The sequence below is a fragment of the Vulpes vulpes genome, chromosome 8 (genome assembly GCF_048418805.1).
Source record: "Vulpes vulpes isolate BD-2025 chromosome 8, VulVul3, whole genome shotgun sequence".
NCBI classification, from domain to species: domain Eukaryota; kingdom Metazoa; phylum Chordata; class Mammalia; order Carnivora; family Canidae; genus Vulpes; species Vulpes vulpes.
In genome coordinates this window covers 110,577,180-111,134,014 of record NC_132787.1, presented here as the reverse complement: position 1 = coordinate 111,134,014, position 556,835 = coordinate 110,577,180, and the positions used below count along the sequence as shown (strand labels likewise).

Genomic DNA, 556,835 nt, shown 5'->3' with positions numbered 1-556,835 from the left:
AGCCGGCGACCATCACTTTCAGGCTCAATTGCACTGAGGACACTACGGCGATTTTTAGGTTGCAGCTGCCGGGAAGTCCCCACCGGCTTCCTCCCAGGACAACAGAGACGCACCCCAAGGCCCCTGCTGTCATGGGGGTGGGGTGGGGGGTGGCGGCTTGTGGCTTGGCGTCTGAGTCCTAACCCTCGCTGATGGACAAATGACCGACTGACGGCAGGCCTCAGAACAAGGTGTCACGAGGGACAGAGCGCAGGGGGTGGGTTTGGGGGTGTGGGGGTCACAGAGCCACACAGGCCGAGGGCCCCCGCGTCCCAGAACCCCGAGGAGTACGGCATCCCCTTCTTCCGCCCAAAGCCCTCGTCCTGGAAGGAAAAGGAAAACATTTTCCCGAAAAGCCCTCGGGAAGGGACATTCCCAAGGAGGCAGGACAGGGCAGAGACAGCCCGACCCCCCAGCCTGACCCCCCAGCCGGCCCCGGGCGGGGAGGGGGCGGCACTGTCACAGCCCGCGTGCAGCACCATCACGGCTGTCATCGTGAGCGGCAGGGGCCGGCAGGCGTGGGGGCGAGGAAACCACGTGGGCGAGGGCGGAGGGCTGGGGGGAGATGAAGGTCGGAACAAGGACGTCGTGGGGCGGACCGTCGGGTCCACGGAGCGATGGCCTCGGTGTCGGGCCCTCCCCGCATCCCTGCAGCTCGCTCCCGGCAGCACCCACATGAGGTGGGGGACACGCGGGGGACACGCTCGGCCACTCGTGCTGTTCGGCCAGTGACTTCTACACCACACATGGGTTTTGTTTTTAGTTTATTTATTTATTTATTTATTTATTTATTAGAGATAGAGAGAGGCAGAGACACAGGAGGAGGGAGAAGCAGGCTCCATGCAGGGAGCCCGACGTGGGACTCGATCCCGGGACCCAGGATCACGCCCTGAGCCAAAGGCGGCGCTAAACCGCTGAGCCCCCAGGCTGCCCACACACATGATTTTAAACGTAGGAAATCTCGGGGTGCCCGGGTGGCTCCGTCGGTGCAGCGCCTGCCTTGGGCTCAGGGGGTGACCCCGGGGTCCTGGGGTCAAGCCCTGCATCGGGCTCCTTCCCCGCGGGGCCTGCTCCTCCCTCTGCCCCTCCCTGTGCTCGTGCTCTCGCTCTCTCTCTTTCTCAAATAAAATTTTTTTACAAAGTAGAAAATCTTTCTGAGAATTTTACAGAAGCTCGGACCCCCCACGCCCCCAAGGGAAGCTGTAAACCGTAAACCAAAGTCGTGGAGCAGCAATAACCGCGCCTGGGGCGCCAAGGATGCGCGGCAGGGACGTGCGGTTGCTTCCCACAGGCAGGCGGTGAGCAGCGCAGCCGCCCAGACACACCCGGCGGCCCCCTCGGCCGTCCCAGGACGGCAGGAAGGACGCTCCGCGGCACACGGCGGCCCCTGACATGCGCCCTAGCCTGGTGGCCGTGGCCTGGGACATGGTGGTGGCCCGGCGGATGCTGGGATCCCCGGTCCGTTCTGGGCGGGGGACGGCTCTGCTGGGGGAGCTGCGACCTGGCCCTCGGGGGTGCCCACGTCCACGGCCACACCTGTGTGCAGGTGACCGCCCTGCCCGCCCAGGGAAGAGGCCAGCCCCGGGGAGCTGACCCTCGGCAGAGGGGGGCAGGGCAGGGCGCCCCTGGGCCCCGTCCCCCCCACAGCCTCCCCTGCGCACCTGCCCTGCCTGGGTCCCGGCCGCCAGGTTCACAGCCCTGCTCCCACGTCCCCTGCTCATCTGACAGTCCCCAGCCCCTCAGCCTCCTCCCGAGCGACCCCAGACCTGCTTCCCAGCAGCTGTCCTCCCCTCGGCCCCGACCCCCTTGTCCCGCGGAGCTGTGGCCCACGCGACCCTGTGTCGGCAGCCGTCCCAGGAGCACACGTTTCAGGGCCACCCCGTGACGTTTCCTCACAGAGCCGAGTCCTTACCTTACCACGAACACCGTCATCAGAGTTTTCATCAGGAGCCGTTGAAATCCTGCGGAGCAAATGAAGCACTGAAAGAGCCAGGTGGCGCCTCCTCCAGGAAGCCTTCCGGGCACCCACACACCTGCCTCCTTGTCGCCTCCGGAGCTCAGGACACAGGTTCCCTCGCCGGGGACCGCTCACCGTGGCCGACACAAGGAGCCCGGGAGGCCGGCTCTGAGGCGGAGGCCGCCAGCGCCGCACATCGCCCCTTGCCCAGGAGGGCCCCGCCGGGACGAAGTGACCTCCGCCACCGCAGGCCGATCGTCGGGAAGGGACGCGCGGTGTTTGCTCTCGTGGTGGGAGCTTCAGTGCCTCCTTTCCACCTCTGAAGGGCCCGGGGGCCCCCGTAGGTCAGACGAGCCCCGCGGGGTGGCTTCAGGTGGGGGGCCCGGGCCAGGGACGCAGCACAGGCCGCGGTGGCTGCAGGGAAGGCCCCCGACGGTGGGGACGGACGGGATCTGCCCTTGACGCCTGCGACGGTCGCCGGGCAGCCAGCGGATCAGAGTGGGAGGCCCCGCTGAGGCCGGATGTGCAGTGAGGAAGGACTGCACCACACGACGAGTCCAAGACGGCCCTGTCACTTGGGACGCCACCCCGACCGCATCCTGGGGGGTCTTCCCCGCGTGTCCGTGCACCGCGTGCCCCGAAGGACAGCCCGCAGACCAGAACCCTTGCCAACGACGTGCGAGTCCCTCGTGAAACTCAGCCCGTCACCCGTCAGGGCCTGCGTGGACGTCAGGACACGAGGGCGCTGACCACCACGGCCCGTCTGGGTCTGGGTCTAGGTCTGGGTCTGGGGGCGGCTTCACACCTGTAGGACCCCACGCGGACCCCCCCTGTGCTCGGAGGATGTGGCCCGGCCCGAGTGCACCTGGGCCGGTCGTGAGAGGCACCGCGTGTCCTGACAGCCAGGCCATCCCGTCGGAGGAGTGGTCACGGCCCCTCTGCCCCTCCGAGCTCTTGGTGGGGGGGGGGGCTGTGGGAAAGGGCAGGTCAACCAGAGAACAGAGGACGCTTGTCAGCACACGTGCCCCTGCACACCGGGGGGGGGGGCACCAGGGACGTGAGTGACCCCAGGGCCCCGCGCTCCGGCCTTGATGTTGCCTCTAGCCCAAGACGGGGGGCGGGAGGGGCAGGTGGGGCCGCAGGACAGGCCGGGTCACGGCACCCGGGGGGCCCCCCTCTGTGAACACATCACCCCGACAGGTGCACACGCACTTGAGGGAGGCACTTGCCCCTCTGTGTGCAGAGCCCGTGCTCAGAGCCTCAGCGCTCCGGAGGCAGAGGACGTGGTCTGTGCCGCTGCGCGCTGCCCGGGACCCCCGCCCTCCCCGGATCCTCGACATCCTGGACCCCATATTCCCAGGACCCTCATGCTCCCAGGGCCCCCGCCCTCCCGGGCCAGACGCCAGGGTTCGGGTCGTCTTCTTGTTTCCGCCCGGCACAGGGGAGGCCTCTCCAGACGCGGACCTGGCCACGTGGCTGAAAACTCTTCTCCATCTACTCTAAAGCGGGGGCTGTGCCCTGGAGCGAGGGGCCTTGTGGCTCCTGGCCCTCGGGGAGCCGGGGGGGACTGGGAGGAAGCAGCCCAGGGACGAGGACACCCAGTGGGGGACTCGCTGCCCGGGGCCTCAGGCGAGCAGCAGGTGTTGGGGGGCCTGGGCCTGGCCCTGCTCGCCGGGGCCGGTGCTCACTCCGCCGCGAGCAACCACGGGACGGCGGCTGTGGGGTCGCGCCCTGCGATGTGCGCCCGAGCTCCGTGGTTTCCTTCCTAGGACAGCAAGCGAGCTCAGAGCCGGGAGCCGCCTCGTGGCCGTTTCCACAAGAGGAAACCGAGGCACGGGCGAGGAGGACGTCCCCAAACCACGGAGCTGGAAGCGGTGCAGTCGGTCCAGCCCTGCCCTCAACACCTCGCGGCCCCTTCTGGAAGGTTCTACGGCCCACGCGGAGGCCGGCCCCCTCCGGGGAGATGGGGGTCATCGCCGAGCAGGCCTTGAATGCAGATTTGCTGAGACGGGGCGTGGGCTGGTCCCCAGGGCCAGGCGGCGGAGGGCAGGCTCTCCTGTGGGAGGAAGCACCCAGGGGGCCCTCGCCGGCCACTGCTGGGGCTTTTCCTGGGCGCAGCCCTCGCCGTCCCCCTCCTCCCCGGGGCACCGTCCCCCTCCTCCCCGGGGTGCCGTCCCCGCCGCAGCCCTGGCCAAGGGCAGGAGGAGCGACCCTGCAGCCCCCGGAGCCGCAGACGGAGCACATCTTGTGGTCAGGACACCAGGGATTTCCTGGGACACCCCGTCCTTCCTCCTGGGCTCGGGGACGTCCTGAGGGATCACCTCACAGCTCGTGTCCTGTCCTGGTGGGAGTCGCGCCCCTCGCTGTGTCTCCTGCAGATGCCCTGGGTCCCCCGCAGCCTCAGGCACCACAGGCTGGGTGTCCGCACGCCTGCCCCCTGCTGCCCAGACACCCCGTCCCCCAGCACGGGCAGTCACCTGGGGACCGAGGAGGCCCACGTCCAGAGCGTGGCCGAGGCAAGCGCTCAGATTTGCTGCTGGCCCAGAGCGGCGAGCGCCGGGGCCCGGAAGGGGCACCACCGATTTCCGGCGTTGGCGCAGTTTCTCCCTTGGGACAGTCCTGCTGGGCGCTGCTCTAGGTTCCGGGGGAGTGTGGGGTACTGGCTTGGGCTCTTCCCTCCCCATGATGCCTCTGCACCTCCGTCCGTCCACGCCCGCCCACCCAGCCTCCAGGCCTGCTTAGCACTGGAAGCCGCAGCTGGAGCCCAGCCCAGGTCCTGCTCCCCGTGACGAGACTCCCACCCTGGGTCCTGTGGCTGTGCCGCCAGCGCGTGCAGGAAACCCGCTCCCGCACCCATGAGGTCTTTGGGTAGAGTCGTCCGGGGGGGAGGGGAGCCCCCGGGCAGGCATGGGATTGCAGGGGCTGTGCTCTGGGGGCCGGGGGGCCGGGGTCCCAGGGCCAGGGGTGCGGGAGCTGGTGCGCCCGACGTGTGAATCTCCAGGTCTGGGAGCTGGGTGACGTCAGAGGGAAATCGGAAGCCTCCAGGAATCCGGACCCACCCCCCGGGAGCCAGGTTTGAGCACAAACCAGCCCCCCCCGCTCCGTGGGGCGGCCACCTCCCAGTCCGGGGCGGGGGTAGGACGCTTTGCTTCCCGGAGTGAGGTTTGCGCGTCCGCAGATTCCCACGAGGAGCGGAGCCGCGGGGCTGCTGTGGGGCGAGGACGCTGCGCCTGGAGAACTAACGGGGGCTCGGGGACGTCCCCCAGCCCGTGCCAACGCGCGGCCCGGCCGCTTCCGCAGAGGCCCCGCTCGCTGGCCTGCGGGAACCAGAAGCCGTCCCAAGACTTGGCCCTGCTGGAAATGAAAACATGAGCTGGAAAAGCTATTTTTTTAGAGGGTGGAGATCGCGCCACGAGATTTTCCACAGACTGACGGAAACCGGTCTCCCCGCCTCTGGCGCTCACTCCGGGTCACGCCAGAAGCCAGCGGCTTGCACCCGGACCGGCTCCCGCTCTCTGGGAACGTGGCTGCGCTGGGCTCTGGCAGCGAGGGGGACCCCAGGGCGCCGGGTGTGCGGGGGACCCGGGCGGCTCCGTCCCCTGGAGGAGCGTCTCCCCCGGCCCAGGCCAGAGCTGAGCGAGTGCTGGTGTCCCCCGCAGGGTCCCCGCGAGTCCAGTGTGGTCGGAGAGGACGTGGGGTTGGGACCTCCCCAACATGAGACAGGAGATCCTGAACTGCAGCTGCGGGGAGACAGCAGGCGCGTCCTTCCCTGTGAGTGGGGGCTCCGGGGTTACGGCTGTAAGGACACCGCGTCCGCCTGGACACTCCTCACCCGGCCACCTGCCCCGCCTGCACCCTGTATGGAACGGCCCCACGTGCACAGGGAGGCGAGCGCCCGCAGGCGGCCTCCCAGACCAGCTGCTAGGCCTGCTGTGCCCCTGCTGGGTCCTGGGGGGAGGTGGGTGGGCCGGGCCGCAGCAGGGAGCGCTCTGGGGGTGTCGAACCCGATGGGAGAAGACAATTCGGTGACAAACTTTATTTTGCTTCAGGATGCGGACGGTCTCCGTCTGGAGAACCCCAGAACGGGCGGGGGCGGGAGGCACAGGGGAGCACGTGGCTGTCGGGGACACGGTTCCGAGCACTGACCGGGCGCCCGGGTGACACCCGCTCCGTCTCCATCCTCTCCAACAGGGAGAAGCGGGCACTTCATCCCGAACGGTTCAGAAGACTCTGGGAGGTTCGAGGAGGAAGCAGTGAAGGCTGAGCGATGCCTGGAGAGGCGCCTCCTGTTACTGCGAGCAGGAGGGTGTCCAGGAGGGTCTGGAGCCGGGACGCGGCCCACGTGGAGCCCGCCTGCTCCCAGGAGGCGGACACATGGGCGGTCATGGCTCAGCTGCACCGTCACTGCGGGGAAGTCGGGGCAGCTGCACCCCCTCCCCCACGGGGCCCCGGGCCACGTGGGCCATCCTGCGGGGCCGCGGACACAGCTGCAGATCAGCACGGGTCAGACCCCGACCGCAGCGACGGTGCCGCGGGCTCCAGCCACTTGGCCACGCGTGGGTGGACTCCTTGCTCGTCGGGGCTTCCAGAGCCTCGGATGCTGAACAGACTGGGTCAAAGCCCCTCACACGGGCTCCGGGCCGTAAACTCCGCCTCGGGAAAGTAGGGCCGACTCCACTGCCGTGTGAAGTGCTTTCTGTCGGCAGCACTTAAACCCGCTTCCCCCAGCTCCTAACTGGAAAAACAATTTTCCTTTGAAAATGCTTTGGACGCAGGGCTGGTGAGCGATCTTTCTTACGGTTTGTGGTTTTAGGAAGGGCACAGCCTCCATATGGCGGGGAGCTGGGCTCCGTTTTCACTTTTCATCGTTTCCAGCCCAAATGTGTGCACGCAGAGCCCCGACTCCGCGTCCGAGGAGCTGGGCTGCAGGCGGCGGCGCGTGCGGGAAGCTGCTGAGCTCGGGCCGAGGGGGGGCAAGGCCTTGCCCCTGGAGCAACCCGGACAAAGCCGGATCCCTCCACTGGGAACCAGCTGCTGCGTTTGAGCAGCTGCCCTGGGACCAGCGCTCCCCTCGGCCGCACAGCTGCATCCTGTTGGCCCACGGACGTCCGCCAACGCCGTGGAGAGATGCACCCGTGCTGACGCGCCAGGCCCGCCATGAGTCCGCCCCGTGCGAGCAGAGCTTCCTGAGGCCCTGGGGCCGAGACCCCAAACAGTGCAAAACCACACTTTCCCTCAAAGGCAGCACACGCACTGTCCCTGAGCCTGGGAGAGGACACGTCCCTTGCCTCGTCCAGCTCGCTCGCCTCCCGTGATCGTCGTGGACCTTCCTCCTCCTGCTCATCGCTAAAGTCTGTGACCCCCGAATCAGCACTTTGAGGCCGTCGGTGAGCATGCGCAGAGCAGCGGGAAGCGCGGGCAGCCGTGTGCACCGGCTGGCTGAGGGGGACGAGGCCACACTCCCCCTTCTTCTTTCAGCTCATCCTGTAAACAAGGGCCTTTTTCATGCTCTGCTTATTGCAGTGGTTGTTGTGTGTGTGTTTTTTTAAGATTTTATTTATTTGAGAGAGACCATGAGCAGAGGGGAGGAAGGAGGGGGAGAAGCAGACTTCCCGCTGAGCAGGGAGCCTGACGACGTGGGCTCCATCCCAGGACCTGAGATCACGACCTGAGCCGAAGGCAGATGCAACACCGACCAAACCCACCCAGGCGCCCTCCAGTTTTTTTTTTTTCAATTTTATGCTTCTTGGTGGTGATTCCTTTGGCTAAAATGCCCCCACCCGGTGCTGAGGTGCCGTCTGGTGGATTTGGGTGCAGGAGAAATCCACCCGGTAGGCACCTTCCTTCGGGCTCACACGCTGTTGGCCGTGACTTGCACGTTAATGAATCCACGATCCGTGCCGAGTAAGGTGCCTTTAATCAGGAGCACAGAGCAGCAGTGTGCTGACCTGTGGGTGAAACTGCGGCCAGAGGCTCGCGGGGCCTGTGCTCCCCTGGGCGCCCAACCAGCGTCCACGGACGTTCCAGAACGGGGCACTTGGAGCGCCCACCGGGACGCTGGGTGGGACACGCCCTGGAGTCTGTTCACTTACCAGCGTGTAAGCGTCGCTTCCCTCAGGGGAGGCTCCGCTTGCAAAAAATGGGGTTGGGGCCGTTCAGGGGGAAGCACCCTGGCTTCGCCTGCCGCTCACTGCGGGGTGCGGCCCTGATGGACCCCCGGGGCGCCGCTCGGGAAGGTGCGGCTCAAGGACCAGGACATCGTGACCTCAGCAAACAAAAGGAAAAGGAGATCTCCGGGTTCACGCTCAGTCTGCGCGGGCGAGCTGGAGCCTGGGGCGGCGTGAGGCGGCGGCGTGAGGCGGTCACGGTCCCCGCGAGAGGGGCACGCGATCGCAGCCACAACAGGCTTTCAGAGCTCTCCGCACCGCTGTCTCGTGCAGGCTTTCCTTACGAGACCCAGAGAACGCTTGATTTCATTTTATGAACTTTGTATGGAATTAATACTGAGAATGAGCAACTGGCACAGGTTTTTGGAAATTCCGAAAAAGACAGCAAAATAATCGTGGCCAGCCTGCCGCGGAGACACGGCCCCAGGCGGGCAGGAGGCGGACCCGGACTAACTCTGGACCCCGACGGTTAGAGCGGGGAGAGTGGTTCTCAGCAGGGAACGGGGGGCAGGCTGGCCGAGGCGCCCAGGGGCAGGCGCACGGAGGGGGAGACCCCACCCGCCCCCCGCGACACAGCGAACGGCATCACGGTCACGGTTCTCACCGGCCGGGTGCCTGTCCCCGAGGCAGGCGTGGCGCCCGCAGGGAGGGCAGGTTACCAGCGCCCGGAGGACCGCGCTGGGCCGCCCGCCGGCTGCGGGGTTGGCTCCTCAGGACCTGGCCCTGCTGCAGTGGCAGGTCCCCAGCTCGCCCGTGACAGCCCTCGGGAGCCCCCTGCCGTCACTCCAGGCGGCGAGGACAGGACCGGGTGGCACGGGACATCCCTGTTACGGAGGTTATTGCCAAAATAGCCGCCAAGCTTTTCAATGTGATGGCGAAGTTGCGTCAGCTGGAGCCCCGGTCCTCCAGGCTGCCCGGTTACTTCGTCTTCCCCGGGAAGGGGCTGCTGCGCACAGTGGGCTCGTGGGCAGTTCCCCGGGGATCTGCCCAGCACCGGGCCAGCTGCACAGGCCACCAACCTGCAGGGCAGGGACGCGCCCCGAAACGCCCGGGCTGCAGCACAGGTGTCCAGGCTGAGGGAAAGAAGCCAGAGTCATGACCCCGGGGCGCTGCCCGTCCCGCGTGGGGCGTGAGCTGGCCCGCAGGCCCCCAGGCAGCGCTCTCCACCTGGGGCCTAGGGAGCGGCGTCAGCGCCCGTGCCCTCTGCCGGCTGCACACAGGACCCGTCAGCAGGACAGATCGGCGGTGACCAAGCACCTGCATTCTCCTTCGGTGCACCGGCTTGGCCAGGAACAGACACGCGCAGGAGGGTTCTCAGGAGGAGGACAGGACGCAACCACCCGCTGGGCGAGAGTGGACAAGAGAGGAGCTAAATGGGAGGGAGGAGGGCGGGGCAAGACAGGGGAGCTGAGCTCCAAGCCACGGCTCCTTGGTGCAGAAATACAAGCACCACTTCCCACGCCGCTGACCTTCCCTTGGGGGCAGGACGCCGAAGTGTGTGTGTTCACCCGTGTGGGCTGTGAGTGTACGTGTGTGGGCGTGGGCGTGAGTGCATGTGTGCACCCCCATGTGTGTGCATGTGCGTGTGTGGGTGTGGGTGCGAGTGCATGTGCGCACCCCCCTGTGTGTACGTGTGTGGGCATGTGGGCGCGTGTGTGCACCTACCCTGTGCATGTGTGTGTGCAAGTGTGCATGTGCAAGGGTGGGCGTGAGTGCATGTGCAGGAGTGGGCGTGAGTGCATGTGCGCACCTACCCTGTGCATGTGTGAGTGTGGGCGTGAGTGCATGTGTGCACCTAGCCTGTGTGTGCATGTGTGGGCATGTGGGCGCGTGTGTGCACCTACCCTGTGTGTGTGGGTGTGGGTGTGAGTGTGTGCACGTGCCCAGTGTGTGTGTGCATGTGTGAACTTACCCAGCACATGTACATGCGTGGGCGTGTACTGCCAAAGGGAGGAGTAACGTCGGTGAGGTTGTTCCTGCACAAGATGGACTGAATTCCGTAGGGAACGTGGAAGCACGTACATCACTAGCTCGCGCCCCAGACTCAACATTCGTGCCACAAAGACAGTGTCGTTGACGCCAGGAAACCACACGTGCCGTCCAGGTTCGCGAGCCGTGAGGTTGCCCACGCGGATATTTGGTGCACTTACACACTGCAAAGAAAATATTTTTAAAATGATACTAAACATGCAGAAAAAAACCCAAATTTACTTTAATAGTTAGAGCCAAAAATAGGCCACAAATAATGACTGAGCGCCGACTGCATGCAGGTGAGAACGGGGACTTGGCTGCCTGGAAGCCACCGTCCAGGTGAGACCCCCAGGCTGTGGCCAGCAGGGCGCCCACCGCCAGGGCGGCTGCAAGCAAGCAAATAAAACTGTCCTGACATACAAAAAAAATATTGTAAATACAGAAAATCGAAAGGAATATTTTTAAAAGGCCATTAGGATTAATCATTGAATTTATCAAGCTCACTGGACGCCAGTGCCCAAAATTGAGCCGCGTTTCCATATCGAAACAGCACATGACTAGGAAGTGAAATGTTCAGAGAAACAGCATTTGCAATGCATGAAATAGCGGTAATGGGGAAAATGTCTGACCAAAATGTGCAAAACGTTTAGGAAACCTAAAAATCACTGCAAACTACAAAGAAATCATAAATAAATGTGGGAACATTTCGCACTTAAGAGTGAGAGGATTGAATGTTGTTGACAACATCAATTAGAGGCCAGATTTAATCATAGACTCCAAGCAACAGCAAAGCAAAATCCCTGCAGACCTTTCTCCTTCGCGGGGCAGTGAGAAGCTGACGCGTGTCGGGGGACGGGATGGGGAGCGGCCAGGTCACCTTCAAGAAGGGGACACGGCTGGGAGCAGGCGTCTGGGCAGGTGTGTCTGAAGGACCCGCCCAGAATAGGTGCGGAGGGGTGCAGAGCCGATCCGGGAGGGCAGCCGAGCCGCAGGTCGGGGCGCTGTGGCCCTGAAGCTCAGGGGGGCTGTCCCCACGGGCGCGGCTGCAGAGGAGGAGGTGCCGGGTGCACAGACCGCGCTCGGGGCAGACGCGGGAGGCCAGGGCCATGGCTGACCTGGAGTCCCCCTTAGCGACCATCCCGCGGAGGGACAGGTGGCGGCCTGGACCCCTCCCGGGTAAGGAAGGGGTGTCACACGGAGCTGGTGAGGCGATCAGAGCCCGAGAAGGCCGGGGCGGAGCACGAGGCTGAGTCCCCGCGGGGCTTCGAGGGGTCACGGCGATCCGACCCCAGGGTGCCCGTCCGGCTCTGCTGTGGGCCGACCAGACGCTCCTTGGGGCGGTCGCGGGCAGGCTGGACGTCCGGCGGCAGCCCCGTCCCCACTGGCGCCGGCTGCCCACGCTCAGGGTGTCCCCCGGAGGACCGCGGCTCTGCTCCACCGAGCAGCAGGGGCGGGAGGGCAGCACGAGGTCCCACGGGCGATGCAGCTGGGGGACATGCCCCGTCGCACGGACAGCACACAGGACACGGCCCCGCCAGCCCCACAGGGACCCTGGGCCGCCTCGGGGGACCTTGGGCAGGTGTGCGGGCCTGGGCCACGCCACTGGGGTAAGGGGACGGTCGGGATCGCAGCCCCAGCCCCGAGACCCCCTGCGGGAACCAGGAGACCCAGGGCTGGCTGGACGCAGGGGCGCCCCCCGTGCTGGGCCGTCGTCACGTGTGCCCCGGATCACACGTTAACCCACACGCTGGAGCCCCGCCTCTGAACTCCAGGTGGACAGTGGGTCACAAAAGCAGCGGCTGGGCCAGGCAGGGACACTTCCCGCTGGATGGCCGTGCACGGCGGGACCTGAGCTCGGGACAGTCTGGGTGGGAGAAATGCCCCGGGGACCCGCCCGCGTGGCCGCACCAGACGCTGCCTCCTCCACTCCCCACCAGGAAACATGGGCTTGGCTGGCGCCACTGGGAGGTCCCGTCTGGCTGGTAGGACGACCCTGCCCCTGGGCCCCAGAAACCCGCCCGGCCGGCGGGGAGGACGGCTGCGGCCTCTCGTCTGGTCCCCGGGGACCCAGCGGCCTCCCCGCGGGTGGGGCCCAGGGCTGGGAGACATCTGAGCGGCACCGTCCTGGGGGAGGAAGGAGACGCCCGGGTGAGACCTAGAAGCCTCTAGAAGCCCAGGCGGGTGGTTCCAGGGTTAATTCTGAGCACATTTGCTGCAGCGGCCACTAAACACCAACGCTTCCCAGAACCCAAATGCAAGGTTTCCAAAGAGACGGCGCCCCGGCCGGAAGATTCCAGAACTCGATGGGGACGCAGACACCCCGTCCTGCTTCTCGGACCAATCAGACTGCTTAGGATTACGTGGTGCTGATTCCAGGACAGCAGACGTCCACGCAGGACACCCCGGGCAAGTCCAGGGGAGCACCGCCCTGGGTCGCTGGGCTGGGCGCCCACGCGGACGAGCAGCACACGAGGGCGAGCGTGGACCTCAGGTCACCTGCGTCTCGCACACGCACACGCGCTCCCCTCCAGGATTCCCGGCGGCCCCCCAGACTGCAAGGCTTCCCGCCCTGGGGGCTCCGGGCCGGGCAGCGGAGGGCTGGGCCCGTGGGGATCCCGGGCTGCAGGGCCACAGAGCAGGGGACCCCGCTGCGGGGCGGAGGGGTCGCGCCGTCCCTGTGCTCACGCCGCAGCAACAGGCTGCGCCTGGAACGGAAGTGGGAGCGGGAGAAGCAGGCGGCGGCTGACCTGCAGCCCAGGGGAAGGAGGAGCCGGCGGCTGCGCTCACTCCCGCCTGCGAACCGGGGTCCCGCCCCCACCCCCGGGTCCTGGGCGCCCCCCATGCCGGCCACTCCGTCCTCCCCTGCTGCAGCGGGGAGCTCCCCATCTGGCCCCCTCGGCCCCACACTCCTGAGGACGGCAGGAGGGCAGAGCCCGGCACCCCCCACCCACTCGCAACCTCAGAAGGGTCACCTTCGTCCCACCTGCACCCGGGGGAGCATTCAGGGGCGGCCGTGTGCGGGGGACAGGAAGGGGGGGGCTCCCAGGGATGGGGCGGGCTGACCGGATGGCTCCACGGCCACCGTGCATTTGGGGAATGCGGTGCCAGGCACTGAGCTCCCCATTAGGACGTGAACCAGCAGGGCCCCGCGCCCCCGCAGTCCCCAGACCCAGCGCCTCCGCGAGAGCCCACCGGTGGCCACACTCGCAGCGCTTTCCCCGTGAAGGTCGTGAAGGTCATAGCCCAGCAGGGGCCTCGCGCGACCGCAAGTGAGCAGCTCCTGCCTGTGACCCGCTGCACGGGGGCGTCCTACACAGAGGCTGCGACCCGCACCCTGACCCCTGGGGCTCCTCAGCCCCCCGGGCCAGCCCCACGGCCAGCCCCACGGCCGCGCTTCCTGCCGACGACGAGGAACAACCCCGGCTACCACAGTACGAGTTTCATGCACTTTTTATCGGATTTGATCCTGAAAATTCAACGAGGGACCAGATGCTGGTGTGTCTGCTTCGTGGACGCGGCCACGTGGGGAGGACCCGGGGCCACAGACGGGGGCACACAGGGCCCCTCAGGGTGCTCGCAGGCCGTCCTCCGCTCAGTCGGCACTTAGCTCCGGGCCGCGCGGCCAAGCGGTCGCCTACGCCCGGGGGTCCCCGCGTCAGAGACATGAGGGGCCAGGCCATCAACACCTCGTCGGGACACGGAACTGGGAAGCCCCGGGAGAAAGTGGGGGCCGGGGCCCAGGGACGGGGTTGGCCGGCGGGGCGTGCCCGGGCCATGGGGGACGACTGGCTGCGTGGCCCCTCACCCCCACCCAGGGCCACGCTCCCCCAGAGACGCCGGCCAGGCCCGGTCGGCCCACGGCATGCACAGGGGCTGGGGGCTCTGGGACCCTCGGACGCGCTCAGGGCTCAGCATCCCACGGGCCCGTCGGCACCCACCTGTGTGGACTCGCCATGGGCAGCCCCGCAGGTGTCAGCCTGCACCATGTGGACCAGCAGCTGCGGTGTCCCCACAAGGGCCGTCTCCTCCTGGGGCGGCAGTGGGGGGCTCTGGGCGGAGAGGGGTCCCGGCCCGGCCTCCCAGCGGAAGAGCCCACGGGCCGCACACAGATGGCTCAGAAGGACCCGATTCATTGCAAATAACCAAGGGAGGCAGCAGGTGGAGTGACCTCAAGGCCACCGAGCGGGACTCTGAGGCTCTGGGGTCGGGCGGCTGTGGAGATGCCCAGGGATGCCGCAGGCCCTCCCCCCACCGCCCCCACCCAGCCTGCCCACGCCCAGACCTCCTCAGGGGGAGCCAGGCTCGGGCCCTGGGTGGGGTGTCCCAACGGGGGTGACGGCCTCGTGCCACACAAAGCCGCTCCTCTAGGACAACCCAGCAACCCAGGCGGCCCACTTCCCCCCAAACCCGAGCCCGCAGCCCGGACATCACAGGTTCCGGGGACGCAGTAGGACAGGACTTACCTCCCGCACACCTGACCTGCCGCCTCTAACGGGACCCGGGGACTCGTTTCCCTTCTCGGGCGCTTGTTTATGAGCTGATGAGACCAAGGGTGGGGACACGTCATCAGGGCCTCGGGGGTCAGCGCTCCTCCGCCACACGGGCTGGACACTTGACGCGCCCACACCCCCCGCGGGGCCTCAGTGGACAGGAGCCCCGCACACCCGCCTTCCAAGTCCCGGGGACCAGGGGTAAACCACGGCCTGTGCACGCACCCCGCGGGGACAGTGGGCACCGGCGGTGGGCACAGCCGCCAAGGACGCCCCGTGGGGTCCAGGCCAGGTCCTTCCCAGCCCGTCATGTGCCTTCAGGGAGGAGCCGCTCATCAGAACCCCCCCCCTCCGGACACCCCTGCAGGGGACGTCATCCCTGGGTGTTCCGGAAGCTGGCGGCCCCCAGCCTCCTCCACGGTTCTGAGGAAGAAGCTCTCAGCCCCACGTAGGACCCGAAGGTGTGAAATGTGGGGCTTCGACATTTGGTTACGGGGTGCGGTGGGGTGGGGCGTAGATGGGCCAGAAATACACACAGGACGCCCCCTCTCTGCGCGCTAACACTCCTCTGCTCTCTGAGCCACCTCTTGAGGGGCACTGCTCCCTCCCCTGCCGGCCCCCTCGCCGTCAGGACCCCCCTCCCCCGTCAGAACCCCCTCCCCTGCTCGCCCCCCTCCCCTGCTCAGGACCCCCTTCCCCTGCTCGCCCCCCTCCCCGTCAGGACCCCACTCCCCTGCTCAGGACCCCCCTCCCCTGCTCACCCCCCTCCCCGTCAGGACCCCCTCCCGGTCAGGACCCCCTCCCCTGCCAGCCCCCCTCCCCATCAGGACCCCCCCTCCCCTGCCCACCCCCCTCACCCTCAGGAGGGAACGCCAGCAGCGCACCCACTGCGGCCGTGGGGGCTCCAGGACCAGAACCCCTCGGGCGGGCAGTCCACCCGCAGGACAGCTTCCCCGCAGCCGGGGCCTGAGACACACGCCTTCCTCCAGCGGCTGCTTGTGGGAAGGATGAGGACGGGGCTCCGGGAAGCCAAGGCACCTCATGCACCCCCGCGGGTTGCTTCGGTCACATGGTCGACCCAAGGGCGTGTGTGTGTGTGTGTGTGTGTGTGTGTGTGTGTGTGTGTGTGTGTCTGGGGGGGGGGGGCGTCGTGAGGAAGTCCCTCCCTGGGATGTGGACACAGTCCTCGCGGTGTCACACCTGGCCTGGTCCTGTCCCCACCCCCCGTGTACCCGCGTCCACCTGCAGCCCCGCACAGAGCTGGCGACAGGTCAGCAGCTGGACAAGCAGAGGAAGGAAGGCCCAGCCGAGCCCCAGACCCGCTGACAGCCCATCACCAGCCCGAGGTCGGTGTCGTGTCCATGGGGCCCAAACCAGTGCCCAACCAGAGCCTGGCGGGCAGCACCCGGGCCACGGGCAAGAGGGGATGGGTTAGGGCTTCCCCCCTAAGCTCACAGGCGTCCTGCTGCACGGCCACGGGCCCGAGGGACGTGGACCACGTTCTCTCTGCAGGAGAGCCGCCTGCGGTGTAGACACCCCAGCTCGCGGGGTGCACCCTGCCCCCCGGCAGCTCACACGTTTTCCTTCCCCGCTGACCTTATCGTGTTCACTTCAAAAGAAACTCTTATCGCTGGACAATTTTATAGCCTGAAGGGGACACGGGGACGCTTCGAGGACGAGGGAGGAGGACCGGGGCAGACACAGGCGGGGACACGTGTGCAGACACATACTCCGGCCTCTGCGGGACGGGGCCACCGCCGTCGGCCTTCGGGGCCCAGATGTTCCGGGTCGGGGGAGCCTCACAACTGAACTTCGCGGCCTCGAAGTTCAGGGAGCAAATGAAAGACGGACCGAGCCCCACGTCTACGCCCTTTCCAGTTCGTACAGAACGTGCGTTGCCTCCGGTGGAGCCCGGGCAGCAGTGCCCCGGCAGGAGGCTGGGCTCGGGCGCCACGGGGTGGGGAGGGGACGCAGCCCAAGCGCTGTGCAGGCCGCAGCACGCACACTCGGGGCACCTGTGGGGGGCGGGAAGGGCGGGAGCAGCCCCACAGGCAAGGCTCAAGGCCCCTCAGTGCCAACAGGAAGTGGGGCGCCAGGCGCTCCGGCTCCAGAGTTGCAGCCTCGGTCGCTCCCGTCCCTCCCTGTCCCTCCCGCGGGCACCGCGTGCGCGGCCCGTGGAATCCACGACTGAATCAGGTGTGGGCGGCGCTGGCTTTCCGCGGATCTGGTGCCCTGAGGGAAGCACTGGCCGCGGGGTGCAGGGCCGCTCAGCGTGGGCCCCGAGCACCAGCACCCGCCCCTCCAGGCCGCGCCCCTGGCGGTGGGCGGGGGTCACTCTCTATTTTAGGGCAGAAATCTCTAAAGAGCACAAACAGCGACGCGCTGCAGGAAGCTCCTTTGAGAACAGCTCACGCGAGGCCCTCGGCTCCGGCTGCCTTGGTCGCCTGATTGGTTTTGCTCACTGAGGACAAAACGAAGAAAATGTGCGCGCCAGACGGATGTGGATCCTTGGGAAAGCATCTGACAATGACGTCACGCGGCCACAGAACTCGGGACGAGGCTCGCTAACCATTGGACGGGGGTCGGTTTTGGGACACACGCCGGGAGTCAGGTTTTCCATGACGCTTCAGACGATGCTCAGGGTTGGAAACAGCAGAAAGAATAATGAAAATCGGGTTCTGTGCCCGTTGCCCAAGGCTGCGGGAGAACAGGCACAGCGGGGACCCGGGGACCTGCCGGGAGGGCTTCCTTCCCCCGTCCCCACCCCACAGCCCATGGAGCGATTCCTGGAAACCGCCGCTTCCCGGCGCAGCTGTCAGGATCATAATGGAAAGAAGGTGACCTCGAGGCCACCGCGAGAAGGGCAGAGGGACGTGTGCGCCGTGGGCGGGACGCGGGCCTCTGCACGGGGCCGACGCGGAGACCGCAGGTGGAAGCCCAGCGCCTCTCCGCAGATCCCACAGACGTGCGCACCTTCCTCCAGCGGCTGCTTGCCGGAAGGATGAGGATGGGGCTCCGGGAAGCCAAGGGCACCTGGAACCTTCCAGTCAAACCGGCTACCCCGCTGGCAGGATGCTTGTCCCCCTGAACCCGAGTGACCTTGAACCCACAACCAGGATCTGAAGCATCAAACAGGCGCCCAACAGCTGAAGAACGAGAATGCCATCTGGCCGGGGAGAGGCAGCGAGGGCTGGAGGCCAGCCTGGAGGCGGCGGGGCGGGGGCGAGGGGGAGGTGGCGGGATTGGGCAGTGTGTCTGGAGCCCCCACGGCCCGGGCGCAGCGTCCCCGGCGGCGGGCACCACAACCCCCGTTCCGCAGCCACAGGACACCCCCAGCACCCGACGGGCGCCGGCTCGCCTCCCGGCTTCAGCGGTGCCAGGTCGTCACGTGGTCCATCCACCCAGAGCGGAACGTGACTTCCGGAACTGCTGCCCCGGCAGCCAGGGCCTGTTTCCTAAACATGAAACACGTTTAAGATGCGCTTGTTGGGGGGCGGCCCGGGGGGCTCAGCGGTTTGGCGCCGCCTTCAGCCCGGGGCGTGATCCTGGGGTCCCAGGATCAAGTCCCGCGTCGGGCTCCCTGCATGGAGCCTGCTTCTCCCTCTGCCTGTGTCTCTGCCTCTCTCTCTGTGTCTCTCATGAATGAATAAATAAAATGTTTTTTTAAAAAAAAGGATGCGCTCGTTGGGTTCCGTGGACACGCGTGAGCATCTCTCTGCTGAATCACTCAGCAGATAAAACGTGACGATGTAGGTCAGCGGCGCCCCATGTGCAGCAGGGGACGGGGGTGAGGGGTGTTCAAAAGGCAGCGGAGGGATCTCTGGACCTTCTCCGTGACTCTGAAAGCAACACGCAGGTCGTCGGCTGTCGCCAGTTGTATTAGGTTCGCTTGAAGCAGGAGAAAGGCCCCGGGTCCTCCCAGCTGCCTGGGCACCACCCCCCCGCCCCCGAGCCCAGAGAGGGAGGGCGGCCCTGCGACCCCACAACCCCGTGGAGAGGGGTCCTCCCATCCCGGGTCCCCAGGGCCACGCAGTCCCTGTGACAAGGATGCACCTAGGGGTGGGGGCGGCCGCCGCAGGCTCTCCCGGGCCCCCCCACCCGGCCCAGAGCCAGCCCCTCGGCCCCGTGAGCGCCCAGGCCGCCTGGCGTCAGAGCCCCCCTGAATCCGCCCTCGCTCCTCCTCGCCCCTGCTGTCACAGCACGGCGCCCGCGAGCGGCCACTGCGCCGCGGGCGGGCCCCAAAGAAGCACGCCAGGCTCCGTTTGAAGACGTGGCCCGTTTATTGGAACTGGTGGCCTCGGTACATAGTGCAAACGTCTCTTTGGTAATGAACTGATTACAATGAACACAGGAAGGCGCTGGGCTGCTGGCGACAGTCGGGGGTAATAAATATGTACACTCGCCTCGCGCGGCCGCCGAGGCTCCCTTCGGGCGTGAGGACACGGGGAGCCCCCGACGATACAGGCGCGGACGGCCCCTCCCCGAGCACGCGGGCCCAGCCACAGGTTCCCGCCGGCGCGGGCGCCGCCAGACGCTCCCGGGCCGCGGGTGCGCGGTCATCGTGTACCTGAGCAACTCCGTGACCCCGCGCGGCACACGCGGCCGTCCACTCTCGCCCACACAAATCGGTTCTGACATTTGGTTACTCCACGTGACTCGGTATCTCCCAGGAAGCCCCTGCCCCACGAGACACCTGCTCGTATTTCCCACTTCACGTTCTGAGCACGAGAAATCGAGCTGGCGGCGTCTAAAGCCCCAGTGGGTGCACTCACCCCGCCCCAGGGTCGTGGCAGCCGGGTCCCGGGGCCAGGGGGCTCCTGCCTGGGGTCGGGCCGGACCAGGCTCTGAAGCTGCCCACCACGTGCCTGCCCACCAGGGGCCCCGGCCTCCAGGCCAGCGCGGTGACCGCCACCCGGGCGCCCCCGCCGGGGACTCGCTGGCCGACACATACTGAGACCACCCGCGTCCTCGGGGGCCCCCCATGCGGGGCGGGGGCCTGGGTGTGTGCTCCGCTCGGCGCCCGCACGCGGTGGGCACTGGGGTCCGGGCCTGCGGAGCCGCGCTGCTGCGTTCAGGGACACGCTTCTCAGGACACAGGTGACTTCACCGTTTAGAACAAAACAGGAGGTTTTCGTCGATTAGGACGAGAGCGACCATGAGGTATGAGAGCTGCTTTTCTCTCGATTCTAACAGCTCTTGCGTAGCGGAAGTGATTTTTCTGCCATTCCTGACGCCTAAACACGGGCAAGATTTCATCAACGTCGTGCGTTTTGAAAATACAGATGAGGTAAAGGGTCGACTGCGCTTCTGTAAGGCACTCGCAGGACCTGAAGTCAGGAAGTCCCCAACGCCGGCGCCTCCGTCGGGGGGAGTCCTCCGCGCCCCGGCCGGGGCAGGACGGAACACGGACACGGGCCTTCCGTAGGAACAGGGCTTCGGGGCGTCCGCGCCAGGCAGCGTCACGCGAGTTGTGGCGAAAACCAACCCGTTTCTGCGTGCGGCTTCCTGTGGGTCTCACGGGCGAGGTGCTGGAAGCCGCGGGCGGGCGGGCGGGCGGGCGACCGAGCGGCGGGGCCGTCCCTCCGAGGACCGCACGCTGCTGCCTCGGCGGGGCCGCGGGGGCCCGCACCCCCGCCCAGACCGTCACCCTACGATCTGTCCTCCCTTTCTGCCGCGGCACGTGTCCTTCCGGCGGCTCCGCGACGCGCCCGAACCGCGGCTGGCTCTTCCGCGAGCTCCAGGTGTCAGAACCAAGCGGGACTCACTTTTGGTCGAGAAGAAACGGTGGTATCCGGGGAAGTGAATTTAGGAGACTAGATGACTTAACTGTGCAATTTAATAGTAGCACCAATATTTCATTAAAAACATTAAATAAAAACCTGAGAATCTAACGTGAAGTTAGGACACGTGTCCGTGGTTTCTCCTCCGAGCATGCTCTGGCCGAAGCACCCGTTCTCCACTGACACGGAAGGGTCCCTCCCGTGCGCAGGCCTGCGCCGGCCGTGGGGCTCGAGGACGCGCGGAGGGCCCCGGAGGCCTCCCCGTGCCTAGGGCTTCCTCCCCGTGCCGTCTCTCGGGCAGACCGGACAGCAGGCCCCGCGGGCTCTCACGGGCGCCGGGCACTCGGCGGGCTGGCAGGCTTCCACGAAGCAGGTGACCTGCCCGTCCTGGAGGAGAGAGGGCCCGACCGTCAGCTCCAGGGGCGCGGCGTCGGCATCACCCTGCCTGTCCGCCCTCCCGACCGTGCGCAGGTCTGTAACAGGGCTGGTGGGCCGCTGAGGAGCAGCTGCGGACACCCCGCACTGCGTCCAGAGGTCCCGCCCATCGCCCTGACGGCCCTCCGTCCCTGCAGAGAGCCCAGGACCACGGCGCCCGCCCCCGAGACCCCAGGATCACGTCCGGGATGTCCACCAGGAGGTCAAAGGAGGGAGATGCTGCTGGACCCCCGTGCCGCTCTGCTGTGATTCCCAAACAGCACGACCACCGAGGACCCCGGGGACCCCTCCCCTCCCGGACCATGGAACAAATCCCTGTGGACACCTCAGGCACCAGGCTGGCCCACCGATCTTCCAACCCACCTCCCCAGCCTCTGCCCTGAAGCCCCGGCCTGGACACCGCGGCCACTGCGGCCACTGCGGCCACTGCGGCCACTGCGGCACCCCCGTCCACTTCTGTGCAGACTGACAACCGCCTGGTGGGCCCAGCTCCTCGCTGGCGTGAAGAGCCCGTGGCCGCCTGGGGCAGCGTGTGCAGGCCGCCCTTGCACAGTGCTCCGGGGGAGGTCCGTGCACCCGTTCCCACGGCACAGCCCCGTACTCACACGGCACTCGCAGGCGGTGCATGCATCTCGCTTCCACTTGGCGCCGTTGGCGTGCGGCTCCCCGTCGGCATCCGTGCAGTCCGCGGTGCTGAGCCGGGACTCCAGCCTCTTTATCTGCAGCAAAGCAAAAAGGTACAGCGGTCACTTCCGGCGACGAGCTCAGCCTGGCAAGTGCATCTGTGCCTTCGCCTGCAGTGACGCCTCCTGCTCAACAGGATGCTTTAGATTCGCCCGTCACACAGCTGGCGGTGTCCCATGGCACGGCCCCGCATGACACTGCCGCGTCGGGGTTCAGGGGGCATAGGTTGCCCCATGGCTGCGGCCGGCAAGAGGACAGGAAGCAGGAGAGAGGCTCCCACAGTCCTCAGCGGCAACCGCCCAGGCACGAGCACCTGCCCCAAGACTCCCGGCCGCGGACACCTGCGAGCCGCCACCAGCCTGTGAGTCTCCCAGGGCGCCCTCCTCCTCGCTGCCACTGGCCGATGGCGACACGGCTGGGCGGCTTATCTCTCTGCACGTGGAGGGGCCGGCGGCCCACGAAACCCCCGCCTCATCTACTCCACCTCGAGAAGCGTTTTCCAAGCAACCAAATCTCCCAGCCCCGCAGAGGAGAGGGGACACCCCGGTGCGAACACCTGGCGATGCGTCCGCTCTGATCAAGGACGGCGCGCCGGGACTGACTGGACACGCACACCGCCCGCGGCGGACACTGACGCCTTCCACCCACTCCATGGGACAGCGCCGCGCACAGCACGGCCTCCCAGGGATGACCCATGGTCTCCGTGGCCTGGGTCACCTGGGCCCGTGCAGCCTGCATCCCCCCGCCCGCAGCCGGGACCGGCGCTGCCCGCTCTCAGGTGGGCTCTGGAGGGAAGTCGCCTCTGGCACTCGGGCCCCTCAGCATAATCGATCTTGAAGTTCCCAGGCCTCAGAGTTGGGTCCCGAATCCTGAAGCCGTGGCCACGGGCCAGGCAGGGAGGCTGGGGATGGGGAAGGGGGCCTCGGTGGCCGCTGACCGAATTTCAGCACGAAGCCAGAAGAAGCAGGACACATCTCGGCCAGCGTCTCCCTCGGAGACGATTAGGATACAGCTGCACGTGGGCGAACCAGGCCGGGCCGTGCAGATGGAGAGATGCCCACGAACTACCCACGTGTCCCCCGGGGAGCAGCCAACAGTCACAGCAGATGTTGCCCCTGCATTTCTCCAAACCTGCCACCCCCACCCAGCGAGCAGCCCGCCCTGAAATGCAGGGTGCGCAGAGTGAAGGGGATGCACAGCGGTGCTGTTTCCTCCTGCAGGTGGAAGGAGCCCTGAGGCCACGGGCGGCAGCCCCCGAGGTGCGGGGCGGGGCAGGCAGATGAGTCATTTTCTGCAAAACCCTAAAGGTCCTCGGAGAAGAGCCCAGGGCAGAAACCCTTGGTGCCGGTGGCGCCTGACCACAAAATACCTCTGACCCTCTCTGGGGACAAGGAGTCAACCGACGTTCCTGAAGAAGCATCTTTGGAACAGGACCCCTGAGGTTTGAATTCTCCGTGGCCCTAATCCTGACCTACGGCCGCTGCGGGGCTCCGGGCTGCCCAGGACGGTACCTGCCGGCAGCCCACCGTGAGAGCCCCCCGGCCACCAGGAAGCCCAGGGCCAGGCCCATGTAGCCAGATGCAGGCCACAGGAGAAGAGCCACCCGGACAGAAGTGACGCACCGCAGAGGCTCCCGACAAGGAGCCGGGGCCCACGTCACACCCGCAGGGTCGCAGGGGCAAGGCCGTCTGTGACGCGGGCAGGGCGCGCAGCGACAGGTACCTGTTCTCTGAGGTCCGTGATGGTCTTTTGCATTTCCAGAACGAAGTCCTTGAAGTCATTGGCGCCCGGTGCTTGTGGGTGCTCGCGCGAGGCGGCCGTGGCATTGCCCGGATGCTTCCTGCGTTTCCCGATGCTGCACAAGGGAGAAGCACAAGCAGCTCACAGACCTCGGCACGTCACACAGGCCGTGGGTCCCGGCGGCCACAGGCGCCCCGCCCCAGGCCCCTGCCCCAAGGACGGCCGTACCTCGGGGTCCCTGCGGGGCCTGCTTCCCCGGTGGGCTCATCCTCCTGGTAGCTGAACTCCAGGGACCGCTTGCCTCGGAAGTGGTAGGAAAACGCGTTGAACTGTCCCCGGGTCCTGCAGTCTGAAGTGAGGTGGGGGGTGTGAGACACCAGCTATCCTCCAGGAGCAATCGTGCCCATCCTGGGACGCGCCGCCTCGACGTCACGGCTTGTCTACGACGCCAGCGTGGCCTCCCTCCTCCCTCCATGGAAGGACAGCCTCTGGACCTCATCCTCCTGCTCCCTGGAGGCCCCAACCTCGCCCGGTCTCCTGGCCGACAGCCAGGGCAGCCTCCTGCGGGGACGCCCCGCACCTGCTGTCCTCTCAACCCTGTGCTGCCTACCCATACGCAGAGGCCGAGCACTAAGGCAGGGAGTCCCTGTCCTCCGCAGCCGGGGCACCTTGTGCTCCCTCCTCCGGCCCCAGGCTCTGCTCCCTGGGCGCCCTCTGCTTGGCCCTGACTACACCATCCCACGGACACCCGGTTCCAGCCTGGGCCCCACCGCCCAGGACTGTGGCCAAGGCTACAAACGGCCCTTCCCAAATGCTGAAGTGTCCAGAGCAGCGGCAGAAATCCCGGGAGGAAGAAAGGCTGCGGAAAAGGCTGGCACGCTCCTCCCTGGGCCAGCCGGCCGCGACCACCGCTGGAACGCAAGGACACGCCGCACACAGGACAGACCCGCAGACAACCCGTCCTCGCATTCTGGGATTTAACTCCGCAGCACCCAGCTTCCCACTCAAACCTGGCCCAGCTCCCGAGACCCCAGCCTGACACGGGTTCACAGGGGACAGGCCCCGGGAGGCCCCGGGTCACGCTCCGAGGGGGAAGCGCTCATCACCAGCAGCGTTCCTGGCCCGCAGCCCAGGCGGCCTCGGGGTGACAGGAGGTGCTCACTAGCGAGACTGACGGCCTACACCTTCCCAACCCAGAGACCTTCCCGTTCTCACACCTGGCAAACGTGGCATTTATGCTCCAGCCAGGTGACCCATGTCCAGGTGCCTAGTGGAGGAGCAGCCACAGGGGAGCCTCCTGGAGCTGCTCAGAGCGCCAGCCCCGCCCCCAGGGCTCCAGCCCCGCCCCCAGGCCCAAGCCCCGCCCACAAGGCCACAGCCCTGCTCACAGGGTGCCAGCCCCGCCCCCAGGGCACCAGCCCCGCCCCCAGGGCACCAGCCCCGCCCCCAGGGCTCCAGCCCCGCCCACAGGGCTCCAGCCCCGCCTACAGGCCCCAGCCCCGCCCCCAGGGCCCCGCCTCACCCCCAGGGCCCCAGCCCCGCCCACAAGGCCCCAGCCCCGCCCACAAGGCCCCAGCCCCGCCCCCAGGGCCCCGCCTTGCCCCCAGGGCCCCAGCCCCGCCCACAGGCCCCAGCCCCGCCTACACAGGCCCCAGCCCCGCCCACGTCACAACCTGCACCTAATCTGAGAACCGAACCCTGGGAGGGGCCGTCTACGCAGGGCAGGGGGAGGCCTGCCCAGCTCCTGCTGCGGACTGTGGCCGCCAACGGGCTGGGCGTGAGACCCCGTGTGGGAAGGGCGCAGCGCGTGCCCTGTGCTGCCCCCGCACACGCCGTCATTCCCGGGGAGGGCGGCCCGCTGCCTGCGACCTCCTCCGCTAGTTTAGGGAAAAATGCGTCTTCCCTTAAAACACACACGTGCACATGCATGTACAGACGGCGCGTGCATAAACACGTGCGGGCACACACAGGCACTCCTACACCTGCGTGCACACGCATGCACGTGTACTCACACAGACACACGTATCACAGGGATGGAGGCAACAGTGATTCGTGATAAAACTAACAACGCACAGACCCGATGACGTATATGAATCATTTATACTACCTTAAAGTCAGTGCAATTATTTGAAAGCGGCGTGCCTCTGGGTTTGCGTGTGCGTGCGTGTGCACGCGTGTGCCCCATCAGTCCCCACAAAGGGGCAGTTTCTCACTTCAGAAGAAGACACAGAAACTGCCCACGCGGAGGTTCTCAGGGCTCCCCGCGCGCCAGCCTCACACCAGCCTCACCCCTCGCTCCACAAACGCGCGGACGCTCTGCGGGAGCTCGAGCGAGCTGCTCTCTGATTTTTTAAATCGCAAAGTAAACAGCCCCTGACATTTGGGCCCGTCAAACCCCAATTCTTTGTCTTTCTGCTGCATTTCCAACGTGGCTTTTGACCTACGATGGAAGACGAAGCTCACGAAGCCTCCCTGACCCAGGGCAGCTCCGGACCTGGCGGGACAGCGTGGGGGTCTCAGCAGGTGCACGAGGGACAGCGGCCCGATGACGAAGCCCAGGGCCCGTGCCCATCTGTCCCGGGGCTCTGGGTTCTCTGAGCGACACAACGGAAAACCCAGCTCAGCTGCCACCAAGCAGCGGGGCCCCTGGTAACACTATCAGGACGCGGCGTTGTGTACACAATCAGCTTTGCCCAGGGGCTTCCGAAGAGCCGCCTCCTGCGGGTGCAAGGACCCAGCTCGCCGCCCTGGCCACCGAAACGCACGCGGAGCTGGACACACCAGCGAGGTTATTTCTTGAAAAAAAAAAAAAAAAAAAAAAGCTAAAACAAAACAAAAACAAGTTTCCCTTGGATGTAATAACGAGAACGTGACTGTTTCGGGACGCGGGGCGGGCGGTAAACCGGCTGAATCTGCACGTGAATCCTAGACTATTACAAATCACGTGGGCCACACACCCGGCGCCGCATCTACACTGTACGCAGGCATCGTATATGCACGCAGACAGGACAGCCCGACGGAGGCAGAGCCACAACCGGGTCAGACACCCAGCCACGCGCAGACGTGCGCAGAGCAACAGCGCTAACCCGCGGCCCGGGGCCCTACCAAGGAGGACCCGCAGAAAGGAGGGGGCGGAGGGGGCAGAGGGCAGGAGAGCGGCTCCCGGGCCGGACACGCCCGGCCTCCTCGACCGCGGGCAGATGCAGTTTGAGTAAAGCCCCAATTACATCCGAATTAGGAGATGGTGGCAGCGAGCCACAGCGGGACCTGGGGACACGGGGAAGCCGCGGGGACCAGCCCCAGCTCACGACCCCTGACGACATGCTCCAGGACCTGCCGGCACAGGCGTTTGGAACGCGCAGCAAACGTGTCTACACAGTGAGTCTGACGTGTGCTGTGCTCCCTGGGGAGTGCGGGTCGGTGTCCCCCGCGGGCTCCAGACCCAGACCCGGCCGGGCCCTCCTCCCTGCCCCGTGGGTGGCCGCCTGAGCCGTGGGCCACAGGCGGCGGGGACGGCGCACCCCGCCCGCACCCCGGACGCGCACCTTCACAGCAGTCCTGCCACACGCGCAGGTCCACCCTGGGAACTTCGTCACAGCTGCCGTACCCGTGGGGGAACTCCGCCACGCGGAACACGTCCCGCTGCACACGTGTGATGTTGTCGGCGTTGTCGCACAGAATCCTGGCCAGGGACGTCTGCTTGATCTGCGTCAGCTGCGCCGGGGAGAACACCCCCGGGTTTTCGTACCACAACCTGTGCTTCCCCGGGGCCAGAGGAAAGCAGAGAGGCACAGACACGGGTGAATGGCAACGCTCCCCGGAGGCCTGTCCCCGCGTGACGCCACCCAGTCGACGTGGACTCACGGGGCGACGCACGGGCCCGGTTCCCTTCTCAAGAAACAACAGAGAATCTGGGCTGAAGCCGGCAGAAGGTCAGCTCCGCCACCAACGGCTCCTGCCTCCCTGCGTCTCCAGAAAGGTGCACGCCTTCACCTGTGCCCTGCAGCACCTGTCTTCACCTGTCCCCGGGACACCTGCACCCACTTGTCCCCGTGGCCCCGGCCTTCACCTGTGCCCTGCAGCACCTGTCTTCACCTGTCCCCGGGACACCTGCACCCACTTGTCCCCGTGGTCCCTGCCTTCACCTGTGCCCTGCAGCACCTGTCTTCATCTGTCCTCACAACACCTGCACCCACTTGTCCCCGTGGTACCTGCCTTCACCTGTCCCTTGTCCCTTGTAGCACCTGCCTTCATCTGTCAACATGGTACCTGTCTTCACCTGTCCCGTGTAGCACCTGCCTTCACCTGTCTCCATGGTACTTGTCTTCACCTATGCCCTATACCACTGTCTTCACCTGTCCCCATGGTAAACTGCCTTCACCTGTGCCCTGTGGCATCTGTCTTCATCTATCTCCAGTGTACCTGTCTTCACTCGTAGCAGTGGCACCTGTATTCACCTGTCCCCTACAGCATCGGTGTTCACCTGTTCCTGTGGCACCTGCATTCACCTGATGTCTACATCACCTGCATTCACCTGTCCCCCAGACACCTGTGCTCACCTGTGCCCTGTAGCACCTGTCTTCACCTGTCCCCTATAGCATCTGACTTCACCTGTCCTTGGGGCACCTGGGTTTACCTGTCCCCATCTCTCAAGCGCTTGAACTGCGTGCTCAGCAGACACATTAGGGTGGGCCCCAGCCGGCTGCCTGGGACCAAGTCTTCCACCATGAGGGCAGGGAATAAGTCAATGTTGAGTGGGGATCCATATAACCTACCAAAAAAAAAAAAAAAAAAACAATAAACAAGTGAATCCTTAAATTTGCTGAAAAAAGGTGTAGGCAGTGAATAAAGCAAACATGAAAAAAAGTCCTCATTTTTTATTATTATTTAGTGTCTTTCCCACTTTCTGTTAACAAAGAAAATTTGCTATTCATTTCAAGCATCTATCCATATTTCTAAAAATCTCCATACTTTGTTTATATATACGTGAATAACACACACACAGGCACACATTTAAGTTTAGAAACACCAAGCTGGTACAAAGAAAATTAACGAAAACCAAGCTGGTAGAAAGAAAAGTAACATCCCACTTCTCCATTCAGAAATAACCACGCCTGATGCTGTTCCAGTGTCTTTTCTTTTTTTTCTTTTTTAAAGATTTATTTATTTATTCATGATAGAGACAAAGAGCAAGCCAGAGACACAGGAGGGAGAAGCTGCTCCATGCAGGGAGCCTGACGTGGGACTCGATCCGGGGCTCCAGGACCACGCCCTGGGCCAAAGGCAGGCGCTAAACCACCGAGCCTCCCAGGGATCCCTTTTTCAATGTATTTTTAAATATTTTATTTATTTATTCATTTATTTATTTGATAGAGTAACAGAGAGAGAGCACGCGCGGGCACAGAGACGGGGAGAGGCAGAGCGAGGAGCAGCAGAGCCCGGCTGAGCGGGGAGCCCGGCCTGGGGGACTCGAACCCAGGACCCCGAGCTCCCGGCCTGAGCCCCCAGGCGCCCCCAGAGCCAGATCTTTAAGGGACTAATTGTAACACCGGGTTCCCCTACTTCTTGGACGAGCGTGCGGCCTGCGAGCCCACGGCCACGGGGCCCAAATGCTCCGGAACAAACACGCTGGGCGAACCCCTGCGGCCCGCGGGGTCCCGAGCGCAAGAGGCCCCGGCGCCCAGCGGGGATGCCCGTGGCTGGGGCTCAGGCCTCGGCCCGCCGAGCACGGCCGTAAGGGCGGCCACCCGCACCGCCTGGCACGCGAGGGCCGAGGTGGGTCCCAGGAGCCGGCTGGGGGCGGGTGTGGGCACCTGGGGCAGGTGTGGGCACTGAGGCCGCCACGCCGCTCGCCCTCCACGAGCCCGCGGCCCCGCTGGCACAGCCTCCACGTCGGGCCCCCTCTGCGGCCAGGCCGGGCGCCCTCCCCGCGGCCGCCGCAGAGCAGCAGTGGGAGCCACTGGGCCGTGCCAAGGGGGGGCCACTTCAGGGGTCCCCGGCTCGAGGGGCGTCCCTCCGCGCCCGCAGCCCCGGCCCTCCCCGCGGCCAGCAGTCCTGCGGCCCTCCGCCCCCCACCCCTCCGCGGCCCTGCAGCCCTCCACCCCTCCGCCCCTCCACCCCCCCCCCGCCCCTCCGCGGCCCTGCAGCCCTCCACCCCCTCCGCCCCTCCACCCCCCACCCCTCCGCGGCCCTGCAGCCCTCCACCCCTCCGCCCCTCCACCCCCCCGCCCCTCCGCGGCCCTGCAGCCCTCCGCCCCTCCACCCCCCACCCCTCCGCGGCCCTGCAGCCCTCCACCCCCTCCGCCCCTCCACCCCCCACCCCTTCGCGGTCCTATAGCCCTCCACCCCCTCCGCCCCTCCACCCCCCACCCCTCCGCGGCCCTGCAGCCCTCCACCCCCTCGGCCCCTCCCCCCCACCCCTTCGCGGCCCTATAGCCCTCCACCCCCTCCGCCCCTCCACCCCCCACTCCTCCGCGGCCCTACAGGCCTCCACGCCCTCCGCCCCTCCACCCCCCGCCCCCCACCCCTCCGAGGCCCTGCAGCCCTCCACCCCCTCCGCCCCTCCGCCCCTCCACCCCCCACCCCTCCGCGGCCCTGCAGCCCTCCACCCCCTCCGCCCCTCCACCCCCCACCCCTCCGCGGCCCTGCAGCCCTCCACCCCCTCCGCCCCTCCACCCCCCACCCCTCCCGCGGCCCTATAGCCCTCCACCCCCTCCGCCCCTCCACCCCCCACCCCTCCACCCCCTCCACCTCTCCAACCCTCTGCGATCCTCCATCCCTCCGCCCTCCGCCCTCCGCAGGGGCACTAAGGCCATGAACTATGTGAGCTGAGGGGGGCAAAGGAGCGGAACGCGGGCGGAATCCGCGGCCACCGGGGCTAACGGCGTCTCCACTGAACCCTCGGACCCCGGCGCCGAGACCAGCCCGACCCCGACCCCGACCCCGACCCCGGAGCGCAGAGCTCAGACCCGGAGGCCGGCGTGGACCTGGGCGCAGGCCCGAGACCCGCAGGGCTGGGGGGGCGCCGCAGGCGTGGCGGGGAGCCGTGGGTGGGGGGGGCCTGACCCCAGAAGGCCGCGCCCTGCGGGGCCGGACACAGCAGAGCGGCCTGCGGGAGGAGCCTCGGCGGGAGGGGATGGGAGCCCCCCCCCCAGGAAACCCCAGGAGGGCGGGAGCGAGGGAGGGAGGCAGCCCCGGCGCGGGCCGGGACCCCAGGAGGGCGGGGGCCGAGTGTGCGGGCCACGGGGGGCACGGGGGGGGGGCACGACGGGGAGGGGCCGGTGCCCGGCAGCACCCATCCTCCTGGACCTGGCCCTGAGCCCCTGCCGCCTGTGGGGGGAACCGCAGCTCCACCCCGCAGCCACACCCCGCAGTCCCCCCGCAGCTCCCCCCAGCAACTCCCCCCGCAGCTCCTCCCCACCCCACCCCCACCCCACCCCACCCCCCTGCTGCAGCTCCACCCCCTGGGCCCTAACCACAGCAGCTCCCCCTGCAGCTAACCGCCCCGCAGACCCCTTCCCCGCAGCTCCACCCAGGAGCTCCCCCCCCAACAGATGCCCCTACGGCTCCACCCCCGTGGCTCCACTATGCAGTTCCACCTCCCCCCAAGCTCTACCCCTGCCAGCCTCCCGCACCCCGCAGCTCCCCCTCGGAGCCGCCCCCACCCCCGCAGCTCCACTCCCGCAGATGCCCCCACAGCGCCACCCCCCTGGCTCCACTCCGCAGCTTCACCCCTCCACAGCCTCCTCGCAGCTCCACCCTCATAGCCCCCGCAGCTCACCCCTGGAGCTCCCCACCTACATCCCCCCCAGCCCTTCTCCCCCAGCAACTCCACCCCGCAGGCCCCGCAGGCATTCAGGGGAGGCCACAGGAACACCCCCCCACAGCCAGGCTCCCCCAGGGGGGCCCTTGTGCTCCCTGCAGGCCGTCCCCTCCCTCTGCACCAGCTCCCCCACTGCAGGCGGCCCCTCTGCAGGCTCCACCCTCCGGGGTCCAGGGTCCCCTCCACCACCCGCGGGGCTGCTCCCTGGTGCGGCCTTTACCGACCAAAGATGCCCCGCGGTCCCCGTGGACTTACCGTCTCAGCTTCTCCCGGATCTCGGGGTTCTTGATCTCGTTCTTCAGGTCCTCGAAGGTGTGGGCAGCCGACAGGTTGCAGTAGACCCGGTACTCGTGGTAGGGCGGGATGCCGTGGTCACGGCCCCGCTGGATGTTGATGGCGGCCAGGTCCAGGGCCACCGTGTGCGCCATGGAGAAGAGCCGCTCGGTGAGCTCCGTGTTCAGCAGCTGGGTGGGCAGGCGCATCTTGCCCGCCACGCCGAACAGGCCCCTGAGCAGCGGGTCGATGCCGCCCTCGTTCACGATGCGGAAGGGGGAGAAGAAGGCTTTGTGCAGGGGGACGTGTCCCTGCGCGATGGGCTCGAAGTCCTCGTCCAGCCGGTAGAGCACGGGGTTGATGAGCGTGTGGCCGAACCTGAAGGCGGCCGTGGCGAAGGCGTTGAAGATGCCGGCGTTGACGCCCGGGTCGTAGCCGCGGTACTCGCCCAGCACCTTCATGCCCACCTCGCCCAGCACCTTGGGCAGCCAGTGCTGGTAGGTGATGTGCTGCATCTGCGCGCCCACGATCTTCCTGGCCTCGTGGTACACGGTGTCGCCGTCCCAGTGCGGGTTCAGGCCGAGCAGCTCCGTGGCCACGCGGTTGTGCTCCCGGAACCAGAGCGTGTGCATGCTGGTGAGGCCGAGCTGCTCGTTGGCGCGGTGGTCCCCGGCCAGGAAGCAGGGGATGGGGCTCTCGTGCTCGTCCCGCATGCACTCCGTGGGCGGCCCGGTGGCGAAGGGCAGCAGCGGCTTCCCCGAGCGCTGCACGATGCCCTGCCGCAGCAGCCCGCGGTGGCTGGCCAGGTCCCGGATGGCGCGCGCCTCGTGCTCCGTGCTCCCGTACACGTTGGAGGCGTCGATGTAGGAGGTGAGCTGGTTGATCTGCTCCCGCGGGTACACGGAGTTCATGAGCAGGGACGTCATGCCGCTGCCGCACACGGGGCTGGAGCGCACGAAGAACATGCAGCGCGCCCCGTTCCTGACGCGGGGGTCGTTGGGGGGCACGGCGACCGAGAAGCACGGGGGGTCGCTGCTGCACACGGAGCTGCAGTGCTGCCCGTCGGAGAAGCGGGCCTGGCTCAGGGCCACCACCGTGGAGTCCAGGTCGTGGTCCAGAAACTGGCCCCACTGCATCAGCATGTGGGTGAACTGCTCGTCGGGCGTGACGGTCTCCGTGCCGATGAGCGAGGTGGACACGAGCCGGGGCATGGGGAGCGCGTGCCCGTGGTACAGCCGGCCGGGGTTGACGCCCCGCGGCGTGTTGAAGCCGTTCTCGTACACGGCTTTCAGCAGGCGCTCGAAGGCGGTCAGCGAGGCGCCCCACATGGGGTGCTGCAGGTTGTTGCAGGTGCCGTCGTGGGTGCGGTACTTCTGGTGGAAGCACATGTCCGAGCAGTTGTTCACGCGCCGGTGCGCGGTACAGCCCGACAGGTTGGCGATGAGGCTCAGGTACTGGGGCGACACCAGGTCGTTGTAGTGGTAGCCTGCGGCAGAGGGGAGCGCCTTACTCCCCGGGGCGGCGGCGCGACACGCGGCCCCAGCCCCCAGTCCTCCCCAGACCTGCCCACTGGGAGGGGACGGCCCGGGGTCCACTCGGCAGGGAGGACCCGACGTGCACCAGGGCCTGCTCTGGGGGCTGCCTGCAGACCCCCGCACCCAGCAGGGGCGTGTGTCTGCACACGCACCCTCGGCCCACCCTGCCGGGCGCCCCTCACCACGACCTCTCCGCAGTGTCTGCTCAGAGCCGATCGACACGGACTCTGGTGTAAGGGAACCGGGCCAGTCCCGATCTGTGGGGGCAGTGTCTGAACGACCCCCCACGAGGCGGGAGGCAGGAGGTGTCACCATCAGAAGCGGGCACCGGCGGGCTGCGGGAGGCCCGGGACACCAGCTGCACACCCCCAGGCTCAGTCACCCCCGGAGGCTGCGTCAGCAGGCAGGTCCCCAACACGGGCTCGGACGCCAGGGTGCGGGGCTCCGTTCAGTTAGCTCGGGAAGTGCCAGCAGCCCCGGCGGTCGGGGGTCGCGGACAGGCCCCGGGGGAGGCCCCCTTCCGCACCGCGACCAGGGGCCCCGGCTGTCTAGGCTGCACACGCAGGCCGCCCCATGTGGTGGACGTGTGACAGCCGGGGCTGCAAGCAGCTGACGAAGCTGCGCCCCGCGCCTCCGACAAAACCGGGCAGCGGGTGACCCGGGGCACGAACCAGCCGGATGATGGCCGCGCACCAGGAATCCCGCCAACCGCCCCGACCGCCTCCGACCACATCGTCCCGTGCTCCGCGCTAGAAACGGGCACTGTCCCCGGACGCACACAGGGAGCCACCCGCGAAGACGCTAGACGTGAGGACGGGTAGTGCCCGAGAGCCCGGGACACAGGGATCCCGGGGGGCTGTCGGCGGGCGGCTCCGATGGTCTCTCTCTTCCGCCGGGATCATGACCCCGGCTTTGTGGAAGCAGGACCAGGGGCTGGGGGAGCCGCGTTGCGGTGCACGCCTGGAGCTTCCGGAGGTGAGACACCTCCTCCCACCCCCCTGCACCTGCTCCTCTGCGTCACTGAGCGTCACCTCTGGCCTTCCAGCCCCCGGGGGCAGAGACCCTATCACCTGACTCCCCACATTCAGGCCGCAAGTGATGTCACCTCCACCTTCCAGCCACATCTGGAGACACTCCACACACCAGGCACCTCACTGCCAGCAGGTTCCTCTCTCCTGGGACACCCCATGGACACCTGCCACACCGGCACCCCTTGGACACCCATGGACACCCCACAGACACTTGCCACACCAGACCCCCCCAGGACACCCCACGGACACTTGTCATGCCAGGCTCCCCGGGACACCCCACGGTCACCTGCTGACCCGGTCCCCCCGGGACACCCCACAGACACCTGCCATTGCACATTTGTATCCAGGAACGCTCAATTCTTAAGGACGTTTCCACCCTGACGGGAAGGTGGGCCCACTGACGGCAAGTCAGGAGACCCCGGAGCTCGGCGCACACGCTCACGAGAGCTTTAAACGGCCGCTCGCGGCCGAAGGAGAAGGGAGGCTCCGACAGGGTGGAAACCCCGGCCGCTAGCACCTGTGCTGGCAGCGGGTCCACACGGCACCAGGGCGGCCTGACGCCCCTGTCCGGGGTTCCCGCAGCACAGACGAGTGGCCAGGTCCCAGGGGCCAGGTCCCAGGTCCCAGGGGCCCGACCTGCCCGGGAGGCGGTGGCTGCAGGACCCAGCACGGCCCACACCTGGGCAGGCGTGTCCTCACTCAGCGGGGCACGCGGGGGTGGGTTGGGGGGGGACTGACTTGTTCCGTTCAGGTCGACCATGAGGCCGTGCTGCACGTGCTCCTGAATCAGCTGCAGCGTCCGCTCAAATATCTCTCCCGCGCGCGCCTGCTCCACGGTGTAGGGGTCTCTCGGGTAGCGGAACAAGGCCAGCAGGTCGTTGGGGGTTCGGGGGCGGCTGCCAGGGGGTCAGGAGCACACGGGGAAGACAGAAGAAACGTTTGAGGACACAAATCAGTCACATCCAAAAATATAATTATTGCCACTAAGTATTTCTGTAGCTACTTTTCTAGAGACGTGATGTTGCGTACCTTACTCATCCCAAGTGGAAGGCATCAAACACAACAAAACCAAAGACACTAAAAACAAACAATTAAGTCAATAGAGAAAACACAGGTCATCTGTTCCAGTTACGATGCAGAATAAAACGCTTAGGATCTGCCAAGGAGGACTACGCTACGGCCTGAGGGCCTGCTCTCGGCCGAGCCCTCCGAGAACCTGTGCTCTGTGGCTCCTACTCAGGGCGCGGCTCTGGGATCTGACCCCCACGACACCTGATGCCGACGCCGATTACGTCGATGCTCAAACTACAAGGTTTTCCCTCAGACGCAACAGGTCCCGGCTCTGCGCCCCCCCAGAGGCCGAGCGAGCGGAGGTGTGCGCGCGCCTCCACCCCCGCCGTACCTGTCAAACAGGTGTGTGCGGGTCGAGTTGATGGCTCTGTCCACGGTCGCAATCGCTTCCACAATCGAGGTGGCCACGAACGGGTCGCCGTTTCGACTGACGTCGGGAACTGGAAAACAGGAAGCCGTTGGTTACACAAAGCCGCCCCCGCGTGCCTCCCGCGGTGGCGTCTGCACGCGCCGTCCTTTACACGTGAGGCTCACGGTCCCCGCGTCCTGTCTCGCACAGCGAAGCTGCAGTCACCCCAGGGGCCGGGTCCCAGCAGGACGCACATCACAGACCTTAGTCCTGACATCACGCGATGCCCCTAAGACGACGGGAAAGGGGACATGGAAGGGGACAGGGCAGTTGTCCCGGCACAGCAGGGCTGCAGGCGCTCTGGGCAGCGCGGCCGGGGGCCTGCGACCCTCGAGCTCGGTCCATCCCGCCGAAGGCCAAACCCTCCCCGACACGGATCCCCGTCACCACCCCGGGCAGACCGCCACCCACACACACGGGAGCACGCATGCACACGGTTAAGCCTGCGGCCCTCTGAAGCTGTGCCAGATCTTCTTCTTTTAAAAGATTTTATTTATTTGAGAGAGAGCACGAGTGGGAGGAGAGGGAGAAGCAGGCCCCCCGCTGAGCAGGGAGCCCCACGCAGGACTCGATCCCAGGACCCCGAGAGCGTGACCTGAGCTGACGGCAGGCGCCCCACCACTGCGCCCCCGGGTGCCCCCGTTCCTCACTTCCTACTCGCCTCGTCTTTCCCGTCCCTGAACACCACAGCTTCCGAACAAATCCCCCCACCCGACCAGTCGGCCGCGGCTGGTGCCCACGGCACCAGGGACACGCTCGGCCTGCGGCTGCACGGCCTTCCCTCGGCTCGCCGCCTTCCCACGGAATTTGACGCTGCTGGAAGGACCTAGAACAACGCTTCTCACTTGGCCTGGGGATACGCTTCCTCCCCACCACTTCCTACCCCCCGGGATACACTGCGTTCCCCCCCCCCCCAGGATACACTTCCTCCCCTGGGATACGTTTCCTCACCCCCCGGAAAACACTGCCCCCCCCCCGGGATACACTTCTTCCAGACTGGGATACACTTTCTCCCGTGTGGGAAATCCTTCCTCCCGCGTGGGAAATCCCTCCTCCCACCTGGGACACATACACTTCCTCCGCCTGGGGTGTCCCTCCTGCCGACTCCTCACACCTCCGAGCCGTCCTTTGCAGGGTCAGGCTCATTCTCTGTCCTCGTCTGACCCACAGGTCCCCAGACCTGACTGGTCCCCGCTCTGGCGTCCCGACACCCACTCTTCCTTGGTCCGCTCAGGGGGGTGTGCCACTTCCTCGTCCCGCCAGAGCGGCCGAGGCCCAGCTGCCAGCCGCCTACCTGCCCAAGGCTGCCCCTGGGCAATCCCGTCGGTGCCATGGTCACCCGCCAGCCCTGACCTGTGGACACAGAAGTCGACGCCCCTTCCCTGCCGGGTCTGCCCTGCTCTGTCGGCCAGGTTGGCGGCCATGGCGGCGGCCCATGGGATCTGCGGCCAGTCACTGGGCTCACGGCCTCCTCGCACCTGTCCCTACGGCCGGTGCCACCGCTGAGCAAAGCAGACCGCCCACGGACTTCCCACATACGCGGAATAAGAACCAAAGGAAGGCGTGGCCAGCAAGGCCCCAGACCGGCCGGCCTCCCCGGGGCCTCCACGGGCCTCGTGGTTTTCGGCGCGTCCAACCTCAGGCTCCGCACTGGCCGCTGCACGTGGCTCTGTTCTCAGAATTTGCTGGGGTGGGTGGTCCTCTCCGGCGGCCTCCCCGCAACCCCACGCTCCCGGCTGGAACCTACTGGTGGCTCTGCTGCTCCTCGTTCCTGTGCCACCAGCATCTCCACGCTGAGCGGGAAGGGGCTGCCTAACGCGACCCTTGGGCGCATCCCGACACTGGGTGCACCCCGACGCGGGGCACCCTGCACAGAGCCCGGTGCAGCCGCCCCTGCACGCTCTGCAAACCCGACCCTCTCACCGCTGCCGGTGAGCCGCTCCAGCGTCTGAACCATTCACCCGCCCGCGCACCACGTGGCCCAACAGCGTTTCCTCACACAGAAACCCCCACTCGGTTTGTCTCCAACGGAGCCAAATTTACAAAGGTGTGAACCTAATATTTTTATGCCAAGTGGTAGACAAATGAATCAGATGATTTTACACATTTTTGTGACTGATATTTCATTATTACAAACAACTTGGATTTTTCTCTAAATGATGATCACAAAGATAATTTGAAAATATATACCTACCTACCTACCTTTACAAAAAATATAGGACATTCACCCAAACATCAATGGTGGTTATTTCTTGGAAGTAGGATCATGGGTAGGAAATTGTTTTTAAATCTCATATGTAAGTAATTTGTATCAAAATCAACATTTTTTTGGTATCAAAAATTGTAACTGAAAAAACTAAAATCACAGAACTCATCAATCTAATTTTACATCCATTTCACACACCATATATAATGAGAAAATGATATTTTTCCCTTAAAAACCTCCCTAAACCAGGCTCCCAGCTATTCCTCTATGGTTCCCATTTGGTGAACACCCACGGGCTTCAGGCACCGGGGGGTGCTGGGTGCACAAGCCCACCAGACCCCGTCCCACCTGCTCAAGAGTGGGAAAGGCAGCTGCACGGCCCAAGTGAAGGATGTGGAAGCTCAGGCCGGGCCGCCCAGGATGGCACAGGGGAAGCTGGACGGGATGGGATGGGTGTGAGATGCGAGTCTGGGTCAAACCTGAGACTGCGGGCTTCACCCCGGGGCCACGGCCCACAAGGAGGTATTTGCGACACATCACGGGACCCGCAGTTTGAGGAAGGCGGTGGCTGTGTGTGTGGACGGAACAGGGGAACGGGGCCGGCAAGGGGCAGACGCAGAGGCTGGATCCGGTCCAGGGCAGGGGACGGCCCCCGATGGAGGACACTGGTCCTGGGAAGACGCGTGGCCCCATCCAGAACGAGAGCGAGCACAGCAAAGCGGCACCGGCTCTTAAAGCAACGGCCACGTCGGCTCGGCACGCCCGCCAGATGGTGACTTGACCACACGCTGTCCAATCTGAATGGGTCTGGGTGACAGCCGTGCCAACCACCGAATCCCTGACCAAGGAGGGCCCACGGGGCCTGCAGTCTCGGGGTGGCAGCGAGAGGGGGCAGCTGCCCGAGGGCGTGATGCCGGCCAGGCAGCAACCCTCTCGGGGCCCTGGCGCCCCCCTTGCCCCCTGCAACCAGGGACACGCCACCTTCCGAGAATCTGACGGCGGGTCTGGTCTCTGGAGCACCCTGGGCCACGTGCTCCCCTGCTGCCTGCGCCCATGCTGCGAGCGTCCCGCCGGCCCGCGAACTCACCGCTCACGCTGAGCACCATGCTGACAGACGCCTGGCCGATAGTGTTCCGCGCCACGCACTCGTAGCGGCCTGCGTCCGCGGTCCCGACGTCGTGGATCGTCAGGAACCCCTCGGGGCTAATGTGAAATTTCCCACTTTCCGTCACCTGAACCCCATCCTGGAGCGAAGCAGAACAGAAAGGACGCCAGGAATAAGGCGGGAAGCAGGAGCTGTTCCACTTGGGGGCAGAGGGACCACCGTGAGCACCGCACAGGTACGCGGGGCCCAGACGCTCCGCTTGGGTCTGTGCAAAACTGCAGAGAAGGGGAGATTCACCCCAGTTTACTGAAACTCGTCTTCAACTCTTGCAAAAGATCCAAAAAGATGAAGACAGAGAGCAAGGTCCTTGGATTCTGCAGGACCAGGGGTGGGGGCCCAGAAAAGGAAACCCCCCAGGGGACCCGCATGACGGCGGGAAAGGCACAGAGCGTGGGCACCGGGTGATGCAGCGGGGCCCTGGCCAAGGTCTCCCGGGACACAGGACACCTGAGCCACAGGGGCGGAGGGCAGGCGACGGGCCCGGCCGAGGACAGGCGGGAGCACAGCCACGGGCCAGCGGGGCGGCCACGCGGGGTCCCGGCATAGGGCAGCTGAGGGCTGGCGGGCGGGGGATAAGCGGCCCCCAGGATGCAGGTCTCCGGGGAGGGCCCCCTGCCGTGGGCCCCCTGCCCTCCACGGACACACACCCCGTTGACACCCTCGATCCTAATGGCCAAAAACCGCAACACAATTTAGTCTTGGGCTTCACAGGCGCCACGCAGAGAACCGCGGTAACCACCGAAAACCTTCTCTGTTGACGATGGGGCCACGGATCTAACCGGAGGGTTTGCTTTGCTTTTGTCACTGAGAGGAACGCAAAAAGGAGAGCGTTCCGGTCCGTTTCCTTCCCGTTTTGCTACTAAGGGTCGCACAGCATCGGGGCTACAGTGCGTGGTTTTCTCCGCAGGGACCCTGCGTGGGAGCGGCGAGCTGGGGGCTGCTCTCACCCCGCGCCCCGGCCTGCGCCCTGGTACCTTGTTCCAGGTGATGGCGGGCTCGGGCTCGCCCTGGGAGCTGCAGGGCAGCTGCACGTTGCTGCCCACATCCACCGTCATGTCGCTGGGAATGCTGGCAAACACCGGCGTGACTGCAAGGCAAGGAGGGCCAGCTGACCGGGGGGAGGACCTGGACCCTCGTCACCTGAGCCGCAAAGCTTCAGAAGGGCACAGCCCCTCGTCCTCAGCCAGGGCAGGCCCAGGGCACTCCTGGCCGGCACGAGGTCCACACACACACCCCCCCTCCCCCCCGCTCCCAGCTGTGTCTACATGGAGAAAGGGGGCGGAGGGGACAGGCCCTGGGGAGAGGCTGGCGTGAGGCCGGGAGATGCACACTTAGGAGAAAAGCTGGTCTCACCTGGGGATCGAGGGGCCTGGGCTTTCAGGGACCCCCCACATTCCCACACAACAGGCACCCCCAGCCCTGCCCAGCAGGGAGTGAGAAGGGCGGGCCGAGCACCCAGAGCCAGTGCAGCAGCCTAGGGAACAGGACACCCAGCCAGGCCCCAGCCGTCAGGGGAGGACCCTCCCCAAGCACCGGGGGAGGCCCCGCGAGCCTCAGCTCTCCCTGCCTCAGGTGCCCCGTGTGGAGATGACCATCGGGGGCTCCCAGAAATGACACAGGGAAGACGGGGGTGAAGGCTCATAGCACAGCCGGGCAAGATGGGATCTCGGACATGGTCAGGGTCTGTCCACGGGCCAGCGGCCGCCGGACCCGGCGCCCAGCACCGAGCATCCCAGGGAGGACCGCAGAGCCATCCGCCTGAAGGGGCATCGGTCTGCCCCGGGGAACACGGACGAGTTGGCCTTGTCAGAGCTCAGCATGAGCGTGGTCACGGGCTGAGGTGGAGGGATTCCACGCAGGACGTGCACCCGGGGCCCAGGTGCCAGGGCCAGGTGTTCAGAGGAGAGCGGCGTTGGTAACGGGCAGGGAGGTGGCGCCGGCGGCAGGGGGCCTGCCCTTCCCCGGAGCGGGTCTGCACGCCCGGAAGCACGTACCCCTGGGCTGCACGGTCAGGTGGGCCACCGCCCTCTGGGAGCCGATGATGTTGACGGCCTGGCACTCGTACTGGCCCTGGTCGTGCAGCGCGACGCCCGAGATCCTGAGCGTTCCCGACGAGAGGACGAGGTGCCTCCTGTCCACAGACAGCTGGCTCCCTGAAAGGCACGGGGCACCGGTGCGATGGGGCGTGGGCAGCACCCGGGAAAGCCGGTGGAGCAGAACGATCTCAGAGCGAGCGGAACGACAGGACCGACCGGCGCCAACCGAGCCACATTCCAGCACAAGCGGTGTGTGGCCGGCCACAGGTTCCTAACATCTGCGACACCCGGGGAAGGTGCGGGCACCTGCCCCTGGACAAGCCCCTCCTGCCCGGGCACAGGGTGGTGGGACCTCAGGTGTTTGCTCCTCCAGCACGAAGGCAGGGAGCTGCCCTCTGGGGCAAGGCTGGGCTTCGTGGCAGGTCCTGGAGGTCAACCCCGGACCGAGCCCTGAGGCCACCTCCACCCCCCCCCACCTCCCAGCCAGGCCACTGGTGCCCGGGGCACGTCTGCATCGTCATCAAGTCATTGGCCAACAGTCCCGCAGCTGAAGTGGGGGGGGCAAGGAATCAGGGGGATCGGCCGTCTAACCTCGGATGGCGAGACGGCATCACAGCCCCAGAGAACGAAGCGACAGCGAGCTTCTAGAAACCCATGCTTTGACGGTTTCCGGGAAGTTCTACACTACCTGCTATTACATTTCATCAAGATGCTCCTTAAGTGATTCGAGGTATGACAGGGACTCTGGAGCAGAGCGCAGCAGAAGGCGGGACAGTGCACGTGTGCAGCGCGGTAGCCGTGGCCCCACACCCGGGTCCCCCGGGCCGGGGCAGGGGAAGGGCAGACGGACCTGCCTCCTGCGAGTGCAGCGGCGTCCCCCCGGCGCCGGCCAGTGCTCACCTCCTTTGGTCCAGGCGATGACCGGCTGCGGGTAGCCCTTGGCCTCACACTGGAAATCCACCGTCTGACCCTCGATGACCGCTCTGTCCTCAGGGGTCACGGTGAACTGGGGGAGAGCTTCGCAAGGAAACACAGAAACGACATTTCAGAGACGGTTTGGGGTAGAAATGCTGTAAGGTAGCGTCCCTGTCTGTGCTCCCTGTAGAGGCCAGGGCACCAAGACGGGCCACCAGCCACGCTGCAGGGGGAGGGTCTGCGAGCAGTGGGACAAGATAGGGAAGGGCATGAAAACATCAAGAGCATCATCCTGTCGGAGTCTTTGCTAACCAGGCAGCTGCGGGCCACCCGGCACAAGGGCGCAGGGGGCACAGAGCATGCAGAGGGTGCAGAGGGCACAGAGGGCGCAGGGGGCACAGAGGGTGCAGGGAGCACAGAGCGTGCAGAGGGTGCAGAGGGCATAGAGAGCACAGAGGGTGCAGGGGGCACAGAGGGTGCAGAGGGTGCGGGGGGCACAAAGGTTGTAGAGCATGCAGAGGGCACAGAGGATGCAGAGTGTGCAGAGGGCATAGAGGGTGCAGAGGGTGCGGGGGGCACAGAGGGTGCAGAGGGCATAGAGGGTGCAGAAGGCATAAAGGGTGCAGAGGGCACAGAGGGCGCAGAGGGCATAGAGGGTGCAGAGGGTGCAGAGGGCACAGAGGGCGCAGAGGGCATAGAGGGTGCAGAGGGCACAGAGGGCATAGAGGGTGCAGAGGGTGCGGGGGGCACAGAGGGCGCAGAGGGCATAGAGGGTGCAGAGGGTGCGAGGGGCACAGAGGGTGCAGAGGGCATAGAGGGTGCAGAGGGTGCAGAGGGTGCAGAGGGCAAAGAGGGTGCAGAGGGCGCAGAGGGTGCAGAGGGTGCAGAGGGCATAGAGGGTGCAGAGGGTGCGGGGGGCACAGAGGGTGCAGAGGGCATAGAGGGTGCAGAAGGCATAAAGGGTGCAGAGGGCATAGAAGGTGCAGAGGGTGCGGGGGGCACAGAGGGTGCAGAGGGCATAGAGGGTGCAGAAGGCATAAAGGGTGCAGAGGGCATAGAGGGTGCAGAGGGTGCAGAGGGCACAGAGGGCGCAGAGGGCATAGAGGGCGCAGAGGGTGCAGAGGGTGCAGAGGGCACAGAGGGCGCAGAGGGTGCAGAGGGCACAGAGGGCATAGAGGGTGCAGAGGGTGCAGAGGGCACAGAGGGCGCAGAGGGTGCAGAGGGCACAGAGGGTGCAGGGGGCACAGAGGGCGCAGAGGGCATAGAGGGTGCAGAGGGTGCGGGGGGCACAGAGGGTGCAGAGGGCATAGAGGGTGCAGAGGGTGCGGGGGGCACAGAGGGCACCCCAGCCGCCCCAGGCAGGGAGGGGAACCCAAGGCAGGTGGCTTAGAGTCACAAAACACAGCTGCAGGGGACCGGAGGGGCCCGTTAACTGCCGGCTGCCGCCACACGGCCCAGGTGCACACGGAGTCCACCCGTACAGATGTACTGACTGGGTGACAGGGTGCGTGTCACGTGTGCAGAGAAAGGCCGCAGGGGGACTCCGGGCAGAGTGCTCGCAAGGCGGCGTCCCTGCGGGCAGACCGGGCCGGCGGAGGCACAAGGACGGAAGCGCCGGTTTCCCTGGTTTTGCCCTATATTGTCGTGGAGCCTCCACGCCAACGCCCCACTTGGCAATTTCTAAACTACTAAACCCGCTAACGGGGCAGTGGGGACGTTCGGAGATTCACGGCTGAGGCCTCACAGCGACAGGCTCGCCCAGCGTCCTGCGCCCACAGCTGTCCTGGGGAGCTGTGAGATGAAGGCCAGACGCCCCGACCTCACGCACCCGCGGGTCAGCCTAAGGGTGCGCACGCCAGGCCCCGAGACGCAAGTCCTTCCACTCAGAAGAGACCCCCCCACCCGCAGAGGAGACGGGAAGGGCGCAGGGAAATGAAGCCGCGGGGCGGGGCGGGGCGGGGCCGGCGCGGGCGGAGGGGCGCCCTGACCCACCCTGGACGATGATCAGAGCCGCGGCGTGGATGCTCTCCACGCTGTTGGAGGCGAAGCACGTGTACTCGCCGCTGTCGTCCTGCAGGACGTTCTGTATGAAAAGGCCGCCCGAGGGGGTGATGCTCACGCGAGGGTCCTCGGGCAGGGGCGTGCGGTCCCCTTTGGTCCAGGTGATCCGCGGCGGAGGGTGGCCCGTGGCGCTGCACTCCAGGGTGACACTCTCCCCGACCAGCACCTCCGTGTTCTGTGGCTGGATTACAAAAGCGGGTCGAGCTGTCACAACGAAACACAAGTTCTGGGTTAATTTCCTCCAGGTTAGCAGCCACGTTTTGCTCGGGTTTTTCCATCTTCTTTCCATCTACCGCCCTTCAAAGGAGTAAAGCAAACACGATTTAATCAGCACGCGCTCTCCGTCGTCTTTCTCGTTTTAAAAAATGCAACGTGCGGGCAGCGGGGACGCGCGTGCCTGGGTCCGGACGGTCAGCGCCTGCAAGGCGGCCGGGCCACGTCCTCTTGCAGCGTGGACTGAGCCCCCGGAGGCGGCCCCGCCTTCTTTATCCTAAGGACCTCAGTCAGTGCAGCCAAACCTCTCCAGAGGTCCTTACTCGCAGAAGTCACCGTGTTTACACTGTACTTAGAACCCAGGAAAACGACCCATCTGCCCCACGGAAACAAAAATGCAACTTTAAGCTGCGCTATCTGAATCCAGAAGAGAAATCCACGCCCGGAGCAGCGTGTTTTCTGAGGGATTCTGTGCACAACAGAACTCACGGGCCGGTGGCACCAAGTGCACGGCTACGGGCCGCCCACAGCACTCGGGCACACATCCCCGGGCCCGACGGCAGTCCCAGGTCTGTAGGAGCCCGGGGAGCAACGTACGGACCCACATAGGGTGGGGTTTTTTCTTTGGGTTTTTTTTTTTTTTTTTTGCATTCCTGTGATGTTTTTATTCAGGCCAGAACACGCTTCTCCCCGATTCCAGAATCCAAAAATGCTCCAAAAATAAAACGCTTTCTCATAACTTATTTGTAAACCTGGGCGTATCCGGCACGGGGTGTTTACGGTGTGTGCGTATGTCACGTCCTGCCAGCATCCACGCGGTTCGCGGCGGGCGCCCACCGCAGGGTGGAACCCGGGACCCCACACAGCACGGGCCAGCGGAACAGGTTCCGCACCCGGGGCCCCCGCTGGAATTCCCCAAGTTTCCGATTTCCAGACGGTATCAGGCCCAAGAGGCCCGGAGGAAGGGACATGGACCTATAATAGCAAAGGACGTGGGGACAGCCTCAGGTGTTCCCGCTAAAGAGCCGGGACCACCGGTGGGTGACGTGTCCAGCTCTGGAAGGGGAAGAGCGAGAGAAGCCGACACGAGGAGCGGTCAGGCAGGCAGGCGCCGGGACGCTGGCGGTCACTGGGGCGCGGGGATGCAGGAGGAAGCCGGCGGGTGGGGACAGAAGCAGGAAGACACACTTGCGTCGGTCACGTGGGTCAACGTTCACGCTCCATCCCCACGTGCCGACGGAGCAGCAGGTGACGGAAACGCAGAAACGGCCCCAACGTTAGCGATTCCGGAGCAGCACAGGCTGCAGATGAGGCGACCGCGCGGACGCGAGCCCCAGAGTCAAACGCACGGGGTGGCCACGTGCTCCCGCCGCCACGCGCCAAGCGCTTCAGGGGCACACACAGAGGCGAGTCCGGCCGGCACGACCGTCACACGCAGGCCGGGTGGGCCGGCCCCGAGCCGCCCCCAGTGACACAGCTAAAGCCGCGGGGAGGGAGACCCAAGCCCTCAGGCTTGCTGGGCCCCGCGTGGCGCTAAGGAAGCGGCGCCGGCGGAGGGGCAGACGCGCAGGGAGAGGGCGATTCGGGGGCGGGAAGGACGCTGCGGCCCCAAGTCGGTGTCTCACCCGCGGAAGCAGCCGACCTCGGCCTGCTGTGCAGACACGGGGGACTTGGGCTCCGGAAACCTAAGAACACGTGCCAGGTGCCCGGGACTTCCCTGGCCGGTGGACGGCAACTACTGCACAGCTCGGGACGGGCTGGACCAACTTGCAAATAAGTCTAAGGCGACCGCTCGCGGGCCCCCTCCAAGGAAACGTCAGTCTGAGGGCGGGCCGAGGGCGCGTGGTGGCCTGGCGCACGTGCGTCCCCCCGGCGTCCCTCCCGTGTCCCACCCGCATCCCTACCCGGCCGGGCGCGGGGGGCCGGCGGTTCCGGAGGAGCCCTCGCGCGCCGTCCTCTGCACGTACCTGGAGACCCAAAGTACCTGAGGGTGACTTCCTGTGTTTTCACCTGCCCGGCCACGTTCTTGGCCATGCACTGGTAGATGCCCTGGTCGGTCTCCTGCGTGTTTTGGATCATCAAGGTCCCGTCGTCCAGCAAGTTGAGGCGGGAATCCGTCTTCATGCTCAGCTCGTTACTACAAAGGCACAAGTCAGGCGGCTCAGGGTCGTAAGGCTCGAGGACAGGCCTGACCCCGCGGGAGGGCACCCACACCCACACCCACACCCACACCCGGCCTTGCCAGGAACCTGTCCTGCCTCCAGGCTCCGGCCGGCTCAGCATCTCTAGGAAGGGTGCTGACCCGCTGCGTCTCTAATTCGTCCGTTTATTACTCACATGTGCAATCTGTGAGATTTCTAAGTTTTAAAGCAGTTCTCCTCCCAAAGGGGATAAAGGAACATAGTGGGGAAAATTCAAAGGAGACGTTTTCCTTGGTTTCTGGCAAGTTCATTCAAGATAATGAGGCAGGCCCAGAGGGGAGGCAGATCTAGGGGGAGTCTGACCTGCAGCGGAGGCCGACCCAGCAGGTTAACCTGACTCTCAGGGGAGGCTGACCCTCAGGGGAGGCCAATCCAGCAGGTGAGGCTGACAATCAGGTGAGGCCAATCCAGCAGGTGAGGCCAACCCAGCAGGTGAGGCCAACCCAGCAGGTGAAGCTGACTCTCAGGTGAGGCCAACCCAGCAGGTGAAGCTGACTCTCAGGTGAGGCCAACCCAGCAGGTGAAGCTGACTCTCAGGTGAGGCCGACCCAGCAGGTGAAGCTGACTCTCAGGTGAGGCCGACCCAGCAGGTGAGGCTGACTCTCAGGTGAGGTTGACCCTCAGGGGAGGCCGACCCTCAGGAGAGGCCAACCCAACAAGTAAGGCTGACTCTCAGGGGAGGCCGACCCAGCAGGTGAGGCTGACTCTCAGGGGAGGCCGACCCAGCAGGTGAGGCCGACCCAGCAGGTGAGGCTGACTCTCAGGGGAGGCCGACCCAGCAGGTGAGGCCAACCCAGCAGGTGAAGCTGATTCTCAGGGGATGCTGACCCTCAGGAGAGGCCGACCCAAAAGATAAGGCTGACTCTCAGGTGAGGTTGACCTTCAGGGGAGGCTGACCCTCAGAGAAGGCCAACCCAGCAGGTGAAGCGGACTCTCAGGTGAGGCCGACCCAGCAGGTGAGGCCAACCCAGCAGGTGAAGCTGACTCTCAGGTGAGGCTGACCCAGCAGGTGAAGCTGACTCTCAGGTGAGGCCGACCCAGCAGGTGAGGCTGACTCTCAGGTGAGGTTGACCCTCAGGGGAGGCCAACCCTCAGGAGAGGCCAACCCAACAAGTAAGGCTGACTCTCAGGGGAGGCCGACCCAGCAGGTGAGGCTGACTCTCAGGGGAGGCCGACCCAGCAGGTGAGGCCAACCCAGCAGGTGAAGCTGATTCTCAGGGATGCTGACCCTCAGGAGAGGCCGACCCAAAAGATAAGGCTGACTCTCAGGTGAGGTTGACCCTCAAGGGAGGCTGACCCTCAGGGAAGGCCAACCCAGCAGGTGAAGCGGACTCTCAGGTGAGGCCGACCCAGCAGGTGAGGCCAACCCAACAGGTGAGGCTGACTCTCAGGTGAGGTTGACCCTCAGGGGAGGCTGACCCAACAGGTAAGGCTGACTCTCAGGTGAGGCTGACCCTCAGGAGAGGCCGACCCAAGAGGTGAGGCTGACTCTCAGGTGAGGTTGACCCTCAGGGGAGGCTGACCCAACAGGTAAGGCTGACTCTCAGGTGAGGCTGACCCTCAGGAGAGGCCGACCCAAGAGGTAAGGCTGACCCTCAGGGGAGGCCGACCCAGCAGGTGAGGCTGACTCTCAGGGGAGGCCGACCCAGCAGGTGAGGCTGACCCTCAGGGGAGGCCAACCAGGAGGTAGCGGACGGGGAGGGAAAGCTGGCACCAGACCTGAGGCCCGGGGCTTTCGGGCTTCCACTGCGCCACGTTTGGCCGCGACATTTTAATTCCCGGTATTAATGTGTTTATTTATGAAAGCAAACGTGAAGGACTCAGCCGAATCTAAGCTTTTCTGCCTTTTAAATACGTGCTTATTCCTCCCGTGTTAATGCTGGGTATTAAATCTGGATAACCCGAGTCACCCGGAACGTTATCCGAAGGCTGGGACAGCTTGTGTCACGACCCCACAGCGCTGAGCCGGGTCATGGGGACAAACCGAGGCAGGAACGCCTCCTTCCTCCTGCCCGGACGGCGCCCGATGCCAAGCACCCTGCTGGGCGAACGCTGCTGGGCTGGGTGCCCCGTGCTGGGAGGGACGAGGGCTCGGGGGGTGTCTGGGCTCCTGGCTCCTGTCCTCCTTGCCGTCGTCGTGACCAAACTCGGCCCTGAGCTCAGAGGGGAGGCCCGAGACCGCAGAGCGGCGGGTGCCCGTGCTGTCCCCGTGGGAACGTGCACAGGAGCGAGGACAAGGGGCTTTCACGCTGTTTCTTTCCAAGGAGTCGGTTCTCCCCATACACCTCCAAGTGTCCTCGTCCACACGGGGCCCCGGGGGGACTGACCCCGGAGCGCCCTGCTCCCACCCCTGACCCCCCCACACCCAAAATGCTTGTGGATGGGCGGGGAGAGCCCTGTGCAAAGGAGACGCGCAGGAGCCAAGGACGCCGTGTTTGCCCGACGGGTGTCCCTGGATGCTGTTCCCCAGGGAGGACCCTCCTCACCCAGGGGCTGCTCCCGGCGTCCCAGCGGCAAGCCCCAGTGACCAGCCCTGTCTGGTTCCCACAACAGATGCGGGCGGGCGAGGAGCCCAGACTCCATCACAGTCCTCACCCCCAGCGGCAGGGCAGCGCGCACCCCTCAGGGTCCAGAAGATGCAGAACATGCTCTCCCTTGGACCTCTCCCTCCACAGCAGAGAAAGAACTGTGGAGGGGGTCACGGGTGTGCGGGGGGTCTGAAGGGGTCAGAGGGGTCTGCAGGTGGGGAGGCCACAGGTGTTGGGGGGTCCACAAGTGTTGGAGGGTGCACAGGTGTCGGAGGGTCCTCGGTGTCAGAGGGGTCCACAGGTGTTAGAGGGGTGCACAGGTGTTGGAGGGATCTGCAGATGTCGGAGGGGAGTCTGCAAGTGTTGGGGGGGTGTACAGGTGTTGGGGGGTCCACAGGTGTCAGGAGAGTCATAGGTGTCAGGGGGGTCACAGGTATCAGGGGTCTGCAAATGTCAGGGGGTGCACAGGTGTTGGGGGGTCCAGAGGTGTGGGGGGTGCACAGGTGTCGGGGGGTCCAGAGGTGTGGGGGGTGTATAGGTGTTGGCAAGGTGTGCAGGTGTTGGGGGGGTCTGCACGTGAGAGAGTTGTGTACAGGTGTTGGGGAGGTGCGCAGGTGTCAGGGGGTTCTTAGATGTCAGACGGGTCCACAGGTGTCGGGAGAGTCACAGGTGTCGAGGGGTCACAGGCGTCAGGGGTCCGCAGGTGTCGGGGGAGCGTGCTCGGTGGAGCCAGCGGGCACCCGGGTGGACGGCGAGCATCCGTGGCAGCCCGCCCCGTGCCCACTTACTTGTTTCGCAGCCAGATGATCTCGGGCTTGGGGTTGCCTTCCGCTCTGCACGTGAAGAACACGGTGTTCCCCGAGGTGACGTCTGCGTCCTGGGGCTCTGACGTGATGCGAGGCCTTTCTGCACCGAGGAGGAAACGCAGACTGAGTCTTAAACCGACCCGGCAAAGCGCAGGGGCACCCAAACCCAACCCCTCCCGTTCAAGAGAACATCCCAGGCAGACGTAAGCCCCACCCCAAGCGTTCCCACGCGGACGCACGGGCTTCTCCGTGGACCCAGACCTCCGCCGCTGGGAGCCTGGGTCGACAAGCACCAGGCCAGGCCCCGCGTCCGCCACCCTCAAGAGGGCGAGGCCCCTGTGCACACGGCACCTACACCGTTAGTCGTCTCCACGGAGCCGAAGAGCGGAAAACGATGCTTTTCAGCGACGGCCACCCCGAGGGCCGCGAGCTGTCCGTGCAGGGCAGGGCAGGGCAGCAGAGCCGCCCGTGCTGGGTCCTCGGGGGGCGCGTCCCCTCCCACGGCCCCGCGGCCACACCAGGTGCCTCCTCCAGTCGGGCTTCCGGCGCCCGCAACTCCATCTCTAACGCTAACAACCGACGCTTTAGAGAAACTCCGCTGGCGGCCCCCACAGCGCTGCCGCCAGGACGCCGAGCGGGACCCTGGGCGCGGCCAGCAAGCGTCTGTCCAGCCGTCGGACTCGGCCCCTTTGCTGCGGGCGATTCCCCGAGTTCCCCGTGGGCACGGACGGAGGGCACCGGGCCCCACCAGCCCCGCCCCGCCCCGCGGCACCAGAGCCCTGCCCAGCGGCGGCCACAGGCACGGGGGCCTGGACGGGCGGGAGGCACAGTGTGTCGTCCACTTCGCTAATTTTGCGGGGAAACCTGGCGACAAAGGCCCAGGAACCCGAGAGCTGCTCGACGAGGAGCGTCCTCGTCCGGTCCCCCGAGGCAGGGTCTGGGGCCAGCGACCCCGAGGACAGGAAGGGCCGCGTACGCGCCGCACCCTGCGGTGGCCACACTGGTCCAGGGGACGCGGCGGCGCTCACTCACCACAGTCCAGCTCTTCGGGGGTGATGGTGGCCACCGAGCGCCCCTGGATGCGGCGCGGATATTCACAGGTGGCCGCTGCCTGCGCATTGCCCGACTTGGCGTAGGTTTTGAGCAGATCCGCCAGCCACAGGATCTCACAGTCGCAGTGAAGCGCGTTGGAGTCCAGCCGCCTGCCGGAGGAAGACGGTGAGGCGCGGGCGCCGGCAGGTGGGACCCCGCACGCCCGCCGTGCGGGACAGAAGGCCGCGTCCGGGCGGGAGGGCGCCGTGAGTCCGCAGGCAGCGGTGGAGGGGGCCGGGAGACCCCACCTGCCACCGCGGCCCGGCCTCTCTGGCCCGTCTCCGCGGCCCCCGCGCCCCCATCCCGGGAGCGCTCCCCCGAGCGACCTTCCCACCGCGCAGCTTAGCCTGGCCGCTGACGGCGTTACCCGAAGGCCCCCGAGCGGCGACGGGAGCCGCTGACTTCACCCGAGTTTGCCTGGGACCTGGACTTCCCAGCCCCACTCTCCTGTCCCTGGCACACGGGATGATTGCCGGGGAGCAGCCCACGGGCAGGTGGCGGGTACCTGCCGCCACCGGCCCTGACGGCCTCTACCCTATAGAGCAAAGTCCTCGCGATAAGAGAAGCAAGATGCGTAGAGGCCTCGGGAAATCCGAGCCCGGTTTGCTTAACGTCTCGCTGCGTGAACACTGAACACCGGGGACAGCAGAGTCCTCCCTGCATGTCACTCCCAGCCCAGAGAGACGCAACGCGGGATTAGAAATTAATTGGAAGAACTTAGACTTCGGGAAAAGTCCCGGTCGCCTCTAACAGGGTCGACGCGGGTCAGCGGGGCTCCCGGCGTGTGTGCGGACGGCTCGGGGCCCCTGCCCGCCCCCCCGGGAGTGACCCGCAGCCCAGCCGGGGACCCGGGGACCCGGGGACCCAGGGACCCGCGGCGGCGATCGGGGCTGCGCCGAGCACACACTCACAGTCTTTTCATGGATTCCAAGTGATCGAATGTTCCCGGAACCAAATGTGTGATTCGGTTGTTATGTAAGAATCTGTCGAAAGAGACAATACGACAAACCGAGTTTATAAACCGCGTCGCGCGTGCGTAGAAGAGACCATCCACAGTCGGACAAACCAGCCGTTAGCAGGCAGCCCGGCGGCTGCACGGGTTGATCTCAGGGAACCTGAGACTGTCACTTAGGAAAGGACTTGGGCTTCTTTTCTATTTTATCCCGATTCCCAAAGCGGCGGCGGTCGGCCCCGCCTGCGGACCGTGACACTCGGAGCGGAGACCGCGCACCGCACCGCGCGCCGTCGGGTGTCTGGACTGACAGTGGCCTCCTCTCGCCCGCACAACCTGGGAGGGCGGCGGGAAACCCAACTTACAGCCTCTCCAGCTTCGGCAAGTGTTGGAACGACTCTGGGTCGAGAGTTTCTATCTGATTAAAGTGCAGGTACCTAGACGAGCGTACAGGGAAAAAGAGAGAAAAGAAAGAACCAGGTTTTAAACACTTTTCACTCTGCGCAGGTCTAGACGTTTTGCTCAAAAACATGCTTCCTAAGTCATTCCAAATGCATACGTCCGGAACTCTCTAGATGCCCTACATCCGGGGGAAACCAGTGAAATCACCAAACACCAAGATTAAAAATACAACGGCCGAGTGGTGGATGGGGCATCGCGATGCTGACCCAGTCTCTCACACCCTGCATGCCCTGCTCGCCCTGCACGCCCTGCTCGCCCTGCTCGCCCTGCTCGCCCTGCAAGCCCTGCACACCCTGCTCGCCCTGCACGCCCTGCAAGCCCTGCACGCCCTGCTCGCCCTGCACACCCTGCTCGCCCTGCACGCCCTGCTCGCCCTGCTCGCCCTGCTCGCCCTGCAAGCCCTGCACACCCTGCTCGCCCTGCACGCCCTGCTTGCCCTGCTCGCCCTGCAAGCCCTGCAATGCCCTGCAAGCCCTGCTCGCCCTGCACGCCCTGCTCGCCCTGCAATGCCCTGCAAGCCCTGCTCGCCCTGCAAGCCCTGCACACCCTGCTCACCCTGCATGCCCTGCTCGCCCTGCTCGCCCTGCAAGTCCTGCACACCCAGGCCTTGCCACATGTCCTGCCTCCGTGTGGTGCCCAGGAGGTGCCAAGTCCATGCAACCCTCCTGACGGCACAGACGTGAGAACGTGAACCTCCGTTCTAATCTTCCGACCTCCTTGTGACCTCAGGGGAGGCTGGACTCCCCCTGGGACCTGAGGCTGTGCAGACAGTTAAACAGCGAGGACTAGGAGTCTCCTCAAATGTGCGCCCGTTCCACGGACCGTCCCGCATCCACTCTTCTTCTGCTGCCTCCTTGCTTTTCCACAATTTGCACATTTTTTTTTGGCACAACTAATTTCTTCTCATTTTCCTGAATACTACTGCTCCTGCCACTTTGAAAAAATTGGCGTTTTTTTCCCCTAAAGCAAAACGCCGGCTGCAGGCTTGACCACGTGTGGCGGCCGGGTGCTCTGCAGCGGGGCCCCCACCCACAGAGAGGAGACGCCGCTGCTCACTGGGAGGTGCCCCCGGGCCCTGCAGGGCCACAAGGACAGGGCTCCCACAGATCCCGGGGTCCTCAGACCCAGACGCCGGAAGGTGGTCTCGAGACGCAGCCCGAGTCCCTTGGAGACCTTCCCTGACGGTGGCAGCACCGTGGCCAAGGTGACCATGTTCCGTTGTCCTTCCCTGCCCCCTGCTCTCCTCCTGTCCCCTGGCCCAGCTCCCCAGGAGGGCACCACGGTGACCTCTAGTCGGGGAGGTCGCACAGCTCAGGTCAGAGCCCCCCACGGTCAGGACCCCCGACTCTCCCCTCCCCTCCGGGACAGGAAGCCTGCAAGTAGGGTGACCGGGGAACAGCAGGAATGTCCAATGGGGAGCTGCACAGGGGTGGCTGGGGAGACCCCGATAGTGGGCAGGTGAGCCTGGGGAGGTGCCCAGGGAGGAGGGAGGGAGGCCTGTCCTCATCCTCATCCGCTGCCTGGACTCAGGTGGAGCCCGCCGCCAGGCCCAGAGACCTCGCAGCCCCCGGCCGCCTGGGTGTCCCGCGCCCTCCCAGGCCCCAAGGAGGCCCTGGGCCCCAGGTCCAATCCGCATCCGACGCTGGTGTCACGCGTGCTCCTCCCGGCCTGCCTCTGGACAGGGAGGAGGGGCCCCCGGGCAGCGGGAGCCCCGCAGGGGCCGCCCCCACCACAGCGCCGTGCACACCCCCAGAAACAGCCTCATCTCCGCGCACGGCGCCCTCCCTGCAGGCAAGGGCCGGTCCTAAGTGTCTCCGTGTCCCGTTGGACCCTCACGACATCCACGGAAGGGGAGCCACGTCTCGTGCAGGGAGCCCCTAACTAAGCACCCAACCCGGGGTTCCAAAGACGTCCTGACCAGATCCGCCAACCCCGGGACGGTCGCTTGGAAGCAGCGCTTCCCCCAGACTCTGCCTCTTTCTTCCTTAAAAATGAGTTGATTCTCCCCCCTTTGGGGGGAGCACCACCTGCTTCTAGGGTTTTCGGCACGTGCAAATGGGACCTGGCTTCCCAGGTGTCGGCGATGGCGACCTCACGGCCCCCGCCCCCGGAGGAGCTCGTCTGATGCGGGCACTCGGTCCTCACGAGCTCTCGTCTGCCTGGATGTCTTCCAGACACTTCCCTGGGTTCCTGCACGCCCTGTGCTCTGCGCCTCCTCCTCTGTGGGGCGAAGATCACAGGAACCCGACACACCGCGCGCTGCGCTCCACACACCACGAGGTGGGCAGCGCGGGTCACACCCGAGTAAACACGCTCTCGATGCAGGAGCCTCGGGTGAGCCCCTGCAGCGCCCGGTTTCGGGGTGAGCCCCCACCCCCAGCTCTGCCGCCGGGTGTCCGAAGAGGCCCCTGCGCCCGCCCGCCCACCCGCGGGGAGACGCGCAGACCCACGGACAGCTGCCGCCCAAGGCCACGGGGCCGCGTCACAGCCACAAGCCCTGCCGGGCCCGTGACGACAGCCAAGCGGCCGCCCCGACTCCCCAGAACCACTTCAGCTCAGTGGTAAGTAACGGGCCCAACCGAGCAGGACAAACCCCTTCTACCGGGAATCCTACTTAAAAAGGAACACGCGGGCTGCGCAGCAACACTGGACCCCGCAGGCGGCCAGAGAAACAGCACCTGACGCGCTAACTAGGAACACGTGGGAGAAAGTGCCTTTTTTTACTCCAGTATAAGGACATAAAGGCAGAGAGTCAACTGGAACAGGTGCAGTCACGGACAGGAAACGGCCCCGCTGGGCCCGCCCTGAGGCCCCTCCGCGCCCAGAGACTGTTCCTGCTGCCAGCGGGCGCAGCGTGGCGGCCGGGGCCCCTCGGTCTCACTGTCGCTGCCCCGAGTGAGGACCCGGGGCTGCCGCCCACCGCGGGTGGAGGGCTCGGTCGGACCGGCTCCCCCCGGCATGCACGCGTCCCTACGACCCCGTTAGTACAGACATGCATCGTGCAAACAGCACACTTAGTGCACCTTCCCTGCAGGAGGCAAAGGGCAGGTGACATCCCAGACAGTCAACACACAGAGGGACACTTACAGTTGTTCTAGAGAGGCAAGTCCCTTAAATGCTTGCCTGTCAATTGCCTGGATCTCGTTCTTGTACAGATAGCTGAAACAAGAAACGGAGGCGAATTAGCACACACGCGACGGCCGGGACCTCACACGGACAGAGGAATCACGCGGACACGTGCACACTTTAAATCAAGGGCTGTGTGAGGGGACGAGCACCACGTCCGGGCGGCAGTGCGGTGCCCCAGGCGGAGACCCCCGCCCGCCCCCGAAGGAAGAAGTCTCCAAACCGGAGGTCGCCCGACCACCGCCGCGTCCTCCCAAAACCCGCAGGTTCTTGGAGTGCGGCTCGTGACCTGTGACCACACACCTGCTTCAAAGCTGGAAGGGAACGGAACCGCTTCCCCCACACGCGTGTGTGACGGGCACGGGTCACAAGGTCCTGCATCTGGGTGCTTTAAGACGCCCGGAACCCAGGTGGGGAGCCGACGACACGAAGCCTAAGCGTGTCCTGAGCAGCTCACCCACCGGGTCCCAGTCTTACGGAACGGAAGCAACGTCAGAGGGATCACGGACGTGGCCCACTGCCCGTTTCATCCTCTCTGCGAAAGCTAAAGGTTTTTACGTTTTTCATTGGTTGGAAATTCCAAAAGAAGACGGGTGGTGCGTGACCCGGGACAGTCATCTGAAACCTGACGTTCAGAGTCCAGAGCCGACCGGGACACGGCCCGGTGTGGCTCGTCCGGGGCCGCGTGCTGCGGTCCAGCCGCCGAGGCCTCCCCAGTGGCCGCAAGGCCCCCAGATGCCCTGCCTGGTCCTGTGCAGTGTGTCGGTTCCCGGGCAAGGCCCTGCCAGCCCCAGGGCTCCGGGGACACAACCCGGGTGGGTACCGTCCTCAGAAGCAACACGCCTCTGCGGCAGCAGGTGTCCTGGGCCCCACAAACGTGGTGACGTCGAGGTGACGTGTGTACAGAGAGGTGCGCCCTTGGCGCTTCTCCCCTGCCGATGGATCCAACCCCCCAGCGTCCCACCACGTGTCCGCAGGGGCTTCCCCGCACCCGACTCCAGCTGGGCGTCCACCCACGGAGCCGATCGCCTGCTCTGTCGACAGGGGCCTCGCCCCCGGGACTTGTGCCCAGCGTGACTCTAGCTCAGAATTCGGTGCAGGCTTGTTGCACAGGACCAGCCACGCGGCCTCTAACCGCTGCCATCCCGCGAGGCGGCTGCCACTTCTGGGTCGGCACAAACCCGCTGCGTGACCCCCCAGGTCCCGGGCCCACCACGGAGGCTGTGCCCGCTGGGGGGTTGGAGCCCGGCCACCCGCTAGCTCGTGGCCTTGGGTACGGTGCCGACCGCTCTCCTGTGTAAAGCGGAGGGAGCGGTGGTTCCGGGTCATGGGAATGAGTGAGGACGCAGGGAGGGGACGGAAGGAGGCCCTGGGGGGAGCCAGAGGGCCAGCGCCCGAGGGCCGACACCTCCTGGCCCACACGGCACACGCAGCGGGAGCGCGCGAGACCACCGAGGCCCGTGTGGACGCAGTGCGCTGCCAGGACGGGGAGCACCCTCGGCTCCAGACCACCCCGTAGCATCCACCCGGCCCAGCGGCCCGTCCCCGACTCACGCCCTCCCACAGGTCGCTGGGGCCCCAGCGCACACCCAGCACTCGGCTCCCGAAGGCGCTGACTGAGCACAAAGGCAGGAACCACCCATCTCAGAAGAGCCCTCAAACCGCGCAGCGTCAGCGTCCAGGTGCTGCGGGGGCACCCTCCGGCCAAGGACGGGGTCAGATGGGGAAGGGGGACCCCTTCTCGCCCTGCCCCTGGGGCCGCGTCTCACCACGGCCCCTGCCCTGTCCTGCTGACCCCTGCCCGCCCTCCCCAGGGCCCGGGTGCCTTCCTCCAGGGGCTGGGCGCCCCGAGGCGGGGGCAGGTGCCTGCACGGGGAGGTCCCGGGAGACGAGGCTTACAAAGCGTCACTTTAAAAAAGTCCTTTTGAGTGAGAAACAAGGTATCCCAAACTATTTCACACTAAATCTGTTTGCAGATTAAAGAATACGTTGCTCTTAATTCACCCAAACCAAAGGCAAAATATAAAATAAAGAAATAAAAGTAATAGACACGCACACACAGAGCGGGTGCTGGCTGTGAGCTCACTGGGCCTTTCTCAGAAAGCAAAACCTTTCTTCTGGAACTTGTACCGCACTTAAAATTCAAAAACAAAACACCATAAATCAGTAAAACCTCAAGAATAAATAGAAGAAGGCCTTTCCCTCATTTTTAACATGAGCAACAAAGCTTAATAATGCTCACAGGTGGGGCGCCCGGGTGGCCCAGCGGGTTGAGCATCAGCCCTCAGCTCGGGTCATGGTCCCGGGGTCCTGGGATCGAGCCCCACATCGGGCTCCCTGCTCAGCGGGGACCCTGCTTCTCCTTCTCCCCGACCCCCACTCACGTTCTCTCACTCTCAAAGAAATAAAATGCTCAAAACAAAATCTTATACATTATTCTATTCTAAAAATTAACAAAATATACCAAACATGGTGGAAAAATATGTACACCAGACACTTTGGATGATTTTCACTGAGTAATGTGTATTTCTATAAACACAGGTAAAGTCATTACTAGTTAGGAACCAATGATGTTATCTAAAAATCAAACGGGTTTCAAAATATACACTAACAATGTGACTTTATTTTTTTTTAAAAAATCAACACGTAAAAAAATAAAAATTTTAAAATTTTAAAAAATAAAAAAAAATTAAAATCAACGTGATTTACAGATGTTCACGTTCACTTATGACATAATTTTCAAAAAAAAGCCACTGCTCTAAATCCCTCACTAAAATGATTCTCTCTGAAAGGTCATCGAAGTCTTAAAAGTAAGAATAAGTTGCTGAAAGCACAGGACACGTATTTTATCTACAATCAGGAATATTGGAATGTGAGTCTTAATGGCTTCCAGTCTTTTTTTTTTTTTTTAAGATTTTATTTATTTATTCATGAGAGACACAGAGAGAGAGAGAGGCAGAGACACAGGCAGAGGGAGAAGCAGGCTCTGTGCGGGGAGCCTGACGTGGGACTCGATCCCAGGACCCCGGAGTCAGGACCTGAGCCCAAGGCAGATGCTCAACCGCGGGGACCTAGGGACCCCAACGGCTTCCAGCCTTAAAATCAGCACCTACAGAGGTATCAAGCCAGCACTCGCCCGCGAGGTCGTCTCCTAACCTACCAAACTGACGTTTTAAATGCTCAAAAATAAATGAACTAAAATCAGTTTTAAAAAGCAAACTACGTTACTACCTAAAAACAGAGGTGTGAGGTCACCCGGAGGAAGACGGGGAAACGAGCAGAGATGAGTGACAGTCCCACACCAGAGCCGCAGCGGCAGAGGCCTCCGTCTGGGGGCTCATGCGCCGGCCGCGCTCACGGCGAGGGGCCACACGTCCCCAGGACGCGGCTGTGGTCTGACCTTCCACCTGCCCCGCTGACGGCGGTCACGCGTGCTAACCGGGACGCAGGGAGGCGCTTCACACCAGTAAGGACCCGCTTCAAGAATCCCAGCCGCAAATTCACCGGCCTTTAGGAAATCAACCCTAACAGGTGGAAGCATGTATATTAATCTGCAAACTGCATAAAATTCAGGCCCGGGATGCAGCAGTCGGTGGACAGACGACACGAGCTCTCGGGGTCAGGGAGCGATGGGTCACTTACAGATATTTCAGGTTCTCCAGGTCTTCGAACGAGCCGCTCGGTATGCTCTTGATCTGGTTATTGTTGAGAAGCCTACGGGACAAAGTCCGAGTTAGAAGGACGACACCCGCACGTCTGGCCCGCGTCCTGCGAACACGTTCCCGCCACCCGGAAAAGCCGCCGAACGACTGGGGCACGGAGCCGGGCACCAGCGCTGGCCGGGCCCTGTGTTCCCGACGGGGTGTTGGGCGCTCACCCTCCGATGACGCGTTTCCTCGGGGCACGGGGCCCCGGGCCGCCCACGGTCCCCCTCCCTCCCTATGCAGTGAGTATCTGTCTGTCCTGCTGTCTGTCACGGTCCACCTCGGCTGCAGGTCAGCGTGCACCTGCAGGGGGTCCCGCCGGGGTCCGACCGCCCCCTGGGCCCCAGGGCAGCGAGGGCACACCAGCCTCCAGCCCGGCTCAGCTGCAGAACTGCTGGACACCGGTCAGGCCCGTCGCCTTTCACTGCCCGTGCGGGGGCACAGGTGGACGGTGCCCCAATCCCCCCTGGGCCCTGGAGACGCGCTGGGGCAGGTGAACGGGCAGGGGGCTGAGTCCCCCACAGGGAGAGGAGGGCAGCGCGTGGTCTGGGTCACACGCGCTCCTGAGGGACCCAGGGGTCCACAGGTGTAGGACCAGGACAGGACGGCAGCCGGGCACCGACCCACGGGCCTGGCATCTCCGTGTGCATGCTCTATTCTCGGGTCTCCCGTCCACGCTCCCCACGCCCGTCCAACTGCGGATCATCGGGCCACGCGGCACTGAGGTCTACCCACAGCGAAAGCCGTGGGGACGTCTATACCCGTGTCCTACTCAGGCCCAGCAGAATGTCTGGACTTACAACGTATTCAAGTTTCTCAGCTTCCTGAATGCCCCGGGCTGGATCTCTCGGATTCTATTAAAGCGAAGATCCCTGCAAAAAAAAAAAAGAAAGAAATGAGTTAATACAGAGAAATACGCCATCGTGACTGGGGCCGCGTCATCTCGCGGAGTTTCAACACGGTGACAGGACGGGGGAGGCGCGAACCGTCGCAGCGCATGGCTGGGCCCATGATCTCACGGCGGCCGAGTAGGCGCGCGGCGATCTGAACGGCAGGGCCCCGACCTACGGCCTCACGCAGCTCCGCTGCGACCACGCTTCTGGGGGGATAAAGACCTACGGCAGGCAGGCACGGCCAAGGTCGCCAAGCCGTCCCCAGACACTCAGGCCCACCCGCACGCGCAGCACCGGGGCCGTGGGGGGCGGCAACGTGTCAGCACCCACCCCAACACCTCCCCGAGCTGGGTTTCGGGGGTTTATCCGTGAACCGCCCACCACGTTTTCTCGGTGAGTTTAGACCCAACATCTTAAAACCGCGAAGCTCACTGTGACCCGGGAAGGTCCATCCGTCCAGCGCGTGGATGGAGACTCGGGACTTGCACACGCGTGTTTTAAGCAGAGTTACACGTGCGCCGGGAGAACAGTAACTGACGCTTCGGAGGCAGAGGGACGACCGGAGCAGCCCAGGGCAGACCAGAGCGCGAGACTGCCCACGGCGGGTGGGGCCTCGGGCAAGCACGGGCGGCTGGCGGGGCACCCGGCCACGGAGCAGGTGCAAGGCCGCCCGGAGCCACGAGCTCAGTGGCAGAGGGCGGCCAGAGAGGCCCACTTTTACCCTCTGAATTGAAATCCATCAGTTATATGGAACTAAAGTCTGTGACTTTAAACTATTTTTTTTTTAATTTTTATTTATTTATGATAGTCATACAGAGAAAGAGAGAGAGGCAGAGACACAGGCAGAGGGAGAAGCAGGCTCCATGCACCAGGAGCCTGATGTGGGATTCGATCCCGGGTCTCCAGGATCGCGCCCTGGGCCAAAGGCAGGCGCCAAACCGCCGCACCACCCAGGGATCCCTAAAGTCTGTGACTTTAATTTAAACGTATAAATTTAACGTCTGTGAACGTCACCGAAAAGTACGTAAGAGGCCACTTCCTTTATCAAAGTCTTGGGCTAATTAAGATTCCTTGTTCTCAGGCCCAAGCCCCAGGACAGTGAGGCAGGGTTATCGGGATCGACTGGGGGCCCCCCACCCACAGGAAGTCCGGCTCCGGCACCCCAGCTGGGGTTTGGACAGAGAGTCCCTACGGAGACTTCACAGACGGGAGCTCCGTGGGGGGGGGGCATGCGTGGGCGCCCCAGGGCGGCCCCAACCCGGGTCCTGGAGCGACATCCGGTCCAAATTGGGGATGGCGCTCCTCTTGTGACACGCACTGGCATTTCCTAACGTTTGTGAACTTTCCAGGAATTTGATTACATTGAGCCAATGTAAGAGTCATCGTAGATTTACAGAACCGGTTCGAGCTGACGGGGCGGCGAAAGGCTCCTCAGAAAGTACGTGGCTGAGATGAACCGTGTTGGCTCCGGAGTGAGCCCGGTGGGGCATCTGCTTCCTGGCTCTGGGTGGGGTTCTCGGGAAGGGGAGGTCTTGGGCGTCGGTCCCCACCTGCCCTGGGCCGCTAACCTGCCCTCACCCGGGTGCTCTCGCTGGTCCCCGAGAGCCACCACCATGTCCCCCAGGGGCAACGTGGCTCCCCGCACTGACTGTGGCTTTTAAATACAGAAGTTACCCTCCATCGCTAGGAGAACGCTGCAGGTGCTTCAGCCGGGGAGATGCTGAAGTCAGGGCCCCAGGGGAGAGCAGGCGCCTCCGGAGCCCGCGACCCGCGACCCGACCGTGTGAAAGCGCAGACCGGCCCGCCGAGCTTCAGCGTCAACAGGTGATGGAGAAGCTCCCTCCTTGCACGTAACAAACACGGGCTTTCAGGGGACTGGGACCGACGCCCCCGGGCCCCGTGGAGAACCCGTCCCCCTGGAACGCGGAATGCCACGCGCACACGCGCAGCAGAATCGGTCCAACATCTCCCACCAAGAAGCCAGGCCTCACGTCCCCAGGAATGACGGTGGCTTGAGCACACGCGGCTTCGGACACCCATTTCCCGTCAAACTCAACAGAGGAGAGACGACATGGAAACCTCCCGAAAGGCAGCCGCCGAGGGCCGGAGGACTTGGCCACCTCCTGACGCGGCAAGGCCGGCCCGCGGGTGTGAGGCCCGTGCCAGGGGCCGGGGGGCGGTGCGGGGGGCACACCGGGCAGCCGCCGCACACCCAGCTCTGAGTGCCTGAGTGGGGCCAGCCTCACAGACACCTGGGGTCCGGGGAGACCACACCAGATCTGAACGGCCTCGGGGGGAAGTGGGTTCAGTGGCATCAACACACTGGCACACTGATGACGCATCGAGACACGAGCATGTTGGACACAGAGTTAAAGTCGGTAAAATTAACCTGTTTCTTTCCAGTTTTTAATGAAACCGCTAGGACATCTAAATGTCCGTATGTGGCCACATCTCATGGTGCGGCCTGTTTCCAGGCAGCCAGGCCAGCCGCCTGCTCTCGCAGCAGACAACCAGAGGACCACACGCCCACCCACCAGGCGGAGGGTACGCACGGGCCCCCTTCGCAACGGGCGCAGAGAAATGTCAACAACGTAAAGGAAGCGACCTGAGATTCTGGAACTGAAACACCGAACAGCTGAGATGGAGAGAACGTGCAGGGACTTAAGGCCGCCCTGACCACGGCAGGAACCGGGGTGAACGTGAGGGCAGGACGCCAGAAGGCGCACGGGGTGATGCAGGGGGGACGGCGCCTGTACTCCCACTCCAACCTGCACACACGCGGGCCGCCGCAGACACGGCCCTGGAGCCGCAGCGGGACAGACGGGCAGAGGCCGCGTGCCCCCACCCCCACGCCGCCCGGGAGAGTCGGGGCCCAGGCATGAAGCCGCCCTGGATTCCAGGATGAACCAAATTCCCAGTCATAACCACAGATCGCCGAGGCCTTTTCAGCTGAATTGATTCCCACTGTGTGGGGAATATCGGGAGGGATTTGTTAATTCCGTAACGGTCACGATTCTCTTAAGCAACGTTCTCAGCGGGGTCTCCCGATCCTCATCAGCGGCATCTCCTGGGAACTTGCTAGAACAGCCGATTCTGGGCCTCACCCCCAAGCTCTGGGGGTGGGGTCTGGTAATCTGGGTTTCAATCATCTCTCCAGGAGGAGCAGGTGACATTTGAAAACACTGCTCTTCGGTAACGCTGCGAGGGGGCAGCGTGCATGTGCGTGACTGCATGTGTTGTGCGAGTGTGCCCGTATGTGTACAGATACGTGCACTACATCTAGTACACATGTGCATACATGTATCTGCACACATGCACGCATACATGTGTATATGCACATGCATGCAGGCATACACACTAGTAACTGCACACCCGCACATACAGTGTACCTACACATAGGTACCCACACACCTATACACATGCACAGCCATGTGCACATACACCATGCACCTGCACTTCATGCATGCACATGCACATACACACACGTACCCACTAATGTGCACATACACATAACTGCACACACATACATGTGCACATGCAGAGGTACACACATGCACACATATACATGTGCCTATGCATGCATGTGCATGCAAGTGTACATACACACATGTACATACACATGCACGTGTATGTTCACATGTACCCACAGGTGTGCATGCACCCACACATGTGTATGCATGTCCCTGCACATGTGCACAAGCATGAGCACACATACCTACACACGTGCACACATACTAACATGTGCCCACACATGCCTACACATACACAGCAGGTGTCTGCTTGTCCCCTCGGTCTTCCTCTACCTGGGATCCTTAGGCCATCTGTCATCACTGATGTAGAGCTTATGTTAAATTTAAATGCAAACCAATTAAAAAAGTGGTTAAAACCAAGTCATACTGTAAGTACCTCCCTAATTTTTTAAGTTATTGAAATAAGGTCTACACATGCCTGGGGAAACAAAATGTCTAACCCTATGGAATATAAGACCGTGGAGGGTCACTCCTTGCCTGCACTGCTCAGTTAATTTAGAAGCAGAATTCTTATTTTTACAATTATAGTAACTATTTCCGCAAATAATCCTAATACAGAGAAAAACGTAAATGTAAAGATCTTCTTGACGTGCAAAGGGGTTACGTCCCTGTTGAAAAGGCATGGGATCCACCTCACCGACTGGCTCCGTGCCTGGCCAGGACTACCTACTGCACTCAGACGCTTGCAGAACCTCCTCACACAGAGCCCGTTTTGATCCATGTGATTTACTGAGCACAGTGCTGCGGGTGACACCCGGGTGACGGGTATCAGTAGTTGACACCTGTCCTGCATCACAGAGGACCCTACTGGGTCCCGCTAGCTCCAAAAAAGACCAAAATCCAAATCCCAAGTATAGCTTCTGAGCGCACAGAGCTTCACACCATCATAAAGTTCGAAACTGTGAGTCGAGCCATCGTGAGTCGGGGACTGTACGCAGTGTCTGTAGCCATAGCCCTGCTTCTACAAGGAACTATAAATGCTGGATTATGCCCGGAGCTGGGCAGTAGGCCCGAGGGAGCCGAGGGAGCCGGCTGAGCTGTGCAAGGGGCCCTGTGACCCGCCCATGGCATCCTGCTCCGTCCAGAGGGAGGGCAGGGGTGGCCCGCATCTGGGCAACCTGAGCGACATGACCCTAATCAACTCAACACAGCCACTGCTTTCTGAAATCTAGCATTTTACCTTAAAAATGTATAAGCACCTCACATTCCACTCTGTCTCGTTGTGGCCACTCTAAAATAAGGCGTTTGCCAACGGCGGCGAGAAGAGGCCTGCCACGCTTCTGGTCCCCCTGGCCCGGCGCAGGGGGCTGCGGGCCTCCCCGGGGTGCCCCAAGGCACCTCGGGCTCCAGCCGAAGCTCATTCTCTTCTCCCACAAACCCGTCTGCCTCTCCAACTGCAGCAGGCGACTGGCACCAGCCACCTGGACAGGTGAGTCAGCTCACCCTGTCTCATGCACTTCCTGCCCCCGAGGCACCGCCAGGCCGTCTGGTGCACGTTTCCCCGCCGCTTGCTCCCCTTCCTGCCCCACGGACGCTCAGCAGGCCAGCAGGCCTGGCCCCATCCGCAACCGGCCCGCACTCTGGGATGGAGCGCAGCCCCTACTGCCCTCTGCTCCCGGCACCAAGGCAGCACCCCTGCCCCAGAGCAGGACCCCTGCCCTCGGCCCTCCTGCAGAACCCGGGGCAGAGCTGGGCCCTGTCCTGCGTGGGCACCACGGTCGCTCAGGAAACCCGCCCGGCCTCCCAGACCAGGCCAAACGGCACCATTGGGAGCACACGTCATCTTAGGTGAACCCCTGCAGCTGTGACCACCCCGATGGGGAACCGCGTGCGGGCCGACCGAGGACCGAGACCTTCCAGAGGCTCTGGGCCACCCGCAGAGCCAGGGCCACGTGTCCCGAGACATTTATGCCGTAAAACTACAACGGAGAACTCCGAAGCACCCTGATTAATCAAAGTCTTAATGAATGTACAGGAACTGGTTTAAAATCTCCACCGCAGGCAGCCAGCAGCCCCCGGGACCCAGGCCCGCGCACCAGCTGCCGGTGACCCCAGGGTGGTCCCTTCGGGGCGCCCACCTGCACCTGTTGAGGGCGGTGCATGCCGAGGGCCCGCGGCCCCACTGCCTCCTTCAGCCTCTGCACTGTGGTCCCCGCTTCCCCTCCAAGGTAGACCCTCCTCTCCCTCCTCTGGCCGAGGCCGCGGCCCCGCCCCTCACACTCCGGCTTCACCCTTTGGCCACGGCCCCGCCCCTCACACTGGGGCCCCGCCTCCTCTCACCGAGGCCCCGCCCCTCACACCCGGGCCCCGCCTCCTCTCACTGCATGCAGCCCCGCCCCTCACACTGGGGCCCCGCCCCTCACACGCGGGCCCCGCCTCCTCTCACCGCGGCCCCGCCCCTCACACGCGGGCCCCGCCTCCTCTCACCGCGGCCCCGCCCCTCACACGCAGGCCCCGCCCCCTCTTGCCGCAGCCCCACCCCTCACACTGGGGCCCCGCCTCCTCTCACCGCGGCCCCGCCCCTCACACGCGGGCCCCGCCTCCTTCACTGCGGCCCCGCCCCCGCGGCAGCAGCTCCCTTATCGTGGCTCCGCCCCTCACCGCGGCCCCGCCCCTCGCCGCCCCCTGCTCTGGTCCCTCCTTTCCTACCGAAAGGTCAACAGGTGCAGCACCTGCACCTCTCCTTTGCTTTCCTCCCTGGTTGTGAGCTTGCTCCTTCCACAGCCTCGCAGGGGCCCGTCACCCCGCTGGGGTCCTCAAGGGGTCACAGACTCCCCTCCAGTGGGCGCAGTTACCCAGCGCACGGGGCGACCTGCGTTCTGCAGGTATCCCTTGGGACTTCCGCGGAGGCCTTCCTGGAGCAGATGCCTGAGCTCCGCGCTGCTGGCGGGGGGTGGTCACAGGTAATAATATCTGACGCCTGCTGCGGCCTGCTCACTTCTGCAGACTTCCTAACTTCGCGGCTAGCACGCGACCCCGCCGGGACCCAGACCCGGATGGTGCCCCCACCACGATGCGGCTGGGGTCAAGGAGGCCGGGGACACCGACGGAGGTTTTGAGTAGAAAGTGCGCGGTTAGATGGATAATGTGGGGAGGGATGAATGCATGAGCCTGGGGACCAAACAGCCTCCGGGCACTTGCATCCTCTGGACAGAGGGGCCTGCCCCGAGCAGAGAGGGCCGGGGCAGCACACAGAAGAGAGGGCAAGCCGCCAGCACTGCCGCCGGTGCCAGCAGGGAGCCAGCAATTCGGCGGGCCTCCGGGACCCTGCAGGTCCTGGGCGAGCGGCGGGACCACGGCAGGCATGTCCTGCCCGGAGGCCACCGAGCCAGAGGCAAGGGTGCATGCTAGCATCTGCTGAGCAAGCAGGCAGAGGGCACGCGGTCACCTCTCTAAGGCTGACGGCGGTTCTCCTGCCTCCACACACAGCTCCCCCCGCCCAGGAGCCTCCCAGGAACAGTCTGGCCAGCACGACAGCCCGTGTCCGCAGCCACGCTGGGGACACACGGCCCAGACCCCTGCACCCCGGTGGTGTGCGCAGCTCGCAGCCCTGCAGGATGAGGCCCCGCCCTGGCCAGTCCAACGCCAGCCTGCCCGCCACTCACCCTGAAGGCGACTTCCCCAGGCTCAGCACTCCTGTCCACGAAGCAGGGTCCCCGCATCACCCCTGACGGACCCACGCGAACAAGAAGCACAGGCCACTTGCCCAGGGGAAGCAGTGAGACCGACCGTCTGTTTCTGACCAGGACAGACAACCAGCGCTTGGCATCACCTGCGCCTGAGCCCTAAACTCTCAGCAAACCAGCAACGGGTCGGGGGCTTCTGGCCTGTGCTCACTGCTCCTGCAGCTGGACCAGAGGACGGACTTAACTCACGTCTCCCGCTAAAACCTTCCTTATGCAGCTGACCTTTAAAAATATAATTTAAGGGCACCTGGGTGGCTCAGTGGGTAGAATGTCCGACCCTTGGTCTTGGCTCAGGCGGTGATCTTGGGGTCCTGAGGTCGAGCCCCGCGTCGGCTCCATCCTCAGTGTGAAGTCTGTTTGGGATTCTCTCTCCCTCCCGCTCTGCTCTCCCCAGCTCTCTGTCTCTCCTTCTCAAATAAAATCTTTTATTTACTTATTTATTTTTTAAAGATTTATTTATTTATTTATTCAGAGAGAGCGAGAGAGAGGCAGAGACACAGGCAGAGGGAGAAGCAGGCTCCACGCAGGGAGCCTGACGTGGGACTCGATCCCGGGTCTCCAGGATCACACCCCTGGCTGTAGGCGGTGCTAAACCGCTGCGCCACCAGGGCTGCCCCTCAAATAAAATCTTTTAAAAACACAATTTAATTCAATCCCGTACACAAAACGCAAGTGGTAAAAGAGCTTAAGGACTCAGGAAAAGGGGAAGACAAGGTGGAGAAGGAGCAGATGAAGAGCAGAGGGCAGAGGCATGAGGTGGGCTTGGCTCGGAGCATCCCTGCAACCAAGACAAGGCCTGATGTGTCACAAGACTCCTTGGCCCCAGAACGTCCCTCGGGCCCTCGGCCCAACAGATGCTCTCCAACGTCCGGCACGTAAGTGCAGGTAAACGACCTCCCGGAGGGAGGCTGGCTGTTGGATTCCGCGGGCCGGTCCCGCGCCTCACCGGGAGCCACCAGCACGACTGGAAGCCAGCAGGTACACAGATGTCATCCTGTTTACCTTGGCCCGTGCTCGCCGCCTCCAGAGCGCCTCCTGACCCCGCATTCAAGGCTTCGCTGAGCCCGCGGGGCTCGTGTTGTCTGCACGGGTAGCAGGCGTGCCCTCCCCTTTCTCCAAGTTACTAAAATCTTTTTTTTTTTTTTTTAATTGCAGGTTAGCAAAGGAAAACCCAGTGCAGGGTGATGACGAGAGGCGAACGAGCCCGGGTCAGAGGCCTGGCCGCAGGCAGGGCACCGCACCGGGACCAGGTGTTTGTGCACAAGGGACAACTTGGGGAACCTGTGCCTGCACCTGACAGGCAGGACCAGCTGCCCCCAGGTCCAGACATGACACCCCGCTCCTGGGGAGCTTGTGCGCACGCCAGGGCTGGACTAACACGAGTCCACCCCCCGGAAAGCCAGGGTGGCCCTCGGGCCTATGCCCCGGGCCCGGGCCTGAGCCTCCTCCCCCACCCGGCCGGGTGGCCCACAGCCAGGGCGAGGTCGGCGCCAGCACCGGAGGCCGCGCCCCCCAGCACCCTCCGAGAGGCCGGGCGCCCACCTGCTCTGCTTCACACCCCGCCCTGACTGATGGTTTCCTGAAGTAGTCCCCAAGGTGCCCACAGGTCCAGTCACGGGGCAGGTGCCACTCGACCTGCTACCGACCAGTGGCCGTGTGGCCTGCGCCCAGCGCCCGTCCCAGGTGGCACCCATGGGAACTGGCAAACACAGGGGTCACTGCTCAGGCACAGGTGCCCGGAGGGCACGTGAGGGGGGCAGTCCCAGGGCCGGGGAACAGGGTCCACGCACAGCATGGCCTGCGTCCCCTCCCCCATGACCCCGAGGACCAGGGGCCAATCCGGCAAGGTGCCAGAGCCCGGCACCCCCCAGCCCCGAGGGCCCCGTCCCCCTGGACCAGGGTGTGCACTTGGCTGCCCTTACAGCGTGCGCTCCCCAAAGACGGCGGTTCTGGCGGCGGGCGCTCTGGGTGCCACATGGCTCAGCTCGCCACGGCTCCGCCTCCGGGTTTGGGCGCCAGGCGACCAGGAAGGCCTGGACGGGAAGCAAAGAGGCGCAGGGGCTCCGTCAATGAGGCGGACGGTCTCAGGGGAACCCAGAAGGCTCCTGCCCCGGGACGGGAGGGGGGTGCCTGCAAGGAGCCTCCCAGCCCGCATGCGCAGCCTCCACCCACGCACAGGCCGGGTGGGGCCCTAACTAGGACACAGCCCCAGGCTCGCGGCGTCCACGTGTCGGGGTCTCCCGGAGCCCGGGCCCAGCCGGCCAGGAGCCTGCTCCACCGCCCTCAGGACCCCGGGCCGGGGCGCCCCAGCAGCCCGACCTCGGGTACCTGGCCGATGCCTTCCGCGTCTCGGGGGGTGAAAGAGGATAGAGTAGAACGAAGAACAGAGAGGAAGGCAAGTGTTTCTCCAATGCACACTTCAGAGCAAAAACAACTGAAAGTCATTCAAAGCACGAGACAGAAGATGTCAAAAGGAAACTGACTTTTGGGAATAAATCGAGGTATTGACCCATTCAAAGGAAAACACGCACAGCGGTTTCTACCTTGGTTTCAGGTGGGGGAGGTTTTCTTTTATTAGAAAACGTACAAAGGTCACGATGATGACAGTTCAGTATTAGGTCTCTCTGGGACTCGCGATGTCCTTCCCCGCGCAGGAACGGCGACGCTCCGGCTGGGATTTGTGCCACAAGAAGTTTAAATAATCGGGACGTTGTCGATCTTGTTTTACGGGGTTTAAATTTCTCCAGGGAAGCTAACAGATGAAGCACGGGAGACACGTGCCGCCGGGATCGAGCCAGGGCGTGAGGAGGCTCGTGACACTCGGGACACAGGGAGGGATGGAGGGGGACGGGGCGGAGTCCAAGGCCGCCCCCCCAACCCCCTAGAGCGTCAGGTGCAGGGACCCAGCTCCGTGGGGACCTGCTGCCCACAGGACAAGGGGCGGAACCAACCCAGACGAGAAAGTGGCCGGAAGGAGGGAGCGCTGGCAGGGCAGACTTCTTCCTTTCCCTTTCTGTTGTGCACAGACGGCGAGGGGACCGCGAGACACAGCCCGCTCCCCAAGGACCACAGCCCAGGCCGCTGCTCCCAGGCGTCCCCGGTCCCAGCGCGACAGAGCAGGGGGCTGCTGCCCTGAGCCTGAACCTCACGCTTCCCTGCAGCCTGGAGAGGAGGAGGAGGAGGCTTCTGGCACGTGGTGGGCAGCGGCCAGGCTGTGCCCACCTCGGTGACTCCGGGGCCGGCTGTGCCCCCAGCCCGCGGGCCCGCACCACTCACACTTCCCGGGCCCTGGCCTCGCGTGGAGGGTGGCGTGACCACCTGCAGGGGCGCCCGACAGTCGCGCACAGCCTGGGATCCTCATTCACCTGCCACCTCTGATGGCCCCCCGGGAGCCCACGTCCCAGAGCCCATGCCCCGGAGCCCAAGCCTTGGAGCCCACTCCGCGGAGCCCACGTCCCAGAGCCCAAACCCTGGAGCCCACGCCCCGGAGCCCACTCCACGGAGCCCTGGGAAGGCCCCTGTGGGCACTCACCTCGCCACTACCCAGGCGCCCAGCCCCATGTGCTGGGAGGAAGCGTGTCCCCTCCCTGCGGCGTGGGGACCCTGCGAGCTGCCCCTGCCCAGGCCCCAGTGCCCAGACGCGTCCCTCCTGCCCCCTCACAGGCCCCCGGAAGGCGTCCGGGGCCTGCAGCTACAGCCACAGACTCGGGGTGGAGGCTCCGCACGGGGCTTTGGGCCCCAGCTGGGCGGCGGGAAGCTCTCCTCTTGTTCTGCGTTTTCTCAAGCTCTGCTCGCAGGCCAGATAAAAGCAGGCAAGGGCGACTCCCGGCTCTCGGCCCAGGTCTGCACCGGCTCGGTCGGCTCCAGCACCGTGTCCACCCCGCCCCGTCCTATTTATTTATTTCCAGGCTTTACAGTTGCAGGAATGCGGTTTTCCAGGCCACACGTGAAGGCAACCAATTTGTGCAAAGCCTTCCCTCTGCCCTACAAAATGCACAAAATAAATCTACTAGGTTATGCATTTGTTCCCTCTGGAGGAAAAATATACCCCAAAGTTCTTCCACGGGTGTTCAAAACACGAAATCGGTATTTTTCCTACTTTCCAGACACAGAAGTGCCACGGGCTGTTCCCAGGGCCATTGTGTCCCGTCCCAGAAAGCCCAGCACGCAGGGGTTAAACCGAGGACAGCCGTGTAATTAGAGGGAAAGGGGCCCCGCTCCCGTCTTCTAAGCAAACAAGGAGACACACAAACACCGCATGGGCGAGCATGAAATCCGTTCTCTGCAGCTCACTGTGTCAGGGAAAACAGAGCAGCGGACGTCGTTCTAATTAGAAACAGCCAGGAAAACAGCAAATAAATGGGGCAGGATCCCAGCAGGACCTGCCAGCACAATCCCGGGCCACAGGGGGCGGGAGCTCCTGCTTTTCCCGAGAACGTGTTCGTGCGGCCTTCCTGTTATGAAAACAGGACGCGGGTGCGGATGAGTGAGTGTCTCCTCCGGCGGGGAGCACCTGGTGCGTGGTGGGGTGACCTCTGCGACGTCACGGGGCTCGAGGTCGGGTCCACCAGCTCTGGGGCTGGGGCCCTGGGGGAGCCAAGCAGGCGGCGGTGCACTCAATGGGAAATGGCTGACGCACCTGCCAGGGCGCAGGGACCCTGTGGGGACCCTGCAGGGACAGACGCCCGGGTGCCAGCCTCTGACCTGGGTGCCCCCACAGCAGGCTGCACAGCCCTCAAAGGTCCCTCCCTGCAAGCCGATGCCACCCTGCGTCTGAGGACTTGTCCGTGGGAAGCAAAAATAGTGTGTGCACATGTGCACACACAGGCACACACACACATGTACATGCACACACGGGCACACCTATGCCACACATTGTGCACACGTGTACACATGCACACCTACACCACGCACTGTGCACATGCACGCATGTATGTGTACACACACGTGTGAGCACGTGCACGCATGCTCTCTCCAGGCCACTGCTCTGAGCAGGTGCTGTTTTCTCATTCGGCAGCAGGGAGGCCACGTGCTGCCCAGAGGAAACAGCAGAGGCCTGAGTCCCTCCTCCACATTGCCCGTGCTGCGCGGTCCCGGACAAGTGCCTTGACCTCTCTGGTCCTCGATCTCCCCTGCAGGACAAAGCAACGACGACAAAGCAACGATGTTACCTGCCCATCCGGCGAGGATTGAGGAAGGAGGCGAGCAGAGCAGGAAACCACTGGTGAGAGGTGAGTGCGGGGGCCCGGGTCATCCGCTGGAGTGAGCGGTGGTCTGCGACCCCCGGGAGGCCCCGAAGAGGCCACCTGCAGCCCTCAGCGCACGGCGCGCCTCCAGGTGCACTCGTGGGCGGGCGCAGGGGGGTGAGCAGGCTGGCACGGCCCCAAGACCCTTGCGTTCCCGGGGTGCGCTCCTGACGGCCCCTTCCCGGGCGCGATCCGACGAGGGTCAGAGTGGGGTGCACGGCTTCCCGACCTGGGCCTGGGTATGGTGCGTGCTTCAGGGATGATGCGGAAGCTGTGCCCGAGCCCGTCTGCCCGCACGTCCAGGACACGGGGCCACGGGCCAGGCCTTCACAAATCCCGAGCCACGGCGAGTGGGGACAGAGCGGGGAGCCCGGGAGCTCGTGCCCTCTGCCACCGACAGCTAATCCCAGGGGCCGCGGGGAGTCTGAGGGCGCAGATTCCACAGAGGCGGCCGCGTCCACGGCTTCTTTGTTCTCCGTCCGGGCGCCTGTGGACCCGTGCAAAGCTTTCAGCCCCGGGCGATCGCATCGCGGGCTCAGCAGCTTTTCCCGACTGGTAACCAGGGTACGGGGACAATGAAGCCTGCAGGGACGCGCACACTCCCCTGCAGCGCGACGCCCCGGCTCGGAGGCTCCCAGGGAGGATCCCGCCTCCGCAGACGCTCACCTACACCCGGATGAGGCGCCAGGGCCAGCTCGCCGGACTGCAGACGTGCAGCAGGTCGTACCTACAGCCGAGTCCTCCCGAGAAGGAGCCACCGGGTGGGAAACCGGCCGCGATGGCAGAGTGTCCGCTGAAGGGGAATCTCGGGGATGAGTCAGGCTGACTCGCAGGAAACAGAGATGCGTCCGTCCAGACGTCACGAGAGAAGACGAGCACCGAAGCCCCGAGCGGCCGGCGCCACCTCCGAGCCGACCCGCCGTAGAAGCCCGGCCGATGCTCGAGCCCCGGCGACCGGCCGCGGGACCACAGGGTTAGACGCGCGACACGCACGGAAGACATCGCCGAAGTCAAGCGCGTGGAAGCCCGGCCGGACACGGGATCCGTGAGCTCTGTAAGACTCGGGGTAGGAGACGGCGAGGCAGGCAGGCCGGAAACCTCAAGCACCAGCCAGCCCAACGCCGCGTGCACGGAGCCGCCTCGGGATCCCGGCTGCCGCGAACCAACGACTCACAGGCCCTGTGCATGCACACACAGACGCGCACACCCGTGCACACACGTGCGCACACACGTGTACAATGCACACAGACGTGCACACGGGTCTGCAACACGTGCACGCGGGCGTACGCACAGGCTCACACCCACGTGCACACACAGGTTGGGTGGGAAGGGCAAACGCCGGCAGGATATCGGACGATATTAAGAAATCGCCGCTGACGTTTGATGCCTTACTTATTTTTTAGGTTGTTTTTATCTTTTAGAGATACACTCAAGTACATACAGACGAAATAAAAATGAAACAAAGAAGTGGAAAAATACGTTTTGTTAAAAGTAATATATTTTATGAAAAACCTAAGATACCAGCTGGACGTGCACCATCGGGGCTAAAGATCAAGACTGTTTGTGGTTACGCGCGTGCTCACCCGGGGATTTACTGTAAATGCCCAGGATGGAAATCACAGCACTTCCTGCAGAAGAAACTCCTCTCTCCCACCTTGCGGCCAGCAGGATCCCCGGATGCACATCCAGGGGTCACATCTTCTTTTTTCAGGTTAAATTTAGATTTAGATTTATTTATTAATTTATTTGGCAGAGAGAGAGAGACAGAGGGCGCGCACGGGGGGAAGGGCAGAGGAAGAAGCAGGCTCTCTGCTGACCAGGGAGCCCCCCGCAGGACTTGATCCCAGGACCCCGAGATCATGCCTTGAGCTGAAGGAGGACGCTGCACCGACGGAGCCCCCCAGGTGCCCCTCCCCGCGGCACCTGTCACAGTACCTCGTCCTGGACGGTCAATTCCATGGAAACCTTCACGGGGCTCCCGCATCGGCAACGACTGCGTGTGCCCCTCCGCCCTGTGCCCACCGGGCCTCTCCACAGGGTGGGCAGGGTCGCACCGCAGAGCCCGGCATCAGCCCACGCGTGCCAGGAGCGCCCCCATCCCGCCCCGGATCGCACTGCAGCGGCGACGACCCCACACGGCCCCTTGCCTCCCCGGCTCTAGGACTGCGCCCAGGGCGCCCGCCGCCAGCACGAGGCTCTCCCACACTCGACACGTGCAAGTCCGCCCCTCGCTCAAAGTGCAAATGGAACAATCCGCACACTCCCGTCCCTGCGCACTGGTCCGACGGCCCTGAAGAGAGAACTTCCCGCACCCGGCGTCACCCCCACTACTCCGTGCGCAGCCGTCACCTGCCGGCGACTCCCCAGCCCGACTGGAGGCGATGCTCCCCAGGGCCCTGCCCGCCTGTGGACGCCCTGTGACCCCGGGAGGCAGATCCAGGCCTCGCCGACGGGCACCGGGGAGCACGTGCTGAATCGAACAGCAGTGAGCGCGGTGGGTGACGGTTCTCCCCGAGACCCTCCGTGTCCACGTCCTTGCGACAGGACAGAACTGGGCAGAGGCCTTGAACTACGCGGATCAGCTCCGCTCCCGTTCTGTTGCTGTGGTGCAAGCGGTGCGCCAGGGGGACAACACTGTCGGGAGGCCTCGGGGGCCCCTCGCTGCCCCGTGCCCACCCTGTGCCCGCCCTGGCCGACCGTCCTGCTCCGGGGACTCCAGAGGCTCTTCCAGAACCACCACCTGATGAGACAGAGACCACCCTCCTGGCGAGGGCACAGGACCCACCTGGACCCACCACCTGAGGAGCTGGGGTCTCGGATTCCTGATGTTTGCACGTGTGAGAGACATTAGACCCAGACGCTGCATCCACGGCAGGTGCCCCGAGGCCCCAGGGCAGCCTCCCTGTCCGCCCGCAGCGAGCACCACGGCGCCGTGGGCACACAGACGCCGCTGCCGTAAGACACCCAGGGCGAGACGGAGCTGCGAGCCGGGAGAGGAGCCGGCGAGGAGCTGCAGGCCAGGGCAGGTGTCAGCAGCTGCCCCTCCCCTGAGCCACAGGAAGCAGCCCAGGGCTCCCGGAGCCCGGCACTGACGGGGGCCGGATGGTGGACACGTGAGAGCCCGGGACATGGGGCACCGGCGCCGGGACCCGAGCCCTCCCGCCCCGCACACCTCAGGAAGCAAAGGCTGGACACGGGAGGGGTGCACCCTGGGCCCCTGGGCTTGAAATGAGCCCCTGAAACGGGCGATCCGGGGTCCTGGAACCCTGGGCCGACCCCACCGATGGGCAGCAGACCATCTCCACGCGGCTCTACGAGTCCACACCGCCACACAGCGCAGCAGTCCCCGTTCCAGCCTACACGACCCGCCAGTCACGGACCTACTCTGTGACAAGCAGAGGCCACCGGTCCACCGCGCTGACCTACCACTCCTACCTGCTCGACTAGACCTCGCTCCGCCGCGGCGCTGACCTCCCTCCCCCACCCGCCCCCTAACCGAGCCCGCGGACCCCCCGCCCCACCGCCCTCTAACTGGCCACCGAGCTCCCACGCCGACCTCACCGGCGGCCCTGGGCCGGCTCCCTGTCTGAGTCACTGTCCCTTTGTCTGTAACCCTGACAAGCCGGCGGGAAGGGAGAGGCGGCCCTGGAGCGGGGAGGGGAGGGGAGGGGAGGGGAGCGGGCAGGCCAGCAGATGGCACCAACCCAGGGTGGACGCCTGCCAACCCCGGGAACGGCGCCCACCAGAGCCAAGGGCCAAGGGGACTCGGGATGGCGGGAAGAGCAGGGCCCGCGGGGCCGCCAGGCAGGACGGGACGGGCCCAGCACTGTGGCCCCTGCGCCCCTGTGTGGCAAGACCCCAGAGAAAGGGCCCATCGGGACGGGCTCTATGCCCGTCAGGGTTCCCTGGTCAGACCTCAGGCCGCACATGCGCAGGCCAGTCCCCGGCACCTGTTCTCACCCAGACCCTTCCCAGCTCCGGGGCTGGCCGGAGAGACGGCGACACACACGGACGCACGTGCTCCTGGCACAGGCCGGGCACTCTCCTCACCCCTACGGCCAGGGCTGGTTTCCTTACCTGAGAAGCGGGGCCACCAGCAGGTACTCGGAGGGTCATGGTGATGCTCGGGGCACACAAAACGACCGCGCTGGGGGCAGCAGGGGAGAGCCAGGCGGGGCCAGCTCGTGCCAGGGACGAGCCGTCTTCGGGCCCCATCTGCTCAGCACACGGGAGGCGGGCGCAGATGGAAGCGGTGGGTGCGGGTGCAGGGGCGGGGCCGGGCGGGGCGGACATCTCCTTGCGGAAAACAAGCGAGCCGACCGCGCCGGAACACAGGTGGAGGAGGAGACCCCTTTCTCGGTCCAAGCGCATGGGCGGCAAAGTACAAGTTTTCTCCTTAATGTGCCTAAAAAGTCTTCCTAAGGCAAGGGCCTTGCTTACGTGGTAATAACGTAACTAAAGGACGGGAGCTTCTTTCCTTTCCCCAAAAATGTTTTCAAACAAAATAATGAGGGCTGCAGACACGGGCTCCTCTCTCCTTCCACCAGTCGTGCAGGGGTGTGCGCAGGTGGGTGCACGCCCGGTGCAGGGGATGGGATGGGGGGTGCACGCTCCGCTCCGACCACCTGTCCACGTCCTCCAGGCTCTGTGCCGACCAACGGGCATTTCTGGCCACTCTGAGCCGTGTCTGCAGCCACAGCCAGCCGGTGTCGGCTCCCACCACAGGCTGTTTATTCCCTTAATATTTTCTGGTTCCAGTTCCCCAGAGAGCCGTCTGTTCTTGGTCAAGGCCAGGCCTGACCATAGGCATCGGGCCAGCACATGGACTCACTGTCCTTGGGCAGGCGCCCACCAGATCCACCCAGTGTGGCCAGGACAACCCGGGTCACGGGAGCCCAAAGGCCCCTGCATGGTCAGGCCTGTCCAAGAAACAAACCCACCAGGGCCTGGGTGTGTCCACACCAGCATACCTGTGAGGCGGTACCGACTTTAAGGAGAGGTTTATTATGGAAGGTCAGCAAGTCCGAAGTGTGCAGGATGGGCCAGCAGGCTGGAGACCCAGGAGGGAGGTGCTGCGGGAGTCCCAGGCCCTTCTGCTGGAAGAATTCCTTTCTGCTCGGGGCTCCCTGGGCTTTTCCTCCCAAGCCCTTCAACTGCTTTGGTGAGGCCCACCCACGCAGTGGAGGATAATCTGCTTTGCTCAAAGGCTACTGACTTCGTAAAGTCTAGAATGTCTCGCCGATAAGATGAGTAGTGTGGCCCAGCCAGGTGGACACCCCAAGCCGACCATCAGAGGCACCCAGGCAGGCTGCGGTGCAGCCTACTTCAGGCAACAAACCGCACCATTTAAACAGCTGAACGGGTTAATTGAGATCATTCCCGCGGAGAGGGAGAGACAGAGCCTGCTCTCTGAGTTCAGCAAAATAAAACGGATAAACACATGATCCCACTGGGCACTCACCCAATCTTCGCCGACTGGTGAGCAGAGCCGCGTTCAGTCAGCAGACACCAAGCCCAAGAAGTAAGCAGGCTCCACCAAACAGACTCCCTGTCGCTGCTTTTCCTCAAGCCTCCAAGCGGGCCGGGTTTTAATAACCCACACTGAGCAAACGGATCATAAAATGAAATCCATCAACATGGACAGCGAATAGCTCCCCTCCACCCGAGGGGCTCATCTCACCAAAGGCGCTTCCTACACACAAAGTTTTAGGAAGACAAGAGCTGCAACCCCATTAATTACTGAACAAGAAAACGTTGTAGAGAGCTGGAAAAGAGAGTTTCATCCATCAAACAACAGCACAGAGGCAGTCGGGGTTACGGACCCCAGCAGGCGCTCACGACAGATGGGGTCCGGGTGAGCAGTCAGGAAAGGCTTCCTGGGGACGCCCCCTGAGGGCAGGGGATGCACACAGGCCTGGGCACAGAGAAGGGACGCCAAGCCCAGCCCAGCCAAGCTGAGGACGCCCCTCTGGGAGGTCTTCTGCAGGGACCCTCGTCCTCACCTGGGTTACCGCAGGTGACCAGCCCTCCCTGCCCCGCCCGTAGCTCCGCGGGGGGCGGCCTCCCTCCCCGTCCTGATCCTCAGAGTCCCTGTGGCCTGGGAGTCTGTCCCCACTGAGACAGTGTGAAGCCCCAAGGCGGCGCCCACGGTGCAGAGCTGGGTCCCGTCCAGGCTCCAGCTGCTGCGTAGGAGCCTGGAAGGAGCTGACAACGACCACATAGTTCTCTGCCGGACGTCATTCTCGGGGAGCAGTTGAGAAGAAGGCTGTTTACACACACAACTCCAAGAAAGCTCGGAGGAATTAGAAGGCTTCTCCGTGGCTAAAAAATGATAAGGAACTGGGATTTTTTTTTTAAGAGGGAGAGAATCCCAAGCCCACTCCATGCTGAGCACAGAGCCCAACACAGATCCCCATCCCACAACCCTGAGATCTTGACCTGACCTGAGCCGAAACCAAGAGTCAGATATTTCAGCAGCTGAGCTCCCCAAGCACCCCTGGGAAGTGGGATTTTACAGCTGGTGCATCCTGAGCTTAGGAGACAAGAGTCTGGGGTCTATGGAAGCAGTTCCTCCCACAACCACTTCCTTTCCTGCGCCCCTCTAGCTAGGCTTCCAATCCCACTCCTGACCCAGGCAGTGAAGGAAGGAGCAGGCCCTGGGCTGTGTTGGGACAGAGGCATGGGGCCACCACATATGGGGGGCCCTGCCCCCCATACAGGGAGTCCCCTGCAGCAGGGTGCGCATGACTCAGCACCCATGTTTCGCACTAACGCGGATGCCAGTAAGAAGGGAGGGAGGGATGGACAGGAGAGCAGATGGATGGAGGGGCAGGTGAGTGTGTGAGGGGGTTGAGAGGTGATGACTCTGGATGGGTGAGTGGAAGGATGATGGGTGATTGGATGGACAGGTGGGCGGATGGATGGATGGGTGGGTGGATGCATGGATGGATGGATGGACAAGTGGGAAGATGGATGGATGGACAGGTGAGTGGATGGATGGATGGACAGGTGGGCGGATGGATGGATGGATGGGTGGGTAGATGGATGCATGGATGGATGGACAAGTGGGCAGATGGATGGATGGACAGGTGGGTGGATGGATGGACAGGTGGGCTGATGGATGGATGGATGGACAGGTGGGTGGATGGATGGATGGACAGGTGGGCTGATGGATGGATGGACAGGTGGGTGGATGGATGGATGGACAGGTGGGTGGATGGATGGATGGACAGGTGGATGGATGGATGGACAGGTGGATGGATGGATGGATGGATGGATGGATGGATGGACAGGTGGGCGGATGGATGGATGGATGGATGGAGGGACAGGTGGACGGATGGATGGATGGATGGATGGATGGATGGATGGATGGATGGACAGGTGGGCAGATGGATGGATGGATGGACAGGTGGATGGATGGATGGATGGATGGATGGATGGATGGATGGACAGGTGGGCAGATGGATGGATGGATGGATGGACAGGTGGGCGGATGGATGGATAGATGGGCCGATGGATGGATGGATGGATGGATGGATGGACACGTAGGCAGATGGATGGGTGGGTGGATGGGTAGATGGATGAGTGTGCGAGAAGAGAGGATGCATGACTGGATGGAGGAGGTGACACAGATACTGACGTAAGAAAATTACACAACAAGGAACCCACAAGAAAACAAATGCTGGAGATTAATATTTAGCCACCTGTTGCCATGCCAACACAAACATCCCACATGTCTGAATAAATAACAACGATGACTAACTGTATCCACTTTGATTGCTATTTTTGAAAGTTAAAGTGCTGCTCAGCTGGCTGTAGAATTTCTAAATTATTGTTCCACTCCAGGAAGCGAGGAGCCTCATCTAGCTTCTCCGTCCCCAGCGGAAGCTGCGAGGGGAAGTGAAGCATGGGCTGACCGCGCTCTCCGGAGGAGCTGCAGCGTGTCCCCCGGTGACTCTCTCAGGTCTGCGACGCGGGCTCCTTCCCACACACTCGTGAGTGAAGAACTCTCCCTGCCCAACGGCTCCAAAAGCCTTGCTCCCCCCACAGAAGGAGAAAGCAACGATCCCCGAGCTCCAACCACTGCAAAGGCAAAACGTACGGATGCCAACCTCCTGTTTCCCGAGGGCAGCTCCGAATTCTGCGGTTACTGTCCTTGGTCCTCAGGCGGTAATTAGCGTCAGGGCCGAGCCGGGGCGCTTCCGCAGGAGCCGGCCACCACCGCCCGCTCCCCGGGGCCCCGCAGGTGCCGGCAGCGTGCGGCCAATTTCATGCTTTTTAGACTTCTGGGTTTGGTCTGTCAGAGAAAACTGCATTTCTAAAGCGCGCGCTGAAAATTATGTCCAGTGGCATTTCCTGCCTGAATCACAAGTATCCGCTTCAATCAGAGTAAACGCACAAGGGGACACAACAGTGGGGCTGGGAGCCCGAGGCGCGCGCCCACCGGGAGGAGCCTCCGGGAGGAGCACCAAGCCCACAGAAGGAGCACTGAGCCCCCAGGAGGAGCACCGAGCCCCCAGGAGGAGCACCAAGCCCACAGAAGGAGCATTGAGCCCCAGGGAGGTGCACCAAGCCAGCCCCAGCGGCCCACGCCCCTCCCTCACGGCCCACACACCGGTGCTCCCTCTCCCGACTCCGCCTGCCCAGCCCCACCGTTAAATTTAGCACACTCAAATTGTGATAAAACATGTTTCCACAGGAAAAGCATCTACGGAGCCAGGCTGTGTGAGCGGATTCACATGCATCCCCTTCCTTATTCCTCGGAAGGCCTCTACCTTCCCTCTTCCGAGGGAGAGACCGAGGCTCCGTGGGGTGAATGAGCTCACCCAGAAGCACGGCGCCAGGACCTCAGGTCCCGGTGAGCACACCCCCTGCCTGCTGCAGGCTCCCCCTCAGTCCGCTTTCCCTCCCCCCCAGGTAGAGGCTCGTCCCTCATCACGGTCCCCGGGTCAGCCTCAGACGTCTCACGCCCTGGCCTGGGTGCAGTCGCCGTCCTGCCCTGAACCAGGGCATGGGGGAGAGCACGGGGCAGCCCGGTTCTTTTCGGTGCCCCCACCTCGCCCGGAGTGCCCCCCACGGTGCGATCCTGAGGACATCTCGAAATACTAACTAAGTGTAATGACTGAAGGCACGCTCACGGGCCAGCTCTCCGTGTGCTGGGGTTCTGCAGGGACCTGCCTGGCCCTTACCTCCTAGAAACCGTGGCCCAGACTGAGAAGGCCTCCCAGGGGCTTGTGGGGCTGCGGTGTCTACACCGGGGGGCACCTCCCTCGAGCCTCAGCTCTCAACAGCTGTACCCAGAATACCGGAGGACACACTCGACCCTCCTGATTCAGAGACTCCGTATTTGCACACTTTCGTACTTGCTAAGGTCTACCTGTGACCCTAAAGTCAATACTCATGGAGCTCTGGCGGTCACTCAAGGACAAGCGGGGAACTGTGGAGAGCCCGAGCTGCCCGACGCTCTCGTCCCCGCCGGTGAGGGAGCAAAGTGACCCTGCCCGTTCCTGCTCTGGCCAAACAGAGTCCTTCTCAGCGGCTACCGAGTGCTAGGCCCGGCGCATTTTGTGCTTTCTTTTGGTGACTTTGAAGCTTCACATGGTCTCCAAGCCTGGTCCTGGGGTCTAGTGCCCGAGTGCAAGAGGCTCTCACGTGCCTCAGCAGGAAATATGCGTGAGATGAGCGTTGCTCAGGCTCGAGTGTTTATCACTAAGAAGTCTGTGTTAAATAAGGTGTCTTTAAGCAGCAATACACACAAGATAAGGTCATCTACTGATCAGCTGATGAAGGTGTTGGAACAAGGGACTCCCAGGAACCTTGCCCTGTATGTCCCTGGATGGACCAACGCTTCAGTGGTCACTAATCCGGTGTCTGCAGTGACTTTACCACCACGAACAAGGAGGACCAATCATAAATAGCGCCTCTGGGTGCAGAAGGCCAGGTGCTGAGCTTCAGGATCTTGGAGCTCCTCCCAGGGCAGGTTCTCAGTGCAGCAATGCGATGGTCAGTCCAGGAGAAACAGCCAGCCATGGGCAGAGACCGAACCAGAATCTGTCAATATCCAGAATTAAACAGACCCGGTCCACACACGCCCCGTGATGGACAGAAACCGGATGACTGGTTTGGCCTTCAAGACAAACTGAGATCAAAGTCGTCAGAGAAGACTGATAGTAATGACTGAAGTGTCCTTACTGGGCAAGGAATGACAGGTGCATGCATCACATTTCCACGGTCCAGCCGTCAGAGACGTGCCTTGTGTACTGAGTTTCCCACAAACAATGGCAAGAGGCACCTCACTCTCTCCGTTAGACTCACCTCGATGTGATTTGATTAGCTCTATAGCAGGTAAGGGATCAATGCTCAGCTGATGGAGGACGCCTGTCCTCAGGAAAACACTGATTGTGTCCAGGAAGGAAACAGACCCAGGAAAGCCCACAACGCGCTGACCAGAGAGTCCTTGGTGTAGACCAAGCCTTCACAGACTACAGACATGTGCCCTAAAGTAACCAAAATGTATAGACAAAGGCATTTGGGAGGTATTGTTTAGAGTAGCAGAAATATAGAAACAAAGAAATGACTCATAAAAATGTTGCTCAATAAAACTGATGATTTCAAGCAAATAAATACATGGCCATTAACAATGATGGTGCAGACGTTTAATTACTGCATAGGCATAGGGCCACGATGTGCTGCAAGACTTCAAACATGCAACATGCATTACAGAGGACATAATTGTGTCCCAATTATTGTAGAGGATGGATGGATGGATGGATGGATGTATGGATGGATGGGGAGATGGATGGATGGATGGGGGGATGGATGGATGGATGGGGGGATGGAGAGGTAGAGGGATGGACAGAGGGATGGATGGATGGATGGAGGGATGGGGGATGGATGGATGGATGGATGGGGGGATGGAGGGATGGACGGAGGGATGGATGGATGGATGGATGGGGGGATGGAGGGATGGAGGGATGGACGGAGGGATGGATGGATGGATGGATGGATGAGGGATGGAGGGATGGACAGAGGGATGGATGGATGGAGGATGGATGGGGGGATGGATGGATGGGAGGATGGGGGGATGGATGGATGGATGGATGGGGGGATGGAGAGGTAGAGGGATGGACAGAGGGATGGATGGATGGATGGAGGGATGGGGGATGGAGGGATGGAGGGATGGACGGAGGGATGGATGGAGGATGGATGGGGGGATGGATGGATGGGAGGATGGGGGGATGGAGGGATGGGGGGATGGAGGGATGGATGGATGGGGAGATGGATGGAGGGATGGAGGGATGAGTAGAGGATGGAAGGATGGATGGAGGGATCCCTGGGTGGTGCAGGGGTTTAGCGCCTGCCTTTGGCCCAGGGCGCGATCCTGGAGACCCAGGATCGAATCCCACATCAGGCTCCCGGTGCATGGAGCCTGCTTCTCCCTCTGCCTATGTCTCTGCCTCTCTCTCTCTCTGTGTGACTATCATAAATAAATAAATAAAAACTTAGAAAAAAACATTTAAAAAAAAGGAAGGATGGATGGAAGATTGGAAGATGGATGGATGGGGAGATGGATGGGTGGATGGATGATGGATGGATGGATGGATGATGGATGAATGGACAGATGGATGGGGGATGGAGGGATGGATGGATGGATGGATGGACAGATGGATCGGGGATGGAGGAATGGATGGATGGATGGATGGGGAGATGGATGGATGGACGGATGGATGGATGGATGGGGGATGGAGGGATGGATGGGGAGATGGATGGGGAGACGGATGGATGGATGGGGGATGGAGGGATGGATGGGGAGATGGATGGGGAGACGGATGGATGGACGGATGGAAGGATGGAGGGATGGATGGAAGGATGGACAGATGATACAGACAAGCACGTAGACAGATGCATGAATAGATAACAAATGGATAAACAGACGGATGGGTAGATAATACATATATGGATACACAGATAACGGATGGATAGATGGATGGATAAGAGATGAGATGACAGGTACACAGATGATTGATAGAAGACAGCAGTGGACTAACGTGGATGGACAGAGGGTAAATACGAAGACAGGGATGTGCACACAGAAAGACACACTGACATACCCTATTTCTGTACATCTGCCCACACGAAGGTTTGGGTACACGTGCATCTGATGGGCAAGGCCAACCTGTTAACGGTTTCCCCTACTGATACGAATACAAGTAGCGTTTTGTGTCGCGCTCAGCTGTATTTCCACATTTTTCTGTTATGAACACGTACAACTTGCATAAAACACTTTTAAAATGTTGTAAGTGAACTGGACGGCACGGTCAGTGGGCAAGAGGGCAGCCTGCACAGCCTGCTGGGCCAGGGCTCCCGGCGAGAACGCGGCCCCGCGGCCCTCCAAGCAGGAAGGGCTCTGCCGCACACCCTGCACCCGACCGGCTCCGAGGGGGACAGCGATGAACAAGTGAGGGGCCGGAGACGGAAGGCCGTGCGGCAAACGGCCAAAGATCTTGCACATTCATCCACAACTAGAGAATCACGGGAAGTAAACAGGAAGCCCCGAGTCCGCGGGCCGCAGGGGCGGCACGGCCTACGGCCTGAGCGGGAACCTCAGAAACACAGCAGGACCCAAGGACCCGGGCTGCGCACCAAGGGTGCCTCCTGCTTTCCTCCTCCCGCCCCTTCACCTCCCGCCTTATCTCTGGGCGGACGCAAGCCCAGGTCCTCGCAAGCCCAGGTCCTCGTCCTCCGGAGAAGTCTTGAGTCGAGCAACCGGCTGACAACAAATGTGGCCCGGACCTAGGAGTCCTCATCACTGCACCACCCTACCCCACCCCCCCAGGATAATCACACTGGACAACTGACTCTCCAGGGGGGAGAGATCAACTGCCCTTAATCCCAAATAACAAAATTCCTTTGTGAGAGGAGGGAGCGAGCTGTTAACCTCCATCTCCCCGTGTGGGTCTCTGCCACGGCCCAGAGCTGGAGCCAAGCGAAGCCAGGGTGGCCCCGAAGGTCGCGGCGTAGAGAACCGTGTGCCCCCCGCCCCCCCCATCCAGCAGCCCTCTGTCTGGGAAGGGGCGAGATTGTTCCAAAGGCCAAAGGGAAAGAGGGTGGAGGTTTTTAATTTCTAATTTTCTTTACGTCTCCACTCGGCAGGCGGGTGAAGCCAGGGTTTCTTTCCTTCTCATTGTTACTTTTCAACACACCTTGTTGCCAATGAATTTAAAGTTTTGTTTGTTTGTTTTAGAGACAACAGTGAATGAGGACTCAGATGTTGGAACGAGATGGAGTAACAGGGGCTGCATGTGCTTTCTGGTCTGAAGCAACCGAAACACTCGCAAAAAATACATGAACCATGTGTTGTGAGGACAGTACAGATCAGTTAACTAAGGACAGGATCCCCGAGACTGCCGAGCCCAGGTCCCCGAGATTGCCCGGGCCCCCCAAGTCCCCAAGACTGCCGAGGCCCCCAGGTCCCCGAGATTGTCCAGGTCCCCTTAGGGCCCCAAGACCACCAAGGCCCCCAGGTCCCCAAGGTTGCCCAGACCCCCCAGGTCCCCAAGATTGCCCAAGCCCCCCAGGTCCCCGAGACTGCTCAGGCCCCCCAGGACCTCGAGACCATCCGGGCCCCCCAGGTCCCCGAGACCTCTGACCCCCCAGGTCCCCGAGACTGCTCAGGCCCCCCAGGACCTCAAGACCATCCGGGCTCCCCAGGTCCCCGAAACTGCCCAGCGGCCCCAGGTCCCCGAGACTGTCCGGGTCCCCCACATCCCTGAGACCTCTGACCACCCAGGTCACTGCCTCAGGACGGGCACAACGCTGCACCCGGGGGGAGACCGAGGCAGCGGGCCGGCAGGACCACGTGCCAGAGGTAGGGCTCCTGAATGCGCCCGGAACAGAGCAGAATCCGGAGGGCCCGGCCAGCGCTGACCAGGCCACGCGCGCAGGCACACGACCGGGGCGAGCGGAGTCCAAAGTGGAAGAAAGGAAATAACAAAGGTCAGCGCAGAAACTAAAAAGAAACAGAAAAGAGAACAAAAGAGAAGCACCGATGAATCCAAAAGTGAGGATTCTGCAGAGATCAGCACGACGGATAAAGCTCCGGGCAGGCCGGGCAGGAAACAGAAGACACGGGCTTCGGTCACCCCAGCAAGACAAGCGGCGTCCCCAGAGGTTCCCCGGATACTAAGGGGACGATGACGAACACCCCGATGAAGGGGGACACGTGCAACAGCGCCCGCGGCGAGGCCCAGCTCCGTGGGCGACAGTCCACCAGACCTTGCCAGGAGCACTCGCTGCCCAGTGGCCCCCACGCGCGCCCAGCGATCCCTGTGGGGTCAAAACCCTCCTGGGAAGACAAGCTCAAGCCGGGGACAAGCTCTGCCCCACGTTTAAGAAACAACAGAAAACTCGTTCTACCCACACTCCCCCTAAACCGGGAAAGGGAAGGAATGTTCCAGAACTCATCCTAGGAGGCAAGAGTGGCCATGCCGTGCCCAAACCAGCAGACATTCCAGGCAGAACAAAGAGCAGCAACATCCCCCACCCCCACCCCGGGAAGGCAGACCCGGGAACCTGGCGGGCAGGGAGGGGCGGGGAGGGGGAGGGAGGACACACAGGAAGGACCCTCAAATCTCACCACTCCGAAGAGGTGCACCCTTTAAAATGTTAATTGTGTCTCAATTAGGCTTTTCTTCTTAAATGGAAAGGTCAAGAAAGGGAATCTCTGGCTAAGACCGGCCCACAGAACAAAAGCCAGGCTGATGGGGCTGAGAGCAGAAGCCCCTGCTCCCGGGACCACCCCCCCCCCCCCCGCCCCCCGCGCGCCCAAGGCTCAGCTTCCGGTCGGGAAGGGGCCGGATCCCCAGCTTCAGGGGCTGATCACCCACTGGGCACCCATATCTGGGAAAACCACTGAAAAACGGGGCCCGAATCAAGCCTACGGAAGGACAGAGCGCCTGGGACACAAGGAGATCTTGGGGCGAAGCTCTGTACCCCCCAGAACTGAGAGAAACAGGGGAAGTAACAGTTCCCAGAGTACAGAAACCGATCAAGAGAGGAGTGAGGTGCGCAAGCCAGACGGGTCCCCCCCCCCCCCCCGGGGGACACCCGATGCCCTTCCCTAACTCTGTCCCCAGTTTCCATCTGCATCACACCAGGAACCTGGATTTTTTTTTTCATTGAACTTGAGCAATCCTTTCGAGGGAGGTCTCAGGATTTGCCCATGAGGCTGGTGGTGGACATGTGGCATCTGGACAGAAGCCCAGGGACCGGGGAAGGAATAACCGCAACTTCTACTTTTCTAAACTAACTGCAAGACAAAACACAAACCCTTGGAACGATGGACTTAGACAACTGCAAGCCGTTGGTGAGCTGCTCCTCGCCAGCACGCCCGGGGCGCACGCGGAGGCTGCTCCGTGCAGCCAGCAGCACCCTGAGCGGGTGCAGCAGCCCCCGCGGGGACAGCAGGAGGAGCACAGGCCACGTCCAGCGGGCTGTGGACGCCTCAAATTCAGGAACGTGCCACCGCTTCGAAATTGAATTCACCAAAAAACGTGTTCTTAAGTAAACTGCATCCCCTGGTGTTTCTCTGCGTGCCCCGAAAGCGTGTGGGAATGTCTGGGTTGAAGGGCTGGGTGCACCTGGCTGGGGGACGCACAGGTGCAGGAGACCTCACTCGGGCGCCGTTCGGGGCGCACGACGTGGACTGGAGAGGACTCCCCACCCCGCAGCCTCGGGCCCCTATTCCTGTCTCCTGCTGTGGACCCGAGGTTGCCTGGCACCTCCAGTGGGAAAGACGGAAACCCCGCTCAGCCGGGGCACCAGCCGGGGCACCAGCCGGGCACACGGCAGCCTTCCACCCGGCTCTCACACGCATGAGGTGAGTTGTGCAGCCTGGGGGGGGTTCTCTCCCCGTTGGTGCCGACGCCTGTTCCGCGGAGCCTGCCCTCAGCGCTCGTGCAGGAGGGCACCGGGTGCCCAGCGCCCACTGCGTCTCCACCAGGCCTTGGGCCTCACTGGCCTCCGGCCCACCCGCCGGGCAGAGCGGACTCCCTCGGGCTCCAGGACGACCTGAGCTTGTGCCGGGCCACTGGGTCGCTCCCCCCGCGCCCAGGCCGTCCCAAGGGAAGCCCACGCCTGCCAGTCATCTCTATGGGGGGAAACTGAGTCACGGGACAGGGTAGAGAAAGCAGCCCAGTGAAGCAGCCTCGGGGCGGTGGGGAGGTGGGGAGGTGGGCTTGCAGGGCTGCAGGGCGCTCCTCCTGCATCTGTTCCCCCGACTGGGTGTGGACGGGGAGACCACACGGAGGAGGCTCGCTCCCCAGCACCTGAACCCCACGGCGCTCCCGGCTCACCACGGGGCCCAAGCGCTTCCTCCCTGACCGCAGCACCCCGGCCACTGCCGTGACGTGACGGCTGTGCGTGGCCGTGAAGAGCAGTTAGCAGTGGGAGGGACGGCCCGTCACCAGCCTGCGACGACGCGCTGGACCCGGACACTTCTGACACATTCCTCCCGTACTTTTCAAATACATTCGAGCTGTGATAACAGAGACTCGGACTTCATCGTAACAACGAGCCTGGAAGGAAAATCAGGAGTTTGTTTTCATCAAGGCGGAGGCTCCAGCCTAAACACGCCGCGGGGCGGGCACACAGCCGGGCTGCAGAGCCCCCGGAGCCGCGTGGGCGGCCCCGTAACCGTAACCGTAACCGCGGGCAGGCAGCCTCCCCAGGAGCCCGTCAGGGGCCGGGAGCTTCCTGTGACCAGAGGGGCTGCACACCAGGGTCCCGGGCAGAGCAGCTGGAGCCCGCGCCACCCACCCCACGTCCCTCCCAGTCCTCAGACCTGGGCATGGAGCCCCTTGAGCGGACTTGAGGCCTGTGCAGGGGCAGCCCCGGGGAGCTGCGAGGGAGCCGGGTGACCCCGGGGGCTCGTCTCCAGGGGGCCAAGGGAAGCAGCCAGAGGGCCGCTGGGCATCCCCATCCCCAGAAGGGCCTGCAGGGCGCCGGGGTCCCCACCCACGAAGCGGGAACAGGCGCCCCCAGGTGCACCGGCCTCCCATGGAGCCACGCAGCCCGCAGGCCTGCCCACAGTCCCCCACCTCCAGCGCCCCACGGACACTTGCGCTCCGACCCCAAACACAGCCGGTGATGGAGAGCCCCCCGCCTACGGGCTGGGCTCCGTCCCCAGGCTGCCTCCAGCGCCAGGGCTTCCTGTCACATGGACAGTGGTCTGGCCTGGCTCGGCTGCCTGATGGCTGTCAGTTTTGGAGTAGATTCCCATGACCTCACAACGGAGGCTACAGGAACGAGGGCAGGGAGGGCGGGGGGGCCCCACGCCCCAGGCCAGAACCCCGACGGGAGGACAAAGGGGCCCGGTGGAGAGGAGGGCGCGAGGCACAGAAATGTCACGCTGTTTTAGTGCTCGCTTGTGAATGGTCGCGGGGACAGGTTTCCACTCTGGTGCTGAACAGACGAGAACATTCAGACACGGAACAAGCGCGTCTGCAGAACCTCCGGGCTGCCGTGCGCCCCACGGAGAGGGAGCCTTCTGCAGACCAGCCCTGTGCCCCCCCGCAGGCCCGGGCTGCAGACCTCAAGGGGGGGCCGGGGCCGCTCCTTCTAGAACACCACCAGATGCGTCCCGCGGGTGTGCGCTGGGGTCAAACCAAACCTCAATCACCGTGTGGTCACAGACCGTGATTTCTGAAGCCCTGACCACGAATCTACACCCAGTACCTGACCCGCTTGAACACACTCCCTGAGCACTGTGAGAAGTGTCAGAGATCCAGGGGTTCGGAGTCTTTTGGGGGGAGGGGAGAGGGATCTTGAAAGCAAAAGGATGATGCAGGGTCACATGGTCCAGCTCATTTGGGAGCCAGTTTCCATCTTAATCTTCATATTTTTAAGTCCCTAATTGCTCCCAAATAATCCTTTCAAAATAGAGGGAAAAAAATCATGGTGTAAGAGAAAGCAGAAAGCTGGGACACAAGCCACAAGGGAAAATTAAATATTTCTGCATGAGCAGTCTGTCATGTGACCGCACCTACCAAGCACCCACACAAGACCTAACCTACCAGGCCGGCCCCGGGGACAGAGCAGGGTGGTGCCCCAGCTCCTCGTCCCCGGGGTGCACGCCGTCCGGTGCACCCCCTCTGCTTCCCGAAGCTGCTCCCTCACCGCGACTGCCTTGCTCCTGTGACCTCAGGCCAGGCAGTGACCTGCTCACCCCCACCCCCCAACTATCACAGCCGGAGTCAGCCCAACCCTGGCCCCAAGGTCTCCAGGGGCAGGCTCCCTCTTCCGGACCCCAGTGTGCAGGATAGATTTGTGTCCGCTTCCCCCAGAATCTGTGCAAGGGGGCTTCCTCCCCAAGGGGGGCGGTCAGCGGAGCGTCCGTCCTGCCCGCCTCACAGAATCCACCCGCCGAGCAAGGTCATTCCAAAACATTTCTGAAACTACAAAAACCGTGAAAATATAAGGCAAAGCTCACGCAAACGAAAGCTCTCCGGAAATCTCGCCAGTGTTCACTATGATGTCACTTCCCAGGCCTACCTGGGGCTCCGTCAGCAACGCTCTGAAGTTTCGGGGGGGAGTTTCGCCCCGCACCCACCGTAAGCCGGGAGGAAGGCCCCGCTTTCGCTCCACGACACCCCTATTTGAAAACACTGTTCCTTCTAAAAAGCAATTAAGACTGGGAGGCAAAGCACAGAACTGGCCAGATGTGAAAGCGGCTCCGGACTCCAAGTTTCTGACACGGATTCGGTGAAGAAATCACCGTATCCAGAGAGACCTCTGTGCCCGCCCTGGAGTCGGTTACTTGAGAGCGCGATGCCCTCCTGGATGCCCGCCGCGGTTGGCTGCACAGACCCTCTAGAAGGAAAACCCATTTCTCTTTCCGGAAGAACAGCTTGGCCCCAGCGACTCCCGCCAAGCCCCCAGGCGGCCGGCTCCGGGGAGGGGTCCCCTCCCCTGGGGTCCCCCCCCCGGGGGCCACCCCCCCCACCCCCGCCCCGGGCTCGGGTGAAAAGTTCCAACGCTGACCGCCCACTTCCTATAGTTCACTCAAGATTTTACAACTTTTGCAGGCTCTTGGGCGGCGCCAAAATGAGTGGGGCTCGGCCAAGAAAAGTGGAAACTATTTTTGGCATCCAGAAGGGCAGCTGTAGGACGCGGACGCGGTCGGCGCCTAAAACGCATGCCTGCCCTCACGGATTTGGAGAGTTTCTCATCGGGGGCGCACCCGGAAACCTCCAGGCCTGCAGCCAAGCCGGGGCGCACGGGGCGCACGGGGCGCGGGCTGCGACCGGGGCCGGGGTCGGGGTGCGCTCCGCACGGGGAGGGGGCTGCGTTCCCGGGAGGGGCGAGGCCGGCACGGGTGTCTGCGCCGCGCACAGGCCAAGTGCGCGACACTTTGTACCCACTTGAGCGCCAAGTGGCGGCGAGCGCGGCACCCCCGCGAGAGGCGCGCCCGGGCGGAAACGCGCTCCGACTCCCCCGTCTACACTCGAGCCGCCCCGGAACTCGCGGACCCGCTCGGCGCTCAGGGGGGTCCGGGCGAGTCGGGGGGAGCGCGCGGCCCGCGAGCCGGTGCCCGGGCGGGAGGCTGCAGGCTGCAGGCGCCGGACGGGGACGGGGACGGGGCGCCGCCACGGGTCTCCGAGGGTCCGCGAGGGGACGGGGGCCCTGGGGTCCTGGGGTCCTGGGGCGCAGGCGCGGGGGCGCACGGCTCCCGGGCGGGAGGGGGCCCCGGAGAGGCCGCGGAGCGCAGAGGGGGGCGCGCAGGAGGGAAGCCGGCCGGAGAGGGAGGCGGGGAGCGGGAGGCCCGGGGAGGAGGGGCGGGGGCGGCGAGCGCGGCTCCGGGGCCTCCCCGCGGCGGCGCCGTCCAGCCGGGGCTCCCGGCCGCTAACAAAGGAAGAAGCCCCGGAGGCCGCGCGCCCCGCGCCCAGTCCGCCCTCCGCGCCCGGCCCCGGCGGACAAAGGCCGGCGCCCGCGCCCCGCCCCGCCCGCGCCCCCGCCCGCGCCCCGGACCCCGGCCCCGCGCCCCCGCCCCAGCCCGCGCCCCGCACTCACAGGATGGAGGTCTGCGGCGCCACGGCGGGCACGGCCTCCAGCAGCAGATGCATGCAGCGCACGGTGGTGCGGAAGCACAGGCAGCGGCTCGGGCAGCCCGCGCCCGGCTTGGGGGCGACCGTGGCCAGCGCGCCCCAGCCGCAGCACAGCACGAGCGCCAGCAGGCAGCGGCGCGGGGGGCCCGCGGGGCGCGGCGCCATGGCCCGGGGCGCGCGACGCTCGGACGCGAGAGGACCGCGGGCCGGCGCGACCCTGGGGCTGCCGACTGCGCCCTGCCCAGCTGCGCGCGGGGGGCGGGGGCGGGGGCGGGGGCGGGGGGCGCCAGCTGTGCACATGCGCGCGGCTCCTCCCCCGCGCCCTCCCGGAGGCCGGGCGGGGCGGGACCTGGGGCGGGCGGGGGCGGGCGGGGGCGGGCGGGGGGCGCCCCGGGCTGCGCGGGGAGCTGGGGGGGCCGGGGCACAGCGCCGTTGCGCGCGGAGACCAGGCGCCCTGTCTCAGGCGCGGTGCCAAGCGCCCCCCTCCTGCCTCCATCCCCCGCCTGTCCTCTCCGCTCTCCCTAAACACACACTGGCTGCTGCACGGTTGGAGCCGCTCAGGCCCGGCCTGTGACCCTGACACCCGCTTTCGGCCCCCCGCGGGCCCCAGGACACGGAGGACATTCGGGTCCAGTCCAGCCTCCGCGCTGGGCCGGGCCGTCGTCCCCTCCCTTAAGGACGCACCCAGAGGAAACCCTCGGAGCCACCACCACCACCACCACCACTAAAGGGCGACTTGGGAGGAGCCACCAGCAGACACAGGAGGAGCTGTGGGACGGAGGGGACACTGAGGCCCCCACACACCCGTCCGCAACTTTGCTCTAACACTTGACTATCCAGTGACCCTCCCAAGAACCCCATCACTGCATCTCTCGGGCGAGGACAGCGTCAGAGTGTGGCCCAGGCCTGGTGGCAGCCTGAGCCTCAGGGTGTGCCTGAGGGCACGTGGGGCGCCACCGGGGCCAGTGACTGGGCACTTTCCAGGCCAGGCGGTGGGTTAGCTCGTGCCGGCATGACACACACTTTCAAGGGTCCCCATCTCGGGGGAGCAGAACTGGGGTCTGGCTCGGGGCCCTTCTGCAGGGGTGCGTGCCTGTCCCTGAGGCCACTGTCCTCACCAGTGCTTGGAACCACCTTCCTGGCCACCCAGGCACCCAGCACAAGCCACCCCGGGGTCCTGTGTGCTGACCAGGCATAAACGTCCCCCACTGGGCACTCCTGCTGCGTGTCCTCCACACGCCGCCCGCATGTCCCCCCACCTGAACGCCCCCACGGGACCTTTAAGGTTCTCATGGCAGAAAAGTGAAACGTGACGGTTCCTGAATATGTATTTTTCCTTCTGAATCACCAACCTGATCCCCCAAACCACTTGCCCTAACCTCCCCCCGCAACATCATGGAGCTGCGGATTCCAATTCCAGCTGCTCATCACGGCCATGGAAATCCTCTCCTCTCAAACCTTGCTGGGGCCCATCCCTCTGCACCGCCCCCAGGTCACCCTGAGACTCCCTCCGGGGGCCCCTGACTCCTGGACCCGCTGGTCCATCCTCCTGCAGTGGACACAAACCGTGGCGCAGCTTCGAGCCACCTTCCCGGTCCAAGCATGGGGCTTGGGTGGACAAAGGCCGTAGTTCACAAAACACCCTCAGCCTACGGCCACCCCAGGAGGCGGGGGCGCCCCGCACACGGTGTCCGCTGCCCTTCTCAGCTCAGCAGCCACGTCCACCCAGCTGTGCTGTTACTGCGCGTGTCTGTCTGGTGGGCTACAGCACGCGGTGCCAGGGGAGGGGTGCTGTGCTGCGGGGCCTTTGCACGGGAGACTGGCCTTGGTGGGCGTCCACCACACGTTGACGTGAAATAAAGAGGGTCTCCCTCCACGGCGTGGGTGGGCCTCACCCAATCGGGTTAAGGTCTTCCGAGTAAAAACGGGGGGTTCCCAGAGAAGACATTCCGCCTCCATCCTGCAGCACGGCCCCCACCTGATGCCTAGGCCGCGGCCCTGCCCTGCAGGAGTGGCCAGTGCTGGATGCCCCCACCACGACATGGGCCACTTCCTTCAAATCCATCCCTCGTCCTTCCTTCCATCCCTCGTCCTTCCTAACTGTTGTCAGACCACGGAGCGGGGGCTCCGGAGACCCCTGACGGGCACCCGGTGGTTTGCAGAGCCCTGGCTGAGGGGTTGCGGGGGGCAGGCCTGAAAGCATCCGACTGGCTCCTTCTCGGTCGCCCTGTCCTGCTCTGATTTCCCGCTCCTGCCCCCTAGAGGCCCAGGGAGGCCCCACAGCTCCAGGCTGACCCGCCCCAGAACCTGGAGGCCGCAGCCCTGGGCCCCACCGAGCCACCCCTGCTCCCTGACGGCCACTCTGCACACCCGATTATCGGGCCCAAATCCTGCCGTCTCGGTGCTAACTCCCAGCCTTTAGTGGCTCTGATGGCTCCACAAAGAAGCAAAGATAAAGGGTGAAGAAACTCCGTCTTGACCTCAACCCTCTATTTGGGGTGAATACTATTTTTCTAGAGCCTGGGGTGGCCCTGCTGGCCCAAGACAATCCCTGTGGGAGGACCTGCAGCTGACCGGGGGGCGGGGAGGACCAGGACCAAGGACACAGTACTGCTCTGCGCTCACCTGTGCTTCTGTTGCCTGGACAGTGGTGGGGACACCCGAGACCTCCGTGGGGTGCTGCACCCACCCCACCCCTACTCACTCTCCGGAGAGTGGCGTGGGGCCCACGGCCCTGCTGAGCCAGGGCCAGCCCTCGCCGTCAGGCTGCAGAGCCACGGGGACCCGGGGCCAGCTTCTCCCCTGCCCCACCACTGCCCTCCTCCCGAGAGCCCCCCTCGTCCATCAGGCCGGGTCCCCCCGACATCGGCAGTTGTGCTTCCTGCCACCTCTTCACGGGGTAACAGTGTCACCTGTCACCTGCGCGCTCCAGCCACCCTGGGTGGATGCAAGGACGCATCCAGGAAGGAGCGTGGGCTTGGGGCTGAGCCAGGAGGCAGCCTCACCGCCCTGGGCGCCGTCTCCCCCTCTCTGGGTCTGTTTCCCCGACTGTGACAGGAGACCCGGTGGCCGCGAGGACCGGAGGTGCAGGAGACGCCTGCGCACAGTGCTCTGCAGGAACGCAGCGGCCGAGCACCCTTCCCGCCCCGGAGGCTCCCCGAGTTCTGGGTGGGCCGCGCGTCTGGGAGGCCGGAAGGCCGCCGTGGGGCCGTTCCCAGACGATGAGTCAGCCCCTCGCAGAACCTGGCTGTGCTGAGGCGCGGGCCTCCCTGGGCAGCCTTCACACCCCTCCTGCGAATTCCTCCCCGTGTGTGTGCATGTGCGTGTGCGCGGCAGGTGCCCCCCGCCCAGCCCCTGCCCGGCCATGTCCCCGGCCGCCTGGTCTGTCTCGCAGTCCCGGTTCAGGAGCCCGCCAGCAACGCTCAGCAGCCGGAGGTCCTCGTGGGGGCTCCAGGACCGACCCGCCCGCCCCTCCCTCTGCCCTGGTCCTTGCCAGGTGCTCCCCACTCGGGGCCCTTTCTCTCCTCCAACCGCCCACCACCTGCTACAGCCCTGCCCGCCCCTCCCGAGCTCCCAGGGAGGGCAGGGGGTCCGGGAAGGTGCCGACATGGAGCCTGGGGGCAGCAGCTCCTGCGGGAGTAGCTTCCCGAATAAAGGCAGGCGGCCCGGGGCCGGGCTCCCCGAGGCCAGGGGAGGCTCCCAGGACCACTGTCCCAGTGTAGCCGCATGGACGCGGTGCTCCACACTGTAATGCCCCCCCGTCCGTCCGTCCCCCCATCCCTACACCGCCCCTGACACCCCACACGTACCCTGCCAGGGTGGGGAAGAAGAGACAAATCTTAAAAGCCTTTTCCTTTGGCAGGTCCTGGTGCTTCCCCAGGAACGCTCGTGTCGATTCCGTCCATGGCTCTGCTGTCTTCGTTAGGTCGATCCCAGCAGTTTCCTCCAATCATGCGGGCTCCCCCTGCGCCCCCAGGACAGGGTCCAGCAGCAGAGTCGCGTCCCGGAGAGGGGTCCCCACTGGAGCGACGCTCTTTCCAACCATGACCTTGGGTGCCGGGCGCAGACAGCGGGCACCCACCCAGCCCCCGGCACACACGGCACGTCTGCCTGGGACCCTGTGTCGGTCGGGCTCCAGGGGTGCACACGCACATGCACACGCACACACGTGAGCCTGGGGGGCCGAACTGAGCCCACCTTTCTGAGCTGGGCCCAGTGGGGGAACCTGGAGGAACCCAGGGGCGTGAGGATGCACCTGCTGTGCACAGCCACCCCCTCAGGCCTCAGAAGGCGGGGGAGAGGGGAGTAACCCACGGGCAAGACCTGTCACCCCAGCAGAGCAGGTGCTCGGGGTCCCCGTGACTCTGCGGAGCTCGAGGCTGGTGAGCACCAAGGTCACACAGGGAGTGACTGAAGCTCCCGAGGGGACTCCACCCTGAAAATCCCACACTCTGGGGAAAACACGGGTTTCCTGAGCCACCTGGATGGAGGGGGAGCGAGCTTCCGTGACCCGACCCCGGCTGGCAGGGATCACGAATAAGGCAACGTCACGGTAACGCCTTCTCTCAGGACGTCCGGCGTCACCATCCTGGGGCCCGGGGCCTCCTTGGGGGCCCTCCAGCGCCCCCCGCCCTTCTGTGGCACCCGAGGCCCGTCTTGCCAGCCTGCCAGGTGAACACACACCAGGTTGGTTTGGGGGGCAGAGTCCTAACTGTGTGTCTCTGCTGCGGACATTCCCGAGACTCCGGGTCTGCCCCTGCCTGAAGGGGGGTCCCAGACGGGGGCCCGCGGACTCTCCTTGCTTCCCTATGCAGTCCGCAGCCCAGCCCCTGCCCCTGCCGCCCCACATCACACGCCAGCAGGTACGGCTCGCCCTCCTCCCCGCGCGGGCCGCTCAGCACTGCTTCCCGTCTCCGCGGCAGGGCTTCACCTCCACATCCACGAGGAGCGAGGCCGATGGGGCAAGAGGTGCCCCTGCCTCCTGGGCACCAACAGGGTCATCAGCCAAGGTGTCCGTGCATGTGTGCACACAGAAAGCTCAGCAGGTAAAGGGATGCCAGGCAGGGGAGGGACCACATGCACATGTGCCAGCCAGTGGAAAGTGGGGCGGGACAGTGTGAGGGGACAGTGCAGGGGGACAGCGGGGTGGGATAGTGCAGGGGGACTGTACGGGGGGACAGCGGGGTGGGACAGTGCGGGGGGACAGTACGGGGGGACAGTACGGGGGGACAGCGGGGTGGGACAGTGCAGGGGGACTGTACGGGGGGACAGCGGGGTGGGACAGTGCGGGGGGACAGTACGGGGGGACAGTACGGGGGGACAGCGGGGTGGGACAGCGCAGGGGAACAGTACGGGGGGACAGCGGGGTGGGACAGTGCAGGGGGACAGTACGGGGGGACAGCGGGGTGGGACAGTGCAGGGGGACAGTATGGGGGGACAGCGGGGTGGGACAGTGCAGAGGGACTGTACGGGGGGACAGCGGGGTGGGACAGTGCAGGGGGACTGTACGGGGGGACAGCGGGGTGGGACAGTGCAGGGGGACAGTACAGGGGGACAGCGGGGCGGGACAGTGCAGGGGGACAGTATGGGGGGACAGCGGGGTGGGACAGTGCAGGGGGACAGTACAGGGGGACAGCGGGGCGGGACAGTGCAGGGGGACAGTATGGGGGGGACAGCGGGGTGGGACAGTGCAGGGGGACAGTACAGGGGGACAGCGGGGCGGGACAGTGCAGGGGGACAGTATGGGGGGGACAGCGGGGTGGGACAGTGCAGGGGGACAGTACGGGGGGACAGCGGGGTGGGACAGTGCAGGGGGACAGTACGGGGGGACAGCGGGGTGGGACAGTGCAGGGGGACAGTATGGGGGGACAGTGGGGTGGGACAGTGCAGGGGGACTGTACGGGGGGACAGCGGGGTGGGACAGTGCAGGGGACAGTACGGGGGGACAGCGGGGTGGGACAGTGCAGGGGGACTGTACGGGGGGACAGCGGGGTGGGACAGTGCAGGGGGACAGTACAGGGGGACAGCGGGGCGGGACAGTGCAGGGGGACAGTATGGGGGGACAGCGGGGTGGGACAGTGCAGGGAGACAGTATGGGGGGGACAGCGGGGTGGGACAGTGCAGGGGGACAGTGGGGAGGGACAATATGGGGGACAGTGAAGCCGGACAGTGCGGGGGGGACAGTGACGTGGGACAGCGGGTGGACAGTGGGGGGGACAGTATGGCAGGAAGTCGGGGCGGGAGAGTGCAGAGGCAGAGCCGCGCAGGGGTGGGACAGCCGGGCAGCAGTGGCGGCCGCCTCGGAGGCCTCTGGGCAGTGTCTGCGTCACCACGGGGGCTCCCGGGTGGAGAGCCGAGGTCACTGCCTGGGGATCCTTCAAGCAGAGATTTTCGCGCTTACTTTGTGTGTTTGGGTTTAATAAACTCGAGTGCAGACCCTCCCCACGCACCGCGCAGTCTTTTCAAAGGGATAAAGGGCCGCTCCGTGGAGCTCAGAGCCCTTCCCACGCCCCCTGCCTCGGCCTGGGCTGTGTCCTGGGCTTGCTCCAACAGCTGAGCTTGACGTCGCCCCAGGCGGAGGGTGACCCCTCGGGGCCAAGGGGACAACGCAGGGAAGCGAGACCCTGAAAAGCAGGGGAGAGTGGCAGCCTCCACCCCCACGAGTGGGCGGCCGCCCTCACCCGGACGACCCCCCCCCCGCCCCGTGAGCACCCTCCGCCCCCACAGAGGAGCGCGGTGCCAGGCTGAGCATGCATCAGGCGGCAGAGGTGAAATCATTGTGAGCTTTTGCCAAAAATGCCCCGTAATCCTCGATAACAAATTAACCACTCAGGAACAATAGCGTGGGCCTGCCGGCCAGCGCGGCCGCAGCGGGTGACTAATGCTTCCTAATCTCCTGCAGTCTGTGCGCAGTCGCCGCGGACAAGCCCACCTACCCCAGGCCGGGAGCCTCGGAGTGCGTGGGCTCCACTCCCCGAGGGGCGCAGGGATCCTTCCCAGGAAATCCCAGGACCCTGCCCCAGAAACGAGGATGACTTCCAGAGTCCGCCTGTCCAGCTTCGAGGCTCAGCTCCTGTCTGGAGCCAGAACTGCCCGGTCCCTGCCCGAGGGACCCAGGGTGGCGGCGGGGGCCGGTCCCTGGGAGGCTGACGGCGCCCAGGGCGGCCCTGCAGGCCTGCGGCGGCAGCGGGTGTGCAGGGTGTGCGGGGAGGGAGGCCCGGCCGCCCCACGCTGTCTCTTCCCGTGGGGACCCCCCCCCCCCCGGGGGCTGGCCCACGTCCACCTGCCGCCCGACTTCGGGCCAACAGAGCCTTCCGAAGAGCAGATCCCGGTCCGTGGGACGGAGCCGAGGGCGCAGGGCCGGGATGGTGGATGTGGGCTGCGCACCCGGGGGTGGGGGGCTCGAGCTCCTCTCTGCCGCCCCCCCCCGCCCGACTTCCTGGAGGAATTAAGCCTTCACAGCCGAGGGGAGGGCGCACTTGCCCCGTCTGCAGGGGGGCTCCAGGCCTCCCGTGTGCCCCACGGGTTCTCCGCCCGAGCTCCCAGCCCGAGAGTCAGCGCGTCGCTGCCGCGGCAGGAAGGGGCCGCCCGCGCTCTGGAGCCGGTGGCCGTCTCTGGTCACCGTGGTTGTCCCGACATGGAAACGTCGCGATTTCATACCCAAGGCGCACTCCACGCAGAGCCAGGCCCAGAGAAACCTGCTCACGGTGACCACACTTCCTGCACCCGCGGGGGCACCGAGTGCTGGGCCCCCCAAAAGGACATGTTGCTGTCCTACCTGCCCCCACCCCGTACCCAGGGATGTGGCCCCACTGGGGAACAGAAGCTTTGCCCGCGGTGGGAACCGGGTCCCCGAGGACCCGGCAACAGCACATGGAGGCAGCCTCGGCACAGAGACCCCCGCCTAGGCCCCCGTGGCTGCAGGAAGCCCGCGGGGCCACGTCCAGAGCCTCCCGAGGGGCCGCGCTCCTGCCCACACCGCGCCCACACCTCGCGCTGGAACTTCTGTCCCCCAGCTCGGGGTCCTTGGTCACACAGCCGCCGTGGGGACGCACACACGGCCCAGAGGGGACGCAGGCCTGGGAACACGCGGTGCCGGCCAGTGAGCTGCTAGGGCAGGAGTAAGCGTGTGTGGAGCTGGTCCAGGGCCGCTGGGGGTCTGGCCATGCGGAGGGACTTGCAGGCAGTTGTGCCTGGCCTCTCGCGGGCCCTGCCTCTGCCCCCCCCCCCCCTGGCTGACTTAACGTGTCCTTTCCCGGTGACAACTCGTGACTGTGATGTGACAATGTTCCGGGGCCTCCGTCCTCCGAACGCGCCGCCTGAGAGCCGTCTGAGGGGTCCCGCCCCGCACTTGATGGCCCGGAGCCCCCACGCAGCAGACAGTCCAGGGGGCCCGGCTCCGGGGACGGCACCTCCTGGCCCATCACCCGCTGAGCCCCGGGTGCAGGCACGGCCCTTCCTGCGGGAACGGGACTCCAGGACTCTGGGAACACGGGGCCGCCCGTTCCTTGATCGGTGGCCCTTTCTCCATGGAGGCGCACCGAGGGAGGGCAGGGGGCTTCGGGGCCCAGGCGGACGGACACTGACGGGGCATAACCTGCAGAGAGGGTCCGTGAGCACAGGCCACCTGCCGTCCCAGGCCAGATCCACGTGGCTTCAGAGGACAAGCCAGCCGGTCCTCACCGCCACCCCACCGACGGCCTGGGCGCGTCAGGGCACAGCCAGAGTCCAGCGGCTCTTGTAACAGGCCGATCTCTGTTCACGCTGCTTCTGGACCCTTTTAATCATCAGACATCCCTTCGAAACCATCCGCCAACGTGGAGTTTAATGAGCTGCAGGATGGATACCTGTAGGCTCTTTGCTCCATGGCCGGGGCGACCGTCCACAGCGGCAGGGGCGCGCTACTGCACCGCGGTGTATGACGTCCCCCCAGAAGATGGGCAGAGACCCGATCCCTGGGACCCAGGAACGTGACCTCAAGGGAAGCAGGGTCTTTGCAGGTGGTCAGGGTGAGACGAGGCCGCTGGGGTGGTCCTGACACCTGACGGCTGGCGTCCTGGTGGGAGGCGACACATGGAACAGCCCTGGAGGGATGAGAGACGTGGCTGCAGCCCCTGGAGGCTGGGAGAGGCAGGGGGGACGCAGCCCCCGGAGGCTGGGGGCACTGGGGGCGCAGCCCTGCCCCCCTGCATCTCCAACTCCAGCCCCTGGGACGGGAGAGAGTCAGTTCCTGCTGTTTGAAGCCATCCAGCGAACGACAGCCGCGGAGAAGTAGCTCCCACCCGTCGTGACCTGTGCCCTGCAGGAACCACCCCTGGGGAGCGTGGTCTCGGCTCTGCCACCGGGCTTTGGTCACGTGCTGAGGGCACTGTGCTCCCGCGCAGACGGACAAACCCACCCTTGTATTCAGCTTGTCTCTGGATGAGTGCGTGGTCCCCCTTCCTCTTTTATTGTTATTATTTTTAAGATTTATTTACTTATTTCAGGGGGAAGAGAGAGAGGGGGAGAGAGCGCATGGGGGGGCAGAGGGAGAAGCAGACTCCCCGCTGAGCACGGACACCCCCCTGCCCCGCCCCTGCCCCGGGGCTCGGTCCCAGGGCCCTGAGATCACGACCTGAGCCAAAACCAAGAGTCAGATGCCCAACCGACTGCGCCCCCCCGGCGCACCCCCTTCCCCTTTGAAGGGGCGCCCGCCCCCCACCCCAGGTGTAAAGACATGGGGTCCTTTTATTGACGCAAACCGGAAGACAACTCCACGGACAAATGGGTCAAGGATTGGTTTTTCCGAAGTTAAAGCCCCTGCTTCGGACAAATAGCCCCCCCCACCCGCCTGTGTTACGTGTGACCCCGCGCCCGGTCTGTCTTGAGGTTTAGGTCCGGATGTTACAGTGCTTCACGGCAGATCCCCCAAAAGTTCTTTTTAAATTTAAATCTTGAAAACAAGGCGGCATCTGCCCACTTAGAGCCGTTTCAGGGGAGAAGCAGTGCGGCGGGGCGCACGGGGCGCGGGGCTAGGGAGGGCGGCCCGGCTCGGCCCCGCACCCCTCCGTGGGCTCCGCAGGCTGCGCTGCCTCCGCCCGCCCCCCGCGGCTCGGGGCTTCTGGTCTGGGGGCCCAGGCGTGAGGTCCGCCAGGCCCGGGCGAGGGGCCGGAGCTCGGGGACGTCCTGCCGGGTCAGGCCGAGCCGCTCGTGCACACCGCCCTGGCCGGAGGCGGCCCCCGATGGTGCTCCTCGTTCCCCGCGCTCGGGCACACGCGTGCTCCGCGAGTCAGCGGCGGCCTCTCCCTCCTTTTACTGGCATCTCGATCTTCTGGCCTTATTGTGATACACACCCACACGCGCACACGTACACACCCACGCAGCGAAGCCCCACACCCTCATGCACAATACACACCCACGTACACCCCCCACACCCACACATGTACACACGTACGCACACCTACGCACCCACATACACGTTGGTACACACATACACACCCACATGCACACATGTACACACCCACACACATACACACCCACATGTACACACTCACACACGTACACCCACATGCACCCACACACCTGCACACCTACACACCCACATACATGCTGGTAGTCACATACACACCCACACGCACACATGTGCACACCCACACCCCCCCCACACATATACATGTACATAGACCTACACACCCACATACACGGTGGTACACACATACACACCCACTTGCGCACATGTACACACTCACAAACATACACCCACATGCACCCACACACCTGCACACCCACACATATACACATGTACGCACACTTACACACCCACATACATGCTGGTACATACACACCCACATACACACATGTACACACCCACACACATACACACCCACTTGCGCACATGTACACACCCACACACATACACCCACATGCACACATATACACACTCACACACGTACACCCACATGCACACACACCCACACACGTACACATGTACGCACACCTAAGCACCCACATACACACCCGCACACACCTGCACACCGACATGCACACCCCCCACCCATGTCTGTGCATAGTGATGGGGTTCGGGACATGCCACCCTATGACGGGGCACTTGGGCACCGTGAGCACTTTCAGCTGGGGAAGTCTGGGACAGTGGCTGCAGGCGGCCCTCCGACCTCCCCTGCAGCAGGCCGCGGCGGCAGGGAGAGGAGCGCGTGCACCCCAGCGGGGGCCCCAGGGCAGCCCCCGCCAGCAACCCTGCCTGGCCGTCCCCAAGGGCAGGCTTTCCCGAGGCCGGGCGCGTCAGCAGGGGCTGTGCAAGGACCCCGGGCCTCGCCGCCTCCTTGGTCTTCCTGCCATCAGTGGGACCCCAGGTGTTGTGAGACTTCCACTGAATAAATCCGCCTTTTCTTGCCCAGGCAGCTCGCAGGGCGGGGACCCAGGAGTGGAGGGGGCAGCTGTGTAGCCCCAGGGATGCCCGTCCCCCTCCTTGATTTCCTTACTGCTCTCGCTCAAGAACTGACCTTGAGGCAACAGGAGGGAGGTGACAAGGGGCAGAACAGCGCGTGCAGGGGAGGGGACTCGGAGCAGAGGACTCGGGTGTGCCGGGCGGGGTCCCAGCGAGCCCCCTGACTCCCCCGGGGCACAGCTCAGGTGGGGGACGGATGCGGGACAGGTGAGCCCGGAGCGGGGACGCGTCTGCTCTGTCATTTTGCAGAGATTTACCGTGGGCTTCGTGTCCCGTGTATGCCGTCCTCCCACCCTGGGGTCTGTCCAGGGAGCAATGGTTGTCATGGTGATTGAAATATAAAGCCGAAGTAGAGGTTTGACTCTTCCTGACACGTATGTGAACCGTGACTGCTGAGCCTGGCTCTGCCGCAGGCCGTCGCCCGCTGCTGGACGGTGGCTGGGGGCACCCGCACTGGGGGTCTTCCTCCGGGGGAGCAGGAGGGGGAGCGGAGGGCGGAGTGTGCAGGGCAGGGAGCCTGTGGGGGGGGCGGGGATGCCCGGGTCCCTGGCGCTGGGGAGGGGGGGGCGGCTCCATTGGGCGAGGGGCAGCCGAGGGTGGGCAACGGGCACGTCCCCTTCCCGGCTGGTGTCTGGGCTCTGGGGGTCTCCGGGGAGCCCCTCCCACCCCTCTCCGCGCTCCCCCTGTGCGGGCTCTCCTCCGTCCTCTCCGCTTACCCCCACGGGGTAACTTCAAGGTCTCCAGAACCTTCTAGAATCCTCACTAGACACGGGCTTTTAAAAAATTTATTTAGACCTTTTCTAGGTATTTCTATGGTGACCGGTTCAGTAGGCCAGTTGTAGGCAAAGGGACCAGAGAACCAAGGGTCCCCGGGACAGCTCACCACTCCCTGGGCCTCTCCTGTCCTTCCTGGGTGCAGAGCACTTGCTCCCAGGTGGCTGTCCCGCCCTCCCTTCCCCTCCCCTTCCCTCCTCTCCCCTCCCCTCCTTGACCTGCCCCACCCCCTCCCCCTCCCTCCCCTCCCCTTCCCTCTCCTCCCTCCCTTCCCCTTCCCTCCCCTCCCTCCCCCACCCCCCACCAACGCCCTGCCCCGCCCTACCCTGCCCCTCACTGGTGGAGGCCAACGCATCTCCAGCCCAGGGGTGCTCCTCCCCTGCACCCCCCACCGTGGCACCCCCTCACACCCACCGTGGCACACTCCTGGCCCAGGGGCTGGGCAGGGGTGCGGCAAGCAGATCCCACCTGGCTGCTCCCTAGTGGTTTATACTTCTGCCCTCTGTGCGACTCACTGATGGGGTCACAAACATCTTAGGAGCCTCTTAACCAATGTTTAACGACTCTGGGGGACCCTAGAAAGTGCATTTCTCATCAATCATTTAATCGTTCCTCTAAAATAAGACTTTTGGGGTTTTTATTAATTTCAGTGCATTTACAACTGCTTTGGTATTTAGGGTAGGCTTCTATAATTATTGGGTCAAAACTTTGAATTTTATGAGGTCTTTGATATGATGGAAGGCTAAATAGCTTTCCAGAATGTTTTACCAACTCATTTTTTTAAAGAAGAGATTTTATTTATTTATTCATGAGAGACACACAGAGAGAGGCAGAGACACAGGCAGGGGGAGAAGGAGGCTCCATGCAGGGAGCCCGACGCAGGACTCGATTCCGGGACCCTGGGGTCACGCCCTGGGCTGAAGGCAACCCTAAACCGCTGAGCCCCCCAGGCTGCCCTGTTTATACCAATTCGAGCCACATGGCTCCTCAGACGAAACAGCTTTTCGGTTATCTCGGAGGACAGACTTGAGTCACCGACGGCGGCTGGCGGACGTGCCACCTTCTGCGGTAACTCCGTGTGGTCCTCGGGCTGGGGCCTTCCACAGAGCTGGCACCTGCCACCCGCGGCCGACCCCGTGATGAGGCTGTAAGGTCTCAGACGGCCCCAGCCGGCGGGTGGCCTCCAGTCTTGGGACGGTAGAGGACCCCTCTGGGGACACACTTTGGATTTAACAAAGATGACCCGGCCTTTCCTCAAATGTTGTCTTTTAGGGACTGTGGCTACTACAGGCGGGTGTTTCTGGGATGTTAACGGGTGATGTTCACTAGCCTAGAGGGAGGGAAAGTGGGTAATTCCTTGATACATCACATTTGAAGGGTAATTCAAGTTTTATGGGTGGTCCTGGCCGGTGGCTTGGAAGTGACCACGGGTGATGGAGCGCGAGTGACCCTGGGATCATGGGTGCGAGTGACCACGTGGGCCCTCAGAAGTGAGCTGCAAGAAGCGACAGGGCATCGTGCGGGGCACCTGAGCTCCCGAGCCGCGGCCGTCAGACTGGATCAATCAAGGCGGAGTCTGCACACCACCCACCCTGGACACCTGACACACGTCCCTGCCCTGGGGGACAGAGCAAGGCCCAGGAGAGAGGGACGAGGGACGAGGGACGAGGGCCATGATTGCTGGGAGCGGGCTCCCGCCCTTCGGGACATCAGACCAGGGGACCTGTCAAGGACATCACTGTTCCGCTGGGGCCTTCGACATGCACGCGGGTTGCCAGGAGGACGTCGCATCACGTGTGGGAATCGTACTGTGGTTGTGTCGGAGGATGACCCTGCTCTGCGGAGACACCTGCTTTTAGACGTGACGTGTCCTCACGTGAGTGGGGCCGGGGCGGACAGCAAATGTGGCAGAGGCTGCGGGGGGTGGGGGGGTCGGAGCAAGCCGCCGGCTCTGGGGCGAGGCGCTCCTCGGGCGCCCAGACTCGAGTGAAGACGCGGACCCGGGGTAGAGATCCATCGTGCTACAAATGTGGCAACACCTTTTTTATTTAGAGTAAGATGTGTTAACATCCAGCATGACAAAATTTGTACAAAGTTCACGATTTAAAAATGAAGTATCACTGCAACTTGTGATTCCACACATTTATAGCAAAATTAAAGTGTCAACAAACCCATGCCGTGTAGTACAAAAATAAATGAAACTTCGGTTCCACAGACAGCACAGTAAATATTCATACAAAATTCTGTCTTAATAAATGATTACTTAAGTTAACTTAGAAATGATAATGAACAATAAGTTATAATAAATAGACTCTGATGACTCACAATAATTCCATATGAAAGGTCAGCATTCTAATATGTGACACTTTGTGATCCCTATATAATAGTCACAGATAACTTTTGATTTGATATTATGTACCAACGTTAGATGAGCAGCAGATTTGTGCTTAAAACCCCTTTCCATTGTACATAGGTGATAACAAGAAGAATCCAAAACTGATACTACCTATCACTCTACTAAAAGCATTACTATATTGGCAAAGAAGCTGCAGACACGACGCGGCGGGGAAATGCATATGCCCATATGAACAACGGGGGCCCTGCAGGGAGGGGGCCCCCCCGGGGTATATGGCATCAGGTGACAAGAAGCACCTTGCTTCAGCTCTCGAAAGGCAATTCTGAGCATGGCAGCTACAACTAATCGCACAACAGAAAGAGGGCGCTCTCCAGGGAAGGCGCTGCAGAGCCCCGGGGAATTACATCATCTGTCCCAGCTAGTGATTCAAGTCCTCGTGGAAAACTGTAAGCGTTTGTACAGTGAGCAGTATAAAGTGCCGCTGGGATGTACATATATTTATACATATATATACACCGAGGTTGAGTATTGTATCAGAATATTTGCTGTGAGATCCCTGTAATCTCCCGTAGCAACATCGTCGGGTCAGCCGTGAGGGCTCCCCTCATCCTCCCGGGGTCAGCCTCGCGAGGCCGCTGACCCCAGCAATTGCACACCTCCGTACGGATATATAGGACAAGGTAAGTGCAAATAGTCGACTGGCACGTTGTGGGGACAATGACCCTGTAAGTCCTGTTCTGCTAAAAATATTTTTTTTTTATTTTTACAAAACCCATCTTTTTTTTTTTTTTTCATAACAAAATTTTAAAGTACTTCCGTACTTCCTGCATAACATCAAGACATGGAAGGAAGAGATGCTGTCACATGTAACTCAAGTCAACACCAGAAAACACAACACGCCGTCCTAGGGACTACTCAGAAGGGGGACGTGGCAATCAAAAGTGGTCGTATGCATACATATAGTGCAGTCACTGGAAGAAAACAATCCCATCTCCAAGTGTAAGCAAGTCTAAGATGATCTAGTGTAAAGCAAAAAAAGTGCTCAAGTATAGATAATTACTCTTAAAATCTGATTGCATTCATTCTTAGAATAGGTCGTGACAAATCAAACAGCAAGGCTATGCAAATGCCACGTGGTCACCTGGTCTCCAAGGGGAGTTGGAACAGGAAGGTCATTTGCGAGCAACTCTGCCGGGGACCCGGGGACGGACGGACGGGGCGGCCGCTCGGAGCCGGAGCCGGCGGCGGGCGTCCTGCCCCGCAGAAAGCGCGTGCAGTAGCTCGCGGACTCGCGCACCATTTGCCTTATCCCCCGGCCGAGGAGGAAAAGTCACAGCAACAACGACAGTGATCGCTTTTAAGAGTGGAGAGAGGGGAAATAAATACTCTTAAATTAGCTCTGAACTAAAAGGAGAGCACACAGGTTCTGTGAGACACACGCCATTGCAGTGACAGACGGTTCAGAGGGGCACCGCGCTCTCGGGGACATGGGGTAGGCTGCTCCAGAGTCTACGGACACTGCAAAGGGCAATCTTCGCGCGGTCCGTCTCTAGCAAGCCCCTGTCTGAATAGGAGTTCCCAGAGTCACACCATGCAATGCTCAGGAGTTAACTTAAAAGTGCTGTTTAAGCTGCTTTGAATCTTCTGCCAAATTTCCATGGCTTGATGTTGTCTTACAATAAATTACTTATCTCATCTCTTACAGTTAATCCATATGCCATTTCCTTGGAATGCAAAAAACCTCATTTACTGCCCCCACCATACACCATCCTCCTAAAACAAACAAACAAAAAAATCACATAATATTTCCAAGCATTGTTCAAAAATAAAGCATTTTTTGCAACCAATTCTTGCTATGAAACAATATGCACACAAAATGTATTTCTTAATTCCATAAAATCCTCCAACATGAGGCAAAATGATAATGTCTAAAAAGTGGCTGCAGGGCCACCACATGATCATTCAAAGCTGTGGGTTTTTTTTTTTTTTTTTGTTTTGTCCATTTCAGTTCAAAATACTAAAACATTTAATCACTAAAGCATTAAAAAGAATTTACACTCTATTTATTTTGATCAGCTTACCTCTTCAGAAATATATATACCCCCAAATGTGCATACAGTAGCAGCTATAAACGTTACATGGCATGTCACACTATGTCAGCTCATATGAAACCGTACAAAATGTGAATGTTTTCAAAAACTATTCTGCAGGTAACTATCTTTAAAGCAAGACATAAAATCATTATGAAGTCTTGTAAGCATAACACTGTTTCAAACAGAAATAAGTATATGACACTCTCTGGTGAGTCACAGCAGCAAGAGGAGCGGGTGGCTCCCTTTCAAACAAGATCCCGCCACTACAGCAGCTGCTCAGACCTGGATTCCTCTCACAGCGTGCTTTATATTTTCCAGTAGGGCTTTATTTTCTGGGCTCTGATAACGGTCTTGATTTGTATACATGTCCGTCAAAGTAGTCACGTATGCATCAAAATTTTGTTCATTGATTGGATCCTACGAGATATTAAATAGTGGTTCATACACAACTTTTATTTTCTCAATAGGATATTCACATCAGCATAAAATAGCATCTATCCCAGCTCAGCGCCACTGTCTTTACGCTACTCGAGCGGCCTACTCAGAGCTTACTCCATCCTACGGGGTGCACGGGATCTGCCCCACCGAGGCGTCTGGCCCTTAGCCGTGCGGTTTGGGGGCGGCGACCGCCAACATCCACAGCGTGGAGAGCCACGAGCACGGCCTCTAGCTCACGCTGCGCCGGCGGGCGCCCTAGTCACTTACCATGTGCGGCAGCTGGATATTGGCTAGACTGTGGATCAGGGACTGGCTCAGGTTGGCCAGCTCGTGCAGGAGAGACTCGTTCTGCTGCTCGATCACCTTGTTCTCCTCCTCGATGGTCTTCAGGCTGCTCTCCATCGTGGTGATCTGGAACGCACAAATTCGAGCGACATGTAACACAAGGCAGGCGGCCGTCGCCCCGAGCCGGCGAAACCTCGCTTGCTTTCTTCTTTTTCAAATTTTAGGTATTATCGTGAGAGACACACAGAGAGGGGCAGAGACCCAGGCAGAGGGAGGAGCAGGCTCGCTGCGCTGCTGCGGGGAGCCCGATGGGGCACTGGATCCCGGGTCCCCGGGTCACGCCCTGGGCCTGAGGCAGGCGCTCCACGGCTGAGCCCCCGGGGCGTCCCGGGGAAAACCTTTCTGCTTGAACAAAAAGGCCTCCGTGGGGACAGCCGGTCATTGTGAGGGTTCGGCGCTTACGCATTTGATTCATCACTCCTGAAAGTTGGGTAACGGGACTCTGGGGAGGCAGTTTCTGGGGAGCGGCCCAGGGGCGGTGTGCACTTTGATTTAGCATTTTAAAAGCTCTGCTGTCCCGGAGCGGGCATGACGACAGGCTGGCATCTCCCCGGGCCAGCTCAGCGGGTCTGACTCTGCCGCAGGAAGTCCTACACCGTGAACGTCCTCGTGACACAGGTCACCCACTTGGCCACGGCTGCCAGCGCCCTGGGTTCACGGGTAGTGCCGGCCAATGCTCTCCTGTCACCCCCTCCTGCGGCTGCTCCGGGTGCAGGCCGGTGGTACCCTGGTCTGCAGGGGCCCTGGGGTCCCTCGCAGCCGGCTCCACTGGGGCCCACCCCGCGTCCTCCCACTTGATGCAGGGAGTCAACTGTGCTCGGTCAGGGGTGTTCCTGCCTTCGGGCCTGCCTCCAACCGGATGACCAGCACCTGCTAGCAGCACAGCCAGAAATGAGACACACCCCGGAAATGTCCTGGTGCTGCTGGCCCAGCGCCCAGCGCCCAGGCCCCAGGCCCCGCCTCCCCCCTCAGGCACCGGCCTCCCTGACCCCGGGCTCTTGCCTCCCTCTCAAGGTGCTGCTTCCCTGACCTGCCTCCCTGACTCCAGCCCCCTTCTCCCTGCCCCTGGCCCCACCTCCCTGCTCCTACAGCCACACCTCCCTGCCCTGCCCCGCCTCCTTGCCATCAGGCCCCGCCTCCTTGCCCCCACAGCCCCGCCCCCTGCCCCTGGCCCCGCCTTCCTGCTATCAGGCCCCGCCTCCTTGCCCCCACAGCCACGCCCCCGGCCCCGGCCCCGCCTCCCTGCCATCAGGCCCCGCCTCCTTGCCCCCACAGCGCCGCCCCCTGCCCCTGGCCCCGCCTTCCTGCTATCAGGCCCCGCCTCCTTGCCCCCACAGCCACGCCCCCTGCCCCGGCCCCGACTTCCTGCTATCAGGCCCCGCCTCCTTGCCCCCACAGCCACACCCCCTGCCCCGGCCCCGCCTCCCTGCCATCAGGCCCCGCCTCCTTGCCCCCACAGCCACGCCCCCTGCCCCGGCCCCGCCTCCCTGCCATCAGGCCCCGCCTCCTGCCCCCACAGCCACGCCCCCTGCCCCGGCCCCGCCTCCCTGCCATCAGGCACCGCCTCCTTGCCCCCACAGCCCCGCCTCCTGCCCCTGGCCCCCGCCCCCCTGCCCCGGCCCCGCCTCCTTGCCCCGGCCCCGCCTCCTTGCCCCCACAGCCCCGCCTCCTGCCCCTGGCCCCCGCCCCCTGCCCCGGCCCCGCCTCCTTGCACCCACAGCCCCGCCCCCTGCCCCTGGCCCCGCCTCCCTGCCCCGGCCCCGCCTCCTTGCACCCACAGCCACGCCCCCTGCGCCTGCCCCGCCTCCCTGCCATCAGGCGGCTCCTCCCCCCAGTGGCGGGGGGGGTGGGGCTCGCCCCTGCTCGGGGAGGCGCGGTGGAGGGGAGGAGACAGACGCCGCCCTCCTAAATCCTAGAGCGACCAGGACCTGGGGCTGCAGCATCGCCCGCTGAGGAAGGCCAAGGGAGCTCCGCCGGGAGGGTCCCCTGCCCGCGGAGAGGACACAGGTGGCCCAGGCTGAGGCCGCGTCCTCCCTGAACGCCCGAGAGCCGAGGCCCTGAGCAGCGGTGGGTGAGCCTGCCCGGCTGCAGAGGCGCAGGGGAAAGTAGGACCCAGAGCAAAACAGAGCTAAGAGTCACTCGGTGATCATGTTAAAATATGGGTGGTTCTTCATACTGTTCTGACTGTAGTTTTAAAAGATTTTATTTATTTCTTTGAGAGAGAGCGTGCACACGGGCAGGGGGAGGAGAGGGAGAGAAGCAGATTCCCTGTGGAGCAGGAGTCGGAGGTGGGGCCTGGCCCCAGGGCCCCGGGACCCGACCTGAGCCGAGGGCACACGCTCCACCGACCCCGGGACCCCGACCTGAGCCGAGGGCACACGCTCCACCGACCCCGGGACCCCGACCTGAGCCGAGGGCACACGCTCCACCGATCCCGAGGCCCCGGGACCATGACCTGAGCCGAGGGCAGCCGCCCCGCCATCGCAGCCCCAGAAAGTGCCCCTGTTCTGACTATTTTCTGGACAGGGCCATGGCCTGGGGGCAGAGCAGGAGAGCCTGCCCCCCCGCCCCCCCCGCAGTGGCTGTTCCACTTAAGGGCTGGGCTCTGTGCACAGCGTGCACATCCCGGGCTGTCCCTGTGTGGCCAGGTGGCCCCAGGAGCACTTGCCGGCACGTCTGGTCAGACAGGACACACCCAGAGTGCCACGGGTCACCCCATCTTGGTGTCCCCGACAGGGAGTGAGAGCACCAGAGACTGTACGAGGCCCAGCTGCAGGACCACCAACCTTCCAGCACTTTCTGAGATGAGCAGGGAGGCTATGTGTGCGCTGGCCCAAGGTCAGAAGGTAAAAGCTCTCCCAGGGCTGCGGGGAGCAGGGGGTCCTGTGGCCACGGCCTCATCTGTCCCTGAGCACGGCCTGGGGCCCGGAGCCCCGAGAACGAACTCCAGTGCTCTGCTGAGCTGACACCAGGTCCGAGCGCTCGTGGGGGTGCCCGCTGCCTGTCCGCTCACCCTCCAGCCGCAGCCTCGGCTGCCAGCAGGGGTCTGCAGGGACGGGGGGTTGGGGGGCGAGAAGCCCACTTTCTTCCAGGGTGAGGTGCCTCCCCTTACCTGGGACGGCAGCGCAGTGAGAGCCCAGTCCCAGCGCCCACGCGGCCCGAGACCCTGAGCCGCTGTGGTGGGGGCACCGGCGGGGGGGGGGGCACTGAGTGGGGCTGAGGGGCAGGAGGCTCTGAGCTGTGGCCGCCCACGCGCGCCCTGGCTGAGCCCAAGGAGGCTCCGCGTGGGTAACGTGAGTGAGGATGCTTGCGGTGAGCCATCGTGGGCGCACGGTGGGACCTCAGCCCTGCAAACGGGCACCCAGTAGGTGCTCGCTAAGGGCTGCTCCCTCCCTCCCCGCCTCCCTCCTGTCCCTGGGCATCTGGGCCTGGGCCCTCCGTGCACAGGCGGCCTCGCGACCCTGGGGCCCTGCCCTCCTCGGGGGGTTGTGGTGTCTCCGGGACGCAGAGGCCACAGGGCGTTAGGGCCTGCCGTGTCCCGGGAGGAGCGCGGGGACCCCGGCCCGCGGGGGCTCCACTAAAGTGGGTGCGGGCGGGAAGCAGGCGGCCCCACGGCCACGGTGCGCCAGGGTGTCCCGCTGCCGAGCCGCTGGCGTCAGCACATGAGCAGGACGGGAAACGGAGGGGGCGGAGGGGGCCAGGAGCCCAAGGAAAGGCCGTCGGGGGCGCCCCCGGGGCCGGGCGGCTAACGTCGCGGGCTTCAAAAACTGTTACCTGAGTTCTCAGTTTAATCATGTCGGCCTCCATCTGGGAGTTGGACTCGTTGAGCTCCTTGATCTCCTCGTCCAACTGCTTGATTTCCTCATCGTTCTCTATGCCTGTGGGGGCGACAGCAGGGGTTAGGGCCTCGGGCGCAAGACCGCGGGCGGAGGCGCGCTCCTCTCCTCTCGGTTCCTTTTGCATTTGGGACTGAATTTGCTGGAAAAATACCTCTTGGATTTAAGGGAACATAGGGACGGTCTGCGTGTCCTTCACGCCTCCCGCCGCCCTCCCCCCCACGCCCCAGGGTGCCGACTCCCGGACAGCCCACTGCCCCGGCCCGGCCGCTCCTACAGGTGGTGACCTGCTCCACCCACGTCCTGCCGCCCTGGTCTGTTCTCTGTCTGTCTGTCCATCCGTGTCTGTCACCCGGAAATGAGGCCCCGCACCGCTGCCCACGGGTGAGCGAGCCCCCGACCCGGATGGACAACGGAGGCAAACAGCCCTTCTCTTCAGTTGCGGAAAATGCACCTTCAGATGTGCCCTCGGGTGTGCCCTGGGGACTGTGCATCCTTGAGTGTGCCCTGGAGGCTCTGCCCCGGGGGCTGTGTGCCCTTGGGTGTGCCCTGGGGGCTGTGCGCCCCTGTGTGTGCCCTGAAGGCTGTGCCTCTCAGGCCTCCCTGGGAACCTGGACCAGGTCTCCCTCTGCCGGCTCAGGGCGCTAGTTGCTGGCAGTGGGTGCACCAGGGCGGGACAGATCCAGGCCCTTTGTCCTTCTGACGATTGGGCGCCACGCAGCTGCGTGTCCTCGAGAAGAAGACCGGGATGCCTGCAGCCGCCGTCACCCTTGACGCCAGGGACACAGTCACCAGGCACAGCAGGGGATGCTTATGGGAACCCCCAGGAAAGGCACAGGGCCCAGACCTCGGGGGCCCAGGGCAGCGCCCTTCTCCGGGTCTGCAGACAGGAGGGCTGCGGCCACCTGGAGGGAAGGGCCGAGCCGCGGACACTGCAGAGGCGGGGGGAGCGGGTCCCTCCTCCTGAATCTCCTCCCGCAGGCAGAGCCTGAGCCTGCCCACCGTCCCTCAACCTCCCACCCAGAGGGACCGGCCGAGGCCCGCTGACCGCTAGCCTGGGTCTCCCGTCCCTGGCCCGGCCCGGAGGCCCCAGGTGCCCCCGGCTCAGTACAACTCCTCGGGCACCATCGATGCATCTGGGAAAGCTGTCCCGTCTCACAGGACAGTGCACTGCGCTGGGCCCTCCCTCGGGGCCGGCTGTGTCCCCGCTGCCATACGGGACCAGACCTCTGCGGCAGCGTCCAGGGAGGCCTCGGGTGGAGCGAGCTCCTGCACGTCGCGCGTGGCACCCACGCCTGAGAACGCGGCTTGTAAGCCATCTGCCACCTGGCGAGGGTTCGCCGCGCTCCGGGAGTTGCAAGCAGGCCAAGCGCGCGGACACCTCCTGCGTGAGCGAGGCCGCGGCAGTCCCTCCGCGCCGTGGCTGTGCTGCTGGATGTTCCCGCTGAGCGTCCGCTACGACTTCCGAGCAAGTTCCTCGTGTCCTATTTCCTCAGTGTCCTAGGCTTGAACGGTCTTAAATCTTCTCTTTTTGCCACCGTGTGGGGTGGTTTCCGTGGAACACGAGGCCCGGGCCAGCGCCAGGGGCCGTCGCCGCTTCTAGGGCCACAGGCAGTCGTCCTGTGTTCGCCTCCCCAGCTCAGTGCGGCCCCAGGCCGCCGTCGGATCCACACGTGGATTTTGGAGACTCCGGATAGGAAGCGTGAAATACGCCCCGTGCACCTGCCCATTCCTAGCGTCAAGGTGGCGCGTTCCCATTGAGAGCGTGCGAGTGGGATCGTGAACGAAACACCTCGTTTCGGGACAGGCGGTTTGAGGACCACAAAGCCCGGGGGTCCGTGGGGGACCTACACATCGCAGTGAAGTCATCCTAATTGGTTTGTCAGGGGTGCAACACCCTCGGCGGCAGATAGACGGTGAAGCATCTAGAACACCCCGGAAGGTCGGCACCTTCATCCGGGGCCCAGATTCTGGCAAACGCGAGCTCGAGAAGAGGTTTGGCCAGGCCAGCGTGGTCTCCCCGGCCCATGGCTGGGATCCCCGAGGATTCCCCAAGGATTCCCCCGGGGGCGTCCTACGGATTCAGATGTTTGCAAAAGAGCATCCGGCCCTGACGACCTTCTACGTGACGTGAGCAGCGGCAGAGGGCACACGGCCCGGGCTGGACCGTGCCCGAAGGCGGACGCGTGTCTGAGCCGTCCTGCAGGCGTCTGGGACGGCGGGGGCCACAGCCCGGGGTCTGACACACGACAGACCCGGGCCCCGGCCCCCTTGTCTTCCCACGTACGACTTTTGTGACGAGTGACTTCCTTGGTCGCCTGGGCCTCGAGCTGCCCCTTGCGCCGTGGTCCGTCTCCGACCCAGCTCGGCCCGCGGGGACAGCGGCCTCTCCTGAGGCTCGCCCAGTGGCCGCTGAGGAAGCCTGCTGGGTCAGCTGTTGCCTGAGCGGCTAGCGACCCCCGGGCGTCCGTGGGCCCCGTGCTCCCCCGGGGTCTCCCTGAAACGTGGCGTGGACGGGCTTTGTCCAGCTGGCTCCGCGCGGTGAGCTGACACGTCATGGAAAGGAAAAGAAAGAGCAAAACCATCGTACGTGGTCCAGCGCCGTGGGCCTCAGAGTAAAGAATTAAAATCCACGTTTCCTTTGTGCCGGTCTCAAGGCTGTCCTCTACGTTTTTATTCTAAATTAAATGGCCTCAGACGTAAAAGTGCACAGTACACGTTGAACATCGCGTGCGGGCGGGCGCCTGAGATGTCCGTCCATCAAAACCTGGGCCGAAAGGGCCACTTGGTAAGATCCGGGAGGGGCGTCCACGCTGCAAACCCACCCACAGGTCGAGCGTCGCCACCCGGCGAGTCTGCAGGGCACGTCAGCTCCCTGGTGCGAGTCGGCATCACGAAAGTAAAGGTCCCTCAAGGTCCCCGTGACGACCGTCCCCTCCTCGCTCTGGCGGCTTCGGGAGACGATCCCGTGGGAGAGAGAAAGCGCGGTGACCTCGTGCAGCATCAGATGAGCCGACCCGTGGGAGCAGGGCCGAGGGGGAGGCTGAGGGACGCAGGGACATGGGCCGGGCAGGAGCTCCGGGGACTTAGGCTGCGCGGAGCGGGGACCCGACACCGAGGAGCCCGGAGGCCTGGCGCCCGAGCGGCCGGGTGGTCGGCTCCGCCAAGCTGACAGCGGGCTGCCAGGGGCTGGGTGCTCACGGCGGGCCAGGGTGTGGGTGCAGGGCACAGTGGTCATGCGTGTGTAAGGGCCGCATCAGGTGAGCGCTCGTGCTCATGCTACTCGGGGTGGGGGGAGCTAGGGCAGCTCAGGAGCCAGAGGCTTCGGTCCTGGAGGTGGGCACCCTGCTGAGGGGGGCGGGGCGTTCACACAGTCCCCGCGCCCGGGACCGCCACCCTGCCCGTGAGTGGGCCCCACGGGCCCTGTGACGCCGCGGCCTGGGCGCTGTAAGGACCGTGCTCCCGAGGACGGAATGGCTCTGACCTCGGCACCGACCAGAAACCACAGGTGGTGGCGGAGGGCTCGGGACCCCAGTGGGACCAGCTTCCGTGCTTCCTCCCCGCGTGCCCGAGCCCAACGGAACCCGCAACAGAGACCCGCCCATGGCCAGACCCTGGAACGGGGCGCAGACAGGCGGGCGCACGGCGGCCCCGCGGACTCCCACGGCACGGGCGGCTCCCCGCGGGACGAAGCCGTCTGGCACCTCCGGGAGAGCACTGGGTCTTCCTGAGAGCAGCGCTGCCCGACAGAAGGCTCTGGATTCCGCTGCCCCTCGGAGAGACGGGGCCGGGGGTGCCCGGAGACGTGCCCCCGACTCCCCGCCGCCGGGAACGGCCTGTCCTTGGGGTCTGCGGATCCGCGGCCCGGCTTCCTCCCTCCCCTGCTGGGCGCCGACCCCGGCCCGCGGAGGCCGCCTTCACGTCTCAGTCGTCCGCGGCCCTGCGGGCCCAAGCACTTTGCCGGGACACACGGCTGTTTGCGGGGCTCTGGAAGCGGCGTCCGTGGCGGTTTCTCGCCTGCGGCGCGGAGCGTGTGCAGTGGAAGCGGGAAGGCCGGAGCCGAGCCTTCATGACAACAACGTGGGGACCCTGGCGGCCCTCTGGTCCGCGGCGGCCTCGCCTTAAGGGCCGCTCAGTGCAGGCCGCGCAGAGAGGTCCCGAGCTGCTGTCAGGCCCTGGCAGGGGCCATCAGGTGACCCAGGGCCGCGGGGGCCCCAACCAGGCTGGCCTTCCTGCGAGGGGTCCGAGCCGCAGCACCAACTCCTAGGAGGGGTCCAGGGACCGGGCGTCCAGGTCTGCGTCCTGCCCGGGGCGTCTGCTGCCCCAGCCTCGCGGTCAGCCCTGCACCCACAGCCCCCCGGGTGCTGCAGAGGGGCCCAGACCCCGCCCTCCAAGGCCACAGGTTGCTGAGCCGTTGCAGAGCCCTCGGTCCGGTGGTCCCGGGGAGGGGGTGTCCTGCGAGGTCTCCCCCACCTCCGAGCCCCGGCTCCCACGTCCGCCGCCCTGTCGAGGCCCAAGCCTGCGTGTTTCTGCTTAAAGACCCCAGACTTAGCACACGGGGTCGAGTCTCGAAGTGAGCTCATGGCCCGCAGCAGGCGGCGCGGCGTGGCCCGGGCTCGCCTCCCTCCCTCTGCGTGGGCGCGTCTCCGCCCTGGTGCGAGGAGGCCTTTCAAACAGAAATCACCAACGGAAGTCACAAAAATTTGGAGCACGTCCCTTTTAAAAACCTATGGAAAGGACCTTGTTTCCAGGGTGAGCATGGCCCAGTCGTCCCCTCGGCAGCACAGCCACCCGCCTCCCTCTCTGCCACGTCCCCAGTGGCCACGGAACCTCCACCACTATGGGCTTCGGGGCCGCAGGTGACCCGTGCAAGCCGGTGGGTTCACAAGGATGGAGCCGAGAAGGACGGAGAGGCTGGGCCCCGGCTGCCCCCCGCCCCGTGGTCCCTGCACTCATCTCAGGGGCACACAGTGCTCGCGGGTGGTCGGGCCGGGAGGCCAGCTGGGGGGTGGCGCGGAGGGAGGGGACGGGCGTGGGGGAGGCAGAGGGCCTGGGGCAGAGCAGAGGGGGCGGCCGTGGGTTCCGGGAAGCCACGCGTTTGGGGATGGCCGCCCGCCCCAGCCCGGGTGAGCGGCCTCTGAGGTGCGCCGGGATCACCCCGCCCGGGCTGTCCAAGCAGACGCGCTCCCTCGGTCCGGGGCCTGGGGCTCGGGCGGCGTCGGAGGAGCCGGAGCCGGGGTGCCGGGGCCCCGCGCGGCGGCCGGGGGGTGCTCACCATTGCTGGCTCGCTGCCGGATGGTCAGCATCTGCTCTCCCGACAGCTTCGCCTTCTTCATGGCCGACGTGGCCCGCGGGCATCCCGACAAGCTGGGGACAGGACGCAAGGTGGCGTTAGTTACGGGACGCAAGGCCCCAGCCCGCACAGACCGTCGGGGGCGAAGCTCGCCGTTGCGTCTTTTTATCACCCAGGGCGCGGGCAAAGGGCTTTTGGCAAACGGGAAGCGAGCCCGAGCGGGGCGGCGGGGGGGGGCCTGCACACGAGGGGAGGGTGGCAGCGTCTGCCGGGGCCTGGGGACAGCTTGGGCTGACACGCGGGTGGGCGGGCGGGCGAGACCTCAGGTGACAGCGCGGCGGCCGGGCTCTAGGGCTGGAGCCCGCGCCCCCTCCCCCGCTGCCTCCCAGGGCTGCTGGCGGGTTTGGGGCGTGACCGCCTGGCTGTGGGGACTTCCTTGCAGTGGAAAGTGTCCGACTTACACGAGGCCTGAGTCGAGTTGATTTTATTTTATTATTTTTTTTTCCCCCCACCAGGAGCCCAGGGCCACAGGGACCCGACCTCCTGGCACCTGGCCGGGTCCACACCTGCACCTGCTCCGCACCAGGTCAGGAAGGGGAGGGACAGAGGCACAAGCCCAGGTCACCGCCTGCAAGGAGCACCGGGTGTAGCCCTCAGGAACCCTCCCCAGGAAGTCAAGTTGATTTTAAACGCACAAATGCAGGAGCAACGAGCACCGAGCTCAGCCCCATCCCACTGTTCCTTCTTGGGGCACATCCGGGTGTCCCCCACCGTCCCCCGTCCCGTCCTCCCTTCAGTTGATTATGGGGGGGCGGGGGCGGCCGCACGTGTGAAAACAGAGCCCCCGGGGCACGATCTCGCTCGAGTGTGTCAAACCCCTTTGCCACCGACATCCCATGTGCAGCCTCTTTGCAGATTCCCGCTGCTGCCCGGGCTCCGTCCCCTGCAGGTCCGCGCTCTGCACCTGGACCGGGGTCCCCGTCTGACCACCGTGCTCCCAGGGCGGCTCCCCCACCTCTTTCCCTGACGCGCTCCGTGTGCACGGAGGACGAGCCGCATCCTGGGCCACATCACACCTGCCCCTGGGGCTCAGCCCCTCCCCATCCCTGGCCTCCACCCAGAGGGACCCACCGGGGGCCCTGGCACCCCTGAGCAGGTTCGCCGGGCACTCGGTGTACCCATGACACGGAAACCGTACGCACGAATACAGCTGCGTGTCCCACGTCCCATGTATGCATCACACACGCGCGGGTGCGTACTCCGTCGTAATTCAGGGCCTCAGGGACCGTGTCCACGGCACGGGGACGCTCTCAGGGGCTCATCCGCGCCTCTGTCCATCCAACACCCGACGACGGCGTGGCCTGGCTGGTTATGAGCAGCACCGGTACGTGCGTGTGAGGAGGCTGCTAAATATCCTCGCACAGGCCACGCGACGTCCACGTCGTCCTCGAGGAGCGGCGGTGAGTGGTCGGTCGGTCTTCGGCGGCCGCTGTCGAGGGTCTGGGAGGGGCCGACTCGTCTCTGCCCCGTCGCCCTTCCCGGGACCCCACGGTGAACCACGTTCGCTGATGGTGCTTCTAGACTAACAGGCGTGAGTCCCCAGGGTAAACGTGGGCACGCAGGGCCTCTGTGCCCGGTGGACGGTGGGCGGCGGAGGGGGGCACCGAGCCGTCCCGGGGGCTTGGGCACCTCCTGGGGCGCCCAATGCTGCTGCCCGGCCTCGTGGATGCTCCTTCCCAGGTTCTCTCTCCAGAGTGACCCAGGATGGTCCCCCAGCCGGGCTCCGGCCTGCTCGGCCCACAGAGGACGGACCCGCCACCTCCCCGGGGAAGGGTCACCGGCTTCTTGAGAGCACAGTCCCGGTGGCCCGTGATGCAGGGCCCGCTCCTCCTCCGTGTCGGCCCCCTGCCCGCTGTCGCTGTCACAGGCCCGGCCCGTCTCCAGGCCCCAGCTCTGGGGGGTGCCCGGTTGACCTGCAGGGCAGCCTGCGTCCCGGCCACCTTCGCTCCCGGTCTGTGCTCACCGGGGCTGGTCCCCAGAGGCCTCTCCTGGCCACCCCGTCTGGCTGCTCCCGGGGAACCTCCCCACCCGAGTTCTCCTGCCCCGAGAAGAAGTGATCAGAATCGAGCGATGCCCCAGCGCACGGGTGCAAAGCAGCAAAGCGGGGGGGGGGGGGGGGGACTGGTGAGGCAAAGCCCGTGGAGTGGGCACACGTGGGTCCTTCATGGCCACCTAGAATCTGGCCGCGGGCCTGAGCCTGCAGAAGCCCGGAACCGCTTAAACACGGGCTCCCAGGGTGCATGGACGCGCGGAGCCTGATTCCATCGTCCGCCCCTTGCTTTTCTCAGTTTTCAGAGCGTGGAGGGGCAGCGAGGGTGCAGACGACGGCCCACGCCAGGAGTCACCCCCAAAGCTGGAAACCGAGTTGGGGCAGAGACAGGCCCACGGAGCCGTGGTTGTTCCAGCACGAGCCCCCTCGCCCAGCGCACAGGGACGCGTGGGGGACCTGGGTCAGGTCCAGAGGATCCCCGGCACCGACCTGGCTGGAGGACGCGGGGGATGTGCGCGGCCTGTCCCCGTCGAGGCAGGGACCCGGGGTGCTCAGCGCGGTTCCCTCCAGGACCCAGCGGGCCACCATGCAAAGTCCTCTAACTGAAACTGCACTGCTCTGGGCGGGGATTTGGGAAGTCACAGTCTTAGCTGTGGTCACTCCGGGCACCGGACACTTAACCTGTGGCCCCTGCAGCTTGCAGCCCCCCAGGCCCGAGGTCAGCGGCGGCGGCAAGTCCAGCAGCTTCCAGGTGGAGGCTCCGGAGGGAGCGGGGAGGCAGACGGCTGACAGGTCATTGACCCCAAGGGACCTCCTTCAGGAGGGCTGGCAGGCCGGCAGGCAGGGGGAGGCGTGTTCCCGGGAGGAAGCAAGGGGCCGGGAGCAGGGTGGCACGTGTTGCCCCCCGGCCGTTTGCCGCCCGCGGAGTGACTGGGCACAGAGCTTAGGGATGGTGCTGGGGGCTCAGTACTCCACCCGGGTGCAAGCAGCGTCTCGCAAGCCAAGTATCACTCCCCGACACTTTATCCTACTGTTCACTGCCGCAGCTGCTCTACCAGCCTCTTCCTGTGGAGCTGCCACTTGCAAGAGATGAGATCCGGCTGCCGTGCAGCTGGGCCTGCAGCAGAGACACCTGCTGACGCCGTTACAGCCCCACCCTGTCTGCCAGGCGACGCGGAGGACAGGCCAGACGCTGAGGCCAGACGCTGAGGCCGGTGCTCTAGGGCTGCAGGACGCCCAGCCCCACACGTGTGGGGAGACGGCAGGGCGCTGCTGTGCTGCCCGTGGGGAAGGCTGGCGTCCTGGAGGGAGCGTCACCTGGAGGGAGGGTCACCCAGCAGGAGGGTCACCTGGAGGGAGGGTCACCTGACAGGAGCGTCATCCAGTAGGAGGGTCACCTGGCAGGAGGGTCACTTGGAGGGAGGGTCACCTGGCAGGAGCATCATCTGGTGGGAGGGTCACCTGGTGGGAAGATCACCTGGAGGGAGGGTCACCCAGCAGGAGCATCACCCAGCAGGAGTATCACCTGGCAGGAGTGTCACCTAGCAGGAGGGTCACCTGGTGGGAGTGTCACCTGGAGGAGCATCACCTGGCAGGAGGCTCACCCCGCAGGACAGCCTGGGGACCGTGTCCCGCGCCCTGACCTCTAGCACCCGGGAGGCGCCCGAGCAGGCCCTTGCGCTACCTCGGCTGCTCGGGGACCGTGTCCATCACGGGGCCGCGTCGCGGTTTCTCTGGCGCCCGGGCTCCCCGGCTCTCCTTGGTGAGCATCTTTCTTCGGCTCCTCCCCCTCCCGCCTTCTGGAGTCTCCAGCGGGCTGGTTGGTAGCCCCAGGAATTCTTTCCCTGGTTTTTAAAGACTGTCTTCTTTTCTCATTTTTATAAATTAAGAGAGATTTCCTCAACTTCCCACGCTGACCTTCTCCCTCAACTTTTTATTCCCCTTCTCTTTGTTTTAAAAAGATCTTCCTTGTTCCCTTGACTTCTCTTGGCTTAAGAAGAGAGTAAGTCACACTATTCTATTTAGTCTCCTTTTCTACCTAATGACAAATCAAAAAAATCTTTTTCTTTCCAGAAATGTCCGTTTTCTCTGACCTTTCCTTTCCTTTTTAAGGTCTGTTTTGCTTTCAGCCCGTTCCTTAGTGCTTTCCTCAGGTGGCTGGTCCTCCTTGGCTGTTCGTTCCCGTCTCCGAGTGGTGCCTGCCGAGGCCCGTCCCGGGGCCCTGCAGATGTGGGGGGTCCCCTCCCATCTGGAGGTCACAGGGGACGCACCCGGGCTGGGGCTGGGGCCACAGCAGCCCCGGAGCAAGAGGCGAAAGGCCTCGGCCTGCACCGGGCATTCCCGCTTCCCACGTGCCGGGGACCCCAGGGTGGGGGGCACGAGGCCGGGCGTCCGGAGCCCCGCTCTTCTTCCAGAGGCGTCCCCCTCCGGCTCTGTCTCCGAGCTCGCCCTGCATCCCGCCGCAGGGTCCCCGGGGCCCGTGCGCCGCGGCCTCGCTCCTGACTGCCACCCGGGCGCCTGTGTCGTCCGTCTGTCCGTCCGAGGTGTTTCTCTCCCCGCGTGTGGGTCAGGGTGGCAGGGAGCCCGGCTGCAGGGGGTGTCAGTGACTCCGGAGAGACGGCGCCGACTCCTCCCCGGGGCTCCGGGGGCGCCCGCGGCCTGTGGGCCCTGAGAGCCGGAGCCGTGCAGCCGCCTGCGCCCGTGATCTTCCCGTGTCCCGGAGGCCGCGTCGTCACACCACGCAGCACCTGCCGTCTCCGCGGGCTCTGCGGCCAACATCAGATCCGTGTCACGGGCGAGGCTTTTGGAGCTGCCGATGCAGCGTCTGCAGGGACCGCGCACCTCCGTGGGCCTGGACCGAGACGGCAGGGCTAGAGGGAGGACGGAGAGGGCCGGGCCAGGAGGGGGGGCCCCGGAGACCCCGGGACACGCTCCCATCCGGCTAGCAAGGGCGCAGAAGAAAGACCTTGGTGAGTGCCAGTGGCCACCAGCCCGCCGCTCCCGGTCAGGTGGTCCAGGCGCCTGTGCCCAGGATGGAGCCCAGTGGACGGCAGGGCGCAGGGCCCGGGGGCGAGATGCCTCCTGGGTACCCCCTCGGCGACCGCGGGCAGCACAGGCTGGAGCCAGGCTACGTTCTTGCCTCATGCGGAGGAAGGACAAAAATTGGCACAGAAAACACAGACGTGTGGAATTCGCGTGACACCGTCACATTTAAAAAACTGCTGTTTCCCTGAAAACCTAGGATCTGTTCACGAGTTGAGGCTGGCGTCGTGGTGATGGGGACCGAGGGGGACGCGGGGTCTGCGGTGCAGTCTGAGGGCGCCCACCGGCCGCGGCGTGGAGGTCCTGGTGCCCGTGCTCCCGTGGGTGCCCGTGGGCGCCCGTGTGCTCGGTTTCTTCATCTGTTTACAGGAGATAAAGATGAGCTTGTTTGAATTAATAATTTTGCTGCTTGTTCATTGGCCGCTCTTCCCTGCACAAGCACAGGCTCGTTTCCTGAGGCAGACGCGGTATGACGACTTATTTAATTTAAGGCCTGAGCGCAGAATAACCTGCTCGTGGGAGGTGGCTCCGGAGCCCCGAGGACCTGAAGGCGTTTGAGGCGGGCGGTGGGCTCCAGGTGAGGACGCACCTGTTCACACCTTGCTTTCAGCCTGGCGAGACCCCGGCAGGGGCCCGGGGCCGGGGCAGGCGTCCGACACGCACAAGCAGAGGTGGAAGCTGGGCGAGGTTTAAGCCGTGGGCTTGCGGTCACCTTGCAGAGCCGGGAGCCCACTGGCTGCTGCCCAGGACCCCCGAAGGGTAAGTGGGCCTCCAGCGGCCGCCGGGTGCGTATTGGCCGCCCAGGGACAGACGCGTGAGGTGCAGGTGTGACTTGGGTCCAGGACGAAAGTTCCTGTGACCACGAGACCAGGCGACCCCGCAAACCCGGCACCACGGCCACCTGCTGCCTGAGGCCACGGAGGGTCAGCGGATGCGACCTTCACCTTCGAGCCTTGGGGGAGTCTTGGGGGGGGTCGCAGTTTGGGGCTGATGGTGCATTTCTCCCTCCCAGATGCTTCCTGTCAAATACTGGAACGTGGAGATTACAATGCAGGAGTCTCACTACCGAGGGGCCTTCGGAGGCGGCGGTCAGCACGCGGCCATGCAGAGGGGACCAGCCCCACGGGGCACGTCCAGACAGCCGGCCGCAAAGGGTCATGGATTCAAATCTCCCGAAGGCTTTCTCATGCCGCCGGGAATCGGTGAGGACGACCGTCCGTGGAAACAGCTCTGAGGACCAGCGTGGACCTGGGAGGCGGTGAGTGTCCAGGAGCCGGAGTCGAGCTTCACCGTGGGCCCTGGTCAGGCTCGCTCTCTCCCTCTGGGGGTGTGTGCAGGGGTAGGATGTGCGGGCGGCTCTTGTCGGGGGCCCGGGCTCTGCAGCCCCACGTGCATCCCCAAGGAGCAGAGCTATTTCCTCAGCAAGACCTCCCTGTATCCCCTCTTGAGGAGTTTCCGTCCTGCACAAAGGACAGTGCCTCTGCGGGGTGGACCCTGCCTCCAGGCTCCTCCGGCAACAACACAAATCTCGGGCCAGCAAGTGGGCCACGAACAAAGCACAGAGACCTCTCCCTGCAGACGAGGCCACCTGGTAAGATGACCAGAGTGGCCAGAGGGGAGAGGGGACCTGGCTACCTTCCCAGAAGCGGGGCTCCAGCAAACCCCCATCGAGCAAATCCCCGTCTGGCCTTGGATGAACATCTCCATCCCCCTGGCAGCTCAGCTCCTCCTGGAGATGGGCCACCCGAGCCCACTCCCCCTCCTCCTCTGGGAAAGAGATCTGGAACTGAGAAGGCGGCTCTCCTGGTGCGGTGAAGGGAAGCATGATGCGTTCCACGCGCTTTCCTGACACAGAAAACCACCACGTGGTCTGGGGAGCTTGGGCCATGACCTCCAGTCTCGTCCTGCCTCTTGCAGCCAGCAGCAGAAGCCAGAGGAGACAACCCAGGGCGGCTGGGAAAGGGGACAAGTGTCCGCAGGGAAGGGTGAGGGACCAGGGGGCCACACAGAGTGCAGGGGGAGTGCTCCCGAGGCGACAGGGCCCCCGGTTCATCCACAGCTTGGAGCACAGTTGGCTTGGCAGGTCACCAATTCCCCGAAGCTGTGGAATTTGGATTTGTCATCACAGGTCTTGACAGAGTACCTGGGAGCTCCCTGAGGATCCTCTGGGCGGGTCCTCTGGGTGTGCACCTGGCCTCGGAGGGAGGGGCGCGGTCCCAGCTGTGAGAGGACCCCCTGCAGAGGCGGACGTCTCCATGGGGGGCCAAGGGCAGGGCTGTTCCAGCTGGGCAGGAGAGGTCTGCCCCCCGCTGCTTCCCCTCTGCCTGGACAAGAGCAGGGGACCCCCGAGGGCCTCCCCGGAGGTCCCGAGGCCTCCCCGAGTCCCTGTGCTGTGAGCATCCCGGGCGGGTCCCGCAGGTGCACGCAGGGGTCCACAGGTGACACCCGTGCTGTGAGCATCCCGGGCCAGGTCCCGCAGGTGCATGCAGGGGTCCACGGGTGACACCCACCGGACAGACTCCTCTCCTTAAGGCCGAGTGCCCACGGGAGAGAGCCTCACCTTCTTGCTGTTGGTTTTCTGATCTCTAAAATCGGGACCATGCGGACCTCAGGGCGCCGTGGATCAGTGACGTATGTTTGTAAAACTAACCAGTGGCTTCTTCACATCCAGCGGAAACGGGGTAGCCCGAGCCTTCCTCTGCTTGGGCTCACAAAGACCCCGTCTCCCCAACATCCCCAAGGTGGACTACATGTCCCAGTGCCCCTTGAGGGACTACACCTCCCAGCATCCCTTGGGAAGACTACATCTCCCAGCGCCCCTTGGGGAGACTACATCTCCCAGCGTCCCTTGCATCTGGTGATGCTGCCCTGGGTCCCCTGGGTGCCGGGGAGGGACCGAGCTCCTGCAGAGCCTTGCAGAGAAGATGGATCATACGAGTAAGCCCGGAGTAAGCGCTCGGGCTGGTGGCTTATTTTTAACGATTCTCTTGGCAAGTGTCAAGCAAAATAAACATTCGAGGACAGGCTCTCCCGTTTGTGATGAACTGCGAGGAAGCTGGGAATAAAGTAAATCGGGTCCCAGGGTCCGGGTGCGAGCGTTTTAGAGGGACGAGGACGTGATCTTTGTGAAAAAAATAAAAAATAAAAAAAGTCTCTTCGGTCCAGCCCCGTGAAGGAGAAGGCTTCGTTCTAAGATTATCTGGTGACCTTGCAGGGTTAGCCCTGGTGGCTCTGGTTTGCGGCCTGTTCCCGTGCCCTGGGGTGGAGGAGATGGAGGCGGTGGGAGCACCCGCGCCCTCGGAGCAGCGGGGCGAGCGCAGATGACATCCCCCGGCGCACCCCGGGCCGGCGCCCGCCTGTCTGCAGCAGACCCCGGGCTTTCCTGGCGTCCTGCACCCCGCACCCTGCACCCCGCACCCCGCACCCCCCACCCCGCACGGTGCAGGAGGTGTCTCCTAGGTGCCGGTGCCAGGCGCAGTGAGGCGCTGGGTCTGCGGCAAACGGTCCCGGGCCAGACGCCGCCCGGACTGCAGTGGGGCAAGGGGGCGGCCGGGACAGGGACCGGGCCAGACGCCGCTGGGTCGACATGCCGGGGGAGGGGGGGGCCTGGGTGTGAGTCCTGCTCTGCCCCTGCCCACGGGCCCTGCACAGCCGCCGCTGGTCTCGAGCTGGGAATACTGTGGTACCCGTGTCCTGGGACCTGAGCGCGACTCAGGGTCGGCGCAGGTGGGGGTGCTCGCCCCGGGGGGGCGGCCTGTTGAAGGACGAGGAGGCCTCTCCGGGCCGACGGGCACGTGGAGGGAGGCGTGTTCCAGGGAACAGGAAGGCGCAGGGGCGAGGAGTGCGGGTGAGGAGGGCCGGGAGGGGAGGGATGGTCCTCCCCCCCACAGCCAGGTAGGGGCCTCGGGGTGCTGCCCCTCTAGTGACCCCTGCGCCCGGCGTCTCCCCAGGGCTGTGCCGGGCTGCGGTCTGCGTGGCCCTCCTGCACCCCCTGGCTGCGAGGGGAGCCCACCGCGTGCTCCCCGGGCGGCTGGGGAGGTCCTGGGGTCCTGGGGGCCCCGGGCCTGTCCTGCCCGCTCAGCCCCTCTCCGCAGCAGCTTCCCAGGTCGCCCACCTGCCCCCGGACCCCCGCTGGGCCCTGCTGTTGCCCGAGCTCCGCCTGCTGGGCCACCCAGCTCTGTCCCCTCTGTCCCCGCTCTTTCCTCCCTGGCAGCACGTGGGCTCTGTGTCCCTGAGGCTGCGCCGCCCGCCCGAGCCCTTGGGAGGTACTGGCCGCGCCCGCGTCTCCTCCTCCTGCAGCAGCCGTGTGGCTCGCCCCTGCGACACCTGCCCTCTGCCCTCTGCCCTATCTCAGGCCACTTTCGGTCCCGGTCCCCTTGCCTTGCTTCCCTGACTGGACCTTCTGGAACCCTCCGCACAGCCCCGGGGGGGCCCTCCACAGGCCTCAGTGCCGCTGCTTTGGGGACAGCGTTCATCCTGCTGGGGGCCGGCCTCGAAGGGGGGCAGCGGTGGGGACAGCCGCTCGCTCCCGAATTCTTGGGACGTGTCCCCGAATGGTGGAGGCCGTGAGTCTTAAAAACGTGCCGCATCGTCAGAAAGCGAGGGACCTTACTTTCCTCCTGTCCGGGGTGTTAGCAGCGTATCCCAGAGGGAATTTGCTGGATTTATATGGGGAAAAAATTGGTTTTGAATGACTTGGTTTTCATTTTCATCATTGCTTCTTCAGGGAGAGCCAGCCCGCCCTAGAGACGCAGTAGGACCTGTTCCACGTCCTTTTCGGCGGCTCCGCTCAGGACCCCGACCGGAGCCCCGCTGACCCCCCCCCCCCGGAACAAAACAGACGAAGGGGTTTCATCTACCGTTTACGACCTGGCGCCATGACCCTCGGTCCTTTCCCGCCTCGCAAGGCTCTCACACTTTGGGGGGAAAAGACGAATAACAGGAACTTCCTGTGTCAGTGGAGGCTTCCCTTTGATTCTAAACCCGCTTTGCATTCACAGCACAGGGGCCGGGCCACAGCGGGAGCTGTCTGCGGCCCCTCCTGACCGAGGCCTTTGGCTGCGGGGCGGCCAGTCACTCCTCATGGCAGGGCCACTAGGAGCGGGTGTGGGCGAGCTGGCTGGGTGCTTGGCTGGGGGCTGTATGGGTGCTTACTGGGTGCTTGCTGGGTGCTTGCTGGGTGCTTGGCTGGGTGCTTGGCTGGGGGCTTGGTGGGTGCTTGGCTGGGTGCTCACTGGGTGCTTGGCTGGGGGCTTGGCCAGGTGCTTGCTGGGTGCTTGCTGGGTGCTTGCTGGGTGCTTGGCTGGGGGCTTGGTGGGTGCTTGGCTGGGTGCTCACTGGGTGCTTGGCTGGGGGCTTGGTGGGTGCTTGGCTGGGTGCTCATTGGGTGTTTGGCCAGGGGCTTGGTGGGTGCTTGGCTGGGGCTTGGTTGGGGGCTTGGTGGGTGCTTGGCTGAGTGCTTGCTGGGTGCTTGGCTGGGGGCTTGGTGGGTGCTTGGCTGGGTGCTCATTGGGTGTTTGGCCAGGGGCTTGGTGGGTGCTTGGCTGGGGCTTAGTTGGGGGCTGGGCGGGTGCTTGGCTGGGTGCTTGCTGGGTGCTTGCTGGGTGCTTGCTGGGTGCTTGGCCGGGGGCTTGGTGGATGCTTGGCTGGGTGCTCACTGGGTGCTTGGCTGGGGGCTTGGTGGGTGCTTGGCTGGGGCTTGGTTGGGGGCTTGGCGGGTGCTTGGCTGGGTGCTTGCTGGGTGCTTGGCTGGGGGCTTCGTGGGTGCTTGGCTGGGTGCTCACTTGGTGTTTGGCCAGGGCCTTGGCGGGTGCTTGGCTGGGGCTTGGCTGGGGGCTTGGCAGGTGCTTGGCTGGGTGCTCGCTGAGGGCTTGGCTGGGGGCTTGGCTGGGAGCTTGGCCGGGTGCTTGCTGGGTGCTTGGCTGGGGTTTGGCTGGGGGCTTGGCCAGGTGCTCGGCCAGGTGCTCGCCGCCCGGCATCTCCTCTCACGCCTTCAGGGAATCAGTTTTGCCCGCCCAGCAGCAAAAAAAAAATGAGGACAGGAGGACGTGGTTCAGCCTTGCGGGGGGCACGTCTGACACCCGCCACACGGGGCCCCTGGAGGACCCCAGGCTCAGGGGAGCGAGCCCGCTCGTCGGGGTCCCTGTGGGAGGGGACTCGTGGAAGAGAGAGTGGGTGGTGGGCACCAGGCAGGGGGGAAGGCGCAGGGAGCGAGGGTTTCCGCAGACTCCGCGTCAGCCTGGGCAGATGGAGAAGTTCTGGGGTGGAGGGTGGGCGCTGCCCAAGGTCACTGAGCGGGGACCCTGCACGGGACAGACTGCGGGGTGCAGGGGCTCCACACACAGCGCCCTCCACGCCCTCCACCCGCGCCCGCCTGTGTCCCTCCTGCATAGCCACCCTCCGGCAGCGGGGCCACGCCGAGCCCGGTGCACTCAGGACAGCTGCCCGCGGGCGCCTCCGTGGCCCTGCTCCGGCCCGGCTGGCGAAAGGCGGCCGTTCGCCGCTCCTGCGGGCAAGTGAAGCCCCCGACGGCTGTCTTCCGCCCGGAGACCCCTGACCCCCACGCCCTCCGAGTGCCCCGACACGTCACCCCCAGGCCTGCGCGGGCAGGAGCGTGGCGCCCACCCCCGAGCCTCAGGCTCGTCGGGCACAGCCGGGGGCCCTCCCGCTGGCCAGGAGGCGGGTCACGTCGGGGGACCTCCGGGGCCAAGCAGGGAGGCTTCCTGGCCCCGGGGCAGGCGGCCAAGCCCGGGCAGGGGGTCGGCCTGTGTCCCCCGGGCCTGGCCGTCCAGCACTAGCTGCATGATCCGTCCCTGTGCCCGGATGCTGGGAACCTCTGGGGGGCCGCAGGCTCCCCTGGGCCGGGCCGCTGGCTGGGGGCCCCACTGGCCCCGTCGGACTTTCCTACCTCTGAGGAATTTCTTTGACAATTAACAAGCAACTTTCCTTTCAAGGAACCTTGGAAGGCTCAGTGTCCCCGTCCCCGAACACCTAGGACATGGGGTTGCGGCAACTTTGTTCATCCCGCGCTGGACGTGCCTTTCCCCCGTTTCTCCTGCCGGCCTGGTTTCCAGGAAGCCGGGGACCCCACGTCCAACCCGCTCCGTTGGCCTCTGATTTGTCCGCACCCCCTGACCCTTCCACGGAGCCACAGGCGGGCCCCTGTGTAGCGGCGCTCGAGGGGCTTGCAGACACGGGAGCGTGGGCGGTGACGGTTCACGGCATGACTGGCCTTCCCGGGCCCGTCCAGGCTGCGGCGGGAGACCCCCGGGCCAGGTGCCACCTGGGGATGACCCTACGGGTGCCCGTGCACAATTCCAGCAGGTTCTCTGCCGAGAGCCTCCGCGGATCCAGGGGCGGGACTGGGACTTGCTTCTCCACCCGCCCTAGGGTCTCCCGCCTGCGCCAGGGCAGGTCACGGCTCTGCCGCAGCCTTGCGGCCGCTCTTCCCAAGCAGGGGTGTTGGGCTGGGAGCCACTCACCTGCGGTGCGTGAGGAAGCTGCCGCTGACGTGGCCCGAGCCGTCGCAGCCCGGCGTGGGGCACGACATGCCCTCCGTCTTGACGGACTTCCAGGAGAACTGCGAGCCATTGAGGTACCCGTCCTTCTGCCTCTTGGCGGCCAGGGGGCACCCGGACGCGCTGCGGTGGGAGGCGTACTTCCCGGTTATGTGGCCCTGGCCGTCACACCCGGGCACGGGACACCTGGGGAGCAAAGCCACACGCTGTGTCGGGGCGTCGCTCGCCGGCGGCCTCTGCTCCGTGGCCGGAGGGAAGGAGAGGAAAGGCGCTGGCAGTGGGCGGCGGCCCAGGACGCTCGTGGGGGGGGGGGGGGGGGCGCCCGGGCCCGTGGGAAACACGCGCTCCTGCGCCCTTCACGTCACCCCGGACTCTGTTAAGTCGCAGGTATTTTGATAATTTTCATCTGAATGAATTTTTAGTTTGTTCTCATGGAAAACTTTTCTCCAGAGTCGGAGGCGAACATTGCAGGCGGCAACGCCGGGGGCATCTCGCCGTCTCTGGGCCCCGGGCGACCGCCTGGGCGGGCGGCGGGGGTGCAGGAGCCCCTGAGAGGCCGGGACGCGGCCACCGCTGGTTCTCAGTGTTGCGGTGACGCATCAGGGGCCCTCGTGGACCCGCCCCTGCCCCCTAGTCCGTGAGCCGCTCTCTGCACCGGGACGGGGAGTGTGGCCCGTGGCAGCCGCTGGGCACACGGCCCGCTGTGTAGACGGTGCGTCCGCGGGCGGCAGGTATCCCGGGCCGTGCTCCCTGGCTCCCCGGCCTGCGGGCCCGCCCCCTCCCGCCGCCCGCTGCCCCCCGCGCCCCGTACCTGATGGGCTCCTGGTCTTCCTTGTCTTCCTTGCTCTGCGCCAGCCTTATGCCGCTCTTCTTCGCCCTCGGGCAGCCTGAAAGACTAGGGAGGCACAGGGCTTCAGGACGCACCCGCTGGCCCGCGGCCGCCGCTCGACACCCCGCTCTCCAGGAGCCGGGCTGCTCCCCACGAACACGGAGCCCGGCGCGGGGCCCTCCTGGGCACCCCACCCCCCCGCCGTGTGCTCCCGGAGGCCTGAGAGCCCAGCGGCCCCGACCGGGACACCACGACCACGACCTGGAGGCCCGGCTGCGGCGGCTGGGGGACGAGGCCGGGGAGCCGGGCAGGTGAGGACGGGCCGGCCGGCGGGTGCAGAAAGGGCAGCCCCGGGGAGCAGCCACGCCTCCCAGACCCTCTGGGGGACCCGCCTTCTACAGCCCTCCCTGACCCGACCCCGACCCCGACCTCAGAGTAGCGGCCTCGGCCTGTCTGCGGGGCGTACAGAGGGCGCCCAACGCCACGCTTCCCTTCCTCAAAATCTTGGGAATAGAAGCTCACACTTCTGCGTGGGAAAACGTGCAGCCGGGGCAGAAAGTGCTGGTAGAGGTACAGGCGTAGCACCGGCCAGCGCCCTGTCCTACGAGGTCACACGGGACAGAGGGAACGGGACTCTGCAGAAGGACCAGAACCTGGGCCGTTTACTGACACGCCCGGGGCACATGGACACAGACTGCAGTGTGGACGGGGCTCCAGGTGGACGGGGCTCCAGGTGGACGGGGCTCCAGGTGGACCGGTCTTTAGCATGGACGTGGACTCCAGTGTGGACGGGGCTCCAGGTGGACGGGGCTCCAGGTGGATGGGGCTCCAGTGTGGACGGGGCTCCAGGTGGACGGGGCTCCAGGTGGATGGGGCTCCAGTGTGGACGGGGCTCCAGGTGGACGGGGCTCCAGGTGGATGGGGCTCCAGTGTGGACGGGGCTCCAGGTGGACGGGGCTCCAGGTGGATGGGGCTCCAGGTGGATGGGGCTCCAGTGTGGACAGGGCTCCAGGTGGATGGGGCTCCAGTGTGGACGGGGCTCCAGGTGGACGGGGCTCCAGGTGGATGGGGCTCCAGTGTGGACGGGGCTCCAGGTGGACGGGGCTCCAGGTGGACCGGTCTTTAGCATGGACGTGGACTCCAGTGTGGACGGGGCTCCAGGTGGACGGGGCTCCAGGTGGATGGGGCTCCAGTGTGGACGGGGCTCCAGGTGGACGGGGCTCCAGGTGGATGGGGCTCCAGGTGGACGGGGCTCCAGTGTGGATGGGGCTTCAGGTGGACGGGGCTCCAGTGTGGATGGGGCTCCAGGTGAACGGGGCTCCAGGTGGACGGGTCTTTAGCATGGACGTGGACTCCAGTGTGGACGGGGCTCCAGGTGGACGGGGCTCCAGGTGGACGGGGCTCCAGGTGGACGGCGCTCCAGGTGGACAGGGGCTCCAGTGTGCACGGGGCTCCAGTGTGGATGGGGCTCCAGGTGGATGGGGCTCCAGTGTGGACGGGGCTCCAGGTGGACGGCGCTCCAGGTGGACAGGGCTCTAGTGTGGATGTGGACTCCAGTGTGGACAGGGCTCCAGGTCGACAGGGCTCCAGGTGGGCGAGGCTCCAGGTGGACGGGACTTCAGGTGGACGGGACTTCAGGTGGACGGGGCTCCATGTGGACGGGGCTCGAGGTGGACGGGACTTCAGGTGGACGGGGCTCCAGCATGGATGCAGACTCAGCATGGACATGGACTCCCGTGTGGGCACACAGTGTGACCAGGGGGCCCAGACCGTGCCCCTGCTGCTCCTGGGCTTGTGGTGCGCCCTTCCCTGGTCAGCCCTGGCCCCCGGCCACGCGGATTCCCAGGTGGAGGCGGGTTGCCCGACGGGAGGCCCATCCCCGGCCCTGCACCCCACATCCTCAGCTTTGCACCTTCTTGGTGAAGGAGCCTGGCTCCCGTCCGCCGAGAAGCGGCACCCTGCAGACTGGGGGCGGCTCGGGGCCGGGCTGGGCTGCGGGCGGTCTCCCTGGCGCGTGGTCTCCCTGGCGCGGGGCCCATCTCCTATGGCAGGAACGTGGCAACAGCACCCGAGTCTCTCCCTCCTGCTGCCTTTATCCCTCTGCTCCATTTTGAGGTAAGATGTAGGAAAGGGAGGTCCTCTCCCCCCCGACTGCTCAGCGGCTGCCCCCACGCCCCGCAGTCTGGCTCTTCTCTCTGCTGGCAAACGCGCTGTCGCCCGGGTCGCCGTGACCCTCGAGCGGCTGGCGGATCTGCAACCCCTGCTCCTCCAGGGCCTGCGAGCGGCCTCGGCCTGTGCAGGTCCGTGTCCCGCGCCCACGCCGTCCCTGGGCCCCTCGCCTCCTCTCCTCGCTGCGGCTACTCGCACGGTGTGTCCTAAGCATCTTCCTGACCCATCTGCTTCCCCCTCCGAGACCTGGCAGCCGGGAGGCCGGGTGACCTCGGAGCCGCCCGAGCGCAGCCCGTGTCACCCCTGCAGTGGCTCCTCAGCACGTGCACGAGGCCCCGGGTGCCCGGCCTGCCAGCAGCTCCCGCGTTCTCTTCTCCTGGGTCCCCACCTGCCTCACCACCTCCGCCACCCGCCGTGCCACCCGGCTGCCCCCGCGGCCCCGCTCCAGCTGTCTGGGGTTCAGGGCGTCTCCCTGGGTGCGGGCGCCGTGCTGACAGCCACCCAGGGAGCCCGCAGAGCCCTGTCCCTGGGTCACTCACGCTGTGCCGGAAGCCGTGCACTCACTTGACAGGTGCCACTGAGCCACACGCTCGTTCGCCTTCGTGCAGCCCGGCCGCCCGTTGGTGCAGCGGAGTCACCATGTGCACCCTCGGCCCTCCCTGGCCGGGTCGGGAGCCCCACTGCCCGCCGCTGCGGTGCCGCCGCTGCTTCCGTTCACGGCTCCGGCCTCCCCCTGCAAGTGTCACCTCCGAATGGCGCTTTCGGATCCCCTCGCCCGGGAGTCCCGGGTGACACTTGTGATGGAACGCTACACGACGACGTTTCCTACACAGATGTCCCACCGTCCGCCGTCACGGGTGCAGGGGCTCGTGGCGTGTCTGGGTCTTCGCGATCTCGTGGGGTGATTTTGCTCTGGTCTGGTCTCACGGCTCGCCCTTGCTGCGCATCCAGCACAGGGTGGCAGGCTCTGACCCGCGGGGTCAGCCCGCTGCACGTGACATCACAGCCCGGCCCCGCACTGCGGCCCCGCGAGCACCTGGGGACGCCCAGAGACTTCTTTGGTTGTCTCGAGTGACCGAGATGGTGGTAGAGCCAGGAAGCCGCTCGACCGCCCGCGTCAGCGAGGCCCAGGTGGACAGCCCTGGCCGGGAGGGTGAGCAGAGGCCCTCCCATCGCCCCAAGGCCCCCTTGTGGGCACTGCTAGCCCGGGCCCCACGGCCCCGCGCTGCCCACAGGTGCGTCGGGTGATGGACAGCAGACAGAAGCACGCGGAGCTCAGTGACGGAGCCGCACAGCGTGGGCGCGGTGTCCGACCCTCCTCCAACCCGTCGAGCGGCCGGGGGCATCCCTGCTCCCCCGCAGGTGGTCCCACGTCCACCCCATCCCCTGCTCCCCTCATCAGGGTCCTCGGGCAAACACCCTCCTCTAGTGGGCGGCCCTGGGCGGACGCTGTCTCTGAGGGGCCTCCGCTCCCCTCCCCTCCCCTCCCCTCTCTCCCCTTCCCTCCCTCTCCCTCCGCTTCTTCTTTTTCCTCCGCGTGGGAGACGCACTTAAAGCGCAGGTGCTCGTGTGCTTCGGGACTGTCGCTTCACAATCAGAGATTCCGAGACCGGCCGGGCGGGCGGCGGCCTCCCCTAACCCAGTCGCCACCTGTGCCGACCCGGTGCCGCTCTGCCGTCGGACGGGTCCTCACACACGCCCAGTCCCTGCCTCGGCACTGGCTTGTCGCTGCGAACCCAACAGGACGGGAAGTATGTGCCCCTGGCCGCAGGTCCTGATCCACTTCCGTGGAGACGACGTCCCCAAAGTTTCTCTCAGTTCCCTTCTGAATGTGGCGGGCACGGGGGTGGGGGGGGGCAGGATCTGTGGCCGCGCCGCGGACCGTGTTGTCCTGGAGCCCGGGGCCGGCTCTGAGCTCCGTCGAGCGTCCCGGCGCCTTCAGCTCAGCTCCTCGCTCCCAGGGGCTGGGCAGCCCGCGGCTCGGATCGCGGTGTTAAGAGGCCCGCTCCCAGGGTGTTGGGGCGCCGCTCCCCGGGACGCCCCGGGCCTCACAACACGCCTGTCGGCTGCTTTTCCCCGATCGTCGAGGGGGCACGGCTGCTGCTGGGCAACCCGAGCACCTTCTCACCGGTGGGCCGGCTGCCCGGCAGGCGAGGGCCCTTGGCGTCCCGGGACGGACGCTGTGACGACGGTGCTGCCTGGTGGTCCCGGCATCTAGACCCTCGTAGCCGCGGGTCCCTCCGTGCGGGCGGGAAGGGGGCACGAGCACGAGTGGGCAGGCGCCTCGCTTACCTTCGGTGAGACGCGTAGTTCCCGGTGATGTGCCCGGAGCCGTCGCAGCCAGGGGTGGGGCACCTGCAATGAAAAATGCAGAATGGGCGATTTACTGGAAGGAAATACAATCCCCGGAACAACTAAGTCCCTCACTTATCCAGAAGCAACCGCTCTGAGGCTTCGCCTCCCAAGTGAAAGAGACGCGGAGCCGCGGGCTCCCTGCTGGGCGCGGGGCGCCTGCCCCCGACCACCGGATACCAACCTTGGCTCCCTTCTCCTGCGCACAACGGCGCTTCCCAGAAGGATCACGGATTTCTGTACCTGCCTGGGCTGCAACAGTCCCGGGAGCATCCTGGGCCCGACGCTATTACTCCAGAGTCGATCCCTCCAAATACCTCCTGCCACCTCCCCTTGTCACTGTGGTCCCCGTGGGACTCGGCTGCAGCCACCGTGTGCGCAGCAAGACTCGCAGGGGAAAGGATGTGCAAGATCCTCGTCTACACGGCCCACGCCGGCCTTATGGCGAGCCCCCATTAGACGGACTCTTGGTCAGCGGGGCTGACTGGCCACCCCGCGACCCCAGGAGGGCAGCGGCCCCGAGCGGAGTGCTGAGGACCTGCCGGGCCGTCCTGCGGACCGGCCCTGGGTGCGGCGGGGGGCTCGAGGGCCTTAGAACCCGTTTCACTGGCCTGAGTGGAGCCCAGGCGTCTTGGTCAACCAGGTCCTGGGAGTCCTCGATGCCTACACTGCCTGGCTTCTTCACTACCCCACTGCCACTGCCCTGGGGGGACGGGATGTGCCTTACAAATGATTCCTGCCCCTTCCTACAACTTCCTACACGAGCCTTCCCAAGACCCGTCCCGGGGGCGCTGCAGAGACACTTCAGTCCGCGCTACTTTAGTTTGCCTCGTACCCACCAGGAATGTAGAAATCGAGGACAAAAATCAAGAAAAGTTATTTTTCTCCATCAAGTGTGTAGATCTCAAAGAAAAAAAAAAAAGCTACCCCCAAAACACCCAACCTAACCCCAAGGATGAAGGCACTGTGTGAGCCACCTGACACCTAGGAGCAGCCCGGGTCACGCCCTGTGCCCTCCTCCCTGCTCGGGGAGCACCTGCCTTCCCCGCAAGGGCGGACATCACACATTTCAAGGGTTTACTGGACGTGGACTGCGTCTGAGGCGTTTTGGGGCTTTCCTCTCAGAGAGCCACCGTGGGGGCCGGATGCTGAGCCGGGCCAGACGGGACTTCCTCAAAGTCAGGAGCGGGACCCCGCGCAGCCCCTGCGCCCCGCGGCACTGGACAGAGGCGGGCCTGGGGTGCCCCGTGCTGACACGCGCACGTGCGGACGTTCCTAGGAGTCAGAAGCTGCCCACGTTTCCTTTAGTCCCAAAAAGGGCCCAGGGCACCAGCTCTCAAGGTTCGGGACGCGGTATCTCTGGGTCGGGGCGCAGGCTCAGGTTCCCTGGAGGCCCAGGCCGGGAGGGTGGGAAGGGGAGGTCACTGGCCTGCACCGGGGGAGCCCGGGAGTTTTAAAATAAGCGTTTGGGTGGAACAACGGGGCGTTTAGATGGAATCTGCGTATCAAGAACAGGGACAACCGGAATCGGGTTGTTGACCTGATTTCTGCTAAAGTAACAGCAGCTTACATACAATTAAACTTGCATCACAAGACTCTTGTGCTGAGATGACTCAGTGATTGTTTCCTAAATAACAGGTGAAGTGACCCGGCCTCAGGCCTCCCGGGCTGATTTCCCTCAGCTCCCCCCCCCGGGGCGCGTGGACCCGGCCCCGAGAGCTGGAGGATGAGGGCGACTTGCGAGCAGTAAAAATCATTCTATCTAAGAGAGGCTAATCTTCGTGCAAGTTTCTGTTTGGAAAATGTATCAAGAAACAGAAATGTTTCCTACTAGCCAATAATACACACTTGGCCTTGCTTTTTGCTTAAAAAAAAAAAATCCTTAAACTCTTCCTAATTTAACCACTCAGTGCAAATTTATTTAAAATTTATTCATTTTAACATGAGTAGAAATTCTTCAATATGCCTTTTTTTGGTGAGGGCTGTAGGAGGTTGACATATTCTGTTCAGATTTAAAGTGAGGCATTATAACCAAACTAATGCAAATGAAAATCAGATTTGACTAATTATAAAAAAAAAAGAGAGAGAGACAGAGAGAGGGAGAGAGAGTAAGATTTTCCAGAGTAGATTTTGTGCATTCAAGCCATTTACAAAGGCATCATCTGATTTAAAAAAAAAAAAAAGGAGGTGTTTAAAATGGCCTCTATCACCATGAAAACAACAAACAAAATATTGATTTGGCTCATTTTCAGAGCTTCCACTGTGCCGGGAAAGAAAAAAAGAAAAAACATTTCCAGAAAGAGTTCTTGCTTTCTTAAGAGGTCTGCTCTTCTCAAAGCTCCGAGTCAGGCAGTCGGGGCGGAGTTCCGGGCCCGCCTCCCGCCCCGCGGCTGCGTGACCTGAGTGGGCCCCTCGCCCGCCTCACCTGCGCAGCTGCACCTGCACCGCGGGCCTGCCCTGGCTCCTGCGCCCCCCGCGCGCCTCCTCCAGGGAGCCTCCCCTGCCTTCACCCCCGTGGGCTCCCGCACAGCACAGCGGGGCAGCCCGGGGCCACGGGGGGCGGGGGGGCAGCTCCGAGGAGCCCACCGCCTCTCTTTGTCTCCTTCCCCCGACACCCGCAGCTCGGGGTTTTGTCCGGGGTGGTAATTCGGCTCTTTTATCTTTAGGTGGTGCTTCCGGACCACATAAGGCAGCCTGGAAGGGTTTCTTTCTTCTCTCCGCTCCGTGTATTCATTTTTCTGTTGCAGCTCGAGACTTTCAGGCTTTTTTAAACTCTTAGATTTACATACAGATTTCCTAGCTTTAAGAAATCTCAATACTCAAAAATACAATTTTCTGAAGTCGGTGAATGAGGGAGTGATTATTCACCTAACAAAAGGGGTCTTTGCTTCTCAGATGGAGCCAGCTCCGGGACCCTTGATAATGGGGCGGTGTAAAATCGATTTACAAAAATTCGATTTCCATCTACCCATCTAAGAGCACATCTCTTCCATGAAGGGAGGCCCATGTGGGATAATCAAAATCCCCCGTGGATAAAATCAGACAGTAGCATGTGCCGCACAGCTTGGGTTTTGAAATGGCAGAAGAGATTGACTGGGTTTCCATGGAAACCCCCCAGAAGGCAGGCACAGGTCCTCCGCGCTGAAGTGCTCGGCAGCCGCGGGGAAGCACACCAGACCCTCACCGCCCTCCTGGCTTCCTGGCAGTTACCAGGACAATAGCACCAAGTCTATTTTAAGTTCCTATGGTTAGAGATGCAAAGTTCTGTGACATAAAACACTCGCCTCGAATATCGAATATCGCTTCACTTCCCCTCCAAAGGTGCTTTTGGTGAAAATACTCTGAGAACGCACACGGGGAACAAACGGTCTTAGAGCTAAGCTTGCTGCCCCGTGGACGTATACGAGACAAAAAAAAAAAAAAACAACAACAACAAAAAACAAAAACCCAAAAACATTTGTGCCCGATCCATGCCCTTGCATTTGCCTTGGGGTTTAAGTAACACCAAGGAGAAATAATTGGGTGTAGGGAATGTCACCACCTGGCTGGAAAAATCGGGCCTAAAAAGACATTTAAGAATGGCAATGGGAAAATCACGACAAAATGCTTTAAGCGGTGTTTAAGTTTTGCAGCATCCAAGCAAAAGCTGAAGGAAAAAAAAAAAATCAGGACCATTCACCAAGTTCTGGATTTCCGAATTCATGGAACCAGCCCTTCTCAGGTAGGAGCGAACTGGGTCCGTGTTGCTTCGGCAGATCTAAGACATCGAAGAGCCCTTTGAGCCCAAACCTCCCGCAATGCCCCGTGTGCTCAGGGCTCCTCTGAACTACTTCCCATCGAAGGAGCATCCCGCCGGGACCTCTGCAGGGGCTCCACAGGTACACCCACGTGGAGGTCAGGACACAGACCCCCCAATATCAAAGCATAACTCCGTGTCTATGCACTGAAACACACAGTCCCGAAAACGAGATCTGACCTCGCGCTGGCGCCCATCACAAGAACGTGACAACGGACCCCCTTGCCTCTCGCCTGCCCCTGGTTGGTCCCTCAGCAAGACACACGACCTCCCACGGTGTTGTTTTCTCCCGTTTACCAAACCCCTGTCCTGAGGCAGGGCGGGAGCAACGGGAACTGTTAAATCCGCTGACTGGCCTTGTATCATCGACTAAGGATTGCTAAGACTGTGTCCAAGCGCCTCCTCCGTGTGCGGTCGTGCTCCCCTCTCTTGAAAACAGAGACGAGGATCTGATCGAACGTCATATGGAGAGAGACACCTGAAATGGGACGGTTTCTCCCAGTTGGACGATGTCCACACTGAAGTGCCTGTTGCTACACATCGGGAGCTGAGGCCGGTCGACCCGTGTGCATCGGTCCCCTTGGCGATACTGTCACGAGCGCCTCGGAAAAAGGTCCAAGGCTGACTCCACGCACACAAGCCTTTGTTCTCGGGGACCCAGAGGTGCTGCCGAGGAGTCCTTGCTGGGTGCCAGGTGGCTGAGGACGGACTCCTCGGGCCGGCCTCGCAGCATCTGCCTCCTGGGGCATCTTACCCTTGCCCTGCGGACCGGGAGGCCACCCGGCCTGCGTGCACCAGCCTAGGACGCCCTGTCCACGTCCGCTCGGTCTGAGCTGGTGGACCTGCCCGGGGGCCGGAGGGGGGCGCGGAGACCAAGCTTATCTCCTCAAAACCAGCTTACAGGAAATAACATCTGGAGGCGTCTCATGATCTCTTATCTTGATACGAGTCAATTACTTATTTTTTAAAATCTTAGGGGCTGAAAGCACGAACTGCCCAGAAGGCCGGCTTGCTACTGGATTTGAGTCTAGAAGCTCAAGCTGCGCAGGAGAGGACTCGCTGAAGCTCTGAAAGGGTCGTACCAAATGTCAGAGCGACGCGCTCGAGATCTTGGGGCAATTCACGGGAAGGCCCTTTACTGCTTTTCTCGCCCGTTTCTCCGGTGGCAGCTCTACCAAGGGAACTTAGTAAAAGTTTATATATATATAAAAGTACATATATAAATATATATATACACAAAAAACTTTTTATCTCCCTCAATTTTAAAAGAAATCATGAAAATGTAAAACAAGGCATCGTCTCTAGTAGTAAAACGTATTTGTAAATTGGAATGATTCAGGCCACATAGATAGGTCTCTGCTTCATTTATGTAGAAAAGTTCAATTCAAAAAACACCTTTTCTTCTGGCTTAAAGAGATATGGTTCTAAAAATATATTTATTTTGATTTTTTTGTCGTATAAAAGGGAAACAAAGAAATTCAGAGTCGTGCAAAATAATTTCTAATGGAAAAATGACATATACTGATTTTTACACTGCACCTCTGCAATCTTCTCCCCAGATGGAAAGAAACCAGGTCACTTAAAAGCAATATACATTACTTCTGCCCAATTTCTGAGATATATTACCTGAAGCTCCAGGAAGGACAAAATCGTGCAAATCACTTTTTAACCTGTTAGACATTCAATAATTTTCTCTCTCTTTTTTTTTTTTTGAAGTTCCCCCGCCCCGGCCTCCCGCCCGAAATCGCTGGGGCCCCCGCAGCGCCGCGGCCGCTCTGAGCCGTGGAACGAAGCCCCGCGTCTGCTGTAGGGCGTGGGAGGGTCCCCCCCCCCGCCCCGCCCCGCCCCCGCACTGTGCCACCTGCAGGGCCACTCGCCCACCGCGGGCTGGCTGAGGTGCCACCCGCCTGAGCCCTGAGCGCCCGCCCCTCCAGGAGGCACTTCCGTGGGAAGCGTTACTGGATTTGCTTCTTGCTTTCATCCCAACGCCTGGGCTTTGTCCTCTTCTCCCTTTCCCCGTGAGTGTCGGGTGAGGGGCTTTTGCGTGCTTATGTGTGGGACCCTCCAGCTTTACGCACACCTACACGTTTCAAAGTGCACATTCGACACGTTATTAGAAGAATTTAGGTGGAAGACCTGCTCTCTGCTGTGTGTAACGTGTAAGCAAAAACAGCCTTTTTTTTTTTTTTGGTCCCCAGAACTTTTTAAATTACACCGAAAAGCAAACCAATAAATGACATAGAATTTTAAAGGTACTCTTAACATGATTTTTAAAAATTCACTTTGATGATTCAGATAACATTTCTGGCTGGGTCAGGCCTCGGGGTACTAAGGAAGCAGAGCGTGTGGTCACGCGGCTAACACTCAAGCTGCGGTTCCCGGAGCCCGGGGTGGACGGGAAGCCCACGGAGCTGTGTGGTGTAGGAGCGGCAGGTGGACGGAGGTGGTGGTTTAGGAGCCGCGTCAGCGCCGTGATGCCCGGTAGCCGTGCAGGCCAGAGCCCACGCGGCATGCCGTGAGGCCCGGGGGGTGGTTCACGTGTGCACAACCCACTGGGAGGACGTCTCTAGCGGGTGGCTCACGCCCCTGCCGTCAGCCTCGGGTCACCTCCCCCTAACATGTGCCGTGTGACCCCCTCTGCCCTTCCCCGACTCAGGCCCCGGGGTCCCTGGGAGCGCGTGTGCTGCCCGGCCTGGGCTGGCAGTGCTGGACCGTAGGGCCCCAAGCAGAGCCGAGGTGGGGTCCGGACTGCTCCTGGGGCATCTTCAGGGAACGCGGAGCTGCAGGCCTGGGCTGCCACAGCAGCTCTGCTGGTCATGCTACATGCACTTTTCCATCTTTTCCAAACATGCAGCCTACGGATCTTAAGCTCTAAGTCATCGGTCATGCTGCCTCCTTGTCCGCGGATGGGAGCCTAACTGGGGCCCTCGCCGCCACACCGCACTGCTGCCCGTGAGTGGTCCCAGGTACATCCAGGAGTAGGCTCCTGTCCAGTGCGGCCGAACGTACCTAGCACATCCTGACGTCCCATTCACTTAACGGGATGTGTCCATGGGAACCTGCTGCCAGAGCACATGCACGTCCAGCAGCAGTAGAGCGGCTAAACAAGAGACTGGGGCAGCCGGAGTCAGAATTGGAATTGGACTCGGAGGACCCATGCAAAAAAAAACACACAAGAGGTGACTGGTGTGGCTGAGCGAAGGCAACAGAATCCAGCATTCTAACGTCCTGTCCTACGCGGTGCACGCGCACCGCCCTGGGGATGCGGGCGGGCTGCGACCCGGCATGCAGAGACCGCGCGGGGCCCACCAGGAGCACTCACCTTTGCCGATCGCACTGAGCCCTCGGGCTGTCAGTGCCAGTGGTGTGTAGTGAGGAGTGGTTGGTGAGGGCCCGTGTGCGTGCGGCTGCGGGGAATGGTTTCTGGCCACGGGCGCGGGTGGGGGGGTGGAGATGCGCAAGGACGGGCGTCTCTACCCTACTTGGCATGCTTCACTCAAACGTGCGTGGCCTCTACGGACGGGAAGGCATGGGTGCCCGAATCCCACGGGTCTCGCCCACCGTTGAGGGTCACTGATGGGGGTGGCACAGGGTCGGGGGGGGGATCCCTGCAGCGGCTGCTGGCTCAGCATCGTGAACCGGGTGGACTGTGCTTGAGGCAGCAGGACCCGCCAGCAGCACGCCCGGAGGCTGGGCTTCCTGCAGCTGCATGCCCAGCGCACCCCTGCCCCTACCCCGCGGGGCGGCCGGGCCGAGTCAGGGGCAGCCGCAACACCGAGCCAGCCCCACGCGGCCCCTTCCCGTCACAGTCACCCGCTGGGCCAGACACACACTTGCGGGGAGCGAGCCGCAGGGCCCACGGGGCCGGGGGCGGGGGGAGGGCGGCCGTTCAATTTCTCCGTCCACAGACGGTTGGAGGCTGCTTTTAAGTGAAGGGGGGCGTTTGGGTGAATGAAAAGCAGCTGTGTCCTGGGCTCATGGACGTGGCGGGCACGGGGGAGGCCCGGGGCCACGGGCCGGGGCGGCCACACGGCTCCCCTGGCGGCTGAGGCCCTGCTCCTCCCGCTACCGTTCTCCCTGAATTCGTTCCCCCTGTTTTTCCTAGTTTGTGGTGTTTGTGGATCTTTTATTGTTTGCATCCCTCTGTCGTCTCGGAGGAAGTGTTCTCAGTTCTACCCGGGAGAGGCGAGCGGCTCCTGCGCCCCGACACGTCCCGAGTGATCCCGGGGTCCTGTCCTGTGACACCGGGGCCACCCTGCGTCCCTCCCCCTCGCCCCCCTCGCCCCGCCTCCTGCCCCATCCTCTCCTGTGCACCTGCCTGGTTTTAAGCTACGCCTTCGTTTACTTTCTGCTGTGTCATCGCTCACTGAAAACAATGGAGTTCTAGCCTTTCTCCTCGGACTTTGCCTTTCCTCCTTGTTTTTTTTTTTTTTTTTTTTTTGTTGTTGTTGTTGTTGTCACATTTATAAGTGATTTCAGAAACTCTTAGTTTAGCAAAAGTTTGTAGAAATAAGCTGATCAAATATATATATATATTTTTACAGGCAAAGAGGCAGATCCAAACAGGTGAAGCCTACTGTTTAAATCCGTGCCAAGAGCCGCCGGGCCGAGATGAGAAGGGACCTGTCCTGTCTCCTGGTGCCTCCGCGCTCCTGCTCCGGGAAGGCCCGTTAGCAGCTGCCCCTGCCCTGGGAAGCTGCCGTGCGGGGAGCCCCTCACCCGGGCTCTTGGTGCTTGAAGACAGACCTCGCTGTTTGGAAGGACCCCTCGGGTCTCATCAAACGGGCAGAGCGAAGGGGGTCGCGGGAAAGGGAGTGGGATTCCTCCAGGCTTCCGTGCCAAGGACGCAGCCAGAGCGGCTTCCAAGAGGCGGACTGTCCACTGACCGTGCGGCCCCCTCTGACCGCGAGGGGCCGACCAGAGAGCAGAGGGGCTGGGGACCCGCACCCCGGGGCCGCAAGAGTTGACCCCGGGTGCTGGCTCCCGAATCTGCAGAGCCTGTGCGTTCCGCTGAGGACAAGACGAGAACCAGCAAGTGCTCAAGACGGGGACACGAAGTCCAGGAGCGAGCAAGGCGGGCGGGAGGGGCGGACGGCCGGACGGGGCCGAGGAACAGCCAGGCGCCCACCGGAGACCCTGCGGCTCCTGGACACGCTGCGTCGTCCCCGGAGCTGCCGGGGGCCCGAGGCCGGGGCGGACGACAGCCCCGCCAGGCGTGTCCTGCCGTGGGGACCCCACAATGACGGAGCCTGCCCACGGCCCAACCCCTCAACCTCCCGGAGAGAAACCCAGAGCCCCCCACTCCTTGCTGGAAGCCTCAACGGAAGATCAGGGACTCAGGAGAAGTGAGGATGGGTCTGCGGAAGGGACACGGCGGTGGCGGCTCCCACTCCTCCCTGGCCGTGGAGGCTGCGAGCAAAGGATGCCTGGTCCCCCCCAGTGGCCCTGCCGGCAAGTTCCGGGGAGGGAGGGTCTCCCCTCCGTGCTTCGCTGGACCAGCAAGTTAGAGACGAACCAAGAGAGAAGGACGCGCTGCGGGAGCAAGATGGCAAGCAAACCGATAAGCCACGCGACGTGGAAGACGGAAGTGACGGGGCCGCGCCGAGATGTGGGCGCTCATGGGGCAAACCTCGCGACGGGACCCGCATGGGCTGCAGCAGAGCCTGTGCCCTGAGCCCCGCAGGCAGATCTCTGGTGCATTCCGCAGTGACCAGGGGCAAGAGGACCGGAACCGTGTCACTTGAATTGAAAAGTTAATAAAGCGTTTGGAGGTTTTAGTTCGGAAAAGAGAAGACCGCACCAACGAAAGTTGCTGCCCCCAAGATGGGAAGGGAAGGGGGACACCTGCCCCAAGCGTCCCTACGGGCCCGGGACCACTTCCAGGAGGGGCTTTCCCACCGTGCCGCGACCCCTTGGGGCCCCGCCCTGACCCCCGGGTGCTCACGAACAAGCTGGGAGACCCCTGAGGGCGTGGGGGTCACCAGGGCAGGCTGGACTGGCACCCCGAGGGACCGCGAGGCCTCCCAGGGCCGAGGGCCTGGCTCTGTGCACGGCTCTGTCCTCATCGCTTCCTCTCTGCGGCCCCAGGTCTCCGCAGGTGCATAGACACGCTCCCAGCAGGACCGACAGGCCCGGGCCGCCTGGAAGCCCTGCCTCAGGCTCCCCGGCTCTCACACAGCCTCCCCCCGCCGCCCCCCCGCAGGCCCCTGGTCCTCTGGCGAGGCCAGCCTTCCCCGCACCTGCTTGGCCGAGCACTGGCCAGGCTGCCCCCTCTGACCTCCTCCCAGAACCTTCTCTCCCGCCTGCTGTGCCCCAGCCTGACCTCCGGCTCCACCCACGGAGCCCCGGGTGCCTTCCCAGGTGATGCGTCACTCGCTCCTCTGAACACAGGCTCCGGGAGGGCAGGCGAGGCCTGAGCGGGGACCCCCAGCCCCAGGATGCTCCCTATGGCCGGCTCCGTATCCCGTGGCACAGACGGTTCCGGTGCTGCCGGCAGTGGTGGCTGTACCGTCTGGTTTCCTGGCTAGCACACCCCGAGGTCCTTGGAGGGTGTAGATGCTTTAGAGCTCGGCGCGTGGCTCCCAGCGGGGCCTGGCCTCCGTGTCCTCCCCTCTCTGCAGGACAGCAGCAGTGAGGCTCCCAGTGTGGCCCGTCCCAGGTCGCCGGGACTCTATGGGCCCCGGGGTGCTGCCCCCAAGGAAGGCCAGACCGAGGACCCCGTGTGGGCATCGGTGGGCTGAGCAGCGGGGCTGCCGTGTGCCCGGGTGCAGGAGCTGGGGCCGAGGGGACCCTGCCCAGCAGGTGAGGTGCGCATAGCTGTGCCCCTGCAGGAAGACTGACGCAGAGGCAGAGAGGCCAGGGCAGCCGTGACGGAGGCTCAGGGCCCCGTGGGCCGGCCTGCGCTTGCCCAGGGCACGGGCCTTACCTCTCCAGCTCCAAACCCCCCAGGATCGGACAGTCTTGCCCCCCGTGCTCAGCTCCCTGTTGGGAGTAAGAGCTAAGCCGTACGGTGTGAGCCTTAAGACGGGGGAGGCCACACAGGAGGTTCCTGACCTTTACCCCGACCGCCTGTGCCCACCTAAAGCCCAGAGAGCAGAGGGCAGGCCCTGGGGCTCCGCAGGGAGGGAGGGTAAGGAGGGGCCTCCTCCCGACTGGTGACCCCCGAGGCCCTGGGCCCCCTGCAATCCCAGAGGAAGAGCCTGCGACCCCCTGCGACCTCTGAGGCTGCCATCCGCCTTCTGACTGGCCACCTCCCCTTCCCCGGCACCCTGGGTGCTGGGTGCTGCCCCACCAGCCCCGGGTCACAGGCAAAACAGGCTCAGAGACACTCTGCTGTGGCCAGAGCAGAAGCGGGGCTGGATTCGCGGCCTCAGCCTCCTGGACACCAGGGTGGAACTGCGTCCTGTGGCGTGAGCTGGGGGCTCGGCGGGTCCGGAGGCAGGAGGGGCGGGACCCCGGCGAGAGCAGAGGAAGGAGCATCACTGCCCCGTGCCCCCCCCCCCCCCACGATCCCTGGTCGGGGAGGGTCTCTGGTAGGAAGGGACGCCCTGCACCACCCTGGCTGGCCACTCCCGTCATCCCGCAGGTGCGGCTGTGCGCTGCCGGTGGTGGGCTCCGAACCGGACGCCGCGTGGTTTCCTCTGTCCGAGGAAGGAGGTTGGTCCGAGTGACTCCAGGCCACATGTGGGGACAAGTGTCCTGAGCTCAAGCGTGTCACCATCTGCCCGCGGAGGGGGAGCGGTACAGTCACACGGAAGGACCGTCGGACACGGAAGTCAGGCCACGACGGGGGACAGCCGTGGTCCTGCGTGGGGTCACTGCTGTCGCAGGGCCGGCCTCGGCCTGCGTGCTGCACCCCTGGACCCCGCGGAGACGGCCGGCCGTGGCCGTCTGGAGACCCCGTGCAGGTGCGCCCGCTGGCCGCGAGAACCGGAGCAGGTCCCTGCCCACGCAGGTCCCTCACGACTCGAGCTCTCTCCCACGGACACACGTGCCGGCGCCAACCGCTCCCTGTCAAGTCACGCTGCGGGACCGCTGATACCCTATCGGCCTCTATGTAACCGGAAGCACCTCCGATCTGGTTTTTAAGGGAATCGTTCTAAAATGTGATTGTTCCAGAGTGAACTCCACGGAAGCTCCATTTGCCCAACACCAGAAACGTGCTTCTCGGGCAAAGGATCACATTTGAAAGGGATTTGTGTTCTGTGGCTGTAAACAGGAATGGGAAGTGCTTTCTGGGAAAGCAAGGAAAGGAAAAGAGGAAGAAAGAACAGGAAGACTTTTAAACTGGGAAATCCCAGAGGGATCAAAGACTGGCATCGCTTCGGTCTTCCCGTCTCCTTGGCCGTCCTGCGGGAAGGTCTCCCGGGGCCCATCCGGGGCCCAGAGGACCGGGCGAGCATCACCGCCCCGGGTGGGTGGGTGGGGGCTGTGCAGAGGCTCCCGCAGGGCAGGGAGGAGTTCACACCACCCCCACCCCAGCACGCAGCGCTGTCTCCGGGAGGGGCTCGGGACGAGGAGAGAGTTGCCATGGCAACCCATGTCTCCCGGTGCTGCAGGTTCCATAGTGCGCAGGAAAATTCTGAGCCGCCGGGCGGAGGGCGGGAGAGGGCAGGGCAGGCCTTCCGGCAGCGAGGCCCCGTTAATGCCCCCACCCCCGGATGACAGTGCCCAACTGAGCCCGGAGCTGGCCCCATGCCCCCACCAGCCTCCGAGCTTTATGAACCAGGGCTCCTGGGCCCCGAGGTGATGCGCCCTGGGTCCACTCGGGAGGGTCTGAGTCGCGGATTCACACCCAGCTGGCCTTTCAGTGTCCGAGCGCGTGGGTCAGAATCATGGGCGGCTACTGGGCCCCGCCACCCCAGACGCAGCACGAACCCTGCTGCTGGGCGTGGGCCCGGTGGGATGGCCTTGCCCGTGTCCTCCCAAACTCAGGGTCCAGGGAAGACGGGGCGCCTTGCTGGGCGTCACCAGCGCTGGCTCTGCGTCCAGCCCTCTCCCTAGCGGTGCTGCCTTAGCACATTCTGCACCTGGGGCCACGTGTGCGTACGTGTGTGCACATGGGGGTGCATGTGGGCCTACGTGTGTGCTCCTGTGGGTGCGTGGGGGTGCTTGCAGCCTGTGTGATGGGCAGGACGGTGTGCCCAGCACCCATAGGCTCCAACAGGAGCCCGACTCTCGGGGACGAGGGGACAGCCCTCAGCTCCCACAGGCAGGGGGTGGTGAGTGGCCGCCAGCACTTGGCGCTGTCCCTTCTCTCTGGTGTGGTCACACCAGTGCGAGTCCCTGGGCCCAGCGGCAGCTCCTCCACGCTGACTGCTCTGGCGTCGTCCTCACTGAGACGGAGAAGACGCACCGGATTGTCCCAGTTGTAGAGACAAAAAGGTCAGGTTTCATAAAAAGCTAAGCAACTAGTCCAGGCTACCTAGTTCAGACCACCTAGTCCAGACTACAACTAGTCCAGCCTACCTAGTTCAGACCAACTAGCCCAGGCCAACCAGTCCAGACCAACTAGTCCAACTAGTTTAGACTATTCCAGACTAAAACTAGTCCAAGCTACTAGTTCAGACTAACCAGTCCACACTAAAACTAGTCCAGGCCAACTAGTCCAGACTAAAATTGGTCCAGGCTATGTAGTCCGGGCTAACTAGTCCACACTAAAACTAGTACAAGCCAATTAGTCTAGACTAAAACTAGTCCAGGCTACCTAGTTCAGGCTAACTAGTCCAGACTAAAACTGACCTAGGCTAACTAGTCCAGGCTACCTAGTCCAGCCTAACTAGTCTACGCTAAAACTAGTCCTCACTAATTAGTCCATGCTAACTAGTCCAGACTACCCGGTTTGTAAGTGGCCGAACCAGGATGTGGATCAATCTGTGTGGCCGTGGAGCCTGTTCTCCTCATCCCGACACAAGGAGTCTCATTTATTGTATCAGGAATAGAGCCGTTGACCCAATCAGCGCTTTACATGTAAAGAACATTGGAAATAAATAACCTTCACCCCTCGACTGTAACATCGGCTGCTGGGAGGGCCGACGAGCCCCCGTGTCGCGTCTTCTCAGGCCAGGACGTCAGACGCGGGGGTCTCCTTCTCCACGCCCAAGGTCATTCACGGAGCTGGTCTGGTCCACAGGCGACCAGCGAGTCGTCCAGAAAGCTGCAGTGAATCCCAGGGTCGTGGGCTCTCCGTCCCTTCCTGCCGGCGGCAGGGGCACCTCCGGCCTCTCATCCCCACCCGGGGGACTGGCCTCTCCTTCTGCTCTCCGTGGGCACAGAGGGGTCACGGCAGCTCTGCCACCCGACGGTCCCCAGAGGGACCAGCCCCACAGGGTCTGCGGACCCCCGGGGCCCCCAAGAGCCAGCTGCTGTGCCACGGGGCGGGGAGGGGGGCGGAGACACTTTGCCTGACCCGTGGGACGGCCCCAAACCTTCCTCGGTCTTCAGTTGTCTCAGGGCCAAAGCACACATTTCGGGGAACAATGAAGCCACGATCTTTTCCCCTGGCCCCGGGCGCCGGCCTAAGCCTGAGATGCTTGCTGAGGCCGGCGGGTCCCGTCCCCACGAGCCCCAGCGCCGCCCGTCTGGGTGGTCCGGAAGGCGGGTCCTCATCGAGGGGCTCGTCAGCGCCTCTGCTCACCAGCAGCGTTGACGGGATCGTTCCTCCGGTGGAAGGCGGGTTGGAGCCTGCCTGTGCGCACAGCGGCTGGGAGGCTGAGTCCTCCCGTGCACAAGTCACAGGCCCTCCCCGGGGCTCGCACGCAGGAACGGTTTCGGGCGCGTGGAAACCTGTTTCTGGGGTTTCCGCGGGTCAGCGCCTCTCCACTGGCCGCACCGCACCCGCTGCCCTGGCCCTGCTGCCGCTCTGTGCGGCTGACGGGACGCTCCGTGCGTTTTGCCCGCATGGCAAAGTCTCCGCAGGGCAGGACGTGGGTACCAGAGAAGCCAGCAGAGCAGGGTCCCTGCGGACGGGACGGTCTCTCCCGGCGCCTGGCCCGGCTCCCAGAAGCGGTCATTCCTCCCCAGGGGCGTGAGGAAGCATCACCAGAAAGCCATAATTCTGACGAACCAAGAATCCGATGGCTTCGAGGTCTAGACTGAGTCCTCCTTGGTGCTTACTCTCCAACCTGAAGGCTGTCCGGGGGAAGCTGTTTGGAAATCCCGGTGTGGGCGTGCGTGGGAGCGACGGGAGGGGCCGCGGCCAGGCCCCGCAGATCGGCTTCTAGGCTCAGCCTGCGGTGAAGTTGCTCCGCAGGTTCAGGAGGGTTGCTCAGCGCCTGACCCCCGTTTCCAGGCTTGTGGAAGGAGGGTCCTGACGCCCAGCTCTGCCCCACCCCCACGGAAGTCCCGTGAGGCCGGCACATCCTACTGTTGCTTTTAAAATAAGGAGGCTGGATTCAGCAGTCTGGTCGACTTGCTGGAAGCCGCGCAGCGAGGAAGGGGGAAGGGTCTGAAATGCTAACCCCCGACCCGAGGCCTGCGTCCCTTTTCGCGCGTCTCTCGGCTCGGCCACCCTGCCGCCTGGCCCGAGGGTGCACCGGCCTTGGTGACCTGGTGCTGGATATAGGAAGCGTCTGCAGGAACACACACTGTGTCCAGAGAACCGGGTGTGGGCGAAGGGCCAGCACAGGACATTCCCCTTCTGCACCCGAAGGCTTCTGTTCAGGCCGAGACCGTCATTCCTGCCCGCAGGAAGCTAACGTCCGGACCTCCCTGAAGCCAGCTTAAAGGTCACGCCCGACACATAGAAATGGGAGGAATCGAAATGGCTTTTGTGTGAGATGCGGTGTTGGTGGAAACGACAGCTCTGCACACGGCGCGTGGGACAGGTGGCCAGCCAGGGTGACGTGGGCACCGCCGTGGGCCGCCCGAACTCTCGGGGGACCCAACATCAAGATATGAGCTGGTGTGGCAGGGGCCTGAGAAGTCGGGGGCCCGGGGTGGCTTGGCTCTAGGGACGCGGGGAAGAGCGGGGCGCGTTGCTCAACGGCGCCGGCACTGCTCTGACCCACACGGTGCGACTGAATACAAAATGCCTGTTTCTATTATGTTCTCATCTTAAAACACATGTCATCCAAAAAAGGCAAGAGAACTGAAGCAGGAATTCAAGATAGTTTGAAAAGGAAAGAAACGACAGAGAATAGGACGATCAAAATATGCCAGTTGGGAAATGGTTTCGTGCTGGAAGGTGGGGAGGCGAGGGTGGGAGCCGTCGCCGGGGACCAGGCGCCGCGCGTGATGGGCTGACGGACACTTTCGGTGGGTGATTGCAAGCCTGATTTGCAAGTCTGATATAAGTATTTTAAAATTGTACCATATTAGACGAGAGGGGAGAGAGAGAGAGAGAGACATATTAGGAAAATGGAATCCTTTTATCTTTGAAATATTTTGATCTTGGTTGTTGGAGTTTCCCACATGAGAAGTTGTCTTTCATTCATTCAGTGTTGGAATCGGGTCAGAGTTTCGCTGCTGATTGGGTTTGCCTGTCTGCTTCACGCCTCCCCCTCCCGGTCGCCCGGCCTCCTTCTGGCGGGAGCCCCGGGTGACCCGCCAGGCTCGCCCCGGTGCCTGCCACCCTCTGGCCTCAGACCTTGTTCCTCATTAACAAATCCTCACATCGATTTTTCTGGCCACCAGGTGCTATTCTGAGCACTTGGCAAACACAAGCTCATTAATCCTCATAATGAACCTGCAGGGGGATGCGGCATTGCCCCACTTTGCAGATGGACCCAGAGAGGGGAGCACCCGCACAAGGGGACTCGGTGTTGGGTGGCCCGGCTGGGGTCCGGGGCCGGGAAGCCTGGCGGTCAGCGCTGCTGCACCTGCTCTCTGCTCCTGCGGCAGGAGTGAGCCACGGAAGCCTCCCCACCCTCCAGACGTTGGAGGAGGCCAAGTCCTGAGGCTTCCTCACCTGCGCAGGTTATTTTTTTAGAGAGATTAACCGCCTCTAGGTCCTTGAGGGGGCTCTGTTAACGTACCTGAAACATCCCGACTGCATTAAAAAATTTTTTTTTCTAAAGAATACAAATAGATTCCAAATACCTGCAATGAAACATTAACCCCCAAATTCAAGGATTTCTACTAGCCTATGTGACTCATGCCATTTGATGTCCCTGGGGAATTAAAAGCCAGAGACAGGCATCCTTCAGCGGCAGGAACCGTCGTGACACGAAAGGGGGAGAAACAGAGCTAACTCCGGGGAGAGGGCAAAGCTTCCTGCTGCTGCAGGTCTGTTCTGATGTAGGGAAGGTGCGGTGGAGCCAAGTCCCTCTCCCTCGGCGAGGCCAGGATGAATCACAGGGATGAAGGGTTGGATGAGGAGCTCTCAGAGGCTCCCGGGGGGAGGGCGAGTCTGGCGCGGTCCCGGGGGCGCAGGCATGGGCAGGGAGTGACCTGACCCCTGCCCAGCGGGTCTCGGGGTGCCCGGACTGCACACACGGGGGCCTTGCTCAGTCGGGAAAACTAAGCTGAGGATATCACACGTTGCATTTTAAACAAGCAAAGGCAGAAAATCCAACACGTAGAAATACCTACTTCCTCGGGCGCTGAGACCGTGTGGAGAAGAGCGAGTCCTGGGGGCCGCGTGGCCGCGGGAAGTCCTGACCGAACAGCCTGAAGCCGTCTACCCTCTGCAGTCTCGCTCGGTCTGGGGCGTGGGGGGCGGGATGGCCTGTGACGAGGAGGGTGTCGGGGACACCGCATGTGCTCCGGGGACGCGGAGAAGCCACCAGCTGCCCGGCAGAGGGGGAGGGTGGGCCGGCCTCTCAGGGGTCCCCGGAGAGAGACCCGGGCCCTGCATGACCGCATGTGCCTCCTTTCCTTCCACGAACAGCCCCGGGGTCTTGAAAACATGTAAAATCCAGGTTTTGCTCCAAGAAGAGTTTAAAATGTGCTTAAGTGGATGTAAGTCGATGTAAGTGGACGTAGCAGGACAGCGGGCCGGTGCTGCTCCCCAGGCTCGGCCGTCAGGTGCGGCCGCGGAGCCATGTGCTCCCTCTGTCCTGCGCTCGTGCATCAGACGGTCCTGAGTGGGGGACGCGGCGTGTGTTGGGCGGAGCAAGGCCCGCGCTGGGCCGCCTGCACCTGCCGCCGTGTTTGCACCTCCGTGCCGCACAAGCACGTCGCGGGCCGGTACCCAGATGGCGGTGTTGCCCACTGATGCTGCGCCTGGGCCGCTTCTCCGTCCCCACGATAGGTTGGCGCCGCCTCCTTCCCACCTGGGGCTGGGGACTGTCCAAACTGCTCCTTCCAGGCCAGCTCGCCCACCGCCTCCCTTCCCAAGGGGCGGACTGGACCCCGCAGGTCGATGGTGACCCCCCAACAGCCTCCTTCAGACTCGGGGGCTCCCGACAGGGTCGTGTCGTGCAAGCAAATGAATCTGACTCTTCCATGGAATCATGTACGCAGATGCCACAGGCTGAGGACCCGGGTCACGTGCTCGAGGAGCATCTGGTCTCATCATCACGACGGCGGCGACCAGAGACGCACAGCGGGTGGTGGGGAGGTCGCTGTGGGAGGACCCCACGGAGCGGCCCGAGGCCTGGGGCAGTGCTGACCTTGGCCGCCGCGGGCCCCGGCGGAGGGCAGGAAGGTCCTCCCCAGGGACTGTGCCTGTGCCACAGGGTCGGCTGGTTTTTGTACCATGACCTGTGGGTGTATTTTTAAATGATTATTTTAGGAATTAGGAAATATGCAATTTCCATCCCTGAAGCCCCGGGGGCAAGAGTCCGCAGATCCATGACGGTGGCCTTTGCTTCCCGTAAGAGGTAAGACCAGGGCGCTTCCCCGTGGAGACACGGCTCCGGGTGCCCCTCCCGGGGGCCAGGCAGCTGGCAGCACTCGCGGGGAGCCGGGCGCCCCTCCTCGCAGCAGCCGGTGGACGCCTCCCGCCCCGGACTCCTTACGGAGAGATGCTCCTTTGAACTGTTTCTTGACCTTCTAGCAATGCGTCCCGAGCCCGGCCTGACGCGTCCGAGGATTCCGTCCAGGAAAGGGACGCGGGCCCGACCGCGGTGTCCCGCCTCTGTGGTGACGCCCTACAGAGCACACATCGCTGGGATCCTGTCTCGGTCCCTACGGCCTTACGCTGTCTTCGCAGGTCAGGGGGATGGTTGTGGTTTTTGAGGTTCAGGGCAAGCACCTGTGGGTGAGGGTTGCAGGGGCTGCTGCTATGGGTGCCTCGCAGGCTTTCCCCAAGGGCAGGGATGCTCTGCGCCAGCGTCGGGGCCACATCTCTCAGCGGCGCTCACGTCCGGGAGGCAACCAGGGCATCGGGGCCCGTTGTGCCGACTGTTGGAGCAGGTGCACGCCCGGACGCTGGGCTGCGGCCCCATTGCAGGCGGGCTGAGCAGGGCTGTCCTTTTTCTTTGTCCGCACTCGCTCCTGGAGGCCGTACTCGCTCCTGCGGCCTTGAGGCTTCCACGCCGTCCCTCCGAGGAGGAGCTCCGGCCCTGCCTCCCCGTCGCCCCACGGACACGCGACTCTGCACACCCCGCATGGACGCCGGGTGGGCGGCTCAGACACGCTTCCCACCGGGCACGCCCGACTGTCCCCTGAGACTCGTCCCCCGTTTTAGGAGAGGGCAGCCCCTGGGCGCCTTTGGGCGGGTCTCTCGCCCAGGCTCACGCCCTCGGCCCATGTCCTGTTCCTCCCGTGAAGCCGACTGCCCTGCTGCCGAGACACCCGGGATCTGGCTGTTCTCGTCCCCTCCGTGCTCTCCAGCCCAGGCCGCCATCGGGACCTCCCGCCTGCCCCCTGCTGCTGGGGCCATGCTGCAAGCGGTCCCCACATGCCAGGTGCAGTGACTGGAAGCATGTGTCAGACCCCGTCAGGAGGGACCCCAGTGTCCTGCGGGGTCCCTTGCGCCCTCGTAGGGTCTGACCCCTGCAGCTGCTCAGCTTCCTCCTCTGCTCCTGCCCTGACCCCCCGCCCCCGGCGTCCCTCTAAGTGTGCGGGGGCCGTGCTCACCCTGTTGCCCCGGGGGCCAGCCATGGAGGGGCACCGGGACTTGGTTTGGGGCCACGTGCGGGAGACCAGAGCTGTGGTCCACGCAGCAGGAGCTTACATGCAAATCACGGCGAACAGCAGAGCACCTTTGCCTGTTGCCATTTTTTAAAGCTTAGAGAAGAGTCCCTGCGTTACCGTCTACAAAACAGACTGCATGCACGTGGCCTGTGTCGTCAGGCTTTGCAAGCACTTTCCCTCTTCGATCCACTTACGGCGGTGGTGGCTCTGTGAGGGGTCTGCCCAGGTCGCCCAGGTCCCAGCCCCAGGGGGACGGCACCCTGGTGAGGCCTGCATGCTTCCGAGGCCTGGGTTCCCGGGGCCGGGGTCACTGTGGTTCCTTTTTGCTTGTGGGACGGAAGCTGCACAAAGGCCTCCCACCCCAGCAGCACCGTGCAGCTGTTAAAATAAGAGTATCCAACCCACATGTCAAGCAAACATCAGGCTTCAAGATCCCAGGTAGACTGTGGCTCATACGAGCAGTGGAGACCAGGAGGACAAGTCCTATTTCTTTTCTTTCCTCTTTCAGGTTTGGGGGCTCATAGTTAGGAAATTCTCTGTCTTGTTAAGAGCACACTCCTCCCCTCTTAGATAAAAGGGCACCCACGTTCCAGTAGGAGGTGATTTCATGCGTCCCCTGTATTTTTATCTTAATGGAATGAAAGTATGTCATAGGGCAGCCCCGGTGGTGCAGCGGTTTAGCGCTGCCTGCAGCCTGGGGCTTGATTCTGGAGACCCGGGATCGAGTCCCACGTCGGGCTCCCTGCATGGAGCCTGCTTCTCCTCTGCCTGGGTCTCAGCCTCTCTCGCTCTGTGTCTCTCATGAATAAATAAAATAAAATCTTTAAAAAAAAAAAGTACGTCATAAGTAGCCCCAGTACGTGACCACAGAGGGAGACGATGGGGAGTACACACCGTGGGAGTGGGAGACAGGCATCCCCACACCCACGCAGGGACCCCCACACCCAGGGCCCGTGGCCCCAGGCACCCGGGCGTGAGAGCAGAGGTGGGGGCTCTCTGTCGGCCTGGACAGTGAAGATTGGCTGGAACAAGTCGCCTACTTGTGTCCTGGATCGCGGCAAGTGCATTATAACGACGTCCCCCGAAAGCAGACGCTGACGATAATTGGGGCCAGGGAAGGGCCGAGGCTCACCTGCGCGTGGCGAGCTCTCCTCTATAGGCAGGCTCATTAACGGCATAAGCAGAGTTGAAAGAGAAATATTTAAGATACTAATGGCAAACAGGCTTCTAACAACTTTAAAGCCCCAAGTATTAATAATGCACGTGCTAATTATAAGCCAGGTTTATTTAGTCCCTAAAGAAGGTGGCCTAAGGACCTCTCTTTGATAACACCTGCTTAATCAAATTTGAGTTTCTGTACAAGTTTGAAAGTAATAAAGTTGAATATATTTTTAAAATAACCATGACAGACTTTCTCCTGCCTGAGAATGAATGTTACTCTAATGATCCCCAGCAGCGGGGTCCGTGCAGCTTGCAGGTCCTACTCCATTCTGGAAATAGGTGTCCTGCGAAATTTGTGTCGTATTTAGCCTTAATCGATCTACACATGGCATTAGATTCCAAAAAAAAGAGGTCAGTATGTAAATTTAAAAAGATCGCCCCACTTGCCTATGGCTTAAAAATGAAACAAGAATGTTGACCAGATGCTAAAAAAAAAAAAAGAAAAAAAAAAGCTTTTTAGTTGTAGGAATAAGATATTCCTGAGTGTTTATTAGGATAAAGGATAAAGTAAAAAATATATATAAAGGAGCTGGGGGCTGTACGCGGCGCTGTCCGAGAGGGACGTCCACTGGGCCCCCGTGACCGCTCCAGTTAGAACCAGCACAGGGAGCGCCCCGAGAGCCCATTTCCCGGCCGCAGGGGCGCGGGGGGCTGCGGCTGCCGAGCTGGCCGTTGCGGGTCTCGCGCGTTTCCGCTGCCCCAGCGAGTTCTGCTGCACGGCCCCGTGACACTCATTCCGTGAGGCCAAATTACACTTCCATTTTGATTATTAGAAACTATTCGCACTGAACGCTTTTTTTTTTCTCTCCCCTAAAAGAATCAGATAAACCTGGGATTTCTCCTGTCTTGATACGGGATTTCTTCCCATATTCACGGACCCTCTTTGAAGCCAGACCGCGGGGCTCTGTTCCCTAACCGCGGTACAGAAGCGCCTGTAGAGCCTGGAGACGACACAGACCACGACACGGATTTCACTCGCACCAGGCACTTGGCTCCTCCTGTGAAACCACAACAGAAGAACACGAGGGACGAGGTGTGATTTCCTACGAACTGTCGCTCCTGGAAGATCACAGCCCACATTTTGGAATAAAGGCTCGGACAGGTGAGGTTGCGAGCGGTTCCGCTCCCTGGTCCGCCTCGAGGCCCCGCCAGCCCTTCGGAGCCTGTCCCCAAGCAGGAGGGAAACCACAGAGAGTGGTTCTGTCTCCTGAAATTGCCGGGGAAAGAAAAAAAAAAAAACACGCCCTCCCAAATCCCTGTCAATAATTTCCCGAAGGGAACATCTACTTTATTTCCAATTTTGTTCATTTTGCTCTAGGGAACTATAAATTAGTGAAGTGTTTGCTGAAATAAAACCTCAAATTTACAATTAAAGGCTGATGTAACCCAGTCTTTCCCAGCCAGGGGTTTTCCCCGAAGAAGCTGGCTTCTCGCGCAGCTCAGGGTCTGGGGGTGATGCTGGGGGGAGTCCTCACTCTGAATCTCCCCCGGGGAGCCAGGGAGGAGAAGAAAACGGAGCCAAATTCCCAATAATTACAAGAGGCCAAATTTAACCAGATATAACATACGATGAAGACTCAGAGGGTTCAGTGTCTTCGTAAAGGAAACACGCCCAGGTTCCAACCCCGGCCTCGCCTCGCAGACGACGACAGACGCAGACACTCACAACCTACGCGTGTGAGCACATTGTAACATATATTACACACACATATATTTGCAAATATATTTTAAATACCTTTAAAACTGCAATGTTAAGAATTGCAAGGAGAATATTGTTTTTCTCTGTTCATATGCACCAAATACGCTGCGTATTTTATAAAGAGAAGTAATTCTAATCCGGAGGTAAAAAGCATACATTTTTTTCAAAGGATAATTTTTGAATAATTTGTATTTTATCGTTGATTAGATGACAAATTACTCTTTGTTCGGAAATAAGCAGTATCGCTCATGCTTTCTGAGGTCTGATTAAATGTCATTTCAAGATGGGGGAATGAATGCTAAGAAAAATTTCATAGGGAACCTCTTCCTAGGGCCTCATTCTGGATTTAAAGATACCCACCCTCCCCGCCCCCCACCCCGGGTTTGTGACAATAAAAGGCATAAAACCCTCAAAGTCAGTTGTGATGACCTCGCACATTAGGGTCCCCACCCCGGGAAGGATGCGGGGGTCCCGACTCTGGTCAAGCACAGCACAGCCCGAAGCCACAACACAGCAAGCGTAGCCGGGAGGACCACAGACCAGGCCGGTGGCCGGTGAGCCACACAGCAAGCCCCCCAGTCGCTGGCGAGGAGCGGGCTTTGCTGCCCACAGTTAGGCCCGTTGCCTGAGCCGGGCCTCCGAGCGAGCCCAGGCCCCGAGACCCCGAGACCCCAAAACCCTGCCTGCTGGCCCCGCGCCCTCCCTGCTGGCCCCGCGCCGACCGCCTGTGCCTTCCCTTCACCCCCCACCCCCCTGCTCTGGATGCGACGCTTTCTCTGATCTTTTTGGTCTGTGTTAAAAGATACCCTGAGTTCCTTGAGGACGGACGGCGAGGACAAGCAACAAGCGACTGAATGAACTAGCAGGGCTTGTGGTTCCCCGGAGATGTCACAGTTCGAGCTTCCATCCAGAGTCCCAGGGGGTGTCTGGGTGGCCCCGTCCGCGGCTGCGGGTGAGCACCAAGTGTGGGCACAGACCGGCGTGGGGCGACGGGCTGCAGAATACACACACAGCTGGGCCAGCGAGGAAGGGGCGCGCACATGCGGGGGCCGAGGGGCTCCCCAGACCTCCTGACCAGCGTGACCGCGGCGCCGTTTCCTGTTTGAGTTCAAGGGTGCGTGAAGTCCTCCAAAGCTGGAGGCTTGCTGAGTTGGGGTGAATGAAAGTCCTTATTTCTGGGACATCAGAAAAAGTCATGGATACAAAGTCATTGAGGAAGCATCCGATTCACGGGTACGTCCTCCTCTGAGCTCTGGTTAATCCATAAACTCCGACATGATAGGGCCACGGGGTTCCTGTGTGTGCATGTTACTGAACGTCTACTCTGTGTCTGCTCCCGGGACCGTCCCATTTCAGGGACCGGGACCTCGAGGCCCAGAGGGCTTTACCGTGCTCACCCCTGACGGGACAGACTCGGCTCTTTAGTGTATTTTGCACAAGGAACTTAGAAAAACAGGGTGTCTAGGTGGTTAAACCTCACCCCACACCTCCCTCGGATGCCCTCAGCCTGATTTTTTACTCTGAATTTTTCTGTAACGTGCACCAAACCCGAAAGACACTGAGACGTAAACGGCCCAAGCGCAGACCACCCGCCCTGAGGGTCACCTGGCACTGGGGAGCCCCACGGGTGCTTCTGGAATGCACGGATCACGTTATCAAGTGGGTGGGACGCCGAAGGTTTCTTTTGCTTTTGCTCCCGGTTGGTTTGCGTGTGGACACAGTGAGGTGAAGTTGCTAACATGTGACCCCGAGTCTGAACACCGGAGACGCCACGCCCGCTTAATGATGTGGGTGTAATGCTGACCACCAGGAGGACGGGCTCACGGCAGGGGCTGAGCTAGAGCGGCCGCAGCCGAGGACGCGGCCAGCGAGGCCCACCCTGCGGTGCTGATGGTGGCGGCGTCAGGGCTCCAGAGACAGAGGGAAGCAAAGGCCTTTCTGGTCTGGTGACCCTTCCCCGGATGGGAGTCTCCATGAGCCGGGACCTGAGGAGCACAGCTTCCTGGACCTGTCATTTATGTGAGTGGTCGTCTTTGTGTTCACCCATATGTGTGGTCACCACGTGTGTTCATCCGTGTGCATGTCCATCCATGTGTGTTCACCTCTGTGTTTACCCATGTGTGTCTATCCGTGTGCATGTCCATCCATGTGTTTGTTCATCCATGTGTGTGCTCACCATGCGTGTTCATCCATGTGCATTCATCTGTGTGCACATCTATGTGGGTATCCACCCCTATGTGTGTTTATCCGTATGTCCATCCATGGGTGTGTTCATCCAGGTGTTCATCCATGCATGTGTCCATCCATGTGCATGTTCATCCAAATGTGTGTTCACTTGTGTGTTTATCCGTGTGCATGTTCATCCATGTCCGTTCATCTGTGTGTTCATCCCTGTGTGTATACCCATGTGTGTTCACCCATGTGCATGTTCAGTCTGTGTGTTCATCCGTGTGCATGTCCATCCATGTGTGCTCACCATGTGTGTTCATCTGTGTGCGTTCATCTGTGTGCACATCCATGTGGGAATCCATCCCTATGTGTGTTTATCCATGTGTCCATCCGTGGGTGTGTTCATCCGTGTGTTCATCCGTGTGTGTTGTGTGCTTGTATGTGACTGGAGTCATCCTCAAACACTCATTTTAGAAGTCTTGCTTTACTGTGCTTACCTATGTTTCTTATATTTCACTTATTTTACATCAGTCCTACTTATTACAATAAAATAAAAAATCCACGTGCAACAGGATGTATTTCTTAGGATATTTTAAAAACATGCTACGGAGCGGGCCTCATGAACCTTCTATGGTTGTTGCAGCCTATGTGCTGAGGTAGGCTCCCTGGGGGACCTGGGGGACACACGATGTCCCCTGGGTAGCGGTGCCCGGGGGGGGGGCAAGCAGCCCTGGGCTTGTTCTGTGTGTAGACGCCGCGTCCGGGGGCACCGGGAGGGGAGAGCGGCCGTGTGTCTGGCTGTGGCGGCCCAGCGCCTTCCAGCCTCCATCACCGAGGCTCACCCCCCCGGCTACCATCTGGGCAGGTGCTGTGGCGAGGGGAGAAGGCGTCCGTCCGAGAGTGTCACTGCCCCGCACAGCCTGTGGGTCCACGCTGAGCCACCTAACCACCCACCCCGCGGCGTCCACACCCAGAAAACAGCCTGACCCCACCTGCGCGTCTCCCCGAGGAGGCGGCGCATGCAGAGGCCCCTTGTAAACTGTCACTCGCCCTCCGAGTGGGACACCCCAGCTCCTCAGGGTGCCCCGCGGGGTGTAGGGGGCTCCTGCCCCCCGGCCCTGCCCCCGCCGGCCACACGCATCCCAGCTCCCGCTCTGCGTTCCCAGCCGCCGGGACTGTGCACAACAAAATGAATTTGAGAACCGGAACGAGGGGTCCTGGGAGCAGTCTTTGAAGGGGAACACGGCGTGCGACGTGCCTGCCCCCAGTGCGGAGGGCCACAGCCCCGCCACCCCTCCCGACACCCAGAAGCGGGGCTCACTCAGCGGTGGCCGCCCCTCCAGATAAGGACGCGGGCCCCCCCGCTAAAGGAGCCCGGCCCGAGTCGAGGGCAGCGCTAATTCACCAAGTCCTGTGGATTTACTATTGTAAAGCGTGAAGGCGAAAGATTAGAGAAATGAGGATTATGTCTAAGAGCTGGTGTGCAGTGAAAGTGGGTGAACTTCCTGCTTGGTGAACAACGGGAGCTGCCGGATGAGCCGGCTCCGTGAGATCCTGGTAAATAATCCTCCTACTGCCTACGAAAATAAGCCCTAGCAAATTCCAGAAACAAGGAGCTTTTAGAGCAAAGTCATATTGAGGCCCAAGGTCAAAATTTTTAATTCTTTGATTTAAATAAATGTAGCCAAGTTAAAAAAAAGAGTGTTGGGGCACATGTCGCTAAAGGCCGTCTGTGTCTCGGGTGAGAGTGCCCAGGACAGATGCCCGAGGCTCCAGGGTCCATGGGAGCCCTCCAAGGGGCAGAGAGCCAACACGTAGGGCCCCCCCGTGGTAACGACACCCAGGTTCAAAGGCCAAGGAGTAAAGGTGGAGCCATCCTCTGCTGCTCCACACGGAGCTCACTGGCGGCAGGAACCGGGCTGCGTGAGATAAAGATCCGAATAATAAAGAGGTATCTAAATTTGGCCAACCAAAGTATAAATGGAAGCCAATTTGGGGGCCCGTTTTTAGAGCTAATTGCCTCTGATTGAAATCGGTTTTGATTTGGCTTAAATTGGAGCCTCAGATGGCTAAAGCACCTACATCATGCCCGTGTCTACAGTGATGTCTGGAGGCAGGAGCGCTCCTGGCAGGAGGACGCGGTTTCTCATAAAAAAAAAAAAAAAAAAAAAAAAGAGGATGGCAACCCTGGGAGGTGACTTGCAAGCTCTTTCCCGTCGCTCCTTTCAGGTCACCTTAGCAAACGGAATTTTTAGAGAAGAAACCTCCCCCTTCAGAATCAGCTCTTGTTGGGCAGACAGTGTCTTCCCAAAAGACCATTTTAAACTGAGCGGCGCTCTCCGGGCCTCCCCCAACCCGCAGGGCTCTGGCCCCGGGGCCTCAGTGCGTGTCACGCTCGGACCCGCAGGGCGCGGGGGAGGAAGGTTCACAGGACATGCGTGTGACACACAGCACATCAACCCGGATTGGTCTGCTCGCCGCGCCAGCTTTCCTGGCCTGCCTGCTGCTTCCCTCCGAGCCCCTGAACGGTGTAGTCTACACCACATGGGCCAGGGACCAAGGAACGCGGTAGCTCCGGAGTTTGAATGGTATTCACGTACACACTGAATTTTAATACATTTTCAGCTCACATATTGTACATAGTTAGGCATAAAATTATCCACTTCTTTTTAAGAACATCCCAAATGTGTTGCCCTGGGTAAGATCAGAGTAAAATGTTATCTCAGGAAGTTTAAGAGGGTTGAGGATCCAAGACCAAGACTTTATCCGGCACAACTCATCTATCGGTGATCAAGAACGTCCTGTTAATGGCCCACTATAAAAATCCAGTGTTAAATGTGACAAGAGGGATATTTCCAGGAAATTCCACAATAGAGAACTTTTTTTGGAGGTTACCGGGACCCCCCCCCCCCCCCCGTCTAATATGTCCTTACGAAGAAGTCGAAATTGTTCATCTACAACGAATAGTGTGATTTCACTCTGTCACATGAGCGGCTGCTGCAGCAGGGATTGCCCAAACCTCGAGAAGCATCTACTGAGAAGGGCACACGTGGGACTATTCTAGAGAAAGCAGCTGTAGATCTTTATGGGATCAACCTATGCTCCCATGCAGGAAAAACCACCTAAAAGGCCTTCGTGACTCTGATTAAAGGTAACAACAAATAGAGAGTTCTCATCAATTAAGAGGTTAAAGGAAAACAAATGTTGTAATCTATGGTTTCCTCCGTTCAGAAAGACTCATCATCAAGTAAAAAGCAGTCATTTAAATATCAGACTTTTTAATAGCAGACGTTTAATTGGAACCTGTAGCTTCACCAATAAAAAGGGACCATTTCGGAAAATTGGTCAAGTCTAGATTTCTCAGAAAGGATCAATCAAAACGGGATTGACTTGTTGCAAAGACAAGTTTACAAATGAGTATGGCTTTTAGATCAACCACGATTAGGAAAAGGCCACCCCTCTCCGAAGACAAGTTCTCCCATCCAGGAAGAGGCAGGATGGAGAGAATGGACCACTCCAGCACTGCCCTGGAGGACGCGAAGGCCAACCACCTCCCGCTGAAGATGTGGATGGTGAGGACCATCACACCATCTTCCAAGATGATGAAAGAAGAGAAGAAGAAAGTGCTGGAACCGGAGAAGTGGCAGCTCTGCTTGGAACTTCGAGTCAACACCAACTTCTAAGCCCAAAGTCAAGGGATGAACACCGGCAACAGCTAGACCCCCCAGAAAACTACTCTGGTCTCTGGGGGTGTTGAGATGCTAACCAGTTAGAAGCAGTCCTAGATACCAGTTGCACAAAGGCTACGTCTTGGTGACGGCTGGCCTGCTGGAACTGGACATATGCCAAACTTTTGCAAAGTGCTCCTCATCAAGAAATTCAAAGGAAAGTTGCCATGGTCTGATGTGTTGGCCACGTCCCAAGTGCAGTTAATCACATTTGATCGTGAGGGAAGTATGGGTTTAAGCCATGAAAAAAGATGTCTTAACAAAGTGGGTTGAGTTGTTCTTGCTAAGTCTGTCCGCTTTGAGGTTCTAAAAGCTATTTGTCCATTAGGCACTGCGTGGATGACACTACAGACTTTAAGTAAGAGGATGCCCTCCGGGTGTGTACACGCCATGAAGAAAACGCCAAGAGTCTTGTGATGGAAGGGCTAGTTCAGGAGGTCACTGAACATGAGCAGGTGATCTATGGCGCTAGGGCCTTGGACAGGGATCCTGTAAAAAATGACATGATGTGAAACAGAGCCCTAGACTCCGAGACAGCCCTGGCCTATCGCAGCGGGATGGGATGTGGGGTGGAATCCTTGGGAAGGGAATCAAACAGGGTCTCGAAGGAGCATTTTTCCCTCATTGGTAACAAAGCAGTTTCCAAACAAAATCGGAAGCCGAGCAAGTTGGACATGATGATATTTATAGCATGTCAGGAATTTTAAAAAAATCATTATTTGGGGCTCTTGGTTCTCATTATGTCATGAAACGTCTTTCAGGTGTCGCCCTTCTTCCCTGACATGCGCCCTACACCTCCTCGGACTAGAGCACCGATGGCTTTCAGGCGCTTTCTAGGGCTGGGACTGACTCCTTCCAAGACCTGCATGGGAGCTGCATGTGGTTCTGTATGTTCAAAGAAGAGAAGCCTCAGTCTGGTGCTATAAATGTGAGTGATCAGATTTATGCTTAAAATACAAAGCTATAGGCATGGGGAGGAGGGGAGCCAGTGGCTGGAGGGAGGTGTGTCTGAGTGCCGGGCCGTGCCTGGTGTGCCCATGAGTGCGGCAGTCATCGTGACCTGTGACCTAGAGTTTGCAACTACGACCACAGCGTACGTAGGGAGGTAGCTATTATCGTGGTGAGGTTTTTCTTTTCTTTTTTTCTTTTTTCTTACTAGTGCTATTTAAATGCCCATACTTTAAATACTTATGTTAATTACTGACTTCTAAAAAAAAATAAATAAATTTTTCGCTGTTTAGGTTACAGTCGCTTCCTAAGTCTGAGGACCTATGTCCAACTCCCCTCCGTGTGCGTGCGTATCAGGACGGAAGCTACTTATGCCTTAGAAAATCCAGGATAGAGAAGCTATGGCATGAAAGCACTAGAGACAAATGAGAGGGAAGAGGCGGAGAGACTGTCCGGAAAGGTGACCAACGTCCCGAGGACCCGGTCGTGTGTGCTGTGGAGGCGCTGCGTGCACAGGTGCTTTGTTTTTTTGTTTTTTGTTTTTTTAAAGACACTTTTGTTTACATATGACACAACCGTTTTGTGACTACTGGGTGAACAGAGTCTTAAAAGAACGATTTTCATGAAATCTTACTTGAGTTCTTGTGAGCTGGTGGCCAGCATGCTTCGAATGCTTTTGTCGGCGAGGGGGCAGCCCGATAGACTGTAAGACAGGCCAGAAGAGTCAGGTGAGTAGCCGCTCCCGCCAGCTGACGCTCCCGGACAAACACAACATAAAATTGAAACTAAAAAGTTTAATGCAGAAAAGCGATGGGGCAAGTGCTGTATATTGAATTTTTTTTTGTATTTTTTTGTTTTGTTTTGTTTTGTTTTATTTATTTATTTTTTGTATGATTTTCTTCTTGGAAGAAAATGTGTCTGTTAATAAACAGTTTTTGGAGGATAATATGAAAGAATTTGCGCTCCTCGGCTTAAATGTTTGTGAAAAGTGTTCCGAATCGAGGCAGTCTGCCTGCATCTACAGGACACCGTACGACACGCCAGGGAGCGCGCTTTCTTGGGTCAACATATAGCACTTAGAGGGTTGACACGTAATTCGACGTTTGCACTTTGACAGCATTGTTGAGGTAAGCTGAAAACAATAAATTGAAAAGACAAAATCCACCATGAGAAAAATGAAGTCACACCTTCTATGTGAGGCGTAATTACCAGTCACATGACCACTCCCATCACACCTTGGTGTTGGACATCTGCCACCAAACAAAAACAAGAACAGCCAAAATAGTAAGTATGTTTAAAAAAAAAAAAAAGACTTTAAGAACGTTTCATTGTTTCCAGTTTAGCTGCAATGTCTGCAAGGGGGTTTAGGCGCCCTGAGGGGAAGCTGCAAAAACGCACGACCACATGGCAAAGGCGTCTCCATCACACAGAGCGTCCCGGGAGCAAGCGAGCCACGCGGCCTCCCGCTCCACTGAACCGGCAGCTCGAGACATTTATGTGCTGCGAACGTCGCATGCTCCAACGGCAAGGCATGTACAGATCGGTTTTTAAGAATAAGCCAAAGAAAGGGACAGTTAAGAGCAGCCGTGTCACCTGCAGTTATGCTTACGTTATTAAGTCCTTCTTGCTCTCCTTGCACTGGGGGTACTTGGGCTTGGGGCTGGGGATGGTCACCTCTCCCGGGTACCTTCTCTCCTCCAGAGCCTCCTGGAACGGGTCCAAGTCTTCCGGCTGCAGGCAAAACACAGCTTCAGGGCGGCGCAGGTGACCGCGCGACCCGCAGGCCACAGCCGCGTCCCCCCCGGTGCCGGCCGCCCCGCGCTTTCCTCCTCTTCCAACCCACCGTGACCGTTAAACCATTGCACACCCGTGTCCCGGCGAGGCCCCTTCTGAAAGGACAAAGCTGGACTCTGTTCAAAGAGCATCTTCTCCAGAGCGGACCTCAATTGCTCACCAACTGCTCTAAGCGTCTAGATTCACACCCGTCGGGGGGCGGGACACGTATACGGGCCAGATGGCGGGTTTGGAACCAGACACCCCACTGGGTAGCTGGTGTTTCTGATTCACTGTCCAGTAAGCACCTGCCGGCGTACGATGCTCCCCTGCAGCACGGCCCTGCACAGCTTCACGCGAACCCTAAAGGCACTCAGAGCTTCTCCCAACCCCCGGGGAGCTTTCTGCACGCGTGCATTGGGCCCCACGGAAGGCAAGACCACCTGGGACTAATGCCGTGGTTCCCGATTATTCTTATGCAGTATTTTCTTTCTCAGAACAAGTGTCTGCTTCTGGTAGGGGTAACTACGAGGCTCCTACAGGTGGCGGGACTCAGCAGACGCGCCTCGTGACTACCCGGGCGCAGCGCCTACTCCCGGGACAGTCTGTATGACGGCAATACTGTCGATTTAGGAGGCCTTAATTTTAATTAAAATAAATTCAGAGACTCAACCGCCACGCCTTGTTTGGTGGCAGTGACTTAACACCGTGGGAGAGAAAAGAATTCTTTGGAATTTACCTTGCCGCTCAGACTCTATTCTTCTGCAATGCCTGGATACTTAAATCAATTTGAAGAATAAAGATAATAGGCTTTAAGATGTAATGGCCTTATAACCGGGTGCCTTTCCTGCCAATTCCCACAAAGAGCTAATGTTCCCCCTTTTCTGCGCTTCCTTGTTTCTGTGAGGAGCTAGTGCTTTGACGGTGGTCTCCCTATTGTATTCAAGGAGGATTTTCATTTTTCAGGGAATAAAGAAGATGTCATAGTTTCCAGGGTGGAACACGGGAGAAAAAGCCAGTACAATAAAGAACAAGCTTTTCTTCATTTCTTTTCTTAGGCTAAAGGGTATTTTAACTATTTTAGCAACGCGAACGTGAACATTATAACAACTCCAGGTGTCCCCCACCGTTCCAGAGCTCACCACACACACCACTTGGCTCTGAGGAAAGACCCCTTTGGAACCTGCTTTTGCTAACGGACAGACACCCAAAGAGGAGTTTTGCTTTTACAGAAAAAAGGCAAGGAGGGCGAAGGGCGTCCGGTGCTGGTTTTGCAGTGAGCTGCCGCCGGGCACCTGCCCCGAGACCACGCTCCGCCTCGGCGCCGGGCTCCGGAGCTCTGGGCTGCATCTGGCGCCTCTGGGCGTCATCCTAGGTCGTGGGTGCGTCTGTTAGCAAGGGGAGTCCCAAGGTTCAGAGAAGCCGGAGAGCTGAGTTTTGGGGTCTGGGAACGCTCATTTATTTTCTACACAAATGAGGGGTTAAGTCTTTCCTTTACCTCGTGCCATTTGGCTTCGGAAAGGTTCCCCAGGAAAGCTCTATTTTCGGATCACAGATCCCCACTTCAAAAATATGTTCGTGACATAGGTGTTTGGTAATACTGTGCTCGACAATGATTTAGGTGATTTTAGGCACTAAAATGATTTTTTTTTTCAGGGCTGGGGTATACACTCCTCTGAGTATTCTAGGTTCTTGGAGCACAGACGCTGTCCTCAGCGTCCGAGGGCCCTCTCGTGCACGTGCAAGAACCGAAGACGCTCTAATTCTCTCTCTGCAACGGGAATCAGCCCTCATAGCAATATGTCACCCGGGAAAACGGACCGGCCTGCTGTTTACCTATTTCCCTAGAGAAATCGTTTGCAACAGAGCACGCTTGTTAGAAAATAAGATTCAGCGTTGAAAAGAGCGTGTGGTTTGTTTCGCCCCGTCGGTGAACGGAGGGCGGAGTGTGCTGTCGGCCCCAGGCCGCGAGGCCACACTAAGCGCGCCCACCCACGCCCCATCCCACGCCCCGAGCAGGCCGGCGGGTGAGGGGCACGTACGGGGACCTCGCTGGCGTCGCCCCCGTCCGCCCTGCGGGGCTTCATCTTGGTGTAGTCCACGGGCAGCTCCCAGCAGTCATCCTCCCCGAGCTGGAAGCACCGGCTGCCCATCACCGCCTGCTGCTGGGGGGACATGGGCTCCAGGGGCGTCAGGACCGGGCAGCAGCTCTCCCGCGGCCGTGGCTTGTTCATGCTGAGGTCCAGAGTCCCGTTCTCGTCCACCTCCATGTCAGGGTTCTGCTGGACAGAGAGACACGGTAACCAGGCAGCTCCACCCGCCGCCCCGCAGCCCTGCCTTCAGCCCGAGTGGGCTCCGGACGCGGATTCCTCCCGCCGGCCCCCATGGACGGGCTCCCGAGGGTGGCAGGAGGGGTGCTTTGGGGATGTAGCGGGGGCCTGTGCTCAGCCCCAGCGGCTGGCAGGTGCACGCGTCTGGCCACCCAGTGACGACCTGTCATCTGCGTCTCCCCCTGTCCTTACCTATTTACCTATCACAGACCCACCGCGTATTTACCATCCATCTTTATCTTCTGTTTTCTGCAATACAGATCTGCTTTTAGAAGTAAGCCCTGCCGGGGGAGAACCAAAGGGGCGCCTAATCTCGATTCTATTCCAGCTCGAATAACGTTTAAGAGATCAGAGACAGATGCGTGTTTACGCTTAACCATTGTCCTTCCGTGTCCCTGATGCGAGTACCCGGGGACGGGGAGGGGGAGACACGGAGGAAGCAGGGGTGGGGGGGGGGGCGGGAGGGGCAGCCGAATTCGCTTCCCAACCCGGAATCCTGTGATGAAGAGTATTTTCTGTCCTCGGGGAGGGAGACCCGCAGTCACCGTTCTAGGTACTTCCACGGCCTGACCTGCTCCGCGTCTCCGCAAACCCGCAATTTAGCCCACGGGCTCAAAAAAGTGAAGAGGTACGGGGTGAGTTTTCTTTTTTCTTTCTTTCTTTTTTTTTTTTCTTAAATGATGCTTTCAAACAGATGAAGAAGTCTCGAGAGCTCGCCTCTCAGGAGGAGGGACACGAGGAAGGACACGCGGAGGATGGAGCGAGACAGGTGCCAACGCCCCCCACCCCGTTCCTGGGGAGTTCCACTCTCTCGAGCAAGGATCTGGCTCCAGGGCTGCATCTCCGGGTGTCTCGCGGCTCCTTCCTCTGGATGCAGCAGAGGAGGGAGGCTGCTGGGAGCCGGAGCCCCGCGCAGGCCGTTGCCTCGAGACACCCGGGCATCGTGGTCCTGCCGCGCGCTCCTCCCGGGGGTCGCGCTCCTGCTGCCGCTGACGGAGCCTGCGGCACTCGCCTCTGTCCCCCCAGTCTTGGCTTTGATAAGCCGGAGACAAAATCGGAAGGGGTTGCTTGCCTGCTTGCTTTTTGTCCTTTCTCTCCTTGCCTCTTCCACGCTAGCCTTGGCTTTCGGCGGCCCTGATCACACAGAGACCGCACACGCCCCTGACACTGCCCCAAACTCTAGGAATAAAATACTAATAGAAAAGAAAGCACTTGCAAAGCACGAAATGACTGACCTTTCTCTGTTCCTACAAACTACTATCCCTTCCGACACCCGCCGCAGGGTCGGGCGCTCCTGCTGCATGGCCAGGCCGCCCTAGGACTGCAGGGGGTCCCTTTGTTTTCTGCAGAGGAGGGGACAGCATGGTCCGCCCGCCCACCCGTCCTCGTACTGTCTTTGTTTCCTAGTCCTGAGCGACCCCCGGGAGCCAGGGGACAGTCCTGCGCCTTCTTTGACAGCGGGGCCCCCACCCTCCTCGTGCGTAGGCCCCATTAGTTTCCTATTCTCTGTGCAGCCGTGTGAAACGGCGTGTGGGCCCTGGGTGTCCTCTGGACCCTGACGAGGAGGGTCCACGCACTGGTCTCATCCAACAGGCCTGACAACCTCCCCTGGTTCACAAACCAGGCGCCCCACTCCCCGCGAAGCCACGCTGCCCACCACCCCCCAGCGAGCAGGCCTCAGGGTGTCAGCACGTGCAGCAGCCGGGCTCCAGTGGCCGAGAGCTCGGGGACGCGCCCCCCCAGGCCCGGCAGGAGGGTGCCCCCCGGTGGGCCTACCCGCGCGGCACACAGGTCCTGTGGCTTGGTGGACAGGTTCTGCGGCATCTCGCGGCAGCGCGTGGACAGGTTGAGGATGGCCGTGGCCGCCATGTGGGCCGCCTCCATGTCGTGCGCGTAGTCGAAGCTGCTCTTGCTGCACGTGCTGCTGGCGCTGCTGCCTCCGCCACAGCTCATGTTGCTGCTGCTGCTGGGCGCGTAGCTGCTGGTGGTGCTGCTGCTGGGGCTGGCGTTCTTGCAGTACCGCTTCGCTGGGGAGACACGGGGACACGGATGACTTGGGTCCCCGCCGCCGGGGCCACAGCAGAGCAGGGCACGGCGCCCCGCCACCCGCCGCGCACCCCTCCCGCCGGCCCTGGGGACGCGCGGCGCCCGAGCTGTCGGGGGGAAGAGCCCGTCTGGCCTTTCCCGGCACAGCTGGGTGAGCAGGGGCGCAGGCGCCTCTGTGCCAGGCCACAGGTGGCTGCGGTGGCCACACCCGAGTAGGACTCGGCCGCCCGACGTCGGGGCGTGCCCGGGACCCAGGCCTGGCCGAGGCCCGTGGGGGGGGGTCTCCCCATCACAACTGCCCATCGGCTCAGTGGGCAAGGGGGACCCCACAGACCTTGTCCCTCAAGAGGCCGGCCGCTCCTCCCAGCCAGGAAGGGCCTCAGCGGCCAGCGGGGGCTCCCTGTCCCGCGTGCAGGTGGTGTAGCCTCACATGCTCCTGTGCTTTTGGGGGAGGCCCACCAGCTGGGCACGCGTGACGGAAACACTCCTTTCCTCAAGAAAAATATTCCCCTGTGCGTCTAGTAAAGAGCCCCACAGAGGAACCGGCCTGCCCAGGGAGAGGGCCCTGCCCAGGTAAGCGGGGCGGGGAGGCCACGGACACGCCACACGTCGCCTCGCCTCCCTGCAGGGATGGAGCCTGGCTGGCAGGGCGCCCTGTGAGCAACCTGCGTCACCCACGGTGCACAGGCCCGGGGCGGCCGGTGTTTCTACCCCTGGAAGTGTCCTCCGGCCCACGGGTGGGAACAACGTTTGCAGGTGATCTGTTAGGGCCCTGTGGCCAATGCCGAGGGCAGCAGGGTCACAGGGTGCCCACCTGCAGGGCGGTCAGGTCACTCCCCCCCCTGGAGTCCTGCACAGGGAGGAATTAGCAGGTGAACCTGGGGGGGGGGCGCAGGAACCCCCCAAGACGTCTCCACCTGTGAGCCACTCTTGCACGACCCCAGGTGCACCTCTGGACGTCCCTTCCAGAGTGAGTTTCGCCGGCTCGCCCTGGGTGTCCAGCGCTGTCACCCGCCCTCTGTAACCCGAGTAGCCCCTTCGGAGGACACGCACAATGCCTTCCTCCCACAGGGCAGGCGCCAGCAGAGCGGGGCTCGACAGCTGGCCTCACACACGGCCGGTCATCACGAGCTACGCCAAGGAATTGCCCGAAGCCCCTTATTCGGCTACAAGTGAAAAAGTACCTAAGCTTTCATCGTTGGTGCCTTTCCACTTTGGACCAAAGACGGTGCTTTCATTGTGCCACCGGCTTGCACAGAGATGCAGGCACAGCACACGCAGCCTCGGGGGTGCCGACCAAACGTCACAGAGCCACCGCACAGGCGGGTCCCCTCGCGTGGACCAGAGGGTGGCCCGCACCACTGACACCCCCAGCACAAGGAGCCGTGCGGGCCGGGTCCCGCTCCGCGAGGACTAACCAGCACCCCTGCTGCTGTGTCTGCGACACGACCTCCCTTCCTCATCCCTCTGTGAACGCACCTTGCCTACGCAGCGGATGGCGCGGCGTGGTGGGGGGCATGGTCTGGGGTGTGGGCACGGAGCGCCCCGTGGGGCCCCAGAGACCCTCCCTGGAGAGGCCGCCCCTGGGGACCCGCGCAGGGGGCAGCGGCTCGTGGTTCTCTGCGCGGGGACTGAAGTCTGGGGTTTTACACCGTTTACAGTCTTGATATAAAAATAGGAGTGTAAAGATTGTGGGAGGGGTGACACAGTGCCTCGGAGGGGTCCTTCCCCTAGCCACTGGGGCGGGGGCTAGCCACTGGGGCGGGAAAGAGACGTATGCACATAAATAAGAAAAACGGCCATTTCAGTTTGAAATGAGCAAATTGCAGTTTCTAAAAGAACGAAGCAGGGCATCGTCTGTACAGCAAACGGCAGCCACCCCGGGCAGAGTGCGCCTCCTTCCCCGGCTGTCGGGTCCCCGGCTGGCGCCGCGTCGGTGGGTCGGGGCAGAAGGCCAGCGGGGAGGGCCTGGGGCCGCTCGGCTGGCGGGCCTGACCCCGAGGGGCGTATGGCTTCCCTGAGCGCGGGCACACCTTTGTTTTGTTCAAGTGGAAGGAGGCCGGACGCCTCCACGTGTCGGGGTGGGGGGGGGTCCTCGGGCCTCGTAACTGTCACCTGTTCGTGGACCGCTCCCAAAGCCAGCATCGCTGACCACTGACCACGACAAAACGCATTTCCCTTTCCAGTCACCCGGCAGCCAGGCCCTGCCACTGTCCTTCCGGGAGCCGGCCTGTCCCCGGTCATGCCACCCTGCGTGCGGCTGCAGGGACAACCCGCTAGGCCTTGCACCGCCTTGAGACACCCCCTCTTCCAGCATCCTATCCCTCTCTTGCAGGACAAAGAACGACTCCACGGGATTTCTATTGGCTAAAGATGACAAATTAAAAAAGTAAAACGACCACGTTCCAGCCAGAGCCTTCTTACGACCCCGCTCTGCTCAGGAGAGTCTCACCAAATGTGCGCGTCTCCTCCCGGGAACGTCCGCCTTCTTATCTATTAACATAAGGGATAGATAATGTGTCCTTACAGCCCAGACTTCCACGAGGACCACATGGAAAGAGGACGGTCTGGAGGCACCCCTGGGGGTTTACCCCGTGGGCGGACCTGGATGGACTCGACGGCCGAGCGCCCTCGAGCACAGCACCGACTCTCACGGTGCCCACGCAGGTTTGCGCAGTCGTCAGTGCACCGAGGCGGATGCAGTGCTGGGTCGGAGGAGGAGCTTTCTCGAGAGGATACAGTTAGACGGGGTCTGCACACACTCTGCTCACGTGACCTAACGCATCAAGTCCCAGCACGGACTCTTCATGTCCACTCTCCCACTAGGACAGTAAGTAGTGTCTACACAGCCAGCTTTGCCACTGTGGGGTTTAATCTGAGGACAGGGTTTACAATCCAGTGGGAAGATAGGCCGTTTACCCGTGAAACTGCAGGGGCGAGACCCAGAGCTGCATGCGGGCGAGAACAGCGGCCCGGTTCTGCACGGGCGCCGTCGGGAAGTCAGGAGGAGGGCTGCTGAGTCGGGCCGGGCTGCGTCAGAGACGTTGTGGGGCAGCTGGACTGCGGGGCGGCCCGCCAGCAGGGGTGGGGAGGAGGGCGGGCGTTCTGGGGGCAGGGGTGAGGAGGGATCTGGGCGGCCACCTGAGCAGTTCCGGGAGCCGTTGCTGGTGGGGGCCTGGACGGGGGCTGGGGTGACAGATGGGAGGTTGAGCTCCTCAGGGTGGCCCTGAGTTTGGGGAGCAGAGAGGAAGTTCAAAGCCCATCATGAAGTGTTCAGCTTGGAGAGTTTGGAGGTTGGGGATGACAGAAGGGAGGCTCATGTGGGGAGCCCTTGGGGCCTCTGGGAACTTGCGGGTCTAGACAAAGCTCGGGGTAGTGGTGTATCGCCTGGAGACATGCGTGGAGATGTCTTACACTGGGTCTGGCCGCTGTTTCTGCCCGGGAACGTCCGCCTTCTTATCTATTAACATACGGGGTAGATAAGGTGTCCTTACAGTGGACACATTGTCCAGTCCAGAAGGACTGGACAATAGTCTAGGTTTTACGGGCCCCATGGTCTCTGGCACAACCGCTCGGCTCTGCCATTGTGTGAAACCAGTCACTGACCAAATGGAGGCAGGCGGCTGGGGCCCGTGTGGCTTTACCGATGGACACTGAAATCTGAACTTCACATGATCTTTACATGTCACAAACTCTTATTTTTTATCCAACAACTTCAACACATCAGAGCCGTTCTTAGGTCACTGTAACCAACAGGCTGGGGGAGATGCTGGTGCTCAGGGAGACGGCAAGGCCGACATACATGTTTGGGAACCTCTGTCCTTTCCCGCCTTCCCTCATTCACTGCCCTGGCGCGTGGACTTCCATATCTTACAGGAGAGCGCCTCAAGCTCCTCTGCATGGTGGGTGACGCACAGCCATCTCCTCACCTGCCCCACAGGTGCCCGTCCCTGCTCTCAGGCACCTCTCCAGGCCACAGGCCCTTCCTACCAACACATGGATCTTCTACCTTTGCATAATTTCTACTCAAGCTCACGATCAAGCCATTTTGATAAAGCTCCTGCTAATTCCTCCAGAATGGATTCCTTGCTTCACTGTCTGCGTGAGAGCATGTCTCACTGTCTTCTGTTTGTTCTCCAACTCTGCCTGAAAGCTTGTCCTCCAGAGGGAAAGAAGAGATAGATGATACATGATAGATAGACAGCCGAGTGGTTGGTTGGGTGGATGCATGGATGAACAGATGGATGGGTGGATGGATGGATGAATGGGTGGATGGGTGGATGGGTGGATGGGTGGAGGGTTGGATGGATGGATGAATGGGTGGATGGGTGGAGGGTTGGATGGGCAGATGGATGGATGATGGATGGATGAATGGGTGAATGGGTGGATGGGTGGATGGATGGGTGGATGGGTGGATGAGTGGATGGATGGATGCACAGATGGGTCATTGGATGGATTTCTGGATAGACAGACAGATAGACAGAAAGATAGCAACTAGCCAGTGTCTGGAAGGATGCATGCAGGTAAAACAATGTGTGTCAAGTGTTTTTTTCAGCACAGGTGGTGGGATCTAAGGTGTGATATCCAAAGACTGGGGAGAAAGGTCCTATTTTTCTATCCTGTTGGGCATCTCCACGGCCCTTCCCCTTGCTCCCAAGTGTAATGCTTCCCCCTACAGTAGGCTCATTCCACCCTTACTCTTTAGGAGCGATGACCCAGCTCTCTGCATCTGCAACAAGCCATGAGGAGGACATTCCTGTAGGGTGACCCCAGACCGCAATTACTCTGTGGTGCCTCCTGCCCGTTGCCTGCTTCAGAGACGGCTCTCAGTTTACATCCTACCAAGGAAACCGACCTGGCCGCTCTCATCCTTAATGGGAACTTTCTTTAATGTTTAAAAAGTCTGTCAGATGAATCTAGTGTGAAAGAAATGGAGTCATTGATGCTCCTCTCAGTAGCCTTTCTTTCCCTGCCCCCTCTCCCTTTTACAGGTTTCGTAAAGGCCTAATATTGTTCCATATTCTGGGTTCCTTGGGGGCCAGTTGAAGAGCTTGGCTCAGGTAAGGTTTCCGACAACAGGTATTTTCTGGGTGGGTAAGAATGAATGCCAGTAATTAAAAGTTTGTCCAGCTCTTTAGAGCTGTCAGCTGATCTCACAACAGCTCCATGGGGTCCAAAGGATGGGAATTGTTACTACTACTCTGTTCTTGGGGAAACGAACACACGGAAAGATTCATCTGCCAAATATCACACAGCTCCTAAATGGCAGAGCTGAGAATTGACCCGGTAGGTTTGACTCCTTATCCACCGAAGGGTGTTGTAAGCAGGAAAATGTGCCCTACTGGTCATGACCTCACCCAAAATCCAACCATATGACAAGGCCAAGGAAATCAGGCCACAGAACAAGAGCAGCAAACAGGTGTGGGAAGACCAACATCTAGTGGAACTCCTCCCCAGATCACTGTGAAATATTGCTGAATTGGAAATGGTAGAAGCAGAATTCTTAATTATGCGAATTCAATTTTTCTGATCCTTCGTTTGCAATCAAATGGATAAAGTTATAGCAAACTGGAAATCGGAAAATCATTATGATAAAATAAAACCAAAATAATTATTTTCTGTTATACCCTAAGCCACTCTCTTTTTTTCCACTTACATTTCGTTCCTCTATATTAAGAATTGACACACACGAGGATAATCAATATACGATACATCGAAGATATACTAAATTTCACCCACTATACATAATAATTGTCATTAAGGCAAAGAATAACTCACATAACTCAGAAACATGTGCAAAGACTCACATTGAATCGTAAAGAGGTTTTGGAGCTCCCCAAGCATTCGATTTAAACAAATATTTTTTGTTTGCTGTGATTTTAATTACGTGTCTTTTTCAGAGAGGAGCTAAAAGATCTTTAAAGGCCCATCTCCTTGCCTCTGCTACAGAACACCCAGATAAGACCTAAAAATCATCAAAACTTGTACAACCCACATCCCAGTCAGAAAAATTTGCCCACTCAGCCCATATATCCTAGAATTTGAAGCAGAAATGTGGTTAGATAAACACGTGACATCAGAGAAATGCAGTCATCCCTTCCGCGTTCAACGACTTACCATGTTAGCGCAGGGAAGCCGTGGGGATTAGCTCGAATCATTGGCAGAGGACCCGGGACCCATGAGGGGAAACAAGCTACCCCCTGAGAAGCAGGTGGTTTTTATTGGTTCTACCTGCTTTTTGTTTTTGGTGGATGCACGGTAGCTAGGTCATAAAAGGAGGCCCTGCCCGGCCCCACTCCCCACGGGGAAACAGGCCAGGGCCGGCATCTGCCAGGAGAAGGCCTGGTGACACCAGCAGAAGTTTCTGCTCTTGGGTGCACCTTGGAATCACCGGTCACTTAGATAATGTCGCCATAGAGGCAGCCCCTCCCCCCCCACCCTCTCCCAGGGATTCCAATTTAACTGGTCCAGGGTGCAGCCTGGGCATGAGGATGCTTAACGTCTCCCCAGACGAATCTAATGTGCATCCAAGATCGAGAACCCCGAGGGAATGCAGGGTTTCCCAAAAGGGCCAAGAACTCCGGGTGCTCCCTCTGGCGGTCCCAGGTTGATGGGTGCTGGGCCCTCGTCTACGGGAAGTGCAAGGACACCTCCGAGGCAACAGCGGGAAGGAAGCAGGTGAGCCGACGGCTCTCTGCACATTCTGAAAGCGGCCAGAACGTGCTGCTTTGGAAACCCTGAGGGGCGGGCATCTTCCTCCCTCCTGCAGGCGGGGCTCACCCAGGCCCGCGAGCACACGGACGGGCCCCCGCCTGGGGTCGGCTTTCCGGGGCACCCGCCAAGCGACCACCTGCTCGACCGGTTTGTAGGAAACGGATACACACAACAACAACATTATTAACGGCAAGCGTGACTCTCACGTAGAAGAGTGTGCACCTCCTACCATCATATCCTTTGGGGGATATATCCCTGGTTTGCACCTTGGGAGCTATGGCCCGCTTGCCATAAGTATGGCTGTCGTAAGTGTTGTACTCAAACGAGGTCTTGGAATACTTCTCCAGCTCTTTGGCCAGGTTGGAGCGAGGCGTGGTCGTGGGGACGTTGTTTCTGTAGCCGTAGTGAGGGATCTCGAGCTGCTTTACAAAGCACATTGGCCTGTGAACAAACAGGAAACAATCGGCATCTTGCTCTCTCGCGGCTGCAGCTAAGACGCGGTGCGCGTGGAGATGAGGGCACGCGGCTCAGATCCACCCGCCCCAGAACGACCGCGCGTGCTGGGGTGACGCGGCACCCAACAGGCTGTCTGCCTGAGCCTGACGGCCGACAGGAACAGTTAAGAAGGAAATAAGATATTTTGCTTTTTCCCTTATTTCTTTTTCTGTTTGAAGCCCTGGCTGGCTGGGTGGGACCCGGGCGGTGTGAGGACGGGAAGGACCTTGCATCCACGCGTTCTTTTCACACCGGTTTCAGAGACTAAGAGTTACAATACAGGACGTGAGCCAATAAGACATTTGCCTTAAAAAAAAAAATAAAAAAAAAAATTTAAAAAAGGGACGCCTGGGTGGCTCAGTGGTTGAGCATCTGCCTTCAGCTCAGAGCGTGACCCCAGGGTCCTGGGATCGAGTCCCGCATCGGGCTCCCTGCATGGAGCCTGCTTCTCCCTTGGCCTCTGTCTCTGCCTCTCTCTGTGTCTCTCATGAAAAAATACATAAATTTAATTTAAAAAAATTTTAAAAAAAGGAAGAAATGTAGAAAACCTCTTAGGGACATGGGCTGACCCAAAACGAGATAGAATGGTTCATGGCTGGACGTGACAATGGGACGCGTGAGATGTTTAGCGGGTAGTCACCCAGCTGTCCAGACTTGGGAACAAAGTCTTGAACCGGAGGAGCGCTCGGTTATTGCTCAGTCGTCAATAGTCTACCTTGTTTTGTGTGCGTGTGTGTGTCCACCCAGTTGTGCGTAACGCGGGAGAGAGTGTGAAACTGTTTTGGGAAATGACCGTAGACTTACAGACACGCCGAGAGGAGGGGCCACCTCTGCTCTTCACCCAGCTTCCCCTCGTGCTAACACCTTTATTGGATCACCGACACCTTTATTTTGATTTCCTTAACGCAGCCTACTCTTGTCAGACCAATGAAATACTGTGGTGACCGGGTGGACGCCCCTTAGGCGTCGTGGGTAATGTGGGGGCGCATAAGGGAACCGAACCCTTGCCTTGGGTTTCCGGGCAGCATGCAGAGTGTGATGCTGTTTTAAGGGTCCAGGTGTAGGGTGAGCTGTACAGGTTAAGATCCGGGGAAAGGGGCCACAGAGGTCAAAGGTGAGGAGCAGGGGCGCCAACAGCACCCCCGGGGCCTGCGGGACCTGGCAGCCTGGGACCAGGTGGGGGGTCGGCTCTGCGCAGCGGGCAAGGCTGCGGGAGGCACATCCCTGAGCCGTCGGAGACCAGGACCAGCTCTGAAGGAGCGGGGCTGGAGCACAGGCAGGGGTGACGGGGTCCCCGGTGTCCAACTGAGGCTGTGATGGGGGCCAGAGGCGGGAGAACTGGAACGGGATTGGAAGCCTTGAGGTCTCCCTGTGGGGCACTCGGCTGGAAGGTGTTTTAGCTCTTTGTTCAATGAGCGCGGCCCTAAGGCAGTTCTCTCTTCCTCCCTCCAGACCTCCCTCCGGCCCCACGGAGACCAGGTCCTCCCGTCCTGGGAGGTGGGTGCTCGGGAGCACGGGACAGCCCCGGAGGCCAGGCCGCGGTTGCTGCGGGTCCCTCCCGCCCGTCCCGCCCGCCCCGCCAGAGGCACCGCTTCAGCGCACACTCGTCGTCCGTCTATCCTTTGCGGTGGTTTTCCGGGACTTTGGCCCGTGGAAAGGGCCCCGTGGCCACGAAGCCACAGAAATAAGGTAAAAAAAACAAAGGCCGTTGCTTCAGGCTCCGCATCAGAGGGAGGCCTGTGTCTGGGCGAGGTGGGGTCTGCCGCGGGGATGTGTCGCGCTCAGCCTGCCGGGAGGGCCCCAGGAGGTACAGGCCAGGCTCCCCTCTGGCCCCGGGTGGCGTCTGCTGAGGGGATGGCTGCGCCGAGCCCCGGCGGCTCCCTAGCTCCCCTCGGATCTGGGGTCAGCCCCATGCCTGTGGGGAGGACGGAGCCCAGGGGAGGCTTCTTGCCCCGTAACTAAGTGGGGTGGGGGCCGCGGGCCGTGGGGGGCGTGTTATGCGGGTAGGTCCCACACCGAGACACCCAGAAGAGCACCCACCGGCATTTGGTGAGGCTTTATCTCTAAATAGGAGTTATAAATGGTTTTTATTTTCTTATTTTGGCCTACTTAAGTATTTCTCATTTTCCATGAAGATTTTTACTTTTTAGAGCCCCTGGCGGGGGAGGCAGCTCAGGGGGTTGAGCATCTGCCTTCAGCTCAGGTCACGATCCCGGGGTCCTGGGTCAAGTCCTGCATCGGGCTCCCTGCTCAGCGGGGACCTGCTTCTCCCTCTGTCCCTGCCCCTGCTCACGCACACTTTATCTCTTTCTCTCAGATAAATAACTAACATTTTTTAAAGGAGAGATTTTAACTTTTCTTTCTTTTTTTTTAAAAAAAGATTTTATTTATTTATTCATGAGAGACACACAGAGAGAGGCAGGGACCCAGGCAGAGGGAGAAGCAGGCTCCATGCAGGGAGCCCGACGCAGGACTCGATCCCAGGACCCCGGGGTCATGCCCTGGGCTGAAGGCGGCGCTAAACTGCTGAGCCACCCGGGCTGCCCAAGACCCAATTAACTTTTCTATTGAGGGACAAGAGGGTCTGTACTGAGTGGGGTAAAATCCTTTCAGAAAGCTTTAAGTAATGCACAGCAGAACCACGCAGGTGCTCGTGACACTTAAATAGTGCTTTTTCCCAAGTGATTTATCCTAAAGGCATAAGGAAAGCAAACTTGCGTGTGTGCGTGCCCTCAGCGCTCCCGCTGTAACCCCGAAGCGTGGAACCCACCCAACGCCTCTGGGTGGGAGCCTGCTTCCCGCACCCGGGCACCTGCTCCCCGCTGCGGCCGGAGGGAGAGCATGCGGGACGTGGGGCGCGCCTGTGCCGCGGTCTCCACTGACGAGTCTGGACCGAGGGCCGCGCGGCCCCCGGGGTTTGAAGGGCGCGAGTGGAAAGGAGAGCTGCCGGCGGGGTCCGGGACGGGGCTTCTCCCTCCGCCTCTCCCGAGAATCTCCCTTCCTGAACCTGAGACAGTGGGTTGGGCCAGGTGATCTGCGAGGTCCTTCTGTTCAGGGAAGTCCCCGAGCCGCTGCCCTGCGTGGGTCGGGTGGGGGCGGTGATGCCTCGCTCACGCCCCTCGTGGTGTCGGGGCCCCGGAGGGGAGAAGCGCCTAGGCCCCCGGGTGCAGCTGGCGCCATGCCCTGTCCTCCACTCGAGGAAGGGTCACCCCGGCAGCGTATTGCGGCGCAGAGCTCCCGCCCTCGAGTGTTCAGAGAATCATGAAACATTTTCCAGGCCAGAGAGAAAACCAGGAACACGTTGTCCACGTGTCTCATTTAACACCTTGCAGGGGGCGGACACAGTGCGGGAGTGGGGAGGTGGCCGCCCGCCCGCACAGGCCCATCGGCGACCACCCGCGGCCCCGCCGCCCGGCCAGACCGTCGGCCTCGCCCAGGGCCCCGGGGCCGCCTACACTCGGGTGTCCCCAGACGACATGCTCGCGTTTGGTACCTTAGCACGCGGTCTGAGGCCTGGTTGGACTTGGACACGTCGCAGCTCTGGTGCTTCTCTTGGGCCTTTGCCAGTTTCTCTGCGGCAGCGATAGGGCATCCAGAGAGGCTGCGGGCACAGAAACGGGGTTAGTGGCCTCCCGTGAGGGCTCCGCGCCCCCATCGCCCCTCCGGGCTCTCCCTTGGGCGGCTCGAGAAGACCCCGCCGCAGCTCCCCACGCCTGCCGAGGGCAATCCTGGGGGGTGGACGGGGCGGGGGGTGAGCCTGGGTGCACCGCGCGGGTTTCCTCTTGGCCTCCAGCCGTCAACGCTCACGGCCACGCCGTGCGTAGCGCACACTCAGCCCCGTCCGGGGTAGCGAGCCGGACTCAGCGTCGCTCAAGAGGACACGGGCTCCATTCCAGGCTGTCTCTGGAGAGGAGGAAGCCGCCCGGGCAGGCCGAGATCCCCCAAAGCCCAAGAACAGCAGCTGGCTGGGGGGCGCCGGGAGCTCCCCGCTGACCCTGCGAGGGCCGCTGACCGTAGCGCTTTGGCCGGTTGTGGTGCGTCTCCTTGTGAGTTTACCACTAGGCCCCCACGTTACCCGGCGGGCAGGCAAAAACCAAGGTGGGACTCGCAACGGTGTCCTTGACTTAAAGTTCCGCGTGAGCTCGCGAGGCTGACAGCACGGGCACATTGGAACAGAATCTCTCTGGGGTTGATAAGGAGGAATCTGATAAGGATCTGAGCGTGAGGAGCAACTTAGTAGAGGTCAGAATAGGAAAGGAAAGGGCTGGAATTTGTCCAGAGCGAGAGTGTGGTCCCGAGTGCGCCTATGGACCCGGCTCACGGCCGCGCACTCGCACTCCCGGCATCTGCTCCCACTTGGCTGGTGTCCACGCTGCTGGCTGGGGCTTCGGCAGGGATTCAGGGGCCCCCTAGCCGGTCACACACCATCGAGGGCTCGTGCTTGGGAGCCCTCCGTGCACGGTGCACACAGCACGGCTCCTCCCCACCCTGGGGAACCGAGCGCGCCCTGCGGGTGGCTGCCGCTCCGCCTTGGGTATCATGCCCCAGGGGCGCCTTGGAGGGCACTGGGCACCGGGGGTGGGACCAGGGAAGAGTCCGCTCTGCAGGAAGGGGGCCTGGGATTTGCCTTCCCCACGCGCTGCCTTCCCCACGAGCTCCCTCCCCGCGAGCGCCCTGTCCCCCGGGGCAGGGAGGGGAGGTGTGCAGGGGTGTGGCTGTCGGGGACCATCCCCCACGAGCTCCCCATGAGCGCCCTGTCCCCCGGGGCAGGGAGGGGAGGTGTGCAGGGGTGTGGCTGTCGGGGACCATCCCCATGAGCTCCCCATGAGCGCCCTGTCCCCCGGGGCAGGGAGGGGAGGTGTGCAGGGGTGTGGCTGTCGGGGACCATCCCCACGAGCTCCCCATGAGCGCCCTGTCCCCCGGGGCAGGGAGAGGAGGTGTGCAGGGGTGTGGCTGTCGGGGACCGTCCCCGCAGCGTCTGGGGGCACAGGAGCGCGTTGCTTACCTTCTGTGAGAGTTCCTGTTGCTATTTACATGCCCTCGCCCTGTGCAGCCCGGAGTGGGACACTTGAGGACATTCTCATGCATGGCAAGAACTTGACAAGGAGAGGCAGAGAAGACAGCCCAGCATTAAAACACAGAAATGGCCCGAGTACAAGAATATCAATCACTCTAACGAAGGAGGGTTAGTTTACGACGGACAGGCCTACACACGTCTGTGATGGGCATGGTCGGGAAGACACACGTAGGAAGAAGGTCGCGTCCACCTCGGTGTAGTTGGCATGCAAAGCGGGGCGCGCCGGGGGGGGGGCCGCGGAGTGGGGCTCGGTCGCCCGGCTCCACTCGGGGCAGGGGAGCGGGGCCTCCCTACATCTCCCGCAGGTCGGCACCGGCTAGCGGGCGGCCGTGTACCAGCACGGACATCGGGCCTGGGGACACCTGCCTGTGCTCCGGGCGCACCTGGTGCGATGAAGCCACGGGGTCCTGGGGAATGGAGACCCCCCCAACCTGGTTTTTAAATAAAACGAATTAAACGATGACTTTTCATCCGGGAATCAGGTATCTTACTATCCTGCCAACGGGACGAGCTAGAACAGCGACTGTTGCGCGGCCTTCACCCCGTGAGGTCGGCAGGGGGACGCCCCAGGGCCGGGCGCCGCAGCCAGAGGGGTGGGCGGCCTGTCACCCGCGGCGGTCGGACAGTTCGTGTGTCCGTCAGCGGCCGCTGCTCTGGGGAACAGGTGCCGGTGGGAAGCCAGGAGGACCGAGCCCAGCACTGGCCCCGCACGACTGTGCGCACCGTAGCAGCACCCAGGGTTCACCTCACAGGAGGACCGGGAAAAGCGAAGTCCACCCGCTGGGGGTGAATCTCTACGGCTCTGCTCCTCTAGAACCATCTCCCTCTTCCCTGGAGGCTGCACGCTGTCCCCTCGGGCGCCGTGCTCCCTCCTGACCAGGTCCTCACGGAGCGAGTGCTTCTGGCTTCACCTTTACAGTTTTGTGCTCCCGTGTCGTCCTGACGTGTGTCCGTCGCTCGGTCAGCACCGATGGACGAGGGTGAGCGGCCTTGGCTCCGTGTGCCGGGGGCCGGCTGGGGGGCGTCAGGAGGCCTCCTTCCCGGGCCCCCGCCCTGGGCCCTGCCTGCTTGCTGCCCGTCGCCCCCGAGGCCTCGCTCGCCGTCCCCCCTCACCCCCCGGGGCCTGCACTCCTCCCTCTGGGCTCCCGCTTCACCTCCGTCATCCATCCTCCTGTCGGGGCCTCGTGGAAACCCTCCCCGCGACACAGCTTCCTCTCAAGTCAGCGCATCTTTCCTTCCCGGGGACGCTACACTTTCCAAAACCTGGTCTTCCTGGTAGAGAGAGCGGAGCCTTGCACGCTCGGCCGCCCGCCCCGCCGCGTGGAGACGCGGACTCCCTCCTGCCGTCCGGGGGCCGCACCTGCGCTCGGTGTCTGCCTCGGCCCCGCGGTCCTCAGGCTGCCGCTGCACCTGCCGCTCATCCTTCCCACCCTCCCTTCTCTGCACCTGAGCCTCAGTGGCAGTGACCTCGGCCGCCCGTCCCCTCCGACCACCTTCTCAGGCCTCCCCGCGTGGGCCGGACCTTTCCAGAACCACCGTGCTCTCCTGCGTCCCTCTGCTCCCTCTTCCTCGGCCTCATGTTCTATATGCTCGTGCCCCAAACTCCCGTTTTTGGCTCCTGTTCATTCTCGCTTCGTGCCTCCTGTCTGGACAACCTCATCCTTGGATCCCGCGAGCCCTGGCTGGAAAGCAGGTCCCGAGAGCCGCCCCATCCCCGACCCCACCCAGACCCCGGAGCCTCCCCCCAGCCCGCGGGAGCACCACGCTGCACTTCCAGCCACCCGGAGAGCCCGAGCCGCCGTGTCTTCTAAGGTGGGGCCCATTTCTCCGTCACTACGTCTGTTGGTGGAGAGTGTCCTTGTGTCGGCCTGGTGGGCGTCCTGGGGTCACCTCCAAGCCCTCCGTCGCCCATCCTTCCGCCTGCCCGTGTCTGCAGTGTGTCCTGACCTCGTCCCAGACTGTCCATCCCTGGCCCCGGCCTCCGTCACGCCTGGTGTCCAGCCGTCCGACCAGCCCGGGCCCCTCCCTATCCCTCAGGACCTGCTCAGGTGCCACCCCGTGGAGCCTGCGTGTCCTTGGGGAGCCGGACCCGCTGGGGAGCCCCTAGCCCCGTGGTCACCTGCTGTGTTGAGCGCCCGGCCCGTTCTCGGCTGCCGAGGGCCAGAACCACCGGGCGGCGAGCCCTGTGCTTCTAGCTCAGCGTGCTACAGGCTGCCTTCGACGGGCCAGAAACGGGGCCTGGGGGAGGCTGGCCCAGAAAAAAATGGGAAAAAATCTAAGCCTAAAAGGAAGACCTGCGTCTGAGGAGTCTAATTGTTTTTGTCCTTTTAAATTCCTAGGGTCTCTGAAGAGCTGTATGGTGAGTATTTGGAAGCGGCTTTCTGCTGGAGCTCGGCAAGGGGCTCCCCGGCTGGGTGTGGAGCCCCCCCCCCCCCCGCCCGGGACCAAGGAGAGCCCAGGTCCGACCCCGGGCCCAGGGGCCCCACGCAGCTGCGCGGAGCACAGCCCCGTTCCTGCCCCGTTCAGACTTTCCCTGTGAAAATAAGGAGTCGGGGGCATTTCCCAGCCCGGGGAAGGAGCTGGGTGTCTACTCGGGAGGCGGAAACGTGCGCCTTGGAGAGGGACTGCCGAGGCAGCGGCGCCCTCAGAGGTCAGAGGCGGGCCCTCGGGGGGCCGGGAGGGCCGAGGGGGCCGGGGCGCAGCCCGACAGGCCTGGGGCCGGGGCGCAGAGCCAGACCCGCTGCGTGCAGGCGGGAGGGGACCCCGGCAGCCGGGGCCTCAGGCCCGGGCCCGCTCCCCGCTGGGCAGGTCGGTGCCGGCTCGCGTTGCTCTGAAGACGCCGAGGGCCTTCCGCTGGCCGGGCACCGAGCTCACCCGGGAAGGGGGGCAGGGCGGGCTGGTGGGGGGTGAGGGAGGCCGCGCGCTGGCGCTCAGCCACGGAAGCTGCTGCGTTCAGACCATGCTGGCTCCCTGCTCATGTAACACACGGGCACGGCCTTGCACTCGAGTGGCTTCCTCGCCGGCTCTGCGCGTTTGTTCGCCGGGCACTTATCAGAAATACGGGCTTCTCGTGCTCAGGAGCCGCTCGGAAACCCGGAGGCACAAAGCTTCTATCGCCCCTGGAAATGTTCAGCTGAATGTTTCTGAGCCTCAGGGGCCGCTAGGAACCTCTCTTTGTTCGGACAGATTTGCACCTCGAGAGTTCCCAAGTGAGCCATTTTGGCAGGACCCCCCTCAAAGCCTCCTCCAAAGGGTCACCGGGCCCCCCTGACGCGGCCCGGCCAAGCTATTGCACTTTGCCTGCTGGAAACGGTGTCTCAGCTCATGAGGGAAACCCTGGACATGCCTGAGGCTCAACATAGGACCCTAGACTCATCTCGTCATTTCTGCAAGGTGCCTTTGCCCCTGAGCAATCAATACTAACGGTTTCTGAGTTGCCGGCTCACTTCCTGTGCCGAGAGGAGGGCAAACAAAAGAGGTTTCAGAAATGGTGCATCATTCCGGTCCCAGAATGAGTTCAGCTGTGCTCAGAATCGGCTGGATGGTCTCAGAACGTTGGCTGATTAAAAAGACCCGCCCGAGTTCAACGTCCTCACCTAAGGTCTCGTTGCGTGGAAATGTGGGGACAGCCGTGACACGGGACAGACCTCACAAGCAAAATGCAATAAAATGCAACTCTCCGTACTGGCTCGTCCGTACAGAAGTCTCCATAACCGGGCAAGAGGAGGCTCAAGCTCCTGTCCCTCGGGGGGTCATGGGAGCTCAGCTCCGCACGCGCCGTCCCGAGACTATCTGAATTCTCTTGGGTGACTTGTGAGAGGCGAGGGGGCTGGCGACGTGCCCGGGGCCCCCCGGCCAGTCCGCGAGGGACAGCGCCAGGGGCGGGGTGGTCCGCTGTCCTGGGCCATCTAGCGATAGGGGCAGCTCGTCCTGGCTGAGGTGCCCGTCAGGACAGGAGGGGGGGGGGAGACGGGGTTCGAGGTGGAGCTGCACTGACATGGGATGACAGGCACGTGGGTGACACAGACAGGGCCGTGGGCGTGCGCGCCCCCACGGGCATTGGCGGAACACGGACTTACTTTCCGGAGGGACCCTATCTTTGTGCGGGCATCCAGATAGACTGCGGTGATGTGGGTAAAGCCCGGTTACGTGGCCAGTTCCATCACACCCCGGGGTGGGACACTTGCTCTCTTTCTTTTCTGCTCTCGAGGGATCTAAAAGCGACAACAGGTGTCAAGAGAATGAATTTTTTTTTTCTTTTCCTTTTTTCTTTTTTCCCCATCGAAGACAAATATGATTCATTAACAACCTGAAGAGACCTTGATAAATAAAGAAAATCAGCAGGTGTCAGGGGTGACAGGCTGTGACATCGACTTGCGTAGGTACCTCTTGGGTTTTGGGGTAGGTTTTTTTTTTTTTTTTGACCTTACACGGTGTCATCGCGAATCATAAAATATTTTACGTTCTTTGCTGGTGGAAAAAAATGAAAAAAAAAAAAAAAAGAGAGAGACTATCCCTACCTTCGTTCCTGATCGTTTTCCCGTGTGTTACATGACAAGCTGTGTTGCTCAAAGAAATCAACATAAAGAATGATGACACAGTGACCTTCTAAGAGAGCAAGCCTCTCGGTGACCCCCCGCCCCCGCCCGCCGCTCTGTGACATCCCACGGGGAGCACCGCGTCCCCCGTGCGCTCTGCGGGGCCGCGTCTGTCCCGCCGGGCGCCGTAACCGTTGACGGCATTAGGTGCAGAGTTTTAGCGCTGCTGGAGTTTGGCATCTTGCGACGCCGCTCCACAGCGCACCGATTCGGAGATTCTCTGCAACAAGCTGAACTCTTAGAAGGCACTGCAAGCAAATGAACCAGAATGGTGGGATCCCCCCCGACAGGGGAGATGGGCAATAAAACAAAAATGTTTCAGAAGCTGCTGGAGCAACCATTTGTCTTGATTTCTTCGTCTGTACTCGGAACCAGAGGAAGGATCTTAGGAGGCTGTGCATGCATGAACAAAATCAGGAGGTGATGGTTTCATACAGCCCTGCTGGCGCTCTGCACCACCGGTCGAGGGAGGAGCAGAGCGGGCCACGGGTCGAACGTGAATGCCAGATGCCAGAGATGCAACCCTATTGCTAGGAAAGCTCTTTCTCTAATCCAGGATTGACCACGCTTCATCAATGTGCAGAAAACAGCTCCAGAAGATAGTTCTAAGGGAAGGCTCAGACCAGGTTGTCATCTAAGGCTGCAAAAACGTCGTTTTTGAGCCAGTTTTTGAAAACCAGCGGCACAGATCGTCCACAGATGGTGACTGTGGTGGTTTGGTGCAGGGAGAGTGCGGTTAACACTTTCCTTAGGGGCGTAACCCTTTCCTATCAATGTCTCGTTAACCAGCCAATCGAGACAGCGAGGAAATGTAGGTTTGGTTCAAGTTTTATGACCTCGTATGGACTTTCTTCCTAAGTCATGCATGCGACCTTGAAGGAGACAAAGGGCTCACGGGAAGAAATAAACAATTTTATGTTTATGTAAAAAAACCCTCACCCTCCTTTCTGTTCTTAGCTAGCATTTTATTCTGGGTAATAAATACATCTTTCAGGTCGTGGGTCTGTAAACCAGTGCGGTGCTGGAGGGGCGTGCCCTGGACACGGCCGTCAGCGACTCGCTGCCCTCACGGAAGGTCAGAGTCTCCAAAGACGACCTGATACCGTGTCGTGGCTTCGGTTTCTAAATATCTTACTGGAGCTTCCCTTACACCTGCGATCAAAAAACCTAGCATTTTATCGCCTTTTGCGTAGTTACATAGTAATGTTAGTATATGACTTAATTAATGTGAATATGAAATAGTAAGTGCACAGTAACGGTTTCAGAGGAAAATATTCATTATTAAAGATCATAAGCTAAATGTAAATAGCATGTAAAGGTAAAAGCCTACACTGTGACCATTATTCATCCTTAAGTGACTCTTTTTCATTAGCACACTTACAACTTCCTAACGAATTTCATTAGGTCTCAGATTTCCAAAGTGTTCTGAAGTTCAGTGCAGATCTGTATAGAATTAAGTGCTCAAACAATTTCAGTTTTTGGAGGACACAAGGGTATAATCTCCTCTCGATGCCGCTCGCCTCCGCCGTGTCCCCTCCCCTCGCATGCTGATTTCCGGAAATCCCAGTTGAAGGTAAACATTCAAGCAAACACAAAACAACCAAGCAAGCAAACAGACCAGTAATTCAACTGAAAACCCTGCGAGAACGTCTAGAAAAAAAAAAAAATCGTGCGCTGGATTTAGCTTGCTCCCTTCCTCCCTTTCACGTGGATGCTTGAGGAGAAGAAAGAGGAGTTTCATGATGAACTTCCTCTGTTTTAGCTCAAGATTTTGGAAAAGGTTGCTCATTTATAATTTAAATCATTTCAAGGAGATCGTGTATAAACGAGAACTGGTACAATAAGGCAACAACGAAGCTGGAAATAAAGACTGTTGGCAAGCTATGCGGTCGTAGGAACTGTCCGTTGGCCGTGTTGGGAGAATGTCGTATCATGTATATTTTTAGTAAGGAGGCCATTAATTTCCTTGGCCCACTCTGGTGTCCCTGCTTGGTTTTATTTAATCGGTTCTGAACGTACCTACGGGTATCCTGAGAAAAGACCTGGGAACGGAGTGGAACACACGTACGGAATGGGGGAGCTTGGCTCAGAGGAAGGAATCTACAGAAACAGGTAGAGTCAGGGGTCAATGCTTCTGACTCATCGGGAAGATCCATATACCCCAACCCTTCCCCCGCTTCAGGGAAAAGCGCATCTCAGGTTTTACTGTTTGTTCCCGCCTCAGCCCCATCTGTTGAAGGGAAGCAAGCAGTTTGAATTCCATTTCTTGCAAAAAAATAAAAAAAATAAATAAAAAATAAAAAAATAAAATAAAATAACAATGACAAAGCAAAATGAGTAAGGGTCTGCAGAAAGCTGCTGGGTTTAAGGGAACCACAGAAGCCAAAGAAGCCAGGGCGACATGGAGTCTGCGATGCCCCGTGAGCCCACACGTTCCCGAGGTCCGTTGCCGCATCCCTTGCTGCCAGCTCCACCATGAAACCCGCTCTACCGACTTCTGACACGTGAGGCCTCAGTCCGACTGAGCCGCCCCGTGAGAAAGGACACTACTTCCTACAGGTGTCTGGTTCCTAGGAGTCTCAAATGTCCTGGTGGGTCGCACTATGGTTGTGCGCACACATGCGGCTTCACGGTCTTACTGCACCCGGAGCAAGCTGACGCTCGGCCGGGCTAGCGCCTGTCCCCTTCCCTCAGATGCCGCGCCCCCCGGAAGGTCCCCCTCCGCCTCCCGTACCGAGACGGCGGTCAGCGCTCAAGCACCTGCCGCGTCGAGAACCCGCCGGGCCTCTGGCTAAGGTCTGTCTCCAGCCGGGCTTCGGTTAGAGCGATGCCACAGGAGCGATGCACGTGTACATTGAGAGGAGACTACACACCTAGGTCACAACGGGAGAAACTGGTTCTCTGATCGTTTGAGGTTTCCATAGCAACTGATTTTCAAGCCAAATTCCTGAACCTCAGCATCAGATCCACAGTGAGGAAACCCAGTCTTTGTAAGGAATAGAACACAAGGTAAGACAGAGGATGTGCTTTGGTCCTAACGTGGGAGGGTTTAAGGAATTACCAGCTTCGTTTTTGAAATGGCTTCTGACTTTGGGTCTTGTAACCGAGATGCCCACGGTCTCGAGGCTCCTCGTGGGGTTACGTCATAACCAGCTCGTATCCCAAGTGGACACGGTTCTTATTGCAAACACAGGGCCAGTCACCCGTTCATGTCTAAACGCTCCGTAGATGCGCTGACTCTGTGTTTGCTTCACGTAGGAAGATGCGTGAAAATATGGGCCTGTGGAGCTCATAAGTGAAAAATCTGCTGAAACTATCGTGTTGGGTGGTTTTTGAGTATTTCGCCATAGAGTAGGCGCCATAACCGTTTCCACAGAACGGAATGGAATCAGTGAGCGGGGATGGACACCCTGAAGGAACGACTATCGACCTCAGCTCAGGACACACCACGCCTTGCATAGCAAACGGCTCCCATTACTCACTATCTGAAGATAATTAATGTGCAGTCACTGCCCTTCTCTTACGTTGTAGGTCATTCCGTTTGTGTTCAATTTCTATGAGGGCATGTTTTCTATGGGGGGGGGAGGTGTTTCATCAATAAGTGTCACTTGGCTGATAATTTTATAAATCATGATGCCTCCTACCCGTTCCGATACATAAAATACGTGTCTCACCCCTGATTGGCTACTCGTTGCGTGGGCCCTCGCCACTCCACATAGACTCTGCTCCGTGTGTAAGAACACAGGCTCACGCTAACGTCCCCTATCACGCGCGGTGCGCGCGCGCTAGCCCTGTCTTTCCAAGGCAAGCCTCTCCCGCTGAAACGTGTCCCTCATCTGCTCTGATGGGACATTGGGCTGCTTTGTGCATCTCCCAGACAGATATTTTATTCGCTCTTCAGAAACACAATCACAAAATGTAATTCTGTAACCAGCTCCAAAGAGATGGGCATCAGTGATAAGACTTAGCGTGATGCACACTTCCTTTGCGGAGCATCATTGGCATCTTTCACCCTAGCTCCTGCTTTCATGAGGCAACTTACGTTAGGTAGAAATATTACCTTTACCATAGTATGGCTTTTTGACATGGCTGTCACTGGACTTAGGCTTCCTCTCCTCCCCGGGAAGCTGTCTTGGCGACTGCTCCTCGTACGACCGCACATTGTCCCGCCTTCCGGCCTCCATCGCCATCTTGTCCCTCATGGCCTTCGCTCTCTCTGTTTCCAAAGCAATGGCTTTCTCCAAGAGGGTCAGGTTTCCCTTGGTCATGTCAAACACCTCCTCAGACCTGTCCGAGTTCACGGAGGTGGTGTCGTCGTCTCGTTCGTGATACCCGTCCTCCTTTGCACAGCTGGAGAAAGTTCTAGACCTGGGGCTCAGCTGCTCCTCGAGCCGCATCAGGTTCATCATGTCGGAGTAGTTCCTGTCCGGCGTCCTCCCCGCGAAGTCGTCCTCTTGCCGGACGTGCTGGCGGATGTTCATGTTCTGCTGCTGGCTCCTGTCCTGCGGGTTGGTCTCGCTCAGTTTCCGAGCCAGGTCGAAGCACTGGTTCCGCAGGCACTCCAGGCTGCTCAGACACACCTCCTCGTCGCTCTCCTCCACCATTTTGTCCATGAGCCCGTTGTTCATGGGCTTGCCCAGCATCACGTAGTTCATGTTCCTGCTGTCCTGCTGCGACAGGGAGTCTGCGTACGCTCTGTCGTTGAGGTTTTCCGCGAGCACCACCCCGTGTCCCTGGGCCAGCAGCTTCAGGGAGTCCACCGTCTCTCTCACCACGTCGCTGTCCAGGTCCAGGCTCAGCTCGCTCTTGCGGCCCAGCGCCTCGTTCCGGTCGCTGCCGTCCTCCAGGCTCGTGGAGGTGTTGCTGTTCATCTCCGACTCCGTTCTGGCCCGGTAGGCCGCGTCCTCGGCGATCTTGCCGAGGTTCAGCAAGGACTTGGCCACCAGCTCATCGTAATTATCGTACTCCTCGTTGTTGTTGTCGTCCTTCTCCGCGTCTTGCATTATTCGAGAATTGTGACAGCTCATTTGATGGTCTTCTGCAAAGAAGATAAAAAAAAAGGGACAAAAAAGAAAAGAAAAGGAAAAAGTGGCTAGAACTTGAAGTTTAGTGGCAACAGCATGGAAAGCAAGTCAATGGCCCGTCAAAACCCTGCTCACTGCGTACTGGAGACGAAGCCCCGCGTGCGGCGGGCGGGGCTGGCGCTGTGCCACCGAGGGCACGGACTGCGCTACAGCCGGGGGCCCGCGGGAAGCCCTTGCTAGGAACTTTCCATTTCCTTAATTATTCTTAAAATGAGCCAGTCTGTGTGGTATGTGTAATTCTAAAATATGAATTTTTCATTCTAAATTTTACAAGTGACTTTTATCTTTTATTGGCTTTATTTATTTGCAGCCCAAGCAGATGCGTGATAATTACACTCATCGTATTACCAGGCTCTCTAAGAGTTCACGAACTTGACTCGTTACCGACTCTTAGACAGATGTTCGCGGCAATTGCTTTTAAATCGTTTGTTTTCACAGTGATGCTCAGGAACCACAGTGGAAGGCCTCGGGCTCCGGCAGCGGCGCCGCCACCTACGCTGGGCGTCGGGCGTCAGGAGCGCACGTGTGGACTGAATGACGCTATTTCGAATGTTCTACCTTATAGACAGTGTGTCACGGTCCACGGAGAGGCAACGGGAACGTGCGGCCAAAGTTTAGAAACTACCTCTAATTAACGGTGGTTCCCGCATTCGTATCTCAGGTTTGAGAGGGCGGGAGGGAGGGGGTGCGCTTGCCCCGGGGGAGCCCGGAAAGCTCCGGGCCGTGCGGTCAGCGGTGCGCCTGGGGCCCGGACGCTGCGGCCTTTACCGTGACCGCGGCACCCGGGTTTGCCCGCCTCCCCGCTGGGAACACCGTCCGGACGAGCACTATGTCCAGTCTCCAAAAACGTGTCGGACAACTTGCTAAAACAACACCGGGTTAAAAAAATTACATAAAACTCCTGTTTTTCACCCAAAATGTATTCTAACACTCAAGGAATATCTGGGACGTGCATGTCTGTCCCCCGTGCTGCAGGGTCGCGAGCACAGGTGCTTCCAGTGCAGGACTGACGGGCGGGCTCCGGGAGCTCCCCTCCCCCAGCCCTCAGACTGGCTGCAGGGAACCCCCCGCCGCCGTCACGCCCCGCCCGCCTTCTGTCTCTGTGATTAAAAAAAAACAAAACAAAACACAAAACAAAACAAAGGAGAATCGCTCCAGTTCATCAACGCGCTGGAGGAAGGAGGTGCACCGATTAGCACTAAGTACCTGTTCCCTCACGGCTGAGCCGGGGTGTCCCCGGGGCCTCCGTTATGACGTCACGCTGATCCCTCCGAGGAGACTTCGGCCGGGCACCGACACATCAGTGACGATGTCCTGCTGGCCCACAGAGCAAGTCAACAGCTTTTAAACATCTAACACGTCTTTCTAAGCATCGGCAAGTCAAGTTTCCCGTATGTTAGTCATAGAGCGTCGCCCTTTGTCTACAGCACATCGGGTCTGTTTGCTGGATGATCCCTATCCATCCCTTTCTTTAGCATAAAGGATACACGTGTTCCCGAGGAGCGGCAAGGGGAGAGACACCGACCCCGGGAGCACAACCAGGGACCGGCTGGACGCGTCTGACTGGCATGCCCGCCGCCCCCTTGGTCCTGGACGCCGACGGCGATCCTGTCCTGGTGGATGCGTCACATGTAAAGGTCACATTCTCCTCTCCACTTACACACTGTGGCTTCTGCATCCACGGGCTGTGAGCGGTGGCGCGGCCCCCGGGCAGCCAGCCAGGCCCCGCCGCACCGAGTGGGGGCTCTGAGGCCACCCCCAGGTCTGTGCCCGCCAAGACCCAGCCGTGATGCGAATCAATACATACGCTTGGAACCATGGAGGCACGAGCACCATCTTGGGGCATTTTCCAAGATGAGTCAAAGAAGAAAACACGTCAGGTAATGTGTATTATTTTTATGATTTTCTCTTAACTTCCTGTGTGAGACGCGCCTTAGCATCCTGAAGGACGTAGAAAGGAGGAGACGGATGGAGGCACGAATGGGAAACAGGCCCGTGTCACCCCCTGGCTCCTCAAACTGCGGGAGAGGCTCCCCGGGGACCGTGGCCGTGACCCGCACGTCATGGAGGTGAACACCTCCCGCCACGTTTAGGTTTAGTTGACTTCTGTTAATTCTCCACCCTCTGAATCCTAGGGTTGCCTTCAGTTCCTTGGTCCCAAGTAGGAAAGGTCTTTGCTGTTACAGCTCCTGAGCCCCCTACGCCTCGCCCTCCTGGTAACCGGGCACCTGTTCCTCTCTCACTTGATCCCTGAGCTATGTACCCCCACAGAGGCGAGACAGCCATTGTGCAGGAGCCTGCAACCTCACCCCATGCATGGGGCGGGGGGACGGGATGGCCATGGTACACAAGCCTGCAGCCTTGCCCCACGCATGGGGTGGGGGGATGGCCACGGTGCATGAGCCTGCAGCCTTGTCCCACACACCACGCACCGGGAGGAGGGGGGACAGGACGGCCACAGCACAGGAGCCTGCAGCTTTGCACTAGCCTGCAGCCTTGCCCCATGCATGGGGAGGATGGGATGGCCAAGGTGCACAAGCCTGCAGCCCCGTCCCATGCACCACGCACAAGGGTGGGGGGACGGCCATGGTGCAGGAGACTGCAGCCTCTCCACATGCACGGGGGAGACAGGATGGCCACGGTGCAAGAGCCTGCAGCTTTGCACAAGCCTGCAGCCTTGCCCCATGCACGGGGAGGATGGGATGGGCATGGTACACGAGGCTGCAGCCTTGTCCCACACACCACACACGGGGGGTGGGGGAGAACGGGATGGCCACGGTGCAGGGGCCTGCAGCCTTGCCCCATGCACGGGGAGGATGGGATGGGCATGGTACATGAGCCTGCAGCCTCGTCCCACGCACCACACATGGGGTGGTGGGGGTGGGGAATGGGACGACCATGGCACAGGAGCCTGCAGCCTCGCCCCATGCATGGGGCCGTGCAGGGGCAAAGCGCCACCGCCTCCAAGGTGCCCTCCAGCTCTGGGTCGTGATAGTGGGCTTCACAAGAGCAGATGCACCACACCGTGGTCACAGACATGTCAGAGCAAAGATCAATGGGGTACGTGAGAACACGAGCCGGTCAGGTGACTCGTCCACTGCTCACTAGCGTGTGGAGCTGGGGGCACCGCAGGCCTGACCCCTCTGGGGAGCTTCTACAGGAAGTACGAGGAAGCTCCGTGGAAAGACCCCGCACGGCGAAGGCGGTCTGCACGCCGTGGCCGGGCTACCCGTGGACGCAGCGCCCCCAGAGCAGGGGCCAGGGGAAGGGGGCCTCTCTGGGAACAGGCCGGGGAACCGTGTTCGCATGGGGCTACGCGGCCGGCGGCACGGCGTGGCTCTTCCTCCCCGTTCGGCGTCGTGTGCGGCTGCGTGACCACCATCCGTGCGGGTGGGGGTGGCAGTAGACGGTGCCAGCCGCCAGGACTGCTTGCAGGTTATTGGGGTTTCTCAGTTCCTGGCATCCGGCCACCTGGAAACGTCCGTGACATAGTCAGCTGTTCTGACGTGGGCGGTGGGCGCGGCCGGCGGGCAGCAAGCAGGCTCCACGCGCCCACTGGCACCGGCCTCCGCCAGGGTTCGAAGCGCTTACGGTCAGCAGGGACGATTCCATCTCCGGTTTTGGGATTTCAGGCAATTTGCCCCTCTGCTTCGCTTGTGCCGAGGCTAAAACGACGTGGTCCACGCGGAAGGGGGCACGACCCACGTGCTGGCCGGGGCTCAGCGACGTGGCTCCGACGGTCCACAGCCTGGACTTGCGGCCGCACAAACCCCGGGGCTCAGGGGCCAGCGGTCCGTCAAGGTGGACAACGTGTTGCTGTGAAAAACCTGTGGGTCACCAGCTGCATAAAAGCCCCTAACTTTCTACACTGGAGTTTGGGGAGGAGCCCAAAGAACCTCAGTTTTCTTTTTGTGGTTTCCTGTGGTAAGTGTGCGCCCCGCAAATCCGCGAGGTCACAGACACGAGGCGGAGCCACGGACGTCACGCGGCGGCGGAGTGAGGGGTCCGGGCCCAGAGGCACAGGCCGCTCAGCGCCCGGGCCCACGCGCCCTCGTGGCATCTCCAGGAGCTTTTCTGAAATGCCGTGGGTGGGAATCTTACCTCCCTGGAGTCGGACTGTTATGAACAATTTATACTTGACAGTGACCATTAGGGGACCAGAAAGAGATCTGAAAGGAAAATCTCGTAGGGTTTCTCCGGCACTTTCACGACCGCGATTTGATGGGGGGAGCTCTGCGGATTTCGACGTGGTAATGACAAGCACTGGCTGTCCGGTGCGTTGTCTCAAAAAAATACATTCAAGACCCCGCTCTGGACTCTTCCAATATCCAGTCCTGATTGTGTTGCTCTTTCTAGCCTTTCAAATAAGCCCTGGGCAGGCAAACACACAACAGATTAAAAAAAAAAAAAAAAAAAGACAAGGAAAAAAAATTTTAAAAACCCAGAAGAACAAAACAGAAAGGAGAGAGCCCGCATCACAGCGGGAGATGCTCTAGACTTTCCAGGGCACAGGTGCTGGGGTCTGGGGGCGACCCCCCAAGGGGCTCCAAGCAACGAAGCCCGATGTTCCTCAGGACGGCAGCGTGTGGGTCGAGGTCTCTCATTACAGAAATAAACGAACATCACAACTTATTTTTGACTTATAAGTAGGCAAGGGTGGTAAAACCTTGGATTCCAATGACTATGCTGCTGTTTTAACAGCCGCTGGGGAAGGTGGGGTCAGGTGCTCCCGCAGGCGGGGTTGCCCGGCAGAGACGGCTGCACTCCGCGGCCCCAAGGCCCGTGTGTGTCCTGAGCAGCCGTGGGAGCACCCCTGACCCCACAGACGACGGACGGAGCCCAGAGGGTCCCGCTGCTGCTGCCCACTGGAGTGGGGTCCACGGGATGCTGGGGGGAGCACTGTGTCCACTGGAGCAGCTGGATGGCGCGGCTCTCACGCCCGGACCTGGACGCTCCGTCCAGACTCTTCTCTTCCAGACGGACCTTCCGCTCTTTGTGACATGCGGTTCTCATGTCTCATCCCCAGACTGCTTCGGGATGACTTGAGGACTTGGTTATGACACCAGCCGTGGCTTGTCAGCTTGCTTAGCCTGTCAACGCCTGGGGCCCCGACCCTGGGATCCGACCAGGTGTGCAGGGGAGGCCAGGAACCAGGGAGCGTCCAGACGGGCTTCAGGGACCAGCAGGTGCATAACGCCGTGTGGACGGAAACATGAGGGAATCCTGGGGGTGGGAGAGGGCAGGGGGCAGACTCCCCGGGTGAGGAGGCTGCACAGGGGTCTGGGAGGACTGCAGGGAGGACATAGACCACCTGGGTGAGGAGGCTGTGCAGGGGGCTGGGAGGGCCACAGGGAGGATGGAGACCACCCAGGTGAGGAGGCTGCGCAGGGAGCTGGACCACAGGGAGGATGGAGACCACCTGGGAGAGGCTGAACAGGGGGCTGGGAGGACCGCGGGGAGGATGGAAACCACCTGGGTGAGGAGGCTGCACAGGGGGCTGGGAGGACCACAGGGAGGACGCAGACTACCTGGGTGGGGAGGCTGCACAGAGGGCTGGGGAGGACCGCGGGGAGGACAGAGACTACCTGGGTGAGGAGGCTGCACAGGGGCTGGGAGGACTGCGGGGAGGACGGAGACTACCTGGGTGAGGAGGCTGCACAGGGGCTGGGAGGACAGCGGGGAGGACGGAGACCACCTGGGTGAGGAGGCTGCACAGGGGCTGGGAGGACCGCGGGGAGGACGGAGACCACCTGGGTGAGGAGGCTGCACAGGGGCTGGGAGGATCACGGGGAGGACGGAGACTACCTGGGTGAGGAGGCTGCACAGGGGCTGGGAGGATCACGGGGAGGACGGAGACCACCTGGGTGAGGAGGCTACACAGGGACTGGGAGGACCGCGGGGAGGACGGAGACCACCTGGGTGAGGAGGCTGCACAGGGGGCTGGGTGGACCGTGGGGAGGACGGAGGCCACCTGGGTGTGGAGGCTGCACAGGGGCTGGGAGGACCGCGGGGAGGACGGAGACCACCTGGGTGAGGAGGCTGCACAGGGGCTGGGAGGATCACGGGGAGGACGGAGACCACCTGGGTGAGGAGGCTGCATAGGGGGCTGGGAGGACTGCGGGGAGGACGGAGACCACCTGGGTGAGGAGGCTGCATAGGGGACTGGGAGGGCTGCAGGGAGGACTGAGACCACCTGGGTGGGGAGGCTGCACAGGGGCTGGGAGGATCACGGGGAGGACGGAGACCACCTGGGTGAGGAGGCTGCACAGGGGCTGGGAGGATCACGGGGAGGACGGAGACCACCTGGGTGAGGAGGCTGCACAGGTGGCTGGGAGGACCGCAGGGAGGACGGAGACCACCTGGGTGAGGAGGCTGTGCAGGGGGCTGGGAGGGCTGCAGGGAGGATTGAGACCACCTGGGTGGGGAGGCTGCACAGGGGCTGGGAGGACCACAGGGAGGACGCAGACTACCTGGGTGAGGAGGCTGTGCGGGGGCTGGGGAGGACCACGGGGAGGACAGAGACTACCTGGGTGAGGAGGCTGCACAGGGGCTGGGAGGACCGCGGGGAGGACGGAGACCACCTGGGTGAGGAGGCTGCACAGGGGCTGGGGAGGACCGCGGGGAGGACGGAGACCCCCCACCACTGTGCTCACGACGGCCCTCTCCTGTATGTGACCCCTGCCGCCAGCCCCCTCCCTGAGCCCAGGTAGAGTGACGGGAGCTCCCCCTCTGCCCTCATCCTCCTCAAATACCGCAGGTGTGCTCTGGGGCAGGTGTGGAGTGCTTCCTCCGAGGGAGCAGAGAAGCGTCCCCCGTGCCCAGGTGCTGGTCATTCCTGCAGCCTCTTCTCCCGCCATGAGCCCTGGGTCCCCCGCACCCTCCCCGAGGCCTCGCCCCCATCCTGATGGAGGGGGCTGCACCCGAGGCCTGTCGCCACCGAAGTCCCCATGAGCAGGAAGGGGCGGGGAGTCTGAACTGAGAGCTGGAGGGAGGGCTGCCCATGCACGTCCGGCCGGAGGACCCCAGCCAGTCCCCCTGCAGCCTCGACTGTCACATTTCCTGGTCGTGGTCCTCCCAACGATGTTGGTTGTCTTAGTTTCAGTCTTAGGGGAACTTCCCGATGAGTCTGCCCACCTTCCCCATCGAAGCAGTGGCTACAATGATCCGGGCAGAGATGTGCCCTCACGACCCTTGTCAGCTCGCGTAGGCGAAGGACGCCCGCCGCTCCAGAGCCCAGAGCCAGAGCCAGAGCCCAGAGCCAGAGCCCAGAGCCCAGAGCCCGTCCCCAGTGACGTTTTCTTAGGATCCTTGCATGTCAGTGCGGGAAAGAGTTGTCGATAGGCCCCCATCGGGACCTTCACACTAGAGGACACGTGGGTCCGTCAGGTCGAAGCAGCCTGTGTGTGTCCCGGTGCCCTTGGGGGCGAGCCCTGCCGCCGTGGCCCCCCCAGGCCCCCCCGGGCCCTCGCGATGCTGCCCCGCTCTCCAGAACTTGCCGATATCCGGGGGTTCAGAAATGGGCCAATCTCACCCATCAGTCACCCGGGACCTCAGAGGATCCAGGTGAGGAAGGCCTGTCGGAGACGCGACTCGTGCTCCCCGCTTCCGTGTGGGTAGGTGAGCCGGCTGGTGAAGCTCGCGGGGACCCCGGCTCACAGGGACCCCGCCCCCGCCGGGAACGAGTGCTCAGAGGAGCTTGGCACCTCGCTGGGGGGCCCTGTGTTCACTGAGCGGCCGCAGGCCTCCCTGGATTCCCGCCCGGCGGGAAGCTCTGCTCCGGTGGGTCCCCCCGACCCCGACCCAGCACAGGTAGAGCGCGGGCGTAGGGCTGCGTGGGGCCCCAGTGCCCGGGAAGGGCCCTCTGCTCTTCCACATTGCATGTGTCCCTCCTTTTGCTCAACAGACGCCCGCGCTGCAGGCGCCCGGGGCACGGGGCACGGGGCACGCCCACAAACTGGGTGCTGACGCCAGGGTGCGGAGGACTCTGCTCACACAGACTAACAAACGCTCAAAATCTCTTGCAATTTAATGTTTACAACGAGAGGTTGCGGGGCGCCTGGCGGCTCAGCCCGTGGAGCCTCCGGCTCTTGATTTCAGCTCCGGTCATGACCTCAGGGTCGTGGGATCGAGCCCCGGGTCGGGCTGCACGTCAAGCAGGGAGTCTGCTTGGGGTTCTGCGTCCCTCCGCCCCGCCCCCATACACACACTCTCTCTCTCTCTCCAAAAATAAAAAAAAAGATTAAAAATAAATTGACTGAATGAAATCTGACATGTGACTTCCAAATTGATGCTGAAAAATATTTGGAATTAGTTGGTTTTGCTTTTACGTAAGGAGAGTAGAGACCGCCCACCCCGAGTGATCTCCCTGTGCCCTGTGAGGGCAGCGGGTGGCCCCCAGGCCGACGCGGCATCGGTGGGCACCGTCGACCCCCGGCAGGAAGGCTGTGCGGGCCGGGGAGGTCTCTGTGTGCGGAGCCTCCCCGAGGGGAGAGGCGGAGACGGCCTCCACCCTTGCTGGCCTCGCCCCTCCTCACCCGTGCGCTGCAGGGGCCGAGGGAGGGTGACACGCGGGGACTGGGTGGTCCTGCCAGGCTGGGCGGCAGTCGGAGCCTCCCGGGACCCCGTCCCCCTCACCCGGGATTCTCTGTTCCCACCAGCGCAAACCCCTGGGGAGATGATCGTGGAGGCTCCCGCGCAACCACCCGGACGCGTGTTCCCAGCCCTCTTCCCTGAACCGGTGCTGCCCTTTGGTGGCGGCCCATGGGCTTGGGCCCTCGCCCGGGAGCGTGCGCTGCACCCGGCTGGGTCCCGCCTGCTGTCTCGCTGTGGCCACCCGCCCCCGGGGACGCGAGCAGGCTCCCCGACGAGGTAGGGGCTCGCGGAGGTGCTCTCCATCTCGGCTCCTGTCATCGCCCCCAGCTCTCCTAGCGCCCGAACGACAAGCATTTCCTGCACCCCCTCCGCTGTGCGCTGGGCCACCCGACGGCCACCCGACGGCCACCCGGCGGCGCCAACCCTGGTCAGGATTAGGGACACGTGTCCCGAGGTAAACTGAGGCATGGGCCGACGCCCCTGACCAGGAGGCGTGTCAGACTCCAGCAGCCGTTTACTTGCTTGGGTCAAACATCGGCATGTCTGGACGTCGTCCTCAAACTGCGAACTGCGCAGCTTCGGGGAGGACGGTGCGGGAGGGGACCTCTCAGGTCACGGACTGGCGCGGCTGTCACCGTCCTCGGGCCCGGGGGCACCGAGGCGACACTGCTCAGTGGGCCATTTGGCTGCTAGCTATCGAGCACCTCTTTGGGCAGAAGCATCAGCCACGCACCCGTCCCCGCGGCCTCGGAGGTGGCGTTGCTGGAAGACACGCTCGCACACGGAAGGGAAGTGTGAGGTGTGGTGCCCTGGCCTGTGCGCGGAGGAGCAAGGAGGCGGCAGGACACGGAGCGTCCTGGGCCGGACCAGCAGGGCCGGGTGGGGGCGCGTTGGGGCCGCGCCGGGAAGCAGACAGGTGGGTCGCGGAGACCCAGACGCGTGTCGTTCACGCTCCGTGATGACTTCGTGCCTGTTAAACCTGATTACCTCCATGTAAGCGAGCACGTTTGGCCAGTTGCCACCCATTGGCCACAGGGGGTCACGCAAGGGTGTCCGCGGGGGCCCCGACCCTGGTTCTTGCAGCACGTGCCCCCGCACACCTCACTTCACCGCGGTCGGGCCGCCCTGCGCCAGCTGCCTCTCCGCACCGCTGCTCCTGCAGCATCCGCTCGCGTCTTGTCCTTCGTCACGTCTTGGTGATTCTCGGCACTTTCAACCTTTTTCATGATGATCATATTTGTGACGGTGATTTGTGATCAGCGATGACAAGTCGCCGAAAGCACAGATGACGGCCGGCGTGTAAAGCGTCTCCTCACGAAGGCGGGCATGTTGTGCGTTTATTTATTTATTTTATTTTTTAATTTTATTTTTTAATTTTTTTTTCTTTTGCTTTGTTCATTTAGATGTGACGCTGGCGCACCGTCACCGGAGCGCGGTGCAGTGTAAACACGACTCTGTGGACTGGGAAACCAAACGAGTCTTGGGACTCGCTTTGGTTCAGCGTCCGGATCCGGAACGGGGCCGCAGCATCTCGGAGGTGTGCCTGTGGATACACACGCGTGTCACGTACACGTATGTTTTTGAAACATGGATCGTCCACCAGCCATCCAGTCGCGGACCCTGCGGGGGCGTGGACCGGCTCTCCTGATGGCCTCTCGTCCTGTGGTGCTTTCGGGGCCCGGAGCCCTGATTTGGAGTGTGACCCGCACGCGTGTCCTGAGCACGAAGCCTGAGAAGCCAGCGGCGTTTGTCCCGCCGACTCGTGGGGGCCGGGCCTAGGCTTGTTTTTTTCACGAGCAAATCTCCAGTATGTGGCGCGGGGCCTGGTACGCAGACGGGGCTGCAGGGACGTTCGCCGGCCTGGTGAGTGGACCCAGGGAGGGAAGGCGGAGTGGGCGCGCAGACACGTCCCGATCACACGTGGACACCAGGGTCCCCGGGGGGCCGACCCGTCCGCGGTCGGCTCTGGCCTGGGCCCCGCGCGGGATCTCCGAGGTCGGGCGGTGAGGCTGCCCCACGGGCGGAGGGCAGGGCTGAGGCTCCCGGGGAAGGTCTTCATGGACTGTCCGAGGTCGCGCTCTGTCCCGCGGCCTCCGCGTTGCCCCGGGAGGGGTTCCCAGGAGACGGATGATCTCGTTGAAGGAAAAATAGAGGCGTTTGCACAAGGGCCCCGAATCACGTCGCGCCCCGCAGACCTCGGCCGTGCTCCTTCCTGACTCTGCTGGTTCACGAGGCCCTGGAGGCCCTGCGCCGCCCCGTGTCCTGAATGGAGCTTGGGGACCTTCCCCCTCGAGGCCGCCTCAGGCCGCCGCCTTCTCTAAATTTCGACCTTAAAAATAGGACAGTTGTACCCGCCCACCCAGAGAAGGAGCTGTGTGAGGTCCCCAGTCCCCAGACTGAGGCAGACTGACGCCCATTAGCACCCTCTCCCTCTGCCCTCTCCGTCTCTCTGTCTCTGTCTCTGTCTGTCTCTGTCTCTCCATCTCTCTATCTCTCCATTTGTCTCAGTTTGTCTCTCTTTTCTCTGTTTCCATCTCTCTCTCCCTCTCTCTATCTCTCTCTCCGTCTCTCTCCCCCTGTCTCTCTCCATTTCTCTCTCCCTCTCTCTCTGTCTCTCTGTTTCTCCATCTCTCTCTGTGTCTCTCTCCCTCTCTCTGTCCCTCTGCATTTCTCTCTCCCTCTCTACCCCTGTCTCTCTGTGTCTCTGTCTCCCTTTCTCCCTGCCTCATCCTCTCTGTCTCTCCCTCTCTCTGTCTCTGTCTCTCCCTCTCTCTCTGTGTCTCTCTCTCCTCCTCTCTGTCTCTCCTTCTCTCTGTCTCTGTCTCTCCCCCTCTCTGTCTCTCCCCCTCTCTGTCTCTCCCTCTCTCTGTCTCTCTCTGTGTCTCTCTCTCCCCTCTCTGTCTCTCCCTCTCTGTCTCTCTCTGTGTTTCTCTGTGTCTCTCTCCCCCTCCCTCTCTCTGTGTCCCTCTATCCCTCTCTCTCTCTCTCTGTGTCTCTCTCCTTCTGTCTCTCCTCCTCTCTGTCTCTCCTCCTCTCTGTCTCTCCCTCTCTCTCTCTGTGTCTCTCTCTCCACTCTGTCTCTCCTTCTCTCTGTCTCTCCCTCTCTCTGTCTCTGTCTCTCCCCCTCTCTGTCTCTCCCTCTCTGTCTCTCTCTGTGTCTCTCTCCCCCCTCTCTGTCTCTCCCTCTCTGTCTCTTTCTGTTCTGTGTTCCTCTGTGTCTCTCTCCCCCTCCCTCTCTCTGTGTCTCTCTCTCTGTGTCTCTCTCTCTCTGTGTCTCTCTCCTTCTGTCTCTCCTCCTGTCTCTCCCTCTGTCTCTCCCTCTCTGTCTCTCTCTGTGTTCCTCTGTGTCTCTCTCCCCCTCCCTCTCTCTGTGTCTCTCTCTCTGTGTCTCTCTCCTTCTGTCTCTCCTCCTGTCTCTCCCTCTGTCTCTCCTCCTCTCTGTCTCTCCCTCTCTCTCTCTGTGTCTCTCTCTTCCTCTCTGTCTCTCCTTCTCTCTGTCTCTTTCTCTATCCTCTCTGTCTCTCTCTCTCTCTGTGTCTCTCTCTCTGTGTCTCTCCCCTCTGTCTCTCCCTCTCTGTCTCTGTCTCTCTGTGTCTCTGTCTCTTGCGCACACCCACACACACGCAGCTCACAGAGCCTCCACATCTCGCAGTGGGCGTGGGACCAGTGGGCGTGTTTGGCTGGGAGGGACTCTGGGAGGGACTCTGGGAGGGACTCGGGCGGACTCAGCCCTGCTCTTCCTTCCCACTCGACCGCGGTTAAGGCCCGTCACGTGGAAAGAATCTGACCCGTTTCCAAAGGCCCTTCAACATCGACAGCAGCACGACTTTCGAGGGACCCGAGTTCCACCGTCTTCCGTGTCTGGAAATTTTGTTCTCCGAGCCCAAACCCTGAAGGCTGTCCCTTGGCGTGTGACTTCTAATCCCGCCTTTCGTAAGGACCAGCGGTTCGTATTTTTCACGGACTCGCTGCTGTTTCAAACTATCCGATGCATTTCCTTTGGCAGGAGGTGCTGTCTGCTTCGTGTCCGTGTCCTCGTGGGACCCCACGCACGTCTGGGTGTAGGGGGGGCACCGGTCATTTCTCGGAACGGGCTGTCACCGTGCTCCGGGTCCCCTGCGCTAGAGCGGCCTGGATACGCACGGCCGTGCCTCGGCCCCGAGTCGTGGAAGAGCCTGAGCACGTGCGTGGGAGCCCGCGGACAGCGTCCCTGGGCAGCTGCTGCTTGTGGCTCTGCGCACGTCCCTCCCTCCGCGCGGCACCCCCCGCGGCGTCCAGACAGGACAGCAAGCCGCCCGGAGGCCCACTAGCCTCCTGAGCTGGGGGCGACGCCAGGCCCCCGGCCCAGTCTGCACACGAGGAACTGGCGTTTGCAACACAGGTTAGGTTAATAGGCGAAAACAAATAAGCTGGAAATTCCTGCAAGTGGACCTTAAAACAGATTGAATAAAAACACACTCGATCTGCTCTCTTACGTCTTTCTCTCCTCATGATCACGTAAAGAAAGGCTCTTCCCCAGCCCTTCATGCACGTTGCTCGCATCTCAAACCTACGTGACGTTACATCCTCGGCAGGTTTTCTGGTTTGGGTTTAAGTTGTCTGAAAATTCATGAAATACGAGCCGTAATTATATTTTATACTCATGCAAAGTTAGTTTGCGTGAAGGAAGTCTCATTTCTATCGCCGACTTACACCTAGAAGCGCCTGACCCTGTTCACTCGTTCCCAAGCGATGGAGCCGTGCCCTCCACTGCACGCTGGGCCGCCCGAAATAACGCGTTCATGGATGTAGGGGAAGATTAATTTTTAAGATGATAAAAAAAAAATCATCATATTCTTTCTCCCAACTGTGTCCACAGCCGTTCTCAAGTTGAAACCCTGCAAACCAAGCACGTCATCTTTGTTTCTATGTTGGTCTCAGAGCTCATTGCCGTTTCTGCTGACTGCAGAGAAAACTGGTTCGCTAATGGTGATTTTCCGAGTCTGCATTTCAGCGCGCTCCGCTCCCCTCATCAGGGACAGCTCCCCGAGCGCGAGGTAAGAGGGTAATTGGCTGATCACCGTGAGGACAGCTCCTGAGGGGAGTCTGGGGGACTCGGAGGCCACAGGACGGACCCCTCGCCACTTGCCTTCCGCCTTCGTCTTAGAGAACTTCAGGCCCATCTAGTGCAAACTGTCACGATGCCTGAGCAACGTGGGGCCTACTGCATCATCCCGCTTGAAAGAAGGAGCACCCTGGATACTTGGCAATTAAAAAAAAATGTTTCTTTGAGGAGGATTTTATACGGGCTGGGTTTTGCCTTGAATTCCCTTCCCAGGAAGTGGAGTCCCTGCGGAGAATGGCCTGTCGGCAGCTCCACGGCGTACAGGGCAGCTTCACGCGAGGGTGAGAACAGCGCAGAGTCGGCTCGAGAGAGGTGCTGCCACGGGGCACGTGACGGCCGGACGGAGGCCGGAGAAGCGGCGGGTGGACGCGCAGGGCCAGCTGTGCACCCCGCAGGGCCGTCCGCCTGGGCTCCCTGGCTTCGCCGGCCTGCCGCGCTCGTGTCGGACCTGCGGGAGCTTCTCACGGCGACTCGCTTCCCCCCACACCAGCCCGCGGCTCCCCAGCTGTGAGCGCCCTGGTGGCCACCGCCCGTGTGCGGCTCACCCGCGAGCAGAGAGCGGCCGCGAGGCCCGGACCGCCCCTGGGGCAGGAGGGCAGGGGGGCAGGAGGGCCTTGACCGCTGAATGGTCAGCTGGGCTCCCCCAGGGCCGCCGTGCCCAAGGCGGCCCCAAGACTCAACGAAGAGCAGCGCAGAGAGGGCGCCACCTCCTTACAGGGCGTTTCAGAAGCGGCACATGGGAAGCAACGGTTACGTGTTGAAGACGGCCGTGAACTTGGACGTTTTCTCTTGTCTGGAGAGCAAATTGCTGTGTTCTTGGCCCACGGAATCGTCTTTCCGGTCAGTGGGCAGGTCCGCACGTCCTCCCAGGGACACACATAGACACACGGATGGTATAGACACACGTACGTGTGCACGTACTATTTAAAGTAGTATTTTTAGTGGGGGTGAACTAGGAAATGAGACCACCATCTGTGAGGCATTAAGTGACCACCTTACCTAGATTTCTCAAATTGTTAAGAATCCGAAAAGATATTTACCACAGGACAGACAAAATCTGCTATTAGGAAAAAAAAAAGTCTATGATCCCCTGAACCATAACTTTCTTACCTTTAGTTTAACAGGGGGACTTTCATTTCATAAACGCAGCCTAAATCCGGGAAAAGAACAATAAAAAAAAAATTAAAAAAAAAAATAAACGCAGCCTAGGCCATTGCAACGCATTCTGAAAATAAAATCCTCCGTGCAAAAGACCAGGCCAACGGGACAAAATATAATTTTGATTAATTCTATCTGAATTTAATGTAATCCGAAAAGAATCACTCGGATCCTGTTCCCTGTTGCTCAAACAGGCAGAAAGTGATGAAAAGAACGTGAGGCCTGGTAGGAAGAGCCATCCGCAGAGCCTGCCACACGACCACCACCTACTGATAATCACCGAATCTTTCTGGGCCTCACTCTCTAGTGAGCAGGACAGTGAACCGGTCTCTACCCGTCTCACACAATCATCACTGAAGACCCAACATGATCCCGAAACTTAATACACCTGCGGGACGTGCGCGTCATTGGCGATAGTCTGCTGAGACATAACTGCAAGGCTGGGGGATCCTTGGGATTAAAATCACTATCTAACCCCCAGGTTGCAAATAATGGTCCTTCTACAGTCTATGGGCCCCTGTTGTGATAACCCAGGGGTTTAAATACGTTTGTTTTTTTTTTTTCTTTCTAAAACAAAACGTCTGGGACTGCGCGATCCAGTTTATAACAGAGATGGGACACGCTGCCTACGCTGTGGTAGATGAAGCAGTGATCGCATCCCAGGAGCGGACGTGGGCGGACTCTGCATCTCCTCGTAAGGCTGATGTCGTGTGGCCCCGTCACGATGCCCTGATCCCTCCTGCCTGATGGCGGTTGGCTGCGTGTGGACGTGCATGCGTGTGGGCCAGCCTCTCGCCTTCCTTGTCTGGAATGTTCTCCTCTCTCTGTGCTGTGATCGTCCCACTTCTCTGTTAACCTAACTCAGGGTCTTGCTTCCGTTTGCTAAGACAAAGGCACAACCCGCCTTGGAGGGAGTCTGCCGACAGCTCGGGGATTAACGGCCGCCAAGAGCAGCAACCAAGGAGCGTGGAAGATTGACTTCCGGGCGGTGACCCAGAACTCTGGCCACCCGGCCGAAAGGTACCCCCCCTGCTTTCCACCAAGGTCCGATTTCAGCCGGAACCGTTCAAGGAGGGGACGAGGGCATGCAGAATGGGACGCCCTGTACTCGTGCTGCGTCTCTCACGGCAAAGACGTTGTCATGGAGGAGCTCACACTGTTGGCAGCGATGTGGGTGCTCCATTTGCCAGTGAGGTCCCACAGACTGTGCCTGGTAAGTGGGGGCATGAGAGCGGGACACTGATAGATCTATATGCCTTTCAAAGCCCTATTTAACTGCATTAAACATAGTCTGGAGTTTGTGGGAAACGAGCGCTTGATGAAACACTTGGCTAACTGGGGTCTTAGGACACGTGATCATGGGCGGCCTCCAACGTTATAGGAAATCTGTGTTATAGGAAGTCTTGGTGAAGCAGTCTCTAGATATCAGGCACCGACAGTGATTTCTTCTTAGGAAAGATGCTTGTAGGGACGCCGGGGTGGCTCAGTGGTTGAGCATCTCCCTTCGGCTCAGGTTGCGACCCCAGGTCCCGGGATCAAGTCCCACCCACATCGGGCTCCCTGCATGGAGCCTGCTTCTCCCTCTGCCTGTGTCTCTGCCTCTCTCTCTCTCTCTCTCTCTGTGTCTCTCGTGAATAAATAAATAAAATCTTAAAAAAAAAAAAAAAGGAAAGATACTTGTGTTTGTCTCAGAAATCGAGCAAGCCTTTGGTGCTTCCCTGAGAGAACTAGCAGCAATCAGAACCACGGTGGGAGGTCGTCCACACGGACCATCACTGTTCGACCCGAGTGACTCCTCGGGACCATCTGAAAGGGGGTAGATCACTACACCTTGCTGCCAAGGATACTCCGTTAGTTGGAGGTATTAGTCTTATGATGAGCAGGTGGCCTGATGATCGAGTGACACTTTGCCATGGCCCAACACATCTTTAAAGTCTTACATGATAGATGATTCTAGAAGGAGCTTAGCTGGGGAGCTGGATGCTGCATATGAATTCTGAAACCGGGAACGTGACAATTGATTATTTATGCTCTTAATGGGCATTTGCTTTCCAGAAACTATGCCCTCGTATGCTTCGGATTCTCACCCAGTGTTTGCTAAACACCTGAGTGCTAGTCACCGTGCTAGGTGGGTCATGCAATTAGACACTCGGGGGCCTGCATTATTCTCATGCCACGATGCATCTCACGGTTCCGTCATACACCCACTTATCATGCCCACTTATTCGAGTTTTCCCAGAAACTTTTCTTGGATTTTTCTAGAATCTCTCACTAGTTTTGATCTGCTATCTCACTTTTAAAAACCTACGTTCTAGGGAACCCTGGGTGGCGCAGCGGTTTGGCGCCTGTCTTTGGCCCAGGGCGCGATCCTGGAGACCCGGGATCGAATCCCACGTCGGGCTCCCGGTGCATGGAGCCTGCTTCTCCCTCTGTCTGTGTCTCTGCCTCTCTCTGTCTCTCTCTGTGTGACTATCATAAATAAATAAATAAAATATTTAAAAAAATAAAAAAATAAAAAAAAGAACTGCTTAAAAACCTACGTTCTAAGCATTCGAGTTAGAATAATAATTAAAACAAACCCCGATCCAGTTACATCCTGAAGCTATTTCGGCATTTCGGTAAAGCTCCGCTTCTTCAAAACATGTCACTCGGTACTTGAAAAGTAGATTCAAAAATGTGAGCCTCAGGAAACTACACTTGAAAGTTTGATTCTAGCAAGTGAAGAGCAGGACCTAAAATGTGGTGGAGACCCTCGGTTTCAGGGATGCGTGTTCACAAAGCTCTCGGACCGGGACGCGACGCGCACAAACGCCCGCACCTGGATCCGCGCTGCCGCCCGAGCACGGAACGGGCACGCGGAAGGGCAATGCTGCTGCGCCCCGTCCTTACAAGAAGCCACGGTCCAGTCACACACCGTTAAGCAGCTTCAGCACTTAATGATTTTGCCCCAAATGGCACACGTTTAGGGAAGGTGCTCACAAGTCACTTGCCAGGTTGGCCTGTTCCCCAATGTTCCCAATGGAACACGGAGGTACTGCCTGTAACGCTCAGCGTGCGGCGCCGTCTCGCCAGGGACGCTGGGGTTTGGGCCACCGTCCACACAGCGGGGCTGCCGGTGCCCACATGTGCGTGGCCGACGCACGTCATCAGACTGTGTCCACCCCAGGCTCCCTGATGTCACGGCAGGAAGCACCATCGTGGGAGCCCGCACTTTAATGCGTGAAATCCGTGTGTGTGCAGCCCCGGGTGTGTGCCCACATATGCGGACATGCTCGTCTCCCTGCGTGAACGGGATGGTGAATTGCCCCCAGGAGCAGGACTGAACCTGCTGTAACAGTCATAAAACTCAGGCTTCCAGGAACAAACGAGAATGGCCTCTGGAGGAGGAACATCAGTTCGCATCCGCCGTGCGGCGTGGGCCACAGCCAGCCCAGGCCCACCCCACCTGAAGCAGCTCTCCGCTCGGGCCGCAGCCGCCGTCCCCGGTTCCGAGAAATTAGCTCTCCCGGAGTTCAGGCTTCCAAGAGCTCTGAGCCCGGGGAGGAAGCCTGAGAGAAGACACTCCTTTTGCTTTCAGACACTTTTGGCATTTCTCTGAGGCAAATTCGAAGCCAATAAAGACTAAATCTAGACTCTTCAGAGAACTCCCACCTTCTTCTAGAGCAGAGATGACTTTTAGGAAAGGATTATCTTTCAACTTATGGTGGTGAGCCTGACGCTAACAGGAAACCATATAAAAGCAAAGCCACCCCAAATCTGCCCAAAGCACGGTCACCACCGCGCGTGCCACGCCCTGGCACGCCTGGCTCCCTCGCAGCGCTGGACACCCCAGGTCAGAAACTCGGTCCTCCGGCACCAAGCCCATGACGGGTCGAGGAGCGGTTTCGTTTCAGCGATATTCCTTCCACCCCAATCCGGGACAAAAAGTATGACTTGGCCACTGACAGACAAGCGCGGCCTCCCCCGTGGGCGCCCCCGGGGTCTCGTCGAGCTCCCGGCCCTGGGAGGGCAGCAGGCCGAGCCAGCCCCACGCCAGCACCTGGCGGATACCAGTATGTGAGGGGCAGAGCCTCCGGGAACACAGGATGCTAAAGCCTCGTAGGTGCGCTGCCGTAAGGTTCTGGGTCAACGTGCCCACGGCGAACAGCGCACCCACGTCAGTGACGAGCACTCGGACCCGAGTGACGCACAGCATCCGACTGGCGGCACAGGGAGAGGAATGGTCTGCAGACCAGTGTGAGGGACACCTGGACGGACACTGGTTCCAGCCCCGACCAGGTACACTCACGCTGTGAGCACGCGGTCGTGGCTGTGCCCTGAATCGCCCCACCGGGACCTCTGCGGGGACACTCGGGCCCCCGTCACCACGTATCGGGTACTACTATTTTAAAGATTACCATTGTCTTCCTCCTCCTCGTCGTCGTCGTCCTCCTCCTCCTCATCCTCCTCCTCGTCCTCCACGTCCTCCCCATCCTCGTCATCATCGTCCTCCTCCTCCTCGAGCTCCTCCTCTTCCTCCCGGTCCCCCTCCTCATCCTCCTCGTCCTCCTCCCTGTGCTCGTCCTCGTCCTCCGAGAACTCCTCCTCCTCGTCCTCCTCCTTCTCGTCCACGTCCTCCGACCCCTCGCTCTCGTAGCACTCATCCACCGAGGAGCTGTCGGCTTTCACGGCAAACGGTTTCCGCTTGGGAGCAGGTTCTTGGGGCTGCTTATCCTGTGTTTTTCTTTTTTTAGCCAAGGGGCAGCCATAGACGCTGTGTAGAGAGACAGAGAGAAGATCGGGGTCACTATCTTTGGAGGTTAGAGCACCGGGGGCCCTGGTCACGCGAGCTAAAGCTTAGCAGGAGCACCACCCACACAGGTACACACGCGTCCACCCGGGCACCCCCACCCTCGCCTCCCCTCCCAGCTCCCCGCTGCGGCCACCAGATAATAACGCGGAGGGTCCCACGGAGTTCAGGGGGACGGTTGGGAGCCACGCAGCTGACAACACAAACTCACGTTCTTAAACACCTCGCCAAGCACGCATGATGTGAGACGGACGTCGTACAGGAAGCCCTAGTCCACGCGCAGAACGTGCACCCGTTCACGTGAAACATAACGTGCGTGCGCTGAGGGAAAGCTTTGGACGCACTTGGATTCCTACATTCCACGGACGAAACGGCACCTGTCACCGCAACGAACTATGCGAAGAAGAGGAACCGCACATGCCCGTTGCCGTGTAGAGAGACGGAGCACAACTGGCCCCTACGGGGAGTATCGTCAAGCCCATCTCAACGCCACAGAAAACAAAGTGTACTCGGCAGTCGCTCCTAAAACCTGCTGGAATCGACCCACGGGGGGGTACGGCCGTCACAGCAGGACCCCACCCCTTAGCCTCCCAGAGGGGACCGTTTTCCAAAGCAACGTTGCTAATGACTCATCCTCCGGGGAAGCCTGCGGATGTGCCACGAGGAACAAGGGGGAAAGACCCGGGGCACAGAGGCAACGGCTCCCTTGGTCCTAACATGAGATGTGTGATCTCCGTGACCGAGTGAGCCGTCGGGAGGACTCTGATGGGCTTAGTGTTGGACCTGAAATGGGTCGTGTTTTTCTGGTCTCACATGGACACGTCCAGCGTGTGTGTATTTTGGGAGGCTCCGTGGGGCTGGAGCCCAGGCCCTGCCAGACTCGGAGGGGAACGACACAGACGTAGCCACCGAGTGAGACCGCGTTGGACCCGATCAGTGCCGTTGACGTGTGCACCAAGTACCGGGCATGTCCCGGGCACGGGGGAAATTGTCGCCTCACGAATGGGTGACGTGGGATCGATGCGAGGATGAAGTCATGCGACGGCGCTACATTAGGCAAAGGAGGGAGGGGCAGTGGGCCCGGGGAGCCAGGGCTGAGGCTGGGGGGACTTCGAGGGGGACGTGTGGAGCTATTCAAACACATTTCTGCAAAGATGTGAACACAAGAAACAGCGTGATCAGTGCAGAAAACAGACATAAAAACCAAACGCGGGGGGGTTTGGAGTGTGGGACGTGGGGCTGGCAGGGAGGTGGCAGGCACCGGCCAAGGTCAGGAGGGGCACGACAGCCTGGGGACTCGGGGACGCGTCTCACTCCCAGGAGGGCCGTGGGTGGAAAGGGTGGGCGAGGCGGTCACCGTGGTGACCTGGTGCCCGATGAGGGTCCTCAGAGCCTCTGCCGGATGCTCAAGGCCCTGCTGGCCCCGGGCACATCCCCACAGCAGTGGGAAGAGGCGCAGATAGACCCGTGGCCGAGGGACGGGCTGTCTGGAAGGTGACGCACCCCAAGTGCTTGTGGCAGGTGCCACGCGGTGGGGCTGGGACAGATACTGGACTTCGCACTTCAGCCCCCCCCCCCCACGAGCGAGGGTCGCACACCTGCTTTAGGGATGGAGGCAAAGGGTCTGTACGGAGGTCGGTGCCGCGCCTGGCGGGTACTTGGTCCTCGGGGGGACGTGGTGCCTGCGCTTCGATCCTCGTCGCAGGTTTATTCTCGCTCAGGAATCCAGCGACCCAGCAGGCCTGTCCCCCCGCGTGGTTCTGGACACTCGCTAGCGCACAGTTTGCCACTTGGATCAACACCTCCCAGACAGCTCCCGCCAGGAATGAAAGGCAGCGGCAGTGACTTTACGTCTCTTAGAAAATGATTTGCTCCGGTTGCTTGGGTGCCTCTCGTGCTGTCGTAGCGCTGACACGAGTCACCCGGGGCCCGGAGGACGCTGGCGTGCGCCGGGGCCCGGGGTGGAGGGACCTCGCTCCCATCCCAGCGTGCGACCCTGCTCGGTCCCCTCTTCCGTGTGCAGGGTCCCTTTCTTCATCCGTAAAGCGAGGGGCCCTGGCTGACTGCTGAGGCTCCACCAACTCCGAAACCCCGGGTGGCGGGTCACCTGCCTTTTGAAGCTCAATCCTTAACCACTGAGCTTTCTTACGTGCAATTCCTTGCACATGCCGGGGAGACTGAGTCAGGGGCCTCGGACGCTGGAGGACTGGCTGCCCACCAGCCAGGCTTCTTGGGGGACGGCCCTGGTCAGGAGACGGCCTATGCGTCCCGTCTGTTTGTCTAAACGAAGGATTCGCTGCAGTGAGGGCGCTTGTCCTTGCAGGGTCGGCCCACCATGTTCCAGGTCACGACGGCGGCCACCTGCCCCGCGAGGACTCCTGCTCCGCGCCGAGGTCACCTGGTCACCGGAACAGAGCACCCGGCCTCCCTTGGACTATCAGGGCCACCCAGGTCGCGAGGACGTGACATCAAAGCGGCCAACAGGGTGCTGCTCTTCAGTGATGCTGCTCAGAGTGCTCCGCGTCACCACGGCCGGGCTCCGGGCCTCATCCCTGTCCTGTCCACCTGCCTGCACACACTTCGCTGCCCGACGGCTCCCGACGGCCCCCCGGTTGCTCAGACCTGAGACGGGCGCAAGCCTTGGAGCAGGAGCGCAGAAACGCTCCTTAGAACAGAGGCTGCCGTTAGCGACAGGCCTCTGGGGACTTGGAGGGCAGGTGCCTGCTGAGGGGACACCTGCGCGCACGGGGTCTGCGCCCCAGGACCTGGCAGGTGGGGGTGGGCCTGACTTCCGAGGCGCGGGTGGCTGCCCTCGATACTGCCCACCTGCTCCTCTGGTTGCAGCGACTGTCCTCCTGCCCCATCCTCCAGAGCCCCGTGGGCAGGGGGGACCCAAAGGGGGAGGAGTGGAAGCATCGCTGGGAGGAGCGTGGGCAGAGCGGGAGGAGGCAGCTCGGGAGCAGGGGTGGGCCACATGGAGGGACTGGCACGTCCAGAGCCCTGCGTTCCTGGCTCCGCTTTGCAAACACCTGGATGGGCTCCCGCATGCTGGCGGGGCCTCAGTTTACCCGTCTGTGTGGTGAACGGGTTGCCAGTCCCTTTGCTGGGCTACTTTGAGAAGCATCGGAAATCCCTGAATGGGGTCCTGGCTGTCCCAGCGGAGTGTGGCTCCTAGCATCTCTCCGCTGCTTCTGCTTATGGTTTTGGAAACTGTTTCAATGAAACTCCCGGCCGTTGGCACCTGCCGGCCTCGGGCTCCTGGCGCCCGCTGCTAACCGCTCGCTGGTGCTCCGTCTTTCCTGTGTCCGCTAGTGTCTGCCGACCGTCTGACACGCTTGCCGCAGACACGTCCGTGGACCCCTTCCCCGCGGGCTCCAGTCCACGGGCGCCAGCTCCTGGAGCCTCCTGTGAACGTGACGGCGACGCAGCTTTCACCCGCGCGTCAGGCAGCAGCTGCTCCAGCGGCGGCTCAGGCCCGCAGGCGCCTCCTGGTCCGTGAGACCCGGGGTTCGGGGCAGGCCGGAGCGCGGCCTTGGGGGCAACCCTGCCACGTGAGCTTGGGGGCCGTGGATCCTGCGGACCCACATTCTGTGCGTCTCGCGTGTGCCGCCGAGGTAGCCACCCCCCCCGGGAGGAGGGAAGGCTGCCGCCCCCCTCACCTGGCGCGTGTTGCCAACGCAGGTGCCGTAAAAGTGAGCCAGTCACTGCCCCACAGGTGATTTCACAGTCACAGTCACAGCCGTCGGGGCTCACGGCGACCAGCACACGCCAGTCCTTCCAGCAAGACCAGGGCTACCTGGGAAGCGGGAAGCGGGGACACGGACGTGGCGGGAACGCCCGAGCTCAGCGGACGGTGTGGAGTCCACGTCGTCCTTCCAGCCAGCTGCGTGCTTCCCACGGTGGCCCGCGGGGCCTTGCGGACGGCCGGTGGTCAAGGACTGTTTGCTGAATGAACAAACCATAGTTGTCCCCTTTTGTTAAAAATGACAGCACTTACCCCATCCTGGCGTGACTACGGGTTTCCCCAGCTGGAGAAAGCAGCCTGCGTTTCCTTGTGCGGTTGTAGGGCCGTCGTATCCTGTCCGGTGGCTGCCGGGCATGGCTGGCTATTTAATTAAGGTTAAAGACGATTTAAAAAATCAACTCCTCAGTCGCGCTGGTCACATTTTAAGCGTCTGGTGACGTCCATCGGCACCATCGTTCAGCGGGCAGGTGTGTGCCACCGGCCGGGACTCGCAGGTGCGCAGCAGGCGTGTGCGGGGTGAGCCCCTGCTGGACGGACGCCGGTGCTGCGGGGACAGGAGCTCGGGGAGGTCGCTCGGGTCCCAGGACTCGGGCTTCAAGGCAGCTCGGTCTCCTCCTGCAGTCCCTCATGGGAGCCTGTTCTGTGAACCTGGAGCACAGGGACTGATCCGTCCCCAGGGATGGGCGGGTACCGGCGGGGAGCTCAGCCCCGGCCCTGCATGCCCGCAGGTGCCTCCCGGGCGTGGAGAGGACCCTAAAGGCCAGGTCCTCATTGGCGGGGTCTCGACAGGCTCCATGCCTCATGCATCCACGCCCACCCCCAACCCCTCATGGACGTGACACTTGAAGGTGATGACGACAAATGGGTTTTCTGCTTGTTTCACGCAGTTGGAACCTCAGAGCACCCGCGATACGGTTACTGTCGGGGACGGGAGCTCGCGTGGGGCCTGGCGGGAGCTTCTCGAAGCTGCAAATGCAGAACCGCGTCGAATCTCCCGCACGGCCCCCGTGTTCCCTGAGCGTCACTGTGCCGTCCGGATGCCCCGAAACTCCTCTTGGTTGTTGCAGCTTCCACGGTCCTGCCGGTGTTCACTGGACTTAAACAATCTTGAGTCGTTCCTCTCACATCTTTTTTATCATTTTAGAAATCCGGTAACTTGCTCTGAGAAAATGTCAGGTCTCTCACGCTTTCCAGGCTGCTTGCTGTTTTATTTTTAATGGTCTCTTACTTGAGGTTTTCGTTTATCTAATTTCTTTTTTTTTTTTAAGATTTTATTTATTTATTCATGAGAGATACAGAGAGAGGCAGAGACACAGGCAGAGGGAGAAGCAGGCTCCATGCAGGGAGCCCGACGCGGGACTCGATCCCGGGACCCTGGGGTCATGACCTCAGCTGAAGGCAGATGCTCAACTGCTGAGCCCCCCGGGCGCCCCTTATTTAACTAACTTTAATGTAAACAGAGGACGAGGCCTCAGTAACCGAAATCAGATTTGCTGGCGTGTTCCTACTCCGACGGGAGAAGGACTGGGCGACGCTCGCCAAGGGGGGGCGGCCAGCTGGGCTCCCGGACGCACGGGTGCTCTGGGCAGAACCCTCCTTGCACGGGTGATACTTATTCTGTGTCACCCAAAGAGCCTCCGCTGTGCCGGGCTTAAAAGAATGATTTTGGGGCCCTGGGTGGCTCAGGGGCTGAGCGTCTGCCTTTGGCCCAGGGCGTGACCCCTGGGTCCTGGGATCGAGTCCCGCGTCGGGCTCCCTGCGTGGAGCCTGCTTCTCCCTGTGCCTGTGTCTCTGCCTGTCTCTCTGCATCTCTCATGAACAAATAAATAAAATCTTTAAGAAAAAAAGAAAAAAGGTAGAATTTGGATGTGGTTCTGGACAAGGACAGCACGACTCACCGAGCACCCTGCTGCTGTGTCTGCCGTCGTCCCCGGCGTCAGTCCCACGCCCTCACGGCCGCTCTGTGGCGTAGAAGCGATGATCGTTCCCCTTCTAAGGACGGGGCCCCGAGTTCTCGCCAGTAGCCACACGACTGAGTCACGCTGAACAGAGCGCTTGAACCTCCCGTGTCCCCGTGTCTTGCCTTCCCGGTCCCTCTTCCTCATCGGGCCACTGTCAGGGCCCGTTAAGACGGGAACACGCCCGTTTCTCGGCGTCTATCCACGTAAGCGGAGATGAAATACTTCTGAATGAGTGGACCGGGTGGCCCCGCGCCCGCTGGCTGAGGACACGTTTCACGAGGTGCAGCACCCACAGTGCTTAGGCTCCCGGGACACGGGCGCAGAGCAGCCCGATGGGGGCAGGACGGGCGGACGGACGGGCTGCCGTGGGGAGGCCGGGCCACGCAGCCCCAGACAGGCTCCTCCATCGGGACCCCACTAGCGCCCCCGAGGGTCCCTGAAGGGGCCTCCGCTGGCCTCGCCTCGCTGCTCCACGCGCCCGTCCCCGAGGCCCCCGTCCCCCCGGGGACCCCGCGGGCCCTGCCCGGGAGCCAGGCCCACGTCTCGGCTCCAGCCCGCTGTCCCCCGGCCTCTCCTGTGCAGGCGGCGCCTCCACCAGCGGCTCAGGGGGGAGGGCACAGGGGGGGGCATGGGGACCCGCGTGTGTGAGGGCGTCCCCCGCACCCTGCCCGTCACGGAGGGCTGCCCGGAGGACCGCGCTGGCCGGTCCCTGTGCCACCTCCTTCCTCGTGTTCTCGTTCCTGGCGATGGGCCCCCAAGTCCATGATTCGTCAGGAGCCGGGTCCCTCTGGCTGCGGCCGGGTTTTCGCCTCCTGGCCGGGCGCCGGGGGGCTGCGCCCATCTGGAGCCGTGCAGGGAAACTCAGTATTTGCTTCTAGCGCAGTTTTCTGCTTACGTCGCTCTGGCCCCGGACGTGTCGGGCTTGGGACGCTGCGTTCCTGGAGCTGCGCCTTGTCAGGTCGTCCCTTTGCTGTTTCCCCCCAGAGCTTTGTCCCCTTACTGTGAGGCTCCTTTGACGTTACCTTCAAGCCTTCTCTGGAGTTTTTATTTCTTGCTATTTTCCGTTTTTCTGAATTCCTTTGAAGTCCTCACTGTTTTCTAAGTAACCGTCCTCCTATTTCATTGAGACTGTTACATTTCGGGGGAGGATTTCCTTCTTTTTACATAGTCCTGCTTTCTCCACGCTGTTCTCTGCAGCTGTTCGGAGGCCCTTCCCCGCGCCCCATCTCTGAGCACCCCCCCACCCCACCACGCACACAGGGCCGGGCCGCAGGGACCATGGGCCTCAGGCACGGCCTGATCCAGCTGCTCCACTCCGCCAGCTCGTCCAGCAGTAAGCGCTGGTATCCCCCTGGAATCTGGGGTCTGGGCATTCAGGGCCCGGATGCCCACCCAGCCCTCCCGTCTGCCCACCACCTCCAGGGCCCAGCGAGAACCCTGAGCTTCATTCTCTCCAGAGAACAAGTCACCCTGGGGGACAGAGGTTGGCTCATCGGGCCCGGGGTCCACCCCGACGCACACGTGGAGCCACTTTCCTGGCTGTCAGATCCACCGTCGGAGGCACCGGGTGCCACCAATTCTCGAGCTCCTGGGGCTCTAGAGCTCAGGTCTCTCCGGGGCCGCCCACGATGCGACTTGGTTGGGGCGCACGGTACTCGATGCTCAACTCCGCTGCGTCCAAAATTCCCCTGCTGTCCCTCCTCCCCCTTTATCCTTCCCCGTGTCCCTTTGCCTTTGGGAGCCAGACCCTCGGCCACCACTTTGGGGAGTTCCTCAAGGCAGCACGAGCTGCTAAGTGGGTTCAGCTCCTCCTGGAGCGTGGACCTGGTCTACGTCATCTCAAGGAATTTGAAAAATGTGGCTCCATCCTGCGCGTAGGATCTCAGAGCCCGGGCATCCCCCGCAGCCGGCTCCGACCCCCTCCTAGCCCCTCGCCCTCCCACGCCCTCCTCTCCGCCGACCCGCGGCAGGTTCCGTCACAAGTTCCACCTTCTCTAGAACGTCACTCCCGACCGGCCCAGAACCAGGATCCTCTCCCCGTGAGAACTCCGCACCGTTACGCAGCCCAACGCGGTGAACCCCCTCACCGTGTTCCTGACTTCCGCTCACGCGTTTCTCTTCTCATCTCGATTTGACTTGAGGATTCTCATCTCAATTCCTTGGCTTAGGGACTGCGCCTCCGAGCCGATGGTCCGAAGCCCTCCCCGCGCGGGGCGGCGGACTGGGCCGTCGATACCTCCGTGCTCGCGATCCGTATCCGTGACACACCTGGCGCGCGCCCTCCGGTCTTTAGGCTCGGTCCTACCAGCGCCTTCAACGGATCGTGTGCTGTCTCCTCTCCCCGCGCACAACAACACTTACCATCCTTGCCAGGATGTTGAGAACGTCAGGATAAAATTATCCCGGGAACCAAGCTACCTCTTGGCCGTAAGATCGAAAAATGAAACCGCTATATAAAAAACACAGAGACTCCTTCTATTTTAGTGAGAAGTCTGAAGTGGTTAAGAAGGTTCCCCGAGGAGGCCGGTCCATCACGAGCCCGTGTCCCGCGTGCCAGGAGACGCCGGTGACTATGACAACCCCCTCGGAGCAGCGACGGCTGGGGGAGGTAGGAGCCTTAGGAATCACTGAATCTGTCTTTGCACCCAAAAAACGAAGACACTGGTGGCAGAGAGATTCAGCGGCGTGCGCGGGCTCGGCACATCGGTCAGCATCAGGCCAGACGTCCTGTCTGCTAAGCAAGCGCCTCTTGCGTCAGGCACAGGGCAGGTGGAGGCGAACGGCAGCCAGAGAGCCCCTGTGCCGGGAGCCCGTCCACGCCCTGCCACCCTGCATGCCCGCCCGGCCGCCGCGCCTCCGTCCACCTTAGCCAGAGGACCGGGCGCCGCCAGGGAGCCGCGGAGGCCAACGCCACCGCTGGCCACGCGCTGACGACCTTGTCTTTCTGAACATTTCCGCGCTGGCACCAGCGCTCTCGGTCTGCGGGGCACTGGGTCACGTTTCGCACCAGCGACAGCGACCACCTGGGCTGGGCTCAGTCCAGACGGAGAAATGTGGTGCCCGAGGCAGCGACCGTGACGCCACGGCCGGCCAGTGGCACCCAGCGGGTACCACCACAGGTACTCGGTGCCGTGCTCGCACTCAGCGCCCCGGCCCTGCTTCCCGCCGGAGCGACGCCGGCACAGCCTCTTCGACGTGTGGTGACCAGGACGGGCAGCCGGGGCAGAGAAGCGGGACACGTGTTTGTGCCGGGGGCGGACATACACGAAAATACGAAAACCACAAAGCTCCTGGCTCTGGGAAACGAACAAGGTAGTGGAAGGGGAGGTGACGGGGTGATAGGCCCCGGGGGCAGGGGCGCATAAGTCGAACTGCAATTAAAAAAATAAAAAAATAAATAAAAATAAAAATATGTGAAAAAAATAAAACTGGAAAAAAAAGAAAAACCCCAAACACGAAGCTACAGATTTCCCACTCTTCCTCAAATACGTGCTGGGTTATTCTCCGGCAGGTGCTCGAGGACGCGGTACCTCGTCTGTGGACGGCTGCTGGGAAATGACTCGATGGCGCCGTATTTAAAATTCCGGTGCTGAAAGGATGGAGATGTTTGTCGGTTTGGGGTGGGGATGGAGCTGACGCGCGAGCACACCCGAAGCTCGTACGGATGATGGATACGCCACGTCGTACGGACACGCGCACACGCACACACTCACTCCAGGCAAAATACGCCTCGGGTGGAAATCGTGAAGCTTCTTAAATATGCATTTTCTAATAAGCTGCTGCAAGTGAAATATATAAGCTCCCGCTCCGCGTGGATTTTCAAAGCTGCTCCACGGCTTAATGGGCGTCAGGCTACAAATAATGAGCCTTAAAATCTGGTCATTATGAAGAGGATTAAAGATGTTTTCTTCGTCACGAAGCCCTGACCGTAATCTCTGTGGCGATGGTGAGCTACACGCCGTGGTGCCTGCGTTATTCTGTGGAACCGTGACCTCAGGACTGAATCCGTCTGCCTCTGGGGCTTCCCTCCCTTCGTGGTGCCCACCGCCCTGCTCGCGCTTCCCTGCACACGCAGCCGTGGCCAGGGTGTGCGTCCCGGCCTCGGGGCTCGGGCCTTGGGCGTCCCCGGCACGGCCTGCTCCTGTCCCTACGCCCAGACGACGAGACGTGTCAGGCTCAACGGGGGCCTGGCCTTCGCGCAGTCTGGTGGAAAGCCGCGGAGGTCGCCCTGTTTGTTTAGGACGAGGTAGAGTGGGATCTCGCAGGGAAGGGGCTTTGGGGACAAATTGGGAGATCCTCTGTGCTCCTCCTAGCAGGATCTCTCCTGGATCTGGTGAGGCGCATCTCGGCCCCCCCCTCCCCGGTCTCCAGCAGGACCCTCGGGGACATGCGTGTGCCCACTGTGGCCGTGGTGGTGGCTGTGGCCTCGTAGAATTCCCAGTCAGAAGGGACGTGGCACATGTGGCGGGGGGAGGGGGGCAGGCGGCTGGGTGTGAGGTCCCGGGGTGGGCGTGCGTGTGCAGGTGTGACCAGCCCCGTCCCTCACCAGCCTCCTGGACGCAGGTCCTCACTGCTCCCCGCGCTGCTCGGCAGCTGCTCCAGGACTGTCGCCCAGGACGCACCTGGCACGGGGGAGGCCCTCGGTGCACTTCATCTACTTCGGTTTGTCTTAATGAGCGCGTGGCCATTTTGCAGCTGGAGACGGGATGTTGGTGCAAAGGCTCTGACCCTCCCCACGGGTCCCCCACGGGTCCCCCACGCAGCGGCAACGCGGCGCCGAGGCTTCTTGGTGGCCGCCAGCACTCCGCCCGGGGAAAGGGGACAGGCTTCCGGACCCGTCTTCAACCAGCCAGCACACCCGCTGAGTCCACCGCGCTAGGCTAACACCGGAGATGTAGAGCTTCTGTCTTTTTTAACGAAATGCAGTGGCGCTTCTTTCCCACCGCGCGGAAAACCTGCAGGGAGCCCCGGGGAAGAGGAGCCACGGCGCACGGAACGACGTGGGCACGGCCACGGGACTCGCCCCGTCATGGGGGCTGCCACCAGGCACCCGCATCTGTCTCCGGATCTGTACACGGGAATGTGTCCCTGTCGACTTTCCCCCAAACTCCCCCCTGCCCCCAACCACGGGAGCAGAAAAAGGCCAATTGCACCAACGCCAAGGGTCTCAGACATGCGCTCGGGAGTGACCGCGGCTGTGCGACGGGGAGCTCGGGGAGCTCGGGGAGCCTCTTGACGTGCCGTAGGCCCGTGTGGGGGGCGCTCCAGAACTCAGGGTCTCGGGGGTCTGGTCCGCAGAAGGACGGCGCGAATCAGACCCTCGGCGCCCTCAGAGGTGTCGTCTGCCATACGGACGGACCACAGGCCCGTGTCTCGTGCCCCTGGCAGCACCGAGGGGCGGCTTTGGGGACTTCCTGTCCCTGGGGAGACGTCCACGGGGTGGGGGTGGGCGGGGGAGGCTCGGCAGACCTGCCCCCTGCTCAGGCCCCCTTGTGCTGGGATCCTACTGTGTTTCCTGGAACGGATCCCAGTGCAACGGGGCTCCTCGCGGGTTCTACTGAAGTAACAGCCTCAGAAATTGAAAAAGAAATGGGGAAGGGCCAGGGTGCCTAGCACGGGCCTGCGTGCAGAAGGCTAACTCCTCGGCGTTTGGGAGACGGCAGGTCAGGAGAGTCATTTCATCTCGTTGCCAGGAAAACCAACAACCAGACCCCAAACAAGGAGGCTGGATCCCATCGGCCGCTTGGAGCAGCTGCTTCAACACCCTGTGCACGTGGGCTTCCTGGGGCCACACACAGACGACATGGCCGGGACCAGCCGCAGCCCACGTCCCGCCCCCACCCGGGTCAGGCCAGGCCATGTGGAGGCTGGCTCTGGACGGAGAGGACGGGGCCGGTGCCCACGGTCCTGGCTGCCCGGCGCATGGTCTGGAGCAGGGCGGTCACCGTGCAGACGGGCACCCAGACGCCCCGAGGACGGGCCCCCTGCGCTCCGGCTCAGACCCCAGGACCACGTGCAGACGGGCTCCCGGAGTGATTCTGTTTCTCCTGAGACGACCCTGCTACAAAAATGACTTCTCACTGCAGGGCCGAGAACAACGAGGGCTTTACTGTTCCTTGTCATCCGGTGGCAACAACGTGATAAGGAAACTCAAGCCGCCAACAGATAAGCAGGTGCGCCGTGTGCCGTGCGGGCTGGGCAGGGTGACCCGGGGCCAGGGGCCGGGGCAGCCAGCAGGGAGGGCGGACAGAGGGCCCCAAGCGGAGGCTGTGACCTCCCGTATCTAACCGTAGGTCAGAGCTGCTGAGCTTGCAGGGGCAGCCGGGCCAGTGACGGGCTGCGGGGCACCAGGTCTGCTCCCGCGGCCGAGGGGCTGCACAGGCCCGAGGCCGCCGTGGCATCTCCGCTTCTGCTCACGCAGGAGGGACGCTCGTAAGCATCTCGCCGTCCTGGGCCGCATCCGGGTTCCATATGCACCGCAGAGCGGAAGAGCTAGGAGGCCGTCGGGTGACGTCGAACCCGAGGCACAGACCGCAGCAGAAGGACACAGGGTGAGGGGGCCGAGGGCCGGCGCTCGGATTCCCTCCCTGGGGCCTGAGCAAGGCCTGCGACCTCCCTGAGCCCCCACGACCGCGGTCACGGGAGCGCCAGAGGACCTTCTAGGGTGGAGGAGGGCGACACGGAGGGTGACACGGCTGCAGGCGCGTCCAGAGTCACCCGGTTCCACGGGCAGTTTGAGATGCCGGGTGAGGCGCAGACTCACGCCCTGGCCTGGCGCCTCGTCCACATCCCGAGCTGCTCCTGGGCCGCGCGTCTGAGAGCTGCTGGGTGCGGCCTCACCCTCACCGGCTGCCCCCCTGCACCCGGGCCCGGCCCCAGGGGCTGCTGCCATCCCGACGGCGAGCTTGCTGTCCTGTCCGTCCCAGCTCCCTGCCCACCTGCCCCACTGGCCCCCTTGCAGGCGACCCCCACCCGCGCGGCCCTCTCCGCAGCCCCTGCTTCTCCTGTGGTCCGAGTCTGCACTCGGGCGCTGGAAGGACCCGGCATCCCGGCGGGACCAGTCGGTCACCACGGGCACGTCAGCGCTTAGCACACGGCCGCCTGCTTGCAGGGGCTCCACAGCCCTCGGCGGGCTGAGGAATGCGCCAGAGGCTTCCCAGGTGCCAGGCCTGTCCTGCGTCCCACCCGAGGCCCTGCATCCCTCCATGGCTAGCAGGAGGCTCCCCTTGCGAGGACACAGCCCAGGGCCGTGGCCTCGTTCCTCCTCTGCCCTCCCTCCATCAGCCTCGCTCCTCGACGGCACTCGGGACGCCGTGTCACACGTGTTTCTGCAGAGAGGCTGCTGGTCCCTTGGGGTTCCTGACACACGGTGCCGAGCCAATAAGTACCAGGACGGCAGCCCAGGAGCCTCCTCCAGGGAGAAGGGCAGCCTCTCACTGTGGATGGGAAACTGAGGCAGAACCCCGTCTGTTCACGGAGTGTTCTGTTTCCCAATCATTTCCCCATTCTCAGCCCTTCCGCTTGGTAGGCAGCCTCGCCGTCGGCGGGTGTTTCGTGAGGGCCCCCGTGAGCCAGCGCCGTGAGGGGTGGCACAGGAGGCGGACAGGGCGAGGCTGCGTCCACTTTGGGGCGCGGAGGGCAGGCCTCGTGGGAAGGAGATTGTGTGCACGGGCAGGAGCTGCAGGAGCGGACGGGAGCCCGTGAGCAAGTGCCTCCGGAGGACGGTGCACGCGAAACGCCGTGTGTCCCAGGCAGAGACGGCCCCGCTCTTCCGAGGGACGGTGACCTCAGCCGCGGGTGAGGCAGCGTGGCGCAGCCGGGAGTCTGCTGTCCATCCGCGTCTCACGCCTCCTGGAGGTGCAACGAAGTGTTCCGGGCCCTTCCGGTAGTTGGAGCCAACGCTGGGACCGGAAAACAAACAAAAAACCCAAAACATTTCTCCCAACTTGCATTTTCCAAAATGTCAGATCTGGAAACCTGTGTCCAAGGCGTCATTAGAGTAAGGTCCACGTGCGCTGACAAGTGACGTGCCGGGTTTCGGAGGACGTGGCCACCCGGGGCCTCGTCGGGCGCACAGCAGAGGCCGCGGGCACAGCCAGGCCGTGGGCATCGGGTCCCCGTGGGCACCCACGCTCCGCCTCCAGCCCTGCGCTCCTGCACGTCGCCGGGTGCGAGCATCTCTGCGGACCCACCTCACCTCGCAGCACAGGTAGCTCAGGATGGACGTCTTCTCGCCCCCAGCACCCGTCCGCAGGCAGCGGTGCGCCCGGTTAGCTGCGCACCTCCTGGGCGGGCCGGGGGGCCGCGCGCTCATCCACCTGCCTCTCGACGGCGCCCACAAGCCCTGTGACTGTGGAAATGAGTAACTGGGGGGGTCTCCTCGCGGCCTGCAGATCCGCCCTCCTTCTGCTCGCTCCTGCGGGGCCCCCGCTCCCGGGGTGGCGTTCACTGCCTCGGTCTTGCCCGGGCATCTCGGGCCGTCGCCAAGGGCAGCTGCTCCAGCAGGGCTTGCAGAACCGCCACCTGCCGTCTGCCCCCGTCGCTGCCGGGCTGGGTTCTCCGGGCCACGGGAGGCGTCCCATGAGCCTGCAAAGGCCCTGAGGCAGAGGGCGGCCGGGCGGGCGGGGCGTGGAGCCTAAGCCTATTGCCCCCCCGGAATTCTGATCATTTTAAAACCTAGGTAAGCTACAAAGATGTTCTCGAAACACTCTCCATTATTTCTTGTTTTCAGGGGAAAAAAAAAAAGATATGATTTTTATAATTTAAGAAACGGAATTAACTAGCTCTATTCTGTTTTGTGTTTTTAAGCGATATAAAGATTTAAAAAAACAGCCGGTGTTAAGGAATCTGCGCTGATGATAAGTCTCAGGGCGTCAGGGATGGGGACTGAGCCGCGGGGTCCCCGGGGTCCTGGGGCCACAGCCTGCGAGGCCCACTCAGCCCTCACTCCCCGGGAGCAGGTGCCGCGCCGCGTGAAAGGCTCAGTGAGGCTGGGCGCAGGTGCCCGAGCAGGTCCCTGTGCTCAGGGGTCCGAGGCCGTGGAGGCGGCCGGGCTGGGGCATGCAGGGTCGCCCTCAGACGGCCGTCGTGTGCAGAACGCTGCCCGCTTACGGCCTTCCCAGTAACCACGATGGGAACGACATGGGGGCTCATGTGCCGTGGCTTCCGGGAGAATGAAGTAACCGGCCTGCTGGGCCCGGGATCCCTGTCTATGCAGACTCAGGGGGCGTCTCTGGGAGCTTTGTCTATGCAGATGTGGGGGGTGTTCCTGGGAGTTCTGTCTATGCAGACATGGGAAGTGTCCCCTGGAGCCCTGTCTATGCAGACACAGGGGGCATCCCAAGGAGCCCTGTCTATGCAGACACAGGGGGGCATCCTCAGGAGCCCTGTCTATGCAGATGCGGGGGGCGTCCCAGGGAGCCCTGTCTGTGCAGACGTGAGGGGGGGCGCGTCCCAAAGCTGGTAGCGAGCGGCAGGAGGGAGGAGCAGCCCCAGGATCCGCCTCACATGCAGACGACCAGCTCTTAGGATTTTGACGGGTTAGGTTTGACCAGAATTTACCCGAATGTGGGGAGTAACAGGGTCGCTGTGAACGGGGTTGCCCAGCAGCTCTGAGGGCTCCACGGGTAGATCGCTGGCAGGACGACTCGTGGAGACGCGGGCAGCGGGCGGCCCGGGCCCACGCCCTGCCCGTCCCCTCCCCGTAGGAAGACGCTGGGAGGACGACCCAGGAGGCTTGCCTGGCCGTCTTGTGCCATCCAGCCGCTGACAGAGGACTCTGTTCTCCTGAAGTTAAGTCAGGAAGGAGCGCGACAGGTCAAGGTGCAAGGGGCGCGCACCTGGGCGTCCTCACTGGTTCAAAATTAAAGCGAAGCAGCACCGATGCAGGCCTGGAGCTCCCGGCCGCTGGGGGGAACACCGGGGTGAGCGGGGCGCCGTGCTGTTTCCCGGGGGGCGGACAAGGACGTGGAGGCCGGGCTGTGGGGAACCCAGGCTGCCGGCAGGTGTGCCCGGGGACCTGCGACGAGGTGGAGGGAGCGCAAGGTGACTTTGCACTCTCCCGTGTGCTCTGTCCCTGCACAGACACCCTTGTGCTTGCGGCCCTGCCGCCTGGCCGCTTGGCTCCTCGCCCGCTCCCCATGCTTGCAATCCAAGGCTGGGCAGGTGGCGGGCTGCGGCGGGGGGCGCGGGGGGGAGGGCAGCTCGTCCAAATGCTGAGGAAGACCATTGTCTGGGGAGAGCAAGGCGAGGCCTGCATTGCTAACCGTGCCATCTTCCAGAATTTTATGGAATAGGCATTGTTGAAAATTTAAATTTTATTTTATTTTTTTTAAAGATTTTATCTGTTCACGAGAGACACAGAGAGAGGCACAGGCACAGGCAGAGGGAGAAGCAGGCTCCATGCAGGGAGCCCGACGTGGGACTCGATCCTGGGACCCTGGGTCATGCCCTGGGCGGAAGGCAGGCACTAAACCGCTGAGCCACCCGGGCGTCCCGAAAATTTAAATTTTAAGTGAAAATGCAGAGCATTGATCCTTTTACAGATGATAAAATTCTTTCTCCAACAAGAAGGAAGCATTTTAGAAACAATCACATCCCCTAGTGTCCGCGAGGGGGTGACAAGGGCGTCCTTCTGTTTGGTGGGAGCGTCCGCAGATTCCTGTTGCTGGAAAGAAACTTAAGGTCCCCCTTTTCCTGGCCGTCAACTCCATGTGTCTCGTGATGACAACGCACAGCAGAGAAGGAACCGGAGTCGTAAGAAGCCACGTGCAAAGACACTTATCACACATTATTTATAACACAGAAAAGTCTCAAAAAACTAATTCCCAGCATTTGGAGTAGAGCTGCATCCGTTACGAGACGACCACCGGCCAGAAGGCAGCCGCGAACATCAAAATAAAAATCTTTAATGACCTCGTTCGAAAAGGCTCATGTAACGATGCTAAGTAAAAATAAAAAAAGGAAATACAAATGTAAACCCTGAGACTGATTTGGAAAAATAACCAAAGTGCATGAAAATCAAGGAGATAACCCAGCAGGCGGGGTTGCCGACGTCCTGGGCAAGCGCGCCCCGGAGCCCCTGGCGCAGTCAGGGGGCCGCCCCGCGTGCCCCGGGCCCGTGTGTCACCGTTTCCTTCTTCGTCCCAGTGTAAGAAAATGAGCTTTTCCACCGTCCCTGTAAGTCGGGGTTTTCCGGGCCCCCTGGTGGGTTCAAGCCCGGGAGGGTCGGTCCAGAGCCTTTGATAAGCGAACCCCTCTTATCTTTCAAAGATTGCTGAGCCCCCCACTCCCACCCCGTGTGGGCTGTCCTGGCCCTCGGCTGCCACGTGCCTGTGTTGCCCGTCCCCGACCCCGTGGAGGGACCTGGGCAGCGCCACCCGCCACCTGCCACAGATCCTGGGCCGGCGGATGCTGGGGGACGCCCACCCCATCCTCCTCCCCTCTGCCTGCACTGCACCCCCTTCTTTTCATTTATTAGAAGTCAGTCTGGGTTAATTTAACAAGTGTCCCCGTCCCCGTCCCCGACGCAAACCACGCTCGCTTCGGGGAACGTTCACTTAAGTGGCTCAGAGCGCGGGCAGCCCTCGAAGAACCGGGGGGGGCTTTCTGTGCGGCCGAGGAGGGGCTGGAGCCCCGGGGTGGGGGCTCTGTCCCTGTGTGGAGGGCAGCCCGGGGTGAGGACTCTGTCCGGGTGTGGATAGCAGCCCGGGGAGACCGGCCTTGGAGGCAGAGGCCCCAGGGGCCCAGGATTTGGAACCGTGAGGTGCTTCACATGGTCCTGCTGGTCATGTCGGGTCACCTTTAGGGAGGACGAGGCCCATAGAGCAGCTCCCAGAGGCAAGGAGAAGCCGTGACAGCAGCGCCCCTGACAACTGCTGGCCGTTGTGACCTCACGGCAGCTGCCTGACCACCACCCTGTGTCCCATCGTGGTCACGTGAACTCGAGTGAGCCACGTCTGCACCCACCCTGGCGGTCAGTCCCCTCCCAGTGCCCCCCCTGCATCTGCACCCGCCCCTCGGCCCCCTCCCTGTGCCCCCCCGCCTGCATCTGCACCCACCCCTCATCTGTTCCTTGTGACCCCCTGCATCTGCACCCTCCCCTTGGCCCCCTCCCTCTGCCCTCCTGCATCTGCACCCACCCCTCGGCCCCCTCCCCGTGCCCCCCCCCCCGCATCTGCACCCTCCCCTTGGCCCCCTCCCTCTGCACCTGCCCCTCGGCCCCCTCCCCAGCCCCCCGCCTGCATCTACACCCGCCCCTTGGCCCCCTCCTTGTGCCCCCCCGCCTGCATCTGCACCCACCCCTTGGCCCCCTCCCTGTGCCCCCACCTGCATCTGCACCCACCCCTCGGCCCCCTCCTTGTGCCCCCCCCGCATCTGCACCCTCCCCTTGGCCCCCTCCCTCTGCCCTCCTGCATCTGCACCCACCCCTCGGCCCCCTCCCCGGCCCCCGCCTGCATCTGCACCTGCCCCTTGGCCCCCTCCCTGTGCCCCCCTGCCTGCATCTGCACCCACCCCTCAACCTGTTCCTTGTGCCCCACCTGCATCTGCACCCTCCCCTTGACCCCCTCCCTCTGCACCTGCCCCTCGGCCCCCTCCCCGTGCCCCCCCCGCCTTCATCTGCACCCACCCCTCAGCCCCCTCCTTGTGCCCCCCCGCCTGCATCTGCACCCTCCCCTTGGCCCCCTCCTTGTGCCCCCCCGCCTGCATCTGCACCCACCCCTCGGCTCCCTCCTTGTGCCCCCCCGCCTGCATCTGTACCCACCCCTCGGCCCCCTCCCTGTGCCCCCACCTGCATCTGCACCCACCCCTCGGCCCCCTCCCTGTGCCCCTCCTGCATCTGCATCCTCCCCTTGGCCCCCTCCCTCTGCACCTGCCCCTCAGCCCCCTCCCTGTGCCCCACCACCTTCATCTGCACCCACCCCTCGGCCCCCTCCTTGTGACCCCCCACCCACCTGCATCTGCACCCACCCCTCGGCCCCCTCCCTCTGCCCCCACCTGCATCTGCACCCTCCCCTCGGCCCCCTCCCTGTGCCCCCACCAGGAGGGGGTGAAGCCAGCAGACGAGGGGAGGGGCCTGTGCCGACATGCGACCCCACCAGGACGGAATCTCTGTTCCTAGGTCCCGTGCCAAGTAGCTGCTGTCTACGCGCCTGGCCGGGCGTGCGTGTGAGCAGGGCCTGGAAGCATCCATCACACGGGGCGAAGCTCAGCCCACCACTGAGACCTCGGCTCCAGGACTGCCATCTGGTCGACCCTTCCCCAGATGGCGGCCTCTGCCCGCCTGTCCTCCCAGCTCAGCTGCTTTCGGGAGGGGGAGGTGTAGCGGGCACCGCCGCAGCCCGCTCGCCTCCACCCTGTCCTGCCCACCTGCTCTCGGGGGAGCTCGGGGACGCCGCTCCCACGTCGCCACAGGCCTGGCTGAGGGGCTCACGAAGCCGTCGGAGCGCATCCCTGAATCATTATGCATTATTTACGAATGGAATCTCTTCCAAGATGCTCACTTCCCCCGCTCTCTCTCCCTGGAGTTTTGGAAATGCATCCACTTGTCTGTGAAGCGTGTCTCTGGCGGTGTCGAATATAGCAGGAGACGGTATTCGCAGCCTGCAGAGCGGCTACGGCATTACAGGGAGTGGATCTTTGAAAATCTGTTGAATTCCACAAGTGCGGTGCCGGCCTTCCGCTCTCGGGAAGGGAAGGTACATTCACCTCGAGGATCCCTGCCGAGGCCCCGGGCGCGGACGCAGCGGGCCCAGGCGGACCTCTCTGGGTGAGGGACACGAGCCCGGCCTCAGGCCCCACGCGGTCTCCGGGGCACGTCCACGGTCCTCCCAGCCCTCCCGCCTGGGCCTGTGCTACCCTGGGCTCCCGGCCACATGCTCCTCCCAGGCCCCACCCCGGGTGGCCCAGCCCCGGTGGCCCAGCCCCGGGTGGCTCTCAGACGGTGCCCCGGGCCCCAGCAGGTGCACAAGGCAGGGCCTGGCCGGTGGCTCCAGGCAGCCCAGAGCCTCGGGACCCCACCTGTGTGCCGAGCAGGAGGCCCGGCAATGGCTCCAGGGGGTCCCAATCCGGCACGGGGCCGAGCCTGGGGGGCAGCCCGCTGTGCCCTGACCCCATCCCAGCCAGGCCCCAGAGCCTTCAGCGTGTCCTGGACGGTCAGGCCGTGCTCCTCAGGGGGACAGAGCAAATGGAGGCTGCTGTCCTCGCCTAGAATCATGGTCCTCGGCCCCAGGAGGGCCCCGGCTGGGACGCTGGGGGTGGCTGGGGGACAGCTCGCTTCCTTCTGCTCCTGGGAGGGGCTGGACACACATCACGGTCACAGGGCTGAGGCCCGTGGCGAGGAGTCTGCCCACGTCTGGGCGGCCGGGACTAGAAGCTCCTGGGCCGCCCTCCACGGGGGAGTGGACACCAGAACGGGTCCACTACGGGAGCTTCTGGCTCTTGTGGTCTTTGGAGCCAGGATTCTCTTATCGTTCCGAGCTCGTCCGGTTTGGCTTTCGGATCCACACACGCTCTTGCTAGACGCTGCCCCAGAAGAAATCCCCGCCTGCCCATTACCCGCAAACTCCGTCTTTTGCGTCCACACACCTGTTCCTGGAGGCAGAGGTTCTCAGACTCAGGGAGCGTGAGGATCCCCCGGGGAGAGCTGCCTCCCCCCAGTGTCCAGTTCAGCAGGTCTGGGGCGGGGCCCAAGCATTTGCCTTTCTAGAAAGCTCCCAGGCGACACTGACGATCCAGGTCACAGAACCCCTGCCTCGGGAGGACCCAGCCTCCGGCCCCAGGGATGCGCTTGACCATCGCGAGGACAGTCCCGTTTGCTGGGAGGGCTCAGGGGCCACCGGGGACCCAGGAGTGGCACGAGAGGGGCATTAGTTTCTAGAAATGACCCCTCCAGCCTCTTCTGACCCGCGATGCAGAAGAACACGGGAGCCGAGCGCTCTGCAGCAGAGGCGCCAGACGATGGAGCGGAAGCCCCCGCGTCAGGCTCTTGGTTTCCAGTTGACGTGAGACGGTCAATTCTGCCTTTTTAAGCCCTTTGGAGGTGGATTTTCATTCACTGTAGCTGCGGCTTTCTTAGTCACGCACAAACTTTTCAGACGAAAGCACTAAAATCCCGTTGAATCAGAGCAACGTGATAGCCAAGGGAGACTGGCCAAGGGAGCGCGTCCCTCCTCCATCTCCTACTAATTCGGGCAGGAAGAGTATGCTGGGGTTTGGGGTCTCGATCTGATTCTGGGGTCTGATGTCTGACGCACCGTTTCCTCGTCAGGACAAGCAGAGAAGCGGGAGAAGCACGCGCTTCCCGAGTCAGCCCTCGCAAGGGTCCTCGACGTGCGGCCGTGGGCGGCAAGAGTGCGAATGTCCTGGAACTCGGATCCCGATGCTGCTCGCCAGGGGTCCCTCCAAAGTCAGTGGGTGTGATCCCGCCCGCGGGTGCTCGCAGCTCTCCTGGAACCCTCGCCTGAGCGCCCTGCAACCTGGCGAGCCCCACCCCCTGCCACCACCCTCGCCCCCCGACTGGGGGGACACGCACCCCTGCAGCCCAGGGAGCTCGGCGTCGGCCCCTCCTGTCCCGGGAGGAAGAGTCGCCACCTGCAGGTGTGCCCTGGTGGTGCCCCAGCGGCTCAGCCCCTCCGACCTCCTTCCTCGGCGCCCCGGAACCCGAACCCGCCGCCCCGCGTCCCCTCTCGAGAGCGGCGGCCTTGCCTTCGCCATAATCCCAGCGCGGGCGGTGGCGGTCAGAACTGAACTGGGGGTGTTTCGGCGGGTAGCACCAGCTTCTGACGGATATAATGTTGATGTCGCAAAGCCACGTTTATGTATTTTAGTCGTGAGCCAAGAAATGGGACCAAGATTATAATGGCTAAATCTGGACCTGACCAATACGGATGGCGAATGTTACGGAGACGCCGTGGGTGTGCCCGTGGCTCAGCCTCACTGACACTCCCTGAAAACGCCCACCTTCCTTCTCTTTGACTGTGGAATGATCGGAAACATATTTGGTTTTGTCAACATCGGAAATACGCCCTGAAATGCATGACCTGTTTTGTTTTTTCAGCCTTAAACCCACGGGGTCCATCACACCGTGCTCTAGAGGATGTGATGACCTAGGCCAAGGCCAGGGACCCGTCCGTCTGGGCAGACAAGCAGCAGGCGAATTGCTTTTCCTATATAATGGCCAAGGAGCTTTTTGTTTTTTTTCCTTTTTTCCAAATAAAGGATGTATTGTGACAATGAAGGTTACCACCTCACAGTCTGAGTTTTGTGTATTTGCACACGTACGACTAATAATCAGCTGCAAATGACGAGTCTGGGAACCCACTTGCTCTGATTCTCCTTCATACACATAAGTCCCTAGACCTCGGAATTTTTGCTCCATGTGCAACTGTGCAAGCCATCAATTTGATGTTAAAATATATAAGCCCTAACTTCTGATTTATAATGCCGGCGACAAATAGTAAAAAGGAGAGGCATGCCATAAAGTTCACGGATGGGGTGATGGCATGCACAACGCTGTCTCGTAAAGAACAAGGGGGGAGTTATTTATTCTTGTGGGTTCATGAAGTGAGACACAGATAGACTGGCTGGGTGGCTTCGTGCACAGAATTTTTCATAAACACCCCACAGGGCACCCTGTTGTACAGCGGCCATACATTAATTAGAGCATCCAGCAAACACCGCACTGTGTTCCATGCACCCAAGTGAATCCTCATTTTTCACATGCAGGGCCTTACTAATTAAAATCAGCTTTGCAATTAAATGTGGAAAATTGTGTTAAACTTTCAAGCGTAGTGAGGAAAAAAAGGCAATTATTTTAGGGTATTTTATTTTAGTGCAAATGAAATTTCTATCAGTATAAAACCGGTAAAAGGGAGGCATTAGGGATCCCTGTTTCTCTCTCTGCCTTCCTCCCTGTTTCTTCTTCTCCCCCGCCCCCCGCTTTTTTTTTTTTTTTGGATTATAGATGCTCCTCTTGGTTGCACGTTGCAATGCTCCACTATCTCTCGCCAGTACCTGGCTCTGTTCCAAGGCTTTTAGTGAGTGCTCTCTGTCAAGGCATGAATAATACAGCCCCGAGGCTGTCGGCAGAATCCAAATGAGGCCTGCATACATCAGGAAGCAAGCCCTCGACTTCAGCTCCAGAACAAGCAGCGTGAAGACAGGCAATTATTCACCCCCGGCTGCCGCCATGACAATCACACTGGTGGTGCAAAGGTATAGGAAACGGGGAGAAGCCTGAATGAGGAATGTGCACAACAAGCCAGAGAGAATCCAATAATTTTCTAATAAAAAAAAAAAAAAAGAAGAGCTACCGTTTGCAGCTTTTAATTTTAAAGTTTCAAGATCAATTGATTTGACTCTGAGTTTTCTAAATTGGGAAGGATTTAAATAGAAAACTCGGGCGCTTGTTGAGCGGGCCAGACTCCGAAGCTAAATTTCAGGTCAAATATTCCATCGGAACCCTGTGCTCCACAAACATGTAATTTTAAAAATCGAAGTGAAGGGTAAATGTAAATGAAATCCATTAAATTTCAGAAATAAATCGGGAGGGGTGACAAAACAGCTACGTGAAGAACGCGTCCGTGGTGGGGCTTCCTTCATCTCTCTCTCTCCCTCTCTCATCAGAGACTTATACAAAAATCACTATTCAGAAAGAAGTAAGCAAATCCAATGATTTCAAATGTTCCAATAAGTGTATAACTATTACAAAAAAGGCTGCAATTCAAATTCCTTTAACCTGTTTGGTATTCATCTGAACTAGATATCAGTAAATTTTTACTATTCCTATTTCTAACTGATATTTACGAAATAAAAATTTTTACGACTTTAATAACAGTAAATTAGCCACTAGATTGATGGTAAATTTAGTTCATAGAGATGCACCCCTTTCTACACATTGTTTCCCTTTGTCTTTAACACACCACGCCTTGACTTTTGGCATTTTGCTCCTATCTTCACACCGGCTCATGCAACACTCGGGATTAGTAGCCACCTGTCTCTATCGGGTAGTTGAACCACTACAGTGATTGCAGATGAAGAGGGAGACGTGGGCTTCTTGCTGCCGTGTGTCCACCCTTCCTGGATCTCTCCGTGCTTGGGTGGGGGATGCCGCCGGAAAATGCTGAGTCCTCCCGTCCTAACCTGTGGTGCTCCCCACAGCTCAGGGCTCTGGCCCCGCAGCCGGGGACGCCCTGCACCGCCGTGTCGCTCACACCACACCGCAAGCCTCCACCTGGCCTGGACCCTTCCCTGCCAACAAAGCTGCAGGCCAACAACTTCCTGAATTCCAATGTGTGGTTTCCAGGTATTTTATTTTCTCCTCCATTATTCTTCCTCTCTGTAGAAACAGCCGTGGGCAAATAGAGACCACTTGTTTTCCACCCACGGGTGTCTTCAACGCTTACAGGTCACAGTGCTTGCGCTCCGGGAGGGAGGTGGTGGGGACGAGAGCAGAGGGAGCTCAGGAAGCTCCCGTCCCTCAACCTGGGCGTCTAAGACTTCGGAAAACCCACGTAGGACGACCAAGGGTGAGGTTCCCAACTGCAAAGGCGGCCTGTACTTGGGCCCACGTTCGAGGTACACGAATGTCTCTAGCTACCTGTACGTGTGACTTAGAGAAGTCGCACGTGCCCAGGGGAGCACGACACCCTGGGCCGTGTGTAGACCGTGACCGTGGGTCCAAAGGAGGAGCTCAGATTTACCGCATACAGAGGACACTGGGTTAGTACTTTGGTTCCTTACAGGAGAATTATTTCTGGCAAAGTCTGCAGTACTTTTGTCATACTTACGAGCCAATAACATAAAACCTCACGTGGGAAAACCAGACGTCAGATGCACGTGTCTAGATCCCAATGAGGTTTCCGAAGATTCATTAGCCACATGAGAGGTCTGGTCCTTCCAAGGCACAGAATGGTGACTGAGCCTGGATCCCAGTGGGTCAGTATATGGAATGCAAATGTACTTATGTTTGGTGCTGAGGAAGCGATGGAACCCTCGTATCAGATAATGGAAACCCGTCGGTCATTTTTCTCGCTGTTCCTTGGCTGCCAGAAGACTCAGAACAAAACATAGTGCTATATCCAGCCCCCTGGTAGATCCTGGATTTCTGGTAAGATTATGTTTCTATTTTCCTTATGTTTTCCCTAATTTTACTCCTTGATTCAACTTTTAATTGTGCATCTGTACATGTGTTTATCAGCTACCTCAAGTTGTTCGCAAGTTGTGAACACAAACACCCATGAACGGATGATCTTTTGTGGAAGCATATGATTTTTGAACTAAGGTGGATCATCCAATAAAATAAGTATTATAATGTTGGCTCTTCCCCCAACATTTTTTACCAGTATCTTTAGTTGCAAATTCCTTTTTAAAAATCATTGTTCCCTTTCACAGATATTATCCAGAGGTCGGATTCTCCTCTAAGCTCTATTCACAATTTCTTAAAAACCCACAGCTCTACCTCTACTGAACTGAGACAATATCCTTAACGAAGCTGCCAAGTTCAGCGGCTACCATGGGAAGCCCGTGCAGCACCGAGGCAGCGTGGCCAGTCACTGTGGTCAGCACAGCGTGTGCCCCGCACAGCTGCGATCCAGAACAGGGATTGTGCTCGATTTTGACTTCCTTATGCTCTCATGCTAAAAATAAAGATGAACTGGTAGGCATCGTTTTATCACTTGGTATCAAATGTCCTAAATATTTTTTAAAAAATTTACATTCTAGATTCCCCCCACCTGTGTCAAATTACATTTTGTATGTCCAAAGAAATAGATCTGTCCACATACTAAAACATCTTTTTACTTGGCTATGAACTGACATGATATATGAATGAAATTAGGTTATATCCCTAAGAGGAATGTATTCACTGAAAATTTTATTGCTAAAAGACCAAAAGGATGTGTAATTTCATCAAAACCAAGGCTCGGGCTGCCACTCTTGTCATATCGGAAGAGCGTGGGTCTCAACAGGGACAGAACAGCAGAGTTCAACATCACACTTGTTGTGGGGAGTGTGCAGGTATTTATGTGCATAAGTAGCTGTCAGAGGGGAGAAACTCTGGTAGCAGGAAATCTTTTCAAGCCAGGAATAATTGAAATCTTACAGATTTGAAATAGCACCAGTCATAAGATGTTAATGTATGCATGAGTCTTATCTACGACCAGAAGCACCTTTTCAGTTTAAGAAATTCAAATGTCATTCCTTAGTTAAGAATTACTGGTAATATATAATCATCAGGGAAATGCAAATCAAAAACCACAATGAGATGAGATAACACCTCACACCTGTCAGAACGCCTAGGATCAAAAACAAGAAACAACAGGTGTTGGCGGGGATGTGGAGAAAGGGGAACCCTCTGCACTGTTGGTGGGAATGCAAACTGGTGCAGCCACTCTGGAAAACTGTGTGGAGGTTCCTCAAAAAGTTAGAAAATAGAGCTAGACGATGATCCAGTAATCGTACTGTTGGCATTTACCCCAAATACGAAAACACTAATTCAAAGGGATACACGTGCTCCTGTGTTTATGGCAGCATTATATGATAGCCCGGCTACGGAAGCAGCCCAAGTGTCCATTGACTGATGAATGGATAGAGAAGAATAGAATATTACTCAGCCACAAAAAGAAGAAAATCATACCATCTGCAACAACGTAGGTGGACCTAGAAGGTATTATGCTCAGTAAAATAAGTCAGACAAAGGCAAATATCACATGCGGAACAACAACAACAACAACAACAACAAAAAGCCAAGGAAACAAACAAAAAACCCAACAACTGATCCCTAAAGACAGAGAACAAACTGACGGTTGCCAGAGGGGAAAGGGGGGAGGGGGAGGGTCACAGTGGGGAAGGGCAGTGGGAGGTCCAGGCGCCAGGGAGAGAGTGAAGAAGTCACAGCATAGGGGAAACCATAGACGGTAGTTTAACAGGCGGCGGCTACACTTGTGATGAGCACAGCACACCTAGAGGTGTCAAATCATCGTGTTGTACCCCTGAGACTAACCTGACATAGTGCATCAACTATGGAAAGTTACTGATAATACATAGGGACACAGACATCAAAAATAAAACCCAGAAAGCTTCGCGTGGTACCTCACTGACGTTCCTCTTGAGAACTGGCACATCGGCCACATACATTTTGGGTGCTCATTGGTTTTACGTAACAAGCCTACAGTATCTCATTCTAAATTGGAGGGAACTGGGCAGCCCGGTGGCTCAGAGGTTTAGTGCCTGCCTTCGGCCCAGGGCGTGATCCTGGAGACCCGGGATCGAGTCCCACGTCGGGCTCCCAGTGCATGGAGCCTGCTTCTCCCTCTGCCTGTGTCTCTGCCTCTCTCTCTCTCTCTCTCTCTGTGCCTCTCATGAATAAATAAATAAAATATTAAAAAATAAATAAAACGGAGGGAACCAAAGTCCGTAAACGTTAAATAATTTGTCCAACACCCCTCGGTTGGCTTGCGGCGCAGGGGAAGCTAGAACCCATGTTCTGTACTGGAAGCTGGAAGACTGTTCTTCATCCACTGCCAACACACGAACTTTTCTACTAGTAATTACATAGAATGTGATGCATGGTAAAAAATTACGACGTTATTTTAAATTCAATTAAAACATTTGTTTAAAAACACTTGTTGAAAAATTGTCCAAATTGGCCTTTTCTGTGAATTTTCTCTAAAATCTCCCCTCCTTTCTTCGTGTAAGATTTGGGGTGTTCTGGGCTCACACCACCTCAAAGGTAAATGAAGCCTGGCCATCAAGCCATCCCCGGGCGAAGCCCCAGTCCCACTGTTTACACAGGGAGATGTCTCGGGGACACGCGCTCCCACAGCCTGACACAATGAACCCTGGGTAAGAATGTGATTCTTTGTTGGAAACTTCGTGCTTTTTCCTGAGAAACTGTGATTATGAGATTATGTCTCGCTGACGTCTCATCCAAACTTTTCAGCCAAATGGAATCACTTCTTTTCATAACAGCGTGATAAATTTTAAGTTCTGACCAATCAAAAGATGATTAAGGGGAAACGCTGACTTCATTTTTGGTTCGCTAACTTGTTTTTCATTGAAAATGTAAGCAACAACAAAAAGAAAATTAAAAAAAAATGTAAGCAACAAGGTTTTAAAAACTTTTAAATGAAGAACTTACATATGTGTGTGTATATATATATATTAATATAAAATAACACAAATACTTTAATTATTTAAATTACATGTTCGGTAATTTACTATAGTATACAACAGCAACGATATGATAAATTCAATTCAGTCTTTTAAAACACAAAATCCCCTTTAAAAATGACCCATCATTCCTTGGTATATAACAGAAGTCTGATAACCATTTCATCATGGATGCTCATTAAAACTTCCCTGTCTCCTTAAATGCTAGCATGGGGATTTGGGGAGTAATTTGTAATTTTTCCCTTGATTTTACTGAAGGACAATCAAAATAATTGCTTGATTTCACCCATAAATTAATGTTCAGCTGAAAAGGAAATAAAATGTAAGGCAGTGAAGGAAGGTCACCCCGAGGTGCAGCAGGCACACCTGCTTGAGCATCTGAGCTTTCATTATGTGGGCTCGGTTCTTGATGGCTTGTTAGGATGAATGACCTTAGTCCTAGCAGCCTAATTTGTGGAAAAAATTAGCTAGAAATGTATTATAGAGCCTGTAAACATCTCTAACTCCTCATAACCAATATCTTCCACTGAAAGGTACAGCTGCATTAATATCACAGGGAAGAAATTCCTTATGGGAAAAAGTCAATCTAAGATCGATCTCTTTATGACTCTCAGCCTGAGGTGTGCATGATGTAATCCTGCCATGATGCATTTTTGGCAATAATGCCCTAGCCACCTGATCTCGTAGATGTTCTCCACACTCACCTCTGCTACGGGCCTCCACCCCGTAGTTACAGGAATGATATCATCATTGAGACCCCAAAGCCTCATTAGTGAGCTCCGTCCTGGATTTAATCAGCTGCCAGAACCTCCCCTTGCAGCTGCCCAGGTGCCAGCTTGGGCTTCCTTTCCCGGGACAAATGGTTAAACTAGGGAAGGTGAATTCCTGCAGGAAGATCGGGAAGGTCACGCTCTCATTTCCCACGCGTGACCTCCCACCCGGCGGCGACCACAATGAGCAATCGGGCAAGGACAAACAGGCCATCTCAGTGAAGCAGAGGGGGCTCCTCAGCACGCTGCTGTGTGTATGTGGGAAAATGACTTTACGGCTGGTCTTAATTTGTGTTGTCGTATGTGTTATCCTAAGTTCTGCCCACACTTGGAGACCCTGTACATGAAACCAAAGGCTGAGTTCACATCGGAGAGGGGAGGAAGAGACAACGCTCCCTCTTTTCCAAGAACACCCCCCACCCTTGTCATCCTCTGCTCTGGGACCCTAGACAAGCCACCGTATGCAACACATTGTAAAAAAAGGTCATTACCTTCTGTGTCTTGCATATTTGCCACTGACGTGACCGCTGCCATCACAGCCAGGCGTGGGACAGCTGCAACGGGAAAGAGCTCATTACACGGGGGCCACACTGCAGGCGGGTGAGGCCTAGGGCTTTGGGAATCGGGTACACGGATGGAGAGAAGGCAAAATCTAGAAGGAGGGAACAAGTAGGTGCAAGCCGCCCGTGAACCCGAGAGCGAGTCCGGCCCGTGAAAAGGCACAGATTTCCTAAGTCGCTAACTGGGATACATTTTGCCTGCAGAGCACTAACCTGAAGAGCTCTTGTATGGCTGGTTCCACGGGAACTGTGGAGAGATAGGAAACAGATAGAGGTTTATCATCTGTCACACATCCCCTGTCCCACAGAAAGCTATCGAAAGGCTGGTGTCAGACCCGGGGGCCGTGTGAACGGTGCACACGGCTCAGTGGGACAAAGAGGGACCTGAGCGGGGCTTCCGGGGGCTTGGGGACGTGTGGATGGACATACCTCGCACCCCTTTGGACCGTGTACGATGACGCTTCTCCTCGGCGTCCACCTCCATCTGTGGATAGATGAGCAGGAGGTCAGTGCGCGGCTCCCGCCCGCGAGGGCCAGCGGTGCATGCCGCCGAGCACCGGCATCTTCGTGGCTACGGGGCAGCCCTCTACGGCAGGCGCGCGGGGCAATCTAACCGAGCCGCCTAAAACAACCAAAGCAGACCTTGCCCTTGCCGGGGACACTTCATCGGGGGGCCCCACCCTCGTAACGCGAAGACTTCGGTGAAGCTTCGGGTGCAGACCGTTTACCCTTTTCAAAGACCGATCAGGAGACGCCTGGGTTAATTCCGAGCAGCGCTTTGTACCAAGAACATAAAAGACGGACGTGAAGTTGGCAAGAAGGTGCATACGCGTCGCCTGGAACCGAAAGTCTGATGCGATCACGGCACCGAGAGAAGGGGAGGGAGATGTAGCAGAAGGACCTGCTTAGCCCGGGGCCGGCTCTGGGTCATTTAGTTTCAGATGCAATCGCTGTCCCCCTGGTCTAAGTCGTTACGATGCTTCCTGGGGACGCAGACCCTCTGCCCACGGTGACCGGCGCACCTTGCACTTGGCAGATTACAAAGCATTTCCGTGTATCCCTCGTCCGGCCCTCAGGACGCGGGTGTAGGAAAGTTATCTGTATTACATCTGCCCTGTAGCTGTGACTCGCCCGAGCTCCTCCGTGTAGGGGCTCTGGTTTCACGGCTCTGAGACCCGGCCACCTGGCTGACGACGCATCTCTAAGCCCAGGGGCCACTGCTGGGTGGGCGATCGTGGTGCATATGGCACGCCGGGTGTTCCACGTGGTGACCGGCACACGTGGCAAAGCTGCATCGTAGGGGAGGGAATTCTGCTCAACGTATCGGAGGGGCCGATGGGAGAAGAGCGGTGAGGACAAAGCTCCTCCCGTCACCAGGACAGGACGTCTCACCGCCATCTGTGACGTCCTTGCCCGTCCAAGGGCCCCGCGGCAGAAGGCCCGGGCACCACAGGACACCCTCCACGCACAGTTCACGTCCCCTGCACATCAGGACGAGGAGGTCACAACGGGGTGCAGGGGGGCATGAGGCGCATGTGGCTCTGTCAGACGCACACGAGGTGGGGCACAGGGCAGGTGGGCTCTGACAGCCAACCCGCGCGAGGCCTGAGCTCCACAGACGCAACGCGGGGGGACCGTGACCCTGAGCCAGCAGCCCCCCGACCGGGGGCTCCCGACAACCGGCCACCACGTTATTATCCATTCACACCGGGTACTGAGCTCGGCAGCGGCCGAGGGGAAAGAAAATACATACAGTCGAGGTCATCGCTCATTGAAGGAGCTTGGTGTCTTCCAGCGGAAGATGCGTGTGCAGACGCAGGATCCACCAGGTGGTTACAGTCGGAATTCGAGGCACGGAGGAGCCCGCGTGAGGTGGGCCACCGAGAAAAGACTTCACGGGGAAGCTGTGGGGTTGCAGGACGTGTGCCGGAGAAGGAGAGGACGGTGCTTCAGCCGCGGGGGGACCCTGCGCACGGGGTCGGCGTGAGGACCGCTGAGGGGTGTGTAGTGGGACACCGGCAGGCCAAGGGGCGGAGTGTTGGGGAGACGCGGGCCCAATGCACGGGCGGGGGCCGGGGGCCGAGGCCCCGGGGAGAGCGGGGAGCAGGCGCTTTGAGGGCCGGGCAGCCCCGTCCGGTGGTGGAGATTCCCGAGCACGGGGGCTGCGGACGTGCCTCACAGGTGGACTGTATTTACTTGAGTTTTAGATTTTGTTTATTTATTTGAGAGAGAGAGAGAGAGAGCGCACAAGCAGGGAGAGCGGCAGACGGGGAAGGAGAAGCAGACGCCCGGCTGAGCAGGGAGCCCAACATGGGCCTCGATCCCAGGACCCCGGGATCATGACCTGAGCCGGAGGCAGACGCTCAACCAACTGGGCCACCAGGCGCCCCTCACACGTGTGTTTTAGAAAACACTTGAGCGGCAGTTTGAGAGCATGTGGGGGCAGGAGCAGGACCGGGTGGGGAGGGGAGGCTGAGAAGGGGCACCGTGCCGGGCTCCACGGGGTGGGAGCTCACCCTGGGAGTGCAGGGGGGCTGGGGGAGGAAGGAGCAAGGACCTGGCTGGCCCCCGTCTGGCACCCGCCCCTCCTCTGCTGCGTGAGTGCACCCGGGCTCCGTGCGTGCCACCCCCGGGCGCGGGCACAGTCGGCGGCTCTGCAGCACAGGCCAGCGGCCCCTCCGGGTAACACAGCGATGCTCCCAAATCCCTACTGCACGTGGAAACGCTTTGCAAACACCGTGAATCTTCAGCGAAGCAGCTCGGCCCACGGGACAGGCAGCAGAAGCGTGTCAACGTTCAGGAGGGTGACGTCCACGGACCGCGTCACATTCTGTGGGAATAGTCTACACCTCCCGCCCCACCGCACACCTGTCACGGGGCCAGGGATGCAGAGGTGACGGGGCAAAATCCTGCTCTTCCAGGAATTCAAAACCAAGGGCCAACCCAGGGCTGGTGGAGATCACTGAGAACCGTCCTCCCGGGGCAGGTGAGCGTGGGTGCGCTGCGTCCGCCCCACTCTGGGAGGGAATGAGGGGCTTCCTGAGGCGGGGGGTCGGCGGTGAAGTGTGGGCTGAGTTGTAAAGATTAATTGCAGTTTGAGGTTAAAAGTAGGGGGAGAGGCACATGTTCCGGGCTGAGGGAAAAGGATGTGCAAAGGCCCTGGGGTTTGCAGGCTTGTCGTGCATCCCGGGGCCCGGGGGATGGAGGCACAGGGCTCCCTCCATCCCTCGCAGGAGCCCCATGGCCTGGTGTCCTGTTGCTGCTGCTGCCACAGCCTCTGACGGGCAAACCTGCTTGAGAACCGCCCCGGCTATGACTCAGGACAGAACTTGTCACCAAGGGACATCTGGGGGGCTCAGCAGTAGAGCGTCCACCTCCAGCTCAGGGCATGACCCCGGGGTCCCGGGATCGAGTCCTGCATCGGGCTCCCTGCATGGAGCCTGCTTCTCCCTCTAAGTCTCTGCTTCTCTCTGTGTCTCTCATGAATAAATAAATAAAATCTTAAAAAAAGAAAGAACTTGTCACCAAAAGGGTGTAAGGCTGGCGTTCCTCTAGGTGTTAAATCAAAAAACTTGGCCTCATTAGCTAATGGCTCATGTGCTTGCATAACAATTATTTTATATTTTATGTTTAAATATTTAATCCATTTTTTTTACATATGGAAGGACAGTCTCATTTCCTTCCAGGGAGTTAATTCTGCACTCATGATTCATTGAACGAACAACACTCTTCCCAGCACGCGACGTTCCCCTCGCTGCATGAACTGGGTCTGCCGTGGGGCTGTTCTCGGGGACCCCGCAGACGGCCACCCCGCACCCTGCACACCAGCAACCCGGGGCGTCCGGCGGCACCAGGGTGGGAGGGCCGCGGGCCGCAGCTGGCCTGGGCCAGGGCTCAGACTGGACGCCCGCCGAGCCCCGAGCTCTCTCCCAGAGCCGCCCCTCAATGATTCAGGAAGCAATTACGCATTTTGTCAATTAGCCAGACCCTCTTTCACCTCCCGCTGCTCTGCGTCGGGTCCTTTCACTGCTCATTAGCACCGTCGGGACGCGTGGGCTGCGCACGAGCAGGAGCTGGAGGTCGTTTCCTAAGTGGTGTGACTCGGGGGACAGGCGGGGCAGGGAACAATGAAGAGACACCGCAGCGTCCGGCCGCATCCAGTGCGCAGATGCACCTGTGCGCCCGTGTTTCGCCTGCACTCAGCCCCGTGAACCGGGTGTCCTGCGTCACCGAGGCCCGGGCCCGCGTGGCCACGCTCTCACGGTGGACGCTGCTGCCTCCAGGTGCGCCCCCAGGCTCAGGGGGGTCTCGGCGCATAAACACCCATCTGCAGACATCAGCAAGGATCAGGAATTATGGTCGCCGTCAGCCTTGACCGCGTTAGAACAAGTATCGTAGCGACTAAAAAGTGTTTCCCCCAACACGACAAAATGTCCTGATTTTTAATGAACTTAATGCAGTGCAAATACACGAAGTTTCAGGGTTTCCATCCAGTGTTACAGTGAGTGACAGGATGGCACGTTCAGAAGTTGCAAAGTCGGGCGACACGGGCGGGCCGGGTCTACTAGCTGGCGCCACGGTTGGCGGCGGTTTCGGCCGCGGGCGGGAAGCTCACAGGATGGAGGCGGGCAGCCGCCAGGCAGAGAACGCGTGCGAGAGCCTTGGCTCGTCGGCTCCCACGTCTCCTTTTCCTTCCAGACCTTTCTCCGGGAGGATGGCAGCCAGGGAGCCCATCCTCCGCGGAAGGAGGCCCGCGCCGGCCCCGCAGCCTCTTCCCCCGTCGCCCTACGCCCGTGCGCTTGCTGAGCCGAAGCTCGGCCGACGGCGGCAAGAGAGAGGGAACGACAGACAGGAATCATCAGGACAGAGGACATGAGGCGGCCCGAGGAGAGCACGAGGCCCCCTGCACCCGGCCCCGGCGCAGAGTGTGACACGGTGACCCAGGGGGGAGCCCCGGCCCTGTACCCGCTCCAGAAACCGGCGTATTTCAAGTTCGTTTCAGTGAGAAAGTTCGCACGGCCCGAGGCGGGACAGAGCAGGGAAGCCGCAGCCTTGCTGTGCGCCCACCCGCCGCCGCGCCCAACGGCAGACAGTTTGTGCACAACGTCGAGTGAAGCTCGGGCCGTAGAGCGTCATGCTGTCTCCGGACTCCTGGCACCACCTGGCACCACCGGCGGCCTCTGCTGGCTGCGCCCCCACGGGCGCTCGGACGGACCGCAGGTGGGCACGGGCGTTCAGCTGCGAGGCGGGGAACGCGGGTGAGCCGGTGAGGCCGTGTGCTCGGCTGCGGCATCGACAGAGCTCTGGGAGCCCCCTCCTAGATGCCCTGGGCACGCCCGGGCCACGGCGGGGCACGCCGCCCGAGGGCGTGGGGCAGTGGCCGCGGGGTGGGAGGAAAGCTGCGGATCTGTGGTCTGCACATCACATCCGGGCCGACTCCCAGAAGCTTCTGGTTCCTCCAGGACGTCTCCCGGCTCGCCTGCGAGGACAGTGGACGCCAGAGCCGCCTGGAGACGGGGGATGCGCACTTGCCCTCGGGGCCCAGCAGCGTCACCACGGGGGATGCACCTGCCCGTGTTGTCAGCGAGCCCCCCAAGGAATCCTCGGGACTTAACACTTTAAAAGTGATGCCGTGCGGGGGTGGGGAGTGGGCGGCTGGGTGGCTCCGTCGGTGGATTTTGGCTCAGCCTGACCTCAGGGTCGCGACCGTGTCAGCGTGGAGTCTGCTTCCCGTAGTCTCTCCCTCTCCCTCTGCCCTCCCCAGCTCGCTCGCTCTCCTCTCTCTCTAAGGGAAAGAAAGAGAGCTTTAAAAACAATAAAAAAAATCAAAGTAACAAATCCTAAGCAAAATCCTAAGCAACTAGCAATCATCGCCGGGAGGGCCGGCGACAGTCCCGACCCAGGAGCCCTGGAGGGGAAACGTGTCATCGTGACACAGTGATTCTGAGAGCAGGTGCGGGGCCTGCCGCCAACGAAGGCACCTGCACAGGAGGCCCTGGGCTGACCGCTGAGCACCCCGGGTGGACCGTCGCCCTCGCCCCGCGGCCTGCCCACGTGTGGGGGGGACACGACAGCCCAGTGACGTCCCAGCCCCAGAACGTAGATGAGATTGACGAGAAAGAGGAGGTCTTATCCTGGAGCCACGCGGACCCGCAGACCCGGGGCAGAGGCTGCCGCCCGTTTCCAGCGTCCACCCACCCGTGCGTTTTGGTAAAAGGGGCGAAGTATCGGATGAAGGCCGGCTCTCAGGGAGCTCGAGCTGCGCCGGTCAGCTCCGTCCTTTAACGACTGTCCGTTAATAGTCTGATCACAGGATCACAGTTTGAAAACTTCCGGGATGCAAATAAAGAACTGCCAAGAAATACCTGCCCCCCCCCCACCCCACGCAGGCAGGAGGCGAGCGAGCAGGCGGGGGCCCTGGTGGTGGGGCCTCGTCCACGGGGGTCACCAGGCTGCAGGGAGGGGTGGAATCGGCCCCGGGGCTCTGCGCTCCCCCGACTCCTTGGGGGCAGGAAGCTGGCCGCTCCGGGAAGGCTTCCGCAAGCTCGGGGGTGGGGGCCGGGTGTCAGGAGCCCTGGGTGGCCTTGGCCCCGAGGACGCTCCCCCACAACCACGGTTGGGCGGCAGGTTCCGCTGGAACGTTTGAAACCAAACCTGAATTTCAAAGGCTTCAAGGTGACTCCAGGGAGGTAAAGGCGGAGCCTTTTCTCAGAATAACTTGTTTGATTTCGCTCCCGCTCTGCGATTTTATATCCACAGATTCTGCTTCCCAGTTTTTTTCATGGTCGCCCAGGGGTGGTCTGGGAGCGGAGCCACAGGGCTGGCAGGGGGCGCACCCCTCCAGGTCACCTGGAGGCTGCTGTGTGGAGTGCTGGGGACCCCAGAGAGTGTGGAGGGGGGCGCTGGGGACCCCGGGAGCGTGGGGGGGGCAATGGGGATCCTGGGGAGCGTGGGGGCCCTCCTGCTGGGGACCCCGGGGAGTGCAGAGGGAGAGCTGAGGACCCTGGGGAGTTTGAGGGGGATGCTAGGGGTCCTGGGTAGGGTTGGTGACCTGCTGGGGACCCCAGGGAGCATGTAGGGGATGCTGGGGACCTGAGGAGCGTGGGGGGTCAGTGGGGACCTCGAGGAGTGGGGGGCCAATGGGGACGCCGGGGAGCATGGAGGGGCCTGCTGGGGACCCCAGGGAGGGTGGGGGGTTCCACTGGGGACCCTGGGGAGTGTGTGGGGGTCGCTAGGGACCCCAGGGAGTGTGGGGGAGGCAATGGGGACCCCGGGGAGCATGGGGGGGGCCAATGGGGACCCTGGGGCACATGGAGTGGCCCACTGGGGACCTTGGGGCACATGGAGAGGCCCACTGGGGACCCTGGGGAGCATGGGGAGACCTGTGGGGGACCCCGGGAGCATGGGGGCTGCTGGGGACTCCAGGGAATGTGGGGGGGCGCTGGGGACCTCGGGGAGCATGGGGGGACCCGCTGGGGACCCCGGGAAGCATGGGGACCCCCGCTGGGGATGCCAGGGAGGGTGGGGGACCTGCTGGGGACCCCAGGGAGCATGGGGGGGCAATGGGACCTCAGAGAGTGTGGGGGTCCAATGGGCCCCCAGGGAAAGGGAGTTGCTGGGGACCCTGGGGAGGGTGGGGGACCCGCTGGGGACCCCGGGGAGCACGAGGCCGGCGCCCTGCCCCCTGAGCTCGGCTCCCAGCCAACCGGCCAGAGCCCACGCGTGTTCCGGGTTCCACGGCGGCGGTGGCGGTGGCAGCGGGGTCTCTGCTTCCACGTCGGGAGCCCCACGCGCGGGGTTACCAGGTGCCCGAGTGCAGGGCTGCAGGTGAGGCCCGAAGCAGGTGCCCTTGGAATACTAAATGCTCCTTTGGGTGAAGCGGCAGGAGCTCTTTTACCAAAGTGAAAAAGTAGGAAGGGAGACCCCGGCTGCTCCGAGGATGGGAGTTTCGGATTTCGCGCGTCTCTGGTTATTGCGGCCTCGGGCGACCCCGCAGGCAGGCCCCGGACGGAGAAGGCGGGGACACCGGGGAGCCCGCGTCTGGCCCAGAACGGCTCGGCTCTCGGGGCCAGACAGTGGGGCCAACACCTGAAAATGTGCAAGTGTAGATCTGAACCTGGATTTCTGATTTTCCTGGGCAAACAGGAGGATCTGCAAACACTGCACGGCGGGGGCGAGGGCCGCGGTCCCACGTGGCAGCCTCGCCGCCTGAGCCCGCCGCCACCCCGGCCCCTGCTGTGACACGGCCCACCCCCGGCCTGGGTGCCAGTGCTCCGTGGGCCGGGGCCTCCGTGGGCTGTGGGCGGGGCCTGCGTGGGCTGTGGGCGGGGCCTGCATGGGCCATGGGCGGGGCCTCCATGTGCTGTGGGGGCGGGGCCTGCGTGGGGCGGCCTCCGTGGGCTGTGGGCGGGGCCTGCATGTCCGTGGGCGGAGCCTGCGTGTGCTGTGGGCGGGGCCTCCGTGGGCTGTGGGGGCGGGGCCTCTGTGTGCGGTGGGCGGGGCCCCGTGTGCTGTGGGCGGGGCCTGCGCGTGCTATGGGCGGGGCCTTCACAGGGCGGGGCCTACGTGGGCTGTGGGCGGGGCCTGCTTGGGGCGGGGTCTGTGTGCCATGGGCGGGGCCTGCATGTCCGTGGGCGGGGCCTGCGCTGGCGGTGGACACCAAGCCTCCACCTGTGCCCGGTCTCCAGCATCCAGGTGCGTCTCCAGATCAGGGACGTTCGCTCCACGTGTAATAATTCAATTTTCTCTCCATTCTTCTTGGAATCATTTTTCTTCCATTCCTCCTTGTTTTCCCTGCCGCAGGTTCCTGCCAACAAGCGTGCGGTGGCCTTCAGGTCCTTGCCACCTGTTAGCCGCTCGAGTGGGCATCCATCGCCCCTCTGGAGGTGGCGCGGCCAGGGCCTCCTGGAGTCGGGGCAGGTGGGCCGGTCAGGCAGGTGGGCCAGTCGGGGCAGGTGGGCTGGGAGGCCATCCCTGACACCTGCCGGCTGCACAGACGGGTGGCTGGCCAGGGCAGCGCCTCCTGTGTGGGCCATGGTCCCGCACTCATCCCGGGGACACTTGCCTCGGGGCAGGTGGCTCGCGGGGTGGTGGCTGGCGGCTCGAGGACGAAGCCGGCCACCGGTGGGTCAGCCTGTGCATCACGGTTCTGTCATCTGTGAGGTGCCCGCTGCCTCCCAGGGCTGCCGGGGGTGCAAAGGAGATGATTCCAGGGAGATCCTGGCACGCGCCGGTGCCTGAGCAGCGCTTCTGCCTCTGTTTCCCCGAAGGGCCGAGAAGCAGAGATGCTCTCGGTTTCCAGGTTCTGTGCACACCTGTCACTTGTGATGCGGGGGGGGGGGGGGTGTGCTGCCTCACAAGTGACAGGTGCTGCATCACCGCCTTTCCCCGCGCCAACCCTTGATGGGCCTCTGAGTACGGCAACCTGTGCCGCGGTGCGCAGCTTCGGGTGTGCTCTGCAGACGGGCCACACGTCCAGGCACATATCACAGAACCTAAGAAGGGTGTGGGTGTGACTCCGATGGTCAGCAGGGCTCGAGTCTTCTCTACGTCCCCAGATGCGGCAGGGCAGCAGTGGGCAGTGTCTTCCAGGACGCAGCCGTCCTGGAGGCCGGGGAGACGGGTGGTCCGGCTCCAGGGGGCTCCCGGGGCTCCAGGAGGCCGGCAGGGGACACCCAGCCCTGTGGATGGGGTTCTCCGTCCTCCTGGTCTCTTGTCCATGGCCTGGCACCTGGCCCAGGATGGTTGCTTGGTAAATACCAGCCACACTGTGCCAAGTGAAGGTGTCACGGGTCCCTCAAAAGTCACCCAGCTGTTGGGCAAACTTCCTTGGAAACGTGGAAAGAAATTCTGCAGAGTGAAGAAAAGGGGTAAAAAAAAAGGGGGGGCAGCAAACCACTCGCTAGAGCAAAATATTCCAATGAAGGAAGGGGCTGCTCACAAATGTGCAGGAGGGAGCGACTATTCACAAAGATGGGCGGAGGGTCCCTTTAGTGACTTTAGCTGGAGCCTGTTCAGGCAAGCGTGATCTGCGGTGAAAACCATCCATCCCCACCCGTGGGGCACCTGTAATGTCCATTTCCTGCCGGGGGGCGGTCGGGTCAAGGGGGTCCAGCTGGGCCCCCTGTCCCTCTGCCGCCGCAGCCGGGCACGGGGAAGGCCAGCCCCGGCGCTCCTGGGACACACAGGTGCGCCCTCACTCCTCTGCGCGGCGGCTGTTTACAGACTCACGATCGACTTACAGACCAGCGAGCGGTTTCTGAGCGCCAGCTCTTTGTTCCCGGCTGCCTCTCTGTATAGATGCAGTTTCCGGCAAATTAAAGACCCTTAAATAATTGGCAAATCACCGAGAAGGCAGACGCACAAACAAGAACGCATCACACAAGGCCAAGTGCCAAAGTGCAAACACACCCGTGCGGTGCTCCGGGGGCGGCGGTGATGGCTGGGTGCTGGGCGCTGGGTGCTGGGTGCTGGACCCCGGCCCGTATCTCCTGTCGCCTCCTGCAGCTGTGTGACCCTGCACAGGAGCTCACCCGGGCGCGTCCCCCATCTCTTAATTATACGTGTGGTCACAGCACCCAGGTGTGTCCTGGGGAAGCTGGGAGAGCGAAGGAGACTGGCTTTGCAAGCGTTCTGGAAACTAACCCCACGTAAGCAAGAGCGGCAGCGTCCAGGGCCAGGTCTCGCCAGGTCCCCGGAGCTGCCGTGTGCAGTTCAGACGGAGCCCAGGACCCCGGGTGCCGCGTGTCCCTTCCATCTGCAGCCACCATGTCCCTCCCACAGGCGGCCGGGCACAGGACAGGGAAGAACAGCCGCTCCGTGGACGAGCGCGGGCTGCACACCTGGCCGCCCAGCGCTCCTGTCACGACGGCCACACGGCCAGCACGGCCCTTGAGCCGCGTCCCTGCTTGTCCCTTACAGGCGCGGTCCCTCACACCTGCCTGGCGTCTGCCTCTGAGCTGACCCCCTGCTGACGGCCTCCCGGAACCAAGTCTGCTCCTGGACTCTTTGGCCGTGCCCACACCCTGACCGCGGGCCAGGCGCTGTGCCGCCCGTGCCCCCTGCTTCGCTGGCTCCCGCCAGAAGGCAGCCCGGGGGGTTGGCGGCTGGCAAGTCCGGGCCTTACAGGGTGGACCCTGGGGTGGGCTCCACACCCGTTCCCAGACCCAGGCCGCACGGTCCACTCTACTGCCCTCTACTGCCCTCACCACCCCTGGTCTTGGGGATCATCAGTTCCCCAGGAGGTGAGTCTGTCCCCGGCTGCACCCTTCCTTCTAGCATGTTCCATCTGCCCCTCTCGTTGGCCCTTCTGCTTTCCATGAGGTCCAGTCTCCTCTGCCCGTTGACTCTGTGGATCTTTAGCAATCGCCACGTCTCTCCTTCTTCGCCACCAAACAGGTCTAACAGAGACCTCTCAGGTGTGTGCATCCTGTTGGGTGATGCCTCCGTGGTCACCAGTGACCATGTCCTGGATCCCCGAAGCCTCACGGCCTCTCCTCCTTCAGGGAAGCACTTGATGCTGCTGCTTGCCTCCCCCGGACCATAGACCCCCGGCCTCCCTGGCTCTGAGGGCTCCGTCCCGGGGCCACAGCCCTGAGGACGAGGCCAGCCACAGCGGGTGTCTGGTCTCAGCCTCCTCGGGTAAGCCCGGGCGCGGGTCCAGCTGCCTCCAGAGCACAGCGGCTCACAGCAGATCTGGCCGAGAGCCACATCCAGCGTCCCTCCCCGCACGGGGGCTCCCACGCCACGTCCCTCCTCCTGTCCCCGTGTCCATCCCCCTCGCCGCTCTCCTCCCCAGCCTCGCGTGCGGTTCTCCCCGAGTCGTTGGCAGGTCTGGGGGTACGAGGTCCTCCTCTGTTGGGTGGCGCGGTCTGGTGAGGAGCGACCTTGTCCCACCGTTGGGCCTCTCTGCGATTTACTGAATAAATGACGTGATCGCCCCTTCAGTCTCCAGCCCTGAAGTCACATCTCCGATCCTCGGTCAAGTCAGTCATCACCTTCCGGTTTCCCCGCCATGGGCTCCCGCTGCCTGGTGCGGCTCGAGTCCAACCCAGTTGCGGGGATGACCCCGTAGATGCCGGGCCCTCTCGTCACGTTGTCGCCTGTGATGTCATCATCCCATTTCCACCGGGGAGTCGCCGGCTCGAGAACCCACGATGCTGACGCCCCCTCACGTCTGAGCAGTGGTGCCTGCCTCTTCCCCTGTTCCTCCTGCATGACTGGATCGGGAAACGGGGGAATAAACGCAGCGACGCGTCAGCTGTGCGGTGGGCGGCAGAGGGGCACCTGCTTTCTTCCTACAGCCAACTGCGCGGCCCGAGCAGCGCTCTTGCTCCTAAAGCATCGTGAACACCCAGGGCGCTGCCCCTCTGCGCGCCGACTGTTTACGGAGCTGACCCCACGCAAGCCTCTCTGTAGGTCGCTACTGTCCCTTACGAAAAGTCGCCGCTGTCTCTGCAGGCCAAGGCCCGTGGGTTCAACTCAGTGTTTTGGATGGATGCACGGTGTTTCCCAGAAAGCGTGTCCTATAATTTATCCAGCCGTCCCTGTGTGTTCCCCCACTAACGGGTACGGAGGTTGTTTTATTTCACTTGATCGTTTTATTCCGCTATAAAAAGAAGTGCAATAAATATCACACACATCGTTGTGCGCATTTCCATAAGACGGTTTTCCGAGCAGATATTTTCAGGACTTCTGGAAGATGCACAAACCCATGCACTTTTCAGCGACGCGTGATCATCCCTGTTTGTCTACGCGCTGATCAACAATGGATCGCGGGGGCCTCGTTTCCGCCCAGTGAATCCCGTGCCTCGCTGTCGCTCGCGCCCTCTCCCCGACCACGGGTGAGGTCCGCGCCTTCTCACCGGGCCTCCTGCATTCTCTCTTGGGAAATCCTCACGTTCACCGTTTGCCTATTTTGGAAACGTCCACAGGTTTGGCCATAGCTCCTTGCACATCGAAGGTCCGCATCTCTGCCCGTCCTACCTGTCGGGAGCATTTTCTCCACCTTTCTTCCCCTTTGCTGCTGGTGTTTCTCTCGTACGTGCAAGGTAGGTGACCCAGCCAGTCACTGGGATGAGCTGCAGGGCTCTGGCGCTTGGTTGCGGTTTCCTGGTGGCTCCCCACCCTCACGCCAGGGACCCCGTCCTCCTGGGTCCTCTCCGGGTGCAGCTGGGTCCCAGCCTCAGCGGCGCGGACGGCCTCACGCGGGGGTCTGCGCCACGTCCTCGTGCCCGGGGTTGGTGAGCCCGCCAACGAGCCCAGCCGCCACGCTAGCGAACACCTGCCCAGCTACCTCCACCCCTCCGGTGGCCGTGCAATGAGAGGCCGCACCTGTCCTTTGAGTAGTTCTAAAAACCCCACAAAAGTGACCAAAGAACGGCTTTTAATAAGTAGTAAATAAGGCGCTGTACTCATCTAGGCAGATCCGCATCTGCCCTGAGACTATGTTTGACGTACAGATTCAGCATTTCCCACCTTCACGTCTCCCTGACCTAAATTTCGATGAAGTGGTACAAAAAATAAGATGCGAAGATCCAAATATGCTTTGGCCTAGAGAAATATTAATAGAACTGCCCATTTGTGTAAGTATTTCAGATTATCCTAGCGGTTTTCTAGTTTAGAACTTCGTAATCCAGTTTTTCTTCCTAGATTGAAGTACACTTGACATGCAAGGCATGTGCGCAGCCACCCGACGCTTGGGCCCGTTATGAGGCTCGACCTGTCGCCGCGCAATGCTACGGTCCTTTCCCCGAGATCCCCTACACGGTGCCTCTCATCCCTGTGACTTGTTTCTTGTATAGCTGGAAATTTCTGCTTTTAAAATCCAGTTTTCTCAATTTTTTTTAACTTGTTTTTTTTTAAGTTGAGAACAATAAACTACAAGAATAAAGAACAGGAGAGTTAGAGAAGCTTGTGTGTGCGTGCAAGGTGCGCTGGGGTCCCGGGAGGATGAGCCGCACAGTCCCCAGAAAACGTTCAGAAATTACTCAACGGGAGATGCTCACGAATTTCAGGGAGGAGGGGCTGGCGCGGGATCTTGAAAATGAGGTGCAGCCTTTCCCTCTCACTGTGTCTGTCCGGCTGTGAGCCTCAGCTTCCTAGGGAGGACTCACAGGGGACAGTGTCCTCACGCCCTTCAGGGGCCAGCGGGCGGGCGCACTGCCGCTGGAGGCCGGGAGAACGGAGTGTGGGGCGCGCACTCTGCACGTGGGTCCCGCGGCCTCGGGCGGCGCGGCTGCTGCCCTGCTGGCTGCCCTCACGAGGAGGTCACCGGGGACACCTGTGTGCACGTCAGGGTCCCTCGTCAAGGGGAGACCCACATGCACGTCCAGGGGCCCTCAGAGGGCAGGCGCGGGGTCCCACGCGGCGACAGAGGAAGATGGCAGGACCATCGGGGATGGGAAGGGGACCCACAGAAACAGCATGTGGCAGAAAGCAAGAGGAGAAAGTTCTAGAAGGGCGTGTGGGGTTGGAAGGTGCGTTCACTTGTGACCACAGGGTTTGGAGGAGGAGCCCCGAGTCCCGACCTCAACCCCGACCCCGAGGGGAAGTGGTGGAGCGTGGGCGACCCCGCCTGGCTGGGGGTGGGCCTGCTTGGTGCTGGAGGCCCCTGCCACCCCCACGCTGTCTGAGGGGCGCCCCTGAGGTCAGCGTGGCATCTCAGGAGTTTGGGGGACGTGGGCCAGCAGCCTGCGGACCACACAGGGGACAGCAGCGAGGGACGGGGAGGACGGTCCCAGGGTGGCCCCAAGGACGGAGATGGGCCCAGGGAAGAGCTTCTGGAGCTTGAAGACAGTGTCTTGTTTCCAGTCCCAGGAGAGGGTGGGGCTGCGCTGGCAGGGGGAAGGTGCAGTGGGGTTGGGGGAGTGGGAGGAGGGGAGGGGCAGACACACACCCTCCGCAGCCGGACCGACAGAGGGAAGAGGGCGCGGAGCAGGGTGAGAGCTGCGGTCCTGGAAGGCGGACGTTGTACTAACCGCGGGTCTAGGCCACGTCTAACCCCCTGACCCAGGTCAGCTCTTCACACTGACCATGTACCACTCCGGGCAGGTCCACGCAATGTGGATGGGGCCAACCCGCCCAGTGGGGACCTCACACCACCCGGGGCGGGTCCACGCAGTGTGGACGGGGGCCAACCCACCCAGTGGGGACCTCACACCACCCGGGGCGGGTCCACGCAGTGTGGACGGGGGCCAACCCGCCCAGTGGGGACCTCACACCACCCGGGGCGGGTCCACGCAGTGTGGACCTGGGCCAACCTGCCCAGTGGGGACCTCACCCCACCCGGGGCGTGTTCATACAGTGTGGCTAGGCCGCCCCACCCCCTGGGCACTGCACCCCACCCGGGGGAAGAGGCCACACTGTACCTTGCGGGGCGTCTTCTCTCCTAGGAAGGGAGGCAGCGTGGCTCCGTGGGCAGGACACAGGCCCGGAGTCGGGGTCCCTCTACGTTCTCCTCCTGGTCCTCCCCAGCTTGGACTGAGGCGAAGTCACTTAATTTCCCTGTGCCTCCATTTCTCCATCTGCAAAATAGGAACCACAGTGTCAAGCGCCGGGATTTCACTAGCTCGTGAGGAGAGGCGGTGGCGGGCGCGACCCTTGGGCTGCCTGGGACCGAGGATCGTCTGTCCGATCCATGGACAAGGGTTCTCACGGACGTAGGGCCTGTCCCGATCGGCTCAGGGGGTGCAGAGGGACCAGCCCTGTCTGTGTAGACTCTTCCCTGTGAGCAAAGTGGGCTCTGCAGTCTGAGACCTTCCGAGGACCTGAGAAGGTTCTAGAACTCCTGTTCTGGGATGCAAAAGCCCCACAGGCAGCCTGCAGGAGCACAAGGTACAGGTGACAGGTGGGTTAAGCAGCCCGACACTGGCAGCCCCTCACCCCTCTAGCCGTAAACCATTCTATCAGCTTGCTCAGTGCGAACAGCAGGCAACTGGGTAGTTTTTTTATTTTTTATTCTTTATTCTTTAATTATTTATTTATTTATTTATTTACTTATTTACTTATTTTTAATTTAATTTATTTTTTTAGGCAACTGGGTAGTTGAGGTAAGGAAGTCACAGGTGCAGTTGGGCCCTTTCCCTCGGAACTGCACAGTCGGTCCTGGGGCCTGGACACCGGCCGCCGCGGCCTCCTCCGGGGACCCCTGGGACCGACCTGGCAGTCCTTTCGGGGCAGACCGCATCTTTCCCCGGAGGGCCTTCACCCACACATGTGTCGTGCCGAGAACACAAGGGCACAGACCACGCAAGACTTGAGATCACACATCCCTAGGAAGACAAAGTCGTCTTTTTCTTTTCAACTTTGCCACTTAAGACAAGAGAACGTCTCCCCGCCTCCCCTGGGGGGTTAATCATTTCCCTGAACCTTTCTAGGAGCTCGCCATCGTCTTAGGGTGCAGGCCCCAGACTGCGGAGCGGGGACGTCCCACCTGCTTCTGTATCTCAGCTGCAGAAGGAAGGGGGGAGGAAAGGGAGGGAGGGAGGGAGGAAAGAGAAAGAAGGAAGGAAACCTAGAAACAAGAAGGCCCGCGCCGTCTGGCGTGTGCAGGAGAGACTGCGTGAGGTTACACGAGTGACCCCAGTAAAATGTTCAACGGTGAAAAGATCTGAAACCGGGCCGACTCGCTAAATCATTTCCAGTTACCACCTCACGCCCTGAGCTCGCCGTTTGACAAGATTCACTTTTCCCGGGATTTCTCCGTCTCTACGTCAGGTGACATAGAGAGGGCCCTAGCGTCCCGCCAGCGCTCGGTGGACGGTTCCTGGACTGCGGCCCCGACCTTCCTCATGACGCTTACCTACCTCCCTGCGCACCACCCCTGACTTTCAATTGCTCGTTTATGACCGTGATGCTGTGGACAGAGCTGGGTGCAGGGAACCCTGGCTGCCTCCGCATGAACGCCCTTGATGAGTTCAACCGGTATTTACCGAGGGCTTGCCCTCGGCGTCCTCCTGGACTTGAGTGAGTCCGTATAAGGCAAGATGGGAAAGATGGGCCTACATGAGTTCAACAAAAAATGAAAGAAATGATAGGGGGAAGTTAGGATCAACACGGTCCCATCTTAAATATGCCAAAAAACAATTTTTTTGGTGGGGGTATAAAGAAAAATTAAAAAATGTGAAAGAACAGAAGGGAGGGAAAAAGAAAAATCAGTATGTTTGGGTAAAATAGAAACCCCGTGGCCGTCATTAAATGTACTACAATAAATAAATAAAAAGAGAGACCCTAATAATTGAGAAAAACACAACATAATCTAAAACGAAAGTTAAAACAATGCATTAACACGTTCGATTTTAATACTGTGACATAGGCAGATGTCTGCCTATTAAAAATAAATTCTTTTATTAAATTATGCTTATAAAAGAAGCATTTTGCAAACAGCTAACACTCAACTGAATGTTAGTAATATTATCAAGAAATATACATATAAATAGCTCATAATATTAAAAAATTCAACAATTAAATTATATGTTAATGAATGACAAGCAAACTATTAATTATGGTTCAACTCATTCTGAGCATGAATTAAACTGAACCCGAGATTCCTGCTCAGTGCCGTTGTCACGTAAACCCGAAGCATCTTCGTCTGCGGGTTTTGTGTCTTGTTAACAATGAAACCGCGTAGACAATGCCCTTTAAGAGAAGAAGAAATGGGAAAATAAGGATGGGGATGGGCTGGCGTTCTCGGGATCCGCTCGGGAGGTGGCTCCTGTGCTCAGGACGCTGCGCTGTCCACTGCTCCCGGCAGGTGAGCCAGGGACGGGGTCAGGCCGCCCCCCTGCCCTCTGCACCCGCGGAGCAGGCGGCCCAGCGATGGCCAGCAGCCAGGATTTGGCACCGGAGCCCTCCCTTTTCTTAGAACCTGGCTCTTCTTCTTCTTCTTTTTTTTTTTTTAACATTCAGAGTGAGTGGCAGAAATTCCCCCTGGGAAATTTACTTCAGGAAACCAAGGTCTCAGACCTACTTTATTTCTGTTTATTTGCTTTAGAAGGACGTGCGCTCACGGGGCGCACACGCAGGGCCGGGAGGACAGAGATGGACGGAGCCGGGAGCCCGTGCTCACCGCGGGCCACAGGGCGCCACCCGCCTCCGCTCCCGCTGCTCGGCCCCTGGGCCTGGAGGCTTGAGGGCATGTCCCCCCCCACCCCGCGTCCACCTGGACTGCTCCCCGCGTCTGTTGACGCCCAGCCCAGGGCCGGGGCCTACAGAGGACTGATGCGCATGTCCTCCTGCGACAGGTCGTGTCCCCAAGACTGCGAGGCCCGCGGAGCGTCCAGTGCCCACAGGGCCCGAGCCCACTGACCCTGAGAACTTTCTCCCTCTGCGTATATTCCTTTGCTGCGCGTGGGGTGGGGGGAGTGCGTCTGTCTCGTCTGCATCCGCACTCCATCTATCCTCGCTTCTCTATTTTTTTCCACCTCTTTTTTTCTGTTTTCTGTGTCTTTTGGGAGATTTCTACAAATGTGTCTCTGGGTTCTTAGATTGCATTTTAAGATTTCAAGAATATGATTTTATATGCCCAAATTAGCTTTTATCACAGCTATGCATTTGCATGTATTTGGGTGATTGTTTGTCTTTGCAAGAAGTTAGAGACTGTGTCTCACACTGTGTCACTAATATCTCACACACTGTGGTGTATAAGGAGCACCGTGTTCACGTTTGACTGAAGGTGGGATAGGTGAAGGGAACGAGGAGAGGAGAGAGGGAAAGACAGGGCCAGGGAAGGAGGGATGAGGGAGGGGGAGGAGGGAGCCAGGGGGAAGAGGAGGAGGAGGAGGGAAGGAAGGGGGGGAGGTGGCAGGTGTCTCCGGGGGAGACCATCCCCCTCCGCCATCAGGGAAGCCGCGCAGCAGGGATGCGGGCCCGGCGTCCAGGATGTGCACTCTGGTTTCCTGCTCTAACCTGGGGCAGAGCTGAGACCCTTACTGGATGGGATGTGCAGCGGGACAGCCGGTCCCTTCCCTGGAATGAACGGGAAGACCACTGATTTCTGCCAACAGAGTTGAGTCCCGGCTCATGAGCTGCTGGCCAGTCCCTTGGTTGGGTGGCCCAGTGGCCCTGAGCTCAATCCTGCGCCCTCTGTGCTGTGGGGACCGCGTTTCCCGACCCCCGGTCTTGGTCGTTGGTTATTGGGTGTCCCTGAGCTGGGGGCTCAGGGAGCTATGGACGCTTGGTGGCAGGGTCTCAAGTCCTTATGACGCACTTTTGAAACTCCCACTGGGTCATGAAATTGTAAGTATAATGAGCCAACGATGGACACGGGCCAATAGGAGCAAGAAATAAGCCCCGATGTGGAGAGGCCCGTGATGCGCGGGCACTTCGGGACGTGCACGTTCTAGCGACGCCTCTACCATCGTCCTGCTTTCCTGACCTAAAGCGGTGAGGACGATGCCATGACTCTCAACGTGGCCCCAAAACATGAAATTCTGTGGGCAAAAGCAGACTTCCCATTAACCAGGCCGACTCCCTTAAAAAATACTAATTCAATGATGATTGTGGAGATCGGTGTTGTGTTCTACTCCGTTCCCCGCTGATGAGGAATGAGCATTGGCTGGAGACACGCGGTAGACTGAACCGCGTCCCCAGTCACGTAGTAACCGCTGGGCTGGGGTGGGGGACAGTCACACCTCGATATAGGGCAGGAAGCCTCGGGACGGGGTAGGTACTCAGCTTGGGTTTTACGGACAAGAAGAGCCCTAACGCCTCAGTCGCCGTAGGTCTACGGAGCAGCTCGCCTCATCTGCACTCTTCTGCCTTCTGCTTTTTATTAGAATGTGTGTGTTGTAAAACTGCAGAGTTAATGAGCAATGATTTGTCCTTCGACCCCTGAATTAGGAAGACTGAGGCCAGAGGGGGAATCTCCTGGAGCCCAGCGGGCCCTGGTAAGTGGACTGTCCCGTCCACCTAGCCCTGGGCTCGGAGGCCACCGCCCACACCTGTGGTGGGCCTGAGGTTTGAGCACAGGTGGGAGGATGCGTGCGTTTCCCCAGGCTGCCTCCACGCTGTGTTGCAAAGGAGGAATCTGAGCTCCAGATAGGGGACGCCTCCTGGGTGGGCCTGCTTTCAACACGTCTACACTGGCCCCGAGCTGAGCAGCTGCTTTCAACACGTCTACACTGGCCCCGAGCTGAGCAGCTGCTTTGTAGATTAGACGGGTGCAGAGGATGGGTGTTGACCTGGGTTAGAAATCACAACTAACTTTAATGCGATGTCAGATGCCGACTTCCTTATCTACGTTTCTCACACAACGGAATTAATTTGGGGAACTTCAGCGAGGCCGAGGAACATGCCCAAGGTCACCCGGGCAAGAGGGCAGGTCCGGTCTCTGAGCCCAGGGGTCCTGGCTCCCGTCCACTGCCGGACAGCGAGATAGGAATACACGCCCAGCGTGCAGATCCAGGTGCCCTGGGTCCCCTCCAAGCACCTGTGGGCTGGGGCCCTGGCCGCCCTCCCTTCTGGGGCGAGTGCGCCTCCCAGGCTGGTTCGTCCGCCGCGGCTGTGATGCTCCGTGGACCACACGCGTGGGAAGGACGCGCGCCTTCCGCCGGAGCACCGTTAGCTCCGCCATATGCGTAAGGACAGAACCGCTGCGACTTCAAGCACAAATGCTTATTCTTCTATAAACCGGTTTTGTTCCGTTACAGTTGGAGACATTCCCACGTGCGGGTAACGAGCTAAACCTCAGATTTGGTAATTGCTTATTATTTCCCAGCGTGGCCACCCGCCGCTTAGGAAACTCCCCGGTGCCTCGGTGTGAGTCCAGATGGCTGCCCGTGCTCACCACGCACACGTGCTCCCGCGGGCACCTGGGCCTGTCTCCTCCTCCTGCGCACGTGCCTGTGTCTCAGCACTTACAGTTTCAGCAGGTGCCACCCAGTTGGCCTTTGCAGTGACCGGATGGGTTTACGGTCAGTAAACATGTGAACGTGCGTGTTTGCCCAGCACTGGTGCCAGGCCTGCCTCAGCAGCCTTCCTTCGGCGGGACGGCTGAGCCTCGGGGCTCCCTGCGTCTGAGCGCGCTGCCCCTGCGGCCTGCCCTCTCTCCTCCTCTGGCCCTACCGACGGTGCCCTTTACCCTCCGGGTCACGCGGGCTGCATGTGGGCGCCGTCCCCTTCCTGCTGTACATGCTGCAAACCCTCCGCCCCAGTGGGCCTTGGGTCTTCCGTCTTTGCTCCCGGCCAAGGGCAGACCCGAGGCAGCTCTCCCCAGGTCTGGTCTTGAAAGCTTCGATGTTTTGTGCCGCGTCTTGAAGGGCCTTTCCCAGCCTGAGGAAAAGGAAATCTCCAGGATTTCCTCCCAGGTCCTCCTGGGTCCGCAGCCGCTCAGGCTTAGTTGGGATGGTCGTGCAGTCCCAGGGAGCACGGCCGCCCCGGGGCAGTGGCCCTTCCACACGAGCGTCCTCATCCGGAGACCCCTGCCCGTGCTGGACCCACACAGGGACCAGGACAGATGGGAAGGAGGAAGGACAAGCAGGTGTCCTGACTGAGCTGGTGGCCGCGGGTCCTGGGCAGCACGGGAGGGGCCTCTGCAGGCCCCCGGCCTCTGGCTGTCTCCATGAGGGGAGGCTTGGTTCCCGCCGGAGGGGAGACACAGAGGCTGAGTGACAAGCGGTGAGGACGTTCCCAGGCTGGGGAGGCGGCAGGTGTGCGGGCGCCCTGAGGGACAGGTTGGGGTCAAGGGGCAAGGCGGGCAGAGGGCAGAGGCTTCCGGGATCCACTGCCACAGACGAGCTCTCCGTTTTGTTCCGAGAGGGCCAGGTCTTCCAAGGGCTTTGAGCAACAAGGGCAAGTCATCCAAATACTTTTTAAAAATTTTTAAAAAAAGATTTCATTTATTTATTCATGACAGAGAGAGAGAGAGAGGCAGAGACATAGGCAGAGGGAGGAGCAGGCTCCATGCAGGGAGCCCGACGTGGGACTCGATCCCGGGTCTCCAGGATCATGCCCTGGGCCGAAGGCGGCGCTAAACCGCTGAGCCACCCGGGCTGCCCAAACCAAATGCTTTTTAAACGGGTCCCCCAAGCCCATTCTTACGTGTCCTCTGGAAACCAGCGAGCAGGGAGCAAGGGCACCACGGCACTCTCTTGGGTCACCCCTCACCCGGGACCTGCAGAGCCTGAGCATTTGGAGGGGACAAGGGGCAGGTGCTGCAGCGTAGGTACGCGGAGCCCCACTAGGACCAAGCCCCCCCGTGTGTGCAGAGAGACGGGCGCTGCGGGTGGATGCTGGGACGCAGAGATGCTCCGGGGCCAGCAGCCCCACCTACCCCCCCATGCCCGGCCCGGCTCCCCGCCCCGGGGCCGAGCCTGTGCCCCCGAGCCCTCCCTGCAGACCCCTCGCTTCACCAGCCCACTTCAGCCCTGATGGCTGCATGCACGTGGACGACATCAGAACACGTTACGTGGGACGTCACTGTGACACGAGCCCCCGGCACACGTCTGCTGATAACACGCATGTCCCCTCAAGGCCAGGGAGGCTGTTTGCAGGGACTGCCCGGGATCCTCCTACCGCCACACGGGTCAGAGCCCCTGTCCCGCGTCCGCATGGTCGGACCAACAGTGTAAGCTCTCAGTCATGAAGAACAATGCCTCATATAAATTTAAATGCCCTTTATTTTGTGGGATAACAGTTTTTCTTTGTCAGATTCAGAGTTCTGTAGCAGTAAGTTTGAATTTTTTTTTTTTTTTAAAGAATCACAAATTTGACCAGGTATAAGGTGATGGAACATGAGAGATACTTCAATCTTTCTTTTCCTCTCCTGAATCTGTTAGAACTTCTCTGGGGTCAGAATGATGTATAATATGTTGATGTATAAGGTCAACCGTCGTCCTTATTTATCCATCCAAAAATAGCATTTTTCAGCCCGCAAGCTTGGCATGGCCAAATTGGTTAAATGTGATAGAAGATGATCATCCACCCACGTGTGACCGAAGTGACAGGGACATTTCATCTTAAAGGATTACTACCGCGGGGAACACGGGGGTTAGCGCATCCGAGGTCATGCCCATCCAGGGTTTGCTGATACGACTCAGGACGGGGCAATTTTCTCCGCCGTTTAGAAAAGAAACAGCTTCCCCGACCATGACGGTTGTTGGATTAGCGTCCTGCGCCGCCAGAGGAGTGTTGCCAACATTCCTGTAAAGGTTTTGTTCCACGAGCCTCATTGTTACGGGTTGAGCTGTGTCTCTCGAACACTCACATGCCGAGGCCCTAACACGCGGGACTTCATCACGTGGCCTTTATCTGCAGATCAGATAAGCTCCATGAGGCCGACACGGAACCGGGTGGGCGTGCATCCCACGTGACTGCTGTTCTTACCAAAAGGAGGAATTTGGACCCAGGTTCACAGGCGGGGGGATGCTCTGTGACCCTTCTGCAGAGATCAGCGATGCATCTGCAAGCCCAGGACCCCAAGGTCAGCAGCAAAGCCCCAGAAGCCGGCAGGAGGCTGGAGCGGAGTCCCCGTCTCGGCCTCAGAGGGAAGCGGCCCGGCCGACAGCCTGACGTGGGTGATGCTTCCATTCTGCGGACCCGGCCTAGGAGTCCGTGCAGTGGGAGCCCCCCCGTGCCCCCCGCCCGTCCGCGGTGCTGCCCCTGCAGCCCCAGCGAAAGCACACACCTTCCCTGTCCGTCCCTCTCGGGGACCCCGACCCAGTGGGGCTGAGGGCATGTATCACCGGCCCCCCCCCGGGCGTCCTGCTCACTGGGCCTCATTTCAACGCCAGTGACAGCCTCTTTGGGGGGCTCTCCGTCTGGACGGCACTGGAGGCCACAGGTCATGGCCACACGCCGCAGGGGAGGCCCGCCACCCTGGTCCCGCTCCCCGGGCCCAGCGGCACTTTAGGCAAATGTCAAACTGCCCGTTTGTCTGTGGAAACACGGGGTGGGGTGTGCGAGAGGCGGGTGTTTGGAAGAGCATCGCTCTCGCTCTTCTCTCTCACGCTTCCTCGCTCGCCAGCCTTCGCCGTCCTCACGCCCTGCCAGACAATCAGGGTCGCCGCCGTCAGAAGCCACAGGTCAGAGGGACCAGGCGTGGCAATGTCGCGGTAAGTCCTTGGGAATCTGAAGGGAGGACGCGGGGGTCAAGCCCGGGATTCGAGGCAGGGTCCCGGGTGAGGAGAACAGACGGCGGCCCCGACGGGCTCACACCTCGCCCGAGGCGGGCACCAGGCGTTTCTGTGGCCTGGCGGGGTGCCCTGGGGGCTGCAGGCCTGTGCACCCTCGGAGGGAAGCTCAGCCCGCATCCGGCCAGGTGGGACCTTCACGCGGGTGTGCACACCCCGGACCCTGGCCAGAGAGGAGGGATCCCGCCCGGGGCTGCGGGGCTCGGCTGCACTCCGTCTAGAACCCGTGTGGACGACCTGGCCCGTGTCTCACCAGCTCAGGCCCTTGTACGATGGCCTGTCCAGCAAGGGGAGGGGGCCGCTCGCCCCCCTGGGGGTGTGGGAGGGAGGGTCCAGGGCGCCAGCCCAGCCTTTGCACCTGCCTGCCTGGTGAGGACGCGGCGTGGCGCCCTGTTGTCTGTCTCAGGCCGTAGGGAGGACCGAGTAGCAGCACCGAGGGGCTGGCCGGGTGGGATCCGCCCTGTGGGGACCTGTCCCCTTCTCCGAGGCTCTGACCATCTGGTCTGTGATCTAGAGAAGTGTCCGGACCCAGGTCAGGCCCTCTTCCAGCCCCAACGTTAAAATCAACATGGGGTTAAAATCAACATGGGGTGCATTTCCCGCGGCAGCTCTTCCTTTGCAGGGACGTGGAAAGCGGTGATGAGACCAGACGGGGTTCGTGGCTCCCCCACCCGGGAAGCGCCTGGTTTTAAAGTCTCTCCGTGAAAACGGGATTTCGGGGTGAAGATGCCCACGCCGGCTTGCCTTCCCTCTGTCTGGGAACCTTGCACTCTCTTCTGGAAGATATTTTACATTGATTTCGAAACACTGTCCTCAAAGCAAACGCCAATTTCAAATACCTTTGAGGGTTTCCGTCCTGATACCGCCTAGACACTGGGGCACCGAGCCTGCGCCCTGCCCGGGAGCGCTTCCCCTGCGGGCCGGCTCGGGGGGCCTTCCCCTGGGGCTGCCCGCACCTCTTTCTGGTTTTCGAGGGCCCCCCCCGCCCCAGATCCAGGCGCTCCACGATTCCCCACCGCACAGACGAACTTCTCTAACTAAACAACTCGTCGAGCTTCACCTCCAAGCCTGTTATTCTATTGGCTCTTCTCCCAAATGTGGGCGTCTGCCCCATTTCCCCACCCCGACCCTCAGTGATGCCTGGACTCGGGCTCTTCCCGCCAGCGACCACCCGCGGCCCCCATCCGCCTCACAGAGAACCGCCTGTAGCCCTGTGTTCCCCGCGAGATCTCCGTGGGTGCAAGGTCTGGAGCTCTTCCTTCCCGGCTCCCACGTGGCCCCCACCTTCCTGCACCCACAACCCTGCACGAGGGAGCCTATGACTGCGCCTGCTGCTTCTGCAGCCTCCAGCACGGCGGCCGTCCTGAGAGCTTGGCGGTTTTCCACGAGGGACATTTGTCACTTTAAAAATCTTGCATGGAAACTGAACACTTTCTGTAGATGAGCTTCCGCTCGTCACCCAGCCTGGGTGAAATGGGGTCACGGGGGCGGGGTCCCCACAGGGTGGCTGTCACTTGTCGTGGGCCACGATGCTTCTGGAAACCCTGGGCTTGGCGGAGCACAACCGAGCACAGGTCACAGATGCTCAACGTCCTGGCGTGGATCCCCCGGTGGGACGGATTCACGCATCGCCCTGCCCACGGGAGGATCCACTTGCACGTGCTCTGCTTCCCAAACCGCAAGGTCCGGGGCCAGAGGCCGCCTGCTGTTTACCGGGGCGACGCCTCACACAGGGAAGTGTGCAGCAGTGTTTACGTAAAAGCCAGCACATGGAAGAAACATCTAGACGGGCTTTTATATAAAAAAGACCCAGATAACTTGGAAGATCACCAATGTGATTTCCCTCGTCAGCTGGAAGAGTCCGGGGGAGTTTTGAGCTCTTCTGAGACAGGCTGTGAGGTTGTTTTCAACAGGGAAAGAGGATGCTCCAGCCGTCCTGGTCCTGCGCGGCTCCGGGCGCCCTAACCTGGGAGGATGTGACAGGCACAGGCTCACCTGGGGCTGCAGCAGCGGGACATTAGCATGCATTTACATACATTAGCATTCATTTACATACATTTACATATAGCGTTCCTGTACCCCCTCGGCTCCCAAACCTGCATGCCAGATACATTTTTTAAAAAGGTAGTGTGACCTGTGGCAATTATATTCAAGCCCAATATTCAGAACAAGATACACGAAGCAAAACAAAACCCTAAAACAATCAATTACATGCCTGATTAGGGTAAAGACAGGCAGTGCCTCGGCGACAAGCAGAAAGCCAGACAGAGCCCGCGTCTTGTCTTCGAGAGCTTTCCAGCAGCAGCAGCAGCAGCCGGCTCGCATCCTGCATCCTCCTTCATCCCTCCTTGGTTTTGGGAAACACTTCCCGGCAGCGTGACGGGCTGTGCCCCGTGTTGGGTGCTCTTACCGTTTGATTTCCAGCCTCATTGCTGCAGCAAAATTGTGGCCTGGGTCTCACTGTCCCACCGGACATGTCCCCTGCCAGTTTGAACGTTCGCAGAGGTCCGCTGGTGTGAGGTTAGGTCACGCCTGTGTCCACCGAGGTCCCGGCCAGGGTCTGAGGAGGGTCTGGAGGCCCTGCTAGTCGTGGGTGCTGCCTGCCTGCGCTGAGGGGTGGGGAGGAGGCTCGAGAAGCCGGCACAGGGCTGGTGCCTGGGCAGCAGACAGAGGGGACGTGCTGAGGGCCCCTTAGGCCTGCGGGGTCCTGAGCGGCGCGCCCCAGCACCCACCGGAAAGCTCCGTGTCCTGGTGAGAAAGCGGCTGCTCAGAGCTCGTGGCTTCCTGGGGCCGGTTCTGCAGGTCAGTTTTCTCTCCCTGTCCCCGGGCCACCGGGGCGCCTCTGCTGATCAACTGTGCCCACCGTCGCCGGGCTCCCAAGCCCAGGAGGTACAGGGGGCCTCGCTGGTGGCACTCCACGCCCCTCTGCTCTGGGGAGGATGTGGTGTTGACCGCCCCTGCGCACAGCCCCCCTCAGGATGCTTTCTGGTATGATGTTCTTGAACGGTGCCCTGGATGACCCCCAAGGCCAGCAGCAGTGGGTTTTGGGGGGCCGGCTCCCCTATCATCATAGGAGAGGCAGAGTCAGCCTCTGTGGGGTGATGCTGAGCCCGGGAAGTGGAATTTGCCATGTGTGAGTGGTCAAGTCCTGAGCAGCAGGACAGAGAGAGCAAAGGGCCAGGAGAGACGGAGAAGCACAGAGCATCTCCACCATCATGTACGCCGACTCCAGCTCTGTCCGCAGGACACGGGCTGACACTGCAACGGGGGCTGGGAGGGGAGTGCATGGGAGTTAAATCTCCAACCATGTCCGAGACGTCCTGTGGGCGTGCGCCTCAGCACCGGACAAGGCGCCCTAGCGGGGCGGGCAGGTGTCTGCGTGCCCCTGGGGACTCGGGAGGTGGGCGGAGCTGTGCCATGGGGGCCCACAGCTGGAGTGGAAACCGGCGTGGCATCACTCGGTTCAGCCCAGCAATGCTGGGTGTACATAACAGGATGTCCTTGTTGCAGCCTAGAGAGGTTTAAACTTGCCCTGGACTCATGCATCCTTTGGGACGGTCCTATATTGTGCTGAGTCAACTACCAAAAGGTCATTGGAAGGGAAATTTGGTGGGTGAAAGGCAAGACGGCACATGACTACGAACGGCACGTTCCCATATCTGTATGGAGGACGTACTAACTGGCGTCTGTGAAATAAGCCAACTCGTAAGATAGCGTGTTAGGACCATATGACAAAAAGTGGCTCCACAATTCGAGTTGATTATATCAATATATAGAAGTACAACTTAAGAAATAACGTAATATGCAGGACAGATGCCACGTAATAACCAGCCAGCACTTCTGGAGGCTGGTCAAGGTGGCAAAACCAACAAACGGTTCGAACTCGCCAACCCAGAGCTTCTCTCTGTGAGCAGAGTGGTGGGGCCCCATGTCGGTGATGCCTGGAGTCCTCCTGCCTGAGCTGGTGCTTGCAGATGGTAAGACCCGCCTTGCACACATTAGAAATGGTGTCGATGCCAGAAGGGCCCTAAAGAGTAGAGTCTGGATACTCAGCAGCCACGATGATTAATTCAGAACTGCTTTTAGTTCTAAAGAGCAAATGTGAAAAATCAAAGAACAGAATAGTGGTATTATTGGTTTTGCTCGGATGATTCCTCTTAGCCAATGACATCATTTTGTAGAATTGGATTCTATCATATTTAGGGTCATCATACTGGGTTATGTACTTCCCTAATAATATTGCGATGCCGGCCAAAGAGCTTCTGGCTTGTCTGTGTCTTGCCGGGCTCATCAGGTAAACACAGAGCTTACTCTGGGAGGGTAAGGGTGAGCACCTAGGCCTGCCCGGCGCTGAGCTGGTGCACTGGTTGGCCCCATCGGGCGAGTGAGCCCGAGAGTCCCTGAGGCTCTGGGCTGAGTGGAGCAGGGAGCCAGGACCAGGGTGGGCTTCCTGGCTCGGCGGGAGGATGGAAAGTCACGGGGCAGGATGGAAGCGACTGGACTGGCCCCGCAGGTCAGGTCATTCTGAAGGGCGGGAACTGGCAGATATAAAGGGAGGCTGTGAGTGTGTGCAGTTGTGAGGAGCTGGGAAAAGGAGGGTCCAGCAGCACCCCTGGAGCGGCAGGTTCCATCCTGTCCTACACCTGAGAGATCTGCTTTTTAAGAAGACATGCTTGGTATCCAGTGAAAAAAGTGAGTATCACGGTGCAAACATCGCTCCTGTCACATGAAGGTCAGACTCGTAGGGAGACGTGGCTACTAACCTGGGGTCGGTTAAGGAAACCTTCTTTCCTTGGTTTCCTGCCCTTTACTGGGAATCCCCGGGGAGGGGCAGGTCCAGGACAGCTACGAGGACACAGGACCAAGCCCTAAACCTTCCAGGATCCCCCGGTCTCATGGGCGAGGCCAGAACCAAACCTGAATCCGAGGGGCATGGAGGAGGGGCCCCTGAGCCAGGACAGCGGAGGGCGGGTGTCAGGGAAGCTCACAGGAGGGTGATTAGCGGGTTTTTGAACAGGGCTCTGGGAGCCTCGGTTTCCTCATCTGTAAAATGGAACAGCAGATGGACACTCCCTGAAGTGCTTTCCAACTAGTATTGTCGAGTTCAAGACCAAGCTTCTAGGCGTTGGACAACTCAGAGGAAAGGACGCTGTTCTGAGTACGCCCCAAAGCGAAAGTAAGTCGCATGGACACATGATTATACCGGGTCGTTGCTCCTATCCTACTTCAGGCTCACGTGACTAGTAACTGACATTACTGATGGGCACACACATGTCCATGCCCACACACATATCCATGTCCACACACATGTCCGTATCTACACACACCTGAATCTACGTATATGTCCACATACATGCCTCATGTCCACATACACCTGTGTTCTCATGCACACTAGTGTCTACATACATGTCCATGTCCGCACACATGCCCTGTCTCCACACACGTCAGTGTCTATACACATGTCCATGTCCACCTGCACGCCTGTCTACATGCATGCTCACACACACATCCCATGTCTACACACACCTGTGTCCATATACATACCCGTGTCCACATGAATGCCAGTGTCTACACAGATGTCCACGTCTACATACATGTCCATGTCCACACACGTGCCTGTTCCATGTACATGTCTGTGTCCACACACACGCCCATGTGCATGCACTCACATGTGACAGCTTCACTGAAATAGCTCTCCATGCTTGGTCTGATCTGAATTGGACTCCCGTGTGTATGCCTAAAAGAATCCAGGTCCTATGTCATTAAAGAGAAATCTAACACTATCTTCAAAATTGCTAACTGAAGAATATGCATGTAATTTAGAAAATTGTTGGCACTTGTCAATTGTTGGTGCGTCGATATATATTGACCAGACACGTATTTTTATGTCTAAGATGATGTGAAAATAAACACATGCACCCTCACCGTGACCGAGCCACGCCAGCCAACATTTCAGCGTGTTTATTTGCATATTTCATAATTTGAGTTCACCACTTCCTTCCCTGGAAGGCCGTGGCTCACCCCAGCAAGTTATGAGCTGGTGGAGGCCGGGCACAAGGACAATTGGCTAACGTACGACTGAGCATGTTTTAGACTATACAGACGTGTATGTTGTGTAGAAGCAACTCCTACCTATAGCCCCTTCACTCACTCACTCATGGGTTGTTCTATCCCACAAACACAAGACAAAAGTCTGCTATTCTGCCAGCTGCTGTTATTGATGTTAAAGATTCACAAAACGAGCAAGTGAAAGCTGTTGACCTAACTGCAATTTTAGAAAGTACAGGTCTTGGGATCCCTGGGTGGCGCAGCGGTTTGGCGCCTGCCTTTGGCCCAGGGCGCGATCCTGGAGACCCGGGATCGAATCCCACGTCAGGCTCCCGGTGCATGGAGCCTGCTTTTCCCTCTGCCTATGTCTCTGCCTCTCTCTCTCTGTGACTGTCGTAAATGAATAAAAAAATAAAATAAATTTCCTCTTTAAAAAAAAAAAAAAAAAGTACAGGTCTTGAAGATGTTTTAGTTCCAGTTTCATTAGGAATGTCTTTGAAAGCCGAACGTATGCCCTTAGAAACTCTGCAGGGCTCACAAATACAGGCTTTTTCTGGAGTATATTGAGGGGAAAGTTTTGTTAATTTGGAAAGATCTCCCTGGAAGTATGTAGCGTGTTTTCTGTTTTGTTTTAGTTATTCGACAGATTTTAAGACCTGTCTCTGTTTCGACTTCTCATTGGGGTGACTGCTCAATGTGGTACCTATGTGTGCTTGGTTTAATCGTTTTTCACTTTTCAAAAGTAAATCAGGTTAAGTTCATGTTACACGCTGATAAGAGCTTTGGTTTCCAGTATCGCACATCATGAGGACATAGTTATTTCTTAAATATTTTGGATATGTATTGAATACTTGTAGGACTTCGGGGCTTCAGTTAGGTACTTTCATCACCAGCTCTAATAACCAGCATGTCCACTAACTTCCAACAAAACGACTCTTTAGTTTTAGAAATTCAAGTACATCTTTCCAAAAACTTTAAAGACTTAGTATGTCGCCTGAGTGAGCGCTAGGACACCTTGGACTTGTGTGAGGGCCAATGTCCTCATGACTTCACAGGCGCTATGATACCGAAGTGGAGCAGCAAGCAAACGTCAGGAAGCAATGTGCCTGGGAGAGGCCCTCAAGACCAGAGTCAAACCGGACCTGGTGAATCAGCCACTTCAGAACCGCTAGGAAAACCTGAGCCCTCTGGAGATAAGTGCACTTCCTGCGGTCCCATGGCACGGCGGCCAGAGGAGGCGGGGGCTGGAGGACCCTCCAAGGGCCCCTCTGCGGCGGCTCAACCTCAGGCCCGGGGCTCCAGGGCTCTGCGCCCATCTGTGCGCCATGCCCTGCCTCAAAGGCACTTTGACATCAAGAGGGAAAGAACCTCAGGTTTCAATATCGAAGAGTACATCAGGGATTCACATTTAAAAAAATTCTAGGGTTGCACCCTGCTGAAGGAATTGCGTTTGTCATTATACCCTAATAGAGATGAGACATAGCTGGGGGAACCCACTACACAGACCCTCCCAGGGGATGACTCACTGTCCCTGCTTTTCGTCTCCATTCAGAATGGTTGGAAGGTGATCAAACAGTCCCAGGTGGTGTGACTTTGTGCCCTGGATGTTCCCTTTTTAGAAGTTTCCCCCGAGGAAGCCGTGGTACCACATGGTGTCCCATTTGCATTTCAGATTAGTCACAAGGCGGTGGTAAGGAAGGGGTTTGCTCTGGCGATGAACACACTTGCATTTCCAGAACCTAAGCGGTGAACACGCACAGGATGGGGGTCTGGGTCTGCTCTCGGCTCTCTCACTGAAGTACCTTTGCGACTGGAGATAAGTCATTAAAATCTTCTTATTTTATAAATGCAACAACAGAAGGATTAAGTGATTCTTAAGTTCCCGCACAGGGGTTTCCAAAGTCCTATGAGCCCTAAGGGGAGACCAGCTCAGAAGAGATTGCCGGCATCAACACAATGCAGACGTTCGGATACACTCTGTTAACTTCCACCCACAGCCTCCGTCCCCAAAGTCTTCTTCACATGGGTAGGGGAGCCCGTCCACGGCGCTGCCCACGTCAGAAACGTGGGAGCCACCCTTGGTTATGCCCTGGCCCTGGGTGGCCCGTGTCAGCAGGCCTTCATGGCTCCCTCGGGCACGGCTCAAGTCGTTGAGCCTTCGTCAGTGCCATCAGTCCAAGCTGCATGCCTCCCCTCCCGAGAGCAGCACTGGCTGCCCCTTCGCTATGGTCGCCCCCGACGGTCAAACCTACTCTCTGCTTAGGAACCAAGCTTAGGATGTAAATAGGTTCCTGGAGCTGTCCCGTTTGAAACCTGCCAGTGGTTTCCCTCTGTCCTTGAATGGCAGACTCCTTGGGACGATCGCGAGGCTCTCCAATGACACGGCCCCTTCTTTTGACACCTCTTTGTTCCGTGTTGCCCTGCATCCCCTAAGCTCCAGCAAAGGTGTCCCGGTTCAGTGCAGCAAGCCTATCTCAGTTCTGTCGCAGGCTCTCTGCTAGTCCTTCCACCTGAAACACCCTCCCCACACTTTGTTTTCTTGGCACCAACTCCCTCACCTTAGGCCTTGGCTTAACTGCCATTATCCTGGGAGAGGGATTTCCAAATTACTACACCGAGAATATACGCGCCATCGGCATCATTCCCAGCCCACAATTTGCTCCCTGAACAACATACTTATTGCAACCTGCTCCGGTGTTCTGTGTTCATTTTTCTGTTGGCAGCATCCCCGAGCCGTGTGCTCTGTGGCTGCCTGGCCACGTTCTGCCCCCGCCCTGTGTGCTCCACCACCTGGTGCAGAGTGTGGCCAGAGGTGCTCTGTGAGGTCGAGGGTACCTCTTTCTCCCACGACAGCTCTGGCCCACTTGCCTGGAATAAGCAATAACTGGGTTCGGGTGATACCAGTTATTGGTTGGGCCCCAGGTCACTCTGTACCTCTCCTACCCCCAGCACTGAGTCCACACAGCCTCAAATAGCAATTGTTTTGTGTGATTGTGTTGCCTTCCTTGTTAGATCAGAAAGTCCTGAGAGTAGGGCCATGCCTTAGTGAACTCAGCACCGCACCTGGGGTTAGTGTAATCATCCAGACACGAAACGTTACAGGGCGATGTGACTAGAGCATGTTTGCTGACCGCATGGCGTGATTTCACGGCACTCGCACCCCTTGGGGAAACCTTATAGCTGCCTGCACTAAGACTCACTTGTTAGGAAGCAAGCCCCTTTTTATGACCTATCACCCCTGACCACTGAATTCAATGGGCAGAGTTTCGAGATGCCTTTTAAACCTAAGCTTACACTGTAGGAACTTGCAGCATGTCCTTGGTAGAACAGATCCCACATTCAGGAGTGGCCGGTACCCTTCCCGCCCTGTTGAACGGGATCCCCATCAACCTAAGGCTGCAGCCAGGCCCTGGCACTCTTCCTGGCTCCTGCTTCCTCTCCATCACCCGCCTGCTTCTCGGGTTCCTCTGGTCATCAGCACGACTCTCTGTGTCTGTCCATTCGCCCGTTTCTGTCCAGGTGCCATACTTATCTGTGTCCCTGTGACGTGTCCTCATTGCTCTCGCCACCAGCCTCATCTCCTTCCGGTCAATTTTCCATGCTGTGGTCCTCAATCATGGGCATGATCGTGCTACTGGTCCACCTGCATGTTTTCCAGTTGGCTCCCACAGCCTTCACAGCACAACCCAAGCTCCCGACACGTCCCGCAGGGTGGTTGGTGGTGAGGCCCAGCTGGCTTGTTCCCAGGACACACCAGCCTGCTGAATTGCAGCTCCCTGGATGCTGCTACTCTCGTGCCCTCTCTGGCCCTAGCGCCCCCTCTACCCTCTCTTAGCTCCCCTGTCCTCATTTTGGAGCTGAGACTCAGGTGTCACCATTTCTACCTCTCACCGGATCCATTCTCATCTGTGTCAGATGTGCTTCTTTACGACCACAAGTACTGTGACGTTGGTCGTCTGCCACCAACATTGGACTGCAATGTGCAAGCTCCTTGCATTATACGCCTTCCTCTTCCTCACATCCCGGTGCCAAGAACAGCAACTGGCACACAGAAGGTCGCCAATAAGGACTTCCAAATGTGGGAAGTTCACTGGGTGCACCTTTCCTGACGTTGATACGTGGTAGTTGTGGAGCACTGCGCGGTGCACGACTCTCTCGCACAGGTATGGTGGCGTTCGGTCCGAACCAGCATCACAGCTACTTGGTGATAACCCTGCATATGACCTTCAGGTGTCCTACAAACTCTCGGTAAATGCATCATCAATTATCAGAATCCCCATTCCCTGACTGACAAAGTGGGGAGTTTACCATCTGAAGGAAGGTTTGAGATTGAGTTTACGAATGGGGGGAGAATGTGAGTTGTTAAGGAAGAGCATGACCAGTGATAAGAACAGATATAGGGCTTTGGACCTCAGTGAGGCTCCGCCCATGGAAACATCACAGACAGGGACTGCTGGGCAGGATCCCGATGGGCTCTAATGAGAGATGTGATGCATCTGGGCCCAGAGCCCAGCTTCCTCAGGCCCAAGGGACCTGCTTGCTCTTCCTGCGTCTAGAAATCACTCCATGGATTGATGGTCTGGTCTCCCGGGATGTGAGGAAAGGCCAGGAAAGCTTTCTTGGTGGGAGATCGTCGGTGGGAGCCTGAGAAGCACTCGCCAGGGCCATCATCAGGGTCTGGTGCTGACGAGAGAGGCGCGGTGAGGACACAGGGCTGGGAAGCAGGCAGGAGGGCGACAGAGAGAACAGACCAAGGTGTGCATGTGTGAGGGACAGAGACAGAGGAACAAAGCCGCGGACGAGTTTGTGCAGCCCCTCTGCGTGGAGGAGCGGCCTGTGGTGTGCACGGATGACACTAGCGACACGCGGTGGTGTTACTACTTCTGTCCCACTTCCTTTATCCTGGTTCCTGGGTTTCATCGGCTGCGCTGCCCTGTCTGTTCAGGGACCGGGATCCCCGCAGCGGCTAACTACCGACCCCTAAACACCGTGCTCTGGATCCTTGCGGAGCAGCTCGTCCCACCCAGCACGTCCTCAGGGACAAATGCTCGCTGGACTGTGGGGTGGGAGGGCTGGACGGAGGAAGGGCAGAGGTGAAGCCCGTCGGAGGCCTCCTCAGCTCTGCGGTCCCGTGTGCAGCCCACCCTGCCTTGGGTCCGCGTGCCCCGGGCAGGCGCTGGCTTCCGCTGGACGCTGGGTGTCCCTCTGCCCCAGAGCTGGGCTGTGCGTTTATGACGCGAAGCTGTGTGCAGGCAGGCAGGAGAATTAATTAAAAGTGAACTTGTTATTTACATTTTCAGGTTCTGGAAGGGGCTTGACACACGTTCTTGCAGAGTCCCTTGGCCTCTTTTCAGGGAGAATTAGAAGAGGTGTGATGCTTATTTGGGGGAAATACCGATATTATTTTATTTTCTGTCAGTCCCTAATGAGTGAATCCTTTGGGGGGACTGGTTATTGGGGGGCAGGTATTTGTGGCTGTGAAGTAAAAGCGTTTCCTCTGAGGCATGGCTATCGCTACTCTCGCCTTAATTTTATCAATTTTGGGTCAAAAAGCTCTCAGTGACGGGCTGATTTCTGCAGCGTCGGGGACATCACTGATGCTGAGCGCACGACCAAGGCTTTTGGAGAGGGGAAAACAGGGACAGTGGAAGGAGACCACAGGAGGAAGGGACTCGGTCATGATGAAGAACACGGTCCTGATCGCCCGCCTTCTCTGGAAAGACACGTTTGCTCGTCAGAATAGGAGTGTCTGAAAACGCAAACCACCTGAGGTCTTACGCCGTAAAGATTTCACACCGTAGGTGAACGTAAAAATATATGGCTCCTGCATGAATACGTGTGTTGCTGGTCTTTTTAATTAAATGGAAGCTTTGAAGAAAGCTAGGAGTTAAGGCAAGTTATGTGGCATGAATTTGCCAGGAATGGGAGCGGGTGCCGGCCCGGAGCACCCCACGGCCCGCTGGGAGCGATGCCCCTGGGTGGGGGCCGAGAGGCCGGGCCGGAGCCGCCGCAGGACGGGTCTGGGCTCCTGGAGTTCACGGCGAACCGGATCGAGCTACAGCTACTCCGTTTCACAGAAACTCGTGGCTTTTTACCAAATACTTTGGTGCCCAGACCTGACACGGTGCCCGCGTGGTGCGGGGCAGGAGCCTGCAGGCCGGGGCCCTGCTGTCATCCCCTCGGGTCCTCCCCAGGGGAAGGCCAGGGCTCCCGGAGCCTGCACCAGGCAGCTCAGACCATTTTTCCTGAGTCACCTGCAGCAGGTCCCACCGACAACCTGCTTCTGGTCCTTGCCTGCGGGACCTCAGCCCTAGAATATTCTGGCGTCTGCTGCGATGGCTCCATGAACACAGCCACATGCTCTGAAGGAAGCACGTCTTGGGCGGCTTCGCGGGCTCCTGTCTGTCCCCAGGCACCTCCCATGACGTCAGCCTCACGTCAGACTCTGTCCTCCCGCTCGTGACGCCGCCCGCCACGTCGGTGCCCTTCAGGGCCAGTGTGGCATAACCCACCCCGTGCGGTGCCGGTGACAGCCACCCAAGCAATGTCTCGGGAACGCTGCTCTGATGGATCGTGCACGGTCAGGGCTACGTGGCAGTGGGGTCCGCGAAACCGCCTGTGGTTGTCTTGTGCGTCGTCACCCCCGCAGAGGAGCAGGGTCTGCGGGCTGCATGCGGCTCGGCCCGGATCCCGACACGAGCCTCCCCGGAGCGTCTGTGCCCGAGGAGCCTGGCTCTGGGGTCGCCGCCCGCCCGCCCTGTCCCCGTCCTGCCCCACGTCTTACTCCCCTTCGGACACCATTCCTGGCAGCGGGCCAGCGGCTGTCGCAGGGTGTTCCTTGCAGGTGTCCTGCCCGGCGCCCGTCTGCGGCAACAGGTTCCTCGGGTGCAGCACCTCGGTGCTCCTGCTCTGTGCCCCCTGCATCTCCCCCAGGCCCTATAGCCGTGGGTCTCAGCTCATCCAGGACAGGGACTCCCCAGGGCCCTGCAGCCCGGGGGCCTTGCGTACCCCCGAGGACTGTCTCCGGGTCGGCACCATCCCCAGTGACTTCTGCACCACGTCCCGGGTCCCCCAGGCCCGGCCTCTGGCCCAGCTCCCGCTGCCCCTCCTGCCCGGGCTCCTGCGCCCGCTCTGGCCCCAGCTCGGGTTTTCCTGGCCCTCTCCCCCCTCCGGTCACTGGGCTCCCATCCGCCGTCTTCTGAACACCCGCCGGGGGCACACGCTCCACTGACCTCAGGCCCGTGGCCTCCACACACCCCCAGCCCTGCCTCCCCTTGTGCCTGGACGCCGAGGACATGGGACATGAGACACATCAAGGGTCGGACGCCCGGCACACCCTCCCTGCGCCACAGGCGGCCTGGACCGTCTCTCCTTTCAACCCAGCCCCGGCAGCGCCTAACCCTGGTGGGGTCCCTCCGCACCCCCAGTGGCGAGCAGCTGGAAGGGCACAGGGGATGTGCCCCCCGGGGTCTCCGGTGACGCGGGCCCTCCTCCCTTCCCCCGACCATGTCCCCGTCCCTCCTCTCCTCGTGGTCGGGAGGACGTCACTTCCTATTTCACCGAGAAGACAGACACGATTAGAAGATGCCACCCGAGCTCCGATGACACCTCAGCCCTGTCCTTGTCGCCGGATAACTGAGGGACGGTCCCGGTTCCTGTGGGACGTCAGGGGGCCCCTCTCTCCTAGGGTCATCCTGCTGGCACCCGTCCCTCACTCCCCTGCGTCCTCCTCCTCCTCCTCCCTGTCCCTCCGCCCTGCAAGGTGAGCCTGACAGGCGAGGGCAGGGCCTTGGCCCCGCGGCCCACCCTCTTCACAGGGGCGCAGGCACACGGAGCTCTCCAACTACCCACACAGGAACCAAAACCAGTTTCAAAAACCGTCTTTGTTCAAAAGAATATAAGAATTGGGCCTCAGGGGAATCCGATTACAGAGGAAGACACAGCCTTTAGGATTTTGGTGAACAGAAACGGATTCCACCAAATGGGTCTTTAAAGAAACAACAAGGACTGCCCTTCCTTGCTTTGTCAGCTGGGCTAACGGAGCTGGCCCCTGGGTCCCACTGCTCCCGTCATGGTTCCACGGTCGCCTCTCTGCTAACACGTGCACCTGTCTCGCTCAGACGCGGGTCCTCCTCACGTGTCACGGCGTCCTGCCCATGCACACGGGCCAACTCGTCTATACGTCGCTTCACGGGCGAAGCCACGGCGAGAGGGGCTCTGTCCCGCCGCCCACCACCCGCCGTGGGCTCCCGGAGCTCTGGGCCTGGTGCCGGGTGAGGGGCACCAACTGGAAATACGTAACGAAGGACGTGCGGGGCAGGCTTGGGAGCTGCTGGTGTGCAGACGTAAGGGGGGGTGCAGCCCGCGCTCGGGACCCCGACGTCCTCCCCAGGCGCCTCCAGCTCTCTGCGGGAGCCTGGCCTTGAGGTGAGGCACCTGCGGAGGGAGGGCCCCGGGACGGCCGGCCGAGTCCGCCTTCCTCCCCGACCCAGCCCCGCCGTCGTAGCCAGGCCAGCGCGTCCGAAAGCACCGGTATCTGGAGTCACTTTAAAAATGATTCAGCTCACAAAAGGACTCGGCTTTCCCGTCCCTCTGCCCCCCGCCTCTATTTTGGGATGCGAGCCCTGCTATCACTGAGCAGAATGACACTCGCAGCAGGTACAAGTGACACATGGAGATTTGTTGGATCGGCTGCACTAATTGGGTATCTGTACTTGCAAGATGATGGCACAAGTAGGAGGTGTTTAAACATGTGGGTGCAGAGCCCTGTTTACGGGCCATTTCCATGTAAATGAGGGGCGCCAGGGCGCCGGCGGCCGCGGGGTACGGGAGCCAGCCCCGCACGCGGGAGGGGAGGCCGAGCGGGAGAGCCGACCCAGGGTAAGGGAAGCCCGGGCGTTCCCCTTACCTTCGCGCACGAGATCTATGCCAGCAGCTCCCATCAGCGCTAATGAGAGCTACGCACGTAAATCTCCCGTGAAATGACGGCAGATTAGCCTCATCCATCACCGTGCACGTGTTCCCGATTCCGGGGCAGGCTCCTCGCAGGCAGGCCGCCTGGCAGCGACGTGTTGGGCCAACAGGGCTCCGGCGGCAGGCTCGGGGGACTCGGGGGGCTCAAGGGCCGGGGAGGTCCCCGCCCGGCAGCGCAGGGCGCAGGTGCGCAGTGGCAAGGCCGTCGAACCCTGCCCCGGCCTCCTCCTGGCCACCCAGCTGCTGGCCATGCGGCACAGGGCCCCAGGCCACGCGCACGGACCTCTCCCCACCCCACTCTCGCGGTCGCCTTTGTTCCTAGGACGACGTGTCTGTGTCATAGATCAGTTCCACTGTCCTCCTCTCCCCGTCCCTGTTCCTATGGTCACACGATGCGCACGTCAGAAGTCACACAGGTGGCCCCTTCTCCAGGTAAGAGCGGTCCTCTTGCCGCAGTGACGGCTGCCGGACAGCGCGTCTCTACTACTCCCAAATTTGCTGAACGTCAGGATCTCCAGGACGCCTTCTCCTCCCAGGCGCCCAGCCCGTCCCTGCATCCGGCACGATGTTACCCGGCGCTCCGTGCCCACCCCCGCACCCCTGTCTGCTGTGGGGCTGGCAGCATGTGTGGCCCCGGGGCCATCCGGCCTCTCTTTGGGACCCTCTGCAGGTTCTGCGCCGTGGGTCACACACGGTCTCTCCACGGACACTTGTGAACATAAATGTAAATGACCTTAAAGGGGAATCCACATGGACCTCCCGACAGGGGCTACTGCTTTCCCTCCGTGGGACCTGGTGTCTCCTTCCCCGGGCGTCTGACACACTGACAAGCATCTGTGGATAAACATGCTTGTGAACACACCCGCGGCAGCACTGCACGCTTGGGTTTGCACTGTGCAATTTTCCGTCTCACGTTGTATGTTGGCCGAGGTTCCTACAAGCGCCTCCATTTAAAAACATGAGTTTGGGACTCTTGGGTGGCTCAGCGGTTGAGCGTCCGCCTTTAGCTCAGGTCATGATCCCAGGATCTGGGATCGAGTTTCGCATCCAGGTCCCTGTGAGGACCCTGCTCCTCCCTCTGCCTGTGTCTCCACCTCTCTGTCTCTGTCTTTCATGAATGAATAAATAAAATCTTTAAAAAAATAAAAAAATAAAAAAAATGAATTCATACTATTTTCTTGCACAAATACAGCATAATTTATCAGATTACTGAGCACGCACAGCTAACTTGCCCCTAAAATCCTGCTCTTACAAATAAGCCCACAATGCGCGTCATGAAAATATCCAACTCTCCTAAAATGCTCCCGATGTGACACACGCCATTGAATGAATTCAGGCCTCCCTACGACCCTCCGAGGCAAACATCCGGTTCCCGACGTATCCTGACATACACCGGAGAGGGGAGCCGAGGCCTGCAGAGCTCACAGGGCTGGTCCAGGTCCGGGAGCGGGTTGGGGAGGCCCGTGCAGAGGCCACGCTCACTTGCCGCAGCTTCCTGACTGCAGCGCCGCTCACGCGTGTGACTGTCCCTGCACTGAGTCCCTGGAAGACAAGTCGCTGGTATGAAGGGCACCTCCCTTCTGAGCTCCAGCGACACAGTGGTATCCCGAGTCCTCGAGAGCCACGCTCCCCAAAGCCACCACTGCCAACCTGGGCGACTGCTGTTGGCGGAGAGGGAAGCGGTGCCGTGACATCCTACCTCTCTCTAATGTCGATTTATGACGTTAATGAGGCTGAGCATCGTGTCTAGTATGAAAGCCGCTTGTGTCTCCTCTGGAATCTCTCCCCATATCGGCGGCCCTTTGTCACTTAGTGTTTTTTGGTTGACTCTAACGTGCCGTCAAGTCACTGTCTACCTGTTTCTGCTGTATTCTAATGGGTTGTTTCCTGTTTATTTGTTTTGTCTATTAAGGCAACACTAACATAATGTGTGCACGAATATTTCCATACTTTAAAAGTGCGTTTGATGAGGGAAGGTTTATTCATTTCACTTCTATATTATTTGCACAACACCCCTTTCACGACTGTAATATGTCATTCATTACGCTTCGGCAAATATCTTCTAATTTCCAACCATGAATTTTACGTTGGATTTAAATTGCTCGTGAAACCTGCCAAGGAGATGAGGGCTGGCGTGATTCTTATCCTGGTCAAATCAGAACATGTCTACAAGGCTAATGAAGATGCCTTGGAAGAAAAAAAAGAGGAAAGGAAAAAAAAAGTCCCTCCTATGGATGGATGGCTACTCTAGAACCTCCTACGGCACGTGGCCACGTGGCAATCCCCTGGGACTGAGCAGCTGACTCCACGTCACTAGGTACTGGCATTCTTTGGGGCGTTGGCTGTATAAGAATTAGGATAGTGAATCCTTACAAGTTTCCATCGTCTGGAGGGAAATTTAAAAGCTCAACACACCAGGGACGCCCGGGTGGCTCAGCGGTTGAGCATCTGCCTTCGGCCCAGGGCGTGACCCCAGGGTCCTGAGATCGAGTCCGGCATCGGGCTTCCTGCAGGGAGCCTGCTTCTCCCTCTGCCTGAGTCTCTGCCCCCACCCCCCCTCTCTGGGTGTCTCTCGTGAATAAATAAATAAAATCTTTTTTAAAAAAAGCTCAACACACCACTTCTTTGTGATGACAAAAATTTGTAAATTTGTAAATCTGTAAATCCTTACACATAGAAGGAACTATTGACATTAGCCGGCGAGAGGTTTAATTACGAAAAGCTTAAATGGGAGATGTTACTCCTTATTTAAGCAGAATGTGCTTCTCCAAACACACTAACGTTAAGATCTTTATAAATAAGGGCGCACAACGGTTTTGTCAAACAAAGATTACGACCGAGGAAAGGACATAAAGTATCGTTAAGGAAGAGATATAAAAATTAGTAAACAAAGCTGGTATTAAACTTAAACCAGCACCATGAAATCTCCCACCAAGGCTCCAGGACACACATTGTGGACCAGACGCCGGGTTTTGGGGGGTAATTATAGTTTTAGTCTCCACAGGGATGTGCAAAGGTCCCCACCAAGCACTGTGGTTCTCTCGTGTACACCGTGGAGCGTGTCAAAGCCCCGACCGCAAGCTCCCGTAGGGCACAAGCCACGTGCAAAGCCAAGTCCCACACACACAGCACCTGCCCCATCGGTGTTTCTGCTTTTTGGGGATTTTTTTTTTTTTTTTTAGAAACTTGTGTACCGAGTCTGATGTTCAGAACAGATGGTACTAGTGAGCGCAGGGACGATGCTAGAGCACCGCGCTATCGTTCCCCCAAACTCATTCGACCGTTTCGCGAGGTCAGGACCCAGTGCAGCAGCCTGAGGGTCCCCTGATGGGAACGCTGTGCCCTCCTGGCATCCCTGGGGGTGAAAGCCTCCCCATCAACCCCTGGGGTAAAAAGCTTCAAACTCTGAAGCTCTCATGTGGGAAAACCAAGTCTCCCCAAGGCCTGAGGGGCATGAAGGCCTCGTTGGTGCCTCCTGGGCTCATCATACACGACGGGTGAGGACCGCGTCCACACGGAGGGCGGCACACACCCCGACCTCCCCTCAGGGCGCCGGGCCCTCCAGCGCAGAGAAGCTCCGGCCTGGCGACCGGCGGTCTCCATGGGGGGACCTGGGCCTTCGGAGGCCTCTGTGATCCACGGCCGCCCCGCGACCGGAGTCCCCTGCGTGATCTACGGTCCCGCGTGACCTTGCCTACTTCCCAACTTCCCTTCAATCAAAACGCCCACTGGCTGCAGGTGATTGTTCTCTGTTGGGAAGAAAGAAACTTCATGATTTGCGGTTTCTGTCGCGCTGCGGGGCAGGGGAGCAGGCATTAGCAGTTTGCATCCTACTTTCCAAGAGAGCGGCGGTCCATGACCTTGATACAAGCCACGAGAAATGCAAATTCCTACTGTTTTCTAACCTAAATTCCAGAAAAATCAAAGCTCAAGCACCTTCATGTATTTTTTTCACCCTCCAGGAGATTTCATGACCTCACATGTAACAAATATTATTAAAACGGAGGGTAACAGGAGTCGCGAGAATTATCTAAGCAAGATGAACCGATCGCTAGGAAAACAACCAGAAGGCATATGTCAGGAGTTAGAGATGATCCTGACGAAGCACGACTCAGATTTTGTGGTGGTTTTCTGGGGAAGCGTGTCAGACGGTGGTGAATTGTGAGTTATATGAACAATGTCGTGCCGGGAGGCAAAACAGGGAGACTGAGGGGCAACCCAGCAGTTCCGCAGATCCCTGGCGAGCGTGCGCGGATGTGCACACGGTGCGTTGCGTTTGCGCGCAGAGGATGTTTTGCAACCACATGTGGAATAGACACAAGGATGGAAACCTGTAGTATCTGCCTAGGCTTGGGGACAGGACGGAGGCCGTTCCCAGGACCCAGGAAAGAAGGCTGGCTGGGAAAGCGAAAATACCTCCCCAGGGTGAATCCCGTCTGTGTCACTCACTGACTGCACCAGGCTGGTTAACCCCCCTGCACATCAGTTTCTTCTAATTGATAGAAAAGAATGACAACAACCTCCCAGGCTGTCCTGAGGACGAGGGCGATGTTGAGGGGATACCTGGTGAATATTCAGCCACCATCGTCACCGTGGGCCGTTCACACGCTTTCCTGTAAACCCTTAGTCTATTTGATTTAACCCTTTACCCTTAGTCTACAGAAAAAAGAATCACAATTTGATGTGATTTACCCCAAGGCATACAAACGGTTATTGGCGGTGCTAGGATGAAACCTACTGGTATTCGTCAATTGTCCTAAAGAAATTCATTTCAACGGGTCAAAGAACACAGATTTATAAAGTTTGAACTATTTCAGCAGATTCCTCCTCCTGGACGCACAATACGCTTTTCTTTAAAATAGTCGCCATTCAGAACACAATTCACGACATTTTTTGGGAAACAGATATTGATTTTATTTTAAGTAAAGTCTTTAGCATGGAAATTGGATGCAGAGTGTGATTTTCTCTTTGGGCTCTAGTTCAGAGGAAATTGGATTTCCTAGAGCGCCAGCTGCAGAGACGCCACAGGTGTTCATGGCTCAGCAATCACAGTGGCTAATTGGGACACACTAGGACAAAAAAATTGCCCTAAATCTAAATCTTGTTCTATGGCACTTTTATTTTTCCCATAAGAGCAAGCCCCGAAGTCCTTCTTTCACTGGGGATGCGAAAGGAAACTAGCTGCCTGGATGGGAAATATGGTGCATGGAGGACAGTGGTGGAATCACAAGGGAGGGAGAAGAGTCTCTGCGTAGCAAGGGTGGTCGGGACCAGGGCCCTTCCACCTGAATGTTTCCCAATTTGACTTGTAATCTAATGAGTAGCATCAACGAAAGAACAATCCTGAGAATCTACCGTTCGAACAGCTGCACAGCAGCAGCTCAACTAGAATCAGGACAGTTGAATATGGTAATGTTAGGTGCTGGAGGTCGGGAGAGAGGTGGACAGGTGAGAGACAGCAGTGACCAATCTCTAGGGTTGAAGGCAGGGAGACAAATCCTTAGGGTGGGCCACTCTACACCCTTCATCTGAAGGGGAAACATTCTCTCTCCCGTGGACCCCAGATATCATACAGCAGGCAGACTCATCCATGAACCCCAAGCCCAAGTCACCAGGAGCGAAGCCCTTCATCCTATTGTGTTGCTGTACATGCCAAGTATCCACATCTGTGCCTTGGGTCCAGCTCTGAGTTTCGTATTTTCCCCTACATAGTAAAGCTTCTCCTATATTTATCCATTTGTTGAACTTAACTTTGAAGACCCAGGCCTGGGGTCACCTCCTCTACACAGACATCCTTGGCGTCTTGCGTCAGAGTTCACATCTCTTCTGCGCTTCCTAAATCATCTCACCCAGACCACTGTGGACTCTATGGGAAGGGACCCAGTGCCTCGTGGGGCCGGGGTGTGTGCTCGGCTCTGGAGCAGAGAAGGAAACAAGGCACACGTTTGGTTCTGAGGGAGGACCGTGCGGGCTGCTCTCACTGACCTTACCGCGCCTTACGTTTGTTCAATTTCTGAACTCTGGGAGGACAATGACTGTGTCCCATTCATTTTTATACCTCCAGAGACTGCGGCAATTCTGGCACCAAGAGAGCATTCAACAGTGTGACAAACAGGCAACGGATGAAAAAAACTGACGAACACACATGAGTTCTTTGGTCCCTGTGACAGGAAAGGAGACTTTGAGTAATTTTTTTGTCATATCCTATTGTAATGCTAATGTCTCAATATTTTCATCCAGCTTGGAAACAGCCTTGGATTAAACACTGAAGTGCAAGGCTACTTGGAATTAGTAATTCGGGCTAAATCTGGATTTCTTACCAAAATTCTCTTGTAGGCCAGGTACAGTCTTGGCCACTTACTCATGCCACCCAAGGATGGTCACCTACGGTTTCTAATCTTCCCCTTACTGGCCTTTAAAAGGGGAAAAATAATCTCTTAGACCTGTGGGGTTTGGGAGGAATTCAGGACTTGCCCAGTGCTGGTGCTCAGCTGGGGCTCAATCCTTCATAGGTGTCATTTTATCAAAATTGACATAAGGGGTGAGAATGACACCAATTCATACAGCGCCTCTCCCATCATTAATATTGCCTGTGGTCTCAGATGATGCCACACAGTATCTGTTTCTGTGTCTTTTATGGTCTTATTATGAACAAAGAACTCCTGGATGCCAGACAAGCTTACCTTCGGGGTCAGACTATGTGGAACATTCCATGCCATTGGTGGCTTTCTACTACGAAATAACTGCTAAAGAACAAAAGCCTTCACCACGCTGTGTCTTAATAAATTAAACAGAACTCTATCTTCATCCTCAGTGAAAATTTTAGAAAACTTTGTACTCAACATTCTTATATGATTGCTCACTGTTCACCTGACCAGCCTCCAAAGAACCTAATAATACAATCTGAGTTGTTTTTCAAACTGGGAAAAAAATAATTTAAGGCAATGGAACCAGCCTAAATGGGCTATGGAAATTTATTACTATAAAGTATGAAAACCCCTATTTCCATCTGATTAAGAAACTTAGCCATGTGATCTACAGATTCAGTTCAATCCCTATCAAAATCCCAATGTAGTTTTTCTTTTTTAATTTTTTAATTTCAATTTTTTTTTTTTTTGCAGAAATAGCAGGATCCATCCTAAAACTCACATGGAATCTCAAGGGACTCCCAAACAACCAAACAATCTTGAAAAGGAACAAATCCAACCAAACAATCTTGAAAAGGAACAAATCCAAGTACTTTTTGATTCCAAAACTTAATACAGAACTATGTAACCAAGTCAGATGCTGGCAAAAAGACAGACACGTAGAAATAGAATAGAATAGAGAGCTTAGAAATTAAGCTGTACACGGCCTGTACACGGCCAGATGAGTTGACAAGGGAGCCAAGACCACTCAATGGGGAGAGGACGGTCTTTTCAACAAATGGTGCGGGGACAACTGGCTGTCCACATGCAAGAGAGTGAGGTTGGACCTTTCACCTACAGCACATGCAAAAATGAACTCAAAATGGAACACAGGCCTAAACAGAAGAGCTGAAACCACAAGATCCTTAGGAGAACATAGAGAGAAGAACCCTTATGACATTGCATTCTGTGCTGATTTCTTAGAAATGACACAGGAGCACAGGTGGCAGAGGGACATTCGAATGGCCACTGAGCACAGGAAAAGGTGCTCAGCATCTCTCATCACCAGGGAAATGCAAATGGAAACCACAAGGAGGTACCAGTTCACATCCATCGGGATGTCAACTATTAAAGAAACCAAAAACTCAGAAAACGGAAAACAACAGGAGTTGGTGAGGACGTGGAGAACTGGGAGTCCTCAATATGAAGCCCTAAAAAAGAAGAAGGTTCTGACACCTGCTGCCACATGGATGGGCCTTGAGGACCTTCCACCACACGTGCCCTGTGGAAGACGCCAGACACAGAAGGCACATCCTGCACAGTTGCACTTGCACGAAGTCATTGCCTGCAATCATCAGATTCAGAGACATGAAGTGGCTGGTGGGTGCCAGGGGTGGCGGCCGGGGCGGGCGGGGGGGGCGGTGCTCCACGGACACAGAGCTCCAGTCCGGGGATGTGAGTGTCCTGGAAACGCGTGCGCTGACGTCTGCGCAGCGGTGTAGACGTAGTCAATGCCACTGAACCGTATACTTAAAAATGGATGAGTTGGTGACTTTTATGTGGTTTGTATTTTTCCACAATTTAAAACATCTCTTAAAAAGGAAGCTTAGCCATCGCCTAAAGTTTTGCAGGGAGCGTGGCTCTCAAGGTCCACAGCGGCGCCGAGAGAGGGTTAATAACGGGGATTGACAGCAACCTGTAAAGGCCGTGGGCTACGCAGGCCAGGCCCTAATTAAGGACCCGCTTAATTTACTTAAAGATAAAATGTCCCCAAACAGAACTAATAGTGGAAATACGGATCGGATTTTAAAGAGCTTCACACCAAGGAGTTTCTGTAGAACTGCCAAAGGGTGAACAGACCTATTAGTGTGGCTATGAAATTATTCTGGGGATGATGCAGTTGAATAACAGAAGACTATTTGAGTCTATCTTTAGCAATAGATTATACATTCTGACTTTATATTGAGCTTGTTTATTAAAATTAAAGAACATTTTTAAAAAAAAACCTGTATTTACAGGCCTATCTTTATGCTTTTCCAAAGCGGATACATAAAACATTTGTCTGCTTGTAAAGCCAAAAGTATGGCAGAGAATCGTACCTTTAGGTGGCTCCTTGGACAGCCATACGTCTGTGGGACCGACCAGAACCTTCCTCGACTGGATGTTGTTGATAATTTCAGAGACACAAACAGTTGACTGGGTTCGATAACTACATTTTTCCCCCCTTCCAGATGTCGTCAGTCTAGGGGAGAATAAAAAGGCAGAGAAATGAGGTTGACACACAAAACGAAGGAAAGTTCTACGCGAGGGATGTAGTTATCGGGGAGGTTTGCTGGCTTGTGAGGCACACGCGGCTGGGGTGACAGCGGCTGGGCCAAGCGTGTGGACGCAGGACAGGCCGCGGGCGGGGACGGTGGACGTGACCCTTCGCGGTCACCAGCGGCGAGTTCTCGATAAATGACTCATCACAGAGAAGTCCCTTAGAAACCAAATCATACTCTCTGATGTGAAAATGACACAAAACCGTAAACAAATTCTTACAAAATTAAGCGTGAGAGCTGTTTTGTGATTGTGTCTAAAAAGTACGGGGGCAGCGTGGACGCTGCAGGGGCTGATTACAGAAGCCCGGGTGCTGCGTCCACACGGGCCCACAGCTCAGGTCACCCCAGGTGCCACCCACGCCCTTATGTTTGCCCTCCCCCGACGGCACACATGGGCTGCCGTCCTTCCAACGTCAAAGATCTCACAAGAGCGTGTTAGTTGCGAACTAAAAAATAAAATACAATCTAAAGTAATAATTTACATTTTGTATTTGCTGTATCTATACAGCTACACCCAAATATACTGTCCATAACGGACTTTATGCCTAATCTTCTATGGTCGGGATGTATAGTCACTCGGAACACGCTCTGGGATGCTGCTTACTAAGTTGGCTAAGAATGGGTTGGATGGTACTTGGCACGGTGGTTTTACGAAAATGCGTGTTTTTTTCTCACCGAATGCAGAAAGTCAAATACATAAATTTAAATACATCTCATAAATGAACCGACATAAAGCGAAACAATTAGGTGGTTGCAAACGCGTGAATATGATAGGACGATCAAAGTCACTCCATCCGAGGCCAGCACCTTGTTAAAAAAATCGCATCTTCATAAAATATTATGTTAAAGTAATTTACACACAATGTCCTACTCTTCTGGGGAATCCCAGAAATGAAGCCTGTATCACCCTAAGCATCTCCTGTTCTCCCATCATTTGGGGAGCCCTCGGGTTCACGGCCGGTCACGGGGGGAGGTCCCTGGAGAGCGTCCCGGCTACAGAAGTCTGACAGCACATCCATCCGAAAATGGTTGGGAAAAAGAATAGGTTTCCCTCAAAGTGAGCGGCATCTACAAATAGAGCCATGGGGACCAAATGAAGGGGTTTCTTTTGGCACACGCTGTCCTCTCCAGGGACACGACCGGGAATCCTGTGGCTTCTCACACCTCCACCCAGCCGGCCGCAGCCTTCCTCGGAGGCTTCCTGCAGGTGTCACCATCCGTCCCCCAGCCCGCTGGAGGGGGCGGCCGGCGCCTGTCCCGGTCCCCTGGGCTCACGGGCCACGGGCCACACAGCGCCGGACCCCCGCCCCGCTCCGAAGAGGGGGAGGCCCCGGCTGTCGGTGTTCGCAGCTGAGTCCTTACGAGGTGTGGGCCGAAAAGTCGCCGGCGAATGGATTATCGGCGAGACGCCCTTGAAGGGTGTTCGAAGCTTCTCACGAAGCGAATATAAATGTTCTGATTTACGGCAACTGGTACGGAAAACAGAAATTCCTTCTCAAAAAGATAATTTAAAAGATAGAACGGAGCGAGCTGAGATGCCTCTTCTTTGAACTACAGACCTCTCACTACGTGAGAACTCCCAGCACGATCCCGAGTGGCTTCCCTTAGGGACGGGATCTCAGAGGGCGTCACCTTTTCCCAATTATGCAGGGGCAGGAGGGAGGATTATGCACAAGGGTTCCTGCTGCTCACAGTTTTCTGTCACATATGCTGCCTGTGATAATTGATAATGGGATTCCCAGGATGAGCTCGTGAGTGCAGCGTTTAGCAGGGAGCTGAGCTGCAAAACCCAAGCGGCACAGGCCAGGTGGGCCTCCAGACCCTCCGCCCCACTCCGCCCTCACCCAGAGCTTTCCCGGCGATTCCCCACCCGCTGTCACTCACGGGGGAACCTATGGGCTTTGCTGGATGCCATCTGTCATGATGTGATGTCATTGTATGTTTTTATTTGTTTTAAAGTGTTTTTTTTTAAGATTTTGTTTATTCATTTGAGAGAAAGGGAGAGAATGAGTGGGAGAGGGGCAGAGGGAGAAGCAGACTCCCCGCTGAGCTGACCAGGGAGGGAGCCGACGTGGGGCTCAGTCCCAGGACCCTGACATCATGACCTGAGACGAAGGCGGACACTTAACCCACTGAACCACCCATGGGCTCCTGAGGCGTCCTGCTGTAAGGAGTTTTGAGACAAGTGCAGATCCCCCCACCTGGAACCCACACTCTCCAATGACGGGACCCTGCAGAACTGTAACACGTGGATTGGACCCCAAGCACCACATTGAGGCTGGATCATCCCACAGACCCCGGCCCGATGGCCCAGGTGTGCCTGTGCTCACCAGTGTGCGTGCACGGGATCTGTCCCCCGTGACCGCATCCCTGTGTGCGTGTACGTGGTCCATTCCCCATGACCCTGTCCCCGTGTGCATGCACATGGTCCATCCTCCGTGGCCCTGTCCCTGCATGCGTGCACGTCGTCCATTCCCCGTGACCCCGTCTCCATGTGCATGCACGTGGTCCGTCCCTTGTGCCCCTCTCCCCATGTGTGTGCACATGGTCCATCCCCTGTGACCCTATCCCTGTGTGCGTGCATGGGGTCCGTCCCCTGTGACCCCATCCCTGTGTGCATGCACATACCCACCACCATGCCCAAGACCCGACCTCCCTCCCCTCAGGTCCCTCCTGCCACCCTGTAGAACGACGCCCAGTTCCGCTGGCAACCACTCATGGGTCCTCCAGTCCTGTCATCCTGTCATCTCCAGAATGTCCCTGACCTTTAGGGATTGGCTTTTTTTCACTGAGCCTCCTTCCCTGGAGACTCCTCCAGGGCATTGCTGTATCAACAGGGCTCAGGGCGAGGACGGGCCAAGTCCTGCTGTTCACCGACTGAAGGACCCGGGCCGTGCGCCGTCCTGGGCTGCTGTGAACCCACTGCGGGGACACCTGTGGACGGAGTTTGTGGGGAGACAGATTCCCACTTCCCGGGGTGGGTGCCCCAGGGTATCGCCGGGTCCCTCAGTAGGGGCACGTTTAGTTTTATTTTTTAAAGAATCTGCCCACGTGTTTTCCGCGTCGGCTCCACACCTACGTTCCCGCGCTGGCGGTGCAAGGCCCGGCCTCCCTGCCCCCGTCGCTGCGTCCTCATCCAGCCATCCTGATGGCTGTGGCCGCTGCCTGCATTTCCCTGACGCCTCCCGACGCTGATGGTCCTCTCGCAGGCGTATTCACTGTCTGCGTGTCTTCTGGGTCCTGTCCGTCCATGTCTTTCATCCACTTTCTAACTGGGTTTCTTAATGTTGAATTTTGGGAGATCATTGAACATTTTAGATACAAGTTCTCTGTTGAATACAGGCTTTCAAATGCTGGCCCCAACCTGCTGCTTGTCACTTCAGCATCCTGACAGGCTACGTCGTACAGCAAAAGTGTCAATGTTGATGAAGTCCAATCAATCAGTTCCCCTTAATGGATCATACATTCATTTATTCACACATTTATTGTCTGCCTTCTTCCTCTGCAAAACGACGCTCCACAGGGCGGACTCCTGCTATCCAACTTACTGCTGGATCTCGGAAGTCTAGAATGTGCCTGGCCCACAAACATACGCAGAATGAGCTTAAAATACAGATGAAAACTAGGTAAAAATCATCTTCGTTCTTTCTCTATCACTAGGAAGAATAGTCAATAATTCACATTTATTCTCTGCAAGACACCCTCACGCACATCATCATCATGGGATGTTCACAAGCTCCTGGGGAGAAGACAGCTCAGGTGTCGTTCTGCTGTTTCAATGACCTCAGAGACCGTTTGAGGCACATGGTTGACAAAACCCGAGTTTGTTTCCTGCAGGAAGTGGCTCTCCAGGGTTCCCGTAATGTCGATGTGACCAAAGATGAAGAGGAGGACGCACTAATTCGTAGAGAAGTAACAGAGCTATAGGAATTCTGGCCTCTAACTGAACCATGAATTACAAACCCTCACAAGCTTCCAGTGGGCCCCCCGGCTGTGCCTCGGAGGCGGGAGATGGAAGGGGGGAGCCGGTCCCAAGCTCTGGAGGCCCCGCGGCTCAGACGCAAGGGCTTCCCAGCTCAGCAGGTCGGAAGCTCCACGTGCAGAACCCTGGCTTCCCAGGGCGCCCTGGGACCGAGGGGGGACGAAATGGCCTTTTGGGTAATTGTGTTGTCACTCCCACTCGACATTTCATAAGTGCACCCGCATCGCGTCCCCTGCAGCAAAGAAGATGTGTGTCACGGGCACCCACCACGTGTCACCCCGAACGGCCTTCCTTCCCAGGTAGTGTAATGGGTGGAGCCTTCTGGAGCCACCTGCTCTGTGCTCGGTGCTGGAGGCACTTGGGTCCTGCTGGGGGATGCCCCACGCCAGAGAGAAACCCGCTCTGCTGCTCATCCAGGCGCTTCCCAGGCTCATGGCACTTCTCCTGGAAAGCCTGTTTCTGTATCTTTGGGGTGAATCTCCAGTAGTGCAATTGCTGGGTCGTAGGGCGGATCAATTTTTAACTCTTTGAGGAACCTCCACACAGTTTCTCAGAGTGGCTGTACCAGGTCACATTCCCACCAGCAGTGCAGGGGGGCTCCCCTTTCTCCACATCCTCTCCAACAGATGCAGTAAAGCGCCGGGACACCTGCACCCCGATGTTCACAGCAGCAATGTCCATAATAGCCACACTGTGGGAGGAGCCTCGGTGTCCATCGAAAGATGATGGATCGAGAAGATGTGGTCTGTGTGTACATGGAATATTCCTCAGCCATTAGAAACGACAAATACCCCCCATGTGCTTCGACGTGGATGGACCCGGAGGGTATGATGTTGAGTGAAGTAAGTCAATCGGAGAAGGACAAACATTATATGGTCTCATTCATTTGGGGAATATAAGAAATAGTGAAAGGGAATAAAGGGAAAGGAGAGAAAATGAGTGAAAATATCAGAAAGGGAGACAGAACATGAAGACTCCTAACTCTGAAAAAAAAAAAAAAAAAAAAAGACTCCTAACTCTGGGAAACGAACTAGGGGTGGTGGAAGGGGAGGAGGGCAGGGGTGACTGGGTGACGGGCACTGAGGGGGGCACTTGACGGGATAAGCACTGGGGGTTGTACTAGATGTTGGCAAATTGATCTCCAATAAAAAATATGCAAAAAAAAAAAAAAAAAGAAGAAGATAAAGAAGAAAGTCTCTTTCTCAGAATTCTTAATCTTCTTTCTTCTTAGGCTCCTAACCCTTCAGAATCACTATAGCAAAAGAAAAAGAAAGAAAAGGAAAAGCAGAAAGCCGAGGTGCCCAGAATGTAATACTGTTCTTTAGGTGAAGATTAAGAAGCTCATGACTCTCACTGGAAAGGGGGTGAATTATGCAGAAAGAATCTTCCAGAGAGTTTTGGAGGCTGTGGTCCATCTGCAATTGGGAGCTTCTCTCGATGCGCACGGAGCTCAGGGTGTGAGCTGAGCCCCGGCCCGGGTTCCGGAGGAGCAGATACTGCGACGGTGGATGAGGAAAGCTGAGGGCGGGCTCGCGGGCCGTGGCGGGCGCAGGGGTGGGCGCAGCGCCCAGGCCGGGCTCCCGCTGGGGCCCATGGCTTCCCGTCCTCAGGGACACAGACCCGTTCCTCATTTCAACCCAGTCTATGGTGAATCAGTGATTTTAAGTAAAAGCTGAGTGTTAGATCACCGCGTTAGTAACGGCCGTAGTACAGAATTACAACTTTCTTACTGCTGTTCACCATAGAAGGAAGAAAACCGTTTGACTTCCCCATCTAACAGGGGTACGTACTGCTAATGTGCTTGAAATCGGTCATGTAAATAAAAAGTACTAACTGCCCCCAAATTCAAGAATGATTGATTATTTCACGTTTAGGCTTTCAGGTGATTATCCTATTACATCCATATTTTATATGATTATGTATTCTATGCTACTAATGTCTTATGTACTATTTCATGATGCATTATATATTTATTTACACATATTCACGTATGATTATGTAGCTATTATGTAACATAATTACTATATTATAATACTATAGGTTAAGAGATGGATTGAAATCTAACAACATAGCTCGTCGTGAAAAATAGACATAAATAACTTTCTGTGTGAAAATCCTGCGTTTTGGGCTAAAGAAGACCAGACCTATTTTCCTTCCTTCCTTTTTTTTTTTTTTTTTTTTGTTTTTGCTCCTTAACAGTTTGTTCCAAATGCTGATGTAGAAGCAGCAGCATGTTCCAGGCTGATATGTGTCAGTGTCTCTGCGCACGTGACATATTATACCCCAGTTTATCTTTATTCTCATTACATTAAGAAGCTTCTCTGCATATAATCCGCACTCCACATTGTTTTTCTTTTTAACACTTTAAAAGTCATAAATAATGTTCCGCCATACAAGGAGTCTGATCCCATGAATGTGACTTAGAGCCGGTGCAGGCAATTCTGAGGCAAATTTGCTCCTTGCTAATTTGGATTTTACTATCAGGTGTTCCTCATGCGTCTTGTTGTTGCTAATGGCTCGTTATGAAAATACGGCTTACGGAGTATGTGGCCGTGCATTAAAGAGCGCTCGGCGGGGCTTGCCGGCCACGCGAGCCACCCGGCTGCAGGAGGAGCAGCTGCGTGCCGGGCCCTGAGCACCCGCGTGGCCTCCGTGCCCTCCAGGAGCACCTGCGAACTGGAACCCCATTTGCAGCCCATCAAGGGGCTCTGTGTGTAACAAAAAATATCTTTATTTTACTGGTTTTCAACATAGACGCTGACCCAGCCGTGCGTAGCCCCTTTGTCAGCACCGACCCCCGCTGCCCCCTTGAGAGCCCCAGGGAATGTGTCAGCTGCAGAGAAAAGGCTGTTGTCAGGGAACGAGGGTTCGTCACTCAGGAGGGTGCCCGCGGGAGGGCAGAGGCCGGCAGAGGAGGGGCGCCCAGACCTCCGAGCGCTCTGGCCCGGCCCCCTGCCCACCCCCGGGCCGTGCTCCCCGCCGACTGGGGGCTGCTCCTGGTCCAGCAGGCGAGGTCAGTCACCGCGCTCGACGGGCGCATCGAGGTTTTAAAGATCGACAAACGCTCTCCTCGAAGTCAGCCGCGGCGGTCGCGGGAGGGCGGTCGGCGCTGTGGGTGGCTTGTGGTTGAAACGGGGCGCCCCAGGCACCACCCGTTGTATCCCCAGCTCCCCAGAGGGAACCATTTCCAGGGCGCGTAGCCCTTCCTCTGGCATCTACCTCTAGATCCCTGAACAGACGACAGCGCCTGTCCTCGTGCGCGACTTGCCATGAAAACCTGTTACCTGCCCGTCACCAAGAGCGCGACGACGCCAGGACACACCTGGGCCTCTGCTTTCTTCCCCACCGCGTAGTTGTATCAGGCGTCGCGTGAGATCGTTGCTCATTATTTTGTTGTCACGACTGCGGACACACCGTTGAGAGGCGAGCCATTGGCTGTGCTGTGTCCCTCAGCGATTGGTGCCTATGTGGGCATGTGTGGGTGTGCGTGGGCATGTGTGGGCATGTGTGGGTGTGCGTGGGCATGTGTGGGCGTGCGTGGGCTTGTGTGGGCGTGTGTGGGCATGTGTGGGCGTGTGTGGGCGTGTGTGGGCATGTGTGGGCATGTGTGGGCGTGCGTGGGTGTGCCTACCTGCCCAGGGGCTCATGCGGCTGTGGCCAGACCCTCCCAGGCCGGTGGGCTCCTCCTGGACAAGCACACACTCTGGGTGTCGATCGGTGCCGGGTGGGGGCTCAGCAGAGCTGCCAGTGTGCTCCCACCGGTGAGGCCCAGTCTGGGTCCCCGGGGAGCTCGAGACCACCCCCGCTCCCCAAGCCTGCTGCCACCCGCCCTCCCGTCACTGCCCCCTGCATTGTGTCTTCCTCTTGGTTGGATGGAGACAGCATCCCATGGCTTCCCGGGAAGAGTCTTACTATTTGCAGGACGTTTATATGAGGAAACAACCTAGGGCAGAAGTAAGTCCCGTCGGATGTCCGACGGCTGGGCTGCAGGGTCTCCTGCCTTAGGCTTCCCCGTGGGAATCCTACGCCGGATGCTCATGTGCCAAATGTCACGAGTCTCTTTGTCCGCAGTGTTTTCAGATTTCCCAGCAAGGGTAGGTGTGTGGGTCCACTGTTTCCCTCACGTTGGGCGCTCCGTAGACCTTTCTGGGTTGTCCTCTTCCTTTCCTTCCTCAGGCGCTCCTTCTCCTCACTTTCTCTGCTCTCCCTTTGTGGCCCTCGGGTTTTCAGATGGTGGCCCCACCGTCCCCTCGCTTCCCGTCCTTCATCGTTCCGCCTCTCCTTGCAGCCAGGGTCCTGGGGTTCCTCCTCTTTCTTCCTGTGAGCTGTAACACTTACATGTCACCGCCTACTTTTTCACCGTGATCTCCTGGGTATTTGAATCCGCTCCTCCTTCTTTAAAAACTGTGTTCTGTCCTTGTTTTGTAAACGTGTGAGTTCTGGCCCATAACGGGACGTCCATGCAGCCCTCTTTCCTTCTTATAGTTTCTACCTCCTCCAACTGACTTTTACTCTTTCTGCCTTTTTTGCTGTTTGGCTTTTTGGGTGCCTGAGAGGATTTGCTCAGGCGCCTGGAGCTCCTTGGCCGTCAAGAGGACTTTGGGTCTCCTGAGAAAGTGTCTTGAAAGCCGTGTTCATGTAGGGGACGCTTCTTGACCGAGGGCTCTGGGGGGGGCACTCCGTGGGCTCTGTGCCCCGGCACGGCAGGTGAGAGGCGGGCTCCGGGGCCGGACAGCCGGCCTTTAATCCCACCTTTCCCGCGGAGAGCTGTGCACCCTGGTGACTTACCGAGTGTCCTCACTGGTGAAGTGGGATCCACTGGGGACTTTATGAACCTCAATAGAGTCACAGTGTCTTCAGGATTGTGCTGTCGGAGCGTCCTGAGAGTAAGTCAGTGGATAAACAACCACCATGAAGGCCGTTGTGTCTCTCCTGAAGCGAATCTGCTGGAAGGTCAAGGGAGGGAGGCTGCTGGGTCTCTGTATTCTGTAGCTCGATTTCCTTCAATCCTACTCTCAGCACAGCCCCCGCCCTCCTCCCAACCCTGAAGAACCCCCCTTTGCCCTCCCACAGAGCAAACACTGGGTTTTCTACTGCAAAGGACAGACGTCAGGGTGTCCAACCAGCTTTCCAGAGTTCAGAGCAACGGCACCTCACCGTCTGCCCTCTCTAGGCCCCCGAGGGCTCCGGGAAGGGTCTCCATGCCCCACGGCACGCTCTCCTCGCTGGTTGGCATCTCTTTCCCTCGGTCTGAAAAGTTGGTTATTCTCTGTTTCTGCATTCCAGCTTCCAGAACAGCGTTGTCTCTGTCCTGTCTCTGTGCTTTCAGGTCAACATCACTCTCCTGCCATCCATTTTCTTGGGGTCTTAGGGGGCAGCAGAAGCTCACATGCTTAAATCTCCTATCTCCAACTGAACACCCAAAGCTTTGCCGCCTATTAATCTCCATCCACAGAGGAGGAGACACATCTAAGGAGGTTTTCCCTCTTTCCTTCAACAAAATAGTCATCCAAAATCCTATCTTTGTTTTGACTTGACTCTAAATAAGATTTACGTATTAAATACTAACATTTGTGCCTGGAAACAATTAATGAAATGAATTTTCTTATTTTTAGCTCTATTGTCTGCTTCCTGGATGATTATCCCTCATCTGTTCCAACCCTATTGTTTTTTAAAAATCATATACCAGTTTTTCCTTCTCTGTCTGTCTTCCTGAACCATTCAAATTCAGTCCAACATCCTGTTTTCCAGATCAGATCCTGCCTCTTTGGGTTTATACCCCCTTCTTATTCTCCCGTAATCCTCCCTGTGGGGCTATTATTCATCGAACATGAATAATCTTTGGGTTTCCTCTTGGATATGGTCCATGGCTCATTCATATTTGTGTCCTTAAAACTTTGTGCAACAAAAGATAGTTTGGCAAAAATTAAGCAGTTGCAAAATGAACATCTGGGAAATAAACAGAAACCCTGACCTACGCCCATCTGGCCTGTCCTCCTTTCTCAGCTTCCTCTCCTGTGGTATCCTGGAAGCTGTGCTGAGACACCCAGGCCCTTCCCGGGTTCTGAGCCCAGGAGCCCCGCACAATCCCCTTGTCCACCTCTGCTCTGTTGGAAGACACACTTGGCAGGGGTTGTCATGGGTGGTGTCAGAGAGCCGTGGCCCGGGTGGCACTGAACTCTGTGGTCGAGGTGGGCCCCCCGTCTGCGTCTGCCCATCACACCGGGCGTCTCCCACAGCCTGGGTGGAGAAGCACATCCTGTGTGAAAGACAGACGCTGGCCTTCTGCTCAGGGAGCCCACCCAGGGGTCCGACCAGGACCCTCTGCCAGCACCGGGAGCCTGGGTGCACCAGCGCCCTCGAGCCGTGTCTTCATGTCCTGGGGGTTCCAAGGCGCTTAACTGAGAGCAAATCACACATGCTTCGCACAGTGTCTGGACCGAGCAGGTGCTCCTCACTGAGGGATGGGACTTCTGAGTGGGGATTTGGGATAGGAGGATGGCAGGGGCGTGCAGAGTAACATGTATGACATGAATTCTAGCATAGGAGTTTGGATTTGAGTTTATAAGGAAGAGAAAGCATTTCGGGTTTTAGCAAAACTTCCTTCTCTTTTCAGGAGACTTGCTTCCATGAGCTCAGTAGGCCACCGCCGGCTTGTTTGCAAATTGAGGGTTTGGATAAGTATGGACGCATGTCCCTGAGAAAGATTCAGGCCACTGGAGGGTCTCGGGGGGGGGGGCAGGACCCCATGCGGCTGCGTTGGGGTGCTCTGTCTCTCCCCTCACCCGTCATGCCCGAGGTCTCGGCTCTGGTCACCCTGAAGGCTGGGACTTTGTGTAGGTCACTCACAGAAAGCTGGAGGGGATGCTGGCCTGGCAGGCCTTCCAGAAGAGAATGAAGCAAATGAGAAGGAAACTACCCATGCCCCCGCCCCCTCGCCCCGGCCTGACACCCCTGCACTGTCTATTCTTGGCTGCTTCACTCTCTGGAAATAAGACGTAAGGATGATTCCCTCCACTTTTGCTGATGCAAAATCCATTTGGCTTTACCCAGCCACCTCTGGCCTCTGGTCCCCGTGTAGCTTATGCTGCGGGGCACAGACTCCGTGTGTGCTTATTACCACACGATCATCTTCCTTCCACCGCCTGCAGGCCTTTTGGAGACAACGTCCACACACAAACTCAAAGCAGAAGGTTCGGGTTGAGAGCAACTGTGCAAAATGGGCTTTCACTTTTAGGTAGAGCACATAAAATATTTCTCTGCATTTTAATAACACACATGTATTATTACAAAAAAGCACAATGGAGGTGTCAAGAGACAACCACTATCACAGGGGAGTTTAACGTGTTAACACATCATGCGGCCGGTTCTTTGTCTCTTTTCTATGTGATAACCCATAAAATCCAGAGTAACAGATGCAACCTCGATTTCTGATAACCTTTGAATGTTTTAGGCAAAATCTTTGACACACAAAATATCTCATGGGATCCATGTGGACAGAGTTGCAGATATTTCCTTTTTAGTAAAATAAATACATCTCAGAAGAGAAGCTTATGGGAATGTATTTTTTTTCCAGTTGAATAAATTTTCTCTATTACCCTTCATTAAAAAATATAAGATCATTCTAGATTAAAATACTGGGTGGTTGGATGTAATAAAATCAAAATTAAGGAAGAAATATTCTTCTAAAATCTCATCAAATGATGATAATATGCAAATAAAAGACTAACAAAAATTTCTTAATTATGAAGCTCAAAATTCGGGGCTACATACAAAGTCACAAATCCGATCAAAATCGAAACACATGGCATTATGACCCTGTACAGTGAGCTGCCCCCACCTGGCTGTGTGCACCATCCTTCCTCGGAGGAGGAGGAGGCCCTTCCTAGCGGCCGCCCTGACTTAGCTCATCACCTGCCTTCAACTGTCTGCACATTCGATGATTCATGCGGGGTAGCCACTTGCAGCTCTTCCCCAGCCTGAGCTTGCTGGCCTCCATCGCCCGGCTCCGTCTCCTGCACCAGTCCCCAACAGGAGAGGACAGTCCCTCCCAGGCTGATCAGCGGGCATCTTGCCCTTCTGAACGGCAAGTGCCTCTCTGCTGGATTCTATGCTAATGTGACCATGTGTTTATTTATCTACTTGGAGTTGGTGGCACTGGTTTCTTTTTAATGAACTTCTAAAAATGCTGCGCTTTTTTGGAACTTAGTTATTTGCAAGGTCTTTCAAACCCTCTCTTTTACACACACACACACACACACACACACACACACACACACGAAATCTAGAACTCTAGTTGGAAGTTATAACCAAAAGAAGATAGCAGGCATACAAGAAGAGCAAGAAAACTCAAATTCTTACGTTTTGCAGAAATGATTTATCCCTTTATAAGACTTCCTGTTTCCTTGTGTCATATCATTTCTCATACCTGTTCTTCCATGCACATCTTCTACTTTCCACTAAAATTAAGTTAAAATTCTACCCAATTAAGCCCACCTCAATTGCCACTTTCTCCAAAAGACCTTCTTTTAATTCCCCAAAAAAGTGATCTATAGTCCCTAACTACCAAAACATCTTTAAAACTTTTCATGTGGCACCAACATTATACCTTGTACTAGATCCACACCGTATTTACCTCATAAGATGAGTGTTTGTGGTCAAAATTAGCAAAGCATGATAGTGATGATAATGGTAATGGGAACACTCACAGAGCACTGACCGTCCAAGGTACGATCTACGCGCTTCACAAATATTGGTCCACATAAGCCTCGCAACCCCAGAGGCCGAGACTGTTGGAGTTGCAGCCTCGTGGGACAGACTCTGAAGAAGGCTCTGCTACTTACCAGCTGTGTGCTCAGGGACACATTACTTGACCTCCCAGACCTCGATTTCTTCCCTGTTAAATGGTATTATACATAAACATTCTCCGTATTTACTGTAAGTTTAAATGAAGTTTGTTTCTATTCTTGCCAAAATGCTGACCAGAAAGACACTGACTCTATGGCAAGACCCATTCCAAGAGGAACTACAAGCATAAGATCAAGAAATGAAGACAATTGGGTGGGGCATGGAGGGGGAATTTAGAAGTGGCTTGTGTGGTATGGGGTGGGTTGTCTGAGGTGGGGGCAGCCTTCCCAGATGTTGTAGGATAAAGGGGAAAAGTCACTGTTGGAGTCCTGCTCTTGCCCCCAATCCCACCACTACCCTCGAAAAAAATGGCAAACACATGATAAGAGTTTAGTAAGGTGTCCACAGGCACAGTATCACGTAGGAGGAGTATCTTTGAGAAAGAATTCACATCAGTATATGAGAACACAAAGTATATAATAAATTTAACAAAAGATGTGCAATACCTCTACAGGGAAAATAATAAAGCTTTATTAAGAGACGCGAAAGATGATCTAAGTCAACTGGGAGATAAATCACATCACAATTAGGAAGATTTAATATTGTGCGATGATATCAATTCTCCCCCAAATTAATGGACAATGCAATTTCACCCAAAATACCAAAAGGATTTTGTAAGAAATCTGATATTTATAGAAACAGTTAAGGGCCAAGAGGACGTAAGACACTTGTGAAGAAGAACATGAGAGAGGGGAAAATTGGTAGCCAGACTTCAGGGCTTACTCTGAAGCTGTGGTAATTAAGCCTGTGTGGTATAGACAGGGAATAACAAATTAACCTATAAACAGGCCATTGCCTGATGGAACCTTATAACAGAAAAGGCCTAAAATGGGGGAAAAGAGACATTCTTCAATACATGGAGCTGGGAAAATAATTATCTCATGACAAAAGATGAAGTTGGATTCTTACAACTTATGTAAACTCAAGATGGAGGAAAAAGCTAAATATTAAAAACAAAACCTTAAGACTTTTTTCTAGAAAATGTAGATGAATAGATTCTTAGAGTAAGAGAAAATTTAAGACCCAAAATGCTTTGACAGTAACAGAAAAGATGGCTGAATTGGACCATAATAAATGAGGAACTTTTCTTATCAAAATAATCGTAATTTGGTGATGGGCATTAAGGAGGGCACAAGACGTGATGAGCATTGGGTATTACACACAATTAATAAATCATTGAACGCTACATCTGAAACTAAGTATGTCCTTTATGTTGGCTAAGTGATTTCAATAAAAAAAAACACAATGAAAATGGGAAGTCAAGCTATAAACTGGAACATATATTCTTGATCTGCTTAAGGAATATATAAAGAGCTAAAAATCGGTAAGAAAAGCATACTCAATACAATAAAAGATTGGGAAGAAAACATCAACAAGGATTTTACAGGAGGAAACACGTGCATCATAAATATGTGAAGGGATTGTTCACAATTATTCATCAGAGAAATGCAAAATAAGTTATGAAGAGTTACTATTCCACCATTTGGTTGCAAATGTTTTGTTTGTTTTATTTTCTGTTTTTAGTCTGACACTTCAAGTGTTTGAGAGAAATGACAAATTCCTAGGGGTTTAGTTTTATATCAAGAAAGAAGTACCAGAGAAAGCCCAAATGTGAGAGGGTCTTAGAAATCACCTGGTGCATTGAAGTGTATGGTGTGGTCTCCGATGTCCCAATGGTGTAGAGATATTTGAGAAGCCACTACAATCTAGTCCCCTCCTTGGTTCCAGGAAAGAATTCACTAAAAGCGAATAACCAACCTTTCCTGGATATTTTCACATTAACCAAAATTCTGAAGTGTGAGCATTTGCATCTTCAGTAAATATAAATTTAATGTATTATTCACTTTGTAAATAAATATACTCCTGAGCAATTTTCCTTAAGGTAAATATACGAAAGGTAGGAGTATTTCCTATCACCTATAATACCACAAAGTCAAATGCAAGTAATCTTAAAATGAGTCCTTTTCATTTCTAAAATTACTTGGTTAAGAAGAACACACATTTTTGGGAAAAAAAAAGATAAATAACAACTAATAAAATACTAGACCAAACAATAATGCAGAGCAGACAATATTATAATTCCTGAGTGGAATATAGTGGACTTAGAAGTCCATGAGCCACTTCAATTTTTGCCTTTCCTGACACACTGTGACTCAAAAGTAGGCAACTTTGTTTTTGGCTACTTAGACCTTTGCCTGCCCACTCCTTCCTTTCCTCTGCCTCCACAAAACCTGTGTGCTTCATGGAAGGAAGGTCTTCTTCATCTGGGGCCTGGGCAAGGAGAGAATGTGAAGAGTCAGCAGTAGTGAATTGGCTGAAGAACTGCATTTATCAAGAACAGTGGCTCAGCTAGAGGAAGTTTCTAATTTGGAAACAAGTTTTAGGTGGTGACTTCAAGTCATTGCCCTAGTCTATAAATCTTACATAAGGATATGTCTGTATGGTTTCTACACAAAGCCAGAGCTCTAATATTTTACCTCCCAAACAAAATCCAGTTTTTAAGAAAAACCTTAGTAAAAGTCTTTAATTTAAAAATGAGAATGCTCTAGACATTGTGTAGGTGAAATCTATAGGGTTCTGTGGAATCCATCGCCTTATGTGAACAGAGAAAAACCTGCAACATATTGCAAGGGTACTTGGGACCCCCTGCAAGGCTCATGGACCTGGGACAAGTCTAGGCTTACGTTCCAGCTGATGTTGAAAATCAGGTAGATGGGTTTCAGGAAACAACTCTTGGCTTGATGTTGGCCTTTGAAAGCTTCTTGACTCCATTCCTAATGTTATTTTCGTGTGGAAAGATGTTTCTAAAATATTACTAAACACACCATATATATCACCTCCTAAAGATTATGATTTGCCTTTTATGGTCCAACACTAAAATTGGTTTTTGTTTTGGAGACAAATACCTGTGCCTTTCTGCCTATTTTATGATTTGCCTATCTGTGTGTGTGTGTGCGTGTGTGTGTGTGTGAAAAACAGACAGACAGAGATAGAGAATGAAAGGGAGTAACAGTCACTTGGTATTTCCACCTGTCCTTGGTAATTAGGAAGAAAGGATTTCCCTCTCTGAATTTAAAACCCATCTTATACTTCCTTGCTGCTCCTCCATCTTTACTATCTTTCAAGGGCAGTAGAGAAAAGCTCATTCTGAGTAAGAGAGATTTGACCTTAACAGTAAATTCATTATTCTTACCAGCTATTCCCAGAAGGGAAGTTCATATTCCCTTTCAAGGTAATCCATGCATCTTTTTATTCCCCATCAGTCTGTCCATCCATCCACTCATCCATCCATCCATCCATCCATCCATCCATCCACTCTTCCACTCACCCACCTATCCATCCATCCATTATCCATCCATCTCTCATCCATGCACCCATCTATCCATTCATTCATCCACCCACCCATCTGCCCATCACTCATCCATCATCCATCCACCCATATACCCATTCATCCATCCATCTATCCACTCATTCATTCATCCATCTACTCATTCATCTATCTCTCTATCTATCTATCTATCTATCTATCTATCTATCTATCTATTCAATCATCCATCTATCCATAATCTATCCATCCATAATCCATCCATCCATCTACCCTTCCATCCACCTTTCTGTCTAACCTTTTCGTTTTGGGCCTCACTCCATGTGTGGAACCACTGTGCTGATTAAGAGCAAAACTCAAAACTGATAAGCCCAGTCTTCCTCCTCAATTTGCTCACAATATTACTGGGAATAAGTACCTGAAGTGATGAAAGGATAGAAAAAATTCCAAGAGAAATCTGCTGGATTTCAAAATGTTTTCTTTTACTTGCAGTCTTTTTTCAGAGTGTGATAGCAACCAATTCACTTAACCCTCGAGAGCAAGATAAATAACTGGGAGCTGGACACATCTCCACATCTGTTATTTCAACCGTACTATGCACATTCTGAAATACTTCTCTCACATCTGAAGTATGAAGACAGGCAGACATCAGTTACAATAATTCATTAACTTGAAAGTAAGGAATCAATGATATATATATTTTAAGAAAAAGACGAAAGCACCATGAATAGAATGAGTCCTGGATACATTAGTTTCATTTAGTTGATTACTTGGGTGTCCTTGGAAAAGTCATTTAACACCTATGAATATCCATGTGTGGTTAATGTCTGTAATTATACTTTATTTGCATTCCTAATTCCTAATGAATTATTTTGAAGATCAAATGAGACAAAAAATGATGAAAACACTTTAGAAAGTATAAGGTGATACGAATACAATGTAGGAATGATTAATACTAGTAGTGATGTTAATAATAGCGCCAGTGGGAGAAGAAGGCAAAAATAAAAAAGAGTGGTACTTTGGAAAGCAATGTACAGATAAATCCTGATCCTCCTGTGGCTTTCTGATTTATGCCATGGAAATAAAAATGTTAATATGTAGTAAAACCTCACAAATCCTGACTAATTGGGGTAAAGCCAATTTGAATTTCTGAAAGGTTTTAAAAGAAATGTAGCTCTATTACTTTAAATGCATATAGTAATAGGAACTATTGGTTAATAAAACTGCTGTGCAGATCTCCATTAATAATTAGATTAGGATGATGTTTAATCATCATCAATTCATTAATTCTGTCAAATATCTACCAAATATTTGAGGGTTGTATTGCCAGCCATGCACGGGGGGTAAACAGAGAAAGGAAGTATTGACCCTGTACTCAACAGGTTCTCTGTCTAAGGGGTGGTGCTGATGACCTCAAGGGTCATCTCTGTAGGGTATCACAAGATTTATTACAATGTGTGCAGGCTTAGGATGCTCTGGCTCACTTAGGAGGAAAGATTCCTTAGTCTGGGGGGTGAGGGTAGACTTCCCGTAGAAAGTGGCATCTATATTGAGACCTACGAGGTAAATTGGAATAAGTTATAAAAGGCGACAGAGGAAGGCATTTGAACTTTGTCTTAATGAAAGTCAGACCATGAAAGATTTTCAAGTATGCATCCTAGATAATAGAATTTGCCCCTTGGCTGGAATGGGAAGAATTGATAGGGAGGTACGAATCTGGAGGATGCGGGTCTAATTAGGATGTGACCTCACTTTGGGCACAGGCAGCAAGGATGCAGATTTACAAAGATGAGGAACACTGGGGATTCACAGGTTGAATGGAGAAAGGATTTTGGTTTTGTAGAGTTTGATTTTGAAATAAATTTGGAGCATTCAGGGGGAGACTTTCAGCAGGAAGATGGATATAAAGAATTGCAAATATAGATTTAACGCTGGGTTTCATGTCAGATCTTTAGTTGCTGTGTTCCTTGACACAAAAGAAGTTTGCCTTCCCTTGGAAAATTAGCACAATTATCCAAATGACACATTCTTTGAAATCTGCACTATGCTGGCCCCACAGTAGCACTTGGCGATTTCTCCTTTTACGTGGCTTCTTCTGTCTGTCCCTTGAAACTGTTGTTCTCGGAGGCTTTGTTGCCTTTTTACTGCTTCTCAATTTCTGCGGGCAATAGTGCCACTTCTCAAGGTGATTCCTGTCACCTATGTGCTAAAATCCCCAAGTGTGTCCTGAGCACTTCATTGATTTCATATTTGTGAATCCAAATGTCTAAAATGATCTATTGGAATGTCTCCCAGGTTCTTCAAATTCACCATGTTCAGGCCTGAGCTGCCGCCCTTTTGCTCTTTCCAGTGAGGTCCCTCATCCTGTCCTCAATTCTGCAAAGGATGAATCCATAAAGCATTGCAGGGTCTTTCTTTTCCTTTATTCTCTTGCTCTAAACCAGCCTGCTGTCTCTTTTCCACCTCCTGCCTCAGGCCAGGTTCATTTTCTCTCCACTAGATGAGCAAAGGCCATCTGACTGCTCACCCACCCCCTGTGTCTCCTCTGCAAAGTCACCACAACTGTAGGCAAGCTCTTTCTTCATAAACTCCTTCTCTGAGCCCCAACTCGTGACAGAAATCAATAGGTCAATCACTTACCCTACATACCTTGGTTCATCCTCCAAACTTCCCTACATATGACTGTAGACTCTTTTGCAGCCTCTCCCTGTCTCACTAGTGATTCTAGCCTGTGTGTAGGCCCTGTGCATTCCAAGCTATTACGTGTCTTTGCTCCCATACTCATGTCCTTCTTCCTCCTAGAACGTCCCTTCTTTCTCTCCAACTCATCCTTCAATGCTTAGTAATAAGCCACTCCATTGAAGGGAAGCCTTCCTTTGACTCTCTCCCTGTTCCCCGTAGACTTAGAGCAGTCCTGCTCTGTGTTCCCCTGGTTTTGTACATAGGCTGTGCCAGTTGAACACCTGCCATTGGAATTACCTACAAGACACCTGATGTCCTGACACCATGGTAACTTTATAACCTGCAAGCAAGTCACAGGACTGGTGAACGTAGTCATTCAGTGAATGTTTATTAAACTATGCCCTCTGGAAAGGCTTTAAGTAACAATTAGAATGGAATAAATCAAGTTTTAAAATAATTTCATTGGTTCTGTGGGTGAGAGGAAAACTTTTCTGTGACTCATGATAGAAATCTCTCCTACATTTATAACCTAGGTAAGTCAACAACCTTTGCCCTCAACCAATTAAAAAATGCCAATTGCTTTAATTTTAACTTCACACAAAAGTAATAATATTTCATTCGAATTGCACCTATTTAATCCTTAACAGTAGAAATGATGAATAGTCTCACTGAACTTTTTTTTTCCAAGATATCCAAGACTGACTAGCTGCCTGGACAGTCACTGCCACCGTGAGCTCCAGCTTATTGCAACTTACATCAAATGTGCCCACATCTTTATTAAATAATCATGTCACAGAATGATTGACAAAGCCTATATTATAAATGCATTCATAGAAAGAGATATCAATTTGTAGATTAAATTCCAGCTAAGGCTCGGAGAAACCCATGGGGGTGGATAGAGTGTGCTTGAAGTGAGAAACATATGGTGTCAATCCACGCAGAAGGAACATGTTAAGTGAATGTGGAGAGGTGGATAGGAGTGTGAAGGACTGGGAGATTAAACAGGTGGAGTCCAGAAGAACAACAGAGATTGTTTCTATGCGAAAGATATATTGAGTTAAGGAAGAGAATTGGAAGTCAGTCTGATAAAATCTGATCTCATGTAGAGGCTATGTGGACACCTGAGTGCTGGAATGATGTGGTAATAAGGAGTAATACCTATATATGGAATGGAATATTACTCAGCCATCAAAAAGAATGAAATCGTGCCATTTGCAATGATTTGGATGGAACTAGAGGGTATAATGCTAAGCGAAATAAATCAGTCAGAAAAGACAAATACCATATGATTTCATTCATATGTGGATTTTAAGAAATAAAACAGATGAACATAGGGAAGGGAGGGAAAAATAAAATAAGATGAAAATAGAGAGGGAGACAAACCACAAGAGACACTGAACTCTAGGAAATAAACTGAGAGTTGCTGGAAGGGAGGGGGTGGGGCTTGCAAGGAGGGGATGGGGGATGGGGTACTTGGGGATGGGCATGAAGGAGGGCACTTGATGGAATGAGCACTGGGTGTTATATGCAACTGATGAATCACTAAATTCTACCCCTGAAACTAATAATACTAATAATATGCTAACTAAGTTAAATTTAAATAAAGAATTTTTTAAAAAAGAACTAACATTTATTGAGAGTTTATTCTGTGACAGACACAATCTTACAATACCACTGAGGTAGCCATGATTGTCACCCTATCTCTAACCATGAGTAAACCAGGGCACCGTGAGGTTAAAAACATTTCCATGATCTCAGAGGTGATAAGTGGCTGAACTGGGTTTCAAGCCTCCTAGACCCTGGACCCAACACTCTTAATCACTATCCTGTGGAGAGAATATTTTGGGGGCAGGAGCCTGTATCTGCATACAGGAAGAAATGGAAGTAATAGAGACTAGGAGTGGGAGACAAGTTTAAGATAATAAAGTTTTTGACCACTTGGGGCAGAGAAGATGTAAAGAAAGGAAAAAATATTTTTCTAAGGCAGAAGATCTATCAGAGGATTTTAACCTTTTTTGAGTCAGCCAACCTTCTGAGAATTTGATGGTACCATGGTCTCTCTTGGTGGGTGGGGTATGGCATTCACATGCCACATACTCGGTGTGCATGATCACCTGGGACCACTAGTCTTCTAGGTTGGGAATCTCTAATGGAGGCTATGGGAGTGAGGGGACCAGGTTGTGGAGGAATATGCAGTATAAGGTCATGTGTGATCCCAAGTACTAAACTATGGGGTTCAAGCTGTGAGAGCTACAGGTGGAAGAATGGAGGAACCAAGTTTTGCTGCTCGTATTCATTATGTCATTCAGTCACATATGATTCAAAGGCAGCCGGAACTACATTCTGAATTACATCATTAAAAATATTGAAAGCTGGAAAATAAAAAATTATGGGAAAACAATAAAATCAACCATTTCAGAACCACAGCAATTAGCCAAAGCCATGACATAAACTGAAAATCATCCAATCAAGAGAAACACTAAATTTCCACCAGATAGTGAACATCTGTGATGCATTGACTTGAGGCTATCCTCACCACTCCTCCTCCGGGTTCCATGGTGTGACAGCCAGAAGCTGGCAACAGTGAGTTGTAGAGATTTGATGGATTTTGGAGTTCCATGAAAAGCACCATCTTCAGGGCACAGTCAGTATTTTGTCTGCGTGTAGTTTCCTAGGAAATCTCTATTCTTAGAGCATGGTGGGAAGAGGACTAACTTCAGGGTATACCGAAAAATAGCCAATGCTGGCAACATCTCAGCTGCCTAAAGCAGTGACTTCAGATGAGACAGAAGGAAGGCTGACTGGGGGTTGAAATGGAAATCCTGGAGAAACCCCAAGAACTAGACAATACTAGCGAGCTTTGGAAAGCCCTGGCACATCCTGGAGATCTAAAAGGCTATTTGCATGCACGAGGCTGTGTGCATATCCAGGAAAGAGGTACAGAAGGAAAGGCTCTAGTCACTCACCTCTGGGGGATCTTGAGACCCTATTGAAGCAGAGCGTGAGGTGTCAGCCTGTCATAAAAAGCCTGAAGTTAGAAGGCATACCTTCTTACATAGATCCCCCTGACAAAGGGTGGAAGACATTCACAAAATGCATTTAGGAAAACCCAAGCCATGTCTAGCTGACTGCTATGCTGACTGGGTGCAACACCTAGGAAGCCAGATATAAATATAAACAAATGAACAAACAAACCCCAATGATTTAAAAAGAAAAGATACCAAAGAACTCAGTGGCCATACCATGCAGGGTTATACAAAGTGTATAGAATTTAACAAAAGGAGTGTAAGATATACACTAAAAACTAAGAAATCCTGTTTCAAGAAATAAGAGATCTAAGTAAATGGAAAGACATACCATGTTCATGGATCAGATTGATCTACGGATTCAGTGCAGACTCTATCAAAAGCCCAGCTGTTTGCTTTTTAAAAAAACTTGTTTGTGCATTTTTTTTTTCTGAAATCATTAAGTTGATCCTGAAATTCATGTGGAAATGCACGGATACTGAATAAGCAAAATAGTCTTGGAGAAAAAGAGCAGAAATGGAAAAACCAAATTCACTGATTTCAAAATCTACCACAAAAGACCTAAAAGCAGTAACCCAGACAGTGTGGTACTGGTTTAAGGACAGAGACATAGATCAATAGACTACAATTGAGAATCCCAAAATGAATCATCGTACTTATGGTTAATTTATTTTTGACAAGGAGGTCAAAACTATTTAATGGGGACAGGAAAGTCTTTTCATCAAATGGTGCTGGAACAATTGGACATCCACATGTGAAAGAATGAAGCTGGACCCTCACCTCACACTATATGCAAAAGTGAACTCAAAATGGATCATAGACCTAAATGGAAAATTTAAAACTATGAAACTTCTAGAAGAAATAAGTAAATCTCTGTGACCTTGGGTTCGGCAAAAGTATCTTAAATACAACACAACACAAGCAAAAAAAATGTATCCATTGAACCTTATCAAAATTAAAAACTTTTATGTGATGAAGGACACCATCAAGAAAATAAAAAGGCAACACACAGAATGGAAAAATATTTGCAAATTATCCACCAGATTAGGGGCTGTAGCCAGGATATGAAAATAATTCTTTGATGACAAATAAAAAGATAATCTTCTTTGAAAATGAGCAAAGCATTCGAATTGACATTTCTCCAAATAAGATAGACAAGTGGCCAATAATCGCATGGGAAGATGCTGGACATCATTTGTCGTCAGAGATGTGTAAATCAAAACCACAGTGAGACGGCACTTCACATCCATTAGGGTAGCTATTATGAAGAGAAAAAGTAGCAAAACAGCAAATGATGGCAAGGATGGGAGAAATCAGAGCCCTCACACATGGCAAGCCAGAATGTAAAATAGAGTAGCTACTTTGATTAAGACCATGGCAGTTCCTAAAAATGCTTAACATAGGATTAACATGTGGCAGACCAATTTTGCTTCTACCCAAGAAAATGAAAACATATCCACTAAAAGCCTGTACATATATGTCTACAGAAGCATTATTCATAATAGCCAAAGCGTGACAAAAACTTAAAATGCTGTTAACTGATGAAGGCATAAATCAACTGTGGAATATGCATACAATGGATACTGTTCATCCTTAAAGAGGAATGAAGACCTGATACATGTTAGGCCACTGATGAACCTCAGAAACTATGCAAAATGAGAAAAAGCTGGTCACAGAAATTCATACCATTTGATCCCAGGTATGGGAATTGTCCATGATTGGCAAATCCACAGAGACAGAGAGTGGGTTAGTGGTTACCAAGGCTGTGGGAGGAGGATAGGGTAATGACAGCTCATGGACATGGGGCCTCTTTCTGGAGCACTGAGCCTTTCTAGCATTAGGTTATGGTGGGAGTGGCACGACCCTGGGGATACATTAAATCATCAGATTATATACTCTTCATGGAGGAATTTTACAATATGTAGAATGATTCTCGGTAAAGGCTTTCCAGTACCGGTTTTCACTGTAGAAAGAGCAAAGGATAAAGGGTGCTCTTTCTCTTGCCAGGGGCATCTTTATCTTTTGCTTCTAAGATTTGTTAGTGGTCATTAAAATGGTCCAGGAATAGGGAATGGGTCTCGACTCCTACTTTCCACTCTGCAGGCTGCCCCGTTAGAGGAATCTCTGCAATGCTCCAAGGTGGCCTGACCAGATGGCTTCCTCAATGGTGTTGATATCACTACCAATGGACTCAGCTTGTTGGCCCCATTGGGCCCAGCAGCTCTTCCATGTTTTGAATTAAGTTAACACGTATGGTTCCATCGTTTTCCGCTGGCCATTTGTTTTTACATCGGCCCATTCATGCACCTGGGCATTCCATTGCTTCTAGATGTTTATTGAGCTGCTTCATTTGCAAAAATTTCTGGAAAAGATTCAGGCAATCAAAAGTCTAGACTCAGAGGGTTGGGTATGTTTCTCAATCTCTTCGTATCTTATTTTTCTCAAATGTAAAATAGTGGTGATGATCAAAAGGGATGATAGCACCTATTAATTGGCATGTTGCGAGGATCAAATACTGTCAACACCATATCACAGACACACACACACACACACACACACACACACACACACACACAGACACTCACGCATGGGAAATATAATAGAGCATCCCATGAAATGCTCAGTAGCACCAGGGACCAGTTTACCAGCAGGGAAACTGAGACCCATGGAGTTGCTTCAGTTGGCCCTGGTCCCAGAGGAAGTACCAGCAATGGGCTAAAGCAAGCATGGTTTGATCTTGTGGGGAAGGCCAATGACATGAGAGGTAAGATAAAGTTATTTGTTAATCTTTCCAAGAGTCATTTAAAGAGCATTCTCCTCTCTCTCTCTCTCTCTCTCTCTCTCTCTCTCTTTCAAGTTTTACATAAGCAACTGATGCTGTGGAAAATGAGCTCAGTCATCACATTTCTTGTCCTGGTCCTTAAAGCAGGACCACATGCCAGAAATTCTGACCGGTGCTCCCCCGTAATTAGCCAAGAATGTTTTTTTGTTTGTTTGTTTGTTTTGGGAATAGTTCGGATTTTTTTTTCTTTTTTAGAATTAATCCCAGAAAATGAAGAACAATATCCACCCCACCCCAATGTCTAGCATATAAACATTATAGCATTTATATTAATAGGATCATTGTGTGAAAATGCTTTGTTGGAACTTAAAAATCAATACTTAGGCTCGTGGGGTCATAGAGTTCCAGAAATACCGCACTGTGATTTTGTCGTAATGCCATTCACATAGCCCAGGTTCACACAGGGGTCAGGCTTTTACTTAATTTTTTTTTTTTTGAACCTTTCAGAAAGCCGGCAACCTCACTGGGTTTCCCCAGATGGAAAGGGAAGAGCATTTTATGATTGAGAATAAAATCAGTGGCTTTCAGACACGCTGTGCCGTGCAGCCTCCATGGCCCGCCGCCCGAAGCAATCTCTTCTCTGCCTGGGCCAGGCCTGCCTGGGGCGGAAGAGCATCCGGGGAAGCTGCAGCTGGCGCCGTGCGAGCTGGTCCTGTCCATCCTCCTGATCAAGATGCAGCCCGGGTGGTTTGATAGTGAGCTACCGCCGAGACCATGGGATGCCTCAGCCTGGTCCCTGCAAAGTCACCGTGAGAATCCAGAGTCCCGAGCGGTACGGGTGAGCGGTGAGCTTGCTCCTAGCACAGCCCCGTCGCTGCTGTTGGGAGCAATGCAGGTAGGTGTCCCCGAGTTTTCACACACTCCAAGCCAGCTGGAATACTTCTGCTTTGAAGAAACATCCACCATCCCCAACTGCCGATGCTTTTCTCAAACCTTTAAGGCTGTGATGCTCATGGATGCCAATCCTCACTTCTCTTTGCCCTGAGTAGCAATCAGTTGATTGATGAGGGTTGCCAGCCAGTTAGATTTGCTGATAGGCAATCTGGTTGGCAGCAGGACGCCCTGCCCGCGCGAGGGAGTGGCACCCATCAGCAGCGATCCGACACCTCTGTCATCACCTTTTTCTGGGGGTGGGGGGTGGGGGGACAGACACAGGCCTACGTCTGAAGTTGTGGAATTAGCTACGTGAAACTGGCTGCAATTCTGCTCATCACCTGCAACTGCCAACCACTTTTCCTTGAGGTAGTCACTGTGCATAGAAAACTGGTTTCACCAGAGTCTGGGATCCTAAAATTTGCAGCATTCGGCAGTAAGAAAAAGGGGCGGGCATTTGGATACTTCAGAGGAGGTCAGGATTGATCAGAAAAGGGAAAAGTCAGCCGACGCTGACTTTGGTGTGGGACGGTGCCAGGGGTGTGGGAAGTTGGGGAGACAAGAGTCCAGGCAGAGGCAAATCAGTGAACAAAGAAGGTAACGGATTGACGGCCTGACACGCAAGGCACTTTGCTAGACATGGAGAGGGAAGGTGACAGAAAATTCCATTTCCGCCCTCAAAGGAAGTGGTGGGCATTCACCACGGTTCCTGCTGCCCTTCAGCTCCAGTGTTCACCGTGTGGAATGCCCTGCCCTCGGGCAACCCGGCCCAGTGGTCTGCTCAGGAAATAAGGGTAAGGCTGACGGGGATGTGACGTCTGCACGGAGAGTCCCGCCCGCTGGTCACTGCCCTGGCTCTCCTTGCACGCTTGCAGGTGGGGCCGCTCAGCAAGGAGCAGAGGCTGGCCTCAGCCAACAGCCAGGGAGGAGGGAGGGGGGCCTCTGTCCAACTGCTCGGGGCGGGTTGGGGGGGACTGAACTCTGGCAGCGCCCCGGGAGTGAGCCGGGACCTTGTGACGGTGCTGCCCTAAGAGATCCCGAACCAGAGGGTCCACCAAAATGGTGCCTGAACTCTTGACCATCCCCGCCCCCCCAGACGTGGCAAGATAATAACGGACGGGCGCGTTTCTCAAAGCACTAAATATGGGTGGAACTTGTTACCCAGCAGTAGACAGTGAGCACAAGATTTCGCTGTGAAAGAAAACGATGAGCAAAATAACCGTCTCCATCATAACGCAGACAAGGGCCAGAGGAGCAGGCGCTGGCTGTTACCAGGTGGGTACGCGTGTGTCAGGAGAGGCCCACGGAGCGCAGGGTGGCCGCTGCGGCCCTCCCACCTCTCCCAGCGGCTCCTGGAGCGGCGCTCACCAGGCCTCCTTGGGCTCGGCAGGCCCTTCGACCAAGCTTGCGCCCTGTCCCAGGCGGTGCCTCTCACCTCCGTGGATTCTTTTCCTCATCAACTGTCCCCGTTACCCCGGAGCCCACACTCCTGAGCTACAGCCGCGGAGCCGTCTGCTTGCCTCCACCCTCCCGCTCGAGCACCCCCCACGCCACCATCAGGCTCAGCCTCCTGGTGCTCGGCCCGGCCTCCGGCACCGACCGTTCCGTCTTGCTCGTGCTTGTTCGAGCTGGTCCAGGGACTTGAAACGCCCCCCTGTGCTTCTCGAGCGCTTGAGCTTGGGCCGTACGCGGTCACTACCTGCCGCAGCGAGTCGGCGTGGACCCTCCCCTGGCGCTCGCGAGGGTCCCCGTCGCCGTGGACTGCTGTAACCATCGCTGCGCACGCTCCTCACCCCCGCTCGGCGCGGTCTATCTGTTATCATGGTTATTTATGTTCTTATTTTTAGCCCTGTGCATTTCTCAAAGCCCCAAACAGAATAAATCTTACCCATAATGGTACCCCTAGCGCCTCACTCAGTGCTCAGAGCATAATGAGCGCTCAGGAACGTTAGTGGGATTGAATTTGATTCACAAAGTCCTACTGTTTAGCGTCCCCACTGGAGCCCAAACAGCGAGGCGTTGAAGTAGCTCCGGGTCCAGCCCAGGGGTGGCAATGAGCCCGCGGACCCCTCCCTCTGACTCGCCCCGCCACAAACACCTTTCCCCGTTCCCGTGGGTCTGTTTCCAGACTCAGGATTTCTCTCTTTTTCATTTCCTTTTTTCCCTTGCCCCCGTGCAGGTGGGCTTGTCCCAGAGAGAAGGGGATGCGATCTAAGCCCCCGTCTAGTATTTCTTGACATAGAGATTGCACTCGTTACAGTTCCTGTTTACATTTGACCCTCATTCAGGTTTCTTTTTTTTTTAAGATTTTTTTTCTTTATTTACTCATGAGAGACACAAAGAGAGAGAGGGAGGAGAGACACAGGCAGAGGGAGAAGCAGGCTCCATGCAGGGAGCCTGACGTGGGACTCGATTCTGGGTCTCCAGGTTCATGCCCTGGGCTGAAGGCAGGTGCCAAACTGCTGAGCCCTCCAGGGATCTCCCTCATTCAGGTTTCTAAGAATAAATAAGGAACTGGTCAGCATGATCCTATTTCTTAGGGTCCCGTGCTTAGAAGCCTTCTCTCTCTCTCTCTCTCTTTTTAAGGATTTTATTTATTTATTTATTTGATGGAGAGACTGGGCGAGAGCATCAGCGGGTGGCCGGAGAGCAGCAGAGGGAGGAGCAGGCCCCCTGTGAACAGGGAGCCCGACGCAGGACCCGATCCCAGGACCCCTGGATCACGACCTGAGCCCAAGGCAGATCCTTCACTGACTGAGACCCCTCGGGTGCCCAAGACTTCTCTGTGTTAATGAGGAAATACTGAAATTAAGAGCCATTGAAGTGCCTGTGGGCCAGGATCACCAGAGACTGTAGGAAGCCACAGGGCTCCCGGGGTGACACAGGCACCACAGACGTGTGAATAAGAGAGCGTGAGAGACCCGTCATGTTGTGGCAACAGAGCGTGCACTGAAATGATGGGGATGTTAAACCAATCTGCGTAGTAAGGGATACGGATTCGGACCGCAAATTAATACGTAGGATTATATTATTTTAAGCATCAATATTCCCAATAATATGAATTTTGTATCTCTGCATAGTAGTCACTTAAGGACATGGGTGGATGAGTAGCGTATGGCCAAAAAATACGCAAAGCGGCTCCGACCCCAGAAAGAAGCCCAAACCCCAGGTCACCGCTGTGCGTCACCTGCTTACCCCACTCTGGCTCCATCTTATCATTTCCACGTCCGTTCACCTGGCATTTCATAAGTCGTAAACCACAAAACGTCTCATACGTGCGGCGGCGGAACAATCACGACCGGCTTGGAGAAGCCCACCCGTCTCCCTGCCTCCCACGCGGGAGGCGCCAGGCTGGCGGGATGCGCTTTCTCAACTCCTCGCTGCCCGTGGAGTCTCAGACAAAGGCCTCAGGTGCTTTGTTTGACCTTTCACTTATAAAGATTTTCTTTTATTATTATTTGTTATACATCCGTGGTTTCCCTCTCCCTCTCGATGCTTTTATTCCGCAAGTGCCCATGAATATGTATGTCTACTCGTGCCCCCGGCTCCGGGGCTGCCTTGTTGTGCGATGCTCCTGTTTATCACACGCAGGTCACGACGTTCTCAAAATAAATCAGTGTATCGTGCTTTGGAAGAAGGCAAACAGTGCCTCGTAGGACAAACTATCCTTGACTTCACAAGCTGCTGTGCCCCCGGCCCTGGCTGTGGGCTGCCTTCCGTCACCCCCAGGACGCCCACCCCCAGGACCGGAGCACCCGGGGCCCTGTAAGTTCCCACGGCGCCCTCGGCCGCAGCCCCACGGCCTCCCGCGGGCTTACACCCCGGGGAGTGGGTGTAACACTCTGGTGGCAGCCACTGCATTACTTGGATGATCCTATTTGCAGGGCTTAGAGTGCAGGCCCTCCTAGGTTTTTCTTTTCTTTCCTTTTTTCCAAAGAAAAAAGAAAGGATTTGCAACGTCGAGTGAAGCTAACGTGTGGCACACACGTGACTGAAGGCTCTTATCTGCCCCGCTCTTCCTCCCTCTCCTGTCTGTGGGCAACCTCACCACTGGGGGGGGGGGGGGGGGGTCGGGGGCCGCACGTGAGCAGGTGAGGCCGGGCCCCAAGGTGGGCGCCTCCACTCAGCCTCCTGCGGTTCACACCGCAGTTTTGTCTGTGGTGCCGCGGGGGGGCGGGGGGGGGTTGTTGTGATCGCTTTTGAGTGAGCTCAAGGTCTCCCTTAATTACAGCGAAGATCTCCTACGACATAGGCAAGGTTGGCTTTTCAACATATTTTGAGAATCTAAAATGAGTGCTTGATCCTAAATAAAATATGATGCTCGCTGATTGGCCTTGGCTTTTAACCGCCGCGATGTGCCGTGTCAGCAAGCTGGATGCAGCTCCTGTGACATCAGTGTTCATTCCTTTCTACAGACGATGATGGGCCCAAATTGCAGATGTGCACGTGGCTGGGAATGGCTTCGTACCCCGGCTGCGTGCCCGGCAGGGACCCCCAGGAGGGACCAGCATCCTCAGCAGATGCCCTGGATCGGCCTCTTGGACATAGACCCTTACTGTCAGTTTTTGGGGGGACCGTCTCCCTCTGGAGCTGCCGGCTGCCCGGGGCTGCAGGGCCCCGAGGGTGGATGCAGGAGCACGGGGTGCAGGGCTGGGTCTGCAGGTGGCACCCCAGAGGCAGGCAGGCCTGCAGATCCACCCTTGCGTCTTGCCCAGGCCTGTGTTGTCTGCTCGGGGCTCCCCATGCTCATCCCGCTGCAAACCTCACGGCCCTGCACCTGTGGGAGCTCCTCCCGCCCTCCGCGCTCCTGCTCTGCTCCACGGTGCCACCAGCCTGCTCCCCCCTCTGGATTGTTTCTGTGACACACAGAGGGGGGTGCACCGGGATTTGCCTCTTCCTAACTCATCCTATAGCCATCACTTACCTGCCCGTGTCTTGTCTCCCGCCCCCTCTAGCCCTTCCCCGTGTTGCTGTCAATCTCAAAGCCTCCTGGCGTTGGGTATTTCCCCGTGGGGAAGAGCCGGTCCACAGTGTTGCCCTGGATTCCCGCTTTCTGGGGCTTCACGACCTTCCCTGGTGCCCGTAAGGTTGGGCTGCCTGGTGGGATCCACACGGAGGCCCCAAAGAAGGAGGCAGCCCGCCCCCAGAACGGGGTCCCGTGGCCCTCCGGGAATGCACCTGCTGTGCCCTGGAGCAGGGGTCGGAGGACAGCCCTCTGGGGACAGGAACTCAAACCCTGTGGACAAGCTGGTGAAACCTCAAGGCCTCCCGGGAGTCTGAGCACCGGGATGACCTCGGCAACTCCTGGGCCCCTGCCCGGCCCCTTGCCGCCTGGCCGGATCTGTCCCGTCACTGCCTGAGATAGTTCAGCTCCTACTGCTTATCCTTGAGGTGACCGTGTTGTCCCACTTGGCCACCCCGCAGGCCTCCTGAGGACACACCCTGAGCTCACAGCAGGTGTACACAACCGAGCGCCTTCTTCATACTAACTCAAGGAGGTGGGTAGAGTCGTGTTGGGGTGGCGGCGTTCCCTCCTCAAGTGACTTACCTACAGTCATGGGGAAGCAAGAGAGGAAGGCAGCACAGTCTCCCTACCACTTAGGGGGGCAGATAATATCGTAATAAATAGACGTGCTTGGGATCCCCGGGTGGCTCAGTGGTTGAGCGACTGCCTTTGCTCAGATTGTGATCCTGGCGTCCTGGGCTCCCTACAGGGACCCTGCTTCTCCCTCTGCCTCTCTCTGTGTGTCTCTCATGAATAAATAAATAAAATCTTAAAAAAAAAATAAAATAAACGTGCTGCTTCCGCTTCCTCTTCTCACGGCCTAGTGCCACGAGATCGACGTTGCCATTGCAACAATGTGTTAAACCCTCTGAACGTGAAGGAACGGGACTTCGACCTTCAACCACGCTGACCCGTCCCAAGTCACACAGCGGAGGAGGCTGACGTGTCCGCCATCAAGGCAGGGGTCAAGCACACGGTTACGCTGGACTGTCCTGAACCAGGCGCTTGGCTGTGTTCTAGACTCGTCGACAACTAGAGACATTGGCGGTGGACAACCAGGGGGAGGCGGCCCTACTCATGGGACCCAGAGGGTGAAGCCAGCAGTCCCGCTCAAGGTCCTACCAAGCCAGGGCAGCTCCTGCAACAAGCAATTACCTGGCCCAGCAACCTCCCCGGTTAAGGTACGATCGCTCACCTTTGTGAAAACAAAAGGCTGCGGTGTGACGGTCGGGTTTGGCGCAGGTCAGGCGCACAGTCACTTGGGGAGCACGGGGTGGGGGGCTCTACAAGGCCTCCGTCTATGCCTCCACGCTGCGCCGATGGTAAGTGGCACCGGCCCTCGGGAAGGTCCACGGTGGGCGTGCGGGGACCACACCCAGAGTCGGGCACCTGCCGCAGGCCTCACGGCACCTCCCACGAGGGGACCAAGTAAAACAGGTCGTGGATGCGCAGGGAGCACAGGCAGCTGCCGGGGACTGTGGGGACCGTGGGGACCATGGGGACCACAGGCTGTGGCCCAGCACCCCGAGGCGGCCCATCGCAAGCACTAACGATGAGAAACAAAAGCAGATGCCTCCTCGCCTTCCCAGAGGTCCAACGTCTGCTTCCCGCGTGTCCTTCTGTTTCACCGACGTGACGCTTCGGCCGACGCGGCCATTGCTACACGACGGGCACAGTGTGAGCTTCATCCTCTCAGACCCTCAGGACCTTCCTGAGCTGTTTGTCAGGGAATCCGCCGAGCGCCCGAGGACCGCGGAGCATTCAGCTTCCGGGTCTGCCGGAGGATTGGATGCTCCAATTTTGGTCCTATCTGCTTTCTCTTGTGCATGTGTCCTAAGTAGCCGCGATAAGAAATTAGGAAACCAAGAGCCTGCACAAAAAAAGCCCCCGAAAGGATCGTGGGAAACGGATCCCCAGACAATAACCTTGAGAGAATCGGTGCAAAGGAAAACAGGCTTCTCACATTCACGTCCCACACGTCTGTGCGCAGACCCTTCTGCACGAAACGCTGTGCTCGCACCTCCCGGCTCCCCGGCTCCCAGTCACTGTCGCCTAGTGTGGAGTGTAGACGCTCGCTCACGCCTCCGTTTTGCTCCGCGGAGAGCACTGGTTAAAATATGCTAACAAAGGGTGGAAAGGGGAGAGCCGTCACCTGCCGCTCACCCCGGGTCAGAGGACGCGGCCCTGCAGGTGGACGGCGCAGCGCCGCGCCCCCGGGGCTGGGAGGCGAGGTGCCTGCACGGCTCTCAGTGAGACCCGCACTGTTGGTTTATGTGTTTAAATTATAGCATTTTATTTTTTTCCGGGAACTGAGTGGGCAGGTTTGCCCATTAGCACAGACGGGAAATACTGGAGCCTAAGGGGATGCAAAGAGCCGAGAGCAACAAGGGGCGGCACCACCTGTCACACGGGCTGACCTGCCGGCTGCCGCAGGGCTCGGCATCACCGGGGGGGGGGGGGGGGGGGGGGGGGGGGGGGCGGCCACGACCGGGGTGCACGGCTTTTCCACGTTGTGTCTCAAGGAAGAGAGGAAAAGTGGGATCAAGGGGGGGAAAATCTCGTCCAGCCTTTGACTCAAAGCAGTTCAGGAAACCGGGGAGGGTTCGCTGCAGCAGCCAGTCTGGGAGAAATCACCCCAGAACAAGGACTGTCCCCCGAGGCCTGCTGGGCCCGGGACAGTGAACGGTGCACACCGTCCACAGACGGAGGCGGCTCGGGGGCTCCGGCTGCCGGGATCCCTGACCGCAAGGGCCAGAGGGGTCTCTGCTCCCACGACACCCTGTGCCCACGCACATGCAGGGAGACGGGAGCCCCTGAGAACTTAGATAAAAAAATCTTGAGAAGAAGGAGAGGCCCAGCAAGACGGGAGCTTCAAAGGAAAGACAAGTTTGAGAAAAAAAAAGTTAAAAGACTTGCAGGTACGCAAACGAGACGATGGGATTCCAGGCCTGGCCCGGCTCTCTCGGCCCGGACGCGAGTGCCCCTGGTCGTCTCTCCTTCACCCGCCCCGTGTCTGGCCTTGACATTCACTCTTGCTTCTCAACCAGCCTGCACCCATTGGTCTCCCCGTGTCCGTCCTGCTCAAACTCACACCAGGGAAGTAAAAAACATGTTGCCTCGAGGGGCGCCTGGGGGCTCAGTCGCTGGAGCGTCCGACTCCTGAGTTCGACTCAGGTCCTGATCTCAGGGTCTCGGGATCGAGCCCCGTGTCGGGGTGCGGGGGGGCCCTGCCCCGTGGAGAGTCTGCTTCTCTCTCTGCCCCTCCGCTCCCCCCTCACTCTCTCTTTCAAATAAGTAAATAAATCTTTTTTTAAAAAGTGTCATATTTGCACAAGAACCTAAGATGAGATGTTGGCCTGATGTGATAAGACACATGCGCACTCTTGATAACAAAGAAGAGACAAGTGGGCGACGCACACAGACTAACGCAGGGCTACTGAGGCGGGTCAGCCGGGGGCGAGGGGCCCGCTCCGCCCTTCGCACGCCTGCCTGGCCCCCAGCGCGGCGGGACACAGACTCCTCATGCTCTTAAAATAATTCCCGACTAAATCTGATTGATATTTTATGCATCCTGAGTGCGTGTCTGCATCGGCCTTGAAGAAAGCCAGATCCCCATCCAAGGTTTGTGAAAAACGTGCCAACGTAGTAGCCGCTCCGTCGCCCGCGGGCAGGTGAGTGAGCAGCAGGCCCGGGTGTGAGCGCTTCCGTGTCAGGGACCCGCGTGGTGCTCGAGCAACCGCGTGACCACGGGCCGGGTGCTTAGTGCCTCTGAGCCCAGTTTTAATACAGGTAACACGGACTTTTCATTACGCCTTAGCTGTGAGCTGCCCCGGGCCCGGAGCGCCCCCTCTGCCGTGGGGCTGTTGGAGCGTCAGAGGAGATCACGTTTGGGGGGTGGGGGGCAGCTCAGGGGGGGAGCTTGGAGGCGCCGCGGCCCCTGACCTCAGGCCAGAGGGTCGCTCTCTGAACCTTTCTGGTTTCCAAACCCCTCCGTGCTTCCCGGCTGCCAGACCCACGAGGCTCACATTCGCCCACGGGCGGCTGTGGCCTCTCTGAAGTCACGTACCGGGGAGGCGTCCTCGTGTCGCCTGAGTCGCGGCCGGCCCGCGCCCACACCTCCGCTGGGGGGACTGGCCCGAGCCCCCAGGCCTCCCGTTTAAGGAATCCTGCTCGTTTGTGCAACACGCGGGCCTGGCCGGTGAGCGAGAGGGTTTGGCCAACACCTCGGAGCAGTGGTGAGAAGCGGCGTTTGCTCCCGGGCTTGAGAGCCTCCGGGGACCCCCGTGTATGTTGGGGAAGTTGCACTTCTGTAGGGGAGTTGCCCACGGGGCTCAGAGCCAGGCACCCGGGGGATCCGCGGGGGAGCGTGTGCTCTTGGCCGACCCAGGCCCGGGCCCGTGGTTCTGGCTTCGCCCAGACACTGCGCAGAGCCAAACGACACAGATCCCCGTTGTGGGCCTTTTACTGCAGAGGAGGTCCCTGCTTCGCCGTCCGCTGTTGGCGCGCTTCCTCGACGATATACGCTGAAGTGTGTGCGCGTGTATATATATTTTTCCATATAAACACACTTTAGAGATTTGGTTAATTCAACCCTATAGCACGGAGGCCTGGGTCGGGCAGGGTCACGGGCAGGGTCGCGACGATGGCGCTGACCGTCTCCGGCCTGTCCCCGCGCCGCACCTGCCTGAAGCCCACACCTGCCTGTGACACCTCAGTTAGCTTGGCGGGTGAGTACGAGTCAGGACCAACGTCCTGCGCGTGATAAATATAAGCAGCTTAAAAATAAATTATACTAATATCGCATAATGTCATCAAGTAAAAAATACCTTGGAGCCCGTGTGAAAATGAACAGTGTGTGCAGGGGAACGTGATTCCCGGCGCCGTGTGTTCGTGCTAATTGAGAATTCCTTCGCAGCAGAGCCTGCTGTTGCTATGGACACCGTCCCCAAGAGGAGGTCTAGAAAATTTCTGCACACGTTCACATGTGCCAGGCAAAGTCTGCATATTTCCCCGTTAATTCTCAAGGAAAATCTCTGCGTGTGGTGACTTACATGTGAGGGTTTAGATGTTTGGGGCGAGAGAGAAAATCTCACCCACCACGATGGCAACGCGGCTGCCGCACAAACACTGTCAGGACGGCCTCGACGCGGACCCGAGCTGAACGTCGCCGCCCGGCCAGGCCTGTGCTGGGGCCCCTGTGCAGTGCCGCGTCCTTGTGGCCTCTGAGCCGTGCTGCTGGCCCCGACCTCCCCGGGAGCGCGTGCAGCCCCCCACCCCCCGCCGCCCCAGCACCACCTCCTCTTCCCCAGGGGGGGGACGCAGCCAACGGTGTGGCCGCGGGTGGTGGGGGATGCCCCCGAGTGACAGACTGGCCACCAGCCAGGGAGAGGACCAGGGCGTCACTGCCCTACCAAATGCCGTGACATTAGGCCAGAGGGAGCCTACAACAGGCAGCCCCGCATCCCGGCTGGACCCACCCCGCCCAGCGACTCAAGGAGCCGGTCAGGGTCAAGGCCCGTCTCCGTCGGGCAGACGCTGTGTCTCCTCCGTGGGGAGGAGCAAAAGCAAAATGTCCCATGGTTTGGCGGGTGGTGCGGTGTTGGGCCCTCTGGGTTGGGGGAAGTGAGGGGCCCCGCAGGGACAGGGCGGGTGCGGGAATGTGGGGGCACCCTTCGTGCTCCTCGGCCGGGGGCCGGCTGCACCCGCTTCTCGCTGGAGCCGCCCCAACCGCCCACGACGGGGTCGCCTCCGCTGAGCCTCTTCCAGTGACGTGCTCCTCACAGCACGCGGGGAATAGGCTGAAACGGGCTGAGAATCGTTGAGACTAATGCAACCTAAACACGCACGACTGTGCGCCGAGGCTTTTTATCAAGTCATAGAAATGAAAACAATGTGCTGTTCGAGGTACGTGGCGGCCACTTGATGCTGTGGCCCCCGGGCCGGGGACTGGGTGGGCTCCACACGCGTGCAACACAGCGAGACAGGAGAGCAGGGAGCGGCCGCACGGGCACGTCCGGCCCGACCGCACGGCGACGCCTCGCACGGCGCGGCCCTCAACCAGCTGCTGCAAGACTCCTTGAAGACGGAAAGAGGACGAGGAAGCTACGGGGCCCAGGTGCCGTGTGAGGGATGGAAGCGGAAAGCTCCAATTTCCAGTTGGAATTAAATATTAGTTGATTACTTAATTGGGGGACTATTCGAGGGGAATGTGCAAACAGTGGCATCTTAATAAGAGTGGAACCGCGTGCGGGTTGGCATGCAGGGCGTCGCGGACGATGAGGCGGCCGGGATGGATTCCTGGGGACGGTGGCACCGGCTCCGGCGTGGGCTGCCGGGGCCAAGCATGCGCTCTACACGCATCCGGCACCGGTCCTCGGTGACCTGCGTGACGTCTGCTGCCTTCCATGACCTTTGTCTGGTTTTCACTCAGCCCCCGGAGCCCTGACAGCAAAGCTGAGGAGGACAGCGTTCCCTCGGGCACCACCGGAGGAGGTCGCAGGGGAGGGAAGCCGGGGACACCCGGGTCTTCCGCGGCGGGGTGGGCCGGGCACAAGCGACTGAGGCCCACCCTGGAGAAATCCATACGGCTCCTCACGCCCACCCCGGCTTAGCAACAGGAGAAAACCACCCGCGAGCGGAGCCTCGGGTCGTCCAGGCCCTCACGAACATCCCTCCGTCGGGGCCGTGGAGATGGTTAATGAAAGGAACAGGGATCCCTGGGTGGCGCAGCGGTTTGGCGCCTGCCTTTGGCCCAGGGCGTGATCCTGGAGACCCGGGATCGAATCCCACGTCGGGCTCCCGGTGCATGGAGCCTGCTTCTCCCTCTGCCTGTGTCTCTGCCTCTCTCTCTGTGACTATCATAAATAAATAAAAATTAAAAAAAAAATTTCTATAAAAAAAAAAAGAAAGGAACACGTTGGAGGGAACGCGGTGGCACTTTGTGTCATCGGAAAACTAGCCACTTATTTTCCCATACTCTGTAATGTCACCTACTTTCATTTATTGATGATTACGCATTATACCTAAGAGAAGAATGACTCGATTAATCTTGAGAAAATATGATTTCATGGTGCCATTTTGCAGAAGCTCCCGCGCGGTAACGGTGGGGGTAAGTACGTCGATGTGGAACGTGACGGGTCCGCTCAGGAGGCGCTCGCGGGGGCTGCAGACGGGGCACCTGAGACTTAGGAGGGGGATCGGATTCCCGCCCCAGGACCCGCGGCTACTTCGGGAGGGCAGGAGAACAGTCATAGAGAACCTCATTCTGCCCCAGAGCAGAGGACGTCCGCTCCCCTGTCTCGTCATCCTGAACCTGGGAGACATAAGACTTTGTTAACACGCTGCCTTCTCATTTCTGCCCACAGCAGATGAGCAACTGCTTTCTTTTTGTGTTCACTATGCTCTTATTTTTGGATTTTTTTTTCTTATGCCATGATGCTATTTTTTTTCCTTTTTTTTTTATTTTTTATTTTTTTAAAGCAAGACTGTATCCGCGGGGACTGGGTTAATAGTGATTAGACACCGTTTTCCTTACAAAGTTTTCAGATCCTTTTAAGCAGGTGGCGTGTTATGCTCTCAAGAGTTTCTGAGGAATTGCTTTTGTACTTCGGCATATTTGTGAAATGAATAGCCGTTTGGAGAGGTAAATTGTTCAGAGCCTCTCGCCACATCTGGGGGCCCCACCAAGTCACCTGGCGCAACAACGCAGGATGGGGAGGGAGACTCGCACATGCCTACCGTGGTTCACCTCGGGGAAGACACAGCTGAATGAATTTCAATAAAGAGATTAGGCGAAATACGTTGCGCTGCGTTTTTATATCAGGGACAGGATGATTTATTAAGATAACTAGGGACGCTGCATTTCTTGGAGCAGCCCTTGGCTGAAACGGAGAGCCAGCCCTCTGACTTGGGGAGCGTTTGAGCAGCCCGGAGAGGCACAGGGTCCCCGGGCAGAGCTCCACTGGCCGCACAGCGTGACGACGTAGTGGGGACACTGCAGGTGCCGGTCCCAAGTCCTGAGCCAGGACCGCATGCCTCCCTTGGAGACCTTTCACGGTTTTCCTTTTTTTTTTTTTTTTTTTAATGGGGAGAATATGCCGGAGACAGTCAGATAAAATATGTTTATTGTCACTGATTCCTCTTTTCCTTTAACCTGGGCTGTGCAGTCAGCATAGTTCCTATTAATAAGACGCTGATTAACGTGAAACCCGCTGTAATGAGTGAAAGCTCACATGCTCATACCTCCAAGCTGAGTATTCAGGAGATGACCTCTCGGCTTCTCGAAAAACCAAATGATGGAACCAGCCGATGCCCCTGCCCCTGTCGTCTGTTGTTGGGATGGCCCTCGGACCGCCCGGCGGCGAGCTGCGGGGCCGAGGGTGTGGCCGGGGGCAGAGGGCGCAGATGAGACCGCTCTGCCCGGGTCAGCTGTGGTCTTTGCTGGGTTAGCAGGCCCAGGACAGGCTGAGACACCCTCCCGCAGAGCACAGAGCCTCCCATCTCCCTCCCACACCCGTGGCAAGAGCGACATCACATCGGAGAGTGTTTACGGAGCCCGAGCCCAGGACCTGGCACATAACGCGCGAAGAATGGAGGCGGCCACGAAGGGAATACCTCGTAAACAGAACACAGGCATCCTAAGACGGCGGCGCAGGTTGTGGCAGGGGCTCCAATCACTATCAGGCCCCAGCACGACGTCGAACACAGTGCACCTTGCGTACACACAGGCAGGGTGCTGCAAATGACGGCTTAGGGGCCACTCCGGCCCGCAGCCTGCTTTGTGAATAAAGTTTTATTGGCACATACCGTGCCCTTGGTTCGTAGTTTGCTTGTGGCCCCTTCTGTGGCACAGTGGCTGCATCAGAGCCCGTCCAGCTGGCACAGCTTAAGAATTTTACCATCTGACATATGATGCAAAGAGCCGCCTGCCTCTGGGGAAGAGCTAGGCACCTGGACACCCGAGACTGCTCCCCCGAGCCGCCAGCCAGGACGGGCGGGAGCCAGCCTAAGTGCTGGACCCAAGCACTAGCTCTAAAGACACCTCGAGCCCATGGCGTCTTCTCCACAGTCCCTGTTTCCTGCCCCGCTGTAACTGGCTGAAGCGACGACGGCAAAACAATGGATAACGGAACAGGATCACGCGCTAGTTTTCAGAGGGCAGAGGCCCGTATGTGACGTATCACTAGTTTGGAGGGAAGAGGGGTTGTCTGGGCAGACTCTAGACCGCGGTGTCCATGGTGAAGGGCGCTGTGTCCCCAGCACGTGCAAGAACAGCTCAACACCATGGGGGTCGCAGTGGGGCTGGTGCCGGGGGGGGCCCGAGCTCTGGGTTTGCCCGAGGTGGTCAGCCCCTGACCCCACAGTGGCTCACGCCACCTGGGACCCAGCTCTCTGAGCGGCGGGATTGAGATGCTTCAGGAAGAACGTCCAGTGAACCCCACATCCAGTCCGTGTCCGACACTGGGCAAGCTGCACCAGCCGACCGCCGAGATTGAGTCTCACCGACCTGGCTGGTCATTCTGGGGGGCCCAGGATGCGGAAAAAAACAGTTTCACAATAGTTCAGGGGGGAACACAGCAGGGGCACAAGGCCATGCATTCGGAACGTCTCCGTGTTACGAACGCCTTGCATGTGTGTGGCCCTCCCAACCGAACCGCTGCCGGGGGCCCTGGAGGCCCGTCTTCCAGCACCGATGCTGCCAACACTCCAGGGACGCGGGGAAGGAAGGACGGAGGGGCCGAGGCTGTGCTTTCACAGCTTGGTTCAGCAGCGCCAGATATTAAATCCGGCTTCTTAAGAACGGACCCAGAAGCCAGGCTCCCAGTTCGGCGAGCACCCCCATGCCCATGACACTGAACAAAACACGCTCTATTCTAGTCACGGTTTCCTCTCGCTTCATCCTCACCGCTCCTGCCGGCCTCGCTCGCTACAGTGGTCCTCCCTCCTCAGACTCCAGGCCTCCTGAGAGTTCCTGGGGACAGTACAGAGGCCTTCGGACGTCCCCGCTTTCTCCCACGCGCTAATCGATGCCAAAGCCAGTGGAAGCCATTCCTTGGCAGAGGCTAGAAAGCAGGATTGCTTGAAAAGTGGTGAACGCCAGGCGTCGTGGGGTCTGAATTCCTGCCAAGACTGCTACACCACTTCCACATAGCCTTTTTTTTTTTTTTTTTGTGATTTCTTACTCACGTACATTATTATTATTTTTATTTTGGTTCCTCCAAAAATATATGCCATCTGATTGTATAATCTTTGTATTAATTGGTTCCCCCTCCCCCATTTTAGGTGTTGAATATGTATTTTATTATTTAGATTGTGGAATTAGTACAGTTTGGTTGACGCCGTACAGTTCAGGACGAGCTGCGGCGTCTGAGCTCCGGTTGGGGACGGCACCCATTCTCCCCGGCTGCGCGTGTTTCTTCCTCCTCGTCCCGCCAGCGTGTCACCGTCTGTCCTGTCTGGACGCCGGAGTCATCAACACAAGGACAAAGGGGGACCACTCAAATCGGTCCATTCTTCATTGCTGAAAGTCTGTGGATTCTACTTCACTGATGTCAAAACTGTCCCTCGGAGATGATTATAAGGACCGTGCAGAAGTGTGGGAGCCGTGATGGCAGAGTCCTAATTAGAGATCACTTGCTGTGCGCGCCCGTTAGGTGTGGCCGTGTGAGCGCCGACTTCGGGCGTCTACTGAAGACGTCCAAGGACAGGACACAGGTGCCGTCGGCCTGCAGAGGGGTGCACGCTGGGTGGCGGGGGCCCATCCCGACAGCGGCGCTGCCTCAGCTGGGTCAGGCCGTGGGCCCCCCACGGAGGATGCACAACCATGCGGGCACTTCCGTGGCTGAAGGCTGTGCCCCGTGGGCTGCCCATGCCCCCTGTGCCTGGGAACTGAGGGTGTCAACACCGGAGCACCTGGGCCTGTCTGTCCTCCCTGGGGGGCCTTAGGACTGTGGCCTTGACAGCCACCAACAAGAAGACGACTCTAAAATGCACATCTGAGCCCTGCTGTTCTCACGGAGCTCCCCACACACGAGGGCCACCGCCACCTGGCTGTCCCCCTGGCGTCCTAGAAGCACCTCCAGCTGAGCAGAGGGCGCCGGCTGTGCCCTGCCTGCCCTCCTCATGTGCTCCTCTCCCAGACGCAGACGCAGAAGGAGGAAGAGATTTTTAGCAAACCAGACACAGCGCCTGTGATGAGCATCCGGAGGTGTTCAGGGAGGGGGAGCCATCTCCATGTCTCGGTTTCGAGAACCTGAGGAACAACCAGGGGACTGTGAAATAAAAGCAAACCCGGAGACCTCTCTGGCAAGGAGAGGCAGCGCGGGTCCCCAGGCCATACCGTGAGCCCCGGATGGTCGCCGGGTGCCATAGGTCACATCCCCACGTGGTGGGCTGGCAATCTGCTAGAACAAAGCCTCCGGAGACGAACAAGAGCATTTGGGTCTCATGTGACTGTTTTCCCTCATCACACACGTACCTACAAATACCTCAGAACGAGCACAGGCAGGTCGGGGGACCCGCTGCGTCAAGCAGCCCGAGCGCCCAGCGCCCTGGGTGTGGCCCCCGTGCCGGATGCTCTCCCTTTGGGTCGTGCATCGCCCTCAGCTTCTCTCGTCACTCACGTGAAACAGCACAGGAGAGACAACCCCATGTCCAAGTAAAAAAGCCTGTTCTGGATCGTTCTCTGAAGCATGTGGAGACTTGGAACCGTTATTTCTTGGCCACCTTCCTGAGAAGCGAGTGTCACGATCAAAGAGAATCGGACAAATAAGCCAGAGAGATGGAAGAAGGGAAGTCTGCGGAGGACTTCGGGAAGCCTGGCTGGCATGTGGGGGGCCGGGGACGCGGCTGGCGGACTGCGCACACCTCGCCCACCCGCCGGGCTCGGGCGGCACGGCGTCTGCTCCGGGGATTGTCCCGCTCAGACATGTTCATCAGAAAACAAACCCGCAGGTCCCGCTCTGACCCCCTCTGCACAGGAATGAGAAACCCCAGAGGGGCCTCCTCTCACGAGGCTGGCATGAGAAGGAGGGAGCAGTGAGCACCTGCGTCCCGCGTCCTCCTGTTCCTCGGGCTGGTGGACGCGGCCAGCGGGTGGTGCCTGGTCCTCTCCTCCTGGGACCACAATCCTCCGTTCCCTCGTTAAGACGAAGACCTGTCCCTCGACGCCCCAGCAGGCTCCCATGTCCACAGCTCCAAATTAAACAAAAGGATGCCCGTTTACTTATTCTCGAAACCAAGAAATAGTTGCAAGGGTTTAAAAGTAATCGGCGTTTAAAGCTGCCTCCCCCAAACCGACTTCTCAGGGGAAAATTCTGCACGTTGACAACCGTCCATCTAAAACTAAGTTGCCAACAAGAAGCATTAAGACATTTTCACATCAACCCGACGTGTTGCTGACGGACTTGCCTCTGGGAAGAGCTCCCTACGTGGTCGGAAGCTCCGAGGGCTCCTAGGCCGGGCCCCCGGTGACTCGCTCCCGGGTGGGCATCAGGGTCATGTTCTCGGATCCCCTGGGGTCGTGTTAACGTTGTGCAGACCGTGGAAGGGACCCGATTTCTGCGTTTCCACGGCTCAGGGGCCCAGTACGGATGCCACCTGCACAAGCCCGTCGCCCGGAAGGCTTTGGTCAGTGTTGGCCATCACGAGCCACTCGGCAGCCCTGCCCTTCCTTCCCCGAGACCGTTCCTCCTCCGTGGCTGCTCACGGCAAGGCCTTCGTTATGAGTCGTAAGACCCTGAGTTCAAACATTGGCTTCGAGCTCTGCGACCTCGGGCCCGAGCCTGCACCACTTGCTTGCATGAAAGTTCCCGGGTGTGAAACGCTCCGTCTGTGGTCAGTCATGAGCCGACCGAGGGAAACCACCGGCGCGGTGCTGGGGCGTCGCTCGTGCCCCGTGAGCATGTGCTGCGGCTGCCCGGCCGTCCCCGTCGTCATGGTGCCCACAAGGGGGCAGGCGGTGGTGCTGCTGACACCGCGTCCTTGGGGCCGAGGGAGCCAGTGGGTGACGGCCCCTCTCCTCCTGGGCTTGGGATGGAGTGAGAAATAAAGGGGATGTGGAGGGAGGAAGCGACGCGCTGCTCTATTCCTGCCAAGCAGCGTCGGAGGCTGCCCGGGGCGTCCTCCACACGGGCCCCACGCTTGCCCCACAGGCACGAGCCTCCCCCTGCAGGGCCACACCTGCCAGCAAGCCGTCCACCCGCAGGGGCGAGGTGTGCTGAGGACGGCCAAGGAAGTGGGCAGCAAGGCTCCGTGGAGGGTGGGCAGCGAGGTGGGGGCCCCCCGGGGTGGGGAGGTCCCTGCAGAGATGCCTTTGGGGAGCACGGAGTGTGGGTGCTCCCGCTGCTGCCCCCATGCCGTGCCCCGCTCTGTGCTGTGGGCGCCGGCAGCTCCTGGCCCCTTTTAACTGGACAACTTGCTCAGTTTACCTGTGGGCCACGGGCTGCTCATGTCACAGGACCGTCCCGTTCGCTCCTGGTAACAGTCATGACGCTGTGTCACCCTCGCTATACGGATGCAGAGATGTCACGGGCCAAACCCGCAGGAGAGGGCTGGGTCCCCAGGCGTCCCGCTCCGACATCGGGCTACTCCAAGCCCCGGGGCTGCCCCCGTCTGGATGGCACCCAGACACCCTGCGATCTGACCTCACCGGCTGCTTCTCCATCCCGGCACCTGCACCTGAGCGGAGAGAAGTCCAGGGTCCCTGCGAGGCCTGGGGCACTCTCCCCGAGTCTGTGAGGTGCTGGAAACAGCAGACGGATTCGGTCCTCCCTCCCGTCCCGACGGCCGCCCCACCACGGTGGGCTCCGCACATCCGCCGCACACCCTGCTTCCCCCGGCACCCGTCACACGCAGGATCAGGCCTCCGTTGACTTGTTAGGAGCCCAGGCATGTTTGTCTCGGGAGGTGGTAAATGATCTTAGGGCAGGAGCCACGCACCCAGGTCACTCTCAGAGACGCGCTCCGGGGTATAATGCACCCTCGATAAGCAGTCGTGGGGGGAATGAACATGGGTGGAGGGAGGGGTGCGGACGTAGGGAGCGAGCCAGCAGCGCGTGTGCCGGTCCAGGGCCCCCACGGACAGTGACAGGCAGGAAGGACTGTTGCGTCCCATGTCCTGCCCCGACGTGGGCCTCGCTCACGGTCTCCGCGGGGCTCGCTCCCTCGCGTCCTGCCGGGCCTGTCACCGTCTGCCTGAGGCCTTCAGAAGGTCCACGCCCACTCCAGCCCGTCCCCGGGGCTTCGCAGGCCCGCGCCAACCCTTCACGCACACCCAGGGGCTCACATCCTCCTGCCCCCGCGCGCCCAGCCCCCTCTCCTGAGCTCCCTGCTAGCGTCACCATCGCCACTGCCCCCCAGCGGCCCCCTGAAGCTCCCCTCCGCCCGCGCTCCCCGTCGTGCTCACCCGGCTTTCCTTCCCCCCAGAGCGCTGAGGGCTAACCCGAATACAGCCCAGGGGACCCTGCGCCCGCGGGATGGAGCCCCACGGGGCCGTGCTCCTATCTGGGGTCCTCACAGAGCCCAGCGCCTGGAGCAGCACACAGTAGGCGTGAATAGGTTTGTTCTTAATAAAGGGGTTTGTATGACTTGAGGGCAGGACTGTCCCCTGGTGTCCTTGTCAATAGCTGGGGGAGGTGGCCGCTCCTCTGACTTGAGTGTTCCTGGGACTCAGTTAGCAAACAAGTGAGCATACGTGGGACACGACTCCGCCAAATACTTAAACTCACAGGAAAATGTCCAGTGCGACTGCACGTGCCGCATGTTTGTCGAGCCCCCGCCAGGAGCAGGGCCGGGGCCGCAGGGACACAGCAGTGGGAGGAGGCTGGGGGCCTTCTGAGCTCACGGTCCTGGGTGCGAGGTGCAGGGTCGTGGAGGGGACCGCCTTGGGGCCCCCGAGCCCCCAGGCCAGGCACCTCCCGGAGACCCCGGCCACGCCAGCCGTCCGTCAGCCGCCGCGTGAGCCGCCACCAGGGAGATCCACGGTTGTTCAAGGCCGCTGAGTCCGGGCGGACTTTCACGTGGCCCCCGATCTCGGCCCTCGACGCCCGCAGCCTCCCACCCCAACCAGGCAACGGTTGCCCAGACCCTCCGTCCCGAGACCGAGAGCGATTATCTTCACAACACAAAAGGGGGTCATCGTGTTTCTTTACAATAAGTGTTTGGCGGAAGGCAGTGCCGAGGAAAGAAGCAGGTGAAGCCGGCGGGAGAAGAGGCCCCCCGGAGCCCGCCCCTGTGTCTCCCCTGCTCCCGCAGCCCCAGGGCCGCCCCCCTCCCCACGTCTGCACACGCGCTCGAGCATCCGGGGCCGCGGGGTCGGTGGCTGTGGGTGGCAGGACGTGCGGGGACTGGTGCGGGGACGGGCGCCCGAGTCGGCGAGTGGCTGCTCCCTCTGGAGGCGACGGCCCTGGACCCTGAGTTACTTAGTCAGCTTCCCTCCTGGACTGGACGACGAGGCTCATCAGGATAAAAAGTGAGTGAATACCAGCGGCTCGGGAACAAGGGCTGGGGCACGAAGTCGAGGACACTTGACACGAAGGAGAGGCCACGGTCCCAGGATGGCAGGAGCAGCATCGGGGGAAGTGGGAAGCCGGGAAGCCAACGGCGGCTTCTCATGGTCTGGGCGTCCCGTCACGGCTCTGCTCGTGTCGGGATATGAGCTGGACACAGGCCGAAACATCACACGTGGGCACACGCGCTCGGGCGGGCTCCACGGTATGCGCAGCCTAGCTGCCGGTCCTCGGGTTGTCGCTCTGTGTCTACACTCGGTCACAGGGATCTCGGAGCTCCTGTCCCCACCGCGGCCGCGTGGTGAGACGATGGGCCCGGCAGCGCGGGGAGGGGACGCGGGGCGGGGGGGCGGGGGGACCCGGCGGCGGCTCGTGCCAGATTCCTTCAACATGCTACAGTGGAGAATTGCTCAAACACGTTCCAGCTTCAGTTCAAACATATCAATAAAATGACTAGATAATCGCGTCGTAACTGAAAGACCAATTAAAGGTAAAAACCAAAGGAATTGATTAAAAACTGAAGCTAGCTCTCTCTCCAACGGTAGCGTGAAGGTATGAATAAGGCTTCAAAATCAGTGATTCCAGAAATTCCCGAAGAAATCCTACGCAGGTATCGAGTCCCCGCAGAATCAATGAGAGGGAGGCCCCGATTTAGATAGAGAAGAGTCACGAATCTGGCTTTCACGCGATCTGCCATTGGACACAACCGAAAAGCCCGTAGATTTTTAAGTATTCACCGAAATAACAGTAAATTCCGTCCACGAGAGCCCCCTGGGGACTACCAGTCAATATAAAATAATTCCAGCCGTTTTTATTGTTTTTTTTTTTGTTTTTTGTTTTTTCTTTTTACCAAATGATATTGGGATTGGTGTGGCCGAAGGAGGGGAAGCGTCTGGATGTAGCATGCGCCCGTGCCCAGCAAAGATGAGCGAGCTCGGCCAGCCCCCTGGGTTGGGTTCGGAGTCCTGGAGCGTCTACGGTAAAGTGAGAGAAGGGAAGCGGGACGAGGGGCCGGCTCACCGGGAGGGAGGCATCTACGTGGGGCCGCCCGAGTCACACGCAGGCCGTGCGTCAGGTCAGGGGTTCAACCGTGGGGCTGGATCCAAACCTGACGGCGAGGCGAGGGTGCGCCTCCCACGGGCTGGGTGCCCGCGACCCTGAAGTCCCACGCCAATCCCCAAGCGTGGCCTCCTGCTAGCAGACAGTCCCAACCAGGAGCCGTCCACGAGGTGGGGAAAGGACGTTTGCCGCGTCCGGGGGGCGAGCGGGGACAGTGACCCACAGCGAGCAGGAGCAGGCGGTAAGCGTGGGAGCGCGGTGCTTCCTACCTCTACGGACGGGCGCTCGGGGTTCGTGTTTACCCACATCGACCGCAGTCTGCGAAAGACGCGGGTTAACTCATAAATATCTCATTTTATTTGGGAGTCATTAACCCCTAGGCAATTAAGGGGCATTAAAAATCCGGGTTCTGGGATCCCTGGGTGGCGCAGCGGTTTGACGCCTGCCTTTGGCCCAGGGCGCGATCCTGGAGACCCGGGATCGAATCCCACATCGGGCTCCCGGTGCATGGAGCCTGCTTCTCCCTCTGCCTGTGTCTCTGCCTCTCTCTCTCTGTGACTATCAAAAATAAATAAAAATTTAAAAAAAATAAAAAATATTTATAAAATAAAAATCCAGGTTCTGCGTAATGAATATATTAAACATTTATCTCCACGCAGGACGCTGAATTACGCCTTTGAATTCCGAAACACGTCTCAAGGATTAGACGACCGTTGTCCCCTGCGCCGTAGGAAAACATCCGTCTTAAGGGCTCCAGGAGGAGTGCGACGCTGTACCCTTCAGGGTAGGTCCCCGGAGTCGAGGCCGGCCCGGGTCTGAAACCGCTTCGTCACTTATCTGCCCCTTGCTGGCGACCACAGTCACCCCGCCGTCAGCGAGCATGAGCGCAGGACGGCCTAACAGCGGTTTTATCTTGGTGGGACTGAAACTTGAGTGTATACGTGCTTCTGGGTGCATGTCCTTCGATCTAATTACTAGTCCATTATTATTTCCAACGTCCAAAACCAAAAAGACATTGATTTTCATACAGTTTGGCCATTTCGGGTGACTTTCGAGGGAAATGGAGTTTGCTGACGTGCTTGCAGATGGGATGTGTGCGTGCGCGAGTGAGTGTGAAGAGCATAACGGGAACTGAGACGGTCAGAAGCATCTGAGGACAATAAGGATGGGCCCGGAGGGTTGTCCTGCTCCTCACGTGTCCAGATTAGGACGCGCGTCCTCACGCGGCGTGGCCGGAGGCTCCTGCTCCGGGAAGCCTGGGCTCCTCAGCAAAATTTGATTTTATTAACAACCAAGTTAAGGTCAACGAGTCTTCTGTCCCGTGAGGAATGGATGGTGACCGCCGTGCCCCCTCCCGCCTTCCCCGTGGCCCCGGCCCCGTGCGCGGTCCGTGCACCTGCAAAGCCAGCTGGGGGCAGACCGCAGGCAGCCCCTTGTAGCAGGACGCGGCCTCGATCGCGTGGACCCCGTGTCCCCCCACATCGCGTGGCCATGCGGGGACTGAGTCACGTCCTGCTCATAAGCTGCCCGACGGCCTGACCGCATGGCAGGGCCTCGCCAAACCGAGCCCTCCTCTTTCTGCGTCTCCTTCCTCTTTCCACGACATCGCACGGTCCAGTAAGGGCTGTTATTTATTTGTGTTTTATCGAATAACTGTGAAGTCGATACCGCTCGTGCTCTCCATCTTGTTCTCTTAAACCTAAAGTCACGGCGCCCAGGGCAGGGGGGCAGGCTGCCGACGCTGGGGAGGAACAGGCGTGAAGGGAACGGATCCACGGGCGGAATCGAAGCAGGAGCTGCGAATCTAGGATCTGGGACGTGTGGGCGCGTCACGTGTTCAGATGGAGCGACTCCTTCCCGTCTGGTGGAGAAGAATGTGCACGTGGGAGCGCGTGGACACGTCCAGACACAGGAGAGTGAGCAGCGTCCTCCTCCCAGCGTCCCTGGGGCTCCCCGAGGACCGGCCAGCGGCGCCGCTGAGGTGGAGGCGCTCGGCCACCAGGTGGCGGTCACCGCCGCAGCCAAGCGCCAAGCCCGCCGCGTCCTCCGTCCGTCCTCGGGGTCAAGGTGCGGCCTGGATCCCCGTGGCCCCATCTCCGTCACTGCAATTTACCTCCTTACACACTGCTTCACACTAGGGGTGATCATGCTCCCGGTCACTCACCTGCTCTCCCCGTAAATTACTTAAAGGTGAGACAGGAGCCAGGTGCCGCTGTGGGGTCTTCACTGGGCTGCCAGGCCCATCCTCGTGCCCTCGTCCCCTCGTCGTCGCCTCACTGCCGGAGCCGGGACGGGGAGCGACAGCGCGGCCTCCCAACGTCCTTGTGCAGACGCCCAGGTCGGGAGGAGCAGCCGTCAGCACGCCGCCACCCTGAGGCTCCCGGGCCGTCCGCGGGGGGACCAAGGTCTTGCATTGTTGTTTTTATGTTTCCCTCCTTCGACAACATCTGCAGTCCTTTGGGAACCGGGGACATCTGGCAATGCTGAGGGACCTGGTTACCTCCAACCTGCAGTTGGCCTCCCTGGCCGGGAGGTGCGCTGACATCGCTGAGCACTGGCTGTGGGCACCTGCACGTTGGAGCCCCTTGGGGTGGGCGCCGCCAGGGTGGGCACCGGCCTCGACTGTCTAGCTTGGAATCAGGACACTACCCCGTCCTCCGTTTGTCATCTTAGACCATTTATTTGAATTTTCCGAGCCTCAGTTTACTCATCCATACTGTGAAACTGGTAACATTACTTCCTCCACGGGGGCTCCGGAGGTCCAAGGCAGCCACCCTCATGCAGTGCGCAGGACGCCGCCCGGGACACACGTGCTCCGGGCGTTGGCACCAAGGTCACTGCAGGTTGTCTCACCTGCCGGGCATTTTGCTAACTGAGGGGCGGAACAATAACCCTGCGTCCCCTCCTCCGGAACGGTTGGCGTAAACACAGGACGTTTGTGTGACACGCTGTGCTTTACAACGTAATCCACGCACAGGGTCTGAGTCCAGGAGGCCCGACCCTCTAAGCTAAATGGAGTATTTAAAGCAAAATGGAAACGGCTGGGACGCCCGCTGCTGTGTGTTCCCGGACACAGTCGAGAGGTATCAGCGGGTGAGTCCAAGGTGCTCCTCCTCCGTTCTCGCTCGGGGAGAGGATTCTGGGTCTGCGCACCCATCGTCGTCCTGCCCCGTTCTGAGCGCCCCGTCATGCCCAGTGGGCTCCTGGACCTCCGTGCAGAAGCGCAGGGAGCGCGTCTGAGATGGGAGAGACGGAGCCGAGGGCAGAGTGCTCAGGGCCGCGTGACAGCAGCCGGCAGCCCGGGGAGGAGCAGAGACAGAGGGCCCGGGGGTCCCCACGCAGGGTGAGCGATGGACACCGAGGAGTCTCCCAAGCTCACCCTGTGCGTCCCTCAAGACACCGCAGCAAAGCCCAGGGCAGACCCCCATGTCCTTGGCTGCAGAGCTGGGGCCAGGGAGGTTCGGGCTTGCCCTGCGTTACCCTGTCTTTATTTTCTCGTAGCATCTCACAGATTTTACTTGTTCGGGGTTGCGTCCCGTGTTTGGGTGCTGGGTAAGCCCAGTAACCTCCTCCCCCGGGAAAGAGACTAAGCCCCAGCCTCCGGGCCCTGGAAGTGGGGGGCACACCAAAGGGCGTGTGTGACACCCACCAAGGACCTCGAGGTCCCAGGCAGGCCCACGGCAGTCACAGGGTAGACAGGAGGATCGGACAAGGAGATGGGACGTTGGAGGCAGAGTGAGGTGGCCCCGAGCTGGAAGGCGCAGGTGCGAGGACCATCTGCGGGGGGGGGTGCGGCCGGGCTGATCGAGCCCGAGGCCTGGCCTCCAGGGCTGTCCGGTCCTACACTTGTGATGTCCACGCTCCTGGGCGTGCGGTCATGTTAGGGCAGCCGTCAGGGGACCCACACGGAGACCTGCCATCAGGTTCTGTCGGGAGCTCCGGGAGGGCTCCAGGCGCCCGGACTGCCCTTTGCACCTGGGACGCCCGGCCTGACGGGCGCCCCGTGCTCCCACAAGGTGGACGTGCGAACACACAAGCCCATTAGCGGGGTTAGGGGAGCGTCACAAGGAAGGCACCAGTTGTTCTTTAGAGCTGAATAATGTTTCAGGATTTAATCACTTTGAGGATGGACCGAATCTCACGGATCCCTGGTGCAAAGCGTCCCGGGCAGGAAGGTAAGGCTGTTAGCCCGTGTGTAAGGGCGGGTACGGGCCTCGACGGGCGGACTTCTGAAGACCGGTGATGCCTCGGGCCTACGGTGAAGTCTCCTGAGGTGGGGTCAGGCCTCCCGGTGGGTCCTGCTGTCCCACTGACACGCTCGTCAGGCTGTCTAGATGCTCCTCGTGGGCTCCGGCCATCAGGGCCTCCAGCCCCGCGCTCAGCCAGTGTAGACGTGGGCTGGCTCTCCCGTGACTGAGTTTCTGTAGAATGAAGACTCCGAGGGGCCAACTTTCCCTACGGTCAGCCGAGGGTCTCTGGGCGGGCGAATCTAGCTGCAGCACCCAGGACGCGCCGAAGGACGCCCAGCACAGCACGGCCACCTTCCCCAGGCCTCTTGGGGCCACCTGGCTGCTGACCGACCCGGAGGACAGCCCCTCACGGGCGTGGCCTTCCCAGCCCGGGCTCCTGCTGGCCTGACGCGGTGCCTCCTCTCCGTGCGCCCGTGGGGACCCCCCTACCCCCTGCAAAGCCTTCAACGACACTGTCCTGTCCTTAAGATGGAAACAACCACCACAAATTCCACGGCTGGCATAGAAAGGACTGAGGGGCGCAGCTCCTGTGCCCCCACCACCCACCGTGCCCCCAGCAGCAGGTGCCCACCTGGGCGCAGCCGCCCGCCCGCACCAGGGATGGTGGCCAACACCCTCGCGCGGCGTGGGCTGGCCCGGCAAGGCGGGCGGTGCTCTCCCGCAGCCTCAGGCTCCGAGCGGGTGCTGGTCCCGCGCCGCGTCACCACCGCCTTCGGCCTCCAAACAACTGCATTATGTAGCATTTACAATTTACACTGCGATACGGAAATTTTAAATTACCTATAATCTCCCTGATGATTTTTTAAATAGAAGCAATCCGTGTAAACGATTAGGAATTTTAGAGAGTCCTTAGATGTAGAGAATGAGAAACCGAAGCCTTTGCCCTCCGTCTTGGAGAAAATAAACTAATGATATCTTCCGGTTCCTTTTACTAAAAAAGTAAGTATGAATATATATCGACATATATCTACACGTGTGTGATTACCTGGTGCAAAGGTATCTACATCCCCTAGTAAACGTGAGCTCCCCGGAGCAGGTGATGCGTGCAGCTCACTCACCTGCTAACCCCGGGGTCAGGAGTTGTGCCCAAGCAAAACACACTCCGTACATACTCCTTGAGTTTACTAATAATGAGACGTGAAGCGCTAGGTTCCTCCTACATAATAGGAGGACACGTCACGTGAACACGAAGGCTTAACAGGGAGCTAATTAGAAATGCTATAAAATATTTCACTCATCGAAGGAAAGAACTGTGCCCCGGCACAGCATGCCCTTCTAGCACATTCTGGTGCTGCAGCTGAGGTGGGGAGAGGATCAGGAGGCGGGCGGAGCGCTGACGCGCCCAAGGCCGCCCATCGCCAGCACACAGCCCCCTCGCCAACCTCCCGGGCTACGAGGCAATTGCACAACAGAATCTGACTGTGGTTCCATCGACTTTCCAAGCATACAAAGAGGCGCATTCATTCCAGCAACAATGGCACCAGTCAGGAATCACCAGTACGGGGCTGCGCGCACCTACAAAATATTTTCATAAGTGGAGTATTGTTTAATTGCTATTAAGACTCTAGGCCATGGGGAAACATCGTATTTCCCCTTGTTGACGGTGACTCATCCAGGGAGGAAGCTCAGGGGCCCACGCTCTGTCCTTATTCCTGGTCTCAGAGTCCACCCATGTCCATACACCCTGTGCTCACCCAAGAGCCAAGTCCCTTCTTTGGCTTCCTGGGGGACCAGCACCTACTTCTGCAAGTTATCTCGAGACCCAGGGACAGCAGGTTGGAGCTCAATGCACAACGATGCCCGTTATCACACAAAATTCATTTTAATGTTTCAACTAGACTTACTCTGAATGAAAGGAGCTTACAGTTGTCCCGGTGAAGAGAGTTTTGGTGACTGGAAGAGCTGCCCTTTGCAGACATTGGATCTTCCCAAATAACTATTACTACCCTACAGTTTAGCAGCCATGGGGTCTGGGTCCCAGAGGGAAGAGCGGGCCCCGACTGCCGGCGTTCGTCAGGGCCACCTCGTCCCCTTGGCACGGAACTGGTCGGGATGGAGGAGCCTCAGAAAGTCAGCGCAGGAGTTAATCCGATCAGAGGGATTGATTCAGAGATGGGTCTGTAACCTAATCTGAGCCAATGACTAAAGAGAGGGAAGTTTGCTGCAGGCTTTCTCACTCTGATGAGCTTCCTTCCAGAAATGTCCTTCCCTTCTACCAAACGTCGTCATCTGAGAGGCGAAGACTGGGGTGAAGTCCTCAGTGACGGGTCTTAGTTCAATTTTAGAAATTCACGTTTGTGTGCTGCGCTTTCTTAGAGCTTAGACCACCTCCGTAAGTATTTCTTCATGACCACCGAAATTTTCTTTCTGCGAATTTCACAGAATTCATAACCAACATGCAGGCCACTAGAAATATTTCCATATATTTTAGACCCGCAACATTTCTTTGTAATGAAAACCTCTAGCACTTCTCCACCCTACCTCACTCTCCGGGCTTATGCATTTCTAATGAGCTAAATTGCTGTTTAACATGAGCCGAATGAGTTGATTCTGCTTTAAATTCTGTATTAGCATTAGGCTTTGGTCACACCCGTGTGTGCGCACATGCACACACACACCACAGGAAAGTCTCTTTCACACTAGCTGAAGAACCACGCTTTTCAAGTAAATACAAATCTAAGAATTTTTTAAGACCTTTTTGCCTTAACATCCAGGAAGTAAAGTGCATAAAGTGATTTAACATCACGTTTACAACTCTGGGAAGTTCTACGTATGTATACGCCCGTCGCATCACTATCTCAACCTAGAGAAGATTTAGCCAAATACAATACTGCCAGCATTCCAGAAGATGCCTTCCTACCCTTGCCAGGAGCGACCACAATGCTGACTCCCACTGACAGCCATTCATCCACTGGTCCTCCCGTTCTTGGGCTGTGTGAAATGGAAACACACGACACGCATTTCCGCGCTTGGTTTCTACCTTTCACCAGAGTCTCTGTGAGGCTGAGTTGTGCTGCTCACATACGGGTAGTTTGTTCCCTTGTGTCTTTGTGCAGCGTTCCAGAGTGAATTCCACCGTGCAAAGAATAGAGCAAGACAGGCACAGAGACAGGCCCACGTCCGTCCTCCATCCAGGAGGTTAAAGCCATCATCACATTTTCCTGCATCCACGTGACTACCCATACTCGTCGTTAGTAGTATAAGAGGGAGCCTTTGGGCTTCTGAGTCAGAGAACAGGATTTAAATTCGACTTTCCACTTACCAGTTTCATGAAGTTCAGCACACCACTAATCCTGTCTGAATCTCTCCAAAATAATTGTATTAGTAAAGCAACCTAACAGATTTCCTGCAATAATTGGATGAAATAATCTATATAAAATTGTTTTTAAATTGAAAGTAGCATAAGTGCTAGCTATTAAAAAAATAACCAACTATCCCGTCTGGCTGTTTAGGAGGCAGTAATGGAAACCAGAAAAACGACCAGAGCTGGGATTTGATCCCAGATCACTAAGTGTAACATGTTGGTAAGTCTCTTTGCTTCTATACCTTTAACTTCAAAATGGGAATAGTTATTACCCACGGCAGCTAGCGTTACAAGTTGTTGCAAGAATCAATATTGGCACAATCCATAGAAGCACTTGTTAAGGGTGTAATTAGTAGCAGTGAGGATTATTCTGCTTAAAAAAGTTGGTCTAACTTATCTCAACTGTTTACGTCCACTAAAATCATTTAAATAAAATGATCAATATCACTTATTATACTAAGAAATTAAAGTAAAAGATAGCAAAGCAATAGATGAGATTCTATGCCAATTTTCAACATAGAACGGACATAAATGCCTACGAAAATTAGAAGGCAGAGGTCAAATTAAATGGTAAAATATGAATAGCATGACATTAAGATCAAGTAAAAGAGATGTGCATTTACCACCACTTCTAGTCAACATTATCTTGGAGGTTCTGGTTAAAGGAAGGAGGTTAAGTGCCAAATATTAGGTGTATAACTATGAAAAGAAAGGATGCCTGATTTATAGGGGAAGTGACTTCCTACCAAGGAAACAGGATAAATTCTTCTAAGGAATATAAAAATTAGTAGAGAACTCAACAAAGTAGTTGGAGTCAAGAAAATACACCAGTCAACAGCTCCTGTCTTTAATTAGCAGCCACCACATTGATAAGGAATTACAGGACAGACAGGCACGTCTGGGGTCTAGGCAGCGATGCGGCGTGCTCCCAGAGAACAGTGATGGGAGACACGTACATCCATGGTTTGATGTGCTTCCGTTCAGCCTCCACACAGGTTCGTTTGGGGAGGTGGAGGGCCTGATATATTTATTTTAAAGTTCACTTGGAAAACTAAATATGTGGGAATTGTCAATCAGATAATGTCACGCCAAAGGAAAATTTAAAGCTCACTGTAAAGCTAAGGTCATCAAATCAGTATGGCATTAGCACAGAAATGGGGGGAAAACCCAGATTACCCAAAAGGAATAAGGAGCTTATAAATATCTCCAAATCGACACGGCAAATGGTGTATTATAAAGACGACATCGCCCCAGTGCGTGAAGGCCACGCGGTCCGGGAAGCCTGCCAAGTTGGCCGTCCGCACGGGGAAACCAAGACGGCCCGCCACAGCCACACACACGGATGTAAGCTGCATACTGAGTAACAATACACGTCGTTGAAGGAGAAGACTTCGTGTGACTATGATTTTAAGATGTGAGAATTTCTTAAATATCATGGGAACTACACAGGTCACAAATTTAACAGCTGCGGCTACATAAAAATGTAAGATTTCTATACGTGGTAAAAGGCGCCACGGATGCAGTGAGCAGTCAAATGACAGACTGAGAGGAAAGATTGGCAACACAGGACGGAAAAAGAGTCGGTATCCCCACCTACAAGGGGATTCTGAAATTTGACAAGAAAAGGACAACCTCGCAGGAAAAGGGTCAAGAGCAGAGATAGCAAGTCAGAGCAGTAGAAGCACAGATAGCCCAGCGTGTATAACTGGGCATGCTGATTAGCGGTCAGACAAGTGCGTATTAAAATAATAGAACATCTTCATCGATGGGATTGATAACATCCGCAGGTCCTGATGAAAAAATAGATTATCATCGCATTGTTTGCAGAGATCTGACATTGCTAATTAAAGTTCGGAGTGACATTCCCATGGGAATGTCCAACACATGGGAGTGCCTCCCACATAGACAAAGGCACGGGGCCCTGGGCGTCCAGGCGCAGAGGCGTCCACGGCGGTGTCGTCTGGAGTGACAGCGCACTGGAGCCAACCCAACCAAAATATCTACAGACACAGGAGAGGAAATCATGGAATACTGCGCTGCTAATTTAAAATAATGAGCTAGACTATGATATTTTGATCAGGAATGATGTCCAGGATACGTGATTGAATGAGAAAAGGAGGCTGCCGAGCACAACTTTCTAAGTATAATCACATTTTTTTTTTTTTACAAGAAAAACCTGTGTTGTGTTGACATAGACGTGTTTGGTGGCAGATCCAAGCAAATCTGAACTTGTGGACAGAATGAGGAGAGTAGTGTTGGCGTTGTCTTTAAACGCCCCTGTTTGCTTGATTTATTATAATCTTATTTTCAGAAATTCAAGAAGAAATCAAGGCAAGTAAAACAAAATCTCTAAAGCAGTTTTCATAAATATGTTTATGAATTCTAGTCAGAAATGCCAACAGTGAACGTGCTAAAAAGTCAATATTTAAAGGGAAAAATGTATCACCTCCAGTTTGTGAAGTTGAAGCCTACAAGTGCAGCCCCTGTTGCAATGGCCTTATATGCGTGGAGAAAGGGAGTCTCCAACAAGAACAACCCATTTCTGGGGCGAAGCCAGGTGGGTCCTCCTTATCCTAATTGCAGACAACTTTGATGGGCCAAAGGGAGCACAACCACTAGGAGTGGGAACGGTCGCCCACCCAGACCCAGCAGCTCCTGGCCCAGTGGCCAGGAGACGCGCCATGAAGAGGTCAGTTCATCCTTGGGAGGGTGCGTGTCGCTCCGCAGACTTGCTCGCGCACAGATGCACATAAGTCAACAGCCCTGGACAGCGCGGGGCAAGACTAGGCTTGTAGCCACTGGCTCACGAAAACCACACTCAAGTTTCTTCATAATTTTCAGAGCAGATGTCACTTTAGGTTGTTAATAAGTATGTAAGTATTGCTTTTTTATGAAAGATGACATTTTATTGGTGAAGGATCTACACCGAGAGTTTATTTTCCTGCTGATTAGATTTGGAAATGTGACGCCCGCCATTCGCCTTCAGGCATGTGGATACGGAGGTGACAAAGCTCACCAGTAACTCAATGAGAGGCAGGCAGCATGGCTGATACGTGACCCCAGCCTCTCCCACGGCTGCCGAGTGGGGTGGGGCGGAGAACAGACCGGCTCTGCGGGCGACGAGCTGGCCCTGGCGACAACTGGCCTTCAAAATCAGTGGATGTCAGAACCAACTGTGAAATCACGGCTCCTAACACCCGTCACGTCCAGCCCCCACCCTGGCTTTGCGTGTCCTGGATGAGGACTGTTGTTTTATTTTTTTTAATTTTTTTTAAAGATTTTATTTATACATTCATGAGAGAGAGAGAGAAAGAGAGAGACGCAGGCAGAGGGAGAAGCAGGTTCCATGCAGGGAGCCCGACGCGGGGCTCGATCCCAGGTCCCCAGGATCATGCCCTGGGCTGCAGGTGGTGCTAAACCGCTGAGCCACCCGGGCTGCCCGAGGACTGTTGTTTTAGAGACCACCTCCCCTGCAGCGTGTCTGGGGCCTCTGACTCTGGACGATGACTCGAGGAGGAGATGTGGTCACTCTTTGGCAGGGCCCAAGGGTCCCTGAGGAGCCAGTCTATGTGACATCAGACAACTAGTCTGCAGAGCTCATGGGGAAGAAAGCAAATCCTTTTGCTTGCACCGTGGTCAGAAACGCTGACCGGGCCCGTGGGATACTCTGCGGGCTCCTCTGTAGGTCAGCTTAGAACGTCCTGCCTCTCTTCCTAGCCTTGGTCCCCCTCTTCGTATTTTGCCGACAATTGCCCGCTTGTAGGAAATGTCATAACTAGAAGGGACGCACCCTTTTCTCCTTGAATTCCTTCTGTGACTATTGCCTCTTTTGGGGACAGAATGAACACTTTAGGAGACAGGACTGAATGCTTGCGATGACAGCTAGCGCGCTAACAGTACCCGGATTGTGCTATCTCCAAAGATATCTCTGTAAGTTTCAGAAGATCACAGCAAGTCATGTAAAGTGGTGTCCTAGGTGGGCTCATTAAAACTCGTAACATGGTCTCCCTACATACAATTACTGTTAATCAGGCCCAGCTTCACTCAATGTTCACAAATTATGGGGAAAAAAAATGTAGAACGAGGCACACAACAAAGTAGAGAATTTAGCAAAAAAAAAAAAAAAAAAAAGGGAAAAGAATTCATTCAAAACAATCAAAGTTGATCCACTCATAATTTTCAAATGTGCTTATCCATTGTGTTGTTGATTTTAAGTCCTTTCTCTTGGTTAAATCCCAAAGAAATCAATTTCCTAGAACTGGCCCGATGTACACTCAACGCCCACTGACACACTGTGGCTCACAACCTTTTCCTGGGAAGATGTAATAAAAGCAAAGTTCTTGCACTCATGTCTCGATATCCAAGATGTTTACTTCTCAAAGCTCACAGACAGCTGATTCATTTTTTCAGTTAATCTGCAAAAAATTTTCCCCCCACCCCGCCCCGAGTTTTCTGTGTTCTGACTTCGTGCTCATCTGATCAGGTGGTGGCACCAGGGGAAGGCCTGGGTGTGAGGGAGGCCCCCTCTGCAGATGCCGTTTGCTGTGAGGTCAGCCCCATCCCTCCAGCTTCCTGCCCTGACTCCCCCTTATGCAACCCTAAAATGCTTTAAGAATTAAACATTTAAAAAATATTTTTTTAATGTCTTCCATCGTGACAGTCCTCTATTTGTAGCAGAACACGAATCTCAGTTTTCTCTGGAAACTGCTAGTCGCCCCCTCAAGGCCGTGCTCCTCATGGAAGTCCGCGTGCAAATGGCTGAAAGCTCTTGGGGCCGCGAGATGATGAAACAGGACTTCGCCTCTGAGTGCCCGAGGCCAGAGCCTCGCTGTGCTCTCGCTGCGTCCTGGGAATCAGATCTCTGTCCTGCTTCCACATCCGAGTGTTGGCGCTCCCTGAACACGTCTGGCCCAGCTCTGCGACCTCACGGCGACTGCTCAGTCACCGCCACCCGCACGCTTGTCCAAACTGCCGCACGTCCCCCAGAGACCCCAGCACCCACCGTCCGCAGCCTCAAATCCACGCTCCAGTTGGAAGCTGGGGTGTTATTAGTAGCCAAGGGTGACCGCATCGGTCCCTAGTGTAGAATCATCCACGTCTTCCGTCATCTCTGGCTCAAAGTCCAACCTCCTTGACGTGGGTTTCGAAGGACTGTGTCTCCCGCCGCACGGCTCGCCGTTTCCCACCACAGCCCCGGCCAGGCCAGGACAGACGCACTTCCTCAAAGGCGCCATCAGCTCGGCTGTTGTCTTTGAGCCTTCACACACCCCACTCTTGACGGTCTCTGCTCCCGGACTGTGCCTCTGAAGTCTGACCATCCGACGAAGCTGGGTTTCCTCCACTCGTGCCCCCACAGCACCCTGGTCCCCTCTGATGTGGCATTTGTGCATTTATTCTAGTTACTTATTGAATTATCTGTGCAATCAACAAATCTGTAAACCTGGGGGGGGGGGGGGGCGGCAAGCAACTCTCCTGTCTTGTTTAGTAGAACATGACCTAAGCCCTGAAATGCAAGTATTGATTGATCACAGGAATACGTGAGTGGATGGAGGAATGGGTGGGTGGGCGGATGGGCGGGTGGTGGTACACAGTGAAGGACGGATGGACAGAAGGATACGTAGACTAGGGTGTTCTCTATGCAGAAAGGCTTCGTTATGTAATGTGGCCGTGAGGGCCTGTGGTCATCAGCAAGTTCTGGAAGGCCCAGAAGGAATGTGAGGAGGTGGCCCGAGAGGTGGAGCAGGCCTCCTCACGCGCCGGCGGCACCACGGCCTCGTGGACCCATGGCTCTGAGCCGGGCGCTCCCCCACCTGGGATGCTCCGTCCCCCTGGACCCGGAGCTGTTTGCCGCAGACGCCAGCCCCCCTCCAAGCCTCACTCGGAGGCTGTGGTCCCCGGCGCTCCAAGGAGCTAACGTGCTCCCCCAGAGTGGAGAATCTAAATTCTTCCGCTTCTCAGCAGCAAGATCGGGTCCGATATCCAGGAAACTGCTAAATTCTTCAAACCCAGGCTGAGAATCTCCTTGACAGGCAGATGCATTTGCAGCTCTAAGTAACAGTTGCTGAGAGATGTAGATACCGGAGATGATTGCCCTCCCTCCCGCTCCCTCTAGAGGCCCCTGCAAGTCAATCACGGAGGAGCCCGGCTGTCAGCAGAGCCCATTTCTTTGTTGGTTTGAAAATCAATACATGCTCTTTCTCTATTCATTTTTGGTCATGAAGGCTGCAATCTTAGTCAATCTCTGTAATTTTGACCGCCCAGGCTCTCTTCAGTAGCCAGAGAGACCACTGGTGGTCACGCGTCTGATGGAGCTCTCCGCCGAGCAACAAGGCCCGCTCGCCCCTCCGAGCCCCGCAGTCCTCCCGCCAGGCAGCAGCGGGGTGCCCCGCTGTACCCCGTGGGCCGCTCTTGGCCTGGCTGCGGGGAGCGGGCTCTGGGCTGCGGGTGCGGGACAGCCGGGATCCCGCTCAGCCCGGGGCTCAGGCTCAGGGGATCATCACAGCTGCACGCGGCAGGTGGGGGCCCGGGGGTGAGCCCCCCGCTGCCCCGGGAGGCCTGGGGCCGGGTCACACGTCCTGCTCCTGTGGCAGGTCGGCTACGGGATCTCTGCTCTTCCCCGACGTGCCTTGTGGACGCCAGAGTGCTCCCACCTGCATTCTGGGGAGGTACCTGCCGCCCCAAAATTTCACCTTTGTTACTCAAACGAGCCAGGGAGAGCACAGAGGAGTCACAGTGTGTCTGCGTAGACCCGGGCACCTGGGGCGGCCCACGTGCCCCCTGAAGAGAAATACACAGTCTTAATGCTCCGGCTGCAGCCCGGGTAGAACAGAGCGATTAGCAAACACTGCTCATCCCGTCGTCACGGCAAACGGTGTCAGCATTTTGATGAAAGAAACGCTTTCCCGATGAAAGTCACTCATGTTCTCAAGGGGAAAGAAAATGTGCTCGGATAACCCAAGTCTGTTGGTTTGGTTTTGCTTTTATTTGTTCTGTTTTTAAGTAGGACGTTTTAGAGCCCGGAGTCAGGATCAGTCAAAACTTTTGTACCATGAAGTACGAATCTTAACATACGGCATAAAGCATCATAGAAACTAAACCAGGAAGGGCTCTCTCACGGCAGAGGTAGTGTCTGTCCCTTTCTTCCGGGGCGGAAGCATGTACATCGCACGTGCGTCTGCAGGTGGAAATTCCTAATGAGAGACAATCCGATAAGGGTCTTTCAGAACCAGGAGGTGTTGACGTACGTTCGCGGACATCCCCGTTAAATGTAAAATCACCTCTAACTTGGATTAAGTAAAATGCTCGAAATACTTGCCTTCAGACATTTTAGAATTTAATCCAGATTAAGAGTCAGCAACTGATAAGGCGTTGGTAAAAGGCCATTTAATTCCATTGCAAAAAAAGCTGCTTAACTGTTCTGCATTTGTTCTGTCTTTTGTGGACATTTGCTCCTTTTGTTTGGCTCCAGCCAAGACAATGAGTGAGCCCAATGGGTCCCGACACCATTTTGAATGCTGAGAAGGAGACGACTGCACATTGGAGTAGATTTTAATCAAAAATTGGGTTAAAAATTTAACCAAAATGTATCTATTTGTAGAACTTCTGGTTTCTTAAAAAAAAAAAAAAAAAATCTCAAAACACCGTATGTTGATGTCAACACTACCGGTCGGCTTTGTACTGTGACGCATGTTTTCTGTGGGGAAGTGTGGGGCAGGGTACAGAAACCAGGGGAATCTCGGTCTCCGCGGGACGGGGACGGTCCTCGGTCTACAGGCGCCCTCGCTGCCCGCCGTCCGCGCCCACACCCGCAGGGGCGCCCGGGCATGAGGACGCGCAGCCGCCCCTAGACGGGCTCACACCCAGGTGCCGTCCACGACTTTACAAAGTTCAGGAACACAGCCTGCGCCCCCACCCCCCACCGCTTAAACCGATAAGGAGCGCACACCCTCGTTTTCCTTATTGACGTGGGTGTTCCACATCCCCCACCAGGCACAGGTCAGAAGGCACGTTTCTGGGTCATGTTCCTTGGGAACGTCTTTCCCTCCAGGTCATAGACACCAAGCCAGCCCGCAGAAGAGGGGCACCGCCTACACCCCTAAAAATCAGAAGAGTCAGCTATTTAAAATCTTTAAAAAAAAATCTTTCAGGTGGGAAAAAAAATCCATCAAGGTATGACAAACCCTCATTCTTTGAGGGTTTTTACATCGTGTTTGATTTTTGCAAACAGCCTCAAGTCACGCAGGCCATGCCAGCTGAGTAAAGCCAGAGCCAGAACGGAGCAGGGCGGCTCTCCGTCCAGGGGGGAGGCGCACCCCGAAGGCGTCTGCCCCCGTAAGGTCACGGCACACCGTAGAGCCCCGCACACAGAGACTGAGGGGCTGAATTTGAGGATTAAAAAAACTATAATAAAAACTGTAAATGTGTTTTCCTCTGTTATTTTGATACTCTGGGTTCTTTTCTCCAATAGAAAGTCTAATTTTCTGTCGATACAGAAAAATACCATCTTCTCTTTTTCTCAAAAAAAAAAAAGGATTATTTCTGCCTATTTTTTTGGAAGTTCTGAATTAATATTGTTTATGCTTCATTTGCACAACACAAACTATGATTGTTGTCTCTCTTTCTTGCCTATTTAAGCGTTATTTCAGAATGATGGGACCCTCTGCCTAGACTCCCACTCGTCATGCGTCGGTCCTTGCAATCACCCGTTCTAAGGACCCAAGTCACTGACTACCTCGAGCCGCGCGGTGCTTACCGCGCCTTAGCGTGCCGGCCCTCCTCCGCCCACCTCTCCATACTGCTCTTTCCCCGTGATGCTGATGTACCACCAACAGTCTGCAGAGCTCTCACTCCACGGATATTTTAATCAAACATTTTTGCTTGAACAATGGCCATTGTGCTAACACGCAGGAAACGCCAGCCTCAGGCCGTATGAGACCCACCTGCCCAACAGGAGGAGGGATGTCCCACTTCGGGGCTCGCTTTGTGGGGATGAGCGTGGGGGCTTGCATGCCTAGACGCCCGGTGCAGGACAGGGGCCTCAACACAAAGCCCTACAAGCGCTGGAGCGGGAGACTCCATTTCTGCTGCTTTGCAGGCTGATGTGTGTGAAGGAGCAAACCGAAAGCTCTCAGAAAAGTTGTGGATTCTGAGGTCGAAGACCCCGAGTTGCTGGGGAAATGGGGAGGGACGGTCTTCGGGACAGACACCCTTAAGAAGCGCCCACCAGGGCTGCCCCTGCTCAGCAAGGGTCCTTTGCTCAGTCCACACCTGTGTCACGTGGTTATTGTTATGTTTTACCGCCTCTGAATTCCCTGGAGGCCAAAATTTCTCCCTGAGAATCTCAGGTGCTCCCCTGGGGTCTGGGTGTCATTCACGCAGGTGGCAGGATGCCGCAGGCTGGGAGATGTTTTCCCCAGTGCCTGAGATGCTGGGTGGCTGCATGTGAGGGTCAGAGGTCAGGCATCTTGCCTGTGTGGGGTTGGCTGGGAGGGCCTGAGGGTCAGCACGTGTGTGGGGATGGGCACAGCCAGAGGAGGTTGGCCCCGGACTGTGGAGGCGTGTGTGTGTGTGTGTTTGGCTGGGGTGTGGCTGGGGTGTGGCTAGGGTCCCTCGAGGCAGGGACCAGCCTGTTTTGCCCCCTCCTCCCTCCGTGAGCTCCAGGGCTGACTCTGCTCCCTATGTGAGGGGTGACATCCTCCTCTCCAGCTCCGCAGCTCCCCAGCTCGAGGACCACAGCCTTGGGAAACACCTGTGGAGAGCACCTGCTGGAGCACCTGCCAGGAGCACCCACGGACTGGCCATCCTACAGCCTTGTGCCCGCCAGCTGGTCCGTCCTGCGCAGGTGGTACCCCACGCGGGGACACTGCACACTGCGCTGCCCTAGATAAGGCAAGTGGTCTCCCCTCCACTTGTTGTGCGCATGTGATCCGATCTGTGGAGGTGATTGTTTGGAGAAGCGGCCGTGGAGCGTGAGATCGAGAGGAGGAGCCTCCCATGGAATCTCTGATCTGTTTGCCGTTTGCAGACAGCGGGGGGACAGCGGGAGACGGGGCTCGGCCTGGTGCTCCGGGCATCTGAAGACGCCCATGAACTGTCTGCAAAGGACGCTCTTGGTGACCTTGGAACACCCGCCTCTGGTGGGCGTGTGGGGCACAGCCCGCTTGGAAGTCGGAAGTGCCCTATGTCCATATACTCACGTTCATTGGAATCATTTCTCAAGGACCAAAGGAGTGAGGAAATGTATAACGTGCTTTAACAATTTTCATTTTTAGTTGACTTTTCCTGGTTGCCCAGTGTCTCCCTGCTGCAGCTAAGTAGGTGCAGGATAGAGACTCCCAATGCACTGGTGCACTGGTGCACTGATCCTTCTCTTGCCCCCAGACTGCTGAATATCGTAATGAATTACACCTTTAATTGTATAATCATTCCTGTAAATCTTCTCCAGGAAAAAAAAATAAGAAGATGTATAGGATTAAAATATAAATTAAATATAATTATTCTTCTAAATATCTGTGGTCATGAAGACTAGTTACCTTAATATTTGCTTTCTTGAAAACTATGCATCTATACACGCGTCTCACCCAGGGGTGAGGGCTCATTGGACTCATAGCCAGTGTGTGATCTCAACAAATGGCCTTTGGGGAGATTAGTATCTAAAAATAAAACTAAAGACCCAAATGACCACGCGGGCCATGGAAGCGGCTCTGAGGACGTGACACGGAGTCAGCGGTGCGTGTCCTCGGAGGTTCCTGGGCTGCCCTTCCCAGCTCTGCAGCCCTCGGTGCACGAAGCACGGACCTAAATAGCTCCGTGGATAAAAGACACGTCGTAAAAATAGTCCTGTCTTCGTGGCTTCCTTCCTGTTGTTTCTGAACTTGCTGCACTGTGGCGTCCTGGTGCGATAAAGGGGGTCTCGGTGGGGCCGGATTTAAATAGAAGAAGCACCGTTTTTAAAATGAAAAGTGCAGAAGATGTTAGAGAGAAGAAAGGAGGAGGTCTTTGTCTCCCAATTAAAAATGTGTGTGTGTGTGTGTGTGTGTGTGTGTATGCAGGGAGAGAGAGAGAGAGAGAGAGTGTGTGAGCGCCAGAAAGGCAGACTTGGAATAGGGGTTTTGGACTTTAAAAAATACTTAGGAAAATATATAATCTTATTTATTATGTTATAAATATAACACAAGAGCCCATACATCTTTATGTGTGTATATAATGAATTCTACATATTTACAACACAGATACTATTATATGTAGATACTATATAAGATTTTGATAAATAGGAAATTAATTAGATAAATAAGTTTGGCTTAAGACCAAATGCAATTTAGGAGCCCTAACACGAGGCTGAGAATGCCCATGCGAGGAATTCATAAAACGGCGTTTCAAAAACTGAAGCACTGTCCGGATGACTTCTGGCCTCTCTGTTTGGAAAATAAGGCGTAAATGTTACGTGCAAGCACATCACATGGGTGGCAGCCTGTCCTACCTGGGAGGTGCTTCCTTCTGTGAACGCGGGAAGCTGGGGACCCCCTGGTCTCCGGGCTTGTCGATGCCTCCCACGGCCCCCGCAGACGCCACAGCAGCACAGAGCGCTGTACGACCGGGTTCGCACGTGCGGGGATGTTTTATATTTCTTCTAATGGTTCTTACAAAATATAATGCAATTTGGCTGAGAGATTAGTGCATTTTCTCCCTTTAAGCATCAAGGAAACAGATGTGATGGATTTGCCAGCCTGGGAATGAGGTGACCACCCTCGTGTGAACGTGTGCTGGCTTGGGGTCACGTGGCCCGCCATGCCCGGGGCGCCCCTGCTGTTCAGCCCACCCTTGGAGGCGCAGATGACCGTGGGGACACACCTGTAAGCGCTGCAGGTGGTGCTCTGTCCCCCTCCCAGTGCCGTTGCTGGGACTCAGGAAGAGGGTGCACCAGCGTCCACAGGGTGCGCCTCAATCCTCACCATTCCGCACGGATTCTGTGCTTTCCCTTACCCCTCCCCCTGCATTCGTCCCACATTAACCCACGAGCTGACACCCACGTGGACCCCGTCAGCCACGCAAACACTTCACGATGGTTTCCCTTGGTGCTCCAGGCACAAGTCTTGGGGGGCAGGGCCCAGGGCGACCTTGAACGTCCTCCGAGCCACTGGCACTGAATACAAGGCTCTTGAGTCAATCTGTTTCATGGAGAAGAAAGGACAGGATCCGGAGGGTTTGTTCCTTCCCATCTGAAACATCTCAGCCTGGTGACGGCCCCGAGACGGCACTTCTCAGCGACGAGACTCGGTGACAACCGGGAACTGCAGTTATTAGCATTCAGCAACCATCCGAGGCTGCAGCTGAACTCCAGCTGTTAGCAGGCTTGAAAAGATCCAGTGCCTTGCAAATCTCTCAGACAGAGGCGTTTTGGAGACGAGCATTCCATGACCAAATCACGTTCCCAGAGTAAACTCTCCTTCTGGTGCTAATGAATAACACAATCAGACAGCCACTGCAGCCTGGATGCTCTCAAGTCTGCGCCAGGGCCCCTGTCCCCCCAGACGCTGGGAGGACTCAGGGTCGCGCTCAGCGGCTCACGGGGACACCTGCGTTTCTGGAGATGCGCGATCTGGGGCCCCGGGCAGGTACGCCGTGCAGCTCCGTGGGCGTCAGGGAGGCCGCAGGCCCCGTCAGCAGCCTTCCCACGGTGCCCTGGGGCGGGCTTTGTCCTTGCGGAGTGTGTGGGGTGAGCGAGTCACGAGAACCTGCAGCTGCCTCTCTGCTCAGAGATAAGCCTTCTCCGGCAGAAGCCACCCGGCCGGCCGAGGCCTCTCAGCTGGTGGCCTTCACCGGACACCAAAGGAGTCTGAGCTCTTTACATGTGGGAGGACCAGGGGGCGTGTGGCTCAGGGGCTGACAGGGGGCCGACAGGCTGCCCACCTCGTGCGAGGGCTGAGACGGCAGCCACGGCAGGTGCGGGCGGGAGGCCTGCGTCCCAGACAAGGACAGCCGGGGACATGGCGGGGCGCTGCGGCCACCAGACAGCAGTGCGCTGCCGCTTAAAGACACGGGTCCATCTGGTGCCGTGTCTCCTGGCTGCCAGAGGGACTTCCAATTTTTAATTTTAACACACGTTGCCTTTCACTCTCCCCCTCAAGAAAGCAGCACAGACATGGGCTGCAAACTTTCAACTGCAGCTGAATCGTCATTTTAGGAGCCAGAGAGAGAATTCTGCTAGAAGCAATTAGTGAGAGGCCACCTGGGTGGGGAGCTCACCTCTAATTTAAGAGGATGCAGGATCACACCTCTCGCATCCTCCAGGGGCTCTCGGATCCCACGGTGCCTGCTGCCTGAATAAATTATCTGCAAGCTCCAGGGCCGTGGCAGGAATGTGTAATAGTGGTTTCTTCAGGAAAGGCTGGAGTGCATGCAGGGGGTGCATCTCTCAGCTCCCCGGTGCCGGCGCAGGGGGTGCGCGGGGCCCGGGGTCGCCGCCTGCCTTTCTAGGTCTTGTGGAGCAGCAGGCGCCAGCCAGGCCGCAGCGCCCTGAGTCAAACGCACCTGAAGACACCTGCGAAGTGCGGCGAACAGGTCTTCCCACCAGACGATTTCTTAAAACCTGTCATAAGTCAGCGCGCGTGACTCTCCAGAAGGTGGGTGCTGCGCCTCGTGTCCTCGCTACAGGTCACGGAGCCCACAGGAGCCCCCCCCCGGCAGCCAGTTCCTGCAAAGGACATGCACGCTCCCTTGCATGGTCTCGTACGCCCTGGAGGCCGCGGTAATGCGGAATATCGGCCTGGGTTTTGCTCCAGGCATGTGTAGTCTTCCCTCCATCCCTCCTTTTCTTCATTTACTTGCTCTTTTTATTTTTTTGAGATTTTTATTTTTTTTGTATTTATTTGACAGACGGACCATGAACAGGGGGGAGGAGCAGCGGGAGAAGCAGACTCCATGCTGAGCAGGGAGCCTAATGCAGGACTCGAACCCAGGACCCCGGGATCATGACCTGAGCCGAAGGCAGACGCTTCACCCGCTGAGCCCTGCAGGCGCCCTTTCTGGCTCTTTTTCCCCCTTCATTTCCCAATTCAATTCTTGAGTGGAGCAAAGGTGGGAAAATATGAAAATCACATAAAATTACCCATAGAGATGCCGGTAAAGCCCAAGGGGGAGTCAGGGGAGAGCAGCCTCACAAACACGGAGGATGGAGCGACGTGTCCATGGGACACAGGTCGCGGAAGGTGGTCGCGGTCGTGGTCTGTGCTCAGGGAGGCTCCGGAGGACCACGGAGAGAACCGCCTTCCCCCAGCGCTGCTGTCAGAGCCCGGAGCGCACGCGGTGGAGCCCCGAGAGGGCGCGGTGGAGCCCCGAGAGCACCCGGTGGAGCCCGAGCCTACGCGGTGGAGCCCCAAGAGCACGCGGTGGAGCCCAGAGAGCACCCGGCGGAGCCCCGAGAGCACCCGACGGAGCCCCGAGCGCACGCGGTGGAGCCCCGAGAGCACCTGGTGGAGCCCCGAGCCTACGCGGTGGAGCCCCGAGAGGACGCGGTGGAGCCCCGAGAGCACCCGGTGGAGCCACGAGAGCACGCGGTGGAGCCCGGAGAGCACGCGGTGGAGCCCAGAGAGCACCCGGCGGAGCCCCGAGAGCACCCGGCGGAGCCCCGAGCGCACACGGTGGAGCCCCGAGCGCACCCGGCGGAGCCCCGAGCGCACGCGGTGGAGCCCCGAGAGCACCCGGCGGAGCCCCGAGAGCACCCGGTGGAGCCCCGAGCGCACCCGGTGGAGCCCCGAGCGCACGCGGTGGAGCCCCGAGAGGATGCGGTGGAGCCCCGAGAGCACCCGGTGGAGCCCCGAGCGCACGCGGTGGAGCCCCGAGAGGACGCGGTGCAGCCCCGAGAGCACCCGGTGGAGCCACGAGAGCACGCGGTGGAGCCCGGAGAGCACGCGGTGGAGCCCGGAGAGCACCCGGCGGAGCCCCGAGAGCACCCGGCGGAGCCCCGAGCGCACACGGTGGAGCCCCGAGCGCACCCGGCGGAGCCCCGAGCGCACGCGGTGGAGCCCCGAGAGCACCCGGCGGAGCCCCGAGAGCACCCGGTGGAGCCCCGAGCGCACCCGGTGGAGCCCCGAGCGCACGCGGTGGAGCCCCGAGAGGATGCGGTGGAGCCCCGAGAGCACCCGGTGGAGCCCCGAGCGCACGCGGTGGAGCCCCGAGAGGACGCGGTGCAGCCCCGAGAGCACCTGGTGGAGCCCCGAGCGCACGCGGTGGAGCCCCGAGAGGACGCGGTGGAGCCCCGAGCCTACGCGGTGGAGCCCCGAGAGCACGCGGTGGAGCCCCGAGCGCACGTGGTGGAGCCCCGAGAGCACGCGGTGGAGCCCGAGCCTACGCGGTGGAGCCCCGAGAGCACCCGGTGGAGCCCCAAGAGCACGCGGTGCAGCCCCGAGAGCACCTGGTGGAGCCCCGAGCGCACGCGGTGGAGCCCCGAGAGGACGCGGTGGAGCCCCGAGCGCACGCGGTGCAGCCCCGAGAGCACCTGGTGGAGCCCCGAGCCTACGCCGTCGAGCCCCGAGCCTACGCCGTCGAGCCCCGAGAGGACGCGGTGGCTCCGCTGAGCCGCGCACCTGCTTTGCTCCACTGACGCCGTGTCCTCTACTGGGCTGTGGGCGGCCCGGGTGGACCGGGGGTGGGGGCCTGGGGGTGGGGCCCACGTGCCCGCCCCGGGGGCTCTCGGGGAGCGGTTCAGCCCCTGCAGGGCCCGGCGGCTCGGTGCTGCGGCCCCACTACGCGCGGCGGGTTGGAGGCAGGCGCGGGACCCGGACGTGGCACGTGGCCCTGCGAGACCTCGTGTCTGCCCACCCGACGCTCCACCCGCGCTGATCCGAGTCCGACTCCCGGCCTGGGTCCCCAGCGAGAGCACCTCGCACCCTGACCCTGACCCTGGCGGGTCCCCGCTGCCCTCCCACCGCCACGGACGCAGGTGCTGAGCCGTCTGGGTGGAGGATGCCCGAGCGCCAGCCCCTGCCCGCCGGCCCCGCCCCCGCCCCACCCCGCCTCCCCCCTTGTCTCTGGGCTGGGGCTTGGGCCTCGCTCTGGGTGAGCGGGGGAAAGGGCCTCACGCCGGCCGGGGTCTGGGGGCGACGGCGGGGCGAGGGGCGAGGGGCGACGGCGAGGACCCCGAGTGATCTGAAGTCGCGGCCTTGAGGAGCCGGCTGGGGCCGAGGCCGACTGGCAAGCACCCTCCGGGCCTGAGGACCCCGCGCCTCCAGGACGTGGGAAGAACATTCCGGAAACAGAGGCCCCGGCCCTTCACATGTGCTGACAGCTTAGGTTTCCTCTTAACTTTTTGACATTTTTAAAAACTAGGTGAAGACACTCATTCCTCCCATCAGTAGAAAATCCTGGCCAGGTTTTAGCTGTCCGTGGGGTGCAGCGAGGGAGCACAGCAGGATGAGGGAGCACAGCGGGGTGAGGGAGTGCAGCGGGATGAGGGAGCCAGGAGGATGAGGGAGCCAGGAGGATGAGGGAGCACAGTGGGGTGAGGGAGCACAGTGGGACAAGGGAGCACAGTGGGACAAGGGAGCACAGAGGGATGAGGGAGACAGCAGGATGAGGGAGCACGCCGGGACGAGGGAGCAGGCCGGGATGAGGGAGCACAGCAGGACGAGGGAGCCAGCAGAACAAGGGAGCACGCTGGGATGAGGGAGCCAGCAGGATGAGGGAGCACGCTGGGATGAGGGAGCATGCCGGAATGAGGGAGCACGCCAGGATGAGGGAGCACAGCAGGACTAGGGAGCCAGCAGGATGAGGGAGTAGGCTGGGATGAGGGAGTCAGCGGGATGAGGGAGCCAGTGGGATGAGGGAGCACGTCGGGACGAGGGAGCCAGGAGGATGAGGGAGCACAGTGGGACAAGGGGGCACAGAGGGATAAGGGAGCCAGCAGGACGAGGGAGCACAGTGGGACAAGGGAGCACAGAGGGATGAGGGAGCCAGCAGGACGAGGGAGCACAGAGGGATGAGGGAGCCAGCAGGACGAGGGAGCACAGAGGGATGAGGGAGCCAGCAGGACGAGGGAGCACACCGAAATGAGGGAGCACAGCGGGATGAGGGAGCACGCCGGGTCGAGAGAGCACAGCGGGACTAGGGAGCCAGCAGGACGAGGGAGCACGCCGGGATGAGGGAGTCAGCGGGATGAGGGAGCACGCCGGGACAAGGGAGCACAGCGGGACGAGGGAGCATGCCGGGATGAGGGAGCACACTGGGATGAGGGAGCACCGAGGGACGAGGGAGCACAGCAGGATGAAGGAGCATGCTGCGACGAGGGAGCACACCAGAAGAGCGGCCAAGCTAGCCCAGGCCCAGGCCAAGCATGTGCTTCCTCCGTCCACCGCAGGGCCCTGGTCCCGCAGAGCCTTGCCTGGCTCCCCTGTGAACAATCGAAATTTTTTCTGAGAAATCACATGGTAGGTCATGATGACATTAATTTGTTTTGAGTATGAACCTAATCACATCAAAGTCTCTGTTCCTTCTAACACCTGAATTCCCAACATCATCCTAATAGCTCAACACTTTCAATCTTGTATTTGTTCAAAGATGCAAAAAAAACACAACCCAGTTTCTGATGTGAAAGAAGTGCCCTCCAGGAAGGAAAGGGGGAGGGAGGGAGTGATGGAGGGGGACAGGGGAAGGGGGAGTGAGTGATGGAGGGAGAGGGAGTGATGGAGGGGGACGGGGAAGGAGTGATGGAGAGGGGAGGGGAAAGGAGGGATGAAAGGGGAGGAGGAATGAAGGGGGAAGAGGGGGATGATAAGGAGGGATGGAGGGGGGAGGGGGAAGGAGTGATAGAAGGGGAGAGAGGGAGTGATGGAGCAGGGAGGGGGAAAAGAATGATGAAGAGAGGAAGGGAAAGGAGGGATGAAGGGGAGGATGGGGGAGGAGGGATGAAGGGGAGGAGGGAGGGAGACAATTTGGGAAGGACCGACTGGAGGGCTGACGTTGGGCAGGATGGTAAAAGTTTACGAGGTAAGAAAACACAGTATTAAGCCCTTATTTCCACTCATAATGTAAGTAAATTAAAAATAAGAATGTGCCCTCTGCCCTCCGTCTGAGACAACTTAGCAGAAATCGCCCGGTGATGACGTTCGAAGAAGAATCTGTGACGTGACCGACTTTAACGTGTCGCGTTGAACCCAAGGCCTAAAGCGGGTGGGGGGCAAGAGAGCCATTTCTGCAGGGCCGTGTCCTAGCGCGCGGACCGGCCACCGTGGCCACTTGAGTCCCGCAGCCGCCTCCTGCCCCGACAGGCCGCCCGCCCCCCCCAGCTCCGCGTGCTCCCGCCGCCTCGCGCTCAGTCTCGGGTCCTCGCAGTCCTGCCGATGCCGAGTCAGCCCCCCGCGCCCGTGACTGGCGTCGGGGCAGACCCTAACACGCGAGGACGCCATGGGAAACCGCAGAGTAGTGGAGATCAGCGCCGGGGAACTTAGGATTGTTTCCAAAACCTGGGTGTGGGCTGGTGGCGGACATGGGGACGGCAGGGACAGGGGTGCTGATGGCCCACGAAGGGCAAGCGGGACAGATGGGGAGAGAGTGTCCCTGAGGGCAGAAGTCACCGGATGCAGAGGCGTGGACCAGCGACGGCAGGTGTCGTGGGGACACCCCCAGGTGGCTGAACCCCGACGTGTCGGCCGCACGCTGTGCAGTGGCAGCTGGAGAGGCCGCGGGGCCCAGATTGTCACCAAGCTCAGAGCCAATAAGGAATTCAGTCCCAGAGGTGATGGCGCCGCTTCGAACGGCTTGAGGCAGGGGAGCGGCTGGATTAATCGGTACCGTGTGGATTACTGCGAACCGGAGGAGGCTCTCCAGACGCACCGGGCTGAACCCAGGGCTCCGGGTCAGGAGGCCTTGGGCGGCCAAGGCCGGAGATGACAAACCCTGAGCGGCGTGTGCGAGGCAGGGGGCAGAGGGCGTGACACAGCAGGGGTTGGACCCGACAGCACAAGGGGGGACCGTCTGCCGGGTGAGGAGGGGACAGGCCTGTGATCTCGGCACCTCTGATTGGAGGATGGTGAGGTCACTGATTGGCAGCCACCAGGAGGAGGAGCCTCAGCCCAAGGCCAGGGCCCCCAGGACCAGGCTTTGGGTTTGGGGCATGGAGCAGGATCAAGTCAAGATGCTCCGAGGCACACGGTCCAGAGTTCAGTGAGGACAGCAGAGCCGGGGCGCAGACCGAAGGGTCCTCAGCACGCAGGTGGCCCCGCGGACCAGAGGGTGAGGAGACAGCCGGCTGAGACGGGGGTGCCCAGGCCCCGGGGGGCCAACGGAGCAAGAGGGGGACAGAGCAGGTGCAGTGGGGAAGGAGGGCGGGGGGGGGGGGTCTGTGCAAATGTGATCAGTAACGTCAGACGCAGTTTGGAGGCTCATGAAGTAAGACTCACAAACGTCCCTTGGGTTTGGAAATCAGGACTCGGCTGGTGCGGTCGGGGATGGGGGGGCCCGTGGGGAAGGCTGAGCACACGGTGGGCACCCGCAGACCCGGCCTCGATGGGCAAGCCTGCTGCGCTCGCTCACGCGGAGCTGCTCCCGGTGGCCCCCCAGCCTGCGAGAACACCCCATGGCCCTGGGGGGCGGTGCGTGGAGGCCGGGAGACGGTGAGGCGCGAGGTGCAGGGGCTGCTGGCCAGAGAAGACGGGGTTCAGGGGCCCCCAGATGGGGGGGCGCTGTGTGCAAGGGTCGGGGCACACCGGGTTCCACTTGTGTAAGGGGCTTAGCGCAGCCGTCAGAGACTCATCAACACCCCACGGTGAGGACCCCTTTCTGCCCATTAGGGCCGGGGCGGGGGGTGGGGGGTGCTGCTGATGCCGCATCAGACGGCGGAGAAAGGGGAAACCCCTCCCAACACGGAGGTTTCTCAGCCTCGGGGTTGGAGACCCATTCACCACCTGTTGGGTGAGCCACTCTGCCTAAATAATACTTAGATTAATTAAGATTTATTAACTCGATAGCTAGGAAAATTAAAAATAACCCTGTTGGCACTTGAAATTAATGAGGCATTTATTGATTATCTACCTAAAGAATAAAGCGAATAGTATAGTCGGATCCGTGACTCTAGGCCAAGTCCCTCCAAAACGTGCTGGTTTGGATTTTTATAATCGGTAAACCTAAAAAATAAAATTCACTCGTGTGCCTGACATACCCAGGGAGGTGCCCCTCTCTCCCGGTGCTAATGTCACTGCCGGATGGTCACCTAAGGTCCTGGAATGGGACTTTGGCCCCGGGAGTAAAGTCTGTGACCCTCAGAGCCCTTAGCATGACCCAGCGTCCTCCTGAAGTCCTACTTTCCTCACGCACACGGTGAAAGACAGGAACATGTTTCCCTCCGTGAATTCCTAGCACGTCCTGATGGTCCCTGAGCCGGACCCCCCGGCAGGGGTGCAGGATGCGCCGTGGGTCCTACGTCCCGTCCCACGCACCCACGCCCCCGCTCTGGGTCGCACTGTGGGCCCGGGGCCTGCCTGCCTCTCAAGCCTCGATCTTCCCACGGCGATCCGCTGCCCTAGATTTCCACGCCGCGATTCCCAGCATGCAGGGTGCACCGAGCCCCGCAGAGCTGTCGGCCGTGCGCCCGAGCGAGGCCGTGGGCGCCCCAGAGCAGTCCCAAGCCACCCGTGTCCTCACTCTTTCGATTCCCATCTCAGCGTTTCGCAACTTATTTTTCCGTCTCTATCGTGTCCTCCTTCCGCCAGTGCGTGTTGGTCTCAGGCACCCATGGCTTCCTCCCTGTCTGCCCCCACCCAAGCCTGACTTTCCGTGCTCATTAAAAAAAAAAAAAAAGAAGAAGAAATGATACTAATCTGAGACCCTTAAAAGTGGTCACATAAGAATATCCCTCAGATCACACGGCGGGTGTCTGGTGCGGAAAAGATAGGTCGGTAAGTGCATTTTAAAATGTTATTATTGCCCTGAATGTGTTGCTTCTCTGTACAAAGCGAATTCCTAAACTGCATGATAAAACCTGGTAATGTGATGAAAAGGAAACAAATGGAAGAAGCGGCTGGAAAACTCTCCCAGGAGGATATCCCTGAATTTTAGCTCAGGGACCGGGACCCTGCGTGCATCTCGGGGACCTCGTGCCTTCCCAGCTCCAACCTGAAGGTGGGCCAGCCTCGTGCTGCGCTCCCGCGTGGGCGCTGGGGCCGTAGGAGGATGATGCCCGTCTCCGCACCCAGCGGCCCGGTGGAAACCGGTCACGATCCTGGAGTCGGCGCCGCCGCACCTCGATCCTCCGAGGGCCAGAGAGCGCAAAGGCCGACCCGGTTCCCAGAAAAACGGCACCTCCCGCCGCCCTCCGTGACACCTGCTCAAGAGCGGAGTCCTGCCCTGGAAGGGAGGCCGGGAAAGGACGAGTGTCCTCTCGGAGTTTACCTAAGCCCACGTGAATAAACCGAGAATTACGTGTTTTTATGTAAAATACCTTCAGTGAAACAGCCTATTCAACGCTCATGAGCAAGTCGGAGAACAGGCCCAATCTAAGAATTAAATGTGGATTAGAAGTTTATTGCACTCAATTCATTGGGGCCATTCAGGTGTTTCCAGCCTCCCCAAAGGAACGCGGTGCTCAGGGCCTGTCCTTCAGTTCGCCGCGGTGGGGGGGGGCAGGGCTGTGGTGGGGGGCTGACGTCAGCAGGTGCCACTGGGGGAAAGGGCTGAGGTCACACCAGGTGTCCCCCTCGCAGGCCCTGCTGGGGGGCTGACGTCACACAGGGCACCGCCAGCAGGTGCCACCAGGGGAAAGGGCTGAGGTCACACCAGGTGTCCCCCTCGCAGGCCCTGCTGGGGGGCTGATGTCATACAGGGCACCCCCAGCAGGTGCTGCGGGAGGGAGGTGGGGCTGACGTCCCAGGAAGGAGGTACCCCCAGCAGGTGCCACTGGGGGAAGGTGTTGACATCATACCAAGGGTCCCCCTAGCAGGCCCTACTAGGGGCTGACGTCCCACAGCAGGTGCCACCAGGGGACTGACGTCCCAGGAGGTACCCCTCAGTCGGTGCCGCCAGGATGCTTAGGTCACACAGGGAACCCCCAGCAGGTGCCATCGAGGGAAGGGGCTGACGTCACACCAGCTGTCCCCATTGCAGGCCCCACCGGGGGCTGACATCCCAGGAAGTACTTCCAGGAGGACCGTGACTCAGGGCAGCAAGACCGTCTCCCGAGAAGGGGAAAGCAAGCGGGTTCTAGCTGGACCTTGCCAAGGTCTCGAACAAAGCACAACAGCTTTTCTCTCTTGCCTTTTGTTTCTTTCAACCTGGGAGGGAATCCGAGGGTTTCTGGCCGTCCCGTCCAGGCACGGCAGCACCTGGACCGCGCTGGTGTCCTGCTGGACGCCGGGCGGTACCAGCACTGCTCTGTCACTGTGGCCTCTTAGGGGCTCAGACACCAGTTTGCACTGGTTTGCAGGTGACTGTTTCGATTTCACTCCGATTGTCGCCAGACGCCCTTAATGGCTTTGCTTACGGACAAGGTCAGAGGCCCCCCGAGAAGCTCGGGCGACGCAGGCCTGCGCAGAAGCAGAAATGCCGCGGCCTCCCTTCTGGTTCCCTTGTCTGTGTTTCTTAGAGGCTATGGATGCTTTGCCTCCACTGAACTCAGAAAATATCAGCTGCCGTAGAACTGGTTTGCTCCTGCTGAGATCGTCGTCACCCGGGCCGGTCCCTGGGACTCTGCGTGCAGCAGCCGGTGCCTCTCATGCCAACAGACTGGGTTTCCCTGTCGTTCCAACGACGGCAGACAGTGCGGCCGCGGTGCAGACTCCCCGGAGGACAAGCATCCGGGGCTGTGGACGGAGGCTGATGTGGAGCTGCGAAGGGGACGCGGCCCCGGCCGCCATGGGCTCCCCGATGGTCTCCCGGTGGGGACTCCGTGCACATCCTGGGTGGGCCGGCGGCCCTGACGGCTGCATCCAGGCAATTCTGGGCTCCGAGGACCACTCCCCTCCGTCACACCTGTCCCTCAAGCCGGCGTGGGGAGCGCCGTGCCCGTGGCCAGCGGGATTGGAGTGTTGCCAACAGGATGAATCTTAAAAACGCCTTGGCTCTCGCCAGTCAGATTAAAAAAGAATTAAAAAACAACCTTCTTATTCCCTGCGTTGTTTCTTGGAGAAAAATCTGTAAGGGAAGGTTTGGCAGATTCACAAGGAGGTGTGAACCAGCACGCTTGGCACGCAGGCAGCTCACCAGCAAGCTGCATGTTCCAGGCTGTCGTCCCTGGGCCGCCGCTCACGGAGCCGGCGGGGGCGCGTCCCGCTGAGCCCTGCCTCTGCCCTCTGGACACGCGCGGGCTCAGGGCGGGGGAGCCTGCGCTCCGCCGGCCACCGTCCCGGCTCCCGCCGCGGTTTATGTCACGCGCACCGCCTCTTTCCTCAGTCACGGCCCCCCTGGCCCCTCTCCTCCCCATGCCCCGCACACCGTGCACGCACACAGACACCACAGACACGCAAGCACGTGTGCACATGCACCCCGCGCACACGCACATGCTTGCAAGCCTACGGGAAGGCGTTGCCGTCGACAGGAGGGCCAGGCGGAGGCGGGCGGTGGCTCATGGTCACCTGCTCTTCCCTGGCAGGTGACAGAGACCGGGTTGCCGGGCCTCTGCTCCATGGAAGCGCGGGGGGCGGAGGGCAGCTGTGGGGCCGGACTCCTGGGACTGGGGAGTGTCCTAGTGTCCTGGGGCCGCGGGCGACAAACACAACCAGCCTTGGTGACAGTGTGACCTAACACCGGAGACAGCTTCTTGGGCCGCAAATGGGAGCTCGCCCGCTCCCGCCTCTTTCCCCGGGACGGAAGGCTTTACCGAGTGGCCGGCGCTGGGACGGCGGCAAGTTCCTGCCCCCATGTCGGGCAAGGCCGGGATGTCTGCCCAGGGAAGTGCTCGGGGACGCCCGGGGCTGTCTGCGTGGTGGTCAGGACCATTTGTCCACCTGAACCAAATGCACCTGTGGGCTGTTAGAATCCGGTGCAGATGCTCTTCTGGACACGCTCCATGGTCGGCTGTGACGGCTCCGTGCGGCTCCACCGCTGGCCACTGACCGGCCCGTGTCCCCACTGCAAGGGCACTCTCGTGGGGTGCTCAGGTGTGCCCTGGGTGGTGGTGAAGGCATGGACACTCCCTTTAGTCCCTGCACAGCAGGTGTGGCCGGGGATTCCGGCCTGGCTTCCCCCCTGCAGACCGCAGGTGCTCTGGGAGCACGGGGGTCACCACTGGCGCAGGCACGGCACCTGGCCTGGCACCCACGGACCTGCACACGTGTGCGGGAGGCCAGTGCAGTTGGTCCCTGATGCCAGTGCGGGACCCACTCTAGCCAGGGGGCACTGGTCGCCCCACCCATCGCTGGGGGCTCAAGACCTCCTCTTACAGGGGTGGAAAAGCCAGCAGCCGCCTCCAGATGTTACAGCCCGGCAATCTCCAGCCCCGTTACCAATCGGATGACCTTTCAAGCCCCTGAAGCTGTACCTGGACAGGTAGGCTTACAGCCTTTGTATGACATTGGCTGATAACTTGCATGTCTTTCGGGGTGCTCTTCTCTGTGCTCCTTTTTCCCTTCCATCCTCACTCTCGGGAACATGCAGGAAGTGCTTAGTGGGTGCAGCTGAGGAGCTCAGATGCAGGGGCTCGGGCTCCGGGCTGGGGCCGGGGCTGCACTTCCCAGCTGGGTGACCATGGGTGAGAGGCAACCCGGAATTCCTCGTCGGTAACGCATGTGCCCACAACACAGCACACGCGGACCCGCCATCCCGAAGATGCTAGCTCCTATTTTCCCCGCCATCAGCATCAGTGTGTACATGAGAGGGACTCCGCAAGCTTTGCAAACGGAAGCAAAACCTCACGAGGTACCAGATTTTTGCCGTAATAAAGGTCTTTCCACCTCTTAGAATTTATAACCCTCCCCGGAAGAGAAGGCTATCATCGCGGGGAAAGGGGTAAAGTCAAGGAAGGATTTAGTTTCGTGTACAAAAGGAGTCAAGACTTGAGGAATACTATACCCAATAAATGAAGAAGACACAACAGAGTACATGTGGTCAACCCAGCCACACGGTGGTTCGAGGCAACACACGCCACGGCCCAAGCATTGGTTCCAACCCCCAGGTGATGAGGTTGACGGGTGACTTTCTAATGGAGGGTGAGGCTGGGAGCCTGCACAGCATGGGTGCCCCCCCCAACGTGGCATTGCACAGGCGGAGCCAGGCTGAGGTGTGCGGTGTAGCCAGGGGCTCCCCACAAACCCACCTCTCGGAGATGCGGGGCCAGAGGGACACTGCAGGGATGAAGTCGGCAGGGGCGAGGCCACGGGACCCTCTACCAGACAAGCCGCTGGTGTCCCCACCACCGGGCCCCAGAGGCGGGGCCGCAGGGAGGAGGGACAGGCCGGGTCTCACATCACCAAGACGCGCTGTGGACTTTAGGATTTTGATTCAAACAACCAGACCATGAAAGTAAATTTGAGGCAATCTGGGAACTTCAGATCCTCAGCGGATATTCGGTGACATTTCAGACTTATTGAAAGGGCCAAAGGGGGGTTGCGCTTTCACAAAAGAGCCTTATGTTTAAGAAATTCATGCTGAAGTGTTTCCAGGTAAAGTCACCCACTGACTTGAATTGGCTTTGGAGCGATCGTGTTGGGGACACACGAGGCGTGGGCCAGCAGACAGAGGCCGGGCCATCCTCGAAGCTCGGGGATAACACTCAGGGCCCACGAGCCACTGTGCACCTGGTGAGGCTTCCATCGCCACCAACACAAAATGCAAAAAATAATCTCTCAAAAACTCAAAAAAGAGAAGGATGAATAAGTACATTGGTCGGGGCGCAGGTGACAGGGTTAGAAGCGTGTGTGTGGATAGGGTCACGGGGCCCTGGTGATGGAGCAGGACCACCAGGAGGTGGGAAGCCCATATCCCTCCCATGAGCCCGGCAGATGGGAGCTCACCCGCTCGGGAACAGGCTCCGGGGGCGGGGGCAGCTATTTATTAACGTGTGTAAGACTATGTGGGGTGTTGGTTAAAAATCTCACGCCCAGGCCCCATTCCTAGAGATTCTGAGGCGAGGGTCTTGAGTGGCGATCACAAATCTGCGTGAGAAACATTACCCAGGGTGACTCTCCCGAAGGTGGTCCCGGAACCGCTCCTGAGACACTGTTGGGCGGCGGGCGCCACGTGTCGTTGCAGAGGCGGGACGGTCTACCTGGGGCGGACTCATGCTCTCGGGTTCCAGGCTCACAGACAGACGTCCGGGGGGAGAGTCCGTCTGCACGTGTCTGAGGGAGACACGACCTCTGGACCCGATGACTCGGGGTCCCTCCCCGGCAGGCAGGCACGTGGCGACACCAGACGGTGTGCAGGGCACGCGTGTGGGAAAAGCCAGGACAAGGGACGAGGCGTCCGCGTTGGCAGGTGGTCCTTACGGCGGTGGCCTTGCCGAGCGGCCCAGGGAGGTGGCGGGTTCGGGCCGGGCCCTCCAGCTGGCGGGGCTCCACCTCCACCTTCCCTCCAGGTGGGATGGGGATCCTGCGTCTGGTTTCCCATCAACGGAACAGGTCGCCCAGCCCCACGTGAGCCGCATACCCGCCAAGGGCCCACTGCTCCCCGGAAGGCCCCAAATTCCAGATGTGAGCGCCACAGGGTGACGGGGCTGCCCACCCCGCACCAGGCCGTGCGGTGAGCACCCAGCGCGCTCCTCCTGGCTTCTGGGCTCAGCCGCTCGGTAGCCTGGTCGGTCCGGGCAGCCTTGCATGACGGCGGCCTTGCCAATAGCACCCTCGGGGGCCCTGCGTCCGCCCCTCGGGTGGGCGCACGGTCTCTGCTTCCCCCCCTTTCTGAGCTCCCAGGCTGGGGCCTCAATATCACCTGGCACGTGCGGGGACAGCGGCCGGGACCGAGCAGCTCAGGTTACAAGTTCTCGTATTTTCTGTATTTTCCGTGAGAGCAAATCGTTAGCTGCGAGCTCCTGACAGAGCGTTTGAAAGGTTCCTAACCCAAGTAGGATTTATAGCCCCTGCTTGTCGCGGGGAAAAGCACAAAAACAAAACAAGGCAGACACACAAAATGACCGTGACATCCGCACTGTCGCCCTTCGGCTCGGGCTGCAGGAGGTGGTGACCGGGTACCTCGCGGGGTGCGCACGAGCGGAAGGCCAGCTCGCTGCTCCTCTCGTTCATGGGGGGACACGGTGCTTCCCCGCCGCGGAGCCCCACGCGCAGCCGTGCCCTCGGCGCCATCCCCACGGAAGCGCCACGCTTCTCCGATGTGAGGAGGCACGTGAGTGTTTTACGCGTAGTTTTCCATGGCTCCTGGGAGATGAGTGGGCACCACTAGACCCTCTTGGGGACTGAGGCCACTCAGGGAATGACTCGACTTTACCTTATTTTATCTATTTTGTTTTACGTGATTATAATGATATGACGATGCTTCTGAGCATTTGAGGCTGAGCAGGGAAGTAGGTTCTGTGTCCTCCCAGAATGAGGCCCAGGCTTCACCTGTGCTGCCCCCGCCCTCCCTCCTCCCCCCTCTTCCCTCCCTCCTCCCTCCCTCCTCCCCCCTCCTCCCTCCCTTCCTGCCTCCCTTCCTCTTTCCTCTCATCCATCCTCCCTCCCTCCTCCCTCCCTCCCTCCCTCCCTCTCTTCCTCCCTTCCCTTTTGCTTTTCTGGGTCTTTTGAAGAAGCTCCGAGGCTACGAGTGCCTGGTGCCCTGGGTGTCCCGTCTCTTCTGATCTCGTGCCTGGTTTCCGGGGTGCTGTCTGGGTGAGGGGTCTTGCAGGGCACGGAGCCAGAGCAGGGGGCCCACCCCGCCCCCCAGGCCAGGGTCCCAGCGCCTGACCTCCGGCAGCCGAGGGTCACCGAGGTGGGTGTCTTCTCTCCCTGATAACTGGCCTGGAGCCTCGGGGCGCTGTCTCCTGGCCCCCCACCCCCAGGAACCCCGACTGCCTGACAGTCCCTTCTGTCTCGTGTGTGCCACTGAGTTACAGGCACTAGGGTGGTGACAAATCTTGAGTTTCACTTTGGCTTTCCGAGGGCGTGAAGACAGGTGGGCGGCCCAGAGGGGAGGCGGACTTCCCAGCAGGGCCTGCGCTGCTCCGGGCGGGGGGTGCTCCCTGTCTCCTGGCCGCACCCCTGGCCTGGCCTCGCGCGGCCCCTCCCAGGCACCTGCTCTAATGGGGTTCGTCTCAGCTGCTCAGGTGAGGGCCGCGTGACTGACGGGGTGCAGCCGCCTGGGAACCAGGGCTCCCGTGCGGCTCGGTGTGGCACGCGCCTGGGCTTCGGCAGGTCCCCGTGTGCACGGGCTTCTCGGCCCGTAAATTGGGGACGTCGTGCTGGTCGGGGCCCTGCGCCGCGGCTGCCGGAGGCTGAGCATGGCCTGGGGTGCGGGGAGCAGGGCGCAGGCGGCTTCACCCCAGGGCACGATCCTCAGCTACGTGGGGAAGGGGTTGAGCCCTACTCCCCGCCTGGAACGTGGCACCAGCTTTTAAGGATTTACTTAGGAGAGAGCGAGAGCAGGAGCGGGAGCGCGGGGGGCGGGGGAGCAGGGAGGGGGAATCCCAAGCAGACTCTCCCCGAGCGTGGACCCCGACCCGGGCTCGATCCCAGGACCCCGAGGTCACGACCTGTGGCTCAGCCGACTGCGCCCCCAGGCGCTCCTCTGTCTGTAACGTCGTAAATGCACGTTCAAGGTTCTGGGGCAGTGAGGTTACCTTGTGCCTTCACCGACCGTGTGACACACGCCGCCTTGGCCGGGGGACCGGAACACACGCGCGTGCTCACTCTCCCACACGCACACACAGAGGTATACACAGCACACCTGCACGCCACACACAGGCATGCACACTCAGGTACACGCACAGATACACTATGCACACACATGCACACCCCACGTGCACACGCAGATGCACACACCACACACACACATACCCCATGTGCACATGCAGATACACACACCACACACAGGCATACACACTCAGGTACACGCACAGATACACTATGCACACACATGCACACCCTACGTGCACGCGCAGATACACACCACACACACACATACCCCATGTGCACATGCAGATACACACACCACACACAGGCATACACACTCAGGTACACGCACAGATACACTATGCACACACATGCACACCCTACGTGCACGCGCAGATACACACACCACACACACATACCCCATGTGCACATGCAGATACACACACCACACACAGGCATGCACACTCAGGTACACGCACAGATACACTATGCACACACATGCACACCCCACGTGCACACGCAGATGCACACACCACACACACACATACCCCATGTGCACATGCAGATACACACACCACACACAGGGATACACACACAGACACATATATGCACAGATAACACCACACATGCACACCACACACACATGTACACCCCATGTGCACACACGGATATACACCACACACACAGGGATACACAGACACACGTGTGCACAGATACACCACACAAGCACACCACACACATAACACACACACACACACATACACACCCCACGTGCACACGCAGATACACACACCACACACAGGGATACACACTCAGGTACACGCACAGATACACTATACACACACATGCACATGCAGATACACACACCACGCACAGGGATACACACACAGACACACATGTGCACAGATAACACCACACACGCACACCACACACACATGTACAACACAGATATACACACCATGTGCAAACACAGATATACACACCACACACAGGGATACACAGACACACGTGTGCACAGATACACCACACATGCACACCACACATACACCACACGCACACCCCCACGTGCACACACACATACACACACCACACATAGACAGATATACACATTCCATGTGCACACATGGATTCACACACCACACACACAGGGATGCACAGATACACCACACACGTACCCCACATGTACACGCAGATACACCACACACAGGGATACACACACAGACACACGTGTGCACAGATACACACCACACACGCACACCATACACACATACACACCCCACGTGCACACACACATACTCACACCACACATAGACAGATATACACATCCCATGTGCACACACGGATATACACACCACACACACAGGGATGCACAGACACATGTGTGCACAGATACACACCACACACACACACCATACACCACACACACCCTCACGTGTACACGCAGATACACACACCACACACAGGGATACACAGAGACACACATATGCACAGATACACACCACACACGCACACACACACATACGCACACCCCATGTGCACACACCACACACACGCGCACATATTTTTCTGAACCATGTGAAAGTGGGCTGCAGACATCAGGACCACTCACACCTAAATCCTCAGCATTCATCCATTAGGGAAAAAAAAAAACCACATTTTCCTCCATAACCTAAGTGTAATCTTAACAAAAAAGAACGTTGACATTGTTTCCGTCACGTCATAAAACATACAGCTCCTACTCACATCCTCTCCGACTACCCGTAACCAGTTCCCTGTGGATCCTCCACCGTCTCAAATGCAACCGAGAGGTCAAGTCGCCGGCCCTTGGTCACCTAGAGTCTCTCCCACTGCCGCCGCTCTGCCTCCCGTTTGCTCTCATCCACGGCTACTTGCTGAGCGCTATTTTAGAAGATACTTTCTTTTAATAATTTTAAAACGTTAGACTTTAAATGGTAACCGTGTTCCCGCGTAAGTGCACAAGCAATGATACGGAGTCTGATTTTTAGATTTTGCAAGACACATTTTGGCCGAGAGGATTTTAGGGGAGGAGCTTGGGGGAGCAGGTGAGTCTGTGCGGAGGGGCCCCGGGGCCCTGAGGCCCCGCTCTGCTCCTCCCGGGCCGCTCCCGCCCTCCTGCTTCCCGCCGCGGGTCCCCGCCGCCCCCGCCTCCATCCTTCCCCTCCTGTGTCTCCTTCCTTCCACTTGCACGCTTCGACCATACATGAAAAGGAACAAACGAGTAAATTAAAAAAAAGAGGGCGCCCCAGACCTGCCTGTTTCTGTCTAGTGACTACTCCCATAAACGTTTCTATTAGCTTCTGGTCTACCCGTCTAGAATTTTATGCAAATACAAGCAAATATATGTATGTGTGTTCATATTTCTGCTTCTTTTCTGCATCTTGCTTTTTTCTCTAACAAAGTATCCTTGAAATCTTCCTCCATCAGTTCGTGGAGCGCTTCTTCATCTCCACACAGCTGCATGGAGAGTGAAGGCACTTTGATTTGAAAAGCAGAAAGCACAGCCCAGATGTAAATCAGATTACTTCTGCCTTAATCTTTATGACGAAGCAAGTGTGTCTTGGCTCTTTATGAATAATAACAGCAGTAACTATAACTTAAAGGGCTTGAGCCGTGCGCTGGCCTGGGCTCTGCGTGCTACGTGCATCGTTCTACGGCATCAGCGACGACCCGGTGAAGCGGGAGGCGGTTCACCTATTTCACAGGTGAAATCACTGAGGTTCTGGGAGTCGAAGTGGATGACCTCTCCGTGCTGTCAGGGCCATGTTACGCGTGTGCAGTCCCACCTCCCAGCGGTGGCACACCACATACACTTGTCTCCTTGGCTTGCACACACCCCTGCGCCTTCATCCCACCCGGTCCTGCCCCGGCTGAGACCCTCCACGGCCTCAGACTCTCACCAGTCCCCTTCTACCCGGCTCCTGAACCTGCCCTGCACCCTGCATACGTCATCACCAGGGGCAGGTCAGCTCACGTCTCCCCTCCCTTAAACTCACCTGCAATCCCCACCGTCCGCAGCACTTAGCCCGAACTCACAGAGCCCACACCCTTCCCTGCTCCCAGGCCCAGACTCTGGGTCTCCGGAGGCTGGTGCCAAGTCTAAAGTATCCATGCATCTTGGACAGGTGGGAAAGTGCTCTGAGCATGGCCCAGGGCTTAGTCCTGCAGCACCCTACCCACCTTCTCCAGGAATATCTAGATTCACCCACTTTGGAGCCTGTGTTATGTGTGTATTGATGTCTTCCATTTTATTATTTTACACACACCACTTTCATAGCTCCTCTCACAGTGTGCAGTTAATTTTTCTTTATTTGGTTTATGTGCACCCCTGCCCATTAAATGGTTAAACATAAACAACTTGCTGGCAGAGTTCCATGATTCCATTTCTTGTGTCTGTAATGCCTGGCATGTAGTTGCCTCAAAAATGTGTTGCATAAATACACAAAATCACACGTTTATGTGACTGAATTTATAGCCAGCAATTGAACAATTCATTTTATTAAAAAAAAAAAAAAAACAACAACCCAGGCATCTATTTCCTTTAAATACCAGCTAGCCCTCCTCCCTCCACTCGTCCCCGTAAGAAACACAGCACCAGAAGTGCCCAAGACAGCAGGTGGCCTCAGCTTAGTGCACCAGTGTCTGCAGATTTAAGAGTGGGCACTTTGCGGGCGGTGTGAGGCCAGGCGAAGAAAGGTGGAGACTGGCCCCTGGTGAGGCTCCCCACCTGACTGGGGGTTCGGTGAGAAAGGCCAAAGGTGGGGCCTGAGCGGGCACACTGTGTTTCATTTAAAGTAGGACTACAGGGACGCCTGGGTGGCTCAGCGGTTGAGCATCTGCCTTCAGCTCAGGCTATGATCCCGTGTCTGGGTATCGAGTCCCGCGTCGGGCTCCCTGCGAGGAGCCTGCTTCTCCTTCTGTCTATGTCTCTGCCTCTATCTCTCTCTCTCTCTCTCTCTCTCTGAGTCTCTCATAAATGAATAAATAAAATCTTTTAAAAAATAAAAATAAAATAAAATAGAGCAGGACTACAGGCACATGCCAGGAAGGGAGGTGGGAAATAATGACCCAGGGCAACAAGGAAGCTTTCCTGCCAGCTTTGACCCCCCCAGTAAAAAAAAGTATGCATGCATGTGTGTGTATATGAATGTCGGTGTACACATGCATGTGTGTCTGTGTCTATGTGTGTATATGTGTAAGCATGTGTCTATGCCTATGCCTATGCATTCTAATGTGTGTATATATGTATATGCCTATGCACATGTGTATATTTGTATATATGTGTGCATGTGTATGTGTGTGTGCATGTGTGTAAAGATGCACACGTACATATATGTGTATATGCATGTCCATATGTATGTGTGCATGTGTCATGTATAGATATGTTGGTGTGTATGCAGGTGTGTACATGCACGTACACACACATGTGGGTATATGTGCATATGTTGTGTGCATGTGTGCATGTGTGTGTGCACGGGTGTACATGTATACATGCACATGAATATGTGTGCCTATGTGTGTGCACATGTGCATATGCACGTGTGTATATGTAAATGCGTGTCTGTGTATATTTCATACCTCTCTTACACAAATGTCGGGACACAATACAGAGGGTCCATAGCCTACTTTTCACTCCTAACACCACGTACGAGCAGCCATTCCACATCAGCTCTCTCTGTGTCACAAACATGCTAACAAGCCTTTACACAGCCCGGTGACCCACGCATTCGCTGGTGGGGACCAACGGTCAGGAGCCCGACGCTCACAGCCGGTGCTGTCCTAAGACCTGGGAATAGGCACAAGACGCTTCTCCATATCAGGACACCCACGCCCTTAGAAGGCCGAGCTGTTACCAAAAACTATGGATGCACGATGCCCAGGTGGAGGGGGACGTACCTGAGCGTGCTGTACCTCACATTCAGGGGTGATGTTGCTGGACTGTCCATGGATCGGCCGCCTGCCAGCTGCGCCCCCGTTCCCAAGAGCTTCTCCCAAGAAATCAGGGAGCCTGGGTCCAACTCAACCCTTTCTAGTGCTGACCCCCAGGCCCCAGAACCAGGGGACTCACAATCTGGAAGGGAATCGGGCACCTCCGTCTAAAATTTAAAGGTAGCCCCTGCCCATTTCAAAAGCAGCACAGATCCTTGACATACTAGCCTAGCTTCTGTGACAAGGACCAAGTTGAGCGCTTTATATACTTCACACCTCATTCAACCCTGATAATGGCCCCATGAAGAAGAAACTGTATTATGCCCATTTTACTGATGGGAAGACTGAGGCTCAGATTCCTTCTCCAAAGTTGCAGAGTTCGTGTGGTAGAATTAGGATTTGTTCCCCGGTCTGCTCGCCTCCAATCTTTTACCCACATTTCTGCCCCACATGGACGACACGCGGGACTACAGACCTCTCCTTTCTCAACTACTTAGGGCAACCCGGCTGTACCACGTCCGTGACTTGTGTTTCTACCAATTCCTACCCCGCGTTCTCTCCTGTTCTGGTCTATTCTGAAATAATCTATTAATGGTCACAGTGCTGCTCTAGAGCAACACGCATTCTAGCAAATCCTTTCACTGGAAAATACCGGTTAATGTTCTGCATTTTAGCTGAGTGATTTATACCACTAATTCAACATCCCAAATAAGATAAGTTTGAGACACACATAAAATAGCCCTTTAAAAAATAATCTATGGCATCATTAAAGTCTTCCTCAAGATTAATCCCTTTATCGAGCTTCTGATGCAAAATCTATTGCGATTTAAAATAATTCTCTTTCGTTTCGGTATTTTCCTTCCCATGTTCTCTGTATTTTTGTTGTGGGGTTACAGCGTGCTTGGGAAAACAGACTGGCTGGATCTCATTTTACCAAGCTGCGTGCTGTTGGCCGGTCCCATAGCCGGGGCCTGCGCGTGACACACACAACATCAGCATCACTGAGCACCTGGTAGCTTATCGTGCTTCTGCTGTTGGGCTTTGACACGTAATTTCCCCATGTGTCCACGTGCGGCAATACCTGTGGGAACTGGTTTTATTTTGACTTTACATCCATACGGTTTCCGGGATGATTTAGAGATATTTTCTGGCCGGTTGATGGTTGATGTAGGTCTGAAAGTACTAGAAGCTCTTTCTCCTCCCCAAACCTGGCGGGCTGCTTGCGTTCCTCCCTGACTTCTACGGAGGGAACACCTGCGGGCCTTGGCCTTCCTGCAGCTCCTGCGCCAGCTCTGACCTGACTGCTTGGCTGGCACAGCAGCGGCGGCCCGTCTGGGGAGCCACGTGCCGGCAGGCAGTAGCTTTAGACGCTGTTGTGTGAGTTTGCAAGTAATACAATTTGAAAAGAGACCAAGAGTTATATTCTATTTTCTAATTTCCAAAATTGGCCGTGGTTATTTAGGACATCTGAACTTAGATATTTACTATGAATTGGGAAACTACCATTTGTTCGAGGACCGAATCCACTTGCTGATGCTTTTGTCAATAAAGTTTTATTGGGACGCCCATCTGTCCACCTACAGTCTGCAGCTGCTATCCCACAGGGGGAGGAGTGTTGTACGGGCTTCAGGCACCACCAGGCCCACGACACCTAATATATTTACTATCTGGACCTTTACAGAAAGCGTTTGTGACCTCGATCCATGCAATATGGTCACTTACACACTTTCATTTTATGGATGGCATGTGAAGATGTGAACTTGGTTCCTGGAAGCAACTGTTCAAACACATCAGCATTCCCATTTTGGAAGGCTACACCGCTTATTTCAATCCACCGCTTTATTTCCTCACTCGGGGTCTAAAGTATTTATGACACGCACACAGCAAATGTATACTGATCATCCCCTCGGGACCAAACGTGAATCTTTAAAGGACAAGAGAACAGAGAAGAAATATCCAGGAATCGCAGAGGATGCATGTACACATCACTGGGCCTTGCAGAGCTATTCGGTGTTGACGTCATGGGTGTTATCACCAAAGCTCTGCAGGCGAGAGATGTTCATATTTCGTGAAGACTGAACGAAATTCCCTACGTGCAATGCTCCGCGATGAATCACACAAGTACTGGCTGTGCTCTAGGTGTTATTACTGCCACCTGACCGGTCTGGTGGCCTGTGGGGATCGTCAGGGGCCTGCCTCACTCCCCTGACACCCGGGGACCAGGCAACCCCAGGGCCTGCGTGGGTGCTGGCGACAGACATGAGAAGAGGGCAGATGGGCTGGTGAGCGAGAGTCAGAATGGGAGATTAGGGCTGCGGGACCTCGGGGCCTCCCTATCTTCCCTGTAGGAGCTCAACTACCCTCCTTGTCAACATCAGCTGCTACCCTTCCACTGAGAAGCATATTCAAGGCCTGGTCTGTTGGGTGTGAACACGGGTTTCTCTTCGAAAACGAATTCATTTTTGTTTCCTTTCGCTAATTCATGGTGAGATTTGTATTTGAACGCTTCAGAGGACATCGCATTGATAACCATCATTGAAACGTGAACATTTAACTCCAAGCCAGAAATGCCAGTTTCCAGTGAATCCACATCTAGAAATTAGACCCACATAGAATATTCCATTAAACATTCCATAACTTATGACTAAAACTCCATGGGATTTGACAAAACAAAATAGTCTGTATCGGAGATGCATCTATAACCCAGAAACTTGAACTGACTTGAAAGTCAAGTGGGACTTTAACACTCAAGGCGAATTGGTTTTTAACAACTCCAGGGAAACGCTGATTAGACATCGTGTCTTTCCAAAACCAAACTGATGGGTGCTATGGGTTCCTCAGGGACGGGGAACAGGGTGGAGCTTAGAAGACAATCGGAACAACTGTGACCTGTTAGGCCAGGTCATAAAGCCCATCAAGACGGCAGCCCCCGCAGGGCTGCAGCATGTGGGAGCAACACCAGCCCCAATTTCCACGTCGGGGTAAGTACTTCTGTCATCAGATGGGCAGATGGGTGGTCGGTAGACGACGAATTACTATCGCACAGCGAACCTTAAGAGGCAGACCAGGGCTTCCCTCATAGGGCGCCCTAGGAGACTGCCGTCCCACCAGAGTCTTCTTACGTTTCTCCACCAAAGTAACGTGTGTGAGTTGGACTCCCGAGTGTGGGCACGGAGACGATAACCCCAGAACTTTTGACATCAGTTCCTCATACGCATTCGGGAGCCGGGACTTCACAGACGCGAGTTGTCCCTCCCATGACTATCCTGTCAACCTCCGGCTTATGAGATTCCCTAAAAAGCCATGTGCGGCCCGGGCAGCAATCGCTGCCTCTGCGCCAACCCCGACCCCCAACTTTCCAAACCATAATCCATCATCTTCACAACGCACTTACTTCTGCAGCAAGTGTGGATTTTCTGGAAATGATTCAACATGAAGCGCTCCCATCCGAGGGTCCCAGTGTCACCTCCTCCCTGCCAGCAACCCCCGGGACGCCTCACAGTGCCCAGAAGGAGGCACCGCCGGTCCCACTCAATACAGCTGTAGTGGCGGGATCAGCACACACATCATCTGACTGCAAGTGGCTCTTTTCAGCATGAATTGTCTGCTGGGGGGTGATGCACCACAAAACTTAACTGCCCCCCACCCCACCCCCGACCCCAGATGCCGGGAGACGCCGGGAAACACCGGGAAGCTGGGGAGAGTAGTGATCTGGAGCAGCCAATGGAGAGGACCCAGGGCACAGGGCCCCCATCCACGTCCCCAGAGCGGTCGCGGCGGTACCTGCACTAGGTCGCCTGGGGTGCTCCTTGGATCCGATCTGCTCCCTCAGTAGGTCAGAGTTGGAGACGGCCGTTCAACGCGACTTCACCAATTCTCCCTCGGGTTCATTTTCTGAGGACAGAACAACAACAGGGCGGGATCACTAACTGGAGAGGAGGGGCGGACGGGCGCTCGCTCCTTTGTGCGGCTGCACACGTGAGGGAGCCCCAGCTAAAGCACACAACTGCTGGCGAGGACGTGTGTAAAGGATGCGGCCGGGAGGCTCTCGTAGGCCACGGCACAGCGGGCAAGCAGGAGGTGCTTTTAAACATTTAGTTAAGTTGCTTCGAAACCCAAGATCGTCAACATTTTAAATACGTGTCTAGGTTCGAAGGTAAAACTAAGCGCACTTCATACTCAGATTGACCGCTTACCCGCCAGTTTCTAAGAGTATTGCCTTTTTAATGCTCGGATGCAATTAGGAAACAACTTAATACGTGAGAAATATTTTACAAGTGCAACTATTTCTTGGAAATAATGTTGATTTCACTCCTAACAGAACACAGCCCTGTTGATGGCGAGGGTTTTCCTAGATGTCAACTCAGTTTTATTTCAGGGGAAGAATAACAAAAGACATTATCTTCATTAATGCAAATTTTGAATTTATTAACTCCCCATCCGGGTTTTCTGCAATGTCGTCCCAGGATTAGGAATTATTGACTATTCTAATTGGAAAAGAAACTATCCAGATCATTTCAAACTGTACTGCCAAAGAGAGAATTTATTTATTTATTTATTTATTTATTTATTTATTTATTTATTTATTTATTTATTTAAAAAAAAGAAGAAGGACACAGAATATCAGAAAGTGGAGAGAGGTAGGTGTCTCAGTTTTAAAGCTATTGTTTCTGGTGCAAACCTCCAAATTCAGAGAAGCTCATTAAATCGAGTCTATGGCAATAACAGAGAAGTGTTAATGGGCAGCAGTGAAGTGTGTCAGGCAAATGAAGAGACCCCGAGGGCTCCGCGCTGTTTACCATCAGCTACATTCTGCAGCATTACCATAAATCCTCTAAAAGATACTGTACTTCATTCCTGCGGGTTACCTCACAATGAAGGAGGCGTTCAGCATGCTCGGCAAGTGGGATTTGAAAGAAGGAAACACGCGATTTCCTAGGAAATGCACGGGCAGCCTGTAAAATGCAGCCATAACGCATGTTATCACTTTCCCTAATAAGAATTTACCAAAACAAACACATAAAGAATAATTTGAAGAATAGCCACATGGAGCCAGAAAGGTTTTAAAGTCACCCAGAAAAAAAAAAAAAAAATCAAGGTTGAAAAATAAGAATCAAAAAATAAAAAATTAAAAAATAAAAATTAACAAAAAATTATTAGTTCAGAGTTCTTTTGTAACATTTTAGAATGTTCTAAGCTTTTAATACAAATTATGGCTTGTGGTTTTCACTCATAGCAGCTCGTGGCCATCTCTACTGGAAAATCTTGGAGGAGAACAGTGTGTTTTATGGTCTCCTGACTGCCAATCCTCAGCACACACACACACACACACACACACGCACGCTCACACACATGCCCACATGCATGCACCCGCATGTGCACATAATGCAAATGCAGGAAATTCTCAACACAAACTGTTCTCTCACGTGCAGTATGGTTTGCAAAGTTAACTGCTACTAGGACTGAGCACGTGTCCCCAAACCTCCTCGCACCAGACGCAACACCTTCAGACCGTCTGGCACCAACGCCCGTGCCCCGTGTCCTCCGCCCCGCGCTCTGGTCACTAGCGCTCAGTGTTCAGACCCCCGGCCTTGCAGGGCGATGGCGTGCGCACGGGCACTCAGCAGCGGGCCCCGATGGAGACAACCGCAGGCTCAGTGGACGTCGCGACCCAGCCTCCGCTATGTTCTGAAACCCACGCCTGCTCTTCCCACCAGATTTTACCTAGAAGCTTGATATTATTGGTTTTGAAATCATAATATAATGGTTTAAAAATTTAACATTATTTCCATGAAATATTAGTGAGCATGTGGACTGTCATGCGTGTGTACTATTTCTGGATGAGCAAGAGCCATCTCAGCTAATAGTGGTGTGAGGATTTGGGGGTCGTTGAACCTCTCTGAATTCAGGTTCTTGCCCAGACGATGAGAGGAACTGGGATAAAAATGAAAAGTATTTCCTTTAACTCCCCAAACCCCAGACACTTGGCGCCCCCCTGCCTTGCTATGGCACTCGATATAAATTCCCGGCCGGTGAACCTTTTGCACAAGAAGCCGCTATTCCTGTTTTGCGTATTCCCTAAGTTTCTTCGTAGAGGGGCACATGGTCTACGCCTTTGAATGTCAGCTAAGTGGCAGCAGGAATCGCCCTACAAATGCTCCTCTGCCCGGAAGTGCTTCTGCTGCAGGAGGCCCCAACCACAGGAGGGCTCTGACCTCTTGCCCAGGTGCACCTGCCCTCCCCCACGACCTCCCCAGCAGGGGCCAGTTCCTCGGGTTTGGGTGTCCTGTCCCTGCGTCACCGCTTTCCGGAGGCTTCTTAATGTCACAGAGACCTTCCGATTAACTCAACTGTGTGTAACTGATACAGGCAGGTGTCTCTTTGGCAATCTGAGTCACTGTTACGGGATTCTCTACCAGAGGAAATGTCTCTTGCCTTTTTTTCCTCCCTAAAAGTTCTATATGAGATTGGTTAAAAAATGAGGGACATGTTTTGACAGTGCTGAGGCTCAGACTTACAACACTGAACAATAGGAACCAGACAATGCCTCATAAGGCAGTCAGAGGTAGATCCTCGCGTAAGCAGACGCAGAGGCTCAGGTGAGTCTCCAGAAACGAATCCAAAGGCCCACGACCTGGTTTTGTTTGTTCTCCTGGATTTGTGCCCAATACCCTCTGAACGCGTAAACCTCTCCCCGGAAGGTCTTCCGTGTACTTGAGCATGAGGACAGCACCGCACTGTAGCGGCCGGAGGCGAGCGTGGGCCTGGCCCGGCGGACCCTCCCTGCGGCTGCCCGGGGGCCTGGCGCCCTCCTGCTCGGGGGCTGCCTCGTCGGCACCTGTTCACAGACTGAGATCCCACCACCCAGGGGCGGCCTTGAGGTGAACACACTGCCTGGACCTAGGCTCTCCATCGATCCTTCCTGCTTGGACAGAGGACTGTTTGCCTCTGTGCCAAATCCAAGATATTTTAGTAAATCCAGTCCCTTGCTTGTATCCTTGGTCTTAGAATATGCTCAGCTTCTAGCTGGCTATGCAACTTAGAACATGTCCACTCTTCAGCTTTTCAGAGAAAAACAAGAGATCATGGTCAGAAGACAAAGATGGTGAGGAAGGTAAGGCAAGAGCACACGGCCGAGTCAGTGCGTGGACGAGGGTCTCTCCGGATGAAGTGATAGGACATCAGAAGAGGTCCTCCTCCTCTTCATTTTTAAATACGGACGCACTTCTTCATCTAAACCATTGTGTATTTGCCCCAAACTTCCAACACTTTGAGTGTTGCCAGTGTTGAGTGTTGAGAAGTAAGAAGGTCCCGCTCTACCTCGTGCACAACCTTAGAATCTCCTGTTGATCCTCCGTGCAATGCACCCCGCGGAATATGACCCCCATGGAACCCTCTCGGTGCAGGACCACTGATTCCAGCACATGAACAAGCGACACAGGAGGATTTCACTAAATGCAATTTGTAATTTAGATGCAAGACATCGCGTGCACGGGCTGTCTCCAGCCATCTCCTGATTACCAGCCCTTCCCGTGCTTACCCCCATATCTGAAGCCACCGCCTCACTGGTTCTCAGAACTAACACTGCAAGGGCAACTGCTTTCCCACTGTGGGCTTTTAGCGAGAGCTGTGGGGCCCTGGCGCCGAGGAGGTTATTGGCAGGTACACCTGTCTGCGGCTGTGGTGACAGGCAGAGAGCAGGACTCACACAGGCTTGCGTGGCAGTGACGGGAACACCTTGCCCTGTGGAATTTGCAGTGTGTGTGACAGTCTAAGACGTGAGTACCCTAGCCTGACAAGTACGGCTCCCAGTAGCCGCCAAACATGGCTCAGTCACATCTGTACACAGACACGTGTAAAACCGTTCAATGCAGTATTGCGTATAATTAAAAACAGAAGAGATCCCTGGGTGGCGCAGCGGTTTGGCGCCTGCCTTTGGCCCAGGGCGCGATCCTGGAGACCCGAGATCGAATCCCACATCGGGCTCCCGGTGCATGGAGCCTGCTTCTCCCTCTGCCTGTGTCTCTGCCTCTCTCCCCCTCTGTGACTATCATAAATAAATAAACAATTTAAAAAAAATTAAAAAAAAAACAGAAAACTCTCTGTGGTGGTCTGGTTAGCGTTCAATACATAAATGATCTAGGATCGGTCTGTGTGGTTGACAGGGCCAGCGAGATGCAGAGCAGAGTGGGAACAGGACGGTACAGGGCAGCATGTGCAGTGACCCCACCTGTGCACACCTGTGCCAACCAGTGACCTGATGCTATGCTTCACATTGACATGTGCACATGTATCAATGTGCTGAAGAACATTTGGAACGGGTACGTACCCATAGCTGACAGGGATCATCCTGGGAAAGAAGTGGAATTTTTGAGGACTAAGAAAGATTTTCACTTTTTATCTAACATGCTTCTAGTTGTTTAATAGTTTATTGCAAAGCGAACTCATGCAACGTTCATGTAACCAAAAAAAAAAAAGCCTAAAAATATAATTTCTTGTATCTATTACTATTTTCAAAAGTTACGTATCAATTACTATAAAGAATGATGAATAAATTCAAGTTAGAAAACTATACTTCCAAGGTCACATAATCATTACACGCAACTTGAACTCCCCCCAGAACAAACCATTCGCTGTTTCCCACTGTATTTGTAACTGGTTCTGGGATCTGCTGACGGTTTACACACCAACAAACAATGCTACAAGGAAATCACATTTAGGCCCAATTAGATCATTCAAGCTCATTAAAAAAATTCTTCCAAATTAAGCAAAATGATATAGAAAAGCAATTAAAGATGGAGGCAATTAAAACAAAGGCCAGTCAGTGCTACATCAGGGAGGAGGGGGCTGCTTCTGACACCAGCCGCCCCCCCTGCGCCCCAGCCGCCCCCCAGGGCCATCCGCCAGCAGCTCTCTACCTGGGCCGGTCAGCTGAGCCTGCGGCCACGGGTGCAGAATGAAAACGTGTCACTGAGGACACAGCCCCAGCAACCAACGCAGCCAGCGAGCTCCAACAGCTTTTGGAGTCAGCGGACATTAGAACCGGAAGTAACTTAATGACTGTTCAGCTGAGTCCAAACCCTCCCCTTTTAGAGCCGGGTGCTGACATCTGGAAAAGCTCAATGACCTGCCCAGTTTTCGTGCAAAGTAAGAGCAGATCCAGAGCAAGGTCTCAGGTGGACTGCTCTCAGCTCTCTTCCCCAACTGCAGGAGAGATGTTCTAGAGACATCCAAGACTTAATTTTGGTTCCTCTTATGAATGATCCCAAGCCTGGGTTGTCCGAGCACATGGATGGATGACCTTAAATGCGGCGTCGAAGGGCGAAGATCAGCCTCAGCCATGGAGTGGTATTTTGGGTTCTGCGATTCTCAAATTCACATCCCGTAGGTTCGTGGATTTGGCACATAGGCAGCTATAGGATTTGGCACCAGAAGTGCTGACCTCCATCTACTGGGGCTTTCAGGCTTATTTTATTTGCCCTCCCACCCCCACCCCATGAAACAAGTGACTCTTACAGAAATCAAAGCTTTCCAAGAGGCAACGCCCAAATAAACCCCAATCAGAGGAGCAGAGACGTCCCCTGCCATCCTCCTTGGCTCAGGTCCTAATGACCCCTTGGCTGAGTCCACTTCCCCACCTGCTTCTCTAACCCTGTTCCCCCCTCCCCACCCGGTGAGCGGAATCTTCAGACTCTTGCTTCTATAATGCCACACCTCTGCTCAATAAGTCAATTCAATAATAACAAGTTACTATTATTATAGCATTATGCACGTCCCATGATGTAAAGTTAAAAGAGTTTCATGTACTAACTTGTAAATTATGCCCATTACAGGTGAGAAAACTGAGCTTCAGAGGCACTGGGTCAGCGTAAGAGGCAGAGCTGGAAATGCAAACCCTCGCCTTGCCCCGGCCTCTGGGTCTGTGAGGCTGGTTATAACTGTTGAGTCTTGAGTCTCACTACCACCCCCGGGACCTTCCATCTAAGACATTTTCTCAGTGTCCCCAGAATACAGAGGCTACTTTCTCACTTGTGTTCATACTACCTTTCCTCCTATTTAAATATCAAAGCTGTCCCAACCCTCTTACCAAATCCTGCCATTTATCTATTCAGAGACTTCCCAGATCTCTCCAGGAGTTCCCGTTGGGCCACCCCCTCTGAATCAGAGCAGGGCCACCCTGCAGCCTCGTGGGTCACAGGCCATGAGCATCCCTGGTGCGCACATCTCACTTCCCTTCCCTTTGCTGCTGCTGCTGTTGTTGCTGTTATAAAAAGTGGTAAGTGTCTCGAAGGCAGGGTTGGTATCTGCTTGTCTTTGTTATCACCAGAGGCCAGGAGAGAGGGGATTCCTTGAGGGAATGGATTTTAGTAACATGTTTATGGAAGATGCTTACTGGGCTGTGGATTCCTCATGGTACCCAGCACTGTACCCACATTATTAGGGACTGATCAACTGGAAACATATAAGCCATCTGTCCCAGTCTGTTCGGGCACCACTGACTGGGTGCCTCATAAACAACGGAAATTTGTTGCTTAGTTCTGGAGGCTGGTTGTCTGAGATCAGGATCCTAGTGGGGTTGGATGAGGGGCCTGGTCTGGGTCACAGACTTCTTGCTTGTCCTCATATGGGAGAAGGGGTGGGCAGCCCCAATGGCCCAGTGATTTGGTGCCACCTTCAGCCCAGGGTATGATCCTGGAGACCTGGTATTGAGCCCCACGTCGGGCTCCCTGCATGGAGCCTGCTTCTCCCTCTGCCTGTGTCTGTGCCTCACTCTCTCTCTGTGTCTCTATGAATAAATAAATAAAATCTTAAAAAAAATATGGGAGAAGGGCTGAAACAGCTCTCCAGGGTCTCCCACAAGGGCACTGGTCCCACTCATGGAGGCTCCACACTCCTGACCTGCTCGCCTCCACACAGCATCCCCTTGGAGTTAGGTCTCAGCCTATGAATTTCAGGGGGACGCAGGCATTCAGATCATCACATGATCCTTCAGAGGACGTAGAGTAGGTTGTTCAGGAAGGACAAGGCTCAAGTACAGATCTGTTGGAATCGGTCATCTGTCTGACATGAGCACATGTGGCAAGGAGGTGACAGCATGTACACGTATGTGCCCGGTCAGGAGAATATTTCTCACTCCTGTTGTTCCCAAGACACAGCAACACCAGACAGTGAATCATGCTATTAATTGCTCAGTGAACTCCACAAAATTTGCAGGGGACCCTTGGGTAGAAAGTCAGAATTGGCGCGGCAAGCCCCCTCTTAGAATATCTATAATCACTGTCTGTCAAGGTCGTGATTGCAGATTGTGACTTAAATATGTTATTAGTTCAATGTAAACCAAGGCCTTATGTTCCAACCAGAAAATTCTAACATTAAGGGGCGTGGGCACCTTTAGCAACCTTCGTTTTTGACAGACTGCTGAGTAGAAGTGCTTTGTCTTCCCAAGACAAAATGCCAAGGATGTGGTAAGACTCGAGGCTCTCTGGAGCTCACAGCCATCTCATTGACATGGAGCTCACAGGAAAGCACGAGCCCACAAGTGGGATTTCTCGGCCTACATACAGCCCCCTACGAACTGCTTCCTACGTGATGCAAAAGACCTTCCCCCAAATTAGCGGGGCCACACCGAAATAAAGGCTGCTGCACAGCGAAGGAAACCAACGACAAAATGAACGGGCCACCTACTGAATGGGAGAGGATATTTGCAAATGATACATCTGAAAAGGGGTTAAAATCCCAAATACATAAAAAACTTCTGCAACTCCGCACCAAAAAAACAAATAATTGAATTAACAATCGGCAGAGGACCTCAATATACAGTTTTAGAGGATACACAGATGGCCCACAGACACATGAAAAGATGCTCAACATCCCTCATCATCAGGGAAATGCAAATCAAAACCACAATGAGATGTCACCTCACACCTGTCAGAATGGCCACAATCAAAAACACAGGAAACTACAGGTGTTGGCGGGGATGCGGAGAAAGGGGAGCCCTCGTGCACTGTTGGAGGGAACGCAGGCTGGTGTGGCCTCCGTGGAGAACAGTATGGAGGGTCCTCAAGAAGATAAAAATGCAGCTACCCTATGATCCAGTAATCATACAACCGGGTATTTGCCCAAAGAAAATGAAAACACTAATTTTAAAAGATACACACACCCCTACGTTTACAGCAGCATTATCTGCGAGGGCCGAGATAGGGAAGCAGCCCCAGTGTCCACCGACAGAGGAGCAGGTAAAGAAGATGTGGGGTGTGCACCCAATGGAGTATTACTCAGCCTTAAAGAAGAATGAGATCTTGCCATTCGTAACCACACGGGCTGACCTAGAGGGTTTAATGCGAAGTGAGATAAGTCTGAGAAAGACAAAAACCATATGAATTCACTCAGATGTGGAATTTAAGAAACAAAGAAAAAAAAGAGACAATGAATAAAAGAAGATAAACTCTTGGACACGGGGAATAAAGTAGTGGTTGCTAGAGGGAAACGGGTGGGGGGACGGGCGAGATAGATAAAGGGGATTAAGAGGTACAAGCTTCCAGATACAAAATAAATAAGTCAATAAGTCGTGCAGATGAAAAGTACAGCACGAGGAGTATAGTCAAGAAGGTTACAAGAACGTCTGGTGACAGGCGGTGACAGCCGTTACCGTGACGAACATGAGAAACGTACAGAAACGCAGAATCGTTATGTTGCACACCTGGAACAATAAACACTGCGCGTTAATTATACTTCAATTAAAAACATCAGTAATATAAGTTTTTAAAAAGAAAAAGGCATCATCTTCATGCTACTCATTTGGTCCCCAAAACAATCTTGAGAACAGGGCAAAGGAGATAATACTCGCTCGGTTTTCAGAGAAAAACTGGTTTTCAGAAAGATAACTTGCCCCCAAATCACAGAACTGGGTCTGAACGCTGGTTTCCTGACTGGACATTTGCAGAACTTCACTGTCTCGGCCGCCGCACGGCCGCGCGTGTCACAGCGTCTGGAGTGGGGTTGGCAGCAGCCCCGCGTCTGACCTCTCCTGCCTTGGGAACTATGACCAGGGAGAAGAGGACAGGAGCCCCCGTACGAGGAGAGGACCTGGACACGCTGGACACACCTGCCCGGGGAGGGCGATGAGGAGGCGGAAGGACCTTAACTCCACGTGGTGGGACCAGGACCCGGCCCCTACACTGGACATCCATCCCTCGGAGCATTGATTCGTCTTTATTTTTAAGACTTTGTGTTTATAAAGTGCAAATGGTCCCGAAAGAACCTATAGTTTGTCACTGGTGGACTGTTCACGCAGCAAGGAGGGCGGCTGGGTTAGTGTGGGCCCGTCATCCGTCTTCTCTCCCCATCTCTGTGTCACACACCCATTCACTCTCACCCTCATGGGGTCTCTGTCCTGCAGAAGGGAGCTCCGGGAGGTGGTGATTACAGGGACCTGGGGATGGGACCCCCAGGGAGCATTGGGGACTCACCAAACTGCAGCAGGTGGCATCTTCGGTACCTAATCAGAGAGGCCGCTCCCTCACCATTTGGCAACTGTCTCCTGGAAATCTCCCTTGGATCACATGGATGGTGCGGGGGGGGGGGCTCGGGGTCCCCTGGCCACTAACCCCAGTAGCTCAGAAGAGCAGCCTCCGGCGGCAGGGAGGGAGACGGGCCTGGAGATGAGAGCTGGGGAGCCAGCGCCAGCAGAGGTGGGGCCCTCCGGACACAGGCGCGCTCCTGGGTCGGGTCATCGGTTCCCATCCGAAGTGCCCCAACAAAGGTGTGCACGGCCTCCGGGTCCGAAGCAGGGGAACGGGCTCTGCCACTGGAGCTGGGGAGGTCTGGGAGCCGGTGGGGCGGGGCTGGGAGGGGCGAGGAGCACCATGAGATGAGGGACAGGGGACGTGGCCTGGGGGCAAACAGGCGACACAGAAGTGCGGGGCGACAGCAGGGAACACAGGCTCGGACACTAGGTCCCCAGCGGTCTCTATCTCATCCTGGGACAAGGAGAACCTCCAGAGGCTTCGCGCAGGGAACGACAGTTTTAGAAAAATTGCTGTGGGAGCAGAGGGAAGCACGCACGGAGCCACGGAGCGAGGCTCTCGGAGAGGCCACCCGCCGCCCCCAGAGCACCCGCAGCCTCGGGGCGCTGCGCACCTGCCACAGGAGGCTGCACGGCGCAGTCTCCCATCTCGCGCTTCCTGACTTGCTGTGTCTTTGTGGATCTCTCAGCCACGTAAACGTAAATGCTCTTTGTCCACAAAGCTCAGAGTCATCGTTTGGATTTCTGAAATTACACTCCACCCGACGGCCCTGCAAGGTGACGACTAGGTCAGGAGGTTCTCAGCGAGATAAGGTAAAAACCAACACTTCTAGGGAAAAACTGCCTGGACGCACAGCTAAAATCTGTAGAAATGGGCAAAGGTAAAATTCCTTTTTCGTAAATTTTAATTTAAAAATGTCTTTGGGTGTTATGCCTTCGGCTAACAGTATCTTCTTGGGGCGGGAGGAAGGAAAGAGAGAGGAAGGACTCAGGAAATAGGGAAGAAGGGGAGGGGGGGAGGAGGGGAGAGGGGGAGGGAGGAGGGGGAGGAAGAGGAGAGGGGGAGGGGAGAGGCGGAGGGGAAGGGACGGGAGGGAGTAATCTGAACGAACAACATGGCACCAGCTAAGGTGATCCACATTTTGAAAATTTAGAAAACATTGCTGACACCTACCTACAGGAGAATCGCAAGTGAATCGCCATGATGTCATATTATCAAATATGTAATTGCTAAAAAAAAATATGTAATCGCTAATAATGATGGACAGAGCGATGGCTGTGTCTTCAGGGTTGATGATGCAAGTGCTGGAAGAGATGGTGGGAGGGAAGCGGGACAGGGGTGAGGACAGCCTGTGGCACAAGGGGGAGGCGAGGAGAGAGTATGGCCGGAGCACAGCCTCCTCCCCACTGGCGTCCGTTCTCACGTGAAGGCACGTCCTACATGTGTCAACTATGAAATGACACGTGTAGGTGGCAAAGTAGGGTGTTTTAGATTTTAAAAAATGAAAAAAAAAAAAAAGATTTTAAAAAATGAGATTGCTTCATGGGACGATTTTCTCAATAAAAGATCTCCTGGCAAAAATATCAGGCCCTGCCGTTTGCCCAAACCCGCGCTGCGACGCCCAGGCCTGCACCGTTCTGAGCCGGCGAGACCTGGAGTCCTGCCTGCAGGCCCGCAGCGCCCCGGGCAGAGGTGCCCCCCAGGCCGGGCAGCGCCCCGAGCAGGGCGTGGGGAGGAAAGCCCCGGTCTCTTTCCAAGGTTTGTGGTGGCCCAGAGGGACCGTGGTAGAGACCCGCAGCCCGGTGCCTTGCTGTGAGGCTCTGCAAACAGATGGGCACAGCCCACCTGGTCCCCCCCACCCACCCGGTGACTCTGAGGACGCTTTGCTGCCTCTCTGGGCTTGGGTTTTGTCACCTGTGGAGTGGGAACAGGGTTAGCAGGTGCCTCTGCCCCGGAAGGACTGTCGGAGGATGGAGAGCACACAGCTGCAGCTGCAGGAATTACCGCCCCCCTGCACGCTTTCCTCCTCATCAGTGAGCAACCGGCTCCTCAGCATCCAGAACCCCTTTCTGTCCTGCTCTGGTCTCCGTGCGCTCAGGCTGCGTAACAAACACGCCGGACACGGGCAGGCTTCCGCACTGTGCTACCTGGCGGGCGGAGCCAGAGGAAGCAAGGTCCAGCTCTTCCTACAGCAGGACCCCCATCACCGGCCCACGCCCACCACCCCATCACCTTCCTCGGGCCCCACTGCAAGCTCCCAGCACCTGCTGGCGGGAGTTGGGGTTTCAGGGGATGACATCTGGGGGACGCACACGCTAGTCCAGAACGGCCCCTGACAAGCACGTCACTCCTTTTCTCTCTGAGTCCTTACAAAAGTCTGATCTTTAGGAGAAGCAATAGCAGGGGACTGAAGGTAAGTGGGGCCTCAGGCATTGTTAACACACACAGTTTACATAACATCCACGTATTATTTAAAATTAACAAGTCACTCCATGTTTAATACTTTCTCTTACTTCCTTGTACTTTAAAAGCTCTATACAAAGATGAATGACTCACAATAAATTGTACTGTGTGCAAACAAATACATGCAACCGCTTGGTGCCCACGTGTGGGAGGAATGAACCCCAGGCTTTCCTGCAGCCCACAGTCCTCACTGGAAAGGTGTTTCTCCTCATCCCTGAGAGCCAGGATGTACGTACAGTGCTGAAGAATACGGATCCCGACGGACAGATGATGGGGGGCAGATGCCATGACCCTGCCAGGGAAATGAGCCTGCTGCCTGCCGGCCCCATGCTGCACCCTGGAAGTGGGGATTCTCAGGTCCCTTGTGGGGTCTGCACTGAACACATCAGGCCATACCTGCTTGCACGTCACAGACCATTGGGAAATTCTCCAGTGAAGACCTAGCATCGTGCATCCAGCCCGGGAGATTGTAGGAGCCGCGCCCTGAGCCGGTACCACCCCTGGGTGCAAACCAGCCCCACCTGTTCCATTATTTGCTGGTCAAAAAGACACGTAGGTTAAGCAAGGCCAACGGGTGGCCATGGCCTTCCTGCCGAGACAGCTTAGCAGTGCCGGCCTGTCCGCCCGTGGACAGCCCACTCGTGGACCTTCAGGCTGTTGAGTTAAAATCCTTGGGGACCACTCTGGGGGGAGGGGGTGGTGGGGCTCACGGTGATCTGGCTCCTTTGTCCATCAACTCATAGGCAAATCCAACAGGAAGAAGAAAAAAAAAAAACAAAAAGCCCAACCTTGGGCAAGGAACCAACCTCTATGATTCTCAAATGAAAGAAAAGGGCAGAGACGTCCAAAGGAGTAAATTTACTGGATTAGTAGGTAAACGTGTACAGCACACCCGGGCCTCGGAGACCTCACTTCTTCAGGGAAGGTGAGCTAACCCGCCCCCGGCCAGGGCGACCATCCACCCACCGCTGCCTTGGAGCCCCCGGGGGTTCCTTGCCCAGTGCAGAGCCCAACACAGGGCTTGAACTCAGGACCCTGAGATCAAGACCTAAGCCCCGATCAAGAGGTGGATGCTTAACCAGCTGAGCCACGGGGAGCCCCCCAAAATGTTGCTTTAAATGGTGAGTTCAAATATGGATTCAAACAATCCAATGGATTTGGACTGTGACTATTTAGAGTCGAACGCAGATTTCACACAACGCGCCTTAGAGACAAAATCAAGTAACTGCATCATCTCCTGACCGAAGAGAAGTCCCTTTTATTTATTTTTTATTTCTGATCTCCTCTTTTGAGAAGCAGAAAATAAAGAATTGAAAAAAAAAAAAAAAAGCATTGGACAACTGGGCTTTTGTGGACGCAAAGGGCCAGTCCTCCTCAGGAAACCGCCTCTTTCGGATGAGGCGGAAGGTGGACGGGCCGCAGGCGGTGGTGCTTGATGTGAAAGCAAATGTCAGAGGAGACGCTGTGATAACGGGGCGGGGGGGGGGGGGGCGCTCGCTCGCAGGCATTTGCTAGATCAGCTCCCGCTCCTGCCCGTGCCCTGGAGCCGCCCAGGCGTGCCGCGTGGAAATGCCCCACCAGGCCTGCAATTCCCCGGGTGCATCCCACGCAGGACGCGGAGTGGGTTGGATGCAGGTGAGCGGCCGGCAGGCAGGTCTGGCGACCCAGGACGGAGCCGTTTCTCTCATCTGCTGGCAACACAACCATGAGGCCTTCGTTGGGAGGCGAGCGTGGGCTGGCTGCTGGGAGGCGCCTAGCACCCGGCTCGCCCCGAGTCAGCGCACAGGGGCCCTGAGTGCGGGGTGGGGGGAGGTGAGCCCGGGGGAACAGAGATATGTTCGGAAGGGACAGGGCCCAAGCCCCCGGCAGCCCGCTGCAGGCGGTCCCCCAGGCACGCCCTGTCCCCCCAGAGTTCTTCCCGAACACACCCCAAACACCCCCACACTGGAACATGCCGAGGACACTCTTTATTCACAATTTTTTTATAACCAACTGAAGAGCATTCATGGAAAACAAGTTCCCAAATCTCCTCTACGTATCGCACGTACGCCTTTATGTTTATATGGAACACACATCTGTTTACTCGTGTCTACATTAAAACATCAAAAGTTCAGTTCGAAGTATCCTCTGGAGGCCCGTATGTTAGCATTTAATTGTACGCCTAATCGTCTTTGAATAAAGCCTGTGCGTGGAAAAATAAATGTAGTATTTAGTGGTGAGAACCACACACACCTCCTGTATCAAAACACCTATATTTACGTGTGAACTAAACACAGCACCGCGTTCCCCCCGTGTGACGACAACCCCGTGGTGGCGCCGACAGCCGCACAGCCGATCAGGACCGCGAGCCGTTGCTTTAGAGCCGGAAGCCACCTGCGCTCGGCGGCGCGGTCACCTGCAGGTGGAGGGGGCCACGCGGTGACCCTGGGCCCCCCAGATGGAGCGCGAACCGATCGGTGGCGCACAAGCCCTTATGGTGCTTCTTGCCCAGTGATCCATCCAGGGGAGCCCACAGTTCCTGATCTATTTTCAATGGCCCAGGAAACCATCCCTCTGTGCGCCTGGACGAGGCACGGGGCGACGCGAGCCTGGAGTTCGCCATCCCCGCGAGTCCCTTCCTCTGGGACCTGTGGGGGGCGCGGGCTCCCCTGCTCCTGGTTCACTGTCCGAGAAGCTGCCACCTGCGGGTGAGCCAGCCAGATGCGGGCGGGTCCACCTCGGAGGCGAAATGACCGCTCCGGGGCTCTGTCCTGCGTCTCTGGCTGTCCAGCCTCCCCAGCAGCCCTGGACATCTGGACATCGGGACCCGGGAAGCACCATCTCTTCGCAGTGGCCACACGCCCAGAAGTGAACACGGGTCCTATCTGAAACCACGACGAGAGAAAATAAATTCACTGCCTCCCTCCCTCGGTTTCTCTAAATCTCCTTCTTCTTCCTCCGATCCGCCCTCTGCCCAAGCAAGAGGATCATATTGACAATTAGGTCAGATGAGGCCATCCTCCCTCTCAGGAGCCTTTCTGACTGCATTCAGGGCTTCCCGCTCCCGACTCCCCACCATGCCTCCAGGGCCTCACAGGAACTGGCCCTTCGTACGTCTCAGCTCTTAGAGCGCTCCTAATGCTCTCCCATGGCAGTTCTCAAAGTGGGGCTCAAGGAACACAGTTATTTTGCCTCAGGGCCTTTGCACATGCTGTTTGTTCTGCTAGGATCACCCAACCCAAGCCTAAATGTTAACCCTTTCTATGGCAAGGGCTTGTGACTCATCATCTTTTTTTTATTTTAAAGATTTTATTTATTTATACATGACAGACACAGAGAGAAAGAGGCAGAGACACAGGCAGAGGGAGAAGCAGGCTCCATGCAGGGAGCCCGATGTGGGACTCGATCCCAGGACTCCGGGATCACGCCCTGAGCCAAAGGCAGACGCTAAACCACTGAGCCACCCAGGGATCCCCCTTATGCCTCATCTTCTATATCAGTCCTGCAATTTCCCTTCTTTGGGACCTTGATTTTTTTACTTCTATATTATTTCCCTTCCCTTCCCTTCCCTTCCCTCACTCAAGTACAGGACTCATCTCCCTGTTCCCTGGTGTCTTCACGGTGCCCACTGCACAGTAAAGACCTGAAAAATCAGTGGGCAGGTAAGTGAATGAGACACCGAATTGTCCCATCTGAGAACAGGTCACTACAGTAAATGCTTGGAAGCTTCTTTGCACATATTCAAGTATACGGCAGATTCTTCTTTGTCAAAAATGTTTTAGGTGAGGTCTTCTCTGGAAGCTGGACAGTGACCGGGGTTACGGCATTTTGTGGGAGGCCTTTGGAGACCCTGGGAATTGGGGGAATATTCCCCTCAGTGGTGAAGACGGAGGGAGCATGCAAATGAGAGATTCCAAAACCTAGTGAGTCACTGACCCGAGAACCTAGCAGGTTTCTGACCCGAGAACCTAGTGCATCTCTGACCCGAGAACCTAGCAGGTGTCTGACCCGAGAACCTAGTGCATCTCTGACCCGAGAACCTAGCAGGTGTCTGACCCGAGAACCTAGTGCATCTCTGACCCAAGAACCTAGCAGGTTCTGACCTGAGAACCTAGTGCATGTCCGACCCAAGAACCTAGCAGGTGTCTGACCTGAGAACCTAGTGCATGTCCGACCCAAGAACCTAGCAGGTGTCTGACCTGAGAACCTAGTGCATCTCCGACGCAAGAACCTAGCAGGTGTCTGACCTGAGAACCTAGTGCATCTCTGACCCAAGAACCTAGCAGGTGTCTGACCTGAGAACCTAGAGTGTCTTCAACCTGAGAACCTAGAGCATTTAGGGCCCTTTTAGGTGGCAGGCCATGAAGAGTCAGGACAGGAGAGGATAAAACCAACAGATCAGATCTGAGCTTTTCAAGGAAGTACCCTTTGCTCTCCATTGGGATCTGAGACCCTAGGAAATGTCAGAGCCGGATCACTCAGGAAGATTATGTGGCTCCTTCCCTGATGCGCAGGTTAGTCTAACTCAGCAAACGAAGTGCCAACCCAGAGCCACCCCTGCTTATGCTTATACATCAGGTTCCTGAGCATCCTGCAGATGGTCGAAGATATTCGTGTCCCTGGAGGGAGAAACAAGAACCAAGCGGAGGTTGGCTGCTGTGGCCCCGGGGCCAACACAGCTGGGGCCTCCTCCTGCAGTCTGAGGAGAACGGAGCCATTGCCCCGCCTCAGGAAATACCTGCGGGCCACATACCCACAAATAAACAGAAGCTCAGGACCCTCCCGTTAGGTGGACGGACAAGCACGCAGCCTTCCGGGGTGTCTGCTAGCGTCTCCCGACTTCTCAGTCCCCGTCTCTTACCCTTTCAAGCAGAAGAGGACATGAGAGAAGAGCTGCTGGATGTGGATTACCCCAAGTTTTACCAAGTGGGTTATTCAGCCTCCTACCAAAGACGACACAGCCTCCGTGGAGCCCCCCTAACCCTGTTGACTCATCTCCTAAATTTATCAAAGCCTTTCTCTTACCGGACACTGTGCTTGTTCCTGCAGACAAAACCACAGACAGACACAGATAGTGCCTCTGCCTGGAGGGAAGCCTCCCCCTGTCCCGACATCTGACGCCCTCGGGAGACCTGTCGGATGGGGGCATCCTGGTCTGTAGATCCAGTGCTGCTGAGCATCTGCCATGATTTTTCTGTGCATTTCGAATTCCTGAAATGGAAGGGCTGCCCTGAATGAGCTTACATCCTACTCTGACTATGTGTCAGAGGAGACTAATTCAGTGCAGCCACACTTGGGGCTTGGGCTCTCGTAGGAGAACACACAGTCTAAACTCAACCCTCCGCTCTAGCTCCAATAGCAGCTGTAAAGAACAGCGAGGTGACACATGGAAGGCTTCTGGAAGAATAATTCAGAATCTCACTTATGGCCTTTGCTTCTTTTCCCTTCACCCTTTTTGCCAGGTTACTTGTTAGTCTTGAGCCTGCTGGTACACACAGTCCTGAGAGGCACCTGCTGGTGCTGGCTGTGGGTGGCAACCATCGCGTACTTCAAATTTTGACTTGGCAGCTGGCGGTGTCTTCAGGCGTCCTTCTCCAATATCTCATTGTTCATCTCAATTCTGTCTCATTTCAGTTCAAACCGATCCTAGCAGAGCACAAAGCCCTGCCCAGGCATCTCCACCACTCTCCCCTGTGAAAGGAGACTCTTTTCTGCGGCGGGAGCCCTAAGGTCTGGTGTGGGTTGACCTTTGCTGCAGTCCTACAGCAGTGAGAGTGGGGTTGGCCGTCGGCCTGCAGTGAGGCCCCTGCCTTGGGAAGCTGAGTGCAGTTGGCTTGAGAACTGACAAGCCAAGTCTGCAAGACCTGACTGTTAACACAGATGCATGGGAATCCTGCTTTTTTAAAATTGGAACTGCCAGTTCCACAATGAGAGACAGGGACTCCCACTGTCTTCAGGTACTAAAGTCAGTGTCTGGCCTGGAAAATCATTTTATCTCCGTGGACTTTGAGATGAAAGCAACACCTTGGCCAAACATGTTTGCTAATTAAGAATCACGAAAACGGTAAAATGTTTGAAAATCCAGTGAAATAATATGCGCTGCTGTCAGAATGCTGACCTCTGCATGTGGGCCATGGTAGCTCTAATAGTTTCTCCTCTTAACTTCACTAAATGAGGCAGATCCATAAGGCTTGCTCTCCATTTTCCTATCTCTGAAACTTTGGAATTTGTGTACCACTCCATTTGGGGTTTTCGCCTTCACCCATATAATCTATAAGCTAATCTTTGGTGTGCTACTTACATCTAGCAAGTTCTGAGAAAAGATAAAAGAGTAAAAATTAAACCCAACTAATTGTCAGTCTGGCGCCCCATCATACAATTCTGTGATTGTCTCCGATCTGGAAAGTGAAGCACGGTTGCCTAGATCATCAGGTGGATCAGAAAACAGCGAACACCAGCTTGAGGGAGGCGATTTTAGGGATTATAGGCAGCCCTGCTCCTTCTGGATTATATTTGAGCTAGAGGGATTTCTCAGAATATGAAGCAGCCTAAAGTTACATTTTATAGTTATGACTTAAAAAAACTTGAATGTTATCTATGTATAAAATGACTTGTAATAAAAAAATTTATGTTGGTTCTCTGAGCCAATATACCATTTTAGTTGGGTTTTTCGTTATTTTATTTATTAATAATGTTTCCCCAAAGACCTATAAGATTAATCATCTAATAATTGGCATTTTATAGTTATTAATCTGGTTTTATCTTCCTTTAGAACATTCCAGAAACTCTTTGATGTCAAGAGCTTTTGCATCATATTGAAATGAAAATTTACAGCTATATTTCTTCAGGATGGTACACCTAGGGTGGGGGGAAAGATGAGCAAGCCACAACCAGTGATCCCTGCTGACAATACCTGCACATTTGTTTGGGAGCATCTGGCTGTCACTATCATGTCTCCTTGCAGTCCTGCTTGTCCTGCTGTCCTTGTCAGGAATGGGGAAGCAGCAGTGCCTCTCTGCCTTAGGAAATCGACACTTGTCTGGTTGCTTGTGACGTGTCTTTGCTGGCTGTGAGGAGGTCTTCCAGCCTCATCAGACTCTCTCTTTCTCTGTGACAACAACTCTGAGAACCACGTTGTTGGTTTAAAATGGGGTGAACATACGCTATAACATGAAATGTTATTACTGCCCCCTTACATGGGGATATTTACTTGTGGAATGCTCCCCTAGCAATGCTGGAAGGGATCCTGGAAATCATCTACCATGTGACTAGCCTTCAGAGCTAACCATCTAATGTAATCACTAATGGTGGATGAAGAAGTGGGTGGTTCTGGTTTTGGCAATGGCATTACACTCTCTCTGCATAATCTTCCTGCTGATAATAACCAGACCAGTTAGACTCCGTTTATATAATCTGAAGGCATTGGAGAGCAATCATGATTTGCAGAGCCAAGAGACCAGGCAGAAAGAAACTCACAGAGATGGGCCCTTTATTAAGCACAACTTTACGGCTTGAGACATTCATTGATTCCAAAGTGACTCATCAAAGTCTTAGAATCTAAAGCTCTCTGTTCATCTCTGAACATTGCTAGGGGCATGAGATTGGAGCTCATGGCCAATGGGAAGGAAGTTCCCTGGAAACACCACCGACTTCCAGCTGGGATCTCTTAAGGTTTAATCCCAGGAATAAATGTTGATGAAACAGCTCCATCCTCTGGAGTAATGAAACCCGGCTTTGAACCATCTCAATTCCTGTTGTAATTGAAGCCATGTTCCTTAATCTAGATGTCCAAAGCAAAAGTAAATACTTTCTATTTTACTGTAGAAACTAAATACTTTCTACAATACAGAGAACTGCAATATATAGCTGTAATTTTTTATCTATCATGTCTGTAATTCAAACAAAACAAAACAAGGCATACTAACAAGTAGATTTGACCAAAATCCAGGAAAGAAGAATAACAGCCAATAGAAACAGACACATTGGAATTATCTGACAAGAATTTAAATTAATTGTGTTGAGATTGCCAAAGGAATTGAACACAATGCTGAATTTCAGGAGATAAATAAAACTTATTTTAGAGATCATGTGGAAATTTTATAATTGAAAACTGTAAGAATGGAAACTAGGAACTCAGTCCATGGCATAAACAGAATATGCCTGGCTAAAGAGACAATTAGTAAACTGGAAGATAGGTCAGAAGAAAATATCACAATTAATATAAGAGAAATAAAATAACATTGGAAAAGGAATAAAAACAATATCTGCAAAGTTAAGGCTAAGAACGTTTGAAAGTGATGAAAAATATTGACTCACAAATTCAAGAAGCACTATGAGGCCCAAGTGGGATAAATACAAAGAAAACCACACCTGCATACCTCCTAGTAAAACTACAAGAACCAAAAACCAAAGAAAAAAATTATAAATAGGCAGCAATTAATTATAGCTAACTTCTTAACAGAAACAAGAGAATTCAGAAGACGTTGGAATTATGTATTAAAAAAGCTTAGTGAAAGTAAATTCCAATTTTGTGAGGAATAACTTTTCAGATAGGAAGGTATAGAAAGGACATTTTCAGACAAAAGAAATGAAAGAATTTGTCATCAGTAGATCCATGTTAAGTAAAATTCTTACAGATTGTTCAGCCAGAGGGAAAATGATCTGATTTTATCTCAGAGAGATTCATTAAGAGGTAAAAATCAGCCAAAACTATAAATAATGGGTAAATCTAAATGATCATTAACCATATTAAAGGACAATAATAATCCCTTGTAGAATCTGATATATTTATAAGGAAATAACTGTATTTAATAAATATTTGTATGATGTATGTGTTACTTCCGTTAACAATAGCACATAGACTAGGAAGGAATAGATTGAGTTAAAGCATTCCCACAGTCACTGAATATTTGGAAAATGATAAAACTAAAATTAATAATAAATTCTAGTAAGAATAAACACTGTAATTTCAAAGTAACCAGTAAAAACCAGTAAAAGAAAGTATAACTAACAAGTTAATCGTGGTAAAAAGGAATAACGTAAAATACTAAATCCAAATAAATTTAAGGAAGTCGTAGACGAGATGGTAAAAACAGAAGAAAACAGCAATTGGAGGATGTGACCCACTAACAGTCACGATGAGGTGTAAAAAGTGTCAAAGATGATCAGACTGGACCAGAAGCTTTTCCAGTCTCACCCTCAATACAAGGGCAGGGGAGTGAGGAAAGTGGATGGTGGGGGCCGCGTGGGCCTAAGGGCCCGTAGACACAGTCCCCGCCGAGGCCGGGCGCTAGACACGAGGACTGTCACCCGCGGCCAGGGCACACGCGGCCCACTGACGTCACGCGTGGTCCAGCAGGTGGGCAGCTACGCTGAGAAACGTCAACGATGCATCTGGATTGTTGATCTTACTGGGACGCCGCTGGGGCCCGAGGACCGTGACCGGCCGGCACCCACGTGACGCGCGAGTACTGTGCGCTGCGTGGCGAGCAGGTATGTTTCCTTCCTTCAGAGGGTTTTACCAGCCGAACGTAGCATAGAAACAGCTACGAAATGAGACAGAAGAGAAGCCCTTCCAAAAGGGACCAGATAGAGGCCATTGATTAAAGGAGCGAACAGTTGGCTATGGGAGAGGCTCAGGTGTAGTCTTCACAGACGTAGGGTTCTTATCTGGGTGATTAAAAACTGAGCAGGCTCGAGAAAGTGGGAGAAGCGGGGAAGGACCCCGCAAGGAGATCTCTGCACACCGTGTCCTCAGTAAGCCAGCACCCGCGTGGGTCTCCTTCTCAGAAAACGTTCCTCCTTCGCTTTGAAGAGCAGATACTCTTCTTGACTTGACGTCTTTTGAAATGTTCATTTCTCAAGGTAACAGAATCTTTGGAAAACCCGTGCGTGCAAGCAGCAGATCCTGTGGCAGGGACTGGCCCTCCTCCCACCAGCCACACCGCTCCCCGTGTGCACACCTCACCTGCGGCAGGTGTGGTCCTGGCCCCCGGCTGGGTGGAGGCGGCAACAGGAGTGACAGCGGCACGGCCAGGCTGGCTCACGCTGTCTCCAGTGCTCCCTCCACGGCCACCTGCTTCTAAGCCCAGGAGAGGCCCGTGGAGAGACGGGGAGCTCACAGGTGGAGGGAAGGCAGGGCCCAGAACTCCTGCGCAGGACAGGCCTCCTCCCCCCTCCAGGGCCTTGCAGGACTTGCGGGGGACCAGGCCGCCGATGCTGTAGGGCCGTGCGGTCAGCGTCTAGCCCCATGCGTCATCACAGCCGGCCTCCCCGCGCAGCTCGGGCCGCTCAGCTCTCTTCTCCGCCCCACCTCTCTCTTTAAAGCACTGCCTCCTGCCTCCCGGGAACAGTCCAGTGGTGCACACGTGCTTTCTGCTACAAAAACGACCCGCCAGAGAGGGGGCACAACCAGGAGGAACTTGGGAGAATGAAGAGCTCAGCCCGGTTCCTGCGTCCCACGCACAACTTCAGCACGCAGCCCTCTGGCTGGACGACGTGAGCGCAGCGGAGGTGCTGCTACGGCCTCAGGTGCTCACCTTCATTTTGGCAACGGTTATGTCAAGCTTCACAGCTGGTAAAAGGCATCCTATGAGATGAGTCCTCAGATACCCCAGCGGTGTGTGAAGGAGGAGAGGCACCTGTGGTCACCAGTTTGTGTACGGGGGGCTCCTGACGCGAGCAAGCGGTCACCTGCTGCTGCACTCGTTTGCTACGGCTGCGGTCAGCAAACCGGCACGGACTTAGAGATGACGCACAACGTGAACGTATTGTCTCAGGATGTCCAGGATGTCTTGACATCCCTGGAGGTCAAGAGTCCGAAAAGTCAGGGTGGCACTCCTTGTAGGCTCCAGGGGAGAATCCATCTCCTTGGCTTGTCCAGCTGCCAGTAGTGCCCACATTCCTGGGCTCCTGGCCCCTTTCTTGGGCCACTCTGGCCTCTGCTTCTGTCCTCCCTGTCTGCCTCCCCTTCTGCCTCCTGGTCACAAGAGCCACCCAGTGATCAGGAGAAGGTGCCTGTCTCAAGACCCTTGGCTTAATCACATCTGCAAAGTCCCTTTTGTCACGTGAGATGATGTATTCACTGGTGCTGGGGATGAGGACGTGGGCATCTTTGGGGCCGCTGCTCGTCCTGCCACGTCCAAGTGGAGGAAGTGGTGGAGGAAAGCCCGAGCCTCCGAGCCTCCAGTCTTTCTGCTCCATAATGACACTTCTTTTGAGGAGGAGGCAAGTCCTCAGATACCAGGAACCACTGGGAAAAGTGCGGTGTCCTCAGCACGCGTCTATTCAAATCCTGGTGGGTTAGTTAACCAAAGTGTTACGGCTCCAGAGCCGTGTAGGAGAAGCAGCCAGGGCAGGCATTAAAGGGTTCTGAGCGTGACGCGGGGCCATGGGCCATGCATGTGATCTACTCAAAACACTGGGTTTTCGAGAAGTACACTGAGCACGTTCATATTTAATCAGTAAGCTACGACAGGCTGAGTATTATGCATGGACACCCCGGCCTCCTATGAGTGGCCGAGACCAAGCATTTCATATAATACCTGTTTCATTGTCACTCCAGCGACTGGAGTAGAAAGAAATAAATCAAAATTCTGGAAGCACCCAACTTCGAAGCAGACAAAGACGTGCGTGGGTGAACTACATGGTGGTATCAGACCCACATCGACGGTGCCGCCCACAGACCGTTCCCGGAGGCTGCTTTCCGGGACCCGCCGACCCGACTCGGGCACCTGCTCTGGACACACTTAGATTAGATCTGCACTCCTCGTGGTCTGCGCTCATTTTCCCAACTTAAATGAGATCTAACTTTTACTGTTTAACAATCTTCTATTTTTGCCATTCGTGGTTGTTTTTTTTTTTTAATTTATGCATTTTAGAGTTGAACCGTTTTTAGTGGTATTTTAAGCTAAAGTCTTTATTTTGTAGTTTACCGCTAATGACAAATTAACTTCTTAGGTTTTGAAATACTAAAGCCTTCCAAAGCCATCCCTTGAAGCCCTGCATTCAAGGGCATTTAGTCATCACTACAGACACAAGAAATGGAGCTTCTTCATTGGAAGCTAAGACGTGCTCAAACGTAAACATTCTTATCAACGCAGCGCAGAACTTGCTCATTGTACACCGTAATTGTTTGTTTTCCAATTGTATTTTATTCCTCCTCACTGTGTGAAATTTAACAAATATTAACCTGCCCGTTCATTGATTCAAGTAAGATATAGATTATTAACATGCCCCCGAGTGTGTCATGTCTGTTTTTCTTTGAAAAGGAGGGAAAAGTGCCAAATGACGTGTGTAACCACGCACGTGACACGTGCAACGGAGAATCCAAACTGCAGGATACAGGTCCTCAGGTTTGCAGACTATTTGCTGCAGGCATGATCTACGCCAGAAATCTCTCTCTCTGTCCACTGCCCCTCAAGTCAGGAACAGCAGTGGGAACAACAACGGGAACAGCGTTTCTGGAGTCCAGACCGCTAGCACCACGTGCACACAGCCATGGACTCTCCCCAGCGCCACTGGGGTCTCCTCTCTAATGTGGACACCTGATGATGTACCTCCACACCCCTCCCCTGCACTTTAGGTCAAAGTCCGGGATCCTTCCACGCTCAACAAAGGCCCTTGATTCGGTTCTCACCAGCTTCCCAAAAGAAGCCCTTTGTGCCACCTACCATCTGACGTAATGACAACAGCAGAGTCCATATCATTTCCCCAATACACCAGACTGTGCCACATCCTCATGTCCGTGAACATCTGCTTTCACGGTCTACCTCATTCTTTCCTTGTTGTTCACCTAATGGAGTCATCTTAGTCATCGTGCAAAATCCAGCCCATTTGGAAGCCACTTTGATAAGGCTTGTAGGATATTGGAGAGAAAACATGGAAAAAAAAATGCACGCAGGACCGTGTATTTGTTTACCTGTCTGCTCACCACCCAGGCTATCACCGACCAAAGGGCAGTATTTTTCCAGCCTCATTACCAGACGCAGTACCTGGAACATTACAGGGTCTCAAAAGTCAAATTAAAACATGACAACACAGTAAGAGAAAGAGCAGAAAATTACTTAATTTATTCTTCAATACAGAAGAACTGAAGTGTTGCCCCTCCTAGATCCTCCCCCTACAAAGCCCTTAGGGTGAACACGCAGCTGGCGCCTGTGTGCTTGGGTGTGTACCTCACAAATATAACACAAACACAATGATGTCCTTTCCTGCTTAGAACTCAACCCATTGATGAGGAGGAACATTTATATTTCTTTTTGCCCTTCTTCATCCTTTGTCAAGGATGAAAAATGTCTTGAAATGTTTTACTTTGTTGGCAGCCTCGGCCCAGGCCAGTCTTAGGCTTTGTTTGTCCTGTTTCGTACAAGGTACAGTGTAGGATAAGGCGCTGACATCGCTCTTACGTATAGTGCCAACTAGCCCGTGAAATGCACCGAATGCCATTCTTCTCCAAGGTAAGATAGAGCAGGGCTTTGTCATTATTTTTTGTTCAGCAAGGAGCCTAGAGTAGCAAAACGTCAACTCTGTGAAGAGTTGTTGACAATTACTGTGGACACGACACAATAAGACTATTTCTTGGTCACGGATTCTCTCAGGATCTGATAAAGACTATAACTTCCTCTTCTAAAATGTGCAGAGACCCACACAAGTTTGCACACATTGTCTGGAGGATCATAAATTGCTTGAAGCACATCCGTACAACCCCCCAAAAATGCCTCACTCCCAGACGGAAAACCACTGAGGCTGAGGGTGAAGTTGAAGCCTGTAACCCTCCACGCCATGGATGTGGCATTCTGGCCCCGGCCACCTTGAGTCCTGTCCTTTGCGGTCGTTCCGCCTTCACAGTCCCACGTCCACTCCCACTGCTGGGTGGGACTGAATCCCACCCTGTACCGACTCACTTGACCGGCCTCCCACCCAGTAGGGCTGAACCAGCTTCAATGTCCATGCACACTACACGGACTGCAGGCTCTGCACCTCGAGGAGCCGGGTAATAGAAATATCGCCAATCCAATCAAGCCTGTCTCCACCTCTCTCTTGTTGAACCCACCATTCATTCTGGAGGAAGGTGAGGAGCTCGAGGACATGCAGCTTACAGCCAAACAATCTTGGGTCAGACTGAATTCAGGGCTCTGCCCCTGCACAGGTAAGCCCAGATCTGTGACATATCTCTTAAATAATCCAAGTCCCCATTGAAATCTGGTGCTGATGACACTTGGTGTGCAGACCAAGTGGTGAGGATCACGGGAGGTAATGTGCGTGCAACAGGCCTATCACAGTCCAGGCACACAGCAGGGCTCTTGTGTGTCGGTGTTCAGCCCTGACAGACAGGTGGGTGCTATGCCCTTATGGTGTGTCTAGAGCAGATTGTCTAAACTTTCTTGATTGGGCATCTTTTCAGCAAAAATAAATAAATAAATAAAACTTGAAAACAGTAAATGATCCTCTATTTACATATCAGTACGTATATTTATATACACATTATTGTGTACCGACAAATTATAGTAATTGGGGAACACACATACCAATAAAACATCTAAAAGTACTTATTATATTTATAAACAGTACAAATCTTTTCTCTTCTGAGATGTATTAAGAATTTTTTTTTAAAAAAGAAGTATCTTTAAATATGACTTATTATTTTTTGAAATCTTGCCTGTCACTTCATGAGAGAGCAGTTTCAAGCTCTATTTCTTACTTCCATTTATATTGATACTTGCTTTTAAGACCTGTCAGAGTTGAAAAGATACCTCACAAAGAAACATTCATCTCAAATGAAAGAAGAGTAACTCCTATATTGCCTACTCTAACTAAAGCATGTTACTTATTTTCCCATTATGACTATAGGTTATGCCAAGATTTGTACTGAAATTCAACTAATCAGTTTCTGTTGATCCCAAATGCCACAAGTCGTTCTTACAAACCACCAGAAGGTGTTAAATATATATATTTAAACAAATGGATTCAAAACATACTGAATTTTTTTTACAGTCTTCAAAATTGTTTAAGAATTTTTGTTTCCAAATTCTGAGAGTTTGGAATCTGAGAGTTTTTATTATGTTTCAAATAGTACTTATAGCAAAATTTTAAGACTTCTATCACAATGACAGTTTCTAAACATCCATTTTCAAAGTGTCCTCTCCATAGTCCAAAGTTTCTTTTTAAAGAGATTCCCACTAATTATTATCATTATCTTTACTTTCAAGCACGACTAAATGTATTAATTTTTTGAGGGATATCTGCTGGCACCATACTTCTCTGGCCATTGTCCTCACCATAAACAACAGATTTGGAGAAGATGCTTTTGTAAAAGAACAATCTATCTCCCCTTTACGGTTGACAATCTGCTTAGAAATTTCCTATGAAGATCTCTTTGTGGAACAAATGATTTTCACAGTAGTGTCCTACTTCATCACAAAGTATTACAAAATATTGCAATATAAATTATAAATCCATTTACGGAGGCCCCCATAAACTGCATTATGGAGCAAAATGCCAAAAGCCAACAGAAGCATGAGGTTCCTAAGTTAAGCCCCTGCATTGCAGACTGCTCATTCATCTGCAGAGTATCACTCATGACATGCTGACATCTGCTGATGTCATGGGCATGACACCTGGAAAAGCTCAGGGTGTCTATACCCATCTGCATGTTTTATACCAGGCAAACTTAATATAGTTATTAACTTTAAAACAAAGAAGTTTGATATTTTTTATATCCCCAAACCTTGTGAACTTCCGAAACACAGAGCATTCTACTTTGGACGTCAATGCCCTAAATCCCAAATAAGTGTTCAAATTCTCCCAAGATGAGTTACCCCATCACAAAGAATCAGTTTATAAATCAGAAAGATTGGTGGGTGCCTATCTGAGACCCAAACATAACTTATGACTGCCAGTGTTTATTATGAGTAAAAAGCAAGATGAATAATTTAACAAATTATATGGATATATAATATTATATAGTAACAAATTATATATCTATGATAACAATATTATAATAAGTTATATACACTTAACATTAACATGCATGCATTGTGCTGATCTATCTAATCTAATTTAGCACACACACCCTGTGAGTTCCAACAAATGCTCTGCTGGATGGTATATAACTGGTACGTAAGTCGTGTAGATGGAACTAGTATTAATTAGCAATATTGCTTCCTGGCTAAATCAGATCTTTATCTTCCCCTTCTCACTCTAACTTCCCCATCATCTATAATTAGTCTTCACAGTTAAAATGTCCCTAGGATCATATCCTGTGTTGTCATGGCTATAGTCAGGGTCATACACAGGTCAACAAATATTAAGACACGAAGGTCGTGTTATGCTTGTCTTCCCCTAAAGCTCTCAGTTGCACCACACTTTATCCTTGACCTTGGTGAAGTGATCGTGTACTCTCTGCTACGGCCCAGGTACCAAGTGGCCCCAGCAAGCAGAGACCCTTGGGTAGACGTCATGGTCTATCTGCCTATCTGCTCTGAGGGGCCGGCCTTGTAGGTTGATCATCTTTCCATCTTTTGGGGGCGGGGAGGGTTGGTGCTTTTTTGGAGATAGAGAGTGAAAGCAGGGAGAGGGGCAGAGAGAGAGGGAGGAGAGAATCTTAGGCAGACTCCCCGCTGAGCACAGAGCCTGAAGTGGGGCTTGATCTCAGGGCCCTGAGGTCATGACCTGAGCTGAAATCAAGAGTCAGATGCCCAACTGACTTAGCCACCCAGGTGCACCCATCTCTCCATCCTTTGTGACGGGAATAAAGGGAACTACAGAGGGCAGCGGAGAATAAGGGAAGGAAGTAGGGTTGGCTTTATAGTCCCAGCAACTGGAGGCTGGGATAGAAGAATGAAACAGGTGAATTAAGAGAGTGGGACTCCTGCTTCCAACCAGGAGGGAGTAACATCGGTCCAGAGCGACTGAACTTAACTTTCTTACCAGAAATGACCTACTGAACAGTGACATGAAGATACTAAACGTTGAAGAGTGAGGGGCAGTGAACTCTAAGAGATGGGCAGAGACAGGCTCTGTGAGGCCTGAGAACTCCCAGGAGAGGCTGCAGGAGTGGGGGCCCAGGGAGAGCTCAGCAGACTCCTTGAGTCGAGTCCAGGCAGACCGAGAAGGGCAGGTTTTCAGGACAGGGCACACACGAGAAGACAGCCCCCAAGAGTACCTGACAAGTCTGAGCAAAATGACTGAGGCTGAGAAGAACCAGCTCAAATCCCCACAGGAAGGTGTGTAGCACCCACGCAGGGGAGGGGTTAATGCTTGTCCCCATCAGCGGGCTGTTGGACCTTGTAATTCACAGGCATGGGGTCCAGTACGAAGACGACCTCGGTTCCGCAGCAAGGAGTAATCAGTTAGAGACTGGATATTGCTTAGATGCTGCCCAACACATTTTAAAAGCTAGACCACAATGGATCTAACTGTTTCCAAGTAACTTAACTACCTTTTTTTTTTTTTAAAGATTATTTTATTTATTCATGAGAGACACAGAGAGAGACAGAGACACAGTCAGAGGGAGAAGCAGGCTCCATGCAGGGAAACTGAGGCGGGACTCGATCCCAGGACCCCAGCAACACGACCCGAGCTGAAGGCAGATGCTCAATTGCTGAGCCACCCAGGTGCCGTGCCCTGTAACTTAACAACTTCCAAGAGCAAAGGTAAAAAGTATTATTAGGAATGAAGATAGATCCAGCACTCAAAAAGGCAAAATTCACAATATCTAGGACTCTGTTAAGAATAACTGGGTATGGGGGCGCCTGGGTGGCTCATTCGGTTGATCGTCTGACTCTTGGTTTCAGCTCAGGTCATGATCTCAGGGCCGTGGGATGAGGCCTGCATTGGGCTTTGCACTGGGCATAGGGCCTGCTTGTCTCTCTCTGCACTTCTCTCCCCCCGCCCCCATCACCACTCTTTCTCTCTTGCTCTCGCCCTTAAAAAAGAAGAAGAAGAAGAAGAAGAATTACCAGACATGGAAAGAACCAGGAAAAATAAAATTCACAGTGAAGAGAAAAATCCATCAATCAAAACTTAGTTGTAGAACTAACGCAGATGTTAGAATCATCAGACAAGGACAATAAAACAATAATTAGAGTTGTAGTCCATATATTCAAAAAGTTAAGTGGAGATGGAAGATTAAAAAAAAATAACACCTAAATTCTACTTTTACAAATGGAATCTATGACGTCTGAGATGAAAGATACTGTGGATGGGATAAATGACAGACTAGGCCGCGGAGAATTAAAGATTAGTGAATTTCAAGAGGCAGTAATAGAAAGTATCCAAGATGAAACACACAGAGAAAAAAATAATTTAAAACTGTGAAGGAAACACCAATTATGTTGAGACAGCTTCTTGTGGCCTGATACACATGTAATCAGAGTAAATGAAGGGAAGGAGAGACACAGGGGACCAAGTAAAATAAAGTAAAATAAAAAAAATAAATAAAACAAAATAATTGAAGCTAATGGCTTAAAATGTCTAAATGTAATGAAAACTTTAAACCTACAGATTTGGAATAAATCAACAAAATCCAAGTACAAGAAACATGAAGAGAATAATAAACAGCAAATAGTCAAATTGCTCAAACCCAGTGATAAACAGGGACTCTTAAAAGCAGACAGGGGGAAAAAGACTGGTAGGTGTAAGGAAACAAAGATAAGGAATGCAACATTTATCATGAGAAAAATGCAAGCAGGGAGGTGGTGCAACTCGGTTCTTACAGGAAAAACATCCTGTTAACCTAGAATTCATTACTCAGAGAAAGTTCTTTTGGAAACTGACAGTAAAATAAAGACTTTTTAAGGCACAACAAGCTGAAGTAGCAGGTATCACCAGCACACTGATCCCACAAGAAAAATTAAAGGAAGTCTTTGAGCAGAAGGAATGGAATGCCAGGTACGGATTGCCACCGACCAGCAGAGCCTCAGACATGGTGACTATTCGGATAAAGACGTAGTATAATTTCCTCATTATTTAAATCTCTAAAAATAAACAACAGCTTAAACAATACTAATAATGTGGGGTGTCCCCCATAACATACGCCAAACTAAGATTTATGGTAATAGCACCAAGGTCAAGGGGGAAGAAGTGGAAATCCTGTGTGAGGGGATGCAAGGCCATTGGATGGCAAACTGCAAAAAGAAGTGCAATTTATTTTATAAAACCAAAGCCACCACTAACACAGCAACAACTACAAGGGTTACAGCTAATAAGCCAACGGAGGAGAGAAAAAGAACTACGTGGAAGCTCTCAACGCAAAATGAGGTGAAAATGAGCACAAAAGAGACAAGGAACAGATGGGGTAAAGAGAAGACAGGCAGCGAGACGGTCCACCTCCATCCGACTGTTCATGATCCCGTTGAATGAATTTCCTAAACGTCCCGAGGTAAAGGCAGAAGTCGTTGACTCAGCTAGAGCGGGCCCTGCGGATGCTGCCTGAGGAAACGCAGCTTGTACATCAAGACAGAAGAGGTTCAAGAATGTAACTAGAGACGGTGACTGGGAAGAGATGAGTCCTGAGGACGTCGCCAGCTAATAACCCGCCGGTCACATACATGGAGCACGAGGGGCGGAAGCGCAGGGCGATAGGGACCTAATTTCTAATTTCTCTTCCACCCGCCCCACCCCGGGAATCAGTAGAACGAGGAGACGGAAAACCAGTGAAGACCTAGACCTGAGCCACACCCACCGTCAAGCAGCTGGACCCAAGGGGTGTTCACCGAGCGCCCCACCCGTTCCCGGATGCAGGATGCGTGTTCCCTTCCAGGCACCTGGGCAGCCGGCCTGGGGCCCCAAACAGGTCCCCAAATGCAGAGTCACGTCACGCGGAGTGTGTTCTGTGCCCAGCGTCATCGAGGGAGAGGGCGGCGATAGAAGTCCTTTGAGAAATCTCCAAATGTGTGGAAATGACGTGATCTACTTCTCAATAACCAATGGGTCAAAGGAAAAATAAAAAGGAGGGACGTGTGGAAGCATTTTGAGCGGAGGTGGGGGGACATGAGAAATAGCCCAGCATGTGCCAGTTTGAGGGCAGCCGTAGACGGGGCCTGAGAGCGCCGAGCGCACAGTCAGGATCCCTGACCTCAACCTCCTCCCCCAGCAGCTGGAGAAGAAACAGCCGATGAGAATCAGAATAAGTGGAAGAAAAGAAAGTATAAAGATCAGAGAAGAAATCAGTGGACCAGAAAACGGAGGGAAAAAAGTAGAGAAAATAAATAAACTAAGACCTTATTCTTTGCGAAGATTGATAAAATTGGTGAATCTCTGATAAGGCTGATCCTAAAAGGGGGAGACATGGAGAGGGACAGAAAAATAACGGTGTGTCTGGGTGAGAGAGAGACAGAGAGACAGAGATAGAGAGACAGAGAGACACAGAGAGAGGGGAGGGGAAAGGAGGGGGAGGAGGGGGGATATGGGAGGAAGCAAGGGGATGGGAGGAGGTGGGGTGACAGAGGGAGGGGGAGAGGGAGGAGGAAGGGAAGGGGAGGAGGGGAGGGGAGGAGGGGAGGAGGAGGGGGCGAAGTAGACTATCAGTATCACGAGTAAGAGGGAAGGTCAGTACAGAATGTCCCTTATTAAAATATAATGAAACACAATAAAGAAACATTATGAACAACTTTAACCAATACATTGCAACAACTTAGGTGAAATAGAAAAAAACTTCCTTGAAAGACACAAACCACCAAGCTCATTCAATAAGAAACGGGTTCCTTAGACGGCCTGTATCTATTAAAAAGCTCAATAAAATCAAGAACTTTCCCCCCAACAAAAACTCCAGATCCAAATTCCTTCACTGGCGAATTGTACCAAACATTTACGAAGGAAACAACACCAATTATACAGAAATACTTCAGGACATTTGAAAGGAGGGGAGAGCTCCCAACTCATTTTTCGAATTCAAAGCCAGAGGAAGGTATTACGAGATAAAAGGAATAGAGAGCTGTATCCATCACGAAGACAGAGACGAAAATTCTAAATAAAAATTTAACGAAGTAAATCCACATCGTAAGGTATAGTATGTCATCACCGAGCGGGGTTTAATCAGTGCTCGTTTAATATTTGAAAATTAAAGTGATTCATTATGCATAAACTAGAAACGAAAATCCACATTATCGTTTCTAGATGCAGAAAATGTGACCCTATCCATCATGTATTTCTAAGTAAAACACTTAGCGAACTAGGAATAAAAGGAACCTTCCCCAAGCGGGTAAAGGGCACCTGCACGGAATTCACGGCTTAATTTACATCCATGATCCGGGTTGAGACATAATGTCCTGCATTACTATGGTTCATCAACATGCTGGACATTGTAGCCAGCATAGGACGAAGTCATAAAAGAAATAAAATGCAGATTGATGAAGAAAAAGTAAAACTGTCTGTATTTGTAAATGATGTGATGGTTGTGTAGAAAATCTGATAAAGGCCACCAAAAAAACTACTAGAATCAATGAGTTGAGCGAGGTTGTAAGACATGAGTACAAAGTTTAAAATTAGGCTAATTTCTCTATGCCAGTAATGAACATTCAGACATTGAAATTAAAAATATAACTTACAATGACACCCAAAATGTTAAATATCTGGGTAGAAAATTGACAACGAGCAGGACCTAAAAACCAAAAGAAACTTTGCTAGAAATTAAACGAGACCCTCGTCCGTGGAGGGCCACACCGTGCCTGGGCTGCAGAAGACACGGTGTTTATTTATTTATTTATTTTTTTTTAAACCCAAATTCTTTTTTTTTTTTTTTTTTAATTTATGATAGTCACAGAGAGAGAGAGAGAGAGAGAGAGGCAGAGACACAGGCAGAGGGAGAAGCAGGCTCCATGCACCGGGAGCCTGACGTGGGATTCGATCCCGGGTCTCCAGGATCGCACCCTGGACCAAAGGCAGGCGCCAAACCGCTGCGCCACCCAGGGATCCCGACACGGTGTTTAAAACGGCACTTGCCCCACACGGACAGTCTCACTGCAATCCCAGTCCAAATCCTGGCGCTCATTTCCTAAAGAATTTGACAAGTTGATCCTGAAATTCACATAGAAATGAAAAGGACCTAGACTGGCCGAAGCAGCTCTGCAAAAGGACAGAGTGGGAGAACCAGGACTACCTGATTTCAGGATTTATCACAGCAGGACAGTAATCGGCCCGGCGCGCGATGCTGGCGCAAACACGACAGCAGGGCCAGGGGCACAGAGCTCGGAGCCCAGAAGCAGGCCCACATGCGGACATGACCGATTCTTGACACGGACGAAAATGCAACGAATAGAAAAAGGGCGCCCTTCTCAACAAACACGGTTGGAACGATCGGACAGCCATGATAAAAACTGAAACGAGGAGACCCGGATCCATACCTTGCACCATATATGAATGAACTCAAAATGGCTCGTGAATCCAACTGGAAAAGAGGAAACACGAAAATTTCTTTTTTTTTTTTTTAACATGAAAATTTCTAAAATGGAACAAAGACGATCTTTACGACTTTGGGTCACGCAAATATTTTTTTTAGATATGCTATCAAACATACAATCCATAAAAAGACATTGTTAGTTTGGACGTCATTAAGACTAAAAAGGTTTGTTCTTCAGAAGGCACAGGTGAGAGGTTGGGAAGAGCGAGCCATAGTCTGGGAGGAGATATTTGCAGACCGTGTGGAAGACTTGTGTCTAGAACACACAAGGGACTCTGACAGTGCGGGAATGACAAGCAGCCGCCCCGATTTTAGGGGAAAACACGGGCAGATGATCTGAGCGGAGTCTTTATGGAAGAAGACATATAAGGCAAAAGAAGCACGTGAAGAGATGCTCAGCATCAGCAGACACGGGGGAAATTCAGATTAAAACCCCAGCGTGACGGCCCTCCACGCCGGTTAGAAGATAGCAATAAAGAGACCGATCCTATAAAGTCTTGGGGAAGGCGTGGAGCAGGTACAGGCCTCACATATCGCTGGCAGGGACGCAACTGATATACTTTGGAAAATAGTTTGCGAAAAAATTAAACTGACACCTACCACATGACCCAGTCATGCCTGGTATTTCCCCAAGAGAGATGAGAGCGTGCGTCCACACCAAGAATTCCACATGAATGCTTTCTACAGAGTTGTAATTTGAAATAGTCGGAATTCGAATGACCCAAAAGCCCATCGCTCCAGGTCGCTGCTAAATCGTGCAAGACCCACGCAATGGGACAGGACTCAGCGCTACAAATGAGTGCACTACCGATGCGTAGATCCGCGTGGATGTGTCTCGAAACACTCAGGTTCAGGAAGAGCGAACAAAGAGAGCATGCTGGAGAGTGCGGTTTACACAAAACCCTAGAAAATGCCGAATCATCTCTAGAGACAAAAAGCAACCCCTGGGGTTGCTCCAGGGGGGCGAGGGGGGGTGAAGAACAGGAGACTGGGGTTCAGCAAAAGCGTGTGGGAACTACCTTGGCTATGCTGAGAGGTTGCTGTAGGCGTTCGTCAGAACTTCCAGAACCATAGACTTTAAACCAGCAGATTTTGGGTGTGATTATAGTTCCACTGACCTATGAAAACAAGAGGGGTTGGCAAGGCTGGGGGGGGCGGGGAAGAGCCCCACTCAGCCCCCCTGCAGACTGTATCCTGCCTCCGCCCAGTGGATGGAGCCAGTCTGCGCAGGAGCCAGGGGGAGCCCGGTGAGCGCACCTCCCGCCTCCACTGCCCTGGTTCTGGTCTCTAAGGTCATGCAAATTTGGAGACCAAGAGGCGGGGTCGTTCATTTCTTTATGTGAAACAGAAGCCATGAAAATCTGCACTTTGGTATATGGATCGATTTGGCTGCAACGGAAATGATATTTGACTCGTCGGAGGAAGGAGGTCTGAGTCTGGAGGGCGCCGGCCCTTGCTGAGAGAGCCTGGTGCAGGGCGGGTTAGGGCCGTGGAAGCCAGGGCTGCGCTGCACTCAGGAAGGCGGGAAGGCGAGCTGCCGTGGGCTTTCCCCTCCCCGGGGTCCTGGGGGCAGCTCTGAGCCGGTGTCCTGTCCCCGGTCCCCATCCCGGGGAGGTCTCTATCCACACGCGGGCAGCCCAGGGCAGACTGGGAAATGGCACTGGGAAAGGACTTGCAATGGCAAATGGGAAGGGATTAAAACTGGCTTATTTTTTTAATTTTATGAAAAACGCCCTGTCCCCAGCCTTCCCTGTCTGGCGGAATTAGAGCTAACGGGCCCACCCCGGGGCAGCAAGGGTGCAGGGCAGCGAGAGCCAGCGTGAAGGTGGGTGAGAGAGAGGGGAGGGCGGGGGAGCGGCACGGCGGTGCCTGGAGTCCCTGGGCCCCGGCGCAGCACAAGCCCACTGCTGACGAGGATCACAGCCCTAGCAGTGACTGCAGAGGGGGGTGAGGGAGAGCAGGAAGTGAACCCGGAGAGGAGGGTAGCCACGGCGAAACCAGAAGAGGCCGCATACGCACCGTTGGCAGAGTTGTGAACCTTGGAATGTCTGGTTTCGGTAACATGGTCTCCCCACACCCACTTTTCTTCTGCTAAACTGTTTCTTTCCAGAGAAATCTTCATGCAGGCCTTGAGGTTACCTTTATAGGATAAGAGCATCACTTCAGAGGTGTCCCGAGCACTGGGGGCAGAGCCACATCGCTCCAGGAGAGTGGATCGGCAGCGGCAGACGCAGAGGGGGCTTGGGGACCTCTTGAACTTCCTTGATGGTGAATTAGGAGTCGGCGCCTGCTGACATTTTCTAGCTGAACCACATTTAGGTTCAAGATTGTCGTCAAGGACTGGCCCCAGAAAGCTGATTCGGGTAGAGGAAAGGCCTGTTCAGAACTAGTGAGAGGCATAGAATGCATCTGAGGTCCCTGGCCGGGGACTGCCCCATCCCACGGCCACCGTGGACGGCCACAGCCACTCAGAAAGAAAGTAATAGGAGAGAAAACAAAACGGGGTTGCTGAATAATAGAGAAAGAGCACGCACAGAGCGGGCACGGGCCACGGCCACGATCCGCCCCACAGAGGCAGCGGCCGGGCTCCCCAGCCCCGGGCCCCGTCAGGCGGGAGCTGGACGCCTGCAAGTCTAAGGCCCCAGCTGATAACCGTAACCAGTTCTCCTTTGTCAGCCACGCTTTCGTGAGTCGTGTCCGATGCAAACAAACCAACCTTGAACAACCTTCCGGTATTTGCATCTTAGAAGAGAAATGTTATATGGAAAGGCCTTCAATTTCCAAAGGGGTGGAAATCTCAAGACAAGACTCCTGGGTCAGAGCGTCAGAATCCTCTTGTGAAGTCCTGCAGCCCCTGCTGTCGGGGCTGCCGCAGGCGTGGGGGCCGCCCACGGGGAGTCCCCGGGTACGTGAGGGCAGCTTGGCAGCCTTCCGGCCTCGCCGAGAGCCGGCCGGTTGATCACCCTGTGTTATTTAATTAGTAAATGACTTTTCTTACAGTTTCACAGATTAGGGCCAAATTTCTTTTCCTATTATGCTTCAAGGGCTACCAGACAAGGGGAATAAGAAACACACTGGCACACATATGCGTAATACACGATTTGCATCACACAATTAATGTAACTGACAGAGTACTTAAGGTTGTATATCTTAGGTAACATCTTAATATATTTTACGTTAAATATTTACATAGTGTGTCACATATAATTTATATCATATTGATGAAATTATACGTCATATACCTTAGAGAATCGAGACGGTAGAAAAGAGTTCACTATCTTTTTCAGAAACGTTTCTCTTTCCTTTATTTTTCCTAAATTATGGATTTATGAACATCTATAGGAGTTAAGTATTTATAAGCAGATGTTTGTAAACGGAAGAGTACGTGTGGATCTCGTTTGGGCTTCATCAAGAAGGCTTTAGGGAGAGGGAAGGGGACTCTAGACTAGACTCCACATCTGTTGCCACTCTCTCACCTCCAGGAGAGGAAGGAATCTCAAACTCTGGGATTTGCGTTGTCATGACAAAGCCCTGATCTGATGTCATGGCCAGAAAATGTAAAATATCGGATTTTTTTTCCCCCAAAATAACTCTTAGTGTTGGCTCCTTAAAATGCCTTGGGAAGTTGTAAGACATGCAGATTAAAAGAAAATCAAAAACACTAACATATGAGATTTAAAACGTAGCAGAAGTTACCTTCTGCTAAATACAAAAGTGTCAGCCTTCTTCCTACCCTGGAGGGAGAGACCTCGGCCCCGTCCCGCCGTGCCGCCCCCGGCGCCGCTCAAGGAGCTCGGCCAGGGCCCCCTCCCTCCCTGCAGGGTGGACACCCAGCCCGCTGGCAGGGGATGGCGCTGAGCTGTCCACCGGTGAATCGTCTCTGGAAATCAGAGCCCAGTCACTTCTTTTCTGGATCAAGATAAGCAAAAACAAGAATTGATGAAGGAATTAGAATAAAGTTGAAAAGGCTAAGTGGCCGGTCCCTCCCTACGTTTTCACGCTCATAAAGGTCTTCAGTAGGTTGTTCACAGGGTGAGTGTCTCTCCTAAAGATAATTCGGAAAAAAAAATGATTTACGTGCACTTCCTTATTTCATAGTGAGTCAGTCACAGAATCGAAGTCAGATTCATCAACTTCACATTCCTTTCTTGTAAACAGCGTGCAACGTTTTATTGTTTCGAAAGCTAAAAACCTGATTTTGATTGGCTCCGTAGTGACACGGAGCATTAGGCGTTTCTAAAAATAGCTGATTCGTTGGATTGCAGGGAAATTTTCATTTTTTAAATTATTTCCTCCACATGTTCCACCATTTGTTTCATATATTTTTACAAAGATTTCACAGACCGGTTTTTATCTTTATAAGATGGGATGCGAGCAGATAACTAGGAGCTCAAAGTCCAAACGTCTATTTTGCAATTAGCCTTCAAATTGGAGAGATATCCACCCGGCACATTCTATTTCTTCATCTTAATTTTGGAGGGTTTTCAATTTTCCCTTCTAAAAGTTAAAAAAAAAAAAACAGAGTTTTAAGCAAAAGCTTTGGAAACACAGAAACACAGGTGAGCCCCACGTGTAAATGAACTCACAATTGAAACTGCCCCCGCCCACCTCCTCCACGTGGGCCAGCGACGAGGGCATGCGGCACACAACCCCAGCACCCGTAGGTCAAGGACAGGACAGCCCTGTAGCGCTTCGGGGGCTCCGACTGCGTTCATAGGTGAGATACGTGTGTGGTGTGATGGTCTTTCAGGATGACTCTCTGGAAGTGGCTCTTCCGAAGAAGAACTATTGAAAGGAAACGAGTCACTTAAGGAGAAGAAACCCGTTTAAGCTCCTAGACTATCTTCCAGCGAACCTGCTTTCAATGTGCACATGGACCGCACCCTTTGCCTTGGTTGTAAGGAAACACTCGAGGAAGAGTTTCTCCCCCTTTGCCTGAGAGCCCGTGGTGTCTTCCCTCACTTAAAAATAGAAGACCCACAGCAACACGTGGCAGTCGGGAAAAGGAGTCCAGCTGAGATCTCCTAACACAGCCGAGGCTGACGGCTCTGTGTCCGCTGCGCAAAATCCACATCCCTGAGAGGGGGAGACCGTGCATGGCTGCAGGATCACTCCGTCCTCGTTTCAGATGTGGGCAGGTGCCCGGGACAGGGGCAGAGCGGCCACAGCCTCGCCCTCTCCATGCCGCACCCCGGTTCCCACTAGGAAAAGAATGAGGATGCGTCTGGAAGGCCTGCGGAAGGTCTGGACCCAGGGCTGGCCTCGTGGGCGCAAGGCCCGGACATTCCCACGAGGCCCAAGCCTGGCGGGGCCCACCCTGGGTGAGCGATCTGCTATTGCCACCCTGAAATTCCTAGTGGTGTTTGCACGAGAGGCCCTGGGTCCCCGCTTGGCACTGGGCCCCGCAGATCACGGGGCCGGTGCCGTGTGGGCATCTATCCTGAGGGACGCCACCTTTCTCGGATGACGTTCAAGGAGCTTTTCTCAGGCTCCTGGCCCACGGTGGAGCGGCTCTCAGCTCGCGGCCCCCGACACGGAGAAATCTGTCCCTGTGAGATAGGTGGTTGTCAACCTGGGACGCGTTCGTAATAGCTGCCCGCCTGCCCTGTGCGTGTCCGAGTCACAGATGGGGGCAGGCATGGGGACTGCAGAGCCCGCCTGAGCTGCCCTCGATGGCTCCCCGAGGGCCTAACCCCACGGCCACCCTGGTCGGGAGGCTGGGGGCGGCCTGAGGGCCTGGGCCCGGTCTCCTGACCTCAGCTTTACGTTCACAGTTCTCTGTCCGCAATTCAAGCAGAGGTGGTGTTAAAACGGTCGTGTCATTCCACGCCACCCTTTCTCGCAGACCTCAGAGAAGGTGACGGGACCTTAGGAAAATGAGCCGAGGAGGCCGCAGGCCCAGGGTCACCCTGCCCGTGACCCTTCCTGCAGACGGGGCCGTGCGTGGCTACACCGTGGGCCCCTCGAGCCTTCCTGGGTGTGACACCCGTCTAGCGTGCAGGGGCACAGCCCGCTCCATGCCCGACAAGCTCAGGGTCAGCCTGGAGCCTCGCTGGGCCTGCCCTGGGCAGGGTTCCTCCTCTCCCAGCACGTCTGTCCTTTCTGGGGCGGGCTCCCTGACATCTCTGCAGGTGGAGCTGAACTCCCAGGTCCCGCGCTAAGGGACATCCTGGTTACCCTACCATCTCCTCATGTTTACGGGGTGGCGGGTATGCATGAGTCTATTGCTTAGAACCTGCTTTGTCTTAGAATTTTCCTAAACGATGGGCAGCGCTCAATCCCCCCATTGCTCCACCCAACTCCATGTCTGACTCGGCAGGATGCTCACCCCTCCCTGACACACTTTCCTCTCTGGACTTGCGGGCGCCCCTCTCTGGCTGTCCTTCCACCCGGAGGGATGCTCTTCCCCAGGCTCTGCTCTGGTCCCTCTCCTCCCTGACTGTGGACTGTTGCAGATCTCAGCATGCAACGCTCTGCTCTTCTGTGTTTCTTCTCTGGCCGATCTCATCTGGGTTCATGGCATTAAACACCGTCTGCACACCAAGGAGTCCTGGAAGCATAATTCTGGTCTGGAACTTGCCTCCTCTTTAGGACCAACTGCTTGACATCTCCACTTAGCTATCTACCGAGCATCTCAAACTCCACGTGACCCCCTGGGACTGCTCATGTTTCCCACCCACCCATGCCCCCTGGACCAGCCTCCAGGCCAGGGAGACGGGGCTCACAGAATGGTGCCAACGAGCCGGGGCTTTCAGTCGGCGCCTACATGGGGCCTCGTCTCGTCCGAGTCCACCAGCCGGCACACCACGTGGGCCCCAGGGCATGAGGAAAGGCAGCCAGTGCTGTCTGCTAAGGGGGCTCCCGAGCCGCTGTCCCTTGCTTGTTTATCTGAGCTAAGAGAAAGAGGATAGTTTCTCTTTGGGAATAGGATTTCAAATATACCGCATATCACTCCTGATTTAAAACGAGTTGAAATGATCTCAAAACATGATGTCTATGATGTTCAAGTTCAGGCAACATATACTTTCTGAAAGGACATTCTCACTAGATTATAAAATTAACTTTAATACTTTGACTAATTTACACCATTCAGGAGGAAAAAATTGGAAAAGGAATTCACATTTGTTGACCACCCACTGTCCGCCAGACATGGTGCTGATCCACATATTTGCCCATTTAATCCTTCAGTTATTCTGAAGGCGTCCTACTGACTCCAGCTTGTAGTTGAGAAAACAGGCGCTCACAGACATTAATTATATTGCCCAATGTCACACAAGTCGTCACGACTTGGAAATGCCCAGAATTGAACGCAGAGTTGCTGACGCCCACCCCTGGTACAGCCCCATGCGAGGGTTAGAGACGATGCAATCATCAGTAAGTATCAAAGGCAGGGCAAGGTGCAGGTCCGTCACATACTCCGTATCAGGCCTGGTATCTCATTAAGTATTTTAGCCTCATAGAATTAGGTTAGGAGCACAACCATGGAAAAACCCTTCATAAGACTTCCAAATCATCGACCACAATATATTTAAAATTTGTGCAATGGGCTTGTCATAGTGATTTCACTGGGGACACAGTTCAATCACCACCATGTTAGATTTTTAAACACAGCCAGATAGAAAATAAACTGTATCATCCAGGGAATGGGTGTCCTGTCTAAATGACACCCATTTTTGAATACTGTTACTCATTAGAATGAGATTTCTTGCCCACATCACAGTGGAGAGCATCTTAGAATTGAAAGGGAGCTTAGAAGCGTGTGCGTATGTATTTATTTCGCCAAACCGTTTTATTTTACAGATAAGGTTATTTATCTTTATGTAACCGTTTCTTGATTTAAGAAAGAAAATTAAAGATCTTTTTAAGCTAACGTTATGCATTACAGCCTAGAAACACATTCTCTCTAGAAAACATTAAAAGAGCTCCCATTTATATAATTTACTCTGGCACAAAAAAAAAAAAAAAACAAACAAACAAAAAAAAAAAACAAAAAAAACGTTATCAGTCGTAATGTTACGGAGGTGAGTTATAAAGATGTCATCGTATCTTCCTCCGAAACCTTAAAACCCAGGTGTCATTTTCACTGCTTCTTTTAAAGGTAACGGGTAAGGATTGAGTATTCACCGATACAAGAGAGCTGTGCTGGGTCGTGAGCATATTCACTATATATTTTTTTAAGATCACAGGACCTCTGCAAGCTCCTAACAAGGCCTGTAAGCGATGGAGAAGGGTATGAGATGAAATGTAGAGATCTTCCAAACACCCGCGCGGCTCTTCATCCCCACACCCTGCCGTAAATAGCTTGTTGGGGACTCAGCTGGTATATTCTGTGTCTTTACAAACTATCGCACATACAGGTATAAAAACATAAATATACACATAGGTGGGTCTGTATGAGCTAGGGTCCTATGTCTAAGCATAGACACATCTTTAACGTGACCTTTTAGACAAATAGTCTCCTAGGACTCAATAAGCTTAAGGTGAGTTCTTTATATGTATCCCCCCTGGTTAGCATTTCTTGATGGGCTTCGTTCTGTTTTAAAACCATGTGGCGGGGATCCCTGGGTGGCTCGGCGGTTTGGCGCCTGCCTTTGGCCCAGGGCGTGATCCTGGAGACCTGGGATCGAGTCCCACATTGGGCTCCCTGCATGGAGCCTGCCTCTCCCTCTCTCTCTATGTCTATCATAAATAAATAAATAAATCTTTAAAAAAAATAAAAAAAAATAAAACCATGTGGCATCCCTTTATTTTGGTGACGCGTGTTCATTCATCCTTTCCCCGATATGTGAGCACTGCGGGGTTTCCTGTGGTTTTACTGTGACATGGGTAGCACGGTGAGCGACCTTAGCTGCACAGCCTTGTAGGCGATGCACCTGTTTTGTAGGATGAGTTTCTGTAGGTACAACTGTCAGGTCCAAGGGCCTTCACGTGTAACGTTTGGTGGGATCTTACCAAATGTATCGCTGGAAAGTTTGGGGCAGCTTGCGGAGCCCCGAACAGAACAAGTGGCTTTGATACCTAAATGCTCTGTGGCCTACAGGTAGGTGATGGGCCTGGAACCCGATGGGGGGCTCGATCACAGGATCCTGAGGATCATAACCTGACCTGAAACCAAGAGTTGGACGCTTAACCAATTGACTGAGCCACCCAGACACCCCAAGCTACATTTTTTTGTGTTTTTTTTTTCAAGATTTTATTTTTTTTAAGTAATCTCTACACCCAACATGAAGCTTGAACACACAACTCCAAGATCAAGAGTCGCTTGCTCCACAGACTGAGCCACCCTTAAGTCTTGGACCAATCCTGCCCTGGGTCTCTGCTAACACCCCTTTTCAGCTCACCTAGGGGCTGGGATACTCCGGTTACCAGGTGAGGGGAGGGGTCAGGTTTACCTGTTTCCTGGCTTTGTCAGCAATGTGAGACTCCTCTAAGTGAAAACAGGAAAACCAGGCTTACAAACTGAAGATTTACAAATTCCTTTGGAGAGAAGCAATTTGTTTTAGAGTCCTTGCCATTGTTAAGCGGGGCATTGTGCCTGGCAGTCCCTTTAGTTTCACTTTTAACTGTTTATTTGCCTGGCTGGTAGCTTTGAGTTCAAAATAATTCCTCTTTTCTCCCCGTTTTGAATTACATCTTGAATTCTACAGTGACCTGTCAGTAGATGGAGCCGTACGATTCATCTGACAACGCTTTTATATGGTGAATAGTGACTTCTCAACATGAAAAATCAGGAGATTGACTTTGTTTTATAATTGAACACCATATTTATAGAAATGATAAGGAAAATCAGACAGCTGCTTGAGTTAGGTCTGTGATAAAGGGAAAAACAACCTGAGTGCTAAATGGACCCAACCCAGCAGCGTGGTTTGCCTGTTTCTTGGGGCTTTGAAGGTTTGGTCTTGCTGGCAGGGATTTAACTTCAAGCTCTGATTTCTGAACATGATTCATTAGCGTGCATGCTCACTAGTATGGGTTTCCCTTCCCCGTGACTTCCCTGGCCGGCTGGCTTCAGCACTCGGCGTCTCCAGCGCGTGTGGAGCTTGAGCTCCTGGGATGGGATCGTTTGCGAGTCTTGCCGTCTTGTGCTGGTGACACTGGAAAACTCTCTGCACCCGGTCCACCTCCGCCAGCAAGCCTCATGCCCGCGAGGTGACATGTGACAGTGGAAGCCAGCTCCGACCCAGATGCCGAGCTGCGGAAAATCCCCCCAGTAGCAGCTGGGGCGTCGTGGGCTCCACAGGCAGCAAAGCTGACAGCCCTGACGTCGCCTGTGGCTCTGTCATGTAGCGAGGCTGCTCGCTGCGTTCAAGGATTCCACGTGAAGCCATTTTTCTCTGACTTACCTTTGATCCTCAGCTATTTGCATATTGTTATGAGCTCAGGGGCAGAGAAAAGCACCTGCGTGAATACCTCCGGAGAGCTCTCCGCAGGGCTTCCCCCTCCTGGAAAATCAGATGCCTGGGCCGGATCCAGCCACTTCCAGGAGGCCTTTTCATGCAGATCGGGTCCAAGGGTCAGGCCCACCCATGGGTCTGTGGGGGAAACCCAGTCTCGCCTGATGTTGGGTGCGGAGCAAAGCTCAGCAGAGGCGCTTCTCAAACACATCCACGTAGGGAGTGAGGCTATCCAGCCCTTCCCAACTGGGGGCACTGCCTCCTGTCTTCAGGGGTTCGCAGACTGATGAGTCAGACGGGGTAGCTCTGCGAGGAGCAGGAGAGAACGATGTCCTGGGTTCAAGAGGGAGGGGGATGTTCTCTCCTCCGGGCATTCACCCCGCCCCCCCATGTGCCACACGTGTTGTGCACTTGTCCTCTCTGCATCTCTCTCGTTCTGGAACCCTTTATTGTCTCTGTCTCTCTCTCTCTTTCCTCTCTCTAGCTCTCCTCGATTTCTCTGTGTCTACCTATCACCGATCTATCCTCTGTGTATCTCGATCCCTACCACTGGCTAACTCTATAACACGTATAGGTTGGCTGGGACATTACGCAAGGAGTTCAAGGCGTGTTGGGGATAAACAGTAAATACAGAAATGAAACCAGCGACAACCGATCTGACGAGCCACGCAACGGGATTTCTCTTTACCTCCCGCACGTCCCTCTAATCCCACATTTAGTCTTTCTTTGGTTTGTTTGATTTAGATTCTGGTTTTGCTTGATCTTAAAAGCAATCAGAATAAGCAACCGGCTATGGTGGTTTTTTTCGGAGGTACACACAGGTTTTGTCTGAATCAGAAATACCCACAAATTGATGCCACAAATCCACTTAGCAACGGAGGAAACGTTCATTCTACAGCTATGGCAAAGGTGTATCTTGCAATTATCCCTAGGAAAGACAGCACAGAGACAGGCTGTGAACTTCCTGGAGGTTCTGCTCCTCCTCTTCTCCTTTTCCCCATGTGTACCGGCCCTGGCCCTGCACCTCCACCTAAACGGCATTTCTTATGCCTCTGGCTCAGCGAGTGCCTCCGTGAAGCAGGGAATCAGACTAGATTCTGGCTGCAGGGTCTGCCCTGAGGCTGACTATTGGGTGGGACACTATAAGGCGCTGGACTTAGTGCCTGGCACACATTCAGCACTCGCTCCTCCCCTGAACGTCGTAGGCACTCAATATGTATTTTTCGAACAAATGAGTGAATAATAATAATATTTAAAAAGCTCTCGTGTTTCATCTCTGAGGAATCCCAGAGAAAGTCTCTTTTACAGAGCGGAGCCTTGTCAAGGTCGTCCGGTGAGCTAGACGCAGGACCAGGACGACACTCGAATTCTATCTCCTTCTTCAGGGGCTTTCCTCCCCTCTGGAATACCTTATCTTTGTATTTGTTGAACTGAATTGAAATGAATGTTAAAAAGATAAAAAAAAAAAAAAAAGAATAGGACAAGCAATCTGATATTAATGTGCAAAGGCACAGATTGTCCTTTCCTTGAGTCACCTGAGAATTGAAAGCTACCTGGGTGGGAGTCCCGTTGAGCATAAGAGCACTGTCCCTTCCACTGCTGACTTCTAACCAGGTGAAAACAAGGTGGGGTCCTCGGAGGAGGCAAACTTCCTCTGACCAGGATCCCAGATAATACAACTGCGATGCAGAAAGAATGTCCCGGGGGACTGGGAGGACGCAGGAGACCCCTTGAGTGCAGAGCTACTATGATGCGCCATTGCACCACGCTGCCACCGTGGGCCTCCCCCCAGACCCCATCTCTGAGGCTGCGCGCTCCGCCCCTGGCTATATCCCCACACCTAGTGCAGACTGGCCTCGGGCCTGAGACCACTGCTGAGTTCACTGCATGGACGGAGGGAGAAAAAGTGGCAGCCTTAGGCACACACACTAGAATGAACACCACAAAATAAGGGCTCCCATTTGCCTCACAAAGAGATTTTTTGGGGAAAGTAGAACCAAACACCACTAGACGCATAGTCAGAACACGAGCCCACAAGGATCATGGGACAACTGCTTTGCGTAGTTAGGAACCAATATCGGCAGGTGCATTGTTGAACAAAAATAAATCCCATAGTGGACTGTAGAGACGTGTCCAGATTCTCATATTATTTCGGCACATAAATGATTTGGCATTTTGTTGTACTAAATAATAGAAAAATAGGAGTAACTTGCACTGCTCAGAAATATTTTTTGTTATGGGGAATGTTTTTTTCCCTCGTGAGAGGCGGTGATCGGAGCAGAGGCACACAGGCACCAGCCTTCTTAGCAGGCTTGCAGCTCCAGGGTAAGTCCGTGCCCGTTTTGTACAATGAAATGTGAAATCAATCTACCGAGAAAACCTATTCCGTACATTTTAAATGGCAACTTGCTTATAGTTATCAGGTCAAGAAGCTAGACTTGTGAAGTGCAAGGGGATATTCGTCTCCTTAATGTGCGCACATCCTACTCATTACGGATTGGAATTAAGCAGAGTAAGGAATGAGAACACAATTCACACACACTGCTGTTTTCAGAGCATTTCAATTAAGAATAATAGCACTGGATGAGCTTATAATTTCAGACTTGTCTTGGCTTCCTTGCTCTGGAGATCACAGACAAGGAAGGGCCGGAGTCGTGCTCCGCGCTGGGTGTGGATGCCGCAGACAACACAGTCACCGCGGGGCAAATCGGGGGAAGGCTTACATTCGCTTTTGGATACACAGTAAACGAGTTTGCCGTCACCAGTGCTCGAGGGGAAGGATGGGAAGTGGGGAGCAAGCCTCCTTAGCACGCGGCCGCCTCGCTCAGCATGTCCTGCAGGGCCTACTTCACCCAGAACCCCAGCACTGATGGGCTGGTGTTTTTAAGAAGCAATGCCTGCAGAAGGGGGCAAGAACGTCCTGGCTTGAGGCACGGAGTTTCTTCCAGGCTTGCCTCTCACCCAGGGAATGCGAAGCTACGCCCACTCGGACGGGTGAGCCCCGAGCCTGGAGGACTCAGGAGGAGCAATCCAGGCTGTTCCTGAAGGCAGGCTGTTTTGTTTGGAGCGGAGCGGGATGTTCAGGCCTCCTCCCACTGCCTCCCATCCTCCCGTCTCCCTTCCTCTCCCTGCTCCCAGTCTCCGGCCCGTGTGTGCACCCCCTGCCACTGGTGCCCTCAGGGCAGCCTCCTCCCCTGTGTCCCGACTGCCCACCGGAACACCTGCCTTCCGGCCTGCCGTCGCTGTGGCAGCTGCGGTGCCCCCTTAGAGGTGCATTTCTTAGCTGGCTGATGTCACCGTTGTCCCCAGCACTGTCAGCTCCCAGTCCCTCAACACTGACCCCCGGCCAGCACTTGGTGCCCGCTGCGCTCCCGGCCCCACTGGCCCGCCCTCTGCGCTGCATGCGTGATTCTTTTCCACCCGTGCCTGCATTCTCGTTGGCCAGGGGGCCGGTCCCTCAGCAGAGCTCAGCCCCAATCCCCCCAACACCCCCCAGCGAAGGAGCCAGAGCCTCAGGCTAGTTCCTAGGGGATTGCAACTCGTGTTGTTGAACTTACTTCTGTACATTTTACAAATGCCCCCATCACCCTTCGCCCCAGTTGACGTGGGGATTTCCGTGGTGCCAGGCGAGTGCACCTGTGACCTGTCCTGCCACCAGCAGGCGGAGGAGCAGGTGTGCGTGGAGGGCGGGTGTGTGCAGAGGGCTGGGTGGGCACGGAGGGGAGGGTGCCCGTGGAGGGGCGAGGGCATGGAGGGCCGGGTGTGTGTGGAGGAGCCAGGTGCGTGCCGAGGGGCAGGTGCTCCCGGAGCAAGGACTCCTCACTGAGCGGCGCGAGGAGCTGTGAGGTGCACAGAGAGGCGCCCTGGCCTCCCTCCGCCCCCCCCCCCCGGGAGCCCGGGATTTCGCACGTCCAATTCAGCCCACTGCTCCGCAGCTGCAGGTTCGGAGCCCGCCTTCGTCTTCATCTGTGCGAACACTGCCAAGGACTCAGTGGCTTTCCTTTCAGCGACCGACCTCTTGGAAGGAGGCCCTTGAATATTATCACTGTACCTCCCCTTGCCCGGACGCCGCGTGCCTCGTCCTCTGCCCTGCCTGGACCCCTTCCTGCGCCTCTCCTCCCAGCCCTCGCTGGTTCCCACGCCCCGGCCAGCTCCGGCTGACGCTTTGGAATATTTTTGACTAACTGCTAACCGGGGCTGTTAGCACCACACATGGGGGTCGGCACAGAACCGGCCGCGCCGGATGCACCTGTGCCAAGTGGCTTCGTCACACTAAGCCATGTGCGACCAGAGCCCCGCAACAGGCCCGGCTTTCATGATGCTGTGTGATTCGGTCCAAACCTCCTAAGAGACTGGGACTTAAATGTTCCCCCCACAAAAGGAGTAATGACTGTGGGGCGTGATAGAGAAGCTGGCGACCTAGGGGGTCATCCCACTGCCGGATAGAGACGTATTGAAGCAACACATTGTACCCGGGAAGCCTACCACAGTGTTACACGTCTGTTCTCGCTCGTTTTTTAAAAAGTAACTAAAACTCTCCTCGTGTCACAGTTTTGGTGGCCTGGATAGAGAATAGGAAGCCAGGAATAGGGTTCTCAAATACAAAGCTTAGGTCGCCACCACGCAGGCCTCACTCTAATACCGTTCCCGTGATGCCCGCTTATTCTAAATGCCTGCAGGAGGTCGGGGGAGCAGGCGTCCCTTCAGAAGGCCAGACCTGCCCGTGATGTGCAGCGTTCAGGGGCGAGGACCCCCGCAGGCCAGCCCCCCACCCAGCACCCGGGAGACAAAGTCCTTCCTCCAAAAGGGGCAGCCAGGAGCTGAAGGTGCTCCGCAGTCTCACGGGTTGGAGTCCGTGAAGGCAGAGACGACTTTTGGGGCCGGCTCCTGCCTCGCTCGAGCAGTCGGGGTGTCCTGGGGAACCCCACACTTGAGACAAACTTCCAGCTAGTCCCTGCACTCAGCTAGCCGCAGGGAGGTCGGGTGAAGTCCGGGGGTTCAAATAAATTTATTATTAAAAAATAAATAAATAAATAAATAAATAAATGCCAGTGAAGAAAAAAAATATATTTGAATAACAAAGAAACAAACAAAAAAGACCTGGGTGTGGAGGCAAACACCTGCCGCCTTTTGTTCTCATGTGTAAGCTCCTCTGGCAAAGAGCCGTGGCCTAAGTCCTCCGCAAGCAAGAGGCACGATCGCTGTCTTCTGGAAGGAGACACAGGTTTATGAGCCTGCAGATGATTCCTCAGGATGTGGAGCCCCGGGCCTTTCTCAGGACCCTGAAACACGGGGAACGTGTGACTTGCAGCACTTAGTGAACAGGGTTTAAATGGAGGCGGCGAGCTGCGGCTGCTGCAGACGGCCCTTGCCCGAGCGCGCCCCCTCCGGGGCCTGGGGCCACATGCCCACTCCTCGGGCCTCCACCCCGACCCACAGAGCGGGGTGTCAGCCCACACCAATAGCTCCCCTGCCGTGGCCGGGAGGCGATGCAGTGCGGCTCACTGCGTGGGCGTCATTCCAGGTTCACCTGGAGCACAGGTAAGGCTTTGGTGATCACGTGCTTGAGGAGTGACGTCCTGCTTGGACGTGCCTGAAGATGACTGTTGACCAACCGTGGACAGTCAGGGTGCTGGGTCGTACACGGGGGCGGGGATCCCCTGTCACGCAGGGGCACCCGGGCCTGAGCATCCTCAGCAACGGCACCTGGACGGAGGCTGACCGCAGTGTCTGAGGTGCTGGGCGTGGCGAGCACCGGTCAGAGCACATGTAGGCGCCCTGGGGCCCGGCTCCCGACCGAAAGGCCGGAGCAGTCCGCATGGCTCCCCAAAGCCCCGTCTAACTTTGCCCTAGATATTGTCCCTAGGAGTCCCCAGAGCCACAAGCACCCCAATGTCTTGGTAGCTGGCGCAGGCCTTTATCCTGGTCTTATGTGATTTGGGAAAGCAGGGGCAGGGGCGGCGGGGGCACTGCAAGGACCCTGCCCGAGAGTAGGAGGGTGGCTTTGGGACCAGCGCTCTCCATCCTCCCTCTGAGGACCTGATCTGCTGTGCGAGCTGCGCTGAGCCGTCCTCCGAGCTCACACGGTGGCAGGATTGGTTGTCTCCACTTAGATGCTCTTTTCCCTGACGATGAATAAAAAAGCAGCGTTAATTCGAGAGCAGGACACAGATAGCCATGGTGTCTCGCTTAGTGCCAGCACCCAGCCCGCCGTGCAGCCGTGCACGCGGGTAGGGGAGCCCAGGACACACGACGCAGAAGTGTGGAATCGGGGCGCGCATGGGCGCCGGCAGCTGCGGGTGGAGGGAGGTAAGGGTCTCTGGAATAGCAGAGGATGGGGCCGCCGTGACTTGCCTGGAGAACGTTCTCGAGACGGATCATCCGCGGCTACTGCAACAACAGTGAGGGCGGATGAGAGCTCTCCAGCCTCACACAGAGAAGTCCGTGCAACAAAATTCGGATAAAGAACGAACGGGAGACGTAAACGTGGCTGTAAGGCCTCCAGACGGGGTGTCCGTGGGTTCGCGTGGAAGCACCTGGCGCCCTGAAGTGAGGTGGGCCGTGCCCCTCCGAGGGCCGCCCAGAGGGGCCCCCACGCGGCGGCTGGTCAGCTCCTGCCTGCTGCTGCAGCCTCTGCTCCTGCTCTGCTGGCCGGAGAACAGCCCCCCCTGCCCCCCGGGGTGCTCGGCCGCCCCCCTGCAGCCACTGCAGGTACAGGATCAGGAGCCTCAGGGAGAGGCTGGGCCATCGGCCGATGGCTGTTTCAGGGATGGAACTGAGATCAGGCTCCTCCCAGGAGAGCGGAGGCCGCCCCCCCAGGTCCCTGCGGTCCCCCCACCCCGGGTCCCGGCTCTGGGGGTTCCTGGGGTCCCGTCCTCCTGGGCCCTGCTCTCCCCTCCCCCCAGGTCCTGACACTGTCTTTGCTTCCGCCTTTTCCTGTTTCCTCATCATTCCTTCCCCCACCCTTGCCCGCTTTCTCTGCAATCCTCCTCAGCCCTCACTCCGTTACGTGACGGTGTAAATCTAGCTCCTGACGTATTTCCTGAGGGCAGGGCCTTATCCCGTGCTCTGAAACCTGCTTGTAACGCGCACACCGGGTTTTCCGCGTGTATGTGCAGGGAGGGAAGAGGCGCTAAAGCCCCAAATGGCGACAGAGGTTGTTTCCAGGTGGAGAGATCCGGGGTGATCCCCCTTTTCACCCTTTACTTATTACCTTGTAATCTTGCATGATTAACTGTGCTGTTTTCATAGCAGTAACAATTCCGGATCCGGATCCACCTCCCTGCATGTGTCTCCAGACAACACAGGGAAAACGGCCGAGCCCTTCCCTTAGACCCGGGGCTGCCTCCTTCGAGCCTGAGGTCGGGCCTCGGCCGGGGCCCCTTCCCCGAGCCGCTTGTGGCTTTGCTCCCGCAGAGGGCGTCCAGGTCAGGGTGGTCGGGGGCGCCGTCGGCCACGGCCCGTCTCCACCGCAGGCTCCCGAGCCCGTTTGCTTGCGCGCCTCATTGCCAACGTGGAGAGGACGCTCCCGCCTCAACAACGGAGGCCTCTAGGTCCAAGCGGTGCTGTCCAGGACCGGGACCAGAGCGACAGCCTAATTTTCCCCTCACGGGTTTGCCCCCGACTTCGGGTTCAGCTTGCCAGCCCCCTGGTCCTCACCGCGGGGATGCCCGCGAGTCGGGGGGACGTGGGGCGGGGGCACAGCGCCTTGTAAATGAGCGTGTGATGGTTTTGACTTCTTCTTCATGCGTGTTGCTGGAACACTGCCAAGAAATTTTTTGGTTTCCTGAATTTTGCACATCAGTGGACGCGCCACAAAGCTCCAGGCTCCTCGGTGCCACGAGGGCACATTTCTCCGCGAGCCTCATCTGAACTCATCCCTTTTCTGCCCTGCCGTATCCGTCGGATGGGAAATGCGATCTTAAAAGGGACTTTTAAATACATTTTGGCTTCTTGTAAAACACGCCTCTTTGAGCCACATGCAGATGATGAGAGAAGCCAGAGGAAGAGGCAGGGTCACGGAGCCCTGTGGGGGGACGCGGGGCTGGTGTCGGGGCTCCTGCTCCGCCCAGGGCGGCCCACACGCGCCCCTAGGAGGCCAGGAACAAACCTCAGATTTAAATCCGCCCCTCACCGCGTTAGTGGAGTGCCCAGTGTGCACTGATTGAGGAAAGAGGGCAGGAAGCGTAGTAGGAGACAAGCTCTCATCACTTAAGGAAGCGGAAAACCAGAGTCAATCATTAGGAAATGGTAAAGTGGGCCCAGCTCTCCAAGAAGAGTCGCGTGAGCACACGGAACAGATCCTCCTTCCTGCCTCCCTAAAGCTGGGCCTCAGGCGGGGAGGCCGGTAAATACCTATGAAAGGGACCAGTATTTCGGGGCCCAGTGTCGTTAATACAGCCGCGAATGTCGCCCAGTCATGGGTAAAGCCCTTCCAAGAGCCTCCCCGCCCGTACGCAAGACAAACCACACGGTCTCACTTCACTGATGCAAAAAACCGGAGGCCTTCGCCGGAAGGAACACCCGACCCCAAGGCTTCCTCCTGTGTCCGTTGCTTTATTTGGTTTTACGGAGATGCCATCTAGGACAGTGGCTGGCACGTCGTAGGGGCTCCGCAGGCCGGGTCGTGTGGATGATGCGCTCACCTGCTCCCCACATGGCCTCGGTTCTCCGGGCACTTGCCACCCTGGGGGATGTGTGGGTGCCCCAGGGAGGAAGCGGGGTGCACCTTGCTCCCCAGAGACGCCACGTGCAGATCGGGCGCGACAATCGGACATGCAGGGGGAGAGCACCTATGTCAGGAGGCACCGGGGCCTCACAGAGTTCGTCCTGTGGGTGGACGTGGGCTGAGGCAGTGGGCGAAGGCGGTGTGCTTGGGGGTTGCTGGGGCACATTCTGGGGACGGAAGCACAGGCCGGGGTGGCTTTCACAGTGGAGGGTGGGGGTGGACGGAAGAGGTCAGCGCCCCGGCGAAGACAGCGCGTGGGCAGCGCCTGGGAAAGGGGCTTGTGTGCGAGGAGATGCACAGATGTGCCTGCCAGCTGCGAGGTGGCCCAGAATCGCAGGCGGCGGCTGGGGACGGGCCAGGAGCAGTGAGGGGCACCCGCAGCGGGGGCACGGAGGGCCGCCGCCCGGGACCTCGGAAGTGAGTGGAGGACATGGAGGCGGAGGTCCGGGAACTGGCGCCGCGCTGGGTAAGGAGGCCCTTTATCACGCTTTCCTGAGCAAGCCTGCCTAGTCAAGCTTTGTGCAAGCTAATCCTATTTTAAAAGCCCTGGGAGAGTTTACTATTCTAAGACATTCTTGGCGAATTCTTTTGCAAATAGAACAATGCTTTCGTAAAATAAATAATCTGCTACACAAACTTATCTTTGTGAGATTTGCTTAAATCAGACCCGTAGCCTCACGTGGCGTATTCCTTAATTGGGGCAGCTGGATTTAGCCCCCTCTGAGAGACAGAGAGAGACACTAACATAGACTTTGTGACTTCTCTTAAAGCTGGCTATAGGGGCGCCCGGGAGGCTCCGCGGTTGGGCGTCTGCCTCCGGCTCAGGGCGTGACCCCAGGGTCCTGGGATTGAGTCCCACATCGGGCTCCCCGCAGGGAGCCTGCTTCTCCCTCTGCCTGTGTCTCTCCCTCTCAATCATCTGTGTCTCTCATGGATAATAATACAAAAAAATCCTCTCTCTTTCTTTCTCTGTGTCTCATGAATAAATAAAGAAAATCTTAAAAAAAAAAAAAAAAGGGCAGCCCCAGTGGCTTAGCGGTTTAGCATCACCTTCAGCCCGGGGCGTGATCCTGGAGTCCTGGGATCAAGTCCTCCCTGCATGGGGCCTGCTCCTCCCTCTGCCTCTCTCTGTCTCTCTCTGTGTCTCTCATGAATAAATAAATAAAATCTCAAAAAAAAAATCTTAAAAAAAAATAAAGGTAGCTGTCGACGCACATGGGACCTCACGTGCTTCCTTGGAAACCAGTCCCGGGCACCTAGAAGAGCGTAAATGTTGGACCTGGTGTCTGACACCCCTGACTTCAAGCTGATGCCGGGGCCAGTGCAGCTAAGTCGCTGGGGTGCCGCCCGCGGTGTTCAAGCTTGTTTCCGCAGGAACACATCGGGCGGTCGCCGTAGAATGTGCAGGAACCCACACGCACACCTTTCTCGTCCTATTACTTACTCTCTCTCGAGTCTTTGTAACAGGACCGTGTGGAATTAAGTCGGGCTTTTTGGATTCCAGCCGGAGCTGCCAGCGACACAGTAGAGTCACTTTGGCATCTGAACGCTACGCTACACATTTCAGTATATCAAACAACTATGACTCTCAAATTAGTTTCTAGTGAAAAAATGCCCACATCACAGAAAAATACTCACCCTAATTGGCAACCTTGTTAGCAGCTGTTTCAGCAGAAGGCTACATGCAAGATCGCTATACTGACAGACTCAATTTTTTGAATGACTAAATTTTAGAGACACCCCAAAAGCAATTAAATACAGTCTCCATAATAAAATACTCACAGAATCTTAGAGATTATAATTTCAAATATGTTTCTATTTATGACGATGTGTGTTTGGTCCATAGAAAAATATTCATGCTCATCCAGGGATGTTTACTTATCAAACTACACATGATACTTCTATGGAAAGTCTCAGGAACGCCGCCCTGTGTGCTGTCCTCTCTGCTGGGGAGGGGCAGTGATCCCGAAGACCTGTCAGTGTGCCCTCCAGGTTTTGGGCTGTTTCCGTTTGCAGAATTAAACAGGAAACGTTTGCAAAAACTCTCGGTTGATGGGGACCTATGGAGGAGTAAAGGGTGCCCTCGTCAACAAGAAAGGATAGAGACCCACCTTCCACGATGCTTTTCCTCCACCATCACACTATGCTCTTAGGACGTCCTGTACCGAGGGCCAGACAGCCCCCTTGCCCGTATTGTGCACGAGGGAGCTGAACCTCAAGGTTGAGTATCTTGAGGCCCAGTCATTGGTAATGATTGGTAATTGGTAAGAGCCGTGTGCTCAGCCCAGGGTCTGCACGACCATGGCAGGTGTGGGGGCTCTTCCTGCCTCTCAGAGGGCAGGCCCCAGCAGCAGGGTCAGCCCAGGGGGCAGGTGGGCAGCGTGGAAACACAGGGACGGAAACACAGAGTGGCTGCATAAGAAACGGTCCTTGGCAAGAACTGGTGCTCCCAGCCGTTGGCCGAGTGGACGTGGCCCTGTGACCTGAGCCCATGACCTGCCTGCCCTGATGTCTCCCCAAGTGGGTCATCCAGGGGAGGTGAGATGCCCACATCGTTAGTTTGAGGTCTTCAGTGTAGAAGAGGATCTAGATGTAGAGAAAAACCCGACTCGCCCGTCAGCGCTGTGCACAATGCTGTGTTCCATTAGACATTCCAAGCCATCCAGGGCACTCAGGAGGAGCGGGGAGCTGTGGTGGACACGCCACCGAAGCCACCAGACATGTGACCGAGCATGGCCCGTGCGTTAGTTTGGGACGGGGTCTGCAAAATAGGAATGCCGCCAGCAAGGCAAGCCGCTGCACCCAAAGTGAGTTTTAAAGTGTAGGCGCAACCAGTGGCCAGGCCTTGAAGAACAGAGGAAAGGACCGGAGCAGAGGGGCGGCACGGGGGAAGGTGAGCTGTGCTATCCCGGGAGTCTGTGCGCCTTGCCCTGGGAAGCACCCACGTGGCCCCTGCAGCCGCCCTCTCCTGAGCCTCTGCTGGGTCCCGGAGAAGAATCAGGCAGCCTGAGCCCTGGACCTGCTCCCCGTCCTCACCCCCCCGCCCCCCGCGGCCATCTGATGTCACCACCCACCCGGAGTGCCGCTCCAGCTGCTGGGGGCCTCTCTTCAGGAGGAAGGATGTCGAGTAGGCTTTCAGGCTGGGCTTCCAAGTGTCCCTGGGCAGAAGGACCTCACCCATGTCCTCCCCCGGGGCGCACAGAGGCCCCCAGCCGTCCCCAGCCGCGGGCACGGCCCAGCGCTTCCCCTCCGCCGTTTCCCACGGCGCCGACCTTCGTGAGTCTCCGATACACTAATGGCTGGACCTTCTTCACTGAGAGTCCGGAAGATCTGCTACAAGTTCTAGCATCGTGACGATTCTAGTAACGTCAAGAAGAAAACTGTCAAGCAAACCATAAACATATCAACCAGATTTCCACGAGATCCCAAGTTGTCTTCAGGAGATTTCCCAGCTACGCCGCAGAAACCAGCTTAAGATCCAGAGCCGTAGTAAGCATGGACTCGGCAGCGACTCATTCTTGTAAGGTTGGATGCCCGAAGGTTCGCGATGATCAGGGTGAAGCTCAGAAAGAGGTATTCTAACCGGTATTAATTTACTCAATTTATCAGTTCACGGAAGGACCATTAAGTGTCATCACTTTCTTTACGTAAATAGACTCGGACATTACACCATAAATAAGAATCCCGAAACACTGAGTGGAGACGTAGATTCAATTAAGGTCCCTAGGAAAAGCCTGCTTACAAGAATAAGAAGAATTTAACTTTGAACCTTAACGTCCGCTTCTAAGGTGATGAAAATATCTGATTAAGACCCAGAGTGTGCAGAAGGGACCTGCGGAAGAAACGGTCCTTGGCAAGAACCGGTGCTCCCAGCTGTTGGCCGAGTGGACGCGGCCCTGTGACCTGAGCCCGTGACCTGCCTGCCCTGATGTCTCCCCAAGTGGGTCATCCAGGGGAGGTGAGATGCCCACATCGTTAGTTTGTGGTCTTCGGCAGGACCAAGATGTGGAGAAAAACCCGAGTCGCCCGTCCGCGCTGTGCACAATGCTGCGTTCCCCTAAACAGTCCAAGCCATCCAGGGCACGCAGGAGGAGCGGGGAGCTGTGGTGGACTCGCCACCGAAGCCACCAGACACGTGACCGACCGTGGCCCGTGCGCTACAGTTTGGGGACTGAAAAGGACCTGTGGATGACAGATGCACAGCCCCAAAGATGCCACGCCCTAACCCCCCACCTGCGACGAGGTTACCGTACTCAGCACCTGATTAAATTAAGGGTCTTGAGTGGGGGGCGTTTTTCTGGCTGACCCAGCTGGGCTCCGTGTAGTCACAGGGTCTTTACAAGAGAAAGACGGGGGCAGGGAAGTCACAGAGGGAGCAGAGGCCGGGCTGCCGGCTGCCGGCTGCAGGGCGGAGGGGGCCGTGAGACCAGCAGCACACATGCAGGTAGAGACGGTCGTCCCTGGATCCTTCTAGAACAAGCAGCCCTGCAGATGCTGAGTTTAGCTGGGCGAGACCCGTCTTGGCCGTACAACCCATGGGACAGAAAGACGATACGTCGGCGCTGATTTAATCTCCGTGTTTGTGATAATCTGGCGCCGCAGATCCAGGCACCAGATACGGCGTCCTCGGCGTCTCACGCGCCCAGTGCAGCTTCACCCACCTGAGGGCACCGGTTTATTTCTGTGTGACTTGGAGCAGAGCGAGGAAGAGAGCTGACAACGATAATTAACTCAGCAGGTTCCGGGAAACACGCGCACATCCCACAGGGGCAGAAACGTCAGGTGCCAGGAAGGAGATGACGGCTGCCACCCGGAGGAGGCCCTCCCCCAGCACGACGATGCCTGACTCGCTGTCACCGTGCCCAAGGCTGACATGGGCGGCACCGGGGCCCGAGATGCCCACGCGGGCCCTCGCAGTGCGGCCTGGCAGGAGAGGAGCCCCCGTGGGAGCCTCCCAGGTTCGGGCAGGTCCTCCCAGGCCTGGTGCCGCCTACCCAGCACCTGCTGCTCCCGCCTGGTCACCCTGCCCTTTGGCTTACGTCTGGGATGGATGATTCCTCGTTATGTCTTCATGTGAAGGAGCCCACAGTGCCTCGTGGACGCCCGCGGTAAGACGCCCGGGCTCCACGTCGGGTGAGGACGCGACGGATCGCTAAAAACCGTGAACCTCCATCTACTTCTGCAGGTGAATGCTGCTTACCTTCATCCACAATGTCCTAATTAGGGGCCAAAGGAGCTAATCTTTGGCCAGGTAAGCCCAACCTCAGGTGAGGTGACTGTGGACGGGTTCCAGACCCACCCGAGGATGTGACGTCACTCAGCCCATTCCAGAAGCTTCTCACAGGGCCACCTTTACAGACCGACCTGAGTAGCCTATCCTGAGCTTCTCTCCCTGTCAATCTCCTTGCAAGATTCTACCCTAAACCACACCGTACAAAACAATACAAAGAGAAATATGAATCATAGCATTATTTATAATTGAAGAACACTGGAAAAAAAAACCCCAAAACCCTGATGTTTCAAATGAGAAAATAGTTAGGTAAAGCTGTGACAACTGCAGTAAGGAAAATATTTTGCAGCCTCTTAAACCAATGTTTACCCAAGTCTTTAGCGCCATGACAAAGAAACCTAATAGAAGGTGACGCATAGAAGCCCGTGAAATGTTCAGCTGGTCCCTCTAGTCGTGAGACGAGGGGTGACTGTTACCTTCCTCACAGATTTCTTTATTTTCCAGACTTTGCTTACGATGCCCTTACTATTCCTCTTGTCATCACAGAAATCCCGATGCGAATTAAGCTCAGTGCACCAGGAGGACACGCACGTCTGGTAGGTCCCGGGTCCCCATGGTGCTACGGCATCCCTATGCCCACGCGGGTCCCGGCCCCGTGCCCCCGACCTCGGAGGAAGCTGCCATCGGCCATGCCCCCAGTCCTCCGCCCTCAGCCTGCCTCACAAGCGTCCTGGCATCCAGCCTGGGACACTCGCCGTCGCAAGGAGCACAGTCAGGAGGAACTTGGACATTGAACGGAGCGTGTGAGTCAGCCAAGCAGAGTGCGTGGGGCTTCCTTCGCGGCCGGCCGGACGCTCCGACCACTAGATCATCCCAAGCCGCTGGTAAAGGAGCCATCGACCCATCTACGAGGCTCTGAGAGCACTCACGTACCCATTGCTGAGAATGTCGTATTCTTGCGGAAAATTTACCCCCGACTCATTCAAGGGCTCCTCTGGAGCGTCCACGAAGGGGCGGGTTAAGTGCGTGAGGAAGGAGTCCGGGGAATGTAATGTGATCACAACTGCGCTCAGCGAAAACAAAACATGGAGAGAGATTGGCCTCACGTTGTCCCAAGTTTAGCCAAGGGTAAAATGCAAACTAAAATCCAACCTTTCCTGTCATCACTTTATTCCTGAGTCAAGTGTTCAAATGGCTCGAAGGAAGTCAGGGCCCCTGGGACCCTAATGCCTCAATTTACCTTTCTGGCTTTCTCCCTCACATACAGTGTGAAGGGGGCTTGGCCTCCCCCCTCTGATCACCTCTCTCTTTGTCCAAATAGCTCTGTCCCTCCTCCTTCAGCCCATGGTCTAGATTCCAGGTGAAGATTCACCCTTTCCGTGGCCTCTTTCTGGACCCAAGTAATCTCTCCGTCATTAACCCCCACAGCCCCTGCCAATTAGGCCCCCTGCCCTGGAAGAGCTGGTCCGGTCCTTTACCTCCCCGTTGATGCACACCTTGTGCGTCCTGGATTCTGCAGTCCTGGGGGTCAGTGACACAGCTCCACATGAGGGTCAAGAAACTGCTCTTTAAAAGAAAAAAAAAGAAAGAAAGAAAGAAAGAAAGAAACTCCAGCAGCTCCACGCCCAGCACGGAGCCCAACCCGGGGCTCAGTCTCACGACGCTGAGCCGAAATCAAGAGTTGATGATGCCCAACTGACTGGCCACCCAGGCTCCCCCAATGCAGAAACTGCCCTTGCAAACTAAGCGATTCTTTTGTTTTGTTTTTTTTTTTAAAGATTTTATTTACTTATCCATGAGAGACACAGAGAGATAGAGAGAGAGAGAGAGAGAGACGCAGAGACCCAGGCAGAGGGAGAAGCAGGCTCCGTGCAGGGAGCCCGATGTGGGACTCAATCCCGCGGTCTCCAGGATCACACCCCGGGCCCAAGGTGGGCCACCTGGGCTGCCCAAACTAAGCGATTCTTATCTAAATCTTAGACCTGATTCATAACATCTAACACATAAGAGCAAGCGTACAGGGAGGCATTTTGTGGATGTCGATGGCCAAGATGGGAGCGAGGACGAGATGCGGCCATGCCCCATGCGGGGATGTCTCTATCCCCGATGCACCAGTACTGGTGTCCTCTGGGCAAGAGGCAGGCCCTCTTCCTCCTCCTCACCCCCTCACCTTCCAAGAGGACTCCTGGGGGCGCTCTGGGCAGGGCCCCATCTCTTCCAAAACTCCTTCCCTCTCTTCTCCCCTCCTCTATCTCAATCTTTCCAGAACACCCTGCTGTCCGTGTATGTGTGTGTGTTGTGGAGAGATGAACAGATGCCGGATCCTCTCTCCAGGTCAGAATTCCTAGGGCTCATCCCCTAAACCCTTGTTTATCTCTACAGAGAGCTGTCTTAAACAGTCTTAAGAAAGAAAGACATTTAAACCAAATTCCCTGAATCCTCATGTCTTCCTTTAGACGGTGACTTTTTCTGCAAAATTTTGGAGTCAATCAAAGAGAAGAAAATATATAAAAATAACCCAGCTTGTGCTGTCATGGTGCCTCTGAAGGAAGGAAAGAGACAAAAAGCCAGCGAGGTGCCAGTGAGGACCGCGCCTCCCCCTCCCCTCCCGCCGTGTCCGGGATGTGAGCCCCAGCGCACCGCTGCTTGCACCTGCTGTCGGAAGGTGTGCGGGCCTCGCATCTGAGGACTTCGCCGAGAAGGTGCTGAGCCAAGTGCCGAGGTGCTTTCCTAACGCCCGACTTTTGATGGAGTCAGCACGGGAGACCTGTGCATGGTGGTCAACACCGAGCTCCGCGGCGGGGGATCTGCCGTACCGGCACCGAGAGCGCGGCCACACCGAGTGCTCTGCGGGGGACACGGGCAATTAAAAGGAAGGGTTGGGAGCGCGTTTGTAGGAAATAGTGCCAAAAAGCATCTATGGAGGAACACGCAGGGCAGCCGGGGAGAAGGGAGTCAGAGGCAGAAGCCGGAAGAGAGCCGTCTACACCCCAGGGAGGGTCGGAACCCTGCAGCCGGTGCTTGAAGATGCTGCCCTGCGCCTGGCGGTGAGGTTGGCCTTCACGCCAGGCTGGAGGTTAACTCATCCAGGTCTTGTTCTCGAGGTCTCTTCCAGGTTCAAAGATTGCACAGTTCTGGGACACACACACCCCACCATGGGTAAAAATAACCCAACGGGAAGGCTGCGCACAGTGAGGACTGGCAGGAGCGGGTGCAGGCCGGCGCCGAGTGACTCTGGGCTCCGCGCTGCCCTCTGCCAGCGTTCACGCCCACACTTGGGTTTCGAGCGTATCGCACACGTGCACCGCACAGGTACTGTGGTTTCGTACTGGACTCGTCATGGGTCTGTGGGAAGGTGCTCCACGGTGGCTGCGGCATGGACCGACGCTCCCGAGCCGCTGTGTTTGCCTGCTGTGCGGCGGGGAGGGCACCCTGGCTGCGGGGTGGGCCCCCACACCTCCGATCCCTCGCCTGTGACGCGGTGCTCAGGTCGCTCCCAGGTCGTGGGGCTCACGAACGCAGGGGCGCTCCCGCATCCGGGCAGCTCCCCCACGAGATGGGACAGCTCTAGCTCCTGCCGCGCATGTTCCTGCCTTATGTCATCACCCACTTAGAGCTGGTTCCGGCCCAGAATCCCAGAGTCATACCGCAGGGCGAGAAATCTTTGCTTTGTTCTGGTGGAAATGCTCTCCGGCTGCTCCCGTCTCACTTTTTACTTAGTCAGTCCAGCCGTCGTTACAAAAACAGAGCTTCACCCTCTGCGAGGAAGTGGCCCATGCCCCCCACACCCCCAAAGCCCTCCACGCACCCCACAGGCCCCCGTCCTCGAGGCGCTGGAGAAACCATCATGCATCCTCTCCTTTCCACCCTTCGGCCCCCACACAACACACCCTGTCCCACTCCTACATTTCCAAGTTAATTTTTTTTTCAATGCATGATGATTTTAACCCACTTACTTCCAGGAAACATTTGAGGCCAAAATAAAATTCATGTGGACAGTTCATCAATAATAAAAGATCACAGGGAAACTTTTTGGGAGGGAGATTATGTTACAGAGAAACAATGGTTATAGGGTTGAGAGGCTTTATTCTCTCAAACTGAGGCTGTCCCCTCCTCTCTGCCTCCCTTCCCCGTCTCCTCCCCCTGGGACCTGCCTGTTGCCCTGGGACCTGGGGTTCCTGCCCCCCGCAGGGTCCCAGCCCTGGTCCATCACTACTGAGCCCATAGGATGCAGTATCTAGAGGATCCTTGGGATTAATGATTATTAAGCACAAATGCCATCTTCCTTTTAGCCGGAGGTCTTGCACGCATGGCTTCCTGTTCCAGAAAACACCAGTGTGCACCCATGTAGGCGCCGGGTGATAAAGAGAACTCTACAATTTCCACTGAAACTCCGAGTCACTTTGGAAACAATAATGAAATCAGTCCCTGTTTGCTTCTAGATATTCAAAAGACTTTAGTTGAGACTTTTGTTTTCCAGAAATATGAATCTTTTGAGCATAAAAGATTTGCAGAACTGAGGCTGGGTCCGATTTCCAGTTTTTAGCGACTTCCAGCCCACGTGCGTAGATTCCTTTGTATGTACACAAAGTGGTTTAGCCTAACAATAGCCGCTATCACGCTGCACTGTCCACTGTCAACTAAAGGAGCCCGAGACGGCCGTTGTGTTGTGTGCTTGCCCATCGTGGATGTTATTTGGGCTGCGGTTGTAACAGCGCGGGCATGTTGGAGAGCCAGCCCAGGTGTGAGGAGGCGTGAGCATCCTTTCCTTTACTGAGAGGGCATGATGCATGGGAAAAGCCAACCTTTGGTCCCTGATACTTTTCTGTAGTATGAAGACTCATAAAATAGGGAGACATATCAAAGGAAAAGGTCAGATTGTTTTTTAAAGATAGAGTCCACACACATGATGACCGCTGCGAACCACTTCCTTGTCTGTAACCACCTCCGGCTAAAGAGAAAACACAGGGGTGGACAGGAAACCTTTTGAAACTGGTTCTACAGGGAGCATCCTGAACGCTGAGGGGCTGCCTGAGGGGAGGTCTGACCTCCATAGAGATGGGGGCCACATGGGCCTGCAGGCCGCAGGCCACTGCGAGAGCCTTGAAAGATCATATGTGAAAGGTAAAACTGTTGACCCCAGAGGCAGATTGGGGTTTCTTGGAAAAATGAGAAGGGTGGTTTAGGTCAAGGTCTTGCAAACTAGGGCCACAGGTCAGACCCGGCAATGCCGACATGAACAGCCAAGGCTGTAAAAGCAGCAGAGGCATAGCATTCTCCAGGTCAGCAGTGACCAATGAGCTAAGGACCCAACGTGGAGAAAGAACAAAGGGGACAAGCAGACACCTGCTGTGCAAGTGTGTGCACGTGTGTGGGTACACGTGTCCATGCACGAACACATGTGTGTAGGTACATGTGTACATGTGCACGTGTGTGCAGATGCGGCGCATGTATCCACACACCTATGGGCACACTCGCACACGCATGCAGTCACGCACATGCACGCTGCCCCCTCCCAGCGTTACCGAAGAGCAGTGTTTTCAAATGTCACCTGCTCCTCCTGGAGAGATGATTGAAACCCAGATTACCAGACCCCACCCCCAGAGCTTGGGGGTGAGGCTCAGAATCGGCTGTTCTAGCAAGTTCCCAGGAGATGCCTTTGATGAGGATCGGGAGACCCCGCTGAGAACGTTGCTTAAGAGAATCGTCACCGTTACGGAATTAATAAATCCCTCCCGATACTCCCCACACAGTGGGAATTAATTCAGCTGAAAAGGCCTCGGCGATCTGTGGTTATGACTGGGAATTTGGTTCATCCTGGAATCCAGGGCGGCTTCATGCCTGGGCCCCGACTCTCCCGGGCGGCATGGGGGTGGGGGCACGCGGCCTCTGCCCGTCTGTCCCGCTGCGGCTCCGGGGCCGTGTCTGCGGCGGCCCCCAGGGTCCCTAAAGCTGATGTGTCTGCAAGAAGCTGCCTATGTTTCCAGTCAGGCCATTGCAAACTCCTACAGCAGTTGGTGACAGACATTCTAGCTCCTCGTGTACCGTGTGATCAGAGGAAAAAATCAAGTGTATCAAATAAAGTGTCTGAGAAACAAGTGAGACCGTGTGGCTGGCCTGGCCTTAAGCTGAGGGGCGTTAGGAAGTTTCTCTTGAAACGCACTGTTGGATTTCTTGGTAAAAGCTGCCATTTAAGCACCACATGATTTTTTTTTTTTTAAATTTTTATTTATTTATGATAGTCACACACACACAGAGAGAGAGAGAGAGAGAGGCAGAGACATAGGCAGAGGGAGAAGCAGGCTCCATGCACCAGGAGCCCGACGTGGGATTCGATCCCGGATCTCCAGGATCGCGCCCTGGGCCAAAGGCAGGCGCCAAACCGCTGCGCCACCCAGGGATCCCAGCACCACATGATTAATGAAGATGTCAGGAGGACTGTTTAAGGAAAAAATATACAAATTTTTTTTTTTTTTTTTTTTTTTTTTTTAGCGTTCTTGGTTTCTAAAATCTTAATAGAGAGAAGAAAAATGTAGATTAAAAATCCTAGATGTTACTTAGAATAAAAATACCTGGATCTAGTATACTCTCCCCAGCCTCGGGACACTGCAGAGGTCTACAGCCGTGGGTGCTCGGTACGTGGGGATCTGATAGGTCCTTGCTCAACCAGGGGGGCTTTGGAGTTCGGAGCGGTCATGACACAGAGACCAACCCTGGTCAGAGTTCCCGGCTCCTCTCCAGGTGACTGAGGAACCGGGAGACCTAGAGATGGGGAGCCCAGGCCAGACATGGGCCTCTCTCTGGGCCTGTTTCTCTTCATGAATAAAAGCATTTATAAACCCATAAACCAAAATCTCTTCCCACCTTCTACTCATAAGATATTAAATTGCTGCGATGTAATTTTGTTTCTTAAGGAAACTAACTGCTGTGTGTGAACGCATTTCCAGACTATGTTCCATAAAGACCAAACTTTCTGAGATTGGAGTCGATGAAAGTGTCACTGATTCACCCAACGAGGACAAGTAACACCCTTTTGGACTCTCTGCTCCCGTTGGGAAGACGCCACATCCTTCACTTTTAACTTTTTTGACCCTTTCCCACCCCAAGTAATGCCGGAGCCCTGGTCAGATCTGAAGTCCAATTTGCTGATGGACTCTTGATTTGCAGGCCGCAGAGATGGTGAAGAAATAGTTGGAAAACCAACTGGTTTGAGTCAATAAGAAAACTACACATCCTTACAAAAGGCCCAGTCAGGAAGGCTTCACAATAACTGAAATGGTATATGATTTTAAGAACCACATCCGACCCCTTCTTTAACGACACATCCCAGAAGTCCTCCAAGAGGCCTCCGCTCCGTGCACGCAGGGCCAGCCTTGCTAAGGAAAAGCCAAGGGATCACAAATGAGCTTTGGGTCAAGAAACAACCAACCAACGGGAACGTCCTCTCCTGCAGTGGCCTGTTCTTCTTCCTTCAATTTGTTTTGCACTAGAATTTGCAAACAGTGTCACCTCCCGAGCCCTCAGACATCTGTGGGGCTCTTGGGTCCAGAAGGCACGGCCATCCCCGGCCTGTCTATGGGCAAGGTCATGAGAGATGGGGAAAGAACATGGCAGAGGAAGGAAGAGGGAGTCCCTGAGAGTGCCAAACACCAGGGGGGCCTCACCGTCAGGTCTGAGCTAGCCCAGGCGGCCAGACGCGGGGTCCTGAGGCTGGGTTTGGGTTGCGTGTCTGCTCCAGGCACCTCACCAGCCGAGCGTGCTTGTTCACTAACACTTCTAACCTCCAGGTTCTCATAAAAAAAAAAAAAAAAAAAAAAAAAAAAAAAAGCAGATGAGATCGTCTAGGGATCTTATGAAGAAAAATAACCTAGTCTATGAGGAAACCATCTGGAAAGAGTCGGCGCCATCCAGGGACCTCTGCTCCACATCAGGGCCCTCTGACAGGTGCCACACGGGGGGCGGGGCCTCCCCTCGCAGGCTGCCCACCCCGGCAGGGAGCACTGCCCTGGCTCAGGAGCCAGGTGGGCTGCGCAGACAGGCCGGGCTCCCAGCCAGAGGAGCGCTGGCATCCTGACTTCTACCCATAGCTTCCAGAACCATCCATGCTCCCAATTGTGAAGGACGGTGCCAGCGTCATCCTACACTCTGACCTAAGTCCTCGGCGTGCAGGGGGAAGTACTTCGGTCCTTCCCTGCTCCCTGCCTGCCTCCCTCCTCCCTTCCTGGGCCGTGATCTTCCCGGTAGCGTCATCGTGTTCTTACGTCACACCCAAACTGTCGTCTACTGAATCTCCTAAAGGAAACGCCACGAGGTCTCCTCCCTTGTCACAGCTGGATGTTTACAGCGAACACGGGGCTCCAGGGTGCGCAGCACCCGCCTGCGCGGGACCAGAGAGGGCGGCTGATCACCCACGGGAGCCACGTCCCTTCTGTTTGGCGGTGTCGTCTAACCTCCGGGGGCCACGCCGCTCCTGCTCTGGCCCCGGGGACGGGGCGCTTGGCTCCCTGGAGGCCCTCGACTCCGTGTCACAACCTGCCCGGAGTTTCCGCCTGGACCCGTCGCCTCTTGGCTGTCCCCCCACACCCGGCACGCCGGCCACCGTGTCCCAGCCCTGTCCCTCAGCGAGGCCACCCCGCACAGCCCGCCCGCCCGCTCCTGCCGCTGCCCTTCCCCCCATGTGTTTATTCACTTTTCTTTTTTTTTCCAAAACATGCCTCCCTCAGCGTCGCCAAGTGTTGTTTTGCTCCTGTTTCTAGAACACGGCTCCGCGCAGCGTCCTCCCGTATTGCCGTGCTCGGAAATGGCAAGTCAGGACAGAGAGCCCCACTTCTAAGGTGCTCACCCACGTTTCCTTAGGTGTTTCACTTCCCTTATCAATCTGGCGGTCGCCCTGTAGAGCGATGGGAGATGACAAGGGATACGGTGAGCCAGTGACGCGAGTCTGTGTCTTCCAACAGCGGGCACAGCGGTCACCCGACCAGGCCTCAGGTGCAGACGAACGGGCCCCCAGGGGTGCCACACGGCGTCCTCACTGCCAGAGAGCCTGGGACCGGGCCGTGCCCTCAGGGACCCACGGGGCAGTGGGGTCTCTTGAGCCGGCGGCCGACAGGCACCTTGCACACTCCGACAGCAGCCAGGCTGCTACAGGTAACATAAAAGGGTTGCGGGGACCCCGAAGCCTCTGCAGCGTTGGAAGTGGCAGGACCACGGGGTGCTCCTGGCAGGATGGCCCCCACGGAAGCCTGCTGCGGAAACGTATGCTGGACGTTACCGTGACCTCCCCGGCAGCCAGTCAGAGAGGGACACGTGCACTGGAAACAGCCCTCATTCCTCAAAGGAATAAGATAATTTCAAAAAATTCACATGGAAATAAATTGGAATGACATAACATTGGGGCGCACTGACTGACGGCCTTTTTAAGACGTCCCAGCCACTGCCTGCTTCCTTCAAGTGTGGGTCTGAGCGGCCAGGTGACGTGGCAAAGTGGAGCAGCGGTAATTCTGTGACCTGGGGTGGGACTGGGTGGCCCTGGCCACGGGGCGGGAGGCCAGGCCCTCCCTGATCTGTTCTGTTCTGCTCCACTATCATATTCCACCGCCTGGAAGGGTGTAGGGCACATGCATGCATGGAGTAAGACGCTGTGGGAGGGAGGAGGGGAAGGGAGAGGGAGGGGAAAGGAGGAAGGGAGGGAGGGAGAGGGAAGGAGGGGGGAGGGGGAAGGAGGGGGACAGGGAGGGGGAGAGGAGGAGGGGAAAGGAAGGAGGGAGGGAGGGGGAAGGAGGGAGGGGAAGGGAAGGATAGGGAGGGGCATGGGGAGGGATGAGGAGGGAGGTGGGAAAGGGATGGGGAGAGGGAGGAGGGGAAGGGAGGAGGGAGGGGGAAGGAGGAAGGGAGGGGAGAGGGGGGAGGGGAGAGGGAGGAGGGGAAAGGAAGAAGGGAGGGGAGAGGGGGGAGGGGAGAGGGGGGAGGGGAGAGGGAGGAGGGGAAAGGAAGAAGGGAGGGGAGAGGGGGGAGGGGAGAGGGAGGAGGGGAAAGGAAGAAGGGAGGCAGGGAGAGGGAAGAAGGGAGGGGGATGGTGGGGAAGGGAGGGATGGGGAAGGGCAGGGGGAGGGATGAGGAGGGGGGTGGGAGAGGGTGGGAGAGGGAGGGGGAGGGGGAGGGGGAGGAGGGAGAGGAGGGGGAGAGGGAAGGGAAGGAGGGGGAGAGAGGAAGGAGAGGGGGGAAGGGAGGGGAAGGGAGGGAGGAAGGGAGAGGGAAGGAGGGGGCAGGAGGGCCGGGGGAGGGCCTTCGGGCATCATCCTGAATGAGTGACCGCAGGAGGTCATGTATTTCCCACCCCCTCTAGCTTCCTGAAGGTCTCTATAAATTCCCCAATTTGGTTTCATATTCCACCCCATAGAACTTTCCCACACACCCCGACAGCTGCAACTATAAACCTGACCTCATGGTCTCTGCTGCCCATTTGAATTTTTCTCGCCACCAAATGACCAAATCATTTCCGCTCAAATCCAACTAAGACACTTTATAAGAACCCGCACGGCACTTTGTCTTTCCGTGGACGTCCTACATGCAGACACGTCCCCATCGTCCCCGAAGTGGAAGGACTCGGGTGCCCCCGTGGACGGCAGCCCCTACGCATGCGTCCCAGTGAGTGATCTGGGTCTTCAACCAAGGAAAAGGGAGCACAGAGTAAATAAATAAAATTATATTTTTTTTCTCACAAGGCAGGATGAAAAGCACAAGTGAATTTTTCAAATATAAAATGCATTGAGATTAATAATTTTAAATGAGAACGATCACTGCCTGTGGAGAAGGTATTTCCCTAAATGACTGAATATAACGCCTTTTTTGGGCTAATTAACAGATTGCTGCTCCCGTGAAGAGGGAAGAGTCCCTCTTTCGCTATTTAAGAAAATCATGCGGTTTGAAAACGGAAGGGACAGCAGAGTGTAGTGGCTTGAGCGCGGCCTGGAGGCGCCCGGCCCAGTCCCAGACCCCGGGGCCCGCCCACCGCGTGGGGAGGAAGGGCAGCGCCCACCCGCGGGTGCAGGTGCACGTTTGCACGCGGCATGAACGATGTTTCTGCACCGTCTCTGTTTGTGCACAGACTTGCTGGGTCAGTTCAACAGGGTCAGACCCAGGACGTGTGCCCACACCCTCTCGCTGCTCTGGTCCTCGCACCCCGACCCTGAAGCCCGGAGCCCGGAGCCCGGCAGGCAGAGCTCCAGACACGCTTCCACCCTCTGCTTTGATCCCGATGCCAATCAGCCTTTGTTCACGCCCAGCTCTGCCAGAGGCCTCGGTGCCCCTGACTGGTAGGAAGCGCACCTTGCGGGCTCGCTACCAGCACCCCTTGCCACCTCACGCACCCTGTGCAATTTGATCCTGGCAAATGACTTAATGACATGTCTCTTTTATCCTCACTTCTTGCTTGAAAAACAGGGGGGGTCAGGAGGGTGCACTTGTTGGCCAAGCACCCCTCGCTGGAAAGCAAGTAGGGCTGGAATCTGAGCCCAGACCCAACGGACTCAGAAGCTCACCCTTATTCCCATGCAGAATCCGGATTGAATCCCCTGCCCTCCAGCCCTGTGCGCTGGCTCCATGCTCTGGATCTAGGACCCAGGCCGGCCTGACTGGCATGGACCGTGCCCTGCCTCCTGGTAATCTCGGCGGTGGGGAGAGACCCAGAGTCCGTGCCACCCACCACCTCCACCAGGGCCGGCTCCTGCACGTCCCCGGGGGTGATGCTTCCTCCTTTATTCACACCCGCACAGCGTCCCACGACATAGGAGCACTGGGCACAGCCCTCCACCTTCCTCCCAAACCCGCAGGGACCTCGAGTCCACAAGCCTTTGTATGTTGCTTCACAGAGAGATGCTGGGAACGTGGGGCCACAGCCCGGGGCTCACGTGCCTGGCCGTGTCCATCAGCCGAGGAGCCACCAGGGCACTGCCTCCGCCGCGGCTGGTGCCGACGGCCTTACTGCAGATTCCTGCCACCTGACCAGAGACCGTAAGGGGATGGCCCTCACTTTTCTGCACGGCTGTGTCACGTGTGGGCTGAGGCCCGTGCCTCCTGCACATGTGCAGAGGCAGCACGTGGATGGAGTGAGAAGTCAAGCCCCACATGCCGCCGAGGGGTCGGTGCTGAAGCGGAGTCGGGTGGCAGGAATCCTCAGCGTCTGGAGGAACTTGGCCCCCCCTCGGCGAAACCACCACGGAGAATGACACGCAGCAAAGCCCAGCGGACCGAGATCAATTTGCCAGGTTTTTTGTTTGTTTGTTTTTAGCCATTTCTGATGTGCAAGATACGCGACAATGCTAAAGGAGATGCAAAGATGGGAAGAAGAGAAAATAAATAGAAGCATGAAATTTGGAGGCAGGCAGATGTGGGTTCAAATTCCTGCTCTCAGCTAATTTTTTTTTTTTTATTTGAAAATGAGATTAATGGCTCCTAACCCTTGAAGTTGTCATTAGAGGGAAATGAGATTATGGAGAGTGGGCCTAAGTGCATTGTCTGGTAGAGAGAAAATTCCGCGTGCGGGAGCTTTTATCATCCAGGTACACTAGGCAGTGCTTGGCCTCAAGCGGCACACCTGGTGGCGTTCACAGTGGAACACGGTGCCAGGTGATCAGAGGTGCAGAGGGTGATCCGTGGGGACGCGATGGGTTTGCCTCCTGGAGCCCGGTCGGGCCTCTGGGTGACTCCACCCTGGGTGCAGCGTCCAAGGAAGTCCATCGTTCAGAGCACGCGCTCTGCAGCTGCGGGGCCAGGAGCCAATTATCTAAGCTGTCAGCAAGCGTTCCCTGTCTGCGCAGCGTGGATCGTAGGGCCACGTGCCTCCCGGGGCCTGGTAAGCAGTGACTGTCACGTGCAACAGGAGCAGCAGCTCGTGGTGCACAGGGAGCAACGCGCTCAGCTCTTCACCCCGACGGTGAGGCCGTGGTGGAGGGGGTGAAAGGTCGAGGGACACGAGGTCTTATGTTGATGCCTGGGGGGTGGTTCGCAAGCAGTTTTGGGTGGGTTTGGGCAAGGGGTCCGGCTCCCAGGGGCGTTAGAGGCCCGAGCACAGCTCCCAGCACGGGTTTGCTGGGGTTTGACGGGAGCGTCACACACGGCGCGCCAGGAGCTCCGCACAGCCCTCAACAGTCTTCCTGTTTTGGGGTCGCCGCAGGCGCGTCCAAGCAGCATCTATAGTCTCCACAAGAGCCCCACGAGAGAGGCACTAGTATTGTACCCATTTTCTAGATTAAGAAAGGGGGAGGGCTCAGTGAAGTCCCATGACCTGACAGCCCACAGGGTTAACACGTGGTCGAGCAAAGCTTGACACCCGGATCTACTTGATTTCGACGTCTGCACTTTTTCTACAATGTGACACCCCGTCCGTGGGAATAACCCACCCTGTGGACAACAGAAAGCCTTGGAACCTGCATGGTAAGACCTCAAGATTCATACCAACTATGCAGTGAGGACCCCAAGGGGCTTTGCTGAGCGACATCTGGAAGCCCCAGAGGGGCCGTGGGGTGAGGCGGCAAGGGGTCGGACGCTGGACTACGGCTCTGCTCCTACACGTTCCCATGGCTGGAACCTCCATGACATCAAGGTCAGGCAGGAGGGAGAGCAGGGACAGGCTGGGGTCTCAGGAAGGAGGGGTGGGGAGGCGTACAGGAGGAGTGCCTTAGGGACAGGAAAGACTCCACCCTCCCCACGACGGAGAGGAGCCCGTGGGCGACACTGTGAAGGCGACAGAGGACAGGTGGGCAGGTGATGCTGGGGGGACGCCGGCTGCCCAGGTACAGCTGCTGCCTGTGGGGAGGGGGGAGTTTTATGAAAGATAAACTTGAGGGCAACACCACAGAGGTAGCTCTGTCAGCTGCTCACGCGCACGGCCACCCTCTCGGGGGGCAGACGCCCTCGTTGGGTGCTTTGCCTGCGGTGCCAGGTGTCTTCGCAGGCAGCCTGCCTACAAGGTGTCTTTTCCATCATTCCAGGTGGGGAGCTCAAACTCAGAGAGGTTAAGTGAGCCCCCAAGGTCTCGGAGCAGCCGAGCTTTGAACCCACGTGAATGACTCAAAGCGCCTGCTTTACATTGTGTTTGACAAAGAACATGCGGAGCCGAGTCGGAGGCAGGTGTACAAGGACCATCTTGTGGAAGGAGTCGGACAGGGGCGAGGGGGAAGGATAGAGAACGTGCCCAGAGGGGGGACCCAGAGGGGAGCACCCAGAGGGGAGCACCAGGGTTTTACAAGCGCATCTTCAGGAGGGACACGTGGAGACCGAGGTGACCCTGTGGCCCTCACCTGACAGGCTGGAGGAGATCCGGCCCCACCAGGGTGGGTTCGAGGAAGAAAATGTCAGCAGACACGCTGGGCTCGGGTGTGCAGGGGGCACCTTCCATTTTAGCATCCTGCAAAGGGTGGCGGGGGCACCTGCCGTTCCAGAAGCTACGCTAAGGGAAAGCAATTCGGCTGCGAAGATGGGAGGCGGCTGGGGGGTGGGCCCTGCCTCACCAGGATGAGTCCTGGACGAGGGGAGGACGAGGCCAGAGGCTTCAGGGGAGGCCCTGGGCCGCCACGCCACCTCCTCCCCGTGAAGCCCACGAATCCAGCACGTGCTCTGAATGCCTGACTTCAGGGTTCATTTAAGATTTAGTCCTTGTAGTTAATATTAATAAAGAGTGAGATTTGGGGGGGATCACGCTGGGAATTCCAAACTGTTAGAAATAGATTTATAAAATATAGAGTTAAAATGAGGTCATTTTTCAATTTCCCAAAAGCCTTATACATTTGATTCATGTATATGCCTACTTTGGATGGAAGCATTTTATTTTCTGAACTCCGAATAATCAATTTCTCTGTCATTTCTAACTAGGGAGGAAAGGTAATGATCGAAGCATGGAAAAAAGCGCAGCTCCCAAATACAGATATTTAACGCCCATACACTCTGGTGTAAAGAGTCACTGGGGTGAGCGGAAGGATGCTCCGCAGACCGGCAGGTAGCGGTGTCCCGGGACCCGCACGCAGGCGGCAGCAGGCGGGGACGGGGAGCAGGGAAAGCGGGCGGGAAACACCTCCCACCAAGACACAAAATGCTATTTTAAGGTCCGATTTTCTACGGTGAGAGCAAGCCGCCGCCTATGAAAATTGTCCGAGATTTTCTCATCTTGAAGAATGGCCGGATGTATAACAAAAATCAGTGATTAGTACGGACACCAGACAATCAGAAAACGTGTCCGGAAACCATCATGCGAATAATCAAGTGGGATGGAAACCGACGGTAATCGGGGTCAGGAGGGAAACCGCGCCGGAGGATCCACAGAGGATCCTCTTTTTCACTAATCTCCACCGCACAACCATCTCCTCCTCCTGACGTGCGTCAGCCTCGGAAGGACCCCGGGGCGACGGGTGACCCCGGCCTGGCTCCCCTCCACCGCGGTCTCAGCGCACCTCTGCCACAAAATCAGGCGTTGCACGTCTAGGGAATTCACACTCACTCAATTATTGGCCTAAGTAAAGTATAATTATGACGATACATCTGTAGGGAAGACGAAAACACACAAACAAAGCGTTCACAAGGCCAAGAGCGGCCACAGCCGACGAGCCCTCTCGGCCCGCCCAGGGCAGCCCCGCGCCCACGCCCCGCGGGTGCCAGGACGATGGGCCTCCTCTCCCTGCGTGGCCGCTCCTCGGCCTGAGGATCCACGGCCCGGAGGCCAGCCCCGGCTCTGCGACGTCCAGCGTCGTGACCGCCCCCAGCATCGCCGCTCAGGGTTCCCCAAACCATCAGTAAGTGGAGAAAGATTTTATTTTTAAAGAAAAATATCCAAACCGGTTATGTTCTTTGGTAAAATACAGTGGAAAAGAACTTCTGGAAAGCGACCAGCACATCAGCGCCGAGCGGCAACAGACGGATGTCAACGCTTCGTATCCCGGCAGCCCTGCTGCGGCCGCCTGTCCTCCTGTCCTTCTGTCCTTCCCTGTTAGATGACCTCCGGGCGCCGTTGCCCGCGAGCTGCGGCAGAGACCCGGCAGGCAGGCCGTGGCACGAGGCGCCCCGCTCGGTAAGCCCGGGGTGCAGGTCACCGGCGCCCGAGCCCACAGCCCTGCGGCCCCCACGGCTCCCAGCTTCCCGCCTGCACCGCCGTCAGCTTGCTCTTCCTCCCCCGCCTGCGCCCCGCAGACGCAACGAGACGCGGCTTCTGGCTCGGCCTGGGCCTCTCACGGCCTCCGCCCCGCTGCCTTCCTCCGGCCGAGTAAGAGTCTCGGCTGCACCAGTTCCGTGCATTTGTCTTCCCAGCGGGAATGGTCTCTTGCTCCCTGCAAGTGCCGCAGTCCTTTATCCCTTCTCCAGAGGCACTCAGGGCTTCCGGCCTAAACTGGGAATCTGGCCTGTGCACACATTCAGCCTGAGGGTGGGAATCACATGTGAGCACTCATTCGATATAAAGTCAGGAGTCACATGCGTGCACACATTTGGTTTAAAGCTGAGAATCACATCTGTGCACACATTTGGTCTAAAGGTGGGAATCACACTTGTGCACACATTTGATATAAAGTTGGGAATCACAGGTGTGCACACATTCGGTCTACAGGCGGGAATCACGCGTGTGCACACATTCAATATAAAGTTGGGAATCACGCGTGTGCACACATTTGATTTAAAGCTGAGAATCACATGTGTGCACACATTTGGTATAAAGTCGGGAATCACGTCTGTGCACACAGACTAATATCAGCTCTCACGTCTGTGCACACATGTTGGAAATCTACATGTACAGACCATAGGCCAAGAGCTTCTGTATGTGCCGCATCAAGTTCTTCGGTACTAGCCTGAGGCCTTGTGTACTCACATAAAATTATTTATTCCCTTTGGAATGTATTTTCGAGTCCCCGCCCTGTGCCAGATATAGGGCTGGAATAAAGAGAAAGGGAAAGGCCTGGCCCGTACGTCATAGCTCTGTCACACTTGAGGTTGGCCCAAAAAGTGACAAACAAGCAAAGAAAAAATTATGTCCGCTGTCCCTAACTTGCACTCACGGCCCCCAGGCATCCCTCAGGGGTAGGGATCAAAGGACATTACAGACAATATGCAATCAAGCAAAAGCAGCTAATAAAGAAAATACAGCCTGGTCTCCGGATGCCCTGAAACCTGGCCTGAGCTCGGTCACGACGCACCCCGTGTTCCGGCTGGGCCAGCTCAGAGGCTGCGGAGACAGCACCCAGGAACTGGGCTAACGACGACCGTCCTCGTTTTAAAATGAGCTGAAGCTTACCCCGGTTTCATTTTTCTCTCCTCCTGGTCGTTCAGCTGACTTTATTCCGTCACAATATACGGGTCGCTCACCAATGCCATGGATTCTGTGGCGATCGCTGCCTTCTTGTGCCCTGTGAGAGCGCCGCAGACATGACAGGATATCTGGGGGCCTGGTGAGAAGGCCTTCCCCGTGTGTGTGCACCTGTATGAGCACGTGTGCACCTCTGTGTGCCTGTGTGCACATCCACCTGTGCGCTTGTGTGTGCACTTGTAGGAGTATGTGCACACCTCTGTGTGGCTGTGTATCTACCTGTGTGTGCTTGTATGTGCACCTGTATGAGCATGTGTGCACCTGTGTGCCAGTGTGCATGTGTGCACATCCACCTGTGTGTGCCTGTGTGTATCCACCTATGTGTGCACCTGTGCATGCGTGTGTGTATCCACCTATGTGTGCTTGTGTGTGCACCTGTATGAGCATGCGTGCACCTGTGTGCTAGTGTGCATGTGTGCACATCCACCTGTGTGTGCCTGTGTGTTTCCACCTCTGTGTGTGCTTGTGTGTGCACCTGTATGAGCATGCGTGCACCTGTGTGCTAGTGTGCATGTGTGCACATCCACCTGTGTGTGCCTGTGTGTTTCCACCTCTGTGTGTGCTTGTGTGTGCACCTGTATGAGCATGCGTGCACCTGTGTGCTAGTGTGCATGTGTGCACATCCACCTGTGTGTGCCTGTGTGTTTCCACCTGTGTGTGCTTGTGTGTGCACCTGTATGAGCATGTATGCACCTGTGTGTGCCTGTATGGATATGTGCACATCCACCTGTGTGTGCCTGTGTATGCACCTGTATGAGCATGTGTGCACCTGTGTGTGCCTGTGTGTATCCACCTATGTGTGCACTTGTATGAGTATGTGCACACCTCTGTGTGGCTGTGTATCTACCCATGTGTGCTTGTATGTGCACCTGTATGAGCATGTGTGCAACTCTGTATGCCTGTGTGCATATGTGCACATCAACCTGTGTATGCCTGTGTGTATCCACCTGTGTGTGCACTTGTGCGTGCCTGTGTGTAGCCACCTATGTGTGCCTGTGTGTGCACTATATGAGCATGTGTGCACCTGTGCCTGTGTGCATGTGTGCACATCCACCGGTGTGCCTGTGTCCATGTGTGCACATCCACCTGTGTGTGCCTGTATCTACCCATGTGTGCTTGTGTGCGTGCCTGTATATATTGCTTGTGTGTGTGCTCCTGTGTGTGTGCACTTATATGTGCCTGTGTGCACATACCTGTGTGTGCACCTCTGTGTACAGGTGTGCACCTGTGTGTATCCGCTTGTATGTGCACTTAGGTATGTGCCTGTGTGTATCAACCTGTGAGTGCTTGTGTGTGCACCTATGTGTGCCTCTGTGTATGGGGGTGCAGCTGAGTATATCCACTTGTGTGCGCACGTGTGTGCCTGTGTGTATCCACCTGTGTGTGCTTACGTGCGTGCCCGTGTGGATCTGTGCACACACCTGTGTGTCCGTGTGTCTGCACGCTGCCAGCAGGACAGACCGTGGGCACTCTCGACTTCCTTATCCTGGCTGTCGGGAGACGGCGTGCTGCGCTCCTGAGCACGGCTGGCGCCCATTAGCAATGATGGGACACGAGAACTTGCTGAGTCAAAATGCTCCCCAGCCCACTTGTTTTTTAAAAGTCAGCACCCTAACGTCACATGACATTATAGGAATATTCAGGAATCACGCTCCTGGTCACAGCAGATCTTCAGAGGAGGGATTGTCTCGATTTGCTCTGGAGAAACCAGCAGAGGCCTGCGACCACGCGCCCTCCGGGGCCGAGACACGCGAGGTAGTTGTGCCGTGTGACTGGACAGGACCCGGCGCACTGTGCACTGAAACAACAGATTGCTGTCCCCACAGACCTGGAGGCCGGCAGGAGGGCAAGGGGCCGGCCCCGCTGGTCTCTGGGGAGACGTGTCCACCTCGCCTGCAGGTGCACCTTCCCGGGCCCCCCGGTCCTTCCTCCATGTGTGCAGAGCCCACGCGCGGGGCGACCGGGCCTGCGGGCTCGTGCTGCCCTCTGACCTCACTGAGCCTTCACGAGCTCCTTGAGGGTCACCTCCTAAGACACTCCCACTTGGGGACACACAGCAGTTCCCTAGTGACGGGGTAGGAGCCCCGGAGCTGTCGTCAAGGGGAGAGACGGACCTCAAGGACGTCCCGAGGGTGGACACAAGCGCCTCTTCACAGTGACCACTCCCTGCGCTCGTGCTCACGCACGGTGCACCCTGAGGCCTGCGGCCCTCACGTGGGCCCGGCAGCACCCTCGCACCCAGCGCACATGGGTGGCCAGGAGCCCCCCACAGCCCGGGCCTGGGGCTCCCTCCAGCACAGCCCCATCCTCCCCTTCCTGCCTGACCCGAGGCTCCACGCAGAGGACACGGCTTGCCCCGCAGGGTGGGAGTCCTCACTGCCCACAGACGCGCGTGCCCTGGGGCTGCGCCACCTCCCGGCTCCTCTTCCTCGGGTGCCTCAGCCTGGGGGCTCCTGTTCCCCTTCGGAGCTGCTCACCCACCGCCTCCCGCCGGGCAGACCTCTCCCTCCACGGGGCCCTTCCCCTTCCTCGGCTGTGCATTAGGCCCCCGGTGCCACCAGCTGTGCCCTCGCCAGGGCCCCTGGGCTTCCGGCAGCCCCTGCCCCACCACCACCCCTGTCTTTCCCTGTCCCCGAATCTCCAGCTGCTCCTTCCGGGGCCGCCAGGCCCGCCGTCCTCCCCTCCTGGCTGCGTGGCCTTCTCTGCCAACACGAAGTTAGCACCGTTCAGTCGCTCAGAAGCTCAGCCCTAAGAGAAGGGAGAGGCCAAGAGGCGAGCTCGAAAGCCCTGTGAGGGGGACTACCGAGCAACAAGCATCTGGGGCCAGAGGGAACAGGGCGTGGAGCAGGGGACACCTTTCCAAGTGCATCATATTCCTGCGGGATTGGCGGTGAGCACTTTTTTTTTTTTTTTTTTTTTTTTTTGGCTTTTTGAATCTATCTTGTCAGGAAGGCTTCATGCTGAATCTGTAAGCATTTCCAGCCCCCCAGAAAGGAATCCTTCTAGGATTCGGGCTTCTTCCCGGCCCATCAGACCCAGAGCGGTTTCTGGCGGGAGGCAGGTGGTGCTCGGAGCAAAGCTATCAACTCGGGTTTGGGTTAATGGAGGAAGTGGGTTATAAGAAACAATATCGGGACGCCCGGGGGCTCAGTGGTTGAGCGCAGCCTTCAGCCCAGGGCATGACCCGGGGTCCCGGGATTGAGTCCCACATCGGGCTCCCTGCAAGGAGCCTGCTTCTCCCTCTGCCTGTGTCTCTGCCTCTCTCTCACTCTCTCTCTGTCTCTCATGAATAAATAAATTAAAAAAAAAAACAATACCAGGAAAGAAAGTTTCTGTTATTTGCTCTGTGAACATCAGAAGGTGACGGATTTTCGTACACATGTTGCTTTCCATCCACCCACAGAGTATTCCTGGAGGTGAGAGTTAGTAGACGTATTTTTTTTTTGGAAATTTAAACTTTTTCCTTTCTCAGGAAAATACAAAATGTGATAGGAAGACCTCCCAGAACACTGATTATGAATAATTATGAAATGGGTATAGAGGAGCAATGAACGTATTATACGTTTGTTAAAGGCCCGCCCTACGACCCAGCAATGGCACTGCTGGGGATTTACCCCAAATATACAGATGCAATGAAACGCCGGGACACCTGCACCCCGATGTCTCTAGCAGCAATGGCCACAATAGCCAAACTGTGGAAGGAGCCTCGGTGTCCATCGAAAGTTGATGGATAGAGAAGCTGTGGTCTATGTATAAAATGGAATATTCCTCAGCCATTAGAAACGACAAATACCCACCATTTGCTTCAACGTGGATGGAACTGGAGGGTATGATGCTGAGTGAAGTAAGTCAGTCGGAGAAGGACAAACATTATATGGTCTCATTCATTTGGGGAATATAAATAATAGTGAAAGGGAATAGAAGGGAAGGGAGAAGAAATGGGTAGGAAATATCAGAAAGGGAGACAGAACATAAAGACTCCTAACTCTGGGAAATGAACTAGGGGTGATGGTATGGGAGGAGGGCGGGGGTAGGAGTGAATGGGTGATGGGCACTGAGAGGGGCACTTGACAGGATGAGCACTGGGTGTTATTCTGTATGTTGGCAAATTGAACACTAATAAAAAATAAATTTATTATTAAAAAAAAGACCAAGGAAGGAGGGAGGGAGGAAAACTCATGTATTCAACGTGTTCAAATGTAACTTATTTATAACAAAAATTAAAATTTCTTCCAAAAATTTTAGGAGAATCAGAGAAAGGGACATTCTTAATCACTCTTAGAATATGAAAACTGTTAGCTTCTATTTTCAGTAATCCTAAATTGTATTATTCATTTTCTAGGAGATTTGGGCCTTATTCTAAAGTAATCTCTGCATCTGAGAAAGGTCTAGTGTGATGAAAGCGTACTTCAAAGCCAATGGCAGATATGAACATGGGTGCAAACTCTCAGTATGTGACACCTGAGGGCACCACTTTGCGTATGTAAGCGTCTCCTTAGTCATGGTCACACTGCACTCCTAAGGCCACCACCTGACTCAGAGGAAGAACGGGCACATCTTCAGGTGTGAGAGCCCCACAGCATATGTCTGTGGGCAGGTTCACACTGGAGCCCTAGGCTGGGTCTGGGGTCATCCCGTCAGAGCCCCGGGGACCGCACATGGAGAGCTGTGACCGTGCTCTGTGCTGGGAGGGGCCAAACGAGGACAGCTGATTGTCATGCAAGACCAAGGTCAGTGTGCTGGCCGGAGCGGGAGCGGGCACCGCGAGAGAGCAGCAGGCAGGGGTGCTCTGGCACGGGGGCAATGGTGTCTGTGCACTCTGGAGGGCGAGCAAAGCTGTGAGTGTACCTGTGAGCCGAGCCTGGACTGGCGACCAGGGTTCCATTGGGAACTATGTTTGCAAAGGGAATCGAGACGTATGTGTGTGTGATATGTGGTGTGTATGCATGTACACATGTGCATGCACATGTGCGTTCATGCATGTATACATGTGCACACACAAGCATGCACATACGTATGCAGTGTGTATGTGTGCATGTGCATATGTGTATATGCGTGCACACAACACACATGTGAATGTACATGTATGCATTGTGTAGGTGTATGTGTGTGGATGCATATCTGTGCACGTGTGAGCATATGTGTGTGCACCTGTGTATGTGTGTGCATGTGTTTGTGTATGTGTGTACATGTATGCTGTATACCTATGTGTACATGTGTATACATGCTTGTGTGCATGTGTATGCATGTGTTTGTGTGTATGTGTGTACACGTGTCTGTGCCTATGTATGCACATGTGTACATGTGTGCATGTGCAAGTGTGCACATGTGCGTGTGTGTGCATGTGTGTTCAGTAGATAGCGGAGACGTGAAGGGAGCCCCGGGTTGGGAACGTCAAGTCGCCGGGGCCGTATCGTACGGTAACCCCGTCTTCAAACGTCGGCCGAACCTAAAGAGAAGCAGCCGATGCCTTCCAAGTCCGCTCTGCGTTCTGTGCTTCGGCGCCGCGGCTCCCTCTGGCCCTAGGGTGCTGCTCTCCCACTCGTGTGCCGCTCCGAGCTCCAGCTACGTGGATGAGAACAACAACCCCGCAGCAGCGGCTGGTTTCTCCGAGGCCACAGAGCCACCAGGCATGGCTCGGACACTGACCCCCATGCACCTGCGATACCAAGCTGGCGTCACAGAGGCACCCACTGCTCCGGGAGGTCTTCTCTACCTTCACTGCGATGCAGACCCTCTGGTCTTACTCCCAGCGTACCCGGACTCCTCTGCGTGTACACGTAATGCCCTTCCCCGTACCTACCACATAAATGCCAGAAGCTTTGGCGCAGGGTAATGTCCTTCCTACGCACAGGTCAGCCCACTGCTCCACATGTTTACACCATCGTGCCCGCTCCCCTGGTTCCCTAGTAGAGAGGAAGCTCTCACCCCTCCCCTGCTTGGCGCACCCCTACTCGTTCCTCAGTGCCATTCTCGAGTGACACCTGTTCCATCCTCCTCCTCCGATCTCCCCTTCACCCAGCACCTCACGTCCCCACCGTGGCTTAGCCCATGTGCGTGTTTGCACCCGGAGATCCGTGCCTGGGGTTGCATACACAGCAGGGCCCGACACAACATATCTCTGCTGTGCTGCTCAGGGTCTAGCTCAGGCTTCATTTAAAGATAACGAGCATTTCCCTCCATCAGGGTTTGTGTATAACTGAAGTCAGAAAAATTCGACCAGCGTGCTGGTAAGCCACACGGACCGTGATCTTAAGCAGGGCACACACCGTGCCACGCGCTCAGGGCACCTTCCAGTGGGATGGAGCCCAGACCCCACGGACACCTGCTACTCACATCCACTGTGGTGGACCTGAGGGCTGACTAAGCCCGGACCACTCTCGCTCCGTAAAGATGTAGATCACTGGGGCCTACCTGAGGGTTCTCTATTCTCTTACCAGAACTACACAACTTACTAGGATATGGTGCAGGCATGTTGTTTTCGGATTTTACAAATGTGTCCATTGAGGTGAAAAGTCCTTTTGCAAACCCAGGGGGAGGATATCACCGACCTAAGGTCGGGCGATCCAAGGCCACAAGGGAACAAGAAGATGCCAGTGGTCTTCCTGCTGCTGCTGTCCACTCCCTGTGGTCACCGTGACCTCTTCCTGTCCTGTGTGCTCCTCGTTCTGCGGCCTCCTGCCCGCCGTGAGCCCCGAGCCACAGGAAAGTGGGGGGAGGCGGAACAGGACTCTCCACGGGTGCGTGCGAACTATGCTATTTACATTTCATATTTTCCCCTTGTTTTTGCCTCTGCACGACTGTGTCTTTCCTCGCTATTATGTCACAGCCTATTTAATCTGTGCCTTCCAAGAAGCCCTCCCGGGCTCTGTGCTTCAAAGTGCGCATCGTCCCGCCAGCTCTCACAGCACCTGCCTGTGGCATCAAGCACTCGCCGCGTCTGCTTTCCTGTCTCACCTGCTACGTCCCATCTTGCCAGAACGCTTCATCTTCGTGCCTGTTGTCATCCCTCCTCACCTGGCACAGTGATTTGTACAAAGCCGATGCTCAAACATGAACCCTTGTGGAAGCCACTTTTGGTTCAACTAGTGACACGACTGAGATGATAAGGAGACCCCACAGGAGACCCCCAACTTGGAGGGAAAGGAAACACAGACCACATCCCGAGAGCAGAAAACCACAGAGCTCCCCTGTTAGGTGCACTTTCATGTTTCTGAAACCTTTGTTTTCAGTGGAAGTGGGCTCTGTCCAAGACACTTGTCCAAAACCCCCAATACAAAAAATAAGTAAATTAAAAACAAACAAACAAACAAACAAAAACACCCCAATACAGATTCCCTTCTTAGAGCAGCAACGAGCCAGGGCTTAAATACTGGAGCAGTGCAGAAAGGGGAAAACAAAAAAAACAGTTAAGAAAATGCTCCAGATAGAGTCAGTGTTGTGGCTAAACTGTCTAATCAATTAAATTATCCTTGGAAGGGAAAAAAAAAAAAAAAAACATGATACATTCCTAGCAAGTTTAAAAGCCCATTTTTATATCATGAAATACATTCAGAGTTACAAGGCACAGAAAAGTCATTAATTATCAAATCAATTCTTCGATTTTAAATACAAAAGCTAACTATCAATCCCAAAGTGTTTCTGTATGTGAAATCAAGGGTTTTCTCTCATAGCAGCTGCCAACGTGACAAATCCCAGGGGGAGAAGTTGGGCGTCGTCCGGGAGCCGACGGTGACCCCTCGCAGGCCCGCACGTGCTCCCCAACAATCCCGCGAGGTCTGGACTCTCGTCACCCGTGTTTTCCTGATGAGAAAACAGGCACGCGGAGGAAATTCACCCCCGGGGGACAGAGCAGAAGCTGGGTTTGTTCCCCGCCCGTCCCGTCGGAGAGAGGACGCCTCTGTGGCCCGCGAGCCTGCTGCTGCTCTCGCACCGGGACGGTTACCGTGGAAAAGTCCCAGCAAGTCCAGGAGTCGGAGGAAGAGCAGCATAACCCCCCCCACCCCACGCTAGAAATGTTTCGGGATGCATTTCTAACATGCAAAGACTTTTAAAGTGACGTCGTGATGCTGGTCACATGCCCCCGACACTAATTCCTTAATATCGCACAGTCGACGTTCTACACGGTGGAAATAGCGGATGTTTTGGATTCTGATGTGTGAGGTCCCAGTCTGCAGGCAGAGGGAACATGCTGTTTCTGAATGTATTTTAATACTTGGGGTTTCCCATCAAAGGGGACATAAAGACTATGGAGGACATTCATGAAGAGTGTCGCGGAGACCCAGAGAGCCGGGACGTGTGCACGGGAGAGGCCCACCACCTGGGACCTGACCTATGCCAGAGGACACCACTCGGGCCCCGACCCTTCCTTTGGCACATGGCTCCCTGCCTGCTCTGGCACCCGTGACTCCCTACCTGGCTTCTTCAGGGTGCAGGCCGCCCGAGGCCACCTCTGCACCCCGACCCCTCTGCCCCTGCATCACTGTGACATTGGCATCACAGGAAGCGGTGGCCCTGGGCACCTCACTGCACCTTACCAATGACCCTTATGGTCCAAGCAGTGACCTCCTGAGTGCATCTCTGTGCTCAGGCCTCTCTGGTCACAGGCTAAGTTTAGTGTCCTGATAGTGGGGACACTGCAGAGGACGTCACGGGCTTCTGGTCGGTGCAGATGACAGGGCTCCCTGTGTTCTAAGGCTCGAGGGTTAGAAGGCTTCATGTGCTCACTCGTCCTTGTTTCAGAGCTTCTCCTGAGTGGGACCCCGGCCAGTGTCTCCTCCCCAGGCCTACACCTCTATCACCCTCGTGCTTCTGCCCTGGACATACAAGAGCAGGAGGGCGAGGAGCAGGGACAGGGAGGAAGGACGGAAGGAATGAGACTCGTGCAGACTCCCAGCCGTCCTGTGCGGGGACGCTCACCTTCCCACCAATGGCCTGGCCTCCGCCCCGGCCAGTTCCTTTCCAGCCAAGTACAGGCCTTCCCTTTTTCCCTTCTGCCAACCGATGTTTACAAGGGTTTTATTTCCATCCCCAAATCGTCAGACACTGGACACTGGATGATGACATTTTCTTTCACTCCTTCTAATCAGAGGACACGGACTGTGGGCAGCAGGCATTGTCCGCAGCCACATGCATGGGATCTGCCCCTCAGAAGGTGTCCCTGGGTCGGACATGTAGGATCTGCCCCTTAGAGAAGCGGGTGTCTGTGAACCTCACAGGCATGATCTGCCCATCAGAGAAGCAGAGACAGGCACGCAGCACGAGTCAGGGATGGGGTACGACATAAATGAGATAAAAACCTCCATGTGGTAAATTTATGTAAATATAAGGTGGATATAGAAATTAGTGAAGATAAGTATCAGAAAAGGAGAAAATGAAGAAATAGAAAATACAACCCACTGAGAAAACTTGTGAATGTAAAGTAAGACCATATTCATGGACACCTGAACACATTCACAGACTAAAATAGAAGCATTAAATTTTCTAAGAATGGTTTTCTTCATAGAAGGAGAATTTTAAGCATCTAATATCCGTGCTCATGTAAAATCAGATTTGGTCATCTTAGTGAAACAACCATAAAATCACTGGCTAAACCTCATTTACTGTCTGCATCATGTAGTTCACATGTGTATGGACTGATGTGATTTGTTGTTGTTTTCATATTTTTGCTTATCCGTACAGTGAGTAGTAGTAGGTATTTATCTGCAAGACAACCAGATGATGGAGAAACTATTTGGGACGTACGGCTTAGACTTGGGTGCCTTCAGCCCAGGCTCTGCCTCCTGGATTTGACCTGCTGTGTGTCACGTAACCCTCTGCCTCAGCTTTCTCCTCTTTAAAATGGGGGTGACACTTCCTGCCTTGAAGAGCCGTCCTGAGGCTTAGGGTAGTTAACGCACATCAGCTGCATGGGCCACAGTCATACCACAGAAGTGTCCCCAGTTGTGACCACACATGTGTGGCATGTGTGTGAGGACTCAGAAAACAAGCCCACACTCTCGGAGGTATCAGAGTAGTGTAATCCAAGGCCCAGCCTCCCCAGCATGGGTTTCTGACCTACGATTTTGGGGTTAGAGTCTCTTCAGAGGCCACCGTGTCCTTCATTTTACAGATGAAGTAAGCAAGGCCGAAGGAAGCTACGTGGCTCGCTGAAAGTGGCAGATGTGGGACAGACACCTAAGCTGCCCTGCGTCTATCAGGTTTACCTCATACCAGGCTCCCACACCTTGGCGAGGCAGGCTTCTCCTGTCTCTATCACTCATAGTTTGAGGCAACTGACTTTTCTTTCCTTTCTATCAAAATCTTTGGCAACCCGTACAGAGGTGGGGGCATCTTTGTCTTCGTGGTCAGTTGGGGGAAATCTCCCCAACTAGTCTATGTGGTCAAGGATTGAGGTAAAATTTTTTGGCTTTATAGAAACTTAGTAGGCTTACTGGAATGACAGTCCCAATCCCTTGGAAATGGTAAGTTCTTTAACTTGCATGTTTAGGAAAATATAAGTACCATCAAGTATTTGAAATACTGTTGTAGGAGATAGAAATTAGTGCTTAGCAGCTAAACAGTTCCCGGCCATAGCAGACTCTTAAACTATATCCCTTGAATTGCATTGAGTTGAACTCACTGTATAGGTCTTCAAAAGTTAAGAACAATAGGTACCTAATATCAAACAGTAATTTCACCTCAAGAATATTATGAACAACATTCCAGACAGTAACACAGTTCACCTATGGGATGGGCCACCTTGCTCAGTGGCAGGCTGTCCATTCCCAGTAATATTCAAGAAGGCGCTAGAAGTGTTGGTACGGTACCCTCTGCACTACGGTAGAGCAACATGATGTAATCCTTCCCTGATGTTTGTGGATCTTGGAAATGGGGTTACACAGTAAGAATAATCAGTCACTATGTTAAATGGTTAAAAATGAAATTATATGTATATAATATATTTAAGACTATATATATTTTAAGTAGGCTCCGTGCCCAGCATGGAGCCCAACACCAGGCTTGAACTCACTACCCGGAGATCAAGACCTGAGCTGAGATAGAGTCAGATGCTTAATCGACTGAGCCAGCTGGGCGCCCTGAGATTCTATATTTGTTATAGTGTTTTTCGTACTATATCTGGCGCTCAGTGAAAGCGTGCATTCCATTACCAAAAGCTGAACTCCTCAAAAGTACAGGCTGCATCCTGTCATTCACACACCAGTAGCGTCTAGCTTCATGCCTTACACACTACACTAGTGTCGTGTGACATGTACAGTAGGTACTTCGCACGTCACATTAATTGATGAACAAAAAGAACAAAAGCGTAAGGTTTGCAACTGAGTTCTTGGGATTCAGAATAGATATCGAAATAAAATCCCATTCTATTACTTTTCCTTAAGGTCAAATTCACAAAAATTGCATATGGAATGGCCGACCAATCCAACACAGGTGGTGAGCTGTGTTTAAAGTCACGGAGGATGTGCAGTCCCAGGACAAGACATGAGAATGAAGAGCATCTTTAAAGCATTATCCTTCTTAAAAGCCTTAAAATGTACATATCTGCTGAGCCAGCTATTGTACTATAAATTTATGTTAAGGGGATAAGGAACCATGTGAAAAGTTTTAGGTAAAAGATGAGTCATTGAAGCATTTTTTTATATAAAGCAGAATTTAAAAAGTCAACTGATAAAAATGATAAGAGAAGATTCATTTGATGTATTTAGCACAGCCATAAAATAGAATACTATATACCACGGAAAATGATGTTACAAAAATGTATTTACTGGTATAGAAAGGCATGTATATGAATAAAGTAAAAAAGGGCTAAAAAATAAAATTACAGGATAGTTCATCTTAATTCAAAATCATATGTGCAAGGAAACGAATTGCAAATATTTTTGAACCAAGATATTAATGGTAATTATCACTGATTTCTGGTATTGTCAGTGTTTTAACTCTTTTATGATGTACACACACACACACACACACACACTCATTCAAACATCCTAATTCTCTACAATGGGCAAAGACTAATTATGTAATGAAAACTGGTATTAAAAGATCTCTCTAGCTCTCTGGCATTTGGATGCTGACGAGAATGACAACATTCAGAACATCAGTTCCTCGTCATGTTGCCGCCAAAACTCAAGGGACACTAGAGAGGGGGCCTTAAAAACGTGTAATTCACAATCAAAAATTAATTCTTCAGTAAATAGAGAATGTCAGGTCCAAATGATTGGCTCATTTCTGACAGTCTTGATGGCTATTCGGTTGGTCTTATTCATAAGAGTATTATTTCTCAATCCCACCCGTTCATCCCTGAAAGAGAAAGAGGCCCAGCAAAGTTGCGCATGTGCTCAAGGTCACAGGAGGGGGACAGAGCTCTCCAACGTGCCCTAGTCAAGGTTACACTACTCATTAAGATAGTTGAAAAGTAATGAAATTATATCTCAAGATATATCTTCTGGGAGTTACGAATGACCCTCTAGGACGTGCTGCTGTGGGAAAAAAGGCACCACGTGGCCAAAACGTGGCTGTGGTCCTGGGTGAATCATTTGAAACCAGAGTCCCTGGGGCTGGCTGTCCCCCTGCCTCAGCCCTGCTGCCATGTCTGCAAGGGGCGGAGGATATGTCCTTGTTAAGGGTGCAGGAGGGCTGAAAAAGAGGACGAGTCACAAGTGACATGTGTGGCCGACGTGAAGTAAGTGTGTGATATGGGCAAACCATCATTGCAACAATGTGCCTCTCCACGTGTAAATCAAGCATAAAGGGGACTTTCTGAAAAGAATAACACATTTCAAAAGGCATCACTTTTGCCGTATACACTCTGGGTGTGTCACATGCCACCCCCGAGGAAAGGGACCTCCAGCACAGGCCACTCGTGGGCTCATTTGGCGCACTCCTCTCCGTCAACCATCTATAGTTTCTATGAGGCCCCAGTGAAAGGATGAAACACGAAGAAATCAAAAACACCTTGTTGAAATATAAATATGCTTTTGGTTAATGCCCTCGGTTTGATTTAGTTTGTTTCTGAAATACTTAGATTAACACGCAAAGCTTTCATCAGGGTGAAGATACAAGAAAGGGGGATAGCTGAGGTACCACGATAACCGGTGCATATTTAACCAACGAAACAATAAGGTAAAATGGGAGCCCCTCAGTGTCAAAAACAGTGAGAAGTACCGGAGGAGACGAACTCTTTCTCGACTGGCCGAGTTCGACACCTGGCACGAAGGCATCCCCAACGCTTGTTTTCAGGTAACGTTCCCTGCATTCCTAACAAAAGTACAAGGCCCCGTTTGTGTCAACATACCACACTCTACGACTCTTCCAACGTCGGCGTCGATCGCACAGATGTCCAGGCGGCAGCCGCACACACCTTGGCCTCCACCTCCGCGTGAGCTTCTCTGCACACAAGAGAGGACAGGAGACGTGGTTAATGGAACGGCGATGGTCTGCTCAGCTTGATGGGAATGCAAGGTCCCCTACCCGTGCACCGCTTTCCTGGAACCGGTGAAGGCTGTGCACACACGCATCACATGTGCTGCCGTTCACGGGCACAGGCCTGGAGCGACACACCCCCACTGTAGCCTTCAAAGCTGTAGTGCCTTTGAATAAGAAGTCTGCTCTTTAATAAAAATTAAAGTACAAGGTCAGGTGTGTGAAACTTGAGTCAGTCCTAGGTCTCTGGCCTCCGTACAAAGACCACCAACAAAGGGAGATGAGTCAGAGAAGAGCTCAGGTGCCCGGGACACCGCCGGCTCGTCAGGGAGTCATCATAGTCATCCACAGAAGGTTCTGGACCACAGGGTGAGCACGCCAGCTTTAAATATGGCAGCAGGCGAGATCAAATAAGAATCCCAGAATCGGGTTGCTTGCCGAAGGCCACATGAGGACTAATTCTACGGTGGCAGTGCAAGCTCTCAACACATAGAAGAAAGAAAGATGGGGAGAGGAAGTAAGGAGTCTGATATTTCCTATTTTCTAGGTTTACTCAGAGAAGTGGGGGCATGGAAGGGAAAGAAGGGAAAAGCATTCCTCTGGAACATTAATTCAACTTTTTCTAACCACCAACCATATTCATTCCAATTTTAGCAGTTCTGTGGGAGGAAATATGAAACATGAAATTCTACGCTCTCAACTTTGCTTCTATTCTGCGCCTCTACCTGGGATGCCCTCCCCCCGGGTCTTTCCAGCCCGCCCAGAGGCACTTTCCACGGATGAAGTGAGGAGATGCAGAGCGTGCTAAGAGCAGCATGGGCCGAAGCTGCATTACTGACTGAGCACGAGAAGCCAGGCTCTGCGTTAGAGGCTGGGAGCCCACATCTCCTCTCACTCTCAAGCCCGGAGATAGGATTCCCACGTTGCACTGGTTCAAGATGTTCTGTGATGTGGAGACACACAGCCAGGACTCAAGACCAGCTCCTTGGGTGTCCCCAGGCTGCCCTCCACTGTCCCAGACCCACTACGACACCAATCCTCAGCTTTTCACTCGTGTAGGAGGAGACGTTTAGTCCTTGTGACTCTGCCCTGCTCACATGCAGAGACATTCCCTTGTGTCTTCCAGAACATCATTGCTAGTAAATGTGGAGACCATTTTAGATCATCCCCCAAATCAAATGAAACATGCACACACTTTTAAAAGGAGTCACGCAGATATCAAGTTTCTGGCAATTTCTAATAAATGGGAGAAAGAAAACAAAGAAGCCATTAGAAGCTACTTATGAGAATTTCAGGCCTCGTGATCTTACTTTATAACCGAAAATGACATTAAATCTAGTTTCTACTGGGGTCGGAGCATGCTTGTCTATTGAGTCAGAAGCAAATGTTTTGATGGCTCCAAGTGGCCCCAAATGGCCCCCTGTCCTGGTGCAGAGCAGACAAGGCCACCTGTGCTCAGCAGGACACTGATCCAGCGGACTGAGGTGCCCAGGACACACGTGGGGATAGAACCAGGACACGCGTGGGCACCTCCATAGTGGTGGCCTTGTTTTCTCTCCTTCACCTGAGTGGTTATGTGCAGGGTGGGAGGAGGGCGGCGTGAAATCCCGAGGGCAGGAGGGAAGGGGGCTCACCAGGGAGCAGGCTTGCTGTCAAAAACAAGTTGCTGAGTTCTTCTCCTACTGACTTAGAGAAGTTCATGGCAAATGAATAGGGTTAATGCTCACATGGCCACGTGGGGACAAAGATAGACACAGGTGTGTGTGTGTGTGTGTGTGTGTGCACCAACACTCTGCACCTGGAATTACCACTCCTTTAGTTTGTGTTGAGTTGGTTATCTTTTAAAAAAAAAAAAAAAACTCGGGATCCCTGGGTGGCGCAGCGGTTTGGCGCCTGCCTTTGGCCCAGGGCGCGATCCTGGAGAGCCGGGATCGAATCCCACATCGGGCTCCCGGTGCATGGAGCCTGCTTCTCCCTCTGCCTGTGTCTCTGCCTGTTTCTCTCTCTCTGTATGACTATCATAAATAAATAAAAATTAAAAAAAAACTCACTAGGTGCATAGACATTTGCATGAATGTAAATTTATTGAAACAGGGTATTGGATTTTGAAATGTTGGAAAGAACTAACTAGACTCTAACTCATGTGGTCCATTGTATTCCCCCCCCCTTTTTTTTAAGGTGCTTATAACCAGCATCCCGGCTCTGATGCAAAATGCTGGGTTAATGCTGGGTGCAGATGCTCAAAACTACATGATTTAAAGAAGCAGGAATGAGCATGGGCCTGTCTCAGTCTCTCTCTCTTTTTTTAAGTCTATCTAAAAATATGAATAATCTAATTCCTGGGGATGGGAAATGACAAAACTTCAAAAGCTTTGGCAGAGTTTCTCATTTGTAAAGTGGAAATAACGGATTCGACACTTGACGATTTCTACGACAAAGCTTTAGTTACCCGTATATTAGGGAACTTGGCCTTTAAATCTATACGAATATTCTGGTTAATTAATAATTATCTCCTAACCACAAAATTATAGTTATTTCTGCATCAATTTACCACTTTTCCACAGAGGAGAAGAAATACGCTCTCCATGGAAGATGGAAGAGGGATCCAGCGACAGCTTTAACAAACCAGGCTGACTCCCCAAGTCGGTTTCAACCTCGGCGCTTAACATACTGGAGGTGGATGGAAAAGAGCTCAGATATTTACTTGTCCCTTTCTGTGGCCGTCCCCAAGACAGATGTCAGACTCATCATTATATATGTCATTTGATCTCATTTTCCAAGACCTATGAGATGGTTCATTTTGGGGTGAAGGGAAGATATAGTCACAAAGACCTAAGAGCACAGCGGTGGTATATGCTAAGTAGCGAATGTGTCTTGTCCTGTGCAATCCTCGCAGCGAGCGAGGGGGCTTCCAACACTGGTTCTGCAGACGACAGCAACACCTGGCTTAAGGTCACTGAGTCTGCAAACAGTAGAACCAGCTGTGAACCTGGACAGCCTAATTCCTCGTGTGCTCCTAAACACATCACTAAATCCTCAACAAAATTATAATTCACTTAAAAAATAAAATAAAATCATCGCATACCTAGGCCAAGCAGAATCTTGGAAGACTTTCCTAAGAGGCTTCTCATTACCTGGCCCGTCTACCCCTGCACTGGCCACGTGAGCTACTGAGCACTTGAGGCGGGGGGGTGGGGGGGGCGGGCTGGTTTGAGCTGAGATGTGCTATTGTTGCGAAATACCAGACGGCACTATGGAAAAACGTAAAATACTCCATTAATAAATGTATACTGGTTACCTATTGATACGATAATATCATAGGTTAGATAAATATGTCTTTAAAACTGACTTCATCTGTTTAGTTTAATAGTCGTTGGAAAAGGTAATATTACACACGGAGTTCGGCGACCTGCATTCTATTCCTATGGGACCACGCTGATCTAGAGTCTCACTTATCAGACTCATTTTATAAGGAGCTACATTTTGAGTTTTTATCAGAATAGAGCCAAATACAAATGCTCAGAGTGGACACATTCTTGCCAGAGGCCAGTGTCACGCACTCGAGTCAGTCTCAGGAGTGTTAGGTGTATAATCTTCTCAAAATTTACAGCTTCTTAAATTAAGGTTAGTTAATAACACACCGATAGGTACCAGGGCCCGGCTAACGGGATTAGGAAATTCTGCTTCATGCCGGCAGACAGGCTGCAGCGTTTCTGCAGAGGAGCCTGAGACTTTGCTGCTCTATGTGTGTGTTACAAGCCTAAATGACTGTGTGGCATGTAAACTTGTATTTATTTGCCTCTCTCTCCAGCTCATAGGATGTCCCCTCACACTTCGAGTGTGGAAGTGGTCCACGCTCTTAACTCTAAAAGATGTGCTCTTGGCTCATTATTATATTTTCAGGCCAGGATAGCCAGATTTAGTGAGCTAACCTCCACCCATCCCTTACGGAAAGGCTGGGCTGCAAAAAGTAAATACGGAACAGCTTCAAGTATATGAACGTACGGCGACAGCCTATAGCGACGATAATCAAAAAGGATCCTGACCACCAGCTCGCCACCGAGTCTACTCCGACAGCCATCTGCTCGTGAGGCTGGGCTAAGGTCTCTTGTGACAGTGCTCGGTGGTCTGCGGGGGGAAACCCCACTCTCAGCGGCGCTGGCGGGGAAGGGAGGCGGCCTGGATGCCGCGGAACTGAAACTCCCCTCGAACTGGGGTGAGCGCACGACGGGTATTTTAAAGAATCTGATATCTGAGACATTGTGTGACTTTCTTAATATCGTCTGAGGAGATGAAAAAAAAAAACGAGATTTAGATGTAGATCCAATTAATCGCCCACAGAGTCAGCAATCCCCAAACCCCAACCTCACCTGCGTCACGGCGTAGACAGAGCCGCCCTAACCCACCGCCCACAGGGTCCCCGGAGGTGGATCCGGGAGGCGCAGGGAAGGAGGAGGACGGTGTGCAGCGCAGGGAAATTTGCTCCCTGGGGAAGACCTCTCCGAGTCAGGTTTGGGATCCCGGCGGGAGGCAGGGTATTTATGTTCTGACACTGGCTTGGCAACCCACCATCACAACATCACGCACGAGCACATGCCGTCAGCCACGCGGGCACAGCCCCGGCTCCCAGGCGAAGAGGCAGCCGCAGAGCAGGGGGCCGGGCTGATGCATAGCACCTGCTCCTCCCGCAGGCCCCAGGACCCCCCAGAACCTGTCTCCCAGCCGTGGCCTCTCCACTGAGTGCCCCAGGTCACGCCCCATGCTGATGGTGCCCACTTGGCCCACGCAGCCCCAGGGGACATGGCAGGGCCGAGCGGAGCTGGGAGGTCGGGAGGCCCCACTCGGGCCTCATCTCCTTTCATTCTTTACAAAGGGGGTTTGCGTTCATGAACGTTTAAAAGCCGTTGGACTAGCTGACCTGCCAGGGCCCCTGGGGCTGGAAGGCGAGGGCGCTGTCATGGGCTTTATCACAGCAGCGGGGGAAGGGGGAGGACACGAGACTAGGGTGTGCCTTTGGCCCGTGTGGTTAGGAACCTACATTTCCAGGAAACGTGGCCCTGATGTGGGCATGAAGATAGCAATGAAGGAAGGGAATCATTCAAGCCTAATTACTTACAATATGTACATGCCAATCGGGAGGCTATTTAGGGAACCCAGACTGGAACGTCAAAACTCTGCTCGGTGTCCGTGCGCCCCCCACACGACGCCTCCGCGGCCCCCACGCTCATCCTCTGACAGCGAAGGAAGAGAACAGCATCGTCCTCGGCCCAGGATGCATATTAGAACCACCTGGGGAGCTTTTTAAACACGCTGACATCCACCTGCAGAGACTGTGATTTAATTGGTCTGAGGTGAAGCCCAAGCATCAGTATTTTTAAAAAGCTCCCCAGGTGATCCTCATGGGAAGCCAGGGTTGAGAACAACCGGCTCAAAGGAAAGGTTTCACATCTACCTAAAGAGGCCCCACAGCCGGAACCTCCCAATCCAGCCAGCTCCTCCGCCCGAGAACGAGGAGAAGGTAAAACAATCACGGCTGCCCCGCTCAACCTGGTAGGGCTGCCATGGAAATCTGGAGATATACGGGAAAGCCAGTAACAAAAAAAAAAAAAAAAAAATACAGCTCTATAAAATTTCTATTTTTAAGGAAGACTCAGAGAAGTAAAACTCAAAACCACGGAAAAGGCACAGAAGCAGCAGGAGAAGTGAGAACCACCAAACACCAGAGGGAAAGGGCCCTGCTTGCAGGTCTCAGCCACGAGGCTGCGGCGTAGCTTACCTACCTCTTGACTATGAAGCCAGTGATTTGTGATTTGAGCCTAAATCCCTTTATGATGTGAGATGAGAGTGTCCTGGACACGGGATGAGGAGATGCATAAGCCCATGATTTTACATGTTGGAGCTGAAACCAGAAGTCCCCTAAGCCTGTGATTTAGAAGATTTAATCCAGCGGGCATTTACTGCCTGAAGAGAGTTGGAACAGGTGACTCCGGGCGGGAGAGGCAGGACGCCGAGCCAGGCGGACAGCACCAGGTCCTTGTCCTGAACAAGGAGGCCTCGCGGCCGGGAAAGCAACAGGAGAGGGCACGTAACGGGACAAGAACCAAGCCACTCCGTGCAGGCAGAGGCAGGGGGAGGCTCGGAGCCTGAGTCCCCACGAGGCGACACGGTGCACGCTCTCCGTGAGGCCCGCAGGTCCCCGGGAGCTCACTGGGACGTGGCAGCGGGCAGGTGCGCCCTGCTCTGACCCAGGGGTCACCCTCGGACTGGATGGCTCTGCATGCCCAGGGCTGGGAAGGACCCTAACGTTATGGCAGGTGCATTTCATCATTTTCGAGATTTCTAAACACGGTTTTCCAGGGTCGACGGCGGTAGCTCTTGAAAGTTAAAAAAGCCTGATTCTGAAAGTGCAGGAGGGAATCGCAGAGAGCAGAGGCCTGCGTGCCAGGGCCCTCCCAGAGCCCCGAGCGTGCAGGGCTGCGGGGCCCCTGGGCCGTGCTGAGGGTCCCGCGCCCCCGCTGACGGGCAGCATGGAGGAGGCGGCTCGGTGCCGAGCGGTGGAGCACCAGCGCGTCCGGGGCGCGTGAGCCGCCAGGCCTCAGGCTGGGGGCAGGTGGGGGAGGGACACTATCCCCATGCGGGACACTATCACGTCGTCTGGGTGTGTGGCCCTCCTCGGGTGGGCAAGGCAATCCCAGTCCCCACTGGCTTATGTAAACAGGAATCCGCACATAGAGAAAAGGTCACAAAGTGCACACAAGCCTGAGGCTCGGCTCTCTAAGGGATTTCTGGGGATCCCCCCACACCCGGTTAAGTTTTCTTCGCCATTCCTAACTTGTCGTGTACGTCTGGACCTCCCCCGACCCTCCGCACACTGACCCGGGTTCTGCACGGGGCGTGGAGACCCAGAGGCGGCCAGGTCTGGCGTGGGCAGGCGGGGGCACCCCCAGGCCTCGGAGACAGTGGCCAGACCGCCGGGCGGGGCCCCAGCCTCGGGTGACACGCCAGCCCTGTGCACAGGTCACACGAAGCACGGAGTTTATATCTAATTGGAAAGGGTGACGAGGTGGGTCAGTGTCCCCGTCTCTCACGACGGTCTGCTTTCCCGGAGTTGGGTTGTCCTGAATAACATCTGACCAACCATTCTCTCCAATTAATTTTTCTCACTTTAACCTCCAGTGTGTACGCAAAACAATCAAGAAATCTGGGGGCAGGAGAGCTGGAGAGAGGATGAGGGACAAGGTGTGAAAACCAGTGAGAGAGAAGGCGCGGGGCGCCGCTCGCTGCAGCACACGCTTCCTCTGCCTCAAAGAAGACGCCCCTTTCATTTGCAAACCCCACGGGAGAAACACCAAGTCACCCGGATGGATGCGGGACCTTGGAGGTGGAGGCTCGGGTGCTCGGCTGGCTGGGGTCCCGGGCGGCGGGGGAGCCGAGGAGCCCTGGCCTGGCCGCGGGGAGGGGACGCCTAGACGCCGCACAGTTCAGCCGGGACGGCGGGGGGATGATCCAAGGGCTGGGGGCGAGTAGGAGCAAGGACACCACCCAGGAGTGGAGAAGGTGCCCGTATATGTGGGGGGCTCCTGCCAAGTGCCCCGGGGGAAGCGGGGAGCCGAAGGTTTCAGACGCTGTCCCCAGAGCCCAGGAGTCGCTGGCATCCCCCCAAGACGCGCTGAGAGCGAGGGAGTGTGTTCATCAGGACCAGCAGAGCCGGAGAGCGGCCCTGGGCCCCCGGGGTGCGCCGGCCTGGGGGTCAGGGCGTGGACACCAGCCCTCCTGGCTCCTCTCCCGCCGGATGCTTCAGACGCAAGAGCAAGGATGGCGGAAGGACGTCAGGCCTCTTCACGCTGGGCTGCAAGACCTCAAGCCTCCCCTCGCCTGGCGGGCGTCCGAGGGTGCGAGGGGGAAGCCGTGGTCCGTCCCGGGGGCTGCCCCGCCCCGTGGGCGTCGGGAGGGCCTAAGGAAGCACTGAAATGGCCCACGAGTGAAAAAGATCCCAAAGCTCCGGCAGGCGATCCGTGCTCCGCACTTGGCGTTGTCAAACGTTAAATTAGTATGAAGTCTCAGGCCAGGAGGGGATGAGACACACAAGTGTGGTCACAGGTGAGGGCGACAGTTCCCAGGTCGCCTGCCCACTCTGGCATCAGAGGGGACCCCCGAAATCACAGGGCCCCCGGATGCTCGGTGAGGCCCCGACACGGTGAAGCCCAGTTGTCCGGCTGCACGTTTGGGATGGTTTCGTGTTGGGAGGCGAGTCACACGTGCTGGGGCAGCGCGACAACCTGGGCCTGCTGCCGTCAGCCCGGGCCTCGTGCGGTGCTGCAGGGACCCACCCCACGGGGAGACAGCGGACGAGCCAAGGAGACTGTGTTTCCATTGACTGCAGCGGGGAGAGGAGACGAGAGAAAGGAAGCGGGAACCGTCGCCCGCAGGAACCAGACCGACTGCTCGGAGTAGGTCCACGTGGCACGTCCTGTTAGGGCGGCGCGGGTGCCGAGCACACGAGATAGGAGTGTGCATGCAACCCACTGCTGCCAAGGGCACTCAGGTGCTCATTTTACCATTTCACTCGTTCATTATGCAATGAGGCCATTATCGAGTTTGTTGAGGACGGTGGCGTGTGCCGCACACTCTGCTGGGCACCATGAGCGCTGCGCCTCTCCCCACCCCTGCATCGACATCTCCGCCTGTGAGGACAGTCCCAGGCCCCGGGCAGGTGGCGCTCCAGGGACCGCCGCACTCCGAGAGCCACATCCGATCAGTGCTAGTGGCAATGACGGTTTCTCTTCGGCAGAGTGTCCCGGCCACGGTGGGTATCCAGGCTCCGGGTGAGCAGATGAGTGTGGGCCCGGGAGGTTTTCGGCAGAGCCTCCGAGACACACTAGTCTACGTGGCCTCTGATTCAGCTCTGCCCGCCAGGGGGACTGTGACGTGAGACGCTGTGAGGTCTCCGAGCAGGTGCGTAGAACTCAGAAAAGGGAAATCAGAGGCTGGACAAGGGGCAGGAGCAGGGCTCTGAAGCCTGAGTATGATTCGGGGGAAAAGATAAGAGGAGGCCATTCTAGACAGAAGGGGCGGGAGCCGCGGTGCACCCGCACGCCAAGCACCCAGAGAACCCTGGTGTCTGCTGTGCAGCGTCGGTTTGGTAAATTATGGGCAGCAAGACGGCCAACGTCACATGGGGGGAGGCTGACCCAGAACAGAGAGGCCTCACCCTCTGCGACGGGGGCAATCAGCCAGACAGGGATGTCGCCAGGGCGAGGGAGATGGAGCTTCTGACTCCAAAACCACCGATCTTGAAGCGGGGGGCAACCCAATACAGATACTCAAGGAATTCGAGAACAGAGTTACATTTAAAACCTGATCATGGGGGAGAAACAGGGACAAACGGAGAAACAGACTGTTAACTACAGACCATACATGGCTGGTCCCTGGGTGGGGAGCTGGGGTGATGGGGGGGATGCAGGAGCACCTGTTGTGGGGGGGAGGGATGTGAGGAGATGTGGAATCACTGTCTTCTACAACTGAAACTGATATAACACTGTATGCTAACTAACTGGAATTTAAATAAAAACTAAATGGGAATTTTTTTTTTTTTTAGGTAGGCTCCACGCCCGGGGAAGGGCCCAACGTGGGGCCCCACCTCACCACCCTGAGCTCAAGGCCTGAGCTGAAATCAAGAGTCAATCACTTGACTGACTGAGTCATCCAGGTGCCTCCAAAACTAAGTGGAATTTTAAAGATAATAAAAAAAAAATAAGTATTGCCCCCAGTGGGCAAATATAGAAAATACAGAAAACGTTGTTTTCCTAGGACGCGTCTACAACCAAGCCAGAAAGGAACCTCGAGAAAAGAGTAAGGAGGTTTGATATGAAAGTTATGGGAGGAGCACCGGGGTGGCTCAGTCGGTGGGCGTCCGACTCTTGGTTTAGGCTCGGGTCCTGATCTCGGGGTCGTGAGGTCGAGCCCCGCACCGGGCTCTGTGCTCCTCGGGGAGCCTGCCGGAGGCGCCCTCCCTCTGCCCCTCCCTCTGAGTGCTCTCTCCCTCTCTTCTCAAATAAATAAAATCTTTAAAAAAACAAAAGTCACCAAAAATGCAAGGAAACTTGCTGTCACTGCTCCTGAAACAAAAGCTATTTACGAGGTAAGAGTCAGCAGCGCCTTTTAAAACAAATAAGAGAAAAAAAAAAAATAAAAAAATAAAACAAATAAGAGGAAAGCAGCTTTTAGGAGAACAGACCAATTCTCCGAGATAGAATGCTTGTCCTATTTGATAAAGCTGTTCCTATTCCCATTTAGATGAAAATTTTTTTTTTAATTTTAAGAGAAAGGATGTGATTCATGAAAAATATTTCCATTTGAAGGGTTTTTATCCCTTTTATTTAAGAAATTAAAAATTTTAAAAGCTTTGTGATTAATATCGGGATGCTCTTTTGAGTATGGATGGCGTATAATTTCTTTTTTTATGTTGATATTTCAGCAGCGATACAGACATTTTCTTTTTTTTCTAGAAGTGCTGGCTCACTAATGTCATTAACTCTGGGAGACAGGGAAGGGGAAAGCGGGGCCCATCAGTGTGAAGGCGCGGGGATGTGCGGGGACAGAGCGCGGAGGCAGGCGCCCCACGCTGCAGCAGGGCACTCAGCTCATGCCCAAGGGCACAGCTGGGTGCTTCTCCGGGACGGAAGGAGACACTGGGCTGCCTCAGCCTCCAGGAACCCACGATTCAGGGGCATCGGGAGCAACCCTCACCTCTGCACGGGCAGCTCATTAAGAGGCTTGAGCATCATCCTGAGGGGCTCGCAGCCTCACTGGAGGCTCTCCAGACCCTAACGACCGGTCCCGACGCCAAGGAAAACAATGCCCGAGCTTAGGTAGGGCTGGGACCAGCACCGGGAGACACACAGCCCCCCTCTCAAGCTTGCTCCCACCCACCTGGAGGGCATTTCAGGGCCACGTGGAGCTACCTGCAGTATGGACGTTTTAGGGCAGGCCAGTAACCGTGCAAGCCTCAGATTCCCTGCGATTTTGGCGAGGCGCGGTCTGCACCACCCTTGTTCAAGGCACGTTGATGCTGCCTGTGGGTTTCTTTCTCTGCTTCTGAAGACACCTGGGTGAAGTAGCAAAAGCCTCGGTGTCCTAGAAATGCCTTCTGAGTCATTTTTTCCTGCTGGGCTCAAGTCAGAAGCATCTCGAAATTTGTATTTGAGCAGCACTAACAATAGGGCGACACAACCAGGGCACCCTGTTCAGGACAGAAGTTAAAGTGGGTGGGACACCTGGACAACAGGTGTAAACCGGGGCCGTCCCGGGCAGGCCAGGGCACGCGGCCCCTCGGCATCGTGCGCAGCTCGGGGCAGCATCCACCTGTCCATTGTCAGTGCAGAAGATTCTCACCAAGTGCACGCTCTTCTGCAGATGGGTCAGGGCATTCCTATTAATTTTCCCCCAGAGACGGGTTTTAAAATTCATAACGTTCAGACACCTTCACATCTCTCCACTTCCCCTCCCACCACTCCAGCAGCCGTATGCACTACTCAGTATGCTCAAAGGCATTAACTCCAGGGAGGTTTCAGGAATTTCTCAAGGAAGAACAAATGTATCCTTTTATACAGAATGAAATATTGTCCTCCTCCTCCTCCCTATTACCATCTGAGCACTTTCCCAGTGAGGGAGGAAGGCCAGAAAAATAAAGTAAATGCATTTAGGAGCCATCTAAGGTAAGAAACATGGGCCCTACATTTTAGCGAAGCAAATCTATTCTGATATGCCATTGCCAAGACCACTGTCATAAAGCCCTTTCCCAATTTTTCCTCTAGGAGTTTTAGTTTCAGGTCTTATATTTAAGGCTTTAATCCATTTGGAGTTGACTTTGTGTGCCGTGCAAAATTAAGGATCCGGCTTCATTCTCTTATGGATATCCATGTTTCCCAGCACAGGTTATTGAAGAGACTTCCCTGTTCCCTTTGTGTGCGTCTGTCACCCTCGTGGAAGATTTGCTGATTGTGTGTGCGTGTGTTTTCCCTGGGCTCTCTGTTCTGTGCCCCCGGTCTACACGCCTGTCTCTATGCCAGCACCATCCTGAATTAGTTATTTGTAACTTTTGTCACATGTAATAATATTTCTAAAGGAGGAACTGTGATGCCTCCCATGCTGTTCTTCTTGCTCAAGATTGCTTCGGCTATCTGCAGTTCTTGTGGTTCCATATGAATTCTAGGATTGTTTTTTTTTTTTTTTTTCCGAGTTCTGTTAAAAATGCCATTGAGATTTTGATAGAGATTTTATTGAATCCTCAGATCACTTTGCATGGTATGGACATTTTAACAATATTTAGCAACAGGAACAAAAGCAAATGAGAAGGGTTGCATCCAACTTAAGAATTTTGTGCATCAAATACAATAGTCAGTGAAAAGACAACGTATAGGTCAGGAGAGAATGTGTGCAGATGACACATCTGAGAGGGACTGATAACCAAAATATAGAAAGAACTTGTATGACCAGTAGTAAACGAGACAAAGCAGAATAACCCAGTTAGAAATGGGCAAGGGACGTGAACAGACATTTCTCTAAAGAAGACATACAGAGGCCCAATAGACACCTGAGAAGATGCTCAACATCGCTCGTCATCAGGGAAAAACAAATCAAAACCACAGCGAGACATGACCTCACACCTGTCAGGATGGCTAAAACCAGCAACACAAGAAACAACAGGCGCTGGTGAGGATGGGGAGAAAAGGAAGCCTCAGGGGAACTGATACGGCCGCTGTGGAAAACAGTGTGGACAGTCCTCCAGAAATTGAAAAAACTACAATTACTATGTGATCCAGCAATCCCACCTCTGGGCATTTATCCAAAAGAATCAAAATTGGAATCTTAAAGAGGTACTGGCATCGCCACGTGCGCTGCGGCATTATTCACAGTCGCCGAGGTATGGAAACGAGGTAGATGTCTATGGATGGACACGTGGATGATGAAGCTGTGATCTCTCTGCTAGACATGCTATAGAGGATCATTTGGCCTTTAACATATATATATATAATCCTGCCCGTTGGAGACCACATGGATGGATCTGGAGGACGCTCTCCTCGGAGAAATAAGCCAGACACAGAAAGACAAACACTGCATGGTTCCGCTCATGGGAGACATCTAAAATAGCCCAAGTCTTAGAAACACAGTAGAGTGGTGGTTGCCAGGGGTGGGGAGGGAGGAACCAGAGCTGCGGTCGATGAGCGTGAAGTCTCCGTTATTCAGGATGAGTAGATCTCCAGCTCTGCCAGCTAACAACCCTGCGGGTGGGCTTCAAAACTTGCCGAGAGGATAGTCTCATGGTAGGTGTTCCTACCGCACACAAAGACCAAGCAAATGGAGAAACCTGCTCTAGCCCCCTTCCCCCCACCAGAAATAGACACCAAGCATTTCCACGCATTTCCTTCCTTTATCACGTTCTCTTCGCTTTGGGGTCAACGTCCGCACCACCTTCCGAGGTGAGGCTCTGAGAAGAAAGCGTGGGTAGTTCTGATCAACACTGGAGGGACACCAAGGGCAGAAAATATCCATAAGACGATATCCTTAGCAGGTTTGGGCTCCCTAGTGTCCTAGCGACTAGTAATCTGGGCTGTAGGACCACGCTGGTCTTCGATGAAGCCCGGCTGCTAATTCTGCGCTGAAATATAAATAAATGGACACACTCAACGTCCGAACCAACAGGCACAAGCACATTTTTGGTGACTGTTTATCATGTGCCTACTGATGACCAAGTGCGGTGGGATGGGCTAGCCCAACGTCAATCCTTGGCTCAGAGATCTCCCTCTTTCTAAAGAGACAAGATGGAAGTCCAAACATAGCAGAATTTAAGCAATAAATAATTAGATGTGCAACCATTCCTTCCGGGATGGGTCTTGCCAGGGAAATCTTCCTGAAGAAGATGTATTTTAACTTAAAGAATGCCTCTGCAGTAATAATTTGCTACCCGCGACTGAGGAACCGACATTGACAGCATAAAGTTTTGTGACCTTTCTCTCTCTCTCTGTGTCATTTTTAAAGATTTATTTTTTCATTTAGTTTTAGAGGGGGGCAGTCAGAGAGTCTTGGGCAGGCTCCACACTCAGCATGGAGCCCAACATGGGGCTCGATCCCACGACCCTGAGATCATGACCTGAGCTGAAACCAAGAGTTGGGTGCTCGATTGAGCCCCCCACACACCCCTGGAAACTTTCATTCAATAAAGGCTTTTCTTCCAAAAAAAAAAAAAGCCTGAACTATTCATGTGGTAAATATTTCTCTGTGTTTTAAAAATAAATACCTGTCATGGATGTTAAAACTCTTGGTTCTGGGCGGGTGAAATAAGGCCATGCAGATGGCCATGAAATAAGGCCATTCCGTGCGTGCAGGGAATCCTGTGACCAGGAGCCTGGCTCGGGACGCCCGGCCGGCCCACGCGGCCTCGTGAGAGCCCCACCTTCCACGGGCGTCCCCGTCCCCCCGCCCCCCGCCGGCTTCTCGCTCTGCCCAGGGAGCTCTGCTTGCCGTGACCTACTCAAGGAGCAGGAAGCCCTGGGTTCCTCTTCAAGGATGGGGCGCGGCACGTGCAGCTGGGGCTAGGAGCCACGGGCCCCTGGAAATCCTGACCTCGGCAGGTGGCAGGTGCAGCCAGTCTCCTCTGCTGCTCCTCAGCATCTCTGCCCTCGTGTCACCCCAAGGGTCCCTGGCCGGGTGAGAGGAGACCTCGGTCCGTGGGCTGCCAGCCAGGATCCCGTGTGAGCTGGTTGTGGGGAGGGAGGCCCTGCCTGTGACCTGGAAGCAGGTGCCCACGAACCAGCTCAAGACCTCAAGGGACAGAGGTGTCGGCGGGGGACAGGGGCCTGCCCCAGTCCCAGACACAGCTCCGGGAACCCCCGCTCCCACCACGCCCTTCAGCGCCCGCTAGGCTAACGGTCTGCAGCTAGGTTGCTTTCTCTAAGGGAAAGTGTAATCATCCACGGAATTGGGGGCTCCAAACTCCCAGATAGGCAATCGCGTGTCTCTCTGTAGCTCTGCTTAGTGCTGACGCACCTTCCCCTCGGACGCTGCCGGGGAGAGTCCCACGTACACGCTCGGAAGGGTGGATTGTCTCATGCGTCCACACCCCCGGCCCCCGCCTCGCCCTCGTCCACACCACCTCAGTCTTCCACTTGTCGGATTCCTGAATCATATTCTGGCTCTAGATGATTTTCCACCAGCTTGTAATGTATTATATCCTTTTAATTAACTTTAAAGCAAAGGGAAAAAAAATCAATAGTGTTGGTATGTCAGTGACTTTGCAGCCATTCCCCAGCCGCTTCTCCTGGCCTGAAGTCCGTCTATTATGCTGAAACGCTAGGGCGGCCGCTGTGGTCTCAGGCCGGGGCACATGACCCAAACCGAAATGTGAGAAGCTCACAGTCCTCTGTGGGGACGTTCCTTCCTTGTGTGTCACAACCGTGTGCAAGTGGCGGCGAGTCAAATTACGACAGTACGCTCCGGCTCCAAATAGTCGAATGAATGTGAAATACACGCAATTATCGGTTTACACGTGACTGTCGATATTCAACTTCTGCCTCCGGGATTCCTATGATCTGTTATAGGACGTCCGGCCCGACCCTGCAGTCGGAGGACCCCTGATTCTGCTTCCTGAGGAGTCACTGTGGGGACAGGGCCGTGTCACCTGGGGGGGCCGGTGACATCTCTCCAGGAGATGCAGGCTGTCCGCAAACCTGCCTGGGGGGGAGCCCTCGGCAAGGGGTGTGCACGTCCCAGGCTCCACGGCCTCCTTCTCCCCCTGTGAACACGGCGCCAGGAGGGATGAGCATCTCCCCAAGGGGGCACAGAGCATTTTTAAATTTTTTTCTGAGTCAAGGTTTAACTTGAAAGAACTCTGTCGACTGCCCTTTCTGAGCCGTCCAGGCTGGGGCGGCGGGCACTGCCGGGGTGCTGTGGGGAGAAGGCTCCCCGAGAGCTGACGTCCCCGGGTTCCAGCCTGCACACAGGGCAGCCCCGAGCGGGCAGCCATCCCTGACCGCGAAGGGAGCCGGAGCAAGGCCCGCGGAGCAGCCCAGCCCCTGCTGCCCACCAGGCTCCCAGACCCCAGCCCCGTCACGCCACCTCTGCCCCCCTCTCCTGGGACGGCGCCTGGTGGCAACAGCCAGACTCTCCAGGTACCTGGCTCTTCCGTGACCCGGCGCAGGCGCTCCTCGCTAGCCCCTGCCCGCCGCCCCTGCACATCCCACCTGCCTCTCCCTCCTGTTCCCTCTCTGCCCACCCGTGCCTCTCCTCCGCCCTCCCTCAGTCTCCTCTTTCTCCACAGAAGGACACTGCACTCGGAACAGACTTGCACAATATTCCTTTTGAACTCCAGTAGGTCCCATCAGCCCCACGTGGGTGGACACATGTATGATTTCATTGCTTTATGCAGCAAATATCCAACTTGCATATTTGAGCCCCTACCCTGTGCTAGGCACTGCTCTCAGCACCTGGGTACAGCAGAGACTCAGGAACAAACGTGAAAGGGTTGCTGAGAATGGCCATTTTAATTCTTTCTTTTTTTAAAAAGACTTTTTATTTATTTATTCATGAGAGACACAGAGAGAGACAGAGACACAGGCAGAGGGAGAAGCAGGCCCCATGCAGGGAGCCCGACGTGGGACTTGATCCCGGGTCTCCAGGATCACACCCTGGGCCAAAGGCAGGCTCTAAACCGCTGAGCCACCCAGGGATCCCTTAATTTTTTCTTTAATTAAAAAGTCTAATATGGACATAGCATGTAGATTCCCCACTGTGCCCAAATAGTTAGTTCATGTGAAAGTAACCAAATAAGAAATTTTAAACATGACATTACGTGCCAGGCACTGAGCTACATCCTGTTAATATAAAAATAAAGGGAAACATGGTTTGATATGTTATAAAGGGGGCCAGACTCAGAAACGGGCCCCTGTCCACTCCAAAATTTATGTCAGGTTAATACCACTTCTGTCAACTACCTTTAAAGTATAGTAACATAGGCACAGGTCACAACTGCTACAGAAAATGCACATTCACACTTAGGGAAAAATAAATGGCTAGACCATTGTTCTCACAAATATAAAGCACAGCCAGACACCGACAGAGACGGATTCTGCAAACAGCTGCCCAGCCAGACTCGGGGTTGGAATGTGAGTGGGCTCTCGATGGCGGCCTAATGAACGTCCCAGTCAGTAGGTGTTGGCTGAATTTTCATAATTTCGTACAGATTGATAAATGCACAGACATGGTCTTGGTTTGCTCCTTCATGGGAGTCTGCTCACCTGCACAGGTGAGCTTGGAAATGGGGGCACCTCTCCTCTGAAATGGTGAGGAGGGAGCGGCCGTACTCCTCTTCCTGCCAGCCTTGAGGGCACACCTGACGGGGCGTCAAACCCCAGAGACGGCGCCCACCACCCAACCCGCTGATGTGCCTGCTCCTGCAGCCGATGGTGCTCCCCGTACCCACGGACGGCCTCGCGCCCCTGGGAGGACAGACAGCTCTGCGGGCTCAAACCCCGGGACTGAACAAGAAGTCGAAACCCAATCACATGCTTGTGACTCTTAAAGAATTTAAATGGGCTCTTTTGTTGCATCTAAACCTTTGCCGAAGCCAAAATTGTCAATTAGATTACGGATATGCTAATATGCTATAATCATTTGATGTGTGAATAAAGTCCTTGAGAGATGGGCCAGTTGACGGTTTTGGAGAATAGGATTTTTGTTCTAATGCGAAAGCAGTCCCGACTCTGGGGCTATTCACAAATGTCCTCAGCAGTGGTACCGGGCCCCTTTCGGGCAGGACGTATCTTTGATTTATTACTCAGTATATTATTTGACTTATATTTACTCAGCACCTACTATTGCCAGAGAGTGAACTCCACACTTAATTCTAGGTTGAAAATGATTTTTAAAAAGGGAAGAGAAAAGAACAGTCCCCATCGTAGTCATAGTTTGTGGGGCCTCTTCCACATCTCACAATCATCTTATTTTATCCTTCCAAGATCCTTGATAAACATAAAGCTTATATATCCTGCTTCTTTTTAGAAGCAGAGATTTAATATCGGGTATGAGGCAATTTGTCAGGAAAGTGGACAAGCTATAACTAGAATAGCAATGATGTGACCCACGGCTGGGTTTGCACCTTTGGGTAAAGTTCTTCCACCGGGGCACCCTTCCTTTAGAGGCCCCACGGCGGAAGCACCTGCCACCATCCTCAGTACAGGCCAGGAGCTCAGTGAATTGCTATGCACTGGCACGTGTTTACAAAAATTGCCTTGAAGAGCATGATCGACAAAATTTAAAAATCAAAAGTCATTGTTTCTTAAGGACTGTCACGACCCTTTAGCTAGAGTCGCTTGGGATGAAGCATCCCATCCCCGAGCGGTTGGTCACTACACCTGTGGATTTATTTCAGCGGAAGGAATGCACTTGGGTGGTGTGTAGACCATGTTAGGAGAGTTCTCGACAGCCCATGTTGGAGGGGCAGGTGCATCCTACAGGATTCCACCTTGAGAGCTTTTCATTTACCCCCAGATTCCAAAAGCAGACTTTAAAAAGCAAACACAAGGGGCGCCTGGGTGGCACAGTCATTTGATTAAGCGTCTGACTCTTGGTCTCAGCTCATATCGTCACGTCGGGGTCCTGGGATCAAGCCACATATTGGGCTCTGTGCTCATTGTGGAGTCGACTGAGATTCTTTCTCTCTCTCTCTGCCCCTCCCTCTCATGCTGTGTCTTTCTCTCTCTAAAATAAAATAAATAAATAAAATCTTTTAAAAAATACACACACACAAAAGCCGGCTCGTTTGAAAATGACCACAGTGCCAGGCTATGTATATAATAAAGTTTCATTGCCAATGAAAATAATATTTGTCACTTGACTTCTCAGGAGAACAAGGTATGAAACACAATATCCCCCTCAAGAATCCTCCCTGAGTCCTGTTGCCCACAGAGGACACGTCAGAGCGAACCACACCAAAGCATCCCAACTCATACACGGTTGCCTGGCTACAGCTACAGGTAGTCATGAAAAATCCAGATTTCCTTTTTTTTTTTTCTTCGTATTTCTCATTTGCTGTGTCTCTTGAAGACTCTTTTGTCCAAGAACAATAATTTGACTTGAGTTTATGCAGAAGCAGGAAACAAAGATACCAAAAAGTAAGCTAAGGTGTCCTGGCAACACTGGATTTAACAAAATATTAACATTAGGTGTTATTTATCCCCAATCAGTCTAAGAATCAAGCAAGTTATCTATTATCTACTGAACACCTCTTAGGGGCAGGGCACTGGAAAATCCACGTGGTGGGAATTAATTCACTTAAGGCATAATACGGGTTCTCAAAGAGATACAGTCTAGTTTGGGGTGGCCTGAGAAGTTAGGCGGCTGGAACACAGGTGAGGGGTGGAGGGGAGCAGGAGCCTCCAGCGGGGAGGGGTGGGGGGGAGCCTTGCTGGGGAAGGACCTCGCTGGGAGCTGGGAAGAGGAGGGCCACCCTCCGCAGGCCACACCCACCGTCTTCTCTGTGCTCTGTACTAAGGATCTTCCTCATCCTCTTCACTTGTACTTCATAATAATAGATCACTTTCATTTTTCTTTTCTTTTTAATCTTTTAATCCTTTCGGCTCACTCCCGGTGAAGAAGTTTCACGGAACAAGGTAGTTCTTTGTACCTGCATCACCAGGAGCCTAAATGACTCCGCAGAGTTTCTTTTGTGACGCGTGGAATTCACCTTGCTTTGGAGATGAGGCGACATTGGTTATGAAGGCTGCAGATCTCCATCACAAAGCCCTGCACGATCTACAGAAGCGTCCCCATTTGAGCAGCGCCCAGACGGTAAATAGAAAGCATATCGCCGGGATCCCTGGGTGGCGCAGCGGTTTGGCACCTGCCTTTGGCCCAGGGCGCGATCCTGGAGACCCGGGATCGAATCCCACGTCGGGTTCCCGGTGCATGGAGCCTGCTTCTCCCTCTGCCTGTGTCTCTGCCTCTCTCTCTCCCTCTCTCTGTGTGACTATCATAAATAAAGAAAAATTAAAAAAAAAAAAAAGAAAGCATATCGCCAACTCCAGTTAAAAATTATGGGCAGGGTATGTAAAGAACGCGTCGCCCTGCACATTCACCTTAGGGGACAGAGAGAATTCTATCCAACCCCATGTCCAATGGCTGGGATGGATCGCTCAACCCAACTTTTGGTTTAAAATGCACAGACATGAAGTGCGATATCCAGCTATCTATTTTCCCTGAATACGTTGAATCCAGCTTAGCCATACAACTTCAGTTGCTAAAATACTTTTTAGTTTCTGAAATTATCATAAAATGTAGAGGATCCCTCCTTGCTCCAGGAGCAGGTCACTGTTGTAGCAGAGCCAGTGAGGATGTCAAAGGGCTGCCTGTTTCCGGACAAGGCCTCCCTGGGGTCCAGCGTTCACCTGCCCCACTTAAGCTGAACACCCCCTTCTTTCGAGAATCAGAATGGTGGCCTTTCGGAGCCCGGACAAGAGGAGGTCAGAGGCGTCTGTGTCACGTGAGTCCCCCTCTGGGGATGCCTACTTCCTGGGACTCTGTGCCCCAACCCATCTTTGCTCCACCCTTGCTCCTGCCATGGTGGGAGGAAACACCGAGGGAGAGGGAAATCGTCCCTCTCCAAGAGTTCAATTCAACCTCCCCTTTCAGCACTAACATCGATTGCTGTGAATAAGCACCAGGAATTTGAGTGTTCAAGGGTCCTTCTCAGTAGCTTGAACTCAAGTGGCAGGTACACAACTATTTATTTTTAAAGTGGTATCAAATGGTCCGAATGAGATAGAACACACTTATCGCATAAGTAGATGAAGGGAAATAAAGTGTGTGGAGGAAAAAAAAAAAAAAAAAAGTGTGTGGAGGGCTAGGTTTTCAAATAGGAGTCTGGACACCTGACTCATGACATCTCCACACAGACAGTTTAGGGGGAGAATCATTTTTATAGGACCCCCCCCGCCCCCCACCCCAGTGACTCAGGGAAACGGGGCATGACTCGTTCAAGCGCTCCATGCAACAACATGCCTCTTTCCAAATATCAAGGTACGGGACTTAACACGGACAACTATGAAGTGATCACCACTTGGGATGAATAACTGGACGTTGAATCAAGGTGGCCTGGAAAATCCAGGATGCCCTGTATAAGGATTCAGAGGGGGATCGCTCTTTCCTCTGGGACGGAGCAGGAAGGGTTCTGTGGAAAGGTGGCATCTGAACCAGCCTTCCAAGGGTGGACAGGGTGTGTTTGCACAGACACCGGGAGGGACACTGTGGCCAGAAGGGGCAGTGCAAGCGAGCACCCAGAGCACAGGGAATAGGCCGGCTGAGCCCCTGAGGGTCCTGACGATCTGCAACTGGTTGGACAAGGCAGTGATGAGAGGCACGCGTCAGAACAGGTGGGGGACTGCCTCAGTTGGGAGCAGAGGTGTTCGGGTTTAATTCTGTAGGCCGTAAGAAGCCCTTGGAGTTGTCTGAGCATGACAATGCCAGAGCTGCTCTTCGGAACAATTAATCCGAAGGCAGAACACAGAATGTGCGTGTGAGTGTGTGCGTGCGGAGGGGGTGGCGTTCGAGGTTACTCCAACAGTCCAGGAGGAAGATAATGGCAGGCTACTCGAAAGGAGTGGGAGAAGGGATGCAAGGGATGGAACAGTTGGGAGAGCTATTTTAGAGACGGAATTGGCAGGAAGTAGCCACTGATTGGCTGCCAGATTAATTATCCCAAAGAATAGCTCTGGCCTTGTCACTCAACTACACAAAAACCCTCAGTAATTTCCCATTATCTGGAGAACAAAGTCCTAATCTCGTCTTCTGTAGACTCTTGTACGTGTGACACTCACGACCCAGTGTGACCTGCCCCTACCTGTGCTTCGAGGCTGCTCTTTACTACACCTCTGCAAATGCCCTGTTCTCTCTTCAAAAGGGGGTCTCCAAACCTCCCTCTAAAAACCCGCGGGCATTCTCCCTCAGGAGCTTTCTCACCTTATTTTCTCTGCCTGCATGTTCCCCCTCTTCTATAATTATCTGCTAAAATCCTACTTTTTCTTCAAGGATTGTCTCAAATACTAGCTTCTTCATGTAATCCCCCACTCTGACCCTCACCCCCATCCTGCCCTGCCCCACCCCTGCCTTGCAGCAGTCTCTCCCTCCTTTGGGAAAACCGTCACAATTTATAGTTCCTCGTCACTTTGATCGGATCCCAAGCCATATTATAGACTTTCATAAATTTGTCTTTTCTTCCCTATTGGCATATACAATTTCTGAGGGAAGAGAGTAGTTCTGACTCTTTCTTATAACCCCCAGCATCTGATATGATAAAGATTTGGTTAAAGGAATGGATAAAAGAAAACCTATACGAGCAACTTTCAGCTGGAAGGGGGCTCACAGGAAATTCCTCTGCCCACAAACAAGTAGAACCATAGAAAAAAAGAAAAGATTTCCTACTGCATCAGATCTGTGGACACGCCACGTTCATGGGGTTGGCCCCTCGAGTGCTGGTGTCTCATCTCAGCTGCACACAACCTACCAACACTTCCCCGCCTCAGCCGGGCGCTTTGGTCCCTCGGACCCTGGATCTCAACACGGCCAGCGGGAGCTGATTCCAAGACGACGCGTGCCAAGTGAGGAACGTGAGCTCTTGATAACCAAGATCCTACAGGAAGTAGGAAAGGAGGCTGCGGGTGAATCCTAGCCGATGGAGCGTGAGCACGAAGACATTTACCACATTGCAGTTTCCTCCAGACCACATCACACACACATTCGTGTCTAACCTGCTGATGTATCTAGACAGGGATGTGGCTGCGTAGCCCGGATCAGGTGATCGCTCTGCCTCCTCTAATAAACATTCTCAGTTCCCCTTATGTAACATTGAAAGGGATCCCCAGGTGTGAGATGCACAATAACAGTGATCTTGAGTGGGTATTCGTGAGGGCCCTACAATGGCCTTCCTTTAGTTAAATGGGACACCAGACAATATCATCTAGAGAACGAGAGGAAGGCAGCTGTGTCACACAACTTGGGGGGCCCCAGTCTGGTTGCCGTCAGTGTGAATGGACATCCCAGAGGCCCCAGGGCCCTTGCCCCTCCTGCTGGGTCTGGCGTGGACAGGGGTGAGGAACAAAATGCGGAAGCGTAATAAGCCCTCTGTCCCCACCCATGATAAACAGAGTCCACTGAAACATATATGGATGGCGTGCCTGCTTTAGTCCACGCATTGAGGTTTACGTCAAGGCGCCATGTTGTGAGGGGTTCGGGGGCAGACGTACTGCACCAGAAAAGCTTGAGCCTTTGCTCGGGATTACTTAACCTCATCAGCCCAGCAAAAACTTTCTGAACACCAGTGATGGCGTGCGGCAGCTTCCATGTATTAATGGCCAGACTATTTGCACACAAATAGTTTGGGATTCCAACTGCATTTCCTTGCATTAGTTAGGTCCTCGGGCGAGCTCATGTCTTAGCCTGTAATGCATATGAATCATAATGCTCAATTACAAGTACTGCAGGATCTAATTGTGTGTGTGACGGTGCCATTCGGGTGAAAACAAGCTCAGATTTATGGATGCGGAGACGGCAAATTCCAGACCACTGGTGGAGGCACTACCTCACCCAGGGGGAGTTTGGAAAAGGAGTTTACAGAAAACATAGAATCTAGGGGAAGATACAAGCACAAGACAAGAGCTAGGATCCTGGGTCTGAGATCACCCAGTAGCCATACTCGCTTGCCGGAGCCTCCGTTCCCCTCTCTGTTCCCACTTACATGTGTTACCAGACTTCCCACTTTCTCCCTTTGGTGCCCAACTGGTTGTTTCCCCTTCTTGACAACTGAGAACTAGACCTGCCATGTATTCTCTCCCCTCCAACCTCCCTCCCAGAATATAGCACTTCTGAGGTTTATTAAGGGTTTTCACTACTAGTGGCCTGTTTCATAGTTGGGTCCCAGCATTCATTCTTCCCTATTTCTAGGTCCTGCAGAGATAGAATGAAGGCCCTACTGGGTTACCTGAGGACAGGAGGGGACATACTCATTGCATCAAGGGCGTTTCATCCAAACTCTATGGGAGGAGCTGCGAGGACATGGAGGACCCCAGGGATGGGGATGAGGCGTTTGGGTCGGAAGCAGGCGGAGGGGAAGGCAGGAAGAATTGCAGAGGCAAACTGAGGACTTTTCTTGGCTACTTGGCCACTTAGTTAATGGTCAAGGGGGCGACAGTCTGAAAAGAACGGACTTCTCAATGGGGGTTGAGAAGTAACGGGAAGAACAGAATGGGGTGAACTGAGAACTTTAGCAGCTACTTATATTTTCACATCCCTTTCAGAACGGGCATAAATGAAGGCTTCATGGTCTACACGCGCAACCTCCAACACATCAAGGAAGAGAGGGTGAAGGAAGTAGCAAGTTTTTATTGTTGTGTTTCAGTGTCCTTTGCAAAGCGATGGCATTTTTATTAAAAAAACAAAGCTGATAAAAATCGGCGTGTTACTTTCTGAAAATCTCAGTTGATAAAAACGCAACTGGAAATCAAGTGTAATCTGCGATTCTCAGGCTCCTTCCACACGCTCGCTCCAAGGCCAGCTGTCCCGCCTGGGGAGGCGGCTGGAGCGGGCGCTGTGGCTGAGCCCCTTGCAGGGGCCCAAGGCTCATGAGATGCACTGAAGTTCAGCAGATCTGAAAGCGGACAGTAAATCTGACATTCCCAGTAAGAGTTCAATTAAGCATGATTTAGCTCTATAAATTACTTTGAAATAACTATTTTTCAGAAAAGTTGGGGACTGTGTAAGGAGGACAAAGGCTTGAAGAGCTAATACAGGGAAAGATCCCGCCGGATGTCACCATGGGCCTTGGCGAAGCCTTCCGGATGGGGGACGGCTCGCTCAGCACTACAGAAAACACCAAAGCCACATCAAGGAGCCAAACCATGACATTGCTTTGGCTTGTCCTGAAACAAAGGCAGCGAGACACATCATTCACACTTTCACTTTTAGAGACGTTATACATTCTGCGAGTCGTGTTTACATTTGATCTCAGCACAGAAAACGTTAGATTATTACCGATTTGAAAGCCGTATCAGAGCCGGAATCGAATGGCTTATTTATCTTCACTCATAATTTAAGAACATTTTGGGAGTTCAAACTTTACTTTGTAACAGAGCCCACTGTATATCGGTCTCTATAACACACCCCTTTCTCTGAAAACAAAAGGGAAATTCCTACTTGCACATGGAGATTTCCAGAGCAAACAAGAAAAAATTATTCCCATTACTCCCTTGAATGTTTTCTAACTGTATTATGATCAGTCTCACAGAATTGTTAATAAATGCCACAAGGTTGAATGTCATTAATCTCTTTGCTAATCATTCAGTAAAAGTAATAAAGCCTCTGAATTGTCATGTATTTAGATCATAGAATAAAATGACACGTAAAAGCAAACTATGAATAGTTCTCAAAATGGAACTGCTACCTGCCTATGGTGTGTGTAAGTCCCCAGATCCACTAGAAATCACATACGGGGGGGGGGGGGGGGGGGAGGTGACACGACACAATGAGCCACCAGGCACTGACAAACGTCACTGGTGAGAACGCAGAGCGTCGCGGTTCCTTACTGCTCTTACTACGTCTGTGTCAACATAGGACGCCTTCTCGCTGTTCCCCACACGTCCAAGTCACATTGGTTGGCAAGAATTGGCCCAAATCCGACCCATTTATGGGCTCGCAGTGGCCCCCCGCCCCACGGGGCCTGTCCCGCCCGTATCCTCACTGAAGGTCGCTGCCCTGCCTCAGGGGAACCCGCCACAGACCACGCAAAGTTTCTCGGTGAGGCTCTTGGTAGCCGGTGAGGACTGTTGCCAGTTCACGTTTCCTCCGTTTGCACTTCGCGTCTTCCACTAGATCGCACGCGCGAATGGCCGGGCCACACCTCACCGAGCTCGGCGCTTGCCCCCGCGCCCGGGGAGCAGCACAGGCCTACATGGTGCCCTGGTCGTCGGCCGAGCGAGTGGCGACGCGCACACTCAGGAGCCATCGACTCCCCTCGCCTGGAATAAAAAGCTTTGCACTTGGGCGTGTTTTCTTCAACAGTGTGTATCGCTAGTAACTGAGCCCTTTAATGAGGACGCCGCCTTCCTGTGTGGTTTCAGAGATCACAGTGCTTACAACCCCATGGTCCGTGGAGGGGCCGCACGACGGAGCGGTGAGTACAGCCCTCGGGGCGCTGTGTCTGTCGCCAAGGGCCCGTGTGGTCCTAACCGTCATCGTGGTGTTTTCCCGACAGGGCGTTTTCATCAGAGTTTCAATACACTGTGCGCGCAGTTTGGGGTTTGCCTAAAGAGGGGGAGGGTACTTGTCACTTAACAGTCCTGAACCTCTGATCTTCTGAGAGTGTGGCTTGGTTTACCGTCACCATGTCCCGCTCACTTTGCCCTTGTGCGCTGCTCGGGGCTTCCGGTGCGAGGAGCCTTCCCAACGCAGACAAGGCCCACATTTGGCTTTCTGAGCTCTCGAAAGAGTGGATCGTTTTATTAAGGGAAACGCATCTTCATTTAGATTTTCCCAGAGGAATCTCTTTGATAAGGGAGACCTGGGAAGGCTTCTGTGACTCGGATGAGGAGTCCGTTTCAGATGCGCGCAGGGCACGGGGGTCTAACCTGCCCGCGGGCTTCATCTCTCGCCGAATTCCCTTCCCGGGAGGGTTTAACAGTCTCTGCTTCACCGGGACATCGTGAGGACCATATTCAGCTCGCTCCTCTGACCTGGTGAAGAACACGTATCATTGGCCTGGATCTGTGAGACCTTGTGTGCGTGCAATTTGGGGTGCTTTAGGGTGGCAGCAGTAGGCCACGGATTGTGTAATACATTTTCACCGCTACCAACGCGTGCCAATTAAGCTGCCATTCCCTGGCTGTTACTACCGTGTAAACACTGCTTCCTGAAGGGAAAGGTGAGACAAAAAAACCAGCGGGTCCATGTCTTTAAGCATCAAGCCCAGCGATGCTAAGTACAGACACAGCCCTTCCTCCATGATGACAGGTGAAGAAGATCCACCGCAACCTGACTGAGTCAAGAGAAACGAAGCAGAAGTAATAGAGCCATGACAGCACGTGTATTTTTGTGAATTCTCTCAGGACACCTCACCCACTATAATCTCCATGATACTTGCAAGGTAAAATAAAATCACAGTCACAAAAGAGATAAAAATCAAGAGAGAAAATGACTTCAAAGAAAGTTAGTTTTCAGCTGCATATTTGAGTTTCCCATGTGATCCGGTGATTTTTTTCAAGATGACCCCGAAGCCTTTGCCTGGGTGAGTTCCATGTCAGTTCAGCTGACCTTGGTGATCCTGGATGAGACCCATCAATCAAAAATAACACCTCCTCTAGACTTTCCAGGCTGTGGGTGTTAGGCTTGCTTCCTGCTCTTCCCTGCAACAGCACTGCAGACGAGGAGCAGAAGGTGCTGCCCTCTGGCAGGGGCACCGCCACCAGCATGGAGCCCCATCACTGTGCAGTGACACAGTGATGCAAAGCAGGCCCTGCGTGAGCACGGCAGACACAGCCGTGTCGTGCCAGAAGGGGGAGGAGCTGAGAAAGCACAGAGTTCAGCTCCCTCCTATGAAGCAAGGATGCTGAGACATGGTGAGCTGGAATGGCTTATCCCAAGTCACCCCCAACTTACAAGGAAAGTGAACGAAGATGAAGGCCCTTCCACCCAAGACTCTTTCATATGCTCGTTCTGTCACTGTCTAGGTCGGTTAGGGGTGAAAAATCTCACTGAGTAAATAGAAAAGGACAAAAAAATAAATAAAAAGATGACTAAAATGTATAATATTAGGTGAAAACCCCCTCCAAGACAGCTACTTGGGAAGAGAAGTTTCCTGGTGTCATTGGTCATTTTCAATGTAGTGAGGAAATCCTCAGAAGCGTGTGCAAGGTGTGCACTATGAGTCCTATCACCAGACTAGCAGGTCGCTCTGTCTCTGGAAGAGCCTCCAAGATCAGTGAAGGAACTCACGGATGCTCTTCCTGACCCAGCCCTGAGCACACAGAAGATCCAGGGACAGGAGCCAGCAGGGACGGCATTGCACCAACGTCAGGGAGCTGGACACACTCCCTGGTCAGATCGAGTCTGGGTGGGAAGGAGGGCACGGACATAGGGTCATGTCGGAGGAAGGATGAGGGACTGGAGGTACCGTACTGAACATTCTTCAATATATAGAGACAGGCCCATTTTTCTAATGTTGACTGTCCAGCATCACATCTCAGGAATATGTTCGACCCAAAACAAATGATTCAATCTGTGTATGTTGGATTTAGAAGATGGGAAGCACGTACTAGCCCTAAATCACATGCTGCACCTACCCCTTGGATCATGGATACCCATGGCATGGAGTTAATTGTCACGGGCTGAGCATACTTCCCAACTTGTCCAAATTCAACTCCTAAGAAATGTTATGTTAGAAACGAGGAGTCGCCAGTCGTCTCACAAATGTGACCGCCTTCCCTGTCATACTGACCCCTTGATCGGGTACTGTTTTGATCATTAACTTTAAAAGTAGATGAACAGGTGGCGCAGCCCATTTGTAAACAGGTGTGTTAGCTTGTCCCTGGAGAACAGACACAACATTTCTTGGCTTGCACTACGGGTGTGGGTCTCTTAGGGAAAAGGATTGTTTTTGAGCTAACAAAACCCCAGTAACAGCATATTAGCTAAAAAAAAAAAAAATTTGGACAGTGAAACTACCTCTATTCTTATTCTTGGGGACTATGAAAAGAACTGCAAGAGATACTGATAGATTTATAACACAAATCCCACGGAAGTTCCAAGTATTAATTCAAGACCAAATTCACATCATTAACCAAAGAACAAGTAATAAAGTAGTCTGAAATGTATCTGAGCAAACTATTAAGATTTTTCTCTCCTGTTACGCACAAGTGTCCAGCATCACTGGCACCTCCCACTTCATGTCATCTCAGACTCTGTTTTTAAGCAAAGACATGCAGCTTTTTGATGACTGAGCCACTTAAATTTCCAGACTCCAAGAGAATATAAAACACTCATTCTAATCTTACTTTTTCTTACCCAGGACTGAATCACAAAATTCCTAATTCTGTGTAGATAGGTGTGTTCAGTCAGGTCTGACTCAGTGGAAATGTGGCAGGGAGTCATCTGAATGCTCGGAAATGCATGAGCAGTTTCCAATTTGAACTGTCCCCTCCTCCTTCTGATGCCTCTTCAGCCAGTGATGAGCCCGTGGATGACCAAGCCACTGCCTGGTTCGCTGCCGGCGTGAGGCCAACTGCTGATGTCAGAGGAAGCCAGAGGGCAGCGAGCAGGACCCAGGGCTCTCCCCGTTTGTTTGGGAGGTTGGCCCTCAGTCCTCAATCCAGGGCTTAAGCACGCCGTACGCAAACGTTCTGTTGTTGATCTCTGGGATCAACAGCTTTGAGATGTTCCGAAATTGCAAAACAGACACCTGACATTTGCCAACACTCCTTCCTCAAAATAGCATTTTGTTTACTGTTTCATGCATTCCCAGGTAAGCAAAGGCTTGTTTCAACTGCAACTGTGTACCATGATGGGATGGCTCATGTAAATACAGAAACTGGCGGGTCGGGAGTGAGATGCAGAGCCCTCACAAAGTTGGAAATTTCAGCTCAAATTTTATAAGAAGGTGATAAACTCAAATCATATATTTAATTAAGTAGGGAAATATGATTATACAATGCTATGTAATTGAGAGCTAATTTTCAGAATGCTCACCCAGATCCCTGAAGTATTAATCATCTAAGAAGGCAAGATCAATGTTTACCCTACTCTTATTATTAAGTCAGAAAAGTGGTTTCATCTATTTCAAAATGTATTCAGGAAAAAGTAGATCTGGAAGGTTTTGAAATTATCCTTTATCAGAAATTTATATTTATATTTCAAATAAGTACCTATTTGTATGTAATCTATAAATATAACACATAACACATGATGTATGTCATATTATGTACATTATATAACATATATCATATGTTGTGCACGTATATTATAATACACAAATATTAGCTGTATTACATATTTTATGTTATAGATTGTACATGAACATACACTTACTAAAATTCACACACACACACACACCCTGAATCACTGTGGGTCAGAAATTGAACTGTCAGTTGCATGTCTTTTGGCTCCTTTGACATAATAGGTGCTCAGTGCACGCACGTTGTGTGAAGGGCTCAGTCAGCGTGCTAAGAAGGAAGGGGCTGCCGAATTTTCAACCCTGACTTTGATGCTTTTTCTTCCAGGAGAAGATGGTGAGGGGAGCCCCTGGGCTGCCCATCACTGTTACTGCCTCCAGCTAGGCTGTTAACTAAACTCTTATAAAATGCAGACTATAAACGTAATTAATCCATGTGCAAGGAGGGTCCCTGGGAAAAAGAACAAAAGAAAGAATCACTACCCCAGCAGCCGAAATCCCCCTGGGGGAGGACGTCGTCCCCTGATCTTGAACCCCGAGTTAATGTCTGCCCGAGACACGAGTGGTCTCGGTGTCAGCACTTTGTCAGAGCTCACTGGTGGGTGTCTCTTCCCACTTCTTTGGTATGCGTGGGCTTGGGAAAGTGCCCATACCACACGAGGGGTGGACGGGGTTAAATCCACACCATGCAACTTATTCATTCCACACTGGCCACAGGAGCACGACAGCTAGGCATACAATTTTATTCTTCTGATAATATACTCCAAGCCCTTAAAAAAAAAAAAAAAGAAAGAAAGAAAAGAAAAGAAACCAGTGAAGAAAGGAATTTCCCTTAGAGAAAAGAAAAGAGAAGAGAAAAAGAAAAAAAATAAAAGCAGCTACTCTTGGAGATAAACAGCACAGCCCTCTCTGGCAACTCTCACCATTCACTCCAAACTACAGGAGATGAGGTCAAACATAAATGTAAATTTAAAAAACACAAATAATTATGACCTATCATGCCATCAGAACCACTGAATTCCTCAGCGTAATACATCCGGTTGCTGTGTGTGTCCAAAGTACAAATGATCACTGTTTCATAAAGGAAGCCAGCAAGTCTGTCTGCAGAAGAGGCTTCTATGGTTAAAGCTACAACCAACTGCCATTAGCACATACATCAGGACAATTCCACCTTCCCATCCCTCAGGCTTATAATGATTCCCCCCTCTTTCCTGCAACTGGTGATGAGCAGTACTTTCCATGACCCAGACAACAAACAGCTGGATAGATGCCAAAGGACCATACATCCGTGGTCTATCGTGCCCTTTTTAATCAACTTCCTAATTAAAAAATGCCATGCTGGCATGAGGTATGAAGGGAGTAGGCTTGGGATATTTCACAAAATCGCATCCCCTAATCCGGGGGTTGTTGAAAATCTGTGTTCTTACAGATGTTTATGAGTTTTCCTGGTGCAGAGATAGAATCAATTTGCTTGTGCCTGGCCCTCAAGACGTATTAAATTTATCCTGAAGGAAACTGGTTTCTGAAAAGCTCTTGCCCAGATGCATTAGGCAGGTGGGAGTTTCAGTGAACCAGAGGGTCCACTAGCAGATGCAGCATTGATTTCTGAATGTTCACAATCTAGCAGACAGCTCCAGAGCAGACTTGATTTGATGGCTCTCTATGGGGTGCCCTGCAGACTCGATTATTTCCACAACCAGTCTGGCTAGCATTGTTTCATGGCGACAATGCTCTGTGCTCTCAGCTTCTGTTCAGATGGCACAGGCTAGTGGCATACATGTACCCGGGTGGGAGGGGACTGGGCCAAATTTAAACTCAGTCTCTAAGAACTATCCATCCCTTTCAGGATTGAGTGATGCAGTAGGCCCTGGAGTCGAGAGGTAATGCTGACTTTTAAAAAACCATTTTGTTGAGTGCCATTAAAATACACTATGAGTCTAGGTTGAGGTAATGGCATGAAGCTCTACCCAAAACAGTGTTTGCAACTAGAAATCCGAGGATGGAAATCTTTGTCAACGTACCAAAGAGGGCCCCCACCCCATACATTATTAATTCATGAGTTGTTTGATTTAGAGACCTCAACCTGACATTCCAAACCTGAAAATATCTCAAGCAAGTGTCCGATAATCTTAAAGACATTTCTCTAGAGCAATCTGAGACTAGAGCAGAGTTTAGTAAAAAAAAAAAAAAAGCAGTCAGTATGTAACATTGAGCCATAAAGTTCCTTCCAGCTCTATTAACGAGTACACAAATATATCTGAAGCAGGTTTACATGGTACACGTATTAACCCAATGGCTCAAATATTATCATCTTACATGCAACACTTTCACACTGGCGTTTTAAAAACACATATACACCCTCACTTGCAAAACCTTTGAAAAGATTAAGTACTCCTGGGAGGGCAAGAATACATCACAGTACACAATTTTAAAGAAATAAGGCCAAATAACCTCTTGGAAGAAAATATTTACACCCATCTTCATTCACAACCCACGGGAGCCCTGGCGGAGACTGGCCTTTGGGGCGCCCATGGCACAGAACAGACCCCACAGGGCAGAAGCCGGCCCCTCCGCCAGCCACTCTTCCCCAGTAAGGCCAAGAGGGCCTGATTTCCGACTAATATTTTGGCATCTCACTGATTGCTTTAAAAATTTGCTATGGAAAGCTGCTTGCCTTTCCGAAGTTGATCTTCAACCTTAGATGTAAACAACACCAGCAAAAAAATACGAAAGAAAGAAAGAAAGAAAGAAAAAGAAGGAGGGAGGAAGGGAGATTCCCTTAGAAATCACACTCCCAGGCAGGTGAACATCACCATATTTCTAGCTGGGGGACTTCGTTCTTTCATTGTCTTTGAAGGGAAGCCCTTCCCAACTCCACAGTGCCTGAGAGCTAATGTGACAGATAATGGCATAAAGTGAGTCTGTCAAGTGGAAACTCATGTGACATAATTTTGGCCCTTGAAAGAAGCTGGACTACACCTCTGAGGGGCAGCCAGGCACAAAGGAAGACTGGTAGGTGACACGCCAGTGCTCCCTTCTGTTTGTAAATGGACACATTGAGAGTAAAAACTAATGCTCATATTTTGCCCCAAGAAAGTTATAACCCATCACCAAACTAAAAGGAGTTATTTTAATCGGGGAAAGCTTGGCTCTGTGCTAAAACGAAATACAGCATGGAGAAATAACAGAAATATTTATTTTCTGCAGATAAGAGTTCACGAATCTGAGAACAATTTGGTATTTAATACTGTTGGGTTCAATCAAAACCTAAACTGCTACTAGCAAATTGAAAAACAAAATTTAAGAAAAAAAGGTTTTTGATAGATAGATATAAAAGTAGAGAATTCATCTATTATGCAAAAAAATAAAGAGCTCCGTGTGAGCATTGAGAAACTTACAGCACGGGCGGGGGTGGGGGTGGGGGGTGGAGGGAACGATCAAAACCAAGTGTCAGGAGCTTCCCACAAAGGGTTAATATGTTTCCCCGACACCTTGTGTTTGAGGTTTAGTTTCTCCGTAAGAGAGTTGGTTTTTTTTTTTCTTTTTGAGAAAGGCATAGTTTCTCTAAACAGAAGAAATGACCCTCCAAAAAGTTGCATTTTCTGTCAAATGATTGCTGTCATTGTCTAAGGCAAACAGCTGAAGGAAAGCAACTCTTTAAAAAAAGGAAAGGAAAGGAAAGGAAAGGAAAGGAAAGGAAAGGAAAGGAGGAAAGGAAAGGAAAAAGGAAAAAGGAAAGGAAAAGAAATGAAAGCAAGCCAGCGTAAAAATAGAAGCAAAATAAAATCCTTAAGTGATCTGCTATATTTAAGAAACTGTCAATAGGCAGTTCAAGGATAGTAATTCCTACTTGAGTTCCAGCTCAGAAACACAGGAAATAATTAGGTCAGTTAAAATGAAAAGCTTACCTTTCAAGGAGAGTAAAAATTATGAAAATAAGAGAGAACTATGTATCGGAGAATTCCCGGAGAAGTAAGTATATTTAAGTAGATACTAAACCACCCATATTGCAGTATTACAGTCAGAGAATTATATAAGAAATGTGTGTCACTGGTGACCACAGAGCACTGGGATTCCAGCAAGCTGAGCCTTATTCCCCAACTCAGGACGCCGGTTTGTGAAACCAGTTTCCATTTTCTTCCGAAAAGAACCGAAAGTATCAGAGGCTGTGCCAGTTTTTATATCTCCTGTCTGTGGATCCTGCAGAATCGGTACAAACTTGAGTTCGATTCCTACAAGCTCCGGTGAGTTGCTGGTTAAATGAGCTAAACCCCTCTTCCAGCTAGGAAAAATATATACCGGGCAAAACTAATTATGCCTGGGCTCAGCGCGTCCGGCCGGTCTGGAGACACTGTTGCAGAAAATATTAATTAAACACCTTGGGTCGCGGCTGCTGTGAGCTCCGGAAGCAGGGCCCCCTGCGCGGGGCGTGTGCGCTTGGACTCGGGAGGGAAGATGGATGCAGCGACTAGCCCAGAGCAGCAGCCAACGACTGTTCTTTTGTTACTGACCAGGAGGAGTTGAACTTTGCTCCACTTTGGGGAGCGGAGCCACCGCCACCGCTCTGGAAACAACAAGGAGGACAGGACATATTTACCTGCGGGGAGCATCAGAGGGAGACCTGGAGCGCCGCAAAACAAAGTGGTCCAGATGCCCAGATGCATGGTCTGCGGCTGCAGGGCACCCCCCCACCCCGCCCGGCCGCTCCGGCTAGGCCGGCGTCTGACGAGCAGCCGTCCCCGTGGCAGCCACCCTGCCTTCCATGTTGGGGACTCACCCAGAAAATCCCGCACCCCGCTCCAGGACTCCAGAACTCCTCTCCTGCTCCCGAACGCCCACCGTTTGTTCTGCATTCATCCAATCAACTTTGCACTGCACATCTCCTCTCTACCGGCGCTCAGACGCCGGGCCACCGCTCATCTGTATGCTAATTATTTTGCCACATGGACAAAAGTAATAATGCTTTCAGACAGGAAACTAACAGGCCTGAAGTCGAAGATGGAAATTAATAAGTTGACACCACTAAACGCCGGCCAGGCTGTCATGCGTGCCGCGCTGCCTGGCGGAGGGGGCCGCGCCTCGGCGGCCGAGCTGGGCATCAGGCAGCGGCTCCCGGGGAGGCCGGGCCCGCAGAGCAGCACCAGCTCGCCGCTCACTTACCCTGTGGCAGGCTGCATCCTCTAAGCACTACCAAACATATCCATTTCCCCAAATCCTAGAACGGGAGGGAACTTCAGCGCTGAGCTAGATATTTTTCAAGTGATAGCTGTGGATTAGACCAGTAATTTCTAACCTTCCTGTTTATTAAGCCTGCAACACAGTCAGACAAGATTGGGGATGCATGCTGTATGCTTCTTACATTGTACCCACAGGCCCCTAAATCTCTAGAGCAGAATGTGTATCATGTGCAGCGCCGTATTCAATGTAATAGATGAGAACTGTAAATACCACAGTCAGGCCGGGAGCAGTTGCCGGCGAGGCAGGAGATCTAAAAACACCCCCCCCCCCCATCATCGATGCCACGGCAAATCCACGCTGTGGCCACAGAAACCTCATCAGGTCGGCTGCACCTACGGTATTGTGCACGGTGCCACCGCTTAGCATTAAAAACAAAACAAAAAAGAGGTTCGGAAGCCTGCCCTGGCATTTCAAAGGAGAGAACAGTTACACAAGAGTTAACTGGAACTGACTCCTAAACCTCTCCGGGGTTGCCAACCACACTATGCTCTGCTTCGGTAGGAGCTTCTTTTATCACTTTCGCTTAAGACAAAAGGCATAAAACTCTTTCTCCAAGAAAGTTAAAACATCATCAGTCTTGGGGTCTTGTCTGAAGGGGAAAAGATACCAGAAAAAGTTCTAATCAGAAGAGGCGAGACCAAATGAGATTTCAAAAATACAGAAAGGAACATAGATATATGACTTTCATTAGCATTTTCCCCCGGAAAAAAAAAAAAACAAAAAGAAGAAGAAAGTGCTGATTTTATCGATAGCTCCTTGGGTCGAGCAATAAAAGCTTTCGTCCAGCAGTGACTGTGCCACCGCACTCCCTGCAAACCTCTGTTATAACACTCACCACTATGAAAGTCCACATTAAATCACAAAGGCTACTTAGCACCTCCCACTCCTCCCCCTGGACACTAGCCTTGCAGACACAGACTTCTGTTTAATGACAACTCCAGCTGCATGCGGGTATATCGGGTGCCTGCCCACAACGATATGATCCTGAAGGACCAGCTCTGTTGGAGAAAGAGTCCATTGTTGGCTCCTCTGCACACCAGACCATGCGATTTTAGGAAGTGTTAGAATTTGTCATCACGCAAGCTGCAGATAGTCAGGTAGGCAGGGAAACAACTATGTGCCCAAGTGCTTAAGAGATCGAGTGAAATCATTCCAAAGAGCTGGAAGTTACAACGACCAGATAAATCATACACAAGCTTGGAAGAGAAAGAAAGAGATACCTTTTTGCAGAAGAGTTGGTGGCCATGAAGCAAAAACGCTGTTCCGCAGTCTATTTCTCCACACATGCAGGGCTATTTCTGCTGTGGAGAGCCCATGGCACGTGTTGATCGCCTCTCCCTATACATCCCCACTCCATCCGCCCCTGCCCTCCAGCGCCGTCACCGTCAGCTCACTGTGTAGACGGAGAGTCTAGGGCAGAACCACCACCGGTGATAAACCACTGCAGGCTTTTCCACAGAGCACGATGCTGACCGTGGTTTCCGAGGGGGGGACGGCTCCGAAGTCTGAAGTTACCGAGAGCACCTCAGTCTGCCTTTCAGACGTGACTCCTCTACATCCCGAGCCTCTTGCCTGACGTGTTGAGACCAGACATGCTGGTTACTACAGAGCCCACCGTTCCCTTCCCATCCAGCCCTGCTGGAAATCACTGCAGTCTGAGAGCGAGGATCGCTTTAGGAGAATGCCCTGTACCACTCTGTGTTCTCGCAGCACAACACCCCTTACACTTAGACTAAAATATTTTCCTCCCCCTCCCAACTTTTCCAATAATCACCACGTGGGGAGTAGGGATTTTTTTTTAAAGAGATACATTTTAGGGAGAATCTGCTAACAGAACAGCCCAACACAGCAATGCTTATCAGTATTTCTTCATATAATAAATAAGCATTTGTGCGTTCTTTCTAGTTTTATAACACCTGGCTTACATTTTCTCTGCCATCTCTGATTACTTCTACAGATACCCTGAGGACTCATTATGATGTCAAAGCTTAAAACAGTTTCATTGTGAAAACAGGCATAGAAAAAATCATTGTGTATGCTTGAACAATGCAGGTGTGAAAGAGACACAGACAGAAGAGAGGGAGGCAAAAACAGACAAACAGGAACAGAGTTCAAGAGAGAGGGAGAGGAGGGGAGAGGGAGGGGGAGAGGGAGAGGCAGGGAGAGAGAGAGAGAGAGAGGGAGAGAGACAGAAAGAGAGACAGAGAGAGAGAGAGAGAGAGAGAGAAGACAGGACACAAAGCATACTCCAAACTGAAACCATGTTGCACTGAAATACAGCCCACTGATGGGAAATGTATAGCTGCTGCCTTAAAATAATCTGGTATCAGGAAAATCGTACAACAAATCACTACCAAAGTAGACTATTTAGTGTGATTTCTTGTATAAGTTATGGCCATTATAGGCATTATTTCTAATTTGTGGTGTACGCCAGTGTAAAATATCTTTTGTTTTTTTTTTTTACATCAACCACACATGATATTTGGATGTGACTTATGCCCACCACTTCAAAATAAAATTAAAAAAAAATAATTTTATACACACACACACACACACACACAATTTTAAGTTTGTGATATCTTTTCTCTTTAGTTCAGTTTGGAATAAATGTAGATCAATGCCAGGTACAGTGTTGTGGTCAAGAATATACCATGGTGAAACTTAGCCTGCTGAAAAATATGTTAATCATTTGCAAGTTTTGTTCAAGTTTAGCCTCCATTACTCCTTCATGGGGGAATGCTACACATATTTTCAAAAAAAAAAAAGAAGAAGAAGCAGAAGCAGGAGACATTTGTATAAAAGGCTTTTTAAAAAACTTGAACATGAGAAAGTGCATAATACTATTGTAATCAAATTATAATAAGTAATTAGATTATAAGAATTTGCCAAAACTAAAGATCTTTCTTTCTGAATCTACCATTCATTTGCTTCCTGTACAGACTGCTGGTGAGACTTTGCATCAAGGCAGACTTTAAGGCTAAGTAGTAGATGCATTTGAAAATCTAGTTATTGATTGGAATTGTAGCCCTGAACTCAAAAGGACAACCCAATGAGCTACCCTTCAGTGTCAGGGCAGGGCTGCCTTCACCAAAAAGTGTCTTGCTAGTCCCTCTTATCTCACTGAGTAGGCTTCTTAATATAAAATATTCAAGAGTAACTAAAATGCTAAGTTGTTTGAAGTGAAAAAAATATCCATCAAAATATATAATAAGTAAACAAAGTATTTTGGGTGATTATACCATGTTTCTTATGACAATACCTCTCCCTCAGATTATCCTACAGGTAGAATTGGAAATCTGGTTGACCCATGTGACTTTGAAAATATTATTTAGGCAACAAAATAATTTTTTTTCACAGAAAACTGGTTTGGATTTTTAAATCACACACGTGAAGTATTTCTAAAAGCAAATCAACAAATAGATTGTTAAGTCTAAATTTTAAGTATAGTTTTAACAAACAGAAAAACTTTAAAAAGCCTTGAAGTTACAAAATAACTTATTCCCTTTTCTTAGTCTACTGAAAATTGGCATGGAAAACAGGCATAAAACATCAGGCATATTCAATAGTAGAGTATGGAATATAAATATTTTCAAGACTGTAAAAAAAATAAGCTAGGTGAAAAACAGAACAGGAACAATGGAAGGCATAGACTGAAGGGGCCCCTTTTCTGAAAGTGCCCACATTTTCCTGAAATCATGCTTGTTCTATATTTATAGTCTGAAAGGAAATTCTGTGCTCATATTCCTTTAGGAATTTTGTTACAGCACACATACATGGTCTACAGATCATTGGGCCTTTAACTTTGATCTCAGCTTCTAACACACATACACAAAATCAGCCCAAGTTTCACTGCAGGATGCAAGTTTAACTCATGAGAAGTTGACATTTATGCTTCATGTATACTTCCTGTCTTGCTGGTTCATCTTGATGGCCCTGGCTCATCGTTTCCAAAATAAATGTCTATCAGTAATGACATTCCTTTCCATTACAAAAAAAGCTTTTCCATCTGAAAAACATGTCTACCTAGTGTTTACAGTTTTCCAATGCACCACTGTATACCCAGGCAAGCGATTTTAATGAAATCCTAATGTTTGGCAATTTGGAAAGTGGGGGGAAATTCTTACGTGCAGAGTAAAACACAGAGATTGCATATCTTTTCTGCCACCATCTTCAAAACACCCAGTTGTGACCATAAAGGCTGCTCTTGCTCCTACCTCAAGGAGCACAATCATCAAGGTGATGAAAGTGAGCCATTTTTACGTTGCCAGTAAACTAGTGGAAAGTCAGTCAGGGCTGAACGTAATTGCTATCAGCAGCGGACAGCTCCCGGTGCTGAAAGGGAAGGGGAGAGGAGCCCTGCTCACAATGGCTCACTCAACCAGCCTTTGAAAAATCACAGCAAAACTGAATGAGGTGGCAAGTGCTCGGGCTGAATGGCACTGTCTACAGAACAATGGCAGCCAGCTCCAAATCCCACTATAATCACATTAATGAGATTAATCAGTGAATTAGCAGCAGTCAAATGTCAGGGAGGCAAGGAAGAACCCAACCAAGATTGGTAATTAACTTTTTTTGGGGGGTGGGGGTGGGGGAGAGGGAAAAACCAACTCTGCTACCTCCTAGTTTGCTCAGAAGTTGACAATTCTGCTTTCCAAATCTGAAGACGACATGTACTGATCAAAAGGCACCAGCATAATCCTTCCTATTATAATATAGATCCAGGTATCACGTTACCGTGATTCAACTACAGTCCTCTGAGAAAAGTGATGTCACTTTAAATAATCTTCACAAACTATCGGGCTTTTATTGTTTTGAACTTACTAAGTGTGAAATGACTAGAGTGAAATCATTTCTGTAATACTCGAGCTAAAATATAAAAAAAAAAATGGCTGATTTTAAAAGGAAGGATTACATAACAGCTGCTTTGCTTATAAGTCGTCCGTGATACTGTGGCAAGAGTTTTTTAAAAAGTGCCATCAAGTAAAAAATTATTATACAAGCATATCAGCAACCGTCTATTGTCTTTAATAAAGAAAATATGTCACTACAGTTCAACCTTGTGGAGAATTTCAACCAATTAACCTATTGTACTTGAGAGCATAGAATCATACACTTTCCTTCAGGTCAATTGGAAAAAAAAATAAACTTCCTTTTTCCTAGAACGTGTCACTTAGTCGTGTGTATGATATACAATCAACACTTTGCATTCAAAGTTCTGAAGAGGTGGAAACTTACGGGAATGCAATGGAGCTGTTTTTCAAAAGGGAATATTGTGCAAAGCACTTTTTTAAAAAAAGTAATCACATTTTTATCTGCCTGGCAGACATGCTCTATTTATCGTTTAGAAAGCTGCATAACTTTTATGAAGTTGAACAATTAGAAAGACTCCCTTATGCCCACAAGGGTGGTGGTAGGGTGCTTTTGTCTGTGAAGTTAATTTTGTTCAGTAAAATACACTCAAACACAAAAGCTCTTAGGAAAAATATTTTTACTCAAAGTAAATAAATAACTTGAAAATTCTACAGTATTATATAGTAGAGTTTTAGTGGTACAAGAAATTGTCATGGTAATTTAATACTAAAGTCAAAATCAATGCTCTATATTTCGAATAACTATCATATGAATATTTGCATATCTATTTATTTCCTTATTATGACCTATCTTGAAACTAAAGTTTGCAGTCTGGACTTCTAGTTTATTAATGTTATAAGTTGCATGAGAAGACATATTTCTGTTACAACTGAAATAATGTTTCATCACTATGAACTTCAGACATTTAGGTAATAGTTAAAAATCTTTGAGTTCCTCAGCTCAGACCATGTAAGTCAACTTTCTCACCATTAGGCAAAATGTAACACCACAGCAAGAATATCGAATGTTTTAACAGCCTTTGTAACAATGCTCTGCTTCATTTGTAATGGAAAGTAACCCAGTAAAGTCTCTGGGAAGTTTTTGTTTCAGAGCCCGCAAATCATCCAAGTATTGTCCATGCAGCAAGTTTTTTTTTTTTTTTTAAATAAACAACATCACAGTTAAGGCATGCATCTTAATACCCGTTTTGCTGTAAAGACAGACTTCTGTGGCTCACAAACTCTCTAGCCCAGGAACATTTCAGCTCCCAGCCATGCTGTAAAAATAACTTTAAAAAGGAGCAAACAATAGGCACTGCAGCACCAGCCCCTGGACTACGGTAAAACATACGCTGTCCACCAAGTCCACAGAATTAACCTAACGAAGATCACATACCTCACAACATGACCACAACCGCTCACAAGTTAAAGACCAACTCAATGCTGTCAACTGTGCTGGCTCAACAGACACCAGAAGAAAAGAAAACCCTTTTCCACCACAAGTTTGAAAGGAGGATGAGGAATATGCCTACCACCGAGATGCAGAAAAGGTTGCTTTTTGTCTTCAGTGAATATTGACACCATAACCCATAGTCCAGGGAATAAAATGTAAAATAAAATACACCCACCAACAATGAGTAAAAAAATCAGGGGGCTTCAAGAAGGCTGCGAGGAAAGCTCTCTCTCTGCTTTAGTGTGCAGTAGCTTAGGGAAAAAATGTCGCCCGGGCAGGACTGACAAACGCAGCGCGATCGGCTCGCGGGCCTGAGGGATCTGTTTCACTTCCACATGCGTCCCCTGATGCACACACTCCCACTCATGCTCTCGATATGCTTTTTTTTTCTCCACATTTTTTTTCACGAGCTCCAAATCCCCGGCATATGACCTTCTGTTAAATAGATAAAAAAAAAATTGCTTATCAGTCATGCAAATGAGGCTGAATTCATTTTCCACAACAGATGGCCTCATAGATAATGATGATGGAAGAGAGAAAATTGAATGTCTCTCACAAGGTGGCCATGGCAACCGAGAGCAGAATAATATCAATAATAAGCTCAGTGCATAATAAGGTTGTCAATCCCACAAATCAAAGTCTCCAGCTAAATCAGGTACACCACCCCAGCTAGTTACCAGGTAAATATGAATATATATATATATATATATATATATATATATATATATATAGCAGTTTACAGTGACCATGAAGAAAACTAGAATTTCAAGGCATTTTGTGGAAATGCGCATGTGTGTGTGTGTGTGTGTGTGTGTGTGTTTCATCGGAGGGGGGTGGTTTGATAATGAAATGACAATGTGACATATTTTTTCTTTATTTTTGTTTCATTATATTTTCTGTAGTGCACTTGGTCTCGGGAAGGATTTTTAAATAGCCATCTTGAAATCTGGAATGTGGAGTGTGGGATCTCCTGTCTCCTCCTCGCCCCCACTCTCCCTGTCTGATGTTCTGTGCTGCCCTGATGCAGTAGCAGCTCGCCTCAGGCTTCCACCTTGACTCCCAGGGGGACATCCTGCAAAATGAATCAGCAGCCATCCTGAGCAGGCTGATTAAAATGAAAATGGCAAGGCACATGTCTGGGCGGAACTGGAGCTCGGCTTTGCTGCCTGTCTGGCAAGCATGCTCAATATAGCTCTTGCTAATAATGGCTTACTGCCTTTCGTTTTTTAAAAAGGTATCGCCCTTTTTCCCCTTAACCGACTGGTGTTGGACTATGTGTGTGCATGTGGGTGGGTGGGTGTGCATGTGTGCGCGTGTGAGCGCGCGTGTGTGCGAGTGTGTGTGCGCGTGGCCGGGGTGGGGGGATGGGAGGGGATTGTTCGATTCTTCTCATTTTCTGCTGCTCACATGCAGACTGCCTGCCTGACAGCACCGTTATTGTGAAACCGAACTTACCTCTGTCATTCTTTTGGGGAAGGAGGTGGCTGATAAGTCTCAGGGTAAAAGGGCCAGTTATAAACTCAAGCCGCCTGAAAGACCAAGTCACCATTTTACACCTAAATACAATAATTTCTAACCGATTCCGAGGCAACAGACCTTGAGAGAACGCTAGCTGCTTCACAGGCTCACAGTTGGACTCTGAAATGCAACCTATTTCTGTTTCAAACATTTGCAACCAACCTGCTACTGTATCCCAGATATTATGCAACACAAAGCATCCAAAATAGGAAAATGAGAGCTAACTGATGCAATAATTTAACAAATCTAATAAAAATAAGTCTCTGAATTTTTCTCAAAATTCTCAGGCATGGCTTTTAAGATTACCCTCAAATAAGTACCTCTGACAAATTTTTCAGGTTTTTTTGTTTTTTAAGCATTCTGGAAATAAGAACATTATCATTTTTCATAAAAAATGGCTTAAAGATTTGAACCAAGGGTTTTCCTGAATTCATCATACTTTATTTTTCCTATGTTTTTTTTCTAAGATGCTAACAATCTTGCAATTTTGCTGTCTTAATTTCCCTTCTTGATTCTTTTTGGTAACAGACGCATGTGTGTGTGTGTGTGTGTGTGTGTGCTTATTTTTGCCGTTAGTAATTCTTATCTCTGAGATGTGATCTTTTTCCCTCCTGCACTCCAGCCCTGTTGCTGCAGTGTGAATCAGAAATCAATAGAGCTGCCCTAATGGAGACTCCACTCGGCACGCGGCGAAACAGCTGCAGGCTCCTCTCTCTCCCTCTCTCCCTCTCTCCCTCTCTCTCTCTCCCTCTCTCCTCCCTCTCTCTCCCTCTCTCTCTCTCTCTCTCTCTCTCTCTCTCACACACACACACACACACACACACACGCAGAACTAATGACGTCTGTGCAGCTTTTTCAGCTGATTGGGCAGCACATCGGATGTTCTGTGGAGCAAAGAATAGGAATCATTTACAGTCGGTGGAAAAAAAAATGGGAGCATGTATTCTCCTGTGTCTCAGACACTGATCCTGAGCTCCCCAGACAACCAGTCACCGATAAGGGACAGTTGTTCAGGTTGTGTGGTCACTATGGAGTAAAGAAAAGCTCCAAAATGGTCACGGAAGGAACAGCACAATGAGACTGTTTCCATTTTATAAAGGACAAAGCTTTTCTCTAAAAATGCAAGCAGAAAAAAATGTACAGAAAATTTGTATGTTAGGTCAAATGGTGAACCCCACTGCACTATTTTTAAGGGTTCGAGTGTGCAATATAACACTATTTTAAAATACTTCCAGACACACGTTTTAAAATAAGGTACAAATGACTGTATGTGTGTACATACACACGGACACACGCTTATGTGTTCCTCTGCCTTAGCTTAGCTGTGTTAGCAATAAATGCAATTTTCTTAGTTAAAATTTATCCCCAAATATCTTATAGTAATAAATGCATAAATCTCTAAATGGTACTAAGGCATGATATTTGAAACCACAGGCTGATATATGTGGATATGTTCCTTAGACACACGTACATGTCTGTGGAAATGCACTGTCTGTCGGGGACAGGGCACTGCACATATGTAAGCACGTGTGCATGAGCGTGTGTGCACACACACGCATGTGAGCGCGGGCACGACATGGCTTCAGCCACTTTCGTTACCTGAGGCTGGAGGTGCATGTCCCTGAAAGGACAGGCTGCTGGGTGGATGAGCCAGGCAGCTACGGTTGGCCGTGAAGGAAAGGCATTCTGGGCTCTGCAGCGCGGGGGAGTGCCTCTCCCTCACACGCCACCAGTGTCTGTTGTTCCTCCACATTTTACTCACAACAACTGCCCAGCCTGAGTCTGGCTCCAGAGAAGCAGCTGTGCTCTTTCCACCCAACCTTTGCAGGACTTCAGAGCCTGAGATGCCAGGATCCGGATGACTGAAGAGAAGGGAAAACATAAAGGGGTCACGAAGCTGCAGAGCGCAGTGGGAGAGCAGTGTTTCAGTCTGCATTTTGCAGTTGCATTGTGGGTACACTTAATAAATTAAGATTTCTTAAAAAATGGAATCTGGTACTCTGCCATTGGTAAAGCAAATAAAACCCTTAGGACCCATCAGGACCAGGGAGTACCCCAAAGGCTATTTAGATTAAAGATCTTGCTGTAGCTTGCAATTAAACCATACGATGCACCATTTTGCTTCCAAATATCCAGCATACGCTTCCTTAAATTATTTCTAGTATAGCACGTTGCCCTTAGATGTTCATTGCCTTTCTGTATTAGGAAATGCAGCTTGTAGCGTATCCTATTAATTAATTAACAGCTTATCAATTAACTACTTTGTAAGAGGAAATACATTCACAGCCCCCTTTTAATTGGCATGTATGTCCTCCAGTTTAATACAAAGAAAATAAACCCCAGGTGCTTTGTGTCTTGAACTATAAACACAGAGACTAAACACGAGGCTTGTTCGAGCCCTCAGCTGCACGGCCTGGTCTTTCCCACCAATAGTGAATGGATCTCTGGACTTGTGGCCAGACTCTCGTCTCCACATGATACCTATCTACGGGACCTTTGCCTTTCTTCATATGCCTTATTTCACACCAAGGCAAAGGAATGGGGACCAGATTTCCATGTGAAGTGTGAGGATGACCTTTCTGAGTTTTGATACAGGAAGCTGATGACATTGTCCCGAAATACCTTTTTTTTTTTTTTTCATTTTTTAATTTTTCTTCAGAATTACATCTACATCCAATGATGGCATCGTGTGATAGGAAAGGGAGTCTTGGACTAACTTAGGAGAGTAGCAAATAGGAGAAATCATCACAGCTGAGTAGTAAACAGTTAAAGTCTAGAGCCCAAACACCCTGACGACAAAGTGTATGCCATGTGTGCCAAGTGCGACACAGCCCTACCCCCCCACCCGTTAAGGGTTGAACTTTCCGAATTAGACTTATATGAGATAAGAGCTACTTTAGTAACACACCACACAATGATCAAGATGGGAAACCCGTCTTCACTGCAGGGAATTAGCTTTAATCAATCAGTATGCCTATGGAATGCTCAACAGGAAATGCTAAAGCGGATTAAGCTGTTGGTGCTTTACTCTAAAGATGGGTGAGAAAGAAATCTGGGGGTCAGGGGCACCTGGGTGGCCCAGTGGCTGAGTGTATGCCTTTGGCCCAAGTCATGATCCCAGGGTCCTGGGATTGAGTCCCACGTCGGGCTCCCCACAGGGAGCCTGCTTCTCCTTTTGCCTGTGTCTCTGCTTCTTTCCCGATGTCTCTCATGAATAAATAAATAAAATCTTTTAAAAAAAAGAAATCTGGAGGTCATAACATGAAGAGTTGGCACATCAAGTATAGTTGCAGGCAGATGGAAGTCGGTTGTGTAATCTCAGTGCACTGAACGGATCAGAAAGGACAGGCTGTGAACTTGGTGAGACTCATGGGTGTACTTTGGACTCTGTCTTGGGTTGACTATCCTATTGCATGTTAACAGATACTGGGGGATTGGAAGAAATAGGATTCTGAAGCATTCATATTCAGACCTCTTGGCTTGATTTCATAGAGCTGGTCATTTTGGGGCAAAATATATAGATTAAAACTGTACTAAATATAGTTCTGGGATTCAAGAGAGTGTCGAGAATTTAAGGTTTAGGCTATTACAGCCAACAAACCAAGATAACCTATAAAAATACATTTATTTCTTCCCCAAGTTCATAATTTTAAGAACATGAGCTACAATTTTATAAAACAAGCACTTTCTTGACCCCCAGTCTCTGAATTCTCTCACATCTGGAGTCTTCATATCACATTTTCTCACCCGTAATCTTATGTTTAATACATCCGCAACTATCCAAATACTTGAGGAAAGGAACATATGCTTCTGAGCTTATGAGTACATGGTGATTGTGCCGTACAAGACAGGTGCTTCTTGCACTGTGATAGGTTCTCCAGTTCACGTAGGGGCCTCATCACTAACTTAAGAAACAGTGAGACTCATTTTAGACCATTTACTGCATTTGGAATAGAATTATTCTTCAGTGTACTGAGAACAGTAATAAATAACATGCATATCTAGAACATGCATATCTAGAACAGTCTTGTGCTGTGTGGTGACATCAGTGTCCTAACTGGACCAGCGCTACTGCATATTTTTAGGCATTGCTGTCAATAAGCTAGCCTCCAAGTCTGACATTTCAACTGTCCTGGCAGTTCTATCTTTCTACCCAAGTCAGCATCATATTCACTTATAACAAACATACTATGTGATACACATATTGGTACTTAGAATATAGCAGGCAAGTCAAAATAGGATAAATGGGGGAAATCAAGATTCATTACTTCACTTGTAGAGAACACTCAGCAAGGTGAGAATTTGCTACTCAAGGTACTTAGTGTCAAGACAATTAAATTATCTGCTAGATCATATGGGATGATTTGCTGGACTAAGGAGGATGGCATACGAAGGTCCTACCCGCTTTGCAGAACTGCGCTCTGTGAACAGGGGTCTGATGTGAGTGCCACCAGGAAGATTCCACATTCTTCCCCTGGTCCTGGAAATGAGAAGATTCTCAGACCCAAGGCATCGAAAATGAAGGGTGTCTTTGAAGAAAGACCTTTCAGTAACATCACGAAAATAAATGATCCTTTCTCAGACGGACCTGCAGCCATTTTTCAGAGAAATTATAGGCATCTTTGGACACTGGCTTCCCCTAGTTCCTGAGAATCCAGAATATCATTTAGCCTACTGGATAAAGTGTGGTCTTATGGGGAGGGGAGTTTGTGACACATTAGGTCAACGAGGCCTTAAAATCTCCCTATGTATCCCCCAAATTCCTAAGGGTAGAGGTCAAAAATACATATTCAGTAATTGGCAGGATCTGCATCTTAGATCCATAAATGGATTATCCCCATAGTCAACCAAAAACATGTGGTATTGCTGGAGAAATCACACATGATAGTGTCATCAACAAAGTCTCAAAATTTGCAGTGATGGGATTCTCATCCTGTCCCCTTTCATTCACTGGTGTGACAAGTAGGCAAGACAAGGCGCTTGGAGAATAGTGATGACACAGTAAGCTTAAGCCAGGGGCACAGTGTTCTATTCAAGCAACTCAACACAGCTCCAAGCACAGGGAATTGGATTTTTAACCCAATAAAAGAGAAGACCATGATAGTTTCCCTTCCTATACTGGAAATCACAATATATCTTCACCATCTTGTCTCAGGTTAAATTAATTTTTCATTTTTACAGGAAACAGAATCATCTTGCTGCCCTGCAGGACATGAGGCTGACCATTGCAGCAATGGCAACATGCTCGAAGGACCTAAAAGTACGGGAAGTACTCATTCTAGATTTCTTGGCAAGACGGAGTTTCACCAAAGACCAACAGACAAACGTAGAGAAAGACACAGGGGCCTGTGCCTTCCAAAGTTACATAGGGTCTAATTGTCTGGGACCTTCTAGGTTTTGTCTAGCAACAGAGGGCTCGATGCTTTACTCTGTACTCACTGCTTTCTCTTTTTTGGTTCTTCTGTTACTGGGGCAACAGGCAAAGCAGGGTGTATGGTGTTGGCTGAGGGGATCAATCCTGATTATTAAGGAGTATAGCAAGGAAGTGAGAAAGAAAAGTTAAAGGGAGAAGGGGATTTCTGGGCACCTTTCAATCATGTCAGGTTCACTGGTGACAGTAAAGGAAGACCAGAGCCACCACATACAACAGATACTCAGGACCCACCTGTCTCAGTAAACAGATCTGGGGCCATCTTCCAAGGTGCATAACTGACTTTCCTGGGTCTGGCTCGTCTGGGCCACAGGACAGGAGGGACACCACGAATATCAGTGCAAGCAAGGGGAGCAGACCATTAATCTGTACTTCTCTTCCTTGCTTTGTCACATACATTTTATAAAATGTCATGAATTTTCTCTTTTCTCTCTTTGTCACATGATTTTATGATATTGGTGGTCTAGAGTACACAAAATATTGATACTGAATTGGGGCAGAAGACAGCAGGAGTGTACACCCACTTAGAGCACCTGGGCCAGGAACTGACATAAAAGGCAGGGTCATTGCTTCCTTAGGAAGCAGAACATTCTTGATCATGAGATAATTCCACCAGAAAGCACACGTGCTTTACAGGGATATGTGCTGACACTGGGCAGCAAAAGATAGAAATAGTGGATGTTTGTTCCATTTCTATTTTTCCTCGAGAAATTTCCTTCTCTATGAGTCTTGCCCAAGGGTGGGATGATGATGGCCGTGGACTTAGCTTCCTGGGTGAGGAGGCAGGCGTAGAGCGTGGAGAAGGTGGTGGGGATGTGCTGGGTCAACTGCTGAGCGGTGCCATCTGCTGAGCCTTCTCTCCTTGTTCCCCTGGGCATTCAGAGAAATCCCAAAATCTTGTCAATAAATCCCCTTTTCTGTTTCAGTGAGCCAATTGGCTTCCTTTTCTAGAACCAGAGAACTCTGACTGACACAGCACACAAACACAAGACACAAAGACACCTGCACACACACAAACACTCCAAGGCACTCCTGTAAGGCAGGAGCCATGCTCGGGTTCAGAGGCTGGCCAGGGTTTTACCTATCCACACGGCCTTATTATCATTGCTCCACAACCACCACCCCAAATCCTGGCTTATTTGCTCCCTGGGCACTACCCCTCTCACTATTAAGACACCACTTACCTCCCACGTGGGGTGGCCCTTCTCCACCCCAAATCCCATGACATTTTAGCTCTGAAAATTGTTCTTCTCTCAGCTGCATATGTCACGTCCACCAGGCTTAGGACAGGGGATAGAGTGGTCCAGAATCTAAACCATATCGGGAATGAACCAAGTAAGTAAGCTCATAAAAACCCAGCTCTTCTTGGCTTGGGAAGCTCCCAGGCCTTTTATGATATCAAGCTGGAGGAGACTTTATGAGGAAACACATCTGAACAACATATCTTTGACGTGTGGTCTTCTAAATTTGTGATAATGGACAATTTCTACTTTATCTACTAATACTCGACACAGCAGGAGTTTGTTTCCCAATTACGGAGTAAAATGCCTCTGTCTTCCACCTCATTCTACTCCTGAAATATGCACAGACGCCATCCAAGCAGCACGGGGCCTGGGCTCCCAGATCGAATGTGCCCTTTAACATAGTTCCCGGGAGATCTGTATGTTCAGGAAAGTTTGAGGAACAGTGGGCAAGACTATGGCTTTCCAACAGAAATACAGTGTGAGCCTGATGTACAATTAAAAACTTCCAGTATCAGGATGCCTGGGTGGCTCTGTGGTTGACTCAGGGCATGATCTTGGGATCCTGGGATTGAGTCGCACACAGGGCTCCCTACAGGGAGCCTCCTTCTCCCTCTGCCTGTGTCTCTGCCTCCTTCTCTGTGTCTCTCATGAATAAATAAATAAAATCACTCAGCATGAATAAGTCAATCGGAGAAGGACAAACATTATATGGTCTCCTTCATTTGGGGAATATAAATAATAGTGAAAGGGAATAGAAGGGAAGGGAGAAGAAATGGGTAGGAAATATCAGAAAGGGAGACAGAACATGAAGACTCCTAACTCTGGGAAACGAACTAGGGGTGGTGGAAGGGGAGGAGGGCGGGGGGTGGGGGTGAATGGGTGACGGGCACGGAGGGGGGCACTTGACGGGATGAGCACTGGGTGTTATTCTGTATGTTGGCAAATTGAACACCAATAAAAAATAAATTTATTAATAAATAAATAAATAAATAAATAAATAAATAAATAAAATCTTAAAAAAAAACCCAAATATAAAAAACTTCTAGTAGCTACATACAAAGAGAAAACAGAAACAGGTGAAATTAACTTTAATCATAGATTTTATTTAATCCAATATCTAGAATATTATTTCAAAATATAATCAACATAAAATACATTCAGATATCTTAATACTTTGTGTATAATTCTATTTTTTGAGATGTAGTTGGCACATTACATTAATTTCAGGTATACAACGTAACAATTCGATATTTGTATGTATTATGAGATGATCAACACAAGTCTGATTAACATCTATTGCTATAATTATGAAACCCTTACCTATTTTTTAGCTGGTATGTGTCCTGTCATTACAGTGCATCGCATTTGAAAACAGCTAATTTCCAAGTGCTCACTTACCCTATGTGGCTGGTGACCACCCGTAGAGTTCCCAGATAGAATGCACCCATTCCCTCCTCCATCTTTGGGCGAGGCCAGGTCTGCCAGAAATCGCCCAGTGGAGCGTAACTGAGCAATGCCTGGATGAAGGCCTGCAAGATAATGTTAATAACCAAAGGCTCCATATTCGCATATGGATACAAATATTAGTAAATATTCACTGATTAACGATGACTGGATATTTGCTCAGTCCTGGGACAGGCTGTCCCTCACCACTGGTCCCATAGAACCTCCTTGGTCCCCCCTTCTCTTCTGTTGGCTTCCATGTGGGTGTATTGTTGTTGTTATGTAACACTATGGCTTGTGTTCTATTTGGATGCCGTGAGTTGTAAGTAACAGATGGGTGTGGGATATTCGGCAGTTCAGGGGTTTCTGAAACTCAGTCCCTTCCATTTATTCTGGCCCCTCCTTGCATTTCCGGTTCCTTGAGTGACCTGCTGTCCAGTACCTGCCACATGGCTGTCCCAGGCTGCCTTCCATGTCCTGCACATCAGGTCCTGAGTTCCTATTGAACTGTCCTCGCCATCCCCTCACTAGCCTTGCACAAGTCCAGTGTGGACAGCGACATATATTATGTTTTCTTCTATCTCTTTTACCAATGTAAATTTCCAAGACCTCTCCCTACAACATTGTTGTGATTGATGATGAGGTTTACAGTAGGGTGGCTCAGATGTGCTTCTTCAGCACTATTTCTGAACATATGCATTCATGAGCAGAGCTGTTTTTTTTTTTTTTTCCTTGAACCTGCTTTCCGTCTCCCCAGAAGAGAATTTCAAAGACTGGGGATGAATGCCACCGTGTTTTATGGAAGCCATGACGAGTGGAGGATTTACGTTATATGGTGGTCTATTTTAAGCAACAGACTAACTTACACGATTGGAATCTCATTTCCTGAATGCAATTACTTTCCAACTAGAAATAAAAGCATAAACAGATATTAGAATTATAGGAAATTAGAAGTAAAAAGGCCATGTTAGAGATTATCAATGTTACAGTTTAAGACACTGAAATCTATAGAGGTAGTGACTGATTCATAATCAATGTTGAGAGAGAGAGAGAGAGACACAGAGGGAGAGAGAGGGAAAGGCACAGAAAGAGGGAGGAGGAGAAGGAAGGGGGCAGAGAGACATTCACAGGGCAAACCAAGCCTCGCTCACTGTGGGTGGGGATGGGCTGCATGAATGAACCTGTTCGCCCCTTCGCTAAAGTCATACTATCTTAAAGACATCTAAAAATATTTGGTTAGCAGGAAATCAAAGATGTATCTATTCATGGGCCTATAGAGCTCAAATTGAGACATGAACTCAAACCTGAATAAATTTGTCTATACCAAGGTTTTCAAGCTAGGTTTGAAACATCTCACAGAGTTTGCTGTGTCCCTTTGACTGGGTCCAATACAGCAGGAGAGAGGGCACTGCCATCCCAGGACTTCATGAAATATTTTCCATATGTTTTTTCATTTAATTTGAAAGTCAGAAAATATATTTGTGTAGTAATATGAGTGACTTAATGAATACCCAAACTTAACATGTTCAAAAAGCTCTGCTCCCTTTTATCAGAACCACAATCATCCCAGATTTTTATCCTGCCTAAGACAAGGCTTAAATCATTTGAGATATATTTGGGATACTTTCAGGTTTTCTGGTATATCTTACATAATTTCTCCAGTGCAGGAAATGTTCATTCTTAGAAGATGAATTTGTAGGCAGAGCCAAAATCACTCAAAAAGCTAGTAAACCAATAAATAAAGTAAATGCTGTGTTGTCAACACTTTTGATATGAAAACCCAATGTGGTTAGAAGGTAACAGGGTACTTTTTAAAGGGGTAATGTCTACACTGGTCTCAGAGAGAAGTTTACACTGTTGACCAAAGCCACATGAATGCACATAGCCATGAAAAATATGGCCATAGTAAACACCAGAGTCCGTCTGAACCCACTCACTGAGGTCTCCAGACTTCCTTTTGGCCCTCAGGTGTATGGAATTCCAGAGCAGCTTGTGCAAGTCTGAGAGTGTCAAAGGACTGAGGTGAGAAGCTTCGGGCAGAGCCCACGTGCAGACAGAGAGAGACATACACATGTTGGGACAAGTGTTCAGGCCTCAGTGTCCAGACATGATCAAGCATCAGCTGGTGCCCTGCCTGCAGCCAACAATGAGTGGGCAGAGGCGAGAAGCCACCAGGACAGTCCTGTGCCACAAGATCTCCATGGAGTACAAGCAGATCTTCCTTCTTTAGCAGGTTCTCCTGGGGCCTGACCCCTCTACCAGCCCTGCTCTGGGGCCCAGCATGATTGGGAACTGCTACCCAGCAGGGAAGGGACTCCAGTCAGGGGCAGAAGGGGAAAACAGACACCGGAGAGCTAAGATGAAGGGCCTGCAGAACAAATGAGCGGGAGGGGGCCTGAGGGAAGAACAAGAGAGTCACCACCTGGTTTCATAAGGGAGGCAGTTTGGAGAGATAAAATATACACTTTATATATAAAATTCGGTGTGTATTCCTAAGGGATCTTAAATCAATTTCTTATTTTACTTTTCAAGTTCTGCATTTACTGTTATCAATTAGAAAACACAGATAAGAGTAAAGAAATATTATGTGAAGTTCCATGAACCAGCTTTAATGCAATTCATGTTATGCTGCATGGACTGAGACATCTTCTTAACATTGTCTTCTATCAGTTAACCCAAAAAACTAGTCGTAAAACAATAAAATCCATTCATTGCATTCATAGCAGCTTCTGTTCTTCAAAAAAAAAAAAAAAAAAAAAAAAAAAAAAAAAAAAAAAAAGGTAAGGCAACTGTTTTTATACTTTAAGAATCCCTATGGTATTCTCCAACCTGCAGTCCTTGGTTACCAAAGATGAGGAGAGCTGAACCTCATGTAGTCCCTCAACAATCACTGCAAAAGTTGGTGATGGAAGATTTGTACGGCTTTTGAGGTAAGAGGATCCTGGAAGATCCTGTAGGGCGGGCTGATTTATCTTTACAGCTGAGGAGACAGAGGCCCCAGGAAACTAAGTGTTACCTCCTAAGGTAACTAAGGCCTACTAAGACCTCATCAGTAGCTGGGGTGGCAGCCCAGACACTAGACGAGTTAATTATTTATATGCAGTCCAAAAATCACAAGAGAGATAAGATAGTCTTAAGAATGTCTACCATTTTGACCAAGATTTTATATTTTTACATTCAACTTTGTGCTAGAGATCCTAACTGTTTTGTGGGCTGGACAAAAGAAGAAAAGAGGGAATTTCACTATATATAGATATTATTTAATGTAGACGTGTAATAGCATATATAGAAAACCCTAGGCAATCTACAACTTTTGAACTATAAGGAAGTGAAGCACGATTTCTGGAGACTAGATTATCACTCCCTGTTGCCTCTCTCTACTTGGTCCCTCTGGCCCCTGCTGCCCCTGGACATAGTCTGTGTTCCTCAGCCACACAGCCTGAGTCTGAGCATTGGCTTCTTAGCACTGAGACTCTAGGCAAGTTACTTATCCATCCCATGCCTCTGTTTTCATCTACAGAATGAGCAAAATAGTTGTATCTGATTCATAGGATTGTTCTGAGAATTCAGAGAATTTATTTATTTGAAATGTGGAAAACTTTTGGGCACAATTTACTGGCACACAGTACTTGTTCCATCACTACTGGAGGATATTACTGTATAGTTGCTATAAATAACAATAATGATTTCCTCCAGGGATGAATGCAAAGGGGGAAGGGAATGAGAATTTGTAGGGAACCAAAGAATATTTATGTTCAATATGATATTTATTTTTTAAAAAATGTGGTATGCAAACCATGAAATATTATTCAGCCATGAAAAAGATGTTTTCTTTTTTTCCTCTTTCTTTCTTTCTTTCTTTCTTTCTTTCTTTCTTTCTTTCTTTCTTTCTTCTCTCTTTCTCTCTCTCTCTCTCTCTTTCTTTCTTTTTCTTTCTTTCACCATTTGTGACAACACGGGTGGACCTAGTGGGCATTATGCTAAGTGAAATAGATCAGATGGAGAAAGAAAAGTACTATATTATTTAACTCACATGTAGAATCTAAAACACAAAGCAAAAGAATAAATAAACAAAAAGCAGAATCAGACCTATAAATACAGAGAACAAACTGACAGTTGCCATGGGGGATGAGGGGGAGGGGGAAGGTCAAAATGAGGAAGGCAGTGGAAGGGCCAGGACTCCAGTGGGGAAAGTGAATAAATCACAGGGATGGAAGACACAGCACAGGGAAAACAATAGATGGTCCCAAAACAATGTTGTGTGGGGACAGGTGGTGTCTACACTTGTGATAAGCACAGCATAAGGTACAGGGAAATTGAATCACAATGGGGTACTCCTGAAACTAATGTAACATTGGGCGTCAACTATACTCAAATAAAAAAAAATGATGAATGCAGAAATTAAAAAAAAATAAAATCCAAAATAACAATACATTAACATTAGGCAATCTTTGTTAATGTACGCTCAGTGTCATAAGCTATTCCTTTACTTTCCTGTGTATCTGAATTAGCTCACATTTTAAAATATGTCTAATTTTTGCCAGCATACCATTTTCTTTCAATCTTTATTCCCTCCATACATAACAACATTGACAATAGGTGTTTTTTGACTTTGTATTTTAAATTATGAAGTAAAATACAAGTATAAGAACATGATACGAAACAGGTGTAGAGCTTATTGAATGATTACAAAGCAAAAAGTCTATTGATCTCCATCCATGTCAGATCTCCATCCATGTCAGAAAGTAGGACTTTTCTAGCATTGCCTACCCCCTTGCCAATCACCACCCTCAAGCTAACCACTGTCACATAGAGCTTCCCACGATTTTCCTGACCTCATACACATGGTTCAGATCACTGTGCTCATCTGTCCTATTCACTTCCTGCAAGTTGCCTCTGGATTACGAGGCTTGAACAGAATCAGGCTCTGTGCCTATGGCAAGCCTTTAGTGGGGTTATGGGTTTCCACAAGGATGTACATAATTTCTGGCCATATTTTTGTGATGTTATTAGTCAATGATGCTCAAAGACTAGATACAGTGTAGGTTGCAACATGATGATATTCTGATTATGTAATTTATTGTTTCCTAGATGAGATGAAATATTTTTGTAAGGAGAAGCTTCCCTTCACCTACTCTTTGGTCTCTTGATAAACATATAGGAAAAGGAGCATAAGTGATTTGACCTTAATTTTTTTTTTTTACTTTGTCAAGATAACTATTTGTTCCCTATCATCTTTTAAAGGGGACCATATTTTGAAGGGGACAGTTTGTTTAAATTTCCTCTTAACACGCAAATTTAAATATACTCAGTAGGTTTTCATGCATTATAATTGCTATCCTTCTTGAAGCTCAGACTATAAGCTCAAAGCTTGTTACTCATCTTTTGCCAGTGGGAGCCTCTTCAAATTGAACCTTGAGTCTTTTCAATATGAATCTTAGAGTCTTTCATAGTTTTCTTTCTGTCTGGTATGTCAAGATGTTCCAGATTCATTTTGTACCTTTCTTTGTCCATTTTTCTGAGAAGCTCTGGTTTCTTTTACCAGGAAATATGTTTAGACCAGCATCTGGATGCTAGAGATGATCTTTGCCCTTGGACTGGTGTTGTTTCTAGACCAGTATCAGGATGCTAGGGATGACCTTTACTATTGGATGGATATTTTTTCTAGGCTACATCAGAGAATACATAGCTAGGAGAGCAAAGAACTCATGAGTTTATACTGATACAATTCAAATTCATGACTATAGGTTCTTTATTTTGTCCTTTATATATCACATCTCACATCTCTAGCTTCTTTCTTCTACATCAAATATGCATCAAGAACTGAGCCAATGATTGAATTAAAATATCTCATAATTATTTCCTTTTTGCTTTCTACCCCAAAACGTATTAGTTTCAAAATATCAATATCAATATTACCACCAACAATTACTGAAAGTGTAACAATTATGTTTACAGCTAGTTGTCTCATCCCCTCTCAATTTTTTTATGGTTGAACTACAAATACATTCTCGAAGGATATAGCCATTAACACTTATACTCACTCTCTATTAATTCTTCTTCAGGCTTATTTCTTCAAGGAACCACACATGACGTAATCACTACAGTCCTGCTTAAATGTGTCCAGTCGTTCTAGTTTATCAACACTTGTTTTCTCATAGACTCCTGAAGCACAATTCCAGAGAACACCACCCCTAAGTTCTCAAGAGTCTTTTTTGCTGGATACAAAAATTCTTGGTTCATATTTCCTCAAGTGTGTTAAAAATTTCACTCCATTTTTAGGTACACATTGCCCTTAAGTAAACCTGACAGCATTATCCCCATATCCACATTTCCCCCATTTCCATGGTCTACCCTCCTACCCATCTTCCCAGGTGCATCTGGATGAAACAATTTCCCCAATTCCTCATGTTTCCTTTGAACTTCCCATTGCTCTTTGCCTTGACTAAAAGCTGGCCCTCACTGTGGACAGTCTTTCTTCTCCCATCCTCTCAAGTGGACATGTCTCAGCAACCAGCACCAATGAGGTGTCCACTGAGGTACCCTGTGTGCTTACCCCCATGCACAGAAATAGGTAAGGACTGATGAGCATGTGTTCATTGAATAAATGAGCAATGAGTACCTGTGGCAAGCAAAATCTAAGTGCTTAGGGAAACTAAAGCAAATAAAACAAAAGGAGGGTGAGGAGAAATAATTTTCAGAGAAAGAACAGTCCCTGACATTGATAACTGGGAGTTGGTTTATGAGTGATCACATTGTGCCACATCCTGATGCAAGGTCATCCTTGGAAAAAGAGGAATCCAAAAAAAGTGTTTGTTTTTTTATCAGTATATTTTAGAATCCTAATTTTAATTCCACTTCATCTTAATTAATTCACCTTTTTTTTCACCTCTGGGTTCTCAGTCTTTGAAGAAAACAAGGAAGAAAGTGAAATCTTTGTAAACACAGGCTTATCCATCCTTCAAGGACCTGGACAAATTTCATGAAGGTCTCCATGACCTTCTCCTTCTCTTGCTATCTTTTGGGGACATATCTTGGTTTAACACTTTCCAAAGACCACTCTGTACTAGCATGATTTCACAGGTGCCTGGTTTCCCACAGGGTGGGAGTGCTTCATCCTTGAATCCTTTATAAATCCAAGAATAGTCCATTACATAAAATAAATACTAAGGATATATCGAACTGAAGAACATTTTCATCCAAATAATTGTTCACATTATCATTAGAAAATGAAATATATTAGAAGAAGTGTAGTGCACTGGTGGGAAGATTTGGAATTCTGACTTCATAAATATATAGGCATATTTTAAAAACTGTGTAAGAATACATAGATATCCTCTTTAGATACTCAACAACTCGGAAACAAGAGGGAATATTTCGTCAGGATTAGGAGATGTAACACAGATTTTGGGGGGAAACACATTACTCTTTTGAAAACAGAAGTAACATACCAGTCCTCTACCCTCCACTGGGACACAGTTATATAATTATCTCCTGAGGATTCACTTGCCTGAAAAGGAGATCTAAACATTTTATAAAAAATAAAACCAAAGCAGTTGAGAGCACCAAAGGAACATTGTAAAGAAAATAAAGGGAAAAGGGTTTTTTTTAAAAAATCTTAAACAGTTTATTATTAATCTTGGTTAATATTATTTTGCTGATGTTCATCTCTCATAAATTATTATTTTGATGGGTATTTGGTCAATTAGGGGTGTAATGAATAAATAAAAACTTACAACACATCAAAAATTAATTGAAGAAAAGACTTTGGAATAAAAGATTGTGATTCATATATATTCAGTATATTCACATACAGAGATGCCTCCTTACAGTCTCTGTGTCGCCATACACAGGCCCTATTCCCTTTTCCATAATTCTCTTCAGTAGGTTTGATAAATTTTGCTGAAGGGGGTTGGGAAGAGGGATGGAATTCACCCTTAACCATGCTATATCTTTTTTTAAAGGTAGATTTGTCTTATTCTTAGCAACTTCTGTTGATATTTAGGCTTTATACATTGTAGCTAAAGCATAAACTGATATTGTTCCAGGTATATTAATAATTATTTTTCTCTGATTCTTGAATTTTATGATGTAGATCAATAAATATAAACTCGGTTTTCCAGGTTTCCTCATTTTTTTCAATAATTTCCACTATGTTCAGTGAATTTCTAAATCATATTGATGGGTTTTCTTTGTTTCTTTTTTTTTTTTTTTTTTTACAGATTTTATTCATTTATTTATTTGAGAGGGTGAGAAAGAACGTGAGCATGAGCAGGGGGTGGAGCAGAGGGAAAGGGAGAAGCAGACTCCCCTTTGAGCAGAGAACCTGAGTCTGATGTCAGACTCAATCCCAGGACCCTGAGATCATGACCTGAGCCGAAATCAAGAGTCCGACACCCAACCGACCGAGTCACCCAGGAGCCTCATATCGATGGGTTTTCATCTTATATAACTTTTCTATAAAATCTGGAATCACCAAATATGAATATTAACACTGGTTTTTGTGTTATGCCCACAGTTACTGCACCAAAGTCTTAAAATCATGGAGACTTCAGCTCACATTGATGTAGCCTCCTGCCTAACATGGAGAGACTCTCCTAAATATTTCATGCCTAGTGATTTTACAATCATATGTTAATCTTGCCCTTATTCCTCAGGATCTGGGCTGGAGCCTGCCCCACATCGGAGCTGGACAGCATTTCTTGACTACTAAGCAGAGTGTGCTCCCCTGGGTCTGTGTCTCCTTGCTTGTCTCCTCCTTTCCGACTGGAGCAAAATGAATTTTTCTTTTCGTCACAATATTCTTGCTGTTAATAAATTACCTTTTGTGCTTTCTAAAGCCCTGGTGTTTCCTCCTGTGGCTTCAGGGCTTCACTGCCCGGCCTGCATCTGCTCCTTGTCATGCTCACCAGCCTCTCCCGAGGGCTCCTTCCCTGCTCATCCCTAGCCTTTCCTGGCACTTATTATACTTCTTTAGGTTCTTTCTCTACCAGACAGTTTACACCGTGCCTCTGTCTTTGATTTTTATGACTACACTGTGTACTTTCTACATGTTTGCTCCTTCAAAGAAAGCCTAACCCCAAGGCGTACATCACTTTCTGTAAAGAATAATAGGAAAGAAAATACAACAGGTATGTTTCCTTTCTTCCCTACATATGATTTGGTCTCTGCTAACCAACGGATGCCCAAATTCCCATCTCTGTTCCTGTCTCCGCTGTGACAGGTGGCCCCGGTAGAGGACAGAGCCTGTCCTGGAAGGCTCGGGATGTTGGTCACCGGTGCTGCCTGTCTGTAACGGCCAGCGTAGAGCACTGTACTTGTCCACGCAGCTAGGTACTAGGGGATGGGTGCTGTCAGAGAGGGAGCCGTGGACTGCTTCTGTGGTCTTGATGATTTGGGGTCAGATGCACTGGGCACAAATAGTCTCTCTCTGTGTCTAAGCAACTAAGAAAGGAATTCTGAAACTGTCTTTATTTCCATCGCTTCTACTCCATTTTATTTTCCAGGTTGTTGCTCATTAAATATTTGCACCTGTATGTTTTTAATAATAATAATAGCAGTAATAATATTACATACCCAAGGCGGTCCTCCGCCCTCTTGTTTTCCCGTGATCCATCCCCGTGTCTGAAGGATCGTTGTTTGATCTCAATGAGGGGACAGTTTCAACACCATCAGTGAGAGTTCCACTGAGCGGCCATTACCAGAAAAAGGCCAGGAGATGGGATCAGGGCCATGCTAAAGAGAAGAGAGCACTTCCCAATTTGTATAAATTTGTAGGTGGGTATAAAAGCAATCTGGCGAAGTTGTCCTTTCCCAGCCAAGGCTTCTACCAAATGTAACTGACAGTATCAACTGATCGACCCAGCTAATGTGCTATATATTTAGATAAGATCTGGACAAACAATAGTAGCAACCATTTATAGAACGAATTTCAGTACTGCACACTCTAGGGGGTGCTTTACATACGCTTAGGACCTCCTCCTCCTCTCACAAAGCCGCCAGGTAGAGCCATATTGTCGGCCAGATGAGCGCGCAGAAACGACGAGGCAACATAAGATGTGAACCAGGTCACAGACTGATAACTTGGTCTGAAACCAGCTCCATACAGACTCCGTTGCTTTGGTCCATATTTTTCCAAGATGAGATTGACAGACTAAACTTTTAGAATTCAGGATATTTCTGAATATTTCAGTAAATGTCCATTTACCCAATTAAAAACCAGAGCTCTATTAAATTATTCATTCCAGAAAGTGGCCATGCTTATTTACAAAGCAATTCTTTAAAGAATTTAAAAAATATATATTTTTGTGTATCGTCATGTTGAAATTTCCCTTTGGTAGTCAACATCATTATTGTTGCAGAAAGTTTTCAGCTCACTTACTCCGCGTGTGTTTGCACACAGGTGTGTGTGTGCAAGTGTCCATATGTGTGTGTGTATTTGCAAACTTTTTCTGTTTCTGTTGTGCAATTATCATCATGTGTTTGGAAAGAAATATGAATTGCATGTGTATACGCCACAACCAATTCCAGATGCATGTCTCTTCCATAGGTTTCTCAATTTAGTACAAGTTCTACTTCCATGTTGCTGGGGTCCCTCAAAAGTGCCTTACTTCATTGCAACAGTTTACGTCCAATGTTAAGCTTCTTCACCACTTGCCCAGAGTCTCCAGTCATGTCAGATCTCTCACCTTCTGATGCAAAAAAAGGCAGCTGATTCTCGGATTTAGCCCAGTTCTTTATCTGCAACACCGAAGGCAGGAACTAGAACTGGCTCCTTTAGCTGTTGGCCACGTTTGCCTTCAGCCTGGGATCCAGCGCAGTGGCAGTGGGCACCACACTTCCTGCACGCTGCACATAGGGACTTGGACTCCAGACTAGGGCTGATTTATAGGGACGCTTTATAGGGTGTAAAGGAAATGTCCTGCCTCCCTTGGTCCTGTGAGAAGGTGTCTTCTGCAATCGCATGTGTGAGTCACCACCGTAGGCAGCCTTCATTTCCACCACGATGTGGAGACAAGGGTGTCTCAGGTGCAGGGGGCCAGGGACACAGGTGTATGCAGTGCAGGCTGGAATGGTGGAAAGAAAGGGGCCTCTGAACCAATGGGCAGACCCGAAGAGGCTCAGGACCGACGGGCAGACCTGGGGAGGCTAGCAGAGTGGCTGATAGATTTGCCTCAGCTGTAAGGTCCTGGTTCCAACGTCCATTAGCAGTTGTACAAATTGTTCACATTAGAGAAGCTGGGGCCCGTGTATGGAGACTCCACACAACTTCCACAGCAGTCTGCAGGGCCTCCAGGGGCCCGCAGCATGAAGACATCTCCAGCCACGGCCCGCACCGCGGGGTCAGCTGACCCCACCCTCCCTGTCTGGGAGTCTTTGTTTTATCCAAGGCCCTGCTGAGCCTGAGAGGAGCGCTTCTTTCTCTCATCCTTAGAAAGGGTGGACCACAGAGAAGTGGGTTATAGCAGGTCAGCTTTCAGGTGTAACCCTGTGTGAACACGAGAACTCTGTGCGCTGCGTGTGTGGACACTGCCTGGGGAGGCAGGTGGAAGCCTGAGCTACAAGGTGGGTGTCCCCCCAGTCCTTGCGGCATCTGCAAATGCAGGGTGCAAGCACCACCTCCCGAGAGGAGACCACCCAGAACAGCGGGTGGAGCACAGTGGTGCAGGTGGAGCTTAGCCAGGGCGGTCCGGGGCGCACGGGTCCTTCCAGGCTCGGCAAGCGCCAGGCCCTAGGCAGGCGGTGCCAGGCCCACAGGCCTCCTCCTTCCAAGGCGCCCGCACGGTGGGCACAGGCCAGGCTGAGGGGACCCGCGTCTGCCCTCTTCCTGTTCGCTGCGGATGAAAAGGAAAACCATGGAACAGAGGGATTGTTCAAGGGAGTCGGAGGCATCAAAGTGCTCGCCGGCTGCTCTTTCGGGCTTAGTCTCGTCAATGCCTTTGCTCTCGGCTCGTGGGCCGGGCTCGTGGGCCGGGCCCTGGTCAGACACGGACGCCGGGGGTCTGTTCTCCGCTGCACAGCCTGGGGACGGGAGGAGAGGAGGCTGCAGCAGTCAGCCCGACGCCCCGCCTCATTGAGCCCCGTGCAGCCTGAGTAGGGCTGGGGGGGCTCTCACACAGCTGCCCCAGAGAGGCCTGGCTTGTGGCCACACGGCCCTGTCTACACCACCTGGGCTGCCCCAAGGCCCAGGCCATTCCGTGCCCCCACTCCAGGAGGGGGTTTGGCTACCTCCTCCCCCGTGGGAGAGGGGGAGCTCAGTGACCCCAGGACCGCGGCCTCTGTGCGCCCTCGGCCCCCCAACAGCAAGGGCAGGAACCAGCGATGCACTCAGCGGAGACCCTGGACCAGAGCATCCGAGACACGGGCCGCGGGCATTACCACCTCCGGTTGGAGAGGTGAGTCACCTGAAGGAGTACCGCAGTCATCTCGAATCCTCGGGGAAGGGCCTCCCGAGGCAGTTGGTTGTCCCCGTTAGAGGTGGTCCCTCGTGAGAGCAGACGCCTCGGCCCGTGGCTCCGCGGCTCTGGCACTGCCAACCTTCAACCTCAGCCGCTACCACCAAGCTCGGATGCTCCCTTCTAGGCTTCCAGCCCACACTCTGTGACAAACCTAACAGAAAATAACACAAACCAAAGCCCCGGGCCCTGTGAGAACCCCCATACTTGGACACCCGCATTTACTCAGCCTCCTCCCACTCCCACATCTCCCGTCGCCCCATCGTGCTCAAGTGGGCGGATTTCGTATCTCAACAGTTTAGATGTAACTTTCCACAATGTTGCACTCTACTCCTTTCTGATTACGTTATTTCACAAGTAATTTCACCTTTTATCAGTGCCTTAGACCATCAAGACAGGGTTGCATTGTGCTTTAATATTGTATAATGATAGCAAACACTATCGATTGCTCATTATCTGCCAGGAACTGAACTAAGTACCTCATACTAATGAGATAATGTATTGCTCTGAAAACCTTAGGAAATCATAGATACTACTATTATCCAGTTTTGCATACAAGGAAACTGAAGCTCGGTTGGAATGCTGTTTGCCAAAAGCCTACAACTGGTGAGCACTCACCCAGAAATTGAACTTAGATCTACCGATCTCTAGCAACGGGCTGGCATGAGCTCAGGCTCCACCATAGTATATAAAATTAGCTGCATGTATGCTAAGTTCCTCCAGGCTGGATATTATGTGGAGTTCTGTTGCCTTTTTTTTTTTTAAATAATAAACTTTTTAGTACAGAGAGTTCCTACCTACCCCCTCCCAGATTCTTCCGCTGTTAGCGTTTCTCTTCCTGTGGTAGATTTGTCACAAATAACGAACCAATGTTGATATTTCACTATTGACTGAAGGCCATACTTTCTTCCTCTGGCCTTAGTTTTCCCCCAGCTGCTTTTCCTGATCCCATCCGGGGCCCCCTGACATCTTTGCTGCCATGTCTTCCGAGGATGCTCCTGCAGTGACAATTTCTCAGACTTTGCTCTTGATGACCTTGATGGTTTTGAGTACTGGTCAGATACTGTGTGGAGTGCTCCTCCATCTGAACCAGTGGGTGCTTCTCTCCTGGGCAGACTGGATAACGTGTCCCTGGGAGGGAGGCCCCATCGTCACCAGCCTATGTCAAGCGCCCCTGCTGTCCACGTGATTTATAGCTATCAGTGTTGACCTTGATCACCAGCTGAGATCAGGCTAATGGAGCTCTCCAAGGAAAAGTACTTCCAGCCCTTTCCATCCCGTCCTCCTTGGAAGGAAGTTGCCACACACAGGCTGGAGGCCTCTGTTCCACCTAACTTGAGAGTCGACTGTCCACATAATGTGTTTGAAATCTTCTGCATGGGAGGAGACCTGTTTCTTCTCTTCCATTCACTTATTTAATCTCTTATTTATACAAATGTGAACTCATTGGTAATTACTTTGCATCTAGGGCTTTAATCTAATACTATGTTATTTATTTTGTTGCTCACATTTTTTCCCTCTTTGGCCATTAGGGCTTTTCCAGGGTGGCTCCTGTGTCCCTCTGACATGTCCTCATAACTGTGACACTTGAGCATTTCCTTTCTCTCTGGAACTACAAGATGTTCCAGGTTCATCTTATCTATTTCCTACCTATTTCTAGAATCAGTCATTTCTCCCAAGCAACCCTCATTCCTTTTACAGGAGAAGAGTACCAAAAACCAAGATCTGCCCTCTGAGTGAGCTTGTTGCTCCCGGCCCCTCAGAAGACGGAGCTAGGAAGCATATGTAGGTACCTCACCTGCCAGACACACACACATCCAGTTATTTCTCCATCTATCTGTCTGTTTCTACATTAAGCTAAACCCGAGGTCACACTGCTGTCCCCAAATCTAAGTCAGCACCATGCAGCTCATTCCAGCCCGTCTTCCTTTCCATCACAGGATGTGTCTTCTGTCCTGTGTCTTATGAGCAACGTAGGTCTCCCCTCTTAGAAGACTTCCCAAAGCAGTTCACTTCTCCTCTTACCATCTATGCAGCTTTAGAATAATATGACAAGTTTTGTTTGAATTGTGGGCCAAATAAAAGAAGCTTGCTCCAAGTGAGAGTTTTAAAGGCCCTCCATGCTTATAGCTTCCAGGTAAGATGTTTTACTGTCTCGTGGGGCCATTAAGAGGAGACTTTGATGCCCGCCATCTGTCCTCAGCTTGGTTCTAAACAAGTGAAGGGGGTGGATGGCTTGGTGTAGTCAGGCTGTCTACATTGCTATGCGTGAGTTTCCCTGTAAATAATAGTGAGTTCTTACTATCAGAGGCTCTCTTGTGTTTCCCAGGTTTCTTATTTAAGTATGAGATTATCGCTCTTCAGTACTCCTTAGGATCATTTCCTCAGAATTTACAGACGTGAATGAATATGTGGTCAGCCTGTTATGATTGGTTTATTATTTATATTATGACCAACATAAAGACCATAGAGATCTTTTGTCTAAATCTTTACATGGTCTTTTATTTTTATTTTTTCCCACGTGGTCTTTATTACTTATAGATGATCCCCTAAACCATCTCAAAAGTATCTGAAGAGTTTCTAGATCCTTGTGAGGTGGAGGACACCTCAGGGAAACATAGTAAGAGCTCACCTGAAGCCAGCAGATTCTAGGACCACAGGAAGTGGCAGACAGTCTGATGGAGGAGGCAGAGAGCAGTGGGTCCTGGGGCCAAGGGGTGGCCAGAGTCCAAGGACTTTGGGTACAGCCTAGGAGAGGGCTCCTTTCCCAAGGACAAAATACCATTTGTCAGACTATTATAGATGATGATATTTTTCAGGTGAGTCATATTTTAAACATTCGGCCCCTTTCTCTGCATACTCATCTGGCAACTGTCCTGGTTGCACCGCCATATGAATGCTGCTCTCTAACCTCATATACAAGCCTCACAGATTTACGTGGGAGTTGTTCTCTTCTTCAGCAAGTGCTCAATGTTTGCTCCTTTGTGTACTGAGTAGGCAGGAGGAGCTGAGGGCAAGGGCAGGAGGAAAGGGTGTGAGAATGTGTATTCTATACTTGGTAAATAACACTGGACTCCCACTGAACATGACAGATCATTGCTTCCTCTCCAAGCCCACAAGGGTGATGGAAATGAGATTACGGGGAAGCATGAACCCAATGAAATAAGACCAGCAAAACAGAAGGAAAGGTGACAGCAACAAAATCTCGGAAGCAGAAAGCCTGTGGATGGATGACAACTGTCCCCGCACCACTGCCTGTGCAGGAAGCCTGGAGGCAGGCAGATTTGGGCCAGAGTCCTAGGAGTGCTGGGGAGTTAAGGGGTCGTGTGCCCTTAAAAGCCAGGGTGGAGGTGGGTGGAGATATCAGAAGTACCCTTTGAAGGTCTGTTCCAGAAGCAGCCGTGTTCCTTGCAGACCCATTTCCTCACCTTATAAGGTGGACGGCAGCTGACGGTCTCACCGCAGGTCAGAGCCCGGGACCTGTGCCTTGGAGAGACGGAATCACGGAGTGGGAGGACCAGGTGCACAGCTGCCGTGTGTGGGAGACGTTGAGGAGGAGGCCACACACCGAGCGTGGATCCCCTGCCTTCCTCCCTAGACTCGTGGCAAATGGGCTTGAACACCACAGGGAGAATTCTGAAGCTGTTTCTTCCAAGAATGAGACTCTCTAGACAAAAATGTACTAGAGCTACATCTGGAGCTTCCCTGGTGAAGTAGCTCAGTCAGACCACCTCCCAGGGAAGCTTAGGCATTGACAAGCACGTGCATTTACACAGAGCCTCAAACCAGCTTTTGAGGGGAAGGATTTCCAGAGGCCTGAGAACAGCCTCAAAGAAGATAAACAGACATGAAACCAAATAACAGAAAAGAAAATCTCAGAAACTTGTGGGAAACAAAAGTTAGCAATGAAAAGCATTTTTAAAAAATGACATTTTGGGGACAGTAGTAGAAGATAAAACATACTGAAAATAAGAATGAAAATTTATATGAAAAGGAGGGAAATTCAGAGAACCGGAGAGATCCCTTGCATATTGAAACCTGACGGCACGCACGGCAAGTCCAACGGAAGGATTGGCAGAAAGTCTTGTGAGAATTCCTAGGAAGTAGAACAACGAAAACAAAAGATAAAAAGCAGAAGAAAAAGAGATAAGACTGTTAGGAGGATCCATACCTGAAGGCCAGCGTCGGATTAACAGAAAGAAGAAAAGAGAATGAAGAAATCATTGAAGAAGCAAACCGGAAATAGACCCACAGCCGAAGGACGCCAGTTTGCAGATCGAGGAGCTGCACTCAAGGCCCAAATTATGGCCGGAAAGGAGCCCACGTCAAGACACAGAATCCTGAATTCTGAAGCTCATGAGAAAGGTGGGGCGAGACCAATAAAAAGCCTGAGGAACCAAAAGTCCAAGGAGCTTTAATGCGTGTGACGAGGTACTTGCAAGATTCCGAGGGAAAGTGGCTTCCAACCTGGAGCTCCATCCAGGAAGCTAATAATAAACCATGAGAGGAAGAAGAAGAAAGTTGTATAGACGAGGTGTGGGGCAGCCCATTAACCACGTCCCATCCCCCCCCCCCCATTTCTTCATCAGCAGAATCACAGATTTGCTTTGGACAGGGAAGAGCACCGAAAGCAACCTCGGCATCTAGGGGCGCTCACAGCACATGGATCTGCCCGTCAGAGGCGTGCGGAATCCTGCGGCAGAGCCTTTGTTCCCTTCCAAAGAGAAGGACAGAGACGTGCAAGGGAAAAAAAGCCTCAGCTCCTTCTTTCTGGAACACGGACGTGAGGTCGGAAGCAAAGCCCCGGATGATGTAATGAAATCATGGGATGGATGCGACGCTTGATGACATAGCAGAAGCCACATCAGACCTGAATGTCCTTCACACTCCCTGCCACGGGAACGTTGAGAAGAAACCCTAAACTCTGCCATGAGAGTCGTGCGTTCTGCTACACGCAGCCAGGTGCGACACAGATACATATATGTCAATAATTAGCCCCTCGCGCGTCCCTTCTCATGAAGATGCTAAAGGATGCGCTGCCCCTCAATTCAGGCGCTAGACCAGAAGAGCAAAAAGGTGTGGGACTCAGCTCAGGGCACACGTAAGGGATTTTCCGACACAATGACGGATACAGCTCCCTGGATGGCCTCACTGCTGCAAGCCTGCGGGAGATGCACCTGCGATGCACCTGGAGGACCCAGGGCTCTAGGTGGGATGTTCAAGAATGCCAGGCCTCTGACGGAGAGTTGCTCCTCCTGGCAGAGTAAGTGCATAAATAAGACAAATAAGCAAATAAGATCATTGCTATTTCCGGGGTAAGCAAACAAAAACATTCAACAGGAAGGGCAGGTGGGCATCGTACCGTGAGCCTTAGTCGCAGGTAATATTAATGTGGTCATCGTAATGGAGACGCTGGGTATTTTCTAAGTTATAATATAACTGCCTTTGGAGGTTGGGGGAGGAAGTGTTGGTACATATGGAGCGGAGATGAGAAATCTAAATCCTCATCTTCAAAACCAGAAAGTCAATAGATATTATCTCAATTGGAAACAAAAAAATATAGCATATAGGAATAGAATTCGGGAATACAGAGGCAAACATCAGAATGACAGATAAATATCAGAATCGCTAAAAATCGAAGGTGGCTACTTCCGAAGCTGGAAAAATGATGGATAACCGTGATTTCCCTCAAAACCTGTAGAACTGCTTGATTTTTAAGACCGAAGTGAGGGGCTCACGGGTGGCTTAGTCAGGTAAGCGTCCAACTCTTGACCTCGGCTCAGGTCGTGATCTCGGGGTTATGGGATTGAGCTCCACCTCCGGCTCTGCGCTCCCGCAAAGTCTGCTCGAGATTCTCCTTCTCCCTCTGCCCCACCCCCCACTCATACTCTCAAGCTCTCCCTCTAAAATAAATAAATAAAATCTTTAAAAGAATAAAAAAATAAAATCCAAGTGATGATATCATCTTGGTAAAGCAAAACAAATTAAATGTATTCTGGAGGTGCTAAAGGTTAGGTTTATTCATTTCTTCATCTTTATACCTAAAATGTGGAGAGGTTTGTTTTCCTCCTCATGATCTAGCTCGGTCTCTAATTCTCCATCCCTTTCATTTTAGAATATTTCCAGTCTAGTGATAAACAGTCAAAATGAACTAAAAAGAATGAATAAAAGATAACGTCAGATTTCTTTTTTTTCTTTTGTAACGTCAGATTTCAAGGTGCAACGTTTCCAAACTAAAATCTCATCTACTTTTAGAGCATTGTGAATATGCACAATTTATACCTTTACGAAAAATGACCACAGGATAGTTTGTCCATTTGTAGACGCACCCACCCACCGAAATTCATGAATACTGTTCCCAACACAAAACATTGCAAAAGGGCCCCTATTCCCTCCACCCACCACCCCACCCAAATGTCTCCTTCTTAAACAAGTTGTATTAATCCTGGGTCTCCTGGGAGATCGAAGTCTAGGTGTGTGCAGACGCATCCACCTGCAGAGGCTGTGGGGTCAGTGCATTTCCGAGCCCGTCCGCGTGCTTGGCTGAGCCCGCCTCCTTGCCCTCGGCGCACTGAGAACCCTGCCTCTCTGCTGCTCATCAGCCGGGCCCGGGCTGCATTCCTGGGAGCTGCCCATATTTCTTCTCGTGCTTTACATGTGACTGCCCTCCTAATGTTTTATTTGGGCCTTGCACTCACTGACACAAATGATTACTTTGTTGCTTACATTATTTAAATTATTTTGTCTCTCTCTCTTATTAAATAACGGTTATTACAGGAATGCCTGAGAGTTAAACACGCATATGATGAGAATCCACTATGTGGACGAAAACAATTTAGAAGGATCAGACGCTTTCATGGCTGTTTAAAGTCATCACTGAAGCACACTGACATGAAGGATTTTTTGTTGTTGTTCCCCAATTATTGGATATCGTACTTCTAAATAATTATACCAAGAGAAAAGAACTCCTCGGATACACTCAAACGAGTTTAAAGATATTATTTCCACACTGATTCCTCCAACGCTCTATGTTGCATGTGCGTGCGTTTTGCCCTTTGTCCATCTGGAGTCATTGTCATCACCAGAATCTGCAGAGGTACCAGAGTTCGTCAGCGAACGCTGGCGTCATCCTGGACGGCAGCTATTACTCTACAGATGGCAAACCGTTGGCACGTGGAAGACGGATGAAAAGGAAGATCAGAAGTGATAGAAATCAAATATTCACCTGGGCTACTCTTACCCGCCTCCTCTTCCTCTCACCGTGGACCTCAGGAGCCGCCCCGTCGGGAAGGCGGACTCTGGGCCTGCTCCCACCTTGGAAGGTGCACACGTCCCACCTCCTGCGCGCTGTACTTGAGCCCCGTCTACCACTGCCGTCGCCTTGTCACGCGCTTCACCTCTTAGTATTCCATTAAGGCTAAGCTACGTAGGCGCCATATGCATTTTTTAAAGGCGTGTAGAGGAGGGAAAGCAACGCAGAACGAGCAGCCGAGTATATCCCGAGAACACAGAGCTGGAGTCCCATGAACAAGTGGAGAGGGTGCTCCCGAAAGACTCCCTCGTGGGGCATGGGGCACGGGTTCCTCCTGGCGTTACTTCGCCAAATTCCGGCCATCCCCCATCTGTGAGGACTCCGTCTTTACATCTCCAAGAGCCACCTTTCACCCTGGAAATGTCCTTAGATGGAGTCTCACGTGACGCTCACGACATTGTCATGAGATATACCTTAGGAAGAATCAGTCACTTGCAGAGAAATATTACATTCCTGGGGCGGTAAGACGTGGCCCTGGGGTTGGCTGACAGAGGCCCTGGGAGGGGGTCAGAGGGAAATACTTCCCTTCACGACTTTACCCCGGGCTAGTCCCACATCTGTCACCCTGAGGAAACAACCAAATTCAGCATTAGCCATGTGGGTAATTTTGTTTTCCTCTTTCTTTTCCCAATCTGAACATTCAGTGGTTTCTGGAATGATGACTGACTTCACCTGGGGACTCCAATGAAATCCAGGTCATTCTGGTGCCTGCCACTGCCTAATTGGAAAGGAGGAAAGACCGTTGGTTAAAGACAAAGTCCTAAATCCTGGGGGATGCATCTTTTAGCAAATGCTTCATTATGTTAGAATTTCTAAATTCCTGAAATCATTTAACCCCTTCTGAAGTGGGGAGAAAGCAAAGTCAGCATTTTATATTCATAGCCCAAGAAACAATTTTGCTCGTTTGATTTTTTTTTTAATAACTTGGCCTTTATACTGAAACCAGTGAATCTAACACAATTAGAGTCTAGAAAAGTCCAAATTCAATTGTACCTCCCCATACGGATCTATATACAGCCTTACCTCAAACCTCAGAATCAGATGTGTATCACACCGAAATTTCTTTTTCAGATATTAGAAAAGACACAGGGTGCGTGTACCCCCGCGTGGCATGACGTCCTGGGGGGTGTGGGGCTCCCAGCAGGCCAGCCCGCCAGTGCAAGCTGGCGATGCCCACACTGAGGAGGCAGAGTTACAGCGAGGGCTCCCATCTGCCCAGGGCAGGTGTGGCTGTCTCACAACTTTGGAGCAGGGCAGGTTTGCCTACAAATGGGCAACTAAACAAACACACAAAAATAGTTTTTCAGTGTGTTTTGGACTTCTGAATTGCAGATGACAGATTGTCGATCCATATTTTTATTGCTGCTATGTATGTGGAAGGCACTTAACAAAAAAAAAAAAAAAGAAGAAGAAGAAGAGAAAAAAAAGGAGGAGGAGGAGGAGAAAAAAGAAAAGAAGCCTAAACTAATATGTGGGATTGTCATCTTACTTTGCACAGCACGTCCAGAGGAAGGGAGGGGGCCAGTCAGCGAAATCCCAGGCAACTGTTTGCGGACTGGTCCCATGAGTACGATCATCCAAAAGGTAATAATTAAAGCCATCCTAAGAAAGGCAAGTGAGTTCATTTATTTTGGAGAGTCATAAAATGTAAATTCAACTAAATAAATTCTTTAGCTGTACCAATTTATACAAGAAGTAAACCTAGGGTAACTTAGCAACTACTGCCTCTGAAGAATAAAGTATGTTTAAGAATATTCATGATTATCCACCAAAATTAATGGAACTATAACAAAAGAAAAATAACCTGACGGCCAGTCTACTAATAAGGATGTTCAAAGAAAGCATAATTGTGTGAATTATTAGGTGTTCGGGTTACCTGGGCATGTTCTAGAGTTACCGTGGCATGTTCTAGAAGCTATTGCTAGCAGAGCAAAGTGGTAAAGACAAATGAGAAACAAACAAAAACAAACAAAACAGGGCTTTTGGACCAGAAAGCTCTTTGCTGTTTCAAATGCAGATTAATTCTTGGTGGGGCAGGTGGGGGGGGCAGAGAAGGGCAGCAAAACTGACTCTGTGAGTGGAGTTAGAATTTTCCACATCAGAATATTTAAGTGTCTGCGGACATGATGATCAGAAGACCAATTTCCATAGAGGACGGGAAAACAAAAGAAAACATTTTCAAGTAATTGCAAACAGTAAGTCATAGACAGACTATCTGGGCTGCGACTGACCTTTCAAATTCTAGGCTGGAGAGTGGACACGTTACCGAGATGTTTACACACCGAGATGTCTCTGTGTTCATGATGCGGAGAGCTCGGTGTTAGGACTCGTCATTTCACAGAGGCCCCGTCCTGCACACGTGCACACACACACACGCACACACACACACACACGCGCGAACATTTAAAGCAACCACTGAGCTCCCGTGAGTTTGGAGGCTTGTATTAAACTTGGCTTTGGCCCGATACCGTGACTTCCACTCAGCTTTTAAACTATTTTTAACTCTGTTATAAAATACAGTGCACTGAGAAGCAATGTCGCAAGCAAGGGTCCTCTTAAAATACTGAAAGAAGTGCTAGACGTGCCATCTGGAAAATCCAAAGGGCAACATGAGAAGGAAAAATCAGGGAAGAATGGGAAGTATGCCGCAGACCTGTAGGTTACAGGGATAGAGCAGGTGGCCAGGGGATGTGGTCTGGCAAACATCTTAAATTACTGAATTTCTCATGAGGAAAGACATCGGGCTAATCATACATGCAAAGGAAAGTCAGACAAAGGAAAACACACACTCACGCCCAACTGCGTGTTCGCTGACTTTGCATGGGATACTCGTGGGCAGACATCCTCGTTACTGCCGGAAGTCAATGTTCATGTTTCTAGGGTGTACATGATCCAGGCGGATTGGCAAATTGCTTAAATACTTCTTCTCGGTAATTTTAAGGCACGTTCACATATGTAAAGCAAAAGCAAAACCGTGTCCTTGCATTCGCTTGACAGCTCAATGTCACTCGGTAGGTCTGCAGTCATCTTACGTGCGCAGGTGCCCGTCGGTTATGGGAAGCTGCCCTGCGAACAGACGCTCTGTTCTATCTTGACTTCACTTTTCCTTTTCGTTTAGGGAAAGCCCCTGGCAAGCAACAAGGTTGTGCACCTTCACCTGAAGGGTGACGTAAGCCCTGTGTCCCAGAACAGTCCCCCGCTTCCTGGGGAGACAGCACCAAGCCTCCTGAGTTTCCAAATGTGGCAAAATCCGGATGAGAGACTTGGCCTCTCCAGGCCCTTCTGACATTTGAACGCACGTTGCTGTATCAGGACTGCAGTCCAGGGAAGGGACTGTGTGCAAACGGAGAAATCAAATATGAGGGGCGCCTGGGTGGGTCAGTCGGTGAAGCCTCTGCCTTGGGCTCAGGTCATGATCCAAAGGTCCTGGGATCGAGTCCCACCTCAGGCTCCCTCCTCAACGGGGAGCCTGCTTTCCCTCTGCCTCTGCCCACTGCCCCCCTGCTTGTGCGCGCTCTCTCCCTGACAAATAAATAAATAAAATCCTAAAAAAGAAAAAATCAAATATGATTCATGGGAAAGACCCAATATTGTAATCTGTGTGTCACATGCACCACAGACCCAGACAAAATATCGAAAGGTAAAGAGAAATATCAATGGTGATGAGGCTATTGAAGCCAAAGCCCATTTATGTGCCCCTTGCAGAAGCATGCACATATGTGTATCTGTATTTCACACTGAAATGATAACCATTAAGGTAAAATGTTAGCTTTTCAAAGGTAAATTCCAGAGCCCTGAAAGTGGGTGGGGTCGATGACAGGAAACTGGTTGCTCTTCAGACAAAGATCTTTCCAGAAAAGGTGCCCAAGGGCGGGCACCGTGTTCTTCACCGCCCTAAGGAAGGGTTATAAAGGAGACAGGAAAACAATACTGGTGCATTAAATGTTTAAGACAATCGAATTAATATTAGTCGACCAAGCTCCTAAAATGGGCTAAGCCTGATCCAGCTCTTCCTGGGGACAGACAGGAGCAAAGGGCCCCCTGAGGCTTCTACCTTAGATGGTGAGAGCAATCCAAAGGCACACTAGGAATTCGCAGGCGGTTTCCTGGGCGTGCGTGGCGAGATACCTTACGGGGCACGTTACGGCTGAAACACTGGCAGGTGCATGCCGTGGGCATGCCCGTTTCATAGACGGGAAAATCGGTATTTAGTAAAGTTGCGTAATTATCGTGAAGTCACCTTCAGAGGAAGTAGAAGTGGTTGAACTTGAACTCAGGACTTCCAAGCGCTAACCCAGGCACTCTCCACGACACCACGATGCTTCTCCTAAAAGGAGAAGAAGGGGTTCAGCGTCTCTCTGATTTTAAAGTGAGAGGGAAGGAGTTTATGTCACACTTGTGTGATTGGAATTGAATTCAAGCTATTTCTCCTCAGATCTGATCTTCGGCTGAAGCCTGATTGGCAGCGCAGCGGGTCAGTATCACCTGGAAGCCGGTTAGGAATTCGAATTCCGGGGCCGCACCCACAGAATCCATCTCAGGGCTGGGCTGAGAGACAGCCTGGGGTTGGGGGCCCTCCTGGGGCTCTTGTGGCCTCCCCGCCTGCGTGCTCTTCGACTCCGTGGGTGGAATCGTGTCGGTGCCACGTGAAGCGGAAAACCAGGAGCATCTCCTGAGTCTCCTCTTCCTCAGCTTCTACACCTGCTCAGTCATCATCACATCGTCCCTGTTTTTCCGACAAAATATTTCTCAAATCTTCCCTTCTCATCTCCACTGCCACGCCCCGGCCAGTTTTTCCCTGGGGCTGGCTGCTGCAAACACCCCCTGCCCATCTCCTCTGAGCCATTTGGCACACAGAAAATGGAACGATATTTAACAAACAAACACACAACCCAACCCCAAAGCCTTTGCTGGCCTCTCCTTGCTCTCGGGTGAAGACTAAATCGTGACAAGGTCTGCAAGGCATCAGAGCCTGGCTGCCTTCCCGGTGCCCACAGAGTGCAGAGCCGCTCCGTCGTAATGCAGGGGCGGATGCTGTAACCAGATAGCCCATTACCAAAAACATAAACTTAGTAGTGAGACTGGATGTCTACGGTTGTGACCACAGACAAATGGAAACCACAAATGCCAGACCCTGATACGGAAAGGTCTCGGGTGACCGGTTATACAGCAAAGTGAACAAGATGCAGGATCTTGGAGAGTCACCTTTGCCATGTGGTAGCTGTGTGGCCTTGGACTTGTCATTTCATGGCTCCGAGCCTCAGTTTTCCCACTTTATAGACAGTCAGTAGCATTCACCCTTACTTGCCCCATGGAGCTGCTCTAAAGATGAAGCAAGATGTAAGGAAGCACATTAAAAATGGTAAAGTGCTTCAAGGGCTCTCTGGGTTCCCCTGCAAAAGGCAAAGGGGGTCTTCTCCCTTCTGTTGTAAAAAGCAGCTGCGATGTGCGCGGACACCTCACCCTGGGCTCCGTCGGATGTGGCGCTCAGCGAAATCGTTGCTGTTTTCGTGGACTTATCTGTTGCTTTGTGACATCGTCTTGGCCGGATGACATCGGAGCTTCCTAAACATTAGGAATGAAGGAAGGCAGAGGCAGCACATGGAGTCCTGTCCTTGTTTCTGCCTTGCCTGCACCCGTTCACGTCCACAGATCCACGTGGGGTGAAGGAGTCCTCTGACGCAGAGCATCCAAGCCTCGCCCACTTTGGTGTCTTTCTCGTATGAAGTTATATCCAGCTGGACGCATGCAGCAGAGTTAGAGAAGCTTGTGGCCTTTATGGCTTGTTGGCCAAGTTATAGTTGAATTTTTTTAGAGATTTATTTATTTGAGAGAGAGACAGAGAACACTAGCAGGTGGAGCAACAGGCACAGGCAGAGGGAGGAGCAGACTTGATCTGAGACTTGGGACTGGTTCCCAGGAACCTGATCTGAGCTGAAGGCAGACGCTTAACCAACTGAGACACCCAGGAGCCCCTAAATTTTGATTTGACAACAGGTTCTGAGACCCAAAGGCTGGAAACTGGGCCAGGGACAATGGACCAAACACTTAGACACCACGTTTCGAATGAATGAGGTAGCATCACGGATTCCAACAAACTTGGGCCATGAAGTCTCCTTAGAAGAGCCTAAAAAGGAGGAAAAAGCCATTGCCCCGTTCCTGTGGGGCAGGAAGCCAAGTGGCCTTCAGGCCCCTGACCAGCCAGCCAGAGCACGGGTGAGACAACCCTCATCAGGCCCACAACGACCGACTCAGCTCTCACTGAAGCTGCCAAACAGACGAGAACCGTGTTTTATTTATTTTTTATTTATTTTTTAATTTTTATTTATTTATGATAGTCACACAGAGAGAGAAAGAGGCAGAGACACAGGCAGGGGGAGAAGCAGGCTCCATGCAGGGAGCCCGATGTGGGACTCGATCCCGGGTCTCCAGGATCACGCCCTGGGCCAAAGGCAGGCGCCAAACCGCTGCGCCACCCAGGGATCCCGAGAACCGTGTTTTAAATGCCTCTTTTGCATCATGGAGTTGGAGAGGGAGTAAGATATTTTCCAAAACCAAAAGTGAGGTGAACACAGGAACCTCTGACTCTGAAACGGGGCTTCTCCCTATTTGCTGAACCCAGAGACCTTTCTCGGCTTCTGGAGGCTCAGAGAACAGGATGCAAACCCAGGTGGTGTCTGGGGCTGCGGCCACGCGGCGCTTCCTCAGAAAGGCAGAGCTTCAGATGCTGGGGAAGGAGGGAGGCTTCAGGCTGACAAGCTAAGCTTTAACTTAATTACAGTAAAATAATGGGAAAAACACAAAGAAACTTAAATATTAACAAAATCAAAAACATCCATAATAAAGATCACTAAGATCCAGAAGATAAAAAGGGAAAAACCCTGGAGCACGTTTTTTTTGTTTGTTTACTTGCTTTTTACTTTTTTTTAAAGTTAAATTCAGTTTGCCAATACGTTTTGCGCCATTGGTAGAGGCCACAGAGATGAGGCCCAGCTGATGGCACCAATGCAAAATCTCAGCAAGTTAGAAGGTGAGGATGTGAGCAGCGGTACGCCAACAAGTCGTAAGACTTCTGTGAAATGGCTGGATTCCCGGAGAAGCATAATTCCTAAAACTGACCCAGGAAGAAACAGAAAACCAGGGTAGTGCCATAGCCATCCCAGAACCGAATCACTGACTCCCCTCCCACAACACGACTCCAGAATCAAATAATCTACAGGTGAGTTACACCCAACAAGTAGCAAATCACCTTACACATATGCCAAATAGTCCAGAGTATATAAAAGAGAGAATTCTCTCAAATTACTTTACGAAGTTAGCATAGGCTTGATTAAAAACAAAAAATACAGCAAAGACAGTACGAAAAGATCGTATCTTCCTATGAAAAGTAGATATGAAAATTAAAAAAAATATCAGCCACAAATCTAGTAACACACACACCACATACATTTATGCATCAGAAACCAAAACTGAGCTGTATTTTTCCTAGGAGTATAATCTCATTTAAACATTAAAAAAAAAAACAAATAAAATGATCAACCAATATAATCATTTAAATTTGGAAAGCCATATGACCGTCTCCATAAATAAAGAAAATTTATTTGATAAAACTTACAATCTATTCATCTTTGGTAAAAGTAAAACCAACAACAGAATCCTCGTAGGTGAGTGAAAGCAAGCAAACCACATACGTGCATTTTGTGTCATTTTTCTTCTTCTGTCGTAAATACCACTAAAATAACCACAAAGGACGTTTATGGTACATTTAGTAAAGGCATAACCACAAAGTGGCAGCGAGAATGGGAGCAGACGATACCTGGGTGACCATTGTCCCGGTTCGCCCGGGATAGTGCAGGTGTGTGCCTGCCGTCCTCACAATTACGGACACCGCCCCGCCTCACAACCAGCGAGCCTCGGGCTGGAGGACAGGGGTCACGTCTGCAGGAGGAACAGTAGTCATCCTCATAAAATGTAAGTTAAGCGGTGTCAGTCCTCTTCTTAAAATCTTGAAATGACAGCATTTCACTCGCAGCGAGAGGCCAATCCAGAAAACCACCTGAAGGATGCGACAGGAGCCGCCCCCCCCACCCCGCGCACACGCCCGCACCTCCCGCAACCCGGCTAACCTCACGCCAGCCACGCTGGCCTCCTTGTGGACACACCAGGAGCACACAAGCTGTTCTCTCTGCTTGGGACGCGCCGTCGCTGCTGGGCCACACGCTGCCCTGGCCGCCTGCAGCTCTCACGGCGTCACGCAGATGCTACCCTTCGGGATACCCCACTCTTGCTGCACGACCTAAAATTGCTGCCCTTTGTTGTCCTCCAACCAAGAAGCTGCTGCCTTGTTACCTAACTTAATCTTTCCACTGTGTTTATAAGGGTTATCTGTGTCCCTCGAGGACTCCGTGAACCTCGGGAGCCTGGGCCCACGGTCCTACCCCACGACCTGGCGGAATGCCTGATGCCTCGAAACGGCTCAGCAACCACTCCTCGCTGTGTGTCTGTGACAAGTGGACTCTGGGTAAGATGCCGGCAGGGCCTCCCCCTCCCGGCTCCCCGAATCCCCCCAGCACTGCTGCCTCCAACCCTGGAAAGACTGGAAATCAGGATTCCAAAGGGAGCCCCCAGGTGTGTCCATGCATGACATCTCCGCTGCGGCACACCGGTTACAACACCCTGAGCAGCTGGAAACAACCGGGCTGATCCTCCCGCCCTTTCTGGGGGCGGCTGAGCTGGGGCTCACGGGACTGAAGCCGGGTTCACCCGGCGACACCCTGTGTGCGGCGTGCTGTCCTCCTCCAGAAGGGGCCTGGGGATGAGGTGGCAGCCTCGGCCTGCTGCCCTCCGGCCCAGCCTCATGAGGGCTGAGGCCTTCGCGTGAGAGCCTAGGGGGGCCCTGAACATTTGCGGGGGGGGGAGGTCAGGGTGTCACCTTAGCCGCATGGTGTGGCTTCTGCAGGAGACTGGAGTGTGGGGTTCAGAGGCCAGGCGGCCGGTGACGGCCTCTCCCTGGCCTGGTGGCCGCTCAGCCGGAAAGTGGCTGAGAAGAGATGCCCTGAGGAGGTGGAAACAACATCCCGTGAAGACTGAGGGGACACGGGGCGCAGAGGACAGGCCCCGAGGGAGCCAGGGCAGCGGACGCAGCGGGAACAGGGACCTCCGCGGAGGACACAGGTTTGAGGCCACGGAGAGACGGCCGCGGGGAGCCGTCGAGTAGGCGCAGGTCGGAGGACGGAGCTGGCAGGTGCCCACACGGCCGCGGCGGCAGCGGGAGCTTCCCTGCCCGATGCTTGGGTTGCACGTCGTCTCCCTGGTGGAGCCGTCGCATCGGGCGTGGCGCCATCGGGGTAGGCCAAGCAACGGGGCGCAGGGGCGAGACCCGGGATAGCCAGGCCGCCGGCAAGCAGGCTGCCACGTGGGTTCCCAGCCGGTCACTCACCGTCTCCTAATGTTCTAATCTGTTAGATGGAGCTAATAGCGCCGAGCGGCGTCCAGAGAGGTGCTGACATCGTTCACCAGCTGAAGGCACGGAGACAGCCCGAGGAGCGCTCCACGTTTCATTATCGTCAGCGTGATGCCCACGGGCCGCTCGGGGTCCTCCCGGGAGGACCGTGGTGGTCGTGGAGGGAGGCGGCGTGGCCGGGGGCGCTCCCCCGCGGTCCCCTCCCAGCCTCGCACTCGGAGCCTCCAGCTCCCGACTCAGAGTTCCGCGTGCTGTGCGCGTGGACAGACCTGGGACGTCAGGCTGCGGGCCCTGGCCGGGTCTCGAGGCCTGGGGCGCCCCTCATCAGCAAACCCACACCCGGGGAAGCCACCGATGCACCCCGGCCAGTCCCAGCGGGGCCCGCCCCACCGCCGCGCCCAGCCAGGGTCCCCCCTCTCCCGGCCACCCCTGTGCCCCGGCCGCCCCTTCTGACCCTTCCTTCTCACGCCCCCCCAGGTCTGCCCTGACACGCCCTCCTCCCGAACCCCTGGCCTATCTTCTCCGTCTCTTGCGGGAAAGCTGCCTCTTTCCAAACCCAAACTATTTCTGTGCCTCGGGACCGCGTCCTTCATACTGTGTTTTCTTACTATGAAATCTCGCTCTGGATGTCCAGCGGGAGCCGCTCGGGTGGCTCCCACATGCGACGACCAGCAGCCGAGAACAGTGAGGTCGAGACAAGGCGTCAGCAGCTGCAGGAGTGCGGCGTCTCTAGACGGGGGCGCCCTGGACGTGGAGAGACATGCAGAGGCCTCGGGTGCCACGCGGTGCTGGACGCTGCCCGAGCGGTTCAGGGACCGGAGCGTGTGCACGAGGCTTCAAGGAGAGGTTGGTGCTAAGTCACTGCACGTACCGTCCATTGCCTTGCGTGGCTGACTTGTGTCCCATGTGGCCCTCGGCTGGGCCTTACGGGAGGGGGCGTCCAGACACCACTGCGTCATCGACCCCCACCGACTGGCTGCACCCCCAGCTCCAGCGGGGGCGACCCCATTTGTCCCACGACACAGACCCGAGTGCCTTCCCCTGTGGCCCACATCGGTCCACGGAGTTTAAGACACACGCAGAGGGACGCCGGGGGCTCAGCGGTGAAGCACCTGCCTCCAGCCCAGGGCGTGACCTCGGGTCCTGGGATCGAGTCCTGCATCGGGGTCCCCGCAGGGAGCTTTCTTCTCTGCCTGTGTCTCCGCCTCTCTCTGTGTGTCTCTGTTGTTAATAAATAAAATATTTAAAAAGTAAAATAAAACACATCCGGTCGAGGAAAGCCACCAGCCTGCCTCGCCTGATCGTCCCCGAAGCTTTGCGAACAGTCTCCACACTTTCCTGGCCACACGTGTGCCTTGTTCTGAGGTCTGCTCTCAACCAAGTACAGGGTGAGCCTTTTAGAAACTAATGTCCAACCTGTCACCGCTCTGTTCAAAACCACGCGACGGCTCCTCGTTTCACTAAACACGAAGGGCAAAGTGCTCGGGTCGGTCGACAAAGCCCTGCAGGCCGGGGCTCCCCCGGCTTCTCTGAGGTCGCATCCTACCTCCGTGGCCAGTCTCTGCACCCCTCCTGCTGGTCTCCCCTCGCCACACCTTCTCCTTCCAACATATCCTGTGCCGGGTCCACGTCTGCCCTCCGCGCGGGGAGGTGGCCACGGGCTGGGCGCTCCCGTCCAGGCTGCAGGGAGGCTCCCAGAGGAGCGAGGAGCACAGACCAACCTCCGCTCAGTGAAAGAAGTTTGCAAATACATTTTAGAATTAAAATAACAAAGCTTTGACTACCTGGAAACCCCGTTTTCACAATAATATACTCACTGCACAAGGTCCTTGCCAGGGAGGGGTGTCCTGCCCGGAAGCATCCTTCCTCTACTTCCCCACATTTCAGATGAAATGAGGTTTCGTTGCCAGACCTGGGAACGCATGACACCGCACTTACCCGATCCTATTTCCCAGAGTTCTGAGCCACCTGCTGCCAAAGCAACGGATGGGGCACAAAGTCCCTGCGTCGTGGGCTTCCCCACGCCGGCCCCGCGGCCACTTCTGCAAAGGACACACCAGTGAGCGACTGCCCAGGGTCTTCCCGCAGCTTCCCTGGCCTCCGCTTAGCGCAGCCGGGGGGGCCCACTGGGCTCCCAGCCTGCAGCCGGCTTCTCCATCTGTAGGGAGAGGTGTGGGTCTCCTGGCTTCTACCCTTCCTTGCAGCATGAAGAATATATATATATATATATATTTTTTTTTTTTTTCAAAAGGCAATCAGCCCTGGACAGAATCAGAACTTCTCTTGGTAGCTCTTGGCTCTCCCCAAGCTCCCTGGGTTACCACATAAAAGCTGAAGTCCACAGGGAACCCCAGGGAACCCCAGGGAGCCGGCCGCAATGGCCAGGCCCACCCTGACTCTGCTGTCATTCAGCAGGTCTCAGACTCGTAGACTGAGCCGGGGGCTCCCTGTACCCTCCAGCCACGCCTGGCCAATGACCTTGACTAGCCAGTGAACTCGCCCTCGATGCACGATCCACATTTATCAGCAGATTCCCAAAAAGAGTGAAATCTAAGGGGTAATGAGATTACCCCTTAGATTACCCCTTCCATTGGAAGTCTGGCCTTTCTGTGCCTGACACTTCTGTTGCCTCCTGCTGGGTTCCCAGCTCTGTGGCCCCGGAGCGCTGCTGGGCCGCCCGTGGTTCCAACAAGGCCGGGCAGAGAGGAGGAGGCCCCTGGGCTGCGTGGAGTGCTCACCGGATGCTGGGTGCTCCCCACCCTCCCCCGGAACAAGTGACGCCTGGTCTGTAGTAACGTCGACCTTCCTTAGTTTCTCTACTAATGCATCTTATGGAAGAAAACCAAACTAGCTGGATCTTCTAGAATGCTGGAAGTGTCCCCTTATTTGTTAAGGCTGACGGTGTAAGTTGTCAGAATGGGCCACTTACCTTCTGGGTTCCGGGCCCCACAATCCAGTGTTCACCTGATGCCTTTTGTAGCACAGCTTTCGAGGGAAGGAAG

General features: G+C 56.2%; 2 protein-coding genes across 53 annotated transcripts; both read right to left on the bottom strand.

Annotated features, from left to right (window-relative positions):
* Nucleotides 1-20,442: 20,442 nt before the first annotated feature.
* PXDN (peroxidasin) lies at nt 20,443-92,569 on the bottom strand. 3 transcript variants are annotated; one of them, XM_072767826.1, is made up of 23 exons: nt 92,294-92,569; nt 59,672-59,743; nt 58,810-58,881; nt 55,129-55,200; nt 51,945-52,016; nt 51,539-51,610; nt 50,568-50,737; nt 49,518-49,635; nt 45,968-46,137; nt 43,719-43,991; nt 41,712-41,828; nt 40,770-40,928; nt 39,750-39,862; nt 38,698-38,854; nt 35,327-35,435; nt 34,663-34,820; nt 31,341-32,844; nt 27,900-28,034; nt 26,809-27,017; nt 23,492-23,612; nt 23,246-23,378; nt 21,445-21,558; nt 20,443-20,791 (listed from the first exon to the last, which is right to left on the bottom strand). In XM_072767826.1, exons 1-23 carry the CDS (start codon nt 92,491-92,493, stop codon nt 20,672-20,674), a joined length of 4,440 nt encoding a protein of 1,479 aa, XP_072623927.1. In that variant the 5' UTR covers nt 92,494-92,569; the 3' UTR covers nt 20,443-20,671. The 3 variants fall into 3 exon arrangements, with proteins under 3 accessions (XP_072623927.1, XP_072623928.1, XP_072623926.1); XM_072767827.1 differs by lacking the exon at nt 92,294-92,569 and adding an exon at nt 76,304-76,452; XM_072767825.1 differs by lacking the exon at nt 55,129-55,200 and having other exon boundaries at nt 92,294-92,566.
* Nucleotides 92,570-106,573: 14,004 nt separating this feature from the next.
* MYT1L (myelin transcription factor 1 like) lies at nt 106,574-515,634 on the bottom strand. 50 transcript variants are annotated; one of them, XM_072767861.1, is made up of 26 exons: nt 515,143-515,407; nt 473,316-473,409; nt 383,742-383,852; nt 291,287-291,429; nt 258,781-258,936; nt 243,842-243,896; nt 243,626-243,659; nt 243,344-243,406; nt 213,815-214,170; nt 193,540-194,517; nt 188,961-189,095; nt 184,810-184,900; nt 183,298-183,405; nt 179,539-179,750; nt 172,326-172,576; nt 170,262-170,498; nt 168,056-168,177; nt 167,634-167,696; nt 167,081-167,149; nt 136,806-136,868; nt 132,327-132,410; nt 131,480-131,701; nt 118,889-118,980; nt 113,552-113,655; nt 109,700-109,843; nt 107,679-108,674 (listed from the first exon to the last, which is right to left on the bottom strand). In XM_072767861.1, the coding sequence occupies exons 6-26, from the start codon at nt 243,894-243,896 to the stop codon at nt 108,648-108,650; spliced, it is 3,510 nt and encodes a 1,169-aa protein (XP_072623962.1). In that variant the 5' UTR covers nt 258,781-258,936; nt 291,287-291,429; nt 383,742-383,852; nt 473,316-473,409; nt 515,143-515,407; the 3' UTR covers nt 107,679-108,647. The 50 variants fall into 50 exon arrangements, with proteins under 50 accessions (XP_072623949.1, XP_072623957.1, XP_025864969.2 ...); XM_072767860.1 differs by having other exon boundaries at nt 108,188-108,674; nt 113,546-113,655; XM_072767837.1 differs by lacking the exon at nt 107,679-108,674 and adding an exon at nt 108,949-109,411 and having other exon boundaries at nt 193,546-194,517; nt 515,143-515,521.
* Between the last annotated feature and the right edge of the window lie 41,201 nt (nt 515,635-556,835).

What these genes read in the sequence shown, in the direction of transcription:
- PXDN (XM_072767826.1), bottom strand. Translation starts at nt 92,493, where the DNA reads ATGGCGCCGCGCCCCGCGGGCCCCCCGCGCCGCTGCCTGCTGGCGCTC. An exon ending in GCGCCGCAGACCTCCATCCT is followed by an intron (nt 59,744 to 92,293) that starts GTGAGTGCGGGG and finishes TTTTTTTTGCAG; the next exon opens with GGATCTTCGCTTTAATAGAA. An exon ending in CATCGCCTGGACCAAAGGAG is followed by an intron (nt 40,929 to 41,711) that starts GTGAGCACTGGC and finishes CGTGCCTTTCAG; the next exon opens with GGAGCCAGCTGTCTGTGGAC.
- MYT1L (XM_026009179.2), bottom strand. Translation starts at nt 243,896, where the DNA reads ATGGAGGTGGACGCCGAGGAGAAGCGTCATCGTACACGGTCCAAAGGG. An exon ending in AGGACCTGTGTGCCGCGCGG is followed by an intron (nt 170,499 to 172,325) that starts GTAGGCCCACCG and finishes TCTGTCCAGCAG; the next exon opens with AACCCTGACATGGAGGTGGA. An exon ending in AACTACGCGTCTCACCGAAG is followed by an intron (nt 132,411 to 136,805) that starts GTAAGCGAGGCG and finishes GTGCCTCCCTAG; the next exon opens with TCTTTCAGGCTGCCCGAGGG.